Source organism: Chelonia mydas, chromosome 18, assembly GCF_015237465.2.
Source record: "Chelonia mydas isolate rCheMyd1 chromosome 18, rCheMyd1.pri.v2, whole genome shotgun sequence".
NCBI lineage: Eukaryota > Metazoa > Chordata > Testudines > Cheloniidae > Chelonia > Chelonia mydas.
Genome location: NC_051258.2, coordinates 10,438,073 through 11,014,788, shown reverse-complemented (window position 1 = coordinate 11,014,788; position 576,716 = coordinate 10,438,073). Strand labels below are relative to the sequence as shown.

General features: G+C 43.8%; 12 protein-coding genes across 35 annotated transcripts; 8 read left to right on the top strand and 4 right to left on the bottom strand.

Annotated features, from left to right (window-relative positions):
• Positions 1–1,695: 1,695 nt before the first annotated feature.
• LOC102945022 (C-type natriuretic peptide 1) lies at positions 1,696–4,619 on the bottom strand. The gene is made up of 3 exons (XM_007053692.4): positions 4,168–4,619; positions 2,756–3,073; positions 1,696–2,293 (listed from the first exon to the last, which is right to left on the bottom strand). The coding sequence occupies exons 1-2, from the start codon at positions 4,258–4,260 to the stop codon at positions 2,768–2,770; spliced, it is 399 nt and encodes a 132-aa protein (XP_007053754.1). The 5' UTR covers positions 4,261–4,619; the 3' UTR covers positions 1,696–2,293; positions 2,756–2,767.
• A 25,368-nt stretch (positions 4,620–29,987) lies between these two features.
• LOC119563966 (atrial natriuretic peptide receptor 1-like) lies at positions 29,988–37,702 on the bottom strand. Its single transcript, XM_037881486.2, has 5 exons — positions 37,308–37,702; positions 36,730–36,828; positions 35,462–35,553; positions 34,320–34,457; positions 29,988–34,174 (listed from the first exon to the last, which is right to left on the bottom strand). Exons 1-5 carry the CDS (start codon positions 37,504–37,506, stop codon positions 33,845–33,847), a joined length of 858 nt encoding a protein of 285 aa, XP_037737414.2. The 5' UTR covers positions 37,507–37,702; the 3' UTR covers positions 29,988–33,844.
• Positions 37,703–55,560: 17,858 nt separating this feature from the next.
• KIAA2013 (KIAA2013 ortholog) lies at positions 55,561–61,902 on the bottom strand. Its single transcript, XM_027826971.3, has 3 exons — positions 60,751–61,902; positions 58,222–59,075; positions 55,561–56,295 (listed from the first exon to the last, which is right to left on the bottom strand). The coding sequence occupies exons 1-3, from the start codon at positions 61,748–61,750 to the stop codon at positions 56,278–56,280; spliced, it is 1,872 nt and encodes a 623-aa protein (XP_027682772.2). The 5' UTR covers positions 61,751–61,902; the 3' UTR covers positions 55,561–56,277.
• A 7,874-nt stretch (positions 61,903–69,776) lies between these two features.
• On the top strand, positions 69,777–101,460 carry PLOD1 (procollagen-lysine,2-oxoglutarate 5-dioxygenase 1). The gene is made up of 19 exons (XM_037881269.2): positions 69,777–70,236; positions 84,960–85,051; positions 85,587–85,720; positions 86,666–86,829; positions 87,334–87,446; positions 89,409–89,472; positions 91,465–91,562; positions 92,165–92,266; positions 92,424–92,555; positions 92,979–93,100; positions 94,006–94,110; positions 95,144–95,269; positions 96,022–96,163; positions 96,720–96,833; positions 97,183–97,248; positions 97,815–97,919; positions 98,472–98,618; positions 98,917–99,042; positions 99,347–101,460. The coding sequence occupies exons 1-19, from the start codon at positions 70,155–70,157 to the stop codon at positions 99,500–99,502; spliced, it is 2,190 nt and encodes a 729-aa protein (XP_037737197.1). The 5' UTR covers positions 69,777–70,154; the 3' UTR covers positions 99,503–101,460.
• Positions 101,461–104,233: 2,773 nt separating this feature from the next.
• MFN2 (mitofusin 2) lies at positions 104,234–121,662 on the top strand. 5 transcript variants are annotated; one of them, XM_037881129.2, is made up of 19 exons: positions 104,234–104,495; positions 106,229–106,367; positions 107,784–107,962; positions 108,642–108,777; positions 109,407–109,569; positions 109,911–110,035; positions 110,329–110,437; positions 110,525–110,632; positions 111,127–111,280; positions 111,527–111,594; positions 111,774–111,895; positions 112,255–112,381; positions 112,704–112,808; positions 113,395–113,497; positions 114,678–114,898; positions 115,049–115,204; positions 116,036–116,232; positions 117,299–117,433; positions 118,354–121,662. In XM_037881129.2, the coding sequence occupies exons 3-19, from the start codon at positions 107,788–107,790 to the stop codon at positions 118,421–118,423; spliced, it is 2,274 nt and encodes a 757-aa protein (XP_037737057.1). In that variant the 5' UTR covers positions 104,234–104,495; positions 106,229–106,367; positions 107,784–107,787; the 3' UTR covers positions 118,424–121,662. The 5 variants fall into 5 exon arrangements, with proteins under 5 accessions (XP_037737057.1, XP_037737058.1, XP_043387496.1 ...); XM_037881130.2 differs by lacking the exon at positions 115,049–115,204 and having other exon boundaries at positions 104,292–104,495; XM_043531561.1 differs by having other exon boundaries at positions 104,292–104,495; positions 110,329–110,632.
• Positions 121,663–122,708: 1,046 nt separating this feature from the next.
• Positions 122,709–139,507, top strand: LOC102933998 (migration and invasion inhibitory protein). Of its 6 annotated transcripts, XM_043531558.1 has the most exons (11): positions 122,709–122,835; positions 129,069–129,259; positions 129,978–130,451; positions 131,095–131,197; positions 131,842–131,953; positions 133,239–133,303; positions 133,732–133,861; positions 134,278–134,374; positions 136,518–136,564; positions 137,220–137,327; positions 137,678–139,507. In XM_043531558.1, coding segments are annotated over exons 1-11 (1,407 nt in total). In that variant the 5' UTR covers positions 122,709–122,756; the 3' UTR covers positions 137,679–139,507. The 6 variants fall into 6 exon arrangements, 5 of the variants coding, with proteins under 5 accessions (XP_043387493.1, XP_043387494.1, XP_043387495.1 ...); XR_006286407.1 differs by lacking the exon at positions 136,518–136,564 and having other exon boundaries at positions 136,973–137,327; positions 137,678–137,719; XM_043531559.1 differs by lacking the exons at positions 137,220–137,327; positions 137,678–139,507 and adding an exon at positions 136,973–136,994.
• Positions 139,508–161,580: 22,073 nt separating this feature from the next.
• On the top strand, positions 161,581–198,611 carry TNFRSF8 (TNF receptor superfamily member 8). 2 transcript variants are annotated; one of them, XM_037881323.2, is made up of 11 exons: positions 161,581–162,600; positions 178,477–178,567; positions 182,306–182,431; positions 183,642–183,797; positions 183,909–184,002; positions 184,383–184,741; positions 184,936–185,058; positions 185,544–185,594; positions 188,411–188,436; positions 191,625–191,844; positions 195,197–198,611. In XM_037881323.2, the coding sequence occupies exons 1-11, from the start codon at positions 162,532–162,534 to the stop codon at positions 195,442–195,444; spliced, it is 1,563 nt and encodes a 520-aa protein (XP_037737251.1). In that variant the 5' UTR covers positions 161,581–162,531; the 3' UTR covers positions 195,445–198,611. The 2 variants fall into 2 exon arrangements, with proteins under 2 accessions (XP_037737251.1, XP_043387644.1); XM_043531709.1 differs by having other exon boundaries at positions 161,959–162,600; positions 198,079–198,611.
• A 2,872-nt stretch (positions 198,612–201,483) lies between these two features.
• LOC102933534 (tumor necrosis factor receptor superfamily member 1B) lies at positions 201,484–240,431 on the top strand. 2 transcript variants are annotated; one of them, XM_037881216.2, is made up of 10 exons: positions 201,484–201,690; positions 220,848–220,950; positions 227,309–227,437; positions 229,919–230,071; positions 233,618–233,711; positions 233,812–234,020; positions 234,894–234,971; positions 235,650–235,660; positions 236,151–236,394; positions 238,121–240,431. In XM_037881216.2, exons 1-10 carry the CDS (start codon positions 201,628–201,630, stop codon positions 238,420–238,422), a joined length of 1,386 nt encoding a protein of 461 aa, XP_037737144.1. In that variant the 5' UTR covers positions 201,484–201,627; the 3' UTR covers positions 238,423–240,431. The 2 variants fall into 2 exon arrangements, with proteins under 2 accessions (XP_037737144.1, XP_037737143.1); XM_037881215.2 differs by having other exon boundaries at positions 201,520–201,690; positions 236,148–236,394.
• A 2,759-nt stretch (positions 240,432–243,190) lies between these two features.
• Positions 243,191–442,397, top strand: VPS13D (vacuolar protein sorting 13 homolog D). Of its 13 annotated transcripts, none has more exons than XM_043531476.1 (70): positions 243,192–243,488; positions 247,649–247,811; positions 250,934–251,011; positions 251,338–251,528; positions 253,907–253,987; positions 255,793–255,909; positions 256,212–256,316; positions 257,403–257,573; positions 257,733–257,833; positions 258,465–258,633; positions 260,629–260,721; positions 261,512–261,722; positions 262,507–262,686; positions 263,448–263,578; positions 264,443–264,515; positions 265,379–265,549; positions 266,495–266,625; positions 267,083–267,215; positions 268,733–270,958; positions 271,462–271,613; positions 273,291–274,325; positions 276,239–276,329; positions 277,618–277,744; positions 279,236–279,416; positions 281,202–281,384; positions 284,525–284,756; positions 285,917–286,127; positions 287,523–287,694; positions 288,907–289,019; positions 289,496–289,705; positions 292,714–292,979; positions 293,197–293,330; positions 294,895–295,050; positions 295,798–296,026; positions 296,897–296,971; positions 297,863–298,069; positions 302,684–302,773; positions 303,872–304,012; positions 305,635–305,754; positions 307,674–307,748; positions 311,780–311,885; positions 312,416–312,568; positions 313,234–313,369; positions 314,460–314,507; positions 319,930–320,080; positions 321,597–321,807; positions 324,614–324,861; positions 329,790–329,981; positions 330,690–330,816; positions 332,568–332,710; positions 336,395–336,525; positions 337,105–337,280; positions 337,884–338,007; positions 338,988–339,223; positions 340,854–340,962; positions 342,458–342,621; positions 343,343–343,451; positions 346,425–346,604; positions 346,935–347,051; positions 347,383–347,532; positions 348,834–348,983; positions 350,111–350,207; positions 354,191–354,342; positions 364,276–364,410; positions 364,976–365,143; positions 395,306–395,438; positions 397,402–397,597; positions 432,107–432,238; positions 439,530–439,770; positions 440,970–442,397. In XM_043531476.1, the coding sequence occupies exons 2-70, from the start codon at positions 247,715–247,717 to the stop codon at positions 441,099–441,101; spliced, it is 13,206 nt and encodes a 4,401-aa protein (XP_043387411.1). In that variant the 5' UTR covers positions 243,192–243,488; positions 247,649–247,714; the 3' UTR covers positions 441,102–442,397. The 13 variants fall into 13 exon arrangements, 10 of the variants coding, with proteins under 10 accessions (XP_043387415.1, XP_043387411.1, XP_037737331.1 ...); XM_037881403.2 differs by having other exon boundaries at positions 243,192–243,492; positions 284,528–284,756; positions 354,194–354,342; XM_043531478.1 differs by having other exon boundaries at positions 243,192–243,492; positions 284,528–284,756.
• A 28,818-nt stretch (positions 442,398–471,215) lies between these two features.
• Positions 471,216–512,361, bottom strand: DHRS3 (dehydrogenase/reductase 3). Its single transcript, XM_007053687.4, has 6 exons — positions 511,210–512,361; positions 477,997–478,140; positions 476,674–476,793; positions 475,585–475,823; positions 474,482–474,607; positions 471,216–472,964 (listed from the first exon to the last, which is right to left on the bottom strand). The coding sequence occupies exons 1-6, from the start codon at positions 511,402–511,404 to the stop codon at positions 472,880–472,882; spliced, it is 909 nt and encodes a 302-aa protein (XP_007053749.2). The 5' UTR covers positions 511,405–512,361; the 3' UTR covers positions 471,216–472,879.
• Positions 512,362–539,151: 26,790 nt separating this feature from the next.
• Positions 539,152–552,649, top strand: LOC102933304 (arylacetamide deacetylase-like 4). Its single transcript, XM_027826553.3, has 4 exons — positions 539,152–539,336; positions 545,195–545,411; positions 548,074–548,137; positions 551,804–552,649. Exons 1-4 carry the CDS (start codon positions 539,181–539,183, stop codon positions 552,576–552,578), a joined length of 1,212 nt encoding a protein of 403 aa, XP_027682354.2. The 5' UTR covers positions 539,152–539,180; the 3' UTR covers positions 552,579–552,649.
• A 12,515-nt stretch (positions 552,650–565,164) lies between these two features.
• LOC102933083 (arylacetamide deacetylase-like 4) lies at positions 565,165–570,571 on the top strand. Its single transcript, XM_037881421.2, has 4 exons — positions 565,165–565,347; positions 567,400–567,616; positions 569,349–569,412; positions 569,791–570,571. The coding sequence occupies exons 1-4, from the start codon at positions 565,165–565,167 to the stop codon at positions 570,569–570,571; spliced, it is 1,245 nt and encodes a 414-aa protein (XP_037737349.1).
• Positions 570,572–576,716: the final 6,145 nt, after the last annotated feature.

The window sequence follows — 576,716 nt, the reverse complement described above, 5'->3', positions numbered from 1 at the left end:
ACTTCTAAATGTTAAAAGGATTTATAAAGGATAAAGTGGCACCACAAACAAGAAAGGAAAGGACACCTCCATTCGCAAGTAATTCTGTGCTTCAGGGTCCCCTCTTGATGGGATTCTGACAGTTTCCATAGAACTGTGATCATGAATTTGCAGCGTACCCCTTGGGAGTGTGTTTGTAAATTCCATGCAGAAGTGTACTTGAAAATGTACTGGGTGGGAATCTTAACTTGCTTTACACCAGTTTCCAACTGTACTGGGTGGGAATCTTAACTTGCTTTACACCAGTTTCCAACTGGGGTGATGCTGCTGGGTGGCACACGTCTCTGATGTGCACTGGTGTAAATCCACCGGAACTCTGATTCGGATTTCACAGTATCTCCAAGGAAGTCAACAAAGCCACAGTGAGGCTTGGAAGAAGGGTCCCCCTAGCCTCACAGTGGCTAAGGGGGGGTCCAGAAACTACAGGAATGTCTACACTGCAATCATGTGGTGTGCAGCTCATGTAGACAGATCTGAACATAGCTGAGCAAGCTTTAATCAAATTTGCTTTGAGTGTGGCTGTGCACCCCTATTGTGTGTTCTTCCCGGGAATTCTGTGGGGAGCAAGTTTACAGGCAGGGTGTTTGCTCAGGGCAGGGTCTCTTACATGAATTACTGTGGCATATTCATGGAAAGTGAATTTCAAATTAATGATCACAAGAATTTTCACTGGATACTGGATTTGAAGAACACTTGCCATCAGGGAAGAGAAACAATACAATGCAGCTTCCATGCCCCAGGCCAGCCAGTGTGGGTTCTGCACTGAAAATCTGCAGAACAGGCTGGCAGGCAGTGAACAGACTGTGCCCGATTCTGTGACCCCAGTTCATACACGAGCAGTCCCAGTGATGTCCGTGGGACCGCGCACCAGCATCGGGGCTGCCCAGTCAGCTCCTTGGCAAGCAGCCTAGGGGCTGACCTACATCCCACGTGTCAAGCAGCAATGAACAAGTCTGAGGGCATGTCTGCACGTACAGTGCTGCAGCGTCTGGTGAAGACGCTCTGTGCCGATGGGAGAGCATGTCCTCACTGGCATAATAAAACCACCTCTGCAAACAGCAGAGGCTATGTTGGTGGGAGAAGCTCTCCTGCCACCATAGCGCTGTGCTCATGAATGCATGTAACTTATGTGGCTCGGGGGGGTGGGGTGGGGGGCGTGGTTTATTCACATCCCTGAGTGATGTAAGTTCTGCCAACACAGACTGTAGTGTAGACCTAGCCTGAGCACAGGAAAACAGGGCCAGGTTCCGTGATTGCACTGTTTGCAGCAAAGAGCCTGCCCAGGTGTATTTTGGATACAGCTTTTGTCAGAAAACTAGTTTGTGTCCCAAGCGAGCCATGCATAAGACTAGGGATCACGATGAGCTTCCCGTCAAGGAGGACAATGTTTTTCTAGACCAGACAACCTTAAACATGCAAACCTCCCCCAGGCATTTCAGCTGGGACTCCCTGTGGCACTTAGCAAAGAAGGTGAAAGCTTCCTTAGAATAGGTATGCAAAAGGGCCTCATGTCAGTGTCACTTGCTTGTAAAGTGCATCATCCCCTTCTAGTGGCTGGCCCACATAGAGAATAACAACCTACTACTGCTGCCAGCTAATGGAGTTACCCCTTTATCTCAAGTGATAGAGGCAAATGCTTTAGTGCTATAAGGCCAGGGTTCAACCCCCAGTGAGGGATGTTGCATCAGCCATGCTGTGTTCTCTTGGACTCCCCCAGCTGCTTTTCTTAGGTAAATGCTTTTTGTTTTTCTTTTTTGTTTGTTTGTTTGTTTTTCTTTTTATAAAATCCCTTTTTATCTTTCTTCAGACAACCTCTCAGAACACGCATGGTAACCATTAACCAGCCATCAGATGAATCTGAATAGTTCATATTTATTTGACCAAATGTAAATCATGGCAACACTTTGCCTTCAGGAATGATGAATTAGGAAGAAAATCAGAGTGGAGGTTTGAAACACATTCACTAAATGATGAAAACCAATGTATTTTCAGCATCCATGACACAATGAGGACTGTTCTGTGAAAGTATTTTCATACACTTGGCACATCAACAAGACAAATGGAACAGATAACTGCTTTGATAAGTTAATACCATGGTACAAACAAGGTAGCAATGGTCACGTATGGTGGGGGGATGGCCCGGGAGGAACTCATTCAGTCCAGCGTCCGCAGGGGAGTTAGTGGAGCTGGAGCAGTTTGAGCTGAACATCTCAATGAAAGGCAATGGGTCCTCTAGGTCCTGAAAATCTTAGTCCTGCCAAGGAAACAAAAGGAATAAGTGACAGAAAGGAGGTCAGCCAGGTTTCACTAACAGGAACTAACTGACTTTACTATTCTAGGGCCCGGTTCTGCTCACTTACCCTGCTCCAGGGGGTCTCTCTGGATTTACACCAGCGTCATTGGGGAGCTGGCGAAAGCCTCTCTTGGCTGGCTTCTCTGAGGCAGGACAAAGTGCACACAGCTGATTTGGAGAAGGCAGGGGAGGGGCGGGTAAAGCCCTGGGGGTGTAAGATTAATAAACCAAATGTGCAGGTGGTGCCAGGGACGTCTGTGGAGTTGCACCAAGGTGAAGTTGGTCCCTTGGGTCTGAGAGGAGGAGGGATGGCAAGTGTCATATGTACCTTTTCCTTCAATTCGAGCTCTTAACTCTTCCTCCTCTATGTACTCATACCTCCACCCCCCACACACACACAGTCTCATGCCGCTTCTCTCTTACCATAGCGAATAGTTAGCATCCCAGTCCGCTCAGGGATCCAATTCTGTCCAGCTTGACACCAAAACAACCCCTGGACAGGCCCTTTTTGCTTCTGCCTCGGTATCTCCTGGATGAGCCCAGAAGATCACTGAAGAGCCTCTGGAAAGTACTGTCACTGATGGGGACCCCCTCGGGCTGGTCCCTGGAGTTTCGGGCCCATTGGAGCACAGAGTCCTGTTGGTCAAAGGCATCTGTTGGGATCATGTCTTCTTGCTCCTGGTCCATCTCCTCAGAAGCCAGGGGATGCTCCAGATCCTCATCTAACAATCTGGACAGGCTCTGAAAGACAGGGGGGAGAGTGGGGGAGGTATTGAGGTTCAGACACTCCTTCAATTATTGTCATGTAAACCTATGTCAATGCTCATCTCAAACGAACCCATTTTAAGCTTGACTTGGATAGAAAAATGTGCTAAAATCTCAACAAAGTAATGACAATGATCTCTGGTCTTCATTGTCCTCCACTAACAACTCTTGTTTTATGTTGGACACCGGCTCTCAGATGCCTTCGGGCTATAGGCTTCTGCTATGATCTCAGTTAGACATGGACCAGAAAAGTGAGGGATGTAAAAGGAGTCTCTCCTAAAGCTGGGAGCCTGGTGTCTGGGATGATAAACGAAGAGGCTTGGAGGGGCTAAAGGAATAGTAAGCAAAGGATGGTGCTAATGGAACAGGTGGAGAGAGGCTAGGCTGATGCTGGAAGGATTAGCTCTGAGGAGGTTGGAGGGTTACATGGTATATAGGGATGTTGGACTGACGGTGAGATAATTAGAAGATACTCTTTCTACCGGGGATACTTAAAATGCTTTTTATTAACAGCGTAGGATCCCTTCTCTCCTTCTCTTTCCTGGGTTTATCAAGCGGGTGACTGAATCCTCTGCAGTTCTGTTGAGAGACGATTCCCCTCCTTGTTAATAGCATGCAGCCAAAACCGGATACTTTGGCTAGAGACAGAGGCAGGTTAGGAACTCGAGGGATGAGCTTGCCAGTGCCCAGGGCAGGGCTACAGGGGGGAGGACATCCATACTCTGGGTAAGAAAATGCAGCTTCTTTTTCTCTGAAATTTAATGACTTCACCCAATCCCAGACTGACCTGAAATTTTGCAGTCTCCCTCCTACCCCGGGGAACAAACAACACTTGACCTCCCATTATCTAAAGTCAATCGAGAGAGAAGTCAGGCAAGGAATAGCTTTGGTTTTGCTCAGTTAAGTAACCCATGTCTGCCAGCTTCATGACCCCGATGCTCTTGAGTACCTTCCAGCAGCCAGGGAGGGCTAAGAAGAGCCGTATCTAATCTGAATCTTTGGAGCCGGTAACTCCAAGTTTCAACGAATCATCGGCCACATGATGTTGAAATGAGCAGCTGCTCTCTTACCTGTAAACTGGAGAGAGGTTTGGCCCTTGCCTGGTCCTGGCTGAGGAGAAGCAGCAGCAGAAATCCACAGCAGAAAATAAGCTTTGGGTTCATCTTTGTGTTGTGTTGTCTCCCGCAGTGATGGGGCGTCTCTGGCTCCTCTTCCCCTTGAGTCTCTCCTGTTGCAATGTCACTCTGTGTCTCTCGCTACCAGCCTTTATACCTTCCCCCAACCCCTCCCAGGGCCACCTCTGAGCTCCTGCCACAGCCAGGATTGGTTTAAGAGGTTCTAATCAGCTTTCATTAGCCCAAGGGGAGGAGGGAGTTTAACTCTTTTTGGCTGGGAATAAGAGGAGCACGTTTTGCGCTCCTTGAGCTGTGTGGCAGCATCCTGTAGTTGTTGATCTGCAGCCTGCTCTTCTGATGCCACCTGTACGTCCGTTTTCTTCGCTCAGTGTGATCATTAAACCTTATGCTTGCTTTTCTTTGCCTCTGTAGAAAAATAATCAAGAGAGAAATATGGAAAGAAGTAGGATCTGCAATGCACCCCCCGCCCATACACATGGCTATTCTGTCATTGCAGAAGAGCACATGCTGGGGGATCTGGGGGTCTCAAAAACATGTACGCTATAGAAGAGTGTATTATTTTAATTACATTGGTACCTGATGACAGGAGGGAAAAGCGGGGTGGGTTTGGAGAGTGCAAGGGCATTCCAAGTCCTGCAAATATGACAAATTGCCTCAGAAAGTTGCTTTTCTTGACATTTAGATTCTTACTGGTTTGGGTGACAAGCAGTGAATTTAGAACCTGATTTAAATGCCGAGAGAATTCCCTAGTGTGCAGCATACGCTCTTCTCCCCTGGTCCGTGGGGAGCACTTCCCTATCGTGAAGCTGGCACTGCCAGAAGCATTAACAGGAAATAGTGGTTCTGGCCCTAGCCATATCATAGCTGCCCCTACGCGGGGAGGGTGAAAGTTGGGGGATACCTGGCTCTCAGCTTTGGGTAGCTGTGAGGGCCAGACACAGTCTGGTCTGGGTGTTGGCTTAAGTCCAGTGAATTAAAGTGGTTGTGTATTTGCCACCCGTTTACCAGCACGCTCAGTGCGGGTGAGCTCCCTTTGCTCCATGGCTCTGGGCATTTCTCTTCCAGAGGCCAGGCCAAGGCCCAAGGTGAGTGAGAGCGCTGCCTGCATGAGGACTGCCTAAATCCTTTGGCTTTGGCCCATGGTGGTGACCCTTTCTTACACATACTGGGGCAAGATCAAGTCCTTCCAGGCTGCAGCAGAGAAGCCCAGAGAAGCCCTCACCAATGAGGGGCATGAGCTCAGTGGGTCCTGGAGGCATCATGTGGCCAGCGGGAGCAGGGTTTGCCCCCTCCCCCATGCAAGGGGAGTGGCCCTTCAAACATGTCAGGAGAGCAGCAGGGTTATGGGGTGGACTGTCAACATCCCAGCCACTCCATTACACCCTGGCACCCAGTGACAGCAGGGCTCGTGTTACGGCTTCTCCACCCAGCCCTGTCCACACACCCCACTGGTGAGCAAGGGAATGGGAGCCCCACAGGCATAAAGTCTTATAGATTAACCATTGTCTCCGTATTAATGCCAGGTGAGTTCATCCTGAGAATATGCAACATCATAATCAGTAATAAGAGAACTCTGGTGGTGGTTCCCCTTATTGGGAGTGTTTCTATGAACTTAGTTACATGAACTTCTTGCAGCACTCAGACATCAGTCTAGGGGAACAGCTATGTGGAGATGGTGTGACGCTAGGGTGACCAAATGTCCCGATTTTATAGGGACAGGTCCGATATTTGGGGCTTTTTCTTATATCGGCCCTTATTACCCCCCACCCCCTGTCCCGATTTTTCACACTTGCTGTCTGGTCACCCTATGTGATGCCATGGAGTCTCCATCTAAACTTTGAAGATGGATTGGATTCTTTGTTACAGTTTGAGATGTGGGGGTAGTAGGTGCTCAGATACCATGGTGCTGTGAAGGCATTTTGATAAACCACCACAATCCCATGCCAATCGCATTTCCTGGAGTGCTTTCCACCTACTTTCAACCCCCACATTAACCATTTTATCTGATCAGAGAAAGAAGAGCAATTTAATCAGCCACTTCCCCACTCTTGGGGCCTGAAATTTGGGCCCACTGAAGGCAATACGAATTTCCCTGGAAGAGGAAGAATACATCTTGATCTCACACAAAGCTCTCTTCCCCACATGTTGTGCAGAGCGTTTGGCCATTAAACTGAAGTCTTGTGGAGAAAATGGAAATGATGAGCCATCTGGCTTTTTATTAGGCATAATTTCATCAAGATTGAGATTCGCATTGGCGCTGGATGTTTGAAAGGAATTTCTCTGTGTGTGCGTGTGAATGTATTCAGCGCTTTCCCCATTTTATTCCTCTGTGAAATCAATTTAAAACACAATGCTTAAAGGCCTATCTGGAAATGGGTATTCTAAGGAGAAGGGTTATAAGCATCCCCTTATGACAGAGGGGGAAGATGAATGTTATTAGATCTCTGGCTGTATCAACAACACAACAGACCACATTTAATCTGGGCCCTATTGAGAAGAGAAATCATTAAAGCCACAGCATTTGCACTAGCAAATGGCACAAGAACGTTTTCCCTTCTGGAGGATTTGAGGTGGGATCTGAGCACCTTCATTAAACAAATATATAAAGATGTCATTTCTCCTGCTTATAACCTGGTTCTCATTTGCCAGGGGGAGGAGGAGGAGGGGTTGAAAATTGGTCCTATGTCTGTGTATATCTGTAGGAGATCACAATGTCTAATTGTCGTCAAAATAACGGTGACTGTCCTGTGGTTTCGAGTCATGCTTCAGATCTGAATCCTTAGCAGCATCTCTGTATTCTGAGTTCTACAGGGGATCGGGGTAGTTTTTTGTTTGCCCCTCTCACTTAGGTGGGGAAGGGGATTGCTCCGTTAGCTTTCCATCCCCTTTCACTAGCACGAGTGTAACATACGCACCAAGCTGGGAGATGGGTGGGGATGTAGAAAGAAAAGGGTGTAAAGAAGCAGCACCTCCCATTTATCTTTCATCTCCTCCTTACACCATCCTGGTGGCTGCTTTTCCTGCCCCAGCCCCATATTCCCATTCATCATGTCAGTTACACTGACTTACTGTTGTGTAACTGACACTGCAATTTACCATTAGCTCTGAATTCGCTCTCTGGCATCCAGTCCTGGGGAGGGATGAAGCAGCAGCCCTGTGGAACAGCAGAACAGCCGGGGGTTCAGATGCATGATGTACTTGGCTAAAAACAAGGGGTAACGCAACCCAAGAGCTGTCCTATCCAACTGGAGTTTTGCAATCTGCTGCCAGAGGAGGGTGCCGTTCACAGGGGGGAGAGGATGTTTAGCAGTTTAGGGCCATGGCAGCATGAGACAAAATCTGTTGTGAGTTTGGACTCCAGAGTGAGCAGCTGTCTGTCTGTCTCTCTATTACAGCAAAGGGGGTTGTGGAAGTACTACCTTCACCACTGCCCACTCTTCCTCTCCCGGAGACACTCCAAGAGGTCAGACACTCCCAGAGCCGTCTGCTCTGCTCTTCTTGTCACTAGTGTCCTAAGAAAGGACCAGACCCTATGGGAATTTGAGGCAACCTTTCAGTCAGAAAGGAATCCATGTGGCTTCGAAGTCACAGCCCCCTCGATCTTTGGAAGGAGATGAAAACGCTAGACATGTAGCACTGAATTAATGCTGCTAGCGTGGCAGGAGGCTTTCAGCATAACTTTCTGTGGTGGCTCTAGGACTCAAGAGCAGGTAAATACAGGTCAGAAATATCCTTGGAGTAGATGAATGGATGGACCAGGGTTAGGGTATGAGCCTTCGAACTTGGGAGTCCTGGGTTCATGTCTCTGCTGTGCCATAGACCTCTTGTGACCTTGGGCAAGTCCCTTAACCTCTCTGTGCCTCCATTCCCCATCTGTGAAATGGGGATATTCGCACTGCCCTGCCTTACAGCAGTGTTGTGAGGATAAATACACTAAAGACTATGAGGCACTCCAATACTGTGGTGACTGGGGCCAGCTATTTACCTTAGATACATTGGCGCTGGACTCCTAATCTTCGTGTGACAGAGAATGCAATACCAGTACCTGACCTCCTTTGGCATAGACCACACCCACCACAATTCGATAGACAGGCATTGCTGGCCAAGTCAGAGGCTCCCATCTGTCTTTCCCAGGGCAAGATGGTGGTAATGGAAAGTTTGGCAGGTCTGGAGTAGTTCCAGATTCCTCTTCACCCCCTGTCCCCACCTGTTGGTGAGTGTTGCTTTGTGCTTTTGAACTTGCATGCGGCTGCACAGCACTTCACAGGCATTCAGGCCAGAAGGTACCATCGTCATGGGCTAGTCTGATCTTCTGCACAACAACACAGGCCAGAGAATGGCACCCAGACTTGTGTGTTGAAGCAGAGCATGTCCCTGAGAAAGACGTCCGATTCGGATCTAAAAATTCTGCATGGAGAGTTCACCACCTCCCTTGGGAATTTGTTCCTATGGTTAATTACCCTCCCTGTCACAAATTAGCATCTTAGATCCTGTTTGAACGTTGCTGACTTCAGCTTCCTGCCGTTGTACCTTGTTATGCTAGATTAAATAAAACGAATGATTGTTGGTAGATTAAGTAGGTCCTGACTCCATCTTGCAGAAGCCATGGGAGCTATTTTCCAGCTTTGAATTTAGGAGGACAGTATCAATAGAACCCCTTTGACTTCATTGGTTCTACTTTCTTAGACTTCCAGGTGAACCTCACTAAGAAATATTCAGCACAGAACATTTTGTGGGTGAGGCAGGAATTGAACCTGGATTTCTGGGTATGGTAGGTAAATGCTTAAACCACAAGGCCATCCTTCATTCCATAGTAGCAGGCTGTGAAGTAAATTCTATATGTAGTCTGTCCACTCTGCAAAGTCTGTAGAAGACAATGGGAAGGTGTTATATAAATGCAAGTTTTGGGATTTGTTACCTGGGGTGGGAAGGAGTCATACAAACCATTTTCTATTTTTAGTGTCAAGTCGTGGAGCTCTGCTGAGGTCCAGCAACAGAAGCAGAGCAGGCCTGGGGGTATAAAGAGATCCAGACAGAATAGGCAGCCGATCAGCTAAGGGGGAAAATGTCCTGTATGTTTCCTAACATGAGAAAGTTACTTTCCCGCAGCATTTGCTTTCATTGTAACTATTCAAATATATAGCAGGGTGGGTGGGTATATATTATTGCACATACACATGTAGATCAGTAATGTGACAAAATTCACTAGTGTCCACGTCCTTAAAACCATTACAACGCTATTTAAAGATGTGCTTCCTCTAGAGCATTGGCCACTCTTGAGGTATTTGCAATACAGTTTTAAATAGTCACCTTTCACATGGTTGTTTAAGTATTTGTATTGTGGGGCCCAGTCATGGCCCAGGGCCCCCTTGCGCCAGGTGCTGTACAAATACAGAACAAAACCAGCCTCTGTGTCCCTTAAAGCTTGCAATGTGAAGTGCACATGCCTTTCATTTCATAGAACAGACAGAGAGACTGTTACGGACCAGGACATAGTCTCGGTCAGGCCTAGTGTGTCAGGTCAGGAGCTAGGATACAGAGCTGAGGGTCAGAACTAGAGTCAGAGGCCAAATGCCAGGGCTGAGGGTCAGAGCCAGAACTGGGGTCAGAGTTGGGCGAAGGCTCAGAGCTGGAGTCAGAGAACAGGGGCAGGGATCAGGAACCAGAGAAGCAAGAATAGGGGACAAATCAGATCAGCAGAGCTCAAGAGTCAGGCGAGAAGGCAGGGTCTGATGTAGCAGCCAGGAACTCACCTGGTTGCATAGATGTCTTGTTTTTGTGCTGCTTTCTGGCTTAAAAAGCTCAGCTGGACCAATCAGTAGAGCCAGGCGCTTCTCCAGCCACCACTCCTGTGGGCAGAGTCTCTCTGGCAGGGCTAGGTTCCACTAGCCATTCAGCCCACCAGCTGCTAACAAGCTGTGGGAGAGTGGCTGGGCAATAAGTTACCTGGAGACCTGTGGACCTGGGTTCAGGATCTCTGGCTTCTCACAGAAAGGGCAATCTGGCTCCATCCAGGCAGCGTCTGTGTCCAGAGCTAAGTCATTAGGAGAAGCCATTTGGTAAATATCTCCTATTTCTCATACATTGTCCACTTCAGATTTTCTCTGCTGGGTCTTGATTAGCATTGGAAATCTGGGCTGGATCCCACTGGAAAACAGAGGCATCATCACCAAGCTTTAATCCCGAGGGAGGAAAAAACTCTTGGGGTTGCTGGGAAATAGCAGGAGGCCATTAAATGACTTTGTGCCCATTTCCGAAAGTGTCTTCACTCTGCATTGGCATGGAAATGTCTCTGCGGAGAAAAGCGGATCGGCCTACGCCCTCATGTCTCCTCCAGAAATACTTCCCAGCTCTCCTCAATGCCTTTTCCCCATTGGCAGCTGAGCTCTGGGCTCCTGAAAGAAGTGAGTCAGCCACCTGGGGGCAAAGTGGCATGTGTCTGCTGCTTTTCTGTGTGAACCACATCTGTCCTGAGCACAACAGAATCCTGTTGGGACTGGAGTTGGGCGAGGCTGCCTTGCTTGTTCTTTCTGCTTGTGACAGCTGCACCCCAGTGCTCTTCCCAAACCAGTGGGGGGGACAGAGAAAAAATATCTACATCTTGCAAAGACAGAGCCAGTTCTCTGGGTGACGTAAATGCTCAGGCTACCGCTGGCCCTATGCATAGACTCTGGAGACTACATTGCCTAGATGATAAAGCAAGACACTGGGAGTTGGGACCTCTCAAGTTTAGTCCCAGTTCTGCTACAGATTAGTCATGTAACCTTGGGCAAGTCACTTAGCTCCTTTGTGCCTCTGCTTTCCCATCTGTAAAATGGGGATGATGGCCCTGACTTAACTTGCAGCAGTGTGGTAAGGCTTAATTAATGTGTATAAAGTGCTTTGAGATACCCACATGGCAGGTGCTATTGACCAGGCAAAGTGTGATTATTAGTAATATGCCTCCTCTTGCATTTCTGTCCCAGCCACGGAGGGTGGGCTGGGAGGGAGCTGGGATCCAAGGCTGGAAGCCAGCGGTGTGCTCAGACATGCACTAGGCTAATGCATTTTGGTCCCATTTGAGCAATGAGGCGGTTTGTTCATTATCCTCCTCTCTGCTAGCTCAGTGACCCCTGTAGCCTCCCCCAGATTGGTCTTGCCTGTGTTTCCTGGCTCACCGCAGCTGGCTTAAAGGGCAGTGACGTGTGTGCAGTGCTTCCATCAATGCAGGATCGCCAGTTGCCTGATGGAAGCTGGCAGGAGGGGCCCCTCGTTATTAGACGTTAACATTTTGCTTGAGTATCTGAGCATTCACCTGGCTGCCCTCTCCAGCTGTCTGGTGGCAGGGCTGGGCCAGGGTTCAGTGCACAGCATCATGCGCCCGCACTTGGCTGCTCATTACCCAGCGGCCGGGGCTCATCTGGCCCTTCTGTCACTTTGTTGCCTTCACCTTTCATTTTGCGCTGACAGCCCAGGCTTGTCAGAGTGGGGTGCCTGCAGGGTGTCGCTGCTCTCTCTGAAACAAAGGAAGCTCCAGGACCATATTCAGCTCCCGGGCACCAAAGTAAACCTAGAGTAACCCCATCAGATTTACACCAGCGTAACTCAGAGCAGTACTTGGCCTGTGCCTCAAGGATTTCAGGGACTGCCTAGCATGGGAGCCAGCCTCTGATCGCCTATGGACTGTCACAATCCTCAGCTGCAGAGTGTAAACCAACCTGCTAGGAAGAAACTTTCCACGTGGGCAGGTTTTATCCCATAGCTGCCTTCTGCAGAGTTTCTTGCACCTGCCACTGAAGCGGCTAGTCCTGGTCAGTTTCAGAGACAGGGCCCTGAACTAGATGGATCATTGCTCTGAGACAATATGGCTCTTTCTGTGGTGCTGTTACGTCCGCTTTGCCCTGCGAATTTACTGAGACTCTGCTGTTGCCCCGTCTGAGCTCAGTCCCACCAGTGTACATAGGGAGTTATTCCTATTACTTTAGTGGAGCTGCTCCAGACCCCACCCCTCTTGATTGACAATCCCTCGCTCTCTACTGCCTGATGGGTATAAAGCCCCTGGGACTGGCGTGTGCTGATCTAGCTAGCGCAATGGTAGAGATTGACTGGGGCGAGCCAGGGCTGGGCTGTCGGGCGGGTCTGTCCCTTCCATGCAGTCTGCTGGGGAGTTTGAACTGGCTGGAGTATCTCGGATCAAACACCGTCAGGGTGAGGAGTGGAGAACGCTGTGACTCAGTGACCTGATCGGGAGCTGTCTTCCCATTCGGGAAAACTCCTCCTGGCCATGGGGAATGTAGATAATAATGTCTGCGCTCCGAAACATTGTTAATCTTTCTGTGTTAAAAGGCCTTTCCCCCTGCAGTGATTGCTCTGGGATTGCAAGGTGCAAACAACGGGGGCCAAGAGATATGAATGCCCCTGACCAGTGTCCATAGACTGCACTTCACCTTCTGCCCTGCCATCATTGGCATTCACTGATATCCCAGGTGGCGTTCCCTTCCGGGACCTTCCCTTGGCATTCGAAAGCGAGGAGGGGCCAGTGCGGCCCGGGGAGGAGGAGGCCACCAGCCTGGCATTTAACAGCAGGTCAGAGGTGGTTCTGGAGTGTTGGGTTTTGATGGTGAAGGGTTTGTATTAGGTTTGTCAGATGCATTTATCACATTCTGCTGACGCTAATGAAGCCCAGCGGGGAGACTGGATTGAGGAATGAAGTCCTGAGTGCGTTCGGTTCTAATCCAACAGCCCTCACAGTGCCCTCTGCCGCTTGCTCTTCTTGCCGTGGGCCAGATCCCGAGCTCAGCCAGGCTGGTGCGAACACAGAGTGAGTGCACTGATCCTAATGGAGTTACTCCTCATCCGTAACTGGGATCAGAGTCCGGCTCCTCCGCTTGCCACATGCTGGGACTTGGCTGACACGAGGGAACTGAGGACCCATTTGGTGCAATATGCTGGTTAGGGGGTCTGTGTAACCACAACCCTTCTGGGTGTGGTATTCTGTCCCATCTAATGGCACCCAGACCACTTTGCTAAGGCTGGAGCAGACTCATTAATCGCTAACAGATGTATGGGTTTTAGTTCACGCCGTAGAGGCTCATGCACTAAGCTCCAGAGGCCCCAAGTTTGATCCCGCCCGCCGACGACCAGGGTCTGTCGGTGCTACACATGTACACCTGCCTCAAGGGTAAAGAGTCTCCTCCTTCCATAGACTGGTCCTTTAGTACGTGGTAGAGGCTCACGGTGAAGGGCCCTGGTTTAGTCCCTTACTAGCCAAACCTGTGCCTAAAACTTCAGTCTAAATCCTTTTGACATCTACATTCAAATGAATGTTTCAGTTGTTCCCCACGTACGCACAGTCCGACTGCCTTGTGTTTACCATTGCTCAGCAAACTGTGTCCCGGAGTGCTGAGAGAAGAAGGCATCAAATAGTCCCGTTACAGAGATAAATACTAGCAGGGGACAGGGTAAAGCAGAGGAGAGAGGAGGTAGCTCTTGGTGAGAGGGAGAAGGCTGTTCCAGACAGCAAGAGCAGCGCTGGAGAAGGCTCTTGGACCAGCAAGTGGCAAGCCTGTGTGCAAGGAGAAGCAGAAAGACCCATTCTACATGAGCATGAGACGGGAGGAGGAAGGAGAGTGGGGACGAGCTGGAACAAACCCTGGGAGAGTGTTTAGAAGGGATTGTGCACTGGATCCCGAAATGAGTGGGGAGCCAGCGGTGCTTGAGAAAGGGGGGTGGGGGGGCTGGAATTCTTAGTGCACATGGAGATTTGCAGGCTGGCGTAGACCAGCACCTCAGATTCTGAACCTTGGGGAAGTCCAGGTGTGGATCCAAACCTTGTGGCTAAGGTCTGTCGCTAGTGAGAAGGTGCCCAGCAGCTCCCGGCACATCCTGGAGGTGGGAAGCTGGGATCTGGGGAACTTCCAGGCTGGCAGGTTATAAGTAGTCGCTTTGCAATTTGATCAGGACACCTGGCTTATTTGTTTCCCCCCTACCCCATATGTCTTGTATAACCACAAGCCAGCTCTTAAAGCTACAGTAGCCAGCCAGCCACCCATCTCCCACTGACTTTTACACTAATCTTTAGAAGCTCTGAGCATGATCTTGTGTTGCCAGTTCACCCTCATTTTTACCTGGTTCTCTGTGGCGTTGTTTGATGCAGGAGGGGCCTCCTGGTGTGTTTGCCCGGCCCCCGTGCTACAGACTGATCACAGTCCGCTTCAGGGGAAGCAGGGATCGAACCCAAGGCTCTTGGAACTCTTGGACATCTAAGTGTGTCTTCAGTATAGCTGTGCATCCGTGGAGACGAGCCAGCCTGGCGTGGGCCTAGCTCATAGCCCTGAATGGGAGCAAGAGGAAAGCTCCAGGTTTGGTGGACCAGGGGAAGACTGCTGTCCAGAAGAATCCCAGCTGGTCTGAGCTAGGAGAGGGGCTTCTTTAGCAAACTGATCAGGGCGCTCCCATGAGAGCAGGGCTTTCCCACAGCCTCCTCTCAAGCCATCCAGCAATTGGCCCGGCTACCACTGTCTTTAATGAGGTGTGTGCTGACCTCTGCTGGCGAATAGAGAACATGGCCTAATGTTCATTCTTAGCAAGCCGTGAAATCAAGGCAAACAAATGCCAGACGCTGGAGAGGTTTTCATAAAATGGCTTCTGTAATCTTTGCTCTAACAACATGGTCCGTACAGTATCATTAGGGTCAAAATATCCTTTCCACAATGAGGCAGGCACAAGGCTCCGCTGCCCTGTGCAGGAACGTGTGAGTCCGTCTGCATAGCTGTTGCTGTGTTCAATATGAATGACAGTCTATGGTGGCAGGTTTCAGAGTAACAGCCGTGTTAGTCTGTATTTGCAAAAAGAACAGGAGGACTTGTGGCACCTTAGAGACTAACCAATTTATTTGAGCATAAGCTTTCGTGAGCTACAGCTCACTTCATCGGGTGGGTGTCTAGCCAGGTGGCAAAGATCCAGGCTGAGAGCTGAATCTAGCCCCTCATAACGCTGCAGTTCTGCAAAATTCAAGTTTCCATTTTTAAAAAAGAAATATTTCTAACTTCTACGGCTACGAAGAAAAACCTCCCAGTGCTATCGAGGTGGACAATAGCTCTGAGTGGTGTCAGCTCTCCCCACTGAGTCCAGTGAGGTGTCGACTCTGAAGCCGAATGATGATGTTTTAAGTGGTGCACTGCTTTCACGTACTTTGAGCCTGTTGTTATGTGCCACACTGGTGCATGCAGTCACCATAATTGAGTGTGCAAACTGGGTAACCATTTATACAAATGGCTAAATAAGCAAAGGGCAGAAATAGCACCAGTCCAAAACATTGCTGCGTTGATTTCCTCTCCCAAGAGTAACTTGATTAAATCTTTAACTAAACTTTTAGCTACAGCATGTCTACCCTCAATCCTTCCATTATCCAGGAGAGACCAGCTGTGGCGTGAGAGGGGTACAGGATGTGACCTGCTTTTGCAGCCTTGCACCATCCCTTAAAATGTAATATGGTGGTCCTGGCAGAATCGGTTTGACACACCCCAGGTTGATGAGTTGTGTGTGTGAACGTGTGTGTAATTGTGGGTACGGATGGGTGAGTGAGTGCATGCAGATATGTCTGTCACTTGAGAACAGAAGTACCTTCTGGAGAGCTCAGAAATATTTTTATGATACACAGAGGTACATGATCTTTCTATATGCACCCATGCGTGTACCCAACCCTACACCCATCTACACGCATTCCCTGCAGACTCGCACACGACCATCCCCGCACAGCAGAACTGGAAGGCAAGACCTGCATGTTGCAACGAGAAGAACATGATTGCAGTGGGGCTGAGTCAGGGAGACCTCAGCAGGGCAGAGGGATACGCACAACCGTGGCTGGGTTGAGTCGGTGAACCCTCCTTGCTGCAGTGGACGGGGATGTGTGGCTGGGTTGAGTGGTGTGGTGGGAGGAATATTGCTGTCAATGGATTTCATTAATCTTCCCTCTATTTGCAAGCGGCTGCAGCCCGGGTGCTTGCTATCGCTCTGCTATTCTTCATTTGACAGCACTCCTCTGCTTTCCCAGAAAATACTCTCTATGTGAGCCAAGCCCCTGGAAATAGCCACGGCCTTTTGTGGCGGAGAGTGTTGCGTGCTCATGCCAGCGGGGCAGGATATTTTAACCGTCGCTTGTCAGCACCAGCAGATTAGTGAGTAGTGTCTCAAAAACTAACACTTCTAAAGCTCAGATAAGGTGCTCAGGCTACAGGGAAGGAGCCTGTGCTCATGCTTTCGATAAGCCCAGCTGTCAGCTGCACATTCACACCTCCCCTGTCGCATTAAGCACCCCAGGGCTCTGTATTTCACAATAGTTGCTAGCGACCAAAGCCCCATCCCAGGGGTGTCCGACCTTTCTTACAGAGCACTACGCAAGGCCCCTCCAGTTGCACGGCTTGTGTCCTTGTGGTGACATTGAGGTGGCTGCTGGTGGTCGCTCATTTGTGGACCTTTCCCATCCAACCTGGCGCGTGCTCTGTGCCTAGCAACATCCCTTGGGACACGCTCCCTGGCTGGCTAGAAAGAGAGTGTTTGGAAGAGCAGGGTGTTTAGCAATCACATCCTTTAAGTTTGATTTTCTTAGGCTGTGTCTGCACTATGGACTGCCAGAGGCAGCGGGATCGATGCTCGCATTCTCCACCAAATTTGTTACCTGCGCAAAATTCTCTGTCACTTGCATTCTCTAGGGCACCCACCTCTACCTAGTTCCTAGGGCTCAAGGTGTAACCCGGTTAATTTAGGCACTCCCCACCCTTTCCCAGTTCTTAGGGCTCCAGGTGAAAGGCACCTAACTTTACCCCTCCATGGGCTCTGGTCTCTACTCCTCCAGGCTCTACTCCTCTGGGTAAACACCCATTCCCTGTGGACTCAGGGCTTAATCTTTTGCGGGTTTACAGGGTCTTTTACCAGTGAAAGAGCCTTACACAGTAATATCCTACTTAACCACTACTTAACAATCACCAGAACAGTATGCACACACTACACATACGATGCTGTTGCCAGACACCAACGGAAGGGGATTTTTCTGTCATTGTAGGAACACCACCTCCCCAAACAAAGAAGTTAGGTATGTCAGCGGAGGCATTCTTCCATTGCATCTACACTGGGGGTTCAGTCCGCATAGGTAAGCTAGGCAAGGGTGTGGTTTTTTCACACCCCTGACTGATGTAGCTACGTAGACCTAACTTGTCAGTGTAGACCAAGCCTTAAAGTCTGTGTCTACTTCAGCTATACTAGTATAGTTAAAGCAGTTCAGCTCCCTAGTGTTGACGCAGTTACCCTGTCACAGGAATAAACTATCCTGGTGTAAGGGCTTGTCTACCCAGAGAAATTAATTTGGATTATGGTAGGGTGTGAATTAAAAGTGCAATAGCTATTCCTGATTAACTCCCACTGTGGATACTCTTGTTGTGGAATAACTCCCAGTGTAGACAAGCCCTTTGGTACCTTTTGTACTGGTATAACTGCATCCAGACTGGGGGCTGTACCAGTACAATTATTTTGGTAAAAAATCATGCCCCTATTGGACATCGTTCTACTGATGCAAAAACTGTGTGAAGACCAGGCTTAGGCTGAGGGCAACAAGGAGCTAAAGGGCTACTCCCAAAAGAGCACATGTGTTTCCTCCATCACATATTGCATTCGCTCCAGCTTGCGAAATGGCAGCTCCTTGAAAGGAAAAGAAACGGGAAACAAAATTGCAGATTGCATAAATTTATCCTGATTCGCACTGCGGTAATAGCTTGGGTCTCCGTTCCCGCTGTGCTAACAACTGTACCAACACAGAACAGTCCTTGCCCCTCATAGACGTCACTAGCGACACCAATTCTGGGTGGCACATTGGTTATATTCTTAACCATGTTGAAGACCATGAGATGGCTACATTTCAGAGGTGCTGCATTTACAAAGAACAGAGTCCCTGTCCTGAGAACACAAGCTAGTGCAGAGGTGACTGATGAAAGACCAGCATGAAAACATTACTAAAAGGCTTGAAGGAACAGGTGGGGCTCCTGAAGGCCTTACAGGAGAAGGAAATACAGTCATTGGGAAGTTCTTCTGTGCACAGGGGCTACCAGGATCTAGGCTGGCAGTGGAGGAATGGATCAAGAGGACAGTAAGTGTAGACGCCAAGCCGCACATTCTGTAAATCGGGCCCCTTTAGAGGGTTTTAAGTTGGACTCTAAAAACCACCTTTGAAAATCTTGGGGAGAATTTATAGAGATCACAGACCATAAGATTCTCAGATCTCTGGACCTCCCATTAAACACTCACTAGAGCACCTACCCTTTGGAAGGGCTCAATGACCGGCCAAGCAGGCTGGGCTGTCAACATGAAATCGCGTTCCCTCCCACAGAGCCCTAGTGGAAATCTGAAAACAGAGTTCTAAGCTTTAAACCCTTACTTGTGTTTCAGCAGAAGGTGTGGCATTGTGCTGGCCTTGCTTTGTGCAGCTAAAGGAAGCCATGAGCACAGCGAACCCCTGAGACATGGAGTGTTCGCAGCCTCTCTCACCCATCTGGAATTCCTTACATAGCTGCTGCCTCGCTTGACCAATGGGTTTTCTGTTTTTTTTCACCATGTTGCCTTCTGAGGGATAACGCATTTTTTTGCCGAGTGTTGAAGTGTGAAGACCAGTGTGAGCCATGACATCATTATCTCAGGCAGAGCAGGAAATGACCAAGAGGTACCGGTCTGAACCCTGAGGACAGTGAGAGAAGGGACCTGAGATAGCAACATTCCTTACGCCTATCTAGGTCAGATACATATTGCAAGTGTAATGGTCCAAGGAAATCTTTGACACTTTGGCACACAGAGTGCTATTTCAGTGCAGAGGGACAGTTTGATATGGGTGGCTGTGTTCAATTTAGGGTGAAAATCTGCTATCTGATACTCCGAGTCTGTTTGTTTGTGAGAAAGTCAGAGCTGTCAATGGAAAATAATGAATAAACTGGAAGTAAAACATTCCAACTAAGGGGCTCCAGATCTGACCGTTTCTCCCGTCGACCCAGCGCGGTGTCGACACCACAATAAGTCAGCCTAAGCTATGTCGACTCCAGCTACGTTGTTCATGTTGTCGACTTAACCCCATAGTGTAGATCTGCTCTCAAGTTTGGGAGGTGGGGTGTGGAAATGTGAAAAGACTGACATTCAGGGAAAAAAAACCCAATGTGGGAATGTTATTTCTGAGCAAAAATATTCTTGATTTTGCCATACAAATTATTTACGAGCATCTCATCATAAATGGCTATTTAAAGCCATTAAAAAACCCAGGTCACTTGGCCAGTCTCCCGTTGGCCCTGAGTCTCCTCTCCCTGGCGTAAATCAGGAGTAAGTCCATTTTAGTCAGTTGAATTACTCCTGGGTAAAGCTGATGTAAGTCAGAAGGGAATCAGGCCCATAGAGAAGCCAAGTTTGTAAAAGAAAATATTCCTGAGGTTTTGCTCAACAGGTTCCAAAGCCCTTGGCTTATTTTGCAAACAGCATCAGAGCAATGGGGTTTGTCCTGGCCTTGACAAACCTACAGCCTTGATTATATCAGCCCTTCACAGCCTTCTTTTCACACCTCTCGGCATCCTTCATTATAGGCCCAGCTTGAACTCCAACAATGCAAACTTGGTGTTGTCTCGCTGCTAGGGTAATCACCAATTCTTTACCCTCCTAAATGCGGGAGCATGACTCTGCATTGCTATTTTCCCCTAGTCTGTTGTATTGGGTCCTTCGTTGTGATTGAGAGGCTTGTTCCATTAGAAACTTCAGATGCTTATGGGTCTGTTACTCCACGATGTGATGAGAAGTGGGGAGGGTGAGTGATTTAGGCATTGGCTCTGACAGCTGGAAACTCCTGGCTCTTACGTGGAGCTTGTCTACATGAGGATACCTAAGAAAATGAATCCAAATTAACTAAAGGTGTGAATTTGAAATGGATTAGTTAAACCACATTAAATCCCTGTGTGGATGCTTGTCAGAATTAAAGTGGCCTTAGCTTAATTCACAACTAATTTAAATTCACTTCAAATACATACCTCTAGTTGATTCAGATTACTTTTGCTGGATGTCCCTATGTAGACAAGCCCTTATTTTCCCTCTTTGTGGCCTGGGTAGGTCATTTTCCTTCTCTGCTTCCATTACCCCATCAGTAACATGGAGCTGATCCTTATCTATTTACCTACCTCACATGGGTGTTATGGGGAGCAATTAATGTCTGTGCATTTTAATCATGAAACAGGGCAGAGTATTATTGCACCATTTGACCGGGTGATGAACTGACCCATCACTGGTTGACTCCCAAGGGAAAACCAGGCAACTGCTGGTGATCAATGGATCTTCTGTTAGAATAGACTGAGAGAGACTGCTGCTGTGGAGGCCTTCTTCAGCAGCTGATGGGATCTCATGCACCACCTGGCTGCCATGGTGCCTGGACTGTCAAAATGATCCCCGCTCCCCCCCCGAATCAGGGGGCTGTGCGGAGCTGCAGAGCTTCCGGCTTCTGTATTTTTCAACCCAAAATAGATCCCTGCTAGGCACAGGCCTGAGAGGGGTCAAATCAGACTGCTTCATCTGGTAGCTCTTAACTTAGCTTCAAAACAAGACCCTTCATTCAACCCGCTACTGTCCCTGTCATTGAAATTCCAGTCCCAGTGCCCGATGATTTGTTTCTAGCAACCCTGCTCTCAGGGCTGCTGGGTAGAAATGTTTGCAAGCCATCTGTGGAAGGTAGAAAGTATGGAAGGCAAGAATTCCTGGAGCAGTGAAACGGGGAGCAGGGGCAGGAAGAGAGGAGCAGAGATTATGCTGAAGAGCCTCTCACTAATAGTGCAAGAATGACAGTTCTCTATCTGCTGCAGTTTCCCTTATCTGGTAACGTTAAAGGAGGGGGCCTGTCGACACTTCCGCCTCACACCCTGCTCTGCACTCAGCCGCCTGCAGATACAGAGTGGCTTGAACATGTTCCAGTGCTTTCTCTGGGAGTTTCCCATGACTCCTCACCAGGGAGCATCCCCATTGGGCAGTCCAGGTGACATCACCACTGGCTGCCATGTAGGCGTTTCCTGTCTCACATTCCCAACTGAAGACCCTCTTGCCAAATCTTTGTTGTTCTCCAAGGTCTTTTTAGGAACAAAGTGTCTAATTTTAGCCTCGCTGCAAGTAACACCTTCTTGAAATAGCATACGATTCCCCCTTGACTTGCATGTGCTCCTGGGCGTTGAAAAACAAAGACCTTAATTCTTAAAGTTCACGTCCAAAGCTTCCATCAGTGAAAATTTGGACTACAGGTAATCTGCCCTCTGGTATTTCAGCAGTGCCTTGGGAAAGTGACTCCTCCTTTGTGGGCTTGTGCTGAACTAGACAGGTGTAAAAAGGCGCTGGGAAGATAGAAGCTCAAGTAATGGGATGTGGCAAAATGACACAAGTATGAAACAAAATGAATGACCCGTTCTGTAAATCAAAGGTCTTGTCTACATTAGAGTGGGTTTGCCGGCATAGCTATACCAGCAAACCATGGCTTATACCGACAAGAGTTCTTTTGCTGGTCTAGCTTACACCAGTTCTCCAAAAGAAAGAAGTACTTTGCTGGTATAAATGCATCTGCAGTAGCGCATTTGCCAGCATAGCTAAATCAGTTAGAAAACTTCCACTCACCATAGCTATGCTGGCAAAACTTTTAAGTCTAGACCAGTCCAAAGAGTGAACTGTACCAGGGAGGGTTAGGGGTGGTAGTGTGTGGGTATTTCTGAGTAGAGATGAGCTCAAACCAAAACCGCTAGATCCAAATATCCCCAACTCTGAAGAAGTTGGAAGCCAGAGTTAGGTCCAAACTTTGTAGCTTTGGCCCACTTCTGCTTTTGAGGCCCCCTGGAAGTTTATAACACACAGGACCAGATTTTCCCCTAGCAGCTCTCCTTGTCCTAAACCAAGGCAGAGAGGAGTTTCAGAAGCCCTGCCTGGAAGAACTCCCCACACGAAGCCCCCTCCCACACAGGAGGAGGGCAGGAATTCAAGGGTCACCTCATGCCTTTTTGAAACCGGCCTGTCTTAGGTACTTCTCTGGCCCCCATTACCATAGTAACTCTCCCAACACTCCTGTGAAGTAGGGCCACTAGCCCCATTGTACAGATGGGGAACTGAGGCACTGAGCGGCTAAGTAACTTACTTGCCCAACATCACACAGGAAGTCTGTGGCCAAGCAGGGACTTGAACCACGGCCTCATGGGTCCTAAGCAAGTACCCTAACCACCAGATTATCCTTCCCTTCCATAGCCTTTGTACAGGGTTAGCTAGGGAAGCAGTGATGCCTCAGGGCTAGAGCACTGGACCGGGTTTCAAGAGACCAGCTTTCTAGTCATGGTTCCACCAGTGACCTCGGGCAAGTCATTTCACCTCTGCGTCTTAGTTGCCGTCTGTAAAATCAAGATCATGATGCTCACCTCCTTTGCAAACCATTTCAAGGTCTCTGGATAAAAAGTGCTACATAACAGCCAGACAGTATTATGTTTGAGGGGGTCACCAACTCCACTAAAAAAATTTTTTCCAAGTTCCTGCACTTTGCTGTTTCCATTAGCTTGTGAATCCAAGCTCTGGTCTAGCCTAGATGAACAATCCAAGGCACTGGAGGACAAAGCCTCTGCTTTTAATTAGCAGAGAGTCTTGGTGGAGCCAGTTGAAAGCGCTGTGTTCCACCGAGCTCTTCAAATGGGAACAGAAGAAGGGTTTTCAGGGGTCGTTGTCTTTATGCCATTTCCCTCAGCTCCCCGGCTCCGGCTCCTGTGCGTCTTTCAGAGCTGCTAATTAGCCAACCCCTTGATCAGCTAATAGACTCCCTGCTGCCCCCAGTGCAGCAGGCCCTGGAGCATAAACAGCAAATGGGAAAAGGACCCCAGACCCTCAGCTGGGTCCCAGGCTGCCTGCTGTTGGGGATGCTCTGTGAGCAGCACTGAAAATAGGCTGGTGGAACAATAGCTCTAGAGCGGCCAGGATCTCTGGGACTGTATATTGCATTGGCTCTGCAGGCTGCTGAGGTGGTAATAGCTGTCGGAGCTTCGCAGTTTGCCAACATTCAGCCAAGACCTAAAAATATTGACTGCTCACATAAGGTATGCATGAGGGGGCTGGAGTTACTGAATGCTCTAAAGGGCAAAGTCATGGCACAGGGCCCCTGCTGGGCTTTAATGGACAGGAACAAGAGGGGCCTGTGCGGCCATGTGCTCTGAACTTTTCACAGAGAAAGCTGGAAATGAGACCAAAGCCTTAAAGCAAGGCAGTACCACCACTAGGGACCGTGGACATAATTCTGGGCCGGGCAATCCAGTCTCTTTGGCACATGCCTGGAGTTGCTCTGGATTATTGTGAGCATTCTATCTTGTGTGTTTAGTGAATGCACGGGCCAGGACCTGGAACTGAACTGTTAGATCCAGATCTGGAGTTCTGGTTCTGGCCCACCGTGCTTAATTTGTGCCAGGCCTTGCCAGGGCTGAGCCCCGGCATCTCTAGGCTTGGTAGTTCAGAGCCCCAGCACCTCTGGTCTTGCTGTGTTAGTTATGAAAGTAAAAAAATTGCTCAAGCCTTGGTTCCTCTTTCATCACAAATTAAGCGCTGCCCATTGCTATGAAAGCCAGAGGGATATGGGGCAGTGAGAAGTGGATGGCATCAAATAACTGATCCTGTTTAAGACGTAATCTGTTGCCCGCATACATCATAGGATTACACTGGAGGGTTTCAACTAGGGCTGGCTGGAAAACAATGATTCTATTGTGTGAAAAGTGTTGCAGTTTCAAAATGTGTTTTTATTTCGGTGCGTAGGGCACTCACCTGGGACATGGAAGACACAGGTTCAAGACCCTGTTCTGCCTGATTCAGATCAGGAACTTAAACCCGGGTCTTCCACAGCCCAGCTGAGTAGCCCAACCACCGGGCTATTGGCTATTTTTGGGATGTGTCTGTCTCTAGTTTGGTCTACATTTAAAAGTTCAACGTTGGCTGGGGGTGCGAAAAAACCACACCCCTGACAGATGTGGCTACGCTGACTGAACCCCAGTGCTGATGCAGCTCATGGAAGAATGCATCTGTCAACGTAGCTAACGTTGTTTGGGCACATGGTGGTCCTCCTCCAACAGAAAAACTCCTCCTGTCAGTGTATGATGTGTCCAAACTAAGGGGCCATGTTGCTTTTATCTCAGTAGTGTAGATGCAGCCAATCTCTCTTGTTTTGACCAGAAATGGCATCCGGGACCTGAGAAACCTTCCCAATGAATTTTTCTTCTGAATAAATGTTTCCATGAAACACTGTAATTTTGACAGAATGGCATTTTCTGTTGGGGAGGGGGGAAGTGTGACATTTTTATTTTTTTGGACTAGCTCTAGTTTTAAAACACACTTCACACACATTTAGCTAAGCCTCTCAACACCCCTGAGAGGAAGGGCAGAGATGTTACCTTAATTTGGCAGACGAGGAGACAGGCTTGGGGAAGTTAAGCGACTTGCCTAAAGTTACAGAGCCCATCAGTGGAAGAGCTGGGTATAGAATCCAGAGTTGCTGGCTTTTCCATTCCTGGGCATTAGACTCAAAGATCATCTTGCCTCTCCTGTGATAGGGGGAAGTAGGGGATCCAGTCACAGCAGGGGTGGGGTTTGACTGGGGACCTACCCATGTCGTGTAAAGCTGGCGGAATGGTCTTACCCGCTGGAATCTGCGATTCTCCAAACCATTCAGAATGTCAAACAACAAAACTGGTTCTAGAAGTGGGCAAAGGTTCATAGGACAGGGGGAGAATTTCTTATTTCTTCCAGGCAGAGTCAGCTGCCTCTCCTTTCACCTGCTCGCCACTGGTTTCCATTGCATCAGCCTGTGAGCTCATGGTTTTGTCCCTCTAACTTCCCGACCTCCCTCAACCTCCCCCCACACAGGAGAAGTGCTGAGTTGCGTGGGCAGGGGGGAGTGGAAGGTCTCAGCAGCCATGGAGGCTGGTTCACTGGCTCCTGGGGTATAGCCTACATGGGCGTGTGGACGAATGTCTGGATGGCGTGTCTGTCAATGTGCCAGTGAACACGTGCATGGGGCAAGGGATTCATAAGAAGGGGAGATGGAGGGGGGACAGTAAATCCCCCCCCCCGGTTGCTGTCTCACCTGTCGTGCAGCTGCTCAGCTGCATTCCTAATGAGCCTCACCAACAGGAACACGTGTTTTCAGCATTACTGAGCTCCGTGAAGCTCATTTGGTCTGACACCCAAGAGCGAGTGAGTTTATGAAGCCGGTCAGATCCCACTGGCCCAGTCCATGCTACTGGGTAGGAGCTGGAGCTACGGAGAGAGAGAGTGACCAAGGAAAATGGCCATCAGGCTGAACTGGGGCTCTGGCTGCTCCAAATCCAGCCTTGTGTGGCCCCAGTCAAGCGTGTGCCTGCAGGCTGCTGGAGGAGAGAACAAGCTGCAGATTGCCTCCCTTTCCGATCTCCAGGCTCGGGGGGCCAGGCTATGCATTGCTGAGTCTGGCTATGGCCGAGGCTTGTGGCTTTTCAGGCACTCAGAAAATATGGTGATGGGCAGTGTGTTAGCTGGTTGCTTTCCAGCTGTTCCCAGAAGCAGGACAAGAGGTAGATGAGCTGGGGAAGGGGCATTTGGATCAGTTTGGAGCCCAAGGTGAAACCAGGGCTAAGGTTCAGGGCTGGGTTGAATGGTGCTGAAGTTACGTGAGATGTTCTGACAAGAGTGTGGCCCCAAATAGATACGTGGCGGAGGCTGCTCTACGGGCGTAGTTCCACTGCATGGTCTGGGAACCGAAGTTCCTGTAAACTGTGCGCACGTGTCGGGGATGGAGCAGGACCCAGAATGGCTGCTGCAGTACTGAGGGTCAGGCCTTGGAGCAGATAGGAACCGGGTTGATTGAGCTGGAGCCAGGAGAAGCTACCCTTGCAAAGAGAGACGAGAACCTCCAGGACCCTTCTTCCCAGCCTGGAGCCAGCTGCCCCCCGGAGAACTCTCGGCTCCCCCTGCAGAGCACCCACCTGGCTCCCCCTCCTACCCTTTGCCCCCCCCATTCACAGTGAGCCTGTGCCACCGTTGAACCCCAATAAAGGAACCAGGCTGGGATTTTTCAATGCATCCTAGGGGAATTAAGTGCCGAACTCCCATCACATTTCCATGGGACTTGGGCTCACTGTCCCAGTCACTTGGGCTCCTTGGAAAGCTCCAGCCCTAGGGCCTAAGCAGGAGCAGGCCAAGCGCTGAGTGAGTTTAGAGGAGGGCTCATAACCGGAGCCAGACTCGCTGTCCCTGAAGCGTAGTAGGACATGGGCTCTTTCCCTCTCCGCCTGGGGAGACGTCCCTCTGTCAGACAGCATGTATCTAGAACAGCCTCGCTGGTGAAATCTCATCCAGCCGCCCCGGCTCCCTCCCCTCCCGCCCCGGAGCCAGACAGGGTTTCTGGGATGTTTTCGCACAAACACCTCCTGTTATCAGGCTCAATAAGGACTGAAATGAGCAAGCCTAGCACAGGAGGGGGAATGATGTCAGCGCCCATTCATGCTGGATGATGCCTGAGTGACCTGCCCCACCCGCTTATCCGGAAAACCTCGAGGGATCACGCTGGGATCAGCTGCTTGCTTGGTGGGCCAGTAATGGCCGCCAGTGGCGTAAGAAGCCAGGACTACTTCTCCCAAAACAAGAGGGGTTGGCCGGGAAGAGAGGGAGCAGACCTGGGAAATTGGAGAAGCAGTGTGTTCACTTGGTGTCAGTCACAGCTCCAGGTGCCAGAGGGATTCCTGATTTGGGGGGGGGAAGGGGGGGAAGGGTTGGCGTTTGAGCTGAGTCCCAGGTGTGCTGTAGCTACTGCCCTGATCCAGCACCTTGCATTGCAAAGTGCTTCAAAAGCTCCGTACATACCGTGCCTCTGAAATGCAGCCACCTCTTGGATGGAGGGCAGCAGCCGGGTGAACAATTTGTGTACAATACGCTGCACACCAGTGTGGGAGGGGAAATCTGGATGGATACCAAGGAAACACTGCTCCATTCGCTCGGGCTGTGAGCTCTGTCTCTGGAGCTGGCCCAGTGAGCAGATTTACGTTGCATGCACAATGCATTAGATTTCTGGTGACTCCCTGGCACAATTCAAAGCTATCCACCCCTTTGAGCCCCCTCAGGTCTCCAAGAGCACCCCTCCAGGCGACAGTCTCTGGTTTTCACCTATCCCCTATTCTGCCCACTCTCTAGACTGGGGCTGTGGGATGCAGCACCCTGGTGTCAACTGTGAGTGCTCAGCAGGCCTGGCTCGGATCCCTTTGGGGCGCTATATGGGTGTGAACACAGGGACACAAACCAGCCTTTTCAAAACCAAGGGGTGTTTAATCTCAGCAGTGGCAACACTGTATAATAATATCTAGCTCTTACTTGGTGCTTTTCATCAGCAGATCTCAAAGTGGGGGTCACTATCATGATCCCCATTTTACAGATAGGGAAACTGAGGCACAGAGGTGACGTGACCTGCTCAAGGTCACCTAGCAAGCCAGAGCCAGGAACAGAACCCAGCTCTATGGAATCCCAGTCCAGAGCTTTATCTACTAGGCAATACTGCCTCTCTAGCATACCACGAGCAAAGAAGTATTAACACAACAGTGAGTCTACAGGTATAGCTGTTTTACCTAAAACTCAGCTAAGCCCGGCTTATCCACACACACCCTCTTCCGGGGCTGAGGCTGACAGTCTGAGTCCCTGCACCCTCTACCCGCCTCCCTCCCTCTTTCCTGCTCTTCTAGGGTTACGCTTTTTAATCCCCCTCCGAGGTCCTTTGTCTGCCTTGGACTCCTGAATGTGGGCAGATGGGTTTGTGTCCCCTCCCGCTGTGCCCTGCAGGGGGGAGAGGGAGCAGTGTCAGGGACAAACTTCACAGTAGTCGTTCTCTGAAGTTCTTTTAAGTATCGAGAGCTGGGGGGCTATCAGAAAAGTTTGTCCCCTTTCCTGCTGGAATTAAACCACTTGTAACCTTATAGCAAACCTCACAGTCTGAATAAACCAAATTAATGTAATAGCAAAACAATACAGGCATCTCCCATGTCCTTCCCCCTCTGTTGCACAGTGCCAAGGAGCAGGACCAAACCAGCTTGGCATTCCTCAATGCTGTCTTTTACCTGGGATGTGATTGTTTCTGACACTACCACAATCGCTCGGCCCTGTGCACCACGCTGTGGCATTTCCCGGGACCTAGCAAGTGACCTTGTAGCATGTTCTCAATCCACTTTCAGGCTCAGTGCCTTTTATCTTGGATTCAGAAAGAACAAAAAGAAAAACAAGAAAGCACTAACATAAAGTCTCCACTAGAATGCGTCTGTCTTACTGTGCAAGATTTCCCATCTACCTCACAAAACTGCCCTGCCCTCCAGAGTCTCTCCTCACATTTACAGGCAGAATGCAATGTGCAGAAAAGAGTCACAATCGATGGTCACATTGTGGCATCAGTAAGGACTACAGGATCGGGCCCTTAGTCATGCAGGGGGCATTTAGACACACCCATGCAACTCCCCTGTTGAAGCCATGAGGGAAAAATCTGGCCTCTAGTTGTGACTGTCTCGCACCTCACCGTGTGCCTCAGATCTTGGCTAGCTTGTGGCATCTCTGGTTGTGGATCATGTTACGCTTGTACGTTGTTGCTGGCATTCAATACGTGTGCGTGTATGTATATTAGTACACTTTAATCAAATCCACCTCGACACATTAGTATGTATATCCTTATTAAATGTATCTGGATTAGATTCATTTTTAGGCCAGAAACTCATTTCCTACTATTTTGACATTCTTTATAAATACAATTCAATAGCCAGCTTAACTGTGGTCCGATCAGCCTTCCTGGACGGGCAAAGAGCTTGGTGCAGTTCTGTTTGTTTTCCTCTCCCCTGTCCAGCATGTGCTTTTTCTCCCCAGCCACCTCCACTCCTAGCTTTGATCTCCAGCTTTGATCTCCTTTAGGGGCTGGTTGAAACCAAGTATAACTTACTGGAATTCTCTGCTCTCTACTGCTGGCTCCCGCTTGGCTTTCCCACCTGTATTCATCACACACACACACCACACCACACCACCCCAGTGCAGGTGAGAACATTTCTCTGGCCCAATTTAACCACCAGGTAGAACTGGGAACTTTGCCTATTGTAAGCGGGAGGTGGAAATGTTTTTGATCTGTGCTGGTATTCCCATTGTCATTTTTATGAAGCTGGAGGCTTGTCTCAGGCCCTCATTTCAAGGGTGCCACCTGCCACTACACGCTGGTTTTAACTATCCAAAATGCTAACCAGCTGCACAGAGACGGTTAGGAGTACATGTGATGTAGCCTCCCACCCCTTTTGGGTTGTGGGAAGAGATGGAAGGGAGAGGGCCAAGGACAGGTAAAGGAGATGGAGAGGAGAGACTGGGACAGAGGGAAGATGGGGGGAGAGAAAATGCTGAAGGTAAAACAGCAGGACAAATGCTGCTCTGTTCTGCGCCCCCCGCCCATGCCAGTTTCCATTGGCTCAGTGACTCCCTAAAGGTCTGATTAATGCATCCCAGTGATATTTAAATGGAAAATGGTTTACAGCAGCATTGGGCGGGGTGGGGGCGGTGGTGCTGGTTAGGTTTATTCCATGGAACTTCACGGCAGTGTTGCCAGCTCTCGTGATTGCACCGCGAGTCTCAAGGTAGTTGATGTTTCTCTTAAGCCTCAGCTCCTCGAGTCATGTGATTCCGTGGGAATCTCTGGTTTCTTTTTAAAAGTACAATTCTAGCCTGTGTGCTTGTAGAGAAAACTCGACCCCTGAATGCTGGAACACCAGAGGGCAAATAAAAGGAACCCTAAAATGTATTAATTTAAAAAATATTATTTTTTTTAAACCAGTCATGATTTTCTGGGGCTTGACTCCTGGGATTTGAACGCATGGAGTTGAATGTGGGAGCAGAGAATTTTGGTCTCTCCTCCTTGCTAAAGGGATTCATGCTCTAAGGCAGCCCCCCTCTTCCCCTTTTACTTTCAGCAGCTGGCAACAGGAGAAGGTTCCCATGTGGCTGACAACAAAGTGCACTGAAATCACCCTCACTGGGCCACCTCCCCTGCTTTGCTGGATGATTAGCGCTGCTCACACAAACAGGGCTGGGGCACCTCAGCCAAGCCTTTAGTGACATCTCCTGGGCACTCTGTGACACAGCTGCATGAGCCCCCCCACACCTGTTAGGAACCTGCTGGCACATGAGAATTAGCATCGGAACAAGCTGGCTAAAAGGCTGGAGCCCCGGAGCGCATGCAGAGGTTCCACGTGCTGCTGTGTTGAGAGGGTCGCAGTGTTCCCCTCCAGCCAGGACGGTGTCCGCTCTGGGTCCTGCCTTCCAGAGTTTTCAGCGACAGCAGCAGTGTGGGGACGGGCAGCGCTGGCTAGCCTGGCCTCAAGGAGCTGAGATGTGAATCTCTGGGCTGACAGGCCATGTAGAAGTAGGTTGAAGGGATGGAGGAGGCTGTGCTTAGACAAGCACACCCATGTTCCTTAAACACACAACGCCAGAGTTAAACATCACATGGTAACTCTCCTATGTTGTCAAGATTGACTTAGTTGGTCAGGTGGTAAATGCTCTTCCAGATGTCTGTCTGGCTTGAAATCCAATAACCAATTAGACTCATCCTAGCCACATATCCCCATCCTATGGAGGTTGCAGAAGAGAGATCCCAGATCCATTGGTTTTTTTTTTTTTTTACATGTTCTACCATGGCTGGCTAAGCAAAACCCAGTTAAGGAGACACGATTCTCATGGAGTTTAAAGCTCTGCTGTTTTCCTACTCACTATCCTGTTAAAGAGAGGGGTGAGGGCAAGTGGTCTGATCTTAGGGCTAGGGGGGAGGAGCTCCCAATTTCTAATCCCAGCTCTGACATTGGTTTACTGTGTAGACCTGGGCAAATCACTTAACCTTTCTCTGCCTCTGTTTTCCCCATCAGTAGTAGTAGTATTAATTATTTGTATTGCCTAGGGACCTCGATCAGGGCCCTCAGTGTGCTTTGCATGGTACAAGCGAACAACAAAAAGCTTCTCCCTGCAAAATGGGAACAGAGTCCTCCCTAACTCAGAGGTAGGTTGTGGGGATTAATTAGTTATGTAGGCAGAGAAGTCTGAGAAGTGCTAAGCTTTATTAGCAAGTCTACTTTGTGTGACCATAAAGACTGATATGAATCCGAGTGCCATTTGACATTAGTGTGCCTCTCAGAAGACAGGAGAATGCAAATGCACGTGAATGGACATTTGTGTTTGTGCAAATGCATAGCGGGTTCCCCACCATGAATAACCGAGGTCCATCTTTTGAAATCAAATGCGTCCCCCCTCTGATTTAATGGCACAGCCACACCAGCTGATGCAAGATCTCCCACTGCTGGAAAACCAGAGTCCTGAGACCCCAGCATGCCGTGTTATGAAAGATAGAAAATCGTCAAGATTTTATTTAATGCCCCTCTTGTAGGAGACAGCAGGAGCCTTGCGTTCACCTTTGGATTTACAGTGCTGATTGCAGCCACAGAAATTTAGAGCCCAGTTCCAAACAATGTTTGTCACTGTCCGGGGCCTTACCTAAAACTCGGCATCCATCCAGGAGGCAGACATGCTCAGAGACAAGGGGAGCGGTCTGTCTGTGCCTCTCACCCCTCCGTGTCTCTAATTCCAAGCACAGATTTTGTTCCAGCCCAGGCAGCCATGGCACAGTCATGGGTCCAGCTACTGCCGAGGCATAATGCAGGCAAAAGATGTCATTCCAATCAAGCTCATGCCCCGGCTTGCCCAGACAAGGGCCTGCCCTACTAAGAGTCAGTCTCAGCAGAGGACCCAACCCGCTGGAACACAGCCCCAAGCCTCACCTAGCGCCGGCCTTGCTGCGTTTCAAGCACAGGCCCCCCCGAAAACCACCTGGAGCCCAGCTACCCTTCCACCATGCCGCTAATTGTGGAGCCGCACAGACCCAGTGCATAGAAAGAGGATCCACACTGGTCCTTCCTGTCTGTGGCAGAAGCAGACCCTGGCTGGGCTGGTTCAGAGCTGGACCAAAGCCGGTTGCACTAATGACACTAATTGCTGCCTTTCATCATGGAGACGGGGCCATTTTCTGCAATTTTCCTCACCGAAGCCGGGGAGGATCTGAACAGGCTCCTTTCCCATGCAAATAACTTGTTTCTGATCTCGACCCAGGATTTTCATAACAATCACAGACAGCAAAGTGCTCCTCCAGCTCCTGCCGCCCTGCATAACCAGCTGCCTCTCTCCCTCTCCTTTTATGGCTGCTTCTTTTGCACCTGTGGCATTTGCTTGCTCCGGCTCGAAAGTGGTGCCTTTTCAGCAGCGTCTGCTGCGTTCCCCCTCTCCTGCTTAACCCGCACCACATCTGCTGAGCGCTGGCTGAAGCCTGGTGGAAGGATTCCGTCCTTGCAGTCTCCATGCAGTGCACCCATGTACCACAGCACCTCACTCAGCGATTTAGGAGACTTTCCGTAGCTTGACACACACGTGCTCCCTGCAGTGACCTTGTCGGGTTGATTGATGGGACTGATGCAGGCTTTCAGCCTGTGAAGAGAGAACCTCAGCAGCATCCCTTTGATGTTTCACAGTCCCCATTAGTAGCCAGGGAACTGGGATGGCCTGGCAGAAGACAACACAGACCAAATGGATCGGAGGTGCATGAAATAACGTATATTCTGACAATAGAGAAATGAAGACAGGATGCAGCTTCCCAATCGTGCCTGCCACCCAAATAATCTGCGCCTGAGACCACCCTGGGGCCTTGACTTCCTGTCCTTCCTCCCTGCAGTGAGCCCTGGACTGCTGATTCCCTTTTCTGCCGTAGTTGCCTCAGCTCCTGTTCATTGTGATAGGTAATGTGGTGCGTAAATCCAAGGGAGGAAAAAAACAAGCTAAACTCTCAACAGAGGGCCCTGGCCTCCCCGCGCATTGTTAACTGAGCTGCAGCCACCTCTCGCTGCTCCGTTATAAACAGACTCCCCCAAGGTCTAGACAGAGATTTGGGAGAGGCCAGGTGGGGTGGGTATTTCCTCTGCTCTGGGTGTGAGCTGGGAAGAGGGACTGCTGCAGGGAGTTAGAGAAAAGGAGAGTTAAGCACCCTTCACGCACCGTTCGTCTCACATAGACCTGGCCCAGAAAGACACTGGAATTAAAGAGGTGTATTTCCATATTCCCTGACACATGCTGACGTTACATGCACCCTCTTCTCCATAGGCCGTTGGCTCCCTATTCTGTTAGCCAAGTTTCTCGACTCCTAGGAATATATTCTGCTTTGTTACACTGCAGTAACACCAGAATAATATGACTGAAGTGAAAGGAGTTACACTGGTGTAAATCTGGAGTAACAGAGCAGAATCTGACCTGATTTCTCTCTCACCCCGGTTGGTGGGGGGGTCCCAGCTGTAGCATCACAATGTCTCCTGGGTTCGAGAAAAAAACACATTCCCCCTATTTCTACTCCAGTTTTAGATCCTAACGCTGGCTGGCTTCCCCTGTTAATCGGAAGCCAGAATGATTGCTAAATACAAAAGATGCGGCACTTTAATAGCAACTGATGGTACCCGGGGAAAGTCCATTCCCTCATCATGGGTCGCATCCCATCCTGTCACATCCCATCCACAAACCCTGGGAGAAACCCATTTTCTTCCAGCAATCCACTCCCATCGTCTCCGAGATACTCCCCTTGGTCCAGACTGGCACCGTTGTCCCCTTGCCCAGACACTGGAGAGCCCAGTGGAACCGTGTTATTCTTGAGGCTCTGCGGGTAGCTGTGATGGGACCCGTTCTTCGGCTCCCGGCCTGCGTCGCTGATAGAACTCCCAGCTGTCCAAGCCAGGTCAGAGTTTACTCTGGTGTGGCCGGCTGATCCCGTCCCATCCTGAGATCCTAAGGTGCTTCTCTCGCTCAGCATTGCGCCCACGGAACCTGTACTCGACTATCAAACACAAAGGAACACTGGCGTTATCATCTATACACTGCAGGGGCCTCCCAATAACCTCGAGGAGAAAAGAGATCCAAGTGCCCCACTTATCTCAGCCGATGACCATGCATTACACAGACCAGAACACTCAGCCCCTCACTTGTTGGGCAGACATCGGACTGTTCTCCATCTTCTTTTTCCTGGAGATGGCTGGATTCCAGTGGCAGACCAGGCTGTCATTTTGGACGCTGTAGTTCTTGTTCCCAAGGAGCCAGTAGGTTTTCATTTTGCCTTTGCCCTGGGCAAAAAGGGGGAGAGAGCAGAACAAAACCCATGGCCACTGGCTGCGATCCACACGGGGAACTACTGCTGGGGCCATGCCTACAGTTTGTGTTGTCAGTGCATGGGTCTGACACCCATAGGCCCTTTCTGCTCTCCTCTCCAGGGGAAATGATTGTGCTCATGGAAAGATTTCATACTCTGCACAGACTTGAGGTGCTCATACCGCAAGCAGAGGGGGTATATTTCTCACGTGCCCAGGCTCCAGAGAGCTGCAGCTTCGGATCTATTCTGGACTAAAGGAAACAGCAGTGTCAAGCTGCTGAAATGGTTTTGGAGTGCAGGGAAAGGATCAGTTCCGATAAGGGACTTGCGGGGGCGGGACTGGCAGCATCATTCAGTGTCATGATGATGCTCTTGTATTTACTGTATTTGCGCAGGGATCCTACCAGCCCACCCCGGCCAATGAAGCCGTGTGGGTCAAATCCAGCAACCGTGTTTCACAGCACACACCTTTAACATGACAGGGCAACACGCTACCACAGATGAGGAGACATGGATTGCCCCATCTGGTTACACTGGAAGAGGGAACTTAGGGCAGCCGTTGGGCCTGGGCCTGAAAACCACAGTTAAGAGCCCTACTCCCTTGTGAAAAGCGTCAGGACATGATCATCCGGGGAGGAGGACCGGGACCTTTCAGTGTCATGTCTTATCCAAAAGGCAGCACTCCGAACAGCAGAGGAACCCCTAAAACCACGACCGGGCATCAAGAATTCCTCAAAGAGCCGAGTGTCTCCTGCTAACTCACCAGCACCTCTTCCTATACAGCTGGCTTTTCCCTCGTGACCTCCTATCCAATCACCCACCAGGCCCAACCCTGATTAATCTGTGAGGAGGTCACGGACCATCACAGTGTGAGGTGATGGGACTTCGCAGGCAGGGGGTGGGGGCTGGATCCATTTTCTGTTTCTTCCCTGTCCAATTAAATTGCTTTATTACTGCGGCCCCACAGGAGACGGTTACCTTGATTTCAATTTCCCCTCTCAGCTCGATTTCATAGGCATCGTCCATAAGCAGAGCTTGATAGGTAGCGGAGCTGATGTGTATCTTCTGAGCTGCGGTTCAGGAGAGAGCGTTAGACGTGACGGGCACCGGCCCGCCCCAGAGCAGGAACAGCTCCCCCTCCTGCTCCCGTGGCCACCTGGCCCTGCCTTGTCAGCACTGCCTGGGACTCAGCCGGTCTGGAAATCAAGGGGACTCGCTGCGTGCAGCTAAGGCGTGTGTGCGTCTTGGATAATGGAGGGTTGTGAGAACCACAGCGAGTGCAAGGCCGGCGGAGAGTTCGGACTCGGTTCGTGGAGCAGGGGAGATGGTGCGTACAAGGCGGTGGCTTCAGCCACGACTGCGCAGTGCAATAAGAGGAGCGTTGCCATAGCCCGGGTATCCGTGGTATTTCTAAGGCACCTGTTACTTTCATATCGAAGTCCCTGTCTCTCCTTAAAAGCAGATGCTTAGCTTGCCTCCGACTGCTGCTGTCCTTCTCTGCTCTGGGCATAGGCACGGACTTCTATTTTTCCCGATGGATGCTCTGCCCGAAGCCCCACCCCCTCGTGAGGCCCCGCCCTCCTTCTGCCTTTTCCTGCCCCTGCCCCGCCCCCACACCTGCCCTTCACTCGCTCCTCTCAGCCCCCTCCCCCAAAGCCCCCCCCCCGCCCACCCCTCCACTGCTGGCTCCTCTCTGCCCTCCCCTGAGCCCCCCACCCAACAGCTGGTGGTTGCTGAGCACCCCTTTATTTTTTTCCCATGGGTGCTTGAGCCATGGAGCACCTACAGAGTCGGCACCTATGGCTATGGGTCATATACTAGTCAGGTTCTTGTGTCACCCGCCTCGCCGTAGTATCTGAGCAGCTTCCCGGAGCGCCTTAAGTGACATACTAGCATTTGTCAGGTGTCACGGTCTCTCTTTTTCCCTTTTCTCTCCAGTGGGAAAATTGTGAGTGTGTGTGTGTGTGTGTGAATGCAAAGTGGTGACGGTTCCTGGAGCCTGTGGGAGTTCATTCACCAGCCCCAGAGAAACCTCAATCACTTGCACACTTAACCCCTGCCATTGTGCTGAGGTGGACAGTGGGCAGGATGGATACGTTGGGTATTTCTGATGAGTCAGTCATCATTGTACCGACGTGCCCTGAAACGCGGACCTGAGCCTGTTTGGGCATCGGCCTGTTTGCTGAATGAGCTGTGGGAGGGACAGGACTGAGGGGGGAGGGAAGGGAAGCGCCCGAAACACTTACGCAGGCTGGTGGACTCCATGCGAGAAGCTGTGTTCACCGTGTCCCCAAAGAGGCAATAACGGGGCATTTTGTATCCAACAACGCCAGCCACGCAGGGGCCTGCAGAAATGCAAGGCAGAGAGAGTCCAGGGTTGAGAGAGGCCCGGCAGAAATGCCAGAGCAAAGTGAGATGCAGGTGCCAGTTTTAATCTCTTCTTGAGCATATCATTTCTGGCCCTCTGAAGTCAATAGGAGTTGCAGGACTTCAGGACTGCAGGCCCTCAGTAAGGGCTTCAGGACTTGGCCAGCTATTAATACTTTGTACTGGTGTAGCACTTGACATCGGAGGGTCTCAAAGCACTTCGCCAATATTAATTAAGCTTTAGAGCACCCCTGTGATGTAGGCAAGAATCCTTACCCTCCCTTGGCAGATGGAGAAACTAAGGCAGAGAGACTTGGCTGTCTCAGGATCATACAGGGAGTTAGCGGCTGATCTGGAAATGCAACCGAGAAGCCCCAGTTCCTATCCCCACCCCGCCCTCAAATCACTCGACTGCTGCCTCTCTCCTGGTTTTGTTCTCTGGTATCCATCTGCACACCTGTGTGGATCCCAGCCCGCAGCTGCAGCCTGCCCCTTGGCATGTGGGGGATCAGGACCTGTCGGACCGCAGCCACCAGGTCCAGAGACATTTTGGCAATCTCATCAGCATGCTTCTCGCCATTCCTCTCCGGCAGGCCGCTCACCACCATGTAGGCATCGCCGATGGTCTCTATCTGATGGGAAGGGACAAGCATCATTGAACTGCTGGTGCCGGTTGTGCCAAACCTCCCTCTCAAAGAGACATGTGGGCTCTTGATTCAGGGATCAGGTTGCCTTTGGCCTCCACCCACTGGCCAACTGGCTGGATATTCCCTCCAGGGGGGTGTTTTAGAATCACATCCTGTCCTGCCAGGCAGCTGGTATTCAGTGTTCTCCTGTGCTGTGAAGGGGTGTGGAAGGTTTTGGGGACATTCCTTGCACTATATATCCCTCTGTGGGGGAGCCCCATTATCCTAGGCAGTGGCACTGGGACAGACTCTGGTCTTCAGAGGGTGGATTAAAGCAGTGGTTCCCAACCAGGGGTACGTGTACCCCAGGGCTACGCAGAGGTCTTCCAGGGGGGGTACAGCAACTCATCTAGAGATTTGCCTAGTTTTACAAGAGGCTACATAAAAAGCACTAGCAAAGTCAGTTAATTAAACTGATTAAAATTTCATACGACTTGTTTATATTGCTCTATATACTATACACCGAAATGTAAGTACAATATTTATATCCCAATGGATTTATTTTATAACGATGTGGTAAAAATGAGAAAATAAGAAACTTTTCAGTTATAGGGTTCTGTGACATTTTTGTATTTTTATGTCTGATTTTGTCAACAAGTGGTTTTAAAGTGAGGTGAAACTTGGGGGTACGCAAGACAAATCAGCTTCCTGAAAGGGGTACAGTAGCCTGGAAAGGTTGAGAGCCACTGGATTAAAGAATCAAAGCTACAACTCCCAGCCAAACTAGCAGATTAAGGGTTAAATTCCCAGATGCCAGCCCCTAATCAGCTCTGCTGGGGTCCCTGGGAGTTAGGGCTGGGCAAACAGCGTGTGGTTGTCTTGCTGAACCTGGCTTGATCAGTGCAGGTGACCCTTGTTGCCTAATCAGGAGTTTATAAGAGGCCTGGCTGCCTCTGAGGGAAAGGAAAAAAAACACCCCTGGGCAAGAGCTGGGATCCCTCCACAGCTTGAACATGCCCGGTATGTACCTAGTTTGTTCCTTGGGTCCAGCAACTGGGTGTTCACTTTGTCTGCAAGCTTATCTTAATACTAGATCTTTGCGGGCCCCTCAAAGGCTGGGGATGTCCTGTGGATTAGGGCTAGTGTGACTGAATCATGAAGTCTCTTCATGGAGAGGAGAGAGGGTTCCTCCTCCACTGGTGGGAGTTTTTGGGGTGTGGGGGAGGAATCCTCTCTCCCCTCCTACCCTAGCCGTGCCCCCCCCCATACATCCCCTACCCCTCTGCCTTGGTCTAGTGGTTGATTCACACATGTATAATTTCTACATATGTTTAACGTCTGCTGCCCCCCTGAATTTACACAGAGCTTCTCCCTTCTCCACACTCGTCTAGGAACACGGAGCAGAAGGCTCCGGTGGGAGAGAATTAGCTGAAGCTACAGCAGCATTTGTTGCAACTAATCAGCTGGAGGGGCGCCAGATCCCCTCTCCCAGACAGGGAATGAGAAGATCCATGGCACACAGTCTCCACCCCCACCAAAGAATTTCGCTCACCTTGTAAACATCATAGGACTCGATCCTGGTGTCGAAGCAGTTGTAGAGGTTGTTGAGCATCTCAACAACTTGCAGGGGGGTGCAGGAGGCAGCGATGCTAGTGAACCCCACAATGTCAGAGAAAAAGATCGTCACCTGGTGGAGGGAGATAGGTGGCATGAAGCTAAGGTTGCCAGGGAAGGTGGCAGAGCTTTTGAAGTCTTTGTGTGTCTTACATTGATTAAAAACTACGAACAAGGACCTGACCCTGCAATCCCCACTCAGCGAGGTAGTCCCATTGGAAGTCATAAGGCTGATTTATTAGAATAGTGGTTCTGGGATCAGGACCCAAATTTTCCCAAACCTAATGATGAACAAAGGTGCTGAAACTCCCATATGCTGAGTGAAATGCACCTCTGTGTGAAGGACCAGCATACGGGGTATGCACCACTGATGCCTTATTTCAAGGACTTTAATAGAACTGCCTGCCTGGAAAAGGGATGCAGGATCGGGCCATTGATTTCCAAGATTCTTCATTTGTATCAACTTAAATTACTTTTACTAGCAGGAAGTTTTAAAACAAGATGTACTAAGGTTTCAGCTTCCACAACGGGGGCCTATTTTTGTTTCATTATTCAAGTTGTGGTGATGCCTGAGTTCAAGTATCTGCGCAGATTCAGAAATAAATACTGTGTTTTTTTCACAGTAGGAAATATTAATAACTGGGCATTTTTTCCCTTCACTAAAGCCTGTTTTTCCTACTCTTGTTAATCAAAGAACTTACTGAGAAGGCAAGATGCTTTTTAAAAACAACCCTTCACAACTGGCATGAAAAAGAAAATGTGTTAGTGGCCTTGACAAATCATTCACTATCCTGTGACCGCACCTGATCAGTATCAGTTCCTTCAATTGCAATTGATGGTTAGGGGTTTTTTTTGTTTTATGTTAGTAGCAATTATAATGCCAGATGGTTTATTTTAAACCCCCTCTGCCTTGGTTTAGCTGCTTTTGATGGCACAGCTATGGTTAATTATATGTAATTGTCTAATTATAGGTTATTATTTGGGTAATGACACCTAGAAATTAAATGCAAATATTCGGTTTTTGTGTGTCTCAGCTGAAAGCAAAGGAGTGTCCAGTAAACAGGATTTCTGCAGGGTGATGATCTTTGTTATGGGCTCCTCAGTGCAGACAGTATAAATGTCCCACTAGCTGGCTTTGTGTAGAAGCCACATGCATGAGGTGGGGGAAATCCTCTGGCAGATCTCCTTGAACTCATTTTGACAAACTGGATAGAGCTCAGAGAAGAGCAACAAAAAGTGGTTGGGGGAAATGACTGAGAAGGATGGAATGAACTAGCTAAGTGTGTGTCGTTTGGCTAAGAGATGATTATAGACATGGCCGAAGCAAATTACGTTTGTGGTGGTCTCCCAGCTCCAGTCCTCGGCCAACCGCATAAATGCGGAATTAGCGACAGAACACATGGTGCAATATGATGTTACAGAGAAAGCAGATCCTGGCCAAACTCGGTCCTTGGTTAAATCCCTGTAACCCCACTGACTTCAGTGCAATAGCAACCCAGAGTTAGTCTGGCCCTGTTGTCCTTCTGTCAAAGTTACAGGTCCAAATTCTGATTTCAGTTACATCCAGGCAACCCCACTGATGTGCAGCTACAGAGATGTAATTGAAGGCAGAATTTGGCCCACTCTGCCATGGTGGTTCTCTTCATCTTGGAACCAGGCAGTTCAGACTTAGGACTTCATCCTGCCAGCCGACCCAAGTGAGTGGTCCCTTAAGCCCCAACAGAACAGTTTATAGAAGCAGGGCCTTTAATAGAGCTGGATTTTTAAAAACCAGCCTTTCTTTTTGCACCATCTGATTCTGCAAATCCGTTTTTAAAGCATATATTGAATGGTAGGATTTCCACCCACAGTTAATGGTGGATGCAGAATCACACGCACAACAATGGAAACCAGGTAGAGACTCTTTTAAATAAAGTCAGATCCTTTCCATAGCTTTCCATCCAGGCTGCCGTGACTCTGCTATTCACACTACACATTGTGGACTTACCTGGTCATAGTTTTCTGCCTGAACGTGTTTGTGTTTCCTCAGCTGCTTTGCCACAGATTTTGGTAACATCTGGTGCAGGAGGTCCTCAGCTAGCCGCCTCTCCCTCTTCAAGTCTTCTGTTCTTTCTTTAAGGCTCCTGGCATAATTCTGGATCCAGTCTGTCATTTGTTTAAAGGACACCAGGACTATGGGGTATATGAGGCAGGCTATCACCAGTAGTGTGATCTTAAGGCTAATTGTGGAGATGATTTCCTTAGACTTCCTCTGGAGTTTTTCGTGCCCTTTCTGTAATAAGCAGCTCTGTACATAATTGAGTTCCTTGGCCAGGCTTCTGCTGGGAATTGGTGGGGATGAGCCCAGGAATGGGATGAAAAGAGAAATGCCTTCATAGAGAGTGAAATAGCGTGACAGGTTCATGTTCTCCATCCAGCACGTCTGTACGTTCTCTGATGTGAAGATGGCATAGTTCAGAATGGTGGTGACTGGCTGCCATGCTGACTGCAAGCTTCTAGGTGGTGGTGATGCCTTGGGTATCTCATGAGCTCGGAGGATGACTTCCTTTATTCTAAGTATGAGTCTAAGGGACATCACATCTGCCCAGTCGGGGTTGGATCTCACACTTATCAGGTCCTCATTGGGGCTATCAAAAGCCTCCAGCAATTCTGAGATAACTCTAGACAACACCACACCAGGCTCAATATCCCAGGTGGTGTTTAATCTTTCTCTCATTTTAGTGATGTAAATCCCACAGGCAGATCCTTTCTCTTCCATGCATTGGTGGTTCTTGCTGTATAATGTCTCCTCGGTCTCTTGGCAAAGAGAGTTTAACTTTTCCAGTAGCTGAGCATGCCAAGATCCATTCCTCCTAGCTGGTTGGTCCCAACAGCAGATATGTCTTTCCTCCTGGAGGAGAACTATAAGGCGAATAGCCAAAAGATTCTCACAAGAGGAAAATTCCTGAAGAGCTTTCTCTGTGTTTCTCCACTTTTCAAAACTACTGCTTAAATCAAGAGAGATGGCTCCTAGGAGGGTAAACAGGGAGATCATGCATGCTGCCAAAATCCTCTGGACTGTTCTGCTACCTCCGGAGTTTGAGTTAGGAGAGCATCTAGGGGAGGGAGGGAGAGAGAGAGGAGGAAAAGAAGAAATTGGATCATTGGAACAATTCTTCCACTCACTGGAAATATACTAGCAGAATGGGAGACACCTCAGAACTTGCATGTTTTAAATGTAGAGCACATGGGGATGTGCATCATCTGAGAATTTTTCAAAGGTTATTAAAATATTTTTTATTTCTTTTATCCTGCCTTACTGCATAAGGCTGCTTAAAATGGAAACTTGGTGGGGGGAATTGTTTAGCTCTCTCAGCCTGCTCAGGGCCACACAGAACACATAGAGACTGTCCTGACCTCATGTATTCTGGGAGTGGTCACCTAAGTCGCATGGTATTTGGTTTTGCTCCTTCATTGGTGGCCTGATCCAAGTCCCATTGAAGTCCAGGAGAAGATGCTTTGGATCTGGCTCGGGATGATTGAAACATTTTAAATGGGAGAATTAATTTTCTGGTATGAATTTTCAGATGTAGAACCATGTGTGCTAAAATGTGTGAAACCTTTAGGACATGCAGACCTTGGGATGAATGTTCCCCAGTTGTCCGCATGCTGGTGAATAACTGAACTCGATATTTGGGGCTTTTATTTAAATAATAGTACTTGTAAATATTGTGCCATTCTCATCCATGCTGCTGGGATCATCCATGCTCAGGCAGCTCGATGGCAGAGTGATCAGTAACATGGAACAGAACCATTCATAACCTGTCCCTGGGATGGCTCTGATCAAACTGAGAAGCAGGCTGGGAACTGATCACCACCGAGCTTTGCCAGTGACTCCTATGGGGGCGGGATCCGGCCCTTGATACAGATACTGGGGAGCTGGAGAGTTCCAGCGAGGAGACCGTTTGTCCAGTTCTCCTCCTTTGCTTGGTTTGTTGTATGCAGTAAATGTGAATTTAAGCAAATTCACATGCCAAACCTCCCTCAGATTTCCTATTGCGTTGGATGGATGGTATTGGATTTATAGCAGAAGGATCATGAAAAAGACACTAAAACGGTATTTCTCAGCACAGGCACATCAGACGCTTCTCCTGATCTCTCTGGCTTTCGTTATTAGAAAGAAGAAGAAAAACAGTCATGTAAATATGCTCCTTATTACTGACATTTACCAATCTAATATAAAAGGGGGGGAAACAGAGAAAATCCTACTCCCAGCAAACACCCAGAGGGCTGTATTCTAAAGCTTTATACTCCTAATTATTATTCACTTCTTGATTTTCTCTCTAACGGTGGCTTGCATATAAACTGCTTTTCCCCCCCCACCCTTTTGTCAGTCGTTTTACTACTTTTGAAACTATCCATAAATATCAGGAGGATAAAAATAAAATCTTGCCTTGACTTTGTACTGTCTGCTTTTCCGCACACAAAGGTCATTGCAGAGCGATGGTTTGGTTTAAGTGAGCCCAAAGCTGGAGGTGATGGGCTTGTTTGTGTGTTGTTAAGATGCGTTTGCAAAGATGCCATGGTGTGAATTGTCGCTAGACGTTTTACTCGGTTACCACGCTCGTTAACTCCTCTCCGCGGTCACAGCGCTGCTGGAAAGCAACAACCTCAAACCAGATCTTAAATCAGCCCTGCTATGCGAGCAGAAATTCGGTGCTGAATATCAAACCCGCGCCGGAGCGTTTTAAAATATTTCCATGCACTGTTCTCAAATCTTATCTCCACATTTATTTTCCAGTATCTTCTGATTTTGATATGAGCCTTCTTTTACCAAATGATTCAGTATTCCAATAATATAAATTAAATGCGTAATAAATATCCCAGTTTATCATTCCGATTATTAATCGCATGGGGGTTATTGCGTATTTAAAGATCTCGGTATTTTAAGCATGCGTATAAAATCGGACACGAGAAAGACAATATTTAAACTGTTGGTTTGAGGGTTATATATTTACCCCAAGACTTGGGTGCTCTCGGTGAGAATAATTCCCTCCGCCCAAGAAGGGAGCGTACCCCGCAAACTGTCAAAGGGGGTAGAATGTGTTTGGTAGCCCGGTCTCGCTTGGCCCGGCCGGGGGAGCAGCAAACTTTCCCCCGGTTTCAAGGGCCATTCGCGGCCCGTAGGAAACGGGGTCGATCTGTCCTAGTCAAGTCCCGTGAGAACCTGACCATGTATCTCACCTGCATCAGGATCGGGCCGCCGGCTTGCGGCCATTTCTCAACATCAGGGGCCCACAGCCGAACTTCTGTTCTTTAAAATCGTTCCCCCCCCTCCAGCCAGCTGGGGGCTTCCCCCCCTGTCTTCTCCCGCGGGGTAGCTCGCGGTGGGGGGGGGGTCTAGCGCTGCGCTTGGTGGCTGGCGTTATTTCGAAAGTCTAGCTGAAGATAACCCCGCTAACCAACGCACCCATGGGGTCGCGCCCCTGCAGCCCGACCGTGACTCCCCAGGTTCTAAACTCGCGGGGCGAACGGGCCCAGAGTCAAGGTCTTTGCAAGAAAGGGGGGGGCCCATTGTATCCCCTCTGAGCTCCTCCGACCCTTCGTGGGGAGTCCCTGGCTCTCGCCTCGGGGTAATCGGTCACTAATGAGCTATACCGATGAGGAAACCCAATTTCTGGGGAAGGGAGGAGATTCGAAAGCGCCCCGGGATCCTGTGGTTTAAATAAAAACCATCCACCCATTTCTCTCCCCACGCCCAGCGGAGCGCTTCGGGTCTCTGAGGAAACCACGCACCTGGGTATCTTGGGGAAGCCCCAGCCTGTGCGGCCATGAAACGAAGCCCACCCCTTTCCCCCTAGTGTAACTGCCGTCAGTGGGGATACGCTCCTGCCCCCCACGGGCAAATGCCCCTGGGCTTCAGTCCCACCCTCCGCTCACACTTCCCCCAGAACCCCCTAGATTTCCAGCCCTGGCTTCTCCTCCCTCCTCCTGCCCCGTGCCTGCCCCACCAGCCCCGGCTTCTCTCTCCCCCTTCCCGAACCCACCTGCCGGTTTGGCAGAGGCCGGACGCCACTTGCTCCGCGATCCTTCCCTCCCGTGCTCCGGCTGCCTCCTGGGCCTGGCTGTCGGTCGGTTTCCCCCCCAGGGAAGCGGAGGCGAGGAAGCGGCCCCTGCGGCCTGGCCCCGACATGGGAGCCGGCTGCCAGAGGCATCCACAGCCCAGGGGTGATGGGGGCGCAGGCGAGCTGCGACCTAGTCCGGCCCGAACTTCCCCTGCCTCTTTTATCCTGGGCAGAGAGGCCTGGAGGGTCCCCAGCCCCCTGGGTGGGTGTGAGGCGCAGAGCAGCGGCCCAGCCCTTGGGGAGAGGCGCTCCTGGAGGAGCTACACCTGGGAGGGCCCATTTCCTCCCCGGGAGCTCATCGCAGGGGTCTGGCGCGCTCTCCTTGCGGGCTGGAAGGACCGTGCTGGCTCCCCGAAGCCTGGTTCCCCTGGAGAAAGGGGCTGCGCTGAGCCAGGGTCAATATTTTTTCACGTGTCCCTGTGGGCCTGGGTCAGAGGCCCCGGCCGCCCCCAGGCTTCCAGCTCTTCGCTGCATCAGGACAAGCCTCCAGGCTGAATCAGAAGCAGGCTGGCTCGTCTCGGGGGCTGCCTGGGCGCCTTTACGCAGCGCCAAACCCGGGCGGTGTTTGAGCGACTCCTAAAGTGCAGCTCTCCTGCGGCGCAGGTGTGAATCGACACATCCTGGGTCCTGTTCTGAGCAGCAGCCTTGCTCCAGCCCGGGGTGCTGGGACGGCTGGAGGGGCCCGGGGAGGAAGGCCAGCACCTCTGTCCTTGGTGCTGAAGCGCCAAAGAGGGACCAGGCCTGAGCTCGACGGGGAATGGATAAGTCTACAGCAGGGGCAGTCAATTCTTTCTGGGCAAGGTCCAGATTTCTTGGCCGAGGTATAGACAAGCTCCAGACTCCAGAGAAAATAATAAAATAAAAAAAAAGTACATAGAAAGATGTTGGGGTCTGTTCAAAAGCATCTGGCATTGTGAATGGAGCTTTCTGGTATTCTGTAGCTTGGAGGGCCCTAAAGTATAGTCCCTAGTAGGATTGTAAGGGTGAAAGCTTGGATGGTTTGACCTCAGTTGGCTTCTATTAGGGTGTGGTGGGCCGAGGTGACTACCCTTGGTCTGCAGGTTTTAATTTCTCCCTCCTTGAATGGTGGGATTCAGGCCCCATCTGCTTTCCTTATCTCAGCTGCAGTTCAGCAGTGCCTTCTTCATCCACACTGCTTGTCACCACCTCAGACTCATTTTCTGTAAGCAAACAGCACTTTTAGGTTTTAATGGAGGCCTTTGGCACCTCCACCAACTCCCAGCCCTTTAGCCCCACCGCACAGATGTTCCAGGAGATCACATTCATCACAGAGCCCAGCCAGGTGCACTCACAGAGCTTGGGAGAGGTTGTAAGGGCCACTGGGAGCCTCAGTAAAGCTGCAAACAACCCCTTCTGGGCAACAGATAGGAACAGTTGGTCAATGTCTTCAAAATTTGGCCAACTGCTCCCCCGCCACCACCTACGCACATAACAGAAAATAACATTTTTTTCTTATTTGCCGTGTCTTTCTGGGGATGGTTTATGGTGACTTAGTTGTGTGGTTTCCATCCATCGTAGGCAATCCCATTGCCAAACCTGAGGACTTTACAACCTTTCATTTAATATTTAGCACCCCTGCAGAGGAGTGAAGTGCAAATATCCCCATTGAACAGATGGAGAAGTGAGGCAGAAAGACACTAAATGGCTTGTCCAAGGTCATACAAGAAGTCTGTGGCAGAGCAAGGAATTGTACCCGGGTCTCCCAGCTCACAGAGCTGACACTTTAACCACTAGACCATGCTTCATACTTGGTTTTATGCTCTGCTTTCCAGAAGTGCTGAGCACCTACAGTGAAAGTCAATGGGCAAACTGACTGTGCTCAGCACTCCTGAAAATTAAGCCCGTAATTTTGGTTTTCTGTGTGCACCGGTGGTTTCAGTAATACATAATTTGCAGAGGAAAGGGGATAACTCCGGTTTATAGCCTGTTAATATTTAAATGCATTTTAGTGTGGAAAGCCTGGACCGTTCTGCCCAAGGGAATATGGATCAGAAAGCATGTCTCATACTGAAGCATAAATTCCCCCCGGCAAAATCAAAAAACAAAGTTGAAATTTGATCTGAGGAAAAAATGGTCTCCAATCTCTTCTTGCTTCATTTTAACCATCCCTGGCAAATTAACCTTCAATTTGCATTGTGTCAGGATTGGGGAATACGGCCTGATACCTTTTTCTCCATTCGCCCTGTGATGGGGATGGTCTATGGAGTGAGGCTGTTGCTTTCTCCTCACAGTAGTGACTTCAGTAGGAGCTGCAGGCACTCGGAATCTCTGGAAGTCCGGCCACTTATTTAAATGCCTAAGTCCTTATGCATGTAAAGGGTTCTATTGAACACCAAGGGACTGCTCACCTGCACCAAGTTAGTGATATGCTTAAATTTTTGCTTGATTGGGGCCTAAATATGGATTGTGGTGCCTAACTACAAGCACCCAAATTTGGAAACTTTGACCTAAGTTTTCTTTCTGATGTCCTTATTCCCTTCAGTTTTGTTGACTTTGGTCTAGCATAATTATGTGGGTAGATGTACTGATCAGGAGATTAAGGTGAAGCCCAATGTGAAGTGTTTATTTCATCTTCTAGACAGTTCTGGGTGAGGAATAGGAACCAGCCGTGTACACTTTTCACTTTCCCTCCATTAAGCACACAGAAAATTATTATTTTGTTGCATTACTTGTGTGTAAATTTCACAAAACACACAACTAACCTGTGGAACTCAATGCCAGGGGATGTTATGATGGCCAGAAGTGTAACTGGGGTAAAAAAAAATTATGGATAAGTTTATGCAGGCTAGGTCCATCAATATCCATTAGCTAAGATGGTCAGGGAGGCTGCCCCATTTCAGGGTGCTAAACTTCTGACTGCCAGGAGTGTATCCCTTCAGAATTCTTGGGACCCTGATTGTGCTAGATACTGTTCAAACACTGAGGTAGACACAGTTCCTGCCTCAAATTTTGCAATCTAAAAAAATCTCAAAAAAGAATCTCCAGCATTTCACCCCAAAACCTACCAGCCATGTAGCATGGGGACACACTACTACCAGAGAGGAGTCTGAAACGTGACAAGATTTTGATTTTCTGTACACTTATTTCACAGGCACTATTGTGGCTCCCACTGGTGACTTATCCACACTGCCTCTCTTGAAAGAACCATTCTCATATGCTTCCCAGAAACCATCCTGTGGAACAGAGAGGCTGTCAGACCAGCAGGATAATATCAGACCCACTCTTTATTAACAGAGAACAGCACCGAAGAAGAGTTAAAACAGCCTCAGTGAGTGGAGACTATAAAGTTACTGTTTAATCTGAAGCAGTACTTTCTAGGGCGATGTATTTACCTGGGTAGAACACAGAATTCAATTTTTGGAGGTTTTGGTGTACAGGAAAAGTGTTGTTTTTTACTATGCCTATTTACTTCCCTAGCATTAACTGCTGTGAACATTTACTAACATGGATGATCACTTTGATTGTAAGCTATCGGGGAAGTGAATGGCCTCATTTGTGTGTCTCTTTTATAGCACAGACGCACTTACAGCTGAGCTTCCCCAACCCCCTGTGAGCCATCTAATTTTCTGTAGTGCATTTGTGAACCACAGAGAGATGAAAAGAAACTGCCCAACTCTCCCGTGGGGCAGAGATAGAGCTGGGAATGGAACCCAAGACTCTAAGCACTAGATTTCTCACACACACACACAGAACTATTTCCAGTCATCCCATAACATGTCTTTGACTCACCAGCTTCTTGTTCTGACTGATTTAACGGTTGGTGGTGGGAAGGCCAGGCAAAGGTTATGATGTCATTTTCTTTCCACGGCTTTCTAACTGCGACACTTTGATTCATCCCTTCTTCTTCACCAGTTTCACTAAAGAAGTGCTTTCACTAACTCCTTTCTCATGCACATTGCTCATTTTCTGAACACCTGGATTACTGCAAAGGGGCTGACCTCTGTAAGGGAAGTGGAGTGTCAACTGACTCGGGTCGTGTTCTGCACCCCTGCTAAATTAATAACCCCACCGGTACAAATATAGAACCAGAAAGGTCCTTTCTCTTTCATCAGCCTTTTTGAGTAGATATTTGCAGATGCAATGATCTGAGAGCCTATCACATTCAATTCCAAAAATGAGCGCCAGCCATTGTAATAGGAACAGCGTTAGCCCCTTCTGATCTGGGATGAAAAGAAAAATGAGGCAGGGGCTCGGCAAGACATTTTGAGGAGGAAGAAGAAAGAATTAGTTATTAGGTCTATTTAAAGCTGGATCCTACATTCCTTACTCAGGCAAAATTTCCACTGAAGTAAATCAGACTAAAACAAATATAAAGTTCAAAGCTTATACAGCTGAACAAATCAATGCCAAATTCATCTGTTGTTACTCCAGATTTATAGCCCTGGGATTCCACTGGAGTTACTCCAGAGTTTCACCAGTGTAACCAAGAAAGGAATTTAACCAAATGTGTGTCTGCTTCCAAATCACTCTCCAACTCAGATAAATGTCTGTTAGTGGTACCCCTGCTGCCTAGTGAACTGGCACTGCCAAGGTATTGTGCAATACTTTCCTCGGTGTGCTTTATAAGATTCCAAGGAGTTCTTAAAACTGGCATCTGATGCCTTAACACACATTTTCTTTTAAGAAATTGTGTGCACGTTCCCTATTGTAGAGATTACCAGGGCCCTGTACTTTATATACTGATTGGTGGTGGTCAGAGTTGCGGGTGCTGTTGTTTCCTAAGGGAGCACTGGAGCCATTGTTTTACAATAAAATAGAATTGCACGGACATTTTCAGACAAAGGGGACAGATAGATTACAATGTCTCTTGAATGCAGAACCCCCTGAAAGCCTTCTGTTTTCTCCCGCTTGTGATCGGTACTGACAGCTCACCCACCCCTTTCCAGGTCTAGTCATCAATATGCATGTGAGCAAGTCTAACAGAGCTGAAGTAGCTGCCCTGGAATAATTGTGCCCCAGAAACTCTTTTGATGTTCATTGGTGGAGAGGCCAAAAGCTCCAAACTGCAACTGAGGCCAATGATGATCAAGGACCCAATTCACAGAGAGCTGCTATAGGCTCATGTCATCTTCATTAGAGTCTTTTCATCCCATCCTCTCATTCCAGATGCTGCACAGCCCCAAAACAGATCACGGAACTTCCGAAAAAGACCGAGCAGGGACAGCCCTGTGTGTGTGCAGATTCTACTGAAGCATAAGAACAAATTTTTCTTACAATATACTTAGTTCTTACTATAGGAAGAGTTTTAATGCCTGCCACTTGCTATCTCCCCGTTAGCCCATTCGCTCTTGGGGTAGCAAAACCATTAAAATACTAGGTGTTGAAATCTGCTTTTCAGAAGATTTTCCACAAACTGTACTTGGAAAGTAAGCTATTGGAAAATCAAAGGCAAAAGGGTGCAACTCATTGAGATGGAGAGAACAAATAAGATTCAAGGCCAAATCCTGTCCATGCCCTTCAGGAGGGCCAGAGGGTGGAATTTCAGCTTTCCTACAAATCATCTTGTTTGTTTACCTGTGCCTCCACAGGGGGTGTGTGACTCACCTAACCCACAACTGTCCTCAGCTCCTTGTGACTTCTGCAATAGGCTCTGGCTCTTGCAGAACGGCCTGTGGCCCTGTTCTACTTTCCATCATCCATGGCAATGTGGATCTTGTAGGAGCAATGTTACCGTTGGATCTCTCCACCAAGACGCCCCTCAGGAGGATGCAGGGGGCTGCTGATGGGAGCAGAAGACTGAGTAAGCTAATGATGTCTAACACATGGGTAAATGTGAATAGGATCAGACTAGATGCTCCGTCACTTGGCCACTGGCAGTTCCCTGCTCCCTTCTCAACAGACTGGCATGTTCAAAAGCTTGGCTGGTGGAAGTGGCTTGCATGTGTTTGCTTTGTTTTTTGCTGCCCAGTTTCTATAATTGTGATTCATCCTCCCCTCTGCTTTGCATTCCCTAATCCGCCCCACTGCTGCTGTCTGGTGCTCTGTACTGGATGTAAGGCAACTAACTTGTAATACAAAGTGCAATAGGCCTTGGGGAATCATTTTGTATATAATAAACTTAGATGACAGAAATCCAAGAGCCTTCAGGCTCTTACTGCATCTGTGGTGATGGGGACCATGGTGAAGGCAGTTGTGATGCACATGGAGAAAGCTAGCTAAAATTGCCAAAGCCAAGCACCCAAAAGATAGGAAATGACAGAATTAAGGTTGCCAATGCAACCTTAATTCACCCCCTTGTGCGTATGCATTGTGATATAGTGTTCAATTACATGATCATATACTATTTTTTTTCCACAGGACTCCGGCCTCCTTCAGTGCACAGAACGGAGGGTGCTTATTTAATGACAAATTATTCACTATTTTGTTTCTCCTCATTGTTTAGTGTCTGGCCCCAGGCCTTACTTAGTGCACACTATTCAAACCCTGCTTTGAAGACAGAATTATTAATTCTTCACAGGCTTTTCTATGGTGCTCATCACTATAGGCTCTGAATGCTTCACCAATGTTAATACATTTATTTTCCCAATGCCCAAGGAGCGGTGGTATCCCCATTTTACAGACAGGGAACTGATGCACAGATGAAGGTAAAGAGTATCCACTAATTTTGGGGTGCTAAATTTGAGATACCTAGGACCTGATTTTTCAGAGTATTTAGCATTTTGTAGCACTTCACACGTTCAAAGCACAGTTCCTATGAATTTCAGGTGCAGCTTTAAGTGTCCAGCACTTTAACAAATCAGGCCACAGGACTCAACTCAACCCAGAAAATGGGGAACACGCAGTTAGTGACCACCTATAAAAAATTTGGGTTTAAGTGACTTGCCCAACATCACATAGGAATTCTGTGGCTGAAGCAGGGATAGAATCCAGTTCTGCAGGGCAACATTCAACTTCTTTAACCATGAGACCATCCTTTCTGTTCTTCCAATCCCCTGCCTCAGCCAGACACGTCTTCCAATTTCTGCTAAAAATGAATAAATCTTACTTCACAACTCTGATTCATTCTCAGAACAAGCCCATCATGTGCACTGCAAGAGGCAGGACTCGTGAAAAAAATAGTACCTGATTATATGATTAAAGACTGTCATAACGCATACGCACAGGAGGGCTACATTAAGGTTACACAGGTAACCTTAATTCTGGCATTCCTTAGACTTTGCAACTTTAATAATCTTTTAACAGATCTCTGTGATTTCTGAGGCTTTAGAAAAAGCAAACTGAATAAACAAAGTTGATGGAGCATATTGACATCCTCATGGCTCATTAGCACATGTGCAACCTTCAGGTCCACCACAGAGCTAACTGAGTAACCCACTGTAGTAGTAGTAGGTTGTCCGCCTCCATGTGGACCAGCACGGGCTGGGGTGGAACATTTTGCCAGTGCATTTCAGTTATTTGCTGACAGCAGAGGGAAGAGGGAGTTCCTTCCTTGGCTCTGTAGCGGTGTGTTCTAGTGGGAACAGAGTCTTCTTCCCCCAAGTTTGACACTTTTTTGTCTCCTCCAACCTCCCCATTCCTCATCTTTGGCTCCTCCTTTCAGTCCCATTCTCGTTACCTAGCCAGTCCCAGTCTCCACTCCTCAGATGTCTCAGCCCAGTGTCCTTGCCCAGCAAGTCCTTGTCCCATCCCTCCAAATTACCAGTCTCCCCACCCCCGCATCCGATCTGTCTCTCCCCAGCCCTGGCCTCCAGTCACCCCAGCAGTCCCTATCTCCCTCCCCAGGTTCCTCATCCAATGTGTCCTCTTCATGTCCTAGTCTGGTTGCCCAGACAGTCCCAGTTCTCCTCTGGTTCCTAATCAGATCTGTCTCCTCTCCTCAGTAGTTTAGTTTGTCTCTCCCCACCTCATCTGATCGCAGACCCTTCCCAGTATCCATTCCCTCACTCAGCCAGTCTCAACTCCCAGCCTCCTCCCAGGTCCGATCTCTCTTCCTCACCCACATTCCCCCTCCCCAGTAGCTCCCAGTTCTCATCTCCCTCCAATCTCAGCGTCTCCCCCATCCCCTGGGCTTCTTGTGCTAGTCTGCTTGCCCAGCCAGTCCCAGTTCTCCCTAGCGCCTTGCCAGATTGGTCGTCCTTAAAGCTTCCCCCACACCTCAGCTCCCATTCTCTCCTTGCTCAGCTAGTCCCCATTGCCTTCTATCCAATCTCAGTCCCACCCCCAGCTACGGCTCCTTGCCCAGCTAGTCCCCATTGCCTTCTATCCAATCTCAGTCCCACCCCCAGCTACGGCTCCTTGTCCAGCCAGTCACAGCCCTCCCCTTGGCTCCCACTCTCCTGTACCCAGCCCAATTCCCTGTCCCTTCCCACTAGCCTCGAGTCCCACTCTCCGGCTCTCTGTCCCAATCTACTCCCCCTGCCCCAGTCCAGCTTTTGTCCCCTCTGCATTCTAATCAGGCAGGTTCTTCCATCATGCTGCTGGACCAGGGAGGGGTCAATGGGAGTACTGGAGAAAGTCTCCGTGTGCTTAGTTCAGGTACCGAGAGCCAGCATGGTGTGGCCTGCCACAAACCAGAGCTGCGAGTGCAGGGAAAGTCCTGTTCAGCTCAAAGCTAGAGCATGCCCATGGCAGATCGAGCCTTCAGGGAATTTAACCACTCACCTGTTAAGAAGTTTCTGAGCGTGTGAGAAGCAATTTTTCAACACCTTATAACTTGGCCAAATTTTGATGGATTTTCACAGGGACAGGAAGTCACATCCCTGACACAATGGCTATCCCCTCCCCAAATTTCAACTCCCTGCTCAAGCACATAGCGGGGGCACCAAAGCTGTTTAAAAAAAAAAAAAAAAATTGACCAGAATTTCTTTTAAAGTGTGCAAAGCAGTATTTTCCCCTACTTTCATTCTCAGAAACATTTCCCGCCCCCTCCCCCCGAGGCAACAGGCAGCATGGAAAATTTCAACTTGAATGCTAAAAGTTTGGCAAAGCTGTTATTAGTAATTGAAAACAGGGTCTTAGAATGGAATGTGTTGGGCAACCTTAGCAGCCCTGCCTGTAACTACTGAGCATGCTCGGTCTGCTGCCGCCATCTACCTTAGAAGAACTGGTAATGTGTTTCTTCCCAGTGTTGCAAGCACCTCATTTTATTACTTGGAGACAGCTCTGAAGACAGGTCACTTATTATCAGAAATTCCTTGGCAGTTACTAGCCTTGGGCTTAGTTTCCAGAACAAAGTACTGAACTTAACACTGAGAAACCCCTGACCATGAACTGCTCTGATCTTTAAGTAGTAAAGAAGTAGGAGTCTACTTTCCTCATAATTCAGACGCATCATGTTCTCTTCAATACTGTGTGGGGAAATAAGATACAAGGTGCTACTGCTGAACAGATAAACCATTGATCAGTCCTTCAAATAAAATCCTGTTACAGAAAAAGCTTTTCCAGAAGCAGTAGTCTCTGGTGTGGTATTAGCATTCAGCGAGTAAATACACTGCTCTTATTCCCTTTTCTGGCACTATCTGACTATTGCCCTGAGAGGTTTTGCAAACTGTGCCTTGAGTAATTTTTTTTTTGCAGGGGGGGTATACTAAGCAGGTCTTCTCAATCATCTAAATGGCAGCAGGAGCACTGAGTAAGTTTGGATAACTGAGGAAACTTTTACTGACACCATGGACATGACCCTGTTTCACATAACTAAACTCGTACTGTTTTAGTGGATGGTAGAAATACCACAGGATCAGATCTCATTAGTTTGGCATTTCCCTACAACATATCTTCCGAGAGTTCAGTTTAAAATATTGACTTTGAAACACAGGTTAAGATTTCCTGGATAGTCTAGGGTATCTAGACATTTAAAATTAATGGAAGATGTTTAAATCCCCTAGGCTGCTTGAAAATCTCAACCTTAAAATATAAAATGAGTAAATATTACTGCTTTAAGGGACAAGTCTTCAGGGGTGGGTTCAAGGGATCCTTTTTTGGCCTATAGCATAGCAGGGAAAGCACAGAAAAAACAAGTTTGTCTTAAGACCTGGTTCCTTCTCCCCCCATTCTATGTGGAATATACTGGGCAAGGCTGAAGTTGTACGGTCTGTTTTCTGCTTCTCAAAGTACAGAGGAATAGCATCTTTTGTTCTTTCTAAAAAGGTCATTGCCTGGAAATAAGTTTCTCACCGTCTAGCTATTGGGTGTGCAAAATTTTACTTTGACCCGTGATTTAGAGAATGTTTGGAGTTCTTGGCCCTTTACCCACCATTTTTCCCTATTTAATTATTTTTCCCCTTAAATCCAAACCCACTTCAATAGTGTCCTTGGTTCTGACTGTAACTAGAGCTGCTGGCACTCCATTTCCAAAAGGTGCTGCTTTTTCTTTTTAACCTATGGAAAAAGTGAACCATAACATGTGTAGACTGAAAGGTATTTATTTAAAAACAACAGCTTTGGAATTTTAAAACCAAACAATCTTCAAATCACTATAAAGTAGGATGCCTCCCCAGAAGCCAGAACATACCAATGCACAAAGTCTCAATATTATGCTCAGAACAGAAAATTGGCAGGTCAGCATTTCCAAATATAACCCAGAAATCGCTTCATTAAACTGATTATTTTGCACTCTACAATCAGAGGCTGAGCTAAACTTGTTACACCAGCACTTATATGTACAGTTTAAGTGGGTGTTGTTTGCTATACATTTGAATGCAAAATTAACATCCTGTCCCACCCCTGCCCCGCAGTGCAATAAATTAAAATGCATTCTAGAAAGGAGAAGTGACATTGAATTAAAGAATTTTCTAGTTAGGTTAACTCTAAAGGGAACGCTCATTCTTTATTTTCCTGTAAAGTTAAAAAGAATCAAAGGACTCATATTTTCAAGTATTCCTCACCACATGGATTAATCTTACGGAACTGAACACGTTACACAGAAAGAGACACCCCAGTGATACATGAGCTTCTAGTGTAAACCTTTGAATCACCATAAACTTTCGAAGTCACGGATTCCCCTCTTAACAAGGCACAAAAGGGTTGTTGCTTTCAGAAGGTCCTTGTTCTCAGCCGCAGAACTGTCGGGCACTAGGTGTCTTGTGCAAATGGAGGCTGAAAGCAGGACTGTTAGTTCACTTGCTCAGACACTGGGATCTTCCTGTGCAATTAATAAAACAAGGTGTTATCTTGCTTACAGCTACAGAAACCTTATATTTCAGCAACAGATTTCACTTCATCCCTGTCTGTGGCACGGAGCTGTCATTAGACCACACAGGCTCTGTACCATCTTCATTGTAGCTGACTCCAGCCCAAGACATTGAATGAGCTAATCTGCTGGACGTTGCACGACTCCTTGCAAAGCAAAGAGCACCAATGCAAGAAACAGATGCTTACTCAGCTCCAAGTCTATGGCTGTGCAATTTCTCTAATTCAATGGATAGTGTCAGTGCTAATAAGCTGTAATGGTGAACACAATCCATTATGTAAAAGGCAGAAGGTGAGTCTCCCCGATCCTTCAATAGCAAAGGCAGAGAGAGATATAGACAGCACTGAATAAGGGTCATGAGACAGTTTGAGTTCCAGGATGCAGTAGCACACACCACAATACAAATGACTTCCTGAGCACTTTTCCCTTTGCATTAATATTTTGATCATGATCTCAAGGAGATCATGCAACTGGAGAAAGAATGCAACTGTTTGCAGATTTCTGTGATCTGTACATTTAATCTACATCTTCCTATGTCTAGCTGGAGTCTAGCCACAAGTGCTGGAGAACCTTCAACGCCCAATGACCTCACAGGAATGCACGTGTTCAGCACCACTCAGGATCAGTCTCCCAACAGCAGTCAGGGAGCCAATAAGTTACTTGCATATGAGAGAGGAGAGAATCTCCTTGAAAGTCCATCTCTAACCCCCTCTTATTTTGTGAACATTAACCTAAGTCCAGTGTCTAGTCCAGCCTCAGCTAACCTTCATTTAATTTGCTTTTCTGATTTAGAAAAGCAGGACAATCTGAAGCCAGAATGTTTCCCCTGAGCACGTCTCTATTTGGTGACTGTTTATTAATAAACACACACAACAATTCTGCAGTTAAGTCTTAACATTGATCTTAAAGAGAGGAGGTTTTGACCAACGCACTTGGCTCACACAGCAAGTCAGTCTAATTTTTCATTTTCCCTTCCGTGCCAGTAAGGTGCAACTAGAAAATATTGGCACTAAGAGCAGGAGAATGTTTCCTAGTCCCTGTTCTGTACTAAGTACATCTCTTCCACTCTTGCCCTTGACTATGCCAAGTCACCCTGGCCACTAAGCTTAAGGTACCGTAGTAAACCAAGTACTCAAAGCCCTTATACAGCTGGGAGGTGCAAAATATCTTGGGGCCCAAATCCCCAGCTTTCAGAAAAGAACACACTGTCCTGCCTTCAGGATGGCTCTATATTTAGTCTAAATAGCAGGAGAACTAATATTGGTTTTGTACGTCTCCAAACTGAGGCTGGTAAAGGTGACATTCAGTGAGAACCACGCAGTGACTACAAGTCTAGAATATTTATCCACAGACCCAACAAATAAGCATCTGGACTAGGGCAGGAGCTTGCATGTGTGTGAATTTCCATATTACACAATTCACTCACAGCAGACAAGTGTGCAAGCAATGCCCACACAACAGTAGGGATAAGAGTACTCCATGGAAAAAGCACGCAGCTTTGTCACTAGCATTCCACTACTGTATAATTGCATGACAAACACCATATGGTGTCAATACAAACAAACCTCTAAGTTTCTGCAGTGAAAGAGGGTGTCTGCTTTAAATGGTAGCCATCCAAAGGTTTTTAAAAGGAATAACAATGGATTTATTTTGCTAATGGTTGAGTCTTGCAGTCTCCCTGACCTAATCCTACTGTCTTGCAAGAAGAGTCACCTTTCCGGGACAAGTGTGTATGTGTGCACGCGTGTGTGCACACACACTTCAAGACAGATTCAAAACCCTTTCACAACCAGAGAGAACCTCCCTAACAACAGCTGACAGAAAACCAGGCTGATAACTTGGCTCCCAAGAAAGCAGCGGACAGTGGCAGCTTTATACCTTACTCCTGAAGAGTGGCTTGGCTCCTGGCCCACAGTATTCATTGTAGATGAGTTTGAACAGAAACAGGTGGAAGAGTGTGATTAACGAGGCCACACTGAACCAGAACAGGAAGGGTAAACCTGGGTACTGCTTGGCCATGTGCTCCTCATGGGCCAGGATAGCTTTCAGATGTAGCGTGTGTCTCAGGTCCTGCAGATGGGTCAGGTCTGTAGATATATAAAGTAATGGTGTGATAGGCTGAGTCACCATGACAGGGAAGGTGTGACCCCGCAGCTCAGATGTCAACTCCACAGGCTCATTCAAGCAGCCTGCCTCGCAGGCATACAGCCTAACTGGCTTGTCCTGGAACTTCACAGACACATGCAGGAAGGGCTTTCCTTCAGCATCCAGCAGAACAGCCAGATTAATCAGGTCTTTGTTATAGTGGATCCCACGCAGGGAATAGCTGTTGTGAAGCACATCAGGGTCAGCCTGAAACTGGAGATGGTTTTCTGTGAACTGCAGACCTCCAAAGCTGAGCACCATCCCCTGCATGAGTCCATGGACCCCAGCTGCCACCAGGCTCTTGCATCCCCGCTTCTGGAGAGTCAGCTTCCACAAGTCTGAGAGCTGCAGAATCTGAGGAACACTGGACAGCTTCTCGGGCCACAGGTTCTCTGCATGCATGGTTGCATGGCCACTGAAGCAGTGGTCAGCATAGTTCAAGTTGGCTTCCATTTTTTCTCTGTCCTCACCACCAATGAGTGGATCCAGCAGAGGAGCTGGCATGCAAGATAGGACATAGTAGAGAGTCATATTGACAGTCTTGCTGGATGGTGTGTGGGAATCTGTAATCTTTCTCATTTCGACCCCTGCAATATAAGAAAAAAAAAATCGCTCAGAATGTCACACCTGTCTGTCAGCAAGTGTTTAAATAGAGAAAACAGGAAGTTCAGATTTGCAGATACTGGTGCCAACGGCTACACAGATGTTGGTGTGAGGGTGACAAGGAACTGAGTGCAAAAGCTCACGCTTGGCTGGCAGTGCTCAGCCATTTCTTACTCTGATATCTTCCATTTTAACTTGTTTTGAAAACACTGAAGTGAATGGAACAAATTAGGGACCTGATCATGTCCCATTTATTATAAATCAAAACAGGAAAAGTTGCATTTTTCTCTTTTTTTTAAAAAATTGCTATGTGGACACCTTGTACTAAGTTTCAGCCCAGAGGAAATTTTAATGGGCAAGATATATATCCTGTGAAGGGAGACTTACAGACTCCCTTTCCGTAGAATTGTACACACGTATAACACACAGGGACTCATCAAGGCTACTTCAGTTCCAGTACTCTCACATAACTGACATTAACTTAGTGTTAACCATCCCTACCCAGTCTAAAGCAAGTACAGGACTATCACATTATTCCTGGAGAAACCAAGGAGCTCTTGGTTAAGCATGTCTGTAGTTGAATTCTCTCTAGTTACGTTAATAGAACTTCTGCTGCTCTGAGACCCTGTGGATGTATGTGTAACGGTGACTAACTTCCTTATTAATGTAGTTGGATTTTCCATGCTTTTTGAAAAGCTTTACAAACTGTAATTTACCAGATTTATGAGGTACTTTGTAGTCTCATCCTACTGATCCCTAGAATTGATTTCCAGCCTGTAACAATAGATTACCTCTGAGGAAAGGTTAAAAATGGGTATGTTTAGTCTTGGGTGGGGGCGGGGGGGGAGGGGGGGAGAAGAGAAGACTTGATAAATCTTCAGATATGTTAAGGCCTGTTATAAAAAGGACAGTGATCAATTCTTCTCCATGTCCATTTAAGGTAGCACAAGAAGTAATGGGCTTAATCTGCAGCCAGAAAGACTTAGGTTTAATATTAGGAAAAACTTTCTAACTTTAAGGGTATTTAAGTACTGGAATAGGCTTTCGGGGAGATTGTGGAATCCCATCGTTGGAAGTTTTTAAGAATGGGTTAGACAAACACTTGTCAGGGATGGTCTAGGTATATTTGGTTCTGTCTCAGCACACAGGGCTAGATGAGATGACCTCTCAAGGTCTCTTCCAGGTCTATTAAGTGAGACTGTCTTAGTATTCAGCCGCTGCCGGTCCCATTAGCACCCACAACTTTAACTGAAGTTAAGAACTTCTGAAAAACTAGACTAAGGTTTCTCAGATTGGGCAGCCAGGATCAGAGGCTACTTAGTTTTGGCCTCTGATTTGCCTCAGATTACACAGCAAGCCAGTGGCAGATCTAGAGCAGGGACTAGAAATCAGAAGCCACTTCTTAAAGTTCTCTCCTTAACCTTTGTTTCTTTATCTAATAATGTTTAGCTACCTTTGAAGTGCTTTGAGCAAAAAGCATTAGGTTATTAACAACCTGAGACATCCCTACTGTTCCTCTAACCATCTCAGAGGAAGGATGAAATTTCATGTGAACTGAAATGCTTCATAAGTGACCAGAACGTTGTGAGTGGAGCTCACCTGTTAATGCAATGGGGTGCTCTCGCTACTTGGTTTTCAAGTGAACCTAGATCTCCTTACCTGAAATAAACAAATCGGACCAAGTCTGCTGGTGCTCCTGGAACAGCTCCTCAACCCCCATCTGCATCACCTCCAGCATCTCCTTCTTAGCCAACTCCCTCAGCTTGCTGAAGGTTTCCTCCAGGCTGGAGAGCTCTATGGGCTCTGAGGTGTATACAACGGACAGCACTGTCTCATGGAAATGAGACTTGGGTGCCACCTGCACCCGGGTCACCAGTTTTTTGGCAGCCACCACCACCAGCACCACCTTGGAGCTGCTAGCAAGGAGCACCCGGCCGGAGGAGAACAGGAACTGCCGGTCCCCCACCTTCTCCAGGCTGGTGACAAACTTGGCTCCCAGGACAGAGGAGGGGGGGGAAGGGGTGGAGGCCTCGAAGGCGATGACCCTCTCGGTGGGGTTGGCGATGTGGATCCGCTGCAGGTAGAGGTGGGGCCGGCTGCGGTGGGCCAGCAGCTCCTCCCGGACCGTCACGCAGTCGCGGGCGGGGGCTTGGGCTGCGGCCGGCCCCTGCCCGCTCGGGACGCACCGCACCCGCCGCACCGCCCCGTCCCGCAGCACCACCGCCGCGGCCCGGGCCTCAGCCTGCCCGCTCACCGCCTTGAGCTGCACCAGCGCCGGGTAGTCGGTGGCGTGGGCCGGGCCGGCCGCGGAGGCCCCGGCGGACACCCAGAGCCGGTTGGCGGCGACGTCCAGCAGCAGGAAGCCGTTGCCCACTAGGGCCGGGTGCCCCCCCGCAGCCTCCGGGGCGCCGTCGCCGGGGAGGCGCAGCCTCAGGGCATCGCCGCGCTCCTCCAGCCCCGGCCAGGCCCGCGTCTCGGCCTGGAGGCAGAGCCCGGCCTCCCCGCCCCGCGGCTCCCCGGCGCCCCAGGGCAGGCGCGGCCGGGCGCCCCCCAGGTACCAGTAGGCCACGAGCAGGAAGCCGAGCAGGGCCAGGAGGCGCCGGGCCCAGCTGCTGGAGAGCAGCCCCGGGAAGCCCTTCAGCCGCTGCTGCAGCCACATGGGGGGCGGAGGGGCCTGGAGTCGCCCGCGGCCTGGAGCTACCAGCCGCCCCGCGGGGGGCCCCTCATCCCCGGCCTGCGCGCCTCCCTCCGCCCGGCCCGGACCCGACCCGCGCTTCCGCCCGCGCCTGCCCGACCTGCCGCAAACCGAGCGCCCCCGCGGCCGGAAAGCGGAGCCTGACCCGGAGCACGACACTTTACGACAGACAAGGCGGGCTTAACCCGTAGGGGCCCGGGGAAGGTGGAGGGTTCGGTGCCAGGCTGGGTGCGCGCTTGGGGGCGGGAGCGGTGCCAGGTTGGGGGCGGGGGCGGTGCCAGGCTGGATGCGCGCTGGGGGGCGGGGGCGGTGCCAGGCTGGGTGCGCGCTGGGGGGCGGGGGCGGTGCCAGGCTGGGTGCGCGCTGGGGGCCAAGGGCGGTGCCAGGCTGGGTGCGTGCCGGGGGGCTGGGGAAGTGCCAGGCTTGGTGCGCGCTTGGGGGTGGGACCAGGGGCAGTGCCAGGCTGGGTGCGCGCAGGGGGGCAGGGCAGTGCCAGGCTGAGTGCGCGCTGGGGGGCCAGGGGCGGTGCCAGGCTGGGTGCGCGCTGGGGGGCGGGAGCGGTGCCAGGCTGGGTGCGTGCCGGGGGGCGGGGGCGGTGCCAGGCTGGGTGCGCGCCGGGGGGCAGGGGCGGTGCCAGGCTGGGTGCGCGCTTGGGGGCGGGAGCGGTGCCAGGTTGGGGGCGGGGGCGGGGGCGGTGCCAGGCTGGTTGCGCGCTGGGGGGCGGGGGCGGTGCCAGGCTGGGTGCACGTTGGGGGGCGGGGGCCGGGGCGGTGCCAGGCTGGGGGTGCACCGGGGGGCGGGGGCGGTGCCAGGCTGGGTGCGTGCTGGGGGCCAAGGGCGTTGCCAGGCTGGGTGCGTGCCGGGGGGCTGGGGAAGTGCCAGGCTTGGTGCGCGCTTGGGGGTGGGACCGGGGCAGTGCCAGGCTGGGTGCGCGCAGGGGGGCAGGGCAGTGCCAGGCTGGGTGTGTGCTGGGGGGCCAGGGGCAGTGCCAGGCTGGGTGTGTGCTGGGGGGCCCGGGGCGGTGCCAGGCTGGGTGTGCGCTGGGGGGCAGGGCAGTGCCAGGCTGGGTGTGTGCTGGGGGGCCAGGGGCAGTGCCAGGCTGGGTGTGTGCTGGGGGGGCGGGGGCGGTGCCAGGCTGGGGGTGCGCTGGGGGGCGGGGGCGGGGGCGGTGCCAGGCTGGGTGTGTGCCGGGGGCCGGGGCGGTGCCAGGCTGGGGGTGCGCCGGGGGGCGGGGGCGGTGCCAGGCTGGGTGCGTGCCGGGGGGCGGTGCCAGGCTGGGTGCGTGCTGGGGGCCAAGGGCGTTGCCAGGCTGGGTGCGTGCCGGGGGGTAGGGGAAGTGCCAGGCTTGGTGCGCGCTTGGGGGTGGGACTGGGGCAGTGCCAGGCTGGGTGCGCGCAGGGGGGCAGGGCAGTGCCAGGCTGGGGGTGTGCTGGGGGGCCAGGGGCAGTGCCAGGCTGGGTGTGTGCTGGGGGGCGGGGGCGGTGCCAGGCTGGGGGTGCGCTGGGGGGCGGGGGCGGTGCCAGGCTGGGTGTGTGCCGGGGGCCGGGGCGGTGCCAGGCTGGGTGCGTGCTGGGGGCCAAGGGCGTTGCCAGGCTGGGTGCGTGCCGGGGGGCTGGGGAAGTGCCAGGCTTGGTGCGCGCTTGGGGGTGGGACCGGAGCAGTGCCAGGCTGGGTGCGCGCAGGGGGGCAGGGCAGTGCCAGGCTGGGTGTGTGCTGGGGGGCCAGGGGCAGTGCCAGGCTGGGTGTGTGCTGGGGGGCAGGGGCGGTGCCAGGCTGGGTGTGCGCTGGGGGGCAGGGCAGTGCCAGGCTGGGTGTGTGCTGGGGGGCCAGGGGCAGTGCCAGGCTGGGTGTGTGCTGGGGGGCGGGGGCGGTGCCAGGCTGGGGGTGCGCTGGGGGGGCGGGGGCGGTGCCCGGCTGGGGGTGTGCCGGGGGCCGGGGCGGTGCCAGGCTGGGGGTGCGCCGGGGGGCGGGGGCGGTGCCAGGCTGGGTGCGTGCCGGGGGGCCGGGGCAGTGCCAGGCTGGGTGTGTGCTGGGGGGCAGGGGCGGTGCCAGTCTGGGTGTGTGCTGGGGGGCCAGGGGCAGTGCCAGGTTGGGTGTGTGCTGGGGGGCAGGGGCAGTGCCAGGCTGGGTGCGTGCCAGGGGGCGGGGGCAGTGCCAGGCTGGGTGCATGCCGGGGGCTGGGGGAAGTGCCAGGCTTGGTGCGCACTTGGGGGTGGGACCAGGGGCAGTGCCAGGCTGGGTGCGCGCTGGGGGGCAGGGGCAGTGCAAGGCTGGGTGTGTGCTGGGGGGCCAGCGCAGTGCCAGGCTGGGTGTGTGCTGGGGGGCGGGGGCATTGCCAGGCTGGGTGCACGCCGGGGGTGGGACCAGGGGCAGTGCCAGGCTGGGTGCGCGCTGGGGGCCAGGGGCAGTGCCAGGCTGGGTGTGTGCTGGGGGGCCAGGGCAGTGCCAGGCTGGGTGTGTGCTGGGGGGCGGGGGCATTGCCAGGCTCGGTGTGCGGTGGGGGCGGGGGAAGTGCCAGGCTGGGTGCACGCCCGGGGTGGGACCAGGGGCAGTGCCAGGCTGGGTGTGCACTGGGGGGCGGGGGCAGTGCCAGGCTGAGTGTGTGTAGATAGAGAGAGCAGTGTTAGGCTTTGTCTGTGCTGACTGTGGCGAGCTCCTGAGATGCTGATGGGAGGGTGGGGGCAGTGCCAGGCTTTGTGCTGCTGGGGCCAATGTTAGATCGAAGTGTGTGTCTCTGTGGACTAGTCTCCAGCTATCTGCAGGCAGTACCAGAGCTCTGTGGCCCTGCTAGGTTATATGTGTCCAAGGAAGTCCATGATTAGTTACAGGTTAAAAGTTGTTTTGAAATCAGTTCTTTCTGAGAATCTAACTCCTGTGCTTTTTGCCCCCAGCTGTGACTTCCTTGTTAGATTTCTCTTCCCAGCCATCAGGCAAAGCTCTCTATCTGTTACTGTTCTGGTGTTGGCAGAGGTCAAACAGAAAGTGACAGAGATAAAATGAAGAGTAGATATTCTCCTCTTTGGAGATGTGCTTTGAACCCCAGTGTGGCACAACTGGGCAGTCAGAAACTCTTTAAAGTTCTAATTTGTCTTGTTCTATTTCTGGTTACAGTAGGGTGATATGTTCAAAATACACTCACATGATAAAATGTCAGACATAGATGCAACCACTGGAGAGGCAAGGGGAGATGTACCCCTCAACTTTACTCTCTCAGTGTAGCTGAAGGACGCTTGAATTTCATTCTTGCTCTCCTTCCCCCACTTCCTGAATCTCAAATTTGTTTAAAATGTGGTATCACCTCTCGTCAAGGTATGCGAAGAGCAACTTCCAGCACAGTGTAGACCCTACTATATCAGGGGCTTGTTTCAAGTCTCTGCTAAGGGAATATTTAAGATCCACACAGAGCAATTCCATCCATTGGATTGGATCATTAGTAATTCATAAAATCTGTTCTGCTCTTTGGCTACCACTTGACAGACACATACCAAAATCAGGCAGCCTTCCAGAGTCTGATTTAAAAACCAGCCTGACTTGGCAATGGGTTTCTTATAATATAAAGTGGGTACTGTTACTGCACTGTAGAGAGAGCATCACCTCGAGCAGCCCTGCTGGAATACCACCAGCTTCTTATTACAAATCTCTCTTTTCAGACTGTCTAGATCTCAACCACGTAGTATCACGTTGGTCTGAAATACGATATTTAAGCAGCTGGCTCAAATGAGCCACTTCAGTCTCATTCATTTGATTTTAAGTTGCTCTATAACTACATTTCTGTAGTTTCTGCAGATTTTACACCAGTCTCAAGGCAAAAAGAATGATTTTGCTTATAAAATTAAAGTTGGCCAGACAGTTCTTTTCTGAGGATTAGTTGTTACTTGGATGAGACTACTCCAGAGAACGTCTAGTGGCTGCCGGAAGTGGTGTCAGTGATTCAGAGTCAGTATTGAATCAGTGCCCCAACACGTAAAAAGAAAAGGAGTACTTGTGGAACCTTAGAGACTAACCAGTTTATTTGAGCATGAGCTTTCGTGAGCTACAGCTCACTTCATCGGATGCATAGCTGTAGCTCACGAAAGCTCATGCTCAAATAAACTGGTTAGTCTCTAAGGTGCCACAAGTCCTCCTTTTCTTTTTACGAATACAGACTAACACGGCTGTTACTCTGAAACCTGCCCCAACACGGAGGGTGCTGTACGGCTGAAGATACTGTCTTTTGTTCAAACCAAATTCTTGGCCATGTGACAATTTCATGGTACCTGTGGTATCAGCCAAGGAGTCATGGCCACATTTCAATGTAAGGAATTATATTTTGCCTCCTTAAATCTGCTGACTTTACTGACTAAACCAATTTTTTTCTCATAATACAAGTTGTTAATTACATTTTATTCCTGTTATCCCAGCACAGCCTGTAAAATTAAGGAGAAAAAGCTGGGGTCTCTTCTGTGAGGTTTAAATATTTGCCCACGCTGTATAGTGAATGGAAAAAATAAGCTTTATGCTGGGACTGAAATCTACAGACCAAGCCAATGCAAATTGTGCTTTGCCCTATAGTTTTCAAATGACAGTACAAATCACAGAGAAATATAATGAGCAGAAGTGGGGTAGGAAAGGTGTTCACTGGGTGGGAAATTAACTATTTAGAGCCACAGAACTGAGAGTTTAGTGAGGGGAAAGAGGGGAGAAAAGTTTCTTGCCTTCCTCCCTGCAAATACATTACTGACTTTATGGCATCTGCGATCTTTTAAAAAAATGGAGGGCGAAATCCCAGTACCTCAAGTGAATGATAAAACTCCCTCTGATTAATTTAAATAGGGCCACGATTTTTCCTCCAGGGTATCCACTTATTTGGTTGAGGACCTATTAAAACTGAGTTCTGTTTCTTTAAATCGTTGGCAAGCTGATGCTTCACATGAAGCACGTGTTGCACGTACTCACTGGAACATCTGCACTGGCAGCTTCTGCTGTTTAAAAAGACAGGCGACGAATTCCAGCAGAAGGGCAAAGAGGACAAACAGAGAACCAGGAAAAAAACATACAATCACTGGGATGGTTGATATAGCTGCAGAATGCAAGCAAGGCTGCCAGGCTGGGACAGTTTCAATAAGGGGAGATTATACACAATGACAAATTCAGGTTTAAAATGCACCAAGAAATCTCTCATTTTAGAATGGAAATACTTAAAATGAGAGACAGACAGGCCTGTTCCAAAAATCTGAGATGAAAATGTGGAGCTGAATCCAGTTTGAATCCACATAAAGGGCTGAATCAAAACCTGGATCTGAACTTGAGACCTGGCTCCAAACGTGAACTCACAGATTTGAAATTTGAATCTATATAAAGGGCTCAACCAAAACATTGGATCTGAACTTTCCCTGACAGTAGGAGTTTGAAATCCAGATCCAAACTTCCCTAATGTTTGGTGTGTCCAGATTTGGGGTTTGGATCTGCCTTATTACATAGATATTTATTCAGTATTTATATTGCAGTAGCACCTAAAGGGCACACACAGGTTGGGGGGCATTGATGGATTTGAGTTGCTTGGGATTTGAGTCCAGCGTTTTGGTTCGGGCTTGTCTCTAATTAAACAAATCCCAAGTGAAAGGATCTTCCTTTAAAATAAAAAGAATGAGACCTGTCAGGTTTGAAGGGGCAGGTTTTCAAAGGAGAGTCCATAGCCTATCAGATTGCTGTCTGCTGTGGTGCACTGTTTTATACTGAAGAGTTTTCTGTTTGCCCAACTATATTGAGAAAATCCCTACTCTGAGGTCAGGGACTGGAATCAAAGGTGACTTAAACACATCAGCCATTTACTTTGATTGCACAAATAGATCAGATCTATGGCTCTTTGTTGAGGTGTCAAGGTTGCCAGTATTCTTACATGAAGCAAAATGGAATGCCCCAACTAGTTATAAAACTATAGACCTACATCTCACTGGGATATCTTTGATGTACTTCATATTTTCTCTTCCCTTTCAAGATCTTGCTTCCTTAGGTTTCCCCCGCAGAGGCCCATAGGGAACTAAAATTCCACTTGATTGCAAGTTTGTTTTGCCTGCCTAAAGACAGCAGGTTTGGGACGCAGGATTCTACCTCACTGAGTGAGTTTCTTCTCTCATTTACAACTGTGAGCTTTGTGATCAGGAAGCATCCAGCATCTGATCCATTACTCTGATGCTAATATCCTGACACACGCGGTACATTTCCTGATACTTGCTCCCTGTCCTCAGTCAAGCACTCCCCATCTCTCTGATACTATTGCACTTTTTTCAATCCCAGAGCACATGCTCTACCATCTCCAGTTCTCTGCCCCTGACTTTCATATACCCCAGTTCCCCTGTTGATCTACCCAGTGCTATTCCCTCTTCCCTGACAGATTTCCTATCCTCACATAGAGTCAGTGGGTTCAATTCAGCCCTGCGAGGAGGAGGGGCTTGGGGCTTCAGCCCTGCGGGGCGCACCTGCCAGGGCTCGGGGCTTCAGCAGCCTCAACCCCCGGCTCCTGGCAGATGTGCCCCAGCTCTTGAACTTCTGAAGATTGTCGTATGTGGCTCGGAGGGCCAGTAAGTTTGGCCACCCCTGCTCTAGGTTCTACTGCAATATAAATAGTAGAAATAATAAATAATAATAAATAATATTTAATAACTTGCTCCAGGCCACACAGCAAGTCAGTATCAGAGATGGGTTTACTCAGCACAACATTCAGTACCTTACAAAAATGACCAGAACCCCCCGCCTCACCCTTTTAAATTAATATATTTTTATTACACCAATAAGGCAAACCAAACATATAAAATAGCCTTGTTATAGAACTAAGCAGGACTTCAAGGGGCGAAATGCTTGCACAACAAAACAATTAAAGATGAACTAACCAGGTTCTTAATGATAAACAGAAAAATAAATGTAAGCAAAAGGATAAATGAGCAATAAATGGTAGCGGATGAAACACACCACGTATCTATGTGAGTATTGTAACAGATTTTTTACTATGCTAGTAAGAGACGACTAATGTGAACTGACAGGTGGAAGGAAAGTATTTAATAATGATCCCCAAATTCCAAAGCTGTGTGTAATCTTTTTCTGCTTCAACTTTCTCATGCTTACTGTCTGTGCAAATGTGCAAACCACGTGCAGGGGTGCTGGAACAATTTGTATTCAGTAGAACCTCCGAGTTACGAACTCGGCGGGGAATGGAGGTGGTTTGTAATTCTGAAATGTACCTAACCCTGAACAAAACATTATGGTTCTCTCCAAAGTTTACAACTGAACATTGACTTACTACAGCTTGGAAACTTTACTATGCTGAAGAAAAATGTGGCTTTCCTTTTTTTTAGTAGTTTACATTTAACACAGTATGGTACTGTATTTGCCTTTTTTTTTTTTTTTTTTTGGTTGTCTCTGCTGCTGCTTGATTGTGTACCTCTGGTTCCAAATCAGGTTTTGTGGTTGACTCTGGTGTTTGTAATTCTGAGGTTCTATTGCCGTGGGGGTGCTGAGAGCCACTGAACCGAACCGTAAACCCTGTATATGATGGAAACCCCACTTCAAGCCACAGGGTACGGCAGCACCCCGAGTTCCAGCACCTACAATCACATGATAACCATGCATTAGATGGGGCGGGGGGGGGGGGGAGGAGTGTTCCTCCCACTTCGAGTGGCTCATCTCTGACCACGATTAAATGCTCCACTTCCCTCAGCTCCTTCATTACAAATCCATCCCTTGGGTCCTGATACACACGGGGAGTCTGGAACAGGCGGGGTGCTGATGATGGAAACCATGTTATCTGGTGTTTGTTATTACTACTTCAATCCACCTGCACCCCCCCCCCCCCACAACACACACCCTTTGGGAAAGCTGGGAGCTGAACTTGGCCACATTAGTTCATTTCTAAGGAGTACTAGAGATGGTCTCTCTGTGTAGCATTTGTCACGCCCAAATCGCCCGCAATACGTAACGAGGTGTGTCCATAAAGCCCCCCTGAAATGGGGCGGTGGGGATGGGGTGACGGCAGCCCGGAGCAGGAACCCTGTCTGCCCCAGGTGCCCCAGGCTGGGGACTGGGTTAGTGGTGGGGGGGAAGCAGTGGGGCGGGCAGACTCCCCAGCTTTCGGTGTGCTGGGCCCTTGCCCCAGGCGGCTCCAGCGACCCGGGCGGGAGGGAAGGGGCTGAGCCCGGGCGGCAGGGAGGAGCCCCGCGGAGGGGCGTGTTTAGTGCGTGGCAGCGAGAGCCTCGCAGCGCCGGGACTCGGCCGCGGTGGGTGCCCGCTTTGTCCCGCTCCCCGGTGCACAGGGCTGGGTCCGGTCTGCAGGCAGCGCCGCGGCTGGAGCCGGAACCGGACTCGGGGAGCCCAGGATCCGCTACAAGTCGCCCCGATGCTGCCCCAGCTGCTCCTGCTGCCCGGGCTGGTCCTCACGCTGCTGATCGCGGAGGGGAGCCGCGGTTCCAAGCAGGAGGGTAAGAGGGGGGCCCTGAGCTCCTGTCCCGGGCGCCGCCAGCGGGGGGCCAGCGTCCCCTGCCCGGGGGGCCCCGGGCGCCGCCAGCGGGGGGCCAGCGTCCCCTGCCCGGGGGGCCCCGGGCGCCGCCAGCGGGGGGCCAGCGTCCCCTGCCCGGGGGGACCCGGGCGCCGCCAGCCTGGAGTCAGTGCTCACAGCACAGAGTGAGTAACATGAGCTTCAGGTACCACCCAGCCTGAGGTAAGTGCCCCAGGCTCAGCCCTTGGGCCCTGTTGCATCACACAACCTGTGGTCAGTGCCTGTTACACTTCTATGGTGCACCTAGACAGCCAGACAGGGATTGGTAAATGGAGGGTTGGAGCCCTGGGATGCCTGTGTGATTATCTGAGGTCTGGAACAATCAGAAGATACCATCATTTTATCCCTATACAAACAGGTGGTGTCATAAATATAAAGGGAAGGGTAAACCCCTGTAAAATCCCTCCTGGCCAGAGGAAATCTCCTCTCACCTGTAAAGGGTTAAGAAGCTAAAGGTAACCTCGCTGGCACCTGACCAAAATGACCAATGAGGAGACAAGATAATTTCAAAAGCTGGGAGGAGGGAGAGAAACAAAGGGTATGTGTGTCTGTCTATATTTTGTCTTTGCCGGGGATAGACCAGGAATGAAGCCTTAGAACTTTTAGTAAGTAATCTAGCTAGGTACGTGTTAGATTATGATTTCTTTAAATGGCTGAGAAAAGAATTGTGCTGAATAGAATAACTATTTCTGTCTGTGTATCTTTTTTGTAACTTAAGGTTTTGCCTAGAGGGGTTCTCTATGTTTTGAATCTAATTACCCTGTAAAGTATTTACCATCCTGATTTTACAGGGGGGATTTTTTTTTTTCTATTTACTTCTATTTCTATTAAAAGTCTTCTTGTAAGAAAACTGAATGCTTTTTCATTGTTCTCAGATCCAAGGGTTTGGGTCTGTGGTCACCTATGCAAATTGGTGAGGCTTTTTATCCAACATTTCCCTGGAAAGGGGGGGTGCAAGTGTTGGGAGGATTGTTCATTGTTCTTAAGATCCAAGGGTCTGGGTCTGTAGTCACCTAGGCAAATTGGTGAGGCTTTTTACCAAACCTTGTCCAGGAAGTGGGGTGCAAGGTTTTGGGAAGTATTTTGGGGGGAAAGACGTGTCCAAACAGCTCTTCCCCAGTAACCAGTATTTGTTTGGTGGTGGTAGCGGCCAATCCAAGGACAAAGGGTGGAATATTTTGTACCTTGGGGAAGTTTTGACCTAAGCTGGTAAAGATAAGCTTAGGAGGTTTTTTTCATGCAGGTCCCCACATCTGTACCCTAGAGTTCAGAGTGGGGGAGGAACCTTGACATGGTGGCAGAGTGGTGGGATTAACCTGAAATCATTTTGAGATCCAGTTGAGATTTTTTGAACTAGAAATACAGATTTTAAAAAGGAAATTGTCTTTCCTTTGGAAAGGAAGTCCAGAAGCAGCTGAAACTGAAAGCAGCTTGTTTTTTCTCTGCTTTGTGGCCAAGCAGAGACAAAAGGAGATTATCTTTGTGAATTGCAGGTTTTCTTTGCCTGGAGGCAGGGTACTTAACTCCTGCAGGGAAATTCACAGTCTTCCAACCCAGAGTTTTTTTTTTTTCCTAAAAGTAAATAGAAGGGGGGGTGTTCTACCCATTTGCCTGGAGACAAAAGTGGCAGGGTTTTTTTTTTTTTTTGGATTTTGATTTTTTACAAGGAGCACAAGTTTAAAAAGGAAACTTGTTTTTTCTTTGGGCTGGGTAAACAGGTTTCCAAATAGTTGGAAGTTTTTGCTTTGATTTGGGCCCAGAGCAGAGACAAGGGAATTGTCTTTTTCTGTAGGCTGACAATCACTATCAGAGAATAGGTATTCTATTCCAGCACAGCAAAATTTTACAGCCAAGTTTTGTTTGTTTATTTCTAAACCTCGGGTGTAAAGTTAGTTAAAAACAGAGAGGTTAGAATGACAAAATCTGCAGCTCGACTACAGCTGGAATTAGCCAGATTTCAGGCTGAGGAAAGACAAAGGGAACATGAAAGACAGATAGAACTCATGCGGCTGAAGAAGGAGGAGAAGGAACAAGAGAGGAAGCATGTGGAGGAGGAGAAGGAAAAAGAGAGGAAGCATGTGGAGGAGGAGAAGGAAAAAGAGAGGAAGCATGTGGAGGAGGTGGAGAAGATAAAGGCTCAGCAGAATATACCAACAAACCCTAGCAATCCTTCTCCAGGTACCACTTCCCATCCCAGAAAGTTCCCCACCTACAAGGCAGGTGATGATACTGAGGCCTTCTTAGAAAACTTCGAAAGGGCCTGCCTTGGGTACAACATCTCTACTGACCAATACATGGTAGAGCTGAGGCCGCAGCTCAGTGGACCCTTAGCTGAGGTGGCGGCTGAAATGCCTAAAGAACACATGAACAAGTATGAACTGTTTAAATCCAAGGCGAGAGTCAGAATGGGGATAACACCCGAGCAGTCTCGTCGGAGGTTCAGAGCCCTAAGGTGGAAACCAGACGTGTCATTTACCCGACATGCCTACCACATTGTGAAACATTGGGATGCCTGGATATCCGGAGCAAGTGTTGAATCTCCAGTAAATTTGCCCTTCCTAATGCAAATGGAACAATTCTTAGAGGGTGTTCCTGAAGAAATAGAAAGGTACATCCTAGATGGGAAGCCCAAAACTGTAATCGAGGCAGGAGAGATTGGAGCCAGATGGGTGGAGGTGGCAGAGAAGAAGAAAACTGGTCGCAGTTGGAGCGGAGACCAGAAGGGACAACCCCAGACCACACCCTATTACCGGGGGCCGCCCAAAGCCCCACCTACCTCCCAAAGAACCCTCCAGACCCCTTATCGTCCCTCCACCCCGTTCTCCAGCAACCCTCCTCGCCCCAGTGACCAGTCAGCTGGACGATGTTTTAAATGTAACGAGCTGGGGCATGTAAAGGCCAACTGCCCCAAGAACCCCAACAGATTACAGTTCATTGCACCGGAATCGCACCAGAGGTCCACAGGCCCAGATACCTCCCAGATACCCTTGGAGCGGAGGGAAACTGTGAGTGTGGGCGGGAAGAAGGTCACCGCGTGGAGGGACACCGGAGCACAAGTGTCAGCTATCCATGCTTCCTTAGTGGACCCCAATTTAATCAACCCAGAGATCCAAGTGACGATTCAACCCTTCAAGTCCAACTCTTTCGATTTGCCTACAGCCAAGTTGCCTGTCCAGTACAAGGGCTGGTCCGGAACGTGGACTTTTGCAGTCTATGATGATTATCCCATCCCCATGCTGTTGGGGGAAGACTTGGCCAATCATGTGAAGCAGGCCAAGAGGGTGGGAACGGTCACCCGCAGCCAGGCTAACCAAGCCGTGAGGCCTAGCTCTGTTCCGGAAACTTCTATCAGGACCCGGTCAGAGGTGATGGATCCGGACCCCAGACCAATGTCTGCAACAGCAGTAGTGGATCCAGTCCCAGAGACCCAGACGGAACCAGTCCCAGAACCGGAACCAGCCGAACAACCAACACCAGACCCATTGCCAGCACTGAATCCAGTACTTGCAACCTCAACACCAGAGGGCCCCACCGACCCTGAACCGACAGCAGCCGATAACCCGACACAAGAGGCTCAGCCGGAGCCTGAATCCCAACATAGTTCACCAGCGGAGAGCGGTTCACAGTCAACAGAAACAGCCCCATCCCCTATATCGCTTCCAGAGGGACCAAGCCTAGGTCCACAATCCAATAAGGAACTGATGTCTCCAGCATCAAGGGAACAGTTCCAGACCGAACAGGAAGCAGATGAAAGCCTCCAGAGAGCTTGGACGGCGGCACGGAGCAACCCACCGCCTCTCAGCTCTTCTAATCGATCCAGGTTTGTTGTAGAAAGAGGACTTTTATACAAGGAAACTCTTTCTGGTGGACACCAGGAAGACTGGCATCCTCAGAGACAGTTGGTAGTTCCAACTAAATACCGGGCCAAGCTCTTGAGCTTAGCCCACGATCATCCTAGTGGCCATGCTGGGGTGAACAGGACCAAAGACCGTTTGGGGGGGTCATTCCACTGGGAGGGAATGGGCAAGGATGTTTCTACCTATGTCCAGTCTTGTGAGGTGTGCCAAAGAGTGGGAAAGCCCCAAGACCAGGTCAAAGCCCCTCTCCAGCCACTCCCCATCATTGAAGTTCCATTTCAGCGAGTAGCTGTGGATATTCTGGGTCCTTTTCCGAAAAAGACACCCAGAGGAAAGCAGTACATACTGACTTTCATGGATTTTGCCACCCGATGGCCGGAAGCAGTAGCTCTAAGCAACACCAGGGCTAAAAGTGTGTGCCAGGCACTAGCAGACATTTTTGCCAGGGTAGGTTGGCCCTCCGACATCCTCACAGATGCAGGGACTAATTTCCTGGCAGGAACTATGAAAAACCTTTGGGAAGCTCATGGGGTAAATCACTTGGTTGCCACTCCTTACCACCATCAAACAAATGGCATGGTGGAGAAGTTTAATGGAACTTTGGGGGCCATGATACGTAAATTCGTAAATGAGCACTCCAATGATTGGGACCTAGTGTTGCAGCAGTTGCTCTTTGCCTACAGAGCTGTACCACACCCCAGTTTAGGGTTTTCCCCATTTGAACTTGTATATGGCCGTGAGGTTAAGGGGCCATTGCAGTTGGTGAAGCAGCAATGGGAGGGATTTACACCTTCTCCAGGAACTAACATTCTGGACTTTGTAACCAACCTACAAAACACCCTCCGAACCTCTTTAGCCCTTGCTAAAGAAAACTTACAGGATGCTCAAAAAGAGCAAAAAGCCTGGTATGATAAACATGCCAGAGAGCGTTCCTTCAAAGTAGGGGACCAGGTCATGGTCTTAAAGGCGCTCCAGGCCCATAAAATGGAAGCATCGTGGGAAGGGCCATTCACGGTCCAGGAGCGCCTGGGAGCTGTTAATTATCTCATAGCATTCCCCACCTCCAACCGAAAGCCTAAGGTGTACCATATTAATTCTCTAAAGCCCTTTTATTCCAGAGAATTAAAGGTTTGTCAGTTTACAGCCCAGGGAGGAGACGACGCTGAGTGGCCTGAAGGTGTCTACTACGAAGGGAAATGTGCTGGTGGTGTGGAAGAGGTGAACCTCTCCATGACCCTTGGGCGTATGCAGCGACAGCAGATCCAGGAGCTGTGCACTAGCTACGCGCCAACGTTCTCAGCCACCCCAGGACTGACTGAACGGGCATACCACTCCATTGACACAGGTAATGCTCGCCCAATTAGAGTCCAACCTTACCGGGTGTCTCCTCAAGCTAAAACTGCTATAGAACGGGAGATCCGGGATATGTTACAGATGGGTGTAATCCGCCCCTCTGAAAGTGCATGGGCATCTCCAGTGGTTCTAGTTCCCAAACCAGATGGGGAAATACGTTTTTGCGTGGACTACCGTAAGCTAAATGCTGTAACTCGCCCAGACAACTATCCAATGCCACGCACAGATGAACTATTAGAGAAACTGGGACGGGCCCAGTTCATCTCTACCTTGGACTTAACCAAGGGGTACTGGCAGGTACCGCTAGATGAATCTGCCAAGGAAAGGTCAGCCTTCACCACACATCTCGGGCTGTATGAATTTAATGTACTCCCTTTCGGGCTGCGAAATGCACCCGCCACCTTCCAAAGACTTGTAGATGGTCTCCTAGCAGGATTAGGAGAATATGCAGTCGCCTACCTTGACGATGTGGCCATATTTTCGGATTCCTGGGCAGACCACCTGGAACATCTACAAAAAGTCCTTGAGCGCATAAGGGAGGCAGGACTAACTGTTAAGGCTAAGAAGTGTCAAATAGGCCTAAACAGAGTGACTTACCTTGGACACCAGGTGGGTCAAGGAACTATCAGCCCCCTACAGGCCAAAGTGGATGCTATCCAAAAGTGGCCTGTCCCAAAGTCAAAGAAACAGGTTCAATCCTTCTTAGGCTTGGCCGGTTATTACAGACGATTTGTACCGCACTACAGCCAAATCGCCGCCCCACTGACAGACCTAACCAAAAAGAAACAGCCAAATGCGGTTCAGTGGACCGAAAAGTGTCAGAAGGCCTTTAACAAGCTTAAAGCAACACTCATGTCTGACCCTGTACTAAGGGCCCCAGACTTTGACAAACCGTTCCTAGTAACCACAGATGCGTCCGAGCGTGGTGTGGGAGCAGTTTTAATGCAGAAAGGACCTGATCAAGAATTCCACCCTGTAGTGTTTCTCAGCAAAAAACTGTCTGAGAGGGAAAGCCACTGGTCAGTCACTGAAAAAGAATGTTACGCCATTGTCTACGCTCTGGAAAAGCTACGCCCATATGTTTGGGGACGGCGTTTCCACCTGCAAACCGACCATGCTGCACTGAAGTGGCTTCACACGGTCAAAGAAAATAGCAAAAAACTTCTTCGGTGGAGTTTAGCTCTCCAAGATTTTGATTTTGACATCCAACACATCTCAGGAGCTTCTAACAAAGTGGCTGATGCACTCTCCCGTGAAAGTTTCCCAGAATCAACTGGTTAAAATCGTCCTTGAGATGTAGAAAATATTGTTAGTCTTTATGTACTTGGTAGTATATTTAGAGATGCATGTGTCTTATTAACTCTGTTTTTCCTAGAGCTCCAGGAAGAAATCCCAGCCAGTGTTTCATCCTAGCTGAGATTTGGGGGGCGTGTCATAAATATAAAGGGAAGGGTAAACCCCTGTAAAATCCCTCCTGGCCAGAGGAAATCTCCTCTCACCTGTAAAGGGTTAAGAAGCTAAAGGTAACCTCGCTGGCACCTGACCAAATGACCAATGAGGAGACAAGATAATTTCAAAAGCTGGGAGGAGGGAGAGAAACAAAGGGTATGTGTGTCTGTCTATATTTTGTCTTTGCCGGGGATAGACCAGGAATGAAGCCTTAGAACTTTTAGTAAGTAATCTAGCTAGGTACGTGTTAGATTATGATTTCTTTAAATGGCTGAGAAAAGAATTGTGCTGAATAGAATAACTATTTCTGTCTGTGTATCTTTTTTGTAACTTAAGGTTTTGCCTAGAGGGGTTCTCTATGTTTTGAATCTAATTACCCTGTAAAGTATTTACCATCCTGATTTTACAGGGGGGATTTTTTTTTTTCTATTTACTTCTATTTCTATTAAAAGTCTTCTTGTAAGAAAACTGAATGCTTTTTCATTGTTCTCAGATCCAAGGGTTTGGGTCTGTGGTCACCTATGCAAATTGGTGAGGCTTTTATCCAACATTTCCCTGGAAAGGGGGGGTGCAAGTGTTGGGAGGATTGTTCATTGTTCTTAAGATCCAAGGGTCTGGGTCTGTAGTCACCTAGGCAAATTGGTGAGGCTTTTTACCAAACCTTGTCCAGGAAGTGGGGTGCAAGGTTTTGGGAAGTATTTTGGGGGGAAAGACGTGTCCAAACAGCTCTTCCCCAGTAACCAGTATTTGTTTGGTGGTGGTAGCGGCCAATCCAAGGACAAAGGGTGGAATATTTTGTACCTTGGGGAAGTTTTGACCTAAGCTGGTAAAGATAAGCTTAGGAGGTTTTTTTCATGCAGGTCCCCACATCTGTACCCTAGAGTTCAGAGTGGGGGAGGAACCTTGACAGGTGGTGAGGGAACCTCTAAAGTATTTTGCTAAATGCAGAAGAATTGGAATAGCTACTGCAGATGACTACAAGCATGATATAGAGTTTCACGCATTACAACTCTGAAGAGCAATTTGGCTCATTACATTTATTTTCATTAAAGAAGTGGCAATTAAGAGGCAACGTGATTTAAGTTGTAAATAATGGTACAAGTTGAAAATCAGGAGTAGGGAATTTTCAAGATTCCACACATTTCCCCATCCTGAATCAGGATGAAAAGTCAAAATCTTGAAAATTTTCACAAATCAAGAACCTGGAAAAAAAAATCCATTCAGGTTGATAGAAACATTCTATTTAGATAAATTCAAAATGTGTTTTTTTTTTCATTTAAACCTTTTTTTGTTGTAACCCTTTTTTGTGGAAATTTTCTAAAATTCAAAGCAAATAGTCATTTTGACCCTCCAGATTGAAAGCTTCTATTTTGAAAATGTCAAAATGTGATGTTTTGACAACTTCCAAATGTTTACTTTCCCCAAATGTTTGGAATTGGGAGGTTTGTCAAGACCAACCCTTTGTGTGAACAGTTTGCTTTTGACAAATGGCCATTCGGCCCGGGGGGGATAAGTTTTGGCAAAAAATACCAGACCAGCTCTAAACAAGAGGGCACAAGCTAAAATTAACAAAGGATCAAGCACTGAGGGGGTTTAGCAGGAAGTTCCCTATTTACCTTTCTAGATCTTTGTGTGAATTTAGTTCCGGTGAAGGGCAAGAATGCCATCTCTAGAGACCAGTGGCCTGAGACGCAGAAGAGTGTTAGCACAGAGAGCTGCACAGTAAGCTTCCCCTTCACCATCCTGTCCATGTCCCCAGACCCTGATCTGGAGGATCAGATCATTTGTAGGGGCTGAAGGGGTAGTTCAGTCTCCAGCCTCACTCAGTCCTTGGCTTCTCTACTGAGATTGCCACAGAGCTGCCGATACTGCTGGTGGACTTTGTTATGATGTGGACATCTGTCTGACTGCCTTTAGCTGAGGGCAGCTACCAAATGGTGATGTCTTTGGATCACTGCTAACAGGCTGGATTTGAACTGGGAGCCTCGCAGGGAAAGGTTGTATCTCACGTTCCCTACCCTCTCTCACAAAGAACAACGAGGAGTCCTTGTGGAGACTAACAAATTTATTTGGGCATAAGCTTTCGTGGGCTAAAACCCCCTTCATCAGATTTCCACTCCATGCATCTGATGAAGTGGGTTTTAGCCCACGAAAGCTTATGCCCAAACAAATTTGTTAGTCTCTAAGGTGCCACAAGGGCTCCTTGTTGTTTTTGCTGATACAGACTAACACGGCAACCACTCTGAAATCTCTAACTAAGGAAGCTAAACTGTGGGCTGTCACAGGCAGCGATAGGAGCTGAAAGTGTGAACCTATTACAAGAGGTTAGGCCTGCTCTGTTTACAGATTTTGTACTGATTTAACAATTTCAGGTAGGACAGTGATTTTTTTTAAACAAAAACAGTCCCCTAGTGTGGATCTAATTGTACTAGTAATAAGGTGCCTGGTACCGGTATAGTTTATTCCCCAAATTGGCGGGAATAACTTATATTGCTATAAGCATCTTTTTACTTGTATAACTGTGTCCCCCAGGGCGGTGTACTGCTTTACCAGTCCCAGCATAAGGCACCAGTACTTAAAGCACCACAGGGTTGGTGTGTAGGCGAATCCTTAGAGGAGTGTAAGAATAGCAACTCTGTGCAAAGCTTGGGTCATGCTTCCTGCACTCCTTGTGCACCCCAGATTCTCACTGATTTTATTAACAGGAGTCCAGGGCTCACCACGAACAGAAATTTGGCCCTATGCAGGAATCGGTGTGGTGTATTGCATAGGGCAAGGGGCTTGGAATGAGTGCTTTTCCCTTTCGGCCATTGACTTGCTGCAGGGCCTTAAGAAAAATCTGCACTTCAGCTTCAACAATTGTAATATGGGGATACTACTACCGAGCCTCTTCTGTAAAGCGCCTGGAGACCCATCTTTTTGCAAGTCTAGGTACTACTTGTGCTGTGTTTGACTTACTATTAAAAGAGAAAGTGTGCTTCAAGTAAACTTAATTTGGCAATTCAATTCTCAGATGTCGAATCGGGCATTGATTTTACTAATTGTCTCCTGGGTGAGTCGTATTTTCTTAAGCTTTATTTTACTAGCAGTCTTTACAGTCATGCTTTCCAAAGCGCAGCTTAGGGCTAAAGGCAGCCCTGGGCGTCTTAATATGCAACTGCATCTGTGCTCTCCCTATGAGTTCAGGAAAAAGATGATCGTCTCTAAGGGTATGTCTACACTGGCACGTCGTCGGCAAAACTTTTGTTGTTCAGGGGTGTTAAACCCCCCCCCCCCCCCCCCCCCCCCGTCCCCACTCCCCCGAATGACAAAAGTTTTGCAGGCAAAAAGCACCGGTGTGAACTTTGTTGGCAGGAACGCTCTCGTGATGACAAAGCCACTGCTGATTGTGGGAGGTGGAAATTTTTTGTGGAACTCTCTCCTGCCGACAAACAGCGGCTACGCTACGCAGCTTTTCGCGGCACGGCTGTAGCGGCTCGGCTGTGTCGCTAAAAGCTGTGTAGTGTAGCCACAGTCTACGTTTACTGCTGCTGAACTCCTCCAGCAAGCAGATTCTAACTATTTATGTGGAGAAACATTGAAGTCCACCCTGATAGTATTGCTGTTTGCATTTATTATTGATCTAAAAGTTATGTCTCTGTAACGATACTTTGCCTTCCATAACTCTTTTCACCACAGTGCTCCAGGTGCTTTAGAAAGGTTGGTAAGCATCATGTACCCATTGTACAGATGGGAAAATGGAGGCCCAGAGCGTGAAGTGATTTGCTAATGTCACAGAGCAGGTCAGTGGGAGGCAGAATCCAGGTCTCCTGAATCTAAGTCCAATGCTTGATCCACTGATCCATGCTGCTCCTGTACTCTGTGTTTATACAATTAACTGTAACTTCCAGGTTTCTGGTTGTCCGAGTGGCCTTCAGTGTCACTGAGTCTGGATGACCCTGCTTGGCAGAAAGGAGTCAGTGTTTCTGTTTACAAGAAGTAAGGTGGGACAGAAGATGTGAAAGAGTACATCTGCTTTGAAATGCTTCCACAAAATGCCAAACATATGTTACCCTGCTCACAAGGCTTTTGAATGCTGGTGTAAACTGGCACCGTTCCAATGATTTCCAGCTGGGGATCTGGCCCGGGGTGATTTATGTCTGGAGAAGGGAGCCAGGATTTGAAATGGTGATGTGGAGAAAGAGAAGAGCATTTGGGGAACCCAGCAAAGGGCTTTGCCGGTTATAGAGCAAAAGGGTAATTACTGCGGCTTAGGAAGTGAATATTCACTTGCAGCAGTAACTTTGAGGAAGAAAAGGGTAAAAGGGGAAGGTAGGTGGAGGCTGCATAGTTCAGCCTTAGACTTCCGAGACTGGACTGAAAGAATGCCTCGTGGGTGGAAAGATCTCTCTGTAGCTAGAGGCCTCTTGGCACAGAAGTGAAGCCTAGCTAGTGTCTCTCAAAGTTGTTCCTCCCCACCAGATCATTAATTAAGGGGAATCTTTATTGAGGAATTCGGCCCAGAGTCTGTGTGGGGAGGACTGAGGCTCTGCACTGGCTTTTTCTCGCTCTAATTAATTTATATGCTGCACAGTGAGGTCTTTTTCTATCTCCGAAATATGACACCTCTTCCTCAGCCATCTGCTGGAGCCTCTCGCACTCTCCCATCTGGTGCAGGAAAACTCTGGAAGTCACATAAGATGAGTGTAAACAGTTTGCTGACTGTCTTTGGAAGGTGGCGTGAAAATGAATTCCTGCTTTGTTTGGTTTGAGATCCTCGGTCCTTGGAGAGTGTTCAGGCTGGAATAGCTGCCCAGCAGTGGGCTCCTATAAATTATTCCATCTTATTCAGTTAATTTACATCTTCAGCTCTCGCAGCAGGGGCTGGAATTTAATGTCTCTTTTCCAGCCCCCTGCCTGGTATTCCACATTTGCATCCCTTCTCATCTGCCTTCTGATTCCCATTTTCTAGGAAAGCCTGAGCTCCTGGCTCCCTAGCAAAGCGGGCTGTTCTGGTGCTCTGCACGCTGTCACATGACTGGCGACTTGCCGGCTTTAGCATATTCCCTGGGGGACTGCATACTTTCCTAAACTGTTTACATCTGACTCCACAGAACATGAAAAGCAGGAGTGTAATTAGGGCCCCAACTATGCTGGCTAAATAACTGAGTTTAAAAACTATGCTTCTGCATCATTCAAATTCCTTTATAGCTCTGTCCATCTGTCTGTCCATCCATCTGGGTCATGCTCAACACTGTGGTACCTAAATGACTAACAAATAGCCCAGAAGGGCTCTGTGGAGCTTGGAAGCTTGTCTCCTTCACCAACAGAAGATGGTTCAATAAAAGATATGACCTCACTCACCTTATCGCGAACAAAATATACTTAAATCCAACTTGATGGTCTCTTATTGACCTGTAATCTCTCTTCATATTGTTGTGATGGGAATAAAGGATCTCATGGACTTCTGGTTAAAACCCCTTCTCTCCCTCAGCTGGGAATCCCAAACTTATCTCTACCCTTGCTACCCCCACCCCAGATCTCTCTCTGCAACTGTACTATAGTTTCATCCATATCCGGAGGACTCGGACAGATAATTGCTGTGGGTTAGTATCAACCCTTCACCATTTTCATAAGAACGTCATATTGGATCAGACCAAAGGTCCATCTAGCCCAGTGTCCTGTCTTCCGACAGTGGCCAGTGCCAGGTGCCCAGAGGAAATGAACAGAACAGGTCATCATCAAGTGATCCATTCCCCTGTCGCTCATTCCCAGCTTCTGGCAAACAGAGGCTAGGGACACCGTCCCTGCCCATCCTGGCTAATAGCCATTTTATGCTCAGGTCTACCACATCCATCCAGAGATCCTGCTTTTCTCATGCATCCAGAGGCGTCAGGCTCTGTGTGCCCAGGAAATCTATCCAGGTGCATTGGGGATGCACATCAGGTGCACCCACTAGGAAATTCACTCCTCCAGTGTCACTGGATAAGCCTGCTAGATCCAAGAAAATGCTCCTCCAGGCCAATCCGTTATTCTTGGAATTTTCCAGTGTTCCAGTCAACTGGCCCAGGATCCTGTTTGAACAGTGCTGCCAGGACCCCTGCACATTCCTATCCAGGGTGAAAGTGTTAACATGAAGACCTGCCACAAAGCAGAGCATTCAGTTACATCAAAGAAATCATGGGTCCAATCCTAAAAGTTTTACTCCATTTTTACTTAGACAAAGCTCTTATCAAAGACAATGGGAGTTTTGCCAACATGAGGATGTGTAAAAACTGAAAAAGTACTTCAGAATTTGGCCTCATACTTTAAGAAACTGGAAACCAAAAAATCAAGAGCAGTAGGGAGAGAATGTTGGATGGAGGCTGTGACAGAATAAATCCACATTATATATAGTAGACATCTGGACTATAGATCCTGACTACAATAGAAAATCAGAGGCGTGTCCAAGAGAAAAAAAACAGCTATCTGGCCAAATGCTGTAGTTCCTTATGTCGGTGTAAATGCTCACTGGAGAGAGCGAGCAATGCTGCAGGTAAGCACTTAAACGAAGTGGATGATTTTCAAGTCTGCACGTTCATTGATGGCAGTGTTATTTTTTTACCTTCATGTTTAATTTTCTTTAAACTCTGTCTGAGGAAAGTGAGACTTACATTTTACGTTACTAGAGAAACCCTCCGTAAGTTGTATTCTCTGTGTCTGTCTCACAAGCTGAGCAATGAAATGATAGTTTTGTAAAGTCTCACACTTCACGGGCAGGGCCAGCTTCTGACCTCGGTTGTACCAGTGTAAAGGCAACGTAATGACACAGGTTTCATTGGTTTTAGCGTAGGGCTCCTTAGCCATGCTCTGCCTCTGGCTGGCCCCACTCAGGGGCTACACTGGCTGGCTGCTCCAGGAGAGCAGAGCTGTGGGTGGGTATCTTGCGGTGCACCTCCAGAATGGCTTTCCACCCTTGCTGGCCTGCAGCCCGGCTTCCACCAGTGGACTCCAGGCTGTGAATCCAATCCTGACTGTAATTTAGGAGACATCTTTTCTCAGGGACGGAAGCACCCCCCACCGCATTGAAATCAGAAGAGCGCTGTTCCCTCTAAGCTGTGCGCCTGTGTGCACGCACACAGATTCTAAACCCCATGCACACGGCGAAACACCGGGCGCACAAAAATTTGCACTGAAGCACAACAATTTGCAGAGAAGAAAGTTTTTGCGCACTCGGCCTGTCAAAAATGTGCACAGAAGAAATTGTGCGCACAGCCTGTCAAAAATGAGAGGGAACATTGCAGTAGAGTAGCACGTGCAGAATTTGGTCCAAACTTCGGCGCTGAGAGTCTGCAGGGGAGCATGACTTTGCTTATGCAAACATTTGACCCTAGATCCAAGTTAGACGGTGCTTTAGTCTGTGTTTCATAGGACTATGTTGTCGCAATGAAAAGCAGAGGTTGAGCAGAGGCAGTCATGCTGGGTGGTGAGTGATGAAGACATCAAGACTCTGTCAAGTTCTATTCCTGCATCTGTGGCTAGCTTGCCATGTGGCCTTGGGAAAGTCACTTAACTTCTTGGGGGGTACGTCTACACTGCCGCTTGGACCAAGCCTCCCAACCCAGGTAGACAGGCTCACGTGAGCGGGGCTCGAGCTAGCATGCTAGAACAAGCAGTGCGGACGTAGCCGCTCAGGCTGCAGCTTGGGCCCTCGAGCCGAGGGGGTCAGAGCCCGAGCCTCAGCATCCACACTGCTATTTTTGTAACATGCTTGCTCGAGTCCTGCCAGAGCGAGTCTGTCTACCTGGGCGAGAGGCTCGCTCCCAGCTGCAGTGTAGACGTACCTGCTATGCCTCAACTTTCCCCACACTACCTACCTTCATGAAGTCAGCCAGGGCCCTCAGGCTGCCAGTCCCCACCTCGCCCCTGTTTCTAATCGCAAAGCTGCTTTTTGAAGGTGGGTTGTTAAACGGTGAAACAGAGAAGGGCGGAACGTCTTTCTTTACCTGGTGCTTTCTCCTGCCTACAGAAAACCTGCTGGTTCTTACTGTGGCCACCCAGGAGACTGAGGGATTCAAACGCTTCAAAAGATCAGCCCAGTTCTTCAACTACAAAGTCCAGGTGAAGCCGTGCAGCCTTGGGAGTTGCTCCAAAGGGACCCCCACAACACCACACTTCCATCAGAAAGCTTTCATGGGTGCGGCAAGCCACGCTGCTATGACACAGCATCGTGCCGCTGTGACTCAAAAGCCGCGACACCGAGCCAGCCCCTGTGCCTGATCATTTCCTACAGAGACACCCGTGAAAGCTCTTTGCTGCCCGCTCTCCCGCACCATTCCTCGTGGTGACGCTCGGTGGCAGAGGATGGCTCAGCAGGAGCTGTGTGTCCACCAGAGCAAGTGTCCTTACGCCCTTGCCCACTGGGAGTTGCACTGGGAGAGGTCGGGATGGGTGTAACTGAGCTCCTTCTCAGCCAGCGCTCCTGCACCATTGCTCCTTGCCAAAAGTCTGACCGGAGGCCAGCAGTGACGTAGCTGTGAGTTTCTCTGGCAGCTGGTCCTCCTACCCCATTTCTTAGAGTGACTCACGCTGGGGAAACAAGTTGTTGCCTGTGTAGCGTGAACTCTTTGTTAAAAGGTTCCCTGTCACCCTTTAGGTTCTGGGGCTGGATGAGGAGTGGCGTGGTGATGACAAGAAGGTAGCAGGAGGTGGGCAGAAGGTCCGTCTCTTAAAGTCAGCTTTGAAGCAGCATGCGGATAAGGAGGACTTGATCATCCTCTTCACAGAAAGGTAAACGGGGCTGAAGGGATTTGCCATGAGTTGAGCCGTGAGGCAGGTTCTTAACAGGGGGTAATTAACCTGAAGGAGGTTGGTTGGGGAAGTTGAATTCCTGCCTACTGGGATTCCCTGCGCCATGCTGACTGCGAAATGTTAAATGCATCAGTGCCAGCTGGGAAGCTCTGACTGCAGTGGACCAAATCCAACTCTTGTGTAAGGATGATGGAGTTACCCCTGCTTACACCAGGCTGAATTTGGCCTCCAAGGGATCAGTGGGCTAGTTTGCCATTCTGGCCTGGCCTTTCCCAGCAGAATTGTCTGCTTGGCCAGGAGAGGTGGAGAGCCAGGCGGGTGGCATCTTGGGAGCCAAGAACTAGTCTGCGGTGAGGAGAAATAAGAGTGGGCTGACAGATGCCAGGGTTCGAGTCCTAGCACCCATAATGGACAGGCCAGGGATACCAGCGTCTGCCGCAGGCTCCGAGGACGTGAAGGGAAAGCTCTCTAGAAGCAAAGCTCCTGAGCGTTAAGGGATGTAAGGAACAATCCATCTGTGAGCTCAGTATTTTATTCACCACAGTAGGTTAGTTTGGAAGAAGTACCATATTCCGCTCAACGAGAATTCACAGAACCACAGAAAAATAGGACAGGAAGGGACCTTGAGAAGTCATCGAGACCAGCCCCCTGCACTGAGGCATGATGAAGTAAACCTAGATCATCCCTGTCTGGGGTTTGTCCAACCTGGTCCTAAAACCTCCAGTGTTGGGGATTCCATAGGGCTATTACCGCACCACACCGATGCCTGGAATGACTGCAGGGATTGTAACGCTGTAGTGCAGGGTTAAAAGAAAGTGATTCCGAGAGAATCTTCTGTTTCTCACACTCTTTTCTTCCTGACCTGTTCTCTTTGACTTCGTTCCTTTCTGTTCTCCTTTCTGCCTTGCTCTGCTGCTCCTGTAGCTATGATGTGCTCTTTGCATCGGGCCCTGCAGAGCTGCTGAAGAAGTTCAAACAGGCCAAGAGCAAGGTGGTTTTCTCAGCAGAGACCTTCATCTACCCTGACCGGAGGCTGGAAGCCAAGTACCCTCCGGTGCAAGATGGCAAGCGTTTCCTGGGTTCTGGAGGTAAGAGACAGGTCAGCGTCTCCCAGCTTTGTGTTTCCGGGAGACCGGGCTCTTAGAGAAGATGGGGCGGGGCAGAAAAGTACTGTGCAATTAGAGGGGAATTGAGACGGTGTGTGTACACATTCATAGCACATAAGCTAGGCACTTGCAAATATGTCTCCCTCCATTGACTGCAACCCATGTAGAGGATAAGAACCTGCAACTTACTCTTAGCTAGTGGGGCTGCTCCTTTAGCTCAGGTTACAGAAGCCTGCGCTTTGGGTGCTGAAGATTAAGGGTTCAATCCCCACTGATGACCCATGGCAGGAGAGTACACATCCCTTTGCCGAGAGATTGAAACTGTGTATCTGTGCTACCTTGCAGGGGGGGACTGAGACAGTGTATATGTCCCCTTGGAGAAGGGACTGAGACATTGTCCACATGTATGAGTCCCTGAGAATTTTCCCTTCCAGGCTGGCTGGATTGAGACGCTGGCTGTCTTCACCCTTTGCCTTGTTCCCGCAGGTTTCATAGGTTACGCTCCTAACCTAAACAAGCTTGTGGAGGATTGGAAAGGACTTGACAATGATAGTGACCAGCTCTTTTACACCAATATCTTCTTGGATCCGGAAAAAAGGGTACGTGTGAGTAGGTGATGCAGGTGCCGCATCTGGCCAGTGCCAGTGATCCCTGGTATCCTGCACCCTTTTCTGGGGCATACAGTGTGTTTTTCATTTCCAGACTTACTTGTGTGGAGTCCCCCAACCCCCATGCAGCATTCCAGCTGGCTGTAAAGGAGGTTGACCACTTAGGAACCTATTGCCCCAGCAGTATTTTCCTGTTTTTTCCCCTTCTTCTTCTTCGGATGTCTCCCTAGGTGTCTCTTTCTTGCCCCAGTAAGGACTACACTGGCACATATAAATGTTCACTTATGTGTACAGTGACCCATTTTGTTCAGGCCGATGTGCACCCTTGCACACCCCCCACTGTACCGTCCTTGCAATTTTTGTCTTGAAAGGGTCACTGCCCTATCAGATTTGACCCAGATGGCAGGTGCTTTTAAAACAAGGTTTCATGTCACTTAACACCAACGGCAATGACGTCATAACATTTAAAAAGCCTTATTATCTTTGAACAAATCAAACATTCTCCTAGCGTGTTTGTGACCCAAACGTGGCAGGGTTGTGCAAGAGCATAGGAACCAGGAAGTGAAACTTGTGACGATCAAGAAAAGTGAAAGTGAAGTCAGCTATTTGCAAAAAGCCGTGAGAGAAGCAAGTAAAGTGGCGCTTACTTATCCCCAGGTCTGAATCTGGCCCATAACTTTTACCATGACTGTTTCTCTTTAATGATCTCCGCTGAAGTCCTGGTGCAAAGCCAGACCAGAGTTGAATAGTTCTATTGACACGACTTTCAAAATCCAGATACTGTTACATCCATTCTCCCCCTCTGAGAGTTATTCTAATGTATCTTAGGTGATGCTTGGAGGGGCAGTGAACTGTTAAGTCAGACCTAGGTTTGAGTGGGATTCTGATGAAACCCAGTGTAGCGTGGTTTGAAGCCGCCTGGTGTAAATGCATCTGCCACCCAGTCTTAAACCATTGCTAAGTTGTGGTTTAACACTGCTAACATGAGCAGCACTCACGGAAGACAGATGGAAGCTGGAGACTGTCCACAAAAGAAATGTATGTCAAACCTGCGCTCCTGGCTATGTTTTGACACGTGATTCATATACTGCTGTACAAGCAGGCAGGCATATTTCCATCAGTGTGCTTTTGTTTGTTGTCTTTTCATGCCCTGGGAAGCTTTAAGCTGTTCGTGTTATCTGGTTTTGCCTAATGCAATATAAAAATCATATTCTGTAAAATGGGGATAGTGAAACTGACCTCCTCTGGAGAGCACTTTGAGATCTAACGCTGAAAAGCGCCATGTAAGAGCTAGGTGGTGGTGGTATTTTAGGAAAGGGAGAACTGCTGAAGTTCAGGTGGGACTGGGGATCACTGGGAATATTAAGGTTTTGGAGCCTGTGGGACATGCTAGTGATCGGGATGATACAATACATCTTTATTTAGCACATGGTCTTTCACACAAACTGTATTTAAAAATGACTGACATAGATCAACAGTAGCCCAGGGAGGGAAACATGAAAAGATGTAGGCAAGGAGAGTTGTTGTTTTCATAGGAGATCTGAAAAGAGACGCAGCATCCGCTACGGGTGGAGGAGGCTATTCTAGAGATCAGAAGTTAGAGTGGAGAATGCTCTTGCATTAGCAGTGGTGAGACTGGGTGAAGGGGCAGAGATAAAACCTGTGGTAGATGAGTGGTGGGACCAGGGAGCAGGTTCAGGGCTCCTAGGGGGTTGAAGTTAATGGTGTTAAACTGATTTACAGCAGCTAAGGACCTGGGCCTAGATCCGTGAGGGAGGTTGAAGCAAATCCATGGAGGGTTTGGGAAACAAGGGCGGCTGGTTTTATAGTGTTTTCTGCAATGAATGGAGGGCAGTAAGAGGGGTGGGAGGGCTGGAATGACCCATCTGTTTGCAGAGTGTATGCCGTCCTAAATGAGTGTCCCCTAAATAAGGTTATTTCATTCTTTTAAAGGAAAATATCAACATCACTGTGGATCAGAGATGCCGGATCTTCCAGAACCTGAATGGAGCATTAGGTGAGATGGGGAGGCTCATTCCTCCTTGGAGAGTGCAGAGCAGCTAGAAACAGTCACACTGTGGCTGAAGTGGTTAAACTCCAGAATCCATCCCCAGAGAAGGTCTCTGTTAAAAACCCCTGCCCAGACTCCTGGATTTGATTTGCAATCCCCATAGGGCTCCCAGCCTCGTTCTGACGGCATTGCCAGCTCCACAGTTAGGCCTGCAGGTCGGGTTTTCCATACCACACCTCCTCTCCGCTTTGATCTCCACGCATTTCAAAGTACACTAGCTTTGGGGAGGGAAACTGGTAGGGAAGTAGCAACACACAACCCAGGGCCAAGGGCCACCTGCCTGCCTTCTTGGTTCCGTACATTGGATTGAATGGCCTGAAAGGTGGGGAGCTGATGAGATGCATTCAGCACTCACTCACACGTACTGTGCTTTTGGCCAGTCAGTTATTCCACCCTTGGAAAGTTTTATCCACTTGTTCTCCTGGAGCGGAGAAATATAGGTCTTTATTTTAGTTTATCTCTTCCCCCCTTCCCCTTATTTTAATTAGCTAGGCAGTTATCATGGGGCAGGGGGGATTTTGGGGTCCCATTCTTATCTTGGTAAGGGTGGGAGTCAGAGGGTAGCTGTCCCTCTGGAGAGGTCAGGAGCCCAGCCTATCTCTGATGGGGGAGTGAGGCAGCTCAGGTTCACCTGGGACTAGGTCACTCATTGAGTTACTGAGAGGCAGTCAATTAGGCGGGGAAGCACCTCAGTGAGATAAAAGGATGCTGCTCCCAGTGGGACAGGGCTGGATGAACAGGGGTCCCGAGGGAGGAGAAGAGTTCTTAGAGTGCAGGAAGAGAAAATGCCTACATAGAAGGCTTCTTGGGGGGGGAACCTGGTGAGAGGGGCTCACCAGCAAAGGAAACCCAGGGAGAATGCTCCTGAGTGGGAGAGTGGCCAGAAGGAAGGGCCTGTGAATGCTAAGTCTCAGAGAAGCCTGGCTCCCATGAAAGATTCCACCAGGCAACGGCAGGAACTCTAGATGAGAGGAATTATATGATGTCGTGAGGAAGGGTCTTTGTGGTTTGGCCTCTGTGTGGAGACTTTGACCCAGGAAAAGGGACCCTTCTGCTGCTCGAGCCAGGAGGCCCCTGACTCCAGAAGAGGGTTCCAGGTCAGGAAGGCCTCACCGGTAAGGGGCCTTGGGCATCATGAGAGTTGGCAGACTAAGGTTGACTCAGGCCCTCCTTCCTTCAGCTAGAGAGGCTGAGGGGGAGCCATTTTTGTGTGATGTTCTGCCTTTTGGGGTGAATAAGCTAGACCCCTGAAGGGGCACTCTTCAAGATACAAGATACAAGACTGATTAAAACCCTTATTTGGGGAAAATGAGGCAGAGATGCGATGGCGACACTGCACTGGGCCGCCAGGGGGCATTGCAGGAGTGAGGGCCCTTGTTACTGTGGGTGATTGGACTTTGTGCCTGAACTCGCCCTTTTTGCATAGCTCGGATACACAGACCCCTTGGCTGGTCACTCTGCAGTCACTGTATAATGCCATCTGGGGATGCGCCAGACAGACAGACATAGGGGAGCATAGAATTCAGAGGAGGAAAAGCTGCTTTTGCCTGGATTCTCCCCACCCCCTTGCTGGTGCAGAATTGTTCCTCACCACATATTCTTTGCCTACTCTTGATTTAAAGGATGCAGTCAATGAGGCTTTTCCAGTTCCCTATGGGAGACTGCCTTACAGCTTAATAGATTTCACTCTCCAGAGCCTTCCCTGATCCTATCCTTTCTTAAGTTCCATCTCATCACTCCTAATTCTACCCTGCTGGGCCGCCCTAAACAATTCCTCTCCCTCCGTGGATTGTCTGTGCCCCACAAATATGATAGATAGTTTCCAGCCCCACTCTCCCGTCTTCCCAAGGGTTGCTTGTATGGGATGGCTAGGGCACTGTGTGGCCAAATTGCTACCAAAGCCTCCTGCAGATAACATTGCTGTGACGTGGTTTCTAGATGAGGTGGTTCTGAAATTTGAAAATGCACGCGTGAGAGCAAGAAACGCAGAGTATGACACCCTCCCAGTCCTGATCCACGGCAATGGACCCACCAAGGTAAGAAGGAGCCTTGAAAGAGAAGGTTGGGTATGAAACAAGGGAAATAACCTCTTTAGGCTTGAGGTGGTGAAGCACTTGCCTAGGGAATTCTGGGAAATCAGGCATCCATCCCTCACACACTGACTTCTTCCTGCATAAATTCACAGATGGGGGGATTGGGTGGCTCCCTGCCATGACAGCAAGACATGGAGCTCTTTACTTCTTGGTCACTGGGTCAAATCAAGACCAAGGTCAGCAGTGATTGAAAGCATCCCCACCTGAGGAATGACTGGCCAGCAGCCACTGAGTTGGTGGTTATCAGTCCAGTTCCTAGTGCACAGGTGTCCACATCACAATAATTGCCACCCTTGCTCCCCTTCTTGCCAGTCTCAACACCTAGCCGCCAAGGACTGACCAGGCCATGGAGACTGAAAAGTGCTCTCACCCCTTCGCATTATCCCAGCACATCAGTATCCTCCACCGTAGGAAATTAGACCCTCAGATTTGCATCCTTTTCCACTTCCCTTCTCCCAGGGAGAGAAGGGAGATTGAATATCAGAGGCTGGGGTGAGATTTTCTCCTGCCTTGTAACTAAGCACTTGGGGGATTTCCCTTTGCAGCTGCAGCTGAATTACCTGGGAAACTATATTCCTCGGGCCTGGACATTCGAGACAGGCTGCACTGTGTGTGATGAAGGCCTGAGAAGTCTCACAGGGTTCAAGGTAAGGGTTGATGCATATTTAGAGTGGCAGAAGCCTGGTGCTAACACGAGAATTCCTACACCACGTGCTCGGGTTGCCTCGGAAATGGTGAGGGTGTCACCAGGTTTCTGGAGCTGGAGAGCAGCCCTCATGCTTCTCACCCTCTTGTTGAATGCAGGATGATGTGTTGCCGTTGGTTCTGATTGGAGTTTTCATCGAGCAGCCCACTCCATTTCTCTCCCAGTTCTTCCTGAGGCTTCAGAACCTCCAGTACCCAAAGAAACGCACTCAGCTCTTCATCCACAACCATGTAAGGAACATCTGCCTTGGATTGTCTTATGCAGTGTTGTTGTAGCCGTGTTCGTTCCACGATACTAGAGAGACAAGGTGGATGAGGTCATATCTTTTATTGGACCAGCAATAACAGCTACTACCTCACCAACCCTGTCTTTGTTTTGCCATGTGAGGGATGGCTTGCCTCCTCCCGTATCCCAGAAGTATTTGCAACTTCCCCAGACTGCCGGGACCTGGAAGTCAGGTACAGCTCATTGTTTTCCTAGAAGCCCGTGCATCAGTTACCTCCAGCCATGAAGACATAGAGCTCACGTGCTCTGGTGTTGCCAGAGCCTCCAGAGCAGGAGACTGCCAAGCCTAGCCTTAGCTGAGGCCAGACAGCCTGTGTGAAGCTCATGTAACCTACTCTTCGCTCTGTGTCATTTCCCTCTGTGTGCAGGAGCAACTTCACCTGTCTCGGGTGGACACGTTTGTGAAGGAGCATGGCAAAGAATATCATGCGGTCAAAGTGATTGGGCCAGAAGATCACGTGGAGAATGCGGATGCTCGGAACATGGGCGTGTAAGTGAGAAGACCGGTGTGAACGGGCAGACGATAGGGATCCTGGAGTCAACCCCATCCTCCGTCTAGGCTCCGTAGCACAAGGGAGAGGCTTCTTGCATCCAAGATAACAGGCCTCTGTGGGCAGAGCAGCAGAAGCTTCCTTCATAGATGTCTGCTTTGGAGCTTTGCAGGAACAATGGCTGGTGTTGCAGTGGTATATTGTGTAACAGCCCAACCCATTTTCTCTTTCCCTTCCTTCCTTATGCATGCCCGTTAGATGCCACTTTTCTGGGGTGACAGCATTACAAACACACTTCGATGCCCTCATTGCCAAAGGGGTTCTCAGACCCTCTGCTAAGAACCTCTGTACCACAAAACACTCGCTGTCCAGGTTGCGTCCACGTTCCCCATCTTCCTGCCACTGGCCTGCAACTTGTCCATGGCAGGTATGAACTTAGCCCCTGCTTATTGTCCAGACAACATGGGCTAAAGCCAGGCTAGATTCCCAGGCTAAGTATACAGCTTTCCACGGCCTGGGTCCAAACAAACGGAAGCAGTAAGGCTCCTGCATCCAGAGGACTTCGAGTTTCTCTAGCCTCAAGTGCAGCCTGTTCCTCTTTCAGTTCAACTTCCAAATCAATGGTTCTCCATACCCATTCCCTCCTTGTCCACCTTCCTGATGGAGAAAACAGCCTCCCCTGAGCTCAGCCCCACTCCTCCCTGCCATGAGGGGCCAGCCACCTGCTACTCCTTTGCTCAGGCATGGGGTTTTAACCCTCTCTTCCCCCCAACCCTAGTCAGGGGCTCTGCACCCAGTCTGTAAAGGATAAACTCCCCCATCCCAGAAGAGAAGGCCCCCTTGACTGCAAAGTGAAGGTCATCCCTGCTGTTCTCTTTCTGACCTGTGGGCTCTCTGGCTGTAGGGATTTGTGCAGACAGGATCCTGACTGTGAATATTACTTCAGCCTGGATGCCGAAGTGGTTCTGAAGAACTTGAAGGTTCTACGGATCCTGATTGAACAGAACAAGTGAGTCTGAGCGATCCTTACTGGGCAGGCTTCAGGTCAGGAATGTAGATAGGGAGCTCCTTCTTTCCTGGGAAATGTGTAAGGGGCTGAGAAGAGAGAACATTGCTGGGAATGAAACTTAAGGGTTTTCTCCAATAGAGATGGACCAAAACTGGAGCCATTTATCCAACACTCCTCCCTGAATTATTGGATTCAGATGCAGTGGGCTCTGGATGTAAACCATCCCTTGTTTTACCCTTATCTCTTTGGAGCAGAGCCTACACTATTGGGAACAGAGAGGCCAGAATCAGAACCATTTTTTTCCAGACCAGATGTGGGTCCAAGCCACAGGGTTGAGGTCTGGATTTGGATTTACATTTCAAACATCCTGGGCGGTACATTCAGATGCAGGTTTTGCTTCAGCCCATTATAAAGGGAGGGATTCACTGGAAAATCTGGATCTATATCCAGGTTCAGAGTCCGAGTTCTTTCTTCCCCATCCCTAAAAATCACAAGTGTTGGATCCAATAAGCCAGATCCTTGACTGGTGTAAATTGGCATAGTTCCATTGATTTCAGTGATGCTACACCAACTTTCAACAGCTGAGCATCTGGGGGAGGGAGTTTTGCAGGCCCATTGCTGATCAGAAGCCTCCACACATTGGGGCTTCATAGAGAACAGAACCTATTCCTGGTTATGTCTGGCTCTGGCTCAGAGATTTAGCTGTGGTTTCAGTCTTAGGGAGCTGGATACACAGTAGAGAAACATAAGTCATGTTACTGAAATGATTCCCCTGCTCCTCAAGAAGAAAGATTTCCAGCTCTGTCTCCAGCTGCTAGAACTCCTTAGATTACATTCAGAGGGGATTGTCTGCTGAATGTGTTTAGCTATAAGCTTAGGGCCCAAGTTTGCCCTTACTTACACAGGTGTCAAGAGGGGGTAGCATCTGTAAGCGAAGGCAAAACTGGACCCTGAGACTCTCGTTGGGATCTTTCTCCTTTCTTCCCCTGGCAGCATCTTGCCCTCCAATCATCTCTCCCTCTTGTGCCTGCAGGCCGGTAATTGCCCCACTGGTGAGCCGTCTTGGAAAGCTGTGGTCAAATTTCTGGGGTGCGCTGAGTCCTGATGGGTACTATGCCCGTTCGGAGGATTACGTGGATATTGTTCAAGGGCGGAGGGTGTAAGTATTGTGAGGGACTTTTGCCATTCAGAATCCCCTAAATACAAGGCTTGCTGAATAGACAGTGGATAGAGAGCATGTACCCCCAAAATCAGTCTAAAGCCAATTGGGATCCTGGGGCAAGAGTACCAGACCATCACTGTGTTTAAAGAAGGCAAGGAAGTCTCTCCTTCCAGGCAGGAGCAGTTTTATGTACCTGTCTTCTACATACCATATGTAATTGAGGGAGTAAGGTCTGGTGACCAGAGTAGGGAACTTGGAGTCAGGAGCCCTGGGTTTTGTTTCCAGCCCTGTCGCTAATTCACTGTATGGCCAAATCGCTTAGTCTCTCCTTGTGCCTTGTTTTCTCCATCTGCTAAGGATAGAGAATGTGATGCGTAACTATCCCGCAATGCGGGGTGGTAGGGGGATTGTCATTCTTCTTTAAATAGTGTTTGTAAAGAGCTGTGTGCTGCGTGGATGGAAGGTGCTGTAGATGTCCAAAGGCTGATTACTGGAACAGCTTGCATTCCTGATTTGCTTCTCTTTGGGTTTGTGTAGGTCATTGCGTTTGGTTGCTGTAGGGTTTTGAGTCTGACCCTTTAAACTTTGACACAAACCAAATTCTAAAGAACAGCAATGCTTTATTTTTGTTTTTTCCCCCCCTAAATATGTTCACAATGAAATCTAGCCCTTAGTCCTTTGGGGCCTGATCCTGTAAGCTCTGTCCTGTTACTACTTAGTGTCTAAATCTCCCTCTCCCCATTTTGCAGTGGGATTTGGAACGTTCCCTACATTTCCAGCATCTATGTCATAAAAGGCAGCACCCTGAGATCCCAGCTCAACCAGGGAGACCTCTTCCACAGCGGCAAACTAGATGCAGACATGGCTTTCTGCCATAATGTCCGGGATCAGGTCAGTACAGGGAGCTGGCTGCAGGGAGCAAGGGTGGAGATGAAACAACTCTGCAGGCAGGTTTCAGGACACCCATTTCAACTGTACATGCCTAGGTGGAAAGAAGTGAACTGGCATCAACTAAGCCTACATGCCTTTCCTGACTCACATGCAGTCGGGGGGGCAGGAGAATCTCTTCCTGTGGTCTGAGAAACACGGACTAAATTCAGTTATACGCTAGGATCCACTCATGCAGCTCCGGTGAACGTCAGTGGGAGCTACGTGTGCATAGCCACAGGCCGAGTGACCCTGTGCGAGCTATTTTATCCTGCTTTTGTCTATAGCTGATGAAACGTGCAGAAGTTCTGCCTCCATCACTGGCCCTTGCTAGGACTATTTAGTCTTCTCTGCATCCCGGGTGGGTCTGGATTTAACAATAAAGGCTCACTGGGGAGGGGATGCCCAGTGTGAAGATTAGAGAGGGAGGTGGGTGGACAGAGGGAATGAAGCCAGGGCTAATGGGAAGCAGCTCCCACAGTAGATAGTTGCAGCCTGATGGTTTCCCTCCATTCTACAGAGGGTCTTCATGTTCGTGACAAACCGGCACCAATTTGGACACATACTCTCTCTGGAGAATTATCAGACGACTCATCTCCACAACGACCTCTGGCAGATCTTCAGCAATCCTGAGGTGAGGGGCTGAGCAGGCCTGTCGCTGTGGGATACGCTCCTAGCCTCCTTGTTAGATAACGCTGCTACGAGTCGTGTCTCTAAGGGGAGGATCCAAGCTTTGCTGTGTGACATCCCTCTGATGGGGTTCCCTAGGTGCATAACTGCATGGCTTTGGGAAAGCATTTCACTCGAAAACTCCTCTGGGCCCCGGAGCTTCCAAGCCGAGAAAATGCTGTCAATTGCTGTTTACTGCTCCGCTTCCCCTTTCCGTGATGAGAGAGAGGGGGATGCCAGGGCACGGCCTAATACCACATCCTGAGCCACGCGCCACAGAAGTGACTGCTTTGCTTGTCTTTTTCTAACCATAGGACTGGAAAGAAAAGTACATCCATGAAAACTACACATTAGCTCTGAAAGGGAAATTGGTGGAGACGGTAAGAAATGCTGCTCTTGTTTCTCAGCGGAGGAGAGAACAGCATGTCAGTATCATATTATTTCAGCCTTTCACCCTCAGAAATAGGTAGCTTACAGGAGACAGTGCTGCCTAAAAGAACATCAGATTCAGAGAGAATGTGGTCTGTCATTATTGGAAGGTATTCTTCGGGACAAATCCCTCCTTCTTCAGAGGCACCTGTCCAGGTTCCTTAATTTTACTGGGAGCAAGGCATGGGAATCTGAAGGCAGGATTCAACCTTTAACATTTTAGCTGTTTTTCCAGTGAGCCCTCTCTCCCTGCTCTTGACTTTGTCCTCCTCTTGTCTGACTAGGGACTGTTCATAAATTACATAACACATTGTTTGATGATTTTTATTAAAAAAAAAAAAAAAAGACCCAACCACCCCCTTGTAAAACTGGAACAAACACCCCCATGATGCTGTCCTGTAAAATTAAGGAACTCCCCCTCCCCCACGTGTTATGTAGCTTATGGAGAGCCCCCTATGTCTGTCTGTATTTGTCTCATTCTTCTGTTTGTCTGAATTCTCGTGTGTTCTCTCTCCAGCCCTGCCCCGATGTTTACTGGTTCCCTATATTCACTGACGTCGCCTGTGACGAGTTGGTGGAGGAAATGGAGCACTTTGGCCAGTGGTCCAAGGGAGATAACACGGTAAGAAAAAGCTGGAGCTTCCAGAGCTACAGCTCCCACCACTTAGACCAAGTCCTTGGGCATAGCTGCAGCCTGCTACAGGCCGGAGTTTTAATCCTGTGGTTAAAGCAGGGCACTGGAGTCAGGACTCCTGAGCTCTGCTCTTGACTCACTGTGTGACCCTTGGACTTAGGCCCAAACATTCAATAGTGGTCGCTGGGCACTCAGAAAATCAGTCTGAGACCCCTTAGGCCTCATTTTCGCAGGCCCTGAGAACGTGCAACCTCCACTGCTGTCCACTGGAGCGCTCAGCACCTCTGAAGATTAGGGCCGAGAGTTTGTAAAGTCGGAGAACCATAATCATCCAGAGTCAGTAGCCACTTTTGAAAACTTGGGCTCCAACCTCCTCTGTGCCTTGACTTCCCTTCTATAAAATGTAGATGATCCTTCCCTGCGTTCCAATCCTGAAAAGCCCTATAGATGAGCATTATGTTTGTTGGTTACTGTCAAACTGTGTTTCATACTTATCATCTAAGATATGTGTCCCCAATCAATCTTATGGTTCTGTTCCAGGACAGCAGACTACTCGGGGGTTATGAAAATGTCCCAACTATTGACATCCACATGAACCAAATTGGCTATGAGAGAGAATGGTACAGGTTCCTTCTGGACTATATTGCTCCAATCACAGAGAAATTTTACCCAGGATACTATACAAAGGTAGGCATCAAACACTCTTGGTCAATGGGATTTGAGTGCTCAGCGTCTCTCATGATCATGGCCACTGAGAGGCAATACCACTGGGGCACTGTACCAAAGTACGTGCCATAATGGAGGAAATGACCCCGGAGTATGTTATCAAGATGTGCACCATACTTCTTAATAAGAACATGCCCCTTTCTCCCTTATTTAAGGGGTATTGTACCCCAATTACACCAACGTACACACCGTCCCCTAGAAGTGAATGCCATCTGGGTGCTGTGGCACCGTCTGTGTATGTCTCTCTTCTCTCCTGCAGACACAGTTTGAGCTGGCCTTTGTCGTTCGTTACAAACCAGATGAGCAACCCTCCTTAATGCCTCACCATGATGCTTCCACCTTCACCATCAACATTGCCCTGAACCGGGTAGGGATAGATTACGAGGTAAGTGCTTGCAAGAAGGTCAGTCTGGAAGTCTCCCAGACCAGTCTAGGGTCTTCTCCTCTTTCCTGTACCCAGAACACCTCCCAGCTCATCCCCACCTCCATCTCGGGCACCTTGATCCCAAAGGACTGCAATCAGTGACTGGGTTTGAATTTCAGGATTTTCTAATGAGGCAGATCGGTGGTAGAAGGTTCTACCAAACCATCATAAGGGAGTCCAGAAAATCAGGAGACTGTTGGGATAATACAGGGATCCTTTCTCTGCTGGTACTTGGCTGATGCCTGTTTCTTTTTGTTTCACGTAGGGAGGAGGCTGCCGGTTTCTCCGTTACAACTGCTCCATTCGAGCTCCTCGGAAGGGTTGGACCCTCCTACACCCGGGACGTCTGACCCATTATCACGAGGGCCTTCCAACCACAAAAGGGACCCGTTACATCGCAGTGTCCTTTCTCGACCCTTAGAGCCATGCTTCACGAGAAAAACCTTTTCCCAGCATCACTCACCGCTGACTCTGAGTGGGAGATGGGAACGCTGCTGAGTCTCCAAGGCATCCATCAAAGTTATTTGGAAATTGATTTTTTTTTAAATGATGGTTTGACTTCACTGTTGGAAGATCGCCTCCACTAACACTGCAGAGAATAGGTAGGAGTGTAGTTCTAGAATTTGGAGAGATTCTTTGTGCCTTCAATTCCGATACTCATCCTCATCTGTGCTTGGACTTTACTTCTTCACTATCTGCCATGGCTTACCGGACTAATTGCTTGGACTGAAAATCCAGGTCTTTTGGGGCAGGTCACTTCTTTCCCCTCCCCACAAGCCCCTTCTCCAAGCAGCAGCAAGACTGTCTCTTTGTGCATCTGACAGAGAAATGAACTTTAGGGAATCCTTTCTGGACATTGCTCCAAACATGAGTGGGAGCTGGTTCCAGGATCGGGGAGCGAAGTCTTAACAGCTGTAGCATTGGATGAAACTCAGTAGCCCCAGGCTGAGGTTCATCTTAGCCATACCTCTTTGAAGTTACTTGGAAGCATATCACCTTGTTAAAACCAGCAATGATAATACCCCCCATGGCTCCTGTTCGCCAACCCATGGTTGGCTGACAATACTTGACTTCTGTGATTAGATTGAAGAGGTGAAAGATGTCATCCCAACCTTATCTTGCTGCAGCTGGAAGGGAGTGTGTCCACCCAACCAAACTGTCTCTCTCTCTCTCTGTGTGTGTGTCTGTCTGTCTGTCCGTGTGGGTGTGTAAGGGGCTTCTTAGAAACGGGAGGCTGTGGAGAACTGGATGGTTTATGGGTATTGGAGCCTTTCACCTCTATGTTACTAGTTCAAATCTATCCCATATCAGTACTGGTCAAAAGTTGTTTCCATCTGATAAGTGTTCAGTGGCCTCTGTGAGGCGTCCTTGGTGCTCTCAGTCTATTTTGCAGTGATCAGTTGTCCATATTACACTTGGCACTGACTGGTCCCTTGTGTCTAGACTGAATAGGCCATGGAGACTGAATTCTACTCTTACCCCTAGAGGAGATCATTACTGATCATTATTAAAAGAAATTCCCCAACAAAACACTGCACTGCACTCACTTCTCCCTGGGAGATGAGAGAACAAACCTGGGACAGATGTTAGTCATGTTGCTTATTGCATTGCTGGAAGGGACGAAGATTCTACTGGCATGAGCCCATTATAAGAATCTATGTAGAAAAGAATCTTGGTTGAGGCAAGTTTCTTGGGCAGTGTAGGGGAAACATGTACTGCCATCACCCATGCTGTATCTGTTCTGATTATTAAATAGAAGTCTTCAGTCCTCAGGTCTGCCAAACTCGGATGTTGCTTGAGCACGACATTTTCAGCAAAAGTTATTTTGAACAGCCACCTTCTAAAACCAGATTCTTTGTGGGTTTCTAGAGTGACTCTGCCATCTGTTTATAACTGCCAGGTAGTGAAGCCTACTGCCTCTGATACCAGGCAGTTACAGTCAGATGGAAGGAATTGCTCCACGACTGGGGTAAATAGATGTGTGTTTTGACAGAGAACTTTAATTAGCAAATATAGGACAGAAGAAGGGGACACTGACCTTTTCCTTTCTGGGCCCATGCACAGGGATGTCCACAAACACATCTACAGAGAAGGGAGAGAAATCCATGCACCAACAATCAGCTAAAAAAAGCAAAACTTGCCTCTATTTTTAATGCAAATCTGAATCAAGTTAATTAGTTAGTGTCACCAAAGGAATGACCAGTGCAGGCCAGTCATTAGTAAGAAGATGTTGAAGAACTGTATGTATTTATTCAACAGATTTATCCACTTTGTTTTTTCCTCTGCCCAAGGAATTGACTGGTATAGAGGTCTCATAATATTTTACACAAGATGTACAGTTTTAAACAGCAAGTTTTACATTAAAACTTAACAAAATGATGTGTGCAATAATTTGATTCTTTAATATGTATATTTAAATTGTATGGGAGAGGCAGACTTCATATAATTAATGACAGAACACATAACTTGGTGGAGCCCTAGTATATCAGGGTTATCTACAGTAACTGGTAAAGCAGATGCTTGTAGTTAAAGATCAGGACAGATAGTCTGCATTCAAGTCCTGGCTCTGCTATGGGCCTGCTATGTGACCTTCGATAAATCCCAAGACTAATCTCTTTGCTGTTTTACAGATGGGGGAAGTAAGGCACAATAATTATTCTTCTCCCCTCATGTGGGTGTTTGTAATAAATGCATTCATTCTCACGAGGCGTTCATGTGCTACAATGCTAGGGAGCTGTAATACTTACCAAAACAGATACTTTTAAAAAATATTAGAATATTGTTCTGGAAAATGGTGACCCTTATAAATCATTTTTCATGTTGTAAAGAAGAAAAAATACCTAATTAGTAATAGTCTCCTGTCCAGGGCTTGGGTGAAGATTCAAATTTTGTAGTACATGTTTGTCACAATGAAGTATTTCCAGACGTTCTATTTGATTACTGTATTTTGACTGTATGCCCTATGCTTCTCTTGCGGCAGAGGATCTCAGTTAAATATTTCAAGAATGGCCCCCTAATGTTAGTCTTTTGAAAAGCAACAGTCTTTAAAAAATTCCAGAAGGAAACAAAAGAAATTGATCTCTCAGTATAACTACCTAAGAGAGTGCTGGTGTAAGAGGGTTATTGTGAACGCTTCCCAGAGATTGGGGGGATTGGCATTGGACTATGGAGGCTTTCAATCATTGGGTTACTGGTTTGAGTCCAGCCTAGGTTAGTGGAGGCTCAGACATTTTGTTTAATAAAATAATTGGAATAAAATGCTGGTGCTGGAGGTGGCAGGGCTGGTCCTGGTGAGGAACAGAGGAAGAACCGCACTTCCAACACAACTTCCCAGAAGCAGCGTGTCCAGGTGTCCAGTTTTCGACTGGAACACCCATTTGAAAAGGGACCCTGGCGGCTCCGGTCAGCACTGCCGACACTGCAGTGCTAAGGCAGGCTAGTCTCTATCTGTTCTGGCTCCGCGCTGCGCTCTGGAAGCGTTCAGCAGGTCCGGCTCCTAGGTGGGGGGGCACAAGCTGGTGGGGCGGTGCCTGTGGAGCCTCCTGCCCGCCCCCAGCGTCAGACCTGCTGGCTGCTTCCGGGGTGCGTGCAACGCGGTGTCAGGAAAGGCAGGCAGCCTGCCTTAGCCCTGCTGCGCCGCTGACCAGGAGCCACCTGAGGGAAGCCCACGCCCCAGCCCTAAGACCCCTCCTGCACCCCAAAGACCTCATCCCTGACCCCAGCCCAGAGCCTGCACCCCCAGCTCAGAACCCATACCCCCTCCTGCACCCCAACCTCCTGCCCCAGCCCTGAGCCCCCCCAAACCTGGAGCCCCCTCCTGCACCCCAAAGCCCTCATCCCTGGCCCCAGCCCAGAGCCCTCACACCCCAGCCCTGAGTCCCCCCCAAACCCAGAGCCCCCTCCTGAACCCCAACCCCCTGCCTCAACCCACAGCCCCCTCCCACACTTTGAATCTCTCAGCCCCACCCCCCAGCCAGAGCCCTTACCTCCTCCCACACCTCAAGCCCCTGCCTCAGCCCAGTGAAAGTGAGTGAGGGTGGGGGAGAGCGAGCCACAGAGGGCAGGGGACTGTAGTGAGCAGGACGGGGGGGGGGGGGGGAGTCTTGTGGAAGGGGTGGGACTTTGGGGCAGGGGCAGAGCTAGGGTGTTCCGTTTTGTGCCATTTGAAAGCTGGCAACCCTACCCAGAAGGCCCTTTTCTCTACATATTTCAGCCAGCATTTCTTCTTCAGCTGGGCTTCCTCTTTCACCTCCCAGGACTATGCTGAGGATACAACCCTGGGGTTTCAGCCCAGCTTGCTGCTCAGCTACGCCTCCAGGTGGGGACATTCCTACCTGAGCCTGCCCACTGCTTTCCTACCTGAGCCTGCCCACTGCCACCTGGACTTGGTGGCCTGGGTCTGCTGCTGCTTCTCCAGCAGCTGCACCTAGAATCATAGAATATCAGGGTTGGAAGGGACCTCAGGAGGTCATCTAGTCCCACCCTCTGCTCAAAGCAGGACCAAGTCCCAATTTTTGCCCCAGATCCCTAAATGGTCCCCTCAAGGACTGAACTCACAACCCTGGGTTTAGCAGGCCAATGCTCAAACCACTGAGCTATCTTCCCCCCATCCGTGCACCTCTGGCCAGTACAGCTGCAGTTTGATGGGGCGGAGCTCAGCGGGCAGCGCCCTTGGCACCGGCGGGTGACGCGGGGCTGGATTATGTCCAGGACAGCGGGCATAGCTCCCGCGGGCTGGCACCATGCCCCTGTCTGCCCAGCATCACAGTGCCCCTGGGGCTGCAGAAATGAATTTCCTCCCAGCACCCTAATGCTGCTGCTGCTCCCACCAGCTCCCATGCCCAGGTAAAGAGCAGGAGGGGGAAGGTCAACCTCTGAGGACTACAACTCCCATGAGGCATAGGGCTAAAGCGAGGGCCTCAAACTACAACTCCCATGAGGTATTGGGCTAAAGCGAGGGCCTCAAACTACAACTCCCATGAGGCATTGGGCTAAAGCGAGGGCCTCAAACTACAACTCCCATGAGGTATTGGGCTAAAGCGAGGGCCTCAAACTACAACTCCCATGAGACATTGGGCTAAAGCGAGGGCCTCAAACTACAACTCCCATGAGGTATTGGGCTAAAGCGAGGGCCTCAAACTACAACTCCCACGAGGCATTGGGCTAAAGCGAGGGCCTCAAACTACCGCTCCTACGAGGCCTAGGGAAAGGGGAGAGCTTGGACTACCCCTCCCATAATGCACTGGGGGAGGGGCGGGCCAAGCGACCCGTCGGACCCGCCTCGTGGCGCTCCTCGTGAGGCAGCGGCCGTCGCGTTCCCGCCAGTCGCGCCGGTGTGATGACGCCCATAGCCTGGCGCTCCCTGATGATGGTGCTGGGGGCGTCATGGCGGCTGTGCCGGAGGGAAGGTGAAGGTGAGAGGCCGGGAGAACCGGGCAGGGGCAGCTGGGGGGCGAGGCGGCGGCGCGGAAGCGAGGCCCGGGTAACGGCCGCAGGCCGAGCTCGGGGGGCAGCTGTGGGGGCTGGGTCCCCTCCGCCGATCGCCGACAAGGCCCTGCGTGCCCCCTCGTGTGCAGGGCGCGCGGCGAGGGGAGAGGGCCGGGTCAGGGTGTGTGCGCACTCACGTGTACATGGCTCGCAGGCTCGGGATAGAATCTCAGGGTTGGAAGGGACCTCAGGAGGTCATCTAGTCCACCCCCCTGCTCGAAGCAGGACCAATTCCCAGTTAAATCATCCCAGCCAGGGCTTTGTCAAGCCTGACCTTAAAAACCTCTAAGGAAGGAGATTCCACCACCTCCCTAGGTAACGCATTCCAGTGTTTCACCACCCTCTTAGTGAAAAAGTTTTTCCTAATATCCAATCTAAACCTCCCCCATTGCAACTTGAAACCATTACTCCTCGTTCTGTCATCTGCTACCACTGAGAACAGTCTGGAGCCATCCTCTTTGGAACCCCCTTTCAGGTAGTTGAAAGCAGCTATCAAATCCCCCCTCATTCTTCTCTTCCACAGACTAAACAATCCCAGCTCCCTCAGCCTCTCCTCATAAGTCATGTGCTCTAGACCCCTAATCATTTTTGTTGCCCTTCGCTGGACTCTCTCCAATTTATCCACATCCTTCTTGTAGTGTGGGGCGCAAAACTGGACACAGTACTCCAGATGAGGCCTCACCAGTGTCGAATAGAGGGGAACAATCACGTCCCTCGATCTGCTCGCTATGCCCCTACTTATACATCCCAAAATGCCATTGGCCTTCTTGGCAACAAGGGCACACTGCTGACTCATATCCAGCTTCTCGTCCACTGTCACCCCTAGGTCCTTTTCTGCAGAAAATAGATAGACCTACTATGTGCAGGGCACGGGGAGGGTGGGGTCGGGGTGTGCACACTCACGTGCGCATGGCACGCGGGCTCTGGGTGTGCATACTGGGCAGGGCACAAGTAGGGCCGGGTCAGGCTGAGCACACTCACATGCGTGTGGCACGCGAGCTCTGGGTGTGCATACGGTGCAGGGCACGAGTAGGGCCGGGTCAGGTTGTGCGCACTCACATGCGTGTGGCACACGGGCTCTGGGTGTGCATACTGTGCAGGGCACTAGTAGGGCCGGGTCAGCTGTGCACACTCACATGCGCGGCACGCGAGCTCTGGGTGTGCATACGGTGCAGGGCACAAGTAGGGCCGAGTCAGGCTGTGCACACTCACATGCGCGTGGCACGCAGGCTCTGGGTGTGCATACTGTGCAGGGCATTAATAGGCCGGGTCAGGGTGTGCGCACTCACATGCGTGTGGCACGCAGGCTCTGGGTGTGCATACTGTGCAGGGCACAAGTAGGGCGGGACTATTGTGTGTATACTCACGTGTACATGGCTCACGGGCTCGGGATAGACACTATGTGCAGGGCACTGGGGAGGGTGGGGTCGGGGTGTGCGCACTCTGGTGTACAAGGCACATTGCTTCAAGGTGTGTGCGCTGGGTGTGCCTGCCCAGAGCGCGTGGTGGGGTCTGGGTATGTAATGCCCACATCTACCCCTGTGCACACTCATGCGTGCGAGACCCTGGGTTGCCTTCCCCCAGAGCCACTCACCCCTAACCCTCCTGGGTCTGTGTGCACCATCTGATCTTGCTCCTTCTCCTCCCCTGACTGGGACAGGCTGGATCCACATCGCCCCAGGAGCTGCCAGACTGAGCCCCACCCAGAGGAGGGAGCACTGTGGAAAACACTCATTGGCACACAGGACAGAGGGAGCTGACCATGCCTGGCTTGTGAAAATTTAACACTAATCCTGAAAGTAAGCTAGGCTTGCCCGACCCCCCCGCACCCCGTCCAGGGAGGGGCAGAGTCACTGGGTGGAGAAGGGTTGGTTCATGAAAAGCAGAAGGGATGGAGGGTGAGGTGTTCCTACAGCACTTCACTGTGGATGTCTCTGTATGAGCTCTTGATGTAGTGGGCTACATGCTTCTGCACAGTGTTAAGCAAAAAGGATACTTCCCTCTTTCCATAAGCGTTCCTCTGAAGGGCTTAGACTCGTTCATGTTGCAACACAGTTGGATGTAGGGGCACTAGGGTGGGCTGTTAAAGTAACTTTTCTGAGATGTTTATTTAGTAGCACTTTTAGGAATCTTGGGGGTGATGCCTTTTGTCCTTCATTTCTGTCCATTCCCCGTGAAGCACCTGGCATCAGTCTGACCCAGTATGGCCATTCTTATGGTGGAATGCAGTAATGATTGTTCTGGTGCTATAGGGAGCTTCACCAACGCACTGTCATTGCTTTCTGAGACTGAAGTTCAGTGTTTTTGCAGCATGCTTGATGCTGTGCTCCAGAGGCAGCATGTGTAGTGGAGTGACTTGGAGCACATGGCAGGGAGCCAAGAACTATGTTCTATTTTTGGAGTCCCTTCATCTTTTTGCCTCAGTTTCCTCATCAGTACAATTGGGATACAACACTTCTTCAACATCCCTGTGAAATATTCTCTAACATTTGGAAGTACTCTAAAAAAGTAAAATGCTATAAATATCAAGAGACACACGGTGGGTGAGGTAATATCTTTTAGTGGACCAACTTATGTTGGTGAAAGAGACAAGCTTTCAAGCTTACACAGAGCTTGTCTCTCTCACCAACAGAAGTTGGTCTACTAAAAGCTATTACCTCACCTACGGTCTCTCTCTAATATCTCGGGAACAACACAGCTACAACAATATTGCAAACATAAATGTGAAGTAACTTTTTTTTTTTGACTCCCAATGCTTTTTTCTGACTTTATCTATATTAGAAGGAACTAGAGATTAGAAAAAGGGAAGGAAGGAAGTGGCTAGGTTATTAGCGTGGTAAGTGGCAGGCCTGGATTCAATTCCTTGCTCTGGAGTAGATGGCTGTAGCTGATCGTTCCATCATGTATTTCTGTGAGTTTCTCCGTGACCGTTGATTGGGGGCTTAAATACCATGTGAAGCAAAAATTGCAATCAAATTTAGATTTTAAAATCTAAATTGTCCATACAAGAAATCTGGGTGGCAATCACCAGCATGATTCATATTGATCTGCTACTCAGACACTTTTGTTTGTGAAATATATAGCCTCTTTGTAACAGGGTGTTCTTTAAAATGTGTTAGCTATTTTTTTTAGCTGTTTGGGCCATAGACACATTAGTTGGGGAGGAATTAGTGTTTAAGGAATTGTATCTTATTAGATTGCCCCCACCCCCACAGCGCAATGTCCCTGTTGTTCACTCGCTCCAAGTCCATAGTTGCTGTAAAGAAGGATAAAAGACACATGGCCGAGGTAAATGCTTCTCCACTCAAACATTTCGTCACTGCAAAGAAGAAAATCAATGGCATCTTTGAACAGTTGGCTGCATATATCCAGGAGAGTTCCACATTCCTGGAAGGTAAGCTGTATCCCTGAGTAACCCACCATCATGTGTAGAGTAGTGCTTTGTTTGTTTCGGTTTGTCACACAAAAAATGCTAGATTAAATGCGATCACTAGACCTGTATACGTATGTATAGAAGAGATGAAATTGCATCAAATTTGGATAAAGGTACAGGCCTCTGAATGTTAAAGTTGATCTCAAATTATAGTTATCGTTGAACTGATATTAAAAAAATAATAATAATAATAAGGAAATTAGTCTTGTACTAGGCTGCATTGGGTTTTTTCTGTCTTTAATCCTTTGATTCTTATGGTCCTGACATCTAATTTCTGGCAACATGTGTATATCACATGTGCCAACTTCTGGCATTAACAGATTAAGAAATGCACAGCAGTGTATTTAAGGATCTTTGGGGTGTGAAATGTCAGCTATGTGCTGTTCAAGGCACTTTTTTACATGACAACCCTTAGAGATAGAGAGAGGGGCACTGTTCAACAGCCAGTGAAACAGGCTCCAGGGCATAGGCAAGGTGTACTTTTTTGTGTGGCCCTCAGACAACAGGATCTGATTGCCACGCAGATAAATATATAACTACACTCCAGAGAATTAGATTAAATTCATTCAGATTCATTTTGACCAGGTGCTGTTGATAAATTACTTCTGAAATTCAGGGGGACAATTTATTTGCATTTTAGAAACACACAGGAATGTGGAACTTGACCCTGTCACCACAGAAGAGCAGGTATTGGAGGTCAAAGGTTACCTGTCAAAAGTCAGTGGCATTAGTGAGGTGCTGGCACGGCGACACATGAAAGTGGCTTTTTTTGGCAGGTGAGTCGGATACTTGTGTTGCCTGGACTCTTCTCAATGAAGCAGCTGGGATCTTTAGGATCATGGCCAGTGAAAAGTATTTATAGGAACACAAACTGTCCAGACCCTGAAATGTAAAAGTCTGATCATCATTGGTACTCTCTCACTTTCATTTTGAATCCCTCACTCTGTTTAGAAGAAATTTTAAAATAAGGAAATAACAGAGTAAACCTTTAGTACTGATTCACCAGCAAGTTGCATATGGCAGCTAATACGCTATGGTCACGTTTACACTGAGGGGCTGCTTCTGGCACAGTTCTGACAGTGTGAAGAGGTGTGATCTCCCATCAACATATCTGTGCCAGCAGAAGCCCCAAGAATACACTCAGACACACCAGAAAAACTGCATCATTAGTGGTATGGCTTGTTTAGCTATGGGGAGATAGAATAATCTATGCCGAACAAAACATCCACATTAGGAGTGCTCTTCTGGTGTAGTATTTCAGTATTCCTATACTGATAGAACGCTTCTAATATATGGCCGAACGCTTTCTGGAGCTGGTTGGGACATGAGATTTGAGTGGCTGTAATATGCAAAGAGCACAGCTGTGCCTTGGGAACACAATGAACCATTCTGCATTTAACCCCAGGACAAGCAATGGAAAAAGTACAGTGATAAATGCCATGCTGTGGGATAAAGTCCTTCCCTCAGGGATTGGACACACCACTAATTGTTTCCTGCGTGTGGAGGGGACGGACGGTCACGATGCGTTCCTACTTACTGAAGGCTCAGAGGAGAAGAGGAGTGTCAAGGTAAGCTCCTAATTAGTATATGATGATGAAGATGGACTTTGTCCTAATCTAAGAGATTTCAGAAAGGAATTTTCTCTTGGTAAATGTAATCTCAGTAATGTGTGCAAGGAATCCTGCCCTTGAGTAGTTCCTAATAGATGGAGACCTTTCTCAGTAGGGACACCTGTGCAGTTCTGTGGGGAAGCCCCTTTTTTAGTAAAGGGAGAAAATGATTCTCGTTTGGGTCTTGACTTATTCTTGTCTGTGAATATTTCACGGCGGGGAGATAAATGCTAGAATAATTATCAGACATTTAATAACGTACTCCTGTTGGTCTTTCCTCCCTCCCTTCCCTTCGACAGACAGTCAACCAACTGGCTCATGCTCTCCATCAAAATGAATTTCTGAATGCTGGCAGCCTGGTCAGTGTGATGTGGCCCAATTCCAAATGTCCTCTCTTAAAGGATGATCTGGTGCTTATGGACAGGTGAGAGACTTCACTCTTCCCATGCAGAGACTCTGCCATGAAGTGACCTGGAAGCAGAGCTGAGAAATGCAGATGGAGTGCCATTTCATCATTCCTTTAATTTCCTGAACTAAGCAGCCCCAGAACACAAGGTAGCCCAAGCATGGACATTAGCTATGCTGAGCAGCTACACCTTTTGAAAGCCTCTTTTGTAAGGAAATGTAATGTGCTGCTTCTCCTTCGGAGATTGTCTGTCTGCTTGTGGTTTTGAAGTTTCATAGCTCTAGCGAGGTCTGTGTTTCTGTTTTCTGTAGCCCTGGCATTGATGTAACCACAGAGCTGGACAGCTGGATTGACAAGTTTTGTCTGGATGCTGATGTATTTGTGTTAGTGGCAAACTCGGAGTCCACGCTGATGCAAACGGTAACTCGAATCCCACTTGTAAAGGCTTACTGGTTTGGGGTAAATGGTCCGACGCTTTGCATATTGATATGGGATTTCTTTGACCAGGAGAAGCAGTTCTTCCACAAAGTGAATGAGCGTCTGTCTTGCCCCAACATATTTATCCTGAATAACCGCTGGGATGCATCAGCTTCAGAACCTGAATACATGGAAGAGGTTTGTGCTATATTTAAATTGGTGTTCACTCAAACTGGGAGTCTCCGTTCTAGGAGCAGAGGCGTGGCTAGTGGTAATAGAGGGTGATTCTCTTACAGTTTGGACTTTGCTGAGGAGTCATCTGGAAAAAGGCCTGGAGAAAGTATGGTCTGATGGTTTCAGCAAGGACCTGGAATGCAGAACTTCTGAGGTCCTGTTGTCACTGACATTTTTGGGGACCTGGGACTGGTCACTTCATGTCTTCGTCCCTCAGTTTATGTATTTGTAAAATAGTTAGAGTATTCAGCTATCCCATAGGGATTTGTGAGGCTTAATATATGAAAAGTGCTTTGAGACCCACAAAGGAGCTATAAAAGAGCAAAATAATTTTATTGTAGACTGGTATTGCTACATAGGGCCTGCAGGGGGCATCTGGTTACCTGATCCAGTTGCATGCAATGGCATGGACTATCAAGCAGACTTCAAAACAATGTGTGTGTGGGTTTATCCTTCAGGTCCGTCGACAGCACATGGAGCGCTGCACCAGTTTTCTAGTGGATGAGCTGGGTGTGGTGGATCGAGCACAGGCTGGGGACCGCATCTTCTTTGTGTCAGCGAAGGAAGTGCTAAATGCCAGGATTCAGAAAGCTCAAGGGATGCCGGAAGGAGGTAGGAAAACTACTAGCTCTGTCTTTCATTTTATTTGTGTGGGAAGGTAGAGATTGTCTTATCCCAAATCATCAATTGGTGATTTAACTAAAAAGTGAGGGAGGGAAGAGAAGCCAAAGTTAAACAAGAAGGTATCTGGCAGGTCAGTAGAACCAGCCCCAGAGATGTTTCTGCCTTTCCTGCTGGTGCTTCAAATTCTCTGTTCGCTTTCTGTAAACTTGCCCTGGTAACCTTGTGTCATCCTAGGTGGAGCATTGGCAGAAGGATTTCAAGTAAGAATGTTTGAGTTTCAAAACTTCGAGAGAAGATTTGAGGTAAGCACCATCATTCGTACCAAGCTACTATTTGAGTCACAGTCGTCTGGGGGGGGGAGGAATGGAGTCTGTAACTTTGAGCTGATGCTGCGTCTTGACAGTAAATGATGCAGGAGAGAGGTCTATGTTAATGCCTCGGGTCGCTGTTGATTTTGTGATGGCTGCCTCTGTGTGCACAGGAATGTATCTCACAGTCTGCAGTGAAAACAAAGTTTGAGCAACACACAGTGAGAGCCAAGCAGATTGCTGAAGATGTTCGCCTCATCATGGATTCTCTGCATATTGCTGCCCAGGAGCAGAGGTGAGCAGCTGCAGAGACTCAGTGCACACAAGGCTGAAGCTTGCACTGAATATTTCTGGGAGGGAGTCTGGGTAACATGAGTATCAGGCCTTTGCTTTTAAAATCACAATATAGCATACAAAATTTCTGGGGACAGGAGGACATGTACCATTACACCTGCATCTAATGAATAATTATGGAGAAACCTCCTATCTCTCCTGTATGCTACTTGTGTATAACATGTCTTAGATATTGTTACTGCCTGTCCCTGGGAAAGAGAATCTCTGCTCCCTTCAAATGTCTTAACTCTGGGATTCCATTTAGCTTGCAGATCAGAGATGTGCTGATGCTACTTTCTGATAGGCACCTTCTTTTCTCAGGGTTTACTGCCTAGAGATGCGAGAGGAACGACAGGAGCGCTTGGGTTTTATTGACAAACAGCTGGAGCTGCTCACTCAAGACTACAAGGTGAAAATAAAACAGATCACAGAAGAAGTAGAAAGACAGGTAAGGAACAGGTGCTTCTTTGGCCTAGAGAACAATCCGAGGGATGAAAGGAAAGGTGTGAAGGGTTGACTAGAAGATGGGAGGCGGATTAGGAGCTGAGAAAACACAACAGACTAAATAAGCACTGAAGTCACAGGGGTTCTGCTGAAACATACATGGTGGAGACCTATTGCTGTAGGGGCAACTGGTTTATCTGTGTTAGTGCTTATTAGCAAATCAATTTTTCTAACAGATTGTTTCAGCTGTCGTGGGAATAGTCTTGAGTTTTCTCTGCTAGTGTTCCAGATAACCCTGTACATGCACTATATGGTTGTGCTTTCAGGTGTCGAATGCAATGGCTGAAGAGATTAGGCGGCTCTCAGTGTTGGTAGATGACTACCAGATGGATTTCCACCCATCTCCAGTTGTCCTCAAAGTTTACAAGAATGTGAGTAACAACACTGGCTTTTAAAATGTTGGACCAACCATCTAAACAATTTTCTTTCTTGCTCAGTAATTGCACCAGCTGTTTAAAATACTTAACTTTCAAGTGCACAGGGTGTAGGCACAGGTCTTTGTAGTGTGGAAATTGCGTGTTCATATTTATCTCTTGTGCTTTGAGGGTTTCATTACATCCTAGAAAAGGAACTGGGGCTTTCCAGACTAACCTAGTAGTAAAAGACTGGTATAAAAGTATATAGTATTTAATTGTAGGGCATGACAGTAAGGCACTAGTTGCCTTAGTATCTTGTTTCACTTTGAATTGTGTGGATCAAATGTAAGCAGCATTTTCACCAAAGCAGAGGGCATATGGTCAGTTCTATTCTTCCTTGCCCCCTCACTTCCCTCTTGCAATACTGAACTACTTTTAACAGATGGCGGGATTGGGGGTGGACAGAATTTATGGTTCCTATTTTGAAGAATTGCCTGTTTTGAGAGATTCTAGCACCTGCAGTTAATGAGCAGTCTGGACAGGGATGTATCTTGTGTCTGGATTTGCTTCAATGTCAGCTTCTGTTTTTTGTCTGTTTCAGGAACTACATCGACACATTGAGGAGGGTTTGGGCCGTAACATGTCAGATCGATGCTCTAATGCCATTGCTGCTTCCTTGCAAACCATGCAACAAGAAATGATTGGTCAGTACAGCATGTAAAGAACCAGCTCTTACTGCAGACACACGGGAATAAGTCTAGCATGGCCATTGTGTCCGTGCAGGTTTAGATGAACTGGTTTCAACTTCTCACTTAATAGTGCCTTGTTTAGTGAGACACTAGTTCAGAGTGTCTACATGGTCCTTCTTAAATACCTGTTTTCAGGGGTTTTCCATGTCATGAAACTCATTCTAGATTGAAACTTCACACCCACCTCCTCTGCCTGGGAGCAGTTTGTTCTATAAAATTTCAAAAACAATAGAACTTTTAATGAGGCTTATGCAGCAAAAACGCAGTGGTACTACTAACTAAAAACCTTGCAGATCTTGCTGTGACAAGATGCTCTGGACGAGACCTCATATCAGGAATAGGAATCTTCTCCATGTTACCGCAAAAAGGTTTGATACTGTGACGTGCATAATTTACAGTACTTTCAGTTAGTCCCACTTCAGGGGCTTTTTGCCAGTTGCTTTAGCAAAGCTCCCGCCCACAGCTGGCAGGAACCATACTTTTCTTGGAGCAGTTTCAAAATTATTTTATGAAAGATGGTTTATGGTTTAGTGTGGTCAGGGCAAATAAAGTGGCCATTTGTGTTAAATAAAACCAAATGGTGGAGATTTGATGCATTTGCCTCTTTTAATGTCGGAGCATGTGCTAATTTATATAATTGATGGAGAGGGGTAAACAATGCCTCTGGCAACGTCTGTATGACAGATATTCTCTGACTATGGATCATAGACTGCAGTGGTCCATAGATTAGAGGGAACTATCCGCGGTCCACCTGAATGGAGCACGCAGACCACTGTTTGAGAACCTCTGCTCTAGGTAACTGTGGGGAAGTGGGCGGGGGAAAGAGGAGAGAAGCGGCAAGGGAAGGGTCCACAGAAAGATCTCACAAAGTGGTCTATAACATGGAAAATTGGAGAATGACTGCTCTGGGGACCTTAGTGCCATATTTGGCCATAATAAATTTCAGATCCTACCAGTTGTTCTGGGTCAGGTTTGGGTTTGGTTTTTTTGTTTTTGTTTTTTTTAAAAGAAAAACCAATTAACTGATAAACAAGGTAAGCACAGAACAGAGAGCCTGATTGATTCTATTCAAGCCCATTCGTACTTCTCAATTATGCTGACACTTTTCCTATCCTCTCCCATTTCTCATCTGCAGATGGTTTAAAGCCCCTTCTCCCAGTGTCTCTACGGGGTCAGATAGACATGCTGATCCCCCGACAATGCTTCGCACTCAGCTATGACCTGAACTGTGACAAGCTTTGTGCCGACTTCCAGGAGGACGTTGAATTCCATTTTTCTCTTGGATGGACAATGCTTGTGAATAGGTTTTTGGGACCAAAGAACAGTCGCCGGGCCTTGATGGGCTATAATGACCAGGTACGACCTCTCATTAAATGTTCAGTGGGTCGGTAGTAGATACTGGGTTTCACTGAAGACTTCAGTGACTGTCAAAGCTCTGAAAGAAACGGCTGTGGCTTGCGTTCTCCCTTTTATCTGCGGCTTTTTTTCTTTTTCCCTTCTAATTAGATTCAACGTCCTTTACCTTTAACCCCAGCGAATCCCAGTCTGCCTCCCCTACCCCAGGGTTCTATGACCCAGGAAGAGCTCATGGTGTCTATGGTGACTGGATTGGCATCACTGACTTCCAGAACTTCCATGGGGATCCTCGTGATTGGTGGAGTGGTGGGTTGAAAATCTCTGAGAAACAATTGTCTGTACAGAGCTAGTTGTGCTGTTGATTTGGAAAGTTATTTAGACTGCAGGCTTCAGTCAGTGGCTGATGTGATATTCGTCCGTCATGGAGCCCAGAGTGAAGTGTTGTATACCAAGGAATATCAAAAGGGAGAGATCCACTGAACTTATTGCACTTGAAGTTTGGGGGTGGATTCAGGGTTGTTAAGAAGATAAAATAACACTTTCAAAGCACATTACAAACATTAACCACTACTCTTCTGAGCATGGGTGGTAACTAAGTATTATTCCCATTTCAGTGATGGGGAAACTAAAACAGCGGTTGAGACTGAAACTTTCACAATCCGTCTCTGATTTTGTGTACTTCCATTTTTGGGATTCCCAACTTCAGACATTTTGGGCTGGTTGTTTTTTTTTTTTGTTTTTTTTTTTTTCTCTCCCCAGAGGTGCTGAGTGCCCACAGCTCCCATTGATTTGGAGTTGTGGGTGCTTAGCTCTTTCGAAAATAAGCTCTACATGCCTCAAGCCTGGCATCCAAAATTAGAAGTCAGGAGACTTGGCTGAAGTTGCTCGAGAGAGGATTTGCTGTACACCAACTAGAGTCCAAGGCCCTAGTCCATATAGCACACTGTCTAGATATGGAAGATCTCTTTAAGAAGGCTCTTGCTTACTTGCCTACACTTCAGAGCCAGAGATATGGTGAACAGGAAAGGGATCCCTTACGCTTATGGACCTTTCTCAAATGTTTTCTGTTCCATTGTAAGAAGTTAGCATTATTCTTGGCTGATGACTTATGCCACCTTTGTACTGTGCTTATTGCAGGTCTGGAAGGCTGTGGGCTGGAGACTGATTGCTCTCTCCTTTGGCCTTTACGGGCTCCTTTATGTATATGAGCGCCTCACTTGGACTATGAAAGCGAAGGAGCGAGCCTTCAAACGCCAGTTTGTGGAGTATGCGAGTGAGAAACTGCAGCTCATTGTCAGCTACACAGGCTCCAACTGCAGCCACCAAGTCCAACAGTGAGTTCCCTCAGTTCATCTAGTCCAGGGGCGGGCAAACTTTCTGGCCTGAGAGCCGCATTGGGTTTCAGAAATTGTATGGAGGGAGGGCCGGTTAGGGGAGGTGCTGCCTCCGGGACTCCTGCCCATCCAACACCCCCTGTTCGCTGACGGGCCCACCCCCTGGACCCCCCCCCCCCGCCTCCTTCCTGACTGCCTCCCGGAACCCCCGCCCCTAACTGCCTCCCGCCACGCCATCCAACCCCTCCTCTCCTCTCCTTCCTGACTGCCCCAGAACCCCTGCCCCCATTCAACCCCCCTGTTCCCTGCCCTCTGACCGTCCCGACCCTTATCCACACCCCCAGCCCCTGACCACCGCCCGAACTCCCCTGCCCTCTATCCAATCCCACTCCCTGCCCCCTTACCGCGTTGCCTGGAGCACCAGTGGCTGGCTGCGCTACAGCAGCGCTGCCCGGCTGGAGCCAGCGGCACTTCCCCAGGAGCTTGCAGCCCCACTGCCCAGAGCATTGCACCAGTGGCAAGGTGAGGCTGGGGGGAAAGGGGGAACAACAGGGGAGGTGCTGGGGGCTAGCCTCCCGGGCCAGGAGCTCAGGGGCCGGGCAGGATGGTCCCGCGGGCCATAGTTTGCCCACCTCTGATCTAATCTCTTTTAAATAACGCTATTTTCAAGGTACTCTCCATTAAGCCACGTAAGGCCAGCTGTCACCCTGGTTACCGCATGACAGGTCTGTTGTACGTAGTCTGTACTCCAGCTCTAAAAATGCACAGTGATGGATGAGCATGGATTGAAACTTTTATCACATGTATTTCTGTCATCATAGTAACCAGATGCTTTTAAACATGAGCACTAACTCTTCAGGAATATCAGATTCTGAAGTTCCTGTGCCACTGTCCAGAATTTGCAGTAAATTCCCTGTTGCTCGCTGACTGAAATGTTCTGAAGCTGGAATGGGAAGAAAGAGTGTCAAGCTAGGCTTTCTAGAGGTGGTATAATCAAATCTTTGCACAGTGTAAATACCTTTTGACTTTGATCTCTTCTCTCTTCCCTCCTTTCTCCATTTTCTAGGGAGCTTGCTGGGACATTTGCTCACTTGTGTCAGCAGGTGGATGTCACACGGGAGAATCTTGAGCAGGAAATTGCTGCCATGAATAAAAAAATTGAAATCTTGGACTCTTTGCAGAGCAAAGCAAAACTGCTCAGGTGAGATCTTTGCTTCCTGACAGCAAATTCATGGAGAACAGTCTGTATACTGTGTCATCTTTAGTGGAGTCACAATTACATGTAATGTAAAGATTTCCCTGGACTGTTCAGGTCAGAATGTGCCTTACTGTAGCATCAACTCACTCCTGCTTGGAAGTGAAGTAAACATGGTCATTGATCTCTGTATCTTCCAAGTAGTCAATGTGTGTTCCTAAGGGACCAGATCTTACGTTGCTTCTATACATAGATCTGTTATTTGCTTTCATATAGATGGCATTTCCTTCATTCAGCCTGTAAGAAGAGAGGGTTCCAGGATGTTCCTGGAGCTTGGGTAGCAGTGGGGTTGTTACCTTCAGCCCCTTCCTTCCTTCCTTCTGTAGGAAAAACGGATTTTATTTATATATTTTTTCTACGCTGCCAGACATTTTTAGTCATCTGGCACTAGCCTGATATCTGGGACTTCACCATTTCTTTCTGACTCTAGATCTGGTCAGGATCATCACAAACCCAAGAAAATTATGGGTCTTACAAGGTCCTTCAGGACCACTCATATCTCCTCAAATCAGACACATGGCCTTTCCCCTCCTTATTGCAGGGCATATGAGTTTCTGATGTTCACCTTCATTCCAGAGGGCAGGGAGCTCCCCTCTCAAATGTTCCATTCCCACAAACAGAGAATAAGATCACTTTTTAAACTTGCAACTAGGATTTTGGTTTGAACCCCAAAACTTATAGCTCACTGTCCATGCCAGCTCCCTGACCTAGAGTAGAGGCACCTAGTCATGGGACTCTGTGGCAGCTCTCTCAATTCTTTGCCACTCATGCATCTGTTTCATCCCTTTTCAGACTAGAGTAAGCAGTGAATGTTAACTAACTTCAATGCGTAGGCCTAACTGAGACTTTTTTCTTCCTTCTTGCAGGAATAAAGCAGGCTGGCTGGACAGTGAACTCAACATGTTCACACATCAGTACCTGCAGCAGAGCAGATAATGTGGGAAGACAAAAAAACATTTCCCTTCAGTACTCTCTTAACCGCTGCAGAGAACATGGTGTGTGATGGAATCGCTAAGGAGGATGAGCGAAAGCAAGTTGTTGCGTGGTCTATCACCATGTGAACAATGGGATTCTGCTTTCCCGTGTCATGTCCAACCTCTCAACATACATTTATAACTCTTCTCACCTGCCACAGAGATTAGGAGGAACTTCTGCTTCATACGCTTACAGGGGGCTTTTGTAATGCAGAATGAAGTATGGTAGTTGTCCAGGTTTTTTTTTTTGTTTTTTTTTTTTTAAACGTCTCACTAATCACCAAAGTTTATCAAGTTTAGATTTATTCTAACAAAACTTCTCCCTTGATGAATTACCACCTTAATAGATAAAGATGGATCTCGATAATCCTTTGAGGTACAAAGTCACAAGATCAGATGTGTGTGAAAAGCAGCTAGTCATCTAAACACAGACCATTTCTCTCCCCCTTCCCCCGCCCCCCCATGCATCTAGAGGCCCATCACTAACAGCCCGTGCAGAGACCTACCCACACTTCTCAATTACTCTTCAACTGCAATACAACAGGAGAGAGACTTGCTGCTCTATTTCTTTCCATGGAGAAGTGTCCGTGCAAATGATAAGACCCAGGAGCGGAAAACAAATCTTTTTTTGGTTGGGGGTTGGGATCCTGCTGTAGTAAGTTTCTTCTCCTGGTCTTTTTGGGTTTGGGGCATCTTCCTCCTGCAAGCTCTTCAGTTGAAGAAAGCTCTTTGCCTAGCCCTGTGTTACTTGAGAGACAAATCATGACAGAGACAAAACTGGCTGTCATCGTTTAGTTATTGTGGAGTTAGTGGAATGAGCAGTTGCATTTGGTGACTAGGTAAATTGGTATCTTATTGAGGAAGATAAACAGGATCTGAGATGGGCCAGTCATCAGTGTGTGAATAGCTACTTTATGAAGTATATAGACAAATGTGTTTTTTCAGAGTGTGTGTTTTGGGATGCAGGCTTCTGGAATTCCATTATCACTGCATGGCCTTTAGGACTGGGTAGATTACAAGCTGTAGGAGATCTTGCTTCATGTAGAGCTTCTGTAGGATGTTACTGTCTGCATTAATGTGGTTCAGTTTGGGTTTTTGTTTTTGTTTTTTTTTTTAAGGTAGACAACAGAATGAAGATGGGCTGATCCAGTGCAGCTCATATGGAGCCAAGGAGATGTGTATTGGTGTGGAAATTCCATGCCAGGGAAGCAATGGGTCACCATAACTTTCTAAGCTTTTCTTTATTTATAAACAGATCAGATTGCATTTAGGGCAAACTCCAAAACCAGTTTTGTTCTGAACATATTCAGAACAATGTGGGCCTGACACTGTTACCATTGAAAACTGGGGGTAAAACTCCCACTGACTTCAATAAGATCAGGTTCTCTTCTTTCTCTCTCTCTCTCACCCCCACCCCCATGTTTATTAGGAAGCTTTCTTCTGGTGGGGAAGATGCTTATGCACCTGATAGGGTGTCTTTTTCCCCTGGTATGTCTTCAGAAGTCAGAGATGTCTCCAAAGAATCCAGAATGAGTCCCTGTGGGCTAACTCTAAGGAGGTCCCAGCTGAGTTTAGAAAGAGTGAAGGGAGTTTGTCATATTGACGATGCTTGAAAATGGTATCAACAGGCTTAGAATGATTTCTTGCTCAAGTACAGATGTCGATACCCATGTGCCAGTAACCAGCGTACTTCTCGTCTAGTCCCAGAAAGGAGGAGGGAGATGTTATCCGGTGTCTGAGGGAGGATAAATAGTGAAGTAGCATTAAGCCAGTTAGGTTATTTTAACCTCCAAGTACTAGGATTTGGGATTTTCCAGTGGATTAGCACAGAGTGTTGGTAGACTGAGAGTTCTGTTAAATTCTTGTCACAAGAAGCAAGTCAGTTGCATTTTGGGATGGAAGGGAGGAGAATAGATCCTGCCAGGAGATTAGCTATGGTGTAATGGAATGTTTCACTTCTAGCTTGCTGGTTTGAATCCAACTCAAACTGGAAAGTCTTGGCCTTCTGATGGCTCTTCCATAGCCTTTGGGGAATGGGAATAATTTAGTCTGTTTCCTAAAGAATGTGTGTTCACATCACAGTTGCCATCCCAGCTTGCAGAAACTTGCTCCTGAGGTCAAAGACTGAATAGGCAAAGAGACTGAATTCTTGCCTTTGCAGGTGGTTTCTCCAGGTCATTGTTGTTAGTGTATATGTAAGAAGAGGCAGCCTCAGCATGTCCTGCTGATCAACTCCACCCTTCAGACTGCAGGGCTGCTAATCCAGCGTTACAGTAGGCTGTATGGTTTGCTGATGAGTCAAAACAATAAGCAGATCTCTGCTGCAGTAGGAAATTTTCTTCCTGAGTGCAGGAAGGATAATGCTGTGCCACATGGGGACTCTGGAAAGTGCTGATGTGACTTTCTGGGACATTCACTGCTCCAGTGGCCAGGTCTTTGTGCAGATTTCAGGAGGTAATTTGATAAGTGGCATAGGCTTCAAATCAGATACACCACACTATATTGTGGTCTTTGAACCCCCTTTCGAGGTTGGTAGAAGTGAAACAGGGTATCTTGCTACTGAGTTGATACTGCTAATGCTTTCTTCAGAGATTTTTGGTGACTTGGGCGTTCTCACCATGGCAGTGAAATCTGGCCTGTAGAGTGAGGGGTAAGAATTTCTTGAACCTTTTTTAAAGCAAAATTGCTAACACAGGCAGAAAAATGTCCTTAAGAATATCTAACCCTAGCCACTAGAGTCTGGAGAAGATTCCCTTATGCATGTTATATTAACAGAATCAAAGTTAAACATAATTGCCAATTAATTTGATTCTTCTTAAACTAAAGCAAAATACAACTGAACTCCTTTAATACAGACTGGTGGAAGAGTTCACACTGTTGCTAGATACTACACAGATAGTTCGCCTCTGCCTCCTATGGGGAGTGATCAACTCTTGTGTATGAGAATATGGATTGCAAGAACAGACTCCTCCAGGCTCATATTAAAGAAGTTTGGCTAAATGCACTTTATTTTATTGCTGCTAATTTAGTATTTTTTTTTCCTGGTATTTTTTTGTGTTGAGTTGATGGAACTCTTCAAAATCCTCTGAACAGTGAGTTTTCTCTCTGCTGTATTTAAGATGATACATTTTGCATGAATTATTCCTGTATCAATGCGGTTAAAATTGGAAACCAAAATAAAAATGAATTGGGGGAAAAAAATTCTGCGTGTCTGTCCTGCCTAGCTCGATACAGAATCTTCATGAGCTAGTTCAGTAAATTCTGAAGAAACCTGCTTTGGAGTAACAGTGAATAGCTCTTATTCATCCTTTGTTAATAGCCTATTATCAATGTGAAATTATCAACCACTTGAGAGTTCTCACTGTATTTTCTTCACAGCAAAACTTGGCAGGCCCAGCAGTATGAGATCATTTTATCTCAGGGGGGTTTGAGTCTGGGAAGGAGAAAGTGAATCAGTGATTTCTTGAAGATTGCCTAAACTATTAGTGGCTGACAAATGCTATGTAAAGGCTAATCCTCACATTGTCAGAGGTTAAAGCCAGATTTCCAGGAATATTTGACTAACTGCAGTGCCTGTTGATTTCAGTTAGGAGTTGTGGGTGCTTCGCACTCCTGAAAAATCAGAGCCAGAATAACTTGTCCAAGGCTACAGCAGACCAGTGTCTCAGTGGTAGGGGTCTGAGCCCTTTCACTTGAACTGTGTCTAGATTTTGTGAAACATAAGGTCAGGAATGAAGACCATTCTGACAACTAATAAAATGCCTCCTACACTTGAAGGTATTCTTCTCTGGGGAGGGTGTAGTGTGTTAGTTGTCCCTGACCACCTTGTGCATATACCTTGACCTGATTTGGGTGATTATCTGCAAGCTCTCCAGGCTTGCCCTAAATTAATTACTAACTAAAGAACTTCCTTTGTACACCTCCTTGCTTCCCAGGCTGCCCTAGCGAAGGTAATGGAAGGCATGCTCCCAGACAAGGGAATGTGGTGTGTGAATCATGGATTTATGAGTCAACTGATTCCTCAACCCCCTTCCTAAGCCTGGCTTCTGTGTCCATCAGCCCTGCCGTGCTCTGGGTAAGGGCGTGGGCAAACCGTGCGGCGTGGGGGCTCTTCGCAGCCTGGGTGACTTGGAGCTTCACCCTGGGCCCCAGGGCTAGCGTGATCCCAGCTGCCGAGGCGCCCTCTTGGAGCTCCGCTCACGGTCGTGGGGTAGCACCGGACACGTGAGCCAGCCGCCCACGTGTCCCCGGCCAGCTGGCCCTTTAAACCGAGTTCCGGGCCGTTGGGGCGGTGCATGCTGGGGACGGGCGCACTGGCCAATCAGGAGGCGGCTGCGGGTGGCTTTTTGCTACAACCCAGAAGCCGCCGGGAGGGTGAGTGTGTGCGGGCCCGGGGAAGCCCCGGGGCTGGGGAGGCGGGCCCGGCTGGAGCAGAGCCCGGGGCTGTCAGGCGGCTGGGGCTGGAGCAGGGCCCGGGGCTGGGGAAGCGAGCCCGGCTGGAGCAGAGCCTGGGGCTGTCAGGCGGCTGGGGCTGGAGCAGGGCCCGGGGCTGAGGAAGCGAGCCCGGCTGGAGCAGGGCCCGGGGCTGTCGCAGGCCCCTGGGGCTGGAGCAGGGCCCGGGGCTGGGGGGGTCCCGTCATGCTGGGCATGGAGGAGCCATCGGCCCCGTGTCCCACTCAGCCCCGCAGCTGCTCCATGCGGCCCCGGAGCCTCCCACTGACCCGTGGGGGACCTGCCCAGCCCGCCGTGAGCTGGGACAGGATCCTGCTGCTCGCTTGCACGGGGTGCCTAAAGGCGTCCATCCCCGCCGGCTGCGTCTTTCGGGTGACATGACAGCCCGGTCTCTGCCCAGCTCAGTATGGACGCGAAAGAGCTCTGTGGCTTTTAATGAGGGGAGGCTGCTTCGCCCCCCGCCCCCCCCCTCCCCCCCGGGTTGATCAGAGCCCGAGAAACGCCGTAGAAAGAGCAGATCAGACCTGCGGTTTTACCAGCGTGGAAGCCGCGGGCTGCCCCGGGGCCAGATGCTGAGCTTGCGGTGTCTGGATGGCAGGGCCTCTCCCCTCGCTGCTGTGAGTTCTGTCGTGTTCTATTGTTTCCATTGCGTCCTCTTCACCCAGGCGTGCTGTGTGCCCAGGGGTTTGATCCGTGCCCTGTGTCCAGCTGCCAGGGTAACAGGCCCATGTAAACAAGTCAGATGTGGTCTGTACCGGCTGCTTCGGGACAAAGGGTGCTATAGAGTTGGAAATGCGTGAGGAAACATGTATTCCCTGGCCCAAATGGAGTATCCACAGTCTGGTCGGGAGGGACAGGCAGGGAAAAAGAGGAGTTGCCTTGTATAGCCAAGACGCCTACTGAGGTGGAGGGAGGCGGGAGGCAGACCTGTCTTTGGGTAAGGGTAAAAACCACGGGCGCTGTCATGACCAGGGTCCACGACCGGCCACCTAACCAGAGAGAAGAGGCGGCCGAGGCTTTCATCAAGTAACTAACCAAATCATCCAAAGCACATGGTTCTGTGGTGATGGGGGGGGCTTCAACTACCGGGAGGTCTGCTGGGAAAATGATACAGCAGGGCACAGGTTATCCAGCAAGTTCATGGAATGCATGGGAGACAACTTTTTATTACAGAAGATGGAGGAAGCGATTAGCGGGGAAGCTATTCTGGATTTGATGCTCACGCATAGGAAGGAACTGGTTGAGAATCTGAAGGTGAAGGGTAGCTTGGTTGAAAATGATCGTGAAATGATTGAGTTCATGATTCATAGAAGTGGCAGGGGGGGAACAGCAAAATAAAGATAATGGACTTCAAAAAGGCAGACTTTTGCAGACTCAGAGAAGTGGTAGATAAGATCCTGTGGCAAGCAAGTCTAAGGGGAAAAAAGCGTTCAGGAGAGTTGTTAGTTTTTCAGAAACATTATTAAAGGCCCACAAGAGCAAACCATCCCAATGAACTAGGTCAGATTATGAAAGATTTTATATATATATATATATATATATATATAAAAAACGGAAGCATGAAAAGGTCGCAGGAAACATTTTATGAATACACAAGAAGCAGTAGGAAAACCAAGGACAGGGCATGTCCATTACTTAATGAGGAGGGAAGGACAATAGCAGAAAACGCAACAATGACCAAAGAGTTTTAAATGCCTTTTTTGTTTCAGTTTTCACCAAAAAGGTTAGCAGTGATCAGACTAACATAGTGAACCTCAGTGTAAATGGGGTAGAATCTGAGGCTAAAATAGGGAAAGAACAAGTTAAGAATGACTTAGACTAAGTTAGATGCCTTCAGGTAGGCTGGGCTTGATGAAATACATTTTAGAATACTTAAGGAATTGACTGAAGAGAGTTCTGAGCGATTAGAGATTATCTTTGAGAACTCGTGGAGGACAAGAGAGATTCCAGAGGACTGGAAAAAGACAAATATAGTACCTATCTTTAAAAAGGGGAATAAGGACAACCCAGGGAATTATAGAGCACTCATCTTAACTTTGGTACCCAGAAAGATAATGAAGCAAATAAACAATCAATTTGTAAGCACTTAGAAGAATAAGGTGATAAGTAACACTCACCATGGATTTGTCAAGAACAAATTATGTCAAACCAACCTAATATCCTTCTTTGACAGCACAACAAGCCTTGTGGATGGGGGGAAGCAGTAGATGTAGTATATCTCAACTTTGGTAAGGCTTCTGATATTGTCTCACCTGATCTTCTCATCAGCAAACAGGGAAAGATAGCCTACTCTAGGGTGAATGCACAACTGGTTGGAAAGCCGCACTCAGTTTCTTTTATCGATGGTTCACCATCAAACTGGAAGGGCATATCAAGTGGGGTCCTGCAGGGATCTGTCCTTGGTCCGGTACTATTCCATGTTTTCATTAATTACTTGAGTAATGGAGTGGAGAGTGGGCTTATAAAATTTGCAGGTGACCCCAAGCTGAGAGGGGTTGCAAGCACTTTGAAGGACAAGATTAGAATTCAAAATGATCTTGACAAACTGGAGAAGTGGCCTGAAATAAATAGGATAGAATTCAATAAGGACAAATGCAAAGTACTATGCTTAGGAAGAAGTAATCAATTGCACAAATACAAAATGGGAAATGACTGCCTAGGAAGGTTCTGGGGGAGTGGATCACAAACTAAACATCGTATATACTATACTGTATGTTATACAGTTGCAAAGAAAAAAAAAAAGCAAACATCAGTCTGGGATGTATTAGCAGGAGTCTTGTAAGCAATAGCCGAGAAGTAATTCTTCCTCTTTGCTCGGCACTGGTTTGGCCTCAGTTGGAGTACTGTGTCCAGTTCTGGCCACCACACTTCAGGAAAGATATGGACAAATTGGAGAGCTACAAAAATGATGAAAGGTATAAAAAACAAGACCTATGAGGAAAAATTTAAAAACTTGGGTTTGTTTAGTCTGGAGAAAAGACTGACAGGCACATAACCGTCAAAGTCTGTTATAAAGAGGAGGGTTATAAATTGTTCTCCTTATCCGCTGAGGACAAGCTAAGACTTAAATTGCAGCAAGGGATATTTAGGTTGGACGTTAGGAAATATTTCCTAACTGTACGGGTAGCTAAGCACTGGAACAAATTACCTAGGGAGGTAGTGGAATCTGTGTCATTGGAGGTTTTAAAGAACATGTTAGACACACACCTGTCAGGGATGCTCTAGAACAGTGGTCTCCAAAGTGGGGTGCGTGCAAGATGATCAATTGGGGGGCGCAGCCAGAGGGGGGGAAAAAAGGGAGGGGGCAGGCCTGAGTCCTCCGGCCTGTGGAGGAGCAGGGGCAGCCGCGCAGCCAGCGGCTGGAAAGAAGCGGCACTTTCCCCTTCAAAGCCGGCTGGAGAGAAGCGGTGCTTTGAAGGGGAAAGCGCCGCTTCCCTCCAGCCGCTGGCTGCCCCTGCTCCTCCTGAGTCCTCCGGCCCGTGCTTGCAGGGCCGCATTCCGAAAGGGGCTTTCGAGCTGTAGGCCAGGGCCCCGGGGCCCTGAAACCCCCTAAAGCCCCTGCGTTCCGGGTGGCTCTGCCTGCCAGGGCGGGGGGGGCAGCTCCCAGAATCGCACCAAACAGGAGCTGCCCCAGGTAAGTGCCCGGCCCTGAGCGCCCTCCCACACCCTAACTCCCACCCAGACCCCGCACCCCACCCTGAGCGCCCGCTGTATCGCAAAGTGTTAAACCAAGATTTTCAAAAATAATAAAGCATATTCAATCACATTGCTCTCACTAAAAATACTAATAATCACTTTTTTAGGGAGAGCAAAAAGGTTTTTTGTACCATTAATAAATAAAATGAAATAAATTATTTTAAAACTATTGTTTATTTCATCTTTAACTCATGGTTTTTTAATTTCTAATTTTTGTATGTTTTATAATTTACATAATATATTAGTACAGTAGTACATGTATAGAATTTATTCATATACATATATTGGGGGTGGGTGCTCAAAAAATTTTTACTGATAGGGGTGCGCGATCAAAAAAGTTTGGAGACTGCTGGTCTAGAATGATAATACTTAATCCTGCCTTAGTGTTGATGACTGGACTAATGACCTGTTGAGGTCCAACATTTCTATGATTCTTTCCTTTATAAAATCCCTTTTCCCTGGCTTGTGGCCCAGCACGCTGGGCAACGAGGCAGTCGTCCTGTCAAGACAAGCTTTTGTTGTTTTAACTCCCTTACCTGTATTACTAATGAGAGAGGCAGCCTGGTCTAGAGGTTGAAGCATAGGATTGGCTGTCGGTACACTTGCCCTGTCTGAGTCACTGATTCGCACTCTGGCTTTCGGAAAGTCATTTCCCCTCTTTCTGCTCTAGTTAGCTCATCTGTAAAACGTGGGTGACAATACTGACCTACATACTTCTCCAGGGTCTTCTATGGATTAATTACTGTGTGCACAATGCTTTGAATGTGTAAATTTCTAGGAATTATTAAAATAGCTACGATTAAACCAAAAAGTATTTTAAAACCCTAGGCCAAAGTTGTCAAACAGAGGTACAGGTGCTCCACGCCTCTACAAATAAGGGTATGGGGTTTGGTGCCTACATTTAGGCTAATTAATTTAACAGGTTTTCACATTCTCATGTTCAATGCAGGGTTATTTAAACCCAATTTCATTTAAATATTTTTCTTTTGATACTGTTTCGCATGACCTCATAAACAAACTAGGGAAATGCAACCTAGATGGACTATACTATACTATAAGGTGGACGCATAACTGGCTGGAAAACCCTTCCCAGAGAGTAATCATCAGTGGTTCACAGTCATGCTGAAAGTCATGCTTAACGAATGGGGTCCCTCAGGGTTCAGTTCTGGGTCCGGTTCTGTTCAATATTTTCATCAATGATTTAGATAATAGCATAGAGAGTACACTTAAAAGTTTGCGGATGATACCAAGCTGGGAGGGGTTGCAAGTGCTTTGGAGGATAGGATTAAAATTCAAAATGATCTGGACATACTGGAGAAATGGTCTGAAGTAAATAGGATGAAATTCAATAAGGACAAATGCAGAGTACACCACTTAGAAAGGAACAGTCAGTTGCATGCATACAAAATAGGAAATGACTGCGTAGGAAGGAGTACTGCAGAAAGGGATCTGGGGGTCATAGTGGACCACAAGCTAAATATGAGTCAGCAGTGTCACACTGTTGCAAAAAAAAAAAAAGCAAACATCATTCTGGGATGTATTAGCAGGAGTATTGTAAGCAAGACATGAGAAGTAATTCTTCTGCTCTACTCTGCGCTGATTAGGCCTCAACTGGAGTATTGTGTCCAATTCTAGGTGCCACGTTTCAGGAAAGATGTGGACAAATTGGCAAAAGTCCAGAGAAGAGCAACAAAAATGATTAAAGATCTAGAAAACGTGACCTGTGAGGAAAGATTGAAAAAATTGGGTTTGTTTAGTCTGGAAAAGAGAAGACTGAGAGGGGACATGATAACAGTTTTCTAGTACATAAAAGGTTGTTACAAGGAGGAGGGAGAAAAATGTTGTTAACCTCCTGAGGATAGGACAAGAAGCAGTGGGCTTAAATTGCAGCAAGGGAGGTTTAGGTTGGACATTAGTGAAAACTTCCTAACTGTCAGGGTGGTTAAACACTGGAGTAAATTGCCTAGGGAGGTTGTGGAATCTCCATCACTGGAGATTTTTCAGAGCAGGTTAGACAAATACCTGTCAGGGGTGGGCTAGATAATACTCACTCCTGCCAGGAGTGCAGGGGACTGGACTAGATGACCTCTCGAGGTCCCTTCCAGTCCTATGGTTCTGTTTTTGTTTTTTAAATCATTATGGTTTATTTCCTCTTTTAGGTTTTATAATCTCTCTTTAAGAGCACCCAGATTAGGGGCCTAAATTACTTGTTAATTTCCCGAGGGGAAGAGGAATGAAAAATGATGCTTGTTCTTAGAGTGCGTAAAGGGAGGAGACTTTTGAGACTGATTCCTTTCTCAGGGGATCTGATCAAAACTCCAACTGCAAGAAAACCCTCCAGCACTTGTAAGTGTCTCTAGAGAGGATTCCCCGCAATTTGTAACTCAGCTGACTCCTCCCAATCGGCTCCTTTGTGGAGTGCTCACAGTTATGCAACTCACCTTTCTCTGGCCCTACAGGGACCATCATGCAGAAGATGGAGTCAGAGCAACTGGAGAGGCTGCGTCGTGCAAACCAAGAGCTTCTGGAAAGGCTCAAAGCGAAGCAGGAAGAAATCAAGAAAAGACTTCCTCGCAAGCCACTATCAGCGTGCTCTCTTTCCAGAAGAACAACTCATGCAGAGAGAGCTGTCCCCGTTCCTAAGAGAGGAGTATGTGCTGGGCTGGGTAGGCTAGATAAGAGTGGCGCAAAGGAGCAATGATGCTGTCGCAGAAATGCATTTTCCTCTCTAACTGTTCCATGCCTGGAGCTGAGGTTTCCTAATATAAAAGGCATTTTTCAAACCTGTGGTACCCAGAGGCACGGGACTGGAAATGCTGAGATCCACCAGGCACAGGACTGGGAAGCAAATGGGCACCATGGTGACAGGCAGCAATGCTGCAGAGAGAGTTGCTGGGTAGATGAGGTGCAGGTGCATGAGACTTGTGATGCAATCCAGTGGCCGTGGAGTCTGCTGGAGAAATACGCGATCCCATGGTCTGAGCTACGTCCGTCTAACAAAGGCTCTGCCTCTCGTCCCCATGAGACGCAAGGTGGGAGAGAATACAGGGCCTAGCTAGGGCAACGTCTGTTACGCAGGTATCTCCAGCTGAGTCGAGAGGAGGGGTATCCTGGACCATTGTCCTTTAATTCCCCACCACCTCAGAGGCCACCCATTGCTGTGATTCTCACCTGTGGGCAAAGAGGCCTGGAAGTAGCCTATTCGCACCCACGAGGCCTTCCCCCTTCTCTCTCCGGCAGCCTCTGTGTGACTCTGGCATGGCAGGGTGGAGATGCGTAGAACGGTATGAGGCTGAGTTATCGTAGCGCTAATTCCCGAGCTGTCTCCGGTCTCTGTGTGGTGACATGTGGGTCTCTGCTCGTTACAGAAAGAGAACCAAGGCCATGCGAGGAAGGCCGCGACGGACCCTGTGACGCTCGTGTCTGTGGAACCCGGAGCCAGTGCCGCCAGGGCAGCCCTTCGTTTGCCATTGAAACACGTAGCATGCAGCAGGGAGGGGAGGGGGGTGCCACACCACAGAGCGGGGGCGTATCCGGGTTCCCCCAGGGCAGAACGAAGCTTCACACCGGCAGCGTCCATCACCAGAGAAACCTCCAGAGTGGCCAGAGACGGCAACGCCCTGAGAACCCCAGAGGAAGAATCCACCCCTGGGAAACGCAGAGAGGGCAGAAAGCAATCCACTGTGCTCCACAGCACCCAGGAGAGGGGCAGGCCAAGGGCTGAGGCAGAGACGATGCTGGGCAGGATCCCAGCGGATGGGAATGGCTGGCGGCGAGCGGCCGTTAGAGACTCCAGGACTCCCAAACCAATTCTGCTGACACTTGGGGGTAAAGAAGCCAAGGTAAAGAGCCCGATGGGCATTGGCCTGAGCAGCTCAAGCCAGGTGGAGGGGAAATAAATGTCCGGGGCCAAATTGTTCCATTCCTAATAGTTGAGGGCCCCTGGCATCTTGCCCACCCTCTTCCCACTTCTCTGTGGAATGATCCATCATCCCACTTCTGCCCTCACCACACACATACGGGACAGGCAGCACGGCTACCGGCTTCCTGTAGAGGGCCTGGGGGTTACCCCCGTTGCACGGCTTGTCTCCATCAGCACACCGTATACATCCAGCACGCATTGTTGCCGTCATCCTGCAGGGCAGCTCAGGGCAGCCCCATGGTACTGTTGTCAGCGCGGAGCTGGAAGTCGGCAAGCCCTGCGTGCTGATTGCGGGTCTGACACTGACTTGCTGTGTGGCCTTGGCCACGTGTCTCCGTTTTTCAGATGGGGAAACTGAGGCAGAGAGGGGTGAGAGACATGCCCAAAGCCAGGCAGTGACTTGCTGGTACAGCTGAGACTAGAGCCCAGATTTCTCAGCCCCGTTCATTAGACCACAGCCACCTCCCTTTCTACAGCTACCAGATAGGTCCCCTTTGAGCAGCACAGTGTCCTTGTAGCTGCATAAGGAGTCTCTAGTGAGCTGTGAACTCTTTTCACCCCAGAAGGAAGCTGGCCGTGTGACTTTTCTGTCGGACCCTGAGGAATACACCATCCCTGCCGCTAGCTGGTCAGCACGTCCTTTCTTGGGCTACGACTGGATTGCAGGCGAGTCCTAACCCCATTGCGCATCTGTGTTATTACTGGGGTGATCTGGTTAACTGAGGGGGTAAAATCACAACTCGCCTCCTGTAGGCCGAAGGGTACAGACGGAAGTGCGGGCCCGGGCCTGGAGACTATGTGTGCTTTGAGGCCAGGGCATAGTGAGCTGTTGCCCCCGGTACCACTGAAAAGTCTGCAAGTTGGCAAATGTTCTCAGCACAAGAGCTGAAGTTTTACCAAGCCAGGCACGGTTCCCCGGTCAGTGCAGAGATGTCCTGTGCTTTCCTGGATCGGCAGGGAGGAGACTGGCCGGGAATCCTGGCAGCTGCTGTAGGGCTGAGAGAATTCGAGCGGGGCACAGAGTAGCAGGAGATGAACGAAGGACACGAGGAGGAGAGATCATTTCAAGGCTTTTTGCACTCGTTGTGCAGAGTCACAAAAGTCACTGGCCCCATTGGGCCCCTCCTTTGACAGAGGCAGTAGCTGCTTGGCAGTTGGCCACGCTGTTCCATTTGTGTCTGCTGGTCTGATCGGTTGCCCTCTTTGGCACTGAGCAGCATCCTGGTTAGCTGACCACTTCATGTGAGCTTTCCTGGGTCACCTGCCTCTGATGCAATTCCAGCTTTGAGTTTTCTTCTCCGCGTTCCCAGGGCTGCTGGAGACGGACTCGTCGCTGTCAGAGAAATCTGAGCAGTACTTCTCTGAGCTCAGGGAGTTCCGACAGGTGAACAAGGAAGCATGTGTCCATGAGGAAGACCTGGGGTAAGGAGGGGACTAAGGTGGCAGTGAGCTGCGCTAGGAACACGGGAAGAACTGGTGGGGGGGTCTGCCACCTTCTCTGTGGAGTAGGAGACTATGAGGATGGTTCATCCAGCCCATCAGCAGGTCACTGAGCGTTTGCTCTCTTTCTGGGAAGCAACTGTTTGCTATTGAACTAGAGCCAGGTGCGGAGGGTGAACTGTACCATTCCCGCATGGCCAAGAAACGAGGAATGTCTGGGAGCGATTGAAATGGATTTCTGAACTTGTTCCTGTCATCAAGTACAGTAAAAGCTTTGTTATCCGGCATGTTGTGGGAATGGAGGGGGGTGCCCTTAAGTTAAAAATTCCGATTAACTAAGAGTTATACTTACCAATGGGAGGGAGGGAGTTTGGGTGCGGGGGAGGCTCAGGGCTGGGGGTTGGGGCACGGGAGGGGGTGCAGGGTGTGGGCGCTGGGAGGAGTTTGGGTGCGGGAGGGGGCTGGGGGCACGGGAGGGTACGGGCGCTGGGGGGATTTTGGGTATGAGGGGGGCTCAGGGCTGGGGGCGCAGGAGGGAGTATGGGGTGCGGGCTCTGGGAGGAGTTGGGTGTGGGAGGGGGTGGGGGTGCGGGGCACAGGCTCTGGGAGGAGTTTGGGTACAGGAGGGACCTGTGGGTTGGGGTGCGGGAGAGGGTACGGGGTGCCGGATCCGGGTGGCACTCACCTCGGGTGGCTCCTTGCAAGCGGTGACATGTCTCTGCTGCTCCTAGGTGGAGGCACGGCCAGACTGCTCTGCACGCTGCCTCTGCCCACAGGCACCGCCCCTACAGCTCCCACTGGCTGTGGTTCTTGGCCAGTGGGAGCTGTGGAGCCAGCACTCAGGGCGAGGGCAGTGCACGGAGCCTTCGTGGTCGTTCCTCCGCCTAAGAGCAGCAGGGAAATGTCGCCGCTTCTGGGGAGCCACGCGGAGCCAGGTAGGGAGCCTGCTGTCTCCGCATCAAGCGGACTTCTAATGGATATCAGAAATGCCGGTTTCTGGAGCTTTCTGGTTGGTAAAGTGCTGGATAACACAGCTTTTACTGTGTATTCTAATGCAGCAGGTCTGTCCTCTGCCCAGAGATGGGCATTTTCTCTGTGAATAGCCTTTTGGTTTCTTGGTGTAAGTGTAAAGTGTGGTGAGTGCTTTCCCCACCAAGCCAGTCCAAAGGGGTTGTGGACAGCAAGAGACCCCTTCGGGGGGGATATTGCAATGTTCCCATCGCTGTCTCCAGAGTGCACAGCTGTGACCAAATCTTTGTTTTCTTAGGCCAGAGGCACCGGATTACTTGGCTCCTGAGCAAGAAGCAGATTTGGTTTCCGGTTCCCATCAGTGTAAGATGAGATATCTTCCAAATCTAGTTTTTAGGCATGGGCAGCTATGCTCTGTGGCTTTCTTTTTGGAAAATCCCTGCCTTAAGCCTCTTAGAAGAGTCACAGAAAGAATTTACAGTTCAGCCCCTCTCCAGCCCCCACTTCCCACTCCAAAGAGGCAGGAGTCCCTGGGCTGATTCTCTTTCGTGTCATCTCTGTTTCTCCAGTGTTCTCTGTAATTGACCTGACTGACTGGGCGTTAAGTTGAGGAAGTTCAGTTGAATCTGCATCTGTTTTCAGGCAACGGTTGAATGGGAGGGAAATTTAACGTGTAAAAAGTACTTCGGGAGAACAAGCGGGGTTTGGTTCTGTGTGGGGTGTATGGTGCATTGGGGAAGATGAGTGCCACGGGCGGTGAATGAAGTGACGCTCTCTCCTCTGCGCGGCAGGTGTTTATTGCTATCGATTAAACGGGCGTCTGTTTACCGTCCCTGTGGGTTCACAGTCCGCCTGCCCCGTGTGTAAGACTCCAAGAGCCCGACGGCCTCCGGAGACGCTGGAGGAACCAGCCTACGTCAGGTCTGTACGGTGCTGGTAGCCCGAGTGGCCCAGGAAGCCATCAGGGTAGATAGAGAATGAGCTACGTATGGGGGACGAGGCCCCTTTAAGATGCCTCCTTACAAAGTTGCTGTCTTAGGGGAGAGGGAGTTCTGGGCTTTGAAATGCAAAAGGGCCAAATTCAGCTCTGATGTAAGCAGGAGCAGCTCCCATTTGAAGTCAACGGGAGATGTACCCTCTTACCTCGGGGCTGAATTTAGTCCAGAGTCTGGGTGTACACACCAGTCCCTAAGGAACTTATCCAAAGCCCATTGACTTCAGTAGGCGTTGGATGAGGTCCTAAAACTCCAGATGTGGCAGGAGGAGTGCAGATGCCTTCAGCTCTGCGATGTCTCTTCTGGAGGACCTGCGCAGTGACTTCCTCTGTTTGGTTGCAGGGTCAGCATTCCCAGGTCCACCCTCCTGCCTGCCTATAAGTACAAAATCCATCGCAGGAAGAGCTTTGAACCGGCAGACGATCTGGCTTTACCCTCGGTAAGTTTCCACCTTCCCATTTGACTGTTATGCAGGTGGCTGCATCATCACCAGGGTGAGTGGTAATAGCCACATGTTAGGAAAACCAGAGAACCAAGAGCTTTGATGTGTTAATGCCAGGGATGGGTCTCAGCTAAGATTCCAGAGCTGAACACCCCCAAACTATGGGGAAGTTCAGAGCGAGGCTTTGAGACTGGTACAATCATGGTGACAGCCAGGAAGAGCCAAACCTAGGTGCAAACTCTGCAGCTCATGCCCATCTGTAACGCAATATAATTTATATAACCCCCTGCATACACTGCGTGTGTCCAAATGCCATACACTGAGAGCAAATTCCTGCAGAGTTGGGTACAGTGGCTCTCCCGCAGGCAGATAAGGCCAAAGAATGCAGCAGAGAGAGAAGAGCAGGCTGTTGTCTTTACTGCTTGCAACTGCAAATAAACAGCTTTGCTGGTAAAATGCAGTAAACAGAAGCGTGTGGTAAAAGGAGACAGGCAGGATGAATGGATAGAGCGTGGGCCAAAGCCCTAAAGCAAAGAAGGAAGGTATTTATAAAGACATGGTGTATGTCTACAAAGCAAAAATCAAACCCACGGCTGGCCCGTGCCAGCTGACTTGAGCTGTGGGGCACTTTCACTGCTGTGTAGACTTTGGAGCTCAGGCTGGAGCCCAAGCTCTGGGACCCTCCCACCCTGCAAGATCCTAGCGCCCAGGCCCACGCCCTGAAGTCTACACAGCAGTGACACAGCTCCGCCAGCGCAAGCCCCACGAGCCCAAGTTGGCTGGCGCAGGCCGGCCCCGGGTGTCGAGTTGCTATGCAGACGTACCCTCAGCGGCTCGGCGAGCAAAGAGCTCCAGAGAGACGGACCTGGGCTTGAAACTTTTGTCCTTGCAAACTGCAGATTTAAGTTGACTGAAACATTTTGTGAATTTGTGTCAATTTTGCCAAATTGTTTAGGCCAAAAAACCTAACAACCTATAAAATATTGTTTTCCAGAAAAATAGAAACATTTAGTTTTTGACAATTTCCAAAGGAAACATTTTTGATTTTTTTTTTTTCAGTTCAAAACAACTTTTTGATTTGAAATTTCCTTCCATTTGATTTAAAAAAACAAAACAAAAAGCCCTTTTGAAATTGGAACAAAATGTTCTGTTTTGGGTCAAGCAAAACATTTACTTCGACCCAAAACAAATATTCTTTTGGCTTGTCGGTTCAGTGAAAAACTTGAAAAGTAGTACTTAGGGGGCAATCTGAAACTTTTTCTTTCCTTTTTCTTAATGCCAGTTATTTGCACAGCTCCAGCCAAAAATTCTGTGTGGAGGAGCTGAGTGGGTAAATGGAGGCCCGGTGCATTGAGTTCAGAATGCTCAGGAAGCTGATGTGACAAATCTTGCAACTATGTGTTAGTACGTGTTATATGCCCTGTAGCTGTGAGAGTTCTAGATTAGTAGAGAGATAAGGTGGGTGAGGTGTTATCTTACCCATCTTGTCTGTCATTGCAACCACATTTGATCTGACAATCATTGGTTTTATGTTTGATTTCAAACAGCAAATAGGAAACGTTGATTTAAATTAATAATTTTAATCTTGTTTGTGTTTGTATTTTGTACTTATTTTCGTACGGAAAGGTTGGTTGTGATTGCTTGGTACTTCTTTTTGCTAACCAGGAGGATACACTATATTTATACGCATTTATTTCAGAAATTCTATAGCTTAACATTCATTTATTCAGATTCTTAACTTTTACAACTGTTTTATTGTTAGAAAATGATGCATTTTATTACGGTTTATTATGTTAGAGAATGATGCTTTTCTTCTTTAGTAGATTCATTTTTTAATTGTGTTTTGTGTCACAAGCTGCATTTGCATGGAAGTTGGAATACAATAAAAAATGCCCCAAACCAGCATTTTAAAGGATTTTTTTTGTTTTATTAGTTAAATAAAACTGCCGTAAGCGTGCTGGATACACAAGAAAACACAAAGTGAGGTCAAAATGTTTTGTGTTTTAAAACTAACTGGTTTATTAAACAAAGGAAGCACGATCTGTACTAGTGAATTCAACAGATTGTTTCTGGTCACCATGTCCTTCAAGATTTTAGAACTAGTAGATTTCATCCTCTCACACCTAATTTTTATCCACAGATTGGAAAAGAGCGTGGGGAAAATCTTGCCTGCTTTTCCAACTCCTAGTGAGTTTTTCAACTTTGAACCAAACTAATTGAATAAACTCATATGAAGAAAATTCTCTCTCCACCTGCAGAAGAGGCTACTGCAGTTAAAAGCTAGTTTACCATTTCAACAAATTCTGGCTTCAAGCACTTAGCAAGAAACTTCCACCAGTACAGGGCTTTGACTTTCTTTAAAATTTCAGTAGCCAACATGTACTGCTTGAATTGTATTACTTGTATTTAATGTAAAAGGTTTTAATAGAATATAGTAAGGTTAGGCCTAAACATAAATTTGTCATAATTTCAAATTTAATTTTAATTAGTTTTAATTTTTGAAAAGAAAATGTGTATTTAGGTAAAATTTAAAAACATCCAATTGTTTTGATTTAATCTTTTTTTTTTTTAACTGCTTTTGGAAATGGCTGGAAGCCAGTGAAGGGGACACGTGGGGGAAGTGAGGTAGCTTTGCCTCATGGAAAGAGAGAGCAAGTCTGGCCACAGCACCTTAGAGCCTCTGTGAAGTTCTCATCAGTCCCCCTTTGTGATCATGTAAAGCTCTTAAAGAAATGAACTCAACAGTCTCTCAGAGCCCCCTTTTGGAGAGACTGGGCTGTGCCTTTTCTGGGGGCATGTACGCTACCAGAGAAGGCATTCACAGATAGACCTCTCCCCGCAGCACTGCCTGGCCGGCTGGGAAAACGTCATCCCCTCCAGCAGCCCCACGCTTAGCAGTTTGGATCTGCGAACTTCACTGCAACAAAAACCCACTGACCATTCTCACCTGGTAAGAACAGGCTATTTTGAGTTGCCTGGCCCCTGTTTTCAGGGGCCCATGATGGTAATTTACTGACAGCTGAGCAAGAGACCTAGAATGCATCGGGCTCAGTTTCCCCACTTGCCCCGTATAACTGGGTATGAAGCTGGGAAGCATCAGCCTTCCAACGGGATGTCTGCCCTTCTGGGGAGCGATGCTGCTGCTGGGCTGCAGTTTAATGTAGCCATGAAAGGGTTAATTAAGCTGGAAGACGAGGCACTGAGCCAGCAGTGTGTTGTAAGGCTCTCCGTGTTGTGACGAGATAGGGGGAGTGGGATTTTTGGTTTTGTAGGTTGATCGAGTCTTTGTTTGGGTTCTAGACCTTGGCGCCCCGAATGTCAGGAGGAACCAGAACGGACCAGCTCCTAAACCTGTCTCGCTCAGCTGATTTCAGACTTCGTAATGCTTCTCAGCGGAGAGCTCAAGACAAGCCACTATGCTACACAACAACGCCGAATTAAAATCCTACTGTCTCAACCGTATGAGCTGCTGACCTGATTACCCGGGGCCGTGTGGGATACTGGGAGTGAGTAGAAAAGGCAGCGTTTGCCTAAAAATGAACCTTTAGAGGAGAGCTTTTTCTGAGCCCTGCAAGTGCAAACGCCGTCGCAAAAATCCACAGGCACGTGTGTATTGGAATTGCGCAAGCTGCGAGGCGACAATTGCAGAAATTGCTTGCAGTTGGCCAGTTTTGGCCTCTAACTGGCCACTGGTACATACAGTCACCGCAGTTGTGTGCGTGCATTGCACTTTCCCACCCAGGGATGTAAATTGAGTGTATGTGGTCAGTTGCTGTAAGAGATATCTGGTAGGTTAAGAAAACAGGATGACTAGTTAGTACTGTTCCCTGTAATAAAAGAGCCATAGGATATATTGCAATAGACACGTCCATTCAGAGTTCATCCACCCAGCTCATAAAAGCAATACGGTTGACTCATCAAACCAAGAATTTTGGCTCTCTGGACAAAGAGTTGGGACTGTGAGCTGCATGGCACAGCATGGGGTATGCAAAGATGCTCAGTATCATGCTTCCAGGAAGTTTGGAACATGAGTAATTCTTAAATTAAAGAAGAGTGACTGTGCTTTAGTTCTAATAAGAAAAACATGTTTGTTTTTGTGCATTATCTTTGGACGGAGGGTTTGGTGGATCATGTTCAGCATAGATCGGGGAGGAAGAAACCATTGCCAAAAGAAAGAGGTGTTTTATGAATCACAAAGCCACAGTATGTCTTAGAACATTCTGAAGTCATGTTTACCTCTGATTGTAAAAGGCTGGTGGGAGGGCATTTTGAGGACATGCTCATGGAGGTTTTTAATTGCATTGAAATAATGTGAGAGTTTGTTTGAGGCCTGTTACGTGGTGTGGTTTTATTTTCCCTTTTGAAAACAATAAAGAAGGAGTTTATATTTTCTGGTATAACATCTGGAATGTAGAGTTCTGTTATAGGAATTCTATGGGTTGTAGTCAAGCCTTCTTAACTCATAAGTAAGGCTACGATTTACTCATGGGTATTTTTAGCATAAGTTATGGACTGGTCTTGGGCAATAAACAAAAAAATTCATGCCTGTGACCCAGCTATGACTTATCCTATAAATACTCCTGGCTAAATCTTGGGGGCTGTTGCTGCGGAGGTTACCCCAGGGGGCTGCTGGTGCAGGAAGCCGGTGGAGCCCCGGGGCCGCTCCAGCCATGCTGGTGCGGCTGGCTGCAGGGCCACCTGAACAGCTGGCCCCAGAGCCAGCCACACTGGCCACTGCAGAAGTCATGGAGGTCACTGAAAGTCACGGAATCCGTGACTTTCGTGACCGACACAGAGCCCTCCTCGTAAGAGTATTTAGAAATCTTGGTCCAAACTTATCCCTAGGGTGTAACACCATTCACTTCTATGGGCTTAGCCCAGGGATGAGTTTGGCTCATTGTCTGTTAGTGTTACAGAGCTTACTACAGGCACAAAATGCAGCTTGTGAATTTTTAAAAAAAAAAAAAGCGGGAATTTATTTTACAAGACTATGAATGGAATAATTTAAATATTTAATTGAAAGCAATTTTGTTTTAAATGAAGCATTCCTCTTTAGTGTCGGAAGTTTAGACATGGTTGCGTTGGGTGACTGGATGAGAAATAAAACATGAAACTGACTATAAATGGAAAGTGCAACTGATTGTTTTACTTTCTTTGCCTTAATCTGAAGGCAGTGCGAAAAAGGTACAACAAACAGTACATCAAATATGATGCAAAGTACATGGAATTTGTAAAGTTCTTTCCATTTTGGGGGCACAGAAACCTGACACACCCCGCAAACTAATTCAAAATACAGCAGTAAAACTTGGTTGTGCGAACTTGTGTCTTAAGGCAGGACTCCTTAAAACCTTTTCACCACTAAACGCTCAAATCAGAAACCCTTTCCCAGTTCCTCCCTGGAATAATGCACAGCGTTTATATAGAGTGTTACACGCCCACTGGTGCTTTTTACGCACCACCGTGGTTACACCGTAGCCAGGTGAACCCACCCACATAGGTTATCCCTGTATTACTAATGGGGAAATATGAAACCCAGGCAGGTTAAGTAACTTGCTCAAGGCCACACAGCATATCGGTGGCAGAACCAGGATTACAACTCAGGTCTCCTGGCTCCCAGGACTGTGCTCATTCCTGAGTCTGCACGACCGTACTGCCTTTCTAAAAAGGTGGGCTGTGAACCTTTTGGTTCCATATGGGAACCAGTAATGCTGGGAGAACAGGTGATTTTGTTAGTGTCGTGCTACATGTCAACCAGAAAATGAGTAGCATCCTGTACTGGAAGCCGTGAGAGGGAAACCGGCTTTCCGGTCTACGCTTGACCATCTTCCCAGGTACATGAAGAGCCCGGCTCTGCTGAATTGAAATGAAGCCAAGCACGGGAAGTTCCAAAGACGCTGACTGACGCACGTGTTCTATAGAATGGCCGCGATTTGACAGCCTTTTGTGATGTTGCTACGGGAGCCAGTAAATATCCCCTGCTAGATTCCAGCAATTCCAGGTGGACTCTGTGCGTCGTGGATTTTGTGACCCAGCCAGAGTACTTGTCCTACTCTAACCTACATGGAAGAAGGATTGAGTATGTTGCTATTCCTGAGCTCTGAGCTGTGGTTGCTGGGGTGTGTTCGTGGTGCCAGTATACAGCAGACTGTAGGTAATTGTTACTATTATTATTTGAAGGGTGGTGGTGCCTACAAACCCTAGTCATGGCCCAGAACCTCTCTGGGCTGAGCACTGTACAAAAACAGAATATTCCCTGTCTCAAAGAGCTTACAACCTCTAGCAAAGCCAGGCAGAAGGTGACTTTGTTCGACCTTTAGCGTCCAACTGATGCTCTAGTCGTGCCCTGTATGGCACGGGGATTAGTAACTGGCTACAAAGTCTCTGATATCGAGATCGCTAACTGGAATATAGCCCAGGTTGGTCATGGTGAAAGATGTTCTCTCATGGCTCTTTAGTGACTTCAGGAAAGAAGTCGGTGGCCCTCAGCCCAGTCCCTGAAGGAGGTGTGACGACCTTACCAAGGTGACCGTCCCGGTTAAACTCTTTGCTAGTAGTCTCAGCAGAGAGGCCAAAGACCCTCTCCTGCCTCGAGGTGATGACTCCATATCAGAGAGGGGGCACAGGAGCATGGAGGAGTGGGCGAATGTTTTATTGCCCCATCTGTGGGTGGAAGTTTTCCATCTACAGGGCTTTTGCCTTTGACCATTTTTGCCATCGCAAAGTTCACTGGCCTTTTTCATACAACCTTATTCAATCCTGTTTCAGTCTTAGAAGCAGTGATCAACATGCCAGAACGAATCCATTAGCTGCCTGAGTGGCTCACAATGTGGGTGCGTTTGCAACATTAAGACGTTCTCTCAGTTACATGTTTCAAAATCCTCTGGTCTCTTTCTTACCCTACCCAGTTCTAAGTTCTTAGGGATCTCTACCGCCCTTCTGAGCACAGTGCATGGTCCTGCCCCCGCTGCTGTCAATGGGAGCTTTGCCACTGATTCCAAGAAGTGTAGGATCATATCCTATGGGTAGCATACTGCTGCTTTCCCAGTAATGTCTGCCATTTAGAACTCTCCTGCTTCCATAGCCTATTCTCACTTCTGCCTATCCCCAAACTTCTCTGTTTCCCACTGTCATAAACATACAGCTAAGGCTAGCATAAAATCCCTCCTTTACCTGTAAAGGGTTAAGAAGCTCAAATAACCTGGTTGGCACCTGACCAAAAGGACCAATAATGGGAGAAGATACTTTCAAATCTGTGGGGGAAGGTTTTTGCTTTGTCTCTGTGTGGGCTCTCTCAGAGCCAGAGAGGGACCAGGGGCAGGAAAAACCATCTCTTAAAACCCTGCCTGAAATAAAATTTTGGATTACAAAAATTGTAAGTAGAGCAAGGAAAGGCGTTAGATTATCTTTTGTTTTAGCTTGTGAATTTTCCCTGTGCTAAGAGGGAGGTTTATCCCTGTTTTTTGTAACTTTAAAATTTTGCCTAGAGGGGAATCCTGTGTTTTGAATCTGATTACCCTGTAAAGTTACCTTCCATCCTGATTTTACAGAGGTGCTTCTTTTACCTTTTTTTCCCCCTTTATAATAAAGTTCTGTTTTTTTAAGAATCTGGTTTAGCTATTTGGTTGGTATATTATTCTCAAGCCTCCCCAGCAAAGGGGGTGAAGGGGCTTGGGGGGATATTTTAGGAAACAGGAACTCCAAGTGGTCCTTTCCCTGAATCTTTGTCTAACTCACTTGGTGGTGGCAGCAGTACCCATCCAAGGACAAGGAAGGATTTGTGCCTTGGGGAAGTTTTTAACCTAAGCTGGTAGAAATAAGCTTAGGGAGTCTTTCATGCGGGTCCCCACATCTGTATCCTAGAGTTCAGAGTGGGGAGGGAAGCCTGACACCCACCTTCCCTGCCCATGTATCTGATTTGACTCTCCACAGGGGATCAGCTTTTCCACTGGAACAGTTGGCAGCCCTGGGTCTGCATGTGCGAGTTACACAAACAGGCGCGAATCCGGCACTTTGTGGTTTCGGCTGAAAACGTCACCGTGAACCTGAAGGCTGGTGAATTCTGGGAGGAGAAGGCCTGCTCCTTGCTGGATTGCATCATGTGCAAGCCGGAGGAGTGTCCAGGCAGCCCGAGACTGTCTGGCTTCCTGCCCCAATTCGAACATCTCTCCGTTTCAAAGCCCAGCAACGCTAACCCACCTCCTGTGAGCATCACTGACTTTGAATCTTATGAGAGTCTCCCGGTGGTGGATGACACGGGCGAGAAGTAATGGCCTAGAGGGGAGTGAGGTATAACTTTTTCTGATGATTGTGCTCTACTCTGCTGCGACAGGACAGGACAGGATTGAGGACAAGGATTGCAGAGCACATGGCAAGATGGAGCAGAATCTTTGCTGGAGCAACTGCTTGAGCTGGACTAGAGAATCTGGGCTGGATGACTAAAGGCCGCATGGTATGACTCAGGACTCCATGACAGCTGACCCAACCATCAGCTGAGTTTGAATAAAGTTAAATGGAGACGTAATCATCTTTGGAAAGTTAATTTTTCCTTTCCCCATCTCATGAGGCTCCCATATACGAAAGAAACCTCTGGGCCAAAGGCAGAGCGGGCATAAATCAGTTGAGATGCACCCCTGTACAGCCGGTCTGAAATTGGCCCTGCATTTTGTTTCTGTTTGTCCTGCCCTTGCCTCCTAACTGCAGCAGTCTGGAAACGCTGCCCACTCGTGGAACTTTTTACCCTGGGTATTGTGGTAATAAGTCCAGTGATACCTTGTTGGCCCGGTTGGACATTAGAATCCTCTCTGATTGCCCAAGTGAGCTTTAGAACCCCTTCCTCCGCGAACTGGGCCAGGCCCCAAAAGGGTCTTAATTTCTTGAGCAGGAGGGCCCTTTTCCCTCATTAACAGGATGAGGCTCCAAAGCCAGACTAGACCCTAGGACCATTTTCTCTCCTTACTTAGCTGAACTGGGCCCCAGATCCCTCTCTGGCCCCTCTTTTGCTAGATTGGTCATGAAACTGTTTCATCTCTCAGTAACTGCACTAGACTCTGGATTATTCCTCTTGCGCATGCTGATTGGGTTAGGAACCCTCTGCTGAGTGGGCTGGACATGGATTTCTCTCATGCCTCTCTGACTGTGTCCTGGGATCTCCTTCCCAAGTACAAGACCTGATTATATGTTCGGGAGCCAGGCTCTGATCCCATTTTCATGGGGTAAAACTGGAGTAACTCCACTGATACTGATGCCATTACTCTGGATTTATGTTGGCGTGATTGCAATCACAATTCTGTTAATCAGAATGGAATTAACGAGTTCTGGGTAAGAATAAGACTCTCTTAGCCTTTTGGTAACTGACTAATTGCAGTTAGTTGGCCAAATCCTCCCCTGGTGTAAATGGGCATAACTCCACTGATGTCGACGAGGCTATGCTGATTGACACCAGCTAAGGATATGGCCCGTCGTTGCATACTGAGTAGCTTTCAAAATGTCTGCCAAGCCCTTTTGACTATTTGAACCACCCTCTGATCACCAAATGTCTTGTCCTTCCCTCCCTCCCCCGCGTATTTCATTACGCAGAACTTTCTCATGCGGACCTGCTGGCTCCAAGCATCCGGGTCTATACTCTGGTGTGGCCCTCAGCAGCAGGGGTGAATCTTTGTAGGAGACTTAATTTTTTCCCCCTCGTTAGTCACAGAACCCTCCAATCCTGCCCCCGTGCTACCCTGGCCTCCAGTTATCCCCCATTCTTGTGCTCTCAGGGGCTGTGTGTGCATGTGGGAACTAAGCTTTCCACAGATGGCACCATATCAGATGAAGTCTTGTTTTCTTTCTTTTGAGCCTAGTTCCTCACAAGGCTCCCGATCTGCTGACCCCAGTCCGCTCTGGCACGCTTTACCTTTGAACATAGGTGCCAGCTTTTATTTTTCCTTGGGGGTGCTCCAGCCCTGCTCCACCCCAAGGCCCCAGCCCCCCACTCGGCCCCTTCCCCCAATACCCCACCCTTGCTCCGCCCCCTCCCTAAGGCTCTGCCCTCGCTCCGCCTCTTCCTTTCCCCACTCCCCAAGGCCCCTGCCTGCCCACCGCTGGCTGCTCTCCGCCTTCCCCTAAGCCTCTCCCCGAGCCACCAAACAGCTGCGGCTGATGGATGCTGAGCGCCCACGTTTTTTTTTTTTCCCATGGGTGCTCCAGCTCTGGCGCACCCACAGAGTTGGAGCCTATGCCTTTGTAGTAGGAGGAGATTCTTACTATCATTAATTTTCACGTTAACCCCCTTTGGTTTGCTTTCTCTCTGGATTGATTTAGGGAGCAATCTGAGGTTTCTGCTTTAAGGATGTGTGTGCTACTTTTCTGAATCTCTTTTTCATGCTGTCAGCTTTCCCAGAACTTTATATTAACCCTGTGCATGACCAGATGATTTTTTTTTTTTTACATGTGTAGCAATGGCATGCATTATAATAAATGTATGTAATTTGTTTTTTCTACAGGAGCCTAACTGATGCCTAGATTATTTTAGAGTGTGGTTGCACTCTGAAAAGTTTAGAGTAACAGCCGTGTTAGTCTGTATTCGCAAAAAGAAAAGGAGGACTTGTGGCACCTTAGAGACTAACCAATTCATTTGAGCATGAGCTTTCGTGAGCTACAGCTCACTTCATCGGATGCATACTGTGGAAACTGCAGAAGACATTATATACACAGACACCATGAAACAATACCTCCTCCCACCCCACTCTCCTGCTGGTAATAGCTTATCTAAAGTGATCATCAAGTTGGGCCATTTCCAGCACAAATCCAGGTTTTCTCACCCTCCGCCCCCCCCGCCCCCCCAAACTCACTCTCCTGCTTTTTTTTTTCCTAAGGCCACCTCTGCAAATTCAGCATGCTCTTTCTGTCCCATGCCTCATCACTGTTTGCAAAGACTCTGCTGCTGGAAATGAACTGATGTCAATGATACATGAGCCAGAGGAGAGTCCAGTCAGCTCTCCAGGGTCAAAAGGGCTAAAAAAAACCTGATTGAAACATATTTTTGTAAGAAGATCTGACTCTGAACTTGCCGAGAGGAGGACTAATCTTCTGGTAAGAAGGTTTTGTTTTTACTCTTCTGATCATGACCACACTCCTGTGTTCAATCACCAGTGAACAGCTCAGGTCATCTTCTCTTGTGGCTTGTAGCTAAGGGAAATGAGTGTTCCCTTCTTATGTGGTCTCTCACAATCACTCCACTGAGGTCAGAAAGAGTGAGTACCGATGAGGCTTGGATGCTGATCACATACGAGATTCCAATGCTTAAACAAATCCTGGTTGTCTTTAACCAAACATCAGTGACACGCATGGTGGGGGAGAGATGATTACTAAAATGTCTGGTCATGCTTGCTGAGAACTAGGATTTGAAAGGTTACAATAGTTTTGTAGTATTTGGATTTCAGGCCAAATTTTCCTGAAATTTCCCATGCTTTCCTATGTGGTGTAACAAGTTGGCTAAGCAAACACATGACACAGGCCACATTAAGCTGATCCATTGTTTGAGGAACTCTTGGTTCTTCTTTTAAGCCAGAACAGTCTTTGCCATAAGCAGGCTTTGGAGGATGAATATTGTCTAGTGATAGCTACTGTTGATGCTACTTTTAGATTCGTGCAGAGAGGTAAGTTTCAAAGAGCAGAGATATCTAGGAATTCTTCTGTTGTGGGGTGGGGTTTGACCCCCCACTTCTCCCGAGGAAGAAGGTGAGATTTCAGCCCATAGAATCATGTAGGATCTGCAAGTGCACACGCTGCCCATTGAGAGGCCCTGTGCTTCCACCTAGATCTTGGCTCCCATGCCTTTTGTCCTTCCTAGGCAGATACATGCTGCCAAGGAGATCCCTGCCCATGACTACTCCTGGAACCAAATTTAAAGGCGGCTGGGGTCTACGCAACACGGAGGGGCAAAGCAGTAGAAGTCAATACGGCCGCAAGCTGAGGAACACATGGGGCACAGAGTAGCTTTCAGGATTTTACCCACTGTGAAGTAGAAAAATATTACATGTATTTTGGGGAATTGGAAGATGTTACTACACCCGCTCATCTGTTCCATCACTTGCCTGAGTGGCCAGGGCGAAATCCAGCATGGACTTCCTTTGCCTTTAACTTCCCTTTTATACTGCGTGAAATACATTGGCTTAGTACGTGTGAGTATGGCTACGTGTGCTGCTGGCTGGCCGCAGCAAATGTAATAGCCAGCTGAGGGAGTTCTCCTTTAGTACAATTCATAGGACTCCTTTAGGCCCATTGCTTCGGCGATGAAGGTCTAGGGTACCACCCTGGGTTGTCTATATGTATGTGGCCACAGTTTATTCCCCATAGCATGGGAAACCCAGATGTGCTTAAATGGATGAGCAGGGTGTGGTAAATGATGATGTTTTTTTCGTTGGAGTCAGTACAGAGCCGATGTTCAGCAGTTAAGGGCTAAACTCCATTCTGTTCCTCCGAGGTAGCAATCGACACTGCCAGCGGGTTTACTCTGTCTGCTTTTGCCTGCTGTCTGCCTCCGGGATTATTGTAAGATATTTTGAGAGTTGTGTCATCATTAAGCTTTCCCGTCAGCAATAGATTCCTCCTAGTAGCACCACGAATGAGTGTGCAGCACTGGGCTACTTATGTTATGTAGTATTCAGCATGTCAGGAAATGACTGTCACAGCCACGCAGAGCCCCTTTGATACATTTCACTCAGCCCTACCAACCCCTACCTCTAGCCAGGGCTTGCTTTTGGAATGATTTACCAACTTTGATTTGGGGGGCAGCTTTCATCTCTTGAGACTCTGTCGCAGTCTCGTGGCCAGAACACCAATCTTCGCTTTTGAATTGTAGAACATCTGAAAGCGTGGGAGAAACCCGCCACTGAAACCCTCCATTCAGCCCATTTCCTAGCTAATGGCGGATGCTGCTTTACTTCATCAGAAGGCTTAGCGGCCTGATTCTCCACTCATCCTGGTGTAATTTAAGTAGCTACTCCTGAGGGAGGAGAATCAGCTCCTAGAGTTTTCTGTGTCCAGATTCTCAGCATTGGGCACCGAAGAAGCTTAGCCTGTCTGACAAAAGGTAACTTTCTCAGGTCTGATTTGGATCAGCCATAGACCCAGAAGCAGAAGAAGCATATGGCCCTGAAATACAATCTCATTTATCTATTTCATATAACAATACTTTGCATGTCTATACCTCCTTGCATCTGAGGAGCTGGAAGTGTCACCACACCCCTGTCAGTATTACTATCCCAGCATATAAATCCCTCTCTAGAAACTATGTTCCTCCCTATTCCCCCACAGCAATCTCTCCATGACCTTGATTGCCTTCATTTTCCCTCACTGAACTGCAAGAGCCCACACTACCTCCAGCCTTCCACCGTGTGACCATACTGTATCTGTCATGTCTCCTTTGAATGGGTGAGCCAGAAGGCTCACATCTTTGTGTGGAGTTCTGGAAGAGGATATGTTTAAGCTACTGTGTGGGAGGGGAGTTCACACTGGTTCCAGGGGCTGGGCTGTGTAATCTAAGCTCTTTGGAGGAGGTAGCAAACAGATCTGCAGTCCAACAGCATGTCTAGAGGCCCTGAGACAGCGGCAGTGCTGGACTGCGTTTAGACTCTGGGGTGCTTAAAAGGGCGATTTAAGGGTTGGATCCCCTCACAGCAGTCTGGTGAAACAGACCGGTGGCAACATATGGGATCAGCTTGGTTGCGTATGAAGCTTTTTGAAGAGGCTTTGGCAAGGATCTAGGGCTGCTGCTCTTAAACTGAGAGCCAAGAACACATCAGTTGCTTGGTTTCAGGTAAAGCAGATAACCATGAATTAGGAACCATTCAAGAAAGAGCAGCTGTTCAGATCACAGAGAGGTCTGCCTGCTGCTGAGGAACTCCCGTCCAGAGAGGAGAAGTGACTTGCCCAAGGTTACATAGCAAGTGTGTGTCAGAGTTAGGAAGAGCCCTCAGAACTCTTGACTCCTAGTCCTGTGCTTTAGCCACGAGACTGTCCTTCCCCAAAATATATTCGATTCTGAATGGAAACAGAATGGGAACTCTTGGTGCTTTCTCAATTTCCCTGTTTTACTTCCCAGGCATGTAAGCAGCTGGAGCCTGCTTCATTTGCAACAAATAATAACACTTTGTTAGCACTTAACGTCGTCAAGGTGCTGCCCAAACAGTAGCTAATTGATATTGCCAGGGTAATTCTGTGTCTGTGCACAGGGTGCTTCATCCTGAAACGCCAGCTTGGTATATTCTGAAACTGCCGATTAACTGACAGGTGAGTTTTAGCAGTTAAATACTTGCTGGTGTCAATTAGAATGATTTCAATGAAGCTGTATGAATTTACTCCAGCAGATTTCAGAGTAGCAGCCGTGTTAGTCTGTGTCCACAAAAAGAAAAGGAGGACTTGTGGCACCTTAGAGTGTAACACATTTATTTGAGCATAAGCTTTCGTGAGCTACAGCTCACTTTATCGGATGCATTCAGTGGAAAATACAGTGGGGAGATTTATATACACAGACAACATGAAACAATGGGTGTTACCATACACACTGTAAGGAGAGTGATCAGGGAAGGTGAGCTATTACCAGCAGGAGAGCGGGGGGGGGGAACCTTTTGTAGTGATAATCAAGGTGGGCCATTTCCAGCAGTTGACGAACGTCTGAGGAACAGCACAGGGGGGAATAAACATGGAGCAATAGTTTTACTTTGTGTAATGACCCATCCACTCCCAGTCTTTATTCCCCCCCCCCCCCCGCTGGTAATAACTCATCTTAGCTGATCGCTCTCGTTACAGTGTATATGGTAACACCCATTGTTTTATGTTCTCTGTGTATATAAATCTCCCCATTGTATTTTCCACTGCATGCATCCGATGAAGTGAGCTGTAGCTCACGAAAGCTTATGCTCAAATAAATTCGTTCGTCTCTAAGGTGCCATAAGTCCTCCTTTTCTTTTTACTCCAGCAGAGTATCTGGCCCTAGGTCTTAGTTAAATTACAGGGACAATAAACTGAGGGCTCTGCCCCAGACCCATTCACCTCTCACCGTGGCCCTGGGCAGAATCTCTCTTTCATGCTGTCAGCTTTCCCAGAACTTGCTTACTTAAGCTCTCCTGTGTAATGTCTTTGAGGTCCTGTGTTTGCCTACCACCTTGATTCTGGTTCCTAATGGAAGAGCAGCATCCTCCAACGATTGAGAATGAAATCTAGAACAGACTTGGAAGGTTTATATTAAAGCAGCTGGAGCTGGATTTCAGTTTTATTTAACAAGCTAGAGCAGGGGTGGGCAAACTTTTTGGCCTGAGGGCCACATCAGGGTTCTGAAACTGTATGGAGAGCCAGGTAGGGAAGGCTGTGTCTCTCCAAACAGCCTGGCCCCCGCCCCCTATCTGCTCCCCCTCAGAACTCCCCACACATCCAACCCCCCTGTTCCTTGTCCCCTGACCGCCCCCTCCCGGGACCCCCCGCCCCTAACTGCCCCCCCCCGGGCACCCCACCCCCTATCCAACGCTCTCTGCTTCCTGTCTCCTGACTGCCCCGACCCCTATCCACTCCCCCGCCCCCTGACAGGCCCCCCTGGACTCCCATGCCTATCCAGCTCCCCCTGTTCCCCGTCCCCTGACTGGCCCCCCAGAACCTCTGCTCCATCCAATCGTCCCCTGCTCCCTGTCCCCTGGGACTCCCTGCCCCTTATCAAACTCCTCCCACCCCTCCCACACACACCTTGCCCCCTTACCATGCCACTCAGAGCACCAGGACTGGCAGCTACGCCGGCAGAAGCTCGCGGCCCCGCCATTCAGAGCACTGGTGGCATGGCGAGCTGAGGCTGTGGGGGCGGAGGGACAACAGGGGAGGGGCTGGGAGCTCAAGGGCCGGGCAGGACGGTCCTGCGGGCCAGATGTGGCCCACGGGCCGTAGTTTGCCCACCTCTGAGCTAGAGCTGTACATATATTACATGCAAAAAAACAATGTTAAAAGAACATTATTAAACTTGCAAAGTCAAGCGCTCAAATGTTCGGAGACATGTAGGGACGGCGCAGGTGCAGTCCACTCGCACACTGAGCAGCAAGAGGATGGAGCATGCTGAGTCAGGATGGAGTCTTCAGCGATTTCTCAACTGCACGCGTGCAACCTGCAATTTTTCAAAAGTTTGTGACTTGGACAGATTTTCACAGGGACGGTAAAAGACACGTCCCTGACACAAGGACCACCCTGCTGTCAAATTTCAAGGCCTTGCTTCAAAGCATGTGGGTGCTGGAGCTGTTGAAAAATTGAACGCTGGCCAAACAGTTATGGTTTATCTTATCCTCATCCACATTCTCAGAAACAGCTGAACGGTTCGGGCTGAAATTTCCCAGAAAGAATCACTCTAAGGCAGACAGCATAGAAAATTTCAGGCCAAACAGTTAAAGTTTGGCAAAGTTATAAGCACCTGAAAACAAGATTGGGGAAGCATTGGGAAGCCTTAATAATAGGTACGCTACCAACTCTGTGTATGATAACCATATAGGGACTGACATCAGGTCCTGTAGACTAAAGTACATTTGATGGACCATATTAGTCCTGAACTGGTCTTCATGAATCAGCAGTAGAATTTCTCTGACTCACAGATGCAAACCAGCTTTTATTCCTGTACTGGGCACATACCTAGAACAGGCTTTCACTTTCCCTAATCAGAAGGGACCTGCTGATCTGTTATACCAAGAATATCTATCTAGGTACTTACATGGTGTCCGTCTCCATGGTATCTGAGCACCTTAGAGTCAGTGATGTGTTTGTCTTCATAACAGCCCTGTAGGGTTGGGAAGTAGTATCCCTGTTTTTATAGATGGGGGAACCAAGTCAGCTTAAATTATTTGCTCCAGGTCACCCAGGAAGATTGCTGAAGCAGGGAACTGACCCCATATATCCCAAGTTCTAGGCTAGATCCATAATCAGATTATTCCTTGAGCAGGATAGACTCTAGGACCAGGTTCTCTCTGACTTAACTGAAAGAGATTGAACAGGCTCTGAATGGATGGCCCTGACTCTAGCTCCAGATGGATCCAGGCACAGGCGCCGACTCCGTGAGTGCTCAGGGGCTGGAGCACCCATGGGAAAAAAATTGGGGGTGCTCAGCACCCACCGATCTGTCGTTCAGCAACGGGCAGGAAGCATTCAGGGGAGGGAGCAGAGCAGGGGCAGGAAGAAGTGGGGTGAAGGCAGGGCCTCTGGGGAGGAAGAGGTGGAACGAGGGTGGGGAAGGGGTGGAGTGGGGGTGGAGCACCCACCCAGAAAAATGAAAATCAGCACCTGTGGATGCAGGAGTAGCTTCCTGGAAATGCTAGTGAACCTCCTAGGCCACCTCATATTAAAATATCGTGCACTTAGAAACTTGCCAGCCAAAGGAAAGTGTATCCTTTATTTCCTGCCTTTTGCAAGGCCTTTCTTGTCAGCGGTGGCTTTCCAGTGGTCTCCCTGAGCTTTGCGGTCAGGACAGCGTCGCAGCCCCACTGATGCATGTGCGTGCTATAGGACTTCAAAGCAGCGTGAGCTTGAGGAGGACCTAAGTCAGCCCTGGTGCCGTAGGGCTCATTTCCACCGGCATCATAAAAAATAAAACACAACAATTGTTTCAGTTTTAAACAAGATGGAGACAGGCGGGTTTTACCAGAAATAAGGAGCTGCCCTGGAGAAGGCTCCTGTATAGGCATGAGGTTGCGTGTGGGGTCGTAGGCGAGGGCAGGGCTGGAGGAGTGTAAAGGGAAGCGACACCTACAGCGTGGGCTGAAGTCTTCATGTGATAGCTTCGCTCTCCCCTCACCCTCCACCACCTCAACATTTTTCCCAGTTGTTTGATTATCATGGTTGATCGGCTCACAGCATTGACTGTGATGGTGACTCAGCATTTCCTCCAGTTGCAGCAAGGGTATAAATCAGAAGCGATGGCGAGGTAGGATCGTGGCATGCAACAAATAAAGCGGCATCAGAAACTGTCCTAGTAGAGAGCACAAAATGTAAATTGATTGCTCTTTTCCAGAGGCTCTGTCTGGTCAGGGGGAGTCTGAGGGTTACCGAAAGCATCAGATATGCTATGATCTTTCTTCTGAGGTTGTCTATCTCTCAGTCAACCTCTCGGGATAGTAATTCTGCAACATGGTGGTGGTGTCTTTCATGGAAGGCCCAGCAGCCTCTTTCCTGACAGCACCCTGAGTTCTCAGTCAGCTTTCTCATTTTTCAGTTTGACTCAGGAAGTGTTTTTGGTTTTGATGTTACTGTGCTCAGAAAGAAAGAAAAAAATGTATCACACAGCTTCTCCTTTCTTAATATTAGGGTAATTTCATCTCTACTTATAAGCTAAGATTATTAGTTGACAGGCCAAAAATAGGATCAGAGGACTTCCCTACTTAAATCAACTCTATGTAAATGACCACATTTTGTAACAGCCATTTATTTTTAAATTCAGCCCCAGCTCTCATGATTCAGATGGAAAGGTCTGGCACTTTTTACGCCTGCTTTTATTTTCATTGAAATCAAAATAATGAATGAATGGATACAATAAAAGGCAAATAAAATATACATAACGTCATGCTTAAGGTCAGCCACGAAAACAATGGGCCAGAATCTCTGTTGATGTCCGTGTGCTTCCAGCTACAGAAACATTGGCCCTCTAATGGATATCAACCGTTCAGACATGCAAAGCTACTTTGCTGCTTTCCGACGGCCAAATAGTAACAGCCTCATTGAGGGTCAGCCTATAAAGTCAGTAGCAAGATTGTGGGGAAGAGACTGTGATGACCATTTGGGTACATTCAGTGGGTCTATGTGACATATATAAAGGGTGTATGGGCTAAATCAACCCCCCTTGTTACATTAAAGTTAAAAAAACATGAAGATTCCTTTTCCTTGGTGTTAACTAGGTTCTCCACTGCCCACTCCCATTCCAAAAAATAGTCTCAGGCCTAAATTAAGATGGGAAGGGGTAACTCTCATTGAATGTGTGCCATAATTTTGTGCAACCTGTGACTGCAGCCAGGCCTCTCCGGTCAGTGCTGGCTCTGACCAGAGTCAGATCTAGGTATTTTTTGCAGACTAATTATAGAACCTGATCCCAGCCCACTGAAGTGAATGGGAGACTTTCCATTGACTGCAATGGGCCTTGGATCAGATCTCCAGTGAGTGGAGAACAGAAGGATGGTGGTCATCAGAAGAAGGGAAGGTGAGTTGGAGAATTTATGTGGTGGCAGAGGGAAAAGTTCAGTAGTTCCATAAAGAAAACTTCATACTGAAGAAAATCTCTACTAACAAAATGGAAATACGCTCTTTTGAATTATATTCTAGCTCAAGGCTCACTTGCATAGAACTGCTTTATGCCTGATGCATCCATCCTCACTTTAGAGCTGAGGCTAAACCAAAAACCACTGGATCAGGGTTCAGATCAACGCTGCTAAATCTTTCCCCATAATGGACCAAATCTGAACTGCTTCAGAAAGCTTGGTCCCTAATTCAGAGGCAGCGCCTCATACTAGGGGGAATTCAAATGCAAGTTTCTCATTTGGATCCGTGTCTATCTTCTTCGATGTTGCCAATTCTCAATATATTATCACAGGTCTCACAATATTGGGTGTTTTTCTTAAAGCCCCAGCTCCTGGAGTCATGTGATGATGTGAGACACTCAGCTTTCATTTAGGAGAAAAGTAAGTAGGTAGCTCTCATGGCTGCAGAGGAAAAGTTGAAAATGTGCACCCGGGAGGCTCAGAAGCCAGAAAGCAAATAATATTTTAAAATCCCATGATCTTAAAGCCAATCTTATGATTTTCTGGGGCTGAATCAGGGGTTTTGGGCACCTGGATATGGCTTGCTTGTAACTTACAGGAGAACTTAGTATCAGACAAAATGGAATCTTGGAGAAAAACGTAACCTCATGATAGGAGTGACCAACAGGTAAATCCTACGAAGGGCCAAATTCTTCCCTAATTAACACCAATGGATACGTGGAGTAACTCCACTAATTCCACAGGAATTATACCAGGGTGGCTAAGAGTAGAATTTGATCTAATACAGGGAGAAAACAAATGGAGAAATGCCCAAAAGGTTCTTTTCAAAATTATACTTTGTAATAGTAATAATGATCTTGCTATTGTTTGGGATAAATGACCAGTTGGAGTTAATGGCCCAAGGTGAATCAGCTTCCTATAGCTGGTCACTAACGACCCCCCAAAACACTGCACTTAAATTATTACTTTTCAATAGCACAGCTGATTGAGGCAAAAGCCCCTTTCCTGCTCAAATCAGAAAATCTGGTCTGTTTTTCTACTTTCTTTTTCTTTAGATTGCAGATATTGAGTGTGGAACTTTATAAAAGATGTTGATATTCCCCTCCCCTTCCCCCTCCCCCCCCCCCCGTTGTTATAATAGAATGACTCCTCACTATGAGGATGTCTGCTATAGTTGAAACTGCAAGTGTTGAAATCTTTTGGGATTTTCCCTCTGTGTAAGGGATTATTGAATCCAAGTCCACAACAAGAAAATCTTTGTATTCTACCTAGGACTTCTTGTTTTAATTCTTAGAGGTTAAATGTACGGGAGAGAAACAAATGGAAACATTTATTACATAAGCAGAGCCATACTGAGTCAGAGCGATGGTCCATCTAGCCCAGTATTCTGTCTCCAGCAGGGGCTAGTACCAATGCTTCATGGGGAGTGTACAGAACAGGGCAATTTTGCGGAGTTACACCTGTGTGTTCCCCTCCTGCCTTCTGGCAATCAGAGGTTTGGGTCACTCCAAGCATAGGGTTACATCCCTGATTATCTTGGCTAATAGCCATTGATGGACCTATCCTCCATAAACTTGTCTAGTTTTTTTTTTTAAAACCCATTTATACTTTTTGTCATCACAGCATTCCATGGCAATGAGTTTCACGACTTAATTGTGCATTTTGACAAAGTATTTCCTCTTGTCTGTATTAAACTTGCTGCCTATTAATTTTATGGGGTGATGACCCCTGATTTTTGTATTGTGCAATTCTTAATTCTCAAGAACATTGCTATATATCCAAGACTGCAGCATTCAACTGTCTTTGCACGTCCATAAAGATCCAACCCAGCACTCCTTGCACAACCCAACCCCTTCCCTTTCTGTGACCAAAGTTGGAGTTCTGGGTGTGAAAGGAGATGCAGTATCAAGTCTTAAAAGTTCAATGAAAAATTGCGAAATTTGCGTGCTAAAGACTTATGCTAGACAATTCAGAATCAAAATATGTAGAAATAGCAACGTCCCTATATAAACAAGAGGAGGTAAATTTTTATGAGATCCCGAACAACAGCTAGCATGACATAGTAAGAATAAACAAATGTTGGAACTGTGGTGAAATAAAATAAGAGAAATAAACACATCTGCTATGGTGAAGTCTGACCATAATGGACACCCATTCTGGGGTGAAATTGGAGAATTGACAGCACTCTACCGATCAGGTTATCAAAGTTGACCTGAAAATATTTAACGTACAGCAGGTGATTTGAACAACTGGCTGAATTTAAACAAACTGGAGAAAGTTGAAAATTAAGAATAAATGCAACATCTCCATACACCTGCTACAGTAAATACTGTGGAATGATGTTCCTGGAATGATTGACCGAGCAAACTGACCTAGCCCAATTGATGTCAATGAGACTATTCTACAGGGAGTGGCAACTTCAGATCGTTTGGAAACCGCAGTTAGTACAAAATGCAGCCACTTGGGGGGGGGAGGGGGTCAGATTTTTTTAAGGTATCTAGGTACCTAAAGAAGCAGCTAAGCATACCCTGCTTTTGAACATCACATGATGTGCCTATCTACATCATTAGGCAACTAAACACCTTAAAAATCTGGCCTTTACTTGCTAAGGGCTTGTCTACACTTGAAATGCTGCAGCCTAGCTGCTACCTACACCAGCAGGTGGGGTTTTCCTATGGCTATAATTATTCCACCACCCTGAGAGGCAGTAGCTAGGTTGACAGAAGTGTAGACACGCTGTCTAGATGAGGGGGGGTGGCTAGGTCAGCTTAACTATGCTGCTCAGGGGTGTGGATTTTTCATACCCTTGAGCAATATAGTTAAGCCAACTTAATTTTCTAGTGTAGACCAGGCCTAAGTGGTGTTTCCTGATATGATCTCAATACACCACTGCCCATGATCTGCCCTGGCTCCCAACGGATTTCCAGCAGAGGTTTAAGATGCTGGGTTTCACCTATACGGCGCTAAATGGTTTGGGTACTGACTGTCCAAGCTGCCACTTCCCTCCCTGTGTCATATTACAGCAAGTGTGATCCTCCAAGGGCCTCGTTGGAAGCTCTCCCCTGGTAAAACTGGGAAGGGGGAAGGCAACAGAGAAATTTGGTGAATGATCTTCAGCTGCAAATACCTTCCTTGAGTATCATTGTAGCCACAAGAATCCTTGACCTGCAAATGTAATAAGGCCGTGTTCACTGAATATTGTGTTAGGACCTGATTCTGCAGCCTGCACATAGCATAGCCCTTACCTCCAGCAAGAGGCTCCTTGCAAGCCATTGAAACTAATGTGAGTAAGAGTCAGACATTGTACATCCTTTGGGTCTGATCCGATGAAGTGAGCTGTAGCTCACGAAAGCTTATGCTCAAATAAATTTGTTAGTCTCTAAGGTGCCACAAGTTCTCCTTTTCTTTTTGGACTCACAGAAGTCATTGGCAACACTCCCACGAGATGGTATTTTAAACTGTCTCCTTTGGTAGAATGCTCCCTTGTTTCCATTTATCAGTGTTTAAGAATGATGCCTCTTTTCTCAATTATTTTCTCACTCATACTTCTGCCAAAATATTTACCTTGGCACTGCGCTAATAGCATTGGTAATTAACAAAGCTGTCCACCTGAAAATCCTTACACATTTAAGTAAGGCCTTGCCTACATTTGCAAGTCAGAGCGCATTAAATCAGCCCCGGGCACCCTGTCTCCTGAGGTGTCCACACTGGCAAGGCACGTAGAGCACCCAGACTCCGTGGCTGGAGCGCCCCTGGTAATCCTCCTCTACAAGAAGCATAAGGCTTGCTGCAACCCCGCTGGAGTGCCGCGGTGCCGGTGTGGGCGCCCTGGGCTATTAATGCATTCTGATCGGCCTCCAGAAGTGTCCCACGATGCCTGTGCTAGCCTCTCTGGTCATCACTTTGAACTCTGCTGCCCTGCCCCGCCCTTTAAATTCTCTGGAAATTTTGAAATTCCCCTTCCTGTTTGCTCAGCTAGGCGTGGCGTGCTCTCAGCGAATCTTTCCAGGTGACCGTGCCTCCACGCGCCAGGCGATCCCTAGTATGGAGCAATGGCGAGGTGCTGGACCTCATCAGTGTTTGGGAGGAGGAAGCTGTCCAGTCCCAGCTGCGCTCCAGCCGTAGGAATTACAATACCTTCGGGCAGATATCAAGGGCCATGATGGAAAGGGGCCATGACCGGGACGCTCTGCAATGCAGGGTTAAAGTGAAGGAGCTGCAGAATGCCTACCACAAAGCGCAGGAGGCAAACAGCCACTCCGGTGTTTCCCCCACGACCTGCCGTTTCTACAAAGAGCTGGACATGATACTTGGGGTGACCCCACCTCCACTCTGAAGACCTCCATGGACACTTCAGAAGCTGTAGCAGCGCAGAGTTCAACAAAACAGGAGGAGGAAAGCAGGAGAGAGGGTGCTGAGGAGGAGGTGGGGCCAGAGCCAGAGGACGCCCGGCATCCCTAGATGCACGCAGCCAGGAGCTGTTTTCAAGCCAGGAGGAAGGTAGCCAGTCGCAGTGGACGGTGCTTCGGGAAGAACAAACAGCAGAGGAGGTGCCCAGTAAGTGGCTTTTGCTTTGGGAAGGTAGCTGTTTGGTGCAGGCTCTTGGGGCGAGGAGGGCTGCAGAGAGAAGGGTTGGGGCTGGGCGCATGCCTAGATGCAGAATAGGGCGTTGATGTGCTCTCTCACATCGCGGTAATCCGCCCCAGTGATCTCTTCAAAAGTCTCATACAGAAGCTGGGCAATCCACTTGCACAGGTTCCTTGGCAGAGCTACTGTGCTCCTTGTCCCAGTCAGGCTAACATGTCTGCACCACTGTGCTGTGAGGGGCGAGGGGACCATTGCTGCACACAGGCAAGCTGCATATGGGCCAGGGCAGAATCCACATTGCAGTAGAAGACCCTCCCTTGCTTCCCTGGTCACCCTCCGAAGCGAGATATCTTTCAGGACGAACTCATCCTGTGGAAAATGGGACAGTGTTCAGTATAAGGGCCCCCTGCAGCTGTTGGCTCTCCCCAAGGCACAGAACCAACCCCAGAGGACAGTACAGCCCTGAAACAATCAGTCCCCCTTGCCCCTCTGCTTACTTATCATTTTGGGGCTCCTGTGGGTTATGTGCGCTCGTTTTGGGACGGGCACTTTCTGCTATTGTGTGCACTGTGCTTGTCTTTAAGTACGGCAGAATCATTGCTCTGTCTGGTGTGAACAATGCTGCCTCTGTTAAGTGTTGCATTTTGGCTTTACAGATGCAACCTTGAGATCGCAGCCGTCCTTGTTATCAATGGCCGAAAGACTGCAAAGAATCAGGAAGCGGCAGCGAAGAACCAAAGAGGACCTGCTGCATGAAGTTCATATTCCAGTATGCGTCCCATCTATTGCCCCTCCCCAGTTAGGGAAACCCATTTGTGCAAAGCCAGCCGCAATGTCACGCACGTTGCCCAGAGTCATGGTTCTTCTGAGCAGGATGCGATTAACGGCCCTGCAAACTTGCATCAACACGATTCCAACGGTCTACTTTCCCACTTCAAACTGGTTAGCGACCGATCGGTAGCTGTCTGGAGTTGCCAGCTTCCAGATTGCAATAGCCACCCGCTTCTCCACCCTCAGGGCAGCTCTCAATCTCATGTCCTTGCGCTGCAGAGTGGGGGTGAGCTCAGCACACAGTCCCATGAAAGTAGCTTTCCTCATGCGAAAGTTTTGCAGCCACTGCTCGTCATCCCAGACTTGCATGACGATGTGATCCCACCACTCACTGCTTGTTTCCCGAGCCCCAAAGTGGCATTCCACTGTGGTGAGCATGTCCATGAATGCCACAAGCAATCTTGTGTCGTAGGGGCTACTCGAGTCAATATCGTCGTCGGAGTCCTCACTGTCAGTTTGTAGCTTAAGGAGTAACTCGACTGCAATTTGTCGACCCATCAGCGTTTTCCTCACAAGTTCAGGATCCATTCCTGCAGACCGAAAGAGAAGACAGAGCGCGCAGTACAAAGAACGTTGAAAGATGGCACCAAATGTGGACAGAATCACAGGGATTGCTGGGATGCGAAGCAATGCATCATGGGGCATTGGGACAGGACCCAGAATGCCCCGCCCCCTTCCCACAAGCCACAGCACCAGAATGGGAAGAGGGGCTCTGTGGGATAGCTGCCCATAATGCACCACTCCCGATGCCGCTGCAAGTGCTCCAAATGCGGCCACGCCAGTGGGCTTGCAGCTGCCAGTGGGAACACACTGCAGCGCTTTCCCTACTGCGCTCACCGAAGGCTGGTTTAACTCAAAGCGCTCTCCATCTGCAAGTGTAGCCAAGCCTTAACTTTGCACCTGCGTGTAGTACCATTGAGTTCAAAGGACTATTTATCGGCAAATGCACATTTTAATAAGTGTTTAAATAGAGGGACATATACAAGTAGATGGGTATTATAAACCATAATACATTGTGCTACCAACGATTTTCTCTTTCTGCCCGTTAGATTAAAATGCCTTTTGGAGAACTGGGAACTGGAGAAACAATTTGTCCTTAACATCTGTTTTTATCTTCAGTGCAGGGGATTATTTTCTAGGAAATGAATGGAACGTTTTGAGAAAAATAATTTTATTTTGCTGAAGCAGAGGTGGGTGTTGTAGTTCCTGGTATGGCTCCTTTCAGAAAGTCCCTGGTAATTCACTTGAATATGATCAAAACACACACAGTCTGAATCAAATGTGTTTATTTAAAACACGAGGACCAGAATACCCACTCTGAGAATGGTATTATTTAATGCAGAACCTACCTCACACAATAGACAAGAACAGTGGTCGGTGACCATTTCAGGTTTTTTTTTTCCACACTGACACATCACGTTCAAAGAAGATTTGATTTGATTTAACCCCACATCTCTGATCTTGGAAAGACTTAAGCACTTGCCTAACATTAGACACCTGTTCTATGAGCATCCAAGTACTGTGGCCTTGGGGGCCCTTCCGTTACCTACCTACGCTTACTTCAGTAAGACCGCTCATGTAGGTAAAGTTAAGCAGAGGCAATCCCATGTTGGTGCCTGTCCTAATAAAACACACATCCTATCCCCAAATTCTGCTGTTGTATTTATGTTGATTCAAGTTCAAAACAAAACCAAAAATAACCCAGCCCAGCAACCTTGATTCTAGGGGCTGTTATTTCAAATTACAATCTATGAACCAAGAAAACCATGCAACCTACCATAATGTTTAAATAAATTTCCGGCCAGTGATTTTAACAGCCCAATACACACACACACACCATCCCACCCAACCACTCAGCTGTCTCCAAACCTCCAACACCTGCTACCCACAGCCAGTTTGTGTTCTGTACGTTTATAATTGAGACTGAAGCCAGGACATATTTGCACAACTGGATAAGATGCTGGTATGGAACAGTGACCTCTACCATGCAGTGCTCAAGGTCACCTCTGAAAATTAGGGCCCTATGTTTATTTTAGGTTTCAGTTTGTGTGGGAGAGCTGGGAATAAATGGGTGTTCCGTTGAAAGCATTAGACGGCATCTTTAAATGTAAACCATTGCTTTTAAAAATAGCGGCAGACTCATCCGACAAGGAAGGGCCCGATCTTGCGAACACACCTGAGTCCACTCCTCCAAGGGCACGACTCAGGTGTGTACAGTTAAGTAGGCCTTATGTGATTGTGGAGGGGGGGTGACTCTTGAATAGCGCCCCCCCCCGGGGGGCTTGGGAGTTAAATAAGGACTCCAAAAGCCATTTCAGTGAAAGTGCTATCATTTTGCGTAATGAACTTTGCTGCTGCAGGAGAGTGAAATGTCGGGTAATTACAGGGCTGGTTAAGTGGGCTTGTTGCACACCTGGGTTCAAGCAGCGAATTACCCTCCACTCATTCTGTGATGACCTTTTGCTCAGCAGAAATTTACACCCATGAGAAGGAAAAAAGCATCGTCATGAAAATGCAGCTTCTCAGGACTTTACTGCCTGGCTCAGGGTTTTTGCCCGTCCTGCTCTTTGGGAGGAGGCTGTTTTTACCAGACTTCTTCTTGTTGTTGTTGTCATCGGGGGCTGCAGAAGAGATTTCACGCAGAGCCTAACCGCGAGGGGCCTGCCTGACATTCCCTTTGGGCTAAGAGCTAACCCCGCGGTGCTCGGGGCCGCTGCAGGCAATGGGGCCAGCCGTGCTGCGAGCTGGACCGGCTCCCAAGCCGGCTGAGAGCGAGGGCCAGACGCCCGTTGACCCGGGCTGGCTGTAAATGAAGCCCGAGCCCTGTTAAGCCCCGGGGGGCGGGGGGGAAGGAGGGGCCCCTCCCAGATCAGCTGAAGCGCCCAGACTCTCCCAGGCGGGTGTGAGCTCGCTCCCCTTGGAGCCGGAGGAAAAGGCGTGTGGGCTCTTGCGGGAGCCTGGCTGCAGAGAGCGGCTGGAGCAGGAGTTTGCGGGGACTCAGGCTCGCCCCGCCCGGCGCAGAGGGGAAGGGCTGCGGGCGGGCTCCGCGGTTCTTTGTTCCCGCTCCCTGCCGCCAGGGACGGGGAAAGGGAGAGAAACGGACCCATCCGAGCCCGTTGTTTTCGGGCAAAGGGGTGAAACCCGTAGGCTTCCTAGCGGCTGCAATTTGCATGCTGGGTGAGCCCAGGCTCTGACTCCGCCGCGCGGGGGGTAGCCCCGGGGAGCAGGGCTGGAGGGGGCCGGGCTAGTGACACGCTGTGTCAAACCCCTTTTCTCGGAGTGATTTCGGGGTTTCGGATTCAGCCGCCCCCGCGGCTCGAGCTAGAAAGTCGCTGCCGGCGCCTGCAGGGGCGCGGGGCTCGCTCCAGGGACCAGGAGCTCGGCGCGCTCCAGGCCAGCGGGGAGCCCTGCCCGGGATGCGGGAGTCCCGCGCGCGGACGCGCTAGGACCTTCCTGCGGCTGCCGCTGCGCGGAGCGGGGCCGATGGCTGCCCGGGGGCTGCTGCTGCTGCTCCTGCTGCTTCTCCGGGGGACCCAGGCGGCGCCCCCGCAGGTAGGGCAGCTGCCCCGGGGCTCCTGCCGGGCGTGGGGCTGTGCCGGGGGGGCGCGTGGCTCCGGGGCGGGGGTGGGGGGCAGCCGGGCTCAGCCCGGAGGGAAGCAGCTGGAGCTGGGGGATTCCGGTCTCCCCCGCACCAATAGCGCTGGGCCGGGGGGCACGGGTGACCCAGCGCGCCTGTAGGCTCAGAAAAGCTGGGGGCAAATCACAGGGCTGCTTCCCCAGGGGGCTCACGCCCCGGGGTGGGGTGGGGTCTCCCCGTTGGAGAGGAAGGTGCTACGGGCGGGCGGGAAGCGTGGGGGGGCCCCGGGCCCCGGAGCGGCCTGATGCCTGCCCCGGAGAGCTGGCAGACGAAGAGCAAAGGATCCGGATTTATTTATTGGTTGGCTTCTTGCGTTATTAACTTCAAACAACAGACGCCCTTGGCTCGTCAGCTGGCACCCGATGTTCTGGGGAAAGCAAGCTCGCCCCGGGTCCTCCTTACGCCGTCCCAAGAAGCCTTGGCACGTACCCGGAGATTGCGGGGAATCTGTGTGGCCCAGGCTCGGTTGCAAGCTGAGAAACTCGGGCTTGACTTAGATCTCCCCAAAGTGTAAAAAGAAAACTGCTCCTTCATTGGACCATCCAGCCCCTTTCTGCAGTAACTTATTCATGAATGGGATGTGGCTTCTGCCTTGAATGAAATTCAAAAAGATATCATCTGTGTCTCTGCCCCCCCAACTGATCCGTGGTTTCAGACTGTTAAAGCTCTTGAGATTTCAGCCCAGGAGACCTAGACTCTCTGCTCAGTTAATATTGGTCCTGGGTACCATGTTATAATGGGATAACAGGTATCTGGGTACAGGGTTTGCTTGGTGCAATGCCCAACAATTGCCCTCATCCTGTACACGCTTATAAATGTGTGTCATGCATGGGAGTAAGATCATGGAGGCTATGCACCGCTTTGCCTGGGTGAAGTCAAGCCTATGGGTGATTGCATTGCAGGAACCAGGGCCCCAGGTTGACCTCCTAATGATTTTCCCCTGCCAATGGAAATATTAGCGACACCCAAACAGTCCCTTGTGAATGAGTCATTTGTATGTACGCTGTGCCTGTCATTGCAAATGATGAAGAAATGTTTCAGCGAACTTTGTGGGCCTGGAGATCTTTAAAGAGAGATCAAAGCCAGATCTGAAGCCTGTGGGCCTTCTGGATCAGACCTTTAAGAACACTTATTCCTGCCTATTGTGCACTGATGTTAGCAGATCCTCAGGGCCCTTTTGATAAAAGTAGGGGTTTGCCGTGTGGCCCTGAGCTGTAATTTCCCCTCCCACACTCTCACAACTTACTGTACCATGGGGATCTGGCTCCCATCCTCTCATCCTTAAGGTGGAGTGATTCCTATACATATAGGTCCTGATCCTACAATCCCTACTCACCCGGTCAATCTTTGGGGCTACTCGCCTAAGGATTGCAGGATTGGCCTGATGGTCTGCAGTCTGATTTGGGGGGGGGGGGGGGGGGAGGTGCTATATCAGTGCACAATGATTATTTTATTGCAAGAGAGAGAGAGTGCATTTGCTTTTCTAATATTCAGTATCAATATTCAGACTTAGGTCCCAGCCATTACTTATTCCATGCCTGTTAAAACCTGGAGTCACAGAGCTTATGGTTGCTTTGGTCCAAGGATAGTCTTTTTGCTGTGTTTCTGTGGGATGACTCTTGCTGGCAGCCTGAGGCACCACTGGAATTCATATGCTCCTGTTTAGTGTCTGGCAGTTCATAGCCTATCTATATTTTAAACTGTTTTTCTGGTCTTTAGTTTACATCCAGTTAACAGTTATTATTGATCTTTTTTCCACATGCCCCATGAGACAGATGAAGTTTATCTGGTCGCCCTCGTAGGCTTGGGCAGGATTCTCTCCGGTATTCTCAGCCTTTGGGGAGGAGCCCAAGAAGGAGACAGTTTTGTTGCTGGTGTGATTCTGTAGTCAGTTCCAGAGCAGCTAGTGCTGGTAGATGATCATTTTCTGTATTTTTTTTACTGTAATATACTTTTCGTTCTGATGTACTACTCATCTGTAGCAAACTGATTTCTCATCTCCCTGATTCACCACCACGCTTTTTTTTTTTTTTTTTTTTCTGTGAGCTCAAATGAATATTAACTAATGAGTTCAGTCAGCGCAAGACGCAAATGCAGCATAACCCCCTGAGATCTGCTCTACCTCGGCAAGGAGCCTCGCTTCCACTGGGATAGCTCACGTGCCTGCTGGCATTGGAAGAGTGAAGGCGAGGAACAAACCTTGATGCTCTCGAACAAACGTATTATCCACCCGATATCCAAAGGGCTCAGTGTTCCCAGGCCGAAGACGTGCTCGTTTTCAGAGAGTCATAGAAATGTGGGTCTGGAAGGGTTCTCGAGTCCATCCCCTGCCCCCCCCCCACCCCCCCCCCCAGCAGAGGCAGGATTAAATAAATCTAGACCGCCCCGACAGATGTTCATCTAATCCAGTGGTTCCCAAACCTTAACAATCCACGAACCCTTTTCACGAAAATGTCAAGTCTGGTGAACCCCCTCCTAAAAATGAATATTTCCAGGGATTTTCTCCCTGACCTCAGCATAAATTATAAAAGCAGTAATCCTGGAAATATAAAATGTGTTTTTATGACATGCTTATTACACACTATTTATTCATTATGATTTATCATCACCATATTTTTATTACATTATGAAAACAGCAACACTCTTCCAAGATCTCACTTGTGGAGCTTGTATCACTTTTGATTAAGCCTGTTAGAAGACAAGGCTCCTATCAGAGGCGCCAGTAGAAAAAACAGGGTGTAGGGGCAAAGCCTGTGGGGGGGCGTGCTGATGGGGGGGGCAGCATGTGATCCTCATCGCCCCCCTTACTGGTGCTTCTGGCTCCTATGTTTCATCAAGGAGTATCAGATGTGGAACAGCAGGAAGGGATGTAAGAAGCCAACTCAGAGTTCTCCTACACAAGCATTCAGGTCTTGAGCAGTCTAGGCAAACAACCCACATTACAACAAAGCTTCAACTTGTTCTTCATAATAATTTAAAAACAACACCAGCCGCCTATTTAATTTTAAAAACAGCAGAAAATATCCACCTCCCTTTCCATTTCGTATAAGGAAGCTTGAAGTTTCAATCTCCTCAGTGTAATAGATATGCTTGCTTTGGTCTGCTTAGCTCTTGGAAGTCCCCAAAGCTCCGGGCTACTGGCTTCCCAGGGTCCCTAGGGACAGCTCTTTCCGCCATTAGGGAATTTTTTTCAGTGAACCCCCAGGGATTCACAAACCCCAGTTTGGGAACCACTGGTCTAATCTGTTCTGAACCTCCAGTACAAGGGGTTCCTGCTGAGGGTTAGGGTTAGCCTAACCCTGCTGCGGTAATCTGTGCCAGGGCTTAATTATCCTCATTGCTACAGAGTTTGTCCTAATATCCAACTGTGAGGCTTTGGGGCTCAACCCAGACCAGAAAGGGGCTCTGTCACCCCTTGCCCTGCAACTCTGGGTGCCTTAAATGCTATGCTGCTGTGACTCACAGCCCAGACATCAACAGCCTGCATACAAGCCTGTAGGTCCCGCCCTGGCTTCCACCACCCACTTATTTTTTGCGGAGTCACCCCACAGCGCCTCCTCCCGAATTTCCTTCAAACCAGCTGACGGTGTGACAGGCTGCTGGGGTTCCTAGAACTGAGTCACCACCTTACCCCTCTCTGCTTCAGTGATGGAGGGTTTTGCTGCTGTTAAACTGTGTGGCAGCTCCTGACACATCAGCTTGTCTGTCTTGCCAGCAAAGCCTTCAGGACTGCGCCAGTCCAGTCCTTGTCTTGCAGGTAATAGACACTGAAGCCTGACTCCCGAGTTCCCCAGAGCCATCTTCCTGCAGTGCCCAGTCCTGTCACTGAACACTCTGAGGTTATGATGTTCATTGCTACTTTAAAGAGACAATACACTGCAGCTCATTAATTTAACTGGGGCTTGACAAACGCGCTCTTATTTGAATCACAGCCCTGAACTGGTTTACAGTAAAAGTAGAACAAATGTATTAAACAGAAAGTTTAAGTGATACCGAACCTTAGGAGTAAAGACAGAAGGGATTACAAAGAAACAAAAGCAAAAATACGCTTATAAGATTAAAACTTAATTTTAGCGAGTTACAATCTTTGCCTAAATTCAGCCTCCCTGGTTGAAGGACCCAGCGTTCTGTGATTTCAAGAGCGCTGGCCCCTTGAATCCTCCAAGTGAGGGACAACTATGGGGACCTCTCCCCTTTCTTTTTAAAGTCCAGTAAACCTCTGAAATTTCTTCTTTGAAAAGTCAGCCCTGCCTCTCCTGCCTGGTGGGGAGAGGGGATGCAGGTACCAGGCTGTCTTCTCAAAATTCATTGATCCTGTTTCAAGAAGCAGGAAGGTCTCCTGCTGTACCTCCCATCTTCCTGCTGATTTGTATGTAAATGGGGCTTCCATTGTTTTGATTCCACAATGCTTAATTTACATTGGAGAGAGGTAGACAGCTGCCTTCCCTTCTCACTGGGAGAAAATCTGTTTCTCCCTGTGTTGGTTACAGACTTTAAAGCATAACGTCAGTGAGTTTCCATAATTCCTCATGTAGCGTTAATGCATGCGTTGCAACATGATCTTAACCACAAGCAGGCTACAGACTATCATAAAAGATCTTACTGGATACACTTCTATAGTAGCGTCCGTTGATTCCGTTGTTTATTGTGTGGGGTACAAATCTCTGTCTTTATAATTAAGAGGCTATCTCCCTCACTCCCTAGACTGAGGGCTTTGTTTACCTTTTTATATAGATGTATCATCTTTGTCTTCGCCTGATGACCAAGACAAGCAAATACATCTCCCTTTGTCTAAGGCTCACTGTGCTTAAGCGTTTCTTGCCAAGCACATTTTAAGACCATAATTCTACAACATATCCATAACTCTTTGTATCTACATACACCACACAAGAATATTAATGATCAGTGAGTTATTAGTTTTCCAGTGATGTATTGCATGCCACCTTGTGGGTGTATATTGTGATGACAGTGTGTTAGTGAGTATGTCAGGCCTGACGAGTTGCTGACACAGAGAAGTGCACCTCTGTGTCATACCAACCAAAATCTCCCTTGCTGCAGATTGAACCCATGACTGCTTGTCCTGCTCTTCGTGGACATGGAGAACAGTTGATTGCTGTCCTCTTTATGACAACCTCTAACGTATTTGAAGACAGTTATGTCCTCCCTCAGCTTTCTCTTCTCTAGATTAAACGTGCCCAGTTCCTTCAACCTTTCCTTCTAGGGCAGGTTTGCTAAACCATTTAGCATTTTTGTTGCTCTCCTCTGGACTCTTCAACTTGTTCACATCTTGCTTACAGTGTGGTGCCCAAAAATGGATGCAGTACCCCAGCTGAGGGCCCGCCACTGCTGATCAGAGTGAGACAGTTACCTCCCATGTCTTACATGTGACAACACATCCCAGAATGACCTTTGCCTTTTTCACAATACCGGCACACTGTTGGCTTAGATTCAATCTGTGACCCCCAGGTTCTTTTCTGCAATACTGCTGCCTCCCCCGTTATTCCCCATTTTGTATTGGTGCATTTTGATTTTCCCCTCCATTTTATTTCATTGGTCTTTATTATCTTGCAGCTGAAAATAGGATCTAGCTCCCTTGTAAACAGAACCGATCTTCAAGATCCATCAAACTTACTGCCCAGGGGAACCGCTGAGTTCTGTGTACCCTCTAATATTCAGGATGGTCTCAAATTTATTAGGGAATTGTGGGTTCTATTGCTCTACTGGGGCCTCATCCTGCTCCCACTGAAGTGATAAAACTTTCTTTGGCTACACTGGGGGCAAGATTGGGCCCTACGCACAGTGGTCCACTAGCTGAGTCCAGTCTCTGTGTGCTCTCTGCTAGTCCACTGGGCGGGGAAAAACCACCTCCATCCTGCTCACAACCCCATCCAGAGATAAGGAAGAGCCACTATTCACACTCCTCCCAGCTTCTGACCCTAAACATGGTGGTGGCATGTGTATACTTGAACTTTTAGTCATGCTGTAACATGACTAACACAATGGCATATTCTGCCCACACGAGAATTTACGAAGTGTTGTGTTTAACCCTAGGCTGCGGTTGAAGAATACTGGAAATTGTATAACTTAATATATTTTTCTCTTTCAGAGTTGGTCAGTCTTGTTTGTCACTGAGATAAAATTGAAACTTTTTCATTTGGATTGGCTGGTCCTTTGGCTAGGGAAATGCGCAATTTAATCCTCCTCCTCCCTCTTCCTGTCTTCAGGAACAGTTGTGATACCCAAGCTTGGGTGATGATTGCTACTGATGTTGACTTGCCTGCAGGAATTGGAACAGCTCTTTGGATTCACCTGACCAAAGATGCTGAGTTCAATTTGCTCCCAGTTGAGGTTCAGAGATGACAATGGGGGAAGGAAACACAGTCAAAAGACGAAAGGGGAGAGATGCGCTGAAGATTAAAAAGAGTGTGAGGTTACCATGTTTTCATTCTGTACCTTTTACAGATGAGGGAAGCAGCTGCATTTGGCTTTTGAGGCTCACAAGAGGTTTCCCTGATAAAGCCAGCCCACATGCTGTGTTGAAAATGAATACCAATTATATTACACTGCACTCTTAAATGTGTCTAGATATTCACAGGCGAGAAGGGGGGAGTGGGGCAGAAGTGAAAGTTCTCATACAGAGGTTGTTCTTTATGACCTAAGCAACAAAGGGTAAAAATTATGAAGTGAATCTTCTCCAGCTGACTAATCAACAACCAAAGTCTGCAAGATCATTCGGTCCATGAAGAATGAATGATCCAAGTTTGGGGAGAGGTGGAGTGGTTCCCTGGAATGTTTTTGCAGTCCTAGCTTTCTTTTTAGGGGTCCCCTAAACAGAGGTTCTAGAGTAACAGGAGTGTCTGATGGGTAGATCCCCCTGCATCGATGGCAGCAGCTGCTTTGCAAGAAGGTGATAGTTTTGAGGTTTGTAGAGTTTGGCTGACACCTTAGATTTCCCCTCCCTCCCCACCCCATTCACTTCATTTCAAGAGCTAAATATGAGCAATGGGGCCAGCTAAGTCAAATCTTTACCTTCAGTTTTTGGCTGTTTTACAAGATGCATGTTTTCCCCCATGTTTGGACCCTTTAATATCTATAAGGACATTAGGGATTATTTGCCTTGAGATCCTACCTGTGATGGATGCATTAGAAACTTGTGTAACTAGGGTATTCATTTGCACTGTCGATCGCTCTTCCCCCTACAGGAATTATTTTTCTTTAGCCCTTGTACAAACAGGGCCTTAGCTTGCATGTGAGTGATCGCCTGTGATTCCCTCCCCTCTGGCAGATGATCATTAAGCTGTCTAGGACTTAGCTCACATTAGTGCGGGGGCAGGGGAATCCTACTGTTGGTTCCCAGTGTTGCCACTGAACAGGTCTTAGGGAAAGCAGACAGGGCTCCCGCGGCTGCGACCGCTGTCAACACACCTGACGTAACCTAGCTCACGCCAGTTCTAAGTGACGCAGTGTATCCAGGGCGATCAATGTTGCTGCTATTGGTGGGAAATTTTCTCAGAATTTTCCTCATGTAGACAGGGCAGAGTGATACAATCCACCGCCAGACAGTCGCAAAGCCGTAAATTATTACCTTGGCCCCTGGTATCTTTGGCCAAGGATACCATATTAGCACCCCTTTAGCAGGTTGGGCTTAGATCTGGTGGGGTTTTTTTTTTCTGGCAAGGTGCTAAAACAGCTTCCCTGGACAAAGTTCCTGTCTGCTTTAGGAAATTGACCCTTTGCTGACAGTGGATGCTCCCACTGCACTGGTGCTGAAAAATTTTACTGCTAGGGCAGACAAGACCCAAACATCTCTAGTGCCCGCTGTCAAAACCTTATCAAGACTTGGTGGAACCAAGCAATCTGTTCTTCATGGAGCAGAGAGAAGAGGTCCTTTTTAGCTGTTGCATATATCGGCACAGTGCAGCTGTATTTGCAGGTGATTGCCCTCTGTGCCAGAGGAGTAGCTTGGCTTCACACGATCAGTAAGAAGGCCAGAAACGTGTACAGGGATAAAATAATTTTGTAATGGGTATTTTGGCTATATGGGCAACATGTGCCATGCCCTGATATCATAAGCTTTAACACATATGCAATGCTTGTTAACTTCAAAACGCTGTAGAAACACTAAGTAATGTGTTACTTACCACAGCCCCAGGGGGAAGCAATTACCACCATACAAATAAAAATAAGAAGACACTTCTTTTCTAATGGGTAAACTGAATCACAGAGCTCTTAAGTTACTCACCTATTGTCACAAAGTGATAGACCCAAGAGGGTGGATTGATTTAAATCACCCTTTTTTATCATGATTTATATAAGGAAACAGGAAACCTTGGTTTAAGACTTTGATTTTAATCTTGTTTTGCATTTGTACTTTTTGGTTATTTTTCCTAAAGAAAGGTTGTTTCTTATGGGTTGGTATAGTTTGGTAATTCTTTTTGCTAAGCAGGAGGATCTACTATATTTATTTAAGTAAATATAATGCCTTAATATACGTATGTCATATTTTTTCTTTTTTTTTGAATTACATTAGGAAATGGTGAATGATGCATTTCTTATTTAGAAGGCAATGATTAATTTTTAAACTGTAACTTGTCACAAACTGCATTTGGATGGAAGTTAGAATTTGATTAAAAATGCTCAAAAATGGCATTTAAAAATTATTTAAATAAAACTACGTTTGTGCTGAATACATAAGCAAAGAAAGTAAGTATATCAAAACATGTTTGCATTTAAAATTAACTTCATTAAACAGAAGAAGAATTATCTGTAGTTAGTGAACTGAACTGATCATGACTGATCGCCATGGCCTTCAAGATTTAGAACCCGTAGATCTCATCCTCTCACACTTTGTTTTTATTCATAGATTGGAAAAGGAAAACAAGCTTTCCTGCTTTTTCAACTCCCAATCAGTTTCTCAACTTTGCACAAACTAGCTGAATAAACTGAAATGAAGAAAATTCTCTCTGTACCAGCAGTCAAAAGGCTACTGCAGGCTACAGCTGGTTGTTTAGCACGTCAGCAAACTCTGGTTCCACTCTTTCCCAGTGATTTCCCCTAGTTCATGGGCTTACTTTTTTTAAAACTTTGGCAGTGCATGTGGGCTGCTTGAGTGCTTGTTTTTTTTAATCTAAATTTAATTTAAATGATTTTTAAATGTTTAGGCCTTAAAGTAGGTTGTCATAAATTCACATTTAATTTTAAATAGGTTTAATTTTTTATCAAGAAAAATGTATATAAATAAAGAAATCTAACTTATTTAGAAACCTCCCTTTTTAATTTATTAAAAAATAAATGAAATAGCCAAGAATAGAACTTACAAGACATAGGGGATAGAAACCACGGGCCTTTTATGCCCCCACACCTGTGCAGTTTGCACTATGAAAGTAACAGTTGTGTGTAGATGGTACAAGAAGGAGTCGAAGGAGTTCAGTTCTCTGCTGGAACTGCTAGATTGCATAGCCCTCTCCTCCCCAGTGATTCAAAATTGACTTGTGGAATTAACCTTTTGCATTGTTATAATGTCCCGCTCATTATCTGGGCAGGGATTCCTCTTCACCCCCACATTTTGACTGCAGTATTTAGGCAGCCACTTTGCAAAACACTCATGCTTGCTAGTGAGAACAGAGATGGCCTCAGACAAAGTTATTTTCCGAAGAAGTCACTCAAAACAGCTTTATAATCTCTTCTGTGATTCCATGAAGCCTGGAGGCTGCAGCCAGCATTTTGAAATATCTCTGCTGTTTTAAATAAGTCTTTCTTAATCTGCATTGCAAACATTTCATGATTCAGGGTCTGGCATGAGACACTCCATCCCAGGGCAGCAGAGGAGCTGGGGACATTATGCAAGAAAATGCCTTGCAGTCCCAAGGCTGCACTGGAGGGATCCTGCAGGAGCAGTGTCCAGCCTTCCTTAATCAGAAAGTGAGGGGCTGCTACCTGGCCCTCAGGATAAAAGGGAAAAAGAAGTACCAGGGGGTAGTCTCCAGAAAACCCACCTTGGAATGGGGGAAATAACATACATGTTGACTATTTGCATATAATGGACAATGGTCCAATATAATAGTCAAATCAAGAAAGCACATGAAATGTCACTTGATTATATTGGTATTAGAATTTTGATTTTATTTTTTTTAACTGGGGGTTAGGCTAAAAGGTAGAATTCTCAGCACTACCAGCCATGATGCTCTCTAATAGGCATTGTGATGCAGTGGGCAGACCATGGGGCTGGGAGTCAGGAAATCTGAGTTCTACACCTTCCTCTGTCATTGCCTTGCTCACCGCTCTGTGTCTCAGTTTCCCCACTTATAAAATGAGGGTAATGATGCTAAATCACCAAAGTAAAATGCTTTGAGATCCACAGGTGAAAAGTACGGTGTGAGAGCAAAGTATTATTGCTAACCTGAAACTTATCCTTCCGCACAAACACACCCATGATCTATAAAACCGATTGGATTAGAAAAGACAGAAAGGTGGCTCCTTAACTAGCATTTTCTGAGCTGCAGTGAGGATATGAATTTTCCCACCTGTATCATGTTGCCTCTCTCTTTCTGCCATGCATAAGTTCTCATGAAAGAATGGTAAAAATTAGAGCTGTTTGGAATTTGTTTTTCTCTGAAGAAAATTTTGACGACAAATGGAAAAAAAAACCCATTTTTGTGTGTGGAGAACTTTGACTTTTCCTCAAAAACTCGAATATATTTTTTTGCCAGATACTGTTTGATTTTTAATTTTTACAACAAAACAATCAAACGTTTTTTGACGAAAGCCGTCACTTTCGATGAACATTAGTTCAGTTGAAAACCCAATTTTCTGCCAAAAATAAGTCTTGATGGAAAATTTTTGGCCAGCCCTTGTGAACATGTAACTTATAGGCAATACTTGTGCTAGAATTGCTTCAGAACAGAGTCTGAGAGTGGCACTGGGAGGGGTGAGGGTGGCTAAGAAATAAGGTATGATGAATTCTGCCCTCTGATGAGGGACTGCACCTTCCATTGATATTGATGGAAATCTGGCTTCTAGTTTTGCTTGGAAAACAGAAGTTTAAACACTGGCCTTGATTTCATTTGCGGAGCCAGTGCTTTCAGTCTACAGCTTTGGAAATGTCTGAGTCGATGAGAGACATTGGTTTACTATCTATGGCTATTAACACCAACAAATCTTTGCTCTGTCCCTTTGGCAGGTGTAGCAGGGTCTCAGTAGGTTTCTGGGCCATGTTTCAAATTATACAGACTAAGGGGGTTGGGCTTTAAAACCTAGAACAGCGATACTCAGACTGAGGCTCACGAGCTGCAGGTGGCTCTTTACTGTGTCTCCTGCGACTTTTTGCCGCACATGATATTAAAACACTGTGTGATTTTAATTATTAACCAGTCAGGATGCGTTTACTATGTTAACCAATTGTAGTTGATAAAATAATACTTGGCCAGTCATTTTGCTTTGAAAATAGTAGTTAGTTATATAATTTCCCATCGTAGTGTTTAAGTATGAATAGTACTATAGTAAATGAAACAATGGATTCACGCAACTGTGACTCTTTTGCGTAATGCTGATCGCTAATTTGGCCCCTGAACCACTGAGGTCTGAGTATCACTGATCTCGAGAGATCATTTCTAGCAGCACCTTGGATCCTGCCTCCTCTGCTCTTTGGATTCCCCAGAGAATCACTTCCCTTTAAACTGGTTGGGCAAAGTAATTCAGCTTCATTGTCTGTTCTCTGTGATCCATCTCTCTTCTGCTCTCTCAAAGCACTGAGGTTTATTTCTAGGCCACTCACCCTGGCTGAAAACACTGAACTCGTTTAAAAAAAAAAAAAATCAAACCAACCAAGCCTTTAATGTACAGTAGAATCCGGTCCGTAATCAGAGCAAATGCATAGAGGGGTTGAAAGTGACACATGGGTATGCCTGGTTAAAGGCGGCTAAAATGAGGTAATTCACACTTTCTGTCCCTGAGTGTGTTACATCAGTTAGATCCTCTTATACACCATCCTTCCTGCCTGTAGCTCCCATGTGTAACTTTGAGCCCCACCTTCCCCAAGCATTCAGTTCACACATGTATCCAGTTGGCCTTATCATTTTGAACATGCCGCTCTCAACCCCAAACGCCTTCACACTACGCGGCCCGCCAGTCGGTTTTGGATACACTTTTGCCTTCGTCCCACACAACCTTGTGGTTGTCACTGTACATTTTTGACATCAGAAGTGTGAAATTCTGAAACCGAGGTTATAGAAAACCTGGTATATGTTAAAGAAGCGGAGCCCACATCATTTCCCTGCAGTCAGTTTTGCTTATATAATTCATTTTCGGCCTTGATCAGGCATTAATGGTTTGCTGCTACTGCGGGGACTGCGTATGTGGGGCAAAATGCACAGCTCGTGTTAGTGCCCCATTTGTCACTTCTCAAGAGCCCTCGTTCGTTCATCACACATAACAGAACTCGACCATCCTGCGCTGCTGTTGACGGATTGATCTAGGAATGAATAGTTGAGGGAATGAAAAGGGGAGGCTGACAAAGGCCCCAGTCAGAAATGCAGTGTCCGCTGCCACCGAGCGGACAGTGGAAAGAGCTTGATGAGTAAAGTTCATGCTCATGACCCAGCATAAGTGATAAACTCTCAGTGATGCTTGGTGGATGGCCAAGAAACAGGGAGGCTGGGTCAGCAGAAGGAGACATTCCACGGTTGAGAAACCGTGCCTTGATTTTAAGGAAGCATTTTACAAAGTTTTCTACAGACTCGGAGCACTTTGGGATTTTGCTTAGAGGATAATAAAGGCAGTAACGCTACTATGCCAGCCGCAGTGTGGTAATGGTGGGTGGAGTGCGTGTTACTGCTGTGTCATTCTCAGACCTGGCCTTGGCAGCAGATCAATCTGCCAGGCTGTGGATTTCAAGCAGTGAATAAGTGATAAGCTGGCAGGCAGCTGCCCTCTTGTGGGAAAACGATGTATTAAGTAATTGAGTCACATTTTGTTTGCAGATGTGCAATAATTTAGCACGGGTTTCAGAGTAGCAGCTGGGTTAGTCTGTATTCGCAAAAAGAACAGGAGGACTTGTGGCACGTTAGAGACTAACAAATTTATTTGAGCATAAGCTTTCGTGAGCTACAGCTCACTTCATCGGATGCATTCAGTGGAAAATACAGTGGGGAGTTTTATATACACAGAGAACATGAAACAATGGGTGTTACCATACACAACAAGTGATCAAGTGATCACTGGTTACAGTGTGTATGGTAACACCCATTGTTTCATGTTCTCTATGTATATAAATCTCCCCACTCTATTTTCCACTGAATGCCTCCGATGAAGTGAGCTGTAGCTCACGAAAGCTTATGCTCAAATAAATTGGTTAGTCTCTACGGTGCCACTAGTCCTCCTTTTAATTTATCACAGTCGTTATTTGGCTGTGGGCCAGATTCTGCTCTCAGTCAAATCTGGAATAAGTCCATACTGCAGATTTATGTAATGGTAACTATGAGCCAAATCTGGTCCTGTATGTTCAATATGTTAAACTTTGTAAAAACCCTCACATTTGATTAAATGATGAAAATCTCCTACGTTTTTTCCAGAAAATTCAGTGGAAGAAGCTGAATGTTGCATCAATCATTTAAAGTGACATTGCTCAACTTGATCTCATGCTGACCATCCCTTACAGCCCAAAGTCGGATCTCATCGGAGAGCCAGGAAAGAAGCGCTGCCCTTGTCAGTGACTTTCCAGAGAAGTTACAGAAAAGCTGGCCCAGCAGGACTTAGATATGGCCACTGACTGTGGTTTCTAAATTTGTCTTTTTAAAACTGGGTAGAAAAACTGGGCTTAGTTCTAATCCCCTTCACAGTACAATGTCTTAGTTGAAACAGTCTAGGGTGACCCCTGAGGGACCTTTCTCTCTAAACGACTGATTTAATAACGTCCCTTCCTGCTGCTTAAATGAGTCTTAGAACGGTTGGCTAGCTAAGGTGCTTCTGCAGGAGAGACAAGGAGATCCCCCTTCCTCAGGCAGCCTCTTGAGTCTGTTTGAAGTGTCAGGATCCTTGGTTCGATTACTGTCTCTAGAAGGTAGTGTGTGCTAGTGGTTAGAGAGGTTCTATTTCCAATTCTGCTAGTAATTTGCCATTTGACTCCATTCTAGTGGGTGTGTCTATCCTGCAACTAGTCACCCGCAGCTGCATGATTCGGGCTCATGCAGTCCACCCATTTGGGCTTGGGCTGCAGCCCGATCTCTGTGACCCTCCCAGAGCCTAGGTTCCAGCCAGATCCGCAGTTAAATGGCCCCTTAGCCCGAGCCCCTTGAGCCCAAGTCAGCTGGCATAGGCCAGCCACGGGTTTTAAATTGCAGGGCAGACATACCTTTCCAGGCTTTCCTATCGTTCTGCTGTAGGGCACCAGATTCCTCATCCGTAGAAAAGAGAGAGAGCTTCAGAGGCTGGGTGTGAAGTTAGTGGATGAATGCTGGTAAAGCTCGATGAGACTCTGCACTGTCTACGGAAGGCATTGTAGAAAGGTGAAGTGTTATGCCGAAGGACTGGGGGAAATTCTCCCGCAGAAGCCGAGGGGATGCTGATCTGCTGTGGATTTCCTGAGGTCCTTGTTACCTGTCAAAGCGCTATTAAGAGGCATGGTCTATGGTGGATCTCCTGGTTCCATCTCTTTCTGAGACAAGTTGCTGTTTCAGACGATTTTACACTTTCCACCAGTTGCTGAAAATGGAATTCCGAGAACGGGGTGGGGAGGGGTTTGAATGGGGGACTGCCAAGTTCAAATGATCTCATCAGAAAACTTGTACGAGTGAAATTTCCCAGTATGTGCTTCAGATTGCTCTAAGCAAGGCGCTGAAGCCACTGAGCAGAGGTGCCTGCCGGTTTATTTCCTTCTTGAGACAATTCCCAACTGAGTCTTTTTATCTAAGGAAGGTCAGAGCAGAGGCCGCTCCTGAAAACCTTTTACGCACAAGAGAAGCTTCACTGAAGACAGTGGGACTGGGCATGGGAGTAAGGGTTTGCAGGCTCTCCCCTTGGGCCAAACTGCCACTGATGTCGCTGCAGGTTCTGTCCCCATGTTACCAGCGAAACAATTGAATCGCAAGCAGGTCTTTGGGTTGGATTATATCCAGTTACACAATTGAACACGGCTATATATTTACTACACTGATACATGGGAGAGGAGACTGCTGGACCCAGCAGGAGCTTAACAAAATGGCATAACTGCAACAAGGTAGTTTCAAGCATCTTTGAGAAGGATGGCATGCACCTGTTGCGAGTGGCCCAGGTCACCGGATGCCTGGAAATAACACACAAAACTGACAATTAATGTAAAGAGTTAGTTTTATTTATCATGTCCATTCTGGCTGGATAGCTACATAGCCCTGACTATGACCCAAAGTCTAGCATTCTTCGCATAGTTTTAGCATATACTTGTATATGCTAAAATTTATACTCTTCGCATAGTCCGGTCTAAAACCTGATATGGATTCCTTAGGGAGTCGACGCTGGTTATTCCCAAGTCCTGGTCTGGAGTGCAGAGGGGGTCATTCTAGGACAGTACTGCAGTCCATGGAGTTGTGTTTGTCACCGTAGGCTTTTGAGCACTGAAATGGCAGATAGGCGGGTTGCAATGCAGCTTCCCATTCCCACGCGCCGCTCGTCTACTCGCGCACAGGGAACGGCTGCACAAAGCTGGGCTTTTCTGCGGTTTGGACTGGGGGCATAGTGGGTAATTGCGACGTGCTGTACATTGAATGCTGCCGCTTCGCTCCTGAGCGTTACTGCGATCTTTGGTCTCTTTGATTTTCTAGACATCGATTCCCTCACCTCAGTCCTGTGACGTGCGAGAGAACTGGCTCTATGATGAAACTTCACAACGCTGCTGCTACCAATGTCCCTCAGGTCCGTATGTTTGTAACGCGGTAACAATTAACAGGCAAATGCGCATCTTACTGGTGTAAATGAACTAGGCAACGTGCAGTGGTGGGGGGAGTTCTTTCTGTTCCCTGCATAGGTGTGCAGTGCACGATTTTATGAATGAGCAACAGGTCTGGATCCAGATCCCCTCCCCTCAAACGTCCCAGTGATCCGCAGGATGAAGGGCATAACCCCCTGCTCGTTTATAGGCATTGACCGTTTAGGCCTGGTCTACACTTAAAATTTAGGTCAAAGTAGCTATGTTGGTTGGGGGCGGGGGTGACAAATCCAACCCCCCCCGCCCCCTCCTCCACACACCCCCCCCAATCAGTGTAGCTTTGCAGACCTAACCCTCAGCACAGAGGCAGCTATGCCGACAGAAGGATGCTTCCGTCGACCTAGCTCCTGTCGTTGCGGGAGGTGTTGGTTCCTACACTGATGCACCAACCCCTTCCATCAGTGTAGGCAGTGTCTCTATTACGGGGTTATGCCAGCATAGCTACAATGGAATAGCGATGCCAATATGGTCTCCAGGGTGTAAACATACCCTGTGGACTTGGTCTGGCAAGGGGTTGTGCCACTTGCAATAAGGCCCTCAGCACCTCATTGGAGGTGCTCAGAGCCTCGCAGAATTGGGTCCTTAATTCGCATCCCGCTGAATTTGAGTCTGCACGGCCCTGCGCTTTGCGTCGTCACGTCCACCTGCGTGCAGCGCGTGGACAGAAGGTGTAAAACGCTGCCATCGTGATTTGCGGGTGTTTTGCACCCACTCTGCACTGCTGCGAGCGACTGCCCAAGAATCGGACCCACAGATTTGCTGCTGCAGGGTTTCAAACTGTCCAGTAAAACTGTGAAGCTCAATTTGCATCCGATCGCAGGCCATAAAAATAGCAAACGGCACAGGGGAAACTCTGTTGCTTTCTTCAGAGTCAAAACAGTTCAGAAAGTGTTCCAGAGGAGATGGAGGTGGGCAGCTTGTTTTCAGCGCCGGCAGCAGGCCGCTCAGAAGCTAGCCATGACTCATAAAGACTAACGAGCCTTGTGGTCAGAAACAGGAAATGGCTTAGTGAGACCGAGTCCTGGAAATGCCTGAAGCTAGCCCCATTGGCCAGAGCAGTTCAGTGGGCGGGGCATTTTGTGGCATTTCCCTCTTTGTAAAAACGTTTTTCTTTCTTTTTTTTTTTTTTCCTCAAAAGGAAATTTTTGACATTTATTCGTTAGGCTGATTAGCGCGCGGGGGTACTGTGCTTGGCTGAGAGTATTTGCATGAAGTTGGATTGGGTCAGTAGCAGGGCATCCTTCCTGAGCTGTGGCCATGTGATTATCACGACTCTGCCGGGGCTCGTGAGAGACCCACCCTGGTGTGTGTGGCCAGCTGAGACCTTACAAATTAGGAAGAAGGGAACTGCTTCCAGTAAAACAAGAAATTAGGGCTGAGGAAGCTGCTTTTACCCAGTTTGGAACCTACTCAAAGGGATGGATAGCCGTCTGTCTTGTTGTGTCTGTACCATCCAAATCCTGCATCTTGGCAGGGGATTAGACTAGTGACCCTTGCGGTCCCTTCTAACCCCATGGTCCTATGATCCTCAACTGGTGTATGTCAGTGTGGCTTCATTGCCTTCAAAGGGGCTTCCCCATTTTTATAGAGGCTGGGAGTTGGATGTTGGCTTTTTGTTCTGCTTAAGGAAGACCGGGGGTTAAAGAGGAGCAGAGAGAGAGGAGAAAAGGGGAGGGGGGAAATCTAGGGGGAGAAGAGCATTAAAAAAGGATCAGGGAGAGGAACACTCCCTGGACAAATAGATACTATACTACATAGCAAAAATGACACTAAAAGGAGACTCAGGTTGCAAAATCAAGCCCTCAAAAGTTAGGAAATGGCAGAATTAAGGTTGTCTGTGCCGTCCTCCCTTAGCTGCTCACCCTAGTCCCAGTCCACCAACCACAGCTGCACGCCTGCGTCCCTGAACCTGTCCACCAGACTAGACCATCATTCCTCCGAGCACAATCCCAGAGTAGGCTAGCAGTGTTTACTCCATGGGCTGCCGGTCAGCTGATCCACAGCCACGCTCAGCCGGCTCTCTGCAGGGCATTATTTCAGCCTCAGTTCCTGACACAGCTGGTTGCTAAAGGAAATAGCTTTTTTTTTTAAAGGACCGTGTTGCAGGTCTGAGCACGGGAATTGCAGCAGTCCCCGCCCTAGTGAGCCTGGCTCCAGACAGTGGGAGGTGGGAGCCACGTTGCTGGGAGATGTCTGGTGGCATTTAGTCACCTAAATATAGCACTGATGCTGTCACCTGCACCGCCCACGCTGGGCTTGCCAGAATGGTTAGCGAGTGTGTTGTTTTCCTCCGAGGTGTTAGCATTGTGCAGAAAGAGGTGGGCTGTTTCCCTGGATTCTTTCTCCCCCACCCTGTGCCCCATTCCCGGGCTGCTGCTGGGATTTCTCCTTGTGTGCGTGCTACTGTGCCTTCCTCGCTGGTCGTGGTTACCCGCCTCCCAGCAACTCCTGGGGCCAAGCTTTCTGCCGCCCTTCTGATCTCCATGGTATAGTCAGGGCCTTTGTTAGACCGCGTACCCAGCTGCTTAGACTACTGACCTTTTAGAGGTGCCTCTCGCCCAGCCACCCCTGCTCCCCACAAGAGCTGCACCAGAGAGGCTCCAGCTTGGCCTCCTTCCACTGCCCCGCACAGCTTTTGAGGGTGCAGCTCTGCCCCTTCGAGCTCCCATTTGCACCAGCCTCCCAGAGATGCTGGCAGCAGTTAAGAGGAAAGCGGATATCTAGGGCAGTAAAATGTTTAGCACCAGCCCTGCGTGTTGCTACCAGAGACCTGAAGGAGCCAGCGAGGAGCAATTGTCTGAGGAATCTGCGGGGCCGTGGGGCACTGCCCTGCAGACCTGCCAGCCCCCTCTATCTTCCCATTTGTAACCTCCCGGCGGCAATGGTCCCAAGCTCTGCACCCTGGTAATGGCAGCCTGGGCGACAGTTGTAGAGAGAAGATCCATCCTAGTGTTGTGTGGGAGGTGGACTGAGGAGCCTTCAGACATATAACGGGGCGACTGTCCCCTAAAGGCTAGTAATCACCAGTGGTCAGTCAACACCTGCTCTGTGGTGTGTCCTTTGAAGTGCTGGGGCTTTTTAAGCATGGATGAAGACCCAGGGAAGGCAGTTTCTTTAAGGCCCTGGGATCAGGAGTTTTGAGCAGGGCAGGATTCCTCTCTCAGCCAATCAGGACAAGCTCTAGGAGGGAAACATTATATATATCTATATATGTTATATAGATATACACTCTATCCTCCCTCAAAAGCAGTGGAGACAGTGGCTGGAGGAATCCTCCTGGCGGGAGGGTGAAAGGACTAACTGGAGGAAGGAGCTAGCTGAGGCCCTACAGCTGGCCTCAATTACACCCCCAGCCCCAAGGAGGAGAGCCAGGGGCTGGAGCAGAAAGCAGGCTGCAGTGCAGTAGAAGACGACTCCGGCCAGGGAGGGCTGGGCAGGATGAAATTTGGACTCTGAGAACTTTGTTTTGATGGGAACCGTTTATGGTGAGGATAAAGCAGGGTGTTGCTGGAAGAGAAAAGCCTATTTGAAAGAGAAACTGAGACTTGGCCAGTAGAGGATGCTACCGGGCAGGCACAGCATTTGACAGGATGGTTCTCGCCCTCGACTTCTCTCCGAGCCCTTGGTAAGAGGCTTCTTATTGATTTTTTGCTTCTCTCTTTCAGGCTACCATAAACAGAAAGAGTGTCCCACAGATCCAGGCCGGGACTGCGGGCAGTGTGAGCCTGAGCACTTCCTGAACAGGGAACAAGGGAAGCCATACTGCAAGGCCTGCGTTTCATGCAAGCCAGGTATTTGTTTTGCTTATCTCCGGCACTTACATCATGCCGAGACCTTCTCTGGGTTTGAGCTGGGCCAGTTTCATTGTATCTTGATTTCCTGCCTTTCCACTCCCTGTCTGGACTGGCGAGGGAAGCCGTCTTGTCTTAGTCCTTGATCCATCAGCTGCAGCACCGGGCTGATGTGAGTCCCCTTTCAGGTTAAGGTGCACTGCAGTAAGGTATCCCCATTATGTGAAATGGGTCCCGTTTGTATATTTGGGTATCTCAGTAGGACATCCAAAGGCTGCATTTGGGGCCTGATCCAAATCCCACGGAAGTCAATGGAAAGACTCCACTGACTTTGGTGGAATTTGAATCAGGCCCTTGGAGAGTGCGTGTCTGGCTATTTTACTTTCCCACTTTGTGCGCCTACTTGAGCATCCAAATACTTGACTGGGATGTTCGGTTCAGTTTCGAAAAGTCATCCCACCCTGTGACATAATGTTAGAGAGAGGAACGAACCGGGGAGCTTGGATCTGAATTCAGATTTGCATCTTGGTTCTTCCAAAGTCTGGATCTGGGGTTCTGGTGCAGACCCATCTCTTGTGTCTTTCACCCCAGTGGATCCCAAAGAGTTTTGCAGATGCAGAACTGAAGTGCAAGCCTTACTGGGATTGCAGCTACCTCTGGGGTGACGCCCAGAGATATTTATCAATGCACAACAACGCTACCCACCAGGTTAGAACAGGGAGGCTAGTGCCATGTTTAAGAGATGCTACCAGGAAAATTTAGGGGATGGAACACAATTGCCTGAGCTAAAATTTAGCTCAGGCGGGAGAGTTAACACCCCGATCTTGCAGCCCGCAAGTGGTCGGACCCCAGTAATGACATTTCATTCAGAATGGCATTTCCAGCTGCAAAATGGCCCCCTGTGCTGGCTCAGTACTTAGAAAGGGGAATGCCACCTATCACCTCACAGTGCCACTTCCTACGGGACCTGGGATTTCCCCAGAGGTCTCCCATTCAGCTGTTGACCAAGCCTGATCCCTGCTTGGTTGATAAGACTCCAGCCCATTGGTCTGCAGGCTTCTCCTGCTATTGTGACTTAAGTTGTCGCTGAACAGAACTCTCATTATCTCGTGTCCCACCCTGCTTTCCAGGACCCCTGGATTGAAATAGCTCAACTCTTCTCCTCTCCTGCATCTCTTCCATGCTAATTTTTTCTCACTCCCCCTTTCAGAATTCGACCTTGTGGAGAAAGCCCCTTGCTCCTTCAGTTCCGGAAGGGTGTGTGAGTGCCGAGCAGGGCTGTTTTGTAAGGTTGCAGTTCTGAACAGCTGTGCGCGATGCATTTCCCACACTGTCTGCAAGCCAGGATTTGGAGTCCTAGCCAGAGGTAAGCATCCCACCCATGCCAGCCAGTCTCCTCTGTCTTTGGCCATGGGACGGTGCTGGTGACACGGCTCATTCTGTCACGTATGGCTTGACGATCTTTTTTTTTCTGCAGGCACCTCAGAAGTTGATGTCTCCTGCGAAGAATGCCCTTCGGGTACCTTCTCTGATCGGCACTCCAGCACCGAACGCTGCAAGCCTCACACAGAGTAAGCCCAGCTTTTTGCTAGTGAGCAGAGATTTGAGAGCATCTCTGTTTCTCTTATTGTTTGCACCAGACGCCATGGCCAGGGGGCGTTTTGAGTGGGGATGGACGAACCCCTCTAACCTCGAGCTCACTTGACTAGAGTGGGTTAGACTTGAACATGAATGTTAGATTTGTATCTGGCTTAAAGAGATCCTGTGGGCAGGGGGAAGAGTAATGGGAAGGGATGAGCTTCTGGCTAAGGGCAGATGACACAAAAATGAGCAAGGGGGTGGTTATCATTCAGGTAACCTCTCTCCTGTCTTCCATTCCCCCAAGGATTCCTCATGCATTTTACTCTGTGACCCATAACCTCCGTGTTCCCCTTCCCCTTCCCCTTCCCAGCTGTGCCAAGCTAAACAAGATAGCAGTGGGCAGCGGAAATTCCACACACGACCAAGTCTGCATAGATCCGCCTCCCACGCACCTCACACCTGCCACTTTGTCTGGGAAATTCAGCAACGAGCCAAAGGATTCCAGCAGGGCAAGACCACCGCACCTGAGCAAGCAGCCAACCACCGTGGGAGGCCAGCATTCCCACGCTGCCACAAAGCCAGTGACCAGGGCCAGCATCCTGACGAGTGACGCAGCCTCTGGCGATGCCAACTGGACCGCTACGGGAACCGGCGGTGGATCGGATACAAAACACGCAGCTGGCACTTCCCCTACCTCAGATATAGCTACAGAGAAGACTGCCAAGACAGGTAACAGCACTGATAATGCACGTGATGAGTGCAGCACAGGAAGGTGGGCTTGGGTCTGCGTGCGTGTTCTGGTGTGGGAACATCTTTCTCTCTCATAGTGCCTGTGGATCCCCCCCGATACCTTTTAAAAAAACCCTAGCTGGAGAACATGCAGCTTCATTAACGATACCCCTTATGCCCGCTCTGTGTTGCAGGTGATGGGAGCTTTGTTCCCTGGGGTGCGGTGGTTCTCTGCAGCATGGTGCTACTCGCTGGTATGCTGGTGGTTTGGCAAAGGAAGGTTTGCAAGCGGCGGATCTTCACCCTGAGTAGGAAAAGTGAGTTTCCTGAGCCCTCTAGCTGTTCGTTAACCCGTAGCATGCTGGTAGTGTCACCTGTTCTCCCAGAGGTTTGGGTGTCCGCTGCATGTGTCGGGAAGAAGGGCAAAGCCACCAGCCCTTGGGAGGCAGGCAGGGCTGGGTGAGGGCTCCAGGCAGATCCTGACCTCCCGGTTTTAAACGTTCGAATTCTATAAGCAGTTTGTGGAGGAAGAAAGAGATGGTGCTGCCATGAAACAAACGGGAGCTCACAGGCTGCGTGGGGAGTTTCTCAGAGGCTGTGGGAGAAATGGTAACAAAACGTCTCTCTACCCAGCACAGACCGGTGTCGTCCGGGGTCTGTTTTGTGCAGGAAGTGTGTTAGCTGGTATAGCCCCAAGCGGAGAGAGGGGAAGGGTAATCTTCATTGGTAATGATCAAATCTAGTTCTCCAGATGTTCCAGAGCTACTCTGGTGCTGAACATGGTGTCTCTTTATTTTCTCAGCTCCTGATCTGTATCCAGTCACTGCAGCTAGACCCAGATCTGTACGTCAGGGTAGGTGACTGATAGAGGCTGGAGCCATCGTTCTGGTCTGTCTTGGAAGGTTTTCTAGCTGAATTTCAATCTATTTTTATATTGATTCGGACAACTGTTACCGAGAAACGTTTTTACATTAGGAGACTTCTACGACGGGTGCCAGTGAAAAGACATGGCATTGCTCTCTCCAGCATTATTAGAACGGTGCAACAGATGGCGCTCTTCCATCTGAATTGATGCCCTTGTGTAGTAAGTGGGGCCCAATGCTGCTGGAGGTGTGCTGTTTTTTAGATGCAACTTAAAACCACAGTCCCTGACCACTGAAGGCCTTGTGGCATGTGTTACAAGAGTGGAGAGGGCATTAACCACAGTACCCTAACCAAACTCGAGCCTGAGTCATTATTGTCATGCTGTCTGGAGTGGCTCAGGACCATGAGTGCCGACAACAGGGCAGACACCCCAAACTGGTGGTGTATTCTAGACAGGGGCTCTGGATCGGGGGAGGGGGGGGGCAGGTGGCCAGGGCCTTCCCACTTATTACCTGCAGTACGGACAAGTGACTGGGAGGGGTGAAGAGAAGTGAGCAGGGGGCGATGCCTTGGCGGAAGGGGCGCCGATGGGGGTGTGTGTGTGTCGTGGTTCAGGTGCCTGGGGGGCGCCCCCTCCCCGTGCTTTTAGGGTACTTCCGACGCTCCTGGTTCTAGAAGTGGATTTCACCAAGCCAGTAACAAGGAATTCGCATTTGATCACCATACTAGCCTTACCACGGAGTTGCAGACGGTCCCCTTAGACTCTGCAGTCTGTCTTGCCATCCAGACAAACTGGACATTTGTTATAAATGATCACTTACACCAAAAAAATCACACCACATTCAGGTTGCTTCCAGTCCCAAGAGACCAGTCACTTACCCCCAGATCAATTAGCACCCTAGATCTGGCACCAACGACAACGCCTGTAGCTAATCCTGTAATAAACTAGCTAAAGGCTTATTAACTAGGAAAAAGAAATCGGAGTTATTTACGGATTAAAGTAAGCGAACCTATACACATGAATGAGTTACCTTCTAAATCGTCAGAGTGACAGAGTTGTAGTGATCGGTCAATTCCAAGTGTCTTTCAGGGCAGACCCAGGAGGAAGCCCTTGGGGATCTCTGGCTTCAATATAGGCTATGTCTACACTTGCAGAGTTTTTGCGCTGTCAGTTTCACTGGTGACAGTGAACTGGTGAAAGAAAAGCACTGGTTTGTGTACTCCCTTCCATAGGGCTCAGAGAGTGTTTACGTTTGCAGCACTTCCATCGCGGATCAAGGTAGCTATCCCCCAGTGCAGCTCTCTCCGTTTTGACGATAGGCCTTGTGGGAAGGGGAGGGAGGGATGATCGCGGGGCACCCTGGGTCCCTGCACAGCCCCCTCTCCCCAAACACTGATCAGCTCCAGTAGCTCAGCCTTGCTCCAAGCAGGGGATCGTTTGCTCCCTGGAGCAGTCAGCATCACCTGGCCAGTTGATAAGTGAGCACTTGCCAAGAAAACAGGAAGGGGAGTTTCAAAATTCCCGGGCTTTACATGGGGAGGGTCAGACGTCTGTTTACCTGGTGTCAGAGCAGCAGAGCTGCTGGCCAGAGTGGCCACCTAGGCACTGTGGGTTATCCTGCGGAGGCTAAAAGCTCTGTAAACAGGAAAAATGTGTCTTCACTTGCACATCACCACAAAAGCATCACCGGTAAGAGCTGTACGTCTCTCGTGGAGGTGGTTTTCTTTTTGCGGTGAAACTTCTGAGTTTCACCGCAAAAAGTCATTGGCAAGTGTAGACGCTCCCACAGTCTTTGAGCAAAAAAGGGAATTTTCCCGCTTTAAATGGCAAGTGTAGACATGCCCTTCGAGTCTCTGGCACTTCAGAGTGCAAACAGCCAAAAAGTTGGACATTTTTCCTGTGGCTTTGTTTTATTTCCTTCATTCAGCGTCCAAGCCCACAGGAGGAGCTTCCTTGCACATAGCGTTTCGCTCATGGATAGAGCCATTAACCAGTCCTTTGTATTGCAATGATTCTTGATGGCCCATCTGGCTTCTGGATGGGCGGAGGGAATGGGGGATGGTTCCCATGCTTGAGTTCACAAGTTCAGGGCAAACCTTTTTAAAGTTATAAAGCACAACTTACATATTGTCTTATAGCCTGGAATACAGACATTACAAGTGAGATTCATGCAGGCAGCAACTTACAAGCATTTCATAAAATCTAAACACTAAATACATTCTTATAAGACTAAGCAAAACTACCTATTCTGAGCAAAACTAATGTACGGTTGACCTGGTCTGGTCTCCAGCTATGAGGTTGTCTGCTCCTAGGCAGTTCCTGCAGCCTGGGCAAGAGCGGCCATCTGGCCTGCCAGCCTCACAATTACATTTTGCCCAGCTAACCTCCCCTGGCGATTTCAATTGGATAGTCTGTTCTATCCGGCTTTTCTTCTGTTCTCGTTGCCCTCATATCTAAATACATTCAGCAGGGCGTTAATCAACGTGACTAACATCTGCCATGTGTGGTTCATTCTTTATTGAATATGGGGTTCTCCTTTACTGCTCTGCTTAAACTATTGGTTATATGGCGGTGCAGCGTTAAACAGCAGCTTCATTCACTCCAAATGTGCCCGCATTTTAGTAGTAGGGAAGGAATGCAAAAGGTACGTCAGCTTGTAAAATAACTTAAAATCCCTCAGGGTAAAGGCTGCTGTACTAATACAAGACGAGGCATTGATAAATGATAATAACCATCTTGTGATTGTTAAATTAATATAAACTCACCCATGATATGTGATTTCCCCCCCCCCCTTCTCATTGTAGGTTCTGATCTGATGAAGAACTGTGCAGTAAGTATGAAATAGACTCCCCAAATCACTCCTGTTTTCCCTGAAAGGGGTACAAATAATTAGTGGTATTTTATAATGTCCTTTTAAACCATCAGTGACAACCTTCTCAGGTCAGGTCTACAGAACAGCCTTATATCAGTATAACGACGTCACTCAGGGGTGTGAAAAATCCACACCCTTGAGCGAGGTAGTTTACCAACCTAACCCCCGTGTAGACAGCACTATGTCGGCAGGAGAGCTTCTCCCATCAACATGGCTACTCCCTCTTGCAGAGGTGGATTAACTACACCGACAGGAGACGGTCTCCCATCAGCATCTTTACCAAAGCGTTTTAAGTGTAAACCTGCCCTTCAGTTTGCCCCTTTCCATTGTAACCTCTGATGTAAATGCACGTGGGGATGTATCCGTACTTATCTGTGGCCTGATCTTGGAAGCCTTCCGCTGGCAAAATTCCCATCTATGTTCTGCGGCTAATGGGGGTTTTGCTTTAGTGGGGAGTGCAGGCTCTGACCTGTTGTCATTAGATTGGGGGGGAACCGAAATCACAGATGCGAACGTGCCTGATCTTTTGGGAGCAGTTTGGATCTGAACTTTTGCAGTTTCGTCCCATCTCCACTTGTCACCCCCAATGAAGTCATTGGGATTGAGCCCCCTCTGGTCTCCCCTTCCCTTCTCTGCAGGTGTGGGCAAGAGCACTTGTCCTAAAATGGGTGTTAAGAGGATGTTGTTTGCCGGGTGTGCCAGGCCTGGTGTAACAACACCGACTGAAGCTGGTTAGCCAACATGACCCTCTGGAAATCATGCCCCCCCATCTACAGTGTGGGGATATTCCCAGTTAATACAAAACAATGGTAATGATAAAGTAAGAATATCCCGGGCTGGAGATGAATAAATCAAACATAAACAAACACAGTAACATTAGAGCACAGATCCTGAGCTGCAGTAAATTGTCATGGCTCCACTGAAGTAAATGTCTTTTGTTGTAAATTTATTCGTCTGTCATCTTTGAAGCCAACATGTATGCCGGGCTAGTGAGCTAGGTCTTGCGATTGAGCTCTGTATTTTTAAAAGCATTTCATTCCACCTGTTAAAATGTTTTGAAACCTCCAACTGTAAAGAAACCTGGTTTTACAAACTTCTACCATCAGTTCAATATTTCACGGCCAGCTGCTGCCGTCCATGAAGCTTCCTTTCGTACTTTTTCGTAGAAAATGAGTCAGAAGGTGCCAAGTGCTGGGAACTTCACACTTCAAACCCCTTGCTTGGTTTTTGCAGATCTAATCGTGTGCAAATAGCAGCAGAGCTAGGAACCATCAGCAAAATTTGGCTTTGTGACCCGAGGGCTATATAGCTTTGGTTAATTGGATCTGAGTTTCCTCTTTAAATAAATGAATAATAATTAACCCTGCCGGGGGGAGCTCTTCTGACACAGGATTGCAGTGACTCCATGCGGAAGTTCTGTAATACCAATTCAAATCCTGTGCTTGCTTGACCTTCCACAAGAGGGCTAGAAATCAGGGGAAATGTGCATGCATCTGTTTTCCTTTAAATTCATTGCCCCTTGATCACCCAGCACTCCATAAGTTCATGCTGTGCTATTTGCTTAGCTTACTACTAAATACAGAGCAAGACCGTCTTAACACCAGTCTAGCTTGAAGTTCTGCCTGAATACATCCATTAAAACAAAGTTCTTCTCCCTGGGATTTCTGTTTATTACACGTACAACGCTCCCCTTGAGCAGGGGTTCTCAAACTGTGGGTTGCGACCCCATTTTAATGGGGTCGCCATGGCTCGCGTTAGACTTGCTAGGGCCCAGGGCTAAAGCCCAAGCCCCACCGCCTGGGGCCGAAGCTGAAGCCCAAGGGTTTCAGCCCTGAGTGGCAGGGCTCAGGCTTCAGCTTCAGCCCTGGGTGGCGGGGCCCAGCTCACAGGCCTCCCCTGCCCAGGGTGGCGGGGCTTGGGCGGGCGCAGGCTTCGATGCCCCATCCTAAGGTCGTGTCGTAATTTTTGTTGTCAGAAGGGGGTCACGGTGCAATGAAGTTTGAGAACTGCGGCCCTAGAGCTTTGCAAATTCTATACTCCACCGCCGGAGTGCAGCTACCTCTAGGACAGCAACTGCGGGTGCACAGCATGCCGTGCTACAGGGGGGGAGAGGACAGTAGTGGCCATGGATGCGACTTCCATGAAAATGCCATCAGACCATGCAGAGCAGAAACATCCATATGCTTAGACAGTGGAGGTCCGTAGCGCTGAATGTCCATGACCGCACTGTGCAGTATCTGGTAATGCCCCAGGATCATTACTGATCAGCTGCAGCCAGGTTAATCGCGGGCGACCACATGACCGCTGCCAGTCTGTGACCGGGCAGTGACCCTCCTGACCTCATAGTTGATCTTCAGAGTTCGATGTGCAGGGACTTTGCCTCTGAGTCCGGCAACGTGACCAAAAAGGGCAAGCTGGTGGAGGCCAATGATAACTTCAGTCCTCTTGAGGCCAGTTCTCAGTGATATATCCCCATTGCTGATTGTGTCATGCAGAGCAGGCAGGAGATATATATATAATTTTTTTTAGGTCTCGTGTCACAAAGTTCATTGTATCAAATTTCTGTAGGACAGATGGTCTGTGTGTATGGGACAGGCCTGGGAATTTAGATTCTATCACTGGCTCTGCCAAAGACACTCGCTTTCTCAGTTTGTGCCCTTGGACGAGTCATTTAACTTCCCCCTGCTTCAGTTTACTCCTCGATCAGATGAGGAGTGCTATGAGACTTAATTCACCTCTGTATTTCAAGTGCTTTAAGACGGAGTAAAATTTTCAAAAGCAGCTAGGGTCCCAACGTGCAAAGATATTTAGGGCCTAAAATTGCAGGTAGGAGTTTAACCTGCTTAGGCACTTTATAAATCCTGGTAAACACCTATCAGCATCATTAGTCACCTTCGTATCTTTGTAAATCTGGCCCTAAGGAACTTAGGTTCGTTTGAATTAGGCTCCTAAGCTCAGAAGTCATTTAGGCCCTCTTGAAAATTGTACCTCAACTGATGGAAGGTGTTCTGTGAATACAACTATTATTCTCCCTGATTCAGAGGGATGCAGTTGCTTCCAAAGCTACTGCGGTCCCTCCCTGTTTTGTTTCTCGTCATGTGAGCTACAGGTTCACTGCCCTATTCATCTCCTCTTTATGTCGACAGAAGAGGTTCAGTATGCTGAAAGCTGACAAAGAGTCAGAAGAGAGGGAGTTACTAAACAGACTCCCCAACCCCATTGTGGAAACCAACAACAACTTGGTCTCCAGCTCAGAAAAAAATCCCAGTCCCGACTCAAGCCTGGCTGAGATGATCCAGAGCACTGGGAATGCCACCGACTATCCTGCTGATTCCCGAGTGAGGGACCACACTAATAACCGAATCGGTGAGTCTCGTGCACCTTTGTAGAATAGTGTGTGTGTGTGTGTGTGTGTGTGTGTGTGTGTGTGTTGGGGAGGAGGGAAGGAATTCAGCCCATTTGTCTCATTACTGGCAGCTTTTTAAAGTTTTCATTTACTGTCAGTTGCATGACTTTGGCTCCAGACAGTTCCTCTAACAATCAACCAAGCAGCACAGACTCCTAACCCGGAGTAACTACTGCCAAAGAAAACTGCTTAAAGGGAAATCAAGAGCTGCTGATATGGAGCAAAGGAGAAAATGAGCAAAGGCCATTTCCTGTGCAGCTGGGAGCATGCCCAGGGTGGGATTAAGCAGTACAGTGGGTGAAGCTTTAATGACTGAATATATTTTTTAAAAATATATTCAATCGCAACTCTTCTCTAGCCTGGCAAACTGTTTTTAAACGATGGTAATATTTTTCCCAGTGACATGTTTCACAGGCAGTTTCTGCAATGAGGCTGGAGGGGAAGATGCATTTGAGGGCCTCCTCTCCTCTACAGAAAATCTTGAGTGATGGTCCAGATCCTCTGCTGGAGTAAATCGGCAGAAACTCCACTGGACCTAGGCAAATTTACACCAGCTGAGATCTGGCCCTATGTGTATATCTGAAGGAAGGACAAATCTCCATTGGAACTTGTTCTCAGTTACAGGGAGACAGATGAGTGAGCAGATTTGAGTTTGATGTTACGAAATGATTTGGTTTGAGAGCTTCCCTTTATTTAAGCACATGTGTAACGAGGAAGGGTCTTCCTTAGTGATCGGTTGTCGAAGCCTGGTTGTCAGATGAACTGCAGAGTGACGAGATGTGGCGTGCTGCAGATTCTGTATTGCAGTGGCTCTCAACACTTCCCGACTACTGTACCCCTTTCAGGAGGCTGATTTGTCTTGCGTACCCCCAAGTTTCACCGCACTTAAAAACTACTTGCTTACAAAATCGGACCTAAAAATACAAAAATAAAAATACACTTCACAGCACATTACTGAAAATTTGCTGACTTTCTCATTTTTACCATTTAATTATAGAATAAATCCATTGGAATACAAATATTATATATTTCAGTGTATAATATATAGAGCAGTATAAACAAGCCATTGTCTGCATGGAATTTTAGTTTGTACTGACTTCGCTAGCGCTTTTTATGTAGCCTGTTGTAAAACTAGGCGAATATCTAGATGAGTTGATGTAACCCCTGGAAGACCTCTGCGTACCCCTGGTTGAGAACCACTGCTGTATTGTATGCAGTCCATGCTCTCTTCATGCCTGGTGCAAATGCTGAGAAACGCTTTTCAGTGAAGTTGACTAGAGGGCACGGTGTGGTCACGGCAGTAGAGTTTTTGGAACAGAGCTCCTGTACTGTGCTCCACCAGGAAAGGTTATCGTTAAAGTGCAGGCTTGTTGTGTACCAGTTTTCAAACTGATTGTATGTTTGGACGTCACGGCATCCTGGCTTAGTTCTTCAAACAGTCTGAATTAACATTCCCCAGAGATCTTGGCTGCCTGGCCTATTTTACTTTTTCCAGTAGCATCTGCCAGGTCATGGTGTATGGTATTCCATGGAAGTCAGCTCCCAATCTGGGATACCCTGTCCTCGTTAGTGCTGATCTTTCGGAACTAAGTGCCTTTCATAGGTCCTGCAAATTCATCAGAACCCTCCCACCCTGTGAGTGATGGACTTGTAATTTCTGCAGAAAAGGACCTGGAGATTACAGTGGATGAGAAGCTGGACGTGAGTCAGCAGTGTGCCCTTGTTGCCAAGAAGGCGAACAGCATATTGGGCTGCATTAGTAGGAGAATTGCCAGCAGATCGAGTGAAGTGATTATTCCCCTCTATTTGGCATTGGTGAGGCCACATCTGGAGTATTGCTGTATTGGGCCCCCACTACAGCAAGGATGTGGACAAATTGGAGAGAGTCCAGCGAAGGGCAATGAAAATGACCAGGGGGCTGGGGCACATGACTTGCAAGGCGAGGCTGAGGGAAATGGGCTTGTTTAGTCTGCGGAAGAGAAGAGTGAGGGGGGATTTGATAGCAGCCTTCAACTACCTGAAGGGGGGGTTCCAAAGAGGATGGAGTTCGGCTGTTCTCAGTGGTGGCAGATGACAGAACAAGGAGCAATGGTCTCAAGTTGCAGTGGGGGAGGTCTAGGTTGGATATTAGGAAACACTTTTTCACTAGGAGGGTGGTGAAGCACTGGAATGCGTTATCTAGGGAGGTGGTGGAATCTCCATCATTAGAGGTTCTTAAGGTCAGGCTTGACAAAGCCCTGGCTGGGATGATTTAGTTGGTGTTGGTAGTGCTTTGAGCAGTGGGTTGGGCTAGATGACCTCCTGAGGTCTCTTCCAACCCTAATCTTCTATGATTCTATGATAACAATGTAAAGTCTATCATCCCCAGGTACCGGCCCCTACCCACAGTACCATTGAACTTCAGTGACCTCGGGGTGGAGTGTGCCGTTCAAGTCCTAATGAAGGCCTTGAATGACCTTTCCCATCAGGGCCAGGTTTAACGTGTTGGACGCTACGTTCATGTCCTACAAATCTGTCCTAAAATACCCTTTCCAGTGTAGCTGATCCTGCATTGCCTGACCCCTGATACCAAGTCTCCTGTGCAAGACCTAAAAACAGAGTTCAGTTATCCCTCTTGTCACAGCTATCTGAGTTTCTTCTCAAATGAAAACTTTGCTTAAAGGCAGCCTTTTCATGCCGCTATTGTAGATTGAAGCAAAAAACACCTAGAGCATATTCTCTGGGGTCGTAGAAGACTCTGGCATCCTGGTAGCTGGCGTTATTAATTTCTCTGGTCCTTGCAGAAGGGCCAGAGCCTTGATCATTGTTAAGCAGCAAACACATCTTTCTGTTAGAGAAGAACTTAGTTTATGCATAGTTTATGCTGCTGGGTGAAGGGAAGGTGGTTCAGTAATCACAGATGAGATTTGCAGGAGAAGTGAACAAATATTGACCCCAAACTTTTTATATGATCCAAAAAATTTGGAAATTTTATAGTATGAAATATCCAGATCTCTCTTGCACATGACCTTTCCGTGCCCTCTCTTTCATTCACTGTGTTCAGTATTTAGATTCCAAATGAAAGGTGCCTTATGAATATCCAAGACTGACTATTCAGAACCAGTGGGACGCATATCAAAGGCCGGCATGGCTGTAACCATTTATTATAGAGGGGAATTATGCTCGAGATGGGCCAGATCTGCACACCTCTGAACTTTGGGAAAACCTCAGCTTGACATCCAAGCGTTGCAACAGAGGAAACAGTCTCTGGCTAGCACCAGAAATGATCATTAGTAATGCTCAGGATTGATTCCTATCTGCTTCCTTTCGCAGACAAAATATACATAATGAAAGCCGACACTGTGATTGTGGGGTCCATTTCAGAAGTGCCTGTCAGCAAGAACTGCGCCGTTAGAGGATATGAAAATGATGCCGAGCCCCAAGAAAACACGGAGGAAAAAGAACTTGTAATGCATTATCCGCAGCAGGAGACAGAATCATTTCCAGGAGGTGATGTAATGATTCCAGTAGAGGAGGAGGGCAAGGAATTTCATCACCCTACCACTGCCACTGAGAAGTGATGTCTTGCAGAGCAGATCTTGAAGACTAAAGCTACAGAGATGCCCAGGTGCGAGTGATATCCAGTGCACTGGGGAGCCATGAATGCCTTATTGTCTCAGATGCTGGAAGAATGGTTGGGGGTCATGGGAGAACTTTGATACAAGGTGTCATAGAATTGATTTCATCCAGGAAACAAGAGAATCGTCAATAGTAACAAGAAGAATTTGCAATTATGGATCACATCAAATATTTTTCTCCACTCCTCCTCCCCACATCCAGTTACAGATGGGACTGAATCAAAACCCCGGGTTTGAACACTCCAAAACTCTGAGGACTTTTGGATCCTGATCCAAACCCCACAGTTGCCCCATCTTCATAACTGAATGGAATAAAATCTATTTCCAAGCACCTCCATTGTGAAAATTCAAGTCAGGATCCAAAGACTGAATATTGGGGCCTATATCTATATTACAGTAGTTGTGCCGTTCCTATCATTGTTACCAACTCTTGGGATTTTATTGCTATACTCACATTTTTTTTCTGAAAGTACCAGCTCCTGGAGTGTTGTGATCACATGGGAATCTCAGCATTGTTTTTTTTATTTTTAAATAAAAGTTTCTAGCCCTGATGATTGAGGAGAAAAGCTTGGAAACATGACCTAAGTGTGCCCTCAAGGCACAGAAACTAGACTGTAAATAAAAACAAATCCAACATTTATTCATGATTTTTTTTTTAAAGCCAATCTCATGAATAGTTTGAAGCTGGACTCAAGGAGGATTTCCATGATCTACTTTTTTAAAATGATTTTGATAACGAAAACAGACAATGAAAAGTTCAAAAAGGTAAATGACTTATAGCTTGTATATATTTCCCAATACTGCATGCTTCACGGGACCTCCAATGCAGTTATGCTGTTTTATAACCCATCAAAGCTGCAAGATCATACAATACAAAACCAGGCACTACTAGATAGACATAACATGCTAGAAATAAAATAGGAGAAGACATACATAAATAGGGAGAAGAGGGACGAGGAGTCCAAGAGGAAGGGAAAAAGAGAATGGAGGTCTGGCATTCTTTGAGCCCTCTCTACCTCTGTTTTATCCAAATGTATCAAAAAAAGGAGTCCACGTTTCTTTCAATTCAGACTCCAAGGTTTTGATGTTTGGGATTGGCAGTGCTGCTACATCATGGCCTTTTCCAGAAAAAGCCAAAGGCTTTTGAATATTTAGATGTTGTACAGAAAGTGAACTTTGCCTCCGAGTCTGAATTAAGCAGGCCTGGTGAATATGGATATGGTCTTATAAGGAAAACAAAGGAAAAACACTGATTTCACAAAACAAAGAGATTTTTTTTTTATTAATTTTTTTTTTTAAATATAAAGACCACATTGCTCATTTTCTAAAACCATGTCAGTTTCTGCTGCTTTTGGAAGAAGTGCAGGAGGTGATCTCGGAAGCACTTATTTACATATTGTTTAAAAAAAAAAAAAAAAAACCTCTCGATTTGTCATCAAATTACGCAAGATGCTAACCTCTCACGCTGCTAAATCTATAACTGTAAATGTAATGCATCCGTGCTGACTGCGCTTTTGCACGATTATGGAAAATGAGCTACATGACAGTGCTTCTTGATAGGTTTTTTTTTTTTTTTTTTTTTTTTTTTTTTTTAAGAGGAACCACAGAATTACTACCGGCTCAGTAGTTTTTATATTGGACAGAATACAGTGACGGATAATTATGCTTCTCTAGTGTATTCATAAGAACAGTCATACTGCATGAGACAAATGGTCCAGCTAGCCCAGTATCCTGTCTCTGACAGTGGCCAGTGCTGGATGCTTCAGAGGGAATGAGCAGAACAGGGTAACTTCAAATGATCCATCCCCTGTCAGCCAGTCCCAGCTTCTGGAAGTTAGAGGTTTAGGGATACCCGGAGGTTGGGGTTGCATCCCTGATCATCTTGACTAACAGCCATTTATGGACCTATCTCCCATGAACTTACCCAAGTCTTTTTTGAACCCAGTTATACTTTTGGCCTTCACAACATCCCCCTGCAATGCATTCCCTCGACTGACTGTGCATTGTGTGGAGAAGTACTTCCTTATCCAGGGCTTAATTTGTGCCAGGGCTGAGCCCCAACCCCTCTCGGCTCGGCAGTTCAGAGCCGTATCACCTCTGGGCTTGCCGTGTCAGTTATGAAAGTAAAAAATTTGCTTGAGGCCCTGGCACCTCGTTCGTTACGCAAGCCCTGCCCTGATGTTAGTTTTCAACTAGCCTTTTATCTGAGACTCTCAGTGCACTTTACAAACCTTGGTGAAGCCTCGCGCTACCTGTATGATGGAGGGAAGAACTATGTTATGGGTGGGACCAGAGGCACAGAGAGTGTGACATTCCGAGGATGCAGTAAGGCAGAGCAAGCCGGAGAATCCCAGCATCCGGACTCGCTGTCTCTAATTCGTTTGCAAAACGACGCTGGGTCCAACGTGGGCACTCCCTTCACTCATTCCTTCTTGAATTCTCCTTTCCTCTCCATAAAGCTTCTGAGCTGCTCAACACGCAGTTTCTACTGCTGCTGCATGTGTCTTTGGCTCCTCTGCAGAGTTAAAGAAACCTCTTGTGTGTGCCTTCTCTGTTGTACTTGTTTGTTACATGCAGAAGACCTGCTGCTCCTAAAATCAAAAGGCAACAGTCTGGGTCTCTATTATTGTCTGTGCTCTTCAGTGGAAGTTGCACGTGGTGAAGACGGAAGCAAATTGAAATAACGTTTCTTGCTAAAACTTCTTGATATTGTGCAGCAGAAGGTCAGCTCACCAAATACTGTCGTTAACTAAGAAGGAAGTGAAACCACAAAGGACAAACTTGCCCAGACTTTCTTCATGTTAACCACGGGTGCCTCGTTGTTTCCCAGGGCTCAGCATGGGTTATGGAGAAATGACTCTTCTTTCAGCTATGAACACCAACGCGGTTTTGTGAATAACAATGCTCATGTGATCGTGATTGTAAGGGTTTTCCACAATAATGGAATTAGTTATAGAGGTGTGTGCCCTGTGCATATATGAACCTTGTTAAAACAACAGTTTTTTTGAGGGGGATCAAATGCATTTTCTTGCGAGATCTAATGTAGTTGGTTAAAATTATAATTTTGCTAACTTTTATGATGAAAAAAATTAAATGTGGTTTAGCCTGTGGGGGCACTTTTTTTCTTTTTGATATTCTTGAAACTTTGTATAAAGTGCCCTGTAATTATGCAAGTGTTAAAGAATCAGATCGGTCCCAGGAAAATGAAAAGGTGGGTTTTATTTTTTTCTTATTTCAAAGACCAAACAATTTTAACATTTAAGAAAGCAGTTTAGCACCTGCAGGTTCCCTCTTCACCAGGGAATGCAATTCACAGTCCAAAGGGTCCAATTCTCATTCCCATTAAGGCTTATTTACAGCATTCGGCAATGTGGAAAGAAGCCTTCATCTGGGTGTCAATAAACTTCAGTGTAAATTAAATTCAGGCTCAGAACTGAAAGTTTCTATTTCTAATTAGAACAGAAGAGCAGAAATATCCACAGAGATCATACATGTGCTAAAATGTATTGCTTGCCGCAGAGCTGATGTATAAAATACAGCTAGTGTTGGGAGTGGAGGGAGTAAAGGTGCTCGTGACTCTTTGGGCACACCCATTCCTTCTTCCCCCTTCCCTTTGGCAGGCGTTTATATAAACTTCCATTTTCTCCTTCCCCTTTAGCAGGTCCTCCATTCTAGCTCCGTGGCAGGTGCTCCGTGTGAACCTTCGTTTCCCTCTTGTCCACCATGCCAGTAATCCCCTTTCCCCTCATACAGGGAGACCCCGATATGCCTCCTTGTCAGTGGCTGTGCACAGTTCCCTGAGCTAGGAGTGCTGGATTGAAGAGCTGTGTCCTGGAGCCCAGATACTCAAATGAGTTCTGAATTTGGAACCAAATTTAGCCTTCATGGAGTATGAGATTACATTACATCATAGGTTAAGATGATCAGTCCTCACCTTGACTCCACTGGAATGTGTGGAGGAGAGGGCTGGATAATAGCTGATTTATTAGCCTGCAAGCAACCCCTGAAGCAATTTCACAGATGTTTGTACAGTGACTGTGTGGGTTGCTTGGAGTGTGATTTCCATCCCCCCTAACATCACACGTTTAGAAAGCATATTTGGTGGAGGATGAAGCTGTAGAAGGGACTGGAAAAAAGCTGAAGTGTTAACAAAGGCAAAATAGCAGCTCAGAGAAATAAATAATGAAGGGGAAACAGAAAAGGGACCACCTAGATAGAAACGTTCCTGCTGAGACTATACTACCCATCCCCACTCCACCCTGCTGTGTAGTTCCTGTCTTCCCCCCTCCCTCTAATTGGTGTTGCCCCAATCTATCCAGATACTTTTATGGCTCACATCATTGCGGCATCTGAACCTCCACCTTCTCTCCCTTCCCAAGAGATGACTTGAAGCCAGTGGGACTATTTCCACAAGTAAGGGGAGTAGTGTTTGGCCCATTAAACATGACAGTTTTTGCTACAGAGTAAATACAGACAAGGAAACTTTTATTATAGTCATAGTCTGTGTCTACAATGGGAAAATGTATCTTGATGTCAAACATGACAGCTGCCAATGTAGAGCAGGACAAGCCTGTGTAAAAACTTCTTTGCTGGTCATGGTTTTCCCCACTCCCACACAGGGATCATGTTACTCAGTCATGGTTAACTCTGGAGAGGACCAGGGCATTAACCAGAATCTGCTAACATGTTTTTAAACAAGTCTTGTCCCTGTCTACACTAGGTGCTAAGTCATGTTTACTATCATATTTTAAAGCCAGTTAGCTGGTCATAGTTAACCTTGAAAAGGTACCCTAGGGTTAATCACAAGTAGCAGACCTGTTCTTAAACACAATTTTCTTTGTCTGCACTAAAGACATGAGTCATGTCCCAGTGTACACAAGGCCTCAGGGAATAGATTCCAATTGGACAGGTGCAGCTGATTGTACTGCAGGCCATGGGTGCAGTGCAGGAAGGGGAAAGACGTGTCATTTGCCCTGGAGGAATATGTCTAATCCATCACACTTGGATCAGCCCCGCCGGGCAGTAGTGATGCTAGGTATGAGCAAACGAAGGGCTTGTCTACACGTACAGCACAGCAGATGCACCACTGTAGTGCTTAGTGAAGATCCTACCTACTCCCAACGGGGGAGCTTCTCCCATTAGCATAAATCAGGGGTTCTCAAACTGGGGGTTGGGACCCCTCAGGGGGTCGCAAGGTTATTACATGGGGGGGTCACAAACTGTCAGCCTCCACCTCAAACCCCGCTTTGCCTCCTGCATTTATAATTGAGTTAAATATATGTAAAAGTGTTTTTAATTTATAAGAGGGGGTCGCGCTCAGAGGCTTGTTATGTGAAAGGGGTCACCAGTACAAAAGTTTGAGAATCACTGGCGTAGTTAATCCACCTCCCTGAGAGGTGGTAGCTATATCAACGGGAGAAGGCTTCTTGTCGACCAGGAGTTTGGTCCACTCGGGCTAACTGTGTCGCTGAGCAAACCGGCGTTATAGCCACATAGGTCTGTAGTGTCGAGCAGGGCGTGTAAGGCATTTCTCAGGGCCCCAAGCGGGGGACAGGGCCTCAGTTTAGTATTGCCCTCCAAATCCCCTTCATCTCATTTAATGAGGACTTTTTACCCCCTGCATTAGTGGAGCTTGGGGTGGGATATTTTTGGTTTGTGGGAACAAGGCAAGGCAAGCAGTCGCCCTTAGCGGCCGCAAAAATATTCTTGCCTCGGGCCCCCAGCGGGCTAGCGCTGGCCCAAGCCTTGGGGGAGCCCCATTTGCCCTGTCCCAAGCCCAAGGCACGTGTGACCCATCCTGCGCAGTTGGGACTGACCTTTGGGGGTGGGGACTGGATCCGCCTCCTGCAAGCCGCCTTATTCCCTGGGATCCCTCCCCTCGGATCTTTGTTTCCCACCGTGCAGGGCCACACTCCAGGCGAGGCAAGGAGAGCTGCGGGGGGGGCCCAGAAGCCGCCCCCACGCCTGAGCCGGCGGCCCGGGACAGAGGGCGGGCAGCGTCCGGCTTCCGCTCAGCCCTGCGAGGGGGGGACGTCCCAGAGCCGGCGCCGCCCCGCTCCACCCCTCGGCCGGCTCCGGGTTTCAGTCTCGGCGCCGCGGGGTCTGCTGGGCGAGCGGCGCGGCGGGATGGGGCCCGGCTGGCTGGTGGGCGCGCTGCTGCTGCACGTGGGGGGCTCGCTGCCCGGCAAGGTGGGTGAGCGCGGCCCGGGCCCCCGGCGCTGGGCGCTGGACCCGGGCCCGGCCGGGCTCCAGCCCTTTCCCGGAACGGCTCCCATTGACTCAGGACGGGGCGGCTGCTGGGAACCCACGGGCGCGGGGAGCGGGCTGGGCGCCCATTCTCTGATCTAACCCAGCCCTGTGTGTGGGGGCCCCGCTCCCCCGAGGGCTTCTGCCTTAGCCCCCTGCCGCCTCCCCTCCTTAGGGCTTGATTCAGTTCCCTGTCTCCCCTCCCCTGCCTTCACCCCGCGAGCCCGGTTTCCAGAGGTGGGGAGACCGTACTGGGAAGCCCAGATTCCACAGCTGGGTGCCGTAATCCGTGGCACAAAAGTGCCCCCCGCCCCTCTTCAGTGCACCGAGATTTGGGTGCACCCTGCTAATTCTGATTCTGTTGATAATGTGCGTTGCGGTGTGGCCCAAAGGTTGCGTGCTGAGCGGCGCCTGTGTCTGCTCCCGAGAGACGATTACATCTGGGGCTGGTGCGTCTGCTCTGAAGGAGAGAGAAAACGAATTGCTCATTGTTTTCCTGTTATGACTACTTGTCATTCTCCAGCGGCCTCTGCTTGTGCCCTCTGAGTTCTGCAGACCCTCAGATCCCAGCCAAGTTTTAACCCTTTACAGCGTTACAAATTTCACTACTTTTTAAAAAAAACATTCGCAAAAAGAACAGGAGGACTTGTGGCACCTTAGAGACTAACCAATTTATTTGAGCATAAGCTTTCGTGAGCTACAGCTCACGTCATCGGATGCATTCAGACATTGTTACACTCCATGGGTTCCCTCTTTGTGGAATCCGCTTTAGCACTACAGTATATCCACTTCCTTAGCCTGTTCGCTTGTCTTGTACAGGCTAATTGCACCCTGGCGAGTGCAGAATAAAAATCTGTGTGCATTAAAGAGGAACCTTTGGTTGTACTTGATAAGACTTTAAAATCTGCTCTTATATACACAGAAAAGTCCTTTGATTTAGATCTACAGCATGATTTGGAGCTACAGCTGGGACCCTTCCACTATGTTTCTGTCTAACAGAGCACGTACCTTGTCAAGTGAGAAACCTTGGAAAGGCCATTTTTGACTTTGAATGTTGTGTTTACACACTGTATTGATTTATTCCTGGAGTGGATTTTTGCAAGGATAAATACAATAAAGATGGTGACAACTCAACTACTGTGCAAGGGAGACCATATAAATACTTTAGATAAGTGATACTCAGACCTCAGTGGTTCAGGAGTGAAATTAACAATCAACGTTACCCAAAAGAGCTGGAGTAGTGTGAATTTGTTGTTTCATTTACTGTAGTACTAGTCATATTTAAACCGTATGACAGGGGACATACTTAAGAGTGTTTATATATATATACACACACATACACAATTCCCATAGCAAATAAGTTGTTAATTTAACTTAATTAGTTAATAACATATTAAAAGCATTCTGACTGGTTAATGATGTAATTAAATTACCCAGTGTTTTAGTATCAGGTGCTGCAAAGAGCCACTTGTGGCTCGTGAATCTCATTCTGAGCATCGCTGCTTTAGAAAGAGAGTTTCAGTGAAGCTTTGTATGGACCTCGTCTTGTGTTCCTTGCACACCCCGATCTCCCATAGCCTGGGATGTGCAGAGAATCCAAGATTTGGCTCTTTGATGCTTGTTTATAGCAAATGTAGAAGTCTGGAGACCAGAATGACGTTAGTGAACAGGACTAGGAATCTGGAGAAAAGAACACCAGAAAAATTGAGATATTCAAAGAGCTGAAAATAGCTTCCAAGTAAATGTATGTAGTAGGGGAGGGACCTGGATAACAGATGAGATAGTGAAGGTGAGATAGTCAGGGGTGAGCCACATGAAAGGTGAGATTGTCAGGGGTGAGCCACAGGACCTTGACGCTGATCTGCATGCACAGTACAGTAATGAGGGATCTGAGGTGTCATTTGCCTTTCTGATATTTAGGGCGAAGTGATTTTGTAATAGTTTGTGACCACATGTTTAAAATATCTATACAGTGTAACAAACACTTTATATAGGCTAAGGCATCTTAGGTGATGTTATCTGAGTAGGTACAGAATTGGAAATTCATAATTTACCTCCATCATACTGATATGTACATTTGTCTTATTTATTTCAAGATCTAAAATATTTCCCATGTAGGGGAAGCTTTGATAGCATGCGCAATTTATTTACGTATTTATTTATATATATTTAGAGTTTACAGGATGAAAAGCTAAAGTGACCAGACAATCTCTGTGTGTGTGTGTGTGTGTATATGTATGTGTGTGTATAGATAAAAACATACATGGAGTTACACAATGGTATTTAGAGGGACTGGATACCTTGGTGGATTGGTAACAGTTTAGCAAGCTTTTCAGCTATAGTCTTCCAGTTTGAATCTAGCCCAGGTAAGTAAGTAGTGGCTGAAAGCTGTTAGCATTTGTTTGCCTGCTTTGTGTCTTAGTCTTGTGGTGCGTCTCATCACCCAAACCCTCACAATTAGCCCTGCTTGTGCCTCTTGCTGGCAGCTTCAGCGAGGCCAAAGATTGACTGGGTTGTGGACAGTGAACTCCTTTCTCACTCCTACATGTAGTCCCATACTGGTGGCAGAGAACTGGGGAAGCTTTCACCATCACTGCCCATGCTGTACCCATTCTGTTGACAAATAGCGGTATTTGGTCTTTTGGGGCTGTGAATCTTGCACCTTTCACCAGCAAAAAAATAAAATAAAATAAATAAATCACGTGCAGATTGAAGAACAAAATGGTCGCTTCAAAAATGTTGCAGCCACCATAGTGATGTGGAAAAAAGAGATCTCCTGCCTATTATTGCAAAATGTGATCAGTTCAAAGAACCGGCGCATAGTGGGTCTAATGAAAACTCAGCATTTTATTTGCTGGCAGGAGTGTTCAGTCAGGGGAAACTAGCAAAGCAAATCGCTCTTGAATGACACACTTTTTCTTGGTTTGTTTTTCTCATTCATTCTGAGTGACTTGAAAGATTCTTGTCAAAGTCGGCACTTACCCACAGGAACTGAGCCTAAATCTTGCCATTTAGAACATTTCAGTCACCCAGAATATTTCGGTGTTTTTAATAGAAGTGGTTTCAGCAGCCCACAAGGGTTCATGCCTTTCATTTGCAAACTGAGTGCCTCTGGTCTCTCCCCGGTGACCCATCCTGCAAGTAATAACTGGTTTCCAAGGAGTTTCAATCTAGATCTTGGCAGGATGAGTGATGACCATGATACAAGGCCTGGGCAGCTGAGGGATGGGAATGTGGGAGAGGTTGTTAAAAACCCAAAGCAAGAGGCTCAGGATAACAGTGCTGATTTCCCCAGCTTGTCTCACCATTAGGTCTAGGGGCTATGTGCCAGTTCTAGCTGGTTGTTGCACACATTTTCATCTGCCTTGGGTGCTTTAGACCCAACAAATCCTACATCTTGGCAGGGGATTAGACTGACCCTTGTGGTCTCTCGTCTAACCCTGTGATTCTGTGTTCAACATACTGGCAAAAAATGTCACTCTATAATGCTTGCAGTTTGTTTGGTCCATAAGTCATTTTTTTTCCAGTGGCAGGTATGGAAATGTTGAGAATACCAGGCCTGCTGTTAGTTGGGTTCTTTGTACAGCATCATTTTCGGAATTCCTTGCATCTAGAGAGGGGCCCAAGTTGCCAGGTTTGGAACCGTCTCTGAATTTTCCCCAGGGCCATGGACACAGGGCTTGGGTATGTCTAGATTACAATTAAAACCCTGTGGCTGGCCCACGCCAGCTGACTCAGGCTTCTGAGGCTTGGGCTAATCATCATCATGTTCCTATTACGCCTCTGACGTTTAGGGCAGTGACGAAGCTTCCTCTGCTCCTGTCTGTTTCTGGTAGATCTTTCAGTGGTTCCCCAGCTGTGCCCCAGGTTTTTCAGCTCGGCTTCCACAGCTCTTCGCATGTTGTTTTCTGGCGGCCTCATTTTCATTTGCCTTCAGGTGTCCATCATCTTGCTACTCTGGTGATGGAATTAGTTTCCATCCGAAGCACATGACTGATCCATCTCCAACGCCTCCTGGCAGTGGTGGTTCTCATATCCTCTTGGCTGCACTGTGTCAATAGATCTTGGTTTGAAATTGTTCTGGGCCAAAAGATACGGAGGGTTTTTCTGAGGCAGGTTGTGTGGAATGAAGACAGTTTGGACATGTCAGACTTTCTCATTCCCCAGCATTCTGCACTCCAAAGTAGTGTTGAAAGTATGCAGCTCTGATAAATCTTGAGTTTGGTTTTGGCGTGTTGTTTTGATGATTTCCAGACTGTATTTAAGCTCCTGAAGGCATACCTGGCTTTACTGATTTTGTTCAGGATGTCCTGGCTTGTTCCCCGTCCTGGCTGAAGGTGCTGCTCAAGTATGTGAATGTTTCTACATTGGTGAGAACATAATCCTCTCTCCATACCGGTGATGGTGAGGCAATATTAAAGGTTATGATATCTGTCTTATTGCGGTTCATTTTCAGTCCAATTTGCTGGCTGAATGCGTTGATTCGAGTTGTTTTTTCTTGTATATGGTGTTGGGTATGTGATAGGAAAGCGACATCGTCTGCGAAGTCCAGGTCTTCAAGGGATGAGAAGAGCGTCCATTTAATGCCTCTTGGCATGTCTTCTGTTGTACGCTGCATTGCAGTGTTGAAGAGGATTGCAGACATGACACACCCCAACGTACTCCTGTTTTGACTTCAAAACTGAGCTCTCTTTGATCAACACTGCATGTAAAGTTGAAATAGAAGCTTTTGATGACATTGATTATACGGAAAGGAGTTCCATATGCTCGCAGAATGCGCCATAGGCTGGTCCCGTGAATGCTATCAAAAGCCTTCTCAAAGTCCATGAAGTTTATGTAGAGTTGCTGTTGCCATTCTAAGCACTATTCTATTATGTTTCATAGAGTGACGATCTGGTCTGTGCATGCACGCCCTTTCCAAAAACCAGCTTGCTCTTTTCTGAGAATGCTATCAATTGCCTCTGATATAAGATGGACTATGATCTTACACAATACTTTGGTTGGCGCAGTTAAAAGTGTGATACCATGCCAGTTATTACAGTCACTGAGAGTTCCTTGTGAGCTGTAGCTCATGAAAGCTTATGCTCAAATAAGTTGGTTAGTCTCTAAGGTGCCACAAGTACTCCTTTTCTTTTTTTGGTAATTTCACTATAACCACATTGGTCCACTCATCTGGCACTTTTCCCCTTTCCCAGACTGATGTAAATAGAGGGGCCAGGATAGATGCTGGCTGCTTGTTTAGGATTTACCTTGAACAATTCTGCATTGAAGTTATCCTTGCCAGGAGCTTTCCCATATTTTAGATGTGAGGCTCGGTGTGGCACTCAGGCTCTAGGACCCTGCGTAGTGCAGCCTGAGCCCAAATATCTGTGCCACAATTCAACAGCCCCTTAGCTTGAGCCCCTTAGCTCGAACAACTGGCACAGGTCAGCTGAGGTTGTCTAATTGCAGTGTAGACATACCCTTGGAGAGAACCAGCTGCAAAATTCAGATCCAGATCCCATTTTCCCCAAAGGACGGGACTGTTAGGATCTGGGTTTTACTTTTGGCCCATCTCTTCTTATATTATTTCCTCTTAGTTTCCCTGGTTGACATCGGGATGTGGGTATTATGCAGAGAAACTGTAGTCTCAGAAGGAGCACACTGCAGAAAATGCAAGAGGAAGGAGACCAGGCAATGACGGAGAATATTGCACGAACGCCCTTTGTATGATTCACAGTCCAGATTATATTAAGCAGGAGTTAAGGTTGTAAGGGAGAAAATCTAAATAGGACATTGTAGTTTAAAATACACAAACGCTGCAGAGCCAGGAAATTCTATATTAAAAATCCCCCAAATGCCACATTACAAGAAGCCTTTACAAATGTTTCCCCTTAATTTTATATAACCAGAACTTCTCCTTTTACGCCCTCTCTCAGGGTGATCTCGTCTCCTCACATGATTCCATCTGCTGTCTTTATGCTGGTGACTTTCCCGTTGTCTTCTCCACTCCCACTCTGCCCCTCTTCATCCAGTTTTACATCTCCACCTGTCTCAGATACCTCTTCCTGGATGTCTCACAATCAATTTATACTTAATATGCGCAAATCTGCTTCCTTGTTTTTTTTCCCTCTGCAACTTTCTCCGACCTTCTCTGCCAGTGTTGACACCACCATTCTCCATGTGCTTCATGCTTTTTAATCTGATGGTCATCTCTGATTTCTCCCTCTCCCTTACTGTGCACAAAATGGCAACTTTGTGTAATATCTACCCTCTTTTCTCATGACCCTTGTCGTCTTACATTGTAAGATTCTAGGATGAGGGACCATGTCTTCATATTTGTTTGTACAGTTCCTGTCATCTTGGGTTCCAGATCTTGATCCAGGCCTCTGGACACCTAGTATAAAATATTAAATAATAAAAGACAAGAAAACTTTAGAGTGCTGCTGTACCGCTTAGGGAAGACGCTACCTACGCCGATGAGAGAGCTTCTCCCATCGGCACAGTAACTGCCTACGTGAGAAGGTGGTAGCTATGTCGCAGGAGAAGCCCTCCCGTTGACACAGCGCTATCTACACCGGGAGTTCGGTTGGCATAACTGCTTCATTCAGGGGTGTGGATTTTCCACACTCGAGCGACATAGTTATACTAGCCTGAGTTTGTAGTGTAGACCGGGGCCTAGTCAGTGAAATAGTGTTATATCAGCACATGCACAGATATAGCCCCATTGGGGAGTCGTGAAACTTTAAGGTGCCCACCAGTATCAGAATTAGAGGAAAAGTAATACAATTTCATAACTGTTCTTATAAAATTCCACATAGGTGGTGTTAACATTTGCTGTGAGCCTGCATATACAAACTTTCTGTGTATGTATGCCCCAAAGCAGTATAAGTCTGAGTTAATATACACCAGTGATGGTTAGCAGAGCAAAGTCATAGCAAATGAACAGGATATGTGACTAAAATCTCAAAAGTATGATTCTCACCTTCAACATATTGTTGAATGTTGGTATTAGAAGATGTATCATCAAAAGTAAACCAAAGTTAGCTATCAGCAACAAATCAGAAAGCCACTGACACATGTGGTCTCTTAAGCATCTGTCTCTGGATCTGATATTACATGCTAGATTAAGGTACAGTATTCTAGACAAGGACCAGTAAAGAAAATGAGATGGCTTATAGGATTTATTAAGTATTGTTGACTGAATTCGGATTTTGTCTATGTCAGAATAGCTCTACCCATTTGGGGTTACATCAGATTTACATCAGCATGGCAGCGATCAGATTCTGGCCCTGCATCTTCAAGCCAGAGTATGGGCCAGATATTGTTGGACACTTACGTTGTTTTTGTGCATTATAAATGAGTTCCAGGCATAATAAAGTTTCCTGCTTTCCCAGTTTATGCTGGGAAAAATGTGCTCGGATACTATGGTGATGGGTGGCAGTATCAAACTCTAAGATAAGCTAGGAAAAAAAAATCCATAGTCATAAGGAAGGAAATACAGAAGATTTTGAGGTTTGGGGGGCTGATGGTCGGGGAAGGAGACTTGTACTGTCCATTGCTATCAGAATATGCCAATCTCCTAGCTTATAGGGTGAAATTCACCCTTGTGCAGAAGACCCGCATTAAGTAGTTGACAGGCCTTGTTCTGGCCCTCTTTACTCCTAGAGAGTACAAGATAGGTGAACTATTCATACAGTGGACCCATAAACTTATCTTCGGGCAATGATGGCAGTAAGTGATTTTGAAGAGCTCAATGCTTTGAGTGAAGGCCTTAGGGCCTGGTTCCGATCTCAGGTACACGGGCATAGCACCCCTTGACTTCAGTGACTGTTGCCAGCATCTGAGGGCAGCATTTGGCCCTGACAGTATTTGTCCTCCAAATGACCAGATCGGGTATTTTAAATGAAGCTCTGTATTTTCCCCTCTTGCAGGAGATCTTGCTGCTGAACAAACTGCATCTCTGAACCACATAAGTCTTTTCCATAGCAACAGGTTCTGATGTCAGAGGGTTCGATGACTTCGTTGTGGTTAACATACAGGAGGCAGTTCCTGTTTAAAATCCTCCGCTTGACCCCTTGAATTTGGAGATGGCATTTTAGTGAAATGTTACCAGCTTGTGCTGTGTAATCACCCCAAGGGCTGCAGTGTAGAAGTTCCTGGCTAGCCGCAGAGCGAAAAGGGACACTTGCCTGTCGGGCAGGATTTAGAGAAAGTCAGCATCATGCTAGTAATACCTGGTACCTGCGAAGTGCTTCACCTTGTCACAGCACGGTGCAAATCTGGCAGTGGCCTGGGGGCAAACCCCCCCGAATGTTGGGGAGGACACTTCTCTGAACTTCTGAGCTGGTCAGTCCTTTCTGTTACATGGAGCCCACGCGGTGCCTCTGTCCCAAGCCCCTCATGCTTTGGGGAAGTGTGACTCCCAATCTGGATTTGAACTTTATGAGCTAGGTCCACCTCTAATACGAACATTAGGGGCTGGATTGTGGTTGGGCGTGTGGGGAGAGTGAGTCTCTTCCCATCGGGCCCAGCAGAGAGGACAGGCACAGTTGCAGTCCCTGCATGCCATGGAAGGCAGAGAAGCTCTGTACGAATGTATCCTCCCTGGGGTGCTAATCCCCCAAAGCGGGCAGGGAGGAAGTGGCTCAGCTCCATTCTGGGAATCGTTGAGCACAGGTGTGTTGTAGATGTGCGTTTTAATGAGCTACCGGCTGCAGCCCTGGTTTGTTACAGAGGCTCCCTCATAAGCATGCGATAGGTTAGACCAGGGGCCGCCAACCTGAGCCTGAGAAGGAGCCAGAATTTACCCAGGCACATTGCCAAAGAGTCCCCGTTATACGTCAGCAGCCCCCCATCCGCTCCCTCCACTCCAACCTGCAGCGCCTCCTGCCCACCAGCAGCCCCACCAATCAGTGCCTGCCACTCCCCCCCCACGCCTCTCGCCCGCCGCGATCAGCTGTTACGCGGTGTGCAGGAGGCTCTGGTGGGGGGGAGCAAGGGCATGGCAGGCTTGGGGGCAGGGCCTGGGGCACAGCCAGAGGTTGAGCAGTGAGCACCCCCCCTCCGCCCCCCGGCACATTAGAAAGTTGGCACCTGTAGCTCCAGCCCCGGAGTCGGTGCCTGTACAAGGAGCCGCATATTAACCTCTGAAGAGCCGCATGGGGCTCCAGAGCCACAGGTTGGCCACCCCGGGTTAGACCATCTGGTTGCTGGGAGTCTGTAATACACCCTGCAGAGTGGAATGCGCTGTAAACGTTTGTGTTTTTAACTCCATAGGGGTAGAGTCCTGGGTCTCTGCCTTGCGTGTAACCTCTCGTGCACTGCCTAATGTCCTGGGCATTGCCGACTGTGCTTCCCCTCCCTGAGCTGCCCTGTGTGCTAGGCTTGTTCCCGTTTGTCCTGCTGATATCCCAGCACAAAGTAGCAATGTGCCAAGGTATGCTCAGGTAATGTACAGAGGTTGCAGTAGAAAACCGTTATAAAAGGGTGAATCCAAATCTCTGGTGTAAGTGTCTCTGCCTGCTCTTGGGAAATGAGTTTGCTTCCATTGACATCATTCAGATGTTTCCGTTCTGTTTGTACAAATCTCTGAAAAGTCTTTCCTCCTTACATGCTACTGTCTAGTCTGAGCAGTTCTGAAGTTGACCCTAAGTTTTCGGTGCAAGGTTCTTCTCAGATTTGTCTTGTGACTCTGGGTTATGTTTACCTTTAATCTGGGATCAGATTTTATTCCTGAGTGATGGTATGAGTCACATCAGCCCATAAAAGGGTTTCAGATTTACAGCATTCTTTTTCAAGTGAAGAGTTTATTTTCGTAATACGAGTTAGGTGCCGTAATTAGAGGTACAAATTAAAGCAGAGGGAGAGATGAGTTCCACAGAAAATTGGTTGGAATTGAAAAATTTTAGGCCAGATGCTGGCCCCTGCTGCACCTGTGTTCTGTCACTATCCCAGACGTCCAGTGGATCTGGATGTCTGAGGATTCGCCTGGCATAACAGCTTCTATGCTCATCCTCTTCTGGCCCCTGGCATAGGGGGCAAGGGTGGGAAAAGGGGAATCATCCTGTGGCCAAGTAAGTTAGCTTTAGGACAGCTGTCGTTCTGCCCTTGCATAGCAGATCTGACTGACTGACTGACCTTGACGGCGCTCTTGCTTACTCCAGGGTAAATAAGAATTAATTCCATGGAAGTTTTAACAGTGAGTTTAGAATCCGGCCCATTGTATCCAGCCGAGAATTCAAGTCCAAAGTGGTAAGATTCTTTTTTAGTGTCTTATAATGCACTTTAGTTTCGGATTAATTGACAGTTTCTTAACAGTTAGTCAGCAACAGCCACCAGTAATCAGATCAACTTGGTGTGATCGTATCAGTCAATAGACGCGCCCTGTCAAGCAAAATTTCTGAAAGGCGGATGTGAACCCATTGAGCAAGAGGTTTTCCTGTCTCTTCAACGCTTCCAGGACAGTATTTGCAACATCTAAAAGACAGTGCAGAAAATGAGACAAGAATGTATCTTGCCGGGAAGCCTCACCAGCAGGATAATTTATGATGTGGTTTGTTTTATCTCTGTGTGTGTGTGTGTGTGTGTGTATGCGCGTGTGTGTTTTTGAAGTGAAGGTTTAAGATTTAAGTTCCTTAGGTCTGTTTGACTTAATGCTGTTCAACATGACCTGGCTGGAGAACTGCAGCTACAGCATTTGATCAGCCTCCTCTTAATAAACAGGTGAAGAGTTTTGACTAAAAATAATTTGGCCAGCAGCAGAGCCTTCAGAAACGGTTTTATTTTGTTAGCTTTTGCAGCAGAAGTGCTGTCAGTGCACATTTGCAAATGCTGTGGTTTCTCTATTACTTGTTACTCTTCCTGTGAGACTACTATAGCAAGCCCAGCATGTACAATGATCACTGAACCTAGAAGTTTTTGAAAATATTTTTTTCCTTTTATATAAACTAGAATAATGATAAATAAGAATTAAGCAAACCTCCTGCTGGTGAATAGGACTGTATCGTCTGCCTCAGAGTCCCCGGCCCTTGACTGTAGTACAGTAAAGGGAACGTGCTCAGGAGCTGCAGACCATGCTGGCTTTTGGAGCCTATTATAGCTGGAATGTGTCTCCTTTAAAACCGGCTTTGTTCTCTTAGAATATCAGGGTTGGAAGGGACCTCAGGAGGTCATCTAGTCCAACCCCCTGCTCAAAGCAGGACCAATCCCCAATTTTTGCCCCAGATCCCCAAATGGCCCCCTCAGGGATTGAACTCACAACCCTGGGTTTAGCAGGCCAATGCTCAAACCGCTGAGTTATCCCTCCCCCAATGCACGTTATCCCAGGGTAAGCTACAAAACTTGAAAAATATTCTGTGCACCCAGCAGCCAGGCCTGACCAAACCTATTGTCCAGGAACTGAGAGGTATGAAGTGCAGGGGCAATATCCTAGTGAAAAACCCAGCGCTCTCAGCTGCTGAGAAGGTGAGATTCCTACCAGAGTACTGCTCAGGAACTCCACTTCTGTATCAGCCTCTGGGGTGTAAGTATCTAATACATTTGAAGACCTTCTGTGGCTACTGAAAGGGAGAAAGGGGCTTCCTGTCTGCCTTCTCCACCCAATCCTGGAGCCTCGAGGATGTTGAAGGGTCTGTGCTATTTTATGCTTCCCCCAAGAAGCCTGTTTGCTGTAAGCTGTATTTGTGCATGGTTGGGTGCTGTTATGGGGGTGGGGACAGTGCTTCTCTATTCGTCCTTCAGCCTCTAGTTTTGGATCCCCACTGCTCCCAGTGAATGTGCACGTTGGTTCAAAGGTGTCTCAAGTAACTGGAGATTGAAAGTGTCTTGATTCTGGTCAGTTTCACAGTGACTCACAAGGTCCACAGTATTTTGAAGAACAGCTGTGAAACTGACCAGAGTCTTGTCAATGTCGCTTTGTGGTGGACTGGGGAAGGCCACATACTGTTGGTTTACATTCAGTAGATTTTCTTCACAGCCACCATAAGTAAGGCTACGATTTAGTCATGGGTATTTTTTGTAAAAGCCATGGACAGATCATGGGCAGTAACCAAAAATTCATGGCCTGTGACCTGTCCATTACTTGTACTATATACCTCTGGCTAAATCTTAGCTGGGGGGCAGGGCAGGGGCTGACGCTCTGGGGGGGCAGGAGGGGGTGATGCTTGTGGGGGGGGGCTGCGGCCAGGGGGCCATCAAGACCAGCTGCCGGGGTCCCCCAGGGCCGCCCACCCGCTCTTGCTCCCGCCGCCCTTAGGACCGCTGCTCAGGTGGTCCCAGAGCCAGCCACACCAGTGGCTGCTCTGGTGGTCCCTAGGGCCCGCTACCCGGGGCCACCCAAGCAGCTGCCACAGGGCTGATGGAGCGGTTCCACAACCAGCTGCACCCGCTGGTGCAGAAGTCATGGAAAGTCACAGAATCTGTGACTTCCGAGACAGACATGGAGCCCTAATCATTAGTATTAGAAACCTTTTTTTCTTTTTTTTTTTTTTTTTTTTAAGTGAATGCTTACATTTGACAGAAAGGGAGGGCTCGGCCCCACCTTCACTTGACAGGGAAAGTTCTCCCAGTGGCTCGCGTATTCCTACTTCGGGGTATTGCACTGTCTAATGGTGCTGAACTGTCTCCAAGCAGCGTCTTGAGGATGGGGCTATATAAGGGGGGGGCGCAGTGCCCTCTACCACCTCAGTTCCTTCCAACTGCTGTGCCAGATGGCAGAGAACCACTCCAGTCTGTTCAGATCCGGGGTTTTCTCCATTCCTGGGGCTTATCTACGTGCGTGTGTGTGTGTGAATGCGAAGCTCGTTGCGCTGCATCTGGTAAAGCGGTGGAGGTGAGTGGCACCAATAGTGTGCATGTGGAACTCCTGTTTCTCAGTTTGTCATGTGTACGCACAGTGGTGGCTTGCTGTGAACCAAAGGGGTTGCCTTCTCGGTGTGATCCTTAGCTTCACTGCACCACACTGGAGCTCCTGGGATGCTATGAATTGTGGGAAGCCAGGGGGCTTCGGATTTTTGAGAAATCCCAGGCCTCTGCCCTCCTGTGCCGGCTAGCGCCATTTTTGAATTGCTGTCGGCCAGCGTGGGCCCAGCAATGCTCTGCTCCGCTGTGGTGGCAGCTGTGATCACACAGAGTCTCTTTGGGGTGTATTTCAGCACTCAGAGCTGGACAGATTTGGCTTTGGAGACCACCTGTCGCATTGCCAAACAAATGATGTGGCCGTAGCAGCAGGAGACTGAGCAGTGGTGGAAGCAGGATGGGAGCGTGGAGAAAGAGAGCAATGGGGGAAGCAGTTGGTACTAGAGGACCGGTTCCTGGATCAGTTACAGATCATACAGCGCTATTTCTGGGCCCAGGAGACCAGCGTGGATTGGTGCGAAGGGACTGTTCTCCGGGCCTGGGATGACCGGCACTGACGAGAGAATTTCAGGATGGGATTTTTTAACTTTTTTTCTGACTGCAGAGTTGCAGAGCCAGTATGCCAATCTGTGCTCCCCCATACCTGGGTCACCATTGTCATCTGGAAGCTAGCCACTCCGGAGTGCCACCAGTATGTGGCCAACCAATTTGGTGTGGGGAGATCGACTGTTGGGGCCACTGTCATATGGGTGTGTCATGCCTTGCAAAAGATACTGTTGCACCAGGTTATAAAGCTGGATAATGCTTGGAAAATTATTGAGGTTTTGACCACTGGGGTTCCCAAACTATATTAGGCGCATGGGTTCCCTCAGTTGCCCCCTGTACTAGGGCACAGAAAGGGGCATTTCCGCAGTGGTGTTCCTAGGACTGGCTGACCGCCGTGGCAGGTTTACAAACATAAATGTAGGGTGGCCAGGAAGGGACTGTGGTGATACAGCTGAGCTCTGAGAGATCCTATTTCAGGGGCGGCCAACCTGAGCCTGAGAAATAGCCAGAATTTACCAATGTACATTGCCAAAGAGCCCCAGTAATATGTCAGCAACCCCCCATCAGCTCCCCCCCAGCACCTCCCGCCCACCGGCAGCCCCGCCGATCAGCGCCTCCCTCCCTGCACCTCCCAATCAGCTGTTTCGGGGCATGCAAGAGGCTCGGAGGGGGAGAGGGAAGAGCGAGGGCATAGCAGGTTCAGGGGAAGGGGTGGAGTGGGGACAAAGCCAGGGATTGAGCAGTGAGCACCCCCTGGCACATTGGAAAGTTGGCACCCATAGATCCAGCCTTGGAGTCGGTGCCTGTACAAGGAGCCGCATATTTACTTCTGAAGAGCCGCGTGTGGCTCCGGAGACACAGGTTGGCCACCCCCTATTTGCATTAGTGGAGAAAGGATGTTTACCCACAGGAACCCTAAGGACACTAATAGTGGTGAGGTTTCTTTGGTTATTCCCTGACTTATCCCCTGGTTAACGACACCATTCATTGGCCTCTTGGACAAAAGGAAGGAATTTGCAGAATGGAAGTGGAGAGCACAGTTGGCCAGTGGAAAGGGCGATGGTGCTATTTGTGGAATAGGTTAAAAAGCTGCTGAAAAAAACCGGCACTGCTCATTTATAGCAGTAGGTTGCATTCTGCGCGATATTTGTTGGACGAAGGGAGAAACCCTGCAAGATGAGTGGGAGTCCGAGGTGCAGACATTTGCTTGGCACTTTAAGCAGCCACTGAAAATAGAAAATGGAAACACCCAGGGGATGTTGTTAGGGATGCCTGTCGTTCTCAAGTCTCATGCCTGAAAATGTTTCAGCGTGGCAGCCGTGTTAGTCTGTATCAGCAAAAAGAACGAGGAGGACTGGTGGTATCTCAGAGACTAACACATTTATTTGAGCATAAGCTTTCGTGGGCTAAAACCCACTTCATCGGATGCATGCAGTGGAAAATACAGTAGAAAGAGAGAGAGAGAGAGATATATATATATATAGACACACAGAGAACATGAAACAATGGGTGTTGCCATATCCACTATAACAAGAGTGATCAGTTAAGGTGAGCTATTATCAGCAGTAGAAAAAAAAACCTTTTGTAGTGATAATCAGGGTGGCCCAATTCCAGCAGTTGACAAGAACAGTGCGGGGGGAGGGAATAAACATGGGGAAATAGTTTTACTTTGTGTAATGACCCATCCACTCCCAGTCTTTATTCAAGCCTAATTTAATGGTGTCCAGGCACAAGCAGGGTCCAATACAGCCATGACAGGATACCATCTTTTTGCCCGGACACATTTCCTGTTTCTTCTCCTGGCTTAAATAGCATGGTTGGACAAACTGGTGGAGCTGGGCGATCCTGCAATCCGCTCCTGTGGGTGGTGCCTTGGCTGGGGTTACAGTCCTAGTAGTTTCTCAGCCCACCAGATTTTTGTAGGCTTTGGGTGTTGGCCAGGGTGCAGCGGCTATCTTGAGACTCCTAAGCCTGGGTTCAAGACCAGGGACGTTGCGTAGTGGACATCTGCTTGGCAGTGTCTACAAACAGGTTTTTATGCTGGTGGCAGGCCACAAGAGCTTACTACACCGATTACTTCTTCCCAGATGGCAATGAGCTCCAGGATCTTAATATGGCTCCAAGCAGCAGGCCCAAGTGTGTTGTGGGAGTTGTGGAGTAGAATTGCTGTAGTATCACAAGAATGCTGATACACTTGAATCCAGGAGCAAATGGGCAAAATCTGGCTCCGTGCCAGCTTTCAAATGGGGGAGGGTTTGTCCTGGGAACTTGACACCAGAGCAGGGGAGGGCACAGGATGTAAGCAGGTGAATAATGGTCGACTGAAAAGCCATGTGGGATAGCTGTTGGAGACACACAGTGATGCCAGCTGTTGCTTGCACACGAACAACAGTGCAAACGAATTCAATTCTCCGCAAACGTAGTCCACTTTGCAAGAGGACTCCAGATTTCAGGTTAAGTGCAGAGTTAATGCACTGCGATGCGTTGCATCATGGGTAGGGCTCGTGTTTTAGAAGCGGATTAACTCTATTTGTATGGTTCAAAACCCCCATGTAGACAAGCCCTTAGTGTCTTGATATTGTTTAGTGTAGTTACAGTTGAGCGATCAGTACAGGTAGTTAAGTTAGGTAGTTAGCTCGGTTCCATGTTATGGTGGCACTGAAGAAAAGGAAGTAGTCGGGATTCAAGAGATGTGCTTTATGTATGTTAAGTGCCTTGCGGATGTTCTATCTGCTGGACTTTTGCGCACAGAGCTCCCGAGGAGAGGCAGAATGGATTGCCGGTGCTTTTCCTTAAGAGGCCCTTGAGGCTAAATCTACCCGGTTCTGGGCACAGGCTGGATCCAAGGTCCAAGAAGTCAGTCTTGCTGGTGATTGCCATCGGCTGAGTGGATTTTCCGAGCCCTGTTCTCAAACACTGCTAAAAATAAGGGCAAAACATTTCTACCAGCTAGAAGAAAAACAGTGGGGTTCCCTTTAAATGAAAGTGGGAAGTGGATATCTCTGTCAGACCCTGAAGAGGAGACACAATGGAATGTGAACGCTGTTTTTTGGCAAGGAGGAAGGATATTCTCGTTGCCGGTCTTCAAACAGCTTGTTCCTGCTTTGATTTCTCTTTTTATCCATGTTTTAAGGCATGTCTCCAAGTTTTATATACATCTTACAATAACAATTGTGTTAATGAGGTTTCTGAGTCTGATGGAGAGGTCTTTTTTACTCTTCATTGAATTAATGATTGTTAAGTGCTTTCTGAGCTGTGCCCTGTTAATGAATCAGGAAACTCCTACGCTTTTGCTGCCCAATGAAAAGCTTTCCTTTATTATTACTTTTAAAGGTACAGTGAACTTTTTGTGGTTGCTTTGAGAATAAAGGGCCAGATTTTCAGACATTTGTCCTTTGAAGTAACTGACCTATGCCAATTTATGCCAGCTGAAGATCTGGTCCAGAGTGTTTTGTGATTGTTCTGTATTCATCTGACCTGCCATATATATATGCCATATATATATATATAAACATTATATATAATGTTTTAAAAAAGAAAGATTCACAGCCAGCCGCTTTCCGTTAGAAGAGACATCAGTGTTGTAAGAGGCATCATTTCTGAATTTTATTTTGATCAGGTTTTAAACCAAGAGGTTTCTGAAGTCCGCAATGGTATCAGAAAGTACTGACAATGATAAAACCAGTTCCTGCTTTCATCTGGCAGCATGGGTTTGATGGCACCGGTTCTTTGCCAGGAGGGACAGAGTCTCTTGCCTGCACTGGTGTTGCTTGGATGTAATTAAGGGCTGCAGAGGAGTGAATGAGACCCTAAATTCCTATGTCTGTTGAAATCGATGGAAAGATTCCTATCCATTTCAGTGGTGCTGGAGCAGGCCCACAGTTAATTCTGTTGATGATGTATGGGCGAGAACATAATCCGTCTCCCTCTCCCCCCGCAGTGATGGCTCACAAAGCCTGATAGGAGTAAAAAGTCGTAAAATCGTACCTTTATTTTAAAAAAAAAAAAATGAAGTTGGGGGATATGACTCTGAATGCACACAGGGAGCAGAACTGCGGAGTAAGAAGGTGCCGTCGTCACATAATTCGCTTTTAAACACTAGAACCACGTGTCAGGTGGTGCTTAGGGCCTGCTGCTTGGGGCTGGATTTTATTCCCTGAACTGCAATTAAGGTCATTTGGATCACAGCTGATTTTGATGGACTGCAGATTTTTGACCAGGAGTGTTGATGATCAGATGGTTTCTTGTGCTATGAAATTACAAGGGAAAAATGGCAGTGGCTTACAAGCTACACAATTTATTTTTGTGTGTAGTGATTTGTCACTAGAAAGTAAACGATCCATAAACTGCAGGTCTAGTTAAATGCAAAGTTGTCATGAAAACGAAGGAAGAAGGCCCAGTTCCTTCCATCTATAAATGTACTGTGGTTTTGTTGAGTGTCCCTCACCAGTCTGATGATGAAAATGTTAGAACTGTAACATGCAAAACATGTTCTCCTTTTGATTACGCAGCGTTGCCAATGCTTACGATTTTTATTGCCAGTCTTGTGATTTTTGTTGAAACCCCAGGTACTGGACTCAAGAGACTGCGTGTGAATCTCAGATCTCATTTTTTAAAGAATTACATTTCTAGCCTTCTTGGATATGAAGGTAGTTAGATAATATGAAGCAAGTGCAGCTTAAAGGCTTAGAAATCAGAAGGCAATTGAAAAGAACTCCCAAAATATATTTTGTAAAAAATCTCTTGATTTGTATTTTATGATTTTTTGGGTGTCTGATTCCTGATATTTGAATGCTTGCAATTGGTAATACTGATTGTTAAACAGAAGAGATGGGGTCAAACTGTAAAGTTTGGAACTGGATTCAGATCAAATCTCAAACTTTGGCAGTGTTTGTGGTTGTTTTATATTTTTGTTTCCGGTTTGAGGCATTACAGAGATAGTCCTGACTTGTGATGTTTGGATTACCCAAATCTGAACTTCCCCAACATCTAGGATGGGAAGTGTGGATGTTTGCAGCCTTTTGCCATAACATGGAGGGCGAAAACATTGATGTTAATTGGGTCAGGATTTGACCAGGAAATTTCAGTGGCATTTGGAGCCTCTTTTGCAAAGGTTTTGAGGTTTAGTGGGGGAAAAAAATCTCTCTCTCTTTTACAAATAGCCTCTACTGTAATATTACTTTTTAGCAACCCATAAGAGAAAGCAAGTTGTTATTAATATACACAAGGGCAAGGGATAATGAGGATACTGAGATAAGATACATAAACATGCCTGAAATGACTGGATTTAACTTCTGTTCAAGAACTACAACATGCATCTGCTAAAACATAGGACAAGTTTCTGCCCTGGCTGCAACTCAGTGGGGTGTAAGTCAGGGCAAACTTTGGCCCATGCTACTCCACAGACAGAGATGGCCTCAGCTTCCTCTCTTTACTGGGTCATGCATACAACAGCAGATTGAAAAGAAAGCTGGCTGCAAAGACGTTGATTCTCTAGCACTATCTCTTCAATTTCTACTTTATTATTTATTTGTTTTGAGCTTGCAGCTAGAAGCCCCAGTTAGGGGTCTGTACACACATACAATGAAATGACATTCCCTGTCTCAAACAGCTGTTAAATAAAGGAAAAATAAAAGGTTAAAAAACCCAAAACACACCAGCAACATTAAGGGTCATAATATGCTTGCCTCTGACAACTTTCCCTTTCTTTTTCCTAGGGCTCTTCGTTGACTTATGCGCAGAAGATCGCGGCGTGCAAAGACCCACACTCTGAATACTTTGAAGAAAACATTAATAAATGTTGTAGCAAATGCCCTCCAGGTAATGGATTTAGGTTATTTATGACTGTTACGGTGCAAGGCTAAATTCATCTGGTTTCTGAATAAATGTGGTGCGTCTGCATTATTGAGAGAGCCAGAGGAGCTGCTGATTTTTGAGGCTTTAATGTACTCCCAGCCATGAGACCGTGTATTGTTGATACTGGGACCGTAAGAAAGGTTTACCGCAGGGCCTGGAGCTGTTGCCTGAACTACTTCTGGCCAGGGCTTACCAAAAAGTTCACCTGATTGGCTGAACCTTTGAATGAGTCTGGCACCAAAGTGTTATCTGGCATGATTTGGATCCTGTGCCAGCTGCAGTTCGGCAGATTCATCTGTTTCATGGTGAGGCTTGGGGTTTCTTGGGAATTTGTTAGGTTCTTAAAAGTGAACAGATGCAGCTTTACCTGCCAATTTTTTGAGCATAATCTTTTTATTTTAAAATATTTGTAAAAATGTATTTCCATACAAGGAAAATAACATATAAAACTAATTAAACCGCCAGCACCGAATCCTTGCCTCCAGTGTAACATTATTATCCAGCGTCAGCCTGAGTACAGTAATAGCAAAAACACTGTTAATCCCGGTGTGGGGTACAATTTAGTATTTACACAATATTATTAGGTACAATCTAGCTCTGGGTAGATGCAATTATTCTGTAATTGTTCATTATGGAGTTAAGTGCCTTTTTCCTATGAAGCATCTAGTGCTGACCGCTTTCAAAGACGGAATGCTAGTCCAGTGGTTCTCAAAGCAGGGCTGCTGCTTGTGCAGGGAAAGCCCCAGGCGCGCCGGGCCGGTTTGTTTACCTGCCGCGTCTGCAGGTTCGGCCGATCGCAGCTCCCACTGGCCGTGGTTCACCGCTCCAGGCCCATGTGGGCTGCAGGAAGGGCGGCCAACACATCCCTCGGCCCGCGCTGCTTCCCGCAGCCCCCATTGGCCTGGAGCGGTGAACCGCAGCCAGCGGGAGCCGCGATTGGCCGAACCTGCAGACGCGGCAGGTAAACAAACCGGCCTGGCTCGCCAGGGGCTTTCCCCGAACAAGCGGCTGCCCTAGTTTGAGAACCACTGTGCTAGAGTACATGGACCACTGGTCTGATTTGCAATGGCATTTCCTATTGTTTCCAGTAATGCCTACTAACAAATGAGGCAAGTTACTAACGTCAGGCCAGGCCTACACCTGTTCTCCAATGATATCTAGTAGTGACATCTTCTTGGTAAGTATTTATTGAGCACAGAAAACTTTCTTTTGGTTGCAGGTGAAGACATTTTAGTTGCTGGTTGTTGTAATTACCCACCAAGTATTTGGATCATATAGATATAAAGCCCAGAGAGAGCTCAGAACTTTGGCGGGTACGTTGTCATCAAGGAGACAAGCCATCAGAGTTATTCTTACTCCCCTGGCATTTACCTCACAATTTGCTGAGCAAATGCTCTTTGTCTCTGTAAGTGCAAAGTTCCTGTCACAGAGATTTGGATGATTAAGCAGGAAACAAGCCTCTGCAGAAGCAGCCTGAGTGGCTCGAGTTGACCAAAAATGTCAAGACCGAACGTTTGGGTTTCCGGTGTTAGAAATGCAATGGAGGCAAATGTCATGATTCATAATTAAACCTTCACGCTCGGGCAGTAATAGCGATCAAGCTTCAGAGCCACCCTCTCTCCTTTTATTATAATATTTCACAATAACAAGCCCAGGATTTGGACCTATGCAGAGGAAACTGAAAGTCTCTGTAGTTGTCAATATTTGTGAAGTTGAACAGAAGGGTTTTTCATGTTGATTTATAAAAAAGCCCAGCTTTTTAAAGGTCTTATAGTACTTTTGCCACCCGCATTGCAAAGCCTAAGTGATTTAGGAGCCCAGGCCACTTTTTTCCAAAAGGGATTGAGGCACTTAGGAGCCAAAATCCCATGAATTGTCAATGAGATGTAGGTTCCTAAATCAGTAAGGTGTTACAACACTGAGTGCAGTGGTGTCTCTAAATACCTTTTAAAAATTGGGGCTTAAATCATCAACAGGATGCATGGAGCTGAATTAGAAATTGTAGAGAAAATATATTTGAAAACCAAATATTTGGAACTTATTTCCTGTGTTGCTTAACTGCCAGGGCTTGACTTCATGGTTCCCTGTGTCTCCAGAACATGACTAATCCCTAAAATGGAGATTCTCAAAGGCGGGGCCACAACTAGCTATGAAGGCTTTCTTGGCAGGGCCTCATTGTTCCTCTCGTTGAGCAACCATGTCCTTCAGCGTGTTCCTGTATGTCGTGCTCCTATGCCAGATATGGACCGGCAACAGAGCTTCCTTGTGAGCGATACACACCAGATGTGTTCAGTGTCAAATCCTTCAGTCCTCTGCCTGTATGGCTGAGTTTAGCTGAAGTAAGGTACCCTAGAGCCTCGAACTGCCCAGTCAACCACACGCCTCATATGGAACCAGAAGTACGCATTCAGGCAGCAGCAGAGAGAACAAAGCAAATACAGCAGGGTACAGCGTTAAACGTAAATTACTAAAAAAAATAAAGGGAAAGCTTAAAACAGAGCTTTGACACGGAAAGGAAACGTTCTGTGCTTGTTTCATTTTAATTAAGATGGTTAAAAGCAGCATTTTTCTTCTGCCTGAACAACGAGGAGGCCTTGTGGCACCTTAGAGACTGACGCATTTATTTGGGCATAAGCTTTTGTGGGCTAAAGCCCACTTCATCGGATGCATGGAGTGAAAAATAAAGTTTCAAAGCTGTATTAAATCAATGCTCAGTCTTACCACCTCCATTCCTGAGGTGCTGGTAATACTGAGGGTCTACTGTGTGCCATACACAGCGCCACCTAGTGGCTGACTGGTATAATGCAACTTAGTATTTCATTTCATCTCCGGTTTCAGAGTAACAGCCGTGTTAGTCTGTATTCTCAAAAAGAAAAGGAGTACTTGTGGCACCTTAGAGACTAACCCATCTCCCTTTAAGTTCTACATTCCTACCATTTTACAAAATTTACACTATCCCGCTGGTTTTGAAGTTCAATATGGAACAACTTGTTAAGTGTCTCTGAGTTGTTCTGGGTTTCTAATTACCTGTCCTGAACGCACGGCAACTTTGTCATCTGGCGATTCATTAGCTGCAATGACTGGCTGCGGTCTGTTCGGAGTCCTTGAGTCGTCTTGTTCTGCATCTGCCATCTATAGAGTTGGCTCTGTTGATGTTTCTTTCTGAGGAACAGACTGTAGATGTCAACGAAGTTTCTGTTGAACTCTCCACTGTTGGACGGTCTTGATTACATATGATCTGACCTGATATTTTTTTCTTTTCGACAGCTGGAGTTGTCCATTCCCCCCCCCCCCCCCCCCCCAACCTCCCAGTTTGACAGGAACGCGGTTGCCAGGTTCTAGACTTGGCAGCTCTCTAATGAGAGACATCTGTTATAAAAGTGTTTGCAAGCTCTCTTAGCCTTTTGTTTCCAATTTCACTACCTCTTCATGTCTGGCCACTTTGGAGATAGATTCTTTCCCAAAGTTGGAACAGTAGTTTTGAGCTGTCTTCCCATCAGGAGTTGTACTGGACTATATGCAGTAGCAGCTCTTGGTGTTGATCTGTAGCTCAGAAAAGCAAGGAATGAATCTTCCCGCTGTAGGATTTTTTTGGCCATCTGTACAGCTCTCTCAGCCTCTCCATTTGCTTGTGGGTAATGTGGGCTGCTAGTAATATGATCAAAATCCTATTTTGTTTGGAATGACTTACATTCTGCTGCAGCGAATTGTGATCCGTTTCCCATGACGAGTTGTTCTGGACTACCGAAGTGAGCAAAAGTGCCCTTTAGTTTTCTCAACAGCACTGCAACATGTTATGTCTTTCAAGTATGTTATTTCTATTGGAAAAATAGTCCATGATGTCCTCTGAATTCACATAAATCTGCAGCTAGTCTCTTCCAAGATCTCTCTGGTAGAGGTGGTGTTGTTAAAGGTTTTTTGTGCTGTGTTGGTGTGTTAGTTCTACAATGTTCGCATGCACATACTTCTTTCTTTATCCTTGCCGATGCCCAACCACCGTACCACGTGGTTGGCTGTTCACAGTATTGAATCTAATTACCTGTCCTGAATCCGTAATGTCCTTCATGGATGAGGTTTAGGATTTCTCCTTTAATATCGTTTAGAATTATGATGCAATTGCCTTTATTCATGTGTCCATTTGACTTGCTTAATTGTCTATGCACTGCAAAGTAGTCTCTCTTGTCATTTCCTTAGCGTCCTTTAGATACTTGGGCGAGCCAGCTCTACTGTAACTTAGAACTTCCTAAACTTGCAGGTCTCCCAAGGTTGGTTTTTGTAGCTGGTGTAGTCTCTTTTCTGATGCTGGTCTGTATGTGTCCATAGCTTCCATGTACGCCGTTACAACATCTTTAAACTCATGGGTAGTTGAGTGCAATGATGCATTCCATGACGAAGTGTTCTGCAACTACCAGATTTTTCCCCAGAACTTATTAGCAATTGGGTTAAATCTCATTAACCTTATCGATAGACGTTAGCATCTTAATGGTGCTTGATCCAGGACTTTTTCACTGGTGAGGGTTACAGCAGTTTGGATTTGTTTACACTGATGACAAACCATAATCCACACCGGTATCTGCAAAAATTCTCACGTGTCCATACGTTTCCCAGGCACTCCTTTTCAATCGGGGCATATTTTTTCTGCTTCTGTAAGCGTGCAAGAGTAAAATGCAACTGGCTTCCACTCAGAGCCATGTTGTTGCAACAATACTGCACCTAGGCCATTGCTGCCTGCATTGGCACTGACCCCCATTGTGGGTTTGTACTCTTCGTAATACTTGAGAACTGGAGCAGTAGAGATCATTTCTCTTACCTTGTTGAAGGCAATGTCTTGATTTTTTTTTCCCCCCCTCCTCCTTCCGGTACCAAGATGCGTTGGACTTTAACAGTTCATTCAGTGGTTTTGTCACTGTAGAAAGGTCTTGCAGGTTTCGACTAAGGTAATTTACCGCCCCTGGTACATGTTTCTTTCTGGTATGTTCACAGGTGCATTCAATTCTTGAATTGCTTTTACTTTTTCAGGGCTAGGACTGATTCCATCTTTGTTGTCTGTCCCAAAAACTCCATTTAGGGTAGGTGGAAAACATGTGTCCAGACTGACTTATTAGCCCGTAGGACTTTGTTGATGGTTTCATTGTATTCTTCCATCGAAGAGCCGTACATCGAAATATCATCCATGAAAACTACAACTCCATTTGTGTTCATTAACAGTTCTGCCATCTTCCTTTGGAAAATGTCAGGTGCACTGGTAATCCCAAAAGGTCATCTTTTGAAAGCAAAATCTCCCAAAGGGTATGCTAAATGTAGTTGGTTTAGCACTTTCTCTGGCTAAAGGGATTTGCCAGAATCCTCTCAAGGCATCCAGCTTGGAGAATATTGTAGCTCCTTTCACTTTGGAGAGAGAGACATCCAGTGTTGAGAGAATATGTTCTCCCACATTAAGTCTTTTAAGTTCCACACAGATTTGTATTCTCCCATTTTTCTTTATAACTGGTACCACTGGGGCACATCTTGCTGTTGGCTCAGAGATTGTCTCCATTATGCCAATCTGCTGCGTTCTCGTTAACTCAGTTTCCACTTTATGAAGTAATGGGCTAGGAATCCTGCGAGGTGTATGTACACGCTGTATGGTTCAGCATTGTCTCTTAGGGTTATTTGTACTGGATCTCCTTTCAGAAGTCAGGGGTCACCAAATATTCCATCAAGTTCTTCCACCTCTCTCACATGGATGCCATGCTACAGCTGAGAAGGCTGTTGGTCTGTGATCTTTTTGATCACACGCACTCTGAATGCAAAGCTTTTGTCTTGGCTTAAATTCTTTGCTAAATCAGTGCCTTCATATTTTCAAGGTGCTTTGAGATCCTTAAAAGGTACCAAATATTTGTGTTACACAGCATAGATCATCAAACTCTGCCCTGGAGTAAATGTTTGCAACTCCTACTTAAATCAATGGGACTTGAGTACATATATACCTGTGAATCTGTGGTAATTCTAAGATACTTATCAGCTTGGTATCCAAGTGCCATACAAAAATAAGACGTATCGTAGGTCAGAATTTGGTACAATATATATTGCAATATTTAGGAACAAGAGGATGAGGAGCTGAGGTTGCTGTGGCATTTCTTCGCCCGTATCCTTTAATGTCTCAGTCTCACCATTATTTTAACATCTATGTTGTGGTTATCAAAACTTCATGTTTCCTTTAATCAACGAGCAAACAGGATGACGATGAAGGGAAATCGGTGCCACAGCTATGAACGAAACTTACCAGATGCAATTCCTACTGAGTCATTCCAAGCAGACATTTTCATTGTTTGTTTTGTAGGTTACCATGTGCTTCAAAGCTGCAATCGCACTACTGACACAGAATGCGCACCATGCGAGAGAAACACGTATACAGCGCTCTGGAACAGAGCTCGGCGCTGCTTTGGCTGCTCACCCCGCTGCGAAGCCGGTATGCCAAAGTCCTTGCCTGGGAGGCTTGTCCCTTTGCCAGCTCTGTTTTGTTTTAGTGATGCTGAGAATGAAAAGATAAACCTAAATGATGCTCCAGAGGTGAAACTTGCCTCTGTGTTGAGAGCCTGCACAAAGATGCCTCTGCACCTCTTTAAGTCTCACTTCAGCTCTGTTGTGAAGACAGCAGTGGTGCGTGGGCATCTGCTCAGAGGTGAAGTTCATTCTAGATGAATACCACAATCCAGAAGGAATTTATTGCCTGGAAATGGTACTAGTGGTCTGCTCCTAGGTTTGGTTTGGTTTGATGTGCTTTTCTATCTTCTAAATAATATGGTGGGTTTTGTCTTTCTGTCACCTGGCTATTCCCAGTGCAGATTTTCATTATACGACAGTTTAAATATAAATAGCATCCTAGAAATCAGCGAGGGAAAAGATTTCTAGGTCACTTATCTATCCCCGTCACAGATTTTTTATTCTTAATAATTTGGCATCAGACTGAGATTCCTGGAGAATGAACTTCTCTGCTAGCCACAAAATTGGTACCACATGGTAGCAGTGTCAGTTTCTCCTTACACTGCTCAGTCAATATTGCTAGAGCCCTGACTTGAAGGGGCCGCCTGAGCAGGTGAGGGGATACTTCAGGTCCCATGGTCCATTCATTTCTTGGCCTCCAATAATTAGCACCAGCTGTGGAGGTGACTTGTGATGTTCTTGTATTGTTTTTGTTAGTTTCATTTGCTCTGTAGTTCAGGCACCAGAAGGATATTGGCTTAATCCATCACAGGGTGCAGTGTGTAACTCAACGTAATCGCTGGTGACTGTAGATTGGAACAACAGAGTCTGTTCTCCTATTGCACGTGACCCCTAGTAGGAGTAGTGGGAAAAAGTAATGTTCTCATTCACTTCCCTCGCAATTAGGAGGGAGGGGAAGCATCCTAAAGAATAAAGGGCCTGGTGCAAAGCTTATGTCAATGGGAGTCATTGATGTCCGTGAGCTTTGGATTAAAGGGGGCAGACAAAACTGGCTAATTGCAGATGTCTGCAGTGTGATCTGTGATCAGGCTCACGTTCAGTCTAGATGGATTGTCCTGCGAGGCTCCAGGTCCCAGCATAGCTCTCAGATACCGTAGTGATGGGCAGGTAGATAGACTGATGGGGTGCAGCGCTGCTTCGCGATCCACTTGGATGCAGATGAAGCATTGTGTTTTGGGAGCTATAGTCTACATAGGCCTCATCTCCATAATAAAAAATGAGGGCATTTGCAATTTGCTTCCTATCATGTGAATGAAGTGCAGCCCTTGGATCCCTGGCAAGTGGCCAATATGACCCTTGGGCAAAGTGTGGGCAGCCCCTGGCCTGAGGGGGGCCATAGGACCCAAGCACGAGTGGTGCCCGCAGCTGTTTGCACATTACACACAGCACATACCACTGGCAGGGGTGCCCAGGGTCGGACTGCTGGAAGTATGGCGAGCCCTGGTGCTGCACTAGGATCATCGAAGCAGAGCTTCGAGGCCCCTCCTGAACAGCACTCTGACCCCCAGTGCCACAGGTTGCCATGCCCCTCACTCAGTCCCGCCTCCCTCCCAACTCCTGCCCCGGCTGCCCAATGGCAGTGCTGAGGAGAAGCAGCACTGCCCACTCAGGTTTGGCTCCACGGCCCCTCCATCGTGATCGGCGGGGCCAAAATCGAGTGAGTGGCATTGCCACCTGGAGCACAGCGGTCGCAGTGCTGGTCAGGAAGGGCAGTGGGGCCGCGTGCCCGCTCCCAACCTGAGTGGGCCTGGGGCAGCCGGCGCTTCTCCTCCTTGCCGCTGCTGGGAGGCCAGCTCCTACACCAGGGCTCCTCCCTGGGAGCCTGCCCAGCCTCATCCCACTCCCAGCAACTGCCGAGCCCTCAGGACTTGCTCAGTGCAACCTCAAGACCTGCCACAACTATGGGGAGCTGTGGTGAGGTCCCGCGCAGGGGAGCCAGCCAGGAGAGGGGTGGTGGGGAGCCCTGATGAAGGAGGGGGGGAAGGACATGAGGGGGTTCAGCTGTGTGTACCATGTGAAAAATGTCTGGGGGCTCCCATTCAAAGCACCATGTTAAATGGTATATTTTCCTCTCACTGTGAGGTATATTTTCAGCTATTCTGGACCTATATCTGGGTCCTGTCCTCTCTTTGTATTGAAAACTGGGTAATCAGAGGCACAAGAGCTTAGGTTTATGGCTGCAGTTCAACTGTGGGAATCCAAATCTAAGTGCAAATTTTGCAAATGCACATTGCGCCTGTACAAGAGAGGTCACTCTTCAGCAAATGTGTGCGCAAAGGCAAAACCCATTGCAAAATCTTTCCCTTTGAAGAGGAATCTAAGCCTACTAGCCACCTGCTGCAAAATAATTGACCTTCGCTTCCATTCTGTACTAACAGTAGTGAGGACTGTCACTTGAATTCTTCCTTATATCATGACCACTTTCTTTATTGTTTTTTGGAATTAGGATTAGTGCAGACTCAAGAATGCACAGGAGCCCATGACAGAATCTGCAGCTGCTCAGCCAACACTTACTGTATTACAAAACAAAGTCCCGGTCGCTGCCTGTTTTGTAAATTACACAAGACGTGTGGAAAAGGCTATGGCGTTTCCAAACTAGGTAAATTAAGTTTGAGTGAGCAGGCTCCATGTACAAAGAATTATGGGATGAAGTGTGAGTATTTTTGTGACTTGTCTGCCCATAAAAATAATTGCTGATCCACCCTGCACACTATACATTCCAGAAATGTTTTCCTCTGATCTCCTAAATTACTTTCTTAGGTATTTCTAGGGCACCCAACATAACAGTATCTATGCACCAAATACAGCATAAAGAGTCACAATAGAGTTGTCTGGGGGGTGGGGAAAGGATATATGGTCCCCTCTTCGCACAGTTGCGTGTTTCAGTAAAGCTCTCCCTATCTCTCTCCACTCTTTGCTTTATTATTTTGCTCTGTTTTGCGACTTGTTCCATATGTGTCACTCATAGAACCATAGAACTGGAAGGGACCTCGAGAGGTCATCTAGCCCAGTCCCCTGCACTCAATGCAGGACTAAGTACTATCTAGACCATCTCTGACAGGTGTTTGTTTAACCTTCTCTTAAAAATCCCCAATGATGGAGATTCCACAACCTCCCTAGGCAGTTTATTCCAGTGCTTAACCACCCTGACAGCTAGGAAGTTTTTCCTAATGTCCATCCTAAACCTCCTTTGCTGCAATTTAAGCCCATTGCTTCTTGTCCTATCCTCAGAGGTTAAGAAAAACAATTTTTCTTCCTCTTCCTAGTAACAAACTTTTATCGTGTCCCCTCTCAGTCTTCTTTTCCAGACTAAACAAACCCAATATTTTCAATCTTCCCTCACAGGTCATGTTTTCTAGACCTTTAATATTTTCATTGCTCTCCTCTGGACTTTTGCCAATTTGTCCACATCCTTCCTGAAATGTGGCGCCCAGAACTGGACACAATACTCCAGTTGAGGCCTAATCAGCACGGAGTAGAGTGGAAGAATTACTTCTCCTGTCTTGCTTACAATACTCCTGCTAATACATCCCAGAATGATGTTTGCTTTTTTTGCAACAGCGTCACACTGTTGACTCATATTTAGCTTGTGGTCCACTATGACCCCCAGTTCCCTTTCCTCAGTACTCCTTCCTAGGCAGTCATTTCTCATTTTGTATGTGTGCAACTGATTGTTCCTTCCTAAGTGGAGTACTTTGCATTTGTCCCTATTTAATTTCATCCTCTTTACTTCAGACCATTTCTCCAGTTTGTCCAGATCATTTTGAATTTTAATCGTCTCCTTCAAAGCATTTGCAACCCCTCCCAGATTAATATTATCCACAGACTTTGTAAGTGTACTCTATATGCCATTCTCTAAGTCATTGATGAAGACACTGAACAGAACCGGACCCAGAACTGATCCCTGCGGGACCCCACTCGTTATGCCCTTTCAGCATGACTGTGAACCACTGATAACTACTCTCTGGGAACGGTTTTCCAAACCAGTTTTGCACCCACCTTACAGTAGCTCCATCTAGATTGCATTTCCCTAATTTGTTTATGAGAAGGTCAAAAAGCTTTACTAAAGTCAAGATATACCACATCTACCGCTTCCCCCTTCCCCAAGGCTTGTTACCCAGTCAAAGAAAGCTATTAGGTTGGTTTGACACGATTTGTTTTTGACAAATCCATGCTGACTGTTACTTATCACCTTCTTATCTTCCAGATGTTTGCAAATTGATTGCTTAATTATTTCTTCAATTATCTTTCTAGTTACAGAAGTTAAGCTGACGGGTCTGTAATTCCTAGGGTTGTTCTTATTTCCGTTTTTATAGATGGGCACTATATTTGCCCTTTTCCAGTCTTCTGGAATCTCTTCTGTCTTCCATGACTTTTCAAAGATAATTGCTAATGGCTCAGATATATCTCCTCAGTCAGCTCCTTGAGTAATCTAGGATTTCATCAGGCCCTGGTGACTTGAAGACATCTAACTTGTCTAAGTAATTTTCAACTTGTTCTTTCCCTATTTTAGCCTTTTCTAATCCTACCTCATTTTCACTGGTATTTGCTATGTTACACATCCAATCGCCACAAACCTTCTTGGTGGAAACCGAAACCTGTCCACATTTTCTGTTATCATACTGTGCAGTGGGCCACCACAAGTGAATTTCACCCTGCTATAGATGGTACTGCATTTTCCAAGGACCCTATGACAGTGTAGCTGTCTCAGGATGGCTTAAAAAATCTCAGAACAGGTGGATTTATTTCTGCAGTCCTGTTTTCAGTGGGAGTTCTTCCTGAATAAGGGTGGAGTAAAAATGACAATATTGTCACCCATCAGTAAAATGCAGCCACATCTGGGGTGGAAGATGGCAGTCGCAACTGTTGTTACATTTATTTATAAAGTGCACATTACCATGGTATCTGCAAAGCAACCCTACCCTGTGGTTCAGGACAAAAGGTGACGAATACCTAACATGATAAAAAATTCAGGGGAAATTTTAGATGAGCAGACTGTAATTACTGAGGCGAAGTAATATGGCCAGGACTCTGGGGCTAACACACTTTATCTTGTCAAAGCTTCTGTGGGATCTTTAATGAACCCAACCTGAGAGATGGCACATCCAACAGCATAGTGCCCCTAAAACCATATTGGATATTTTATTTTTCTTTTAGGGTGAAGTTCATCGCTATGCAGAGGGCCAGCTTAAGGCCTATTAATTACTTAAGTCCTGTTTTGAATGATTAAGTGATATGTGAGCCTTGTGCTGTCTCTGCACAGGGAAGAAATTTCATTCTTAATGATCGAAACATTAATGTTTCTAGAATGGAGACATTCATTATTTTTAATAGTGGCTTGCTCTATAGTGCCTTCGGTGTCTGCTGTGTATTGCTGCGGGCTGTATTGTTTTAAGTGGCCTTGAAGTGTGACTGTGGGATGCAGTATGACTCTTAAAGTGTACGTTCCCCAGCAGCTTCGTGTTGCAGAGCTTTCGTTTCATTCTGTAATCTTCCTTCCTCATGCCACGCAGTGGAAAGGGCTTGTTGTTATGATCCTGTCTCTACTTGCGAAATACGCGTTCTCCGTTTCGGTCATTCATGCTTGCTGAACGTTGTTCGGATTGCATCCAGGTTTAGACGGTATTTTAAATTTTGTGCCTACCTCGATTGGCCCCAGAATGGTGGCGAATGTACTGATGTGAAGAAAAAGCATCATACCCAGAGGCTGCTGGGGAAGGGGGACTAATTTTTTATGGCTGCCAAATGCTGCAGTCCTTACTCAAGTAAAACTCTGTTGACTGGGTTAGGAGTTTTGCCTGATTAAGGATTGGCAAAGACTGCAGGGTTTGGCTTTTAATGCCGTGTTTTAACTGTTCCAGTTGATTCCAAGTAACCCTTTGAAAAATACCATAGCCCTCAAGGGCATAGAGATGACAGCCCAGTTAATCTTTCCTTCTGTATCTGGGATTCTGTCCTTTTTCTTTTTGTCCTTATCAAGAGCAGCATGTGGGATGCTTGGCTGGGAGGCTGTCAAAGCTTGCGCTTTTGTTTACTGTCTTCGTAACATTTCCAGGATCTGTATGACCCAACTAGAACTTTATGATTCACTTGGCGTTTCTCAACAAGTGACTAACTGGCAACATTTGGAAATATATATTTAAAGGAACGGACGTTACGAATACAGACTGTTCCCCCTGCCCCCCCGGCACTTTTTCCGATGAAGACTCCTCAACTGCCTCCTGCAAACCACACAGAGTGTAAGTCACTGATTTGCCCTTTTTAATTTAACAAGACATCAGGCTGTAATTGTGTCCGGGGGGTGGTTTTGTTTTTAAACCCTCCTCTTGTTTCTTGCAGCTGTCAGTCAGTGTCTGTTGAAGGAAGTAGCACAAGTAACACAGTCTGCAGCGATTCTGAGGTAGACGTTCCTGTCATAGCAACATCTCCTCACACCACCATACCCAGCACTGGCCAGCTTACAGCAGAAAGCTCCGTTTTTGGAACCAAAGAAATAAAAACCAAAGCTGTCCATCAAGTCCCTTCTCCTGATGTCTCTCAGACCATTGGTGAGCTATTGATTAAGTTCACTTTTTTTTCTGTTCAGGAAGTGAGGGGATGCATAGGTGTTTCTTTGGTGATCGCTTATGAAATCATTTGCAAATGCAAACTCACAATGCTTGCATTCCATTGGATGAGTTCAAAAAACCTTGCTTGGACCGGTTTGTACATTCCCTTCTCCCCGCCCTCCCCCCCCCCCCCCCCCCCCCCAAAAAAAAAAAAATGTACCCAGCTCTAGTACATGGCAAATTTCCTCCGGGGCCCAGGGCCAGATTATGAGAGATGCAGCCCAGGAGGAGCAAGTGCAAAGGTATAATGTCTAGAATCTGGGCTGCTATAGGGCCAAAATGGCCTCTGGCTCAACAAGCCTCCTGGGAGTCATTCTGATGTATGGCAGTCTTAGCCAGGCTGCCTCTGAGCAGCACAGCATCTCCATAGTATTGAACACTGTGGGGATGCTATCTCCTTCTCCTGGCATACCTTTTATGCTGAGGCCTGTGTGTGTATAAGGGGCAACATAGGGTTCCTTATGTCAGCCCTATGCTTCTCCTGCACCTGGGGAATTCTCCTCCTGGCCTAGTGTGGCTCTCTGATGGGTGGTGTGTGGGCCAGAATCCATCCCTCCACAGTGTGTGGGCCAGAATCCATTCCATAGTTTTCAAAACTATGGGAAAGTCCAATTTAATGTGGCAAGTGAGATGAAAATAAGATCTTTTGTATCTATCAACCAAAACCAACGCTCACTGTTAAACTTAGCTGCATAACTGATGTGTGTGATATTTAAATTTATAGCAAAGGAGAACAAAAAAAATAAAAATCACCAGTTTTTACCAGTACACCTTAGTTCTGTCGGCCAAATTATTTCTCTTTGTTTTCTGTAGGTATAATAGTAGGATTGACGTTTCTAGCACTCATCGTATTTGCAGGGGTTGCCTGTTTCATTGTTTATAGAAAAAAAGGTAAGATTCATGGAGTGAAAATAACACATGAAATTAAATGAATAATAAACTTAAATATAGAAATGCTAGTCTCCTATCCACAATATTCAATATGTATTTGGGGTGAAATTCTTCCCTGCATGGAAGGCTGGCATGAGACCTGTGCACTGCTGAAGCCTCATATAATCCCTCGTATCTGAGACACAGGCCTATAAGCCTCCAGTGTTCCCATGAAATCAAGCACCTGTGCAACAAAAACTCCCACTGCAGTTTGTAAAGTATTTTGTGCTTCATAATAGAATTACGCAACATTATTAATTGTTATTTTTCTTAATTATTATGGCCACGATTTTGATTGTGATCAGCACTCTTTGTCCTTTCCGCTAGAGTGCGCTGATTATTTAATTCAATTGATTTTTGAGAATCCCCTTTGTCCGCTGCATCTGTCCCAGACTCTAGGCACATTGCAGAGTGAATATAAAGCAAATGTTTGATAACATTTTAAAACAGGGTACACTACCAGGTCTGCTCCACCCACAGATGATACAAGAACAAAATAAAATGCAGACTCTTGCAGACCACATCTCCCCGTTCAGTTAAAGTGCAGCTCTTTGTAATTGCTAGTACTTGGTGTTTTTGTTTTTAATTGTAACTTTCTTTTCTCACTTGCAACATGATTTGGTTCTTGTCCAATTGAAGCTCCAGATTTGGTGAGTATCAGTTCTTTCCTTCTTCCCTGCTGCCCTTTTTCATTCATTAATGTTTTATAAATTCATGCAAGATCAATATCTGTTAAAAATATAATAAAAATGAATAGCTGAAAAATATAGCTGGAGAGATAAGGGGGATGGGTTGCCCCCTGAACAAGTTCGAGCCTCAGATGCAATAGTTTGCAGTGGCCTCGTAGTGGTCAATATGGCAGTGGGATCACCAGGAGATCGCTAAAGGTTTCTTCAGGCCCCTAAGTACAGACTTAGGACATAAAGGGTCAGACCATCACCTGGTGTAAATTGTTGTGGCTCCATTGACATCAGTGAAACTATGCCAGTCGACAACAGCTGAGGATCTGACCCAACTAGTGAAATAAAGCCCCAGGCTTTATTTCAACCTAATATCTTCTTTTCTTGTTAAAAGTCTCACAAAGTTTGACCTTTTTGCCATTTACTGTAATCATCCCAACCCTTCTTGTGTCCTCAGAAGCAGCCTGACAAAAGGCAACGAGATGCAGGAGCACAGAGCGCCAGTGGTCCTCAGCAGGAGGAGCAGCACCTCTTAGAAACTCCTGGGTCAAGCAGCAGCTCTTTGGACAACACAGCTTCAAGAATCAGTGGAATAAGTATTAAGAACACAGAAAAGAAAGAAACAGAGAGAACTCAGCAGAGACATATGACCTCAGAAGGTTGTAATCATCACGGTGGAGCCAGGCCCAGCTCTGCAAGCTCAGGTAAGAGTCTATCGAAAGGTGAACACCAGAGCCCTCCAGGATTTTATTATCATTATTTTTTTGACATCGAGAGTGCCACAAATGTCAATAGAATGTTAAGTTACAAGACAAGTGGTGGAAGTGTGTGGAGACAGCTGATGAGAAGGAGGGAGGAGTGACTGCTTGAAGAAATAGGATTGGGAGACTAGCGATGCTGGATGGGTGTGGACAGAATGTTGTAGGCTGTTGCCCCTTTGGCCTGAGCAGTTAGCCAATATCTGGGGCCCTTGCAGGTTTGTTTCTGTTAGGAAGAGAAATTGATGATCTGAGCCAGTGTTTTCTTTGATGCAATCCTGTTTGTTGACGAAGAATGTACATAAAGTCCTGTCTCCCTGAACACACTAGGACCAAACAATAGGCAGTTTCCTTGTTCACTATTTTCAAGTCTGCCCCTTCAGCCATTTCCGTGCCCAACAAGTTCTGTCCCTGTTCCCTCTCAGGGCCTTGCTCACAGCCGCTTCCCTCACTGTCTGAAGCTGTGTGTGTGTGTATGTATGTTTAGGAGAAAGCCAGCAATCAATATTCTAGCAGGGAACCCCTCAGATCACATGGCTTAGCTAATCAGGCTTTGCCATGTGGCCTAGTGCCTTGGGTGGTAGCCTCCTATTGTTTCCAGCTATCACTACATAAAGGGACATTTAATTGCTCCTTCCATTTAGCTTGAAAGAAGGGGGCCCATTAGCTTTTAACCATGTCCTTGGTTGTTTATATGTCATAGTGTGGCTTTTTGGCAGCCGTTAACATCTTCCAGAAAAAACACAGGCAAAGGGGGCAGCATAATTGTAAGTATTAAACTAAGAATGGGAAAAGGAGACAAGGGGGCAATAAAGCAAGAAAACTGGGAAGAGTATAGGGAATGAGATGGGACGTAAGGAGAAAAAAAAAAGTCAACAAATATCCAGGGAGTCAAAAATGATCCAATGACTCTGAATGGTTTTTGTTGCCCCAATATCCTTACGGATTACATCCAAAGAATCCATGTTAAAAGAATGTTAAGGTTGCAAGGGCAAGCACTCAACAATTAGAAAATTCCAGAATTAAGGTTGATTGTGCAGAATTAAGGTTTCTGTAACCTAATTATTGAAAACAGCTGGACTTTCTTAGCTGAAATTTTCCCCAAAAATTCAGCCTGGGGCAGACACTTGGCATAAAAATTTTAGTCCAGACAGGTCAAGTTTGGCAAAGCTATAAGCCACTGAAAACAGGCACTTATAGTGGAAAGTGTTTTGGTAATCTTAACTCTAGGGGTATGTCTACACAGCAATTTAACACCCTCGGCTGATCTGTGCCAGCTGACTTGGGCTTAGGAACTGTTTAACTGCTGTGTAGCTGTACAGGCTGGGACTGCAGCCTGAGCTCTAGGACCCTGCAAGATGGGAAGGTCCCAGAGCTCGGGTGGAGCCTGAACATCTCCACTGCAATTAAGCAGACTCTTAGCCTGAGCCCTGCAAGTCTAATTCAACTGGCTTGGGCCAGCCTCGGGTATTTAATTGCAGTGTAGACGTACCCTAACTCGTGCTACCAACTCTGCCTATAGTAAGAGAAGGAAGGAGATTTCATCTACTTAGTTTGTTTTAAAACTTATAATTGTTTCTTAAGTCATTAAACTGGATAAAGAATCTTATCATCCTGTTGTAGGTTTCACTCTTCCACTTTTAATTTGTTTTGTTTTCTGTTTGTTTCACAGAGCATTCTGGTAGTGGAGGAACGCAGGTGAATGTAACTTGTATTGTTAACGTGTGTAATTCAAACCACAACCCACAATTTCCAGAACCGACCACTTCAACCACTACGGATTATGAAAATGTTCCCTACTGCACTCCGACAGAGGAAGAAATTCCCCTTTCTAAAGAAGAAAACCCCTTGAAAAGAGAATCTGAAATTCAAATCTCAGTGGAAGCTGCAGATAGTTTGCCTCCAAGCTTACCGTTTCCAGAAGAAAAGCCATTTCCTCTGAGTGTTCAAGATGCAGGGATGAAAAATAGCTAAAGAAGATGACAGCTCAGATATTGACCAATAAAACTCTAAGCAGCTTCTGATCTGCTAAAATACACAATGCTTTAAGAATAGCATTCTTATGGAGACTTAAAATCTAAAATGTATCTAGATATGGAGGGATGCAGAGCCTTTTAAAAATGTTTTAACCCTCTGAAATGTAATGACTTTAAAAGTTGAAGGAAGATCTTTTTGCAGAAGTCAGTGTTATTTTTAAAAGCATTCTTTTTCTTTTCAATTTAGTAGTTTGTTTATCCATCAAATTGTCACGTGCAAGCTTCCTTCTGTCATGTATTTACCACGTGTCTTGATCCTGGCCAAGAGGGATCTCCTCTGCAGCTGAAAAGGAAGTGTATTCAGTCTTCGTGCTTGTTCAGTCATTGACCTATCTGCTGAGTCTGCCTCCAGGATGCCATTTAGGGATAATGATGGGATTTTTGATTCACGCGTCCCATTGGCTAAGAACTGGACTAAGACCAGCGTTCCATGAGAAATGAGTTGGTGACCAGCCATCCAATGCTATTGATTTAGCCACATGTTTTTATGGCATCAAATTATACCATTTCCCATCTGATCCACCCACCTCTCAAAATATTCACTTTTTTTTAAGGGAGGTATGCTTCAGATCTTTCCTTCTGTCCTTGATATTTTTTGCTGCTGTTTTCTCTCTTTTTCTCTCTCATACCGTGGAGGCATATCTGTTTTCTAAGATTTGTGTGTATTGGAGGGTAAAATCTTCTACATGAGCTTTTATACTAGATAACAGCTATTCTATTCAACAATAGCAAAAAAATGCACTTATTTTTGTCAGCTGTACATATTTAATATATTTTTTAAAAAAGAAAATATATATAAGTAGAACTTGTTACATTGAAATAGGTAATTGTCATCTTTGTGCCATGGTTGATTCTTACGTCGTTTCTTGAGGTCTGTCAGAGAGAACTATGTGTGCCAAACGTTTTCCTCTACGTTTCAGTTAATAATGGTGAAGACCCAGGCAAATACGTGTCTCATACAGCTCATCCTGGTTGACCCCAGGAAACGGTGAAAGGCTGAATGGAATGAAACCTCAGAACCACAAAATCAGCTGTTCGGGATTATGTTATCCTCTAGTAGATTGTACTCCCTACTGACAATTAATGGAGACTTTTCTTTAGCTCTGGTGACAGAAGTCTGTGCTTTTGAAGCTCAGGTTCTGGGATTGTACTTTCCATAATCATGTTGCACATGTGTGGTTTCACCAGCAACTGTGGTGTCTGCATTCAAACATAAATTTGTTACAAAATGCCTGAGTAAGATTCAGGCTAAGTCAAACTGGAGTCTGAATTCTGTCCTTATTAAAACACCTGCAAATCCTATTGGAGCTGCTCAGGAGTAACAGAAAGCCAAATTTATTCCGGAGGCTTTAGGCTGAAGAAGAATGCCTTTACGTAGCATTCATTCAACAGCTGCTGAAGAGCAAGTATGCTTTACGCTTTCACCTAAACTTTCAGGATTATCCTTTGTGGCTGTGGAGGTTAGAGGTGAAACGTGCTGAAGTATATTTTAACTTGCATTTGAGAGTATGCTCTGAAATGACTTAGCATATAGAAACTCTGAAATTTATCCAAAACCACAGAATTTACGCTTACATAGGACTTGATTGTACAGCAGGCTGTTTCCAGCAGTGTGCTGAACATCTGTATCTGTTGCTCATCACTTCCAAGAACTGGGTCCGTATTGAAACAGCAGCCCAAAGGAAAAATGAGGGGTTCAACCGTGGCAGTTAATTTTATGGGCTCTTCATATTATTCAGCTGCATGGTGGAAGAAAAATCCTATGTATTCATGTAGATAATAGTGAAGCATTTTTAAAATCTGTTCATAGATGTGTATAAAAAAGTAAAAATCTGTTTTTATTTTTATAATTTATGTATGACTTGAACTTTCCTGTCCTTTCTATTAAACAAAATGCCTTTGCATTTTCTTTGTTTTAAAAAAATTAAAAAACCTACCATTTGTTGATTTCATTTGCATCTCCTTAATTTCTGTATCCAAAACATTACTTTTGGCTCTTTTTTTATCATTATTGCCTAATTCAAGCAGGTTTGATCAGGTTCAGTCTCATCTACCACTTTCTAAATGTTGGCACTAGTTTAAAATAAAGTTAGGATGTAATAAAAAGCCATTCATCTTGAATTTCAGAGAAGATGAGTGAAGCCGCGATCCTACAATCTGCTCTGTGCCCTATTCCTATATAAATTCCCATTGACTTCAGTGGTGGATGTGTGTAGGTGGGTGGAACTCATTGCAGGATGAGGGGCCTTAGTGATTATATAAAAAGATACAGTGTATGGAGTGGTACACAAAAATCCCAGTGTCCTGTACTGCAAGTAAAAAGGCCTATATAAATATTTATTACAGCCAACCCTTGATGACTGACCTACAAAGAGGCTGCAAACCCTTATGCTACTGCCACCTAGTGGAGAATCTCCTTTTATCGCAGTGGTTCTCAAACTTTTGTACTGGTGACCCCTTTTACATAGCAAGCCTCTGTGGGTGGACCCCCCCCCCCCCCTTATAAGTTGAAAATGCATTTTGATATATTTAACACCATTATAAATGCTGGAGGCGAAGCGGGGTTTGGAGTGGATGCTGACAGTTTGCAACCCATGTAATAACCTCGTGACCCCCTGAAGGCTCCCGACCCCCAGTTTGAGAACCTGTTTTATCTCCTGTTGGAGAGGTCTGTGGTTTTACAGGTTGAAGAACCAGAATTCTATTTCCTGCTTCTCACAACGCTGATATACAGAAAGTTGTCCCTATGTATATGGCCACAACCGAGTGCTACAAAGGGTCACCGCCCCTGTAAGACTGATTTACCTGTAAATTACTTAGGAGTGTCATAAAGAGTGACTTACTGTATTTTATCTGAAATTGAAATTTATTTTCAGGAGTTACCAGTCAGGCTATGGGTTACTCTTTTAAGATTCAGTCCTGCAAAGTGCGGAGCAATATCGCCTGATTCAGTAAAGTACATGTTTAACTATAGGCTCACGAGCAGTCTCACTGAAAATAGTGGGAGTCTCTGTTGTCTTCAGCAGGCATTGAATCATTCCCTTAGTGTCTGTCTGGGAGATGATGGAGGAAATATCCTTTCAACATGAATCCATGCTAAAGTAGGGTTTCAACCATTATTAGATATTAACTTTTTGTTTCCTTGAGGAAACGTTTATTATGTCTAAAACATGTGCTTTATGTGGCATCTATTAGCTCATGACCATTATCAAATCAAGTGCTATTAAGGAACATTTTATCATACTGAAAATGTTTTGAAACAAAAAGCATAGTTTCACACACTTTTTAAATTGTATCACAGTGTGTGGTGGCCTCCCTTACAAATAAAATTTACCCTGCATTTTCCATAGGTATCCTTTGTCCTTGAAATGTAGGTGGTTCCCCTGGTTCACTCATTGATGAACATTTCTATTACACACGCAATGGTATACAACTCACGTGATATGGGTATATGCCTCTGGTACATACTTAGTGGTTGTACTGGGTGTGTTCCTATTGTGTGGGTGTACAGCTACTGCCAAAGTTGCTGCCTCTTGTGATTTAATCACAAGCCTTGCAATATTTATTAATTTTCTCTAATGTGCCAGCTGCTGGAGTCATAGAACTGGAAGGGACTTCGAGAAGTCATCTAGTCCAGTCCTGGCACTCAAGGCAGGACTAGGTATTATCTAGACCATCCCTACAGGTGTTTGTCCCACCTGCTCTTAAAAATCCCCAATGATGGAGATTCCACAACCTCCTTATGCAATTTATTCCAGTGTTTAGCCACCCTGACAGGAAGTTTTCACTAATGTCCAACCTAAACCACCCTTGCTGCAATTTAAGCCCATTGCTGCTTGTCCTATCCTCAGAGGTTAAGAACAATTTTTTTCCCTTCTTGTAACAACCTTTTATGTACTTGAAAACTGTTATCATGTTTCCTCTCAGTCTTCTCTTCTCCAGACTAAGCAAACCCAATTTTGTCAATCTTCCCTCAGACGTCATGTTTTCTAGACCTTTTATCATTTTTGTTGCTGTTCTCTGGACTTTCTCCAATTTGTCCACACCTTTCCTGAAATGTGGTGCCCAGAACTGGACACAATACTCCAGTTGAGGCTTAATCAGCAGGGAGTAGAGCGGAAGAATTACTTCTCGTGTCATGTTTACAATACCCCTGCTAACACATCCCAGAATGATGTTTGCTTTTTTTGCAACAGTGTCACACTGTTGACTCTCATTTAGCCTATGATCCACTATGACCCCGAGATCCCTTTCCACCGTACTCCTTCCTAGGCAGTCATTTCCCATTTTCATGTGATAACATCAGACTCTTGAGCTTTCGCTTAAAAATAAGAGCATTGTTACCCTTCTGGCTGGGAGACAAGCTTGAAAATGGGAAATGGTAGGGCTCAAAACCCAAAAAGAAAATAAATCAACAACCCACGCTATTATGGTCTAAAATCTCATTATTTTGAAGCCAGTCTGATGATGATGATGGGGGTGGTGGTAGTGGGGGGGTTGTTGACTCTGTGATGTCTGAATGCTTGGTGGTGGCACTGTAGTGGGTGCCCACCTGTGGGCTGCACCCCCCCCGCAGTGCAGGCTGGTGTGTGGCCAGGGCGAGGCAGGAGGCTCATTGGAAAGCTGCGTGGCTCCAAGGTGTTTCTTTACCGGGCCCTCGCTGGGCTCAAAAGTGGGTAGGGACAGCTCAGTGGTTTGAGCATTGCCCTGCTAAACGCAGCCTTGCGAGTTCAATCCTTGAGGGGGCCATTTAGGGATCTGGGGCAAAAATTGGGGATTGGTCCTGCTTTGAGCGGGGGTGGGACGAGATGACCCCCTGAGGTCCCTCCCACCCCTGATCTTCTATGAAAAGTTCTACCCTTGGGGGCGGGGACGACGATCGATTGCTCGGCACTCTACAGGCAGGCGGCCCCATCCGTTAGCTCCGGCTCGATTGGCGCAGGCTCCGGCTCGCTCACTGGCAGGCCCTGCCCCAAGAGCGCCATTGAGGGGACGGGGAGCGAGGCAGGTACTTGGGGGGGGAGGCGCCGCTAACGGCTTCGGGGAGCGGGCCGCGCTGCCTGCCTGGGCTCCTGTCCCTGTGAGTGACCCCCCCCCAGGCGCCTGGTTCTCAGAGCGTGACCCCGCCTAACCCGGGTGCCCGCCCTCAGAGCGTGACCCCCCCACACCCCGGGTCCCCCCCTTAGCTCCCCGGGGGCCTGGCCCTCACAGAGTGACCCCCCGACCCCAGCTCCCCGGGGGCCTGGCTCTCAGAGTGACCCCCTCCCCCCCCCCCCGGGGGTCTGGCCCTGGCTGTGATTCTCTGGCTCCCTTGCTAGGGCCCTGGCGCCCCCGCCCCCCTCTTACACCCTCCCTCCAGCTGCCCCCCCTCACCCCCAAGCGCCCTTACAGGGACCCCCGCCTCCTGGGGCAGCCCCAGCTGTGCTCTTAGCAAGGTGACCTTTCCCTGCCTCGTGCCAGTAGCGCCCCTCTTTTCCTAGGGGTTTACTTCTGCCTGCTCCCCAGGCAATGACCCCACCCACCATCCGCCTCGGACTGTATGGCCAGAGTCCAGCAAGGTGTCAGCCCCCCCCCAGTAATCCCTGGACCCTGCACTAAGACCGCCCTTCCCGTGGGCCTGCCTTTACCAGGGGGCCGGCTCTGCCAGCCCACACCACAGTCATCCTCCCCTGCAGGGCCTGTGGCACTGGTTTAAAAGCCCCCTTCTCTCCAAAGAGTCATCGTGAGGTTTATGAGATTTCTTGACACTTCCTCCCATCCTTTCTTAGTGCAGTCCCCCCTCCTCCAGCCCTTCCTGATAAATGTTTACTCACTCTTGTTTATACAAGTAAGATTGTGTATCTCCCACAGGTAATTTAAACTAAGGTCAGAATTTACTTGAGTTAAACTCAAGTATGATGCCTTGCAGAAATGTGTCTTTTCCTTTTCATGGTGATCCTGTTTTTTTGATAACATATCCAGTTCATCTTACTGCTGTCTCAAGGTTTTCATCTTGATTTTGCATCCACAATCCCCTCTGAAGAGTGGAGTGGAAAGGACAGGGATATTGTTTACATGTTGGTTAAAACTTTTACTTTGTTAGTCATAGCTGCAATTTCAATCTCAACTAAAAGTGAAAGGTGGATGCTAGTATCTGCTGTGTGAAAGACAAGACGTTAGTTTGTGGAGTGTAGCTAGCATTGCCTATGGAAACTATTAAAGGCACTTTAAGTCAAAAGATCAGATAATTTTAAATAATGAACTCCTTGACTTTTAATATTTTTCATTTTAATAGTTTGTTACTTTGCATTATTTTAAGATGTTTTGTGTTTAACTTTTAGTTCTAGTCAGTTTCACTTTTCAGCCTTAGCACAACTCTGTGTTTGGGTTTTTAATGCTCAAGAGAAATTGAATGTTTGTGGGCGGGGTTTAATAGAAGAAAGGTTTCATTGATATTTTTAAAAATGGAAACATTCCTGTTGCAACCATCAGTCAAGTAAAACTCATATTAGCTATGGAAAAACCCTGAATTTTAATATAAAAATTACAATATGGTCCTGAAATTAATCATTTCCTTTTATTGTCCTGCTTTTTTATGAAAAGTATCTTTTTCACTTTCTACCATCTGCAACTCCATGTTTTAAAAAATTGATTCATGTTGCCTTGGGGAAAATGATGTGCCCCCAGACACCCAATTAATAAAGCAGGGGTATGTATAGTATTTTTCCACATCACACTGTGTATTCACCCTTTGTTTGCCAATGTTTAGGTAAGTGTTTGGTCCTGCTCCCATTGAAGTTAATGAGAGTTCTACAGTTGACTTCAATGACAGCACAGTGAGGCATAAATTACAATTTGCCTTTTTATTTTCTGGCAACAGCACGGATTGAAATAGAAATGTTTGGTAAAGATTGTGAGGGTAAAAAATGTAAGTGGCAAAGAGTCCTCTGGCACCTTATAGACTAACAGACGTATTGGAGCATAAGTTTTTGTGGGTGAATACGACATGCATCCGACGAAGTGGGTATTCACCCACGAAAGCTTATGCTCCAATACGTCTGTTAGTCTATAAGGTGCCACAGGACTCTTTGCTGCTTTTACCGATCCAGACTAACATGGCTACCCCTCTGATAATTGTCAAAGTATGTGTATTTTATCTTTAGAATCTTGACAGTATCCCTTTAAAAACTGTAAAATCATGCTAGCTGTCAGTATTATCTGAGCTGATGGAACCTGAGCAGACAAGAAATTAAAACTAAGTAACTTGTTTTGCAAGTGTTTATAAGAGTGCCACAAAGAAATAGAATTAAAGGCCCTGTCCTGGAAGCTGATCCACAGAGGTAGATCTCTACTGGTTCATTGTACCCATTGACTTCACGGGGTGTGAGGATCCTCCGACATGAATCAACTTGTAGAATTGGGGCCTTTGTTAGCAAAAGTTGAGTTAAGCTTTCCATGCATACACACTACTCTTTCAATTCACGTCCAATGGCACTAGATTCTTTTCAGCAATGGCTGCTGGCATCCCAGCATGGTCAAGTGGCTTCTTATTTTATGAACATGATTACATGTTGGTCAGAGAGCTTAAAAGACTGACAAAATAAATACAACATAAATTTTTCAGACTGAAACTACTAAAGGTGTATAATGTACCGATTTTTTTAGGGTATAAATATGTAGTGTATAGGAGTGTGCTGAAAGAAAGCACATGCTTATATTTGCATCCTGTGCACAGAGTAAAAAGTAAAAGTTAGGATGAAATTACCCATTTTTTCCTGTTCTGGGGCCAGATTGCCTTCTACAAAAGTAACTGCTTTTTAGGGGACAGGAAATCCATCAGTTTTCACTTACGGAGTTTCCAGTGCACTCTTCTTTCAGGGAGCTTGGGTTTCACTCTTCCTATAATGGAAAGGGCTGGAAGTTTGGCTCACTTCTTTTCCCAGAAAACCTGATCTGTAGAGTCCCTGAGATTCACAGAACGTGGGCATGGACTCCTCCCAGTTATTTCCAGCCTCTTCACAGAGCAGTGCTGCAAGGACTTCCCTTGCTAGCTGCTGTTCCTGGGAATCTTGTTCAGGGGGTCTTACACTGAATGGAGTGGGGATAGCAAGTAATATTGACCAGATCAGCATTAATATGAACTAAAATAAGTTTTGGGGTAGGTATGTGTGTGTGCATGCACGTACACTCAGATAGCAGTGATAGACATGGTATGAAGCCGTACATAAAAACTGGAGAGAGAACACTGTCACAGAGTGTGGCCACCCTCCACTCCAGACCATAATTTCCAAAGTTGGAGAGTCCAGACCTTATGGAGTACCAGTGGAGGGGTTTTCTGTGGGAACTGAGGAAGAGGTACAAGGCTACAGAGACAGCACATTAACCTGCATCCAGAACTGCTTATTTTCAGTCTCCTTCCTCTCTGAAGACAGAGAGAACAATGTGGTACCTTGTCTTTTATTGCTTCAAAATAGGACAGTGCTGCAATATGAAAGATGCAAAGATTAATTCTTGTATGATGATTCTATGAGTAGAGGGTATACTTCCATAATATGATCTTATATAATGCTTTGATCATTAGATCTCAAAGCGCTTTAAGAGACAGGTCAGTATCATTATTCCCATTTCACAGATGGGGAAGCTAAGGCACAGAGAAGTGAAGTGATTTGCTCAAGATCACTCGGCAGGCTAGCGGCAGAGATCGGAATAAAACCCAAGTCTCCTGAGTTGTGGTCCAGTGCTCTGTTCACTAGGTCACTCTGCTTAGTGTTTTTAATCACTAAAGCACTACAAATCTCAGTGAGGAAAAGGTTTAAAAAACGCAGTGCAGTCTACCGCAGTAAAGATTGCAGCAGGTGAGGTGGTATTATGGGAGTTCATACAGTCTAATATTGTATAAATAAAATCAGTTCAAATAGTAACTTCATTGCGCTATGCTCTGACCTAGGATTAACAGGATAATTAAAAGTAGCTGTACATAGCAAAATTCTTACTTTTTTTTTAAGCAGCTGCTCTAGGAAAGCATCTTGTACTTAATATTAATTTTCCAGTGCCTTTGGGATGGGATGATTAAAGTGAAAATTGTTTGCAATTGCGTCTCAATTTCTGTATGTTGGCGGGTGGGAAATGGTTTGAGAGCACATAGTATATCTCTTAGACATGTTTCCCTTTTGCATGTAAAACAGAATACAACTGAACTATGGAACAGAGGATGACAACAGAGTCTTAGCCACCCCTCCCAGGATACAATCATGTTGGAGGGACTGGTAGCCTGGGTCCTCAACACCTATTTGGGCAAATATGTCAATAACCTGAACACAGACCAACTCTCAGTAGCTCTTCTGAAAGGTAAGGGTTATTAGCACTGTTTGATGTATCTCTGTTTTATATTTTAAGAATTGTATTGATAGAATGATTTTGTATTCACTGAAAGCCGGAATACATATACTGAATATATTTTACATTTGTCTTACTGATTAGCACTTATGTCCTTGTTCTTATATTGTAGTAGTAAATTGATCTAAATAAAAATATACAATTAAAAATAGTGAGTAAATCTTCCTGCTTTCCAAGGAGAGATGTTCCTTAAAGGGTTAGTGCCAGCTTAATTTTTTTTAAATAGACTAATGAAAAAAATGATTTCCTGATAATGCACCCTATTAGTGTGTACTGAGGGTTTGTTTTTGAAATCTGTAATAAAATCTATATGGGTTTTCTGTTCTTCTCTACTCTTGATGTTTTGAAGGGTCCTCTGGGAACACCCCAGAACAACAGCTCCAAATATGCTCAAGCACACCCTTCAATATGTGCACACGCACTTGTCTGCTGCCTCTTTTGTTTCATTTTCAGTTTTGCTGCTGCTGTTATTAATAAGGAACCTCTTTCAGAGCCTTATGCACCATCCATGAACAGTGAAAGTGACAATGCACTTGACCACTGTGCATGTGTTTCAAGTAAAGAAGTTGACAAAATAGAAGGAAATAATATTTTGTTTAATCTATTTGTTACAGTAAGCATAGGGGTTGCTTGCAACAGTAGTAAATCTGATTTTTTTTTTAAACGGGCGTTCCTTTAAATATCAAATGGCAATAGTGAGTATTTCAGGAAATCATTGTATTCTCAAGATATTTAGTAAAATATTTAAAGTATTTTTACAGAACATATATAAAAGAGCACACATGAGCCCAGCTGATGCTATGGGTTATTGGTTTAATTTTTGAAAATCAGTAAAGCAAACAGTGGCATGTCATCTCTCTATCTGGGGTGCTTTATGGAACAGGGATTTCAGGAGAATTTTGAAGGTGAGAAATAGTACTTAGCAAATGTTAACTGGTAAGTTGTATCAAGCAGATAGAGATGCTTTTGATAGCGTATTCAGGGTGAATGAGGGGAGAGATTTGGAGAGAAGCTTGGATGGAATATAGGCAGCTTAATAGTTGCTTTAGTTTTCAATATGTAGTTGCAATGATAGTTTGTGTGTGCATGTTTTGTGAAATTTCTTCTCGCACTTTAGAAGATACATAACAGGTAATGGTGAGAACTTATTTGGATACTCACTGATTCACTCATGAAAGGTGGGGTAATAACTCATGATTTAAAAAAAAAAAAAAAGTCTTGACTGAGTTACATAATGTAGTCCCTCACCTTCACTTGTTTTGAGAAGAAATTTTTTTACTCTGCAAGGAGCCAGTTTTGACTGTTGGTTACTTAAAGAAATAGTTCTAGGATGGAATTTTGGCTGACTGTCAGTGTATAGTGTTAAGTTCTTTTTGACTCTTGGTTGGCCCAGCCTTGAGCTTTATTCTTATTATGAGGTACAGGGATAGGACTCGTGGGTGAGAAACAAATAGAAGTATGCATTAGATTGCCCGTTCCCTGAAGAGTTTACAGAGTCCTCTTGCGTATTTGTACAGTGCTTAGCACAGGGTAGCCTTTATCCTGATTGGAGTTTTTGGGTGCTATGACAATAAAAATAATAAATATTAATAATATACCAAAGCAATAAAAATGTAGTCGCATAAAGTTCCTTCGCTATATGAAGTATATTTCTTGACCATCAGAGACTAGAAACTTTAGGATTTCATGGAATAGATTCTTAGGGTCTTCCATTGAAACCCATGGGGAATTTCCATTTTCAAATGTGTCGGTGTTGGTGAGACATCTCCTGTAATTCTTCTTCTCCTAACAAAAAACAAGATTTATATTCTGCAGTACCTACTGAAGTCAATGAAAGTTGTGTGCATTTAACAGATTATGGGATTTGGCCTCAGGTTTTCACTATGTGGCCACGTTTTCTTGTAAGGGCCCAGTCTTGTACTCCTCACTCAGATGAAACGCTACTGAAGCTAGAAGGAGTTTAATCTGAATAATGAATGTAAGGACCCAGGTTCTAAACAAGTTTCTCACAATGAATTTTCCATATGCCATTTTATCCTCCCGCTTCTTCATGCCTTTCACTCCATCATTTGTTCCTTCTCCTCTCCTTTGCTTCCTCTCCTTCATCCTGTTTATTTTTAATGCATTTCATTGTTGTTATTGCTAAAATCCTCCCCTTTCCTGAGTCTGAAACAACATTTCAAGAGTCTGTTTTTCTTCCCTGTGTGACAGATAAATTTACATATTTGAAAGGGGCAGCCTTTCTTTAAATGGTAATTCAATGCTAAGAAGGAGGAAAGAGGCCACAGTTCTCATCTGAGCCTACTGAAGCGATAAGGAATTGTAGATATGAAAGTGTAAAAATGAAATATGAGTTAAATATATCTACTGTATAAGACTTTTCATAAAAATATGATTGCCTGCTATGGAACTGTAGAGGCCAAGGGTGCTACAGTTTAAACTGTTGTTGTGTGTTGGGCATTTATATGTTTTCCTTTGCTATTGGAACTATTTTATTTATACCATGCTATTGTGGTATGCTGTGGGTATGTTAACAAAAACTAAAGAATCAATTTCCATTCATCTTCTTATTGTTCCACTTGTAATTTTAGCAGGGGACATTTTAGGACAACAATCCTATTTTTTCTTTTCTACATACTAATGTCAAAGTTTCTGTCTTGTTTTGAAAACATGTGTCCTTGTTTAAAATCATCTTGTGTGTGTGTTTTTGTAATTTCCAGAAAACCTCTAATTGGTGGGTTTTTTTGTTTTTTGTTTTAAAATTGCCTTCCAGATGCTTTGCTGTTGATGGAGAAGTTCAGATTAAGTACCTTGAAATATACCCTGTGATCATATCAAATAACTCCTGCAGATTGCATTTAAAAATCATTACAAAATATTAAATATCACATCTAATTTCCCCATTCTTTAAAATGATAGATTTGCTTTGCTCATGAAATAGAATTTTTATCCCACCTCATTTATTTTTATTAATTTTAAAGAAAAAACTTATTGGTATTAAGTTCATAATCCTCAGCCAAGCAGCCTTTAACGTAGTTTTATTCAACAGATTGCTATTTCTCTTCCTCCTGCAGGTGCTGTTGAACTGGAAAACCTACCATTAAAGAAAGATGCCTTGAAGGAACTGGAGTTGCCATTTGAAGTAAAAGCAGGTATGTATTTGTGCCTGTGTGTGTGACAGGTGTTCTCTACAGGAATTATTCATTTTGTTAGTTCCTGCTACAAGTATGAAGCATTTCATACGCTGGTTAGTCTTTTAAGATCTCTTTTAGTAATAAGTCATAGCTGGAACTGACCTTAAAATAAGAGTTTGCAGCTAAGTGTCAAATTCTTGGACAAATTACGTAATCTGAATTTATGGCGAACAAATTCTGTTTTTATGTTGCAATAATTACGTCTTTTTCCTTTTTCACTTTACATAGAGTATAACAGTGTACCTGTGTAGGATTCTAACAGTGTTTTATCTTGGTGAGTCTAGGTTTCATTGGCAAAATAACGCTCCAGATACCCTTTTATCGCCCACATGTGGATCCCTGGGTGATATCTATCTCAAAACTCCACTTAATTGGCGCACCAGAAAAGCAAGAAGATTTTGATGAAGAAAGGGAGAAGTTGCTGGAAAGAGAACACAAGAAAGCTCTTCTTTTAGCACTGGAAGAAAAATGGAAAGTGAGTAACATAGGACTTATCTTTTAAAATAAAGGAGTTGATTTTGTTTTTCTGTTACGGAAGATTGATCACCTTTAAACCTTCTACCAAATGTAAGTCTCTTTTTGAGTCAATATGCAGGAAACCGAGTTATGATTTGATCTGCAAGTGATAAGGCTGCATGGTCTTTGGCTTCCTCAGGAGGCTGAGGAAACCCACATCTATTTTATCATCACTTCAGATCACAATAGTTTCACTGTAGCACTGTACCGCTACCTGGCCAGTGTTTCCCAGTTGATTAAAGATACTGGTTAAAGCTCAGTCCAGACTATATGAAGTATTGGTGGTGGGCCGGGGATGTCTGGAGAATCTGCCTTGGTCAATTAATGTGGTTTACCCTAGGAAGTTTGGTAAGCATAGCAACTTAGGTGTACATTTAAAAAAAATTTTTTTTTACTTTGAGCTGTACGTGGTAGCGTATATTTTTTTCTTTTTCCCTTTCTTTTGGACCCAGACTGTTCCAAAATGATCCATAGTTTGGCTAAGTTACAAATACGCTTTTTGTTTGGAATTTCCCTGGACAGCCACTTTTGGTAGTTGCAACCTGCATTATATAGCTACACAACTTCAAGAGCACTTATCTACAAGTATTGATTACTTTCATGCTTTAGGAACTGTACTGATTGCCTGTTGTTCCACAAATTAGCTTTGAGATATGAGTACTAATTTGCAAAATCTTAAATATAGGACCAGTCTACTGGAGGAACTGACTGCTGTCCAGTTTCCTGTTCCTGGCAGTTGCGATTGGCACATTCTCAGTTCTCAAAGGGATGGGAGGCAGGCTCTGCTCCACTGAGAGCCTGAAACTCTGGAATGCTCTCTTTCTAGATGTAGGAAAGAGTAAATGTGTAGCTCAAATATTTGTTTCTAGTTTTATTTGGTAGGAAGATGATGTGGGTGTTATGAAATCACACTCTGATTATTGCTGGCCCATGTTGTAATTTTGAGTGTGGGGAGTATTTTCTATAGCACTTTTGAAAATTTCACCTTTAATATGTGTGTGTTTTCATACATAATGTTAGGAACTCAGGGGCCTTTGACCATAACACGTTAATTATTGTGAATTACTGGTAGAGTTCTATTAACCCATGCTTATGTTGATCAGAACCATAACCACAGATGCTATCGTTTCTAAGAACACGTACTATATCGGTGATTGATGCTGTCATTGCAAGTGCTTTGGAACGTACTATGGGCTGCTGAATATAAATATTTAAAAAAAAAAAAATCTAAACTACAATCCAGTCTGGAGTAAGATACACATGTACAATAGTAGAAAACTCAAGAGACTAAAGGAAGACAATACGTTACTAAAAGAGAGTTTTTAATAAAACAAAATAAAGGAAAGAACTTGCTGGGGATTATTTGCTTTACATTTCTGCTAAAATCCTATCTTCCTAATAGTTGGCAAGTGGTCTGTGTAGGGGGATATTTCAGAATATCAAAATAGGGGTTAAACACTAAAGGTTGGTGGCCCCTCCCCGCCACTTTAACCCCAAAATAATAGTAAATTATATAAACCGTAGCTAACTATAAATATTTTCTAATATATTTCTTGCTAACCGTGTTTTAGCTCAGTATTACTACTGATAGTATGATATTAAGTACAGTAAGACAGTTTCTAACCTTATACTCATAACTAGAAGACAACTTGTAATTGTACTGGTAAAGAAACGCATCTGTTAACTATCTTCATCCTTGTGTGATGTGTAAATTATATTATAATTTTGTCTTAATACACACGTTCTATAACATTAACAAATTACCTCATATTGAATAGATTTTTGACTTAAAATACTTCTAATGCTCTTCCATCTTCCAAAAGATTGTTGTGTAGTTCATGCCCCAATTTGTGGTTTTAAAAAATATTACCAAAGCTAATAGTAATAGTTTGAAAATGTCCTGAAAATGGACTATTTCAATTAAAATAGTCTTTTGTTTAGAAGTAAACATTCCCTCCAGTGTTTGCAATGCAAACATACTGCCAATGGAACAGAACCAGAACGTGAAGCTAATTAGCTTACTTTGTGTGCTTCATTTAACATAGCCATTGCAAATAAATAGCATCAATGATACAAAAGTAAAGTGGCATTTAAAAATTCTTTCTTTGTTATAATCTAAACTTTTGATAACACAAGTAAGTCATTGTTCGTTAAATAGGAGTTTTAACATGACAATCCCTTTCTAATATAGCATCAGACTAGCAATCTCCTACATTATTTAGATTTTTTTCCTCTGGCTTTGTAAACATTAAAATTTATTTTCCAGACCTTATATGTAAAGAAAATACATTTTCTTTTTAATAAAATAGCTGTTCTGTCTCTCTCTCTCTCTTTCAGAAAGAACGACAGCAGAAAGGAGAATCTTACTGGTATTCAGTTACTGCATCTGCAGTCACAAGAATTGTAGAGAACATTGAAGTAAGTCTAATGGGACCCACAATCTTTCATTCTATTTACTAAAGAATACTTGGTTTGTATATGATGTGCTTCTTGTTTATTTTCAGGAGACTCAACATGTGTACAATGGAGGTGAATACTTAGTAGAGAGAGACCCCTTTCAGAGCTAGAATCTTTTTTCCTCTGAACTCTGAACCAAGCCAGAATTGGCAAAGTGAGGGGTTTATGGGGAGGAAGGAACCTTTCACTCTCCCAGTCCTTGGAGAAGTGTCATTCTTCCTTGCTTTGTAGGGGTCGATGGATAATAGATCAATATAAAAGCTGTCTAGCTTTATGGTGGTTCTTACCATAATATTGGAGTGTCTCCCAATTTATTAATACTTCCAATTTTAAAAGTTACAATGTATTACACACAGGTTTATGTATAATGTTTTGAGTGTGACAAGTTTGGTGAGGTAATATCTTGTACTGGACCAACTTCTGTGTTTTGTTCTTCACATCTGCTTGGGAAGTAGATGTCGCTGTTAAGTTTGATTTCCTTCTTAATGTTGTGAAGTTTCCTTTTTAAATGGCAAAATTCATTATCTTCCAGTGTTGCTTGCAGTGTTGTTGTTGCTGTGTGGGTCCTAAGATGTGAGAGTAGCATTAAAGTATATAAAGAAGAAAATGTAAATACCATTCTGAGATTCTGGAACTTTGACCTTTGCTTACTTCTGCTTATTTCTGATGCATGAAGCTTGATGCTGCCTGAAAGACTGTTTAACATATACAAATAAAATGTATATGCAGTCTTCATCTAGCAATATTGGATAGACACTCAGCAGAAACCTTTTCTCCTTAGTTGCAAGCTCACTCAAAATTCTAGAGCCTGGGCTCTTTTACTTTTCTCTTTTAAAGCCATAATAAAACTAATGATATTTTCACATTTATTTATTCTTAGCTATGTGTGCTAATTAAAATTTATAAGGATATCTGCATTATTAAAAAACTTGTGTCTAAAGAAACCAAAAAAATAAGCAACCCTCCCTGTGATATCTTCTAAAATCTGTTTATGCTAGCTGCCATGTAATGAATTTGTTCTCTTACTTCACCTATATGTAGAGGATATAGTCCGTGCTAACTCTGTATTGAGGGATCGCTTCCATGTACTGATGCTTATCTCATAACAGAAAACTGAGGTAACAGTCAGTTGTAAAAGGCTGTCATTAACAGTAACTAGAAATAAATGGGGCCTTCCAGAGATGATACAGCATGTAGTGATGACGCAAATCAGATATTCTCGATGTGAGATCTTGGGCCGAGTATGACATTGTACAGTAAAGCATGAAACAGCAAAATTCAGTTGGTTCCATGACCATTATGAGATTTTTGCCACATGTAAAATTAATTCAGGTCAGCACTTCGTGTTCTGCTAATGCAGCACTAGTTTTTATTCTAGTCTGCATGGATTATTCTCTTGTGTTTTGAGCAACACGAGTTTCTGTATGACTACAGCAACTGTGGCCTGCAAGCAAGGGTAGTAGTAAAACAGCAGAGAAAAACAGCCTGTTTTATGAAAATGGCAAATGACGTAGCTGGTGTTTTTAACATCTGGGGAGATGGGTAGACCAGAGGAAGAAATATGGAATGGAGCCTGTGGGAGTGCAGTCAGGAAATGGCAGGAGGGTCCCATCACAGAATAACCATTTAAATAAATTTTGTTTGTTTCTTGGAGATGTAAGTATTGAAACAGCTTGAATATAATTTATCAACATTGCAGTACACTAAATCTGTTTCAAGCATAACACAATCTTTTTGCTCCCTGTCACGTTTTTCTCTCTCCTCAGTTGAAAATTCAAGATGTCCATTTGCGGTTTGAGGATGGCATCACAAATCCTTCACAGCCATTTGCCTTTGGAGTGTGCATCAAAAATGTATCAATGCAAAATGCTGTAAATGAGCCTGTGAGTATAGGTCAAAGTTAACACTGAAGAAATGATACGCGCTAAGATGTGATGAGAATGATATAATTGTTTCCTGTTTTTAAAATGCAATACAATGGTTGCTATTAAATAATTACTGCAAATATTGTTTTATAATATAACAATCTCATCCTTAAGAATTATTGTAGATACCATGATAAAGTCAAAAACAGCTGCATGTTACACACTGAATATTTAATGGTGATCACAATACAGTCAGATTTAAAATAATTTGTCACATTTTGTTTGATGCGTTGTGACTGAGTTAAAAATTTTCACTTTAGGTAGAGAAGTTGATGCGGAAAAAGCAGTTGGATGTTGCTGACTTCAGTATTTATTGGGATACTTGTTGCACTTTATTGGGAGACCTGCCTCTTGGTGAGCTACAGGTATGAGATGAACATTTGGAAGGAATAACGTTTACTTGCATGTGAAGAGGGAAATCAAGACTTTCACGTTCTTCCACTGGTTTGTAATATAATGTAAAATTTTATAGTGCATTTAGGTCTAGGAATATTTGGAGCAACTTGAGCTATGTGGATTCATGATGTCATGGAAAGATTAGTACGGGACCAAGTAAAAACTGAAGTATGAACATTGCCTATTTAAATTATCCTCTTTAAAAGCCCTCCTTAAAACATGCTGCTTCCATGAGACCTGCCAACGGTACTACTAATATAGACTGTAAAATAGTAATTCAACCTATAAATATTAAACAAAAATAACCTAAGTAATAAACAAGAAACAAGCAAAATTAATCCACTCAGATGATATGCTCTCAACATGATAATCTTCTCCTAAAAGCAGTGTTCCACTCTCTGTATTTACTGGTCTCTTTGTTCCACCTCTTCATTTGTTAGGATGTCGTCTTGGTCTAATTTAGGACTCAGTATGGCTATTGGATCTTATATCTGTGTCAAGTTGCACTGAATTCAGAGGGCGTCCGTTCAGGATTCAAGAGTGTACCTGAGCGGATCTTACAGCTTTAGATTGTGGGTGCCAAAGGACAGAGGCTGGGTTTTTCTTTTCAGTTACTATGCAAAATATGGTTTTGTGGCTAAAAATTGGACCAGCATTTCCCCCAACTTCTGTATGATCTTTGGTAAATAATTTCATCTTTTTATGCCCCAGTGTATTTATCTATGCAATGGGGATATTTTCTTACCTCCATAGGAGTGGTGTTAGACCAAATTCATTCATTTTTATAAAGTGCTTTGAGAACCTCTGAAGACACTATAGAAATGTGAAATACCTTGCACAGCTGTGGCACTGTATAAATAATTTCCCCAAATATTATTTAAACAAGATTACCTTCTTGACAACAATTATTTCATGAGGAGAAAATCTGGTTAAAGGAGACGGAATTCCAGCAGTGTAATACACCTAGTAGATTCCTCATCAGCAGATTGTCATTTAGATAAATTGTGTATGTGTGTTATATGCAGTGACAGATTGAATTTGCTTGTAACTCACAGGAAGCAATGGACAAAAGTATGGAGAGCCGTGATCATAATTACATCATGGAGCCTGTATGTACTTCAGCTCTCCTCAAGAGAAACTGTTCTAAGGAGCCTTTAAGATCACGACATACACCACGGCTTGAGTGTGATATCCAGCTTGAGACAATACCATTAAAACTTTCACAGGTAAAATGGTTTCTCAGTGAATCGCTTCTCCAGATCATGCTTTAGATGTTTATTTTCAGTTGACCCACAGAACATAAAATTGAGATTTAATCATTGTGCAGTAATTTAACAGAATACATTAACACTGCCTAATTTATTTATATGCTGTTTTATTAAAAGATGCAGTATCAACAAATCATGGGGTTCTTAAAGGAACTGGATCGAAAAGAGCGACAGCTAAAGTTCAGGAAATGGAAACCAAAGGTTACGATAGCTGACAAGTAAGTTTTTTATACTACTGATATTTTTATGTAATGATGTAAAATACCCTTTTATGCAGTCTTATGTTTGTTTTACACTTATCTGAACAACACTGTTTAGTCTAAAGTTAGGGCAAAAATCACAAAGGTGGTAGCTAGTGATTATGTGGTGCACAGAATTTAGCAATAAAATTGAAATTATAGTTCTAATATTCTGTGCTCTATCAGTTGAATTATTGCTGTATATTTATTTAATTTAATTTGGATTTATACCTAAAATAAAAGTTGCTCTGATCCAAAGCTCTTAAGTGCTTCTGTCACAAGTTATAAGAATGAAATGATGAAACAATGAAAATAGCATTGGAGTTTTGTCCCCCTCCCCTTTGGAATGAGTGGGCTTTTTTTTGGTTGAAGAGGTGGGGAATCCCACATGCTCAGTTCACAGATCTGTATTAAGAATAAAGGTCATAGGAGCTGATGAAATGAAGGTAGCGCTTCTTACTGCAGTAGTAGGACATGCTGGGTTGACGTGCCATTGAGGCTGTGGTGCCCATTTATTTCCTGGCTAGCGACCCTCTATTTTTCTCACTTGGCCTTTCCTCTGGATTACGAATCAAACTAACTGGAAATGTATTCATTTGATGTGTTTTAGCTGCCGAGAATGGTGGATCTTTGCTTTGAACGCTAATCTTTCAGAAATCAGAGAGCAGAGGCAACATTCTACCTGGGACTTCGCATTACACCGGGCCCAAGATGCAGTGTCTTACACAGATATGTATTACAATCAGTTAAAAGGCATCCCGCTGTCTGTGGCGGAACAGGTATTGAAATTTGCAAGTACTGTACAGTATAGATATGTGACCCGAGCATCTTTTTAAAATGAAACTAAATGCGTCTTGCTTATGTTCTTGTTTTAAAATTTACCTCAAATTTAACTGTAGAGTTATTTTAAATTTGCTAAACAATATGTTGTGTGGCAGCAAATTGTTTTTAGGACTTACAGAATCTCTTTGTAGTGTAACAGATGATCTTTCCTGGAGCCGTTACTTGTTTCGCGCAATTATCAATGGTGCTTTTTCACTAATTATTCATGCTGATCTTTTCATAGATGAAGAAGGAAACTTCTATCTGAAGTCTTTCAAAATGCAAAACTAGATAGTGTCCCAAGCCTTCCATACTGGGAGGTGGGAAGCATAGGAAAAGTAAATGTTTATGTTTAAGGTAATTCTTTCGGTTTTCCAATGGAAGACAGAATTGCTATTCAGTTTTCCTGCAGTTTGCAGTGGTGTTTAGCTATTTAGAATTTTTAAGAGAAAGTTATGGTGCTCATGACAAGGGGTTCAATCCTTTAGACCTTTGTTCTCATGTATTCCCTACTTGCATTACTTGCCAAAACAGCAGCAGCACATATTGTATTGGGAACACTCTGGAGCTTCCAGAGCTGTTGCGGTGACAGGAGCAGAAGGAGAGAGCTGACCTGGGCTCCCCTTTGACCACCACCTGACACAGGGCCCCAGTGGCCCATCTTCCCCCATGAGGCACGCATTCCCCTAGCTTCTGGGAGATGGGGACAGACGTGGGTTGTGCTCTCCCCATTCACCTGATCAGACCCAGCTCGTAGCCCCAGTAGTTCATCTCCACTCCATTCCCTCCTTCTCCCTTCCCGTCATCCCCAGGATTATATCCTCCGATAGCCAGCTAATGTAGTTAGTCCTTAGCTCAAGCTTTGCTGCAGGTTCATGGCTGAAATCTTGCTGATGATGCATGATAGGTGGGTGGTTAGCTGTACAAAGCAGAATGTTTGTTTTTTTTAATTTCTTAAGAAAACTACACACCTAGAAAATTTCATACAGAAAACTGTTAAAGGAATGTTATTTAGTTTGCAAAATAAAGCACTTAAAAGTTAAGGAATGTCAGCTATATGGTTGCCACCTGATGCAGCCTTCATTTTGGTTCTTTATGCCTATCAGTTTGATACTATCTTTAATTCCATTATAACATTTTTTCCATAGACCACTACCTCATGCAGTGCACAGAGAGGGCTTGACTTTGTAACCTAGATAACTTTTTAATGTAGTTTTTTAAAATGTCTATTTCACTAATTTTGTAAATTTTTACTTAGTATGATATCAAATTGTTTTCTTTGAAATTGGATTTGAGTATCTCTATACCCTGTCACAAAGTTTGGAAACAATACTTAATAGGCAAGCCTTTTTCTGGCACTGAAAACCATCTTTGGTTTTATATATATACATATTTTTTGCTATTAGTAAGATCCCTCAAGCATCCAAGAAACAGCTCTTCTAGGGTTGCAAGTCGCTTTGTGCAACACCCCCCACCATCACTCTCTCTCACACACACACACGTGTTTGGTGTTGTAGGCAATCCAAGTCCTCGCTTATCATGCAAGAGTTGGAACAGGACTACCAAGTACACTGTCTCTAATGCCTCGAGGAATGAATTCCCTTGACAGAAAGTAGTTTCATAGATTTCCTTGTCCATTTTCATTAATTGAATTCCAGTTTTGGCTCTTATGTGCCTGCAGCGTAGATGCATATTTGAACTCAGTTTAATTGTGTATCAAATGAACAAATTGCCGTTGATTCCCATTAAATGTCTGCGTTCCGGTATCTTCTGTAGAGACTTTCAAATTCATCTATGGGATTTAGGAGCACATGTCCCAGTGAAAATCTGTGCATTTGTGCTGCTAAATCCCTTAGATGCTTGAAAGAATCTCCGTCTGAGTGTATTTTTTGAAGAGTATAAAGCTTTAATTGCCTGTGAACCAGCACAGAGATACTTTTTTGCTACTGCAGGAAGAAATGCATCGTATTGAAGAAGAGCAGACATTTGAGGAGATGAAGATTTTACGTGAGATTGTTTATGACAAATTCCATGACGTAGCTGAGGTGAGTGACTTTCTGCACACTGGGTAATATTGAGAATCTAAAGGTGCAGTATTACAAGAAATTGTATCGTCCTCATTGTAAAAGGTATTGTAGCATGAACAGTATATTCATGCTGAGCAGTGTGATGCCAGTGCTAAAACCACAATCATGTTCAGATTCTTCAGTTGTGATATGCTGAGTGCTATTATTAGGGTGCCTGAGCTCCACACTAGCAACTCCTCTTCCTCTTTAATATTAAAAGAGAGAACTAAGACTGAAACCTGTAATGGAATTTTCCTGGAATAAATAGTGCAGAGTTGGTCCTTTTTATAAATGTACAAACACTGACCCTTTAAGGCTCATTTCATAAGAAGTAATGTTGACTACTGATTGTAATCCTGAGTGAGAGTTCGATGAAAAGTAAATGCTTATTGATTGAGCTATGGTTAGGGTGCATGACAAATGATTCTGGCAACAGTTAGGTTGATAGAGTAACGAAGAAAAATTAAGAAACTGATCTGGATAAGTCCAGAACTGTTAACTCATACATACGTTTAAAAATATGCCGTAGCTAACTGTGGTAATATTTTTACAATGTATAAAACAAGATTCTGATGATAGTCGGTTTAGACAACACAGCAATATATTTGACAAGTGAAAACAGCATTGTATGGTATTTATGCTTAGGAAAGTTCAGTAAATAAATAGTAGATGGAATCATAGTAAGAAATAATACATTCTGGATTAAGACAAAGGTTCTTTTCTTTTGTTTATCCTAATGTGTGTGTTTGATTTTGTTTATTTGGAACAGAGTCTTAAAGAGCCTTTGTCTGAGTCCCCTGGAGTGTCTCCTACTGTAGACCCTGAACGCAGCAGTAGCAGAGGGATGCTGCAGTATCTTCAGTCTTGGTTTCCTGGGTGGGGGGGCTGGTATGGATACGCTCAGCAAACATACGAAGGTGAACCTTTTGAGGGACTGCTACCAGAAACACAAGAACAGTGGAATCCAGAAGACATACTGGGTATGGTAATATTTTTTTCTCAAAATTATCACCTTAGGGCATGTGCATATTGGAAAGAAAAAATGAGTTTCAGAGCCTGAGTCAACTAACTTGGGCTTGTGCTAAGGGGCTAAAAATATTAGTGTAAATTGCTTCGGTTGGATCCTGGACTCTAAAACCCAGTGAGGGGCATGGGTCTCAGAGGCTGGGATCCAAACCGAATGGGAATATCTGTATTTCTATTTTTAGCCCTGTAGTGCAAGCCTCACAAGCCAAAGTCAGTTGGCACAGGCTCGGAGGCTTGCTACAATCGGACTTTTTTTTTTTTTCTCCCCCCTTCACTGTAGGTGTTCCCTCAGTTAAATACTTGTTAAAGATGAACTGAAATGATTTTTAAAATTCGTATCATTAAAAGGAGAGAGATGTAGACTTAAATTTCTAAATAAATACGTATAAAGGAGAAATATTTAAAAAATATCTTTTTCTTAATCACTGACTAAAACTGAATTAAAACTTCTGTGGGTTTTTTCTATTAGTTGATTGCTAATTTCTAAAGCAGCATAAAGGTTGCAGCTGCCTGTACTGTTTAAGTTGTTTGTAGTGATAACTATTGCAGGAGAAGTACAGACTTCTCAGCTCTGGTTGAACAGATAATAAGCTGTTGTCTACTTGTTCATTCCTCCCATCCCCACCCCCATAGTTGGGCTATCTTTGTCCTTCATAGAAAATTAAGTCTCAAGTTTTTGCTCACTAGTTGTCTTGTAGCTTGTTTGTTAAACTCACCTTGTTCTCCTTTTTAAATTAGTTGCCGATGAATTTTTTGATCCAGCTGCCGATGCCTCCAGTATGAACACATTTACAAAGAGAGATCATGTGTTTGCTAAATTAAATCTCCAGTTGCACGGTGGCACTGTTACCTTGTTGCATAAGGAGAAGAGGACTCCATGTACAAATGAAAGTGCTTTCATGCAGCTGGAATTTTCAGGTAACATTTTTCAAATTTTGATAGTTGTCATACCTAAAATGGGACAAGAGCTTTCCCTGCTTTATAAACAATACTGTATAGCCACTCATGACTGAGCTAATGTCATGGAACGGTACTGAAACCATTCAAGTTCAGGTCTCACTTCCCTTGGTAAGCCCATGTTTTGTTAGTATATACCTTGACAGTTTTAATTATTTTAGGATTGAAGTAGGTAATTGAGGATTATGAATACGAAAGTAATTTATTGAACTTTCATTTGTTTTATTATGTATAGAGTGGTAGTAAATCTTTTTACTTTTTACTTTCAGATATTTGAACAGTTTCACAGTAATATAATTCTATAAATTTGAGTTTTTTTTCTGGTATTTAGTCCTTAGTTCAGATAATACATTTGTAGAAATAAATGTGCAACAATTCTGTTCATCTATCCCAAAATGCATTTTTTCAACATTTTGATGCAAATATTTGCAGACACTTCTAACCATATTACTTGCTAAATAAATAAATAAATATAAAATAAAAAAAATCCCCTTATAGTGCAAGAGCTTTAATTCTTCAATTTGAGGAAACCTTAGCAATGAGAAACTGATGGTTTAAAAGGCTGTCAGTGAAGCATAACTAACCAGTCTTAGCTCTTGTCTTGTTTCTTAGCTTGCTTATGAATATGTAAGATGACACTTGTATCTGTCATCCATAAATACATTTATTGTCATGTTTTCTCTCTAGAATTCAATACAGCCACTTATGTCTTTATTTTTCAGGTGTAAAGATCTTAGCAGAATCCCTTCCCCGCAAAAATTCTTCCCTTCTCACAGTTCAACTGGGTGGCCTTTTTCTGCGAGATTTAGCAACAGAAGGGACCATATTTCCTGTTCTTGTCTTCCCTAATCCTGTATGTAAAAGAATGCAATTACATCTTGATATAGTACTGTTGCCATTTCAGGATTGATATTTAAATAAAAAAAAATGGCAAAATATGAGTGTAAAAATACTGATGTTAATCTTCTTATGTATCTTAGTATGAAGCATTTGCATCATAAGCACAGAAGAAAACCTATAAACTGGAAAATGTCTGAATGAACTTTGGCTTTTTTTCTCTGCAAGGATCCTCCATAAGCTCTTCCTGTTTTTAATCTTTGGGACTGTTGTTTTGTATATTACTATACAGAGCCAGTTGTTGGACTGAATTTAGTTTTGGAATGATAAGTGCTGCTGCTTAATTAGCTAGAGAGTTTTTTTTTTTGCTTTATTTACCAACTCTCCCCTTCTCCCCTCCCCAAAAAACCTTGGTTCCCATGGAGGACTTCCTTCAATTGCATTTAGTTCAAGACTACAAACGTACAATCCAGGAACTTTTTTTCTAGTATTGTTACTGAAGAATTTAAGTGTTTCTGCCAGAGAGGGATGAAAGATTTGATTTTGCTTTAGCCTTGAAGACTTGAAGTCTATTAACTATAATGTTCTGACATTTGTAGAAATGTGATTTCCACTTACAATCAGCTTGTTGACTAAGAAAGATAGCTTTTCCTCCTTATATGTTCATATGCAAATTGTTTTCCTTTCTTTCATTATTGGTTATATGAAGAAAAAATACATGACATAATGGCATAGTAATTATTACAAATCACATTGCATTCTAAAATTAGCAACAAATAAAATAAGGAAAAACACAACTTAAATTTGGGTATGTACACTAAATGGCTTATTTTTATATTCAGTTTGATGGTCTTCAATTTTTTTTTTTTTTTCTAATTAGCAAAAAGAGGTTGGCTGCGTCTCCTCCTTTGGTCTCCAAACTTCATCTTCAGAAATGACTAATAGGAGCACTGGTAATATTTTCATTATTATGCCTGATCTGAGCAGGCAACCAGATTATGCATTTGAAAAATGTATTAGTGAAATACTTAGGCTAAAAAATTTCAAATGTTGGTGTCTGATGTTAGGCTCCGAAATCCATATTTAGGCTCTGGACTTGCGTAGAGAAACTTGCAGGATATCTCCCACGCTGAAGTCAATGGGGCTTTGCATGGGCTCAGAGATCAATCTTGCAAATTTGATTTGCAAAGGTGGGGTTGTTGTGCACCTAAACAAATGGCCTGATTTTGATAAATTGAACTCAATAGGAACTGCAGATACTCATCTTTGAAAATGAGATTGCTGCTTGAGTTAGGAACCTAACTTTAGGTACCCAGTTCTGAAAATTTTAGTCGTTTAATTGTAGACAAATACTAATTGCCATATTTGGGGTTGGGAAGGAATTTCCCCCCAGGTCAGATTGGTAGAGACCTTGGGGGGTTTTCGCCTTTCTCTGCAGCATAGGGTGAGGGTCACTTGCTGGTTTCAACTAGAGTGGATTGTCTGTAACTTGAAATCATGATTTGAGGACTTCACTAACTCAGCCAGATGTTAGGGGTATATTACAGGAGTGGGTGGGTGAGGTTCTGGGGCCAGCAGTATGCAGGAGGTCAGAAAATATGATCATGATGGTCTCTTTTGGCCTTAGTCTATGAATGTTAATTTTTAAATTGAGCTGCTTTTGATGCATATCCATTGTATTTTAAAAAAATTTAAATACTATAGTATGAATGATCATCAGATATTAACCACCCCCATGCAAACGAAAAATTGATTTTTATACCCTCCATACTCCTACTTTAGAGAGAATTGCTTTTATATTCTTTTGTTGATTCAGATGCAGACCCCGATGCACCAGTATTTGAGATGCTGTATGAGAGAAACCCAGCCCACAGCAATTTTGAGAGACGCCTGGAAGTCAGTACCAGACCTCTAAATATTATTTACAATCCACAAGCCATTAAGAAAGTAGCCGATTTCTTCTACAAGGGAAGGGTTCATACCTCAGGTTAACCTTTTTGTTTGATATTTTTTCTCATATTTACTCCGGTAAAGCGGCAATAAAAGTTTCCATTGTAAATTCAAATCAGGAAATAGTGCAGGGCTTCTCTTGATTTCTGAAGCAGAAAGGGCATGCCTTCAGGATATCTCCCTACACTTCCACCTTTAATTGACTACTCTTGTAGATGCCACATTATCACAATCTGTCCCTCTCTCAAGTCTGTCGTTGCCACTCTTGGATTTGTCAGAGGGAGTGTCTTCCTTTTTACAGTTGCTGTGTCTCTTCCATAAGGATAGAGCTTCACTGAACTAATCCTTGCTTGACCTGGGGGCTTAAGACCTGAGCTTGAACTTTCATGTCAGCTGCCATTAGAACTTCAGCTCTGTATGTTTGCTTCTGAGGGCAGAAAGGGTGAGAATAAGGAACAATAAATGATTCTTTTTGAATCCTTAGTATTTGAATACTAAGAGTTTGATAGCAGCAAGATATGGCACAGACCTAGTATAGAAATAGTTTTCCTTCCTTTTTACAAGATCAGAATGTTCCTCAAGGGACATGGATACAATTAGGAAGGATTTTGGCTGCCTCATAGCCCTTCCTTAAATTCCCTTGAGTACATTTAGTCAGATTTTGTTCAGGAAATTAAAATGGAAGGTGTGACCCACCATAATGTTCACACAAGGATTTAAGAAATCCTTTGTTTGCTTAAAAGCTCTGTTTTTGCCGAATAATCATTTGTAATACAGTTAGTGTTTAGGGCTGTTATTGGGAATGGTCACTCCAGCTTATAGATGCAATTTTTGGCTGTCTGTTGTTATGCACTTTCCTGGAAAAAATAACAACATAGTTTACATTTTTATAAGTCACAGTAAATAAATTCTCACTACTACTTTCTGATTCAGCGATATGTGAACAAAATTATGCATAGTCAGATTTGTATATTTCCTGCAGGCTTTGGATATCAGTCTGAGCTAGAGGTGAGAGTGGCTGAAGCGGCTAGAAGACAGTACAACAAACTAAAAATGCAGACAAAAGCTGAAATCAGGCAAACGATTGATCGTTTACTAGTGGGAGATTTCATTGTAAGTTTTTTCTCAGAAATGTGTTTTGTTTCCTTGCCTTTTATATTAGTTCTGAAACATGGAAGGGATCTACAAAGTTTCCCAAATTTCAAGTTCCCATTGAAATCAATAGGAGCTGTTGGGTGTTGAGCTTTTTTGAAAAATTCTCTCCAAGTACGTAGTAATCATCTTTCAACTGATCTTGGAAACTACTTTGCCCTTCCTAAAAATTGAAGGATAATTGTATTAGTAATGTACATGTCATAAGTAGCTTTTATAACAAGAGAAAAAATTAAAGGATCTTTTCTCTGAGAAGGAAATATTTGGGCTCTGATACTTTTTCATAAAACATTGTCAAATGCATGTTATGCTTATACAGGTACCTTAGTATCAGTGGAGAATTTATAATTTGGATAGGATTGACTCTTGCATTTGTTTTGTGAATGGGAAGAAAATATTTTTATTTTTTTTTTTTCAGGAAAACAGCAAACGTTGGACAGTGTGCCTTGATATTTCTGCCCCTCAGGTGATCTTTCCTGATGACTTCAAATTTGTGGACCCAGTGTTAGTAGTATTGGATCTGGGGAGAATATTACTAACTAATTCTCAAGGTATGGCCTTGAAATAAACTGTATCTGTTTACATGTATATGGTAGGAACCCCCCGTTCCCCCCTCTAGCATTCTTCTATTTGCCTGGGCACACATACAGTTTTACTAGTATTAACACCATATTTATTGTGGGAGGATGGGTGGGGGTAAACTTTAGTCCAGGGCTGGCCTTACCTCTACAGGACCTAGTATGAAATCTGAAGTCTGCCTATGGCCATTCACATCTGTAACCTGTGTGTCTGGCACATTTGAGCAGACTGGGGATTCTTGTCTCAGAGAATCAGAAAGGTTTAGAGTCTGAGACAGCTGTTCCAGAGAAAGCATGTTTTGAAAATGGCCTCCAAAATGTGAAGCCCTGTGAGGCTGTACTCTTGGCATTTGCCAAGGGCTAGCTGGCGAGAGTGAAAGGAATTTTTTTTTTTAACTATCCAATAAATAAAACAATTACTTTTATAACTAAGCCAAGCCACAGTGCCGATAGTAGTGTACAAAAACTGAAAAGGAAACTCAAACACCATAAAAAAAATTAAGCTTTTAGATAAAACCAAATCTGCTTAAAATGTAGTATATCTAAGTAACAGTTATTATTACATTGGATTTCTCTATTTAATACTCGTTTTTGAAAAGGAAGATATCTAACCTTAAAAGAAATCTTTAACGTCTCCTCAGTGGAAAATAGTATGATGCTGATAAACTCTACAGTCCTGGGTAAAATCCTGATCCCACTGATGCCAATGGGAGTTTTGCCAGGATTTCACCCTCAAGGTCCTTCGACATACCATTCTACCTCTTGCTAGCATATCGACAAACCATTTTCTGCAAGGTCTTCACAGCCTTTTTTAGTAACTGCTACGTTATGGTTTGAACCGGGCAAACTCTGAGTAAACTATTTTCACAACATCCATTTGGGTTCTCTAGTAAGGTTTAAAGAGGAATTAGATTCTTTTGAGTGGCATGATTTTTCTCTCCTCTCATGCTGCGTTTAAACCACACAGAAACAAAGGTGGAAATTGCAAGATTAGTCTTTTATGGATTCTCTTCTATGGACAGTAAAGTTGATTAGACAGAAGGGTTGACCCCATTGAAGTCAATTTAGTCTTGAATTAGCTGACTTCAGTGACCTTTGAATCAGGCCCAATGTGTTGTCAAGTGCATCACATCGACATAGGAAAAAATATTTTCCTCTAATCTCCTTCAGTAATAGTAGTAATGTAATTATAATAATATATTTTAATAGTTAACAAAAATTCACAAGTGTAATTTTTAAAATGGATTTTTTAAATATGTTACATCTGTCACTTTTGCACCACGTGCCAGAAATATAGTGGTTACTTTTCTTTTTGCTTTCTTACTGTTATCAAATCTAGCGATAAGAGATCAGGTACTACATGAATATTGCACTTGACAATTTCTTGACCTTTTGTTTAAAATTAAAACATACAACAAGATCAATATTTTAGAAGTGTCCAAAGGAAAAGAATGTGTGATTTTGATGAGTCCATCCTTTTTAATCTACAGATGAGTCTAAAAAGAAGGGTGCAGGTGGTTTGTCATCAGAGGTCAAAGAACTGAGTGATGATGAATATAAAACACCTCTTGCAACTCCTCCCAATACCCCACCGTCTGAGGCTACCACAAGTAGTGGAATCAAAACATCTGAATTGGCTGGCTTAGAAATCAGTGAAGAGCAACTACAGGCACACTTAATGAGTAAAAAAATGTATGAGAGATACACGTTGTCATTTATGGATCTTCAGATCATGGTTGGACGAGTGAAAGATAACTGGAAACATGTTCAGGATAGTGATGTGGGTCCAACTCATGTGGTAGAAAAATTCAATGTTCATTTGCAGTTGGAGCGCAGATTGATATACACCTCTGATCCAAAATACCCAGGAGCTGTCCTATCTGGGAATTTACCAGACCTGAAAATACATATCAATGAGGATAAAATATCAGCTTTGAAGAATTGTTTTGCAAGGCTGAGTACATCTGAAACTAAGTCCCCAGATGCTTTACACATAGGGAAAGAGAAGATTTTCACAGAAGTAGACCAGCGTGGAAGTTTGCATGATTCTGTAATGAATTTAACACAGAGTGTTATGATGGTTGAACAACGTACTAGGGAGGTACTTGTAGAGTCTCAACTTCTTTTAGCTGAATTTAAAGTTAACTGTATGCAGCTAGGTGTTGAAAGCAATGGGCGATATATCTCTGTACTCAAGGTTTTTGGCACCAATGCCCATTTTGTGAAGAGGCCTTATGATGCAGAAGTGTCCCTAACTGTTCATGGCTTATTACTGGTTGACACTATGCAAACATATGGCTCTGATTTTGATCTTTTAATGGCTTCTCACAAGAATCTTAGTTTTGATGTTCCAACAGGAAGTCTTCGAGATAGTAGGGCACAGTCTCCTATTTATGGACCAAATGAAGCCTGTCCAATTTATGTGGCCAGTTTGACAGAGAAATGTGCAGCAGCCTCAAATGTTTCATCTGGTAATTATGCAAAAGATCAAGAATCTTTGATTAAACTGGAATATCAATTTGTGAGTGCAGAATGCCCGTCAATGAATTTGGACAGCACACTCCAAGTGATATCAGTGCAGGTGAACAACTTGGATATCATTCTTAACCCAGAGACAATTGTTGAGCTGATCGGGTTTCTCCAGAAATCCTTCCCAAAGAAAAAAGAAGATTCTAGCCCTCAGCCTTTAATGACTGACTTGGAAAGAAATTTCAGGGAGCAGGAAACCTTTCAGTCTACCCATGCACGAAATATAGAAGTAGCAGTGGACATTCACTGGCTAAATATACTCCTCCTTAGGACAGTTGGAATGACAAATGGAGAAAAATATGGCAGAAAAATTGCAACAGCGAGCATTGGTGGCACCAAAGTTAACGTCTCCATGTGTAGCAAGTTGGATGTAAATGGCTCTCTTGGCTGCTTGCACCTTATGGATCTGACACAAGATAACGTTAAGAACCAGTATGTTGTCAGCATAGGGAATACAGTAAGGTATGAAAATCTCATCAATGATATTGGCTACTTTGAATCTGTATTTGTCAGGCTCGATGAGGAAAGTAGCCTCCCAGATGCTTTGAGCTTCAATTTTGTAGAGCAGTCAAAAGAAGAATGCTGCCTGAACCTCAAAATGGCTTCTTTACATTACAACCACTCGGCTAAATTTCTGAAAGAACTAACTTTATCCATGGATGAATTGGAAGAGAATTTCCGCAGCATGCTGAAGACAGCAGCGACAAAAGTTACCTCTGTCCTGGCAACTAAAACTGCTGAGTACAGTGAAATGGTTTCTCTGTTTGATACAACACCACGATCAAGAGACCCTTTCAATTTAGAAGATAATGAAGAAGATGGGTTTGGACCATCGTCTCTCAAAACTGATACCATTAAGCTTATCTTAAATGTAAATGTTGAGTCACCAATTGTATCAATACCTCGCAAGCCAGGTAGCCCTGAACTGCTTGTAGGGCATCTAGGACAAATATCTATTCAGAATTTTGTGCCAGGAGAAGATGAGTCTAGAAGTGACAGACTGCAAGTTGAAATTAAAGATATTAAAATGTATTCTTTAAATAGCAACCAGTTTATGGTCAGGAAGGAGTCTGCCAGTGAGATGACTCAGGGGTTACACCCTCCTTCAGGTACTTCCAGTGTTACTATCCAGGAGGAATCCAACTTTACTCGTCATGATTTTTTTGAATCATTACATAAAGGTCATGGTAAGTAACATGGAAAAACTCTGGTTTATTTCTTTTAGCTAACAAGTAGTATTACAACCTGAGCATATTTAAATAAATATCTGTTTAAAAAGAGGCTTTTCATAAAACGTGCTGCTTGGGGAATCTAATTACAATGTGGACAAATTCACATTTATTTGTATCCAGATTTTGCATTCCTAATCTGAAAACTGAATAGTTGCCTCCATGCACAGCTTTGCTAAAATGTAATCAAAACTACAATTTAAAAAAAAAAAATTTTTTTTAGAGCAACCGAAAGAGTCAGAATTAGATCAGCAAAAGCAGAATTATGTTGTCTTTTCTGGGCTGTGCTTATTCAGTCCCATAAGAAAAGAGAGCCAGTTGCAGTCTCCAGGTAATTATATATTCCATGGTGATGTAATTTTTGCCTTTATTTTAATTTGACACATTTCAGTATGATGTGATTAGTATTTCATACTGTAGATGTTGGGGATAAAAAATGTATGTATGTCTTTTAATAACAGCTTTCCACATTCTGAACAACACCACTATCCAGTTTAAATTGGAGAAGATCCCAACAGACAGAGATTTAGATTTGACGTTCCCTTTGAATAATGAAGACTTTGGAATATCAAGCATTATGAGAATCGAGGGGAAATTTGTCAACCCTCTTCAGGTATAATAATTTAATATTTACCAGCATTAATATAGATGTTTTACTCCACAGTTGAATAGAGCAATTTTTTTATTAAAAATCCTTTTTTGATGATATAGAAGAACAATGTCATGGACTGGGTTGCTTAGGGAACTGGAAAATGGAATGCAGAATTCTACCTCTATATTGCCAGTTCAAATCTAACCCAGGGCAATGTTGTCCAGAAGTTAGTATCATAAGGCATTTTGGTAGTCTGCTTGAAATGAGTTGACGGTCTTTCATTCCTAGTCATCCTCCGTCCACACCACCAAGAACCCCCCACTACCATTGTCCTAATTGGCATGCTTGTTAGGAATCTCAACAAAGTCGATTCAATCATGTAACAGGGTTCACGTCCTGCCCCTCTTCCTGGGGCCCACTTGCTGCCCCCAATAAGGCTCAGAGAGGCTTCAGGGTTGTGCAACGCCTGTGTCTTTATTTACTTAGTTATCCCACCACCAGTGTCTATCTATAGACAAGCTTTACAAGATTAGTTACCTCCTTTACAGGCAGAGTCAGCATTCAGCTAGGAGACCTCCAATTCCCTCCCTGAGTGACTGCTCCCTTGCCTGCTGGCTCCCTCCCGGCCTTTATAGCCCTTGGCTTGTGAGGCCAGCAGGTGTTTCCAATCCTCAGGCCGGCATCAGGCCTTTTCCATTATCCCCAATCTGTTTCCCCTGATGGGAGCTGACTGGGCAGGGGCTAATTAGGTGCTTTTGCACCAACACACTGCTACAAATAACAGTAGGAAGTTGGCTTTCCTCTCATCCCAGAAGTGTTTCCTCAAGGTCAAGTTGTTTCGGATGGTGTTGGGAAGCTTATACTGTCTCTGCTCATGCTGTACTTGTTCTGTGGATAAACAGAAGAATTAACGCTTCAGAGCTGTCATTCTGGTAACTTTCACCAGCATTAATTTAAAAAAAAATCCAATTCCGGCAAAAACTATGGCATGAAGTGGCATTTAGAAGATGAAATTGTTTCTGTAACTGAACACAAAGTTATCATTGATCCAAAATATTGTATTTTTCTCCTTGGGATTGAATCCCCTGATTTTTAGTTTGGTGTTTCCAACACAAGCTTTGTGCTACTGGAGATGTTGAAATCTTGAATTTGTGGAACAGTTCAGTTTGTGTACCAGCTTCTGTGCTGTAGGCAGGATCTCTCTAGTCAGGCCTATACTGGCTTCAGTCTGAAACAGAATGTAGTGTATTTCAAACATTCACCATGAATTGAGCCCGTGTTGTTTTTTAAAAGACTAATCCTCTCCCTGTGACATTGATTAGTTGTTGTGGAAATTATGATGGCCTGACACGGCAGATTATGACTTCATGTGAAGAAGCAGCTGTAGAACAGATCAAATGTTAAGAATTTAAATGCCTTTTTCACGTGAATGTTCTTAAAAATCGAGTAACAATGGTGGAGGTGGTGAATGGAGGGAAGCAGATACACCTAAGCAGTATTGATTCTGAGTAGAATGTTTTTCAAGATTTGCTACATGATGTTTTCAGAACTTTAATGCAAGTTAATTGTTGGGGCTGAGTGTACTTGAAACAATGATATTTTAATAGTAAGAAAATATTGAGATTTTTTTTACACACTTGCTGAGCTTGGAAAATATTAATAGATACTAGACTTATGACTGTTTATTTTTAAATGCAGGTGGTCTTAGCAAAACACGTATATGAGCAAGTTTTGCAAACCCTTGACAATTTAATTTACAATGAAGATTTGAATAAATTTGCATCCAGTTCTACATCTTCAACTTGTCCTAGTTCTCCTTCAGTAACGCTTCGCAGTGTAGGCTCAGAGTTCTCGAATGAACGGAAGGAGAATGGATTGTTCAGCCATTCAAGCTTTTCTGCTGTTCCAAACAAGTCAATGCCTATTAGGGAAACAAAATCTTTTACCCAGATTCAAGCAAACTTTCATATTTCAGAACTCCAGGTTCAGTTATGTGGAGATCTTACACTTGGAGCACAAGGTCTGGTCAGCGTAAAGTTTCAGGATTTTGATGTTGAATTCTCTAAGGATCATCCACATACTTTATCCATTCAGATTACCTTGCGTTCTCTGCTGATGGAAGACCTGTTGGAAAAAAGTCCAGACTCTATGCACAAGAACCTCATGGTGTCCCGTGGAGCACCCAAACCATCCGGTTTAGTGCACAAGGAATATCTTTCCCAATCTTGCCCTTCAGTATCCAATGTAGAATATCCAGACATGCCACGTTCCCTCCCTTCCCACATGGAAGAAGCACCAAATGTCTTTCAGTTGTACCAAAGACCAACTTGTGCCTCCCGTAAAACACAAAAAGAAGATGCTGACTCTGAATATCCTTTGACCCCCCCACCTTCTCCGACATTAAACAAGTCCAAGGTGCCTTCTGGAAAAAATAACTTTGATGATTCATTGGTTCATATCAATATATTCCTAGTGGACAAGAAACATTCTGAATTTTCTTCTCGCTATAACAAAATTAACCGTAGTGTGGATGTTGATTTCAACTGTCTAGATGTTTTAATAACTTTGCAAACCTGGGTGGTGATATTGGATTTTTTTGGGATTGGATCCACTGCTGATAACCATGCTATGAAGCTGCAGCCTGAGGATATTCAGCAGATGGTGAAGTCGGAAGCAAGTATCTTATCAACTTCTGAAGTTCAGGATCCTGTAAACACCAAGCTGAACCTTAAGGTACTAGAAATAGAGATGCTGGACGTTGACCACGTGTGTTTCCATAACACATTGCTTTATGCAAATTTTAGTTGTGTTTTAATTCAAGTTAACATTTTATATTTACAGTGGTGGTCATTCATATGTATCCTACACACAATATATATAAAACCTGTATGGTAACTCCCAATTATACAAAAGTCTTTGGAAGAAAATACAAAATCTTTGCAAAATAGGGGTTAATAATAATGAATTTGCATTTTTTGTGAATTGGGGTAAGGGAGCAGATTTGACTTTTAGAGAAAAGAGTTTTGGATAGCCAGTGTTTTGGAATACTGGAGTTTGCCTGTTCTTAATCAGAGTAAGAGAGACTGTCAGCTCACGAAAGCTTATGCTCAAATAAATTTGTTAGTCTCTAAGGTGCCACAAGTACTCCTTTTCTTTTTACTCTGTAGTAGGAGAGTAGTCAGAGCCTCAAACCCCTTCTCACCTTTGCAAGCCTTATGGGACACACCAGGAAGGCTTCCTACTCCCTGCCAACCTTATCTGGCTGACTGGACCCCCAATAACTTATCACCCCCAGCCATCTCAGATAGCTGCTTATGCTCGGCAGAATCTGATGGACTCCTAAATAGGGTCATCCTCCCGTGTCATGGATAAACAAGCCTCATAAGGCCTCTGGGGAGAGGTTGGCTTTGTTGGGTCCCCAAAGAGCATCCTGAGAATCACTGATGGAACCATGACCCTCCTGAGGCTTGTATATTCCATGCAAGTGAGCAGGTTTGAGGGCCCCTGCCAAGCCTCAGGAGGCTTGCCTGGGTTAGGGATTAAGAAGGCCCCAATGAATCTCTTGACACTTTGTGAAGGATGATTGTTTGGGAGACCTCTGAAGAACCCTCCTAAGGAAGATTGGGGGGGTTAAGCAATGGTCCTCAAGGCTCAGTGGAGCCCACAATCCTAGAGCTAATGTGGGAGGTTGATTGAAAATCTTAAGATCCCTAAGGTGCAGCGGGTGCTCAACCAGCTCCCTAAGACTCGCACTCAGTTGGGGTTGAGAGGCCCCCCAGTGAGTCTTATAAGACTAATCAGGTAGTTGTTGCACCCATCTAGGTCCCAAAGGCCCCAGTCAAAATTGGGGCTTCATTATGCTAGGCACTGTATAGACACATAGGAATACAGTTTTTTCTCCAAGGGTCTTGCAGTCTAATTGTGACAAGGCAAAAACGTTAAGAGGGAAAGGGAAGGAGGACGAAGGTAATTGTAATATGTCCTTGTGTTTAAAAAGGATAACCGAGTGTACAACTTGAGGGGTTTCAAATAATTTGAATGTTTGTTTTTTTAATGTAAATAAATGTCTATTAAAAAGGATGACACCCACCTCCTGACCTACCCATTGTTAGTGAATTGATTTAATTTAGGAGTCACAGTAGAAGTGTGTCTTGAAAAGGCATATGGAGGAGGATAGGGTAGTGGACTTAGAGATTAGTTCAGTTGGACGTTAAATGTATAATGGGTATAATGGAGGAAAGTGTAAAGGCAGCTGTGGGAGAAATGGAAAAATGGGTGGTTAAGACTGTTGTTTGAAGAGTGAACAATGCAGTAAGAGACTAGCAGTTGTGGAAGGATGGGCAGAGTTGTGAAGGACCTTGAGAGTAAGGACAAAAACCTTGAACTTTATGCAATGGAGAAATGAGTGACAATGCGGGATTCCAAGACGGGGCTTAGATCATCAGAAAGACAGGCGAGGAAGATAGTCTTGTTGTGTGGAGGTTGTGAAGGGGATGATATGGGTGTTAAAGGCAAAAGTTCTCACTTTTAAAATTGAGGTTTTGTTTTCAGTAACAGAGAGAACACTTCTTTAGATCAGTTCAGAGTTGATTCCAGTTATGTGATCATATTACATACCACTAATCTGTTTCTTTTTGCTTGACCAGGTTCATTCCCTATCCTTAGTGTTGAATCAGACGACCAGTGAGCTAGCTAAAGCTAATGTGTCAAAACTTGTCACGTATCTGGAAATGATTGGTGAGTATAGGTGGTAGTTAACATTTTAAAAATGCATACAATTTAGAATGAGAGGAATCACTGCATTGGAATAGGTTTCAGAGTAGCAGCTGTGTTAGTCTGTATTCGCAAAAAGAAAAGGAGTACTTGTGGCACCTTAGAGACTATCAAATTTATTTGAGCATAAGCTTTCGAAGTGAGCTGTAGCTCACGAAAGCTTATGCTCAAATAAATTTGTTAGTCTCAAAGGTGCCACAAGTACTCCTTTTCTTTTTGTGTTGGAATAGTGTCTTGAACTGGTTTTCCTTTACTGGGAGCTTGTTTTTGCTTGTTAGGTCAGGCAAATTTTAATGCAGACTTTCAGTGGTTAATTGGTATTGATTAAATCATTGCATCAGGTAGCTTTCAGTGTTTTTCCACACATGACTTGTCCTGTGTCAAACGGTGTTCCCTGCAAACACTGAAATAGGAATACCCTCCTAAGACTGAAAACTGTAGGGCTTAGTGTTTCAAATCAAGGGGTTTAGAGATTAAGTAACTCCCAGTAGTTGGAGGTTCCACAAGTGTATAGAATCGGTTCGTTTTCTGTAAATGACAATTTATATCCTGCCAGTCTAGTTTTTTTTATAAACCTTTATAGAAATGAAAGATGGTTGTTGTGCACAACTATTCTGCTTTAAACAGTCTTGCAGCCGTTCTTTTCTAGTCTTATAAATTAACCCCATCCAGACATGTGTATTGTCATATTTTAAAGTTAACTTCCAGCACTTTATGCAGCATTGGGTGCTAGGTTTGGAGGATTAATCTCACAACCTCTTTTTGGAACTTTTGCATCACTTGTAGCATGCTGAACGCTTAATTCTTGGTGCTGAGATCAGCTAAGATCTAAATCTGTTTAGTTTTTGAAACCTTTTTTGTTCTGTTTTATAAAAAGTGACTGATTTTCTCAATGAGAGAGATCTTTTTCAAATCTATAAAATGTTTAGTTTTCAGAATGTATATACATCTCAATTTTTAGGCATGGGGTTGAAATGTAATTATTAGACTACATATGCAAACCTTATTTTTGGCAACATAAATTGTTTAGATTAGTACAATCTTTTTGTTACTTGTAGGAGTGATTTGCTTTGATTTTGGAATGTGAGATTTTGTGTTTTCCCATCTCTTTTGTTCAATAATCTGTTAAAGGTCTAGGTTATCCCAGTAAAGGTAAGCCTGTTATACAGTAACAAGGGATTTACTACAGAGAGTTAATTAATATTAATATCCTCTAAGATAAATAATAAATGGTCTTTCTTTTGTTTTTTAGATGGAGATTTAGCCCTACAGGGAAGCATTGGAAGCCTGTCCCTAAGTGATCTTACCTCTCATGGAGAGTTTTACAGAGAACGTTTCACTACAAGTGGTGAAGAGGCACTCATTTTCCAAATTTACAAGTATGAAATGGAACATTTTTCTTGTTGCACAATGTTTAGCGGGTTATTAAAACAAAACATCAAAAAACATTTGAATGTTCAGTTTATAAAGTGCTCTATCTTGAAAGCCTGTGATGTTAAAAATGTACTCATGTATCTGTTGCAAACTTTTTTTAGGGGGTTTGACTGGAAATTTTAATTGATGCTGGGTGTCTGTCAACACACAGCAGCGAAGGAATTTTTTTTAAATGTTGCTTATGGTTCTGTCAAGCGTGATTTGAAAAACAAAGAATTTTGACCTTTCCCTAAATAAAATAGAACTTGTTTTTTTAAACTGAATAGTTTTGTCATTTGATACAACTAATGTTAAACAAAGATTTTATTATTATTATTATTATTATTAGAGCAAAAGTTAACTTTAAAACTTCAGAAAGCAGCACGTTGTGTAGATAAACACACTAGACCGCATCATGAGTTCTTTACAAAAACAAAGTTCCCATTGACATACTGGGCAAAATTCTCATTTTAAGGAACTCCGCATCAGACCCATGAAAAGTATATACAGGCAACCCCATGGTCCTCTTTAGGTTTAGCCTAGGGCTGTATGTGTGGTGCCCTCTAAAGGATGGAATATTTTTGTAGTGGCAGGCTACAGAGCATATACAAGTGAGGAGGGAAGATATATGGGAGAGAGGGGACCTCCTTCAGTGTCACAATTCCAGCAGGCCTTGACTCTTCAGGGGGATCAGCTAGTGTTATGATAAAAATCTGAACTATTCTAATGACATTTGGGTTTTTTTGTGTCCTCAAAACTTCCCATTCAGTATAAATTATACCTCTGGTACTGTTTGTGAACTGCAGTAAGTTCGTTTCCACTGGTCTCACTTACATTTTAGACTTCGACTTTTTCAATATTATGTACTTCCTAAAGCTGTTGTGCTCAGTGTAAATGCCATTTTGTGCTATGTTTTCGGATGTTTCAGTTTTAAATATCTTTTCTTCATATTCTGTCATTAGAAAATAAGTAGATTTAAAAATTGTTCAGACAGCATTAAGATTAACTTAAACCAACAGAACACATTGAAATTCAGAGTTGAATGTTCTTCTCTTTTTTTACTGTCACTTATGGCTTAAGTATTGAAACACATAATACTGTATTTGAGAGATAAAATATCATGGTTCTGGATATCTGTTGAATGTAGGCATGACCTACTAAGTTAAAGATAGAGTAGCAATCAAAACTCAGAATTTCATTTTTTTTTTACTAGCTTAATTTAATTACAGTGATATTTATACCTGCAAAATAAGTTACGATTTAGTTAAGAATTTATTCTTTCAAATTGTGCTCTAAGTTCATTTTTTAATTGTGCAAATGTAAGGTACTGTTAAAGTTAAAATTGTCACTTCATTGAAACAAAAATTTGCAAATGTTGCTGCTCAATTGTGGGTGAATTTAAAAATGTAGGAGTTTTTAATTTTTGTATGATCTTAATATTTTATTTTTTATCACAGATATGGGCAACCTGATCCTTTGCTACAAAGAGAGTGTGATATTCGTGTCAGCTTGCGGATGGCATCAGTTCAGTACGTGCATACTCAGCGCTTTCAGGCGGAGGTGGTGTCTTTCATTCAACATTTCACTCAGCTTCAGGATGTCCTAGGGCGCCAGAGAGCAGCAATTGAAGGACAAACAGTATGTTTTTTTAACATTCATTCTTAGTACAGTGTAGACATTCCTTGCCGTTGAAATACAGCATGCACTTTGTTTTACCGGATCACCTCATAGTAACTTGAGAAGTATTAGGCTGTAATGAGATCTGATTTCCAAGGATTGCAGGAGATGCATAACACTGTTAACATATTAGATGTTATGAGGGATCTAATTTACTGGAAACCATTTCTGATTTCCCCCTCCAAAATTCCATTTTAAATGGGCATGTGGCAGTGTACATTAGTCAGGCATGTTAGTGGTTGCTAATCCCTGTGATATGATGGCATATAACCTGTTGCAGTCTTGACCCATATTGTGTGACTGGGACCAAGAAATAAAGATCAATCAGTCTGTTACCAGCTATCTTGTGTGTCGCACCTGTATTATGATAAATAAAATCATCCATATCTTGTGGAAATTCTACTTGGTGAATTTATCAGGAAACTGTATCCCAGCTTTACAGGGGAATGGGTTTGATGATCTAATTGATCTTTTCAATTTGTAACATATGAAATCCTAAATTGTTCTCACTCTAACCAATGAAAGTTAATCCTTACTGTATCTGGATCTCATCTTATACTAGATGATTGAATATTATTTTAGTAATAAATATTTTTTCAGAAATGTAATGGACTAATACTCTGAAAATATACAAACATCTTGGAGTTCTGTTGGAAGAAACAACAGCCATTTTCATAGCACATCTTCTTTTGATTATGAAAAATATATGAGAATTTTGGACTTTTATAAAGAATTTCTAATGGCTTCTTATTTGGCACTTTTATACATTTATTTGTGTCAGGAAATGAAGAGATATTACATATGGTTAATTTGTTTTTCACTGGCCTCTGAGGAAGGGGATTGATTATAGTGTGCTTTTGTCTGACTGTAAGGGTAAACTCTGAAGGTGAAACAGTAAATGCTGGCTCAGATTCCCTGTTTTCTGAATTTAGATTGGTACTTCTGTGTGTTGCAAAGAATGCCTGATTCTTTCTGGAATCCTTAATTCTAGTTGGTTTAAATAGGCTGATTTGAAGTAGACCGGTAAAAACTCTTTCATTTGCTGATCAAATTTCAGCCTAATCTGCTTTCACTAATAAAGAGCTGATGAAAAGTGTTGTCAACTATAATGATTTACCGACGTGATTATTTACTTCCTTTCAATCTGGGATGACTGTGAACAACAATTTGTAGCTAAACTGAAATTTAGATGTTTTTTATATAGTTCAATTTTACTTTAGTGTACCATATGAATACATACGTGAGTTTGGCTGGGACAGTAAAATGTTTTATGCTTTACTCTTGTCTTCCACATGACTTCTGGCTTGTTTTCAGTGTTTGTCACAGCCCTTTCTTTCCAAACCAGTCATCTGTTTCTCTATAGTTTAAACAAGAATTCACTATTGTAGGTGGGGAGAAAATTTATAGTTTCTCAGATTTCTGTCCATCTGTATATAGTTATTTGGTCTTAAATTAATATAAATGTTAGCTGTTATCAGCATTTGTCAGTAAACTAGCCATTTTTTAATTGGACTACCTCTGAATGTATTTTAATAATATAACGGTCAAGAAACATCATAAGAGGAAGCTATTTCATATTAGATGCTAGAAGCAGTAGAAAATAAATCTTACCTTTAAAAAGGTTATATAAAGAGAGATTACATAAATGCCTAGTCGTATTCCAGGATTACCAAAAATGATTGCATCCTGGTAAATTATTCTGTGGCACTTGAAAGTATATTTTAAATTGGATGTTTATTCCACCAGGTGAGAGATCAGGCGCAGCGAACCTCCCGAGTTTTTCTTGACATTGAAGCTGGTGCTCCTGTCCTGCTCATCCCCGAAAGCTCCAAGTCTAACTATCTTATTGTGGCTAATCTTGGGAAACTAAAAGTCAAGAACAAGTTTCTTTTTGCAGGCAGCCCAGGTACCTTCTCGTTAAAAGACAAGGTAAGAACAATTTTGTGTATTATCTTTCTGAATTGAAAGAATATCTGCTATTGATGTGGTTTTTTTAATGCATCAATCTTAGCTCTCTATCTAAATGTGGAAAGGCCCTTTGAAGTTTCAAGAGAATTTTCTTTAGTTCTCCATACCCACAGACTATTACATCACAACACGCTCTAGAGGATAAAATGGAAAACAGTACTTTAATTGACCGCATGTTTTTCTTTTGAAGGTCAGTGTAATGACTTTGAGCTCTGGTTCCCACCTCCAACAAGTTTTTCCCATCTCCATCAAGTTTTCTTTTTCTATATTATTTTGCGTTACAATCTTAGCTATTTTGCGGCTAATAAAATTAATTGTGTCAGAATATTGAATGAGATGAGCAAAAAGTCCTTCAGCTCCTTTGCGCGGCTGCCAGTCCTCTTCCAATAGTTAGTCATTAATGTCAGGATCTGAGCCAGCCATCATAAGTCAGAAAAAATTCCCATGAGGTCAGTAGAGACAAGTAGGGCTAGATCTCCAAGAATAACTTATAATATGCTTGATAAGCCAGGATTTTGAGAGCAGAAGTGGTGTGATGTATTTTCTCCTTCCTCCCCGTCTCCCTTAACAAAGCCAAGCATATGTTCTTTGGTGGGGAGCAAAATTAAGCGAGACTGATATTGAGAAGGGCATCAATGTAATTTTTGTGTGAGGGAATGTATGTGGAACCCTCCTATTCCATCTCTACCTCCGAAGTAGGTTGTTTGGGATCAGTTACTTACAGAAAGCAGCATTTGGCAGGAGAAAATGGAAAAGGGCTGACAGACTGTGATTGCAGCATAAAAATGAACTGTTGGTAGCCGGTGTCAAACACACTTCCCCCTTCTACTGATGTTCAAAAATGTTGTTCCACTGGTTTGGACAGTGGACTTGTAGCAAACTGAGACAGATCCCTTGCTGTCGGGATGCTTGGTGCCTCTGATCCTTTATCCTCATTTCTTCCCCCAACTGTGGCTGAGATGGCCAGCAGGGAATGTGAGGTGTGTCTACTACAAGGTGATAATGGAATTCTAATGGTGAAATGACACACTGCAATGTTGCTACATTAACAGATTAAAATGGGATTTACATTAATATTTGGGGATTCAGGAGAAGCTGTGTGACTATCAATCACTTTAACCCTTTGCATAAGCAGTTGTATTAATAAAGGTTGAATAATAGAAGATGTGTGTATCATTTGGGGTCTTTAATTGAAATTTTTTTCCCCTGCCCCTCATTTGTTTTTGAGGATTTGATTTTGCAAAGCAGTGCATATGAGGATCCCATTTTACGTGAGGTACTAATACATCTTTGCAGAGGTGTTAGGTGTTCATTTAAAGAAAAAAGATCATTGTGGAATTCAGCACTTATTAGTTAGTTTATATATTAAAAAAGGCGCATTTCTTTTGTTTCAGTGATTTTGTAGAATTCCATAAGGATTGGATTTGAGTTTATTTTGCAGTGGTGTTACACTTATTTCTCCTTTAAGTTTTTCTCACATGCCTGAAGATGACCATATTTGGATTTTTTTTACATAACTTTGTGGATTCATGGGTGATGTGATGTGATTTTTCGATTGCATGTTCTTTCTTTAACTTTTTTTATTAATTAGGGATATGATGAAAGTTGCATATGAAGAATCCTGTCCAAAAATGCCTTAACCTTTATAGCTAGAAAAATTCCTAATTTAGAGCTAAAAGGAAGGTTTTGAGGGAAAATTTAAAGATACGAAAATTACTTAATGGCTTATGAGAGGGGTAGCATTCTGTAACGTCTCAAATACGGTGCAAAAGTGAAAGAGCAAATTCTAGTAGTAGCACTGTAGGGGCAGGAAAGTGAGAAATCCAAGACTGCTGAAGCAAATGGGGAAAATAGGTGGTAATTAGCTCAGGCAGATGAAATGTAGTTAAATCTAAGAGGTGTGTTTTTTTAAAAAAAAAAAACAAAACAAAACCCCAGACCTACAAAATAACTTTGAATTGGATTTGGGGTATACAGAAGGTATGTAACCCCCAGTAGTGTTAAGTGAGAGCTATTGAAGCATTAAATGGGGGAAATAGACCCCATAACATTAACATATTTTTAGTTCATTTCCCACTGTTCAGAAAACCCAGATAAATTAAAAAACAACCAACCAACCTTTCATGTAGGTTTGAACTAGTAAGGTCCCTTGCAGCCCTCTGATGTTAGATTTTGACTTTTGAAGATGGAAAACTCTAGTGCATGAAACTTTTACAATCTGAGTGAAGCAGAAAAGGTATAATACTAAACACAAACATAAACAAAGCTCCTCTTCTTTCTGGGGAATTGTAATTGTAAAGATGGGAAATTATTCCGAGGCAAAGAGATTTGGGTTTTGAAGGTGTTTATTAGTGGGGAGTTATCTTAAATTGTTTTGCTGCACTTAAGATGCATTTTTGTCATGTCAAGGTGCCTAGAGCATATAGAAAGGCACCATTTTAAACGTTTCTATAAATGAATGAGTAAATTATGATTTTTGTAGTAATTTGCTGTTCACAGTATTCCTCATCTGAGGAATATGATTATGAAGAGTAGTTACTATGCTGTAAAAAAAAGAAAAAAACAAAAAAGAAAACAAAACAAAATCTTTGACTCTACAGCAGTCATCATTTTACCCAAGTGCTCAAAGGCCTGAAAATAATTAGCACAAAACTGATCATAAGATGTATGCAATCTGATCCTTCCAGCTATATCAGAAATATCCAAAATGCACCCCCCTTAATAATTTTAATGAAATATTTTTCTGAAACTTTAAAAAACATTAATATCTGTGTAGATTTTTTACTCCTATTTTTCTAAATGTATTATACTGTAAATCTTGTTCTAGTGAAAAATTGTTGAGGTTTTTTAAAAGCAGGGGCAAAGAGCTCATGTGATCATATGACTTCATTTTGGAACTGTTTATAATATTTAAGGTGGGCCACAATTCTGAGTGACACTTTGTTTTTCAAATAGATGACTTTGTTTATGGTTAGTGGTTATATCACAGCTTCCACCCTTTATACTTTTTAGAAAATTACTTCATGAATACTTCATGTATTAATCTCTTTTAAAATTAGAAGTCCAATCTCTGTTGTAACTCACTGTATTCCTTTCCTTAGCAGGGTTCTGTTCCATTTTCTTCACCACTGGGAACCCCAAAACACAGCGTAAAGAAAACAACAAGTGCAGATGAATCGAAGGGGGTCATGAGCCTGAAAGAAGGGTTATTCATGAAATCATCTTCTGGAACCAATATTATGAATCTGAAAAGTGAGTCTGGACTGAGTACATTGACTAAGCAGCAAGGACACACACCAAAATCACCTGTTGCACAAATCCCTCACAGTCCAGGTACGTGAGAGATAATAGAACGGCCTACTTAACTCTTCCTCCTTTTAATATCAATTATTCATTTTAGTTTAGGAGATACCTTATATGGCATGGTTACTTCATGATTTTAGGGTTGACCTTTCTGTCTGCTACTGCTCATGTGAAGGGTGTAGGAATGTCTGTCCTTCCTCTTTGTACAGTTTGTAATTAAGTTTCATTTCACTGTAGCATAATATCATTGATAACAGAAGCCTGGGAACAGAAGAGGAAAGGCATTTGAGTGCCATGGTGAAAAAAACCTAGATAGATTTCCCTATCCACTGCTTGCCCACAGAGTTGTACTTCAGAATTGAAGGTTTCATTTAAGATTTAAAAAAATGAGATTTTAATGAAATATGAAAACTAAAAATGTGTCCAGTACTTTAGGTCCTATGTTGTTTGTTTTGATATTCAAGTTATTGTATGCCCTCCCATATTTTCAGGCCACAGATTTTCGTATTGGCAGGACATAACTGCATTATAGAGGAAGCTGAAGGTTTGGGCGGCAGAATAGTGGACATTTGGGATTTTGGTTTCTAGGAATGAGTAATAAACAGTTTAGATTGGTGGGCATGAGTTAGTTAACGGTGTCCAATCCAACTCCCACTGAAGTCAATGGAAGCATTTCTGTTGTCTTCAGCGGGAATTAGGTTGGGCTTTAAATGATCAGCAGTGATAAAATTAACAATGTTGAGATTTGTACGTTTGTTTTTAGGTTTCAGAATTAACAACTCATTGAGAAGAGTGGGGAAGTTCACAATTCCCTTCCCCCTCCCCCATTCTGTCTGGAAACTCAAAGATGTTACTACATGATTCATGTTTTTAAGGTTATGTTTGCACTCACAAGGATTAGAAACATAACTTTTGCCTAAACATGAAAGTTAAATTCTGGTGCACAATTTTGCTGCATGAAGTGGATTCCATGACACATTCTGCACCCATGTAATTGAGGAATTCATGGTATAATATCTATGAGTTAATGCTTATGTGCATCAAATGCTACGGTGTTGGATGCAGCAGCATAAACAGAACAGAATTATTTCCATAATAAAGTCAACTTTCTTCTGCAGTAAAGTAAGTGGTTTCATTAGTTCAAAATGTTTTAATCTTGCTTGATATATGAATCTTGTGTACTCTTACAGAGGATCATATCTGCCTGTTAGACTGCATTGTGGTTGATCTGCAGAACATGGACATCTTTGCTGCAGAGAGATACTCTAGAGAGTATTCTAAGGCTATGGAGGACACCGGTGCAGATCTGACCTTCCCTTCCTACTTTGTCAGGCAGACAGGAGGAAGTCTCCTAACAGAACCTTTTGGATTGAAGCTGCAAGTAGAGAGAAACTTAGACAAGTGAGTTATAGTTATCTGGATAATTTCTTACTCTATATACTGTGGTTTAATATATATTGTTAACCCCACAACAGATTATATAGTTTAGATTTCCCCCTTATTTTTACTGATATTTTGAAATATTGTTACCCATGTTACACAGCCCAGCAGTTTGTAAGTAAATATGATAAGAAACACTTCACACTATAGTTTTGACATATATTTGAAAATAAGGACAAAAAAAAATCAAATTTAGGTGCCTAGGATTAAATACTTACATTCATATTGAACAACCTAAGTATGTTCCTTGATTTTCAGAGGTGCAGAGTACCTTTATCTGGCACTGACTTCAGTTGGAATAGTTGAATGCTTAGTATCTCTGAAAAACAGGCCACTGCTCAGAAAAGGCTCCATGCTCCACTTAAGAGCTCTTAGGCTGAGTTATATTGTCTTTCGCTGAAGTTTCTAACTTGCCCAGTAAACCCTTCTCCCACTCCTCTCCTGTTTTTCCCCCTCTCCTTTCCCCATCAGTGGAAACTCCACTTCCCTCTTAACTAATTTTCCTTCCTACTGCAGAAGTGGTTTTAATTACCCCCCCCCATCCGCCCCCCCGGTTCCACTTTGACCTCCTATTTGTTTCTCCAGGCCTATTCTTCCAGTGCACTCTGCTTTCCATCAGCTGGTTCTAAGCGTGAGTGGAAGGAGTTAGAGGATATTTCAAAGAAACCTCCCAGCAGTGGAGAGGCAGGGCCAATTAGGAATTATTCCAAACAAGAATCCTCACTCAGCTCCAATCATCTGATGGTCAGAAACCCATTCTTACAGGCACAAGGCTCTTAGCAAATCCCCCCACCCCCCAAACCATGGAAGCGGGCCAATGTGCAAAGTACTAAACACTTGAAGGTGAGGAGGGGGGGTAGTATTAAGCCTTAACATGTTGGGTTTTTTAATAAGTGTTTTAAAAAAAAATGCTTTAAGCATTTTCTTGAATGTCTATAATTCTTTTAATTATTTTATATTTATCTAGAAAGTAATCAAGAACTTTGAAAATTTTACTTTAAGCCTAAAAATTACCAAAGTCACTTAAGTGACTTAGGTGCTTCAGTCAGACCCATTGACTTTCAATGAGACTTCAGCACTTAAGTCCTTTGGGTGCTTTTGAAAATTTTACCTTAAAACACTTAAACACAATAATGAGTCTATGATTTATCACTTAAATTGGTGATATGTCTTAGATGGAAGAATATCTGCCATCTTCTCATATACCATTGAAACCCATAGCTGGATGAGAGATGCTGCAGTTCAGTCAGGGAGGTGGAACTCTTTCTGTGGAACTGTTTTCTTTTTGTTTATTTTTCCCCAGCAGTAGGCATTTCAACTGAAGGTTTTATGACGTTGATTCTTTCTCTTTTGTAGGGAGATGAGTCATATAGTTCCAGACATATCAATTCATGGCAATCTGTCATCAGTCCATTGCTCTCTGGATCTGAGTAAATATAAACTGATTCGAGGACTATTGGAGAATAACCTTGGGGAACCTGTAGAAGAGTTTATGCGACCTTATGATCTGCAGGATCCAAGAATTCATGTGAGAGAAACTTTGAGTTCTATTAGGTTTAAAAACAGGCGCAAAAAAGTTCTGTCTAGAGTTTGTTAAAAGACACTGTTTCACTGGTAGGTAAAAATTTTAGTTGAAGAACAATGGAGGTTGTGAAGCTCTCTATTTGTTTGAATGTGTTTGGGAGTTGTCTGTCTCAGGAGCAATTCAAGGAATAAAGGGGAGCATGTGTGTCATTTCTATCATAACCTGCTATTGTCACTGCTTGTTTCGGAATTGTTTTGAAAAGAGATTATGAACAGTAGTAATTGTCCATGGATGACAGTGGCATTTAAACAGGCGTGCTGATTTTTTTTTTTTTAAAAGTGTTCACTATTATAACAAACATGAAAACTGTGAGTTTTAGTGAAAACTCTAGTATGGTTTTTCTTGGATGCCTTGTAGCAGAGTCCTGAATGTCCCCTACTCATTAGGCACAGGATCAAATACCATCCTCCAGAAAGACCCGACAGCACACCATCTGGAATGAATCAGTGTTTGTCGTTAGTTAGATGGAAGGAGGAGCTGAATAACAAATTTAATCTTTGCACCTTGTGGGGATCCCGAGTACTGTCTCCACAGCACACCGAACCCCTATCTACCATGGAAGCAAATTTACATTTTTGAAAATTTACCAAAAACACACAGGGTTCCCCAAAGATTTTAGACAGGGTTACGTGAATCCTTCCTAGTACTAATATGTGCACAATATAAGTGTTTGTTTTTAAAAAGCACATCCTTAACTAGTTAATTATTTGATTAGTACTTGAGATTAAATTTAAAGCTTCCATGGAAGGGAATTAATTGGAATTGAAAATGTAATTGGGTTGCTGTTTCTTGTAGAGCTTTGGTGAAAAGCCTGGCATGGAGAGTACATTTAAAATAAATAAATAAATGAAATTGTTTCACAGGCAAGAAAATTATGTTCATTATAGAAGGAATTTGAAATTATTCTTTTTTATAAAAACCAATATAACAGGTTAGTTGACGTTACTGTGGAACTGAATTACATTTATTCTAGTTTGTGGTTACAATTGTTCTAAAATTTAATTTTTCTGAAGTATGTTAATCAAGTTTAGCTGAGAAAACACTGTATATGACCTCATAAATGTTTGCTTATTTTGCTCATTAGAAAATTCTTAAATCAAGGATCTGAAATAACCAAGGTGTTTTATAAGGAATCTTGGTGTTTTCCATTTGCAGACTGTGTTGAGTGGAGAAGTGTATACCTGTATGTCTTTCCTTATTGACATGGTTAATGTGAGTCTGGAACTGGTTGAACCTAAAGGAAAGGATGGACTCAGCTCATTAGCTAGGTATGGCTTTGACTGCTGCTTTTAGTCTGAATTAATGTTATGATATGAAGGAAATAAAGTATGGTGATTTATTATACAAATTGATTCTTAAATATCTGTACAGAATGCATAAGCTAGATGGAGTCTGAATTAGATGGTTTGATGGGAAAGTATTGTATTACTCTAAACCTCTTCATTTCCTCGCCTCTCCCAAGTTGTATTTTGGGATAAGAACAGTCACTTAATAGTTGAGCTTTGCATGAAAAACCCCAGGGTTCAAATTCCAGATGGGTTGACTCAGCCCTTTATCCTTCCAAGACAGATGGGATTCCATGCAGTTTGTGAGTTGAAGGGCTTTCAGGTTAATCTTTTAAAAAACAGAAGTCCTGTCCTCATTTCATGGACACTTAAGAGTCCATGGCTCTTCTTTTTTGTAGGCGTATATGTTGAAAGAGTCTTAACAATTAATTATTTTTCTTTTCATTTGAACCTACCAGGTTTGACTTTAAGAAATCCAAGTTGCTTTTTGAGAGTTTCTCAAATCAAACAAAATCAGTTAACTTGGTTTCACATTCTATGATGGCATTTGACACTCGTTATGCTGGGCGGAAGACAACCCTAGGCATGCCCAATGTGTTCAACTGCATCTTTCAGTCATCAAAGAACAGCAGTAATAAAGGAGCAATACAGATTGAGTTACATTTCAGGTAGGTGAATCCAGGAGCTCTTTTCTTTATATCATATTGACGTATGAATTAATAATTTTTTTTATATATGTGCAGTGTTGTTGTAGTGATGTCAATCAACATGAGAGATAAGGTGGGTGAGGTCATATCTTTTATTGGACCAACTTCTGTTGGTGAGAGAGACAAGCTCAGCTTACACAGAGCTCTACTTCAAGTCTGGGAAACTTACTCAGAGTGTCACAGCTAAAGACAAGATGGGACAGATTGTTTAGTGTAAGTAGTTAACACATTTCAAGGGACAATTCAAGGTGAAGTGGCTTTTATAATCAGATAACATCAGTATTTCTTCATCATAAACTCTTCTTTATCCTTACATTTTATAACTTTTTTAAAAAATTACCTGCCTACAAATGAAGTCTTTATTACATAGATACATACATACATATCATATGTATTTAAATTATGGAATTTTTATTCAAAGGGATTATGCACCTGCAGTTAAAATAACTTTCCAGTAGATGTCATCCTTTCCTTTCCTTTTTTGGGGAGTTAAAGAAATCCAGAAATGGCTCCTCATCTACATAACCTGTTTTAACAATAAATCCCCATGCTCCCTCATGTAAGTGGGCATTGATCTTTCACTTGCTGTCTTTGTTCATATAGTTCTCTTGGAATACTTGAAAGCATCAGAAGTTTGAGTTTTGTCCAGTTCTAATTATATGTTTGAAATGTAAGGTACTTCATGATAATGTAATCATGTAAGGAAAAAGCATGTATTTTGCACATAGCAACATTTAGAGTTCTAAATGAGACCTCTTTTTGTTATTTTTTATGAGTGGGTGTGTGTTGTCTTGTTGGTTAAAGGAAGGGAGAGGGAAGTAAGACTCTTGTGATGTATTCCGAGTCCTGGCACAGTTTCGCTGACTGAGCTGAGACAAGTCATTTGACCTCTAACTCTTTCACACTTCGAAAAATTAGTGTGATACCTCATAGTGTTCTTGTGCAGCTCTATTAATGTTTGCAAAATGCTTTGAGCTCTTCTTATGAATGTCACTAGAGAACGCAGCCTGATACCAGTTTTTGTAGTATTTACAGTATTTTTGTAGCATTAACAGTTCATCATACATAAGCTTTTTGAAGGCCTGTATCTTATGACTGTAACAGGTACCTGTGTAAATATAAATATTTGTTACATAGGGTCAAGGAATATATTGTACTGTAACTGTGTAGACTAAAGTGGATCAGGAACATTTGATGGCTTTGTCGATTTCAGTGGCTTTCAATCTTTCCAGACTACTGTACCCCTTTCAGGAGTCTAATTTGTCTTGCATACCCCCAAGTTTCACCTCTCTTAAAAACTACGTGCTTACAAAATCAGACATAAAAATACAAAACTGTCCCAGCACACTTCTTTTACTGAAAAATTGCTTACTTTCTCATTTTTACCATGTAATTATAAAATAAATAAATTGGAATATAAATATTGTACTTACATTTCAGTGTATAGCATACAGAGCATTATAAACAAGTCGTATTAAATTTTAGTTTGTACTGACTTTTGCTAGTGCTTTTTATATAGCTTGTTGTAAAATTAGTCAAATATCTAGATGACTTGATGTACCCCCTGGTACACCTCTGCTTCTTTGAGGGTACATTGGTCTATTTGAACTAACTTAGAATAGCTACAGATGTTTAGCAAGAACAATTATTATGGTTATACTGGAGATTTTCAAATGTAGTGCTTCATATAATCATATGAAATGATTGTGACTGACCCTGGTATTTTTGTAAAAGGGGAGTTAGTTTGAATATTAAAGATTGTAGCTTTGTTGAGATCACATCATATGAAGTATAGTTACTAATCATTTGCACTATTTATTTTTACTTTTTCATCGCTGAGTATCTCCTTGGCACTAGATAAAAGGTTTTGCAGGGTTACGTGATAGTCTTACCCTGGCTCTTGCTTTAGGAAATATCCCAGAGAACCGGTGAGGGTGAAAGGATTTTACTGTTAAAGGCTGGGCATGTATGTCGCTTCTCACACAGGAATTATGATTCTTTAGGGACTGTACAGTTTAGAATGTGTCAGAAAATAGATTCATGGGTATTTAAATACTTGAAATATTTTCCAGTTAACATGACCAGACATAATTGACATTCCAGATAATTAAGTCAAATTTTCTGTCCCTCCAGAAGGGATATTCAAAATGTGGTGCTAAAAAGTTCAGTTAGGGTAGCATTTTTTCGGAATGACAAAGAAGCTGCCTATGCTACAAAATGTGGTCAGAGTGTGAGAGGAGACAAATTGATCTCTAATCTTTTTAAGAGGCACTGAGCCAGGTTTAAATTTCTCACACACTACATCAGAAGTGATACCGAACAGATGTCAAAAATAACATTTAAAATTTAAAAGTTGACATTGTACAAAAAACTTTCATTGTGGTAAAGATGGTTGTATAAGTTAATTTATAATTACATGAAGCCATCTATTTGTACCATTGTTCCTTGTTTATTTCGTTTTCATAAAAGTTTTGATGATTTTTGAGTTGTTAGGTTTACATGCACACAGCAAGCTCACAAACTTAGACTGATGTAAAAAACAGACTTTTTAAAAATCTCTAATAGAGTTCCAGAAAACTACATGTTTCAGAGTAGCAGCCGTGTTAGTCTGTATCCGCAAAAAGAAAAGGAGGACTTGTGGCACCTTAGAGACTAACAAATTTATTTGAGCATAAGCTTTCGTGAGCTACGTTGAGCTGTAGCTCTCAAAAACTTATGCTCAAATGAATTTGTTAGTCTCTAAGGTGCCACAAATCCTCCTTTTCTTTTTGAGAAAACTGCATGTAAGCTGATTACATTCACATAAAATCCACTATATTACTTGTTCACCTGATACATAGATCCTTAATATCAAAATTAATTCCAAGGTGGAAAGTCAGATGCTAGAACTAAAGAACAGATTTTACGGCATGTGAAATTGATTTGATACAAGCTCTTCTTTTTTTTTTTTTTTTTTTTGTTGTTGTTAGATCTACTAAGGATTCCTCCTGTTTCACAGTTGTTCTGAATAACCTTCGTGTATTTTTAATATTTGACTGGCTGCTGCTTGTTCATGACTTTCTACATACTCCCAGTGATGTTAAAAAGCAAGATGATCCGACTTTTTCCCGACAACGCAGTTACAGCAGTGAAACAACTGTAGTTCCTAAAACAGTGAAGAGTGGAATAGTTACAAAACGTTCTTCTCTCCAGGTGACTACAGAAAAACAACTGGAAGTCAAGATTAATGTAACGGGTAAATATATATTGTTTTATGCTTACACAAATGAGCATAGACTGTTTGTTTGTCTTTAGGAGCTGTCACGTTTACATGCCTCAGAATAATGCTGAAGCAGAGTAAATCAGGTGTCTGGGGGATGGATAATGAAGAATCCTCAACTAAAAATTTTAAAAACAGTATAAATGAAGTTGTCAAGTTTCACAATTAAGTGTTTTTTATTTATTTTGGTCAGGTACTGAATTTGTGGTAGTTGAAGACATGTCTTGTTTTGATACCAATGCAATTATTCTGAAAGGAACCACTGTCCTCACGTACAAGCCCAAATTGGTGGATCGTCCTTTCTCTGGTAGTTTGTTTGGCATTGAGGTAAGATGAAACTTTTTGGATTTTATAAGCGTTTATTCTAATGTTGGGTTAACTGAGTAAGATGCTATACTATTAAACCTTCAGTTGAAATGCTGTGACAAACAGAATATATTAAAAATTGTCTCTGGAGTGCTTTGTTACCGTAGCCTGTTAATATCCTTATCAAATGTTCTCAACCCATTGCAGTATAAAGGCCATTTCTGCACTGCTTCTGCCACAGTGTTAAAGTATTTGGCTGGAAACTCACCAAACTGTCAGTCAGATACATCTTCTCAATGACCTAACCTTTAAACTTGAATTTGCAAAGGACTGTTGTCTGCAATGGTATTGCTCGGATATTTTTTTCAGGTATTCAGTGATTTTATATATATATGTCTTTGATTTTTATGTTAAGCTTTGTTCATATAAACCTGTGGAAATTTCACTTCTGAACACCTATGTATAGTATGAAGTAGGGAACTCTTGTATCTTTAATTTGTATATATTTAGTTTGCATACTAGCTTTGGAGTGGTTGGGGGATGTTGCTAACCTTGCAATAGCACTGATTCCAACTGTTTACCACAGAATAAAATATAACTTTTGGATTTGAAGCTAGTTGATCTGAGTTTTGATTCCTCAGATACATGAGGGTTATAAATTTGTGATTCCTCTTTAAAAATATTATATATAAAATTCTTGCATTTAAGACCTAGAAATGTTATCTGATAACATATTTGAGATTCCTTTCAGGCTTGGGATTTGGAAAGTTTTGCCAATCTAATAGTATCATTATGACAAAAGAAACTGCAATTGAAACACTTTTACTTAACTGTTGGGTGGATATAAGAGCCTTTCTCATCTAGGTCACTAGTTCAAATCCAGGTCACGTGAGGCATGACGGTTAGTTATCTGATGGCTGTTGGTGGCATACTTGAAACTATCTGTTAGTCTATAAGGTGCCACAGGACTCTTTGCCGCTTTTACAGATCCAGATTAACATGGCTACCCCTCTGATGCTTGAAATTGTTTGATTTCAATCTGCTTTGCAGTAGGTAAATGTCCATGTGAAAAAATCACCACTGCAATCAACACTAATTGGCCACTTTGATATTTTCAGCAAAGACCAAGGATTGAATGGGCCATGAAGACTGAGCCAGTTTCTTGCCTACCCCCCACCTACCGAAAGTGACTCCTATAGATCTGGCATTTTGATGGGGCATTGGGGGGGGAAGCTTGCCTTGCCTTTGTCTTTGTCATGTTTTGTGGATGACATAGATTACTTCCGTGTCAGGAGGCCTTAATTCAGCCCCCTTTCATAAGCCCTAAATTCAGACAATCTTTAAAATAATAATCACCTTGAGCCCTTAGCTTACATAGTTTCTGTATGAAATGGGGTCCGTGAATTTAAGAATGAAAGGAAAAGGGAAAGACTTCCTTAAAAATAGACTCGATAAAACCATCTGCTCCCTCTGCAGATAAAAAGGGGAGTTGAGAGCTTCATTCTGGCAGCTGAGAGCAGAAGCAAAGTTTGCATGAGCTATACGTAGCCATGCATTTTGATTTGCACTCATTTCAATCATTTAGGTTTTTTCATGCCGACTGGGAAATGAGCAGGACACAGCACTGTCCATCATTGATCCTGTACATATTCAAATGGAACTTGTAGGGAATTCATCCTACCCTCGTGGCTCAGGACTGTTGGATGCATTCAATAGTGAAGATTTCCCACCCATTCTAGAGGTGAGATCAAAGAAAGTAACTGAAGCAAATTTTATGGGCATTGTCGTAATAATCTGGAATACTTTATACGGGTACATCACATTTGGGAATTCAGAATAATGCTTTGTCATATACATAAAAAAAGAATAAGACCAAATTGTTTTTCAAGATAAAATGAAGAGGCAGAGAAGCCAGAAACATATTTTTAGTGGTAAGGATAGTGATTTCTGGTGGTATTTTTAGGGGTATTCAATACATTTATTTCAGACATCAATAGGGAAAAAAAACTTGTGACAAAAAGCAAGAGATGTCACACTGTAGCTTTTGGCTCTTGGCCATAAGTTTTTAGTAAAAGAATAACTTTATTTTTCTGTAGATCATCTTCTTAACATTTGCTTGTAGGAAATACATTTAGAGTTTCCTCCCCAGCCCCTTGAAATCAAAACAGAAATTCCTCTCCTGATCGGGGATTTTGATTGATCCCTTTCTGGACAGGAACATACTAATATCTGGGGTTCTTCAGCATGTTCAGATGGCTTATCCTGTAGTTGGATATTTAAAATTACTATATTATTGGTTAATGACAGAAACTTGGCATTTTTAGTATGAAGGCTTTGAAACCAGTATAAACATCTGATTTTGATATGGTTATTCTTATCTTCGTCCTGGCAGTGTGTTGCTACAATATATAACATGCAAAAGGGAAATTAATGGAAAAACTGTCAATTTAAAAGCTTTAATCATTCTGGATTTTTAAATTTCATTTAGATTCAGTTACAAGCACTGGACATCAGACTCTCCTATAATGATGTTCAGCTGTTTTTGGCCATTGCAAAGTCCATCCCTGGGCAGACCAGTGCTGCTGTGCCTGAATCCTGTGTCTTGGATCCCGACACTGCTGCTAATAATCTTTCCAGTTCATCTTGGGAAAATGAGACCTCATCATCAACATCTGAAAACAGAGATACATCTAAACACATATTGGATCCTGTTCTTGGTATGCATTCCACTATTAGACTAAAGCCATTTTCCATGCCTTAAGGAGGCTTCTGCAGAGTAAAGCCAGATGTAATTTTTAGCAAAACAGATGGTTGTAGCTTGATTATATAAAATGTGATATGGCGATGGATGCCATCAAGTAGTGATGAAACTTTCATTCTGCTTGTAACGTGAAAATAGAACAGTCAATGTTAGTCTTCAGTCAATTTTAATCAGTATTTGCCTTCCTAATTCAGCAGAATGCAGTAATGCTTAGGTTGCAATCACTGCAGGAGAATACTGTATTTTTAAATTGTTTCTATTGAGAATTATAATTAAAAATAAGCATCACCAGCCTCTCCCTCCCTGCTAGCAACATTTCACTGTTAGGCTTTGTTAAAGTTTTGTTTCTAAAATTTGAGTGTAGTTAGGAGTATAACTTTATGAAAACAAGGAAATACACAAGAGTGAAATAGATTCTGTCTTCTCTACTACGGTACTTAGGCATTATGGGGGAGATGTGAAAGTAGATGAGGAGTGCCCCACAGCACAGAAGGATTTGATGTATGGATCCAAGAATTGTTAGTACAGAATTAAATTATTGCATACAATAAAATTACCCTACTGGAATTGAAATCTAGCTTGGGCTCTAACTCACAAACATTAAACAAAATACAACGTTTGGCCTAAAACATCCCTGAATCCTAATGCTTTGTTGTTGTTTTTTAAGTAGAAATCATTTATTTTTTCAGAATTGATCCACTTGTAGAGGGAAACTAAATTTTTGAACAATAATAAGTTTCATTTTAACAAAAAACCAAAAACAAAAAAGAAAAGCAACTAATTCATCTGGGGACAAATGTTTGGCTAAATGTTTCTCTAATTACAGAGGTACAGCTGGCTCGACTTCAGGAACTGGGATTTGGTATGGATGATTGTCGTAAAGCTCTTTTGATTTGCCAAGGTAATTCCAAATAATTTTTCTATTACTTGCAATTATAGTTTTGGTAAATGAGAGCCTGGCTCTTAATACATCGAAACATACAAATTAACAGTCACTTGATATATAGACAAAATAGAAAGCAGCAATTTTCCATCCTGCAGTCATTAAAAAATAGTCGTCTTAACTAGATCCTTTAAATATTCTCATTCTCTTACTGCTAGTTCTTCCCTGTCTCCTAAATATTCTTTTCTTTTGAGTTTGTCTCTGAATGACATATCTTACTTTAAAAGACACTATGGTAATATATTTATTCAAATTACCACTTAGCATGATTTCAGTTTCTCTGTAGCTGTTACATGAATCAAGTATATTTTCTCCCACCACATCCTAAAATTCTTTTTTATCTAGAAATTCTCATCAGTTTCTACATTGCATGTGTTTCTCACTTGCACCTACTTCTTCCCTGTTACACACACTGATCTTCATGCTCTTCATTTCTTCTTGTTAAATGGTTTGCCTTCTTTCCTCATTTTTACACACAAAACCTGGAAAAGAAATTCAAAGTTTAAGGCACAAAATTCTCTTTTGGTTTGTTTCTTCAACGTTGTCATTCTCCTTCTCATGTATAGTCAGTCACATTTTAATCCAACAAAATACTTTGTTGCTTCTCAGTATGACACGTTAAAAGATCACTTTGTATTGATAAAAAAGAATGCCATTATATTTCCTAACCTTAATCTCCCTTGTTTTTCTTAAATGAAACAAACCTTATACCACTTCTACATTTTGCTATAACTTTTTGGTTTTGTTGGGAATTCATTTGATTCCTTTTCAGGGTAATTTTGTATGAATATGTTCTATTGAAATAATGTGCATAGCAAATGTCATGATTGTTTGCTGATCTCTTTTAAGGCCAGTTGAAAAAAGCAGCAAGTTGGTTGTTTAAGAATGCCGAACCTTTGAAATCCCTTTCGCTAGCCTCTGGTCGTCGAGATAGCCAGGGGACTGTGCCAGTTCAACTGATCTCTGGAGTGGAGATTAAAGCAGAAAGCATATGCATTTGTTTCATTGATGACTGCATGGACTGTGATGTTCCCCTAGCTGAGTTAACCTTTTCACGTGAGAATTTTTCTTAATTGTCCTCTAATGACTTCCCTAAATTGAAGAATTCCTCTACTTATGTTTATAGCTTGGGTTTCCCTTTGTTAGGGCCAGATAAGATTTTTGAAACTGTTTGTGTATGTGATTTCCACAAAGGAATATGTGTGAGCAGATGTGTGTCAGTGCACAGCACAAAAATAAAGTGGCGTTGATTAAGTTATTTTAAAATTGCATAGCGGTGGTGTTGCTATTCATTTGTATTGTGGTAGTGCCTAAAAGCAATAACTTAGATTAGTGCTCTGCTTTAAGTACTGAACAAAACCATAGGAAGATGCTGCGCCCATCCTCCTTCCTCCTTACTTGGGAGTAAACAGAGAGCCTATAGGGAATGGAAAAAAGGGTTCATCAGCAAAGAAAGCTACATCGTGAAGGTGAGGAAGAATGTAGGAATAAAGAGACTTTTAAAAAGTCAAGCTGAATTAGGTCTTGTCAAGGAAATTAAAATAAAATAATGAGGTTTTTTAGTTCTATAAATAAAAAGAGAATAAGGAAGGATGCGGTGGAGCCACTCTGCAGTGTGGATGGAAAAGAGATTAAAGATAATCTAGGTGTGACCTCAAAACTAAATGAATACTTTGTTTCAGTTTTCAGTAGGGATGATAATATGGAATAGGTGCATGAAGGCAGTAGAGCTGATAGAAATGAGTGTCTAGAAATGGAAATTACCACATCTGAGGTGGAAGAAAAACTTAAAGAGCTTAGTGCACTCAGATCAGGGGGACCAGATGATTTCCATCTAAGAATACGGAAATAACTGGCTCATGAGATTGCGAGCCTGGTAGCAAGATAGTATCCTATGATTGGCGAATAGCTAATGTTTTCTATCTATGTTTTAGAAGGGGAAAAAGTGATCTTGGCATTTGCAAACCTGTCAGTCTGACCTCAGTAGCATGCAAGGCTTTAGAACAAATGGTGAAGGAAAGGATAGTTAAATGGTAAGGGATATGTAATGCAAGATGGGTTTACCAAAGGTAGATTGTAGCCTAACCCGATTTCCTTCTTTGAGAAAATAATTGATCTTTTTTAGATAAGGGAAGTGCAGTGATCTAATATATTTGGACTTCCGTAAAGAATTTGACAAGGTACCGCGTGGGAAATTATTAGTTAAATTGTAAAAGGTGTGGGGATCAGTACAAAAACTGTAATATGGATAAGGACCTGGCTAAAGGGGAGAAGGCAATGGTTTGTGCTGAAGGATAAACTGTCAGACTGGAGCGTGGTTACTAGTAGAGTTCCTCAAGGATCGGTCTTGAGATCATTCTTATTCAATATTTTTATTAATGACCTTGGCACAAAAAGTAGGCATGTTTAATGAAATTTGCTGCTGATACAAAGTTTGGAGGTATCGTCAATACAGAGGAGGATTGGAATATTATACAGGAAGATCTGGATGGACTTTGAAGACCAAGTGACATAAATTGGATGAAATTCAGTTGTACAGAGTGCAAGGTCATGCACTTAGAGTCTAATAATAATTTCTGCTACAAGCTGTGGACTCATAGTTTGGCAGTGAGAGAAGAGAACTCGGTGTGTTGGTAATCGTCCTCTGATCAATGAGTCACCACTGTGATGTGGCTATGGAAAAAGCAAATGCGATCCTAGGATGTATGAGGCGAAGCATTTTCAGTTGTGATATAGAAGTGTTAATGCCTTTGTACAAAGCACCGGTAGAACCTCATTTGGAATAGTGTGTGCAGTTCTGGTCACTCATATTCATGTAAGATGAACTTAAATTGGAAAAGGTGCAGGGAAGAGCTACTAGAATGATCAGGGGAATGGAGGGCCTCTCTTATGAGAAGAGACGTGAAGAGCTTGGCTCGTTTAGCAGAAAGAAGGCTGACAGGGGATGTGATTATCCTCTAGAAATACGTGGGGGTAATTAAATACCAGGAATGGTGAGGAGCTATTTAAGTTAAAGGACAATGTTGGCACAAGAACAAATGGGGATAAACTGGCCATGAATAAATTAAGGCCAATAGGAGTTGTGTGGGGCTAATCAACTTAATTTTGTTTTAAGAAAGAGCTGTATAAATTTGAGTGGGATTGTATGACAGAGTTACTTGTGATGAATGGTAGGGGGCAGGGCGCTCAGGAGCCCTGGGGCTCGCTTCCAGTTTGTCACATGTTCCGAAAAGCTCATGCTTCAGGGTTTCAGCTGGCCACGTGCAGGTGTCAGGACAGAATTCCCATCCCCCCAATATATTCTGTTTTTTTGTAAGTTTCTGTCCCTCTGAAGCACCAGGGATGGCCATAGCTGGAGATGGGATAATGGATGGGGTAGGTCAGGACTCTGAGATGGCACTGAGTGTTTTCTCTGACAGGTTCTTGGCTGGCTGGTTCTTGCTCATGTTCTCAGGGTCTAACTGATCACCGTATGTGGGGTTGGGAAAGAATTTTTCCCCCAGGTCAGATTGGCAATGACCTGGTTATATATATGCCTGACTTTGCAGCATAGGGGTGCTGGTCACTTGCCAGGATTAACTGGATATATCTCACTTAATCATTTTCCCATGGCTGCTGTGGCCTCAGGCACTGGTGCCCGTCGGTCTGTCCTATTCTGTGCCAGTGCAAATAATAGTATAGTATGCTATGGGCTGCAATGCTTTGGTCTAATTTCAGTGGTTGGATTTAGTGTGCGGATTCTTGAGGGTAGTGGTAGCGGCCTGTGATATAGAGAGGATCAGACTAGATGACCCAGTGTCCTTTCTGGCTTTAGTCTATGACTTGTGATTTCAAAATGCTTTCTTTGTGATAGAATAGATTCTTTTTTTCACTAACGAGAGCCTACATTTCTTTTATCAAAAGAAATCAGAATGGTTTAAGTGTGGAGTTTTCTTTTGCATCCTTAATATTTTTTATTTTATTTTACTGTGTACCCTTGGCTATAAAATCTGACTGAAGGTTGTGGGAGGCTGTGTTCCATTAAGAAGTAGATAATTATGCTTTTTATTAAGGAAGGAAGCTAAATAAATGTCTGTCTTGACCTCTGGCAAAAGTGACTCAAAGTGTTTTTTTGCATAGATATCACACACAGGAAAAGAAAGGAACATTTCTTCCATTAAAGTAACCTATAATTATGTCTTCTGGCAGATTACCTCGCAGTGCTCATAACCTTTACTTTTTTTCTGATCGCTGGTCCAGGACAAAGCTTGGGAAGTTTATTGGTCCTGATAGTATTTGTACTAGTCTCTTGAAATGTTTCTTTCTAGCTCTTGACGTTTATGAGGTATTGGACCTCGAAATGCTATCGTGCTGACTACCGTTTTGCTGTTTCTCCCCACCTCAATTGCAACAGGATTCCAGCACCAACTATCTCACAGGTTGCTAAAGATAGAGATGAATGCTTTACACTAATTTAAATCTTGTATTCCTAGATACTTGCAGATAGTATTTAGTAATGGTGTTTAGTTTTAATAGCTATCGAGATACCAGCTGCTAACTTCATGTTTAGTTGAAATGTGAAGCAAAAAGATGGTAATCAGATGTTCGCTATTTTTTAAAAACTAGGATTGTTTTTTGGGCGATTTGGGAATGCTACCAATCAGCGCACTTTCAATGTTTACCAGTTGTATGCAGCATTTATTTCTAGTCTTGTTAGTTCTCAAGGACTGAGGATCATCTGTTAAGCCCTCAAAGATAGCTGTGGTGTTTGACACTGATTCAGAACCTGTGTGACTGTACTGTAGTGGGTTTTGTTTTGGTGCCTTCTGCCGTATTATATTTGGAGAAGTGATCCTTGTAGTTTTTGTTCAATCTGACGTAAAAAAAGTGCCAATCTGTGAAGATTTGAGGAGTCTCTTAATTGCTGCTTAATTGTTGCTTAAGGCAACTTTAAATTAAGGACTCAGTCATATTTTTCCTATATTAGTACAATGTTTACTTTTGTTACAGGTTTGAATGTTCTCCAACATGTGAGAGCCAGTCCTGAAGGCTATGCTCATTTTACGCTCTCTAGTTTCTCTCTAGTTTCTAGTCTTGTTAGTTCTCAAGGACTGAGGATCATCTGTTAAGCCCTCAAAGATAGCTGTGGTGTTTGACACTGATTCAGAACCTGTGTGACTGTACTGTAGTGGGTTTTGTTTTGGTGCCTTCTGCCGTTGCCACTTAATTGTTGCTTAAGGCAACTTTAAATTAAGGACTCAGTCATATTTTTCCTATATTAGTACAATGTTTATTTTCGTTACAGGTTTGAATGTTCTCCAACATGTGAGAGCCAGTTCTGAAGGCTATGCTCATTTTACGCTCTCTCTAGTTTCTCTCTAGTTTCTAGTCTTGTTAGTTCTCAAGGACTGAGGATCATCTGTTAAGCCCTCAAAGATAGCTGTGGTGTTTGACACTGATTCAGAACCTGTGTGACTGTACTGTAGTGGGTCTTGTTTTGGTGCCTTCTGCCGTATTATATTTGAAGAAGTGACCCTTGTAGTTTTTGTTCAATCTGACGTAAAAAAAGTGCCAATCTGTGAAAATTTGAGGAGTCTCTTAATTGCTGCTTAATTGTTGCTTAAGGCAACTTTAAATTAAGGACTCAGTCATATTTTTCCTATATTAGTACAATGTTTATTTTCGTTACAGGTTTGAATGTTCTCCAACATGTGAGAGCCAGTCCTGAAGGCTATGCTCATTTTACGCTCTCTGGAGATTATTATAACCGTGAGCTTTCGGGTAAATATAAAATGCATACGTTGTTGTAGGAGTTGGAAAGCAGTCTTGCATGCTTTAGCAGTCTGGAGTTCACTCAATATAAATTTTACATAAGGGGTCGGGAGGGCTGCTGTGTCAGCAAGTTGTCTGCAAATGGAAGAAAAGGGTTTCCTTATACACCATGATGAAAAACAAATTTATAGAGACACTGTCAACATTAAAATCAAATATATTTTAAAAATCCTTACATGTATTATTAATTACATCCTAAATAAATTTATTTCTTGTTATTTTATACTCCCTTTCCTTTTTGGTATTTTATTCTCTTGTTCCAGCCTACTTAACCTTTCTTATACAAGAACTGTAAAGAAGATATCCAATTAAATTTTAAATCCAACATATTTAGAGCTGATAAATGGCAAATAGGATTAGACATTTTATATGGACAATGAGAACATCACAATTACTTTAGATAAGATTTTTTTTTTTTTTTTAAGGGTACAAACTCTCATGGCTCAGGGTATAAATCAACCACTAAGTGAGGGAGGAACAACTCAATTTTTGCTAGTTTACAATGTTTCTACAATTGATATAAAAAAATTCCAGAATTATTAAGTGTTGACAATGAAGAAATCTTCAGGAATAATCTGTCAATGATGAAGTAATTAGCTACACTAGCTAGACAGAATAAGTAATTTGTTTACTGGTTTTGGGATGTATTTCATATCCTCTTGTTTCATGATATCATATAGTACACATCAATTCACAGCCAAATTTTCTGCAATTCTGTGAAATTCTGCTTATTTATACACGGGAGAATTTGGTATTCAGTCATACCACTAATTAGTATTCATTCGAGGCTATAGTTTCTTCTAGGACCTCTCATGGCTAGATAAGAATATCAGGGTATATTTGTCCTGGTTCCTATTTGAACAACTTCATACAGTCTGGAAATTTCCTCGACTGTTGAATATAAAAGTTCATCTGGAACAGTGTTTGAAAGTAGGAGGCCTTTTCACCAAGGTTTGTCTTTACTGGACACTTACATATGTAAACAGCTTTCCAACATGAACTTAAGATGTTTTGCTAATGGAGGTAACATTTCTTGTGTTCTCTCAGGCTGGGAGCCATTTATTGAGCCATGGCCATGCTCAGTATCTTGGCAACAACAGGCAGCCAGCCGCCTCCACCCTTCTCGTCTGAAGCTGGAAGCAAAGGCTAAACATCGTCTGGATATCAATATTACCTCTGTGTTAACTGGTGTGTATGAGAACACTCGTAGAATATTATCCAATATAGCACACGATACTGACATTAGATATTGCTAACTGAGTCCCATCAGTGTCATCTGACATAAGCCTTAGTATAAGTTTCTTTAGATTCTTCAGATTGTTGTTGTAGGCAAGTGCTGATTCAGACATTCTATATTTTATCAGAGTTGGTAAAAATTCATACCCTAGCAGTAATTTATCTTTAATGAAAAGCAAGCTTTCATTAAAAACGTCCCACATTTCAAGAATTTAAAAATATTTTAGTATGTTTATCAATTTTCAGCAAGCTGATATAAAATGACTACTCATTTAGTCCAGTAATGATATGTGTCGATATTCTTATGGGAAGACTGAGTCATGAAGCTCTCACTTTTGATTCCACTTTAAAATCTCACAGTGACTCCTGGCCTAAGTAATAAAAAATGCCCTGTTTCACCATCACCTGACCCTTGAGATATGAGTTCTCCTAGCTAAACAGAATGTTTGCCTTAGTCTTTTTCTGCATCGATAGTGGAGAGGTGGCTACTATATACATTTCCTGTTCTGATCGAGGTTCCAGGTATCCATAGTACAGCAGTACAAGAGTAAACTACAAAGAACAAAACATCAACAGTTTGCATTTAGCTGCCTTATTCATGAGTTTAATGAGCCAGCTAAGGAACTTTGGTTTACTCTAGGCTTGATCGCAATGAGAAAGAAGGCTTATTGTCTCCTTCAAATACCACCTCAGGAATTCAAGTATTTCTTAAATTGTCCTGCTCCAAGTGATGCAGGCAGATCAGAGGGAGCCAACGTGGGGGTCGGGGGGAGTGGAATCATCTTAGTCCACACTTTTTTATTTTTTGCTGGGCACTCTATTAAAATTTGTGAGTGCCAGCAAACTGGTGTGATTAATGTTACTTTGATTATTCTTCCCTATGCATGTTTATATAATATGAAAGAGTGCCATAATCTTGCATGTTTCAGAGTAACAGCCGTGTTAGTCTGTATTCGCAAAAAGAAAAGGAGTACTTGTGGCACCTTAGAGACTAACCAATTTATTTGAGCATAAGCTCTCGTGAGCTACAGCATCCGATGAAGTGAGCTGTAGCTCACGAAAGCTTATGCTCAAATAAATTGGTTAGTCTCTAAGGTGCCACAAGTACTCCTTTTCTTTTTGCATAATCTTGCATGGTCCTTTCAAAACCATTACAAACTGTGCCTGAAGCTGATCTAGTAAATAAGATGAATTTCCCCTTTTAAATTGTGATATTACCCCCCAAGAACATTTTAAGAAAATGAATGTTATCAAAGTATCACAACAACAATCATAGGAAGATAATATAGGTAAGCTCAGTACATGAGTGTAGCTGAAGTTGGTTGTTTTGAGCAGACTGCTGTGATTTTGTGAGCTGTGGCTTGAAATTAACCTATAAAAGTGGCCTATTGCAACTAGCAGCTAAAATAACGTTGAGATAAATTATTAGTCACTTCAATATGGAAGAGTAATTTTAGTCCTATGACTTTAACATACATTTCATTTAGTTAGCTGGTACTTTATTCAACTGTCATCTCAGCAGACATTTAACATTTGTCCTTATTCTTATGATCTTTTTATTTATATCCTTCTAGAACAGTACAGGAGTACCAAGCAGTCATGGATGGCAGATTACTGTAAACAGGAGAAAGTGGACACAGTCAAATCAGAAGATTGGATGGGATCTTCTGTGGACCCACCATCCTTCGGACAGAGTATGACATTCCTTCATCATGTATTTCTCTATATGGATATCCTGACATATGCAACCATTTCACTCATAACTCTACAAGCTCAAAATTTGGTATTTATCAGCACACAGTGCATTTTAACGAATTCAGGGCGAGAAGAAGTTAGTTTTTGTTGTACTGCAATAATCCCTATAGTAGCATTTTCTGTTTTAAGCTGCTTGGCTTTGACTTAAGAATATGCTCTACTAATTTTACACCCATATATCTGTCAGATGCTCTCAGTGAATGGAAAACTATCTTATAACACTACTATATAAAAGAACAAATAAGCTGAGTATAACAGTAGCAGTACATTCAACTCTGGGGAGGTTTTGTGCCTCATGTTGCTCCGTGCTCTTTTGCTTGCTATGGGGTAGTGTTAATGATCTCCAAAATAAGATCATTCCAGTCTTCTTTGTACCAAGGCTTATTTCTCTAAGGCCTTTGAGAACTGGAGAACTCTTTGCTGGACAACTGACTTGCTTCTAGTTGTCACATGACTTATTGTGATCTTTCTGAAGCTCTATGAGTCTTAGCAGTTTTTCTAGTTTCTTTGGAGAATTCCAGTATTGTCTTGACTCCACACTTCCAGCGAGAGCTTCAGAAATGTCTCCTCCATTCAGTAAACATTTCATTGCCAAATAAAAGCGCTCTACACCTAAAATTTCTCTCCTCCTGATGCGCAAAGTTACTCTGTTCGTTTGGTTTTTACAGCTAAAAAAGAGAGAATAGGGAAATAAGAAGAAACAACAAAAAGCATCTATTTTTGTATTTTTTTGGCTCCTCTTCCATAGGATTCTGAGATTCTTTCAGGAGTCAATTTTAAAAAGAAAAACGCTGGTCTGTCCCACTCTCACTGGGCTGCAGTAATTCACCTATGAGCAGGGCTTTGGAGCTGTGCTCCGGCTCTGGTCCAGCTCCAGGCAAAAACCTGCAGCTCCACCGCTCCGGAGCTGCTCTGCTCCAAAGCCCTGCCTATGAGGTATTTTTTGCCAAGAATACAGAAGATAAGTTTCCCCTCCACAGTGAACAGATGATAAAGTTTCAGGAAGTTCTGAAATCCTTGGACAATGTCAGTTCTCTGAGTTGCAAGGCAAATGGTTAGTTTGGCAATCCAAATGCCACTTGATTGCTGCACAGTCAGCTCCTGCAGAAACATGACTTTTCAAAACAATACCTCTCCTGGTATAATAAAGGAAATACATGCCTCTTTTGATTTACTGATGTTTTTCTTGGTATTGTAGCAAATTTAATCCTGAGACTTTTTCTGTACCAGTGTCAGCTTTCACAGTGAAACTGTAATAGCAATGGTCTTCCCAGCATGAAGAGCCAATTAATTTAATATTCCAGCAGGGTTTAAAGTGTTGTTACACTAACTGTAATTTGGCCTGACTGTGTTAGTTTTACTTAACAATATGCATTGAACATGAATAATAAAATATCCCCATCAAAGAGCAAATATGATCCTCATAATCTGTTTTTTGGTTTTTTAAAGCAGTTGAGAAATAAACATTGAAGCTTTCCCTGATTTAACTCCATGTCTCTCACATCAACCAGGAGATATTAAGGTTAACCAGTTTAACAACTGAATTTCTGAATGAAACTCTATTAAACCTGGCTAAACATTTTGCTTTGAATGTTCATCTTAATTCTAAGAGAGCATTGCATGTGGGAGTTCTTGCCTTGCCCTTCTCCCCCATGTGGTGTTTGGAACTTTTTTCCGGAAGAAGTAGAAATTCTCAAATTCTAGCTTAGCACTAGAAAATGGATAGTGCCCATTTACTGATTGCATGATGCCAACAGTCTGTGTAACTTTCCTTATTCTTGTATGCATACTAGAGAAGCATCTGCCTGTATATCTGCATTTTTCCTTACCTGCTAACTTTGTCTTTCCTGTCTGCCAGGCCTTCCCCTTGTCTACCTTAGAACTAGGAGTACAGCCAGTCTGACTAATCTAGAACATCAGATCTATACTAGAGGTACTGTACTTCAGAGAGAGAGATGCTTTGCTTTTTCAAAGAAATGTCTTGTACAACAAATACTGCACTGTATAAGTGACCTGCCTATAAATCAAGCCTCTAATTCCCCTATATATAAAAGCTAACATGCCATACATATGAGTTGTTCATTCCTGTCGTGCACCCTATCTACCCCAGTATTTCCCATTTCTTATATTTCTGGATCTGTCAGCAGGGAAGGAAGTGGAGCAGCTAGTCCTATCTAGGAAAGCTATCTCCTCGAGGGAATGAAAGCGGAATCATATCCTGCTCTGAGTCAATTTCCTAGGCAATAGGGTTGAAGTTGGGTAGAAATTCCTCAGTGTATAAAGTGCTGTAAATACTTAAATGCCAAGCTCTAATACACTGATTACAGCAGGAGTTTTCAACAGATTATTAAAAATCAGGATGATTTGAAAAGCATATTTATCTGTTTTCAATGAACATCAGAAAGTAAAACATTTTTAATAAATGAAATATTAATTTATGTGCTATATGTTTAACTTCTACTGTCTTTTTGACAAAGTTTTCCTATTTAAAATAACAGGTTATTTTCAATTTGAGTCATTATGGAAAAGTAAATAAGTTTGACGTACGTCATTTCCCATGTAAAAAGATTAACAAATGGTTGGGGAAAAAGCCTGAAATAAAACTACATTTGAAGTCTCTTTATATCGCACTTCATAAATGTTTTACTTTTGGTGCACAGATAATTCATAGAATCAAAAACAAGCTTAAAATATAAGAGCTATATGGGGATTTAATTTTTTGAGGAGTCGGGTAGTTTGCTTATACCCTTTAATGAGTTTTTGTACTAAAATGATATGCACCCAGATACAATCAGTATATTGTATACTGTATATTGTATGGCTGGTTTTGTTCAATATCTTCATTAATGATCTGGAGGATGGTGTGGATTGCACCCTCAGCAAGTTTGCAGATGACACTAAACTGGGAGGAGAGGTGGATACGCTGGAGGGTAGGGATAGGATACAGAGGACCGTAGACAAATTAGAGGATTGGGCCAAAAGAAATCTGATGAGGTTCAACAAGGACAAGTGCAGAGTCCTGCACTTAGGACGGAAGAATCCCATGCACCGCTACAGACTAGGGACCGAATGGCTAGGCAGCAGTTCTGCAGAGAAGGACCTAGGGGTTGCAGTGGACAAGAAGCTGGATATGAGTCAACAATGTGCCATTGTTGCCAAGAAGGCCAATGGCATTTTGGGGTGTATAAGTAGGGGCATTGCCAGCAGATCGAGGGACGTGATCGTTCCCCCCTATTTGACATTGGTGAGGCCTCATCTGGAGTACTGTGTCTAGTTTTGGGCCCCACACTATAAGAAGGATGTGGAAAAATTGGAAAGAGTCCAGCGGAGGGCAACAAAAATGATTAGGGGACTGGAGCACATGACTCGTGAGGAGAGGCTGAGGGAACTGGGATTGTTTAGTCTGCGGAAGAGAAGAATGAGGGGGGATTTGATAGCTGCTTTCACTACCTGAAAGGGGGTTCCAAAGAGGATGGCTCTAGACTGTTCTCAGTGGTAGCAGATGACAGAACGAGGAGTAATGGTCTCAAGTTGCAGTGCGGGAGGTTTTGGTTGGATATTAGGAAAAACTTTTTCACTAGGAGGGTGGTGAAACACTGGAATGCGTTGCCTAGGGAGGTGGTAGAATCTCCTTCCTTAGATATTTTTAAGGTCAGGCTTGACAAAGCCCTGGCTGGGATGATTTAGTTGGGGATTGATCCTGCTTTGAGCAGGGGGTTGGACTAGATGACCTCCTGAGGTCCCTTCCAACCCTGATATTCTATGATTGAATGTAAAAGTAAAAACCTTGCCTAAGTAAGAACTTCTGTGTTCATCGAAAATTTGATTACTGTAAGGCTAAATTACAGTATTTTACACTTTTACAATCGACTTTAATGAGAGTTGAAACAAAAGAAAATAACTTGTACAAAAAAATCCTTATTTCCCATTTCTTATATTTTAAATCAGCAGTTTGAGAAGTTTGCAATCTGTACAGCATGTTTTATTTTGAAAATCATCATACCATAAAATTGACACAATCCAAAAATTTTGTTTTGTAATTGCTCTTGAAAATATAAATCAACAACTGATTAAGTGCCGGATTAAAAGTTTTTCTTCTGCTCTGTAATCCTATATAACTGGAGGCAGCTATACAGTATTTTACTAAATCTAGCCCATTGTCGAAAGATGATTGCGAATCTGTGATTGGCAGAAGACAAAATTTTTTGATCTGGAAGAACTTGATCTTCCTGTCTTTGAAAGTACTAGAAATTTTGCCATCAGTTTCTGTGGAGTCACCATTAAGTCATAACAAAACTTGTTAAGAATATAGATATCCTTTTTCATTCACTGTTTGGAATAAAGTTGAATCTGATGTTCAGTAACATATTAAAGAATGGACTGTTTTGGAACTTGTGGGTATGTGTATGAAGAAAGACACATTAAGGTGCTGTATTATATTTTGTAGACCTAGACTGTTGTACAGTTTTTACTGTTGGTAGCTTCATTAGGAGCTATGACAACTTACACCCGCTGAGGATCTGCCCCAGTAGGTATAGAAAACTAGAGACCTGCTTCAGGATACAAAGAACTCCTGCTGAACTCAGTAACTACTGCCTGTATGTTGTGGTGGGAGAATAAGTCCTCAGAATATGAGAAATACTGAATTATGGAAGTACCTGTATTCATATGGATTTTCATCTTAAAGTAAAGGCAACGATTAACCATTAGAAACAATAATTTATATTTGAAAATAGATAAATGATTGTCAATTATAATATTTAATTTCTATGCCGCCTTTTCATGAATCCATTCACCGCTGGAGGGCACAGAAAGGCAATAGTTAAAATATTGGGCTCTTTTTCTGACTTTCACATTTTAGAAAAATGTATGCTGAGCAATATGTTAGGCTTCATTCCTTTATATTTTTTAAAACCATTTTGTTCTAGTGATGTTTTCCTAATGATTAAATCTAGTGAGCAGCCACTTTTATTTAAAAAAAAAAAAAAATCTTTGAAGTTGACTATTTGTTTTTGTCAGTCAGAACCAATATCCTGTTATGACAATAGCCTTAACTGACAGAATGCAATGTAATAGAAAATAGCAGGGTAGAATCTGCTCTTGTTAATAAAACATTTGTAACATACACACTTTTTATTACATGAAAAAGGTCAAATATGATAGATGTGATAGATGAAGTTCATTATTTAATGTTTTTGTAGCCTTCAGTTCTACATTTTAACAGTTCCGGTTTTTTTTCTTTGGACACATTCAGGTTGATTTTGTATTTGTTTACTTTATGATCTAAAATGACCTTAAGTTGTGCAGACAACATATTTCTGCCTTGCTGTCATTGTTAATGATTAAAAATAACTTTTGAGAGGGTACTGGATGGCTCAGTGGTCTGTAGTGAGTAATGCAGAGCTTTTCTTCTTTAGTTGATGGCTTAAATCCAACCCAGGTTAGTAGTAACTGTATGTGGTTACCATCTCATGAGTGTTTGGCCATATATGAAATGTGTTGGTGATCTCAGTCCAGTTCCCAGTTGGACAGCTGTCAACATAATAATCACCGCCACTGTGGAGATACTTGTTTGACAGTCGTGGTAGAGGCACCAAAAGAATGAATGAACGTGGTGAATGAACTGACTTTTGATTCCTAAAGGGAGAGCCTCTGATATGGGGTTGTTGCAGATTGGTGAGACCGTGTGGGGAAAGCTTCCTTTGCTCACTGTATACCTGTCCTGTGAATATAGGACTTCAGTTTCCAGTGCTGACAGTTTGACACAAGGGGGTGGGTGTGTAAAAATGCTTTTATATCTCTCTTATGCTATATATTTCTATTTTTTTTCTCTTTCACTTTGTGCCAGGGTTGGTTCTCTATACTTTGATTTATTATAACTGTGGCATCTCCACCAAGTTGTGTCAGTACCTAACATGTTTCTGTGAGATACATTTAATAAAGCCCTCTTTTATTCTTTTATAGCTGAAATGAAGACCCCAAAACGCAGACAGCCCTTTGTACCATTTGCGTTGCGGAATCACACCGGATGCACTCTATGGTTTGCTACCCTAACTACTACCCCTACCCGGTAAAGAACTGTTACGGTGTCATTCTAACAATATTTGTCATGCCTTTCTGTGATGCAGGTGCTGTGGGAAAGTAGATTTGTTTTCTGTTGATGTATCTTGCCCTTCCTGGCAACTATTTTTTTTAAATTCAAAAATTTTTAAAATAAAGCCAAGAGGAAACATAGTGACATTTGCCATAATTTTTTTTTTTAAAAAAACCACTTTTATTCATATTGGATCTAAATTTTTTAACAAAAACTAAAATCTCTAATCATGATGACCCTTTAATCACTTTGAAGCATTCTCAAGGTTGCCAGTACAATGTTTGATTTTCTTTTTAAACCTTTTAAAGACCATCTTCATGAGACAATTCTTTTTTTTTTATTTTTTTTATTTTTTTTTTTGGCAGAGCCCTTAGTTTTCTCTCATAAGACAGGTTTTACCATATTGTGATGCTAAGTTGCCTTTTTGTTGAGGAATATGTACAAATTAAGAACAACAACTTAACTTATATCATAGAAGGCTTAGTCTGGTGTGATTCTGATTACAGTGCAGCGCTATCTCATAGTGGGAGTCCGGGTGTCGTTCCTGAGGAAAATGGAACATTTCTTGATGATGCACACAATGTCAGTGAGTGGCGAGAAGTACTCACTAGTGAGGAGGTTCCATTCGAATTTGAAGCCAGAGGGAAACTAAGACACAGGTGAAGGAGAAAACCATCAGTTTTCCTTTGGAATTTATTCACACATTTATATACACATTCATGGGAACATACTTTTTGGAATGCTGTCCAGTAGACTTTTTTTTTAAATATTTGGACATTTTTTAATCTTTCCTTGGTTTTTACATACTTGAAAATATATATCATCTGTGTCTAAATTCTGCCATTAGACAAGCATGGATGTCAATGGGAGTTGTGTATGAATGGTTTTTCTCATTTTAATTTTGTAAAAGTGGAGTTTTCTGTATTTCTAGAGAAATTTGTGGGGGAAAAAAATTGTCAGTTTGCTTGACTGAGTGTCTGTGCACTCTGTGAAGAATACATGTTGGTTAGCAGTTGAATTTAAAATCAGAGGATACTAACAAATATTTAACAAGTTTATTTTTTGTTTTGCATGTACTGCATATGGGCTATAGTTTTATTTGTGTAGTTTGTATCAGCTGACATTGGATAATTGGCTCTTAAATTAAAAGCACATTTTTAAATCCTTGGAATAGAAAACTGTCTTTTTACATTTGAATAGTCAAGAATTAATCTTCTCTTAAAACAACAGATAAATCCAAACATATATTGGTTCTAATTATTGTCTTGGCTTTCCTTTGTGAGATGATGCCTTAATGATAATTTGACTTTAACTGAACTGACAGGCACACACATGATCTAAGAATTCATCAGCTGCAAGTGAGAGTAAGTGGATGGGAACAAGTCAGTCCAGTGTCGGTAGACAAAGTTGGAACCTTTTTTCGATATGCAGCACCTGACAAGAACACATCATCTTCTACTGTAAGTTCTGATTCTGAGTATATTTCAATCATATCTTTTCACAGAGTTTACTTGGGTAGTCTTTTCTTCAGAATTTTATTTCTAAAGCAGTGACTGTTCACTGATGGGACCTTCTTTCTCTTCAGTCAGCTCAAAATGAGTCTTTAGCGATGTTGGGTCAGTTACCAGCTGACAGTATTACACATTGCAAAAATAACATACATTCTGTAGTCTTCAAAGTTAGTCTGTGCTCAACAGAGAATCGGAGCTTAGAATGACAGAAATATTGCATTAGTAAAGGTGTCACGGATCCATTGATTAAAATTCTGCATCCCACCCACATTGTTTCTATGTCCTAGTCCTCTATTTCAGGCTTATTAGGTCTGCCTTCCGTGGTTAATTAATTGAAAATAAACTATGTTGACAATTTTGTATAATTCTGGGGTGGTGGTGCTTTGACAAAAATCTGTTTTGTGAATAAAAAAATTTAATTGGGCCAGCCCACAGGCTTGCATTCATGGTGGGGCCTAATGACAAAGCAAGCCTCTAGGCGTAAGGAGTAGATAATGAAACTGAAGATCTCCAGGCTGCAAGTTGCAGCACCCCTAGGGAAATTAAAAGTTGTTGGTCTCTTGGCATTAGGCAGGACTTGGCTCTAAATTTACAAAATTATTCAAAGGGCAAATCACTATTCAGCAGGAGTTTAAATATTTTCAGTAGTCCTAACAGCTGCATATTATAGCAAGCATAGTATCTCAATTTCCTTGCCATATATATTTAAGATCTGTTTTTGCTTATGTCAGGAAGATGATGTGGTTCGCTACTCTGTGGTAGAAATTACTCTGCATATATCTCTAATACTGACACATTTTCCAGTAACTCCCCTTTCTTCTTTGTTACAAAACAACAGAACTACAAACTACAGGAAACAATCACATTTTACTTTTTGGAACTAATCTTCCTGACCCCTCTCCAGAGCCATGGAGAGCATCAGGAAGACTATTGACTATAGTTTAGCTTTGCTTCTCACAAAGCAATGAGGTACTTTAGAAGGGACATTAGCAGTTTACAGTGTGCTCTGATTGGTAAGTTTTACTTTATTCTTGTCTAGGTTGGTAGCCCTATCAGCAGAACAAATATAATACATCCCCACGTCTATGTGAGTACATTTTTTCATTGTTCCTTTAGACATGTGTTAAAGTAGAATAATTCTATGAATGGAATGATTATTATTCTCTCTTTACAAACAGTTTGACAGACTTGGTACAAACTGTACCCATGCAATGATGATTATCTGATTATGGAAGTCACAGTGTTACTCCTGAGGGAATTACAAAAAAAAAAAAAAAATTCTGCGCACAATATTTTAAAATTCTGCACATTTTATTTGTCAGTAAATAAATGTGGAGGCCCAGCATGGCAATGGGGAGCAAAGGCCACTGGCTGCGTGGAGGTGGGAGATCACCCTGCAGCCCACCGTCCCACCCCCATTCTTCCCTGGGGACAGGGACTTGTGGTGAGGCTGCACCCAACCCTGACACAGCGCAAGGGCCGAGCTTGCCCCAGAAACACCCGGGGCCTTGCCCCTCTGCACCAGATGTGGGCAGGTAGGCTCAGACCAGCAGGATCCAAGTATGGAGGGACTTAGTGTGGGGGGATCCAAGTGTGGGATGAGAGGGTTCTGTGTAGGGCAGTCTGGGTGCAGGGTACTCAGTGAGGGGTCCAGGTGCAGGGGGATCTGGATGCATAGGTGGTCGTTCCGGGGGGAGGTTCTGGGTGCAGTGGCAATGGGACTCAGGGGTGGGGGGGCAGGTGAAGTTGGTTAGGACTCGTGGGGGGGTGTCATCTGGGTGTGGAAGGATGGGGCTCGGCAGGGGGGTCTGAGAGTGAAGGGCTCAGCGTAAAGTTCAGGTGCTGGGGGAGTGGGGCTTGGTAAGTTAGGGGTATGGGTGCAGCTGATTTGAATCTCAGTGGGATGAGAGTCTGGGTGCGGGGTGGGCTGATCAGGGTAGGGGTTCAATGTGTCTGCTTAACAGGGGAACCCCAGCTGCCACTATTGCTATGGGGATGCTGCATGTAAGGATCCTGCTTCCCCCCACCCCCACATTCCCCTACCCTTCTCTTCCCCTGTCCCATCACTTCCACATCCCCATGTCCAATCCCATCCCCTTTCCCTTCCGCACTGCCTCTTCCCGCACTCCACCCTCTTAGCTCTGGCACTCACCATTGTACAGAAAACAGGATGGCTCCCAGCACACTCAAAAGGGGAGGAAAACCAGCACTAGGACCCAGGAGGCAGTGTCCAGCTGCAGAGTCAGCTAGCCTGAGCAGCACCCTCCCTCACCCAGGCAGCTCTGGCACATGACCACTCTTGCGGCTTCCTTTGCTTCCCCATCATTTTCTTCAGAGAAGCAAAGATGTCTGGGGGGAACACGAATTCTGTGCGCATGCAGTGACACAGAATTCCCCCAGGAGTACAATGTATTTGATATCTGATTCAATCACTCCTATTTCCTTGAACCTATTGTATGGTTACTTCCATTATTTTCTTTGCAAGGAAAGTTGTTGGTTTTTTCCATTCTGCCTCAAAAATAAGAGATCACCAAGGAATAACAACTTATTTCCTCCTTGCAGGACACTTTTTATAACACCAATGACCCTTACTCTTCTCTGTGACTTACCTCATTTCAAACTAATTTTGCAAGAGCGCTAAACGTTGCTACTTCTCTGTCATCTCATCCAACACTGGGTGGAACTAATCTGTTTGCACACTAGATTATTTATAAATAATTTTATTTCTGAAGGACTAGGGGTTCTGCGCAGCAATAATAGTTACCTCGTAATAATTCAGGAGACCAAACAAAGCTGTTCATCATTCTTCAGCATTCAAATGGAGAGTCACCAACATCAGCTCTCCCACATTCCACAAGTGTGGATAGCTGTTTGTATAACTTTAACTTACATCCTTTTTCATGTTGGCAGAGTCCACTAAGTTAGTAAAATAGCATTTTTTTGGGTTAGGGAGCATCTTGAACATCACTTCAATATTTCAAACAGGTCTCAAGAAACCCAGGCAATATGCATCTTTGTGTATATGTGAAATGAGTCCAGACTTTGTTTGGCGCTCTTGTCTAGGTTTTCCGCTTCTTTGATTCCGGTTTCATATCCTGTTGATCCTGTTCCTTTCAGCCTTCTTCCTCTTTCACTTTCCTTTTTGACCCAGAAATATTCTCCTTTCTTTCAATGCAGATATCCCTGTGTCCTCTTGTTTGCTGCTTTGTTCTGACTATGATCAATGCTACCTCATCCTCCAGATGTTATTTCTTAAGGGTGTGCACTTTAATAGGGAGACACCATAGACCTCACTCTCTACTGCCTTGGGTCATCAGTTACACATTTGTGAGGTGAATATAAAATCCTACCAAATCAGAATGTTAACACTTAATACCACTAGTCATTCTATCCCAGATGTAAATAATTACATAAGGTGCAAGGGTTTTGGAGAATAAGACCACAGTAGTTTCCAGGATGACTGAGCACTTGTTAAATGTTACTGTCCAGAACTGTAACTAGTTAACTGTGGCACTGACTTCGTTAAATATGGAAGAGGATCTGCAGACTTTTAGAGCAGCTAAGAGGAAAAAAGAATAATGGGTAGAGTTTTCTTGGAATAGATTCATAGGCATTGATATGGTACCTGCAAAGGTAGAAGGGATGGGTGAGTGGGTAGTTTATTTAAATTTCTGAATGTTTTAATGTAAATCTTTTTGAGAACTGACCACTCATAGAGTTTAAGGTCAGAAGGGACCATCATGATCATCTAGTCTGGCCTTCTGCACATTGCAGGCCACAGAACCTCACTTACTCACTCGTTTAATAGACCCCTAACCTCTGGCTATGTTACTGAAGTCCTCAAATCATGATTTAAAGACTTCATGTTACAGAGAATCCACAATTTACACTAGTTTAAACTTGCAAGTGATCTGGGCCCCATGCGGCAGAGGAAGGCGAAAACTTCCCAGGGTCTCTGACAATCTGACCTGGGAGAAAATTCCTTCCCAACCCCAAATATGGCAATCGGTTAGACCCTGAGCAGGTGTGCAAGGCTCACCAGCTAGACACACGGGAAAGAATTCTCTGTAGTAACTCTGAGCCCGCCCCATCTAGTGTCCCATCATCAGCCATTGAAGATATTTGCAGCTACTAGTCGTAGATCAGCTACATGCCATTGTACGCAGTCTCATATCATCCCCTCCATAAACTTATCAAGCTCAGTCTTGAAGCCAGGCTTTTTGCCCCACCGCTCCCCTTGGAAGGCTGGTCCAGAACTGCCACTAATCACGAAAAGCCTTTAAGAACCATTGCAGTCTGTTGTCTCAGCTCTGTTCTCATCTACTTTGACACTCTAATCTGCACCAAACTAAAAAAGGAAAATCTTTTACAAGCTGGCACTGCTTGACATGTTTGCCCCTATGCAAAGGAAGCATAAGAAGAAAAGGCTGCTTGCTATATAGGACACGTTACTCTTTCTCTAACTCTGACCTGTTTATTTATTTATTTTGTATTGTGGTAGCACCTAAACTTTGGGTTGTTCTAGGTACTGCGCACACATAACAAAAAGGTCCCTGACCCACCGAGCTTACTGTCTCAGTAGGACACTGGTTCTGGGCACATCTTCACGCCATAAAACTGTTTTTAAAAACTGATATATTTAGTGCTCACAATTAAGTATGGGGGAAGACTGAGGCATAAGCAAACTGAATGGGAATTCCAGTTGATACATTTACCTTAATAGAAAATCCAAAGCCCATTGAAATTAGTGGAAATTCTCTCTTGCTTTACAGTGGGTTTTGGAGCATGTCTTTAATTCCTTTGAGGATTGTATCCTGTGGGGCTTAAAATACGGCATTTTAGGAAAGGAAGAGTAAGGCTTCTCCTATACTGCATAAACCTTTGATTTAAATATTGCAAGAAGTGTTCAGTATTGTAGTAATATGAGCTACCTGCAACAGAAGGGAACATTGGTAAAAGACCCACACTGGCCAGATTATCAAAACTCAATCTGCACAAGTAGCAGAATGACAAACTCTATTTTTGATAGAAGAGTACTGTCTCCTCAAACACTATCATTGAATGACTCTTGGACAGAGTCACTAATTCCAGGAAAAAGAAGTGTTAGTTTCTCCCTGCCAGAATTTTTGTTTATTATGGAATCAATTTTAAAACAACAATCCTAAATGGTGAAGCTAAGATATCTTGGCACTGCTGCTCATCTCCTGCTGCTGTTGTCGTCCGCAACGCTGGGAGCACAAGGTTAAATGCAGAACTATTTGTCTTCCACCTGAACTGAGTTTAGAGTTCACCAGAAATATTTAAGAGCAAAACTTTAAGAATTAAATAAAAATACTATAACATGATAGCAAGATTATATTTGTTAATACTTCTCTTCAAAATCTTTAGAATTCTTCTTTAAGGACATAATATTTTGAAATAGAAAATCTCAAGTAAATTGCTAACTCCATAACTAAGGTTAGTATTGTGAGTTGCTTTCATTGGATGGTGAGTTTAGTTGAGGTGTCTAGTTTTATTTAAAATCTTGTGAACTTTGTACCCGGAACTGGGGCTGTGTTTAAAAAAACAAAATACTTCTGTGTTTTTCCTTATGATCTTAGACTTGCTGAATGTGCTGCTGGCAAGTTTCAGCAAAACTATGTGCATTTCATTGTGTTATATTTGTTTTTTTTACGTTGTTTTAATAAAGTTTCTGGCAGTTCAAAATCCTGGACTGACTGTCCGTTCTTTCTCAAATACAAGAACATTGTCAGCATGTTCTGGGCACAGTCTCTTAAAATAATAGTTACTGTAGCAATTTTTCTTTGGGACCATATACAGTATGGATTTTTTATGTTTCTGTAGTGTGAAGGGAAAAATGAATTGTTTTAAAGTTTATAATGTCACTAAGGATTTTGTGATAATGCATTGTGTGTGTGTGTGGGTGTGTGTGTATGTATGTGTTAATATTTGTTAATCTAGCTATCTGAGGATATTTTTCTGACTGTGTACGCAGAAGGGCAGTGACTGTGAAAGGAGTGGGAAGCACTGAGGAAAATGAGAATGAACAGAACCTTGATTTATCGCAGGCTGTTTTGAAATTTTTTGAAAGCATGAAACATACTAATAAAAATTTTTAGCATAAACAATGCTATTAACATTCTAGCTCAGGAATGCCCAGGATGCAGCCATTTTCCTGTTTGCTTCCATATATAGGGAGCTGCAGTTCATAAAGAGCAATGATTATAGCAGGCCAAATCTGCTCTTCCTTTCTAGTGGGTTCCTTGTGTTTTTATTTTCATTCCTTTTTTCCTGTAGGTTGAGAAGCCCAAATAATGAGCTCATGTTTATCAAACATGATATAAGCACAAGGCAAAATTATGGGTATTTTAAAAAATATATGAAATGTGTAAATTAGGTGTGGCCCTTGGGTTACTGGCAAGCTGCAGTTACTGCAAAGTTTGGGCGTTCCTTTGCTATTTATCATCATTGCATTTTCTGATACCTAAACTTTTAAAATGGCTTTGCAGTTTTCTTCATTGCCTCCAGTTCGTGTGGTATTTGAAGTTACCATGGAAGGTAGCGCTCGGAAGGTGATTACTGTGCGCTCTGCGTTGATTGTGAAAAACAAGCTGGAAACACCAATGGAATTAAGGCTGGATAGCCCTTCCGCTCCTGACAGTAAGTCTCAGAATGCTATCGCTACACTGCCCCGCTACATATCAGTGAGAAAAACCTTATCCGGCAGAACCATTTATGATGGCCCCAGTTTTTGGTTGTTGCAAAATTTTTCTTGTCCTATTCTCCAGTAAAAATGAATGTCTAGAAGATGCCATCAAAAGGTTCAAAGTATAAAAGCAAGTAAGACCTCCCAAAAAATCTTATGTAGAGATTTTTCCTGTGGATAAAGTATGAAATCTCAAGCAACAACAAGAATTTTGTGTTAGGCTATTGTCAAGTTTAGTGTGACATTCCTGTCCCCAGCTTCTTTCAAAGCAGAAGAAAGGAATGCTTAAAGTATTGTGCTTTGTTTACTTATCTTCAGTTTAGAAGAGTCAGACTTCTTTTATTTCTTTGCCTTAAGTCAAAATTACATAAGTTTGTTTTCTACAATAGATTCTTTATCCAACGTCTAGGATTTTCATCGTCTTACAAACAGTTTGAGAGTTCTATTAACAAGTGCATTTGAAAGACTTTACAGTATATTTGTGTCATATGAGACAGGGCTTGCTTCTTTTTCTTTAACTGCAGCTATGTGACAGTCACCTTTCACCTGAGCAAGGAAAACGCTAGTACTGGCAAAGAAGTGAATTCTGTACTTGGGAGTATTTCATTGCAGATCTGACGCACTGGGATATAGTGGTCTCGCACCCACACTCTTGAACAGTTTTTAACCCAAATTATCTTTTTGCGTCCACCACAATGGCAGAAGAACTTATTACCCCAATGAAGTTTGATTCCTGGAACTGAAGTTCTGAAAAACACCTGAATTTGTTTTTTCTTGGAGCGGGTGAGGGGACTGAGGAGAAGAGCGGCGGTCGGAGGATGGGGGAACCTTACAGATTTCAACACTACTTGCGTTGACAAAAAATAGCCCTAACGAGGGGGGAAATGGTCAACAAGCTAAACTGAAGGAACCAAAGGGAGTTTCAATTTGCTGCTTAGGTGAATTGGAGGAGATGAGGATGAAAGAGGGCCACATCTCCTTATGAGTCTATGTCTAGAACATGCCACAGATGAGATGAAGTCCTTGTGTCCTCCAACAGTCAGAATTTGGCAGAGGGTTTCGGTCTTTGGCGTTGTGTGCAGACATAATTCAAGAGTGTGGATCTATTTTGACAATTTACTTGAACTCTAGTAATAGATGAGTAACTTTTCTTTCCACACCCACTTAAAATGGTACTTTTAACTAAGGCAACCAGAGAAACAAAGTTAGAACTCCAGATAATTTTTTTTAATCCATTCCAATTTGTCTGGAATCAGCCCTCTGGTTCTATAAGCAGCACTTTCTTGACTCACTATTAGGAGCACTTTAAACAACAGCTTGGCATTTGGACCGGATGAACTACATCTAATGGGAAATGTACTGCTTCTTTCATTAAGTGTGTTGTCCAGAGTTTATAACTGAAGAAATTATTTATAGTTTGACCAAAGGATGCAACCTGAAGCATGTGTTTTCTTTGTGATTTGGTTGCAGAACCGGTAGTGCTTCCAGCAGTAATGCCAGGGGATTTCTTTGCTATTCCATTACACCTTACATCTTGGCGATTGCAGGCCAGGCCAAAAGGAATGGGAGTCTTTTTCTGTAAGACTCCCATTCATTGGACTAATGTGCAGAAGGCAGCAGAGGTATGTAGCAGCAAACGAGAGTGCCATTCGATGGAGTCTGAAAACAGCCGATTTTTCAGGTAATTAAGACCTTATAAGGCTAAATATTTTGCTATAACTTACCAGTTCTTGATAGGTGAATTAATGTGAAAGTAAGTAGCACTAGAAAAAGCTAAAGTGTAATGGGAAAGAGATTGTTCCAAGATAAAACCTTTGTAGTGTTGTTTTTGTTTGACCCCTTATGTATAATACGAGATGTTTAAGTGTGACTATACTGTAATTTATACAAGGAAGATTAGATGGGATATAAGGTCATATCCATCAGGGTATTTAAAAATAGAAAATGGACCCTGCCATGATGGCTAGATGGAAGAGCATCGGGTCTCCATCCCAATCCCACAAGCTGTGGCTGGATGTAAAAGGGTAGGGAACCACAAATCACTCTCCCAATTTCCTTTGATAAACAGCCACTACAGGAGCAGGAAGCAAAAATTAACATTAGTTTGTCTGTGACACTTTCTTCTTTGCTGACGTCGGAAGGGTACCGAATCTTCTTAGGAACCAGAAAACAGTAAAAAGAAAAGGAGTACTTGTGGCACCTTAGAGACTAACCAATTTATTTGAGCATAAGCTTTCGTGAGCTACAGCTCACTTCATTGGATGCATACTGTGGAAAATACAGAAGATGTTTGTTTTTATGCACACAAATCATGAAAAAATGGATGTTTATCACTACAAAAGGTTTTCTCTCCCCCCACCCCACTCTCCTGCTGGTAATAGCTTATGTAAAGTGATCACTCTCCTTACAATGTGTATGATAATCAAGGTGGGCCATTTCCAGCACAAATCCAGGGTTTAACAAGAACGTCTTGGGGGGGGGGGGGGGGGGGGGGGAGAGGGTTAGGAAAACAAGGAGAAATAGGTTACCTTGCATAATGACTTAGCCACTCCCAGTCTCTATTCAAGCCTAAGTTAATTGTATCCAATTTACAAATGAATTCAGCAGTCTCTCGCTGGAGTCTGGATTTGAAGTTTTTTTGTTGTAATATCGCAACTTTCATGTCTGTAATCGCGTGACCAGAGAGATTGAAGTGTTCTCCGACTGGTTTTTGAAGGTTATAATTCTTGACATCTGATTTGTGTCCATTTATTCTTTTACGTAGAGACTATCCAGTTTGACCAATGTACATGGCAGAGGGGCATTGCTGGCACATGATGGCATATATCACATTGGTAGATGTGCAGGTGAACAAGCCTCTGATAGTGTGGCTGATGTTATTACCAACAGGAGAGTGGGTTTGTGTGTGTGGGGGGGGGGGGGGGGGGAAACCTGGATTTGTGCTGGAAATGGCCCACTTTGATTATCATACACATTGTAAGGAGAGTGATCACTTTAGATAAGCTATTACCAACAGGAGAGTGGGGTGGGGGGAGAGAAAACTTTTTGTAGTGGTAAACACCCATTTTTTCATGCTTTGTGTGTATAAAAACAAACATCTTCTGTATTTTCCACAGTATGCATCCGATGAAGTGAGCTGTAGCTCACGAAAGCTTATGCTCAAATAAATTGGTTAGTCTCTAAGGTGCCACAAGTACTCCTTTTCTTTTTGCGAATACAGACCAACACGGCTGTTACTCTGAAACCTGTCAGAAAACAGTAAAGCATTAGAGGCTTTTTAAAGTTTCTGTCATAAGACCAAAATGGTTCTTATACCAGTTCTTGACCATCCCTATAGCAAAAGCGTAAAATTACAAAACAACCACTCTATTAACCTTTAATGTAATAAAATCAAATAATAGAAATTAGAGATGGGAATTAGGTTACCTAGTCTGTCCTTCTGCCAGTGCAGGATTGTTACTTGTGGTCCAAGTGCATTGTCCAAAATATTAAGTACTCTGTTTTAATTCCCATAATGTCAACACGTAATGAACACTGCATGGTATCTCATAATTCCTTAGTTTGATACAGATAGGAATGCCATCAACTTGTTTGGCCTTTCCCAGACCTAAAGAAGAGCTTTGTGGGGCTCAAAAGCTTCTCTCATCATCAGAAGTTGGTCCACTAAAAGATATTACATCACCCATCTTGTCTCTTGAGGCTTTATATATGACATTCCTAAAAATAGTTGAGGGAAATGACCTTTGCTTAGTGAATAGTTATCATTTCATAAAGCCAGAGGTTTATAGTTCAGATTTTTTAAAAATATATACTGTTTTGAGGTCATTACTGTAGGATGCTAAACAATTTTTATAAGATGTGAGTACCTCTCCAAAGAACATGTTACCTGAAGAAGTGTTGTTGTTTTACTTCCTCATTTGATTGTCTAATTTAAATCCCAAAAGACAGTATTATCTAGTGGTTAGAGCAGGGAGGACAAGAAAAACAAAAATACAATTGCATTATACAGAGTAATTTTAATTTATTTTGGCAAGTATAATTTAGTTTTAAATAATCAATACTTCATAGCGTACCAGTAAATGTACTGTAATATATTGTGTAAAAGTTTAGTAGTTTAGAGACCACTTTGCTATTAAGTATGTGTTGAGAAGTGTAATGGGATTTTTTTGTGAGGATAATCAGTTTGTAGATTAAGGAAGATTCTACTATAATTATGTGTGGTGGTTCACAGATTTGTTATGAGGTGTAATTGTTTGTAAACTGTTTTGGGAGTATCAGATGAGAGTCAATATAAGTGCAAAATATTTGGAATATTTTACAGTCAAGTTTAAAATGTTTATTATGGAGAATTAATTTTAAATGCTGTACGGGTTTTGAATCGTGTAAATTGCACTGTGGCATGAGATTCAAGTGCTAGCGAAGCCAAAGTACAGCTATTCCATTCAGTCCATTGCTCTTTTTTCACACGCATCTGTCTTTCTTCATAGGTTTTGTGTGGCTATAAAGAAAGAGAATTATCCAGATTACATGCCCTCAAACATATTTTCTGACAGTGCTAAACAGATTTTCAGACAGCCTGGGCATACCATTTATCTCCTGCCAACTGTGGGAATCTGTAACTTGCTACCTTGTGAACTCGAATTTTATGTTAAAGGGATGCCGATTAACGGGACACTAAAACCTGGCAAGGAGGCAGCGCTGCACACAGCGGATACATCTCAGAACATTGAGCTTGGTAAGGCATTATAGAGGTATTATTATTTGTGGCTACTACAAGAGCAGCTCAGAATGACTGCATGTTTTGTTATACAAACAACTATGGCACCAGAAAGAAAAATAAGCTTTTTAACACAATGTGATGTTTTCATTGGGTTGCAGCATTTCTTATGAAATTGTTCATCTCTCTCTCTCACTCACACACACCCACCCACCCCAATTAGAAAAAAAAATTAATAATCGGAACATCTGATAGAAATCTGAGTTGCTCCCCTTTTCCCTCACCTCTTCCCCTTTGTTCCCCATACGCAGCAAAAATAATGCCAGAAAGGAGCCAAACAAGAGTCTCTAGTGGCTTGAGTTGGTGTAGTTTAATTTTGTTCAGAGATTCAAAATGGTATCTTGTCATGGACAAGCCTAGGTATTATCAAGCACAGTGTAAAACGTCTGTGGGCTTTCTTGTAGTCTCCATGCAACATCCTGGAGTGTTAGGATATGTCTACACAGCAGTTAGACACCCACGGCTGGCCTGTGCCAGCCAACTTGGGCTCAGGGTGCAGGGCTGTTTCGTTGCTGTGTAGACTTACAGGATCGGGCTGGAGCCTGGGCTCTAGCTCCCTGTGATGTGGGAGGGTCCCAGAGCCTGGGCTCCAGCCCAAGTCTGGAAGGCTGCACAGCAATGAAACAGCCCTGCAGCACAAGCCCGAATCATAGAATATCAGGGTTGGAAGGGACCTCAGGAGGTCATCTAGTCCAACCCCCTGCTCAAAGCAGGACCAAGTCAGCTGGCATGGGCCAGCCACTGGTGTCTAGTTGCTGTGTAGACACATCCTTAAAGGCTCTGTCAAATGAGTGGGTTATGCCAGTTTGTGGGCACTTTGTCACCAGGGGGATTTGATAGGGTTTAAGTAGCTGGGATGATTAGTGTACCTCTCACTGGTAGGGGTTTGAAGACTTTCAGAGCATACAAAACTCAAAGGGGAGGCATTAGTAGAGAGTCATCTGGTCCCCACATTAGTCTTGCAAGGTGGAAGTAATTGTTTCGGGCCAACAAACTATGGAGGTCTTGGAGAAATACTGGTGGTAGGAGGAAACTGATGCTGATATTTTCAGAGGTGCAGTGGAGACTTCATTTGATGTATCTATACGTTTATCTCTGATCTTGAGATACTACAGTTGAAAGAAATTGTCTCTTTAATGACAGGTTTCAGAGTAACAGCCGTGTTAGTCTGTATTCGCAAAAAGAAAAGGAGTACTTGTGGCACCTTAGAGACTAACCAATTTATTTGAGCATAAGCTTTCGTGAGCTACAGCTCACTTCATCGGATGCATACTGTGGAAAGTGTAGAAGATCTTTTTATATACACACAAAGCATGGAAAAATACCTCCTCCCACCCCACTCTCCTGCTGGTAATAGCTTATCTAAAGTGATCACTCTCCTTACAATGTGTATGATGATCAAGGTGGGCCATTTCCAGCACAAATTCAGGTTTTCTCCCCCCCCCCCCCCCCCCCCCCCCCCCCCCCGCCCCCACACACACAAACCCACTCTCCTGTTGGTAATAGCTTATCTAAAGTGACCACTCTCCTTACAATGTGTATGATAATCAAGGTGGGCCATTTCCAGCACAAATCCAGGGTTTAACAAGAACATCTGGGGGGGTAGGAAAAAACAAGGGGAAATAGGTTACCTTGCATAATGACTTAGCCACTCCCAGTCTCTATTCAAGCCTAAGTTAATTGTATCCAATTTACAAATGAATTCAGCAGTCTCTCGCTGGAGTCTGGATTTGAAGTTTTTTTGTTGTAATATCGCAACTTTCATGTCTGTAATCGCGTGACCAGAGAGATTGAAGTGTTCTCCGACTGGTTTTTGAAGGTTATAATTCTTGACATCTGATTTGTGTCCATTTATTCTTTTACGTAGAGACTGTCCAGTTTGACCAATGTACATGGCAGAGGGGCATTGCTGGCACATGACGGCATATATCACATTGGTGGATGTGCAGGTGAACGAGCCTCTGATAGTGTGGCTGATGTTGTTAGGCCCTGTGATGGTGTCCCCTGAATAGATATGTGGGCACAGTTGGCAAAGGGCTTTGTTGCAAGGATAGGTTCCTGGGTTAGTGGTTCTGTTGTGTGGTATGTGGTTGCTGGTGAGCATTTGCTTCAGGTTGGGGGGCTGTCAGTAGGCAAGGACTGGCCTGTCTCCCAAGATTTGTGAGTGTGTTGGGTCATCCTTCAGGATAGGTTGTAGATCCTTAATAATGCGTTGGAGGGGTTTTCGTTGGGGGCTGAAGGTGACGGCTAGTGGTGTTCTGTTATTTTCTTTGTTAGGCCTGTCCTGTAGTAGGTGACTTCTGGGAACTCTTCTGGCTCTATCAATCTGTTTCTTCACTTCCGCAGGTGGGTATTGTAGTTGTAAGAATGCTTGATAGAGATCTTGTAGGTGTTTGTCTCTGTCTGAGGGGTTGGAGCAAATGCGGTTGTATCGCAGAGCTTGGCTGTAGACGATGGATCGTGTGGTGTGGTCAGGGTGAAAGCTGGAGGCATGTAGGTAGGAATAGCGGTCAGTAGGTTTCTGGTATAGGGTGGTGTTTATGTGACCATCGTTTATTAGCACTGTAGTGTCCAGGAAGTGGATCTCTTGTGTGGACTGGACCAGGCTGAGGTTGCTGGTGGGATGGAAATTGTTGAAATCATGGAATTCCTCAAGGGCTTCTTTTTCATGGGTCCAGATGATGATGTCATCAATATAGCGCAAGTAGAGTAGGGGCGTTAGGGGACGAGAGCTGAGGAAGCGTTGTTCTAAGTCAGCCATAAAAATGTTGGCATATTATGGGGCCATGCGGGTACCCATAGCAGTGCCGCTGATCTGAAGGTATACATTGTCCCCAAATGTAAAATAGTTATGGGTAAGGACAAAGTCACAAAGTTCAGCCACCAGGTTAGCCGTGACATTTTTGGGGATAGTGTTCTTGACGGCTTGTAGTCCATCTTTGTGTGGAATGTTGATGTAGAGGGCTTCTACATCCATAGTGGCCAGGATGGTGTTATCAGGAAGATCACCGGTGAATTGTAGTTTCCTCAGGAAGTCAGTGGTGTCTCGAAGGTAGCTGGGCGTGCTGGTAGCGTAGGGCCTGAGGAGGGAGTCTACATAGCCAGACAATCCTGCTGTCAGGGTGCCAATGCCTGAGATGATGGGGCGCCCAGGGTTTCCAGGTTTATGGATCTTGGGTAGTAGATAGAATATCCCAGGTCGGGGTTCCAGGGGTGTGTCTGTGCGGATTTGATCTTGTGCTTTTTCAGGGAGTTTCTTGAGCAAATGTTGTAGTTTCTTTTGGTAACTCTCAGTGGGATCATAGGGTAGTGGCTTGTAGAAAGTGGTGTTGGAGAGCTGCCGAGCAGCCTCTTGTTCATATTCCTACCTATTCATGATAACAACAGCACCTCCTTTGTCGGCAGGAGAGTGGGTTTGTGTGTGTGTGTGGGGGGTGAGAGAACCTGGATTTGTGCTGGAAATGGCCCAACTTGATTATCATACACATTGTAAGGAGAGTGATCACTTTAGATAAGCTATTACCAGCAGGAGAGTGGGGTGGGAGGAGGTATTTTTTCATGCTTTGTGTGTATATAAAAAGATCTTCTACACTTTCCACAGTATGCATCCGATGAAGTGAGCTGTAGCTCACGAAAGCTTATGCTCAAATAAATTGGTTAGTCTTTAAGGTGCCACAAGTACTCCTTTTCTCTTTAATGAGAGTCAGTAGCTTCTCCTTGTCCAGTGTTTGCAGCAAAATATGATTGTCCTTCTCTACACTCAAGTTTTAACCTGTCTTATTGAACTCTAAACTGAAAAGAAAAATGCATCTCTCTTATTAGATATCCTATACAGAATTCAGTCAGGAAGGGGCCTGGTCATGGCTAACTGTACAGTTAGATGTAATGTGAAGTGCAATATGTACATACATATCCCAACCATTCTGTTTCTGATATTTGCAGTATTGGCAACCCTAAGCATTCAAAAATGATGAGCCAGGCCCACAAAATCAGGAAATTGGCTTTAAAATCATGATTTTTTTTTAAAAGTAATTATTTTGGGGTTCTTTTTCTTTACTTTCTGGTTTCTATGCCTTTATAGTACACTCGGGTCACATTTGTAAGACTTTTTTCAATAGAACCATCAGGTCTAGAAGCTTATTTCTTCCCCTTCCTCCCTTAATTAAAGCTGAGTGTCTCACAAAATCACTTCATTCCAGGAGCTGGGTCTTAAAGAAAAATACCTAATGTTGCAAAACTCGCAGTAAAATCGCAAGACGGTAACACTGTATTCGTAATATGTTAAATTTCCAAGTTAGGATAGTTTCAGATTTTAGTGTACTGAGACGGCTTGGCTGTACAAAAACTTAGTTCACAGCAAGCTGGGGTATATGTCTGCCTCATGCTAGCCTGCTCCGCCTTAACTGTCTGTGTGGACCTCATGGCTGTGCATTAAAAGGTTCAGTAGTGTGCTTTGATCAAAGTGCGCTAGGCAATTCAGTGCACAGCTGCAGTATCCACACAGATCGTTAATGCACATCAGGCTGGTATGAGGTAGTTCTTCTCTGAGTAGTGTCCGTGTGAGTGTTAGAAATACTGATATTGAAGGAAGGTAGTGAGATATGAGAGAATTATTTTTTTCAACACTGGCTGAGCTGTGAGAATATTCTCAACAGGTGAAATTTGCCCTTGTGCAGAGGGCCTGCCCAAGGCATATATATCATTTTGAGATTTAGTTTGAGGACTGTGATGACAGTAGCTTCTTAGCTCATGTTCAAAAGTTAAACAGATAGTTTTAAAAGGAAGTAAAATCATAGAAAGCTGTACGAAATATTCCAGGAAGACTTGACTCTTTCTCAGAACAGTCAGGAGAACATGTTTTTTTTTTGTGTGTGTTTGTTTTTTAGGCGTGTCATTGGAAAACTTTCCACTATGCAAGGAGCTGTTGATTCCTCCTGGGACACAAAACTATATGGTCCGAATGCGATTGTACGATGTCAACAAGCGACAACTAAACCTAACCATAAGGATTGTATGTCGAGCTGAAGGGTCTCTCAAAATATTCATTTCTGCGCCATATTGGCTGATTAACAAAACTGGTATGTTTAACTTAGCCTTTCATAACCATTAATGACCGTCACTCACCTGGAAGTGAGGATGCCATTTAGTATTGATTTGCTGTGCAGCCATGCACAACTTTTGAAAATGGATTAAAGAAAATGAATTTGCAGAAAATAGGCTGTATCAAATAGCAAATATCCATTCTCATTGTGAAGGTCTCTCATAAACCATGAAATGACTGAGTTGCTGCAGTGAAGATTTTAAATCTTGGTAGTTTATGCATTTTTAAATGTAGTAAGGTGCCGAAGTTAGAGTCTTGGTTAGGCTCTGTGTACATCAAAATAAAATGTTAGAATTTGTTTTTCAAACGCTGAAGAACCTTCATCAAGTCACAGAAGTCTAAAGCAATAATTGTATTGTGATAGTGCCATCTTGGCCAATATACAAAGGTATAAAGCAGAGAACTCTAGAGCTGAAAGCATCAGACTCTGCAGCTTGATCTACAAAGCCAGGTTGTGTAGCTTGGAGTTGTAACAATTTCATATCCTGTGGGGATCAGACACAGAGTTAAATATGCTGACCAGTGGGTTACATACTACATAAAAATTTAAAATTGTTCTTAAACTTGTTCCCATTTTCACAACTAATAATATAGTCCCTGGTCCTGAATGAAGTATATTTTTGTTTTAAATTTGAGTGTAAATTAAAGTTTCATTTATGATTCTTTTTTTTTTTTTTTTTCAAAGGGTTACCACTGATCTTCAGACAGGACAATGCAAAGACAGATGCTGCAGGTCAGTTTGAAGAACATGAGCTTGCTAGAAGCCTGAGCCCACTTCTCTTCTGTTATGCTGACAAAGAACAGGCAAACTTGTAAGTAATGTTGATGGGAAGGAAAAATGCTTACAAAGAATGAAAATAATTAGTGAGAGAATCTGGTGCTGATATTTAAGTATGAATATCCTGTAGAAAAAAGCCTTCGTTGGCAGGATGACCTGGTAAGGTGTTTAGTTTGAGATACTGAAATGAACTTACTCACTATTTAGACATTTGATACTGAAAACTAACTATTTGGTTGGCTAGTTTTATTGTAAAAGCAGTCTGCTGTGTTTTTTTTTTAATTTTACATGTATGGAAATCATGCTTCTTTTCATAACTTGGTAAAGCAAGAAAATCTAGACTGCTCACTCTGATAATGTCCTTACTACAACTAAAATAATTTGACTAGCATAAAAAGACATAAAGTAATAGGCACATTGGATAAACATCAAACAATTACTCAAAACGGGTGTTTAAAAAAAGTCTACCTTTTTGAGTTTGAATTTAATTGACTGAACTTGTCAAAAACATGGACGGTTTTAAATGATATATATATATATATGTACACACATGCATATATATTTATAAAAATACAAATTTAAATATATTGAAAGTATTTAACAGCAAAAAAGGAAAATTGAGGCATCTTTGTAGTTTGTGGTGGCTTATTACTGCTTCAATGACTCATAGCTCAGTTCTTTGCTGATTTTCCCACCTATTTTGACTTATTATTCTGAACATATCCATCAGCCTCAAAAACTGTCCCGAACTACCCATTTCATATATGAGTTAGCTACTGCTTGCAGCAGAACTGCTATGTTTCTGATGCATAAGGGAATGGCAGGATTTTGGAGTCGTTTAACCCTGATGCATCATGAAGTTTATCTCATCGATCCCCGTGTATGGTTGCAAGGAATGCTATAGATACAGCAGTCTGTCAGGAGATTTCTTAATGGTTTGCCCTCTGGAAACATGATTCACTCTTTAATGACCATTCTTAATCATTGGTGAAAATGTATATTGAAAAAAATCAAGACTTTAAAAAAAAAAAATAAATAAATCCAGTTTGGTAAATGAAAAAGTCTCTCCAAGCCTATTTTAATTCCTAGGCCCTTCTGTTGAGATTGTCTGAAAGATAATGGACACTGCCAATTGTGATGGTGATTTTTGTGATGTGGTCTGAGAAATAATATTAAGTTGAACCTAATCTGAGGAAGAAAAATTGGCAACATTTTACTGAGCGCATCACAGCTGCTTCAAGTGCTTTGAGTTCAGCTAATGAATAGTGCTATATAAAACCTTGGTAGTTGTGGTGATGATGATTATTATTGAAAGGAAACATAGATTTGTTGATTATTAAGAGGTTTAACTGGTCTGCCATGAAAAAAAAATTGAAAACAGAAGGTAAAAATACTAAGTTGGTTGCTAATTTTAGGAAAATGTGATTTGAAATTTGTTTATAGTCACACAGATATTTTACTTCTAAAAAAACACTGTTCAAATCACTGAGCCTCTCCTTGCCTCAGTTTACCCACCTGAAAAATAGTGTTGTTAATGCCTACCTCCTGTGGCCATTGAGTTTTCATTAATGTTTGCAAGATGCTTAAAGAATTTTAGATAAAACATGCTAAAATATGTAATGTATTATTACTAGGCAAGAGATTTTGCTTTTAGTTTGTAATAGTTTTGATACTATATACAGTCTGAATACATCTAGGTTCAGCAGAAAAACTGCCAAAGTATTGTTCTGATACTTATCCCATTATTTAGATGAGTAAATCAGCATGTTTTTTCGTTACCCATAGTTGTACAATGCGAATTGGGAAAGGAATCCATCCCAAAGGTATGCCTGGCTGGTGTCAGGGATTCTCACTGGATGGAGGCAGCGGTGTCCGAGCCCTTAAAGTGATCCAGCAGGGAAACCGACCTGGCCTGATTTATAACATTGGTATGTAATCATGGATCAATTTGTTAAATATTACAGAAATGGTGCAACCACCATTTGCCTCTGTATAGCAGTAAGAAATAAAATTTTTTCCTCTACCTCTCCAAACAAAACCATACATACATACTCTCGGTCTCTCAAATACTGCAGTGACTATAAAGACTTTTGGGGAGAAAGCTTCCCTGCATTTAACTTCATTTATAACTTCATTATTCAGTGAAAAGGGACTTCCTAACGTGAATTGCTATGTCAAGTGTTTTCCACTGAATTATGCAGTGCTCTTATGATGGAGACAGATTTAGGCTACTAAACTCATTATACCCATGGCATAATGGGATATAAAAACAAGTCTCTAACTGGGAAAGGTTAATATAATAAGAAAGTGGTAAAATCTCAACACAGGGACCAGGGGCCTGGAATACCTGTGTTCTAATCCTAACTGTGACATGGATATCTGTTGTGGCCTTGAGCAATAGCTTAAACTTTACCTGAGTTTCCCTATCGGTAAAATGATAATAACTACTGTACTTACCCCTCAAGAGTGTTGTAAGAATAAAGAGGGTAAAGTGCTTTAAAATATTATGTGGTGTTACTTATAATTACCAAGGTCAGATTTTCAAAAAAACTCAGCACTCGAACCCAGCAGCTTCCATTTTTCTTCATAGTCTCTTTTCTGATTAATTCTCATCTAACCTATCTGAAAAACATCCACGTATGTCTGAAAACATAGAAGTATGTGATTTGTTAGTTAATGTGTAAAAATGAATGGTCAGGTAATCCACTCCAAGTTTTGAAGAGAATTTAAACTGCTTACATTTGCCAGAGGAATAAATGAATTTTATAGATATATTAATTCAAATACCAATTTAAAAAAAGTCTTAAAAAAAAAAACCTGAAGGAAATGCATCCATCTCTCCTTTCCTTCAGCAGTCTAAGGGTGCTTCCATAGGACTGGAGAGAAATTTAATTGAGCTCTTTCTCTAGGCCTAAGGCTCCTGCTCCATTATTTTAACATTAGTGGAAATTTTTGTTTTACTTGATTTTTCTGTAAAGATCATTTCTGACTAGCCTCTTTCTAAACATCATAATCCCAGCAACTTCATTGTATTCATTTCTGTTAATAGATGTTGCACGGGAACATTCCAAATCCTACCAAAGAAGGCTCAGCTTCTGACCTTTTGTTAAGAATGTAGAACTAGAGTAACGTCTTCTGGGTCTGATCCTCGGCCCCTGTGGCATACGAGATGGAAATCTCCATTAACACTTGAAGGTTTCTAGTATGAACAGACTGCAATACTACTGAAATGCAATCTGAGCGGCCGCATAAACCTTGCTGACACTGTGTGTGTAATAGAAAGTAATCCATCTTGATCTGACCCTAAAATTTGGGGTGTGTCAGTTTTTCCTTTTCATTAAAAGATGTTTGCCCCACCCTCTGAATAGAGAGGTTTTTCTCTCTGAGGCCATGTTTCAGGTTCAGAACTTCATTTGTTGCAGCTTGTGAAGCAAGACAGCACAGGTCATATATTAACAAGGCGGGGCTGTTCAGGAATATTATTTCAGTTAATGGAAAACATAACAGGCTGGTACATTTCCCAAAGCAGTTGTCTTTAAAAGATCATTGAGTGAAACTGTGGTGGTAGTTTTGCATTGCAAATAACATATCCTTGAAGTATAAATCTTATGTTATTTGGGCCTTTTCTCCTGATGCATTGTAGGAATCTTGTTGCAATGTTAAGTACTAAGGCATGAGACAAATTACCCATGCCTTGGTGTCAAAACAAGCTGTCACAAATTATAATTGATTGGGTAAATTTACCATTGTCACTTCTACACGTTTAGTCTAATACACAGGGGGGAAAAGTAAATAGCTAAAATTTTGGCTTCATTTGACTTTTGGGTCCTTAATACAAAAACAAGCTTCGCCAGTATGTCGGTGTTTTTTGCGTTTTCTTAAAATAACTTGGAACTTTTATATGAATGTTGCAGTTAACCTGATATATATGTGTGCTGTCAAATTGGGTGCGAGAATATAGATTAAATTAGTCCATATTTCAAATTTTTAGTACATTATTTGCTTGCATCAGGTTTGTTGATTCTAGCTTAAGGAACTGCACCACTGGCTACAATGTTTTCTGATTCAGTGTACGTGAAGGATTTTCAGAGAAGCATGTTAGCACATGCTGCTATTGATAGTGATAGAAGCTGAAATCTGAAGGAAAATAAAGGAAGCAAAAGCTCTTACAGTTTTCTGTGTAGCAGAAAAGAACTGAATCATGTAGTATTGAAAAGAAGTTCAATAGGAATACTTGAATTATTTGGAATAGCAACTATAGTAATTAAAATATGCTCTCCAAGCAATGACAGTGTGAGTTATCTGAGCTATTTTTTATTTTGTATTTCCTCAGTGCTCTTTGAGTTTCTGTGAACTCTGTTTGCAAACTGTCCTTTAAGGTTTCCTATGTTTACATATTTACACTTATGTAGTAGTTTTCAAAGCACCATTTTGACTGTCGCTAAAGGCACTGTTGCATACTTCCTGAATTTCTTTTGCATGTCTCTACTGTAGCTTCTATGCCATATACTGCCTGGGTGTTTTTCATGTTAGGTATTTATAGGTGCTTTTGTTTCCAGACCTCTCTCCTGTCTTCTTTTTTTTCCCCCTTTTCATTTTATGCCATGTCTGTTTCCAGGGTGTTTCTCCTTTCTCGTGTTGTTCATATAATTTTTCACTTTTTCATAAAGGCATTTTTACCTCCTGGAATAAGCAGGGGAGGAATATTGGATGGAAGGGAAGAACCACTAAAGCAGCTGTTTGAAAGAAAGACAGATAATTCACGAAAGGGAGGGAGGCCCAAAGGGTGTTAGAACTCAGTAATCAGCAATTTGGATATAATGCTTCATGTTTTTGGTGCCTAAGGGCCAAGCAACCCACTGAATTTTATGGGATGAAAATTTTATTTTAGCAATTCGTTGTTAGGCACTGCTTTGACTCACTGTCCTTCACCCATATCCTTTAATGCCTTGTTCAAACATGATTCTGGCTCTCCTAGTTTGAACTGCAGTGTAGTCTCATTTTACCCATCTCTAAGAGATTGCTGCACAGCAACCTAGGTAAGCCAGTAAAAGGGATGGGAGAGCATGACTACTCACTTCTCTGTCAGTGCCCCAAGGACACAGTTATTCCTCCTTCAGAACACTACCATTCATTGAAACCTCAGGCTGAATTTTCACAATGAAGTGCTTTTTCCCGCAACGTGTTTTGAGGAACTTCTGGGGTGTCTGTCTGCCTATCAGTGTTCATGTACCTGGTTTTCATGATTTGAGGAGCTCATGGTAACTTACTTCACACCCCTAAGACTCCAACTGAAGATGGTTTGGACCATCCTTTTGAAGAGGAAAATAAACATAACTTCTGAAAAGGACCCCAAGGCACATGCTGTTGTGCCATCTATAATGCTGACAAGACTAAACTACTACGTTCCACTTTATAGACCATAAAAAAGTATAGCAAGTGGCATTGTATAAACCAGATTTTGTTTACTATTTCTGTTTGAAATATGTGCAAGCTGTAGAACGTATGCATTGCGTCTGAGAAACATTATTTTAAAAGTTTACATTTCTTATACTAAATATTTTTTTCAGACAGTAGATATTTTTATTTTTAACAGACTTTCTTCTTCTTAGGTATTGATGTTAAGAAGGGCAGAGGTCGTTATATTGACACTTGCATGGTAACATTTGCACCCCGTTACCTATTAGACAATAAATCATCACACAAGCTTGCCTTTGCTCAACGGGAGTTTGCCAGAGGTCAGGTAAGACTACCTTTCTACTAGCAAATATTTTGTATTTTTTAATAGCATAAACATATTTCATAGAAGATTATCTTTAAAGAAGGTGAAGTGTAATTATCATAAGGTAAAATCCCAATAGTGTTGACTCTGCCGTTCTGAATTAGATATATCTGAGTTTCTTGTAAGGCTGTTGGATCAGACCTTGAAAAATGAGCTCCTGTATAATTTGTACGCACATTAAAGATCCTGTGACCCTTTTCAAAGAAATAGAGGTTTGTACGTGTGCCCTTTCCTAAAATATCCCCTCCCCCTATCATTGTGCAACACGTTCTGTGACGACAGGTTCTGGTCCCCTCCATCCAGGAAGTGATGCCATTGCGATGTTTATATATAATGGTAAATTATTTGGAGATGCTTCAGGATGAAAGTTGGTGTGAAAAATATAAACTACTATTAATACTTGGTTATGAGAATATATTTTCCTGTGTATCCAGTTGCCACCATTCATTTCATGAAAAAATTGCTTCATTCAAATTTCACGGTCTGTATAGATTGTTTTTAAGGTGGTGGTGATGTTACCGCCTGTCTTTCTGTTATTAGGGTACATCAAATCCTGATGGCTATATCTCCACTCTTCCTGGTTCCAGCGTTGTGTTCCACTGGCCACGTAACGATTATGATCAATTATTATGCGTACGGCTAATGGAGGTTCCAAACTGCGTTTGGTCTGGGGGTTTTGAAGTCAACAAAAATAGCTCCTTCCATATCAATATGAGGTAGTTACTGTAGATGGATGATATATATTTAAAGTTGTCTTCTGTGTCTGCTAAAGAGGCAAATGTCTGAACTTGTGACTACAGTAACATGTCAGATGTCTGCTTCTCTTGTGTTTGACCTGTTTTTCTTTGGTTTAACGTGAAAAGCAGATACTTTCTGACTGGTGGACTGTTAAGTATCTTAATTAAAAGAGCTGTGAATGCTTGTGTACATTTGCTGTGAAACAGTCTACGTGTGTGTGTGAGAGAGAGAGAAATGTACTACAGTGTTAAAGTCCAAGGATTTTATCAGCATGGAGACGATTTAGCTTACACATACCATGGTGATGGGCACAATTTAACAATCGAAACAGAATTGCATAAAAGAAATAATGAATTATTGCACTTACCTTGGGGAAGTCCTGCCCAAGCCAATTGTATAGCTGGAGGATTAGATTACATTATTTTTCTACTGTACCTTTTTAATATATGCCTAAGCTGTTCCAGAAATTGTTTGACTAATTGATGCAGCATTGGTTACACAATGCTGACCTAGGTACTAGTTTATAGATCCAGTTTATGAATGCTTTAAATGTATTGTGCTGTTTTGTTGTTGTTCTGCAGAGACACTCTCGGAAAATGTTACTTTTTACGAGTTGAAATTACCCTTCGAGGAGCCACGTACCGCATTTCATTTGGTGACACTGATCAGTTACCTCCTCCTTTTCGCATAGACAATTTTTCCAAGGTAAAGAGCTATAGATCCATTGAAAAGTAAAAACCATTTTAATTGTGTGTACTTGATGTATTCTCAACTATTCTGTAAAAGAGCTGCACCGGTTTGCCTAATGAAGTGATTGGAAAGTTCACATCTCACATCAGAAGCATTTGTATATGTCAGCATTAAAATCTTTTTAGTTTTCAGAACAAGTTCGTGTTACTGAGCTTCTTACTAAAAAGCATCATCTTACTGAATTATTTATTTATTGTCATCTATACATGAAAAACATGCACGTGTTTTTTCATGTATAGATCTCAAAGCTCTTTTACAAAGGAGGATCGGTATCATTACTGTCACAAATGAGGAAACGGAGGTGTAGATGATTTATGACTTGTTCTGTGTCATACAGCACATTAATAGCATAGCTGGGAATAGAGTCCAGGCCTCCTGATTCTCAGTCCTATACCCTATCCACTGGAGATGCCTAAAGTGAGGCATTATTTAAGTTCCATGCCAGCAATTGCAATTTTTATCCTACAGAGAATTATGTCTTTTGTGTTTAGAATAGGAGACTGAGATTCAGGGCTACCCAGTTCTGTTTCAGGCTTTGATGCTGAATTGTTGTGACCCTGGCAAGTCATCTAACTTAGCTATACCTCAGCTTGCTTATATATAAAATAATATCTCCCAGAGGATTGAAGGCATTGGGAGCTTTGGCTGGAAGATACTCTATAAGTGCAAAGTATTTTAACATTCATCATCAGACAAACTTTAATGGTGAGACTTGTATGAAGGAATAAAATTTCTTAAACTATAAGAAGGAAGCAAAAATTGAAATGGCATGGAATAATTTTTAGTCAAATCAGGGAAATAACATATGACCTATAAAATGTAACTAACGTGCTGAAAAACTAGAAAACCACAACCCTGAACTACATTGGCAATAGCAGCTGACTCCTGACTCACTTACACCTACCATTTTCTAAAGTCTTCTTTCATTATTATAGGTCCCAGTTGTTTTTACTCAGCATGGTGTTGCAGAGCCCAGACTCTGCACTGAAGTGAAGCCAATGACTTCTTTGGACTATGCATGGGATGAACCTACCCTGCCACCTTTTATCATGCTGACAGTTAAAGGGGCAGGCTCCTCAGAAATTACCTGCAGCATGAATGACTTTCAAGACGGCAAACAGCTTTATTATGAAAATTTCATTTATATTGCTGCTACATATACTTTCTCAGGGTAACTCCTTTTCATATTATATTGAAAATAGCCTTTGAAAGCAAGTGGTGAATATTCAGCCATCAATTGAAGCTGTTCTTTTTTTAAAACTGTTGCTGTTATACAGTGCTTGTCTGTGTCAGGATTTCACATACCGATAAACTTATGCTGGCTACAGGGTCAACAAGAGGAGACTCTTAGTTAGAAAAGAAGACTGGGAGTCAGGATTCCAGGGTTTTATTTCTTGCTCTGCCACTGACTTTTTCTGAGAACCTGGGCAAATAACTTTGCCTCACAATGTCTCAGTTTGCTTATCTGTAAATTTGGTAATATGATGCTTATCTCACATGGTCTTGAGATACTTAATTTTTTTATGTATTGCCAAACTAATTAATACTTACGGCACATAAACTGAAAGAGTAGCTCGTGTACTGCATGAGGGATGCTTCTTACATAATTAAATTTTTCTGTCAGAATGAATCTCTACTTTTAATTAGTTCTGGTCTTTCAGTTCTTTTAACCTCAGGCTGTCGTTAATAGTAGAGCATTGAGTCTTTTCTGGTATTGCAAAGACAGAGTTATAGTACTGTCAGCCAGAGAAGCAGTGGAAGAAAGATAGATCTGGTTCCATACCAGATTAGATCATGGTGGAAAACATGGGTGGGAAGTAGGTTAGTAATGGGACCCACTGGAAGATGGGGGTGGAGGACTGATTTCTGAGAAAGGTGAGATGAGGACCTGGTGTCTTCAGCTAGGATATCTGCTCTTTGTGATGTCTCCAGTTGAACTGAGTATCACTGAATATCTCAAATAGAGGGGAGTTGATCTTTGAGCGAGGCCTTCTTATAACATCTTTGTTACTGTAGATTATGGTGGAAGATGTTGCTACACGTATATGTTGCTTATTGTCATGACTGAGCCAAGATTAGTTAAAATGTAAACTAAATATTAAATGGACTTTAAGATGTTCACATGTGCATGTACAGAGCACATTGTCTACCAGTTCTTCTGGATATGATTTCTTTTGATCAGTATCTCCTCTGTATAATTGTTGAAAGATGAGGAGCTAAGCATTATTCATTTCACGTAGTGGCCCCTTAGGGATTTAACTTACTGCATCCACAGTTACCACAATATCTGCTATCCAAGGGAATGAACGATCAGGACATTTATCGAAAACTTGATCTTACCCATGGTGGTTCAGAGCACTGCCACAGGGCAACTATTGCTTGTAACTTACTAGTTGCGTTTCAGTCCAGATACACTTGTGTAACTGAGCTATAGAACACTGAAGATAGCTTTTGATGAAAATGCTGATTCTGCCTTACCAATATTGATGTAAGCAATGAAAGCATTAATCTGCTTGTCAAATTGAACTCCGAGTTGGACTTTTAGCTCCTATTACTAATTCTAGACACACAACACTTTTAATAATATAAATACCATGCTGATGGTTTACCCTAGTGATTCCAAAAATGAGGGGAAATAGTGTAATGGGTAACCTGACTTAAATTTGCATAACGTCTAGCGAAGGACAAGCATAAGTTGTCCTGTTAATAGTTAGGTATGGTTCTGACTCAGTATTCAGAAGAGACAGAAACTTTGTATAGGAATGTATCTGAATGCATGTTGGATTTTCTCGCAATTCTAGTTTGCAAGAGGGAACTGGAAGGCCAGTTGCTTCAAATAAAGATGTTGCTTATGCAGAGCTTGTCCTGGATGTTTCTCCAAAGACACAGAGAGTCATACTAAAGAAGAAGGTATGAGACTGCAGTGAGGGTTCAGAAACAGTATTTTGCTAAGAATGTTGTTGCTGTATGATCCTAGTCACACAGACACTTTAGAACGCTGCTCTAAATATTACCTAATTATAGTTTGTTTTAGTTGTGTATTTAGTATTACAAGACATTTTCTTTTCTGTTAAAAAAGAATGCCATGTCCATAATATAATAGACTGACTATAAAAGAGTGAGCTGGGGTAAGTGCTGAAGGGAGTTGGGAGAAGGAAACAGAGGAAATGTTGTGTTTTAGGTTTGGATTTGTAACGGTTAATAGCCTCTGTAAGATGGAGAACAGAGAGAATCTGTTATAGGTGAAATAAGTCATTAAAGATCCTTTCATTATGATAGTAATGATACTTAGTACTTATATAGCACTTTTTAATTATTTAATAGTGAAGGAGGAGGAAATCAGAGTAGCTCAGACCCAGCAGAATAAAAGATAGCACGGGGAGGAGTAGTAGTGTGTGGTGGGTCCAGAGAGTGAGAGGAGCCAAAGCTGTTGAAAGATTTGAAAATAGTTGGTTGATACGAAGTTTGTATTCACTGGGAGAAGGGAATTGATAAAGGTCAATAAAGACTAAGTGAGGTGGTCACGCTTATAAACTGGAGGAATGATAGTCTGGAGAGGAGATTGTTGGATGCCAACAATACAGTAGTGGCAATGATCCAATGAGGGGTTTAAGGAAAATGATTGCAGACTGCTAGATCAAAGGAAGAATGAAGTGGATAGTAACAGATGTGGATATGGGTCTTGCAGATATTTTTGCTCTGAGAAAAGCACAGAAGAGCAGAGGTTTCTGGGAAGCCAGGTATGGAAATTAAGAGAGTGGATAGGAGAGAAAAAAAGGTGAGCGTATTTGAGGAAAAGAAACTAGAGATCTTCTGTTGAAGAAAGTTCAAGTAGCTTCATGTACTGATGCAGGAGAGAGATGAAGGTCAGAGATAGAGAAAGAGAAGGGAGTAATCAGGATAAAAGTAGTAAGAAACATTACATTTAGAGATGAGATGCCTCTAGGGTTATAGTGAAGAGTAAAGGACCAAGAGAGAAGTTAGAGGTGGTGATGAAGTTGCAGACAAGAAGTCCTTTTGTTGTAAAAGAAGATGGCAATGTAAATAAGCCAATCATTTCTTTACAAATTTTTTAAGAAATGTATGTAAATAAAAGCACATGTTTTGAAAATAGAAGCATTATTGAACCGTATTGTTTGTTTGTGTAGCCTAATAGCCTCAGAGTTACCAATATGTGTGGGATTTATGCACGTTTGATATCAAAGTATTCTCACTGGCCATTGATAATTGCAGTAGACTTTAATAGGTACTATTAGCACCGAATTTTATATCAGGTCCGTGAACATGAATATGTAAAAGTCATTCCAAATACCATCACTTACTGAATTCAGTAATTAAATATAAATATATATTGTTTGCTCTGTATTATTTATGATCAACTTAATCTTTTATGCATATGCTACAGGAGCCAGGGAAGCGATCCCAACTTTGGAGAATGACTGGCACCGGCATGCTTTGCCATGAAGGTTCCTCAGTTCCTCATAACCCCAATAAGCCTTCTTCGCCTCGATCTGTTGAGTCCTCCATGATTTTAGATATTGCCGGCCTGGCTGCAGTCACAGATAACAGGTCTCTGGATAGGAATTCTATTTAATTGTTACAGATTAAAAATAAAAAGAGTACAACTATAAAAAGTTACAAAAGTTAAATAGTCTAAGATGTTTAAAATACCCACATTAGATTATTGGATGGCTTGAGGGATCAGTAATTGTATTCATAGCCTGTCATTGCTATATCACCAGTTTGAATCCAGCCAGAGCTGGTAAAACCCAAAAGTTATTATCTTGTAAGTGTTTTGTCACAGAACAATTCCTTGAGAATGAGTGTCTACATCACCAAAACTACCACCACCACAGGAGGCACTGACTGGCTGCCCTGGAACAGCAGGAAGGCTAAACATTAAAAGGGCGCATGGATTGAGTTATCCCCCCACTCCCAAAATTGCTCTTTTCAGGTCATGGTGGAGATACATCTAACACTGCTTGGGCTATCTGTCCCTTTGGATAAATAGAGTACTTCAATCTTAAAGACTGTCAACCTTACAGAAGCACTAAATACTATTTGTCTTCATATGTGTATTGTATCTCTTTTGTTGGTTGCCTTTGCCCTTAAATAAATGGACAGTTAATGCAATGCAGCCAGGAACAAATTGAAATAATACTTTTAAGAGCTACGGGTGAGGAAGCCAGAATAGAACAAAATAGGGATGCATGACTAATTAAAAACTTCCCAACAATGGAATCTAAACGTGGAAATTTTGGGGGTCTCACTCTCCCCCCCCACCCCCCAGGTATGAGCCCCTGATGCTGAGAAAGCCAGATCGACGGCGCAGTACTACTCAGACGTGGAGTTTCCGAGATGGCAAGTTAACCTGTGGTATGCATGGCCTTGTTGTACAGGTCAGTATTAATTCTGCATCTAACTTGTTTTGGTTGCTGGCTGAGGTGATTGGTGTCCAAATCAGATGGGCTAGTGGTATTACAAACTTTGTTTAAAAGACCAAACCTTGAAAGAGGTGGGGGAAAAACCCAAAGATTCCACTAGGAATTCACATGATGTAAATTTAATTGTCTTCACATATTTTTATTGGTAAAAATTAATTAAACATGAGGCAACCTATCTTTGTGGATTTGCAAACAAAGGGATTGGAAAACTGAAACCAGAGTTTTTAGTCTTGGGTACCACAGTTAGGCACTTAAATCCACTGAAAGTTCATATAAGCCAGAATTGTACATCACTGCTAAAAATCAGACCAACATTTTAGATGCTAAATAGAGTTTTAGGTGTCTAACTTAAGGCACCCAAATCTGAAAATTTTGGCCTAAGGGCCTGATTTTCAGAGATGCAGAGCACCTACAGCTCTCTGTTGTCGGAGTTGTGTGTGCTCATACTTCTGACAATCAGGAAATATGAGTTTCATACCTCAACCTTGTTTCCAGTCATGCATGCTTTATTAAGTTCTGTATGACACTTGTACATGTACTTTTCAAACAGCTAACACATACATTTGTGTCTGATAAATTTTGATACCTGCATGCAGGGTATGTGCTCAGAAATGTGAGACATTGTTTTGAAACTCTGGCCCTGAAAGTTAAAGACTGTTGATATTTATGATCTCTTGTAACTGTTACTATGTGTTTGTGTTTTACTCATATTTATCTGTATCTTGTTTACAAAGTTTATTAGAAGATATATTCTGTGTACATATACTACCTCTTGCAGTAGAAAACAGGATTTGAATTTTGTGATAAATATGATTGTGATGAGTTGATATTTTATAATAGGATGTTCAAAGACACTGTGTTGTGCAAGCTATACCAATAAAAATCAACCCTGACTTAGTGTAAAGAGGGACTATGGTATTTGCTATGTGAGCCCTTTGATCAAAGACTGACTGTTACATTATGCATCTGGAATGGATTTGTAAGTTACAGGATAATAGCATCACTATTCAGAATTCCGTGGTTAAAGGGACACTGTCAAGATTTGTGAGCCCTATATTTGACCTGCCTTTTTTTCTTGTTTCTAAATTCCATGTAATTTTTATGTGCTGTTTTTTCCCAAAACAATTGCTTCAGTTATGTTTGTTCATTCAAAACAAAACACCAGCAGTTCTGCCATGCTGATGACTAATCCTATAATAACAAAACAGCATGTACATGCAATGGAGGAGGAAATATTCCATCAAGATCCAGTTTCAAGCCTGAGACAAATCTCTTTTGTTACAAGCAGAGAGGATAAAAATTAAGGAAAATATTTTTAATGTGTTTTAAGACGATCTGCAGTTCTGTTCTGGTGAAGCTTATGTGAATGCTATGCTTGTAAGGTGCAAGGTTGAGAATCTTGGAGATTGAAGTCCTCTATCTCTAGGAGAGAGAGAGAAAGGACAGCAGTGGTGAAACGCTCCCACGTTGCCCCTGCCAATGTGATTCAATCCTGATCTTAAGAGATTTTTCTTGAGATAAAAGTGTAACTCAGTCTCGGTGTTCATTCACTTCTTAGCCTCTCGGCTGAGACCACCAACAAGAATGCCAGTCTCTCAATCTGATATATTTATGATGTGGAGGTGTGTCCTTTGGGAGCTAGACTGAGAGCATCAAATTGATTTCCTTTTGGCCATCAAGCGGTTTGTGATGAGTTTCAGCCACTATTAATCTGCCTTTTGTTTTAGAAGGCTCTATAGACCATAGTCAGTCCCCTTTGCCATCCATTTTCCTGTCACTTTCCTTATAAACCAAACTCGGGGAACAAAATTTTCATTGTGCTGAAACTTGTGCAAGTTTGCAATCCAAGAGCACATATTCAAAACTATTTTTTAAACTGGAGAAATCTTTTTTTAAAACCATATGAATTAACCCTGTGTTTACAGGTTTTTGGACTTTCTTGTTTTTATGACTCCACTAACTTTGTTTAATAACTAAAAGAAAATTAGCAAGCCGTTAATCCTGAGTATGGTCTAATTGCTTTTTTGTCTTCTTGAGGGGAAAAAAACACATACAATCTGGTAAGATACTAAATTGCAAAATGTTATTTCCACAATGTTATATTGACTTTCCATGTGCACTGTGGCATGCCTGTAATATATACATGCAAGTTGTATACATCCTTCATGTGGTGTATTTATGCAGTACGTTGGAATTGCTTTGATGTAACATCTGTGTATACTGTGGAAACCGAGAAGCTAGGACATTCCTCTTATAGTGGACAATCCAGCCTTAGCTACATATTGGTGGTGGTAGCATGTTCCTCTCTTGTCAGTTTGACGTAACCAAAGAAATAGAGGTTCCACTATTAATGACTTAACTCATAGTGATGTCAGTCTCTTTTTAACAAGTAAAGGTCATAGTGTACTTGGCTTAACTCTGGATCTATTATAAAAGATGAGAAAATAGATCCGAGAACATTTCTGTTCCCCTGCAGAATACCTGTTAAGAAGAATTTTCACTCACTTTGAGCAGGGCTTTGATCCCATTCTCAGGTCTGAAGATGCAAGGTGAATGTTTAATCATGGACCCAGATGACTTTTTTTAACCATGCCAATTGTTGACGTTCACTTACCAGAAACTCTAGTAACATAAACTACAACTTCTGTGGCAGCCTTCCTCTCTTACACCTGTGCTGTCTGAATCTTACAGTTTGCCTAACTGCCCATCTGCTCAAATCAGTTGTGGATTCTTTTCTCCAGCTGCATAAATAGAGAGTTATTAAATTAAATTAAATACATTTTCAGTTGATTGAAATAGCTTGAGCTATAGAAGAGAAGTGATTTTGAAATACATTTTAAAATTAAAGTGTTCACACACCATTATCTGTGCCCTTCTGTACCATTTCAGTGTTTCGACTTTGTGCTTTTAATTTATTTTTTTTTCCAGGCAAAAGGAGGAATATCAGGTTTGTGTGATGGAGCTGAAGTGGTTCTTGGTCCTGATACGTCTCTAGAGCTTTTGGGGCCCATTCCGCCTGAACAGCAGTTTATAAACCAGAAGATGAGGCCTGGGTCAGGAGTACTGGCAGTCAGAGTTGTCCCAGACGGGCCAACTCGAGTTCTTCAGGTGAAAGTTATTCATAAATTCTGGATGAAGTGTCATCATTAATTTTCATTCTGATGTTTCTATAATGTATGGAATATTTTGGATGATTTAAAAATGCAGCTGTAAATTCTTATGCAAAAGAAAGGTAGAAGAGCATAGTATTAATTTGTAATAGCATGAAGGGGACAAAAATCTCATGTAATATAGAATTGGTTTCAGATTTGATCAGAAGTGTTGCCATTGTGTTTTTTAGTTTAAAGCTTATGTCTACCATATATAGGTAATGTACACTTGATTTCTTTTCTTGTACATAAATAAGAAAAAGCTTCTTAGTAGTTCTTTTTGTTTTAGATAACAGATTTTAACCAACGTAGAAATGATCGTTTATCGTGTGAAGGAGGTGAACTTCCAGTTACGGAACAAGATCTGCGCAAGTTAAAAAATCCAGACACAGATCAGGAATTGGAAGTAAGATAATAAAACTGATAGGCCTTTATTTTTTACCGTGAAGGAGGGGTGTGTACAATATTGTCCTTTATAAATCTTTATCACTGTTCAGACCTCTTACTCTGTTTTTTTCCATGTTACAACCCCAAATTCTAAACTGAATTTCAGCAGTTAAAATAGCAAGTCATTCAGCTTGTCACACAAGCTTGTATAGTTTAGGACCTCTGTATATATTTGGAGACTTGGCTAGCAATGAGAATATTTTTAAAACAGTTAAGTAAATGCATTGGCAGAGAGAGAGAGAGAGAGAGAGAGTGTCTAGAATTTTTTTAAATTGTTTTTGTGTTTTCAGGTGCTAGTGAAATTAGAAGGTGGAATAGGATTATCTTTAGTTAACAAAGTCCCTGAAGAGCTGGTATTTGCAAGCCTCACTGGAATTAATGTTCACTATACACAATTATCAACCGGTCAGGTGCTTGAGCTCAGTATACAGGATGTACAGGTAATTATTTTTGGAACAAATTTGTGCATTTATTTTCATAACTTATGTAAGGATGCAATGGATGTTTGTGTCTATACGTAATAAAGTAGTGAGTGATTTGTTGTGCAGTTTACAATGCTTAGGGACAGGTGATGTGTTTCAGATGAAACAATAAAAGCCCAGGTCTGGGCTGCAGCATATCAACATTAAAGGTGTCATGGTCACCTTCTTATAAGAGAAGAATTTTGCTCTAATATCCTGATCAAAATGTCTGTTCACTACCCGAAATCAATCAGGTAAAACATTAGCATTCAGTCTAATCTTTCCTCTTTTTTTGTTTGATTGCAGATCCAGAGGTAATGTTTTGCACGTGTGCTTTTTCGTTGTCCTCTGTCATATACCTGTAGTTGAGACACTAATCTAGTTATTGCTTTAGTCTTTCCATTCCTTTTTAATTTTCGCTGTTGTATAAGTCAGAATCTTTGTAATGTGCATAAACTTTGCAAAAAACTTCCTCCCCATTCTGTTCACTATTATACAAAAATCATCAGGTGCTGTAGCTGAATAATCAAGCACTGAAGATGGTAGCAGTGGTACGTATAGTACCATACATAGGTCAGTGTAGGACAGAAGCTTAGAGACATTCTTGCAGTTTCTATTCAGATGGTGTTTTGCCTGAGTGGGGAGGAATTTAGGGCTTGGCCTTTAGGAGGTGCCACTTTACTACTCGTCCATTGTGGTGTTTCATATTCATGGCTCAGGAACCAATCTGTCCAATTTGGCCTCATTTTTGAGAAAATGAAACCCTTCCAAGTATTTCTAAGCCCATTTGTAATATGTAAGTTCTCTTAATGACAGCTATGTGTTTTTGTAGAATATCATATGTAAATTGAAAAAGGGTGGGTATCATAAGCAGACTTAAAACTGGGAAGCTATTTAATTCTGCGTATCTTTTGTCAATAAATGCTTTATGTTTTATGCCTTTAAAAATTCAGATCAAACTTGTTGAGCTTATTAAGGATCCATTTTCTACTACCTAATGGTGTCTAGCATTTCAAGATACTCATGAACATTTGTATATGTTGCTAGTTGTAACAACACTGGTAAAGGAGAGGTATTTCTGAACACTTGTGGAAGGATTTTAATGATGAGTAAGAAAAATAAAATGTGCATAGTGTGTTCTGTGTGTCTGCTATTCACGAGACATAAACAACCCCACCCCTTTTGCAAACTTTTATCTTTCAATTTAAAAAGAGAGCTTAGATTTCATTATCTATGCTGAAGAGTTGTCACATTCTTCTGCTTTCTTGTTAATTCTGCAGGTGGATAATCAGCTCATTGGCACAACACAGCCTTTCATGCTCTTTCTGACCCCCCAAATCAGTGAAAATGAAGCAATTGAGACAGGCCCTGCAGTGCAATTAAATGCAATGAAATTTCCCAGTAAGAATGCACTAACTGATATATACAAGGTAATCAAGTTTGATTGTAGCATTCAAATGTCATTGTGTTTATTAAGAGTGTTTGTTTTTACCTATTCCTAGTTTTTAATCTGTAAGTAGTCTAAATTAAATCAAATGTGCAGATGTACTAGCTTTTTGTGGCTGAGAGTACCTCTCTCATTCAGACCTTTGATGCTCTAAGTATCCTAAAGTACGTTGCGGTTGATGACAGTGCAGTGACTTTATGGGCAAATGTGGGAGCCATTTAACTTTCTTTAATAGCTCTCCCTTAAATTTTAGAACCTGATTTATTAAGGGAGAAAATACTGGCCAGGACCCTAGGGTCATCTTCTGCTAGTCTCCAAAAAAAAGTTAATATCTTTAAATTCCACCCCGACACCATCAAGAATGACAATAAGGTTCTGAATTTAATTAGTCATCTGAAGAATATTGCATATTATAACAGTACATGGAATTGCAGAAGTTGCCAAATTAGACCAAACCTTTAGTGCTTCAAGTCTAGGAATCTAGCCTTCAGGCCACTAGCTGTTGCCTCAGAGAACTGAGAGACCCCACCTACCATGATGAATGGGCAGGATCAACTGTTCTATGCTTTACATAATGTATATAGCATGAAATTTTTTTCCTGTGGTCCTTGTGATGAACAGCTTCCACCTTGTAGCATCAACCCTAATTTAGAAGCATAATTACAAATGTTAATAGTTATATATAACATTATTTACTAATCCTAGCCTACACAGCAGTAACAAAACTAGGTTGGTTCTTAAGGCCTAGTATGAAACTTAAACCTTCAAAGTAAGCCTGTATTAATTTGGACATATTTGAAAAATAGCTGATTGCAATGTCAGAGTCCCTTGGATGGTAATAACTCTGCAATTTTAACATTTCGTAATTAAGCACAGATAGTTACAAGAACTAACCAAATACAATTCACTGCAGATTTCTTGTAACTGTGGGGGAGGGGGATGGGGAGGGGAGGAAGGGCCCAAGACATTTTGACAATGGGAATCGTATTATGAAACCCTATGAATAAAAGAACTGTGTAAAGTTACAATAGATTTTCATTGTTAATGAGGGTAGATGGAGAATTATTTCTGTTGTTCACAATGTAAATTGAGATATATTTATCTCTGTAGCATCTGATGATCACAGCTCGGAGGTTCACAATCCAAATTGAGGAGAAACTACTCCTGAAACTATTGAGTTTCTTTGGCTATGATCACTCAGAATCAGGTACAGTATAAAGTTACAAGGTCAGTTCCACAGTATGCAGGTTTTATTGTATCCCTGTTGTCTGCGTACAAAATTAGTTCAAAATGCCTGGCAGTTTCCACTGTTAACTTGAAAGCCTTTGACAGCCTGAAAACTTCCACTGTAAAAAGCTGGAAAGCTAAGATGTGTCAATAGCAGCTTACATACTGTGCAGTGTTTGTTCCAAGATTTGGGGAATGACTCATAGAACATTTTATTGTCCCGTGCACAGTTGAGCTGAGTCCCTATGGGAAGAAGTTTAATATTCCTCTTCAGTTCCTGTATCTGGATTCAGCTGAACTAGGGTAAAAGAAATGTTGTTGTTTAGCCAACCACTTTGTTTGGCAATTTTGTTTATTAAACAAACTCAAGGCTAGCGACTGGATCTCCATTCATTTGTTCCTGCAACACTTCCTCTTGGTTAATTCAGAAAACTTTCTGGCTGCCCCTGACCTCTTAACTTGTGACATCCATACCCATGGCTTTAAGTGGAATAAAAAGGTTTCTTGCTCTTAGTTGAAGCAAAACAGACCTTGGAATGTTTTAATCTCCTAGGGAGGGTTAGAGAGGCATCTATCTATTTTGAGGCTTATCAACATTTGGAAATTTGCTGAAATAGCAGTTCTGGAATAATTATTTTGGTATAATCTGGAATAATTAATTTGGGATAAATCCCTGTGTGGATACTCTTCTACAAACATATCAAAACAACTATTCTAGAATAGCTATTTCTGTAAATTTCCAAGTGCAGACAAGCCCACTCTAGTAGCTGAGTGCCTCACAATCTTGAATGTAATTCTACCTGTGAGATAGGGCAATGTTGTTATCCCCTGTTTACAGATGGGGAACCGAGGCACAAAAAAGACTGCATGACTTTGCCTGGAGTCATATGGGAAGCCTCTGGTAGAGCAAAGAATTAAAACTTGGTTTCCTAGCTCTCAAGCTAGTACCCTAACAACTGGACTGTCTTTCCTCTCAGTTTACTGCATTGCTTGTGCCTTCTCTTGTTTTCTTGTTTCTCATTGGTTCTTTGCTGTAAAGAGATCACAGTGTGCATACAAACTAGACCTCGCTAAGAGACGTTAAAGGTGCAGACAAAATATGGTTAAACTTGGTAAGTGCTTAAATGTATATGACAAAACAATTAGAAATGCTTTATGATTTATAAAGATGGTCTCATGAGCTCTAGAAAGAAAGAAGGAAGCAGGTTGTATCATTTGTATTTGAAATACTGGAAATTGTTCTCTTTTCTGGAGGTCTGAAGAAGATCTTTAGAGGTTCTAATAGTCACTTGCGGTGGTAACTGAGCTGTTTCTCGCCTCCTGTCTTCCCCAAACTGAAGGGAGGGAGGCAAAGACTGCAATTGTATCCTTTTCCCCTTCAGCTTGAGGGTGGAAGAAATTGAAGCTAAGGATACTGCCTTATTTTATACCACAGTTGAGGTCCTCCAAAAAGCTTGTCTGTGTCCTCCAGAAATAAGAGGGAAAAGAGAACCTTTTACTCCAGATGTGAAGTATTATTTCCATTTGGGGAAAAAAGAAAAATCTTTGAGGTCATCTTGATTCATTGTAAGGAATCCATAAAGGGGAACAAAAAGTCTCTGCAGTTTGCTTTTCAGCTTGCTTGGTATTTACATATTGCATTTGTCAACATGCTATAGAAATTTCTTCCAGAGCAAAAAGGAGATTCTCTTTCCAAAGTAACAAATTTCACAGCAATCTGTCCCAGAATTCCCCCCTGAGACAATCAATGTAACTGAGGTCAGGAGCGATTCTCAACTATGGAAAAGAAACCTATTTCTTGCTGGAGCTACTTAAATTATTTTTGTTGGTTGGCAAACTAATCATAGAATATCAGGGTTGGAAGGGACCTCAGGAGGTCATCTAGTCCAACCCCATGCTCAAAGCAGGACCAATCTCCAACTAAATCATCCCAGCCAGGGCTTTGTCAAGCCTGACCTTAAAAACCTCTAAGGAAGAAGATTCCACCACCTCCCTAGGTAACGTATTCCAGTGCTTCACCACCCTCCTAGTGAAAAAGTTTTTCCTAATTTCCAACCAAAACCTCCCGCACTGCAACTTGAGACTGTTACTCCTTGTTCTGTTATCTGCTACCACTGAGAACAGTCTAGATCCATCCTCTTTGGAACCCCCTTTCAGGTAGTTAAAAGCAGCTATCAAATCCCCCCTCGTCCTTCTCTTCTGCAGACTAAAGAATCCCAGTTTCCTCAGCCTCTCCTCATAAGTCATGTGTTCCAGTCCCCTAATCATTTTTGTTGCCGTCCACTGGACGCTTTCCAATTTTTCCACATCCTTCTTGTAGTGTGGGGCCCAAAACTGGACACAGCACTCCAGATGAGGCCTCACCAATGTCGAATAGAGGGGAATGATCACGTCCCTCGATCTGCTGGCAGTGCCCCTACTTATACAGCCCAAAATGCCATTAGTCTTCTTGACAACAAAGGCATACTTCATCTTCTTTAGTTCTAGTAATCTTCCTTTGTTATTTTGGGAATCTTTTTCTTGTTTGATGCTTTAAACAAGCTGTGTAATATTTGTGGAAGCTCAGTGAGTCACACTGACTTTGCTAATCATTTGAATCAGTTGGTGTATATTCTCGGGGGTTTTGATTTTATTTTCATTTTCCCACATGATCCATTTAACACATCTCTGCCTGAGGGCTTGTCTACACTGGCAAGTTTCTGTGCAGTAAAGCAACTCTTTGTGCTCACACTGCCAAGCCACTTTGTGCGCAGAAACTCCTCAGTTGCAGCGCTGCAAAAAAACCACCTCGACGAGAGTCGTAAGACTATTTGCACAGACGCTCCGGTGCTCTATTACCGGTGTAGACACTTGATTGCTTTCTGCACTGTGATTGGCCTCCAGAGCTGTCCCATAATGCCTCAAGTGACCGCTCTGCTCATTGTTTTGAACTCTGCTGCCCTGGAGACATGTGCCCCTCCCCTTTCAAAGGACTGTTTCTGACAGCCTTTGCGTGGTGTGCTGATCTGCTCCGGGACACACAGCAAACCATTCCTGTGGAATGCTCGTGCTGTTGAACACAGAGGCAGGTGTGTGTGTATATGTGTGAGTGTGAGGGAGTGCTGTGGAGAGAGCCCAGGGAGGGAGGCGGGGGCTGATGTCGGGGTTTCCCCTTTCCCCTGCCTCAGCACTGAATATATCAGCCTGTAGCTATCACTATCTGTTCCCCAGTATTTTCATATAAGGGGCTTTTTAAATAGAAAATTATTTCTTTGCCCCCTCACCATACTCTGGTAATAGCTAGTCTATTGACAGAACCGGACAAGGTGCTATTTGAGACAGGTTTTAATATTTTTTGTAGAGATTTTCTCAATTTCCATTCTAGTTGGGGCAAGAATTCTAAACTCATTATCAATGTCAAGTACTTAATACGTTATTTCAAAACGTCGATTTATAAGAAAGTATGAAGGAAGCAAAAAGAGAACAGATTTATTTGACTGCCAAACTTCATATTTACTTTTCTAAATGTAGCTCCCTTAATAGACTGTGTCTCAAAACACACAGGGAAGGTTGTGTAGTTATAAGATATTTGTGTACTACTTTGTCTTCCTCAGTACACACAAATTAGAAGTGGCAGCAAACCTACTGACTGAAGACTAAGGTATGAGGTCACGAGTTAGGTGTCTGAGTGCCATAATTTGTATTAACTAGCTACAAGTAAGGAATCAAGGTTTGAGATGAAAGCACTAAAATGTGAGGTTTCTCCTCCATCAGAGGCAGATTTATTGAGTAGAGATGAGTCCAAATGAACACTCTAGGTTGAAATGCCACCGATCATGGGAAAGTCTTGATTCAAACATTACAAGCTGAATCCCTTTGTAATCTTCAGCTAAGAAAGCTCAGAACTATTTATAAAATACACATTCATAGTTTTGTATACTTTCATAATTGCCTGATTTTTATTCCTATGTTATGCTTTGATAGCAGAGGTTGAAAAGTATGATGAAAACCTCCATGAAAAGACCGTTGATCAAGGTGGGGCCCAGAAGCGATACTACTTTGAAAATCTTAAAATCAGTGTGCCACAGATAAAGTTGAGTGTCTTCACTTCCAACAAACTGCCTCTAGACCTCAAGGTAAGCCAGTGCACACATCATCTCATTAGATCTATCTTTCTAACTAGATGGATTTACTTTGGGAGAAAAAGGTATGTACATTTTAACTTGTTGCTCTCTGTTTCTGCTTATGCAGCATCTTCCTAGATTGCAACATCTTGTACAAGCTTTCTTATAGAAGTAGACTCAGAGGCTCATTGTTCGAACACCACATATTAACTTCTTGATGCATCAGCCTAAAGTTTGGAGGTTTAAAGCTCTCTGGTTATAGTAAGAAGCGTAGGCGTGCCTTCTTCACTATATTATCAGTAGAAAAATACCTGTTGCAGACATTTAAATGCATTGTTGTCATCAGTAGTCAAAACAAGATATATGTACGTAGGGATCAAGTGGTAGCAACTAGGGCTGAGTGAATAACGTCGTCTGAGTGAAATGCTTTATAATATTAATATTAACGGGAGTGTGTGTTCTCCACGAAATTCTCTCTCTCACAGACACACACACACACACACACACACACACACACACACATGCTCAAAAACTAAAAAGCAATAACACAGGGTAACTAAAAATGGGTAAATCCTAGCCTTAGATTGAAGACCAACACAAGTAACACCAGCATACGCTGGAATTTAAAGCTAGTGCCTTTATTTCACAGAAGTTGATTTATAAAAGGACATTCAATTGCAATAAATAGCACAGCCACATCTCAGAGGATTTTGAAGGAGTTTCCTCTGTCTTTCCTGGATGCCTATGACATGATGGTCCATAAAACCATTGGATTCTTCTAGAGATAAAACGTACAACCAATGCAAGTAATATGCAGTGTGACGCAAAAAGATATTAGTACTAGCTAGTTTTTAACATCTGCATGAGTCATGATGCTTTAATAAGTTTTTGGAATGTCACTAGGAAATGCCAGTTCACCAATAGGAATAAGAATTCAGATAGTTCTCTTCTCCTTTTTCAGGCTCTTTGCCCCCACACTTTACGCAGGTTTAAAGGAGAACAAGTGATTAATATTGCTCAGGTTTCAGAGTAACAGCCGTGTTAGTCTGTATTCGCAAAAAGAAAAGGAGGACTTGTGGCACCTTAGAGACTAACCAATTTATTTGAGCGTGAGCTACAGCTCACTTCATCGGATGCATACTGTGGAAATTGCAGAAGACATTATTATATACACAGACACCATGAAACAATACCTCCTCCCACCCCACTCTCCTGCTGGTAATAGCTTATCTAAAGTGATCATCAAGTTGGGCCATTTCCAGCACAAATCCAGGTTTTCTCACCCTCCCCCCCCCCCCCCCCAAACTCACTCTCTTGCTGGTAATAGCCCATCCAAAGTGACTACTGTCTTCACAATGTGTATGATAATCAAGGTGGGCCATTTCCTGCAGAAATCCAGGTTCTCTCACCCCCCTCCAAAAACCACACACACAAACTCACTCTCCTGCTGGTAATAGCCTATCCAAAGTGACCACTCTCCTTACAACCTGCATGAAAATCAAAGTGGGCCATTTCCAGCGCAAATCCAGGTTTTCTCACTCCCCCACCCCCATACACACACAAACGCACTCTCCTGCTGGTAATAGCTCATCCGAAGTGACCACTCTCCCTACAATGTGCATGATAATCAAGGTGGGCCATTTCCAGCACAAATCCAGGTTTTCTCACCCCCCCCCCCCCCCCCACCACACACACACAAACTCACTCTCCTGCTGGCAATAGCTCATCCAAACTGACCACTCTCCCCACACTGTGCATGACAATCAAGGTGGGCCACTTCCAGCATAAATCCAAGTTTAACCAGAACGTCGGGGGGGGGGGGGGGGGAGGAAAAAAACAAGGGGAAATAGGCTGCCTTGCATAATGACTTAGCCACTCCCAGTCTCTATTTAAGCCTAAATTAATAGTATCCAATTTGCAAATGAATTCCAATTCAGCAGTTTCTCGCTGGACTCTGGATTTGAAGTTTTTTTGTTGTAAGATAGCGACCTTCATGTCTCTGATTGCGTGACCAGAGAGATTGAAGTGTTCTCCGACTGGCTTATGAATGTTATAATTCTTGACATCTGATTTGTGTCCATTTATTCTTTTACGTAGAGACTGTCCAGTTTGACCAATGTACATGGCAGAGGGCCATTGCTGGCACATGATGGCATATATCACATTGGTGGATGTGCAGGTGAACGAGCCTCTGATAGTGTGGCTGATGTTATTAGGCCCTGTGATGGTGTCCCCTGAATAGATATGTGGGCACAGTTGGCAACGGGCTTTGTTGCAAGGATAGGTTCACTTTGGATAGGCTATTACCAGCAGGAGAGTGAGTTTGTGTGTGTGGTTTTTGGAGGGGGGTGAGGGGGTGAGAGAACCTGGATTTCTGCAGGAAATGGCCCACCTTGATTATCATACACATTGTGAAGACAGTAGTCACTTTGGATGGGCTATTACCAGCAAGAGAGTGAGTTTGTGGGGGGGGGGCGGAGGGTGAGAAAACCTGGATTTGTGCTGGAAATGGCCCAACTTGATGATCACTTTAGATAAGCTATTACCAGCAGGAGAGTAGGGTGGGAGGAGGTATTGTTTCATGGTGTCTGTGTATATAATAATGTCTTCTGCAATTTCCACAGTATGCATCCGATGAAGTGAGCTGTAGCTCACGAAAGCTCATGCTCAAATAAATTGGTTAGTCTCTAAGGTGCCACAAGTCCTCCTTTTAATATTGCTCAGATTCGCTTTTCATGCAGTTCTTCATTAGCATAGAACTTACCAAATCCAGCTAATAGAATTCGAGAGAAGGTGTATTGTCAGAGTCTTAGGAATCCACATGCATAGTAATCTCACAGTCTGGGATCTCAAGCCACTCCGAAGTTCTTGCCATATAGTCTGCCCTTAAATTCTTTAAAGTCCTGAGGAAAATCATTAAATGAGCAGTGGATCTCTGTGTCAGCCATTATTGCATCCATTTGACCATCTATGTAAAATGTCTGTACCTAAAACGGAGAGTTATATGAAGCTCTGAAATAGTTTCTTGTAGCTCATCTTTTGCTTACTGCAATGATTAGATCTGTGAGCTTCTTTAATTCAGAGTAAGGTAGCAGCTCCAGTATGAGTCAGGCCCCAGGGTCAACTGGCTCATATCGCTCTGGAGGTATCTTGAGCTGGTGGGGTGGGGAGAGGGAATGCTGTTGCCAGTTGTGCCTTTTCCTGCTAAGCATTTTGCAGTGTCTGCTTCAAGAGACTTGTATAATTTTTGCTTGCGCAGAAGGCAGAAAATTTCCAGCAGAAGGGAAAGCAAACCCGCAGGAGCTCAACTATGTCTATGAGCTGCTTGATTCTCAGAGGTGAATTCTGCTCTGTTACACTGATGGGAAGGACCCCATTGTCTTTAATTATAGAATCAGTGTTAATGTGATAACACAGCATCTAACTAACTAACTTTAATTCAAAATGGGCTCTTAATGATAGAGAATGTCAAGCTAATGTCATACGCTAAAGAGATGGCAGGAAAGGAATAGTCTGTGTCTGGAGCGAATGGGGCATATAGAATGAACAAGGCAAGCTCCTCAACTGTAGAGAGCAGCACGTGGATAAGTACAGGAGAATCACAGGAGAGTGACTGTAATATGAGAATGCAGAGAGATGTTAGAGAACTGGTTGCTAGTGCTGGTCATACACTTTTTGACTACATTTTTTGGGGGGTCAAAAACTGCCACTTTGTCATCCAAAACATGTAGGGAAAACAAAAAGAAGTTGATGGAAAGATTTTACGGGTTCAGGATGGATCAGAGAGATTGAAAACCCAACTTTTTACTCTAAAAACAGACATTTCATCACAATTTCATTTTGCAAAACCCTGCGCACAATGAAAACAAATGTCTAAACCTTTAAAGTTGTCATGAAACAAATGTCATTCCCTGACCAGCTTTACTGGCCACCTGAAGTGATGGGGAAGGCTAACCTTTCCACCGTTAACCCTTTTTGTGTACATCACCATAAAATTAAAGTAAGGGGAGGGAGTTCATACAATCTGATTAAAACTAAAAAACCTGAAACCATTTCTATCAGAAATGCCAACAATGTGCAGAAAATAAATTAATGAATGCTTTGAAAATAATATCAATAACAAATGAATTCAAAATTGGCTTTGTTTTTAAACGGATACAAAGTGAAATTAAATAATAAAAATAAAAGAGATGAGAAAACCTGTTTAGATCATTTACTGTTTTCACCCCACTAATACAAACACTGCTAAAAAGCACCCATTTAAAAAATGTTTTCTTTTGTGAGGTGTTACCATGGAATTCCATGGAGAACTCAGCCATGGGAAATAAAATGAGATTCATCCCCACACACTCAGACTATTTTTAACAATGGTTCTGTGAACAAGGACAAGTCAGGAACACGTTACCGGCACTGTTTGTGTTTTAACACAGGATGCAAAATGTGTTTGGTTTTTTGTTTTTAAATTGTTTTCTATTGGCACAAGAGAATGCTCCTCATCCAGATCTGCTTGAGGGTAAGGAAGAGGAGGGAAGTGGTAGTGTGTAGGACTGCCTGGCCGGCCAGACAGGTTTATAAGACAAGTTGTTTTAGAGACATGCGCTTTTCAAACAAAGGCAGCATTTAGCTAGAGTGCTAAATGTATTTTCACAGATCTTAAATACTTTTGCTGGAATTTTTTTGACCCTACTACCATCTCTCTTGCCATTTTTTTTTTATTTGAAAGAAACTGGTATTGTTAACTGTGAAAAAAGATACGTCCCAGTAGCTGCCAGCATTGTCTCAAGAGAAAACTGGGCATATAAATTTTTTTCTTATAAAAACAGTCAGTGGCTATGTAACATGTATGAATTTTTCAGAGAAGGGAGTTCCAGTCCTGTGTGGTACAGAATAGTTTGGGAGAAAGAGTATTTACAGTACAGTTTTATATCAAAGTTATTTTTTTATACTATTGATAGATATTTTCCCAACCTCCTCAAATGTTTTTAAGCCTTTGACACAACTTAGTGCCCATGTCAGTGCAGATGGATCATTTATTTTTATTAGTTACCTGTATCAACAGGCCTGCTTTATGTAACATCTAACAATCATGGACAGGAAACTGCTTGCTACTTGTGCAAATAAGTGACAGGTTTGTACACTATTGCATTTGTTTAGTTACTCAGTTACTGCATGAATAGTTTCTAGTTTATCCTGCCCCCAACACACACACCTATACCAGCTGTGCAACATAATTTAGTGGCCTGCAGATGGCAGAATAACTCACTTTGCCTGATTTAACTTTACATTTTAACATGGGTGTAATAATGATTAATGTAGAAAGATATAACACAAATGCCAAAGATTTCTTGATACCTTAGAGTCTCAATGGCTTAGGTATTTGGTGTGAATTTCGAAGTTAGTGAATGCTTCAACAGCTAATGCCACTTAGGAAATGAAAAAAGTGAATTTTAATCTTCATTCTCTTTCTGCATTTTCTTCTTAGAATTTTAGTTTTCTTGTTAAAAGGAAATTAAAGGTAAACAGTTCCTCAGATGCTTTTCATCTCATTTTCTGTTGTATTTGACGACATACCTCAATTCTGTGATGTTAAAATATATTTTAATTTTAAAAATCCCCACCTCCAAAAGATCTAAAATACTAAATTTTCAAATACAGAACTAAGGTTTTTCAAACTAAATGTTATCGCCGTTTCTTTCCATTTTTTTCTTTTCATTTCTTTTCCTGAATTCACTTGTCCAAAATTGTTATGCCATGCTTGTCTCTTGGGCAACATTCAGTATTGGAGACCAAGTGACACTGGCTTCATGGAACCCCACTCTCTTCTAGATATAACATTTAGTGACACTGATAGCAATAACATCACGGATGCCATCACTCATTTCAGTCATAAATCATCTAGAGTTAAAGTTCATGAATAGAAAAGGTTCTGCCAAAGATGGTTTCTGTTCACAGGTAGGAAAGGTTCTGCCAAAGCTTGTCTTCATCTAAGAGTAAGTTTTTCAGAATGAGTGCTATGAATCAAACAGGAATTTAGTGTTAGTTCTAAGGTGAGAAAAATTTCAGGTATATCACGTATCCGATATTTTTTAATACTAAAAAGTAGCCACAGTTGAAGATTCCAAAGTCCATATCTTCTTTGTGCTAGTCCTAGTGAATGATCCAATAGAAACACTTCGTAAAGAGAATTGCCCTTTCTCAATCTTACTTTATCACTGACATTGTCTAAGGTGAAGATGAGCAGTGCTGCTCTAAAGTAAATTAGCGTATGTGCAAGCATCACCTGGGGTGTCCGTTTCTTCAGTCGTCTTCCTCCACTGCTCAGACTTCCCCCATAAGGCTCCCTCCACTTAGACCTCTATTTTCATCCTATTTAAAAAATAAAAACTTGCTTTATTCTACTGCTCTCACGCCCATCACTTTGGTTGCAAAGGGGGTAACACAAACATACTTACTCTTATTATATCCTTAAAACAAGCTCTGAAAATGAGTTTACAGGAGACGAGCTATATGCGGCAGGATCAAAAATGCATCAAAACTGCTGGAGGAAGGCTAAGACACATTCTAACTAAAATGTCTTATTGGAGTTGTAATTGGTTTTAGGCGTAATTTTGTAACGTTAGAACTACAAATTAAAAAACAAAAGAAAACTTGCAGCAAATAAAAACATCTTCAGTCAGTCTGAGGATTCCTCAGTCTCCCAACCACTTTGTGAATGGATAGACCATTAGACCATATTTTATTTTTTAAATAGGGGCTTAGGCCATGTCTACACTATCACTTAAGTACACAAAACGTATGTCGCTGAGGGGTGTGAAAAAACCACGAAATTTTGCCAGCATAAGCGGTAGTGTGCACAACACTATGTTGGCGGGAGTGCTTCTCCCGTCAGCATAGAGTGACTACACAAGAGATCTTACAGTGGCGCAGCTGCATCAGTACAGCTGTGCCGCTGTAAGGTCTCTGGTATGGACTTAGCCTCAGATACAGCATGTCTACCTTAAATATCCTTTTAACACACATACTGAACAAAATATAGATGGGGCCAATATTCTCATTGCTGGCACAATTCCCTTCTTTCACAGTGTTGTTTGCATTATCCCAACAATAGTTGTCTGGGTAAAACCAGACACTAACTATACTGTTGAATGAACTCTCACAGAAAAATAACAGACAAAAAACACCCTATCACCTGTGGGCAAACATTTACCACAAAAAGAAATGGAGTACTTGTGGCACCTTAGAGACTAACAAATTTATTTGAGCATAAGCTTTCGTGAGCTATAGCTTCCTTCATCGGATGCATCCTTTTCTTTTTGCGAATACAGACTAACACGGCTGCTACTCTGAAACTTACCACAAAGCAATTGTCCCATATCTGACCTATGAGTCCTCTTTCTCAAGGGAAACCTGCTAAACACCTTCAAAAGAGGAGCTTGGGAACTTAAATTAATAACTGTGCTAGACACTAGAAATCATGGTCTCAACAGAGACGCTGTTTTTATGGATCATTACAACAATTTGTAATCTTCTAACCCTCCTTTGTCATATGACTGTAAAGGTATTAATTGCCCACTTCATTTTAAGTGGTTTCTTGCAACATGTATTAACGCCTTACACTTAACAATCTGCCCCACCTTGTATTTAACTATGACACTCTGGTTACCTTTTCCGGACCTGAAGAGCAGCTTTGTGAAGCTCTAAAGCTTGTCTCTTCCTCCAACAGAAGTTGGGCCAATAAAAGATATTACCTTACCCACCTCATTTCCTTCACAATGTTAATTTAAAAGGCAATTGTAAGTGAATTGCACTCAACACAGATAATGATGAGACTGAGGTACGTTAATGCCTGTGGCCTCCAGGAAATTGTGTACGTAATATCACTTCATCTTAACACAGTGGTTCTCAAACTGTTGTACTGGTGACCCCCTTCACATAGCAAGCCTCTGAGTGTGGCCCCCCCCCCTTCTATATTAAAAACACTTTCTTATATATTTAACACCATGTTGTGGGGCGATGACTCACCGCTGCGGCGCCTCCTGCTGGTCGTCCAGGGAATGAGCTCTTTTCAGCCAGGAGTGCCCTCTGCTGATCGGTGTCTTGCCTGCTGCTGGCCCCATGCCCCTCCCGGATCCCAGTGGCCTTCTAGTTTAGGGTTCTGCCCCCTGGCAGTACCCCCTCAGTCTGGGTCTCCCCTCCCGGGGAACCCCCAACCCTCTATTCCTCCCTTGCCTCAGTGGCTACTGTCAGTCATCATCTAGCCCCCGCTCCCTGGGGCAGACTGCAGTCTGTACCACTCATGAACGGCAAGTGGGGTCAGACCAGCTGCCTTTGTCTAGATCTGGGTCGCTCCTCTGCAGCCTTAGTACCCTTTCGTGGGCCTTTACCTTGGTCTGCAGCCTGGGGCTCTGCTAAGCTGGAGCTCCCCAGCTCCCTCTGTCCTTCCCCAGCACTGCTCTGCCCTAGGTACCTTCCTCAGCTTCCCAGGCAGCCAGGTCCTCTTCTCACCATGTAGCTAGAGAGCATGTCTGTCTCGGCTTCTGGCTAACAGCCCTCTTATAAGGCCAGCTGTGGCCTGAATGGGGCGTGGCCCCACCTATGGCTACTTCCCCCAATCAGCCCAGCTTTCTTCCAGCTACAGCCCTCTCTTAGGGCTGTTTTAAGCCCTTTGAGGCATGATGGTGTGACCATCCCACCACACACCATTATAAATGCTGGATGCAAAGCGGGGTTTGGGGTGGATCCTGACAGCTTGCGACCCCTCATGTAAGAACCTCGTGACCCCCTGTGGGGTCCCGCCCCCCAGTGGAGAACCCCTGTCCTAACACATCCAGAAAAGTGGAAAACCTCTACTGTGCCATCCAATATGTATGGAGGGAAAATTCCCAAACTTTGGGTTCTGTTTAATTCTGTGTATTTGAACAAGTATCAGAATAATTAAGTAACTGACACAAAATTAAGCACAGGATCTTAGAAATAAGTTTAAAAAACATATTCTTTTGAAACTAAAATCCTGTCAAGTTGTTGGAAGATTTGTTACATCAGGAGATATACTTAATTACTCTCTAACCAGTGGACAAATAGGGTTCAAACAATTTATCAATTGTCAGTATATTGGCGATGTCGAAAATTATTGCCATAATTACAAAGTGATTACTGTATGTTCCCAATTATCCAAATAATGTGGGGGATTCAGATTTTTATCTCAATAATCAGGAATTTGGATAGCCAAGAGCGCAGGAGTCATTCAGCAGCAGGGTGCCTCCTCGAGTCCCCACCCCCACTCATCCTTCCCTCGCCTGGTCTGCAAAGAGGAGGAAATCTCTGCTCTGCCCCGTTCACTCATTCCCATGCCAGTGGGGCTGCAGAGGGCTCCTTGCACTGCCCCTAGGGTGACTGACACTGGATCCCTGCAAATACAAGGTGCTGGAGTGAGGCTGCAGTCCTGGTGGGGCAGAGCAGGGACTCCTGGCCAGTACTCTGCTCTGCCCTGCCAGGATCGCAGCCTTCCCTGCACCTTGTGCCTGCAGAGATCCAGTGTCACAGGCCCTCCGCGGTCATACCCCACTAGCTCGCTGACTCCTGTGACAGCAGGGCTGCGGAGGGCGCTGCTGCATGAGCCATTCAGAAGCAGGGTGGCCTCCCGGTAGGGGATTTATCTTCATCTTCTTCCTTTACAGCTTTGACTGGGGATCTCTGCTTTATTATCCAAACCTCCTCATTATCCATGTCCCTTCCTGGTCCCCCAGCAACGAAGGGATTCAGATAATGCAGAGTTTCAGATAATAGGGTTTTGGATAAATGTGAATATACTGTTTCAGGAACAAGTTGTTATAGCTGCTAGATAAATTTGATTTGTTGCCTGCTTGGAAATCAATTAATTCAGACATCATGGAGGAGAAATACAGATGAACATAAAAGTCGTAATTCCAGTTTTTATTTCATTAGGCACTGAAAAGCACACTGGGATTTCCTCTAATCCGATTTGAAGATGCAGTGATTAACCTGGATCCATTCACTAGGGTCCACCCATATGAGACAAAGGAGTTTATCATTAATGATATCCTTAAGCACTTTCAAGAGGTGAGTGTCAGATAAATCGTATTGTGACATCCACAAAAAGTCTAAAACTTTTCTGTTTTAGTAGCTCTTTATCAAATATTAAATTCCTTTCCCTGTTTTAATGAGTAAATACGTAACTCTTAATCATTTTGTGTGTTTATATAAATACTCTTTAAACATACTGAATGTTAGGGGCCAGATACTCTGCTGGAGTCTACCAATGTAGCTCCGCTGAAATCATTAACTTCTGGCTCCTCCATCTTTAATGTTCTGGTATACTTTTTACTTTGAGGGGAATTGGCCTCTCCAGAACGAAATAGTTAAACTGTGTTCCCATTTTTCAAATTGATCAACAGACACAGATTGGTAGGCAGACATCATATTAGATAGTTTTACCAATCAGAACATTGTACAAAGTACAAGTGTTGTTGACCATGTCTCTTACGATAACGTTTTGACTTTTGCATGTTTTTGTTCTTTCCAGGAGTCAAATGTTAACGTGTTGTAGTTTTTAAAATACTATTAGCCCTGCTGACCATGAAATCTGATGTGTAGATAATGTTTTTCATTTAACTGTGTTTTATAGGAGCTGCTTAGTCAGGCAGCAAGGATTTTGGGCTCGGTGGATTTCCTTGGCAACCCTATGGGTCTCCTGAATGATGTTTCAGAAGGTGTCACAGGACTAATAAAATATGGAAATGTTGGTGGCCTTATAAGAAATGTCACACATGGAGTATCAAACTCTGCTGCAAAGGTAATTGTTGTTACATGAAATAATCTGTAGCTAACGTGCAAGTTAACACACTAAAAAGACAAGATGCATATTTATAGATACATTAGAACTAATTAGTTAATCACTAAGATGTATTTAATTATAAACAGATCATCCTTGAATTTTAATTTTCATAGGTCTTGCCTGAGGAATAAAACCTGTGTTTGGGGTCCAGGCCTAGCAAACACTTCTGTACCATGGTTAACCTTAAGCATGTGAAAAGCCCCACCAAAGTCAATGGAATTACTTAGGTGTTTAGAGTTACTCATTTGCATAAGTGTTTGGAGGTTCAAGGCCCCAGTTAGTAACGTAATAATTCTCCCTCATGGTTAAAACATGAGTCTTCCTGTGTACATGAACAGAACTGTATATTAACTCTGTTATTGAATCCTCCTGAAATTCTAGGATATATACAGGGCTTTTGGATGTTCCGGTTTAATTCTTCACTTGGAATTTAATCAATTAATATGATGTGCATATAAAGATTATTGTGAACCTGGAGTTGAAGGATTTGCCAGCACTACCCTGGATGCTACCTTTTCTATGCCACATAGTAGCAAGTTTTATTTTACTAGGTTTTAAAGTTGGTTTGCTCGTTTTGAAAATGTCATTTATTCAAAAAAAAAGTATTACTAACTGTGTACAGCTTTCCAATTTTGTGCCTTTTTGATACTCTGATAAAACAAAAGTGTTTGATTTAAATTTAGCTAATAAGTAATTCTATGCTGTGGTGAAAATGCTTTTGTTCTTCTGAGGAGAGCGAAGGTAAGTTGATTAGGAGGCTCTAGTGCACTAGTACTGTAACTGTTTTAAAATCTCATGAATGATTTTGTGCCTGAGAAAGAGGCATGGTCTGAGCACAGGACTGAGAGGTAGGAACTCCGTGAATTATTTTATTATTGGTATTGCGGTAGCTCCTAAGAGCGGCAATCATAAACCAGGAGCCCATTTTACTAGGTACTGTACAAACACGTCTTGGTTTTGGCAGTGACTCCCTTTGTGGTCTTGGGCAAATTACTTAACCTCTCCTCCTCAGGTTCTTTATATGTAAAGTTGGAATAATACCTTCCTCACGTGCGGACTTTTTGGTGGAGAAGGGGAGCTCTATTTAAGAACTTACTATATTATTATTAATAAAACATATTTCCATCATAGATCGTGGATCCTAAAGATATGTTCTATCAATTTGGGAACAAGAGAGTCTGAAATAGAACTGAAAGTCCACGATAGTTACTTGGGAATTTAGGTTATAGAGAAAGTAATATACATAATGGTTTTAACAGTCTGAATATCAGTCGCTTTTGAGAGTTCCATAATGTTACTCTTCCTTCTTGTGGGTGGATGGATGGGGTTAAGGCATCTACAGATGAACAAAACCCAGTTGTAACAGGGTTATTACATGGTGAAGAGTAGTTATTTGTTCAAGGTTTAAGATTTGTGGAGCAGACTGTTTTTGGGGTGGGGAGGTGTAGGAGAGAGAGAGAGATTAAACAAGTAATATATTCCTATTTGTGGGAAAGAAAGTGTTCTCCTATTGGTAGTCTCTGGTAGATGTGGGCTTGCATCTCTTCCTCTGGTTCTGGAAGCTTGCTTTCTTGATTGGAGGTATGTGGAAGTTGGGCAATCAGTTTACACTGGAGAGCAAGGGTAGTCAATAGGCGGACCGCAGGCCAAATCTGGGCTGGCAGCCACTTTTGAACAGACCCTGAAATACTCGTATTTACTTACTATCATGATTGTTATTATTTCTATTATTATTTCCTCTGGAGTCTGGACCTTGACTATACCTTGAGCAAGAAATATGGACCTTGACAAAGAAAACAAATTGACTACCCCTGCTGGAGAGGCTGTGGTTACTGTCACAGCTCAGCTTCATGGAGCACAGTATGTACAGAGCATCTTCCTTGAGGGGCAAAGTACTGTAAACTATACTCCCAGAATTATCCTTGTGCTTTTTTTCTTAGGAAAATCCCAAACATGGGCTGTCTGTGATAGGATCATGGAGAGAATCCTTTTTTCTTCTTAACTTAAAGAGTGGCAGCAAAGATGCAAGGAGAGTGATCACCAGGGCAATGAGGCTATATCGAGATCTTCATTATAAAAATGACCTATGTTAATTACAAAAAACAACTGTTTGTCAACTTCTCAGTCACAATGTGTATGAGATAAAACAGATCAGGGTTAGTTATAAGGCATGTCAAATGTCCAGTGTCAGTTGATATGAGGGGACAGTCCATGTTTCAAGCACAAAGATTTCTAATAAACCGAATTCCGTTCTGGAAGATCATTCACCTAGGATTGAGGTAGACAAGAGAAGGGCCATAGTCTTTCTGACACAGGAAAACCGTCATCATGATCCAGTTTCTAATTTCCAAAGTATCGTGGAACTGGGTGATATCAATCCTCCTTTACCTGAAGCTTCTGTCTCTTCTAGTCTCCTGCATGGAGATTACTCCAATGATAAGACAACACATGTGAGAGTTTCAGAGATTGTTAAACTGGCATAGCGTAATCCCCAACAGGAAATGTAAAGGAAAGTGAAAATACCATTCAAGAGGGGTCCACTGTCTTATGTAAGGACTCTCCTTTCACAATCTGGTCCCCAAACCCCTGGCCTTTATATATGGGAAGCACATTCAGGACTCACAGGGAACACGGTCAAGGTATGAAAGTCTTCACAGTGTTAACTTTTGCTAGAGATAAGTGGTTAGGTTGGCCCTTCAAGACTTGGCAGAGCACCTGAGGAAAGAGCACCTCCTGACCCAATTGGGCAACCAGACAACTGCAGCATACATAAACCAGAAAATGGAATGCAAAAGTTTGATCTAAATACAGGAGCTTTACGGATGCTGTCTTGGACAGAAGATCACTTAGTTTCTATCGGGGTGCTCCACATAAAAGGAAGCACACTGAATGCAAAAGCAGATAGACAATGCTGTGCAGTCTCTGCACCACGGAACATTGTCGCTGCTATGCAGGGACCTATGTTCTCCCCAGGTGGAGATGTTCCCATCCAGTAAAAATTTTAGAAGAAGGCTGAGAAGGCTGTCTTCATTAGGGAAGAAGACAAGAGGTCAATAGGAGCAGAGGCTGTGACCCAAACATGGCCAAATCTACTTTTAGACACTTTTTCCCTTTCTCCCACTAATAGGAAGAGCAATTCAAAAGGTCAAAAATGTAGTAGTATTGGGCATTCTCATAACCCCAGATAAGCGAAGACCAGGGTTTTCATACCTAGCAAATCTGCCACAAAGCTCTTCAATAGGTCTTCCCAGTAAACAAAGAATCTTCCAAGTTTGTGGCTGTATCCTAACCCAAGTTATCTGAGTCTTAATACCTTGTCTATTGAGCAGCAGCAAGTCTTAACCAAGATCGCATACTGCTTCTCAAATGTGATAAATACCCGACTTGTTCCCAGCAAGCTTTCCACCCTTTGGGTCTTCGCAAACGTATGAACCAAATCTCATGCTGGTGTTAAGATGGGAGTATCAGCACCAGTATTCAGGGTGTTCCATCTCCTTTAGATTTCTTACAGGGCAATCTAAACCTGCAGCTGAGATCTCCCATCATATCATCTATGTCCAAGCACTACCAGTGTCACAAATACAGGCCTATCCAAGTCTCTGGTAGATCACTTAATGACATGGAGCTTCCTTAGAGCTGTCCATTTGTCCAAACGAACACTTATGCCCACGTTCTGTGCTTACAGTGCTGCATGCATTTATGATCCATCTGGTTCCAGCCATTGATATCTATTTCTTTTGTATTTCCTTTCCATACAGATTTGTTTCCTGGTTGCAATCTCATCTGCAGTAAGAGTCTCATAAATCTCTGCCTTTAAAGGCACGAGCCTTACTGCATTTTCCACAAGGGCAAGGTCATTCTCTGAACTTCAGAGTCATTTGTAACTAAGGTTTCTGTTGGAGAGATTTTCAAAGACACGGAGGGCAGTTAGACGCCAAACTCCCATTGAAACTGAATGCGAGTTGAGCAACCAACAGTCTCCTTCTCAAAAAGGGCTTCTCTCAGCAGAGTGATAATCCCCGTTTATGGGGCGTGGGTGAGCAAGACACTTGTGATGAAGGAGAAGGCTCCTTCCCAACTAGTTGTACTGCTTTTGGACAACTAGATATAGCCCTGGAATGCCAATATAACTCAAAACTGATATTTCAAGTATAACTTGTGAAATGCCATAACTGCTACAATGAGTAAAATTAATTAAAACCGGCTTTCTCTGTAAAAAAAAAAAATATATATATATATATATACACAGTGTGTATATATATATAACTGTACGTTGCATAGGTACCATTTTAATTTTTGTTAAGTATAAGAAGGAAAAACTCAAATCTGACCCTAACTGCAACACAAAACATGACCTGGCCGACAGATCATGTTCGTGTTGCTCCTCTGGTGCCGTCTGTAGAGACAGTATGATGAATTAGTGTCTGCTCTCACTACAAGGGGTTTCACCTGATTCAGCGGTGCCAAAAATTGTCCCTTTTCATCAATGCAACCAATTCTGTAGAGCTGGCAATGCAGCCAAAATTTGATGAACTGTCCTCCATGTCTAAAAATTACCAGCCACAAGCTGGAAAAACTTTCACAAATCTGATTTGTTTTTCAGTTACCTAGTGTCTTATAAGATCTGTTAATAAAATTTATATTAGATTTTAAGGTGAGTTGGAGGCTGTAAATAGGACTAGATCTGTTCTGTTCATACAACCATGTCAGGCTAAACTTTAATCATCACTTTAAAAGAAATCTATACAGAGAAAGTGCCTACATGAACTGAAAAGTAAGTTGTTTATGAGTTGTATCTGTTTTTGTCATTTTATGGCTTTTCTGTTTTACAGTGCTATTGATTATTCCTGTAATGGCTTCTCCATGCATCTCAGAACACGCAGTGGGTAAATGCCTTCTTTCAAGTAGGAGAAGTTCAGTGTATTTAAGTTGGCACAAAACCTTAGGTTAAATAAAGTTCATTTCAGACAGTTTTATAGTTTTTATCCCTTGGAGGCTACAAGTTTTGTATTTTAAAAAGTACTTTGATCCTAAATATAGGCACCTGAGGGAATTTGATTCCCTCTGCATGGAGGCTCCTACAGTGGCCATATGCACAGAAATGACTCAAATTCTTGGCCTGCAAACTTTTTTCTTTTTTGTTTTCCGCCTTAGGCATGATACTACTAAAACCTAAAATTATTACTCTTTTAGAGACTTCTCAGTCAGAAATGCATGTTAGATGCTGAGCTAAATACCAAAATAAATTAAAGCCCTATATTGACTCTGTACTCTCTTCTGACTTGAAGTCTTTGTTTCATTGTACCCATTACTAGTAAATAGATACTGTGCCGAGATAATGCAACTCCTGGTGCAAAATGATTACAAAGTTTAATATACTTTATAATTGCTGTGTGCTATTTTATGTGAGAATCAACTTTTCAGATACTGTACGTGATTTGTCTAAGATTTGCAATCCGTATAGGAATCCATCCTATGGGTATACATACATTACAGCCACTGGTGTGAATAGAATCTCATGTAGATGTACTCACACTAGCTGTGTTCAAGCTAGCTTGCTAAAAATAGAAGTGAGCAACATGAGCCCTGACCACCCTGTATACCTTCTCACTTGTGCAGCCAGTGCTGAAGCCCGTACCACAGTGTCCTTACTTTTCTTTATGGCGAGCTAGCTACAGTACAGCTAGCCCCAGTACATCTACCCGGGCTGCCGTTCATCCATTTACATGCCTGGCTTCAGTGTAATGTATCCTAAATCATTGGTATGTGATGGAAAAGCTACGCTCCATTTCTGCATACAAATATTTGATGGGAAAATGTTTTAAAATAAATAAAAGCAACACTGGAAACAAAACTATACTATAAAGCTTTCTGACCTTGAAAATTCCATCAGACAGCTTTGCCAACGTACCTCGGTCCGGACTTGCAGTTTCCCTGGTTTTCAAATTCTAAGTCTCTTGAACCCTGAATGCCAATTGTAACAAATTACTTGTGGACATAAACAGACAAGAACTAGTATGAATCCATTACAGTCATTTTTACTTGAGTTAAATAAGGAGGTGAAAGGCTTGAGCCCTGAGTCTACTGTGCCTTACATTTAGCCAAACCAAAAAAGGGCCTGTCCTGGACTGTCTGCATTACAAATACACCCATGTCAGGGGTCCCAATTATAACAGGATTGCTCCTTTGTCTGCACTACAGATTTGTAGTTGGCTAAGTTTTACAGTGTTCTGTAACCTGCCTAAAAACTCGGTCATGTCCCAGGCTTTAGCCTGCTTATGGCAAAAGGTTAAGATCCTAGCTTTACTTCAAATGAGAACTAGGTCTATTGACATGATTCCTTTTGTAGCAGAACAGTCTCTTTTGTAACTATCTGTCAGTATAATACTAAACATTTAAATCAAAGGAAGAAAATCATAAGTTTTTGCAAAGGGATAATAAAGATTCTGAAAGCTATAGATATAAGCAACATAAAAGGATAAATCTCATAAAAGAGATCTCATATTTTCTGGTAAAGTTTGGTGTTTTCTGAAGGAGGTTTTATTTTGCTTCCTTAAGCAGTTGTCAGCTGGTGGCTGGGTTTTTGTAGGTGTACTTTTTGCATTAGCTCTTAGTTTCCCAACTCTGGAGTAAAAGAAAACAAAAAAAAATCCAGGTAAAGGAGAATTTCTTTCATATAAAATCAGGGAGAATTCAGAGGTATGACAAAGCAGTTTATAAACTGACAGACTTTTAGTTGCTTCCTGTGCAAACTAAATATAAGCAAGATTTGACCACCTATCATTTATACAATGTCCATAAAGCAGATTAAAGCTGTAGAACATTTCATTGTGTGAACAGTTGACAGTGATTACTTATGAACTATTTGCTAATAGCCATCTTCCTTTAAATGTATATATAAAAAGCCAATTTACTTCCTGAACTTTGCTACTTAAAGAATCTATAACCAATCAGGATGTCACTTTTTAAATAATATTTGGTTTTCAGCACAGAGCACAGCTGGGAGATGCGTATTTTAAAAAACACATTAACATAAGATTAGGGAGGGATTCTGTCCTGTATCTTTGATCCCTTATGACACATTACCCATTCTTTGTTCTGTACAAGAGAGTTCTTATCTCTGAATTTTTACCAGATTTGCTTTTCTTACTGAATTGTCAATGCAACATTTTTAGATTTGTCCCATAGGTCTTGGTAGGGTTTAAATCAGTGATCCTTAGACTGAGGCTCCGGAGCTGCAGGTGGCTCTTTAATGTGTTTCTGCAGCTCTTTGCAGCACATGATATTAAAAACACTGTGATTAGTTATTAACCGGTCAGGATGCTCTTACTCTATAGGTATACATGTCTATATAGTAAATGGAACAATGAATTCACACTACTATGGCTTTTTTGGGTAATGTTGATCGCTAACTTGGTTCCTGAACCGCTGAGGTCTGAGTATTGCCAGTTTAAAGGAACACTTAAAAAAGAATCTTTAAAATGGCATTTCAGCCCATGAATCAGTATTTTATTAACTGTTTCCCTGTTTTCTTTAGTTTTCAAAGTCTTTGTGACATTCCTACTTCACTAAAATAGTGAGTCTGCATTGTTGAAGAGAACATCCTCTTTTTTTATATATACACCGGACCCTCTCTAGAATGCGGGATTTGGGATCCATGCATGGTACCGCATTAACGTGGGGACCACGTTAAAATGAATTCCAATTAAAGAAATTAAATTTGGGATTCGTGGTCACGACCGCACTATACAGATGCGTGTTCTGAGGGTCCAGTGTATATATCCATTGTTCTGTTTTGTGGTTTTCCACCATGGAAGGAACTAGCTTCTCTGATCCTTGATGTTTCTCATCCCCATTGTGACTGAGCAATACTGCCAGTTAGTTGACAGTTCTTTTAGTCTTGTGCCACTCCATGAATCTTGTTTGATGGTATTAGAGAAGAACACTGGCTGCACAGCCAACAAAGGGAAGACAAGTTTCCATGTATATCTTAGGACTTCCTTCGCTGTTTGTCTGATGCTTTAAATCATTCTTTTGGGGCAGATGTCTGGAAACATTTAGTGGGATATATTCATACTGCACAAGACACCTTCACTGAGCCAGAGGCCTAGCCCATTTTTTCAGAGCTCATCATAATAGTATGTAAAGTTTTAGAGCACCAGAGGTTTGCATGGAGCTTTTTTAGAGAGAATAAATACTGTCCTGAGAACATTACTCACTGTGTTAGATATGATACGATAGCATTAAAAGAAAATTGACATCATGGAAGGCAGATGGAAGAAGGTTTATCAAATAAGGATAGAGTGTTTCTTGTTTTCGTAAGGTATTCATAATGTTAGTTCCAACTTTTAAAACTTAAATGTTGCCGTAGGAGTGTGAGTCATTGTTAGAGATGTGGAAAGAGGTGGGATTTTGAAGCCAGGTAAGGAGGCTACATTCAAATACAGGTATGGGAAGGATATTCCAGGAATTTGGAGGACACGCAGGCATTTGTGGGAAGGGGAAGCGAAGACAACATGAAGGGCAGTAGAATTGGCAGAGCACGTGATTCTAATAGGAGACTGACAGGAAACAAGAGATGAGATGATAGGCAGTGGTAGAGCTGTGACGAGGGGATATGAATTTGAAGTGGAAAGTGATTGGGAGTAATGGAGGCTGCAAAAAGGGAGTAACGTGGACAAGTATTGGCAGAGGAAGATGAGTTTGTCAATGCCATTTTAGTCAGGCTGAAGGGATGTAAGAAGGGAATCATGTATCCCAGAAAGAAGAAGAATGCCATAATCTAAGCAGTTTACTACCAAGGTGTGGACAGCTGTCTGTAAAATAAACAGCGAGTTAAAATTTTTCATCCCTTGACTTATACAGTCAACCATTCTCATTTAAGATACTTATATTCAGAAGCTAAGACAGTTAATGCATGTCCATCATTGGAAATGTTTTGTTTGAGAAACTCCAGGATCATTTTGACAGAATGGAATTGTAAATAGCTGAAATAAAAGTCATCCTGCTGTAAATTTTATTCAGTAGTGATGGGAAATTTCTCATCATCAAGAACCTTCACACGTGAAGTTTAGGAGGTAACTTTTCTCACCATTCTTCTCTTGTGTATATGTAAAGCTGCCTAGACAAATGATGATGTGGTATGATCTTCATTGTCATCAATTCTTTGTATTGTTGTGTCCCTAGGTTGTGGCACTTTCATCTTGGCACCACTCTGCTGTCTGTCCAAGACTAATGAGTGGATGTGACAGCTGGTTTAGGTTCAAACTAGCCAAATAAGAAAAGTCTGTGGACACCTAATTGATTGAGTTTTAGTTTTGCCCAGGCAAATTGTTAGGTGTCCTTTTGGATAGCGAGCTGAATATGGAAGTGGAGGTTCAACATTCATTACCTTGCGTGGTTTTTTTTCATTTCCAGAATTTTAACATTATGTTGCGTACAGGCTTATGTGCAAGAAGCCTTCTGTATTCTTAATTGTGAGCTGACAATGGAGCTAATGCGGCCTCTGTGCTGTAATCATTTTCTGCCATTTTGAAGTGGTAATCTCCTCTTAGTTTCAGTGATTGAGCTTTTGACAGCATATCTGCTTTTGCTGCATCAGAAATCAACAGAAGTTGGAACTGAGGACAATGATAGGATATTCCAGTTACTATAAGGACAAATGGAAAATTATAGACCAACTGTCTGGCCAAAATAATAATCAGAATTGGTGATTTAGTACTGTTTAGTACTGTGCAGACAAACAAGGTGTATAGTCAGGTTGCTTAATACACTAGTGAAAGGCGGTCAGATACAATGGTGATGAATGCAGTATAAGAATCTATGTAGAGAGATACAGAATATGCGGGAAACCTGGGTTTAGTTTTCAATCTCTTGCTCCCTTAATTGGAGGGGAAAGGCTGTAGAAGCAGACCACTCAAATCCTTGGGGGCAGCGTAAAAGTGAAGTGCCTCCTTTTAGAAGACAATGATCCCACTGACTAATGGGGTGACAATCGCAAGCCATGAAAAATGTCACCCCTCCTTCATATGATAAGAAAGATCTGGCATCCATGACCACTGTATCTTGAGAGAGATTGGTATAAATCTGTACAAAGATAAGGCAAGTCTAAGAGTTTTAAAGGATCACTGAATCTTTCTTTGTTTCCATATTCCCTTCCCCCACCACCTTAATCCTCATGTTTTATTAAAGAAAATTAATAGATAAATAAATAAATAGGCCCTTGCGGTCCCTATGATTCTGTTGTGGCCACAGTCATAGCTGAGGGAAAATGCCATTACACAAGAGTGTGTGTTTTGTTAAACAGCTACATATATACTGGTGTCCTGCTTTACTTTGCCTGTGAGTCCAAATGAAATTGATGACGTGCTCTGTTGAAAGAACTGTTTGATCTGGACTTGGTGTGTCTTTTAATAAGTATGCATTCAGAAGCAAACTGACATGCGTTTGGCAGCTTTATACCAAGCTTTTTCCAAGCAAAATTATGTGGTAGGCAAAAGGTATCAGTTCATTAACTGTGAAATAAATAGCTTAGCCATTTATTGAATTTTAAAGTGTGTTAAGTTATAATCTAGACAGTTTCAAAAACCAAGTTAAAGAGCTTCAGTTTCTACACCTGCTTTAAATCCCCACCGGCTTGAGTTTTTACAAGCCATTATTATTATTTTTCTTAGTTTTTCTGTCTGTTTTTCTGTGTGACTGACTCCAAGTGGGGGAAACTAACTGTGCAGAGGAAATAGTAAAATATCATATACACAAAGTGCTGCCAAATACACAAAATAAACAAATACACTGAATAGAGAAAACTGTTTTTCTTCTATCTTTTGTTTACAGTAATTTTAGGTATTGTGTAAATATGTAGTAGGTTAAAAAAAATTATCCTGAAGTGTGATGTGTAAGTTGCTGGAGTTCTTTTTAAGCAAACAGTGATCTGTGTTCAGAGTTCTCATCTTTAGTTTTTGATAGGTGAAAAGGGTAGAGTCTCAATTGTTTGTGAGTTGGGGTTAGTGAGATTTTAGTGATTTTTGTGTCAGCCTAAACAGGCCTCCCAACTCTAATTTGGATACAGACAATATAGAAAACTTTGTGGAAAATTTAAAATAGATATATACAAAGCCTTAATGAGAATGAAATCTGTTGGCTAATAAAATGTGTTTTATTTTTGAAGATAAGGTGAATACACAGGTTTTTTTGTTTTTAAAGAGATGCTACAAGATAGTTTTGGCCACACATTTAGGCTTCATTTTAAACTTTAAAGCACTACAGAAAGTACAAGTGTCTTCATTTAATTAAAAAAAAAGAAAAGAGAGAAAGAAAAACAAAATTCTTTGTTTTAAACATTCTCCAGCAGTTTATTACAAAATGAACTTGATAATAGTGTATCAGCCAGAGAAAGTGAAACTGACTGGAAACAGAAAGTGAAAGTGACTAGTCTGTTTTCCCAAGCAGAATGAAGTTCAGAATGTAAACAAATAGCACAGATGATAAAATGAAATTATATTGTTTTGCTCATCTAAGTTATTAACATAAGATAAAGACATTTTATTTTTAAGAAGACTTTTAAGCTGACAAAGTTCTTTAAGTACATTTAGGCTTGGAAGGATTAGCTTTTGATCGCTAAGTGTCAGTAAGCGTAAATTTCACCACACACACACACACACATCCACACCAAAAAAAAAAAATCCATGAATAGTAAAATATATTTACAAATAGTCAAAGTAGGAAAAATGCTGCTTGAGAACTTATTAGAGTTTGATTTAAGGATATTTACTTTGTGTGTTTTGACATGAGGTGTTGTCAATTTGGATTTTAACAGTTATAAAGCTTTCACTTTTTGAATCTCAAAGTCTACGGTCATAAAATAATTGTCTGACCCCCTCCCTATAATTTTCTTTAATTTTGAAAAAGTAAATCAATGAACATTGAAAAATGCCTAAAAATAGATCTGTCAGATTATTTAAAAAAATAAGAATTGAATTGTGCCAAGATATTTTTATTACATATTAACTCAAAGAACTAGAAAGGGATTTTAAAAGTACTATAGAGTTTATAATACATGCCATTACACTGTGTAAAAAAACTTAGAGAAGATTTGAAAGAGTTAATATTTTTTCCTTCTGAAAGTTATCTGTTAAGAGTATTAGTTGTTTAATAAAGCATAGCTGCCCTCCAGATGAACCCGCCAGTGATTCTGCAGTTGGGGTCATTCCAAGTTCATGCTGTGGACTTTTGACTGCCTTCTGTGTATGTGAAAACAGCTGGCAGTTCCTGCAGGGATCACTCATTCAGCCCTGTAACACAAAACTATTGCCAATGGGCACCTGCTGATGCAGCTTCACAGGAGGTCCTTGGGGGAAGCTACCCAACTCATCAGGCATCTGTGGAGATAAAAACAGCGGGGGGGCTCCCCTGGGATACCCAGCTAATCAGGCATCCATACAGACAACTCATCAGGGGGCTTCACAGATTACCCAGCCAACATGCCGTTGTCAGAATGTATTACGAAGCTTAGTTAACGATGGGATGTGAGCTAATTAAAGGTCCTTTACTTTGATTGTGTGACATAAGTGGGGGTGGGGAAAATGTCTCCGGAATTTCCAAAAAGGTATCATGTGTGTTCAGTGTTGAATGCAAAGCTGGCTTCTTTTTTGTTCTTCTGTTGATCAATAACTAAGGGCAGAAAGGAGTCAGAGTCTATATGCATTTTGTATATGATACCACCATAATTTCTGCATTTGTAGAAATTCAGTATAGTACTATCTAATTTAAGCTTAAATCAATTCTGTCACTATATTTAATGTTCTGTCAGTATTTCCATTATAAATCACTGTCTTCAGAGGTTTGTAACTTGGTCATAAACATTTTGTTCTTGGCTTAAGCTTTCTCATACATTTTTCTCTGCTAGGCCCACTTTTTTTTTTTTTTTAAGATCGGTTTGGTTTATGCTCTCTAAGAGAGAATATATATTAAATGATTTTTAGAAACGCTCTTGTGCTTGAACAAGAGAGCTATGGTGTGTTTTTTTTGGGGAGGGGGGGTAGGAGAGTGTTAATGACAAGTGATATGATCTTGCCGTTTCCAGTACTTTGCGAATCAATTTTAAATGACTGCGGCTTTTAATTTGGAGAAGTAGCTCCTGCCACGTGTACACAGTAAATTTTCAAAGACCACAAGTATTTTTATTATTCATATTTCAGGCCCAGGATAATACACAGTTGACAAATGTGTAGTTGTTTATAAGTGGGGGAAATGGCTTCTTGCCTTTCTACTAAATAATGTATGGGTTTTTTTTTGAAATTGTTTAAATATGTAGTATTTATACAATCCATCTAATAACAATGCACATTTTTTTTTAAAAAAAAAAAAGCCAGCTCAATGTGATTTGCATAGTAAAGAGGTTTGTCTGTTGTGTGAGTAATTTCTAGTACGTTTCCATTAAAGGTTTTTTAGGCTTTAACAAGAGACACAGAAACGCATTAAACATTAACCTGTGACACCGCAACAAAAGGAAGGAAATCTATAGTATTTTCCACTGAATGCATCTGATGAAGTGAGCTGTAGCTCACGAAAGCTTATGGTCAAATAAATTGGTTAGTCTCTAAGGTGCCACAAGTCCTCCTTTTCTTTTTATAGTAAAGGATTGGCCACACATGCTTAATTCACTCATTTTACCTAGGTGTTATAGCTATTGGTCTAACATAACTCTGCATGATCTTCCTTGTTGTATGTGCTTATAATAGCTTAGTACAACAGCATGAGTTGAGGATAGATTGCCAGTGTTAACTCCTTGTTTCCTTGCTTTTCACTAACATTAACCGTCTGTCCTTGGTGCATGTCATTGTGCTTAGCTACAGCAGCATGTTCCTTCAGCAAGATCATCCAGTGTGTTTAAGTTTGGGGAACAGCCACACACAGTGAAATAAATAAATGATGCTTTTCCTTTGAATTTCTTTGCATTTCGTTGTGAGAGGTTTAATTAGTGTAAAATCTTTTTTTAACTAACTAAATTTTAGATTTTCTTTTGTAAATCCTGTAACTGACTCGTGAAAACACTCAATGAACTAATTGTGGAAATAGCTTGATTAAAAACAAGGCAAATAACTTCAAGGGACTAAAACATTTTGACTTCTGTTAGCTGAAAACTATTGTATTGTCCATTAAATTAATCACTGGTAGAGACTTGTCTGAACAATATTATTACAACATATATATTCAATGGTGAACTTGGAAAAACAGGTTCAAAGTGTTATTAATATGACTCTTACTACAGTATGTATTATAAATACAAATCTGTGGGCATGGTTCTTACAAACAGGAACTTGTAGCACAGGTGTTGACTTTTCGAAGTGCCAGGGGGTGCTAGACCCCGGCTCCACCCCAGGCCCTGCCCCCACTTCATCTCTTCCCCCAAGGCCCCACCCCCACTCTTCCTGCCCTGTTCCATCCCCAAACGCGCCACGTCTTCACTCCTCCGCCCTTCCCCCCCTCCTGCATGCCACGAAACGCCGATCCGCCAGGGGGAGGGGGAGCAGATAAGGGCGCTGCCGGTGGGTGCTCAGCACTCACCATTTCCCCCCAGTGGGTGCTCCAGCCCCGGAGCACCCACGGAGTCGGCGCCGATGACTCATAGTGCTTTTTTTCTAATTCTTGAGCCTTCTATTCTGTCGCTGTCATGACAGTGGCAAAGAAACTTTTCTCCTTTGTATGAAGAAGTTTAAGATACGTTTGGGTGATGATAAAGGATAACTTGATCAGATTTTGTACTACATAAGCTAAAAGAATACACTTCTCAGTAATGTTTTTCTAAGTTTCTCAAATGATTTTTTAAATATATGTTTGAACCTTTGGTTCCCATGACAAACAGCTGAGGTGCTAGGTCATTTCAAGCCCAAGCTGTGTGTGGATGTGAGATTTAACTTTGTCAATAACACTTAAAGGAAGTAAATGTTAAGCTAGTAGCAGAAAAAATAAAGTTTTCAAACCCTGCATTCCTGCTTAGGATAGCCTTCTTTGCTTCTGTGATAAGGAACGGGTGCATTTGACGAAAACTCTGGAAATCTTAACACTAACCTCTCCAAAGGATGCTGGTGCCTGTTCATGGCTTTCCTATCGCTCTGTTTGCTGCTAGTGGAGGCCTTGCTTCCTGTAATGAACCGCTCTTCCTCTGCATCTAGACACAAAGGAGTCTGTTTAGGATTTGCTGTTGTGATGTCAGAATGACTCTCCAGACGTCATGATCAGGGATTTTCCTGTTGCATAATCCAAAAGTGTAAGAACTAGAGTTTTTCAATTTCTAACTCTGATCAGTTCGCACTTAAATTATTTCTGTCTGTGTCATTGATTTTGCATGCTTGTAAGTTCTCTCTCTTCTAGTCCTTAAGACCCTACTTTTTAAATTTTGAGACAAAATTCTGAACATCACAGAGGTGGTGATAAGAGTTTGCGAAGAGAAAGTTGCAAGAAGAGCACTTCAGAGCATTCTGCATGACCAACAACGTACAGTCTTGGGGAGCCTGTAAGTCCTCTTGGTTGCAAGACTGCTTTGGGTTTGCAGTATCTTCACTAGGCTTGAAACATCATGTTTATAATAATAGCACCTAGCTTAAACACAGTTGTTTCTAACATAGTGTCCCTAGATAGGGATTACTTTAAAAAAGATTATAAAATATTGATTGGCTGGGAAGCTAGTCAGTATCAGCAAAATCAATGAGGAGTCCTTGTGGCACCTTAGAGACTAGCAAATTTATTTGGGCATAAGCTTTCGTGGGCTAGAACCCACTTCATCAGCTGCATGGAGAGGTAAATACAGTAGTAGGTGTATATATACACACAGTACATGAAAAGATGGGAGTTGCCTTACCAAGTGGGGGGTCAGTCTCAGATACTCTGTATTGTATTTTTTGGGAAAGAAATCCCTGCCCAGGCTGGCTTCTACCAAAGCAGTGGACAGAGCCTAGATTAGCGAAAAACAAGAATTTTCCAGATCTCGAGTTTAAGTTTTTTATTTATATAACAGTGTTTATTGCCAAACATGATGGGAGAACCTAATGGCCTTTCGAAGGTGCATGTAGCAGAGCAGTGACTCACCGGCATGGCTCCTCCTGCTGGTTGTCTGGGAATTAGCTCTTTTCCAGCATATGGAGCGCCCTCTGCAGGCTGGTGTCTCACCTGCCGCTGGCCCTATGTCCCTCCCGGACCTCTTTACCTCGGGGTTCTGCCCCCAGCAGTACCCCCTTACTCTGGGTTTCCCCTCCCAGGGGAACCCCCAACCCTTTAAACCCACCTTGCCTCAGTGGCTACTGCCAGTCATCATCTAGCCTCCTTTCACTGGGGCAGATTGCAGTCTATAATGGCCGCTCATCATTGGCAAAGGGGTTGGACCAGCTGCCTCTGTTGGCCTTCAACAAGGCCTGCAGCCTGGGGTTTTACCGGGCTGGAGCAGCACTGCTCCAGTTCAGGTACCTTCCTCTCAGGCAGCTAGCCCTTCTCCCTCCGGGGCTAGAGTGAGACTCCTTCCAGCTTTTGGCCCACAGCCTTCTTATCAGGGCCAGCTGGGCCCTATTTGAGCTGGCCAGACCTGTGGTCAGCTACTCCCTCAGCTGCCCTCACTTCCTACATCCCACACGCAGCCCTCTGCAGGGCTGCTTTTAACCCTTGTTCTACCGGAGTGGGGCAGCCACCCCACTACAGTGCACTGCAAAACAAAACTAAAAACTGAGTTACACTGTGGCTTTGTCTACACTGGCACTTCGTCGGGAAAACTTTTGTCGTTCAGGGGTGTTTAAAAAAAAAAAAAAAAACACCTCAGAACGACAAAAGTTTTGCCGACGACAAGCGCCAGTGTGAACAGCACTTTGTCGGCAGGAGCGATATCTTTCTAACAAAGCCCCTTCTGTTCGTGGGGGGTGGACGTTTTTTGTCAGCAGGAGAACTCTCTTCTGCCGACAAACAGCAGCTACGCTGCGCGGCTTTTAACCGCACAGTTGTAGCAGCACACCTGTGTCACTAAAAGCCCCATAGTGTAGGCATAGCCTAAGATTTCCTAAGTTCTCACCAGCTGGGATCTGTGTGTCTGTGTTGAAGGTGGGATAAATTATAACAGAATAAATTATAACTGACCTTTATTTAATTCTTCTCTCTGCGCCCCCCCCCCCCCCCCCGAAATCCATCTTGTGATGTCTTGTTTTGCTAAAGGATACCCCTGAATGTATTATTCTGTAACATTTTATGCAGTGTATGGATTACAATGAGTCTTAGGTATGTAGTGTCTGTTTGTGACATCTTCAGTGAACCAGGAAGTACCAAAAGGATTTACAGAGGAGAAATTTTTTAAAATAATTTAATAATTATTAAATTATTATTATTATTATTTTTTAATAATTTAATGATTTTTAAAAGTTAGTTAAAACGGATTCCTGTGCTGAATGCCTCACACGGTCTGATTAGGGGGAACATTCAGTACAGAAATTTGGGCTTAACTCCATTTTTATTTGCTTTGCAGTTCCTTCTGTGTCAGATAAGCTTATTATTTTGCAAAAAGAAAAGGAGGACTTGTGGCACTTTAGAGACTAACACATTTATTTGAGCATAAGCTTTCGTGAGCTACAGCTCACTTCATCGGATGCATTCAGTGGAAAATACAGTGAGGAGATTTATATACACAGAGAACATGAAACAATGGGTGTTACTATAACACTGTAAGGAGAGTGATCAGGTAAGGTGATCTATTAACAGCAGGAGAACAGGGGGGTGGGGGGGGGGACACCTTTAGTAGTGTTAATCAAGGTTGGCCATTTCCAGCTGTTGACAAGAACATCTGAGGAACAGCGGGGGGAGGGGGGGACGGGACAGGGGGAAATAGTTTTACTTTGTGTAATGACCTATCCACTCCCAGTCTTTATTCAAGCCTCAGTTAATTGTATCCAGTTTGCAAATTAATTCCAATTCAGCAGTCTCTCGTTGGAGTCGGTTTTTGAAGTTTTTTTGTTGAAGAATTGCCACTTTTAGGAATGAGCTTTGATTTACAAAGAAACTGTATGGTTTTGATTTTTACAGGGTAGGACTGGAGTTGCTCTGGATGCATAGTTTCCGTGGGATAACTTAGTTAATGTCTTAAATAAGAATCCAGAGTAACAGCCGTGTTAGTCTGTATTTGCAAAAAGAAAAGGAGTACTTGTGGCACCTTAGAGACTAACCAATTTATTTGAGCATAAGCTTTGAAGTGAGCTGTAGCTCACGAAAGCTTATGCTCAAATAAATTGGTTAGTCTCTAAGGTGCCACAAGTACTCTTTTTCTTTTTTTAAATAAGAATAGTGCTTTTCTTCCCAAAAAATCCTGAAGAAGTTTACGAATTATACAGCTATTGTATCAGTCACTTCTGCAGTGTAAACTGTTTATATTTAACAGTGCACAGCAACACTGCATACATTTAAGATGGGAAAGTACTAATACTCTACGTGAAACTCTAAAAAATTTAGCTAGGTAGAGCGTAAATACGCAAATAGGAATTTGGCTAGGACACAGGAGCCAACACACACCTAGTCCTGCAGAAAATGCCATGAAATCTTTAATGATCACAAGGTCTCAGAGGAGTTTTACATCTCATCTAAAACATGGCATCTCTGGCAGCATAGTGCTCACTAACATTGAATACAATTCAAAAGGGAAGTGTACAAGCCACTGATTGAAAATCTCCAAAGTGGACAATCAGGTTACAGCAAGTTGGGTACTGAGTTCAGCTGGTAGAGGAAAATGCAGACCAGTTTAGTTTTTAGAGATTTTAATTAACTGATTGCTAAACTCAGAGGAGGTTTGAAGTCATGATTCTTGGGATACAGACCTAGGCTGTGTCTTTACTAGGGAAAAAAGTGTGGTAACTTGAGTTACCAAACTTGAGTTAAGAACGCACCTAATTTTTCTGCTGGCCTCAGGGAGGAGGCCTCATGTCATAGAGAGCTGGTGAGGAATCATGGGCCAGATTCTGTTTTCACACCAGTTTACCAATGTAACTCCATAGATTCCAGTGAATCACTTACACTGTCATAAATAAGTGAAGTGAGATCAGAATCTGGGCTCCAGTGCCTCTGGAGTGGAGGGTCAGAGAGAAGTTCATTGCCCATTCATGGAGAAGGGAACTGGAAGATATAGTCCATTTGGAAGGAAGATCAAAGAACACAAGTGACAGTTGGCAGGAAGAATGTGTGAGACTTGTGGGGGGTTTTTTGTTTTTGTTTTTTTTGCAGAGCTTCCAAAATATTTAATTCATGCTTCTTCTGTCCAGGAACAGGGAACAAGGCAAAGAATCAGATGTTATATTCTCAAATATGCTTGAACTTTTTTTCCCCAGTCATTTGAGTGATGTCCCTGGATCCGGTTCTGTTCAATATCTTCATCAGTGATTTAGGGTATGTCTTCACTAGCAATGTTAAAGCGCTGCCTCAGTGTAGCATGGGGAGAGAGCTCTCCCAGCGCTCTGAAAAAAACGCTTCCATGAGGGCGTCGCTGAAATTTGCAGAGCTCAGGGGGAGGTTTCAGACCCGTGAGCAAGAAAGTTGCAGCGCTGTAAAGTGCCAGTGTAGACAAGCCCTTAGATAATGGCATATATAGTCCGCTTAGAAAGTTTGCAGATGATACCAAGCAGGGAGAGGTTGCAAGTGCTTTGGAGGAGAGAGTTAAAATTCAAAATGATCTGGACAAACTGTAGAAGTGGTCTGAAGTAAATAGGATGAAATTCAATAAGGACAAATGCAAAGTACTTCACTTACGAAGGAAAAATCATTTGCACACATACAAAATGGGAAATGACTACCTAGGAAGGAGTATTGTGGAAAGGGATCTGGAGGTTCTAGTGGATTTTATAAGTTAAATATGAGTTAACAGTATAACACTGTTGCGCACGCGCACACGCGCGCGCGCACACACACACACACACACACAGCAAACATCATTTTGGGATGTATTAGCAGGAATGTTGCAAGCAAGACATAAAAAGTAATTCTGCTCCTGTACTCCACGCTATACTCTGCTGTTCTCAGCTGGAGTATTGTGTCCAGTTCCTGGGAACCACATTTCAGGAAAGATGTGGACAAATTGGAGCAAATCCAGAGGAGAGTAACAAAAATGATTAAAGATCTAGAAAACATGACCAATGAGGAAAGATTGAAAAATTGCATTTGTTTAGTCTGGAGAAGAGAAGACTGTGGAGGGGACATAACAGGTTTTTAATGCACAAAAAGTTGTGACAAGGAGGAGGGAGAAAAATGATTCTCGTTAACCTCTGAGGATCTGACCAAAAGAAATGAGCTTAAATTGCAGCAGCCATGATTTAGGTTGGAGATTAGGAAAAGCTTCCTGTCAGGGTAGGTATGCACTGGAATAAATTGCCTATAGAGGTGGTAGAATCTCCGTCACTGGAGATTTTTAAGAGGTTAGACAGTTACCTGTCAGGAATAGTCTAGATCAGTTGTTCTCAAACTTCTGTAGTGGTGACCCCTTTCACACAGCAAGCCTCTGAGTGCGACCCCCCCCTTATAAATTAAAAACACTTTTTAAAAATATTTAACATTATTATAAATGCTGGAGGTGAAGCGGGGTTTGGGGTGGAGGCTGACAGCTCACGATCCCCCAGGTCATAACCTCGCAACCCCCTGAGGGGTCCCGACCCCCAGTTTGAGAACCTCTGGTCTAGCTAATACTTAGTCCTGTCTTGAGTGCAGAGGACTGGACTAGATGACCTCTCAAGGTCCCTTCCAGTCTTACGATTCTGTGACATCTAATTAGCGATCTGGAAGATCCAAGCTTTAGCTGGATTTGGGCTTCCAGTTCTTAGATCTATGAGAAGCTAGGCATTTTGAGTCTGTCGTGGTAAGGTGTAGCCTGCTTCATTCAACATCATGCCTGCTGATTATTAGTTGCTAAAGAAGGCATGTGACCACTCTGAGCAGGAGTTGAGGTGCCATGTTACAAGTCACTGTAGCAAAAGGAAAGTTTGGGTAATACAAAGAACATAAAAGGCCAGAGTAATACTTTCATTTTGATATGGTGTAGGCAAAGAGTCTATTCTGGAAAATTTAAGGATGGAAGGGATCAGGTTTTGTTCTAAGAAGTGCCTTGATTCAAGCTGCATGTTTGTTTATTCCTTAGTAACATTAGCATTTAAATGGTCCTAACTAGGCTTTGAAGTTAACACCTCATTGAGGAAAATAAGGGGGGTAACAGTGGATCATGCTTTTGTTGCCATTGTTGTTTAGCTGTAGGCTGTTTTCTGCATGACTAGATAAACAGTGCAATAAGCCATCAATTATATTGTCAGGTTTCAGAGTAGCAACTGTGTTAGTCTGTATTTGCGAAAAGAAAAGGAGTACTTGTGGCACCTTAAGAGACTAACCAATTTATTTGAGCATAAGCTTTCGTGAGCTACAGCTCACTTCATCGGATGTATCCAATGAACTTATGCTCAAATAAATTTGTTAGTCTCTAAGGTGCCACAAGTACTCCTTTTCTTTTTGCAATTATATTGTGACTGCTATTTCACAAGGGAAGAGCCAGATACCGTCACTTTTAAAAGGAGGAGGCATCAAAAACTGAGACACCCAAGTTTTCTTTTTGTGTGGACCCCTTGGAGTTCCCTTTGCAATACTCTTCTTAAGCCTTGATTATCATACACATTGTAAGGAGAGTGATCACTTTAGATAAGCTATTACCAGCAGGAGAGTGGGGTCGGGGGAGAGAAAACCTTTTGTAGTGGTAAACACCCATTTTTTCATGCTTTGTGTGTATAAAAAGATCTTCTATACTTTCCACAGTATGCATCCGATGAAGTGAGCTGTAGCTCACGAAAGCTTATGCTCAAATAAATTGGTTAGTCTCTAAGGTGCCACAAGTACTCCTTTTCATTCTTCTTAAGCCAGGCACAAATGTGGTTGAATTTCTTGTGGGCTCCTGTCTACTCAGAAAAATTCACTGGTGATGGAAATGATTTTCAAGATCTGTTCTGAAAAAACATTTCAGGTAACATGGTTGTACTGGTTTGTTGGAAACCGTTTTCTGGGTTTTTTTGTTTTGTTTTTTTTGCTCATGGGGTAGGCACAACCGTATTATCTGAGACACAGTTGAAAACCATTTCAGAGTTGGGTATTTGGGGATTGTATGGGAGAAGGTTGGAGGGAAAAGGAGTCAAAAGTACCTGTGGTCATGACCTTATTTCATTTTGTTATTGGCCTTATCTACCCTACATCCATGAGAACCAGGGGCTCTCATTGGCTCATGGTGTCCATAAACCAAATTAATCACCTGGACTGTTTAAGATATTAATCAGGTTATGGAAATGGTTAGGTCTACACTACACCTTCTAACTATTTTGTAATTAAGGCCTCCTCTTCATTGCAAAAAAAGAGGTGTGTTGCTAACTTGAGGTAAAATCCTAGTGAAGACAAGGCAGTTTGTTGGTTTCACACAAGTTAGCTGGTCCTGTCAAAGCCTATGAGGGAGCTTAGGCTTTAACTCAAACTGCCAACTCATGTGAAAATAACAAACTGCCTTGTCTTCACTACGATCGTAGCTCAAGTTAGCTAATTTGAGTGAACAACACACTTTTTTTTTTTTTTCTCCTCAGTGAAGGCAACAGATACGTTTGGGTTTGACTATGTTGTCACTGAATCTCCTGGCTTGGTTACAGTTACACTGTAGCATTGTTATTGTGATTTGCAGGTTGAAAAGATGTGCACCGATTTCACTATGAAATGTTTCAGTTCATATTAAGAATACTATTGCTCTAAGAACAGTTTGAGATTGCTGTGCTTCAAAATAAAGGAATTACAGTTCTCTGGTCTACTCTTCACTCAGATTGTTACTATTTGCCACACCCAATCCATTACACCCCATCATTCACACCCACAAGCAGAACCTTATTTGAAGACTTTTCCCTACTCCCCATAAACTGAAATAGTTCGCAAAGCTTTAGGCTTTTTTTACACAAACACTTAGCTTGTAGCAAGTGGAGTTTGAAATCCACCCTGCACTAGCCTGCTGCACACTAACTGTCCGTGTGAGCCCTGCAGATGTACAATAGATCACAGCACACTAGGGAGCCATTAGTGCGTGGCAGCAGAGTCCACAAAGACAAGTTAACATGGGGTAGATTTACACCCCATCTTGCCATGAACTGTTAGGATAGACATGCCCTAAGATATTCTTAGTACAGAAATACATTTTGTGCCTTATCTAAATATTCACTTTGTTTTCCCATACATTTGTTCTTATAAAACATATCAAGGAAATTGACATGCCGCTGGAAAAGAACAGGTAACTGGAAATGCGTACCACAAATAATATATGCTGGTGTTTGTGTAAGTGGTGACTCTGCTGTTGCAGATCATTTTGGCACCCTACCTGCTAAAAGGCATTGGAGAATGTAGTCCTAAGAGAGGGTGTCGGATTGGCAGACATGAAAATCAAAGTCCTCTGTATAGCTGCAAAACTGAATACATCTTGAGCAATGGTACTGCACTACTCATGTGCCCTCAACTCTAACCTGTGCTAGTGATAAAGGGCATTCAGCTTCCATACTCAGCTAGTCCATGGCACCTCTGAATAGTTGTGGCCTAGAGACACTGGGAACTGGACTGACATTGTCAACTCATTTTACATAGATCAGCTGTCAGATTGCAACCATTTTTGGTCGCTACCCATCCACTTAACTGCTCTAATAACATAAAAAGAAAAGGAGTACTTGTGGCACCTTAGAGACTAACCAATTTATTTGAGCATGAGCTTTCGTGAGCTCAGCTGTAGCTCACGAAAGCTCATGCTCAAATAAATTGGTTAGTCTCTAAGGTGCCACAAGTACTCCTTTTCTTTTTGCGAATACAGACTAACACGGCTGTTACTCTGAAATCTAATAACATAGTGATGGGTGCTGTATAAAAGCCCAGAAAGATAGATATAGATTACCAAAAACAAGAAGGTGCCATCTATTTCTTCAGTAGGGAAGATGGGTGCCTGCCACATATTTTCTGTGATAACCTATTCTTTTCCAGTAACCTCTTGTGGATTGGTTTGTAACATGGTTAAATAGTACAATAAAGCAAATACTGATAAAGGCATTCAACATTAAAATTTAGTGTTTTGTGGTTAAAATCTGGTGAAGAATTTGGATTACGTCACTTGAGGCAGGACATGAGGGAAAAAACATTTCTAAGTGCATTAAAATCCTTATGGTCTAACTATGGAACAAATGTCTGTCTTTGGGCACTTGGTGCTATTTGCTACAACACGCAAATCAAAGTATCTCTGTTTAATCTTGTTTTTCTTTCTTCTTCGTGGAGAGAGTATGAAAATTGCCATGTGATGACAAGATGAACTTTTAACAGTCCATTTATGAATTTTTTTCTCTTACGGCTTTACTAAGAAAACAATTCTCATATCGAGGCATTAAAACAGGAATTGCTATTGACTAACACAGATGGTGGACCCCTTTCATCGGAGGGGGAAAATGTGAGGAGAGAACACACAAGCCTTATTTATTCAGAAAAATTTGATTGTTGTGCTGGCCAGTCTGGACTGGGCAAAAACTTTCCCCAGACAGCTGTTATGAAAGCCCAGTCATTTCATTAATAATAATTTATAATTTGTCCTATTCACATTGGCTGGTACCAACCATCACAACCAAGCTAACTAATTTGGCATTCAGGGTCAGTTCTTGACAACTGTTTCATGGCACATTTTTCGGTGTGGGCTGAAAATCTAGAGCCAGCAGAAAATCTGCCTGCTCCCACCTATATACACATTTCATGTGTGGAGCCTTTAATCCTTATAGTAACTCTTCTAATCCCTGTAAAAACGAACTGTTACCCTTTAGAGGGAACACCCAGTTATGGAATAGTTTCAATTCTATTTGTATTTCTAGACCAATCAAAAATAGCATCTACATTAAGTTCAGAAAGGGGTTAAAAATAATTCAGCCAGTGAACTGGGTGCTCTGTTTTGAGTCCATATGGTTAAGTCATAAGAACAGTCATGAGATTTAATTTTCATTCATATGATTAAAATCTGCTTGTTGAGATAATGGATCATGCTTTGAATAGTTTGCATTTCTTAGCAAGAAAGGAGGAGCTGCGGCTGAGTAATCTTATAGCGAGCAAAAAATTGCACAGCCTTTAAAAACATTGCAGATGTAAGTAGAAGAAAACATTGCGTCAGACACATCTTATAACTAAATTTTGTTTCTCATTTTGAGTTTTTAACCTTATTATAACAAAGATCTCAGGCATATTTCCAAACTACAATTTACAAAATAATGACAGGGACATGCTCTTTGGTCAATTTTTATATTGATACAAATTATGTGTACATACATGCTATGTAATTACTAGAATTGGGGGACTGGGGGGAGACATGGAATTGATGCTCTTGCCCCCATTGATGGCTGCTGATCAAAACACCTTGAGGAAAGGTCATTTTTTAAGAAGAATAAACATTTGACATCTTTGTCATCCATCAACATGTGATTTAATATAGTTATACTTTCACTTCTCTGCTAAACTTGGTACAGATTTCCTTTTTAATATAGTCAGCGTATAATATCGGAATATCCAGCTATTCTGAATGATCTTGTTATAACATGAAAATGTTAATCTAAATACGGATTGTTGTACTGTATTTGCATCTGTGCATAAGGGCCTGAAGACTTGGGCCCTTATGTAAGGATTATTCATGAAAATGAATAATCCTTACATTAGGTTTCAGAGTAGCAGCCGTGTTAGTCTGTACCCGCAAAAAGAAAAGGAGGACTTGTGGCACCTTAGAGACTAACAAATTTATTTGAGCATAAGCTTTGGTGAGCTACAGCTCACTTCATCGGATGCATTCAGTGGTGAAGTGAGCTGTAGCTCACGAAAGCTTATGCTCAAATAAATTTGTTAGTCTCTAAGGTGCCACAAATCCTCCTTTTCTCCTTACATTAGGTTTATTCTTGTGTAGATGGCTCTTCTGCCAAGGGCATGTAGACTCGGGCCTGACTTTATAAATTAAGGATATGTAAGATTATTCTTTCTAATATGTGCACACTTTGCTCCACATCAGAGTTCTGTGTCTAAGGGCTTGTCTACGCTACCCCTGGATTGGCGGGCAGCGATCGATCCAGCGGGGGTCGATTTATTACATCTAGTATAAATGGTCTAGTCTAGTATAGACGTGACAAATTGATCTCTGAGCGCTCTCCCATCTCCGGTACTCCACCAAAATGAGGAGCGCAAGCCCGGAGTCAACGGGAAAGTGTCATCTGTCGACTTACCGCAGTGAAGACACCATGGTAAGTAGATCTAAGTATGTCAACTTCAGCTATGCTATTCACATAGCTGAAGTTGCGTACCTTAGATTGACTCTGCGCAGTAGTGTAGACAAGCCCTAAGGCACGACAGGGTGTTGAAGTTACTACCTTTCTGAGTTATAGGATGGAGCAAAGGTTATCAAAGGAAATTTCCATGAAAGAACTACCAAGAAAGAACTTCCAATGAAGGAATTTCCATGAAAGAACTTCCATGAAAGAACTTCCAATGAAGGAACTACCAAGAGGGAATTCCATGCTAGAATCCTGTTACACTGGCAGAGCACCATTCATGTCACATACAGGACAGATGAGAATTCTAAACTATTCAAGAAGGAATTTTTAGGCTCTCTTGTTTCTCCTCATCAGTGTAAGGTTTCATGAAGCATCTCTAGGCATTTTACAAAGGCCTGGTCTACACTACAGAGTAAGGTTGACTAGCTGCCTTGTGTCAACCTGGTGGTACGTGTGTCTACCCTTACATTTGTCTCCCACCGATGTAAGTGCCCCGTTACAGCGATGCAGTAACACCGCCTCCCTGAATGGGGTTGAGCTGTGGTGAATGTACTGAGGTTGATGCAGCACAAATGCCGGCACCATGTCCTTATGTCCACCCTAACAATCCTCCAGCTCCTTATGTCCACCCTAACAATCCTCCAGCTGCTATCCCACAATGCCTGACGCTGACTGCTCTGGTCATAATTGTGAACTCCAGTGCCCAGGGATCACGGAGACTGCAAGGCCCTCCCTTCTCTTTAAAGCCCCACAAATTTTTGAAATACCTTTTCCTGATTGTCCAGTTCGGCAAGCACACCTAACAGCTCTCCATTGTTCTGTGCAATAGCCCAGCTGACCGTGCCGGCTCCATGCTCCAGTTGCACTCCAGCTTGGAGTGGACTGGAGACATTGGATCTCCGGGGCCTATGGGGAGAAGAGGCACAAGTACAGACCAAAAGCACAAGCAACTGTCATTCTGCATCTGCCAGTCTGGTAACTGAATCTTTCCTTGGAGCTGTAGAGGTGGCCAGTGTATGGCTTCATGAGCAAGGGGTAGGCTGGGTCCTCCACAATCATTATTGGCATTCCGATATCACCAATGGTAACGTGCCGGTCAGGAGGGAAACTCCCAGCTTGTAGCTTTTTGAACCCTCTTGTGTTCTTAAAGATGCGAGCATCATGCATCTTCGCTGACCAGTCAGCACTGATGTTGGTGATCCACCAATTCTTGCATCACCATAGAAAAGTCACCCTTTCTGTTGATGTACTCTGTGGCCAGGTGATCTGGTGCCAAAATAAGGTATATGTATGCTGCCTATCTCTCCACTGCAGTTTGGGACCCCGTTGCTGCAAATCCATCCACTGTGTCCTGTACAGTGCCCAGAGTCACAGTCCTGCGTTGTAGGACACCATTAATGGCCCTGCACACTTGCATGACAGCGGTCCCCACACTGAATTTCCAAAATGATTTCTCACTGACTGGTAGCAGTCCGGCGTTGCAAGTTTCCACACACTGATCACTACGCTCTTCTCCACTGTAAGTGCAGCTCTCATTTGGGGGTCCCTGCACTAGAAGGCGGGGGTTTGCTCTGCGCACAGATCCAGGAATATGGCCTTGCACATCCGAAAGCTCTGCAGGCACTGCTCGTTGTCCCAAGCCTGCATAATGACGCAATCCCACCAGTCAGTGCTCATTTCTCTGGCCCAGAAGTGGCGCTACACCGGGGTCCCCAAAGCGGCACCCACCGGGGCAGTTGCGTGCGCCCGCAGGACACCGCGCTGCCGAAATGCCGCCGAGGCGCGTTGCCATTTTGCGGGGGGGAGGGGGGGGTGTCAGGCACCCTCCACAGTCTTCTGGGAATAGGAATATGCTGTTCCCACAGAAAGGTTGGGGACCACTGCGCTACACCATTTGCAGCTGCTCTTTGAATGCCAGAGTCCCTGTTAGGTATCCATTGATAACCGTTCTCAATTAGAGGTAGGGGTGTGGGATTGTTTTGTTTTGTGTTTGGCTTAACTTTGGGATGTGATCTTATCTAAAGTGGCTAAAGAATGAATAGAGCACTGGGACTGTGAGCTACCCTTTGCTCTAGCTGGTGTTTTTTCAGTATCTTCATTCAGTAATGCTCAGTGTTCTCATAACTCCTGCTCGTATTAGAGGTGTGTCTTAGCCCTTCATTTATAACATAAAAGGTATATAATTAGGAAAGAGGTCAGTAATTTTATAATGGTTCTGCACATGTCTTCATTACAGTCATTGAGATTTCCCTTAGATTAGTTCAAACCTTCGTTCTGTGCTGTAGTACACATGTGTCTGTCAACATAGCTATCTACCTCTGGATCATACTGCACCTTTCCCTAAACATGGCATGCTACCCTACCAGCTGTAAAATAAATCCACTTTAAAACCCCATTACTCAAATGTATTTAAATAGCTTCTTAACTTGCTACAAAATGTAAAGTACACTAGTACAAGCATATTTCTGTGAGTGTTTGCCTTGAAGGCTTTCACATATCTCTGCAAAAGGATAGGTGTATGTCTAAATAACATTCCAGTGAGTTTTCTGAAAGGTTACACTAGGGTCACTGGCATTTAACTACTTGTTTTGGGAGAGGTTTCACCAGAAAGTTAATTATATTTAGCAGTTTTTTCGTTTTTCATTTGTTCACTTGACTACTATTGTTAGGCATAGATGTGATTTCTTATTTACTGTCACTCTAGAACTTTTCAAATTGCATAATGACAAAACACAGGTTAATGTTCTTTCTCAATCCTTTTCTGATAAAATATCTACAGTGAGAGTTCATGCTTATCCATAAGATCCTCTCCTGATTTGTGCCAGCAAACATACTTTAACTTCATTTGACCAGAATATAAGTTGGCTATGTATTGTTGAATATTTTTTTAATGAAATGACTAATTTACTTTATATGCTATACAGCTCAGTTTGGTATATATAAAGCAAAGTTGAGTTAGTACATTTGGCTGGGGGAAAATAGGTTGACCTATTTTGCTGCCTATTTAAAAAGATAGTGTAAACATAGCCACAGGATTCAACCTTGCTCTTGCTGAAGTCAATGGCAACACTCTGTTGACTTTGACAGGAGCAAGATTGGACCCTAAATCATTTAGCATTCCAAAGGAGAAAAACTGGATGACTTCTGCAAATATTTATTTTTAAAAAGTACCCTGAAATACTTAACAAAATCAAATATCATTTGTAGAAATGTGTATAGTTGATGCAAGTTATCATTGCACTACTTAAAAAATTTCCTCTAATTCCAGACCATTGGAGTAACACTTTTCTTAAAACTTCCCACCGCTGTGCTACCGTTGGTGCAGATCCACTGATGGTTGTAATGAGTGAAACTCTGGTGTGGAATAGCCAGCGATGTTTTAACCAACATGGGCTAAATAACATTAAGATACAAGTGGCTGGCCTTACACTGGTGCTACTTCTAGTGGAATGATAACTGGGGGGCAGTATTAAGGAAAATACTAATGCAGATAAGGCCTTTCTGACTATAAGACATAGTGATTATGGGATTAGGCTGTGGATGCATACCTTCAAACAACAAAAAATTCTCTTTTCATGCTGCCATGTAAGTGTGACATGCAGATATTGAGAACTGGACAAATTCTGGTCTTTAGCCTATAGTTATATTTAAAATAAAGCAATAAAAAGGAGAGTTTAAAAATTAAACACAGATCTTGTTTCAACAAATCTTGATAATTTAGAATTCTGGGGGTTTTTTTGTTTTTTTTTTTTTTAATTTCCCATTGTTTCTCTTACTGTAGTTTGCTGGAACTTTATCAGATGGTTTGGGAAAGACGATGGATAACCGACATCAAACTGAACGAGAGTACATTCGATACCATGGCGCAACCAGTGGAGAACATCTCATAGCTGGGATCCATGGACTTGCTCATGGTAATTTGTGCATCAATAGATTACACTACTGTAATATCAGTTGCTTTATGTCTTTCACTGTGGTTCCAAAGTGATAGGATTCAGAAAAACAATGCAGTTCAATTTAAACCACTCCACACTGGTTGGTTACATGTGGCTTAACGTAATGGAGCAATTGCTGGCTTTCCTTTTAATTTAATTGTGTTTTTCATTTTGGGAGAGGCACCTAGATTTGAGAATGTCCTATTTAATTGTACTATTGGATATCAAAACTAAATTTAGGAAAGAGATCAGCCAAATTTTCTAATTTCTTCATAGGTTCATAAATATGCTTACAAACAATCTCTTTGTAAGTGACAAATAATAAGATAATATTCAGCCAGTGGTACAAATGAATGAATGAGTGTATCGCTCTTGCACTCAGTTCCCACAGATTCCAGTTTTCTTGCACAATCCGGCCCTTAGCCTGTCTGTGTTCAAAGTCGCACCTGTTTAACTTTCAACTGTCTTGAAAAACAGTTTATTTAAACTGGTGCAAAAGACAGTGTGGACAGTCTTAATTTGATTGAAGACAGGCTAATGTCAATGTAGCTTGAGTCGATTCTCTGCTGAATTAAGCTAAATCGATATAAGCCAGGCTTAAATCATTTGAATATTCATACTGTATTTTATATCAGTTTCTTAAAATTTGTTTAAAATTGCACCATTATTTAAACTGGTGCAATTTCAAATGCAGTCTGTATGATTATCAAAAAGTCTTGTACTTAAGAAATGTACAATTAGGGGAAATGTGTTTATTCAGTCTCCAGGATTAGACTGAAATAGTATTCTAGGTAGTTGAAGCCCCATCACTTGAGATAGGTGATGTCCCAAAAGTGGAAAAGGTTCATTTCTGTAAGTTCTTTCCATATCTAACTCTTGTAGTTCACCTAAGTGCAGGGATAAAAAAATTTCTATTAAAAAGAAAGCAGTGAAGTTCTAAATGGATCACATTAGACTTCCCTTTGAATGCAAAGCATTTTGGTTATTCCAGTTACAGAACATTAGTATGTTCTAAAATCAGGTATAAATTATGTTGCTAGCAACATTTGAAATCTGAAATATAGACTGTTTAATGAAGAGTCAGTTAGAAACATTCATTAGCTGATTAGCTTCTTTGACTTGAATCTTTTTGTTTGTTTTTGTGTTTTTAATGTTTCCGATTTTCATTTCTTCAAAGAAGCAGTTGACTCTTAAGTTCTATCTGTTGAACTGTAGTTTTCGCAAATACTCCGCTGTATGGCAAAGTTACCCAAATGAAACAATTAAACATAGCATATGCTATATGCTTCTCGACTCCAGAACTTACGTACCAACAATACTGTTCGAACCTCCAACATCACAATGTTTACTGTCTTTTGGCTGTGATGTAAAATCTGTAGGGCAGTCAAAGAAGTCAGTGGAGCTATGTCAGTTGATACCAGCTGAGGATCTCCCTTTTAAGTTCCTAACCCCTTGTGGGCCAGGTTCTCATGGACATTAATGTTTTGCAAGAATGAGATGCCTGTCCCCCGTGTCCTGGTCAAAACTCCACTTTGGGTAATTACACTTTGCCTGCTTAAATTTCTCTTTGTATTTCCAACTGAACACAGTATTTTTCATTTCCTGTCCTAAGCTGTTGTGTGATATTTTGTGTTCTGTTAAATCCTTGTCACACTGTTGGAGGTGGCTTCACTTGAGCAGTAGACAAAATACTTTTGTGTATGTATAGCTTCAGGATAAAATGCCCTATACAAATATAAGACTATATTATTAGATTAATAAAAAACATCCATTCATAATCGGACTTTTCATGTGCTGCATTAAGTGGGTAGCATGCTTTCACTCGAGCAAGAACTTTCAAAAAAGTAAATCATTTAACATTGTCAGCTGTAATAACATCCTGTCGCTTTATTTTTAGTGGCAAAGCAGTTGGTCCACTTACAGGTTTTGTTGTCTTTGCTAGGTATCATTGGTGGATTAACAAGTGTCATAACCTCAACAGTAGAAGGTGTCAAAACTGAAGGAGGAGTCAGTGGTTTCATATCAGGCCTTGGGAAAGGGCTGGTTGGCACAGTAACCAAACCAATGGCCGGTGCCCTTGATTTTGCTTCTGAAACAGCGCAGGCAGTGAGAGACACTGCAAGTCTTAGTGGCCCCAGGTCAGTGAACACTTTACATTTCTTATCAATAAACTGTCTACAAAGCCATATTGCAAAACCTTCTGCAGTTTTGTCATGGTTTTGTCTCCTAGCCCAATGGCACTGTAATTTTGTAAAATTGACTGTGTATTATTAGTGTTGCCTCTAGTTTATTTAATTACCTCCTTTTTGAAATACTGCATTTGTAGACTCACTAATGTGGCCTTGTGTACTAGTAAAATTGGTACAGAAAAGCTACAGTGTAATATAGGAGATTCTCATTACTGAGAACATAAGAATGGCCATACTGGGTCAGACCAAAGGTCCATCTAGCCCAGTATCCTGTCTTCTGACAGTGGCCAATGCCAGGTGCCTCAGAGGGAATGAACAGAATAGGTCATCATCAAGTGATCCATCCCCTGTCGTCCATTCCCAGCATCTGGCATACAAAAGCTAGCAACACCATCCCTGCTCATCCTGGTTAATAGCCATTGATGGACCTATCCTCCATGAATTTATCTAGTTCTTTTTTGAACACTGTTATAGTCTTGGCCTTCACAACAACATCTGGCAAGGAGTTCCACGGGTTGACGTGTGTTGTGTGAAAAAATAATTCCTTTTTTGTTTGTTAACCTTCTGCCTATTAATTTCATTTGAATTCCCCTAGCTCTTGTGTTATGAGAAGGCGTAAATAACACTCTTATTTACTTTCTGCACACCAATCATGGTTTTATAGACCTCTATCATATCCCCCTTAGCTGTCTCTTTTCCAAGCTGAAAAGTCCTAGTCTTATTAATCTCTCCTCATATGGAAGCCATTCCATACCCCTAATAATTTTTGTTGCCCTTTTCTAAACCTTTTCCAATTCCAATATATCTTTTTTGAGATGGGGCGACCACATCTGCGTGCAGTATTGCTACATTATATTAGAATAAATCAGGAAAAAGAGAGTCTGAAGAGCTTAAATATAATAAAAAAGAAATTGCCATCTTGGTGTCCTGATGCAGAATGGAACTAAAAATGTTCTTCTTTAGGCTTCAATTAAGAATTCATAGGAAAACAGGTGTTTTAAAGAAGCTGAAGAGTTCTGAAGATAATGTAATAGTGACATCCCTTCTATTTTTCTTTTGCAAAATCAGTTTTTACTAAGAATATGTATGTGTGTGAGATTGTGCATGTGCACACATTACTCCTGGGGAATTCCGTGCCAAAAAAATTAAAAATTCTGTGCACAATATTTTACAGTTCTGCAAAATTATGCATATTTTATTTGTCAAAATAACACAATATAATCAAGCCAGTTTCAGTTATTTTGGTAATTTATTCCAAAATGTCTGTCAGAAGGTATGTCTGTCGCAATGCGGATAGCAATAAAGATTCCCCCGGGAGTAAAGAGTTAAAGAAACCCCCTACAACAACCCAGTTCCTGTTTCTCTGTTATGCTTTTACTGGGTGCCTCAGTCTAGGTGTGTCACATGTGCCAGCTGGGTACGTTTTGGGGGAAAACTCTGCCCCTCTGGTCTCAGACACCCGCCCTTCAACCCTGAGCCCAGTCATGGGGCATCCCTCCAGCCCAGACACCTGCAGCCCCTAACCCCAGAGCCCAGCTGCGGGGCAACCCCCAGCCCAGACACTCTAACCCCAGAGCCCAGCTGCATGTACCCCCCATTTACTTCTCTTTCCATATCAGGATCCTCTGTTCTCCCCATGTGCCAGCAGTTCTGTCTGCCCTTCCCCATGCCCTCCATTCCTCCCTTCCTCTCTAAGCCAGGGACTCAGTGTGCACCGATTCCCACTTCCCCCCAGACCAAGGGTTCTCTGTCTCCCCTCCTTTTTTCCTTCCTGCCATAGCAAGGGCTCTGTTTGTGTGCCCACCGTTCCCGCTTCCACCACTCCAGGATCACCTTTATTCCTTTGGCAGGGGCTCTGTATGCCTTCTGTTGGGCAAACACTATGCCTTTCTGTGTGTGTTCAGTGGCTTGGATGTTGTGGGCACTACCAGAAATCAATATTTAATTATATTAAACATGTTTAAGATAAATGTTTTACAAAACTGATAAAAATAATAATGGCAAAGTAAATGAGGAAAAGGGGAAAGAATAGGAGAGGTCCAGAGAGTTGGATCTAAGAGAATAAACATTTTATTTCCAGTGGTTAAGTGGCATTCAGTTCCTGTGTGTTGATGCTGTGCTGTGTTACTGTATGCCTTAGAACACTGTCTGTTGTACAAGATCCTGCACAACAGGGGGTTTAAAAAATCCAGGTATATTTACTTTGTGATTTTCAGAATGGTGTTTTTTTTAGTCTTTCCATTTGGTTTTTCCATTTCCTCCATTTTATTATGCCACACTCAGAATCCTGATGTGTCTGCCACCACTGTTTCAGTAAGGAACAATAAGCTTGATGAAGTGTGAGTGAGGTGCAGGAAACTCATAAGAATTCAAACCTAGACATACTTTGTTGTGGAAGTAGGAAGTGTTCCAAATGCACCAGGCTTTTTAACTGCTGGTGAATGTAATAAATATAAAAAGAATTAATGTTAAGACTCATAAGATTCAGTTAGCCCATCTTTTGTCGGTAATGATGAATTTTTGTATAATAGGGCCCCACACTTTACCTGCATCAAATGTAACAGTAAATTTGAGCCACGACTAAATGAGCATGTTGGGGGCTGGGAAGGGAATGGGAGCAGCTAGCATATAGTTATATGCACTTGGGGCTTAGTTTAATGTGTAGAATTGAAATGCCAGGGAACATAGTTTGGATAAGTAAAGAGGGATTTAAAGAAAAAACCCATCTAGAGTATGATTAGAAATGTTCTATCTCAGACAAGAAGGAGGCTGGGGACACATTCAAGCAAAATAACTGATGTGTTAACCTAAGCAGTCTCAGAGTGCATTTTAAGAAAACATGGTTATACTCTTTTTTTTTTTTTTTTAAATAAATTATTATGAAGGTTGCACTGTTTTATGAAAATAAGTATATCATGATGTGCGTGCATGCATGCATACAATGTGTGCATTAAATTGGAATACATATCTGCATTCATGAATTTCCAGTAGTGATGAGGTTGCATGACAGATGAGAAAATAGACTGCAGGCAAAAGCTAGCTTTGTCCGCCTGCCATGTGCCTGTGTAGCACAGTGCCCTCCTGCTGATGGCTGTTGACTGAGTACAGATTAGGAAATTTCTATGAGTCGAACCAGAGCTGAGCTTCCACTGAGTTTGGAATAACTTTTGTTTGTCATGGACCCACAGCAGCATGAGGTGAAGTTCATCTTCATGCAATTTGCAATCCTTGGCAAATGAAAAAAATCCTAGTTTGGTTGCATAGTAAATGAATATCAGAAACCATATAAGGCATCTAAATATAACGAGTGCAGGACAAAAATGTGTCCAGTACACAGAAATCTTGTATTGTTGCAACAGTCCTGTGACAATCCACTGACCCATAAACCTTTCTTAAAGAAAAAAATATTTCTAGTAATTAATTTAGGAAGCCTCTTTACACAGGTGTGACTGTATTTGTTTTTCACAAAAAGATTTTAATCACAGATGTATAGACCTTATACATTAAAATACACTCAACTACACTTATATGTTGCAAAGGTTCATAAAAGAATCCCCCACCCACTTTTCTTTCTGATTCTCATATATAATCAAGCAACTAAATTGTTCATTGGAGGACAGGGAGAAGAACAACAAAGGATTTGGACTTGTTTTGACTGTTGTGTACCAATAGCCCCCTGTTGCATTTGTTAACTGTTCAGCTATGTGTGGTTTGGAATCAAAATAAAACGCTGTTCCAAGCTGAATCTGCTGGCTCAGATTGCACTTTCTGCTCTACGTGTGCTGGGCCATGACTGTTCCGAGTTAAGAAGTATACAGAAATAAAAATGCTCAAGCTGATCTGATTAGTGTTGTTTAACCTTGCAAAGTATGAATTAAAGTAAGTTTACTGTCATGGATGGACTCAGTCTGTGGTTGACACTATTCCAGTGCTGAGATCCCATTCTGATCTCAGATGCAGGGGGGGCACGCATGGCCAGATACTTAGAAAAATCTGCTGTAGAATCTCAATAGCTGATTTTAAGTATATAAGGTGAATTGCTGCTATGAATAAAGGAGCATTTTTTAGAACTTCCATCTGTTGTCATTTTTGTGATGTAGGAGTGGGGAGCTATGTCTTCAGTATGCTATTAGTGTAATAGGAAATTTTCTGTCAAGTATGTGTGAGAGTAAATGAGGTTGTAGTTGGTACAAGCTGTGCGTGATCAGGAATCAAGCATTGTAGTTTTTGTGGTATCTAAAAGTTGGAACTGTTTGTTATTCTTCAAGTGATTGCTCATATCAATTCCAATTAGGTGATGGAATTAATGTGGCTTGGGTATCTTAACTGTGAGCTTACGCATGAATGGGTTAACCTTAATATTAAATTTCCTGCCTTTTAATGGTTGTGCACAGGAGTGGGGCTACACCTTGGGTAAGTGCGTGCATCTGACAAACCTTTGAGGTCTCTCCCTTAACTTTCCAAGCCTTATGGGCCTCCTGCATTCTCCACTCTCTATAAGCTGTAAGAGGAGTTAGTGGGCAGCTCTCCTGCAAGCCACTGGGTACTTTTCAGTGGCCTGCCCTCTTCCTGTTTAGCTTAATAGGCTTATCAGTCCGCAACAAACCAAAATAAGCTGTTCAGGAAGTACCACGCTCAGGAAGGCACGTGTGGCCTAGGGTTGCCAGCCCTCCTGGTTTTGCCAAGAGTCTCCCTGAATCAGTCCCTGTCTCCCAGAGGCTACTGAATCCAAACGGGGGGATTTTAGGTGCTAAAAGTCCGGCAGCACAGTGGGGCTAAGGCAGACTTCCTGCCTGCCCTGGCCCTGCGCCACTCCTGGAATCGGCTGGTATGTCCCTGGTGCCCCTGGGAGGGAGAGGGGTCTCTGCGCTATGCCCGTGCCCCAAGCGCTGACTCCGCAGCTCCCGTTGGCTGAGAACTGTGGCCAATGGCACCTGTCGGGGCGGTGCTGTGCACAGAACCCCCTGACACACCCTCCCCCGCCCCCCTCAGGGGCCGCAGGGATGTGCTGGCTGCTTCTGGGAGTGGCGTGTGGAGGGGGCAGCACACCGAGCCCCCTGGCCCTGCTTACCTCGGGTGGCTCCCAGTCGGTGGCACAGCAGGGTTAAAGCAGGCTCTGTTCCTGCAGCTCCCATTGGCTGCAGTTCCCGGCCAATGGGAGCTGCGGAGTCGGCGCTCAGGCAGCGCGCAGAGACCCCAGCACTCCCCAGGGACTGCAGGGATGTGCCGGCCACTTCCAGGAGCAGCACAGAGCCAGGGCAGGCAGGGAGCCTGACTTACCCCACTGTGCCACCGACCGGGAGCCGCCTGAGGTAAGTGCCGCCTGGCCGGAGCCCACACCTCTCACCCCTTCCCACACCCCAACCCCAGGCCTGAGCCCCCTCCTGCACCCAAACTCCCTCTGAGCCCTTGCCCCCTCCCGAACCCCAAACCCCCGCCCCAGGGTCAGCCTGGAGCCCCCTTCCACACTCCAAACTCCTCGTCTCCAGCCCAGAGCCCACACCCCCTCCTGCACCCTAAACACCTTCCACAGCTCAGTGAAAGTGAGTGAGGGTGGGGGAGGGCAAGCGACAGAGGGAGGGGAAGCGGCCTCTGAAGAGGGCAGGGCAAGGGTGTTTGCCTTTGTGTGATTAGACATTGGCAACCCTAGTATGGCCCCCAGCTAGATTCCTAAGTCATGTTGAGGATTGGAGAAGGAGGGAGCTGAAGAGCCTTCTACATTCCATATGGGGTCTGCTATGTCTCATAAGCTGCCAGTAGGAAATGGGCAAATGGCCCTCACCATCTCTTTCTTCCCCCAAGCAGACTTGCTAAGTGTCTGCTGTAGTAGTAGAGATCTTTTGCTGCTGGCCTTCCATGGTTCACAGAGGTGTGAGGACTTCTCCTCCTCCCCAGTGTCTATGTAGCAGACCTGGATGGAACGTGTCACCTCTCCCCCCTCAGTTCACAACACTAAATTAGCTTGTCCAAAAAATAAAAGCTGACTTATGCTTTAAAATGCTAAATGTGTGTAAAAGTATTACTCTTTTTTATTCTGTGCTCTAGAAAGTACAGTAAATGATGATTTATCTCTCTCCTTCTCATCAACATTATTATTATTGGCTATAAAAATTCATTAAAATTATTTTTGGACTCTTTGTATCTCCCTTCTTTGGGTGTCATTCATGAATGCTTTGTCCAACTGAACTCCAGTTTGGCAGAAAAATCTAACTAAGCTACAAACTTAACCCCCCAGTTTCAAGGTGGATATTCCTTTATTTGCAGATTTAAGAGAGGGAACCAAAATAAAACTTCTTATAATGGAAATTCAGTCACCTCCTACACAAAGTGGGTACTAGATGGCTGGTTTTATGATTGCTGCTTATGGTCACAAAATATTTTGAAAAGCAACTGAAACATCACTGCCGCCCTCTTAAGTATAGCTAAGCCTCCACCACAGCACAAAAAATTGTATTCAAAGTGATGTCTTTTTTTCCTTCTGTTTGGCTGAACTCTAAATAATCCCTAATTCTCAGAAGCCTAAAACAGTACATTGCTCATTATAGTGCAGCTTATGTAAGGCTCTTACCAGTTCCTGAGAAATTATAAAAAAAAATATTTTCTGTGAATAAAGTTGTGAAAGTGCAAGCTTCATTTTCTATTAGACTGTCTGATGGGAAAAAAATACCCATTTCTTGGTCATGGTAGTTTAATATCGTTGCTGGAAATGAGACATACTTTTTCCCTTTACCATTTGGCTCTAAATTACCATGACTGGTTTAATGGAAACTGCTAGATATCAGTTAGTATGGTATTGTTATTAGTATAGCAATGCTAGCTAATCTGGATGGAGACAAGTGTAATGAATGAATCAACTTTAAGAAGTGTAGTTTTGAACAACGTATTTATTGGCCTGCATGGTCACAGTACATCATTTGTGAGAAGTGTCCACTTTTAAGTGGAATTTCCTGTAGTGATCTTAACGTTATCCCAACATACCTCTAAGTCAATTGGGTGTTGGGAGTGAGTTGAGTGGGTCAGGCATTACATTTCCTCTTCTCTTAAAAGTGACACGTGCTACATCGCAATAAATTACTAAAAGTTCCCTTGCAAAAGATCTGTGCAAAATGAGAACTGTAAAATTAAGTGTTAAATCTACCAAATATTTAAGGATGGGAGGACATTCCATTTCAGAACCCCTAAAGCAGCAATACTCAGACTGAGGCTCACAAGCCGCAAGTGGCTCTTTAATGTGTGTCCTGCGGCTCTTTGCAGCACACACTATTAAAACACTGTGTGATTTAATTATTAACCAGTCAGGATGCTTTTACTATGTTATCACCAATTGTAGTTGATAAAATAATATACTTGGTCAGTCATTTTTGCTGTGAGAATTATATAGTAAATGAAACAATGAATTCACACTACTGTGGCTCTTTTGGGTAATGCTGATTGCTAATTTGACTCCTGAATCACTGAGCTCTGAGTATCACTGCCCTAAAATAATGCTGTCTTTTTCTGTTCCTCTTTGGCACCATAGCAAGCACCATAGAGGGATGATGTACTAGAAGGGCTCTTTAATCTAGCATTTAAAATCCAGTAGCTAGAAGTTGAAGCTAAAATATTCAAACTGGAAATAAGGTGCACATTTTCTGTAGAGTGGGTAATGAACCATTGGAACAGTTTACCACTGGATGTGGTAGACTCATCACTCAGTCTTTAATCAAGATTGCATGCCTCTCTAAAACACACACTCTAGTTCCAGCACAAGTTATTGAGTTCCAAGCAGAAATTACTGGATGAACTTCTATGGTCGTGTTATGCAGGTAGTCAGACTAACTGATCATAATGGGTCTCTTTTGCCTTTAAAATCCATTAATCTATGTTGCGACACACCCAGCTAGCACAAACTGTGGTGGGAGCATGGAGCCAAACCATGGAGGCTAGGATAAGTGGTGGTTTTTATAGCATATGGTGCCAGTTTAAAAATGTTTCATGTACTTTTAGCAGGTTGTATTTAAAAAGCCTGACCTCCTGATGAACTTCTTCAGAAGAAAGAAATGCTATAATTGCATAAGCTGTCTGAACTTCTGAAGCATAAACTCATTTAATTTGTGAAGAAAAACAAACTTAATTATTGTTTTGCTGGAGATAAACTTAACATTAATTCTGTTCTTTATGAAACAAGAAAGGACAGCTGGCTTAATTTTTTAAAATGTCAGGGCATTGGGAAGACATTAAAAGAAAATCTATCTTGACAGTACAGCATACATTTAATTTATTAGCAACTAATGTGTATGATTTGATATTTTATTTTGAGTGGGTTTTATATTTTCTTCTAAGTACTGCAGTGTCATATACAGCGGTTCTGATTATTTCCACATTTGCGTTGTATACTGCCAAAAAACTCAATCCAGAACAAGAAAACTCTCCTGTAATTGAATAGATATATTCAGAAAGCTATCTTCTAAAAATCTGCTTTCGTGCATGCTACAGTACTTTTGTTAGTTAAGAAAACACGCATTAAAACTTTTTCCTGTAATTCACAGGGTAGTAAAAGGAATTTTCTGATATTTAGTAATCTTGGATACATGCCTGTGGCCTTTTGGAGATCTTTATTTGAAATCCCTTTTTCTACCACAACCACATGCAATACAGGAAATTGCCATTGTGCCTTTAACTCAGACTTCTGCCAAAGCAGCTCAACTCTGACCAGAGACTTTTCCTTAGTTATTGAACTATGTTGTTTTTTTAATGTCAGCAACGTGAGACTGAAAATAAAGAATTCACTTTCTGAAATGTCAGTAGAAGCAAAGGACTACTTCATGGGGTTACCCAGTTCTAACAGGTTTGTTGGACTGTGTTAAGTTGGGAGCACTTTAGTTATGGCTAGCCTTAATGTGTAGTAGAAAATTCTCCTATGGATGTGTATTGGATTCTATCCCAGAAGAGAGGCAAGTAATTAAAATTCTCCATTTTGTCATTTTAATGCCAGTGCTCTGTAGCTGAGCAGTAAGATCTTGGTTCTTAGACAATGTCAGTGAGTGACCCAATGGCCTTTAAAATGGAAAAAAAAATTGTATGTCTTTGCCTTCTCCGCTACCCCTTTTCGTGTCAGCCAATAGGACTGTAACGTTCAAACTGACGATAAAGAGGCATAGGCGGAGAAGAGGGAGTAGTTATCTCTGATGTGTCCATCTCATTGTTCAGCCCTGCAGTTCTTCATCATGCAACAGCAGCAGAATTAAAAGAGCGCATGGGAGTAGAAATAGAAGGAAAGAGGAAGAGTGTGCACATAATACCTTTATACCTATATAGCGTATAAAGCCCGTGGGAAGGGGAGCAATGGCGTATTGTCACCTCAGCCGACAAATGTGCAGGAGTGGCAAATTTATAATAGCAGCATTTTTGTAACCGCGGCATTTTTTGCACAAGCCGCACCGTCTGTCGGAGGCCTGTGTCGTCGTTTGTTCATATTGTAACTGTGCACCAAACCGAACCATCAGTGACGCCGCGATTCTACCAATCGGCGCGTGTATTGAAACCACCAAGGATGGCGCGACGCCATTTAGTAAACATACTCGCGACGATTCTAAACGTTAATATGATGACTGGAAGGAAGAAATTAAGCGGTTCTCAGTTTAAAAAAAGATGCCATACAAAAGAAAGAAAGGGAAAATGAAATGACAGCAAAAATGTGCAAAATAGACTCCTTTGTTGTATCAGTTAGTGCCGTTCACAAGTTCATATGGGGGCAGCAATTATTTCAGGGCCTACAGGTGGCAAAATCATTAATCTGCTACAGAAGAGGAGAGCTCCTTTAAGATTCTGTCAGGAGTGTCCCTACATGCCCCTTGTTTTAATCTAAAGTTGTCATGCTTGTTTGTGAGTTAATAATTAATGTTCAGAGAGAGTACTCCCTTACTAGGGCACTTGTCCCTGAAACAAGTCATTTTGTTTGGCATTCTGCCTGTGTCCTGACTGAGCAGGAGATAAACTTGTTTACCTATATACCTATCTAACTTGCTCCCTTTTAATGATTTCTTTTATGTTGATCCTTATGCTTGGAAATCCTTCCCTAACCTGGGGCCTGATTCAAAGCTCATTGAAATCAACAACAGTTTTTCCATTGATTTCAGTGGCCTTTGGATCAGGTCCCTTTATGAGATCTTATCTATCATCTGCTCTTTTAAACCCCACCCAAAATTTCACCTAGAAACTAGAGGTGAAACCGATTTATGAGCTAATACCCAGTCTCTTGTGCCAATGAGGAACTGTTGCTTACAGTATATTCTTGACTACTTTAGCAGTGTGATTTGTAAATGACTCAGGCAACGGGATTTCTTTCCTTTGCGTTCCCTTGAGGTTAATAACCTTTGTTATGATATATTTTTCTCATAATCAATCTAACTAGAGAGGGACACGCGTCATAACTTCTGTAGGCCAAGCACATTGCACACACCGGGGCTCTGGACATTCCCACATTCCATTCTCCACAAGCCCTGATCTGTGCCACCCTCCCATCTCACTATATTTTAGGGACTCTGTACATCTTCCCCCAATCTCCCACCTGCCAGGGATTCTGTGTGCCCACCAGTCACACTCCCCTCATGGCAAGGGCTCTGTGTGCACTCCTACCCCCATACCAGATGCCTCCAGTCTCTCACCTCCCAGGGTTCTGCACCCACCCCCTCCTTCCCCCCCTGCTTCACAATCTTCCATTCTTCTCCCATGTGGCTGGGAGGCTCTGTGTGCACCATCATTCCCCTCTTCCCTTATGCCAAAGGCATCATGGATCCTCCTCCCCATATCAGGATCTGCCATTCTCCCTCCACACCCCTGATGTTAGGGGCTGTGTGCATGCCTCCAATGTCTCTTCTTCCCATGCCTCCATATTCCTCCTTCCCCTCCCCACCATAATGTATGTGGGGAGTAAGTCATTCAGGGTATTAACATGTTAAACTCTGTTGGGAGGATGGTCAGGGATATTGTTATGCTGGAGTGCATTAATGCAGTGGTCCCCAAACTGTGGGGCACGCCCCCAGGGGAGCACAGAGGAGTATTCGATGGGGCACAGTGGGGCCTGGGCTGGCCTCCTTCCCCTCCCCCGGGGGAAAGAAGGGAGCGCCATCCAGCCCCGCTCTACCCCCAGCCGCCGTTGTGGCCTCAGCTTCCAGCTCCACTCCTAGCCGTAGCACTGACCACAGCCTTGCTCCCAGCCCTGACCATGGCCCCGCTCCCAGCCCCGGCTGCTGATTGTGGCTCAGGGGTGCGTGATCAAAAAAAGTTCGGGGACCACTGCATTAATGGGTACCATAACTAAATTGTTTTATCTGCAGACATTTGCAGAAGTGCTTGAAGCTGTGTTGCCCATCTTTTCCCCATTAGGTTTTCAGATTTCCCCCCAAAATCGGTATGGTTTTCGTCTTCGATGCCTAGAACACTTGTTGAAATTTTGGAATTGATCAGAGACCTCATTTAAAAGTTAATGTGTTAGAGACAGACAGACAAACACAGAAATGTCATCAAGTTGAGTGTAGGGCCTTTGCACGCTCAGCCAACTTTTCCTTTGTGCAAGTTTGTTCCCGTTACTTCTTGTGAAACCCTGTTGGGCTGCTCAAAACAATTGCTGTTCCTCATTGATGTTCATGTCTCCCCTGCCTTCAGTCAGCATTAGGCCAGATTTTGCAGGTTTAAACTCCTCTCCTGCAGTCAGCTATCCAAACTCCCTCATCATTTTTATTGCTTATTTTTGAATTTCCTCTAGTATAACCTCTCCGTGAATTGTAAGTAGCATCTCATCAGTACTGTGTGAAAACGGACCATCATCTCCCTGTTCTGTGACATCATGCATTGCCTGTGCAAGCAATCCAAAATTGTATTGTCTGGTTTTGCTACCATATTTCATTGCAAACTCGTATCCAATTTTCTGTTCACTCTTATCCCGAGGGTTGGGGTGGGAGATTGGCTTGACTGCTTTACAAATGTCTCCTCATCAATAAATATCTGTGTTGTGGGTTATTTTTCCCTAGATATATTGGGTTGCAGTTTTCCAGGTTGAATCTCATTTCATTTCCTGCCATATTTCTAACCTCTTTAGGTTCCTTAGTGTTTCCTCCCCTCACTGGTGTTTTAAACACCTCATAGTTTAATGTCATCTACAAATGTACTTTCTATGCCTTTTTTACCAGAGCCTTAAAATGAAGTTAAGGAAGCCTGGGTTCAGTTGCACTCCCTGAAGCATCTCACTAGACATTTCTCCCTGGTTAACTAGCTACATTTCTGTATATCATTGCCATTTGTTCAAGCTAGATTTTAATCCATGTGACAAGGTTGATATCCAGGGCACCTATATTATCCAGCCCAAATTTGGAAGATCCTGCTAAATTCCAGGGAATCGTCTACTCTTGGTGTTACGCAAGTGGTGGTGGGGAAAAACTCCAACTACATCCCCTTCGTCTTCGGTTCAGAACACTTTGATATCAGATTCTGGGATATCCTCCCTAAAAGAGCATCACTTAGCCATTTCAGTTCATCATCTAGAAACAGACCGCAAGAGTGTTTAATCACTCTATAGTGAAACACCTTCTGAAAGGACTGATGAGTTTATTCCCTCTGCCAAGGAACCCAGCATCATCCCCTTGAGATGTAAATTTAGTCCTCAGAGGCTTCTGAAACCCTTTTAGAGCCCATGGAAGACTGGTTTCTGTTCGGTTTATGCATTAAAACAGTTTTCTTTATTGCTATGAGTTTGATTCTTATGGCTGGTCATCCTTTTACAGTTTACCATAAGGATAAAGTGGTCCTACACCCTCTCTCAAAATTACTTCCCAAATAATAACTAATTACCATATAATCAGATCAGATAATAAACTGCCAGTATTCTTTCCTAGACCACACTTCCATCATGGGGGATATAAGTTGCATAAATCAGATATTGAGAAGGCATTAATTTCTACCTGAGTAGGTTAAAATATACAGAAAATCACCCTAACATTTCATTGCCTATATGGATAACCACAAGGGAAAGAGTATCACTACCCAACATCTGTGCAAGTTGATCAGGCTCTGTACTGAAGTGTAGTAAGTTAGTAAATATTCTTATAACAGTTGGACTTGGGGCTTATTCCATAAGGGCTAATATGACTTCTGTGGTATGCCTTAGACATATATCTCTATAGCTGAAATTTGTTGAGTTGCATCTTGAAGCTCAATACGTACTTTGACTAAGCAATCTTTGGACTTAGCTTCACGATCTGATGCAAAGTCTGTAACACTCCCTGCCAGTAGTGGGAAAGTGCAGAAACCACTCAAGAAATGAAGATTACTTACCAATAACTGGAGTTCTTCGAGATGATTCTCTGCACATTCCTACTACCCACCCACCTTCCTTGCTAGCTCAGAGAACTGTTGTCCAGCAAATTTCTGAGGCTTTGGTGGGAAGGACTGAGGCGGTTGACGCATCTCACATTCCATGCCCGGCTCTATGCCAGCTCTAACACAGCATCTGGAAGAGAGGCATATTACATTAAGTTCTACTTTTTTCACGCCAGCAGTGACAGACTGGACATCCCACAGTTTTTTCTTTTTTCAGACAAACAGCTGTGGCGTGATTACTCAAAAGCTCAATCTGTGTCAGTCCTTACAATAAAACAGCATTTGCTATGCCTGGTTGCAGAGAAAAAGCTTGACAAATGCAGTTTCTCTGATGTCTTTCTTCCGTAGAATACAGTAGACAGTAAAAAGAGGATGAAGCTTGTAAAAATGCCAGTTGCTTCTATTTTATTTTATTGTGATGTCTGAAATTATGCAGCCCCATGTATAGATCCACTTCATGTCTAGAGAAGAAAAATGCAATTTTTAAAAAATGTATCATTCATACTGATATTGTCCCGTTCGCTGCTTGGATGCTAAACAAAGCCTAAACGATTCAGAGATGTACTAAAACCTATATAAGGTATCCATCCCCTTTGAAGGTGTGAATAAAGAGGGTCATAAATTCGGACCACCCAGGAATTAGCAAAATCTAGACCACCCCATCTTTTTACACATTTCTCTCGTGCTGCCATTAATGTACGCCTAAGAGGGTGTTTACTAGATATTTAAATGCACTCTAAAGGGATCTGATGAATGCATCCGATGAAGTGAGCTGTAGCTCACGAAAGCTTATGCTCAAATAAATTGGTTAGTCTCTAAGGTGCCACAAGTACTCCTCTTCTTTTTGCAAATACAGACTAACACGGCTATTACTCTGAAACCTCTAAAGGGAATAGCTGTGAAAAGTCACAGTAACCATTACAGTTGATGGTGGCTTTGTGATTTCATTGGGAGTTTACTCTCATTCGGTGACTGATGTCAGTTTTAATCATGTGGAGAAAAAAGGGGGATTGTGTTTGTGCTTTGTGATGGACCTGAGGCTGCTCTGTGATCAGCTCTGTATGGTAATCTGGTTATTAGGGAGTTTACGGTATTAATATGTTGGTTTAGCTGTTTAATAGCAGGCTATTGGAGGGGAAAAGGCAAAAAAAATGACTTGAGAGAGCCCCTCTATCTGACAAAACTTAAGGGGTGATGCAAGAGCGTTTTGCTTTGATGTACTGCCTCCAACCCCTTGTGGAACTCACCAGACTGGTTTTGGGCAATAAGGTCCAAGCTGGGGAGACTGAGGAGAACAAAAACCCCAACTCATTTTAAAGGTCAGTGCCTCAAGCAGTGGGGAGACAGTTCGGGGAAGCAGAATGACAGATGCCCAACTGGTGTGTCTAAAGTTTGGCTTTCCTATGCTTCATCAGATACATTTCTATATATAAAGGTAAGCCTTTAGGACATTCATGTAGTCCCTTTTGTTCTTCTAAAACCCTTTTTCTCTTCTGTTATGCTCTGTTCCGACTGGTTTAAGAAGGCTGTCTGGGCAGTGTATTCACCACATGTCATAGACTTTCAAAGGGAAGAACTGCAGGAACAAACCCAGGAAGAACTGCTAGATAAGCATGGTCAGTAGACGGTGTACTTCAGTCGGGACCTCTTCTCAGAGGGAAATTCACATGATTCCACTCCAGGAAAGGTAAAGGCACAAGTCCCGATCTGTGGGGTATGTGCTCAGAGAGACCAGAGTGGGGTTTAAAGGGCATCTAGAGCCCATAACTACAAATTGCTCCTATACATTTTTGAGGAGCATTAAGTACTCAGGGAAGCTTTGTTAGTCTCTAAGGTGCCACAAGTACTCCTTTTCTTTTTTAGGGAAGCTTTGGTAGCTCATGAAATAGCACTTGTATCTTTTCAATGAATATGACCTTGGATTCTTTGGTCTTCCAGCTTGGATTTCCCACTGATGTATTTGTGCAAACATTGGTGGAGACTTTCTTCTGAATAAGAATGTTGCAGGTTGTTTCCTCTAATCAAGTAGATAATTTTTCTTTAGTTAGTTTCCTTCCCTGGCAACATACTGCAAATAGAATTCCATTGTTCATTGTCTCTTTACCTTTCTGGAGTGTAGAATTGGAAACATATCGGTACCCACCTGAAAAACTAACCAGAATTTGAATCCTGTATGGCTTAGGAACTTGCTTTTTTAAGGCCACATCCATTGTTGTTGGAATTTCACTTCTGTACTTGCTTATTGGCATTTTGATGCTTCTCATCTGCTTTGCTTTGTATGGAAAATATATTATTTGTTTTGAAAACAGAAATAGTGTAGTTCTTCTAACTCCTTCCTTCAATGCAAGTTTGTTCCTTACAGTCTTGTTTTCTACTGCTTGTCCAGTCTAATTTTACATAACAAGTCAGGGCTTCCAGCACTTACCCTGGAAAGACTATTTCGTAGTCTTATAGAACTCACCATTAGAAAATTTAAAATGGCATTGAAGACGTAAACATTTATTTATGGAGAGGAGTTAAAAATTCTGAGGGGAAATTCACACTGAGGCCAGATTTTTTTGTTTTTGTTTTGTTTAAAAAATTAGTTTCAGTTCTACCAGTAAACCACCCATATGTCACCTCTGATCTCACCTCTTTGTATTTGTATATTTTAAAGAAGCTTTTTGTAGATGGTTCTTGTCAATCCAAGACTGCAACATGAAAGAAGGAGCGTACAAACCATTAGTGATGGGGTGCTATCACGACTACCACTTGTTTAAGTGTTGTAAAAGATATTTCAAGGGAGCCTTGAAATTCTTAGTACTGATGTTCATTTTATAGTTTAGAACTGAGGTTGTTGAAGGTTTTCTTATCTTGACATTCGAGGGCAGGGAGGTCAGTCTTCAATACCTCATAACAAAAGGAGCAAGAGCAGTGGAATTTAGCACTAAAATCTTAGATCCTTTACCAGTCCTGGAAAAAAATAAGAAAGGAGAATGGTTGAATATAAATAGAAAAAATTAAAACTAAAAACACTGGAAGGGGTTTGTGAAGTTTGCAGTCATTCTCTATAATTCGGTTCCCCCCATTTATAGTGTAGTTGCAATTAGTTTTGAAAAGATTAATCACTACAATATATAATTCTTACTGGGATTGTCCCTGCAAAAGTAAAATGTTGATATCTCAAGAGAAGCTTTAATTTAAGGTATCATTGACTGGATGAAATGACATCAAACAAAACTCCTAAAATTCCCACGTTACACAAGAAGGTACCCAGGCCGCTCCTGGGTTCTGAACAGGAACTAGATTAAACTTAATATCATTGTGTACAAGCACTGAATTGAAAAAGGTGTGTGGGGACATGAACTCACTTTGAACCCTCTTGTCTTAAGCAGGTGATCAGAGCATTATTGTTAGTGTCTATTGTAAGTGATATGCCTCTGGGTTCAAGCAGAGTTCAGCCAAGAGTCCCACATCATATTGAAACCTGCCCTTGAACGAAGGTTTGCTGGTAAAAGTTATGTGGCAAATGCCTTTAGGGGTCAGCATCTACAGTATGCAGGGGCAGTGCCATTTGTTACAAAAATGGGATTAAATAAATGACCATTCAGTGACTGGAGCTGCCCTAGTTCTGTAGCTAAACTATCTGTGTTTGAATAAACAGCTTTTAGAGGCGGCAGCTTTGCTGAAAACGTTTATTAAAAATGGTTATATTTTCAACAAGCGTGACACTTAATTGTTCTTCTGACATGCAAGAATTGGAAATAGTTGAACAAGATTCATTGAGATAGAGTAACCGACATTTTAATCCATTCATATTCGATACATTATTAGTAGTAATAGAATATAGGCCTGATACCGTCTATCAGAAAAAGTTAATCAATTACCTAAACAGTTTTGAAAAAGAGAGCCAACACATCCCTTATCAGTTTTTATGGAGTCCATTACCTCACCAACTAAACCCAGTTGTTATCGTGTGAATTCTTCATAATTACAATTGTGTTACTTAAGATTACAAAATGAACTTTTAATAAAAAAAATTAAATGAACTTCCAAATGTAGAAATGGTATGCATAGTTAATTATCTCAACTACAGTTCAGATGCCAAATGTATATAATAGAGTCCTATTTGTGTTTAATCTATATTGGGATCTGAGCTCATGGCTCTCAATATATTAACACAATAAACAGATTTTATATAGAATATATACATTTAATATTACTATGCCAAACCAGTTCTCTTAATAAGAAGATGGAACTAATAATCAGGCCTGAGCAAAGTTACTGCTTTTCCTTGCAATTAATTTTTATGGTGAAATTAACAGAAATATTTCACAAATATATTCAAAATTCACAATTGACCAAAAGTATTTAATGTGGACCTAAAAACAATGGCTTCACTTTACATGCTGACTCTTTTGCATCACTCTGTAACTAAGGACTTGTCTACATATAACTTACACCAGTTTAACCTGTTTCAGTTTAGTTAAACTGGTGCAACTTTTATGTGTGGAATCATATTGTTTTGAAATTGGTTATATTGGTTTAGTTGACACCTGTAAATTTACCAACAGCTATAAGCCAGTTTTAAACTGATAAGTATCCACACTCAAAGTTGTACTGGTTTAACTAATTTGATATAAAATCACACCTTTATTTAAACCACTGTAACTTTGTGTGTAGACCAGGCGTATCACAGGTGACTTTTGTGTTTAGTATAAAGGATGGCTAATCTCACTATTCGGGTACTGTAACCAGTACCCCTGAAATTCTGTAATATTTAAAGTGAAATTAATGTTAACATGGTGGAGATGATTCTAAGGCAAGCTTTAGCATGACACATAATTAGCTGCAGTTTCAAACTGGTAGAATCAAGGCATTGCCAACAGAGTGCTAGAAAACTTGTATTTCCACAATTAGGTGGACATGGCATATATTTTAAAACCCTTGGAAAATATGTGGATGTATAGATAATGACTAGGGAAGTGGATAGTACACTGTGCCTCATAACAGAAAAATATATTCCTTTTAGACATACCTCATATGATGATGTTAGAGTTCATCTAGCCAATGAAACACTGCAGGGTCACAGTTACAGAATAAAGTTCTGTGCATTGCTATCTCTGTCTGTATTCTCAGATTAAAAACTGTGGAGCTACTGCTGAGAATGTATATCAATAATTTATGGAAAGAAAAGATTACAGGTTGTCGTAATTATCCCCAAAACCCCCACGAGTCTTAAACTCGGAGTTAAGATTTAATTTAACAGAATTCCAAATTTGTTAAGCTATGGAAATGCAGAGTTAGGGCACCCAAACAACCTCAACTCTGCCCTGTAGTGATGCCATGTAATAATTATATGATTGTGACTAGACATTTCGGTATATGTGGTATTGGATTAGCTTAACATGTTTTTTGAAGACACAAACTTGATTGTTTCCCCTCCTCATGGTGTCCGTATAGGGCAGAGTTGAGGTTGTTCAGGTGGGCTTGTAGAGAGTGTCCAAAAATTCTCTTGTTCATTCCCCAATTTGATTGAGATTGTGAGCATTTGGGGGCAGAGAGCGTTCTAACCAAAGCTTGGTTTTGCAATTTATAATTTCTCATGGTCTTAGACCATAATTGGTCAAAAATTAGTCTTCACAGAACTGCAGATACACAGTTTAAAAATCTGCACAGAACTGTTCTTATCTATGCAACATTACATGGGACGTAAATGTTACAAGGCTTTGACACATGGGTTTATTTCATCTGACGCACATTACATTCCTAAGTGACGGTCCTAGCAGAAGAAGAACCAAGTTTGTTCCCCAAAATGAAATCCACATATGGGCTGCCCAGTTCAGTATACTTTTGTGAACTGAATCCCCTTTTTATTTTATTCATGTAGATATGTATTGGTTAACCTAAAGTTACTGAATGGAATACAGTTACAAGAGAATAAAGAGAGATTTGCACAGTTCCAAAATCTTGCATATTTTGTCCTAATTTTTTATCAAATGTTTTTAGACACTAGAAAGTCTTAGCAAAGTAATACCTTATGCACTGTGTGCATTTCTCTCCTGGTGTTTATCTAAACATTACAATTCCTTTTTTATCCTTTTTTCCCCGTGGAAGTCCTTTAGCTTCCTGATGTATCTGTTATGGTGTATCTAAATAATAATCTTGTTACAAAAATATTTACAAAAGGATGTAGATTTAAGTAGTCCAAGGGGATACAAATAGTGAGGGAGAATTTGTCTCAGAAAGGTACTGTAGATAGTTTGGAATGGAAGCTATGGAAGCTCATACATTAACATTAGCAGAATAAACTGAAAAGTCGACAACGATCATGGAATAAAGTATTCACAATTTCCATTCACAAATTTACTTATTACTTAGAATTAGGCTGAATAACTTAAAGCGTCTACACCCCAGGAATGAACAAAAGCTTTATTCAAAACAGACGTCTGTTGGAATGTACCAGGAAAAATCATCAGACTGCATTAAACCAGTCGGACTGGATCTCCAGTATTGAAAACATTGACTGCAGATCCAGTGGTTTTTATAACTTTTGGCCCCATGTCTAGTATTTTCAGTTTATAAAAATAATTGAAAAGATTAAACTAGTGTTTAATGCAACAGGAAAACAATTTTAAAAAGAAGAGCATAAAAGCGATCAACCACTTGCCAGTGCAGTGGCTTTATGATGTAATGTCCAGAAATATCTTCTTTCTGTGCCAAGGGGTTCAAGTCTGGTACAGTATGTCTAGGGTAACTTCTTGAAGTTAGCTTTATGAATCTTGTACCAATAAAAGTTAAAAAAAAAAAAAAAAAAAAAAAATAGTAGAAAATATGTGAGTAGCTTTCAGATTTATTGCGTATAACGTAACGATGTAGATTATAGACTCTGATCGAGATAGGTAACGTATGTGGGGGACACATAAGCCACTTTGAACTGTAACAGTCTCCGTAAGCCATAAAAAGGGATAATCAGATGTCTGATAGTTTTTAGTCCTTGTGTTTTTCTTTCTTTTACATTTTTGCTTCTGTGTGAGCATTTGGAGCTTACAGCTTCCACCTTTTTTTTTTTTTTTTCCATTTACTTCCACTTGAATTATTTTACTTGAGGTTAGTTGTGAGCATCTTAAAGGCTTCTCCGTACCCTATACCACACGTCCTTTATCAGGGAGCGTCTTTTAACTCCAGTAACAATAAAGCTTTTACTTGAAAAAGCATCTGAGAGTATCCAGGCGTGCTTTTCCTTTCTTTTTTGTTCTCCCCTGCTCAATGACCAGAAGACCACTATAAATCTGTTGGAGCTCTGGAAATATTTAGCATATGGTAAAGCCAAGCCCCATTATCCTCTTGTAATCAGTATAGTAAGCCACCATGTTTACTTTTTAGCCTTCATGTTCAGTGTATGTAGAAAGATTATAGCTATCGATTTAGATGCACTGTCCGTAGAACTTACTGGCATATGTTCTGTATAACCTGATTTTATTTTGTTGTGTTTTATTGTTGTTGTAGCTCTGCTATTTTCAACATGAAACTTGAAATTACACAAAAGGATATTTTTAAATTGACTTTAAGCACTGGGCAGCGATTCCGCTGGTAAGATTTGTAAAAATCAGAAAAGGTTTTAATGTTACGTTGCTTTGAAAGTTTTCCTGGTATTTCTGTAGCTGCACATATCTCCGAAATGTTTTGGCCTAGAATTGCCGTGTGTGCGTGTGTGTTTTTAATTGGACGTGGTGAAAGGAGGTGCGTCTTCACTTTGTTTTTCTTTGGGGGTGAAGAGAAGGATGGCAGAATTGTGTTTATGTGTATAAAGAGCAGTGTTTAAGTCGCTATTACTACAATGGGTGTATATGGACTTTCATAATACAAACTGACCATCATCCAACTCCAGGCTTTGCTGTAGCAGCTCCTGACCTTGGCCAGAGATTGGGGGCTAAGAACCCAAGGGCAATGTGATGGAGCAAGAGTCCAATATGATACATGGAGCGGGGAGCAGGACCAGGAAGGGACATGGAGTTTGGGAAGTGCAGGACTGGAGTATGTGAAAGGATGGCATGCAGCAGTGCTCCCTGGTCTCCGAATGAGACGGTAAGAGGAGGAAGCACATGTCAGGTGAGCAAGACAATGACAGGTCATGGAGTGGAATGAAAGCGTTGCTGGGGGTCCTGGGCACATGTATTGGAGTATGGACAGAGAGCGGGTCCAGGGAACTAATATGTGGTGTAATGAATGTATGCGCAGGGAATCAGAAGTGGAGTGTACCTGGGGGAGCGTGGAAGGAAGTACACAGTACTACGGAGCAGAAAGAGGTCATGGATGGGGTTGGGGAACATGCAAATGAGACTAGGAACCTTGTCTGCCAACGTATGTACAGCACCTAGCACAAAGGGACCCAGATCTCGCTTGGAAACTTTGCATTCTAACATAATATAAATAATAACAAAGGATTTTATGGCAGTGGATCGTTTAACTGAATCCTTTAACTGTTCATTTCCAGATATTGTACCAGCTAGGGGCAGTTTATATGTTTGTTTTTTTGTAAAGAAAATGTATCATTGTTTTTGAGGTGTTAGCTGGAATCCACTAAAACAATCTTTCAAGCTTAACTCTTGATAAACTCCTAGTTTTTTGTATTGATCATGCAAATAAGATGAATGGGGTAAATACAGCTGAACAGATCCTGAGTTCCCCACACAAGGAAAACATTCCCAAGTAACTCCCCTTTGCCATGTGGCAATTTCATATTTATTTTATTATTTCACATGAATAAAGAGAGTAGGCACCCTGTATTTGCCCGGCATGTGAAATAGTATTGCAGGTATTATTTCTGCAGAGATAGACATAAAGATTGTCACATCAGGGTCTCTGGAGCTCTTCCATAGCTTTAAAACTGGTCATCTAAAAACTATTAAATGTGGTGTTGGCCAGATGACAGTGTTTGTACTGCATAGGTTTCATGTTCACGTTTAAAAGAAAGAAATTAGAGCAGTGCGTTAAAGATCATTTTCATGCTAATTAGTATATTATGCTGAATTATTCAAATTCATCTGTGTGCAGTAATATAGCTTTGGTTAAAGTTAAGTGGCAGTTTGGCAAGATATTGTGCTAACTTACTGGTTAGTCTGTTTAGCAGTTACTAGAATGAGATTTTTCCTTTCGTCATTAACAGCAAGTTTCTATGTTCCGTACTAGTCCAGAGTCTGTATATGGGATCCCAGAGCCTGCTGGGATAGGGTTTTACACTTGTGCTGTCCTTTTGCCCTTCCATTGAACTCTTTTCATTTCAGTCATGAGCAAACAGTCAGTGCCTGAACTAACAACCCTGCAACCCTCCAAAGCACGCCTTGCTTACAGTACCAAACAAAGGGAGGCCCGCGTGGGCCGGCCCAAGCCAAGGAATGCAGCTTTGGGGTTCTGCTCCATAAATTTAACCAGCACGACAAAAAGGAGATAATATGAGCCTTCGTGATGATCTGAAAGGGGGAGGTTTGTGTCCCATTGATTGCGGTCTGGCCCATTGCCAGGCCCCGAGCCTGACCGACAGTTGAACCATATCGTTAAGGCGTGTAATACAGCTCAAGTCTTGTACGGCAGCCAATGAGTACATATCCAGAGGGCAAAAGTTTATAAAGAGTTGAGGCTGTCCTATTTAACCCTCTCACACTGCTTGTAATATATACTGCTGCCATTCAAAATAGTCATACTGCTATTAAAAATGTAAACCTTCAATTTTTTTCTTTACAGAAATAGGTGTCTGATCTCTAATATGCAGCAGATTTATAAAGTGATTTGAAAAAAAATAGTAAAACTGATCCTTCAAAAAAATTTCCAGCATACTCTCCTTTTTCAGTCGTTCTTTATCCAAAGTAACTTTGAGTGTTTTTGTTTAGGTTTTTCTAGGTTGCCATACAGGCTATTTCGTACAGACAGCGCTATTTCTTACCCTGATCTAACCTCATCTAGTATAAGTGTTGGTATATTTTATAGGTAATTTTTCCACCTGATAGGGCTGTTAACTTGTAGAAGGCCCCTTATTGTATTGCATGAGCTACCAGTTGGTTTAAAGTGTTCCTTGCAACTGTAAATTTTAAGTGTCACAGCCAACGTATTTAACATCTTTGCCCTTTTCTGTTTGTGTATCATAGAGTTTTGTATAGCACCCATTGCTGTATCATCTGTAGCAGATTCAAAAATACGTACACCAGGATCTGGAGAAAAATACCATTACAGCTTTCTCGAGGACATCCATTTTGTATGGCCTTTTAATTATATACAATTTAGTTTTTAGGCCTGTTAGTTAGCTTCCTTTCTCAACAGGTGCTGCTTGCCCAAAGTATGAAGCTGCACGACAAAATAGTTTTCTTATTTAATGTAATTGAGTGATCACACAGCAGTTGTCATTACAAAGTGGCAAGTCTTGGAACGTGCTAATTTTTTAATGGTGAGCACCGTAGCAATGGTCATACTGCAGAAGACACTTTCTCCATCTAGTGCCGCATCTCCCCTCTGAAGCAGTCAATTCTAGAAGCTTCAGGAGTCAGGCTCCCACATTGCACCTTACAGTGAAATAGTGTGCTATGGAGCGGGATTTCTCTGACTTCAGGGTGTCAGCTTGTGCCCTGAAGCACAGGCCGTGTGATTTTTATCCTCGCTAAGGCAACTGCCGCACGTATTATTCAAATACCTTCTAATCCTTTTTTTGACTGTTGGGAGTTAAAGGTAAAGCCTTGTGCTTGCATGCAGGAGAGCACCGAGCGATCTGACAGGAGTGACTCATCCTCTCAAGAATCGGGGCGCTGTGTGATTTGTTTTAAGCAACGTTTAAGAGGGAGACCACAGCTCTTTGCAATCAAAGGTGGGAGAGGAGTAGTTTTCTCAGGCAGCAGAAATGAGTGGTGGGTTTTGAATGAGGTCGTTGTCAAAGTCCATCTGACTTTTTTTAAATTGGAGTGAGTGAAAGGGTATTTTTCAGCATCTTAAAAAATATCCTAATGAAACAGCTACTGTGACATCAGCTATCCAGGCTGAAACTGGAAGCTAATAAAGGCAATAATATAATTTCCATTTATAACATTTTTTAACTGTCAAGTCCTGTTAAAAATCACATTGTTAGGCTAATACCATGGAACTAAATAGTCAAACAGGGCGTGTATACACGTACAGGAATAGAGTATGAATTAAGTAGTTGCAAATGCATCCAGACAGTTAGGCGCACAGTTACCCAGTTTGCTAATGCAAGTTTTAGTTAGATTGTACAAATATCAGTTCTGGTGTGGGTGCCGCAGGTACCTCCATTCCTGTGAGCAGACCTGTTGCTTTCCTATTTTGAAAATTTGGCCCTCAGGAGCTGTCTTAAATTTATAAAGGCAAAATTTAAGTGCATTCACCTGACCCTTATTCGGTCTATTTTAATGATCAAAGTCAGGAGGTTTTACCTGGTGCCTGCATTAAAACACACAGGGCTCGTTTCTGATCTGATCTCAGATCAAAAATAAGTGGTGGAATGGCCTCATCTTTGAGGAACTGGCAAGAGCAGCCTCCATAATAAACAGTTGCTTCCCCAGGACACTACAGTCCTCCAAAAAGCATATTGAGTCAGATAAAGGTCTTCCTCATCTGAGCTAGTAGATTCCCCAAAGAAGGAGTGATTTGACTGTAAGTGGGAGGTGTTAGTCCTAGGCACTGTTTACCTTGCATGTTTTTGCCTGAAACTAGCATATTGGGAGCACATTTCACAAGTGCGATGCATTCCATGCATTTGCTGGAATAAACAACACACATGAACCTCCTTCAGTGTGTAGTCAATAGAGAGCTGTCCGGCTGCATGTGATTTTACACGTTTTTTCAGTTCACTCAGATATTCTAATGCCAAATCCAACATTGGATTTTGTGTGCATTTGTAACACGCTTTAAAGGCATCTGTGACCCTGAACTGGTGAATGAGTTACATTGTAGAGCTGTGACAACTCATCAGTTTGTTTGTAGGAGTTCATACAATCTCTTCTGTGCTCCTTGTTGGGGTTTGCACCCCCTGATGCCAAAATTGGACAGGAGGCAGCTGTAACTGACCTTTAAACATTTAACACAAACTTCATCAGAACAGTCACATCCAGCCAGGAGCTTTAAATTAGAGTAGGGCTGCGTGAAATTGGCCACAGTTGACAAGATTTTGATTCTTTCTCTCTGTCTGAGTTTCTCTTCTCCAGACTCCCTCCAGTCCAGCTTCCACCCCTTGCACGTCACTGGAACCTCACTTGCCAAGATCTTTAATGATCTTTTACTAGCTAAAAGCTCAGAACCTGTGCACCATCTTCAACCTCATTAACCAGTGAACCTCCTGTGATACCATCAACCATGCTCTTCTTGAAATCTTACCCTTCCTTGGCTTCCATGACTCTGCCCTCTCCCAGTTCTTCCTCTACCTCTCCAATCCCTTCTTCAGTATTATCCTTCAGAGGATCCTCTTCTAACTTTCTGGGAGGGTTCCACAGGGCTTTGTCCTTGGTCCCTTTCTCTTCTCCCTCTGCACCTCATTTCTGGGTAATCTCATTCACAGACACAAATTCAGTGCTCCTAATAAAGCCCAAGCCCTCCCCAATACCTCCTTTCTTATTCACTGTGGGTAACACCACCATCCTGCTTGTCACTCAGACTTGTAACCTGGGTGTTATCTTTAACTGGCACTTCTCTCTAGGCCCTCACATCCAGGCTATGTCTAAATTTTGCCAATTCTTGTCTAGATGATGAGTTAGTGCACAGCAAGCTGTGTTTGTGTGTTGGGGGGTGGTAAATCTACAGTGCTCCAGTGTACCACACACTGCCAGCCCATGTAGACCCTATTGCTGCACAGCAAAAGATCCTTATTGCACTTTGCGTACTGCTGTTTCAAACCGCAGTCGGTCAGTGCGCACTAGGGAACTTTTGGTGCACAGCAGGAGAGTGTGTGTGGCATGTTGGAGCATAGTAGATTTACACCCCAGCTTGCCACATGCTAACTTGTCATTTAGGTGTGCCCTAAAATACAGCTTTTCTTATTCGTCCACACAGCTAAAACTCTTGTCCAAGCTCTCATCATCTCACATCTGAATTAAGCCTCAACGAACATTTTCACAAGTTGTTACTGCCTGTATAAAATAAATGTTTTTTAGCAACTAATAATTCTATAATAATAATTCTAGCCTCCTGTCAGTTTAGCACTTTTCAGGGTGCTTTATACATTTCATTTATCCAACACCCATCTGTGATGTAAGTAAGAAATTATCCCCATTTTATGTATCATGGAAATAAGAGACATGGAGCTAAAGTGACTTGCCCAAGGCTACAGATGGAGTTAGCGTCACAGCTTTCAGTCTTGTGCTCAGACCACTATGCAGTCTGTCTCTCTAGTCACAGCATATTTTAAGAGAAAAGTTGAAAGTCTTCTTCCTCTTATTCTCAGAGATTCTGCCTCATCTGTTTTTTAAACACAGTAAAACACCTTTAGAAAAAGTACTTAATATGTTATGTGCACCAAACTCTTTCCACAGTTAAGTAGATCAACAAATGTAGTATTCTCTTTCTTCAAAATACCAGCAGTGATTGAATTGTTTCATGGACAGATTACCTGCCAAATTTCCTTTGTTTAAACGGATGTTGTTTCATAATTATTTAAAGGAAAAAAAGAATTGTTCCCAGGCTGAAACTTTGCATGCCAAGTTACAGCCTGGAGCAGACTTCTTACAGATGAATTCTATACAAAGGTGGAAAACAGGATTTACAATGGAAACGTTGACAGAGCTTTAACTGTAGCAGCACCAGTAAGTTACTGTTTTAATAGGGTACGATGACTAGGCTGTTAAATTGGAAAACTGAAGCACCTTTCTTAACACTGATATTGGTGACGGTTGTTGCAGTTCTGTTTTGGCAGCAAGGAATATATCTGGCTGAGGACATTTATTACTGGTGGGAGCATTGAAGAACTTGATGGCCTCAAAGAGATTTGTTTTTAGGTGTTTGTCTCTGATTTATGTAGGAGTATTTGTCGAATGGAATGGAGCCAGGGTCTTGTTCTAAGTGTTCAGGGGAAGGGTTTGGTAATAGGGAGGGTGGGTAGGGCTGAATAGGTTTGGTGATATGTCCATTCCTAACTTTCTGTAACTTCCAGAGCAGTTTATCTAGATGACTTTGTGGCTAAGTGCCCCTGTGTGCTGGGTTTGGTGGTGTGCCATCCTCTTCTGACTGTGGATCCACTTCTGCATACAGCAGCATGTTCCAAGTCCAGAGTGTCTCAGATCATGTTCTGGGATTTGGATGGCTCCAAACTCCATTATGTACTATTGCATGCACAATTCCATTAAGGGCCTGGCAGGTAAGGCACAAGTAGAACCCAGCACAGAGGTATCTGGGCTTTAAGCCACTTTATGATGAAGAGAAAGAGAAAGTGTGTCTGGAAATCTGATTGGTAAGATTGAAAACAAGATAATCTGCCTCCTATCTTATCCCTTTCTGATATAAATTGGCAGAGGCAATCCCCCCAAAACAGAAACAATCCTAGTGAATTCAATCTTCACCTTGTATACAAATATATAGTCCTTTTATGCAACCATATCTGTTTATCCATTTAACTGTTGAGCTAACTTATTTTCACCTTAACGATATTAATGCATTCATTTGAGAATTGCAGTGAAGTCCTCTGGAAATGTGTAAAATTGATATGTCCTCCAAGAGGAACTGTCCTCTTGAAAATACTTGAAAAGATTTTTCTTCTTGCAAAGGACTTGATGCTTTAGCATCTTAAGTACTGTACACAGTGCTTAAATATGCAGAGTTGGTGTCATTGCAGACACTAAGTCACAAATGTTATTAAGATCAGTGAAACTGGTAATCTGAGAACATTTGTTGGATCTCTTTAAATCCTTCAGATAAACTTAGTTCCTGGGTTGTTCACTGAAATCCTTTTTTTAAAAAAAAATACTATTGAACGGATCAGGATATTTTGGTATACCGAGGAAAAGATTGATTTGTTGATTTAAAAATGTGTTTTACTGCTTTGAGTTTTTTAAATGGGACAATATGTGACAAGAGTGGCGGCTTTCTTACCAGGAAGGCAGTTTTAGAAAATCTCACAAGCTTTTGTTTCTTAGCAAGACCACAACTTATAATGCAGTGTTCTGTTTCCTTCTTATGATGGAAAGAGATGGAATTTGATTTTCTTACAACTACTATGATACTTTGAACAACAACTCTTGACTGGGTGATGAGGAAATGGAAAGGTGCAATAGAAAAAACATGCAAAGACTAAATTCCACAGAGATTTTCTTTGCAGAGACTTCTCTGTTCATTTCTTTTGTTTACCAAAATGATACTTTTCAGTCTGCCTTTTAAAGATTTATAATCCCAAACTAATTTGTGTAAACCTCTTTAAATAATGTATTACAAATTTTGCCATCAAATATGTGTGTGCAACTTCTATTGACTTCAGTGAGTGTTGCACCTGTGTACCTGAGGGCAGAATTTGGCCATATATAATTTTAATAGTGAGTGTGCAGACAAACCTAGGGTATTACATGGGACAGAGGGCAAAAAACTATAATTTGTAGAAGTACTGAACAATTGATTATGATGGGTCTCATTTATTTTTGTTTTGCAGCCCATTAGATATGCTGTAAAACAAGCTATGCTGTTTATCACCAAGTTCTTTAATAGCCCTCACCAGTGAGATATTTCAGTGCCTTGCTACAGCAACTGAGTCCTGATCTGTTTGCTCACTAAACCTTTTTTAAAAAAACGTGAAGCCATTTTGGCTGACTCACAAAAAAAGCTGCAGATTGTAAAGCAAAAGACAACCAATGAACACAGCTACAATAATACAAGCCTTACGGTTTTTAAACATGCGTATAACAAATTGAAATAAGAATCTCAAGTGTCATGCTTTGTCTGAACAGTGAAGCACTGTACTATGTGCCTCAACCTTCTGACACCATTCACAATCTCTTTGTGTCTCCATTGAGCAGCCCTCTGTCCTGCTGTGACTAGTAGACATAAGGGCATTTCTCTCTTGTATTGCCTTTGTGTGCTTATTAAAAAAGAATCAGCAAATCTGTTGAGTGCATGTTTAATGTATCACAGATGTGGGCACACCACTGTTCATTCTGCTTTATAGATTTTCAGTTTTTTATATTTCATCGTTGGTGCTTTTTATTTACAGAACGTAACTTGAGACAGCAGAACAAATTGTAGATTTAAAAAAAACCAACCCAAGTAGTGAGGAATGTTTTTAGCTGTCCAGACCAAGCAAACCAGTTTGCCCAGGGCTGATGGACTAAGACAGGCAACACAATTAGTGTTAATATTAGTGGCACTTAATTAAAAGGCAGCTGACCTTCTTATCACCAAGAGGAGAATTACCTTTTACCACCAGGTCGAACATCTTAGCACCAAAAAAGCAATGAGGAACAGTAAATAAATCAGCTTAGGAGACACACTGTACTCCTAATTTCTTCCAGACTAACTCATAAATTGCCAAGAGTCTTTCAGAAACACATTGCAATGCCAAGCACTTTTCTTCTGTTTCTCTGACCTGCTCCTAGGCCAGACATTGGAAACCAGCACTCTCTGATGTCCTGATTTCTGAAGAATAGTTAAGATTAGAAGGACTTATTCTCTCCACTTCCCACAGCATTCTCACATGCTACCTTTCAGGTGCCTCCAGATTCTGTGCTGCAGAAGAGAAGTTGACAAAATATTGTAAAAATGACATGATAGAGTGTTACTGGAAGAATATTTTATATTGAAAATTATTGGATACTTTGTTGCCCATTCCAGGGCAGGTGGATTAATGATCCATTATTCATTTCACTTTCCTGAATACATAATGGAACAGTCTTTCATTGAAAAGTTAATTATTGACCTGTAGCTTAAGTTTAAACCTTTTGTTAAGAGTAAGCCAGTCACTCCTTAAATCTGTCACTACGTAAGCATTTCTGAATCACTTGTCGCTACAGTATCTAGGTGCTGCAGAAAGATTTAAGAGCCAGTGAGGGCTGCCCAGAAACAATAATTTCTCTGTTGTTCTGCTCTCTTAAATGTGGGATATTCAGACACCCTGCTTTTTCTTTGAGGAGTGTGTGTGACAAGGGTGGAACTAACAGCAAGATGGAAAGATAGTGAGGGTGGGACTCTGCTTCCTATTGTGGGAGTATGTTCTATAGCCTTCAAACATTTTGCATTTTCATTAAGAAAAACAAATTTTATTTAGTATTGTATTATAATTGTAGAAATTGGTGGTGATTTGCACATCTCACACAGACTTCATCCACAGATCTAGAAGTACTTAACAATTAAGCCAACTATACCCCTATGAAGTTTTATTATTCCTGTTCTACCTATAGGAAAACTGAGGGGCAAAAGTTATGTAACATGGTCAAGATCACAGAGTGAGCCAGTAGCAGAGATGGGAATAGAACCCAGGATTCCTAGTGTCCTGTTCTAACCACTAGACCACAGTTCTTCCCCTTTCACTTCCTTTTACATTGTCTTAACTGTCCACATATATGACACTTTTGAAGTTCTCCACCAATTTACCCTCTCAGACTAGGCTCTTTAAGTAATTCTTCAGTAAATTAAAATCTTTGTTTAAGCACTTTAGGTTGTGAATTCAATATGATCATTTAATACTCAGGCTACTCCACCTCAGACAGATGCTATTGATGAAAAATTTGCTTCAAACATTTTATTTCACTCCTCTTTATTTATAGGTATAAATATAGATTATAGGTATGAAAATACATGTTCAGACCTGCAGCAGATATCTCATACCATGCAGCCCTAAATCCTCACAGACCATTTCTGATTTAAATATGCATATTAATGCCATTTTAGTGGAGATGTGTATGAACTGAAACTGGCAAAAAGGTTCTTTTTGGATAGGTTCAGGGTGAAGTAAAGGACATCACTCTGTCATATACTAGCTTTCAACATCTGAATAGGGATGGTTGGAATAATTAGCCCTTATATAGCATTTACATCTTAAAAATGCTGTACAATCAGTCCTCTGAAAGTTATGTAAGATAAGTATGTACGGGTAGAAGTATTGTGTGTTCTCAGATGGGGAAACTAAGACACAGAAGAGTGTACAGTGTGCTTGGTCCAAGATCACACAGTGAGTTTGTGGCAGAGCCAAGATTAGATCTTAGGTGTTGTCTCCTAGTTCCCTACTCAGTCCACTTGATGATACTGCTTCTTAGTTTTTTAACTAGAGAAGTGATTCTTCATTCGCCAAAATCAAAAGCTGTGTGACAACAGGGCAGGAGAGACTGAAAATCAAATGTTGCTGGTAGAGGGTTTGTCTACACTAGAAACGCTACAGCAGCACAATTGCAGCAGTTCAGTGCAGACGCTTCGGCCTGGTCTACACTAAAAAGTTAGGTCGACCTAGCTACATCACTCAGGGATGTGAAAAATCCACTCCCCTGAGCAGTGTAATTAAACTGACCTACTCCTCCAACATAGACAGTGCTAGGTGACGGAAGAATTCTCCTGTCAACCTAGCAACCAAACTCTCAGGAAGGTAGATTACCTTCACTAACAGAAGAACTCTTCCCATCAATGATGGTCGTGTCTCTACACTGAAGTGCTACAACTATAGCATTTCAAGTGTAGACAAGCCCTTACTACAGCGATGGAAGGAATTCTTCTGCCACTTCAGTAAATCCATCTCCCCGAGAGGCAGCAGCGAGGTCAAAGGAAGAATTTCTTCTGTCGACCTAGTGCTGTCTGCTTAGTGCTGTCTGGCTTAGGTTGGCTTAACTACTTCTTTTAGGATTGTGGATTCTTTTCTTGATCTGAATTTTTGCAATTGTAAGTCTCTGGAAGGATGAGAGAGGCTGTACAGACTTGGGAAGCAGATAAAATAAGAAGACAATAACCAATTTGTACCCATTTTGTAATCGCTAATCTTCTCTTTCATATTCAACAATTCATTTTGTTTTGTAAAGTTGTGAAAACCTGCCTGTAAGTGTGTGGGTGCAGGGTGGTAGAGCTGGGCCTTTAAAGATATCGAGAACATGGTGCATGGAGAGAAGGAAAATTCACACAAGTAAGGTCCACAAGTAAAATGTTCTGAGAAGCTGATGGATATGTCGTGATTTCTGCTTAAACCTTTTATTTATTTAAGTTCTTTGGTTACAAACTAGCCTCCTTCACAGTATATTCCAGCTGCCTGGAAATAGGAGCATGCAAGAATTTTGATAAATTAATAAGTGCTGTCTAGTTTTACTTCTGAGTACGTGTCCCTTATGAAATGCTGTTTTATTACTTTACACCTTTTGTAATTCATCCCTGCACCCACCTCCAACACCAGCACGAGGGGGAATATTTTATCTTTTTTTCTGCAGTGCAAGAAAGACCACTGATGGGCACTAGTTAGCTACAGGTTTCTAAACCGCATACAACACAGCAGTTCCTAGGTAAATTAGATACAGCAATGTTTTTAGACAGCTACTAATAACAAAACTGTGGGAATGTCAGCTAGCTGTAGAGGCAACATTGGAAATTTTTAAGGATGACAGTTGCGGCTACATTATACATTTGAGACATTTCAGGTTGCCATTTTGTATGCTCCTTCCGATGTTTGAATAGTACAATAGTAATCCTACAAATAGTACAATAGTAATCCTACAAATCTGACATCTATCCTCTCTTTACCAGCACTTATTATTCCAGCATTGCAGGTGCAGACTTAAAAGAATAGCTCAGAGGTAAAAATAAACAAACACAGCCTTCTACACGAGTCCATGGCATTTATGACAGTAGCCTGTTCTCTGCATTCCAAGGGACTGGGAAAGGGAGGTTTCCATTTCTTACTTCCACTGAGCCAGCTGAACGATACCGTGCCACGGAGGCTACAATAAAATAAAGCACTGGAAGCAGCAATAGTCAAGTGCTTAAAGTGAATTTAGTCACAATAAGTGACTCAATAAATAGACAGTTATGGCAAATAAAGCTGTGAATCGAGTCAAAGGCAGCACATGAGGGACATATAGAAGATGACTTTTACTAATAGCTGTAGCCAAGAAGAGTAGAGGCAGTAAAAATATAGTTTGCCATGATTAGAGTTAGTAGGCAGGGATGCCAAAAACCCAGAGGAAAGCAGAGTTTAAAAGTGTGTGTGTGTGTGTGTGTGTATGGGGATAGGGTTGATGAAAAGGAAAAGCACTAAAGAAGTAACAAGACTCCAGAGAAAACATCTGCAACAAGCAAAACTTAGCGGGCAAGTACTCTTGTGTGCTGTTGCCAAGCAGCTTAAAAAGTAAACTAATTGTTGTGGGATTTTCCCCCTCGTCAGATCAAAAGGACAACAGCCGTTCATTCCGCAGTGTCTGTAGAGAACATTAAGTGGGGAAGTAGGGTTCAATAATCAAAAATACTGGGTTCGGCTCTCAGAAGCCTCTTGAAAAATTAATAGCACTCGCTTGAAAGAGAGCTCTGAACAGCAGGCAGTAGTCTCCAAGTGGTGGGATTGGGAAGAGGCAAAGAAAGAAGCAGGGGTAGGTATCCTGCGGCACAACTCTCCGCGTGGTGGTGGTGTCCAAAGGTTTAAAAGCATCCAGGATTTTTTTAAGTAAAGATTCACTATAGTACTGATGCAGACACCAGTGGGTCGAGCGTGAACATGTGCATCGTGCTTGTGGGTGTCCGTTACTTTTCAGCCTATTGCCATCTTGTCCATCGACATGCAAGCTTCTACAACAAATGCAATAACTGTCTGGATACATCACATATGGATTCCTGTTTCTGGAAAAAAGGGTAAAAACCTTTATGTAGTAATACATATTTTTATTAAAAATTTGCAGGCCGTTGTGCTTCACAGTGCTTTTCCACATCAATTTCACCTGCTTTCTTTTCAATTTCAGACCAGATTTCAATGGAAAATTGCAAAAAAGAAGCATAGAGATCTGTATCTACTAGAGAGATGCCCAGATAAAATAATATTGTATTTATACAAAGCAAATACCAACAGAGATCTAAAAACTTAATGACTTTTTCATGCCAAACCTTGCTTATAATATGACTTCTTATATGGAGTAAAGTTTCCAAGGGAAACTTAAGTCACATTAAATCAGTTAATGTGTGTTTTGTATGTAGGACGCAGGCTGAGAGAGTGAGAAAGCCACGCTGTTGTAGAGGCCCTCAAGGACTATTGCCCCGGTATTCAGAAAGCCAGGCAGAAGGACAGGAGCAGCTATTCAAGCTGACAGACAACATCCAAGATGAGTTGTAAGTACTAACCCAGCAACTGCTGTGTTATAATATAATCATTATATGAAAATACATTGTGTCTTTGTGATAGCCACTAAAAGCTTTTTTTATCCACGTCACCTATTTCTCTTGTTTTTGATTTCCTGGAGGATATTTTTGGTGCTTGAGAACTTCCACCATCCCCTCCCTTCCAAGTGTGTTCACATGTTTTATAAATATCGTTTGATGTAGCCTCACAAAACCCTAATAAGTTAGCTCATTGTCATTATCTCGGTTTCACGGATAAGGAAAATTGAGGCAATAAGATATTAAGTAATTAGTCCAAGGTGAGTGTCTCAGTTTATGACAGACTCAAGATTAGAACCCATATCTCTTGATGTCAAGTCCTTTCCTCAATTACATGGCCAGGGTCCTCTTCCCCCCCCCCCCATTTATGAAGAAGGAATCTGAGCAGTTAGGTTTCTAAATGGTGTAGCAGTCTTGTTTAACTGCATGTTATCAGTCTCATTACTCTCATTTTGCTTTGAAAGAATAAAACAGTAACATTTTCCAAGAAGATGAGGTTCTAGAGAAATTATATCATTTGACATCTGGCCTTGTGCCTCAGTGTATCTAATTTGGTGGTACCATGACCTTTCCTGCCCTCTCAATTTTTGCATTCTCCCTACTACTATTCAAGTTGGGGGTCTAAGAGATTTGGCAGCTGCTCTCCAGGAGCTGTGCGCGCAGCAGGGTTTTATTGTTGGCTGTGCACTAGAGATCACTGTGTGTCTCGTGGCAGGTTCTGTTGTTGCAGTGGCTCTGAAACACACACACTCCGTGGACAGATTTTCCACTGCCAGGGGCCATAATCTGGCTTCTGCTGGGAGAAAACTGGGAAAAATTTGAGCCCTGAGAGTTAAATTTTTTTTATAGAGATTTTCCAAATAAGACTTTTACGAGTGAGGGAAGGGGGTGTGTGTGCACGCTACTAAATGAGTAAGTACATCAGTGAAATTATCAAAAATGTCTAAAACAGTTTCAGCTGTTGTATTGCTCATTCACTGTGACTTTCACCAACAGGAATATCACTCAACAAGAAAACGGTATCTCTTGTCATGGAAAACCAGTACAAAATTGTGCCTCTGACTTTTATCCTAGTATTGTAATTAAAAACAGATTTAAAGACCTGATTATTTGCATATTTTCCTTCAAAGTTTAATCCATAAAAGGGGGGCGTGGGTATAATACCTTGCTCTACTGTTCTAACTAAATGTTTCCACATTTTTTTCCAGTTAGGCTCACTGTTTTACTTCTGGAAAATATTGTGTAATTACTTCCTGATGTAGTTAAAGCCCCACAAATTCTCCAGAGATCTGGTTGCTTCTACTTTGTTCTACTGGATTGTGTTTCATTTAATTTTTCATTTTCTTTTATTTATTTGATTTTTTAAATCATAGAAATGTAGGAATATAGAAAAAAACAAAAGTAATATCTTAGTTTTCAGCTCTTCTGTTGAAACTTTAAGCACAAGAGGAGAGGATGTGTGTTGTTGACAAAAGAAAACGCATGATGATATGTGACTCAAACTTGGAACAAAATGTAAGGTTTAACTACAAATTTGCTAAAATGTCAGTGCTTCACCAGGAAATCACTGCCCTTCTGTTCCTCAAAATACATCCCTGACACCTCACTTCATCGGATGCATACAGTGAATAATCAATTCAGTAGAGATAATCAAGGTGGGCCATTTCCAGCAGTTGACAAGAATGTCTGAGGAACAGTGGGGGGGGGGCGGGGAATAAACATGGGGCATTAGTTTTACTTTGTGTAATGACCCATCCACTCCCAGTCTTTATTCAAGCCTAAGTTAATTATATCCAGTTTGCAAATCACTACAAAAGGTTCCCCCCTCCTCCTCCCCCCACCCCCCCCAGCTCTTCTGCTGGTAATAGCTCACCTTACCTGATCACTCTCATTACAGTGTGTATGGTAACACCCATTGTTTCATGTTCTCTGTGTATATATCTCCCCACTGTATTTTCCACTGAATGCATCCGATGAAGTGAGCTGTAGCTCACGAAAGCTTATGCTCAAATAAATTTGTTAGTCTCTAAGGTGCCACAAGTCCTCCTTTTCTTTTTGCGGATACAGACTAACACGGCTGCTACTCTGAAACCAGTGATATAATAGTTTCTCATAGGGTGGGCCACATTTTAATAGAGGCTGTCTCATGATTATCTCCCCATGCATTTGCAATTACACAGACCGCCTCCTTTCCCATCTGAAATTTCATAACTTCTCTGTGGCAATTTCTTACGTAGAATAATAATACTACAAATTTGTCTGTCTATTAACTTCTTTTAATGCAGTTTAGCAGCTGGGAACAAGGAAAACCAGAACCATTTGGCTAGTAAATTCTCTGTGGACCATCACTGGTCTATGAACCACAGTTTGGAAACTTCTGACCGAAGCCAGAGCACCTCACTGTGCCTCAGTTTACCTGTCTCTAAAATGGGTATAAAACATAGTACCTGTTTTGTCACAGTGGTGTGTTGTGAGGAGAAATCCGTGTTCTGCCAGTCTCTAATATCTGTTTAAGTCTCTAGTATCAACTTAAAATTAAAATTCCCATCACACTCCTCAGAAAATGATGAGACAACTCTACCGTCTTAGCTGTGTTGTCCTCTTAAAAAACAAGATATGTAAATGTTTAACCATCTAAGGCTGTGAGAGCTACTGCTGTTGAACAGTATAGTACCGTGGTGGGCACCCTGCGGCCCACAGGCCACACGCGGCCTGTCAGGGTAATCCACTGGTGGGCCGCGAGACAGTTTGTTTACATTGATCCTCCACAGGACCCACCACTCGTATCGTAGTATAGCAGATAAATTAAAGTTGGGATTGTTAGCTAGAAATAGTAAGTTAAATGAGCATCTGAGAAGAATGTTATCAGTTGGGCCCTGGGAACAGCAACATATAAACTGACACATAAACTGTTCATTTTATTTCATAACTGAATTGAGAGGCACTAGATCAGGGGAGACGGTTGTGTTTTTTAAAAAAAAAAGAAGTTTGTCAAGCAAAGAGTGTTAGGAATAGAATGGCCTATGCATATATTACATAGAACTAAAGCAAGATGGATTTAATTTGATAACCTTTATTTTAATCAGACTAGTTTCAAAGGCCTTTACCTATCTTCTAAATGGCACACCTGTAGTCCAAACAGTAGAATAGATACATATGATAACTAATGCAGTTAGCGTTTGAAACATTAAGAGCATAAAAAATCATTAACAAAAACAAACCAACCCTAAAGATAAGGTGTGGTGAGACTTCTCCTTAATTGTGCCATCTGGGTTTACAATGACAGGAGGCTCTATGAATTATCATGATTAGGCGAGACAAAGGCATGAGGGGAAAAGACAAAGAGTTAAGTGTACAATACAGAAGAACCCTCCTGGAGTAAGCTAGTAATAAAAAGAATTCGTTGAAGATTATTGGCATGATTCTTTTAATCAGAAACCGATGGTATTATTATTTGTGTTACCATAGCAGCTAGGAGCCCTAGTCATTTTATTGAGGGGTGAGGAGAAATCTGATTAACTGACCCTGCTGGATGTTTTGGTATTAAAATCCTATTTGATAACCAGTGGTTCAGTCAGATGTAGATTGGTATATTGCACAAAATGCTTCTCAAATGGTCGAGCTGATGAAAGTTTCGCAGCCAACAACTAAGGCTGATTAGTAACTGGATTTTCCGTTCCATGAAAGATTTTGAAATTTTGAAATGTTTTGCACTTTGTAGTAGGAAAAAAAATTTATCAGAATTTTTCCCAGAACAGCTGCCTGATTCCCTGGACACCAGGAGGGCATCACTGGGGAGCCAGACAGGCTGGGAATCCTCCACCTCGGTCCCTGGCTGTCTGTGGCAGCCTGCCAGATGAGCGGCCAGGGAGCCAGAGTGTGCCCAGCAGACTATCCCAGAGTCAGGGACCATGGAAGCCCTGGGAGCTCGGGCTGCCAGCGAGCTTGGATGCCAGGGACTCCCAGGCTCTTGGCTCCCTGTCAGTCCATGTTGACAAGGAGCTGGGAGTTCTGGCTCCCCAGTAGGCTGCTGAGGAACCAGCAATCAGGTTTCAAAACCTGAGTAGCAGGCAGGGTTCCATGAGAAATTTGCCTGGTTTCTACTGGAATGTCATCAAAATCGACATGTTCCTGCGGAACGTTTCAATTCCAATGAATTGGCATTTTCCATACAAAAATTTCCACCCGGTTCTACCAATAACATTTATCAGAAATTCAGGAACTCCTTCCACTGGCTGTGCCCTACAACCCCTTTGGTATTTCTCTCCTTACACTGAAGTCTGTGAAAGAAGAACTTCCAAGAACATGTAACAGTGACTTTCTCTGCATCTTCCTGCCACTGCCCATAATGGCAAGAGCTGCTTATTTGCTGGATCCTGTCCTGCAGTGCTCCTTATGATCTGTATCCCACTTTCCATTGCCATTAACAATGAACAAGACCTCTTAGCCTAGCCAAGCAACCTCCCAGCAGTGGGCTGCAATGAAAAGTGCCCAGTAAACAACTGCAGTTTTCACTTTTTAGTTTTAATATTGTGGATCTGTAATATGCCCTGCAAGTTGTCAGCTCAGAGGCAAGTGCTTTCAACGATTCTCTTTATTTCTGTATTGGTGCAAAGGAGAAAGATAGGGGAGAGGGATTATGAAACATTTAGGCAGACTTGCTGTATAAGCTATTACCAGCAGGAGAGTAGGGTGGGGGGAGAGAAAACCTTTTGTAGTGATAAACACCCATTTTTTCATAGTTTGTATGTATAAAAACATCTTTTGTATTTTCCACAGTATGCATCCGATGAAGTGAGCTGTAGCTCACGAAAGCTTATGCTCAAATAAATTGGTTAGTCTCTAAGGTGCCACAAGTCCTCCTGTTCTTTTTGCGGATACAGACTAACACGGCTGCTACTCTGAAACCAGCTTAGAAAACAGCAGCCTGTGGGGGATGTGGTTGAGGTACTACACACGGAAAGTAATAGAATAATGACACAAGGCAGTGGGCTGGTTAGTAATTAAGGTGAAAAGTATGAATATTTTGGAGGAAACTATTCTGTTCTGTGCAGACCAGGGACTGATTAGATAATCTAATAGGTCGTCTTCCATCTTTTCTATGAACAATTCAGGTAATGAATTAGACACACAAAGTAGGTTAGCATAGCGTTAAAGCTGAGGCATAAACTAAAGCATGGAATTTCTGAGTTTAGCCTGCCTCAGCACCTTTGATCCAGGCTCATTTTGTCCAGTCAATACAGCATGGAGCATCCTTTGACAGGTATAAATTATTATGTATGTCATACCTATGGGCTAAATACATGGACTGATGCAGCTATTTTGCAAATATCATCTGCTCATCTTTGAGATATTACATCAGCAGGCTCATGCTGTGGTTGTCGCATGTTGGCACACAGTTTGGATCTGCAGAAACACTGACTGCAGAGAATACTTAGTTGGTAAGGAAAATAGGACAGGTAACACAAAGTTGTCCGTTTCATTTGGATAGCAACTCTGAAAAATTTCAATAGACCTCTCAAGCTGTGACCATTTGGAAGAGGGAGATTTAAAAATAACATAGTGAGAATGTTAATTGTTGCTATGCAAAATAATTTTCAAACTGCCTAATAATTGATCTAAAGGAGTAGAATCTCCTTCCTGCAGGCGTGTTTCATACACTAGTGAATTACTGACAGTGCAGGAATAACACTAAAAAATCCATTTAGCACACTCATTTAATAGTGTGAATAGAGAAACTAAATACATATTTAAATTTGTAAAATATGCCATTAGTGTTCAGGCTTGTATGGTGACTCAAAATGTTGTGTATGTATAAAATATTTCACTTTTGAATTCTCATTGTTTTTACATTGATCTTTTTCAGACAGTATAATTCTCTAAATCTCCTTAATTCACCCTATACTCCCTCCCATATTCATCACTCAAACTAACTAATCTCCCTGGGAAACCCTCCTGCTTGCTGCTTAACCTTTCACCCCCAATGTTAAACAGCTAATTTCTCTTCTCTAGCTACTGGTCAGGCAGCAGGTTAACATTGTTTTTGTTTGTTTTTGTTTGTTTGTTTTAAAGAAAGAAAAGTGAAGCATTATAGTTTGTAATGTATCATGAGAGACATCAGAGTAGATTTACAAACAATTTCAATTTAAAGAATGAATGCATCCGATGAAGTGAGCTGTAGCTCATGAAAGCTCATGCTCAAATAAATTTGTTAGTCTCTAAGGTGCCACAAGTCCTCCTTTTCTTTTTACGGATACAGACTAACACGGCTGCTACTCTGAAATTTAAAGAATGTGTCAGCAATAAAATTGGCTTTAAACAAACAAACAAAAACACCCCAACTACGTCTCTGTGCTGGGGAAATTTCTTGTGTGGTTTGAAAGGTAGAGTAGTGACTCAGTCAAACTCCCCACTGAACAATATTTATTAATAGAATGCTCCCAGCCACCTATGTCATGGGGTGAATGCATCTCTACCTTTTCCTCTCTTCTCTTATTCCTCTCCTACTGACATAAATATTAAAAAAATCATAAATATAAAAAAAATCATACCCCTAACCAACAAAGTGATGGCAGTAAAACTTGGTATGCTATCATGCTATCTCACTGCCTTGCTTTCTTATCTTTCTATTCTCTATCACTTCTAACTCTCTGCCTTTCTTTGGTGTTTGAGTGAGACTGTGGTATACCCAATGTTTTGTTTGATCTAGAGTTAACCCTGTAATTCTGCCTATCTTGCATAATGACAGGTTTCAGAGTAGCAGCCGTGTTAGTCTATTTGCAAAAAGAAAAGGAGTACTTGTGGCACCTTAGAGACTAACCAATTTATTTGAGCATAAGCTTTCATGAAGTGATGAAGTGAGCTGTAGCTCACGAAAGCTTATGCTCATATAAATTGGTTAGTCTCTAAGGTGCCACAAGTCCTCCTTTTCTTTCTGCCTATCTTGTAGCCCTAATCTCCAAAGCAAGAAAGGCTACAAAACGGGCACTTTAATATTAATATTACACTTATTGTGCAAGGGTGATGGTTTGAGGCACACTTCAGTTTATTTTTGATGGACTAATAAAAACATTTGAATCCTAAGGTCACAGCGCTCTCTCTGCTGCAGTTCATTTTCCTGGTAGGTTTTCAGAGGTCACACAGAGAGTAGCAAGTACAAGAACAGAATAGTCTCCCTCCCAGCTCAGTGTTTTACAAATGAGACGATGTGAAAAACCACTGACTTATCTTTCGGTTTTTGCAGTTTCATAGCAGTGGAGAACACAGACAGCTATTGCGTTCTCATTTCATCCAAAGCTGTTTATTTCCTGAAGAGTGGGGATTATGTAGACAGAGATGCCATCTTCTTGGAAGTCAAATACGATCATCTCTACCACTGCCTCATTTCAAAGGACCACGGGAAGGTCTACGTGCAGCTGACCAAGAAAGCTGTCAGCACAAGTAGCGGTGTAGCAATGCCAGGCCCATCACAGCAGAGACCTATGGTGAGGACCCAGCACTTACTCTTCTGTTCGTGTTGTCGTTTTGTGCTCTCGATATTGCAATAGTCCAATGCTTTGGCACCCTTGGTATACTGTCTTCTGTGCCATTGAATTATAACAATGCCATTCAGCTGACAGCAAAAGTAGACATTGTAGTCTTTTCTTTTAATGGTGTTTTGCCTATCTGTGAGGGAGACCTGGGTGCAGAAGTGATCCTGGTACTTTTGTTCTGTAAACTTGGGAGAAAGATCAAAGGAAATCCCAGAGCTCCCTGAATAAGGGAAGGTATCACTGACATATATGGACTGTTCCACTTCCTGAGGACAAGAAATCCACTCAGAATGATAGGCGGGGCATTACCCAGGATGATATTACTAGGGGCGGAATCTAATTTAAAAAAAAAAACAAATTCAGAAGCCTGACCCAGTATTCCTTAGTTGAATGGAATAGCCCATCAGGCTGTTTTACAGTGTTATGTCTGTGCTTTCTCACCTTGTAGTAGCAAAATATTCTCTCCAAACTCATGATATCTATTCCCTGTGTATAGTAAATTTAATCTTTGTAATGTAGACAGATCAAATATAGTAGAGCTCTCAGTTCTAATGCAACTGGAGTTCGTACACTTACTAATGTAAGTATTAAAGTAGCACCTAGAGACGTGAACAGAGATCCGTGCCCCGTAAGAGATTGACCATGCCCCAAAGCACTTACATTCTAAATAGAAAAAACACAGAAAAGATAGGAGGGGTAAAATGACTGGCCCCAAAGTACTTGTATGGCCCATCCCTCTCCTTCCAATAAAAATAACATACCTAATATCTCTAGTTGTCTGCCTGTCTGTTTCTTTGAGCCAAGTTCCACGTAAATAATTAAAATACTGTTTATCAGAGTATTTCAGAACCCTTTTACAAACATTAATTCACTCAACTTCAGCACTAAGCTAGGTAAGGAAATCTCTACTTCAGAGATAGGGAAAATAACAAGTAAGTGGCACACCTGGGAACAGAAACGGAGTCCCAATTTCTAGTTTTCTACTTAACACTAGATAGGACTACCCCTTAAAGTAACCAGCCTGGTCATTGCAGTTAGATAACTGCAGGTAGTAACTTTAAGTGGATATTTTTATTTCTCTTCACAGTGGTATTACATTTTCCCACTACTCTTAATACTTCTGTATGTATAATAAACTTTTATTTGTGCAGGTCCATGTGAAGTCTGAAGTCTTAGCAATAAAGTTATCTCAAGAAATAAACTATGCAAAGAGCCTTTATTATGAGCAACAACTTATGCTAAGACTCAGTGAAAACCAAGAAGAATTGGAGGTGGACTCCTGAAACCATCCGACTTACTGCCAGACCGAATTTCCCTAACACCATTGCAAGTACTAATCCAGGGGATAAGGGTATTCTGTCTCCAAAATAAAATGAAAGAACAAAAATGGGTTGGTGGAAAGTGTATTCTGTAATTGAAGAACACAGTGCACTGGAAACAAATGAATGCAATTAGAGTCTTTGCTGTATGAGATTATTTTAGTTTGAGAGAACAATTTTTTTAAAAGTGTTTATTGAATAACAAGACATTTGAAATGTTATGGGGGAAGTTCTGTATTTTGATAATATGTATATATGTACAACTGTTTGATGTAAATAAGGAAGTACAAAATAGTTTGTGGGTCTGTATAAAGGACTGTTTACTGTAAAAAAAAAAAAAAAAAATTAAAGAAAAGTTCTATTGAGTCATATTGCACTAATTGAAACTGTACATTCTCTCTAGAAGGCTATTCTTAAGAGTGGAGGAATGTAGATGTAATATAAAGACATTCATTTGTCTTCTGTGGAGTTGGGGTCCAGAACACAGAAGACCTGTACTGGTTAAAGAATCTTACCATAAGAGTGCACTTTGTTGATATTCAGGACCCTGGGTGCAATTGAAAGCAGATGCATAAAGTGCTCTGCCAGAAGTTCACTTCATTTTTTTACACCAGATTCATAATGCTTTTGTGAATCTGTTCACTGGAGTAGAGTGGTAGGGCTTACTGGTTCACATAGTTTAACAGCATTCTTCAGTACTAAAAACAGAGAGATCATTTTTTGCAAAATGATTGTTTAGTTTTCAGAAAAATAACCACACCCTGTTCAGAGCTGTATTGTAGACAGATATAATCCAGTTGCTGGCACATTGGCAATATATTTTAAAAGGACAATACTTGAAATCTTAATTTACTGGTTTTACACACACTTCCTCCACCACCCTTTGATTTAATAAGTGTGATTTGATAAGTTAGTTTGTTATTGTAGGGTTGCTCATAAGTGTTAAGCTGCTGGCACAGATTTGGGTTGATTTGAAAAATCACTGTACCATTTGTTTTGGAATTGTAAAAAATGCACCTCCTAATTAAACTATTTTAATAGATACAGTATTGAGAGGCAGAGGTACTTTACGTCAAATGTTGGACTCATTAACCTTGACAGTGTTCCTTTACCAAAAGCAGAGTGTGATCTCATAGACATAGACTTGGAGGAAAGATGGTGGCTTGTCCCGTAACTCAAAGAAACTAGGAAAATTGACTTTATCTGTAATGGAGTTAAGTCTTATTTTGTAAGTTTTTTCAATTAAAAAAATATAAGGAATATCTTGCTGTTTACTTTTTTTTAATGGTGCTATTGGGCTCTTTGTCTCTCTGAAAGTGGTTTACAATTGCAATGACTTCCTGCCTGCAACATGGCATTTGCTGTGTAAGTTTCATCGTGGGGTATGCTATTGCCACAAAATTACTGAGTAACATGTTGCGGATTTCAGCAAACATGCATACTTTTTGTAAACTTTTGATTAGAAATAAGCAGAGGTCCATTAAAGTTTTACTCTTGAATTCACTTATTTGTCACGTTCTTAAATAAAGGCACACGGTAAGGGTATTTTTAAATTTAAGGCTAGAGTAAAACAATTTGTAATGCTTGTAATACGTGAAAGGTAGAGGTTCAATGTGTAAAGAGAAGCTGTGATGATCAGTTAATGTGTGTGAATTTAAAATCCATAAAGGTCCATTACACAAACTAAACTGAATGCTTCACTTTCGGTGTACATTTCTCTGCATGTTTTATTTTTAAAGTAGGTTTTAGCAGTTCAGCCTGTGCATTGGCTCAGTATTGCTTTAGGCTCACTGCTACTGTCCCATATAAAATTCATACTTGTTGCAGTGAGCATCTAGCCGTTCAAGCTGGAAGGGTTTTGAGGGAAGCAGCTAATCATATTGGATCACGCACAATCTAAAATAAGAAATAAATGTTGACAGTTCCCATCTTCATGCCAGTTCAGTGGCAAGAATCAAGTTACTACATGATGATTCGTATATTGTTGAGCAGATATGTATTGGTAACTTAAAAAGCAAGAGACACCAACAGCTGAAAAGGTTGGTTACTGTACCCTGCATATAAATAGTGGCTCCCTAGGCTCAAATAACTATTTCTGTTTTAGTTTCAGAAACTAAATAACTATTTACCTGTTTACGATGGTAATGACCATCCAGTAAGCAATGACTATCGTTCAGATGTTAGAAGATTGTAACCCACCAACTGGACATGAATACAGTGCATTGTATTTGGCTTTAAACCATTCTAAGACCTGTAGCCCCATGCCTTTGAAACAGTGAAGAAAGTTCTTTTACTAGGCCAAATTGTGCCTTTATGGGAGCATCCACCCTACTGTTTGCAAAGGGAGTGACACACACATGACCGAAGGCAGTAATTTACCTCACTTAACAATCTTGTGCTCAGTGGGTTTGAACGTTAAATATGTACCTTAAATGACAGAGTGCGAGTGACATGAAGTTTTGTCACCAGAACCCAACTATTTTTGTATTATTTCAGTAAAAGCTCTTACTGTGTGCTTTCTTGTGTATCATAGAATCTCAGGATTGGAAGGGACCTCAGGAGGTCATCTAGTCCAACCCCCTGCTCAAAGCAGGGCCAATCCCCAATTTTTCCCCAGATCCCTAAATGGCCGACGCAAGGATTGAACTCACAACCCTGGGTTTAGCAGGCCAATGCTCAAACCACTGAGCTATCCCCCCCTACTGTTACCGGCACTCCTAACCCATTGCTAACGTAGCTTTCAAGTGACGTTTTCTTCTTCGCCCCCCTTAGAAGATTCATAACAATTCAAACCAGCTGGAAGCAAACAAGGAGGACCAGTTGCTGCATTTCTTTAATTATACGGTTAGTAAATGCTATCACCGGAGCTTGAGCACCAAGAGGAAAATCTTGCGTTCCACCTTACGACAGTTGAATATGAATATTTATCAGCTATAGAACAAATAGCTTAGCAGCCCCATCCTGCTGCTAGTGATGGCAGTGGGAGTACTGCAGCTGACGACAACAGTGAGAGCAGATTCAGGCTTTAAATGATGGGCTTTGCCTATAAATGCAGTTGAACACCCGACTCCCTCGCCCCGGACCCTTTAATATTGTAAATCAATCGAACAGCTAGAGACTCTAACCTGTGAGAAACTCTGAAATTAGCTTGTGAAGAATACAGTAAGGGTGACACAGGGTTCTTCTTCCTTTCACTCTATTATCCTCAGAAAACATGACGCATACAAGTTTGCTGAGCAAACCAACAATTGCTTCATGCTTAACATGAAATTGTTCGTCACTGCCTTACGTATCCATCCACCTTTATTTGAAAAAAAATAAATAAATTGCACATTTAACAAAGATGCAAATGCCACATTGGCTTTAACAGTTGTATAAAAACAATAACCCAACAGGTATCGGGGTAGCCGTGTTAGTCTGTAGCCACAAAAACAACGAGGGGCCCGGTGGCACCTTAAAGACTAACAGATTTATTTGGGCATAAGCTTTCGTGGGTTAAAAAACCCACTTCTTCAGATGCTGGAGTGAAAATTTACAGATGCAGGCATTATTATCCATGAAGAGAAGGGAGTTACCTTACAAGTGGAGAACCAGTGTTGATAGGGCCAATTTAATCAGGGTGGATGTAGTCCACTCCCAATAATTGAGGAGGAGGTATCAATACCAAGAGAGGGAAAGTTGCTTTTATACTACTAAAGATGCTCTGGTTCTTGATGTTTTCTATTTTCTCTTCAGTTGAAAATCGTACAGCGTGTTCTCTGCCCATCTAGAACACTTCATTTTCATTCTTGTTTGAGCAGCTAATGCTTCAGCAGTCGGAGAACATTTATAATACTGACTGTGAAAGGGTAAAGTTATTTCAAAATGATTCTGAGGATCTAAAATAAATATTTGGTTCTACACTGTGTAAACAATGTGATCCTAAACCTTTTAAGGCACTGTCTTGCCCTTTATTATGTTACTCCTATTGAAATATTCCTCCCACATATGGAGTAGAAATGGTATCTGCCTTATAGAATCTGAGAGGGACGAGGTGTGAAGCACGCTTTCAGAAGTCTTAAAAGAGCAACACTCTGATGCGGAAACTACAGAACCTGAACCACCGAAAAAGAAAATCAACCTTCTGCTGGCATCTGACTCATGATGAAAATGAACTTGCTTCAGTCTGCACTGCTTTGGATGGTTATCAAGTAGAACCCGTTATCAGCCTGGGCACATGTCCTCTGGAATGGTGGTTGAAGCATGAAGGGACATATGAATCTTTAGTGCACATAAATATCTTGCAACACCGGCTACCACCATGCCGTGTGAATGCCTGTTCTCACTTTCAGGTGGTGATATAAAAAAGAAGCGGGCAGCAGTATCTCCCCTAAATCTGAACAAACTTGTTTGTCTGAGCAATTGGCCGAACAAGAAGTATGTAAAGTTTTACATTTGTTTTATTTTTGAATTTAGTTATTTTTTTATACTTAATTCTACATTTGTAAGTTCAACTTTCAAGATAAAGAGAGTGCACTACAGTACTTGTATTAGGTGAATTGAAAAATATGATTTGTTTGTTGTTTACAGTGCAAATATTTGTAATCAAAAATAATATAAAGTGAGCACTGTACACTTTGTATTCTGTGTTGTAACTGAAATCAGTATATTTGAAAATGTAGAAACCACAAAAATATTAAATAAGTGGTATTCTATTATTCTTTACCTGTGTGATTAAGCGTGGTGAATTTTTTTTAGGCTCTGTACGAAGATGCAGGAACGTGGCCTTTCCCAGCTGGGAGTTCTGCAGCCACTGCTCATTGTGCCACATTCACATCACGATGCGATCCCACCGGTCAGCGCTCAATCCTCAGGCCTGGCAGAGCCGAACCACCGCATTCGGTTGCTCAGTGAATGCCAGCAGCAACCTGGCCTTCTTTTATTCACTGTGTCCATCGTCATCCAGTCATTGTCCTCGAACATTTCCTCTTCCACAGCACCCCACTAGTTGCCGCAGGACTCGCTGAAGCCCTGCACTTGCAGGAGCCTCCTGTGCTCTGTTTCGCAATGCTCATTAGAATTGCACTAAACGCTGTAGGGTCCCTGCTTCTGCCAGCGAGAAGGCAGAGACCGACAAGCAGCGCACAGGAGGGTGGGAATGTTTTTAAACCGCATGAAAATGGTGGGATGGACTAAGTGTTACGGGATGGAGAAAACGGCATTGTGAGAATTTGACCCCTTCCCGCACTTCCCAGAAATCCTTGCTGGCATCCCACAAAGCATCGTGAAAATGTCCCACAAGGCCTTGTACTGAATGGCCATGCAGGGCAGTCTGGGATACCTGCCCTGGTGCATCACATCTTTCCATCACCGTAACCACTTGTGGTGAGCAGCCCAGGGTGTATGTGCCCTAGCGGTCGACAAAAGTCGGCAACTTAAGCCAATGTAATTTACACTAACCAAACCTGGTAGTGTAGACGCAGCTTATGATAAAATAAAAATAAAAAGCAGCAGCTCTGTAATGAACCATGGTTGTTCTCTGGACCACGACTGGGTTTGCGCTCTGGTGGATAGTGACAGCGTGTAGCATTAGTTATCGGTGAGGAGGCTTCATCGTATCCACTCATTATACTCCACTCCTGAACATAGCCATTGTATGAACAACATACCCCCCTATCTCAATGTCTGTACTTTGACCTGTTAAACTTTTACCCCCAATTGGGGAGCTTGCAGTTTATGTATTCCTTACGCCACCCGCTCCTAAATGGAACTTCGCACCCCTTGATAATCTGTGCCTTATTCCCTGATAACCAGAAACTTCTATGCTTAAACTCTGTACCGTTTTCTTTTTACTTCAACATCATCTTACTAAAATTAGTTATCGGCGAGGAGGCTTGCCAAAAACATTTGAGTAAGTAACTCATTAACAATTGACGAGCACTGAATAATAATGTAGCCATTTTCCTCGGTGGAGTTACAGCACTCTCATTAGTATAGAAGTAAAAATAATCTTGGAACTAGCCGTGCTTACATAAGAAATGCCTGTTCCATTATATAAATTCTATTAATGACCTGTTCTACGGTTATGTCCTTACCTAGTGCGCTTTGACTCTAGTACCAGACGGCCCCTTTTGGAAACTGACACGCTACGGCCCAAGCCGTGTGCCCAGCACAAATAGTTCTCAGGATAAGAATAACCTTGCACCTCGTGCTTTTTCTGGTCTGACTCAAAAGTACTAAAAGGCCATGAGAGAAGTAAACAGCTTTTATGTGCGTTTATACTTTGGGTAAATGGACGGGTCACCCAAAGGACAAGGATTGTGTGTAGAAGCTATAGAACAATTGTTTCCAGAGGCTGAGCACGCAGGGAAAAATGGCCCCCTGAACACTGTGGCCACAAAGAGCTTTTTAACCAGAAAAAAAAGAAAACCAAGACAGCTATTTGTGAACCCCCCTTCCCTGCTGTCTGTGGAAGGCGGAGGCTACTGGAGTCTGTCTGATCTTTAATTGATCCCTTTTACACACACTGCTGGCAGCTGCTGTACAAGCCTCTCCCAAAAAGCTCAAGCACAAATGTTTGCTTTGACCAGGGAGAGTCGCTCACCGGAGCTAGAGCCTGTTACGTCCAGGCCCTTCCTGAATACTGCTTTGCCAGTGGTTCCAAGCTACAGGTGGTAGGTTAATGACATTGCGGGGACTGCCCTGTAGTTCTGAGGGGGTGGGGGGCAGAAAACCCACAGTTCTGTTTGCTTAGCCTACCAACCCTCACACAGGTAAACAGGCTTCGACTTTGCTCCTGATCAGTGAGGCCCCACTGGAACTTTTAAAGAGGCCTTGGAGAGCAAGCTACGGGTGACTTTTTCATTCCAAGGGGCTCTGATACTTGCAAGAGGAATAGATGAGTATTCCAAGGCAATCTGCCCCTTTTATAAGCTCGGGGCAGGGGGTGGAGGGGGAGCAGCCAACCCTATCCTGGAGAGAATCCAGCAGCCAGGTGCTAGGAAGCAGCTGGGAAGCACCTCATGATTGGCCCGCACTCTCAGCTGGACAATATAAAGGAGAACTCACCCCCGTGATGGGGGGGGATTGAGGGTCATACTCTCTGCTCACCAGAAAGCAGACCTTGCGGAGCCCCCTGGGGCTGGAAAGGGCCCTTCCCAGTAGCTCCTGGAGGCCAGAGGTCCCCAGACTGATTCCCTAACCAGCCTGTTGTTTGTATTACTTTCTGCAGAGTTTTCTTTCTTTGCAAAGAGAATAGAGCCCTGCCGAAAGGGGCAGAAACCTAACCTGGCCGTGGCTGACTCTCTATCCCCAGCTGGCGACTATGGCCACCAACATGCACTGCGCGTCTAGTTTATTTAGCAATCAAAGCGCTTGTGCCTTCCAGGAGCATTTGTAACCAGCCATATCAAAATAGTCCACCTCCTTCAGCCCAGAAATCAAACTTTTTAATGCAGCTACATGGGCAAGACCCATCTGCATGGCTACGAACCTATGGAGGCAAAGCTGTAAATAGCCTGGCTCACTACCTGCCTGGCCCAGCCCTGAAAAACCCCTCAGTGTATCTCTAGACCACATACACTAGGAGCAATTTCTAAACATTAAGAAAGCACCGTAACATCCCTTCAGTGTAAACCGGTATCATTACACCCATTTTCAGATGGGTAAACTGAGAAACAGAAGACGGGTCAGTGTCTTGGTCAAGAGCTTATAAAATCAAGGGCAGCACCAGAAACCGGGCTCCTTCTTCCTGTTCTGTTTCTAGCCGCTAGACTTCCTCAGTTTTATCTACACAGAGCCTTAAACAGCAGCACTTAGCGAGGACAAAGTGAAAGCAGCCAGGATGACCCAGTGTGTGATCTATGTGTATTGGCAGCTAGAGTTAGAACAAGGGGGTTTCTGTCTCCTCTCGGGGATCACAAGTCAGTGTAGTCACTAGAAAGTTTAGTTTTTGCCAACTTCTGTCTGCCCACAACACTCGCCCCTTCCCTCGCTCCCTCTTCCATGAAAGAGGATCAAGGATCAGAATACACTGGCGACCGTGTTTTTTCCCCAAAAATAATGTTATCCGCTCCTCTTACTTGTCTAAGGAAATCGGGGAAAAGACAAATGCCTTAAATTTACCAAGTTCTTCTTGAAAAGGAAGGGAAAAAAGCTTTCTCTGAAAGCGAGTGCATTTGTCAATGGCTTTGCTGAATCAGCACAAGCTGCATTTGTTACTGAAGAAATAGTTTCATTCTGAGCGCTTTGCGACTGAAAACCAGCCTTGATGATTGCTAGGGAAGAGCGACAGAGCCTTTCAGAGCTAAAGCTGGTAGCATCAATAGACTGAGGGCGGAAAAGACGCGGCTGAGTCTTGTTATACATGGACCATATCATCTTTATTAACAAAGAAAACCAGATGTTTGAGGTACATTGATTTAAGAACAAACAAACCCTGAACTTTAGAGTAGGGTTGGATGGACTACAAAAATGTGAACGGTGATCCAAATTCCTCAACTGGCTACCTATGATGGGGATGACCCAGATTACTCCTCTTCGTTTAAGTTTCTTCACTGTGCAGTCTTCTGTTCAAACCAATTTGAACTAGTTTCCACAGTATGTTTGTGTGATTGACCATGAACTGTTTTATGAAAATTTAGATCTCTCGCTTTCCCTTCATCTGCTAATCTAGAAAACAATTGAGTCTCTTGCAAGATTTATTCCTTAGGAGTGTGAATGGTTACAAAATCCTCTGACTGTCTAGTAATTCTCTTGTTTGTTCAATTGGTTTTCTTGGGCTAGAAGAGAGCCTTACTGGACATAATTGTCAGGATCACTCCTGGGTTTTTTTTTGAAGATTAATACCTAGTGTGCTTGTCTCTAAACTTCCAGTACCTTCTGATTGCCTCATGACTCAAAACAATTCTTAATGAGCTACATTTCCTCGTGCTCTTAGCATCCTATGATACATACCATCCAGGCTGATTGAGCTGCCTAAGTATATTCAAATTTTCATTCCCTTGCTCAATTTTTTTCATCGGGGTTTGTCTCTCTATTACTTCCCAATTGTCCAGATTTCTTTTATTTTTCTTGTTAGTCATAGATTATAAAGCCAGATGTGATCATCTAGTCTGATCTCCCAGATAACACAGGCCAAAGGAGTTGAGTATCTAAGTCATTATATAGTTCTTAATTTAATTCCCCACCTCATTTATTCAGACACCCTCCTTCCCCAGCCTTCCCATGATCTGTAAAAACCTCTCATTCACTTAGTCCCTGAAAAGTGGTCTCTCTCTTTTTCCGAGAGATGACATGCTCCAGGCAAACCTGATCAAAGGTTTATTCTCTCCCCTGTTCAAATGTCCCTAGCAGAAGAGACGAATAAATAGCCTCACAGGTACAGAAGACTGACATCACTGGCAGCACAGGACCCTGTCCTACAAAGGGCTGAGAACTTCCTGACTTTGCCTCATGGGCTCAGACACTCCGGCAGGAAGTCAGCCAGGTTCCTGCTGCACAAGTGAAGATCAGAGCGTTGGAGACCAGGGGCCACTGGAGAAACAAGGCAGAAGGAAGTGGTGGCAGGACACCCACGGTGTAGACTCGGTCTTACTCTCTGGGTCAATCACACCTTGGCCAGATTCATACAAAGAAGGCATGTTCCCATTTTCACCCCAGGTTCCCTGAAATCACATCCTTCAGCCAGAGCTCTACAAGCTGCTGCTTTTCGCTGGTCAAAGAATGTCATCTGGCTGCAAAATTCTGTGGGCGCCTCTATTCCGAGTTTTATCACTCAGCACTTCCATTCACTATTCTTCCGGCCAAACTCAGGTTTTCGAGGCCTTGCCAGCTTAGGTTTGCCCAGGAAGCAGCTTCACGGGTTAGCGTTAAAAGACACTGGAATTGCTGATCGGTTTATGTCCTGAGGAATGAAGATTTGTTACCCCTTGTACAGTTTTCCCCACTGCAGACGCTAACCTTAGTCATCAAACTATCAAATCCCTTTTTGACACGTAGCCTATGTTGGTAGGGACACAGCAAAAAAAACCCCAACACCCCCCACACGTTTGCAGTCAGCAAGGGCTCATCCTCAAGGGTGAATGCTTATAACTAAGAGGTTAAACAGAAAACTCCCCTGCTTGGGGTTATATGGCCCATGGGTACTGAGCCTAAGCAACCCAAAGGTATTTTCCCGCTCTTGTCTCTCAAACAGCCACTTAGACCCCTTCCCCTGAGCACAAGGAGGTGGAAGCTGCGCTATGCCCCAGCTCATTGGAGCCCTGTGAGGCACCACAGAAAATGTTCCCACTGAGGCCTCTATCCACAGTGTCAGCGAGCAGCAGATTTAATTTTTCAGCAGTGCGCGATCGTCACCCTTGCTCGGCTCGCTCAGCTGTTCGCAGCCAGCCAGGCATGTCTTGGGTGGAGGCTATCCAGTTACTGGGGCTGTTACGGCTGCAGCTACCAGCAAGAAGTTTACTGCAGACATACCCTTGGTTACAGTAGTATTGCAAGGGCCTGGCATTTGTTTCCTGCAGGATCCAGTGGCCGTTGAAGGAGGCCAGGCCGAGCACGCTGGACCTGCTTTCACAGCGCAGTCATTCCAGAACTGTAATAAGGCCCGGGCAAAAAGCACTGAGAAAACGTTGCTTGGCCTGATTCTTGCTCTCAATAAATTGTACGTGTTCCAGGCTCTGTAACAGCCAGAAAGGCTGTGCAATGCGGTGTCTGTATCTTCCAAGGAGCCGAGAGCTAGAGGCCTGCCCATTCAAGAACTTGTTTGGACTCCATTCAGCAGTGTCTCTTCTCCAACTGAGTGCTTTCACATACCGCAGCAGCTGGTGGCCAGCAAAGAGGCTTCCAGCACAAGCAAGGCACCCAGACGCGACGTGACATTTGCTTTTGGGGAGACAAGGCCAGGGGAGGTAGTTTTGGAAAATCTGGGTTGTCCCCAGAAGAGAGCTGTTTCCCTTGGCTTGTGAACGTTGCTCAGGCTGCGAGCAATAACAGGCTGGAGAAGCCAGCTTTCCATTCCCCTGTTCCATTACTCTTTTTGATTGGCACTTTAATGAGGGCGCTAGGGGTCGACCCCCTGCCAGGGGGCTGGTTCATGCCCCGTTTATCTCACAGTCCATGTAAGACTAAAATAACACGCCAGGCTGCGTTTCACTGCCTTGTGATCCAACAGCCCACCATGATGGATTGAGTGACTGCGGCAAGTTGGCAGCTGAAGTGTGTTGTAACAGTATCTTTCTGTCAGCACAACACAATGGATTTGCTGAGTCCCGGGTTTTCTCGGTGTTCTCTGTTGCCATCGGCTCAGGAGTTGCTAACGTTCATTTTCCAGGGGGCTGCAACGGGATAAAAATAATAATAATAATGTTCCAAAGGTTACTTCAGGCTTTTCTTCGCCTCAGCTGCCCTGCAGCTGATGAAGTAGGTGTTGCGGTGCCAGCTTCACTCCCCACACAAAAGGCGCCATAAATTCCCAGTGTCTGCTTTTCCAGCTCTGCTTAAAGTTCAAAGCCTAAAGGAGGCAGCCACGCTGGCGCTTTTCCTGTGTGCGCATTCTGCTGGGCCAACATATGGTGCACAGGGCTCTTCCCCCCGCAATCAGTACAATCAGCCAGCGCAGGAATAAGCAGCTGGGTTGCTCGGGTCTAGTTAAAATGTGATCATACAGAGTCGCTGGGCTGTTAGCCTGGGCTAGAGTTTATAAAGTGAGGTCAGGCAGTGAGCAAACTCTATCCCGTGCGGCTACCCCACATGGTGGCAAGGCTTAAAGTCAAAATGCTCTGCACTGTGCTTCATCGGAGGGGCTCAGAGAATCACAACCACTCTAAGGTATTATTGAATTCCTCCCTCTGCCCCACCAGTAAGAGCATCCCTGGTGGGAAAAATAGGCCCTGTGAAGTTAAGCGACCTGCATCCAATCAGTGCGTCACTGGCAAGGGTAGGAATAGAACCCAAGTCTGATTGATTGGGATAAATAAGTGGCATTATGTCAGGGACTGATCTGGCCTCAGATTCCTTTCCTAAACATTGCACCACGTGCCCTCCCTCCATCAAATATCCTGAGAACCAAACAAGGGGATGTTCATTTCCTAAAAAAGGTTTGGGCTGAAGGTTCTGCGTGAAGGGGAAGAACTGGGTTTTTTTATTAGTCATCTGAACAGGTTCTCCATCCCCCCTGATATCCAAGGGCTTGCTGGCGTTCCTGGCAGTTCTTAGGTTTCAGAGTAGCAGCCGTGTTAGTCTGTATTCGCAAAAAGAAAAGGAGGACTTGTGGCACCTTAGAGACTAACAAATTTATTTGAGCATAAGCTTTCGTGAGCTACGAAAGCTTATGCTCAAATAAATTTGTTAGTCTCTAAGGTGCCACAAGTCCTCCTTTTCTTTTTGGCAGTTCTAAGTGGCTCCCAAAAGTGAAAGCATTCTCTTCATGTGAAACCGAGCCCTGCCCCTGAGTACTGGAGTCAATCTCTTATGTTCAGCTTTTGCCATCACCAGCATAATTCCAGGGTGGGACCTGCAAGCTGGTGGGGTGAATCAGCTGGCTCCACAATCAGACAGAGAGATTTCAGTGAGCAGGTTTCCTCCCCAAGGATGAGAATTTTTGAGAGCAAAGATTTCAACAAGAGAAACTGGAACAAAATGATTTTATATAACCAGAAAAACAGCCAAAACCCCGGGCTCTGTAACAACTAAAGGGTGTGGAGATCTCCCTTCTCTGCAATGAGACCCAACCTCATCACTCTTCTGACAACTAAGTAGCTGTTTCTATGGTTTCCTACCTCCTTAAGTCTGCCTTGTGCAAGATCTAAGCAAGGGTATTAATACTTAACCTGCTGTAAAATACCCTGTCACTGCCATGAACCAGAACCCCTGAACTGAGCCAAACCTACGGATGTGGGGTATCTAGCTCTGTCTAGTCATGGCTGACCTCGAGCCGTGCTCTGAGCACATGCAGACAAGTGCTATGAAGGAGAGAGGACGGACACAGGGCCTGCCTGGAAAGGGGAGATGGAGGAGAAGAAGACAAGAGTGTGGAGAAGGCGATGGGGATGATGGAGACAGGAGAGGATCTTGAGGGAGCATCGGAAGGTGATAGATGGAGAAAAGGCAAATCACAAAGGAAAAGGAAGGGGGAGAAGTGGCTTTAAAAAGAAGTGGTTGCCCTCAGCAGCACCTGTTTTCATGTTTCACTATGAACAAATGGCTCCCCATGGGCCATGTGGTGCTAGAAAAATAGACCATCAGTATTTGTGAAGGGGCAGGAACCGGTGTTCCTACAAGCTGGCATCATGGCTGCCCAGGGTTCTCTAGTGCCCCACGGCTTTGCTGGTGGGTACTGGATAAATTCAGCATCCCCCCCAGAGAGGCCAGTTCACAGGCCCCGTGCCAAAGGGAGTAAATCTCGCTCTTAAGAGCGCTACATACAGACAACTTGCCTGTAGCGAAGTGGAAGGAGATATCAAGTGTGCAGCCAGGAGGCATGGACCATCTCTGGGGCTGGAAGTGCATGGCAGAGTCCAGGGGTATCAGTGGAAGGACGCTGGAAATCAGTACAAATAGAGCTGAATCCTGGTAAGTATTAGGTCTTCTCCAGTGTGAATCATCTCCCAAAACCCCATTAGTCACTTAGCAGCCTCAAGGAGACAGAGGGGAACAGTCCTGTGCAGGCAGATGACCCAATAGGTCTTCTCCAGCCCTTACTCCTAGAGCTTGGCACTCTCACTAAAGTGTCCAAGACGGAGGAATTCTTATGTAAGACACAGGTCCTAATTGATCAATTTGCCAAACAAATTTGTCTTTGGCCAAGTCGAAGTAAGAAGTGCTATTCCAATCAGCAGTTGCTCTTATTAGCAGCTGTGCCAGCAGGCTGGGAAACTGAGCTGCAGCCAGATTCTTATTCACTCTCCCACCAAGTCTGCATTTTGCCAGCTCTGTCAGTGCTGAACCATGTTGCTTTTCCGGTTGCAAAGGTGTGCTCTGTGCAGCCACTAGAAACGCCAGGTTTCTGTGTCCGGCCTACGGTCCTGGCTTCCCAGGCAGGCAAGGGAGTAACCCTTTAGGAATGAAACCGTGCTCAGAGGGGGGGATGGCAACTGCATAATGGGGTGTCGGATACCAAGTGATATCACAGCTCTAAGCGGGTGCTCTCTCTCTCTAGGCATTTATCACAACAATTTACACTGATTTAAATGAGTTCAGAAGTAGACCCTATATATATATATAGTTTAAACTAAGAGAAAATTAAACTTAATGGCTAACATACATGTAATGTTCTCTCCACATCTGTCAGCAATTATTTGTATTTACTAGCCCTGCCAATGCAGAAAACGGTCAGTGAAGAAGAAACATCAGAATTCACTGGATTCCCATCAGAGCGTGGAATCTTCCCAGACGGGATCCCCAATAGCCCTGGTTTAATCACTGTCCCCCCTTTCCTTGCCCTCTCCAGCATGGAATGTCTTCCACGTTCTGGTGGGATACGGCCAGAAGTAACAAAACCTCACTCTCCTCTCTGGCCATGCACTGGTGAGACACAGCGGTTCCTCCTTTGAAACGAGTGGGGCTAACCTCGACGTGTGCCTGTAATGTTTCCTGTATTTCAAAGAGCAGATCAAGCCCCTTTCAGCGCTTGCTTGGCTGGCCTCGGCCCTGGCCCATGCCTGGTGCTCGGGTAGCGGAAGGCAGTGGGAGTGAACGCTGTGCTCTCCACCTGTGCGGGGTCGGGTGAGGAACAGGTTAGCTGGGTGAAAAGTTCATTGCGAGCTGAGCTGTCTGTTCCCCTTGCTTAATTTATCCGATATTTGGCTAACCTTGCTCTGAACCCAGCCCCCGAGACCCCCTTCCTCCCAGCCCTCCCCATCGGGCTCTTGTCAGCCAAAGACACCTCCTCCCCTTCTCTCCGGCCCTGCTGAAGAGAGCGGGGGTTGGGCCAGGCATTGGAGGAAGACCTTGTTGCACGGGAGAATTATTTACGGGCTGCACTTTGACAGCCTCGTCCTCAGGAACAAAAATAAAAGCTCCACCATCAGCAATGCTTTTGCCTTGTTCCCGTGGTCAAGAAACTCAGCCTGCCCTGGGCTGGACGGCACCCATCCCCCGTCCTGTCCGCCCTCTGCTCTGTCACTCTTCTAAGAAGGTGTCACTCTGCTCAAAGAGCTTGTAGCCTGTCATGGACTTTTGGTCCATGGCCTCCCCGTTTTTATAGGCCTCTGCAGCAGGATTTTCTGACAGAGGCATACGATACCCCCCTGCCCATGCACACTGGCAGCCCGACTGGCTTCCTTCCCACATGTCTGAGCAGCTACCCCCAGTAGCTCCAAGGGAACAGTCCTGTCCCCTTACTGCATAGGGAGGGAGTTCCCCAGAAGCAGCAGAATGGATGTAGCTCCACTGTGCTGGAAGGGGGGGTAGCGGGAGGGTTTGGAAAGCTCATGCAGTACATGCCGTAGCAGGATGGGTTACGGTTGGAGCTGGAAAATCCTTCATGGCCCATCCAGTTCTCCCTGACACCCCCCCCCCCCACACACACATATGGCACACAATGTTGTAAGATTGCCAACCCAACGTGAAGCAAAGATGAATCTTGATGTAAAGATCATGCCGTGATGAAACCTCCAGGAATATGGCCAGCCAAAATTGGCAGCCCAAGTGAGGCAGAGGCCGGGGTAGTGGCCACAAAATTCTGCTGCTGATGCTTTTGTGGGAGGGAAAGAAGCCTCCCCCCAGATGCTGGTGGCACTTGCAGCTTAAGCTATTTAGACTGTACACCAGAGAAACAATTTGCTCATCTCCGTAGGCTGAGCAGTTCCCCTTCTAAGGGGAGTGGCTGGTCCCCTGCAACATGTTGGTGACATCCCAATATCACCCCCCCTACATGGGCTGCAGCCACAGCGCACGACTCTCGCTTTCTGGGCAAGCACAAGCCATGCTCCCCCCCACCCCCCCCGGCCCAAGTCAGAACCTCTCAAGCCAAATGGCACAAGCCATCAGAAACACTGCCCAAGAACGCTCAGTAATTGACATCCTCAGTAATCGCTGTACTGCGCGCAGAACTGCCACCGGCTCCCTTTGTGCACGACAGAACATTCCTGGGGGGGGGCCTTCCGATGCCCCAGGCAGACTAGTGGAAAAAGTACAAGCACAGACCTGCCCTCTTCACACGGCTCTGCTGAGGACAGCTGGGCTTCTCTACACTGGCACATGGATTTCAAAGGAGGTAACATTTTTCTTGTTTTTACTGCCACCCGGTAGCAATCTGACATGTTCCCTCCCCATTCTCCCCCCCCCCCCCCCCCCGTCATAAAGGTGCATCCGTGGCCAGAGGAAAGCCCTGGAGTCATGCCAGCAGAAGGCAATCCTGCTGTGATGGTCTGTGTTCTGAAGTGTTGTGCTCACTACCTTGGTATTAGCCCTACCCCCAAATTAAAAGTGATTGTCATCCCAAATCTACATATTCAGACAGCCTGAAGCAGTGTTTCTCAAGCTTTTTTGATACCAGGGACTGGCTTGCTACCTCCCTAAACTGTGTCAGGGACTGGCGCCGGACCACGGACCGGTCACTGAGAAACACTGGGCTGGGGGGAATACAGATGATTCACGTAGGCCTAACTCAGCTGTCAGTGTGACAGCCCATTATGGTCAGAAGATTGTGTTCCAGGGAGTCAGAAAGCCCTTTGTCAGGATACCCACGTTCTTCACCGCTTCTTGAGTCATGCTAGCTGCTTTAGTGCCAAGGGAAACTAACAGAAAACGTTGGGGGGGAGAGATTGCAGGGTCTTAAGTTAAAACCTCTTTTCTTGACAGAAAAAAAAAATCAGCCGTGGAGGTGACAGTTTTATCGTACATGGAAATTCCTTGTGGTCTAAGAAGACTGTTTAACTGGCTTCTCAGGATCACCCCATGACCTGGCCATGTCACAGGGCTCAGTGTGTCTGCACCGCAGACTGAAGCAGCTCTGATGTGGTCACGCACTTTTGGTGACACCATCCATTTCAACCCTCAGCCCGCCCACCTACACACAGACACCACAACGGGCCTGTTTTGTAATAATGGATTCCCCCTCTATTAATGGAAGCCAGGGCAAGTATCAGGGAACAAGACTGAGCCCCTCCCACCTAACCCCTTGCATTAGCTTCAGGGCAGGAACACTGCAAAGATGAGTTGACTCTGTTTGGGCCAAAAGACAAAAGCTAAAAAGGCAAGATTACAATGAGGTCAGAGGACACCCACTAAAAACCTTAGCCTCTCTCACTATAGATATATCTATAGCAAGATACATTTTTCCCAGGTATCATGGCCATGTACAATGTGGGCAGCTGCTGATGGCGCCATCCTGTCAAGGTACTTTAATAACCATTATAATTTCCACTTACTATAGCTTGTATCCAGCATCTCAATGCATATTAGTTAATCTTGCTAACACCTCTTTGAAATGGGCATTATTAGAGCCATTTTTGCAGCTTGGGGTGGAGGTCCAACTGAGGCATGGGGAAGCTTAAGGGACTGTCAAGGATAGTGCTCAAACCAATGGCAGAACCCAAGCGTCTTGCCTCCCAGTTCTGTGGTTCAACTACCATACCACACAGCAAAGCACAATTTCTGTACTAGCAAGTAAAGACGCCTTCGAAGCCACCCCTTTAAAAAATGAAAAGCAGTTTGAATGGGAATGTGACAGAACACGTTACAGTGTGTGCTTTAAAAATGGCCCCACTGAAGAGCTCTAGCTGTGACTTAAACCCGTTCAGTCCTTTCCACCACACCATCGAGCCAGCATTAGGCAATAACAGGAAATAGTGCAGAGAGGGCTAATGCTCAGTGGAGAAGGCTCCCTGCCTTGCGCATGCCAGACGTCCCTGCCTGCATTGTCACCAAGCTAGCAAAGGCAGCATGGAGGAAGGTCACAGTTCGGTCAGGCTCTAAACGAGTGCCAGAGTGGGGATTCGGCCTTGACAAGGACAAATAGAGCTTTCTGGTTATCGAGCCCTGTAATACCTTTTGAAACCTAAGGCTATAACTCATTTGTGTTTATATGTTTGCTTGCTTTAACCTTGTAAATAACTGTCTCATTTCCTTTTTTTTATTAAATAAATCTTCATATACTTTCACCATAGGATTGGCTACAAGCCTGGTCTTTGGTGTGAGACCTAAAACATTCTTGACGTGGGATAAGTGGCTGGGATTAGGAGTAATCTGAATATTGTTGTGATTCTTGTAAGATTCTTGATGTAAGGGGCCATCTACCACAAAGATACGCTCACCTGCGTGGCAAGACAGACCAGAGTACACCCCAGGGGACTGTGACTCTGTGTTAAGGCTGTTAACCTGCCTGCAAAGTTTGCACTTGGTGCAATGAGTTGGTGAAATCTAAGTTTAGACCTCACCGCCAATTTGGGGGTTTGTGCTCTGGTTTTTAACAGTCTTCCCGGAGGTGGGTACCCACGCTCTTGAATCACCCTTAAGCCTTACCCTCAGCAGATTCAGATCAACTCAGAGCTATTTGATTGGCTTAACAAATTGTGCCAAACTGTATTTGACAGCAAGCTCAGGCATCTGTTGGAGATGGACAACCCCCACCCCGCAGCTGCCCAGGACAGCACTGGACAGTGCGTGGGTGGTGGTTTAGTAAGGGGAATGTCTAAGGGTGGGATCCACAAAGATACTCCGGGCTTTTCCACTGTGGAGAAGCACGGAGGGTGAGAGAGACCCAGGCTCCAACCACACTGTTACTGTTTATGCAACAGGAGAGATTGAGGGAGGTCCAAATCAGACTCCCATAGCTCAGTGGTTCAAGTCTGCACCTGGGAGGTAGGAGACCTAAGTTTAAATTCCTTCTCCTGCCTCTGGCCTAGAGGGGCAATTGAACCTGGGTTTCCCACATCCCTGGGCTAAAAGTTACAAGGTTACAGCACCTCCCCCCTCCATACATTTTGGGTGAAGTGAGGAAGGTGCTTAGCTCATTCCCTCAAGAAATGGCTCTCGGTATCTAAGCCGTTTGAATCCGGGTGGCGAGTGCTCATTCGTGGATCACTAAGCACAGCTAGGTGCCTCCCTGCAGTCTGGACTTAGGTGCCTACCTCAGAGAGGGGCAGGTCTTAGCGCTCACCCCGTCATCAGTTTCTCCCACTGGCTAGCTTCGATGGCACGCCACCTAGCTTGCTGGCTTATGTGGATCGCATTCTGAGGTGCCCATCTCTCCCCACTGGTTGTATAAGGAGCCAAGACACTTAGCTCAGCTCCGTGGGTGGCAGGGTGGTCCTGTGATAGTCTACATACCTAAAAGTTGGATGCTGTGATGCTGAGTGTTGCAATGGCTAAGTTCCTTGGGGGATCCCGCCCCAGGTTCTTGGCCAACACTAACCGTCCCACAGGCAAGTTTGCTACCTACTGAGCAACCAAAATATTAAAAATCGTTAACATGTGGACTCTATTAAGCCATTTAGAAGGAATTCACATTCATTGTTTCATTTGAAATATACAGGTTATAAAACTTAATGACCACATGACAAGGAAACTATATGAAACACTCGGAGATTTACAGAGTAACTGTTACGATCTTTAAGCAGGTAGGCTGAAAATTGCTTAACGATAGGCAACCCAACCTCTGGTTTGAGAGCTGGGATTTTCTGGCAGGTTCTTATTTTGACCCTGCCGACTGGTATTCAGTTACCACAGCAGCACCAAAGTAAAACAGAAACACAGCTTGTATCTTCTTTCAAGGATTTATTTCCTTTGTCCTGTTAACATGCAGTACTGAAAGGAATTGTAAGGATTTTAAAAAAAGAAAATACCAACGTGATGGCTTAATTTCTCACAGCAAGTGCAGCACAAATGAACAGCAAACACATACCAAGGGAAAATGCAAGACAAAAGTTCAAGACAAAAGCATCCTGAGCGCCAGAGCAAACATTTCCACAACCAAATCCTGAGTCTTTGCATTTCTGGGTCAGTTTAGCACAGCAGCTAGTCTCTCTCTCAATGCCTCCCTCCCTCCCCTGCCCCCGCACGTAGTGCTACATGTCAATGGGCTAGAAGGGACGTGTAACAGGGACACGGTTTCAAAAGTCTCTTCTCTGTGTTAACGAACAAAAATAAAAAGTGTGGATCTGCTGCATTATGTGCATTGAGTAGGCGACTGTAGTTTAGGGGACTGAACACAGGGCTGGGAGTCAAGAAAGCCAGGGTGCTGCTCCCACACTAGTCACTAAGTGACACTGGGCAAGTCTCTAAAGGGTTCTGTGCCTCAGTTTCCCCATCTATAAAACGGGGACTATAACACTCGATTACGTTTGTAGAGTGCTTTCTGATCTGAGGCGGGAAAGTGCAATCCGAAAGCATTGTTATGATTGCTGCTTGGCCACAGAAGGCCCTTCAGTTATGCACTCAGGTGCTGTGGTGGGGTGTGTGTGTGTGTGTGTGTGCGTGCGCGCACGTGTGCAGGAACAATATAAGAAACACAACAAAACTGAAATCTGTTCTGCAATGAGCAGCAGGGAACAGAAACACCCCCACGTGACTTAGAGGACCAGTCCCACATGATGAATATTAATTCGTGGATCACAAACACCTAAACCATTACCAATAGTCATGGTGAACAGTTCGAAAACAACTCATTTGCTGAAAAACTTTCAGTACGGAAAGTGTTTGTCAAATAAATTTTAAAAAACCTGACGTCTGTTTAAGGATAATTCATAAACAGAAAAAGGGGCTAATTTTGTAACTTGAATTGCTCACTTTCAACAGTTCCCCCAGCAGTAGTGAGGTTCTACAGGGCAGGTTTTGTCCACCAGTTTAGGGTTAGACGCACCATGATCATCACCTTTCGCTGTGAAAGGGCTCTTCTATGTGCCCGTTTGCTCTACCCATTTTCAGGCATCATCAGCTTCTCCTTCACGAATCTCAAAATGTTTCAGATTTGATGCCAAACTTCTGTGCTGACTGCAGCCTCGGGGAATTTATTTTCATGCCTAAATCTCTTATTACTAAGTTAGCAAAAGAGCTGTCACATCAGGGTGTAGTCAACAAATCACGTAATACCCATGGTTATTGTGCAAGGCGTGTCCTATCGCCACATTTCCAGTGGAGCAGAGAGGGTTCGTATGTTTGACGGCTTGTACCTTTCCACTTCTTCAGTGCTGATCTACAAAGAGCCGTGGATGCTAAGCCCACTCTCGCTCCGTCACGGCTACTGGCTCCATGACCTCTGGCGGCATGATTTCCCTTTGAACGTTTTCCTTTTGCCAGTTTAGCTCATGTTCTTCTGAGTAACAATCTTTCCAGGGGCAGGTCCAAGTCCTGCGGCTGGTGGAAGAGAGCAGTAGCTCCTGACCACTGGGTGGCAGAAGCAGCTCTAGCACGTCAGGCGTTTGTGCCTGGTTCGTTGCACTGTGTGCTTTAAAGGAGCCTAAACTCAAAGATGTTTAAAGTGGGCTGCAATGTTACCACATGATAAGGTGTGTACACAGGTGAGAGACCGCCTCTGGGGAAGGTGAGGTGAAGGATAATGTGCTTACACAGCACACTGACTCAGAGACACTCAAATTACAGCCCTTCTCAAGGAGAAAAATGGAAGGGGAAAAAATTATGTAAACAGGTGTGGCGAGGAAATACCCAGGGCTTCACAAAATCATCCGGTACTGCTGTCAAACCTGCAAAGAGGGAGGCCCAGCTAATATAAACTCAGCCTGGCTCCTATCGGCTTAGTCAAAGCGAGGTTCCTGTTTGGCTTCACTTATCTATAGATCAAGTCACTGTGGGAGAAATACACAGAGCGTGTGCGCTCTGGTATCAGAGAGGGATTCAGCTAAAAAGTTAGTGCCATGCTGGTGTCTAGGCATAGTTGCGCAGTGCCCATGTGGAGTAGGTAGGTATTGTGTCTGGAGAGGGAAACTGAGGTACAAAAAGGGGAAGTGATCCAACCCCACTCACACAGCCAGACTGTGAGTGAGACAGGAGTAGAACCTTGAGTTCAGTGCTTTAAATAGTCTCATGCCAAAGCAAAAAATAAAATTAATAGATCACATAGCTCTAAATGGCAATGTGTTTTAGAGGTTTTAATTATAGGGAAGTTTACCCTGCTTACCTGAAAGATTTCCTTTCTTCGAGTAACTTGGCCCACATATCCACCGCAGGAAGTACTTCAGTCTGCTTGCAGTTTGGGGACAGAACCAGACCTGCCAATCTCCAGCAGCAGGGGACTGCCTCGATCCCTTGACGTCCCCTCCAGTTGTGACAACTTCCACGGCCATGATAATTCCATTCTACTTCCCCAAATACAGATGATCTTAACTGCTCTTTGAAGAAAAAGCACTACAATTTCTCTGACTGCAGACCATAGGGCTAATTTCTTTTGATGAAATAAAACTGTATCTTTGGAAGTCAATTTCCATTTCTATTCTGGATGGCCTAATTGTCACCAGGGTGTCCAGATCTCCGGACCTTAATATGCAAAGAAGCAAATTTTCAGATAAGCACAGATAATTTTTCCTATTTTTCATTGTCTACACTCCACAGATCCATTGCAGTGGGATTTTTCATAGCAGTGTCCCTGCAGAGTGGGAAGCTGGATCATCCTTTAAATAGGGACATACAAAATGAGGTTGGATCTTCTTTATCTTCTCCTGGACAACGAAGTTGTGGAGAAGACTTCTGCCAAAAATGGCACAGGCTCAAAGTTGGATGGCCAATATGTAGAAGGTGGTGAATTTATGGACTGATGACCGCACAGGTACCTAGCAGATCTCATTACAGGAGACATGAACTCTCTGCCCAGAGATTGTCAGTGGTCTACACATTGGACTTTGATGCTTGACAGAAGGATGAATATTCTATGTTTTTACTTTGGGAATGAATGCCGTGACAGTTGAGGACTACTTGTCTGAATTAAAAGTAAAATATGGGACCTCTTCTGTCAAAGCTCCCAACATCATAAACTTGTCTGATTGGAGATCATTGTTATCAGGAAGTCTGCATAAGAGACAGCAAGTATGACGACACGTGCCATGTGGGTTCAACTGTGGCAGTGCTATCCAGACCAGAATGATGTTTCAGGGTTGTGTTCCACCACATTGTCCTAAAGAAGCTTTTAATGTTGGGGTCTGCACAAAACGTCATGTTCTTGAACATACCAAAAACATTGTAGTACAAAGACTTGAACTTTTGCTTGGACGCTCTCACAAACCCACATCAGAGGCATTCAAGGCTATGTGTCATTTGGTTGATGTGGCTGATAAACCATGGACTTTCCTTCAGCCAGTAGAATAAATTCTAGGTTGACTTCTTTTGAGGTTCCATGAGAGTAAAAACTATTTTGTCCAAGTAGCCATTTTGAATCTGTCTGCTGTTGGAGGGATGATTGTCCTTTGCAATAGCAGTCTCCTGTGAAGTAGAGTCCTCAGATGGGCCAGGGCTAGGTTAACTGCGCCTGATAACCATAGCCTCTTCAGCCAGAAAATCATTAAAAAATCACTACCGCTTTCTCCCTCCTAGATTTTTTTGTATGGTCTTGGGGAGCAGTGAAAAAGGTAGGAACGGATACAGCAGGGACCCTGCCCAGATTTCTGAAAATTATCTATCACCTCACATCCCAGGTCCCGCGACATGGGCTGCTGTTTCCAGATGCAAAGAGATAATCACCATATTGACTTACAATGAGTGAGGATACCTCTATGTGCAGGTTCCTCTCTGCTTAAGCCATCTTCTGCCATATGAATCTTGGCGTTCATCTTATCCTTGACTCCTCATTACCAGACCAAGGAAGGAAGAGTGCTCTGAGACCTCAGTAGAGCACTGGGCTCCTGCCAGGGGACGCTGTACGCTCTCTTTTTGCGACCTCTCCATTTTCCTCAGCTAGCATTTGACATAAAGATTGCTCTTAGAAAAATCTGATTCTCTGCATTCAACAGTTGTGGGAGCAGAGAATAGGCAATGGGATCTTGACTGCTCCCAACAGATGTGCGAGGCTGGGATGTGGAGGGGATAACAGGAATTACTATGTTGGGTTTACAGGAACTCTAGTTCAGTGATGCATGTCTGTGCATGAGACCAGCATTCCCAACAGGCTGCAATAAGAATTGGAGTTTTGTGTCTGTGACACTGCTTGTTTTCCATTATGCACATCTTCATGCGCTGTTAACATGCTTCTGAGCTGAGACCCTGGTACCTTGAGACCTTGATTTATCCTCAGACCAGGCCTATGACTGTCTTCCCTGGTGCCATATGTCTGTGTTTATCATGAATCCAAGATACTCCAGTGTGTTTGTTTCAGCTCTCTCTGTGTACAGAGCCCTGAGCAACGGAACATTTCAAGAGAGAGACTTGAATTTCCTTCTTCTGTAAAGCCAATATTAATAACACCATGTTCCTGGAAGAGCCCTTGGGAGCACCGGTCAGGTCAAATGGTAATGATTGAAGTTGAAGAAAAAAAACCTACCATCCATACAGAAAGTGTGAGAATTGTCCATAAAATGGGGCCATGAAGATGAGCTTCCTCTAGGAACTTGTTCATGTGTTTCAGACAGAGCGCTGCTATCTTTGTTCCTGATTATCTGAGGCTAGAAATAAGACTGAGAACAGTCCTTGATGAGGAATGGGCAATATCATGCTGATCTGAAGGAGATGAGGTATGGTCTCATTCATGTCTTGGCATTTCCATGGGCTTCTTGAATTTGGCAATGGGACAAAATTGCGTCTGTGATTCTTGCACAACTCTGTAGGGTACCCCCCCTCTGGATAATGTCCAGAGCTGTTGGTAGCCATTACTCCCAGGCTGAAAGAACCTGGAATTAACTGGGGGGGGGGGGGGGTTAACTCTGCATAGGGCTGGTTGGGAGTCATGCAGAAAGCTCTGAGGCATCTGCGGGCAACTACTGACCTTGCCTCAGAATTCTGGATTTCTTCCAGCTACCACTTGTGAAGTGGTAATCTCTCTTGTACTTCAGGGACTTGTTATGTGATCTTTATTCTTTTCTGCAGTGTCTGGCAGGAGCCAAGATTGTAAATCTACTTTTCCAATGAGTCTCTGAATAGCCTCAGCTTTCCATAAAGTTTCCCACTGTAGCACTAAAAGAACTGGGAACACATTTGCCTGAGCATCTGGTCTCAATAACAAAGGCCCTATGTACCTGCATGAAACAAATTTGTGTCCCAATAGCTTTTTCAGGGAAAAATCTTTAGTCTATGTGGTTTTTAGCCTGAGAGGGATCATATTTTCAATACCATCCATTCATATGAGCATTGCATGTGAAAGCATGTGGAGGGTGTCCAGTAACATGTAATGCTTTTATTTTTATTTATTTCTGTTGTTAGGCTATGCTGACTGAGAACTTTCAGGCCCTGGCTGCCTGAAAAGGGTCTGTACAGTGAGGAGGCCAAACTTTCAGGTAAAGTAGTTCTCCCAGTTAGAAACATGGAGTCCCTAACTATCATGGAAGACAGCAAGGTTCATCTTTGGGTGTGATGCCAGGTTGAATTTGGACTAGTGCATTGAGGCACCATACGGCCTTATAAAATGGGGACCAAGGAGGCTAGTAAAAGTAAACAGTAGGTCAAGAAGCCCCCTACTTCCTGCTTGTTCTTCCACATCACACCACAGCCATCTGCTGCAGGAAGGAGGTCGAGGTGGCTTCGAGACACAGCAACCTGCAGCTGACCATTAGGACGTGGTGGGCCTACAGTGGTTGCCGGAGATAACAGGCTGATATTTAGGGGAAAGTGACCACAACAGTGGACGAGGGTGACAGTCAAGACTTTCCTGGTCTTTAGGTGTGGCGGGAGATCTTTTATCATATCATCCCAGGGAACATGAAGGAGGATAAATAGTCATATCTTGTCTAGGGCTGCAACGGACCACGTACGCCTAGTTTCACAGTACTGCCTAATCTGCCTGAAAGAGTCCATCATCGGTTATGTCTGTTTTTTTAAATTATATATATTATGTGATCTCTTAACTCTGATTCGGACAGCTGGCCTTCCTCCTTGGAAGAGGGATTCCTCTTGTGTGTGCGAGAGCATGTGTGCACTCAGAGAAATCAGCACTGCACTCAGTGAAGGGGAGTAGGGGAAACCAGTGATGATTTTCTTTATTTACATCTCCTTTGGCAGTTTGTCCCTATGATCCTGCTTCCATGCTGGGGGCTCATTGGGAGCTCAGACATTGCTCCAAAGATACTGCCAAGTGGCTAGTGAGCTCCTCGCCCTCAAAAGAGACTGGGCTTAGTGTCTTGTCTTCCCAACAGTCCTTCTCTCAGGGAAGGACTGTGAGGTTCAAGAAAGGCTGTGCCCCAGGCTCTATCCCCTTCTATTGTATGGGGTCCACGTGGGGCAGATGGAGCTGTGTTTCCCCTGGAGGTCGCAGGCCGGGCTATGAATAGGGATTGCGTAGTGAGAGGGAGGGCTTGTTATAGAGAGGGAAGCAGCAGGAGGAGGGAGCAGGGCCCAAAGGCCCCTTACTGAACTGTCTGGTGTTGACAGCATCTGGGCCGTGTCCAGACAGGAGAGACAGATCTTTCCTTGTGCCTTTCTCGGCCTGCCTCACTCCCTGAAGCCTGCAGAGGTGCCAGTCAAAGGGGAAGCGAAGCTCGGGTTGCCATCTGTCCCGGTTTTCCTAGGATTGGAGTAGCTCTCCCAGACAAAACGGTTCAGATGTCCCGGGTTTTTGTATCTCAGAGGTGACAACCCTATGTGACGCTGAGGGGACAATCCCCCCAAAAGGCACAAACAGCTCTGGGACACAGCTGGGAGTTAGACGGACACATTATAGAGCTGAATTATTAGTCAGGAATTTGATAAAGCGGAGAGAGCTTCGCTGCGGCACGGAGGGCCTGGGGAACAACTCAACAGTGGGGAGGCAGCTAAAACTGGAGGGAACTTCAGGGGGGCAAGGCATTTCCTGCTGCCAGTGACTTATAGTGCTGGCTCTAATCCCAGCTGCAAGGAGGCTGAAATACCCAGACCTGTGGGTCTTCACACGATGGAGAACGTGGTTGTAAAGAGATCACTTTCGACACGGCTGTTTGCTTGGTGACACTGGCAGCCGAAAATACAAGAGTTTACCCTCGTCAGCATCTTGCGAGACGCCAAAAGTTTATGACAGGCTCAGCCAAAGAGCGACAATATTTATCACCTTGAATCAGTTTATTAAAACCAGTGCTGGCATGCAAGGAAACCAAAAAATACAAAGTGGCTGATCCAAGGCTGCTCTGTTATCCTTTTTTCAGGCAGAAAAGCAGCTTGATTTCAATGAAAGAAAAATAACATTGGGCCAAATTCCCACAGGTGTGTCCCCACTAAAGACAAAGCATCCACTTAGGCGGAGTCTGAATTTGGCCTGTTGCTTTTTGAGATTTGGCAAGTGTTGGACGATCTGTTAGTACCTGAACGCGGGGGTGGTGGGAGCAGTCTGAAAGGCTTGAAAACCTAGATCGAATCACTCCCACCTACATGGATTAACACATTACAGAAAAGTATACAAGCTTTTCTTTGCAAATGCTGCAGTCACTTGCCCAGGCAGGCGCTACAGTCCCAGGAGGCCTATGTGGATAGTTTCCACCCATGCTTAACTTGAAGAAAGAAATGGGGGTGCAGGACTTCATTGCATCGAGGGGAGCTCACTCTCTGCTCTGGATTCTTCGAAACCGATTCATCATAAAGGATACAGCTGAAGAGGGCAATTTTTTTTTGCTTCTAAGTGCACCAGGTTGCACTTAGTGGTGTGGCTTTTCATTTTGGGGAGGGATAGCTCAGTGGTTTGAGCACTGGCCTGCTAAACCCAGGGTTGTGAGTTCAATCCTTGAGGGGGCCATTTGGGGCACAAATTGGGGGATTGGTCCTGCTTTGAGCAGGCGGCTGGACTAGATGACCTCCTGAGGTCCCTTCCAACCCTGATATTCTATGATTAAAAAATGTGAAGTGGGGAGGATCACTGGCCTCACTTGCAAGGGAGTACTCCCATCCCCCACCCGCCCCCTCTGCAAATTACCACGTGCAAATACCAGCCTCTGACAACACACAGCACTGCCATATGCCCCCACTTAAACCCCAGGCACCCTGCAGGCTTTACGTCAGGACAGAACAAGTCCTAAAGTTTTCCTAGCAATCTAGTTCTAAGAGGGGCCGCAACAGCCTCCTTCACAGGAAGAAGAAAATGCACTGTGGGTACTTTTCTATTGGGTCACACGTTGGAATAAGTCGAGAAAACCTGAAAAGTTTTGCTAATTGCACAGGAGACCTCGATGGCCTGTTCCTGCAGCCTCATCTTGACTCCTTCTCCGACAGGCTAATAAATATATACCTCTGTCTTAGATTTATTCCAGACCCTCTGTTTGACATCTGGCTACAAGATGGTGGCACTGAAATGTGCAATAATGATATAGGGATTAAAAAAAGGGTGGAGAGAGCAGGGAAAACCAAAATTAAAATAAGTGGAAGGGCGGAAATTCTTTTGAGAAAGCCTTAAGGCTTCTACAAAGCATGCCTGCATGAGCCGTGCCTCCAGCTTACCCGATGTCAACCTTATGTCTGAGGGGACAGAAGACCTCAACCAGCATTCCAGAGGAGGCTCTCCGTGAAACAAAGTCTTCAGAATGTATCCAGCCAGGCAAGACACTAGTTCATAAAGGCGCAAAACATTCCTTCTCTTCGCACCAGAGGGAGGGATCTTGTCCAACTCGAATTCTAAAGAGAAGCGCCAATGTTTTCCTTGTTATTTTCTGTTTGCTGCATACCTCTCCCCCACTGTGACTGCTATTTGACCTGCTGTCCGCTCAGAGACCCTGAGGGGAGGGGAGAGCTAAGGGGGTGTGTGCGGGGAGGGGAAGGGTGAGTCTCGGGTGGCATTTGACTTGTTCATATTCATTAGAAAGAAACAGACAGCACCCAGTGTACAGAGAAGGAGCAGGGATGGGGGGTTCGGTATATTCTGTGGGAATACCTCTTTACCTCCTCTTTGAATTGGCATGTCACTAATTAATGGAACCTCAAACCAAAGTTTTAATTTAAGGGTCCCCAGCAGGGAAGCCCTCTTCCACCAATTCTGTTTGTTCTTACAGCTGCAAGGCTGGCATGCCTGATCATGGATAATGAGAAAATATACAGGATTAGATGGGGAGAGGAGGGCAGCGTTCCCCCTCACCCCAAATGGATCTCAATACAGATGGTACCTTTGTATTCCTGGCAGATCCCTGGAAGGGCTCTCTCGTGAACTAACTATTCAATTTGAATATTGCCAAATTCTCCTGCTTCTCAGAAAATAAATAAACCTCCAAGAGCCCACTGGGGGAGCATTGGGGGTTCAGAATCACAGAGACTAAATGCACCTTTGCAATCTCTCCACAGAGCTGCAGATATCTAGGGAATCAGTACAAAACCCCACTGTAGGATGCCTTTTCAAAGCAGATGCCATAATAAAGCTTTGTGATCCTGACCTCAGGAGGAAAGCACAGTTAATCTCCAATAGCTAGGGAAGCTGGATGCCATCATGGCAATAATGATCCCTCAGACCCTGATCCTGCAAAGGGACCTATTGACTTCTCTGGGACCCTATGTAGGCAAAAAAGTCTGCATGGATCTATTTCTTTGCAGGATCGGCCTCTCAAGCCCGATCAACACTAAATTTAAAGTTAAGTCCACCCCGCTGAGCAGTGTAGTTAAGCCAGCATAACCCCCGGTGTAGACAGCGCTAGCTGGATGGAAGAATTCTAGCTACTGCCCCTTGGGGAGGTGGATTAGCTATACCAACAGGAGAACCCTTCCTGTCAGCGTAGGCAGTGTCTACACAGAAGCGCTACAGTGTGCCACTGTAACATTTCAAAGGTAGACAAGCCCTCATGTCCGTGGGGCTTCCCGCAGCTCCGAATGGCCGGGAACATCAGCAAAATGTCTCATGGCCCGCATGAGGCCCATGGGCTGCCCGCCACTGCCTTAGGTTGTGCAGCTGGCAAAATCCATTCATTGATGAATCTATATGGATATACGCCAGCCAGGGATCAGACCGTCAGATTTTAAAAGTATCACCAAATCTAGCTCTTTGCTCTCCGTTCTACACAACAGAACAAAGAGAGCATCCAAATGCACAGATCCACTTCCAGCTTTTCCAAGGAAACACAGATCTCCTCTAGAAACAGATGTTTTATTATGTGGATTCTTCCTCTCCTCTTTACATTTTTGCAAGTAACCTCTCCAACTGTAAGCAAACAACATTTTGCTCCCACCACTTGAGGACTGCAAAGCACTTGACAAACATTAAGGAACCAAGCCTCACAACAACCTTTGCTGAAGCACAATGAGAGAAGTGACTTGCCCCGGGGGTCTCACACACAGTCTGAGGCAGAGCTGCAAACAGAAGGCAGGAATCCTACCTCACACTCCAGTGCTTTAGCCACAAGACTGTCCTTACAGCACTTTTCTTGAGGTGCTCGCCTATCACACCTGCGGCCAAGCTATGCTGCAGTTATGATTAATACCTCTCTCGGTTGTGTTCTCTTATGTTTAGTACATGGTAGCACGCCCAGTGTTGCACGATGGATCGGTCATGGGGATGTGTTGCTGTACTTTACTGGGTTGTTAAAGAAACTGTATTGTACAAAAAAATAACAAGAACAATAAAAATGAATGTCTCGTGGGGAATTCTACCTCACTGCTTCCTCCCTCTTTTGGCTCATTTAGGGCTTGATCCAACTCTCACGTAAGTCATTGGAAAGATCCCCATTGATTTCAATGGGGTTTACATCGGGCCTTTGCTCATTGCGCTTCCCACCTTCACATTTCATGTCCATGCGTCACATCCTTCTACTTTTTGGAACATATTCCATTTCCTTCTCTGTGCGGGTTGATCAATGGGATTTCTCGGTGTAAGGACTGCTTGCGTGAATAAGGGTGTGCCGAGGAAGCCCCTAAGGTGAGTTTGTTCCCAAGCCAACACTGACTAAATGAGTGGAAATCTAGGGATTATTGCTAAAAGAAAATTATATTTCACCACAAATGAACAAAAATATTCAGAAGGACAATTACTTTCTGTATATGATTTCAGCGGTAGGCGGGACCTTCCACTATTCAGATTGTCCGTCTCATGAAATATGTCTAGTCACTCCTCTTTCTGAGCTTGCCACTTCAGCCTTTGGACAGGCAGCAATAAAGACTTGCTGTGGCTAGCGCTGTCCTTCCACACTCAGGCTTCTTGAGTGGCCCCTGAGCGGACCAGCTATTTGCTCCTGTCCAGAGATGCAGAAGGAATGAGCGGAACAATCTGCTTCAATGGCTGTAAAGTACAGCCACCCAATGCAGTGGGAGGGGGGAAAAAAAGTGGGGTCCCAATAAACACCCTTAGCTAGTAACCCTGCAAAGCCATTTTTTAAATTCTCATTCAAAAAGCTGATCTGAAATCAACACTAGTTGCTCTTCCTGTTTCTGTGAGCAGAGTGGGGAGGGATGTGCTGCACCCTGGTTGGAGCAGCCTAAGGGTACAATTAAAACGACAATTAAATCTTAAAACTATGAGCGGATTTAACAATCAGACTCTAAAGAATTAAACATTGTACAAACATATCAACGTTTTTGTTGTTCCTCCCAAAAGTCCAGTCTAGCCATGCGGTCCTGTGCAAAGGTCGTGTTGCTATGGATATGACCTGCAAGAAATTTGTTGCCTGACAGCAGCACAAGTCACGCGAGCAAGGCAGGCTAAAAGCCAAGACCGTTGATTCACAATCTTGTCAGGATTTTGCTGCTTGTGTTGGCTTCATTTTAGAATGAAGTATGACCTCTAAGTATGACCAGGTCTATGTTCGCCCTTTAAACGTGTTCATACAGGTGTAGCTTCCAGAAAACTTGTGGATTTCTTCAAGTGCTGACCGAGGGAGAATGCTGCAGAGAAAGAAAATAAACACACTTTTTAATCTGTTCAAATGAGAAGACGCAAACACACACACACACACGATGGGATGACTACTGTGGCATGAGGCAGTCATCTTTCCGTCAGAAATACCAAGGGTCCAGTCTTGCAAGCTGCTGTGTTTCCAACAACTTCGGTGGGATCTGAAGTTGATCTGAACCTGGCATGACTGGCCCTAAGAGAGAAAGTGCTATAGAGTCTCTTCCTACTAAGAGAGAGCTTACTAAACAGGCCCTGGTAGAACAATGTAACCTGTAAGAAGGCATCATTCCCAGCCTCTGTTTCCCAGAAGCTGGGAATGGGCAACAGGGGGTGGATCACTTGATGATGACCTGTTCTGTTCATTCCCTCTGGGGCACCTGGCACTGGCCACTATCGGAAAACAGGACACTGGGCTAGATGGACCCTGGTCTGACCCAGTACGGCCGTTCTTATCTACATCTCTTAAATTGCAAGATTCTGTTCAATGTTATAAATCTTGAGAATTTATATTGAGAATCAATCTATATATTTATCTTGAATACCTATCTATCTGTTTAGGTATTTACTTTTTTCATCCCATGGTCCTGGTCTGAATGAAGTGCTTTTTTCCTGATGTCTTTTGTGCTGACAAGCTAAATGAATAATTCATAACAAATAATATATTTGACAGGTGCCCATTCTTCTTCTGGTTGTAAAGTGTCCATGAATGGAGCAAGGTTTTCTCAGATTTATTTGGTATTCAAAGGTATTTAACATATGTTGAGAATTTTGTTCACTTTTGGTTTCCTGAAAACTGGGATGTGTCATTTAGTTGCGATTGGTGACATAAGTCACATGGCACTGTTTCAGTTCTGTGATTGGATGAGCTCTATTTTTAGATGGTTTCTGGTCTCAATGCTCACAGAAAATAAATTTAAAATGTGCTGTCCTCAATTATTTCAGTGAGAGAGACTAGGGTTCGTTTTCTGCACACAGTTTCAAGTTCCCTTAAAAAATTGATCATGTAAAAATTAATTAATTTTGGTTTACATTTTTATGTTCTCATAGCTTTACAGAAAGAGTGGTCTCCAAATAGAAATGAGAAGGTGTATATTTTATACATTTTGTACAGTTGCTGGAGTCTGGAGAGGGGGTTACTAAATAAAAAAATCAAATAGATAAATGGGTGAATAAGTAAGAAATTTCCTGGAAACGGATTGTCAGTACAGATCTCAGGGATCTGTGAGTTTTGAAGGCTGGATCTGCTTCCTCATTGGGGGGTGGGGGCACATACTCAGATGTAACAAGCTTAAGACAACTCTACAAATGGAACCGTGCAACGTTTTCTCCCCATCCTTGATGCCCTCTGGCTTCTGTGGGAGGGGACAATCTGGTCCTAGGTAATTACTGTATCGTGCAACTGTCAAATGAGATTTGGCTTCGCAGACAGAAATCGGGATTGCCTCCCATCTCTGCCCAAAGGGTAAAATGAGTGGGTCAGGCAGCCACAGAGAAGTGAAATATTTACCTCTTCAAGATGACAAGTACATGCATTGTCCACGGAAGGAGGAGGAAGGCTTGGTTCAGTTGAACAGCTTTTACTGTTCTCCTGGCCACAGTCTCTGGCTTCAGTGGGGGGAAAAGATTGGGGAACCTGAGGGAAGAAATTAAGAAGTAAACTCATTACCTAATTAGGGTGCAGTACAATCCCAGTCCTTGGGCTCTCTGAGCTGCTGCCAGCATTCAACCACCCCACAAAACTGTCAGGGAGGAGCAGAGAGAGGATGAGACCCTGGTCCTATCACTCACTACCCGAACCAGTAAAGCTGGGCCGGCACCAAGGCCGAGGGGAGCTTATGCTGCATCTTATAAGAGGGCATAACAGGGGCCACTCCCTCCTCGTCCTCTCTCCTGCCTTTTTCTTGGATTAAATTACTGGCAGGCGAAAGACAAAAACCAGATGCTCCCCAGGCCTCTTAATACCAGGGACATGGATTTCCCGCTGCCAATGGCGACGTCGCATTGCACCATTCACCAAGGCGGAGGGTGCACAAACTGTGTTAGCAATTCGTAGCAAGAGATACGGGTCCACCACTGGTAAAGGGTTAATTTTGGCTAGTCATTAGCCCCTTGAAAACCGTTAACTTTCGTAGGAGCAGGCAAGGGTCCGGTGCTCTTCTCACTGCTGTCAGTGGACCTTTTCGTCATTCATTCCAGTGGGGGCGGATTGAGCCCCTCAACAGGAATAAAGAAGGAACTAGGAACTTCTCGTGTGGATTCCCAACTTGTAGGACTGTTCGCCCCTTTGAACAACCTCAGACATCAGTTTGATTCCTCTGCTCTGAGGTCCACAGCTGGCTCCCAGTGCAAAGTCACTTCTAATTTTCTCTCTAGAAACAATTGCCTGGAAGACACCCTCCCATAGGAAGGGCAAACTGAACTGTACACATTGGGAGTGTACCAGCAAATCGAAGAACCAGCCTGATGGCTTCAGGAGGCCTAGATTGACCCCTCTGCTCACAGGCAGCCAGATCAGATATCAAATTCTCTTTAAAAAACCCCAGGCGTTAACGAACATGTTCAGCTGATTAATTTCAGTGAGATCATTTACACCATCTCCCCTGGACTGACCTTATTCTCATGCCCTGAAACATCTCTGTGCTGGTGTGGAATGGCAGGACTGTTGTAGCATTCACTCCAGGACAGTCCAGCAATCCCAAGGTCAGGCTTTCCATAAAGGCAAAGGAAGAGGCTTTGGAGGTGCAGTAGTCAATGGCACCAGGGATGGCTGACAAGGCCAAGACAGAGTTCAAGCAAACAATGTGCCCATTCTGCAGCTCCAGCATGCGTGGCAGGAAGGCCTTGGTGGTCTGTAAAGGAAGAGAGAGAAAAAATAAAAAAAAACTTCACAAAGTAGAGACACAACAGGAATTATAGCCACTAAGAAAACAAGCCTAGTGATGCAGGGCCCAATTGTGCTTTCCGTTGTTCAGGGGTATGAGGAGTAATTACATTCAAACTCCATGATTCAGGCCACGCTTCATATTGAAGGGAGCCTCGCTGCTCTGTGAGTGGTTCCAAAAAGCCTCAGTTAACCTGATTCCTGTGAACAAAACCAAACCTCTGCTATCACAACACTAAGCCGTGCACAGAATAAAAGGCAATAAAGATCATGCCCTGTTCTGCTCAGATGCACATTATTTAGGATAAAGACTTCAACATGGAGAGGAACAACACAAATACATTATTTTTTAACTGATCTAATTAGAAACTGAATGAGTTTAATGCAAGCTCTCTTCCTTGAACAACGCAGCCATGCATCTGGTCATGTTTCGCTCATGTTCCAGATGTGCATCAAACAGAGAAACTCTCTTCTGTGCGCCTGGGATTTCTCAAAGGAAATCAGAGTTTTTCTTGTAAGTCACAGGGTGAGTTTAAAAGAGCATCAGAGGCATTATAATTACTGGAAGCCTTTAATATGGTATTTTAGCAGAAGTAACTGAAATCAATTTGAGGGAATCTGTCAAACTCAATTTTTTCCTCAGACTTCTCTCCTCTGGCCTTTGCCTTTCACATTGTTTTTCCTGGCTCGTTTTCATGTCAGGCTGATCTTACCAAGCATCGTTTGGAAAAGTCTAGCAGCAGCCAAGTGTTTACTGGCTGTAATTTGTCACTCTCATTTCCAAGTCTGAATACGCTGGATACAGGAGCTTATCTTACCCAGAACTGTCCCAGGGTATTTATGTGTTGTGATTTGAGTAGAGCGTCGTCATCGCTGTCCATCAAGCTCTTACCATGAACGACAGCAGCATTGTTCACTAGGATGGTGATATCACCCACCTGCAAAAAGAAAAAGGGGGCAGCTGATTGGTTACAGTGGACATCTCTTTTCACAAATACAGCAGCCACTTTGGTCCTTTTACTGAAGTGTGAATCCATGGCCTCTTCTGAGTTCCTGCCACACGGGGCTTTGTAATCTTTCTGGTGACTACAACGTACCCCAGGTAGCTTAAAGTAGCTGAAGCACAGATACTTAACATTTGCACAAATGAGTTCTCCATGGTTCTTCTTTCTAGGCAGTTTTGAAGCATGTTGTTTGGCTACTAATGAAATTCTACACCGTTTTGAAACAAAGACAAAGTGGTGTAAAACATTTGTCCCTACAAAGAGACACTCAAAAGGAGAAAGGCAGCTGGAAAGATGGCCAGGAGCATGAGAAGGACTAGTGATAGATGTATAGTTAAAAGAAGTTTCCCCCCAAATCAACAGCCAGTTGCCTTTGTTGGGCTATTATTAGGATTCTCTTATATATTATTATAACTTGCATTTTATAATTCAGTCTCAGTCCTATAATATCACCTAGATCAGGGGTTCTCAAACTGGGGGCCGTGACCCCCTCAGGGGGTTGCGAGGTTATTACATGGGGGGTCACGAGCTGTCAGCCTCCAATCCAAACCCCTCTTCGCTTCCAGCATTTATAATAGTGTTAAATGTAAAAAAGTTTTTTTTAATTTATAAGGGGGGGTCACACTCAGAGGCTTGCTGTGTGAAAGGGGTCACCAACACTAAAGTTTGAGAACCACTGACCTAGATATTTCAAGAGAAGAGAGGCTGGCTCCGTGGTGGCATATTTGCTCTTTCACAGCTCCTTCCACACTCAGCTTCTTGATACAGTGTCAGGATCCAGCATAAGACCTACCAGGACTTATTCCCTGCTGTCTTTACACTTTGTGCAAATATTTCCTCTGTACAAAATTGGTGTCAAATGGACACCTGGTGTGAGTGGATAGAGAATTCTGATTTGGTAGCACTTCATAACTTCTTTGCCCAGATATAAATGTCAAAGCAAGGTCGGAAGGCATTGGAGAATGAGGCCCTTTATTCCCTACCATCAAAGCAAGAAACGGACAGGGCCAGGCCTTTGCCAGATGCAGAATGTATAGATGCCCTTCTTCCTAAGCCGCCAGAGAACATTTCCTACTTGCCATTGGTTAGGGGATTTTCTAAGCTCTGCCCATCACTGGATCCACCACACAGACCAACCTTTTCCCGGACAGCTTTGGCTTGCCGATAGACTTCCTCTCGGTTTCCCACATCGCAAATGAAGTAATGGCACTCTGTTCCCATCCTTCTAATCTCCTCTGTGGTTTCCTTAAGGCACTTCTCGGTTCGACCCCACAGGATGATCTGCAGCGAGAAACATTTGCTCAAGTAAAAATTGTTCCTGTTTTGAATCTACTGTAATTAAAATCTGTTTCTAACTTGAACAATTCGACATGGCTCATTTAATTGCATTTGCAGTGCCAGTCCTGTCACATTGTTTCATTTAGGGCTCCACTGATTTTTAAACAAAAATATTTATGTAACACATGGGTCTAGGGAACTACGGTGGTGGTGGTCATGCTGGTGGCCAGCGTTAAGTGACTCCATCGTGATGGTGGCTGCCGCACAATGTCCAGGTGAAGGCTTTTTATTTGCAAGCTGTGTAACAGCCGGCGCTGAAAATCGGAGCTCTGGGCCGAATGATTGGCCAGTGGCATAAGGTGATCATTAAATAAGCCAGGCACATGGGCAATTAAAACAAACAAGCCATCAAAACACACACAGTTTCTCTGATCTAATCCTAATGTTGTCATGCAGACATGGGGTGGAACTCAGGGAAGTGGGTTAGGTTTAACCCTAAAAACATTGCCCCATATATACACACTGCCTATTATTGCTGGTCATACATTGACTACTACATTTTGTTAGAGCTTCTGCTCCCTAGTAAGGTAAAATACAGTTTAGCCGACGCATGGTAAGTAACCGTTTAGAATGCTGACAGTTTATAAGCTATTATTCCACGTCAATGGTTTTCAGACTGGGGTACGTACGTAAGCTCTCATCAGGAGCTACGCGAGAAAAATTCAGTAATGGCGGACAAAGCATTTTATTTTGTAAGACTTGGCAACCTAGTTATAGGTCTATTATGACGCTATCTCAGATGGGGGTATGCAGGAGACTACATCATTTGGAAAGACGTTCCCAGCCTAAAAAGTTTGGAAACCACTCTTCTAGGTGAATTCCCAATTCAAGAGAATGGAGGAGGAGGAGAAGCCAATACTATACTAAAGAGGAGGAAATTAAGCAAGAAGCTCATTATAAAACAATGTGGTGGTTTTCAGTTAAACCCACAAGAGCAAGGACACTCACCATTTAGTGAGTTCAACAGGCTTTTTGTCGAAGGAAGGTCACAGACTCAAGCCCTACGATTCCTAAATCAACTTTGTCTCAGACTTGCTGTCCTGGGGACATTGCAGCTCCTATGCCATATGCTCAATATAATGGGTCAGCATCTGCAATGGGGCTGTGAGAACTCTAAACACACACTGACAAGGGCATTTTAAGTCAGAAACCTCAATTGTTACCTTTATTTATTTTGCAATTAATACATGCAAGCTCTCATTCAGCATTTATTTACAAGCTGACAGCAACATTCTAGTTCCCATGCCTATGCCTTCCGGGACCAATTGCAGCAGCCCGCGGGGCCCCCTGAAGTGCGGGGCCCAGAGCGGTCGCCCTGATTCGCCCTACCCAAGGGACGGTTCTGTCCATATCACTGCGAGCCATCGGAAACGTGTCATTTTACAAAAGTGAAATTACAGGACAGCGTGTATCCCTACAGACTTTAATGGCACTGACCTCCCCATGAGCTGGTAGGCAAAGCAGGAAAAAGAAGAGAAAATCTGTAGGTTGCTTATGCTCACAAGGGCAGTTTTCACCACACAGAAATCCCCATAGAAGAGAACATTCTTAATGCAAATTACTATTCAGGATTAAGGGATCAACATGGCTAACGCAACATGGCATAACCAGTATTAAACCATAGAAGAGAGAAGAAATTCTCAGAGCCAAATGCTCCTCCTAAGTGAGTTATTCTGCATAAGAGATTGGAAAATTGGGCTCATAACAGGAAAGGCTTTTAGCCTTAATGATGGTGTCATTTCTGAGCAATTTGCTAATGCTGGTAGAAAATCTTCTGAAATACAGATCTTACGTGACTGTGTGACTCAAGCTTTCAGCCACTCCACTCCCTTTGATGATTAGTGTGAACTGATTGGTATATTGTTTTTTTTTTTAAAAGGGTTAAAGAAGTAATACATTGCATCTTTAGGATTTTAGCTCCCTTTGACTTTTGGGTGACCAAGTGCTGAAAGACAAAAAGGTCCAGAGATTGAATTACATAACTGCCCGTAACGCAACCCCTAGAGTCAACTGGATGACAGCACAAGACGACAGGGCATTCAGCATTCCCTGCCCACAATAAAGCTCTTGAAGAAAGTTTCCTTGCTGGACAAGATGAGCCACTTCATTATCAGCACAGGGCCTGATTCTCATTTACACTGCTCCGGCAGTACAAAGGACACTTGAAGTACAGTCGAACATGGATAAAAATTGACTGTACCTGGGTTCCAGCCAACTTCCTTAATGGGTTAAATTTAAAACGAATGCTGTTCTTTAAACCCCTGTGATCTTTATTTAGACACACACCCAGAAATACATACAGATATAGAGATGTAAAGGAGCTTCTGAAGGGACCACTGTGTCTTTGGAGGTTTGTTGACTGTGTTCCATTTGGCTTCACAATCAAACAAGGTGCCTGAACTGCCTTTGAACCAGCTCTGAATCTGCCTGTCCCTCTCTTTCACACCCATTTGTTCCAAAGGCGTAACCAGAAGATACAAAAATTCAAATCTCTCTAGTTAACCCTTTTTCAAAGCTGCTCTAAGAAACATACTACATACGGTCTTGCTGTGATATGCAATGATAAAGCTAAGTGGGCAGACACTCACATTTCACTGGGGTTGTATGAGGACAACACTCGGGAGGAAAGAAAAGAAGCAGAACTTCAGTACTATGCATGGGGGATAGGATGCAGAGAGCTTTTAGAGCAGGCGAGATTGAGCCAGAGCCATTTTGCTGGAAACCTTGGCTCACAGAGGCGGTTGTGGGCAAGGAGAAATGGGTCTTCAACTTTAAAATGCTTCAAGAAAAGATCCACTATGGCCAGAAGTCTGAATAAATAAATGGCAGAATGTAGAATGCTCTCCTAGCCAGCCCAACAGCCCCCCTGCTTAAAAGCCACCCTTTTAAAAGGTAGCCTTGAGCTTGCAGGTCTCTATGCTTCACCCTGTCCCAACGATCCCCACCAAGCTTGCGAAACTGAAGTTAGCCTGTGTTCAGTGTCATCTTGTTTTCATAGCTTGGTTGGGAGCCACTTCCAATTTCTGCTTTGTAGACTCGAAAAGAAAGACAGAATGTGTGAAATTTCACAAGATTTTAATTTACTGTTGAAGATGTATTGTTAAAAGTGTGGAGGAGGAGGAACAGTGTGACCACAGAGGGAGTTATGAAATACAAAAGGGATAATATAAAATTCTCTGGGCCTCTCTCACTTATGAATAAAGAGGGAAACAAAATACAACACTGATGGCTGCTTATGAAGGCATCAGGCAAAAATCTATGGAATTATGCATTTACATTCATGGGGAGTTTAGCCTGTTGTTTGCAAGGGGACTACCAGGTTCATGCCCATCAATGCAACTGGTGAAAACGTAAATCAACAAGCTGAAGAGGCGGAGAGAGAGAGAGAGTGAGCCAGACAGGGGGAACCAGACAAGGCAAGAAAATGACCTATCCTCCCCAGCTGTCTGGGCTATCACACGACCGATAGATAACAGGAAACAGATTTCTCTCTCCATTTCCACTCTGCTTGTCAGCATTGCCATCTGTATGAGTCAAATGGGGACAAACTTACACATAATGATGTCAGGAAATACATCGTGAAGAACTGTACGAGCAGGGGACGAGTGTGCCATCGCATTATGGTGCAAGTGTGGGACATGGTAACATTTTGTAAGCCAATAATGGCTATTTTGGGACCTTGACTAACCTGTGGGCTAGTCTTGCAAGATGACTCCATCAAAATGTGGGCTGTTTTGGGTGGGGTGCGGTACCCCTGCCACACCTCCAGCTCCTCTTCCTTTAGTTTTCCCAGTCCACGGCACTGCCCAGACTCAGAGTGTGTTAGCCTTTGTGGAGGAGAAAAGTAATGGCTACAAGACCAACCTTCCTACTGCCATTTTTGCTGGTTTTAGTGATGGGCAAAACTCAAAATGCTTCACTTCTATGTCTAGTCAAAACGTCTTTGGTCTAGAAACCAGGCTGAATACTCTCACAAGACCACGCTCACGTGTGAGGCTTTCGGTCTCTGTCTGACGTTTGGCCAGAAGGCTGCGTTGGCACATCCCTATTTGTCCTGCGTCTCTGCCTCTTTAGAGCTCAAATCCTGACAGGGTTTTGGACAGGGGCTGAGAAGGGACAGAAACCTTTTCCCGAGCCAAAGCACCAGCAGACTTTCAACCACTGTTGCAATCTGAGCCCTGTAGTACCATCCATTGCTCCTGAACTCCATCACCACAGTGGGTTTTGGCCAGTAGGCGCCTGTAGTCATTACTTCTTTTTCCTCCTCTCCTATGGTGTAATAGTTTCACAGTCCCATTTTTGTCTTTTTCCTGGCGGCTTCTCCATTGTCCTTTCCCAACTAGCGTTTGCACCACCCTGCTCATAGGTGCCGGACTCTTCTGAATTCAAGCCGCCTTAACGCATCTGCAGCTTGACATTTTCTGTTGGCCACCCTGGTGAGGTTGCATCATATCATACCACGACTAGCCACAGAGGGATTCAGAGTCACAGGTGGTCTTCGGTGCCCCAACTATCTTCCAAATAAGCCCTTTCCAGGGCTCTCACGGTCAGTGTCAGAACCCCTGCCTGTGTTTTGCAGATGTTGGCTCTTGCTGGTCTGTAGATGAGCAAACATGGTGCTCTGTGCACTACTCTGTCACTCCTTCAGACGTGGCACTCTAAGCAACTGTCATCGTACCTTATGCTTAAAGTCAGCCTTAAGAGAGTTCAGTCAGCTTTATCCTATTGCAAAGAGCACATATGTAACTTATTAACACCCTAATCTTGAAAGGTGTCTGGATCTGGAGTTCAGGGAATGGCCCATTCTAAAGATAGGAGGCATTTGCAAAAGGCAGAGGGGGGATTTGGACTATGAATGCTCCAAAGTTCTGAGGTTTTTTGGATCTGGGATTCCAGTTTGGACACCAGTATTAAAATTTAAGCCTTTTGTCCCAAACTGCTTACAAAGTTCGCAGCTGAATGCTAGAAAGAGGAATCCTCACGGTGCCAGGAACTTCTGCTTTACAAAGAGAGATGCAGTGGTGAAGGAGACAGAGAGACACTGTTCCTTATTACATGGCATGTCAGGATGTTGCATAGCTATCCATTCATGGGTTTGGAGGGAAGGGAAGGAAAATTTAATCTCTGTCATGAAGAAGTTATTGGACAGATTGTTTCCCACCCTGGAAAGAATCCAGTCACCGTGTCTTCTCTCCCCACCCACTCCTGCCCTCCCCTCCCTACGGCACAAGACACGCTCTCCTTTCAAAAAGTTACTGACCAGAAAATTGTTGAGGGCAGCGGCCCAGTGAGGCGGTTAATCCCCGCTGCGGCAGGGCTGCTCACAGAGGCTTCCTGCCCTGTGGTTACCTCTGGGTGACCCCAGTGGTTGGCAGTCAGGTGGAATGTGAAAGCAATCGCTTAGCCTACCAGCTGGTGGTGGCGGAGGGATTCTTCCTGCTAGTGGACACAAGAAATATCGGGAGATTTATGATGGCACAGGAACTTTAAAAGTAGCTAATGACTGCGACCTCTCAGATCGCTGCAGATTTCCCCAGGACGGATTCTCACGTTTGGTTTGCAAAACAAGCCCTATCACTTTATCTTCCCCTCTCTGGCAAATCACCGAGCTCCTTAGCTGGCCTTAGGAGAATCATTCGAGCCAGAGCCGCAGGCTCAGCAGACAGCGGTGGACTCTTAGGAATCTTTAACTCTGAACTTTAGGGTGCTAACGAGACATGCCCCCAGGATGCAAGCAGGCTCTAGCTGCTGTTATTCTAAGGCAAGAATGTCCCATCGAGGGCTCTGCTGGCTATTTGCCAGGCGCTTAATGCCCCCCTCCTGCCCCATAGGCTTAAATCCTAACTTTCCCCCATGAAACAAGCCAATGGGAGTTATACTGTTGGCTTCCATAGCATGAGGGATTTGTATAAACTGATGCAGATATCAGCTGCCCCTTTCTGAACACAGATAGGAGGCCCATGGAGGCCCCAGCATGACCTGCTCCAAGCAGGTTTTGATTGCATCTCTGTATCAAAGAGAAAGGCAGCTGGAGATTGCTGTTACACACTGCAGAACAATGTGAGCTATATTTGGTCCATCAGGAGTGGGGAGGACCCTTTGGCCAGTGATGTCATAAAGGTGTCCTATGGCTTATTCACAGCTTTCAGGTGTCCTCCAGGGAGATGTCACATAGCCAAAAGCAGAGCAAGAATAGCACGAGATTTTACAGGAGTGAAGAAGAGGGCCTGAAAAAGGTGTATTTTAAAAAAGTAGTAGAGAGACAGCACAAGAAAGATAAATTTCTGCAGGTGAGATCTATAACCCCAGACCTTTAGATCTCGATTACAGGGGTTTTTACAAAAAGAAAAGGAGGACTTGTGGCACCTTAGAGACTAACCAATTTATTTGAGCATAAGCTTTCGTGAGCTACAGCTCACTTCATCGGATGCAGGAGAGCACTGGAAAAGCTATTTAATCTGCGGCCCAGAAGCATTGCTGGCATAAATTGGGACAACACCAGCGAACGGCCCCCCTTTTATTATGTCATCGGTGATGAATTTGGCCCTAATATTCCACAAATCTGACATATTGTGCTAACCATCAGAGAAGCTACCAGTTCACTAAATAAGGGCTGGAAAAGAGTCGATAGCTGGAACAGTTTTGAGAGAGAACATCTCCCACTCCATGCTACTCACTCTATATTAGTCAGGGCATGTTTTAATGGATCATAGCAACTCAAATCTATGCAATGGTTAGCAGCCGCAGAGTTCCATCCCGAAAGTGGGTAGCATTTCAGAATGGATGAAGCAATCTTGTTTGTAGATCAGTTTGAAGACACTCTGGGATAAAGGTGTTTATATAAACATATCAGAGCCCTTCCCAGCTTGATCTCATTCCTGCTATCCTCACAAATCAAAAGAAACCACAGCATCTCCCAGCCACAGATTGCTAGAGATATTCCGGGTGGGTAGGATAACACATTTTGGCCCCTCTCAACCTCCTTCCGCTGTCAGAGAAACAAAAGTCGCTCTGTTTGAGCAGGCATTTGCAATCACCCAGGCTATTACCCATGTTTAAACAGAGAGCCTTTGTGCTGCCAGTACTGAAAGTTGCTGAATGGTTTCTGGAAGGACAAAGTACAGATAATCCAGAGAAGTATTTCAGCCTCATCCCAGTCTATCTGCAGAGCCCTGGCACTCACACCTCAAAGACACACATTTCAGTATATTCTATATCCTGGGAGAATTTTCGGCATTCTGGACTCAGGGTGCCGTAAGCCCCACAGCCTGAAAAACACGATTGTATTTTGGTTTTGATGTTGTATGGATTTTTCACCCCCACCCCTTCCACTCCCTTGCCCTCTGGGTAAATGCAGACAAGTTAGTTCAGGAGTACTTCACAGGAGAGGCATGCTAAAGACCCGATTACAGGCAGAGTGGGAGGTGTGGCTGTGCAGAGTAAAAAGTCAACCTTTGCTTTAAAAAGAAAAAAAGAACCTTTTGATGCCTGGAGTAGATCAAAATACTCAACCCAGCCCCTTGATGAAATCTGTATGAACTGTAAGCATAGCTGTTGGAACGAGGGGTGCTGGGGGTGCGGGAGTACCCCGGTTTGAAGTGATTTCCATCATTTACAGCGTTTACAGTTTTGTTTAATGGCTCTCAGCACCCCCCGCAAAGCAGGGCAATGACAAAATTCTGCCAGTTCCTATATTGGCAAACAATCAAAAGTACAGGGGGTGGGGTGGAAAGGGACAAATATGGGTATGGGGGACCGAGAGGGGTAAGAGGGTAGCCCTAAATTAGCCATTTCACACATAGGCTTTTCTAGACTAGGCTTTAAAGGTCTGATATTGGATCACATTAACTAGCTCGACCTAACATAATCACTTCAGTCAAGCCAGGGCAAAAATTGGGGATTGGTCCTGCTTTGAGCAGGGGGTTGGACTAGATGACCTCCTGAGGTCCCTTCCAACCCTGATATTCTATGATTCTATGAAGGGAAGTGGTATGTTAGAACATGCTACGTTGGTCATGTTAAAGCCTGGGGGAGCATAAGTATTGCTGAATTTAAATATCACAGAGGTCTGCTAGATTCTACTGGGAACACCTCTGTGAAGGGTAATGAGGACGTCCTGCCATTAAAGGGCCTGACTCCTCTCTCACATACACATATTTTGACACTGGGCTAACTCAACAGACATCAGTGGAGTTACTCTGGATTTACACTGGTCAGAGTGAGCAGAGTCAGGTCCAAAGTCTTGAGTTGAAGGCTAAATTGAGGAAGAAAAACAACCGTGAGAAACAGAAACAACGAGGAGTCCAGGGGCACCTTAAAGACTAACAAATGTTAGAGACAGAGTTATGGAAGAGAATATATATGAAATGAAACACGGGTTGGAGTTATAGAAGGGTGCAATGCTTACGGCTGGGTCTTTCAAAGGAGACTAAGGTGTTAAACTCCTATTGAATTTCAACAGAATGTGGGTGCCCTAGCGTTTAGGTTCCTTTGGAATCCCAGCCCCTAATGCTTTATGACATACAAGGAGTAAATTGAGCCATACCTGCAAAGCTAAAATACAGATTTATTGTTTGAGGGGCATGGGGACAAAGAGAATTAGCACAAATGTTTTACACAAAAGCGCTGAAGCTAGTCCACCATGCACCATTTCCCTGACAGCTACAGAGCAAGGCATTGTTGCCATGTCAGGTGGGAACATTTGCTGAGCTATGAAGAATAAAGGTCAATTAAGCCTATGAAAGGCATCCATCTGACTGCCATAAAATGAGAGGCCTTCTGTATTCGCAAGGCCAGGAGGTGCTTTCATTTACAACGGAGTAAATGCAGAATAACTACTGATGTGAGCACAGATATGCTGGATTTATAGTGGAGTAAAGGATCTGATCTCACTCCCATTGAGATTAATGGTCGTTTTGCCATTGACGTCAGTTCGAGCAAAGCCGGGCCCTAAGTCAGATCAGAATCTAGTGTTCAGTTTTAGCTATTGAGCTCATGGACAGTTGAGTAGGAGAGCAGTCCCTGGTATCTTCAGAAAATGTTGAATTAATGTTGCTCCAGGACTCTGACTGTTACTCTAAGGCTCCTCCTCTCTGAAGTCCTTGCTTTTGCTCTCTCCCAGTTTCCTCTCCTTCCAGACAGGAAAGAACAAAATGAAACAAAAACCTTCTGTTCCCTGCGCTCTCCATCTCCAAAAGCTGCAGCCAGGTGCACTCCTGCAGCACAGTCGCAATCCATCACTGAGCCCACCCAAAGTCATCTTCTTTCTTCCTCCATCACAAATGTTCCTCTCCTCCAGCTGGTGTATGAACATCAAACATATTTGAAATTTTCCTCCTCTCCGACGCAGTCTTTCACATCTGGAGGCCAGGGGTCAGATCCTCAGCTGGAATAAACTGGCATTTCTCCATTGACTTCAGGGGAGCGCTGGTGATTTACACCACCTACGGACCTGACCCCAAAAGTTTAAATATAAAGGTTCTTTTAGACAGCAAACTCTGCATAGCAGGGACTGTCCTTAGTGTCTGGCCTTGTAAACCAGCAAACACACTGTCAGCACTTAACAGATAGCAAATAATGGGGTCCACATCCTATTGTAACAGGACCCCTTGTGCTGCTTCATTGGCACAGAGGATGCAGAAAATCCCTGGTAACAGGCAGTGTGGCAAGGGAGAAAAGGCCAGAGCATATTTTGGGTTGCTAACCAGACCTTTGAGGCTGCTCTATCTTATCAGCGGGCAGTGCCTCAAAAATGGCCTACAGCATCCTCGGGTCCTGTGCTCAGTGCAGCCTGGCCAAACCGGAGAATCAGCCCCAGTAATTCTCAGTCATGTAAATTAAATAAACAAGGTTTGCTCAGTTTTGTTCCTCCAAGTGAATCTCTGGCTTTTCTATTGTAAATGTTGACTTCCCAAAACCCAAAGGATTGTGTTAAAAATCACTGGTGGGCATTGTTATGCTATTCATTTAAATGCAAACCAGATTCCCGGTCTCAAATGGACCCCTCTTTTCCCCACAGGGAAGGAAACTGGATGGAGAGAAGGAACTGAAAACCAGGAGTAATATGCAGATACCTGCTCCCAGTAAAGCTGGATCAATGGAGGCCTTCCTCGGTATAGTGAAAAGAACACTTGATTTTCTGTCTGCATACAGGAATTTAAGATCATTTCCCTCCACTTTGTGAGTACAGAGGGCATTGTTCACCTATCAGGAGTATGTGAGGACAGGTGGCCCCATGCTGATTTCTCTTCAGTGGTTTTGCCAGTCGCTTTTGTCTGTAACATAAACTGCAGCTGCAGATTGCATGGGGAGCAACACTTCTCAGCTCTGTTGTATAGAACAGTTGAGGAAGAGGAAGGGTGGGTTGTTTGCGGGAAGAGGTCACGCAGGAGTCAGCCTTTACAATCCTATTAACGCGGGGACAGGGTCAACTGGAGTGCACCGTGCCAACAAAAGCACCAAGTGGCCACAAGCTGTCACGGCTGCAAAGGTTCATGGAGGCATTTGTGGGGGGAAAGAAGTGATAGCTTTTTAACAGTCAGTTTCTGCCACACGATGTGCTAGAACTTGCCTCGGTTCTGGGACATTAAACCACGCAAAGCAACATCCAGTCAGAAAATTCTCTGCCTGCAACTAGTCAAAAGCAAAGGGGAGGGGCACATTTGTGGGGATTCTTTTTAAAAATGTGTTAATTTTAAGTACTGCTTTGAAAACATCTAGTGACAGAAATACAATGTGCCATCTCGGGAAAATATTTGTCCAATTTTTTTTTTTTACTGTTAATATTTGCTTAACAAACCTGGCATGTCTAATAGGCGTAATCAGAGATTTCACTCAATTTAATAAAATCACTTGAAGTGGCATGTCAAGGGTCGTGTAAAGATGCTCACTCTGTACATTTGTAACACCCTGGTACATAGACATATCTGATGATTATATTACTGTCTAATGTTCCTTTCAACAAAAGCTCACTGTTGTAATGATTATTGTATTGACTCTGATGTTTTCATGGCAAAGATCTGTAAACCTGTTAAAACTTCCTACATAAACAGTTTTAAAAAAAATAATCAAACTACTACACTGCAGCCCTCTCCATCCACTCTGTAAGACAGGCCCCACTAGCCCACATAACCCACATTCATATAAAAATTTCCGCAGAGAGCTCAGGAAATCGTGTGGAGATAAAACACGCAGATGCAGAAAGCACTACTGTAGCAGACAGGGACCAGGGAAAAGCCAACGAACAAAAATCTAAAAAGAGTGTTAAAAGTTATTGGGTCTGGTTCGGGAAAATGATTTGATCCAACGTCAACATACTGAACAGTGCCCTTTTGCACACTTGTTTTCTGAATTCAGCATTAATTATTATTATGATTGTGCACTGCTCATATCTCCCAGGGTAATAGGATCCCACAGAACATAACATATCACAGGTTAAAACTTGGGTGCAACAGGCTTATGCATTAACTGCAACAACAACAAAAAGTTACACTGACATTAAGGATTAAACCATTTATTTTTATAAAGCAAGAAAAGGCAGCGTTTAGGTTGCCCATTTAGTCTGTAATGGCGCCAACTGTTAGGGTGAAGAAAAATGTGAAATTCAAAGGTTAGTCATGACTGGTCACATAAGTCACATGATATTATTTCCGTCACCTGACTGGATGAGCATAACTCTTAAAATCAGGTTCCCGGTGTGACTGCTAATGGAAAAGGAATGAGCATTTGAACATGCAAGGTATAAAACTGGTGCAGAGAAAACAAACAATGTTTACTTGCCTTCCACTAGGGTCCACAATGTGTAGGCACTGTCCACACGCACAGGAACAGAGTCCTTTCTCAAAGAGAATATTTACCCATGAGACTATTGAGGGAACACTGAGTTATTTTAAAGTAGACTTTTGCGGGTGGGGGGGTAATCAAAGAGTAGGGCCAAATTATGCCCTGATTTACACCCTATGCAACCACATGGGACCAAACTCTCACTTACTCTAGATTTGTGCTGGTGTTACTCCAGATATAATGGGAGACACTCTGATTTCACACTAGTGTAGCTGGGACCAGAATTTAGTCCATTGACTTTAGTGGGGTGTGTTGTAATAATTGTGATCTAGCAGGCCTATCGCAACTGTGAGATTGATTATTGAAAAGTGGGTGTAAATTCATAACAATATGCAATAAATGGTGATAGAAAGACTGGATTAGTTCAAACAAAATGGTCTACCAGTACTATCCAAGGACTCTGTTGAAATCATGACTGGCAAAGAACCATAGAATCACAGAATATCAGGGTTGGAAGGGACCTCAGGAGGTCATCTAGTCCCACCCCCTGCTCAAAGCAGGACCAATCCCCAATTAAATCATCCCAGCCAGGGCTTTGTCAAGCCTGACCTTAAAAACTTCTAAGGAAGGAGAACAAGAGATTGCAAGTGGAAATTAATGGACCAAAATGGATGTGTTGGAAAGTAGGCCTAATTTGTGGAAAAACTAATGAGCGATGCCCTATTTTGCCCATCACACCTTTTTGGGGTCCTTAATGCCCTCCCCCCCCCCAATGGAGGGGATCAGAACACTGGGGGATGGGCGGACTAGAAGGAGTGAGTTTCACTATCATGGCTGCCACCCCCACCATCTATTGGGACCCCAGGATCTACCAAGACACTGCTAGGCCCCCATAGCCCTGATCTTGAGAAATGCCCTCACCAGACTAGGCCAGAGAGAGGGAACGGATGACATCACCACTTCCATCACCTTTGGCTAAATCCTGAATAGCACCTGGAATGTGCCAATGGGGTTCCAGGTCCCACTCCCTCCCTAACCTAGCCTCTTCCTTACCCACCTTGTTCATTCTATTCCCTTTAGTTTAAGAAGAGTCTGGCTTAGCTGTCCAAGATTGCACCTTTTGCAACGCTGCTGTGAACCCACCAGCTGCGAGGCAGCTTACAGCAATGCCCTAACACTGGCACACATTTGCTAGTCACGGAGCAACTGAGAAGACCAGGTGCTTTGCCCTTGTTTCCCCAGCAGTGAGGCTGCAGTAAAAGTCAACACCCAAGACAAAATCTGCATTTCCTAGCACTGCTGTTCCTTTCTCTCCCCTTTTGGGAGTTTGTTTTGTTCGGTCTTCAAGGAAGCAGAATCAAACTTTAGCCACAGCTCCAGACCACACAAGTAACTTCTCTTTTTCCCAAAACGGGCAGTTATCATCATCGTAAAGATTGTCAAACAGGCAGGTTTCCTTGCAAAAAATCTCTCAACAGCTAAAGTGAAAGGGAATAAGGGATATTGTTAAAATAAAAACCTGCCTTAATACTTTACCTTTTAAATGCTTTAACTCTTTTTCTGTATCTTTAATAAAAGATTCTTAAAGGTAGTTGTGGCCTTGGGACTAAGCAGGCTGAACTCTCGGTATCTGAAACCCCAAACCATGTTCAGCTGTTTAGTTTTGTACAGTGACAAAATCTTGTTGATGCCTTTGATTCTCTGGGCTCACTTATTCCATTGCAATTAACACAATAGGTGAAAGAGGTAGAAGCCAGAGGGGATGGTCTGCTCTTTCCCATAGCAAAGCCCACAGGAGGGGATTAAGAGGGAAGGAATAGTCCATAAGGAGCCCCTGGTGGAGTGAAGTTGTGATCTGTTTATTGGAAGCGGGGGTGGGGGGCTGGGGGGGGGGTGTGATTTGCCCTCCCCCTGCAGAATAGGCAGTGGAAGCACATTCGCAAATGTTGCAGATCCTTTAGGATCAACGCAGAATCCAGATCCCAGAGGTCTGGTCGGTCACCTGTGCGGAGGCCCTGGGCTCAGCACTGGCTCTGTAGACTGTGCCTCGGTATGGTTACCCCCCCCTTCCCCCCCCCCCCCCCATAACACCCTGTCAGAGAGCAGCTCCACAGAAGCCCCGCTGCCAGGATCTCCCACTGGCCATGATGGCCATCAGGATCCACCTTGAAAGTATGTGGGGGTAGTTCCTTCCTGTAGAAGTGTGGAAAGCCACACAGCCTTAGGCTGATTAAAGAAAAAAAAAAAAGTTGGACCTAAAACTATCAGCATCCCTTGGAGGACGTCACGTCCACAGACATGGTCAGAGTTTGCTCTCCGTTACACCCATTTAAATTAAGAGCGAATGAAGTTAGCATGACTTCAGATTTACACTGGAGAGAAACAAGATCAGAACAATTCATTTCTCTTCACCAGTTGAAGCGGTTGAGGCATTTGCGGAAAGATTTTCAGAGGCGCTATCTGTCCGCGACTGAGGGTGTGCACACGCACGAGTGGGCATGTATTAAATTGCTGTTGAGTTGACGGGAGAGCGCTCAGCGGTTGATTTATCGCGTCTATACTAGACGTGATAAATCGACCCCCACTGGATCGATCACTGCCCGCCGATCTGGTGGGTAGTGTAGACAAGCCCTGAGCAGCAGCTGTTCCCATTGACTTCAGTGGGAAATTCTGGATGCTCATCACCTTTGACAGTCAGACCATCAGGAGCCTAAATACGGATTTAGCAGCCTAAATTGGCCTAAATCTGTGAATTAAGAACACAAAATCTTATTTTAAACTTTGTTAACTGCACCTACTCTGATTTTAACCACTCGAAGATCTCAGGTTTCAGAGTAGCAGCCGTGTTAGTCTGTATCCGCAAAACGAAAAGGAGGACTTGTGGCACCTTAGCGACTAACCCAGAGTAAATCGGTTGTCTTCAGTGAAGTTACTGTGGATTTACACTGCATAGCTGGCATGGGGATCTGACACCTGGGGTTTTAATGGCAATATGAAGTACTGCTCTTGAAATATTACAGTCCGAATGCTAGGAATGTTCTGACTCTTGTTTTTCCTCTGAACTCCTGATCAGGAACAGAGACTTAAATCCCTTTAGTGTTAAGACACTTCCTTCCTTACTACGCTTCTCGTTCTGCAAAAAATTGCTGGTGTTGAAAAAAAAAAAATGATGCTGACGGTGGTCAAAGCCCATCACCAGTACAGCACTTCCTCTGTTTGAGTGGTAAACAAGTGTAATGATGTCATTAAAAGCTGGCTGACCCGCTGATGAACCCTGGGCTGTAAATGAGATGCAAGGTGCCAACTCGCCCTCGGGGGCCCCCCCCCCCACACACAGAGCCAAAGGTGTCAAACACCAATCTGCAACTGTTACATATATAACCCAAGGAACTGAAACCCTGCAGAGCCCCTTTGATAGTCAGCCCCTTAGTTTCAAACTTCCTCTCCCCATAAACCACACATTCAAGCAAACACAGGATAATCTCTGATGTGTTTGGACTAAAATATGAGAGCAAGAGAAGAGGGTTGTGCAATTTTGCACAGTCATCACATCCTGCAACCTAAAATTGAGCAACCTGACTCAGAGATGCTGGCATCCCCAGTTTCACAAGGTTCTTGGAAATGCTCTTGCTTCAGCGTGGCAGGAGCTAGTTGTATACTCCTGCAGCCTAGGGAAAGAAATATTTATACCAAGTGAGCTGCAGTGAAATATTGAATGTTTCTTTGCCTTGTAATGGAGGGGACTCCTTTCAACATTTCATTTGGAAGCACGAATTCTTCATTTTGGGGAACAACCTGGAGTTTTGTTCCCTCCATTAAATGATTTTTTTGTGGGTAGCAGGGAAATTAGTGAGTTCGTATTCAACACAGTTTCAAGTTGTTAAAACTGGATCTGAGCATTTCCCGGTCCCTCCCCAAAGTTTAAGAGAGCCAAATCTCACTCAGTGAATATTCTAATCACAGGGGTTGGTGTCTCTGTTTACAAGTAGCAAGGAGGTTAAAAATCACAGATCCAAGAAAAACACTTATTTAATCTTCAAGCTGGAAAGGTTGAACCGTCTGGTTTTTATTATTGAGCTTTAGTGACAAAACTGCCCATTCCCGACAAGAGGAGGAAAAGGTGAATAGTGCACCCTCTTCATGCTCAATGTTGCCAAATCTCATGATTTTACCTTGTGTGGTAAGAAGAACAGGAGTACTTGTGACACCTTCAAAAAAGCAGACATTAGCAGACTCAGAGAACTGGTAAGTAAGGTCTCACTGGAAGAAAATCTAAGGAAAAACGGAGTTCAGGAGAGCTGACAGTTTCTCCTTGAGTCAATACTAAAGGCACAACTGCAAACTATCCTGATGAGAAAGAAAGATAACATGAATAGGTAAGAGGCCAAGATAGCTCCATCAGGAGCTGTTTAAGGACCTGAAAACGAAGAAGAAAATCTACAAAAAGTGGAAATATAGACAAATTGCTAAGGAAGAACACAAAAGACTAGTACAAGCATGTAGGGACAAAAATCAGGACGTCTAAGGGCTTGTCTTCACTAGGGGGGTAAACTGATCTACATTACGCTACTCCAGCTATGTTATTCATGTAGCTGGAGTCGACATAGTTTAGGTCGACTTACCGTGGTGTCTTCATTGCGCTGCGACGACAGGAGACGCTCTCAGGTCGACTTCCCTTACTCTTCTCGGAGATCTGGAGTACCGGGGTCGACCGGAGAGTGCTCTGCTCTCAGGCTTAGGTATTTAATGCCTATTTCATGTCAGTCTTCATTAAAAAGATGAATGTGACCAGACACTCAATACAATTAATATTAATGACAAGCAACACAAGCCAAAATAGGAAAGAACACTTTAAACGAATATTTAACTAAGTTAGGTGTATTTAAATCAGCAGGGCCTGATGAAATTGATTCTAGGGTACTTACAGAACTAGATGAAGTAATCTCAGAACCGTTAGCAATTCTCTTAGAGAACTCATTGGGGACAGGTGAGGTCCCAGATGTCTGGAGAAGGGTAAACATAGTACCTATCTTTAAAAAGAGGAACAGAGAGGACCCAGGAATTTATAGACTAGTCAGCCTAACATTGATACCCAGAAAGATACTGGAACAAATTATTAAACAATCAGTTTGTAAGCACTTAAAGGATACTAGGTTATAAGGAATAGCAAGCATGGATTTGTCAAAAACAAATCATGCCAAACCAACCTAATTTCCTTCTTTGACGGGAATTCTGGCCTCACGGATATAGGGGAAGCAGTAGACATGATTTATCTTGATTTTGCTAAGGTTTCTGACACCGCCTCTCATGACATTCTCATAAGCAAGCTACGGAAATGTGGCCTAGATGAAATTACTACAAGATGTGTGCACAGCTGGTTGAAAGACTCAGAAGAGTTGTTATCAATGGTTTGCTGTCAAACTGGGAAGGCCTTTATAGTGGCAGTCTGGAGGGGTCAGTCCTGGGTCTGGTAATATTTAATATTTTCATGAAAGACTTCGATAATGGAGTGGAGGGTATGCTTATAAAATGTGCAAATGACACCAAGCTGGAGGGGTTGCAAGCACTTAAGAGGACAGGATTAGAATTCAAAATGACCTCAACAAATTAGAGCAATGATTTGAAATCAACAGGCTGAAATTCAGTAGAGACAAGTTCACAGTACTTCAATTAAGGAAAAAACATCAAATGCACAACTGTAAAATGGGGAACAACTGGCTAAATGCTAATATTGCTGAAAAGGATCTGGGGATTCTAGTGGACCACCAATTGAATATGAATCAACAATGTGATGCAGTTGGGAAAGAGATTAATATCATTCTGGGTCGTATTAACAGGAGTGTCGTATGTAAGACATGGGAGGTCACTGCCCCCCTCTGTTAGCAACGGTGAGGCCCTAGCTAGGGTATTGGGTCCAATTCTGGGCTCCGCACTTTAGGAAAGATTGGATAAATTAGAAAAAGGCCAGAGGAGAGCAGCAAAAACGATAAAAGGTTTAGAAAACCTGGCCTGTGAGGAACAGTTAAGCAAAACTGGGCATGTTCAGTCTTGAGAAAAGAAGACCGAGAGGGAATATGTGAAGGGCTGCTGTAAAGAGGACGGTGATCAATTGTTCTCTATGTCCACTGAAGGTAGGACAAGAAGTCATGGGCTTAACTTCCAGCAAGGGAAATTTAAATGAGATATTAAGAAAAACCTGCTCACTGTAAGGATAGTTAAGCTCTGAAATAGGTTTTCAAGGGAGATTATGGAATCCTCATTATTGAAGCTCTTTAAGAACATGTTGGACAAACACCTCTCAGGGATAATCTAGGTTTGTTTGGTCCTGGCCAAGTGCAGGGGGCTGGACTTGATGACTTCTCCAGGTCTCTTCCTGCCCTGCACTTCTATGATTTGGTGTTTTTCTTAAAGCCCCAGCTCCTGGAGTCAAATGATTACCTGAGAATCTTGTCTTTTGTTTAAATTAAAAGTACATTTCTTTGCAGCTATGAGGGCTAGCAAACAATGAAATGTGACCCAACTGTACCCCAAAGGTTCAGAAACCACAAGATCAATAAAAAGAGCCCAATTGTATTAATTTACTTTAAATCTCATGATGTTTTGAGGACTGATGCATGTTTTCTGAACAGCAAGGGTTGGCAATACTGTTTTTCACTGCTGAGGAAGGATACCCCAATAAGTTCTGAAACGCAATTTTGCTAGAATTTGAAAGTTGTTACCATCTGATGCTGGTATTCAGTAGACTGTGTAAAATAAATTAATGGTTTCAGTCCAGTACCTTATGGGAAAATGTGCATATAACAAAATTAGATACTGATACAATGGTGCTAATTGGCCCCCCATGTTGGCCTGGGAGATATCATGGACTGAATGGGCCATGGAGCCTAAACTACCTCCTTCACATCCCTACACAGGTGGTCTCATCCAGGTCAAGGTTGAAACAGAAACAGTACGACATTAAGCTTGCCATAAGCCCTGCCTACGCTTCCGCTGACAGGGCTGTCACAGTCCAGATCCATTTCGGAGCAGTAGGTTTATACCACCACAAAGCACAATACAATATTAACACCCCCTCAACACACAGCCCCTCCTTAAATGTACAACGGCCACGGGTGACAGAGTGAGAACCGAATTCTGCTTTTAGCTCTAGAGGTGCCACTCAGCTGACTTAGCAGCGCTTCGTGCGTGTAACCGAGAGCATTTCGGTTTTCAAATGTCTTTTTCTTGCCATCAGTGAAGTTCTTAGGCATTTGCTCAGGAAAAGTTAAAAAGCGTGAATCGCTCAGGTTAGCACAGTGTTGCAATACCATAAATAAATTGTAATTAAGAAGGTAGCAACGTTAGGGTGGCTGCCTGCAGGACCCTTACTTAATTAGGTGCAATTCACGGCTAACCTATGAGAAGGTGCAATTTAAATTCATTACAAATTCTGCTAAGGAAGCCATCTCTTCTCAAGACTATTAATTAGAATCAATTTAATCCCTGCTGGGACAAAGGTCAAACTACATGGATTTGACCCTTCTCTGCTGGCGTCAGCGTTATCAGCTGGTGGATCTGGCTCTGCCTGGGTCTGACTTGTCCGAATCTTCAATGTGCTGACACGATGCTTTGAAGAGGAGAGGTCAAGCCAGACTAAGAACATCCCTCCAATAACTTCTGCTTTATATTCCAGCCAAGCACTAAGGTATAAAGCCCCGGGAGTACAAATCCACATTTGTTCTCCCAGGGGGTCAGCTCTGAAGCTGTCACTGTTCTTTGGCTTTCAGGACTTACCCCTATCAGTTTGGCATCCTCGGCCTAAACACTTCATCCAAACTGAAAGCCAAAATGACTAGACTTGTATGTTTAATTTGGTCTAGAAATACAAGTAAAAGATGTACAATAAAGACAACTTGATACTAGTCACTAGATTTTAGAAAACTAGAACACGACCAACCTTCTGAAAGGAAACAACAGCCAGAGTTTCAAAGGGTTGACTTAAGAAGATGCAGACTTTTCGTTCAAGTGTCAAAATTCAAAGAGAGAGAGCGCTAGTAATAAACACTTGTCTATTTCTTGTTCTTCCTTTAATCACTGCAATGGAAATGAGTCCCTCTGTGGCTTTCATCAGACCCCGTGCCTCAGTTTCTTCATCCTATAACAATACTTTCCTGCCTCACAGGGATATTGTAAAAGGCTAAATTCTCTGGTCATGAATATGTCAAATTGCCTTTGAATTCTGATGTGCTGTCTTTGAATAGGCTCTCTTTTCAGGTACCCTCTGAGGAACTGTGTTCGGAGTCTATCCACAGACTTCACTAAGGCCTGTGGTTACTACTGTTCATTATTATTAGCTGTATCGTGGGGTCCTCCAAATGCTCTGCTCAGGATTGGAGTCCCATTGTGGTAGGTGCTGAACAAACATATAGGAAGAAAGAGCAAGAGGAGCGGAGGGATGCGCAGCCATTTTGAAAATCCAGGCCGCTTATTTACATCCCGAAATATCAATTCAAGAGCCTAACTTTAGGCTCCTATTATTTAAAATGTTCACCCCATTGCCTGGCCCTGATGTACTGATAAGCTAGTTTTGGACAAGTCACAACAAGTGAGGGAAGAAGGGATGGAGAAGGCGGGGGACCAGGGGTGCTGGGACAATTTCTATTGTGGGGGTGCTGCTGAGAGCCATTGAATCAAACTATAAACCCTGTATATGATGGAAACAGCTTCAAGCCAGGGGGTGCTGCAGCCCCCACCCCCAGCACCCCTAGTTCCAGCACCTATGCAGGGAACAGTAATATATTTGTGATATATCACAGGCCAGCCATGTGCTCAACTTGTTGGTTCTCAATCATTTCACAGGTGGTTTGTTTTGTTTTGTTTGCTTATCTGACTTAGCCATTGTGAGCTGATTTTGTTGAAGGTATCACAGCAGACGCACATCCCAAGGAAGGATTTTAAGGAGAGCGCAGAGGCTTTATGGGCTAATTCAGGGAGGTAGTTCACGTGTGAGGGGTATGTGGAAGAAAATATAAAAGTGATTGTGGAAGAAGCAGATGAATGGGTACTCAGAGGCAGCATCACTGCAAGTCCAGCAGGGGGTGACATGATCAGAAACAAGACCAAAGACGTCGGGTGGAACAGAATTGCCAAGGGCCATGAAGGCGAGCACTTGGCTTTATTCATAATTTCAAAAGGCTCTTTCCTCAGTCCTGCCTTTCACAATTACATTAGTGTTTCCAAGTCACCCCATCCCCCCTTCCTTCCCTGCAGCACTACAAAGGCCATTTGGGTACAGCACAAAACAGTCCTTGTATCTTCTGCTCGCCAGCATCCACATAGAAAAGAACAAAAACAACAACCAAAAAGGATATTGAACTCTTTATCCCTTCTGGACTTTTCAGTTGCAATCCTTTGACCGGACACCCTGAATGCATTTCTCTCCTAAAGCAAATTGCTGTGCCAGACTAATTAGGCACTAGCTCAACAGCATATTCAACTCATTTTATAGTGCAGTAAAAGCCATGTATATATTTTAGTGCTTCAGGGGTAAAGAGTTCTGCCAGTCTGAGTCAACTTTTCCCTAGCCTGCGCCAGACTCGAGATGTGAGTGCAATGTACACAGACTGAGGCAAGTTTCCAAGTCTTTATAGAGGATGGCACCACACAGGTGAAACAGGGATGGATGAAACCAGTAAGAAAAAAAAAAAAGAAGAAGGGACCAACACTGAAATCAAACCCAGCTCCTCTCTTGTTTGAAAAAAAGCATGGCTGTGTAGCACCTCTTCCTCGCTGCGACCCCGATGAGATACCTCATCTGTGCTGAAACCTACCTAAGGTCTCCGATAACAGCGTGAAGCTCTCCAAATTGTACAGGAACATCCAGTTTTACAGCGCTGATCTGCAGCTCACTGAAATTTCTGAAACTCATGATTTCCCCTCACTACAGCGCTGCTGTAATGGACTAACCTTTGACATCTTTACGACACCACGATATGATATGGTTGCAAGACACCGCCATGTTGCGATGTGATTTTCTCCACCATGACATCGCTATTTATCGCCTTACATCATCATGTGGGGTTGCAAATGCCAGGTCTGCCCTGAAGGACAAACTGAAAAAGGCAGCAGCCATAACGCTGCTTCGCAGATACCCCAGGGTCGGCTATCTGACATTACTGGCTGCACTTGCCAGCTAGAGACGGTGTCTTTTCGCATTTTATTCAAGCTGCTGGCCATGGCCTCAGTCCAGGTCAGAAGAATAAATGCCATCCATTCCTGGGACCTGGATCAAGGGTTCTGGCCCATATTTAATCAACAGGAAAGTTAGCTGCCAGCAGGAAGCAGTTAAATAACATTGCTGTGATTACATAATCCTTACAGAGAGGACGCCTTTCAAGAGTCTGTATAAAGGGGTAGATTCACTCTGAGAAGCTGTAGGTCAACAAAGCCAGCAAGGAAGGTTAATTGTTTGATGAAATCATTGAGAGGGGATTGAGGAGGCAAATAATCACTCAAACCTCCATGTACAACACACAAGAGGAAATTCTTGATTGGCTATTACAGTGTGCTCAGTATCTCTTGTAAGGTGCTGAGCACCCCCGACAAGAGCTCATGGAAAAATCCTGAACATTTTTGATGATGTTTTTCATTTTTGTTGCTGTCAAAAATGTTTTTCATGAAAATGCTCGTAGAAAATTCAAAATGCAGAATGTTTTCCCCAGCCCTCTCTCCTCAGCTCCTGCAGCTTGCAAATAGGTTGCACGGTCATCATGGGAACAGGTACGCAAAATGCAGGCACAATGGACAGAAGGGGATGGAAAGAGAGAGACAAAAAATAAATGTAATTGTCTATTTATTAAATGCCTTGTTGGCTGACGATAATTAAGCTTATTCATCACTTTAGAATGGTACGAAAGAAATGTAAAACAACATGTCTGGACAACTCCTAGAAATCCGTCTCTAGAACCAATGCTGGCTACTCGTCTCCTTTAACCCATAGGAATACAGATTATTGCCAGTTCTTCAGTGTTCTCCAATCACCATTTCAAATCCAGTTTGGTTGCCACGCCTGCTATGAACGAGACTTCATTTATTGCCACTGAAACATGCCCGAATAACAGCTGGGGGAAGCAAAGTCCTGTCCTTAGCCATAGAACATGTACAGCCTAAGCAGTCTTCCCCACTACTACCCTGAGAACGTGCATTAACTGTGACAATCGACCCAGACAAGGGACATCAGACACCATGGCCCAATCACACCTCATTCTCACAGGTTAGGCTCTCAGCAAGAGTTCCAAATTGATGGGGTATTTTGTACAATGAGGACAAATGTCCACTAAGAATTGGACTGAGACCTACCAACTCATCTCACATAGGCCACTGAGTAACGGATTTCTGGTCACTATTAACCTAGACCTAACAGCTACTCACAAGGTCAAAGGCTTTAACCCCCTATGACATTTCAGGGCATAATCCACACTGGTGAGGGGTTGTACAACCTGGGGGGCCTCACAGTGTCTTTGCTGCTGTAGCACTCAACCTGGTCACCTCACAAACAGCCGAACAGCATGCAGGTCACATCCTGAGTGTCTGCGTATTGCCACAGCCCTGGTCCAGCAACTCTGACCCCAGCAGCCTGTTAGCAAACACCAGTTACACTCTGGCTTCCGGCAGCATTGGTTACGACTTACAGGGTGACCCCAACACATCCCCAGTCCTGGATTTCCCTCAAAAAAACATATGTTCTGCACTGTCCAGCCCTCTCCTGGACAGCCCACATACATTATGGCCCTAAGGGGATCTATATACAACAGTTTGCTACCATAAATGGAGTTTCCCACACAATTCAGTTTAAAGACAACATTGGATTATTTTTATTAAAGAATAAAACAAGTTTATTGAACTACAAAGAGAGATATTTTGAGTACAAGTATAAGGCATTAAAGTCAGAAATAGTTGCAAGAGAAATAAAGATAAAACGCTTTCTAAACTTAAACTAGACTTGGTTCAAGGTGAAATTCTTACCACATTTTCCAAGATACAGGGCTGACCAAATTTCAGGTCAGGCTCTGTTCCCAAATTCCATAGTCTGTTTCTTTTGTCTTAGGTGGAAAAGAGAGAGATGGATTGGGAGAGAGATCAATTGGGGCGTTTTTGCCCCTCTTTTTTATAGTTCAGTCACTCTTTGAAATTGCATTTTCCTGAGGGTTACCCCTAGATAAAGTTCATTCCCACTGCAAGGATGAAGACAAAGAGTCTGAGGGTGAAAGAGGTTCCTGCTGTTGTCTGCTAAGATGCAGATCTGTTTGTTTCTGTTCCCCTTCCTTGCCAAAGAATAGCCACTTGATAGGTGATTGCCCATCAGGCTTTGATGACACCTGGCAAGAGGCATCAGCTTGTTCTTTGTCTTTGAGAATCAGGTTTACCCACTCCCTAGACTTGCCTGGCAAACACACTTCAGTCGTGATTTCAGTTTATGTTCATAACTTTAAATATGATGTTGCTACATGCCTTTCATCATGATATTATTGACCGGTGAGTTATTAGTTTTTAAATGATACCTTGCAAGGCATATTTTGTACAAAAGATTATTATAATAGTTTGTAGGGTGTGAATACAGGGGTGCAATTCCGTCACACACAAAACCCTGAAACCATCCAGTTCCAGTGCTGTAGTATCTAAAGATAAGTCTACACTGCAACTGGAGGCGTGACTGCAGCATGTGCTGACATACTGGAGCTAGCTTAAGCTTTAACTTTAACAAGGGGGAAGGGATAGCTCAGTGGTTTGAGCATTGGCCTGTTAAACCCAGGGCTGCCAGTTCAATCCTTGAGGGAACCATTTAGGGATCTGGGGCAAAAATTGGGGCTTGGTCCCGCTTTGAGCAGGGGGTTGGACTAGATGACCTCCTGAGGTCCCTTCCAACCCTGATATTCTATGATTCTGTAAACAGCAGCGAAGCCCTGGGGCAGCACTGCCTTCAGCACAGGCTAGCCACCCAACTAAATCTCTGGTGGGCTTGTACAGCCCCCACTCAATCCCCGACTTCACTGCTACTGGTATTCGTACTAGCTAAATTAAAGCTAGGGTGGGTATATCATGCCTCCAATACAGTGTATGCAAGCTCTAAGCGTTCACAGAACAGGAGTTTCACGAGCTACAAAGTGATATTTATCCAACAGAGACAAATGTCCTCAATGTACCCAGATATCTGCACCGTGTTAAATAACTTCCTTCTCTGCAAAAAGTCCCCTCAGACAAGCACATCTGCTTCCCTTTTTGCGACAGGTCAAATCGTAGCTTCAGTATGTCTGGCTTCAGTATTGTTAGGTAACTAAACCACTCATTTTGGAAACCTCAGATGACGACCTATGGGTAGATAGTCTCTGACCTGCTGTCATTTTGATGTCTCTACACAGTACCAAGGAGCTTCAGTACATACATTCATATTCATACATTTTGATCCAAAATCCAAACCCTATAACGTGCTAGTTTTATACTGACAGGTTTCAGAGTAACAGCCGTGTTAGTCTGTATTCGCAAAAAGAAAAGGAGTACTTGTGGCACCTTAGAGACTAACCAATTTATTTGAGCATAAGCTTTCGTGAGCTACAGCTCACTGAAGTGAGCTGTAGCTCACGAAAGCTTATGCTCAAATAAATTGGTTAGTCTCTAAGGTGCCACAAGTACTCCTTTAGTTTTATACTGAGAGTTCAAAACATTGTACATAAAGCCAACTGAATGCTTATTTGCACAATACTTCTTGCCTACCACAGCTGGCCCTGGAAAAAGGAGATTGGGAGTGTGTCAGTTTCTTTTGTAAACCATGTTCTGAAAGGATTTATGATTTCATCGTGCCGGATCACATGACCTAAAACAAATACAGTGGTGAATTATGGTGCAAGTAAGATCAACTCCTCTGTTCTGAAGGTCCTTGGATAGGAAACCACCTCTTATCCTTACACTGGAATTCACCTGCTCTTGAGGAGGTTAAGTCTGGCACTTTCATTGTTTTGAAGTCAACGTAGACTAGAAGCCACGGTACATTTATAATCAAACTACATGTCAGAGTCTGGTTTGTTATTTGTATTGTGATTGTATTCGATGGCCCCAGTGATGACCAGGATCAAATTGCCCTGGCTTTACAAACACATAGGTAGACATGAACCCTATCCTGAAGATCTTAAAATCTAATTTGAAACAAAAGGCAATACAATGAATTTACTTTGGATATGCTAGGTCAGCCCTGCCAATACAGGATCATACCCATTCAGGATGAAAGTCAAAATCCACCATATCACAAATTTCACTCCTTTGTCATCTTGTGGGTATTAGAAATGTCTTCCTCTGAAGAATGTTTCTGCCCTAGAGGTGTGTCTTGTTTGGACTTATGTGGCAGATTTAAATTCCTATAAATTAAGTATCCGATGGCAGGTGCTTTACACAGAAGAGAGTTTTCAAACACAAAATAGCAGGGCATTCAGAGTCTTCAGCAGTGCATTCCGAAATGGATTATTGAGTCTCTTTCTAAAAAGGGCACATCAGAGCAGTGGATAAGTCTTTCTTTGAATTTCAGACTCGGTAGTATGTCAGCACTTCAAGGCCTCAGTTTCATTTGTAAGTCCATCAGTTGCCATAATGCAGTTGATCTTTTAATATATAGAACTGGGCAAAAACACCTCAAAAATGTATGCAACTATCTACACACATATATACAAAAGGGAAAACAACATCTAAACATGATTAACAAAGGCCAGAGTCAAACATTCAAGGGCCATAGATACAATCCACATGATTACTGTGGAGGGATCATGAGAAGTACTCAAGGTCTGCAATTTGGGGCGAAACCTGAGTCCTTCCTCCATCCTTATTCTCACTGACTTCCCTGGAACCTTGTTTGAATAAGGACTGAGTAAGTTCTTAGCTGAAACAGAGTAAGGAGTTCAGGATTTGCAGCATTGATGTAGATGGAAGTTGCATGTACTCATCACCAAACAGGATTTGACCCAATGGGAGTTTGTCTACATTAGGAAGGACTTTAGGATTTGACCCTGGACATTTTGCTTGAATAAAGCCACATGGGATTTTGTTCTTTGGTTTTAGGCTGGGGGGAGGGGGAAAAAACCCAACAAGCCTTTAGGTGGAGGAAATATGAGCCAAACCAAAAGCCGTGTTCAGTTTTCAAAGCAAAACTTCTCAAGTAATACTTGCAGGGAATTTTGTTCACCATCCCAAAATAATTACTGTGTTATTATCAGGGCGGCATTTTACAGCTGCCCACCATGTCGTCATCCTGGTTAATAGTATTTTGCAGACTTTGTGACATAACTGTCTAGATTCAAGTGCTGACAGAGTGAGGTCATGGCCATAAAACAACACATTCAGCCTGACAGGGGAATTCTCTCTTTGTCGTTTTTATTGGCAATAGGAGATTCTCGCCATCAAGCACTGGCTCCTTTCTGTCCAGTCTGCCTGCCTTATTTTCATACCACAAGCGGGTAATTCCCTTTAATCATCTTGTCTCTGCTAGTGCAGGGAAGTGGCCATCCAGAAGGTGTAACAGGCCAAGGGGGAGACATTCCAATGCACACTTGAGGCCTTAACTTACAAAAGTGGAGAGTTCCCATAACACCCATTAAAAGGTTCAAAAAAGAACTAGTTAAGTTTATGGAGGATAGGTCCATCAATGGCTATTAGCCAGGATGGGCAGGGATGGTGTCCCGAGCCTCTGTTTGCCAGAAGCTGGAAATGGGCAACAGGGGATGGATCACTGGACGATTACCTGTTCTGTTCATTCCCTCTGTGGCACTTGGCATTGGCCACTGTCGGAAGACAGGATACTGGGCTAGATGGACCTTTGGTCTGACCCAGTGTGGCCGTTCTTAAGTTAATGGGAGTTGAGGGTGTTCAACATCTTTGGGGAGGTGTGCAGCACCTTGTGGCATCAGGCTTGCATTAACACAAGCTCAAGGCCACCCTGAGTTACTATCTGATAGTCTGGGGAGCTCTCTAGCACCAAGAACAACATTGACAGCTTAGAAGCCACCACCGGTCCAATCTACATCAGCTACTGTTGCCAACTGGGCACACCTAGTACAGATAAGAACCGATGGGACGAACAAAAAAAGGCAACAGGAGAACAGTGCTATAATTAAGGTCACCTGTAGGAATGCTTTGGGGGAATGCCCCTGGATCATTTCTGAGCCCAAATTTCATGCACGTCAATGCAGTGCCCAATGAAAATCAATTTTGTCCAGCTTCCAGCAGAGGATAGCCCAAGATGCACTGCAAAATTCAGATTGATATGTTTGGAACCCAAAATTCAGTCCAGAGGTCGGAGCAAAGGGGTGATCTCTATGCAGTAATTATACAGGCTTTTTTGTTAGCTTTATTACATTCTGGCAACGACAAACATTACAGGATGTGTCCGGTCAGAACAACTCTTTGTTTAGTCATGGCTCAGTCTAAATAAACAAAACTATCAATAAAGTAAATAAAAATTAGTAACGGAGAAGTGAGACATCAAGAAAACTGCCTTAAAAGGGTGATTTGACAATGGAACAGATGGCTTGATGTGGTAACCAAGACTCCATCACTGGGGATTATATTAAAAAAAAAAGGGGGGGAGGGGGTTGACAGATTTTTGACCACACTAGTATAATAGAAAATCCTGCAGGATGCAGTGAGTTAGACTAGACGATCCAAGCAGTACCCTCCAAATGTAACCATCAATGAATGAATCATATTCAGTCATTCAGCCCCTTATACATTCACTGATTTCACTCAATCTACTTTCTTGGTCAGGACTCCTGATGCCCAGGGTCCAGAATTTCCAACGTTAAGTCAATAACACGTCTCTTACAAACAGAGTTATGAAAAGGAGTGCTGGTCAATCGCAACTGTATTTTCATAGTACGGCCCCATAAAGACACACCATCACAGATCCAACACTGAAATCACTTATAAAGGGTTTTTTTGTTTTTAAATAATGCAGATCTATGCTGTTCCTTTTGGCTAAAGGCCCATGATGACAAGCTGCGTGTCCCACTACACAACCTATGTGTGAGATTATGGCACAAGACCGCAAGCCACATTGTGAGCTAATGCTCAAATTAACATAAAACTGGAGTAAAAAGTTGTAACAGTTACAGACAACATCATGCCAAGCCTTTGGGATTTTCTAATCACTCAATCAACCAATAATCAGCCAAAAGTAAAGAAAAAAGGTCCCCCTCTCCTTTTTCAGTACTTGAACGGTAGTAATATAAACCGCAATATGACTGAGCTGACCTTCGCAATCAGCAGTTCTGAAACTGGACACATCACTGGCGGGGGGGGATAGTGGTTTATTTTGAACCAGAGCATTTGAATCCTTCCAGAGGAAATTCACAAGAGTATGTTCAAAAGCAGTGGGTTGCTGTTCACCCGAGATAAGACACGAACACATCCAGTTTCTTCTGCAAATCACTCTCTTTATATACACTAGATTTGTACACTTCTGCCAGAGGTGCTGCTAAACATCTTTCAATTCTACATCCCTTTACACCTGTCCAGCTACTTATTGAAATGTAGGTTTTGAAAACCTTTTCTCCAGAGAAGTTGAAAGGTCTCAGGAAACAAGTAATGGCATATAGAGCCTTTCATCTCTATGGTATATCCCTGGCGCGAATTCATCCTGGGTCTAGTAATAACCCAAATCTCTTACTTTCTGAAGGTTGCTGGTGGTCAAACCCTAGCTAACAAGTATTCCCGACACGTAACTAAAACCAGTGTTGCAACTGGCACTTAACTTGTCCCCCCGTTGGCAACTTCAACAAAAAGGCCAATGAATGAATGAAGATGGAAAACAAAGTACCCCTAGAAGAGGAAATGCTCTCTCCTTGAGGTGGTACATCCAGATCAGATTTGAAGTACATTGGCAGGACAGTGTGGGGAAAGGAACTTGCACACTACCACTGGCCATGATGCTTCTGTCCTGTCAATAGAGGACTTCAGTCTCCAGGGCTGTCAATCCAGCTCTTTTCGCAAGCACAGCATTCATCGACACACAGACACATACACACACCCCCTCCTTATTTGCTGACACCTTTGCAATCTTAACTGAAAATACACCATATTTTAGAGTTTAAAGAATCTTCAAAATCTCAGATATTTTAAAACTGATTCTCAGTGAGATACAGCACTTGGGATAGTCTCTTGCTGTCTCACAGAATCTGTTTAGCCATATCTTGCATATGCTTAAAAAAACCCACCAACAGGCCATGATAAGAGGGATAGGATCTCAGGTGAAAGCCAACCCCCATTTAATTATCAGGAGTGACTTCATACACTAGCAATAACAACTAACCCCTCTGTAGGAAGATTCTAATCTCAAATACACGGTTGTATATCGCCGCCTACCTCCAAAACTCCACCACTATGCCTGTGTGCGCAGGCGCAGCGATGGCTCTGTCAAGGCGTACTGTGCATCCACAATTAGAACCGGATTTTTAATCTCAGCTTCCTCTCCCCATCACCCAGCAATGTTTGTGACCTCAGAATTTCATACCAGGGATAAGAGCCGGAGTTTGTAAAACTTGCTATCAGACAAACAGGATCAACAGTGGAAAACCAACTATAACAGATAGTTCCAGAGTAGACACAATTATCTGAAGTAATTAACTCGAATGGGAGAGGAACAGCAGGACAACAGAATATTTAACTCCTGTGTGTCTCTTGGCAACATACTAGAATATGGAATTTAAATTTTTTTAAAAACTTTTTTTTGCAATTCTTTCCAGTTGTTTACAACTGAAACACAAAATTAAGGAGACTGCTACATTAGAGATGGGTTGATTCCTTTACGAAGACACTGCATCACACAGAGGAAGTCAGCTTTTGAAGTAAAAGGGAGACCAGTTAAATCTCAGGGCAAGACAGTGGAAGTTATGAAAACTTTCCCTAAACAAATACTGAGGAGGAATACCGTTGGGTTTTATGAGTCAAGTTCCACCCCAAGAATTCCTGCTTTATATACAGACCACCATCTGTTACACGAAGGAGCCAAATCGTGCTCAGTGCAACTCCATCAGACTTAATGGGATAGAAATGGTGACATTTGCCCAAGGTTCTCAGTGAAGACAGTTCCTGAGACAGATGATAGCCAGAAAAGACAACAGAAGACATGGAGAGCAAAGCCAGAACGTACTCTCTGTCCATGTAGCACCACATAAATGATAACATGGGCATATTTTCACAGAAAGTATTAAACCTCCAATACTTTATCACCTTCTAGTTAGGTTTACCCCTCTCTCTGAGACATTTTATGGATTCTCTATATGACATAATATACAAATGCAATGTATTGTGAAACAGATGACAATTATTTTGTTTTCAGCTCTACGCCCCTGGTGAAAACAGCTCCCTCTCCCTCCACACCATGTCAATTATTTTATTGGGGCTTATTACCATTGTTCTAACAGGGCTGCAGCTAAATAGCTAATAAAACTAGTTACAGAAATGGTGATACTTTCATAGCGCAGCCCCAGTCTGACAAAATAAATAAGTCAGGAATCATGGTATTTTAATAGATGATGAAAGTACACTGTCAGCAGACTGTCTAGGTCCAAAGTTCAATGACTTGTGTGTTCAGCCTCCAAGGAATTGTAAATCTCAATCCAGGGTTTAAACTCAAACACATACAAAACCCAAAACTGTACGCCAGGCATACCTCAAGCCACATACTCCTCAAAGCTAGATGCAGGTAAATCTCAATGCCACACACAAAGTCTAATCTGTAGACAGGTGAATCTTGGCAAACGGTTTCACATACACCCTGCAAGTTGCATACAGGATTTACTTTGAATAGGTATTTACTCCAGCTCCATGCACTATGCGATTGTCTCCTAGGAGCTGACAGTGGGGGATTCCCGCCAGCCCCTTCACAGCAGCTAAAGTGTAAACCTATCTAAGCCATGTTTCAGAGTAGCAGCCGTGTTAGTCTGTATCCACAAAAAGAAAAGGAGTACTTGTGGCACTTTAGTGACTAACAAATTTATTTGAGCATAAGTGTTTGTGACCTACACTATGCATCCCGGAGTAGGGATAGCTCAGTGGTTTGAGCAGTGGCCTGCTAAACCCAGGGTTGTGAGTTCAATCCTTGAGGGGGCCATTTGGGATCTGGGGCAAAAATGGGGGCTTGGTCCTGCTTTGAGCAGGGGGTTGGACTAGGTGACCTCCTGAAGTCCCTTCCAATCCTGGTATTCTATGATTCTAAGTGAGCTGTAGCTCATGAAAGCTTATGCTCAAATAAATTTGTTAGTCTTTAAGGTGCCACAAATACTCCTTTTCCTTTTCTCTAAGCCATGTTGTGGCGTTTGCTTTCCCAAGTCCCACCTTTGGACTCACCAGGGCCAAAACGGAGGTTCCTATGTGATTGCTCTGGGTAACTCAGTGACTTACCCCCAGCTCTTTTCAAGGGGAAAAAGGCGATCAGCCTCACATCCCAACATAGGTGCTGGAACTAGGGGTGCTACCGCACCGCCTGGCTTGAAGTGGTTTCCATCCTATGCAGGGTTTACAGTTTGGTTCAATGGCTCTCAGCACCCCTATATTGTAGGTTAGATTCTTACCCTCTTCCTCCCCCCCTTAACTTCCCCCAGCTCCAATGATTCTGGGGAACAAACAGCACAACGGGGGGGGGGGGTATTTAAGGACTGACTTTCAGTGGAAAGCCACCACGGTGAACTGAACCTGGCCGCTTAGGGCTGCCCCTCCCCCCAAAAGCCGGGCTCTGCCCTCTTTCCAGGCGCTTAGGAATCGGACCAGGATCCCGTCTAAACGGCTGTAAGGGGAGGGGGATCAGCCCCATTGATTCCCTGCCTCTCAGGCAGCGGGTGCCCCCGTGCCCAGCCCTGAACCGGGCCCCACGCCCACCCCTTCCGCGTGCGCTCGGAGCCCCAGCGGCGGCGACAACCGTGTAAACAGAAAACGCAGCTCCAGTTCCTGCCCCGCGCAAATCCCGCACCCGGGTCCAGACAGGGGCAGATCCAGGGCGGGGGGCAGGCGCTGAGCACACACAACCCAAGGCAGCAGGCTGGGATGACGGGGGTTTGCAAAGCAGCCGCCCTCCCCCCTGCTGCTGAGCCCCACACCCACCCACCCCATCGGGAGGGGGGCCTTTGAGGGTCTATGTCTCCCAGCCACCCCGCAGGGAGACCTGGTAGCAGCAGGTGGCGGCCGGGGGAGGGGGCTGCCCCCCAGCTCAGTCCTCACCTTTCTGGCTCCTCGTTTAGCAAACTCCCTGGCCAGGTGGCGACCGATGCCTCTGCCCCCTCCGGTGATCAGCACGCTCTCCCCGGACAAGTCCCGGAGCCTGGCCGGCAGCAGGATGCACACGGCCGCTTTTACCACCAAATAGACCATCTGCACCGGGAAAAGCAGCAACGCGCCCAGCCATTTCCAAACCATCCTCTTGATGCAGGCAGGGCAGGGCAGGAAGACCCCCGAACCCCCCCTCCCCCCCCAAAAAAACTGTTCCAGCCCTTCACAAAACCAAAGCAAGAGAGTCTGAAGGGCAACACGCCCTCTTCCTCCCCCCCCCCCCAATCGGGGGAACAGGCTTCAACCCCCTTCCAAAAACCCTGGGGAGAGAAAACCTTGGAAGGGAAAGATCCTTCTTTCCCCCCCACCAGAAAAAAAAAGGGGGGGGGGGTCGGAGTAAAATTGTGCAGAAGACAGTTGCTTCCCCTCTCTCGCTGCTCAGCTCCCTTTGGGATTGTCACATGCAGGTAAAATGTTTTTCTACTGGAGGACAGAGAGTTTGTTTAAGTTAAAAAGAGCGAGAGAGGGAGAAGGGGGGGTGGAAGAAAAAAATAAAACCCACCAACCCCTACACTTTAAAAGTGCAAAATTAAAATCCAGTTTCCAAATTGCAGGGTTTTATTTAAAAAAAGTAATAATAATAATGAAGCAACCCAAGTCTCCAAATTTCAGCTTGCAGTGCCTTCCAGGCAGCCCATTACTATTCTTAGACTCAGGAAATTGCTTAAGGCTTGCCAGGACTTTCTTTTTAAGAAAGGGTCTAGTCAGTGTAAGGTGGCTGTCGGTTTCTTAAATATCTATATAAATATCTATAGGCAGTCTCTTCTGAGCCTTGTTGCAAAAGGCAGAGCTGATTAACTGCCTCGCTCCTGTTTCTTTCACGTGGAGGATCTGTGATCACAGACAGGGAATTAGGCTGTGCACTGTTTCAGCTCTGGGTCTTATTCATTTCTCCCCATTGCTCTCTCTGCCTATCACAGCTGCAGCGCCGGGGAGGGTTTATACCCCATTGAGCCTGATTGACAGTTAAAGTGTTGGGGAGATTTTACTACTGTTTCTGAGTGGCTGGCTTTGCTCTCCCCTCCCCCCAGAGCTATCTCTGAGCCACTGCACATAAACTCTCACACACACTGAAACAGACACTCTCTGGGTTGCAAGCCTAGACTTGCTGCATGCCACGTCGGGCTTGCCGCTGTAATTGAAGAGCATTGTAACAGAGAGAGCCAGCTAACCGCCTCCTCCACGTTAATAAATTTCGGATAACACGCAGGGATCTTACTGGAGTCCAACAAAAGCAAGAGAAATTGGGGTTAAGGGTCAATCCAGGGGGCTCATCTGTTCCTAAGAGTTTCAGCTTAATGTGGGCTCGAAGAGTAGAGGATCCCCTGGCAAAGCTAGGAAGTTGGTAAGGGGATAGACTCTTTCACACTTTGGCTCCTGGTCTGAATCCAGGCAGCACACGCTGGTTAGGGACTGAAATCTGTTACCATTTGGTGGTTGCTGCATGGCCTGTGTGGAATTAATGTGGAAGATTTAATCCAGTTCCTAGTGGACCCTGTTCACATCACAGGAGTCAATGAGAACTGGGAGAAGCCAAGCATTGAAAGAGCCAGGGAGACTGCTTCTCTCAAAGGGAGTCGCTTTTGGCCACTTCATTTAGGTGCTTAAAGGGGAGTGGAGCTCCTTTGAAACTCTGCCCATTCATTTCCCCTTCGCTTGTCCTAGGCTTTAGCCCAGGTACAGGGCAAGGTTACAACACATTTAGGTCATGTCAATAAGATAAAGCCATGTTGTAACTGGGTGAAGGGGCAAATGTGTTGTAATCAGGTCTCTTGACTTGGTTGTTTTGCATTGGTCAAGCAAGTGTTTGGTTGTTTTATATTCAGTTCCATGGTGTAAATGCTCTTGAGGAGGGTCTGTCTGCACATTCGCTAAATATACACAGCAAATAATTGTGGTTACAGTTAGGAATGCTCATCTCATTCATAAACAACGAGCTGTCCAGTGGCACCTTAAAGACGAACAGATTTATTGGGGCATAAGCTTTTGTGGGTAAAAAAACTCTTAGTGGGGTTTTTTATGCCCCAATAAATCTGTTCGTCTTTAAGGTGCCACCGGACTCCTTGTTTTTGTGGATAATACAGACTAACACGGCTACCCCCTGATAGTTGCCATCTCATTCATGCGGAGCTAAAAACAAAGGATGCCATTTCCCGCCCTGCTATTTTTATCAATGGTGTCTTTGATTCAACGACTTTGGAAAAAGCTGCTTTTTAAAATGACATTTGTATGATTGCATATTTTGTGTAAACCAGTGATGAAAAAGGTAAAAGTAAAGGCTTTACCACAGTAAGTCCACAAACTAATTCATATGAAGTTCATCTTTCTTTATCTGTTATACTGGGAAGCCATCTAGCGGTCAAAAAGAAAATGGAAATGACTGATCTGGAGCAGTGAATTTTTGAACTGTTAGGGGACACTTTCAGATTTACATTTATTAAGGGAACAAACACTGTCAATTTGAATTACTTTTGAAGTGGGCTGGTTTGAAAAAAATATGTACTTAAGTACTTAGGTTAGATTTTTCAAAAGCACTGAAAGGATTTGAATCATAGAAGATCCGGGTTGGAAGGGACCTCAGGAGGTCCTCTAGTTCCACCCCCTGCTCCAAGCAGGACAATCCCCAATTTTTGCCCCAGATCCCTAAATGGCCCCCTCAAGGATTGAACTCACAACCCTCACTGAGCTATCCCTTCCCCTCTCAAACTCACTGAAAAATCATTGGGGTTTATTTAGCCTCCTGAGTCACCCTGGGCAAGTCTACACAGCATGGTGGAGTGAACCCCCCAGCCAGGGTCGATGCCCTCTAGGGAGGAGATGGGCTTCAAAGCCCAAGCTCCAGCTCCAGCTCCAACTTCAAAGCAGGCGCTACACAGCTATTTTTAGAGCACTAGCCCTAGCCTTGCTAGGCCCCGGTCTGTCAATCTGGATTGGGAAGCTTGCTCCAGTTGGCTGTGTAGACATACCCTTTTGCGCGTTTTGACAAAGTGGACTGATGCCAATGGGAACGTGGTGCTCACCACTTCTGAAAATAAGACCACCCGTATTTAAGTGCTTACATGTGGATTTAATACCTAATTTGAGGCTCCCACATCTGAAAACGTTGGCTGTGTGACTTGCTCAAGATCATAAAGCCTAGGCTATCAGGAACGGAACGCAGCAGTCCTGAATCTCAGCCCCCATCTTGGTCCATTAGACCACAAGTGCCTTCAGAAAGAATTCAGAGTAACAGCCGTGTTAGTCTGTATTCGCAAAAAGAAAAGGAGTACTTGTGGCACCTTAGAGACTAACCAATTTATTTGAGCATGAGCTTTCGTGAAGTGAGCTGTAGCTCACGAAAGCTCATGCTCAAATAAATTGGTTAGTCTCTAAGGTGCCACAAGTACTCCTTTTCTTTTTTCAGAAAGAATGTAGAATTTAAAGAGAAACCTTCACAATCCTCATCCTTAAACGCCAGATTACCTCACATGAAGTAGGCCATCATACGACACAATACGCTCCGGGGAGGTTATTTGGGAGAGATGAAAATCTAAACTTTCTAACTGAGGGAAAGTACAGTCTAGATTTTAAAAATGAGATGGCAGCCCTAACCTAAAAGCATATGAAACAAGTCGCAGTTCAGAGAGCTTCTTTTGCCACTTGGCAGCATTTAGCACCTCTGTGTTATTACAGCGATATTTTTAGAAAGTGAGTGGTCGGAGGCCACCTGGTATTGCAATTTTCGTCTCCATCCGACAATTCTGGAGGGGAAAAAGAAATTACACAGAGGGCCTAGTGTCTGGTTTGAACAAGGAGGACTCAGTCTCTGGGTTGGTAACAAATGTAGCCACCTCCTGGTGCGGAAATCAGGGGCGGTGCTAAAAACGAAGGGAAAATAAATGACAGTTTATTCAAGGGAGGAGGAGTTTTTATGTACTTTATTATATTTATATATAAATCTCTCTGTATATTGATATAGATACAAAAGTGTGTGTTTAAAAAAGTAAAAAAAAAAAAATGAAAACATCGGCCGACATTATTCATGCATTTGAGTCAAAGGGCTAAATTCAGCTGTGATTTACAGTACGTGCCCTGCCTTTGATGTCAATGGAAGTACTCTAGTCAGTGGATATTTATCTCACATATGTGTCTACAGTTTGAGCATGCTAGGGAATACTGGAAGAAGAGTCAAGTATTATTTTATGATTTGCTTTTTTACCCTGTTAAAATTAAGCCCAAAATTTAGATTTGGAGTAAAATAAACCAACCAACCAACCAAAAAAACCCCAAAGCCAGCAAACAGGTTTAGATATTTAAACAGAAGTGTTTTCATAATTTCTTTTTCAATGTCAGTGAAAATTTGGATTATGTTTGGTATGGGTTTAAGCTTCCCCTGCAGCATTTGCAACACAAACACAACTGCTTTGTGCAAGTGCAGAACGTGAGGCAGGCAGATTGACAATAAAAATTAAGTAACTAGTCTGTTTTCCCCAGAATGAATGCAGTGCAAAAAGTAAAACAATAAAGAAACGAGGCGAGGCATATTAGATTGTAAAATTCTTTCCACTTTAAAAATCTCGGGTGTTATAGAAAATTTTAAATATATTCTTATCCTGACAGCATCTTTTAAAATACCATTCTACACCAAAAGATGACGAAAAGTGGTATTCTGGAATTTCATGTTATTGTCTTTCAGTGACTGCACGTCACATTTGCTTATTTTACGAGAGATTTTTGAGCCCCTTGCAAAAATCAAACTGGGTTCAAACAGTCAAGCTGAGCTGTTTCTTTCTGGAACATCATCAGCAGCAATAAACATTCTGCAGGCTAAATTATCCCCCCCTCAGTTATACCAGTTCATCCAAATTGCTTTCAGCAAGTTTACACAGGTGTGAATGATTGAAACATAGTACACAATTCTGTGGTTGATACTTAGGGCTTGTCTTTACAGCTGAGTTAACATGAGTTAGGGGCAAAACACTAGTTATAACTGGAGTCCTGTCCACACACAAAAACCCTTAAGTGTGGTGATGCTTCAACTCACTGTCGGGGGGCATAGGCTACTACTCAAGTTAGTGCAGCTCATCAGCTGCTAATATAACTCTGCAGCATTATTTTGCAGCGTGACTGCTCTCACTCAAGTTCGTCTGACTCGAGAGGACTTCATGGGAGTGTAACTGCAGTGAAAACAGTCACAGAATCCAGCTCCTTCTCAGGTGTGCAGGCTTTTAGAAATAAAAAGCAGTTAAAACTTGTTCCTCACTAGAGTCGATGTGCCTCTGAATACAAGCCACTTGAGTAAAAGGGTGCCATTTTGCATTGTACAGCTGCACTATAAATAGGCTCAGGAAGTATGTTCAAAATGCGCAGCAAAGTCCTGATCCTGTAGCGACATATATGTGGGTGGAACCGTGCACATGTGTACAGCCCTTTTGTTTTCAATGGGTCCCAGAACAGGGATAGTGGTCTGCCCTTGCACGCACAGTAGCAAAATGTCACAAACTTTCTCAAAGAAAAGGAGGGGAAAACGGAGAAGCATGATCAGAAGAAGGTGAGCTTTTCTGCCTTTTCAGTTTGCTTCTTTTGAGAACTTTGCTTTAGAAGCATTATTTTGAAACAACTATACATTATCAAATAATATGTGGTCAGAAGATCTGAAAAAGCCCTTTGGACACAGACCAGAGCTGTTACAAATTGGAAAATTCTTATGACAAGTAGCACTCGCTTTTTACATCATGCAGGGTGCCCTGCTATGGGCAATCCAGGTCACTGATTAAAATTAAACCTCTTTAGGGAAAAAAAAAAAAGCTCTTGCCAAGTTGAGGTGTTCTCCATGAAGTACTGCTGTCACAACTGGATAAATCAAGAACTGATTAAAATGACCTTTTTTGTGTTTCTTGATTTCGTTTCCCCTTGAGTTCACATTTTCCCTTTGAAACATGTCTCAGTGGCACTATGATCTCACAAGTGTCCTTCTGTATAACTATCAAGGGCCTGATTCCATTTTCACGTAACTCAGTGGCAAAACTCCTGTTGACTTCAATTAGGAGCAAGACTGGGCCTTTAATTCTCTAGCTCTAGCAGAAGCTAGGAGAGGCCTGGGCAGTTCAAAAAACGTGTATTTCTCGGAGAAAGTCTGGGACTGGCAGTTTGCTCGTTTAACACATGAGTGGCTGGCCATAGCACTCAAACTGTGTCTCTGGGAGTAATTTACATGCTGGAGGCTGTGTGTGAGAAGACCAGGAGTGGTTGCTCTCACAGCAAATCAGTGCAAAAAGCACCCCAGGTTGGAGAACTGAGGAACACAGCTGTTCATCAGTCCGGATTATACCTTGGGTAATTTCACAGATGCATTTTGGGTACTATTAACTGCATGGGGATGAAGGTTTTGCACAGTAAGGGCTGGATCCAAAGCGTATTGAAGTCAGTGGAAAGACTCCCATTGCCTTTACTGAGCTTTGGATCAGACTTCTAAAGTTCTTTCACCTATATGTGTGATTCGAATGATTGACAATCACCCTGTCATGTAGTGGAAAAAGCATGTTGAATGCATGTAAATGGAAGCCACGTTTTGAAAAATGGATTCTATAAGCAAACTACCATGTCGTGTACAGGTTGCAGCCATTTGGAGAATATCATCATCTTTTATTTCATCCTAAATGATGAGAATAGAATTCTCATGTACAGGTCTTCTTGGAGAGTTCCATTTGCTGTGATAAACCTGACAAATCTGTGTCTGTTTACAGACAACAAAAGCAAGAACAAGGTTCAATGTGCAAAGACCTTAATACATGCAATTAGCAAACCTCTCATGCCTGGGACTGATTAGTAAGACCCTATAAGAGATCAACAACACTAAGCAAACCTATGTCAGTATGTGTCACAGTGCTATCCCTCTTTTCTGTTGGCTTGCTGCATGATAGTGAGCGGGCAGGCAAAGGAGAAGGACAGTGAGATACACATTCAAGTACACAGGAACCAAACAAAGATGGCAGCCACATTCTGGTCTCTTTTACACTGGTGTAACCCTGAATTATATTGATTTTAATGGACTTACTCCAGATTTGCACCAGTAAAACCCAGATTGGAATCTAATCCTGTATTTGATTGAATGCCTAATTCCTGACACCATCCCTTTAAGAAACACCAGGCAGTATTAGGGCAGGAAGAGGAAGCCAATACTTTCTTCTTTTGGAAAGGCCCTCAAAATTTCAGAAAGCAATAGTTTGCTTTGTTCTGTGACCCTGAAAATAAATCCTATTAAACACCGTAATATGGATTTGACAAATGGAACATACATAGGCTAATTCCTTTAATGATCATTTGGCACCAGAAGTTTGCAGATTAATCTAAGAAAAAAAAAAGCAAGAAAAAAATCCCTTTCCTAAACCCTTTCTAACAATGTGCTTCTTTCAGAGCGTTCATAACATGCAAGTGTTCTTGGTTTGCTTGTGGTTCGGGGCTAGCAGTGAACTAATTTTCCTGCCTCTCTACACACCTCCCAATCCAAGATCCTATAAAGCGGTGGTTTTAAAACTTTTTTTCTGGGGACCCAGTTGAAGAAAATTGTTGATGCCAGCGATCTAATGGAGCTGGGGATGAGGGGTTTCAGGGGTGGGAGGGGCTCAGGGCTGGGGCAGAGGGTGGGGGTGAGGGCTGCGGGGTGGGGCCGGGAATGAGGGGTTCAGGGCATGGGAGGGGGCTCTGGGCTGGGGCAGGGGGTTGGAGTGCAGGAGGTGGTCATGGCTCTGGGCTGGGGGTGCAGGCTCTGGGGTGGGGCTGGGGATGAGGGATTTGGGGTACAGGAGGGGCTCCAGGTTTGGTGGGGGCTCAGGGCTGGGGCAGGGCATTGGGGTTCGGGGTTGGGGCGCGGACTTATCCGGTGGCTCCTGGTCAGCGGCACAGCCGGGGTGCAGAGGCAGGCTTCCCGCCTATCCTGGCACTGCGGACCATGCTGCGCCTGAAGTAGCCAGCAGCAGGTCTGTCTCCCAGGCGGAGGCACGCAAGCAGCTTTCGCCCGCAGGCACCGCGCCCCCTCCCAGCTCCCATTGGCCGTGAACCGGCCAATGGGAATGCGGAGCCAATGCTCAGGGTGGGGGCAGCGCGCGGAGCCCTGTGGCCCTCCTGCCTAGAAGCCGGACCCGCTGCTGGGCGCTTCCAGGGCGCAGCGTGGTGTTGAAACAGGTAGACACTAGCCTGCCTTAGCTGGGCAACCCCGCCCATGGGACTTTTAACATCCCGTCGGCAGTCCTGACCAGAGCGACGCAGTGCCTGACATGCCACGACCCACTACTGGGTCACGACCCGAACTTTGAAAAACGTTGTACTAGAGCGCTGATCAAAGCACCCAGCAGACTGAATAGTCTCATGCTCCATTTAGAACTGTCTTCCAAATAGCTCCTCCTCTACTCCTCAGAACTGGGGCTCTGGGTGGTCAGTTAGTTTTGTGGGTCCCATAAACTGGCTCTGGGTATAGGTAAACGGGTTCAGCTATAAACCCTAATCTCAAACTTGAAGACAAGACGTCTTTTCAAGCTTAAAAGAAATCCGAGTAAGTCTCTGATCCCCAGGAGGCTTCCCTGACTAGTTGATATCCATCTTTTGCGTCCCAGCAGGTCTCTGGTACGCTGGTTGAAGCCTTCAGATCTTGAAAACTCCAGGCCTTTCTCAGAGGAGGGTCTCATGGAGGCCTGGTAGCTTTCAAAAAATTAAAACAGAGCAGTGGATCTGATCCCAGAAGAGAGAACCACCAAATTTGAACCCCCTGATCATGGGAATATTATCAGTGGAAGGCCTGCCCATTATGGTCAATCAACAAGAACAGCTTGGAGCTAAGGATCCAATTAGTAGACAGAGGAAAAAATCCTTGGGAAATAGGAGTTACGGGGGAGAGTTGGTAGTAACCCAGAATTTGTTCTTCAGAAAATTCCAACAATTTGAACACAGTTATGTTGCAAACTGGAATGAAAACTAGAAATTTTGAAATTTCCCAAGGAAAGGAAGTTCTGAAAAAAAAGGAAAAGGAAAAAAAGAAAAGGAATTTTTGGAAAAAAACAAAACAAAACAACAACCCCTGATTTTGGAAAAACTGAATTTGTTTGGTTTTATTTGTTTTGTTTTGAAACAGATCTTCCAATTGCCCCAACTCCTGGGGACTCTTCATGCTGTCCGGCTTCCCTGGAGTGGGGAGCCTAAAAGCCCTGAAAGCCCCAGCTTCTAGGGCTTCCAGGCTCTTGGTTCCATGGCAGGAAGTCTGGAAGCCCTGGGGACCTCAGCCCGAGGAAGTCCACACGGTTTGGCTGCCCCGGAGCTATGGACTCTGGAGTCCCCACCTCAGGGCATGTCTGGGTAACATTTTGGTTTTGATGAATCAGCATTTCCAGCAAAAAAAAAAACGGTTTTGCCAGAAAATTCTGGACCAGCTCTAGTTAGCAGTCAGGGGGCTGTTAGGAAAGGGGAACTTCTGAAACTCTTCAGAACAAGACACATTGCGATTTTTAAGCTTGGTAGAATAGAGCGGATTTGCTCTTGCAACTTGCTGGCGTGCAGCCATTCTGTCTCTCTCACTGAACAGCTACAGCATTGATTATTTGCATGCTAGAAGACATGAAGGTGGACTTTGCAGCTGAATGCGACGTGGGGCAAACTCACTGGTCAGCTAGAAGCTAGATTAGCTGTAGCTAGTAGCTGATTTACAGCGGGCGCTGCCCTCCTGAAATTAACCTCTGTGGTGTTTATTTACCCTAATATGCATAACTATGGACTTTCGCAATTCTCCCTATATAAACAGGCATAAATGCCAATCAATGAGCTGGTTTGTCAGGGGAGAGAAAGATCAGTAATTGCAACAAAACACCCCACAGGTCCAAACTTTCCCACGTGATTGACCAGCTAGCAGCAACTTGCTCAAATTGAAAGAGGCTCTTTCATAAATCCTTGCTGGGTGATATGTTTTAGCAGCATGCAGCCTAAAGCAATGAACTGATCCCAGGAGTTTCGAAGAAAAATCTTTGGCTTACATTTTTAAGCGTTGTTGGCATGTTTCTTTCTTTCTTTCTGTCTGACCTTTTACCTAGTGTCTCTGAAACCACATGGGGATTCTTGTCTTACTAGTGTCCAATTAAATGGCACTTATCAAGGAAGCAAGCAGAATGACAGAATGGATGATGGGCTACAATCTGCTTGAAATTACACTAGTGTAAATCTAGAGTAACAACTGAACTGATCTGAAATTGATTACTAGAGTTTAGATACTACTTAATATGCCAGAGAGCAATTTAAATGGGTCAAGTGTGCCAAAAAATAGAGGCACAAATATTACATGTTCCAGATGGGTGCAGGGGGCTGCCTGCTTGGAACAAATCCCCTATCGTAATTAGTATAAAAATAATAAGAGAGTCAAATTCTGCTCTTGGATTTACTTGCTAGAACTCCCATACAGAGTGGTACAACATGCCAACGTGACCTAGTGTTCTAATAAGTCTAAAAGCCCGTACATGTCTACGAAAGAAGGAAAAAGTGTGATTTTTACCTTATTATTCCACGTATTATTTTTCTTTGTTTGAGAAACTTGCTGTTTCAGGGGCCTGTGAAGGAACGCAGTGTAGGTGCTGAGCACAGAAAAGTGAATGCCCCGTTCTGCAACTATTTGGCAAAAGAATGATACTATTCATATGGTGCATTTATCCGAGGATCTCAAAACAGTTCACAGAAAAGTGAAAGTATCCTTAATACCACTTCACAAGTGGGAAAACTGCAGTAGAGGTTAAGGTCTACAATTTCAGACGTCTCCACCAATTTTTGGGTGCCAAACCTTATACCTCGGGCTTGATTTCTAGGGGTGCTGAATACCCAAAATTCAATTGAAGTCACTAGGAGCTACAGGCACTCAGTACCTTGGAATATCAGACTCTTGGTATCTTAAGACAGGCACTGAAAAAAATGATGAAACCCAAATTCAATAGTCTTGTTGTACAGCTGCAGAGCTGATGCTGTAGTCTAGATGCTTTCAACATCGATAGAAGAGAAAGGGGTGCTTCCATCAACGTAGGTAGTCCACTTCTCAGAAGCTGTAGCTGGGATGACAGAAAAATCCTTCTAGTTGTGTCTATACCTGGGGTGAGGTCAACCTAACTATGGGGCTCAGGACATGACATTTTACACAGCTCTGAGCGATGTAGGAAAGTCTACCTACGTGTTAGGTGCGGACCAGGCTTCAGTTGTAGATGTGGACCTTAAGTGACTTGTCAACACCTACACAGTGAGTCAGTGGCAAAGTCTGGAATATAACCCACTACTCCCATTCCTCCATGAGCCATTGGATCATCACACTACTCAGTGGCACTATTCTCATCAATGTTACTACTCACATGAGGAAGGTGCAATAGTTTGGGGAACGTGTCTGTCTATCAGTTTATCAATTCCATTTTTTGTGTTGTGAATGCCTGTTGTATTTTCAACATCTGTTTCGAATGTGATCTTTAGGAGGCCTTTGAGCATTCATTCTGTAACTGGAACTTCACATGTAGGATAGAGGCTTTGTCTGGGAACCTGGCACAGAACAATCAAGGCCCATCAACATGAAATGTTTTTTCCCCTGTGGAACAATGGTCTTAACAGTATTTTAAAAAGAAAACAAAAAACAAACAACTTTTCAAGCTATTAAAGCTGAGAGCCCAGAAATATGTTTTGTCAAGAAACACACCTAAAGGAGGAAAATAATAAATACAAAGGTCCTACATTCCTTACCTTTCTCCAGGAATGTCATAGAATCATAGACTATCAGGGTTGGAAGGGACCTCAGGAGGTCATCTAGTCCAACCCCCTGCTCAGAGCAGGACCAATCCCCAATAAGAGAGGAGTAGCAATCATTACTGCCAAATATACTTTTCCAATTAAAAGATAAAGGCAGAGATCTACTTGTTAGAGATACAGTTGGTGGTAAAATGTTAAAGTTAGTAAGTATTTATGCCTCTAAACAAGGTCAGATGCATTTTTTTTCAGAACATTCTTTCAAATCTTGGTGGTTTTGGTGGAGTTATTATTGGAGCTTATTATAATTGTATTTAAAACCCCATGTTAGATAGGTCAGAAAGCAGTATAATAACTAATCTCACTAACGAATAAACATGATTTGATTGACTCCAGGAGGGGTCTTAATCCAAAGGAAAGAGACTACTCTTTTTCAATGCCCCCCAGAATGTACTTAAGAATTGATATAATGCTAATCTCTAGATTTTTGCTTAACACAGCAACGTCAGCATAGCAAGGCCACACCTCCTGATTAGATCATATACCAGTTTGGGTTCTTATTAGTAACTGGGAAGATACACTTAAAATAAGGTGGAGATTAAACACCCCACTTCTATGTGAAAAGAGTTCAAGATATTAGAGAAGAAATGAAGCAACAGTTTAAGGAAAACAATGGTGACTAGATTAAAACAAGAGAGAGAGAGAGAAAGAGAGAGGACTCATGTTAGTAGAAATGCAAACATTACTTAGTAAGATGGCAAAACTTAAAACCATTACATCAGAAAAAAAAGTCACAGAAAATATATCAGAAATAGAGGCCAGAAGCAAGTTAGATTTGTTACAAACAGAAAAAGCTGATCAGGCAATCAGAGATACAAGACAAGGCCATTATGAAAAGGGTAACAAAAGTGAGAGATTACTAACTAATAGACTAAAAAATAATAAGAAAGTACAATTATTCCTCCAGCCTGGAAAGCCCCAAAGGACATGGCAAGGGGCTCAAAAGGTAGACAGGAGGCTTTTGCATACTGCTGTAAGAGACTTTACTCCCTCGAGTCAGTGGACCATAAATTGATGAAGGAATATTTAGCTAAAAGCTAACATACTCAAACTAGAACACCCAGAGCTAGAAGCCCGGGAGGAAGATATGAAGGAAAAGCCCTAGAAGTTATTAAGTCCCTTAAAAATGGTAAATCCACTGGCCCCGACAGACTTCCTCCAGAATTCTATGACTTTTTTAGGGCACAGCTAACATAACAATTAACAAATCTCATCAGTGAAATAACAGAAAGATCTCAGATACTTGGCGAGAATCACAAGCTGTAGTCATCCCAAAATCTGGTAAAGGACTCATCCAACAGTGTGTTTTACAGGCTCATCTCCTTATTACATCAAGACGCAAAAATTTATGCTTCAGTCCTAGCAAATAGATTGTTAATATATCTAGGTACTTTTTTCAAAGACCAGATAGGGTTTGTATTAAATAGGCAGTTCATTTCGTTCACGGAGTTTTAGACCTGATCTTCTTCTCTACAAGTGAGCCCAATCTAGTTTTATCAACAGATGCAGAAAAAGCTTTTGACAGAGGAAAATGGCAGTTCTTAAAATTACATTTGGTTTAGGCCCTAAATTTCACCATTGGATTTCCATTTTATATTCCAATCCATATGCTATTATTAAAGTAAATGGATCTCCATCAGAAAAATTCACCCTTTTCAGAGATCCACGCCAAGGATGCCCTTTATCACCTCTTCTTTTTGCCATGGTAATGGAGTCATTCACCCAATCAACCAGATATAAAAGTACTATAAAGGGAATCACAACAGGAAACACAAAAAAGCCTTATATGCAGAATTTGTGCAGTCTGAGGACAATATGAAAGGAATCAGTGGTCTCAGTCCAGCTTTTAGGAAAAAAAGGCCTGCAGGCTCCCTCGTGGCAAGATTTGGAATTTTTTTTTGGTCAGCTATAGAAGTAGAAAAATGGGCAGAGAATAAGGAAACTTCTCTAAACTTATCCTCAGAAAAACTATTGTTATAGAAACACAACAAAGTAGCCATTCCAGCAAACAGCCTGCCAAAGTGATGAACTCTGTCTCAGCAGAAATGATGAATCTTGGTGCAAGCCATCGGGAAACCAAGACTCTAAGAAGTTCTTTTATGAAAGGTAAAACAAAATCTTACCAAACCAAATTCCCCCCTAAAATCAATAAGAACAACCCCCGAGACAATCAAATCAAATTTCCCCAGATTAGTCAGCTGAATTCCCTTTCTCAAGATTTCTTTCCATGTCTCTCTTCACAACAGCTGCTCCGTTCTCCTTACCCCAGTGTTGGGCCAGGCCGCTCTTCACAGCTGCTACTGGATGCTTGCCTTCCTGACAGCTGTGTGCTCCCCACTGCTGCTGTCACGGCCCTCCTCCTCAATCTCTGTTCTAAGGGCACAGCTACCTTGCTGCCAGGCCCTCACATGAGGACAGTTTCCGGGGTACCCAGAGCATTCTGGGTGTGTTTCAGTGGGGCTGTTGCCACTTGCTTCCAAGATATAGGGAGACAGCTGGGAAAAAATAAGTTCTGAATGGTGTGTGTCAGTGTAAAGAGGCAGACCTCTCTTTTAATAAGAATTCTGTGGCTAGAACTTGTGAATAACTGGGACCAGAGCTTCTCTGGGATATTTTCCAGTGTCTTTGTGGCTGTGTGAGCCTGTCCCAGAGCCTAAGAAACTGGATTTGTGTGGACAAACTTCCCTTGGCAAGAAGGAGCAGCAGCTAATGGGAAGTGGCACAGAAGAGAAACAGGAAAAGCTGCAAGGGTTTAGGATTGCATGGAAAGATCCCAAAGCCAACATTGTGCAAACGTCTCCAGGCCAGTTTCTCTCTCTGTAATGAGACAATTACATCTTACTTCCTAAGCCTCATGCTTTTGCTGCCATGCTTCACTTCCCCGAACGAGGCATACTTGTCTTCTGTAGCCATGTTGCTTATTTGTAATTGCATGTACTAATTGTAATCAGCTCCCAGACATTTAGTAATGCTGGTCTGATGTTAATTGTGTTCTGTTGATTGGCCAGAGGTATTCACAGAGTAAATACCAGGTCTGGCATCCTCCTCTCCCCTTGGGGCAAAACTGCTTCACCTCAACTTGAATGCCTGCTCCGCAATACATGCAGCCAGATAGGTTTCAGGCACATGGGGTTTTAGACATTCTCAGTCAGGAAAATTGGGCCCATCATTCGGAGTGTATAAACAGCATTATATCCGAAGTTAGATGGAAGTTCTTAAGTTATCAAGAAGCCTAAAACTCCTTCAGAGGGACAGCTTATTTTCAAGGGAAACTTAAAAACAAGTATGTTTCCAGGGCAGGCAAGTGCAGTGAGGGGAAGTGGTCCATAGACTGGTCCTACATATAATTTTGAAGCAGTGAGTATATCCTCAGCCTGGGTCAGCCATGTCACCACTGCTCCTGCCCATGCTATCCCGGCTACACTGCTATTTATACTTGCATTGTCTCCCAGCGAGCTCCCACAAGTATGTGAGCAGGGGGATCATACACCTAGCTCATAGTACGAACACAGTCTTGCAGTAAAATGTCAGATTCTCTCTCCCACTGCCCTGGATTGCCCATCAGTCACTAGCAGCCACTGTAATTCAATTCATTTCCTCTCTTTCTCTCAGGTATTCCACAAATACTTTCACCATGGTACTGAAGTGCTGGGCAGTCATTTAAGGGAGTACTTCAGTGCTGCTAACTCCAACCATTCAAAATCATGAGTCCGGCCCCCACAATCCCGAGATTTGGCTTAAAAACCATACATTTAAAAAATTCCATGTTTTATTTGCAGTCTGAGTCATCAGGGTGCTCTTGGTTTGTGCTCTCAAGGTTTTCTCCATAGCCATGAGACCTAGAAACCTACTTTTTTTAATGCAAGCTGAGATACTTACCCAGGGGTTGGGGCTTTAAGGAAAATGCCAGATATTATGAGACTCGCGATCAAATCTTAAGAGCTGGCCACACGGATATTGAGTATTCCCAAAGAGGCTAGGTTATCTCATTCTCCCGAGCCCTATTGTTAACACTGCCTCGCCCCTTCTCTTCTTTCCTGGATGATGGTGCTTTTGTCCTTTCTTCTGTTTTTTCCCAACCCAACTTCATTACTGTGGACTGGTTATGGGGACTAAGGAGTTAAGGGGAAAGAAATCACTAGTAAGAAAAGACCTTAGAGAAGAATTGACCTGAATAACGTTAGGCTCCACATCGATACGATCCCCTCTGGTATCCCATCGCTAGGGTTCAGCTGCTCAGAGAGTTCTGGCTCCTGGGCCTGTCTTGGTGTGATACTGCTCTGCAGCTGAGTTATCTTGTAGGGTCATATTTGGATAGACAGTTTCTGAGATAGTCAGGATCTGTTGGGGTTAAGGGTCTGGTGCATTCTGATGAAAGATTTAAATGCAATTTGGAAATAAACAGGTAGCCAGTAGAGCCTGTGGGGGTGCTGGTGTAACATTCCTGCAGGCCTTGGTTGCTCAATGAGCAGACTACTGTGTTTTAAGCAATTTGCAGCTTGCTGGTGATGTTTATCTTTGTATCCAGACCGAAGGAGGGGTAATTCGGCTCAGCAGAATTCAATTTTTTTAAAATAAAGTTGATGCAAAAGGTCAATGTGTATTTGTAAGCAATTTTTTAAAGCTTTATCCATTTAAATTTTCACAGTTGCAGGAAATCAGGGGAGGGTCAGACAATTATTTAATGACAGTAGATTCCAAAAGTTAAAGCTTTATAACTGTTAAAATATTTAACTGTTAAAATATTTAACTTTATAACTGTTAAAATTTGCAGTTAAAATCTGTTTTCAAGTTGCAGTGGGGGAGGTTCAAGTTGCAGTGGGGGAGGTTTAGGTTGTATATTAGGAAAAACTTTTTCACTAGGAGGGTGGTGAAACACTGGAATGCGTTACCTAGGGAGGTGGTAGAATCTCCCTCCTTGGAAGTTTTTAAGGTCAGGGTCAGGCTTTTAAGGTCAGGCTTGACAAAGCCCTGGCTGGGATGATTTGATTGGGGATTGGTCCTGCTTTGAGCAGGGGGTTGGACTAGATGACCTCCTGAGGTCCCTTCCAACCCTGATATTCTATGATTCTATGAAAATATGTCAACATTGCATATAAAAGTCTACTAAGCAAACATCCTTACATCGAATGGTGTGTACGGTGAAATCAACGGTCACCAACATTTCCTGATAAACATCCTTCCAAGGCTAGTTGTAGTCTAACATGAAGACAATGAATGCATAGATCAAAGGAGCAAAGTCCCTATCCCAGAGGCAGAGTAGTAGTATCCTGGGCAGTAGAAGCTGGTAAAAAGTGCTCTCCCCTGATGCAAGGTGCATGTTCAGGAGTAGTGAGGAAACCATCATAACCTAGAGGCTACCATGATGATTGGTGTTTGCCCGGCCTCAGCTAAGGATGAAGTCAGTGTTTTGGCAAATTTCTCAGATTCTCCCTCTCTTTCTAAGAGCATCAATTCTGTCTTCCCTGGATTAAGTCTGAGCCAATGGCTGTTCATCCATTTAGTTATTTCCTCTAGGCTCTGAGACATCTTGGCAATGACAAAGCCTGGTTTGGTGGAGAAGGAAGCAGGACAGAGTGTGATCAGAATACCGTGGTATTTTCCCATGTTTATCATGACTGCATGGTCTGTTTGGTGGGAGCCAGCAGAGTTCTGTCTACCCGGTGCTGCTGGGCTCTTTATGTAGGTCAGCAGCCTTTCATCGTTGGCCATATCAAAGGATATTGACTGCATAAGGAGTGCTGTCATTAAACATTAAAAGGCATGGAGATTTGGCCTCTCCCAGAGACCACAAACAGTTCATCCTTCTAATCCTGAAGGCTGTTTTTGAGCAATATCCTGGCCTGAAACCTGAGTGTAAAAGGGCCATATTTCCAAATACAGCTTTATCCCAGCTAAGTTGTGAGACTGACATGAACCGTCACATTTTAAAGCTATAAATTATAAAGCAGCTACAGTCATCTGTGGCAATCCTACACAGCTGTGAATAATCAACTCCATTTCCCTAGCTATGGCGCTCTCTGCGCAGCATAGAACAAAGTAGTAAATTCTATTCAGCCTTTGTAAAATGGGGCAATTTGGTCTCACTCATTGTGAACAGTCAAAGGTGTTGGAGAAACCGGGTATCTGCACTGAGATTAGCATCTTGAGGCTCATGATGAATGGAAAATCACCCCTGCCTGCTGCGTAGAACAATCCTTTTGTACCATAGCACACCAGTGCTGGGTGTCTCTGGAAAACCATGATCCTGAATTCCACTAATACAGCACCATCAAAACCATTTATTTTCCAGGAGGCTATGAAAGAGTGTGTCACTACATTGTCAGAAAAAGTGACCCAGTGGCTGTGTCTGCTGGGTAACTGGGCCTTGTCCAGTTCCATTCCTAGATGCTTTGCCTGTTAAATACAGAGTAAAGGAACTGGTTGGTGACTGGGGTCTCTCCACTTCTTATGCTCTTGGGAGGGGGAGCTTGAGAAAGGCATGCATGGCCTCCCGAGGATACAGCTAGAGAAAAAAAAATTCTGAAGTCCTGTGCAGGGACACCAGCATACTATGAGAGGCGTCCACATGCAGAGGACCCTGAAGAAGAATGTGATAAATTATAATAATTTTTAACCAGTGGATAGATCAAATAAAGTTCAGTTATCGGAGCTTATTATAATATAATAGATGACAGTTTCCTAACTCAAAAAGTGTTGCATCCAACCTGGGGGAATGCTACATTAGACCTAATCTTTATAGATAAAGAGGAACTGATCACAGAACTAAAAATTAAGGGTAGCTTATGTACAAGTGATCATGACTTCATCCCATTTATAATGTGCAAACCATGGTCCAAATAGGGTCCAAACCATGGGTATCTAGGAGGGCTGGTATGGTGGTATATATAATGGAGGTAAATGCTAAGCTGCTTCCTTTAAGAACAAAGTCCCTTGAACTTGAGCAGCTAGAGGATCAGCAAGAACATTTAGCTTCTCTTAGTACTGACACCTCCTCATCAATTATTGGGAGTGGACCACACCCACCCTGACTGAATTGGCCCCTTGTCATCACTGGTTCTCCACTTGCAAGGTAACTCCCTTCTCTTCATGTGCCAGAATATTTATGCCTGTATCTGTACTTTTCACTCCATGCATCTGAAGAAGTGGGTTTTTTATCATGAAAGCTTATGCTCAAATAAATCTGTTATTCTTTAAGGTGCCACCGGACTCCTCATTGTTTCTGTGGCTACAGACTAACACGGCTCCCCCTCTGATACTTAGCTTCTGATGAGGGTGAAGAAATCTTGTGACCCTGAAACCACTTCACCCTTGTTTAATTCAGACATGGGGTTACTATTTGTCTCCAATGACTGGGGATGTCCCTGTTTTCAGCACCTGTCCCAGTTTTACACAGCTTGTGTTTGCCAGGTTTTTTTTTAACTCCTGCAGACTAGCCTCTTGCAGGAAAAATGGGTCAGCCAAGCCACTGAAATTGAGAACAGATTGGCTGAGCATATACGCTATATTTTCCAGCAACTAAATTGCTAGTATCAGTGAGACAGAAGATGCATTTTCTTATTTTTCTGTTCTTTCCTCCTCCCAATTGGTCTGTGTTTTGTTTTGTTTTTGTTTAAACAAGAAATAGGATTGGACTTTAGCAGCCCAAGATCCAGCAACTAAAAGTGCCTTTTTCCTACTCAGGGCATTTAATACCCCCTAAGATACAGTCAAAGCAAGGGATTTTCCTTTTTCAAGCCTCTGCACAAAGAAAGAGGGCAGACAGGAAGTACGTTTTACTTAACTGTTTAAATTTTCAGTGTGAAATTGAAATCAAAAGAAAAACGGTATACACATTTAAAAAAATTTCTACGGCGTTATTGCCATGTGGAACAGGGCGAGTTCCACTCCTGCCTTCTACCACCACAGGAACGGCTCTGACTCCACATTGTACCCTTTATTTATGCTCCCTCTAGCCATATCTTTACAGTCCTGTGCAGCAATGCTGTTTACAGTGTCGCCTCTGCTTTCAGCCCCTCTCCAGGTCCCGAGGTCTCCCTTCTGGAAGACTGGGCTCAGCTAGCCCTGTTTCTCTCCTCCCTCACTTCCTTCCAGTTCCCTTCTTATCCCTTTTGAGCTGGTGCGCTAATTGGCTCTGTAGCCAGGTAGGTGGCTCCCTCACCGGATTAGATAATTAACTTCCTTTGCTGTTTGCAGCATCAGTGTAGCCCTGTTGGACCCAAGATATTAGAAAGCTTTCATCTTTCACCAACAGAAGTTGGTTCAATAAAAGATATGATCTCATCTGCCTTGTCTCGCTAGATAATCTACTTCAATTACCCCAATCAGCATTTTCTGGGAGAACTAAGTGGTGTCTGACACTCCCTGCGCTCTGTCCTGGTATGATCAAACCAAGCCAGAATTACTACACAAATCCTGAACAATTAACTGTTTACATTTTAGAGCGCTGTAACTTGCTGGCTCAGGGGTGTGAAAAATCAACCCCCTGAGTGCAGCAAGTCTGAGCACTTTAAAGCGCTAGTGTAGACAGGCTCCCAGCGCCGGGAGCTAATCCCCTAGTGGATGCGGATTACCAGGAGCGCTGGGAGAGCGCTCTCCCAGCCCTCGCATGTGACCACGACAGCGCTTTGAAGTTTCCAGTGTAGCCATGCCCTTAATGTTATAACAGTAAAAGCAAAGGTGTGAGTACATTTTCACATAGTCCAGCCTGATACACCCCTTCAACACCACATAATCAAATGATCTGGTTCCTGTCACCCTGTCCTTTCTCTTTCTTTGTTTATGACCCCGCCTGTTTCATGCTGAATTTATACCATGCACCATCTATGGCAAGGCCCCGATCTTTAATTTTTATAAAAGCACCGAGCCAATTTTTGAGTGCATGGAAAATTACTAACAATAAACATGCTGCTATTTATCCCATTTTCCCTCCATATAGCAGAGCATGGAACAAGACATGAACTCTGTGCAGCTTCTGAAAATTTGGGAGATGTGGGTCTCCAGACATTAATTTCTGGTCTCGCTCACTGTAAACAGGCAAAGGATTTGAAGGCATTGGGTATCTGCAGTGAGATTAGCATCATGATGGATGGAGTACCACCACTGTAGGATCCAAAGCTCTTCATAATACACCTGCAGTTTGATGAGGTACCAGTGATGGATGATTTGCCAGCCAGGACTGCGATTGGCTGGCCAAAGAAGAGGAGTCCTCTTCTTCCAGGGAAGAGGTGGAATGTTAAGAAGCAGCAGTGAGAAACGTAAAGGAAAAATGGGACATTTCTGATGGATATAATTATAGTTTAAAAAATAAACTGTCTTGAACCTCAACAGCGGTTCAGGTTTGGTTTGAGATTTGGAACAATACCGCCATGGCCTGTTTGGACGCATTAATAAGAAATTGAAAGAAAGCATTCAAATTATGATAGATAATTTAAAAATATTAAGTACAGAAGCATAATTTTAGCTACTTGTATTACAATATGTCTGCTCTTCTGTGGGGCTTTTGACACGGTCACATGAAATTTGTGAAAGCAAAGACGAGTGGCTTACGTTCGACTCAGTAGAGAAGGGGGAATTAGTGGAGGGAGGCAAAGAAAGGAGTGATGTGATCAGAGTAATGGGGATAATGCTTGTGGTGCTCCCTCGCTTTGTGAGGGTTTTGTTCCCCTGTGGCAGACAGTCTTTAGCCATTCATTCCTGCGATTATTCACCCACTACAGCGAGCCTCCTCTGGGTTAACACCTCAGGGCTTGGGTTGGTGCTGGGGAGGGTGCTGGCTTAGTTGTGTTATGATCATTGGGCAATGCTTGTGTGTTCATATGAACACCGGTTGCAAGGCTATCTTATCAGGAACACTCAGTTTAAACACAACATTTCCTTAAGCAGGGGGAGGGATTCACATCTTCTTTCTATTCACCATTTGTTGTGGGCAGTGCTAAGAGCACTCAGAGGCTGGTGTGCATCGCCACGCCCGAGGCTGAAACTGGTAAAGGTTTTGAGGGGCTGGGGGAGAAGGGGCCATTTAAATCACTGTTCAGTGGCAGACGACTTTGTTACTTTAATTGTGTTTTCCTGTTCTGTATGTGAAGCAGCCATAAAAGAGGTTTATCTGCCCATTTTCTGTGTTGTGACTTCTTCTGCTTTTCAAACTACCCAGGTATTCTAAGCACACAACAATACATTTTCGCCATTCCCCCCCACCCCAGATAGTTATGGACTTGGGTGTTGGGTGGAAGTGGGTGTGGGAGGGACAGAAATGTGTTTGCAGTGTGATGGCACCAGAATCATAGAATCATAGAATATCAGGGTTGGAAGGGACCTCAGGAGGTCATCTAGTCCAACCCCCTGCTCAAAGCAGGACCATTCCCCAATTAAATCGTCAGAGTTTTACACTATTCAAATTCATGTGCTCTGAATCATGGGGACCAATCTCAAGCCTGAAAACACGATGTTCATCACATGCAGGAAGGAGGCTCCACACTCAGTAAATGTTATTGCTTCCTTGACTTGAAAGTGGCAATTAAGAAAGAACTATGTGACTAGAGTCCCAAGGGGGCCACAATGAGATTGCTTAACCAGGGCAAACTACAAAGAATATGGCAGACGATCCCCTAAACTGGTTATTATTCTAATACTTAGATTCATCAAGCCCGCACCAAAACAGCTTCTACAATACCTTACTGGCTTCCCAGAAGCCCAAAACACAGTTCCTTTAAAACAATCCAGCCTTGGACTCCCACCCAAACAACCAAGTCAAATATGATAAAGATTACTGAAAATCTTATTCATCATATAAAAAGTTCTACCAACTTTTTGCAGGGAAGGGGAGAGTTTGCAGGGAAGGGGAGAAGCGAACCACTGAGAACACTCTCTCGCCCCCAGTGCCAGAACATCCAGCCCCTGTTCAGCTGATAGCAGTGAAAGGGACAGGGAAAGAAAGACACACCACAGCTATTGTGTTCCCAGAAGTTTCAAATCAACGTCACAAGCTGCTCGCCTCTCCACAGCAAATGCCGGGCAGTAACATCTTCCAAGGGAGAAAGGACTTCTGTGACATTCCTCAGACAACCAAAGGGTTCCCTTTCCCATTCTAGGCCTAACCACCCCTCCACTACATCCCCCAGTCTCTCATGTTATGCAGCTCCCATTTGTAAGGGAACTACAGATACTGTCTTTCAAGGAAGAATAAAAAGTTAATTGTTACAACCAACTATATGTTTACTATGCCCCACTAGGACCTTTCTACACCCAGCCTCATCCTCTTCCCAGCCCACATGGCCCCTGAACCTTCTCTGCCTGCACCCTGGCCGAGAAATGTACAGTCGCAGGAGTGCCATGATTGTTGCTTAATTAATCTGGTTTATGGCTTCTGCCAAAAGCATAATATCAGTTCATGGAAAAAAACAATAAAATCCTTGATTTATAGCTGAGTCTTGCTCGGGGACCATTTTGGAAAGTGGTGGAGCAGGACTGGTCTTCAAATCAGGGTTGCAGCGCTGGAGCAAGAGGGGATCTTGGTGTGGACAGTGGGGGCCCATTGTAACTTATCAGCTTGGGGTTCAGATTCCTGTTGCAGCTTGGGGTCCTCCTTGTGGGGCTTGCTCAACTGTGTCCTCTGGGTGGAGGTGCAAAATGACATGCTCTTTTTACTCTGGGTCTTCCTCCATGGTCCATGGTGCCTCTCCCCATGGCCCTCATCTGCATCCCATTGCGCGAAGAGGCCAGTGGGGTTGAGGAGAGGATCATAAGCTGCTTCTGGCTATATAGTGGGAGCCCTTGACAGCACCCAGTCCTGGCATGTATAAAGCATGTCCTGGCATGTACCTGGACAGCACCCAGTCCTGGCATCTACCTAGAATGGGCATGTTTGAGGATCCCTCCCCAGAGTGACCGTTCAAGTCTGTTGTCTTCTGATACAGGAGCCTCAGATGCTTCATGAATTCCTGGACTGGGACAGAGTCTGGGGAATGCCCACCTCCTCCAGCCTGCATGAAGTTTCTGGTACAGGTGTAGGTTCTTGCTGCCCCGAGCAAAGTTGTGTAAGATGGTGTGTTCCAACCACATACTGATCAGAAGGCGGGTGTGGCTGGTGGAGCAGGTTGCTGCTCTCGGAACATGATTCACGTTCACCTGTCCTGGTCAAAAAAGTGCAGCAGAAAAAACTATTCTGAAGTAGTGAGTGTAGCTCGCTACTACTGGTGAGAACGGGGGGACAGAGCCCTTTACAGGCTGGGTAAGGGTCAGGCAGGAAAGGTGTACTGCATTGTGGGAAGGGGGCGTGGAGGACTGTTGAAACTTGGGACTTGTTATACGCCTTTCTTCCCTGGCCACACTGGTACAGGTACGGGGCTGTGCCGCAGCCTGAGGCATGTACTGGCTTACACGTCCTGTACTTGCCTTCAGACATGGGCTTCTGATGTGGACAACAGGAAGGTTACGATGTAATGCAGAGGAATCTGCTATTTTTTGTTGTAATCTGGATGTGAGGACGTAGAACGAGGTCCAAACTGAAGATGACACCAATGTTACAGGCCTGAGTGACTGGCAGGATGGTGGTGTCGTCCAGAATGATGGAGGAAGGAGATCACAGGGAGGGGAGAAGAATAAGAGCTTTGTTTAGCCATGGTGAACTTGAGCAGAGAGCTAGACATCCTCACAGAGGATCTGAAGACAGCCAAAGGATATGTCCACACTACAAGTGAGTAGACAGGCCCAAAAAGAATATGGAAAACAACGAGCAAAAGGGACAAAAGCCCAACAGCAAAACTTTTTTTAAAGTACATCAGAAGCAGGCAGCCCAATCCGTGGGGCCACTGGACGATCGAGGTGCTAAAGGAGCACCCAAGGATAAGGCCATTGCGGGGAAGCTAAATGAATTCTCTGCATCAGTCTTCACTGCAGAGGGTATGAGGGACATTCCCACATCAGAGCCATTTTTTTAGCTGACAAATCTGAGGAACTGTCCTGGGTTAAGGTGTCAATAGAGGAGGTTCTGAAACAAATTGACAAATTAAGCAGTAAGAAGTCACCAGGACCAGATGGTATTCACCCAAAAGTTCCCAAGGCACTCAAATATGCAGAATTACTAACTGTGATATGTGGCTTAAATCAGACTCTGTACCTGATGACTGGAGGATAGCTAATGTAATATTGTTTTTAAAAAAGGTTCCAGAGGCAATCCTAGCAATTACAGGCTGGTAATTGTAACTGCATTACCAGGCAAATTAGTTGAAACTAAAGAACAGAATTGTCAGGCACATAGATGAACAGGATATGTCGGGGAAGAGACAATACAGCTTTTGTAAAGGTAAATCCCACCTCACCTGTCTATTATAATTCCTTGAGGGTGTCCACAAACGTGAACAAGGGTGATTCAGTGGATATAGTGTATCTGGATTTTCAGAAAGCCTTTGGCAAGGTCCCACACCAAAGGCTCTTAAGCAAAGTAAGCTGTCATGGGATAAAAGGAAAGGTCTTCTCATGGATAAATAATTGTTTAAAAGATAGGAAACAAAGGATAGGAAGAAATGGTCGGTTTTCACAGTGCAGAGAGATAAATAGCGGGGTCCTCCAAAGATCTATGCTGGACCAGTGCTGTTCAACATATAAGTGATCTGGAAAAAGCAGTAAACAGTGAGTTGACAAAGTGTGCAGATGACACAAAATTGCTCAAGATAGTTAAGACTAAAGCTGACCACAAAGAATTACAAAGGGATCTCACAAAACTGGGTGACTGGGCAACAAAATGGCAGATGAAATTCAATGCTGACAAGTGCAAAGTAAGGTACATTGGAAAACATAATCCCAACTAGACACACAAAATGAGGGGGTCTAAATTAGCTGTTATCTCTCTCTCTCTCTCACACACACACACACACAGATCTAGGAGTCATTGTGGATTGCTCTCTGAAAACATCAGCTCAATGTGTAGCAGCAGTCAAAAAAGCTAACAATGTTAGGAACCATTAGGAATGGGATAGATAATAAGACAGTAAATATCACAATGCTACTATATAAATCCATGGTATTTCCACACCTTGAATACTGTTTCAAGTTCCAGTCGCTACATCTCAAAAAACATATATTAGAACTGGAAAAAGTACAGAGAAGGGCAACTAAAATTATTAGGGTCTGGAACAACTTCCGTATGTGAAAAGATTAAAAAGACGGGGACTGTTCAACTTAGAAAAGAGGTGTCTAAGGAGGGATATGCTAGATGTCTATCCAATCATGACTGGGGTAGAGAAAGTGAATACCGAAGTGTTATTTCCCCCTTCACATAACACAAGAAGTAGGGGGTTTCAATGAAATTAATAGGCAGTAGGTTTAAAACAAACATAAGGAAGTACTTCACACAACCTGTGGAACTCATTGCCAGGGGATATTGTGAAGGCCAAAAGTATAAATGGGTTCAAAAAGAACTGGAGAAGTTCATAGAAGATAGCCATTGATGGACCTATTAGCTAAGATGGTCAGGAATATGCAACCTCATGGTCTGGGTGTCCCATAACCTCTGACTGCGAGAAGATGGGACTGGTTGACAGGGGATGGATCACTCAATTATTGCCCTGTTCTGTTCATTCCTTCTGAAGCATCTGCCACCGGCCACTATCAGAAGACAGGACACTGGCCTAGATGAACCATTGGTCTGACCCAGCATGGTCATTTTTATATTCTTATAATGTTTATATTGTAATAGTGCCCAGATGCCTATCAGCCCCAGGACTCCATTACAACGGGTGTTGTACAAACACCTTTGACTATGTGGTCGCTGCCTGGAAGAGATTACATTCTCTGCACACGAGAGGCATACGTAGGGTTGAGGGAGAGGGAAAGCGTTTACAGTTTTCAATAGCTATATGTATATTTGCCTTTTGGCGAGTTATTATAAACAGATGAGCGAAGTACCCCCAACTTTCACTAGATCTAGCCAACAGTAGCTGGATGATTACTTATAGGCAGTGGTGAACTGGAGCCGGTTCGCACTGGTTTGCGCGAACTGGTTGTTAAATTTTGAAGCCGGTTTAGAACCGGTTGTTAAAGGGGTGGGGAAGCTCAGGCGGGACGGACAGGATGTGGCCCGCGGGACTGTCCTGTCGGTCCCGCCTGAGCTCTCGACTGGAGAGGCTCCCATGTGAATTTTTACTGACCCGGCACCACTCCGAGTCTTCGGCGGCAGGTCCTTCAGTTGCTCGGGGTCTTCAGCGGCATTTCGGCGGCGGGTCCTTCAGTGCCACCAAAGACCCGGAGCGAACCGAGTCTTGAGCTTCTGGCACCACATCACTGCTTATAGGCGCCTTGGCAGAGGTGGGTCTTGAGGAGAGATTTGCAGGAGAAGGTCCTGGCCTTAAAAATCACTGTTTCATGTGAATTGGGCAGCATGGAAGACAGGGCAGAGAAATTTGTGGACGAAGCTGACAAATGGGCCACTGAGATTGGTATCATTGGTGGAGTAGGGAGTGGTTGCACAATCAGAGACAAGACAAAACAGGTAAGGAAGTACCTAATTGTGAGTGCTCTTGAAGGCAGCTGTAAAGCAATTTCCCACAGGAGTTGAAGAATAACAGAAGCCTGATTGTAGCTGAGGAAAACATAACACGTCTTGACCTTCCCATAAAATTGTTGCACAATGCATAAGAAATCAGACTGCCAGCTCCCAGGACTGGAAGAGAGAAGAGAAGAACAGAAATGCAAGATCAGTGAAATGAGTTTCTGAAAAATCCTCCTGCTATTGCAATATGAGAGAGAAGAGAAATCTCAGGTCTCTTGTTAGAGCTAATATGTCTTTGCCAAGAGAAGCACTAATCCAATAACGATAGGCACAGTAGGAAAACACATATAGAATGTGTGTTGCCATTATATCTACTAATATGAAACAATAATTTATGCAAGCCTCACCTTTTTCTAGTTAATACTTCCTGTGTGGTGAGATCTTCACCTACCTATGAGTATTTCCAAGAGGAGGAGGATGGGGTGTGGAGGGATTTTTTGATCCTGCCACTGAAGATTTTAGCTGTGGAGACAACTGCAGGAGAGCAGTCAGTTCCTAGTTCCATCCTTCTGAGCACCGTGAAATGGAATTCACATTAGCAATTTTTCTTGTTGCTTTTATCCTGTTGGTGGCATTGGCATTTTACTATGAACATCCAAAGGCTGAAATCCCTCGAGAAGTGGATCAGCGCGTAAAGCTTTACTTTATTCATTACGTCGTGAACTTTGTATTTGGTCTGGTGAGTGTACCTTGTTTGAAACTCGGGTTTGATTTCCATTTAAATGTATTGTAAAGAGTTGGCACAAGATCCCTGTCAACTGGATTAGTTCTTGGAGCTAAAGAGAAGAAAGCACCAGGCAGCGTCACTCACGGGTAGCTGCGAGGGAGAATTATTTCTTCGTGTTTAGGCAAAAGCCTTTTTAGAAAAAGTACAAAGAGTGATAAAATCTGTGCTAGGTAGGAGCTCTGCACAGGGCTGGGAAACCTGTTGTTTATGCAAATGCAGTAGAAAGATTTCAAGTGTGGGCAGTACAACTTGCTGTTCTTCAGTCCAAGGCGTAAGGAAGACTACAGAGTGTGTGTGAAAATATGTATACATATGAAGTGTTAAAATGAGGCAAGAACTATGATTGAAGTCAATGGCGTTGCATCAATTTACGTCGGCTCAGGAGCTAGGCATGGTCTGAATCCTGCTATTAAGAGAGTTCTGTTTAAAAGCAGTAGTAGGGAGCTGCTCGTTGTGACTCCACGGGGAGGCTTATGTTGTGTTGTTAAAGCAGGGATTCAACCACCTCTTTCTGTGGGTGTGACGAATACGATGTATCTTTGCCAAAGTCACAGCACATCATCTGAGTCAGCATTGACTTTTCTGAGGATTTTCAAGGAAATCCTTAATTGACATACCTGCGTTAGCTCTCAAGATAGCACGCTACAGATAGAACGGAGCCGCAGTGACACAAACTACAAGACCTCTTGGAGACCCTCGGCCCGTACTTGGGGTGGCTAGCCCAACCTCTCTATCTTTAGCACACTGGCTCAAGGAGAGCTAGCCAAAGACTCATAGAACCATAGAATATCAGGGTTGGAAGGGACCTCAGGAGGTCATCTAGTCCAACCCCCTGCTCAAAGCAGGACCAATCCCCAACTAAATCATCCCAGCCAGGGCTTTGTCAAGCCTGACCTTAAAAACCTCTAAGGAAGGAGATTCCACCACCTCCCTAGGGAACCCATTCCAGTGCTTCACCACCCTCCTAGTGAAAACGTTTTTCCTAATATCCAACCTAAACCTCTCCCACTGCAACTTGAGACCATTGCTCCTTGTTCTGTCAACTGCCACCACTGAGAACAGTCTAGATCCATCCTCTGTGGAACCCCCTTTCAGGTAGTTGAAAGCAGCTATCAAATCCCCCCTTGCTCTTCTCTTCTGCAGGCTAAACAATCCCAGAATGTCTCCTTGTGCTGGGAACCACGCCCTCCAGCCTGAAGTGTAGACTTGCCCTAAAATTAATTTTAAATGGTCCCTTTAAGAAATGTGGCCTGAGGAACCTCACCCTTCTTTTTTGAACCTTTCTAAGCTAAAAATACGGCCCCCCAAAAGCACCAAGCTTCACTCACACCCATCTCTCAGACAAGCCACTCTCCAAATTTTGAAATATACACTTAAAAACAATCGGCCTCCTTATTGTCCCCCGGGCCTGGGAGTGGACATGGGGCAACAGGGCCACGTGAGATGGGAAGCTCAGGGAAGGGTGTTGTGGGTCCAGAGATGAACGGGAACATCAGATTAACGTTTGGTGAATCATTTGTCTGGAAAGAGAACATGAGCTGAGCAGGGCTATGAGTTTGAATGGGCTTCCCCCTCCATGAGCGTCTTCCACTCCTCCCTCTCCCGTGCCCTGCCACCAACAGCCCCTCTTCCAGTTCTCCGTACAGCTGCGTAACTCCCACCACGGTCCCTCTACAGCCATGTGCTGCCCACACAGTAACTGGGTGCCTCTGTTAAAATAACAGGCAGCAGGCACCTCTCTGAGCTAGTGTTTCAGGCTGCCCGCAGACTCCCGCCGTTCACTACTCTTGGTTCACATTTTTCAAGTTATCTTAGCAGCCCTGAGAAACGTATCTTTTTAAATAACAGCTCAGACGCTGGAGCATCCGTCTGTACAGCCATACAAATACAGCAAATAATTCAAACAGCCGACGAGGAAAATATTCAGCATTCATAGGGACATGGATGGAAACAGTTATGACTCGTGGGAATAAAAATACATGAATAAATAGGAAAACTGGTCTGTGCTTTAGCTTTTTCTTACAAGCGAAGATTTAACTGATAAGAAAAAAAGGACTGGACAGTGGTGGCTTTGCAGTCAACAAAGGACAGGGGGAAAGAGACAGAGAGTGCCAGACTGTACCTTAAAGCAGAAGATGGGGACTGGCTGATGGTCACAGGAGTGAAGCTGGATAGGGAGCAGGGCTATGGAAACTGGGGAGCTGTCTGTTGATACAATAATATTCAGAGTGTTTAAAACTTCACACACGTTCTCTGCTCAGTGTTCCATAGGGAGAGATTAGGGACGGGGGCTGGCGAGAAGAGGGAGGCAAATCAGTGGAAGGGAGTGTATGAGGGGCCTCTGGAACTGTGCTTCAGTGGAAAGGGCCCCTGAGCCATGCCAGGAGAAGCTCTGCCCCCTTTCCCCAGCACAACTAGATGGTCCGCGCGCATACACCTTCCTCCTTTGCTTAATCCTTTTCTAGGCCCTACCCGCAGCGTAATCCACGTTCTACTCCCATAACCACCACTACTCCCAAAACTCTGAATCCTACTCACTTCCCCCAATATGTAAGTGTGACATCAACTGCTCCACATTTCAGAAACCTAGGAAATTCATACACAAAATGTGTGTGTGTGTGTGTGTGAGAGAGAGAGAGAGAGAGAGAGCGCTAAGGTTGCCACCACACATGCCATAACAAAGACCAAACCCACAAAAGCAAGGATATGAAAAGTTAAATGAGCTAAGAGTACATATTCCCTTCTACCCACAGATACACATCTTATCACTAGAGCTACTGTACACCACAGACTACGAAGCACAACCGTAAGCCTTCCTCCATAGGGATGCAAACCTCCACCACCGCCTGTTGTTGCCAATGGGATCTAGTTTTCACTGTTTCAGCTTGAGCGTCTACTGTTGCTTGCATGCTACACCATTTGTGTTGTTTGTGGGAGGAATCTGTGAGCAGGACAAACTTGTGAAATGAGTCAAAATTGACTTGTCAGCTTTTTTTAATGCAAGCTTGCAATTCTTATGAAATTTGAGACTACACCTCCCATCGCCATACCTATTGGCAAAACAGAGATTGCTGCTGTCAGCATCACCAGAAAATTGCATGTGTTTTTTTATTAGGTGTTGCAGCAAGTGACGCCTTCAAAACCATGCCAAGCTCAGAAGTTACTAATTTAGGAATTAAAATGGATGAAGATAGGCCATTTACATGCAGATATCAAGATACTAGATCATGCTTTTAAGACTTGATGACAGCTTATACTCTCCTCTGGAAGCTCTCTGTGTTACACTTATTTCAACATTTCCGAGTCGGAGGCCGGCATCCTTATGGGTTACAGCTAAGTATGGTAATTGTGGTAGTGACGAATTGTATATCAGCAAATGGAGAAGTAGATGGCACAAACTGGAAGGTAGCTCTGTTTTTTACTTCCTTGCTGCTGTTATTTTGTTAGGTAATGTGAATTGTGTATTGTGAGAGACCCAGACCAGTGGGGTACAGGAGTCTGGTCGAAGGCAAATATACTGGCCACTGGATCAATAGTTTTCTGTTCCCTGAGTGACCAGAGCAGGGGCTGCCCTAGAGCAATCAGGAACCTGCTAGAACCAATTAAGACAGGCAAGCTAATTAAGACACCTGGAGCCAATTAAGAACATACTAGAATCAATTATAGCAGGCAGACTAATCAAGACACCTAGTTTAAAAAGGACCTCCCATCAGTTAGTGGGGTGTGTGTGCAAGGAGCAGGGAATGAGAAGGCAGGCTACTGGAGGACTGAGGCATACAAGTGTGATCAGGCTTCAGGAGGAAGATCCAGCTGTGAGGATAAAGAAGGTGCTGGGAGGAGGCCATGGGGAAGTAGCCCAGGGAGTTGTAGCTGTAGCTGTTTTTGTCACGCAGCTGATACAGGGGACATTGTAGACAGCTGCTATCTACACGGCCCTGGCCTGAAGCCTGGTGTAGAGGGTGGGCCCGGGTTCCCCCTGTCCCCTGAACTCCTGATCGGACACAGGAGGAGTTGACCTGGTCTGTAAGCAACACCAGAAGGGAAGGTCTAATTTGGAAAGGGATCTGGCCTGTTCCTGACCCACTAGGTGGGACAATAGAGGCTGCAGGGATTGTTCTCCATTTCCCCCATGCTGGCCAGTGATGAGGTTAGCTGAGTGGACGGCAGGTTTGAGCCTCTAGCAGAAGCGGCCAAACTGAGGGCTGCCGTGAACCTCTGAGGCTAGCAAATCCCCCCAAAAGCCCAGGACCCACCAAGGCAGAGGAGGAACTTTGTCACAGTATGTAGATAGTTAATTTAAAGCACACCATCTATTTGCATATAAGAAAATGTTCATAAGCGTGTTGGTTTAATAAAGTTGTTGCTGAATTGTAAAAGGCTTCTTGACTACAGCCCTTAACACGCTGTAAAAAGTAAATCAGGTTTGTTGCCCCTTCTTCCAATACTGACATCCCTCTTCTGACAAGCAGTGTCACCTCATTATCACGTGGTAGCAGATTTTGTGACCTTACAGATCAGCTCCCCAGTGAAGGGAAAAAAGTCAATGATACGGAGTACAGATATATTCTAACTGTAACTTGCTTTTACACATTTATCAGTCCTGGAACAGAGATGCAGGCAATCCCTTCTTTCAGGAATCTCAGCCCAACACAAATGCCTGATTCTCAGAGAGTAAAATCTACCTTAAGAATGGACTATAATCAGAGACTAAGGCAGAAAGCAAAACTCTCCTGCCGTTCCGACAGCTTCTACTCACTGAACCTGGTATAACCAAGAACTGGCAACAACACATTAATTTCTTCCAAGACTAAAAACTTGTTCACTCTCTAAGAGAGAACTCGGAAGACAATGTGGAACAGCACCACCTGATGACGTCTGCTATAACAATACTTTGTTGTTGCTAACCAGAAGCAATTAGTCACTTGAGTGCTGACTGTGAAGAACATGTCACATAACTTGTGAGGTTGGCACCTGGGGCTCTGCAGGGCAATGTGAGGGAGATTTTCTTTATGTTCACAGTAGTTTGAGCTGAGATTAGCCAGCCTAATAAACTCTTGATGAGTCTGAAGTCATCTAGCACAGTACTGAAGCCACTCTATCCTTGTCTAGATCACATCAGGGGTTGCTGTGGTTATATCTATCCTGCAGTAACAGGGTGTGACTGCAGCTCCAGCAGACATACCTGGGCTAGTTTTAATCTGGCTATCTTGGGTTACAGATCAGCAAAGCTTCAACAGCTCAAGCTTCCATGCAGCCTATACAACCCCCCCATGGAACCCTGGGAAATTCCTCGCTGAGCTAGCCCACGCTGAGCCTTGCATGGCCACAGCTTCACTGTTCGAGGATTCAAAATAGTTAGATTAAAGATTGCTCGGGTATGCCCGCTTGAGTGGCAGTCACACCCGCTGACTGTCGAAGAGACATACCCTGTGTGCCTCGGACAACAGGAAATATCCCTGTCTGCTCCTGCCCAGTTTTAAAAAAGATTGGGAGTGGGAGAAGAAGCATTTCAACTTTGCTGTAGGTTACCAGTTCAAAGCCAGCCAGAGTTATTAGTAATCAAACAGTTGTAATGAGATGCAGGATAATTGGTAGCACATGTGAAACAAGTTGGTTGTCTGAATCTACTTCAGAATGAAGAAGTGACCACGTTACCATCACAACGGGGCCCTTTGATGGCAGCACCGGCCCAGACCCCAAAATTTGAATTGGTTCTGGAGACAATTTCCTGTTCACTCTCCAGGATATGGCTGAAGCACATTGACAGGGAACTGTAAACTAATTTTTGGTCTCTGTCTCCCTATAAACAGGCAAGGATTTTTGAGAAACTGCGAATCTGCAAGGAGGTTTACTTCATCAGGACCTTGTTGTATGGAATACCCCCATGGAAGAATGCTAATCTCTTCATCGAGGACTTGAAGTTTGCAAAGGTGTCAGTGAGGGTTTACCATCCGAAAGCGTCATCTGCTGGCCAAAGGAGAGGAGTCCTTTACCTTCACGGAGGAATTGGCCAGATTGGAAGCATAAGTAAGAATTTTAAAGAAATTAAGAACTATGATAAATATGATGTTTTATCTAGTTCCTTCTATTATGATAGTTCTTACATGATAATTAAGAACTACTGCAATTAAGAATTTAAAAAATAAATTAAGAATGAGAACCAAACTTAAAAGTTACATATTTTTAGTCAGACTGTCCAGCATTATGCCGCTGAGCATTCCCTTCGACGAAAATTTGTACTTTTCCTTGGATTTCTGTTCTCTGACCATTCATGAGAATTACTTTACTTTTCCCTTTCATTGTTGCTATTGGAGACAGAAAAATTGGAGCTTTGGCCACTGCCAGGCAAACTCCTCCCAGGCTGGAAGTCTTTGAGATCAGTAACATGCTCAACTTTGTTAATTATTATAGCACTGAAATGTCCTTTGTGCCTCTGAAAAATCTCCCACAATAATAATAATCCCTTAGACATATTTTTGGTTGCCCAATCTGAGACATCATAAGGTACTCAGATTTCAGTAGATGCCGAGTACCCACCCTTTGAATAAATCAGGGCCCTTTAAAGGCATCTCACATTGGGCAAAAATTGAGGCATCCAAGATCACTGTTCTCTTTGGGAAATCTTGGCCTATATGCAGGCTGAGTGTTGGATGCTGTAATTAGAGTGGGGTGAATTTTTTCAGAAGCATAGGGTTTATTCAAAGAAAAATGCAGTTTGGGGTTTTCCAAAACTATTCTTGAATTGGGAGTGAATTCAGTGAATAAAAAAAAAAAAAAACTTTTTCGCAGAAATTAAAGTCAAAGTTTTGTTTCAACAGTTTCTAAATGATATGTTTTGACCTTTTGGTTTGAAACAAAGTTTTGATTGGAAATGTAACTAGATTTAAATAAAGCAAAGGCACCCAAAAACTAAACGAAAACCCCAAATCATTAAAAAGAAAAATGTAGGTTTTGGGATGAACCTAAACAAAATATTATTTGTCTTTTTCAGTTCAGCCACTGACTTGAAAAACAAACAAACAATTATTTCCTCAGCTCTAGTCCTGTCTGCAGAGGGAGGTATTAAAACAGCTAGCAACTTTACAAATGTCCTCATCAGATGTCTATTATTCCTATGAGCTACAATAATCCCTTTGGAAGGGGTAACCCATTTTGTCATTATATGCTTCCTTGGTGCAAGTTTTAAGCCCTGTGACAGGTGATGCCTCAGAGGATTTGGCTAACAAAGCTGCTCAATTCCTGAATGTGCAATTGAGATGCACCTATCTTCCCTTCCAATATCCAATTTGCGCTATTCCATCATCTTTCTTTTGTTTCGGATAAATAGACAGCAGAGACATTTCCTAAGATCTGTGTTAAGATGTTGTGGCTTTTGGAATAAAGGCCTGGTCTATTCTGAGCACCTGTGGAAGGGACAATTACTACATCTCTGTGGAACTAGCCCCCAGACAATGTTCCCTTTCATTTTTTTTCCGTGCATGGAACAAATGACGGCCTTACCTCAGATTTAAAAATCTATGGATGCAGTCTCTTGCACACACTTTCTCTCCTTCTTTTTATTATCTCCACCCTACCATTCCAGTTACCATTTCATTCACTCATCCCTCCCTTCCTGCCTCATCATTCATTCTATAGCCCACACTCGTTATTGACTCTTTTACAGCACTCCTTTTCACTCTCTTTCCCTTGCAAGTTTCCCTTCCCCTCCCTTTCTTCGTTCTACACACTACTGCTTTTTTACTATATTCTATTCTGGTTCTTATCTGTTGCTCATCACTGTGGCAATGTAAGCCCCCTCCAGATGTGTATTATACAATGTTCCTGGTGTCTGTCATGCGTGGTTCTTCCTTACCACAGGGAAAAAGCTGCATGAACAATTTAAAAAATTAAGATAATATTTATTTTATATATGTATGTATAGGCATGTGTTGTGTGTTTATACTAGTAGAGACAAGGTTTAAAAAAAATGCATCTTGCCCTTGCAGTGGAAAGTGGTGAGGTCTGAGGTAGTTCTGTGTGTGTGTGTGAAAGAAAATAACACACTTGCCCCTTAAGAAAATCCCTCCATTGCATTACCCTTGATGTGGCCCTGCTAATGCTACCAGTGGTGTCTTTGTCCAACCTCCCACAGGGCTGGTTTACATAACGTGAAGGTAGAAATGTGAATCAGCTTTGGTGTCCTGTCTCCACTAGGGCTCTCACAGATGTTAACAAAATGGTGGGAGAGTTCATCCCTGTGCCATGCCCCTCACAAAATCTAATAATGTCAAGGCCAAGGGCAGGAGAAATCCAATGCAGGCTTATTAGTATGAAGGAGATACAGATTCCAGAAATTCTGACTCTTTCTTTTAAGTGACGTTACTTTCACACCTTGACTCACTCAAAGAGGCATTGAGGAATATTTTGAGTATGGTGTTTGGATACTTCCGCCCCAATGCACACAACTCCCAATGAAAAACGTGCGAGGCCCTCTTGCCACATACTGAACACACTAAGACTTTCTCTGGATTAATAAACCAGGGATGAGTAGAATTCCAAGTCACATAAAACCCCCTAATCCTCCTGTAAGATCATGAGTCCCTCATCAAAAATGAACACCCATCTGAATTTTCTTCTCATTGTGTAAGGATATAGAATTGAATATCCTGAAGATATTAATACAACTCCATTGAGAATGTTTGTGTTGCAGGCATGTATGAAAGAGTATGCCGTTTTATTGCCCGCGGAAGTGACTCAGTGGTTGTGTGTGTTGGGTAAGTGATTTTATTTCAGTTGCATTATGTGGGAACCATTTACAATGTGTCAGCTTCCAGGTGTGTATGTCCATGAGATGTCCCTATCAGCCTGCTCTTTCAGAAAGTGGTTCAACAAAAGGAACATATGGATGGATATAGTTTTGCACTCTACGCTCTGCCCTCTTGTTGAGTTCTTTGGAGTAGACTTGCAATAATGGAGCCTAAAAGATCAGACCAAACAAAGAAAAAAAACCCTTTAAATATTTTAATACATAGCATCATTTTTATAGATAGTGGGTCAAATCCTGACCCCTCTAATGTCAAAGGAAGGGGACTGCACATACCTTACTCTCACCTGTCATTATACAGCCAGATCAATCCTTAGGATGGCTGTTATGGCAGTGCATTAGCTATAGAATGATAGAATCATAGAAATGTAGGGCTAGAAGGGACCTTGAGAAGCCACGAAGTGTAGCTCCGTGCACCAAGGCAGGACCACGACCATCCCTGACAGGTGTTTGCCCAGTGTGTTCTTAAAAACCTCCAGTGATGGGGATTCCACAACCTCCTGTGGAAGCTATTCCAGTATTTAACTATCTTTGTATTTAGAAAGTTTTTTTCTAATATCTAAACTAAGTCTTCCTTGTGGCACATTCCACCCATTACGTCTTGTCCTGCTTTCAGTGGACGCAGAACAATTGATCACCATCCTTGTTATAACAGTCCTTAACATATTTGAAGACTTATCAGGTTCCCACCTCAGTCTTATTCTCTCAGGTCTAAACTTGATTAGTTTTCTTAAGCTTTCATAGGTTTCTATTTTCTCAACCATTTATCATTTTTGTTGCCTCTCTGGATTCTCTCCAGTTTGTCCACATCTTTCCTAAAGCGTGATGCCCAGAACCGGACACAGTACTCCAGCTAAGATGTCTCCAGTGATGCGTAGAGATGGACAATGACTTTCCTTGTCTTACATATAACACTGCTGTTAATAGAGCCCAGAATGACGTTAGCCTTTTTCACAACTGCATCATATTGTTGACTCACACTCAATCTGTGATGCACTATAACACCTAGATCCTTTGCAGTGTTACTACCACCTAGCCAGATATTCCCCATTTTGTAGCTGTGCGTTTGATTTTTCCTTCCTACTTTGCACATATCTTGATTGAATTTCATCTTGTTGAATTCAGACCAATCCTTCAATTTGTCAAGGTCATTTTGAACTCTATATTTTTTCTTCCAAAGTGCTTGCAACCCTGACAAGCTTGATATAATCTGCAAATTTTATAAGCCTACTCTCCACTTCATTACCTAACTCATTCATGAAAATATTGACTAGTACTGGACCCACAACTGACCCCTGCTGGACCCCTCTAGATACGCCCTCCCAGTTGGACAGCAAAGTATTGATAACTACTCTTTGAGTAGTCTTTCAACCAGTTGTGCACCCACCTTACAGTAATTTAATCTAGACCACGTTTCCCTGCTTGCTTATGAGAATGTGAGACTACGTCAAAAGCTTTACTAAAATCAAGATACGTCATGCTACTGCTTCCCATGCTCCCCCGCTGAGCAGGCCAGTAGCCTGGTCAAAGAAGGAAATTAGGTTGGTTTGGCATAATTGGTCTTTGACAAATTCATGCTGGCTATTCCTTAGAACTGTTTGTTTTTCTCTAGGTGCTTACAAATTGTTTGTTTAATAATTTGTTCCAGTGTCTTTCCAGGTACCAAAGTTAGGCTGACTGGTCTATAATTCCTCAGGTCCTCCTTGTTCCCCCTTTAAAAAGATAGGTAGTATATTTGCCTTCTCCATTCCTCTGGGACCTCACCTGTCTTCCATGAGTTCTCAAAGAGTTCCAGGATTGCTTCAGCTAGTTCCTGAAGTACCCTAGGATGAATTTCATCAGGCCCTGCCAATTTGGATTCATCCAGCTAATGGAAATATTCTTCTAGGCAGCAGCTTCATAGCTGTGTACCACAGAGGCCTAGGAGAAGGGGAGCAGCTTTGGCAAATGAGTCCTCAAGCCCCTCCTATAACCCACTGCAAAGCATGCCGTTGTGTCTCTCCACAGAGACTACAGCAGAACTGGGAGCAAGGGAGAAGATATACAAGGGTCTGCTGATTGGGGGGCTCATTGCAAGTACTATAGAATGCTTCTGTGTAGGGCTGATAAGAAGGGTCGTGCGTGGGGGAGGGAAGGGAAGTTGTGCCTTCCCTTCCATCCCCCAGCACTGACCGTTATTTTGTGGAGGGCTTTGTTCCAGTGTTAGTTATCAACTAACAAACAGCCACTGCCCTGATACGCACCTAAATGACATCTGTATATGTTGGCATCCACTATTAAAAACTCAAGCTTGGAGGCTGTTTTCAAAAACATACATTTTAAAATGAATTGTGTAACAGTCTGAATGATTTGAGTTGCAGTTATCCAACCCCCTTTTATTTAAAACGTGGTCCTCTCCGCTGAGAGCCGATGCAAAGAGCTGTAAGAGGAAGCCATTTGCAGCGCACAGGAAGAAATATTATTGATCTACCAAACCCAGGAATTATCCTACATATTCCAGAGGGCCATCTGCTGTCCCTTACCTATTGAAAAACTGATTACAGATAGAACAGACCTTTAAAAACCTCCCTGCTAGTTATCTCCCACATGCTAAAGTCAAAGCACATGACCCTGTTATGGATCACCAGGATTTTCAGGGAAATTATGTCTTTGTAATGAATGAGGAAAGTGGCCTCCCTAAATGCTTCAATTCATCAGCATTCATCATGTTGTAACTAAAGATCTCTAGCTAAATTGTTTTAATCCTGATAACCTGACAAACCTGATAGAAGATGACTGCTGCAGGATAATCAGAGAAAAAAGCAAGCAAAAGACTTTGCGGTCTGTACTCAATAGACTGTCTGACTAGCTTCCCTGATTAACAAATGTGTTCGGTGTTCTGAGACCTTTGGCTAATTGAGAGTGCATCATAAATTGCTAATAAAAAGACATAACCACAATGAATATTAATCTGTATATTCCAACCCTTCTGTGTATATGTCAACCATCCATATTCGTGGCGCTGTTAAAATGAATACTGATTGTTGCTGACTACACCCTGTGTGGTGCATTTGTGGATTAATGGTTTTATGTTTCCTGATATTGTGTGTTTCTTTAAGGGAAATTGTATCTCCTTTTATTAAGAGAAATGGAATTGGGATAAAAAGTTGTTTCCCTTGAATTATATTCAAAATTGCACTACTTGTTCCCTAAATCCTGGGCTAGCGGAATTGAGCTAACACCCAATCCTTAGCGCCGCTTGGCTCCCTTTATAAATAATTCCTGACACAAAAAATAGTAAATCTTTATCACTTTCAGTGTTTATTTTAGAAATCTCTGTTCTCACATATGTGCTCAGGGAGGTATTAGACTTCATTGCAAACCTAAAAGCAGGAAGGCCGATTACTGGTACACACTCCAGAATATTTCAGTACCTCACAGAGTCAGGTGATGTGTCCACAGTTGTCTAAAACATAAGTAAAAAGGGGGGGGGGGTAACTCCTGAAGCTATTCTACAAAGCAGAATTTTAAACATATACATAGGTAATAATAAACATATATATTTTCTAACTTTAAAAGAGAAGATGACACTTCCCATAGATCTGATGACATTAAAACGCTGTCATTGATATTTTAGGTATCGTTTGGCTCCTGAGCACCCGTATCCAACCCAGTTCTGGGACTGCCTCGCTGCCGCGGTGCACTTTATGAGGACCGCAGAAGACTATGGGGTGGACCCCGCCCGTATTATCATCTGTGGGGACAGCAGCGGCGGCACGCTCGCGGCTGCCGTTTGCCAAGCCCTGGTGGATAGAACAGACCTCCCAAAGGCACGAGCCCAGATCTTGCTCTATCCATTTCTCCAGGCTGTGGACTTTAATTTGCCTTCGTATCAGCAAAACGGTTCAGTCCCCCTCTTGTTAAAGAAACGGACCCTCACGCTTGGTATGCAGTATCTCAATAAGGACTTGTCACTGATGAAAGGTATCCTAGAAGGTTCCCATGTGCATGAGGATTTGAAACTGAAGTTTAGCAAATGGCTGAGTCCAGACAATATCCCCATGGAATTTAAGATCAGAGGCTACAAACCACCTGCATCTGCTTCATATTCAGAAGAACTTCATACTTTGGCCAAACTAGTTTTTGAGACAACCTTTTCCCCACTATTAGCTGAAGATGCCATTGTTCGCCACCTCCCAGAGACTTTCATCTTGACCTGCGAGTACGATGTGGTCAGGGATGATGGCCTGTTGTACAAGAAAAGATTGGAGGACAATGGCATTCCAGTGACTTGGTACCATGTAGAGGATGGATTCCATGGAGTACTACTCCTAATTGACAGTGGGTATATTTCATTTCCATGTGGAAAGAGAGCAATGGACAATGTAGTAAACTTTATAAAAGGTTTATAACCACCACCCAGCAAAAAAAAAACAAAAACAAAAAAACCCCTCACCCCCCTGTTCTTCAGAAAATCCCCTCACCCCCCATTCTTAGAAAATCTAAGGTGCCATAACTTTGACACCTGACTCAGCCACTTGCACCTCATTAGAGTTGATGATGCTGAAAAGCTGACACCAAAGTAGGTTGATCCGGGTACTTTGGTGTCATGTCTACAGTTCCAGAACCTCAGCACCAAAGAAGGTCAATCTAGAAGGATGCAGGGAGCTCAGTGCTTTATCAACAGTGAGGAAGCCCTGGCATCAGATTAGGCTAGCCAATTCAGATCCTGGAAATTTGGTGCCATGACCGGCGTGCCAAAACTTTGAAATTGGGTTCAGCCAGCGGGATAAGACTGGGGATCTGGCCATTGCATAAGCCAGGAAATGAGCCACTGAATCTAGTGGATCTCTAACGTTGATGCTGGATTTACAGATTGCCAAATTTATTTAAAAGGGTGAGACTGCCCTTCCCATCCATGCAGGTCCAAATGTTACCTACGCTGCACAGGTACCACTTTGTTCTTTTAAATAACGAAACCTCTAGTAACTGATGATCTAGCTAATTAAAAGAAAAATAGCTCTGAAAGGGCTGAAGAATAAAACAATGAGGGAAGCACTGACGACACTGCATGGGATCTGAGCTTGCCGTACTTTCAGTGGTTAAGAAGGAATTCAAGGGTGGTTGGACCGTATTTCCTCTTTTATATCCTTGGAATCCTCTGTAAAAGGAGGGACAATTGGCCCCAAAAGACCCTGGTCTCTAGAAGATTCTGTAGCTTTAACTTGTAGACAATCACAGAGGTGGTTGAAGCTGCAAGCTCTGCTTAACCAGTTGCCTGGGGCTCCCTCTGTCCCATATTTCTCCCTTACGGTGTTTCCGATTTTCGCCAACACCAGTTGGACATTGATACCTAGAACGTTCCCCAAAATTTTGGAACTGATCAGATACAGCCACCAGATGTCACTGCAGGGCCAGATTAAATGACAAACTTTTATTAGCTGCAGAATAATTTGAAGCAATGTTTCTAGCCAAGGTCCAAGTGCAGAATATGGGTGAACTGAAGGCATAGTGGAAGGGTAATAACCATTTTAGTTTTCAGTCTTTTCCCAGTTTTAGAAGCGCTCTATTTTAAAAGTTTTCCATTGTTATTGGTAATTGTACAGCATGGACAGCTGTGCTAAGTGTTTAATAGAAAACATACAAAAGACAATGCCCTGTGTGGAACCACTCTTCCTTTTTCAAAGTGGGGCGACAAACAACCTTAACCCAGTAGGACAATGGATCCAAATGCAGAATTTCCTGCTATTTCAATCTCATTGTGGAGAGAGCTCACACGTACTCCAATATTACAATGACGGGTGTCAGTATAAGAACAAAGATAGATGAAGACAGATAGATGCAAAGCTATTGAGAAAACAGCAGAGAAAAAAGTTTATTATTTTTAATATCCGTTTATCATTCAAATTTCATGTTGGCAAAAAATTCTGAGCAGCTGTAGCACTGGACAGAAGATGGAAAACATTTTCCACAGATTATTTTCCTCAAAATTTTGTTTTAACGGGACTTTTCCAACCAGCTTTACTCCTACAGTCTTTGGAGCTGACGCTCATATATGCTCTGTCTTTTCACTTTTATCAGTGCAGTAGGAAGCAGCCAGGGTATGCAAATTTTACACGATCCCCATCATGACTTGGACCACTTCTGCGCCTCATCTAAATTACATCCCTGGTGCTGACAGAACATCTCACAAGTTCTCTGCCATTCAGCTTAGCTGCAATAATGAATGTTCAGATACTAAGAATTGTGTTTGTCTGGCAGATCTATTGTCTCTCAGGAACACACAGGAAAATGACTCAATCAGAGTTCCAGAGCTACAAAGTATCCTTTGCTTTAAACATAAGACCAGCCAGGGAATTTGCACGGCTGTGGTGCGAAGCTGGATACCTTAAATAGTTCTTGTGGCACCTTAGAGACTAACCAATTTATTTGAGCATAAGCTTTTGTGAGCTACAGCTCACTTCATCGGATGCTGTAGCTCACGAAAGCTTATGCTCAAATAAATTGGTTAGTCTCTAAGGTGCCACAAGTGCTCCTTTTCTTTTTGCGAATACAGACTAACACGGCTGCTACTCTGAAACCTTAAATAGTTGTCAGCTGCTTCATAAGCTTGAAGGCTGAACAGATAATTATCTGCTTGAGACAGCTGAGAAAGAATCCTTTAAGACACCCTCTTGAAATTCAGGCTCTCCGGAAGGTATCCATAAAAATCCTGTATTCATAGGCCCATAAAAGTTAGAGACAGGAAATACTTTATTCATCCATATTGGCAGAGGAAAGGACTATGCCCTGGATTCTCAAAGGCATTGAGAAGCTGAGCATTGCAAAGCGTATCTCTGAGGTACCTAGAAAAATCACAGGAACATGAGGATTCCCAAAGGCTGAGACAGGTGACTATTTCAAAGGCCCAACAGATCTCCTTGTCGGGAAGTGTTTCCTGACTTAGGCACCCTAATTTACTTCTTTGTATTGACACCCCCTTGTTCTACCCTACATATTTTCTCTGTCTTCTTGGTTTTTTTACACCTTTCAATGCTTGTAGACTGTTAACATGTGGTTCCTTTTTTGGGGCTTAACTAAGCTCTCCTCAGTTTGCTGTTCTAATCATTCCTCATTCAGCCGGTTTTGTTGCTCTTCACTGAACTCCCTCCAGTTCGTCAGCACTTTGCTGGTATTGAAGATTCTCGAGCAGGCTGTAAGATTCCAGAGGGCTTTAGTGAGGACGCACTAGAGCGGCATGGAGAAAAAGCAACCGTCACAGCCTTACTCCATGATGGGATGCTTTGCTTGTATCACTCAAAATTGCACTGAACTTTTTGTGCTGCCCCATCACATTGTTCACTCTTGTCTAATTTGCTGCCCGCTGTCTTGGTGAAGTCTTTTTCAGTCTTACTCCTTTCCAGCTTTCTTCAGCTTGTCATTGAACATCTGTTTCTGATTATTTTTCTCCGAGCTACTAACTCTGCATTTTTTCCAAGTTGAATCTCACGTTATTTTCTGCCCATGTTTCCAGTCTCACAAGGTTCTTTTGTATCATGGTCCTAGCTGCATAGTATTTCCAGCCTTTCCCTGCTCAGTTCTATGAATTCCAGTAACATGCCGTTTATGGCATGTTGGCAATCTATACTCATGTCTGCATGAGTGTGAATTTTACACATGGGACAACAGGCACCCACCCACATATAGTAACGGTTAATGCAGTTTCATTGAATCTACCCTCCTCCTATGTGACATTTATTGGAAGCACACCTATGGTGCCCTAAAATGGAAAAAGCAGTAGGTGATTATGTAATTAAAGACTCTATTAAAATGCATCCACTGAAGGGGGCATTGCTTAACTTCTGAGTGCTTGGCTTTGCAATGTTAACATTCTTTTAATATTTTTTTTTTTGGATGTAATTAAAGTAGAAGTTGGAAGTGGCAGGGAGAGACCATGTGAATGCCTAACCCCCGACTCCTTCCTCCTCGGAGCAGCATTAAAGCCCCTCGGTGCGGGATGGAAACAGGCGGGACAATTTTGGCATTTTAAAAAACTCATACACCACCGTGAGACAGAGGTTTCCGAGGGGGGGTCGTTAGAATGGAAGGAGGTCCCATGTTGTGGTGTTTAAGGGCTGTGAAGGAGACTAACTGACAGCGGGAGCTGGACAGAGGAGAGTGTAGTGTGTGTGAGGGGGCATTATAAATGGAAAAGGGGGAGAAATTGGACTGTAACTTTTGACAAATTGTTTATTTGTTTTCTCTCAATGCGCAGGGGTGGCCAACCTGTGGCTCCGGAGCCCCATGCAGCTCTTCAGAGGTTAATATGCGGCTCCTTGTACAGGCACCGACTCTGGGGCTGGAACTACAGGCGCCAACTTTCCAGTGTGCTGGGGGGTGCTCACTGCTCACCCCCTGGCTCTGCCCCGGGCCCTGCCCCCCACTTCCCCCTTCCCACTACCTCCATGACCCTGCCGTGCCCTCACTCCTTCCCCTTCCCCCCCCCAGAGCCTCCTGCATGCCACAAAACAACTGATCGGGAGGTGCGGGGAGGGAGGGGGAGGGCTGATCGGGGGAGCGGGAGGTGCTGGGAGGTGGGGGGAGCTGATGGGGGGCTGCTGACATATTACTGTGGCTCTTTGGCAATGTACATTGGTTAATTCTGGCTCCTTCTCAGGCTCAGGTTGGCCACCTCTAATCTATGGGTACGTCTTTACTGCAAAAAAGGTGTGTTCTTAACTTGGGTTAAAATAGCAGTAAAGACACAGCCACTTGGCTTTTCACTCAGGTTAGTAGCTCGAGTTAAAACGTATAGGGGAGCCTGGGGTTGAACTTGAGCTGCTAACCCAAGTTAAAAGCCATGTTGCTGCATCTTTGATGTTACTTTAACCCAAGTTAGCTAATTGGAGTTAAGAACACACCTTTTTGGCAGTGAAGACGTACTCTATATCGATTTGTTTTCGACTATAAACTCTTTGGGATAGGGACCATCTTCTCTTCTGTTTGTACAGCGACTAGCACAATGAGACCCCAATACAGATGGAGGCCTTCAGGCACAACCTGTACACAAACAATCAACAAGAATAAGTAGTACATAATAAAAAGGTCTCTCCAGTGAACATGTACAGTAGTGGTTTGTCTTCTAGGGCATACGATTGTAGTAAGATAGCTGGCAATGCTGGGGCCTCTCATGACGGCTGATGTTTTTTCTTAAAGCCTCAGCTCCAGGAGTCATGTGATTGTGTGAGAATATTAGCTTTCATTAAAAAGAAGAAAAAAACCCCCCAAAAACAAAACAGAAAAAAGTCAGGGTCCAGCCCTTGTGGTTGTGGAGACAAAGGTTAAAAAACATGAACCCCAAAAGCTCAACCCTCAAAAGGCAAATCAGAAATGCAAACTTATTTTTTTAAAACCTCCTGATTTTTAAGGTAGTTGCATGACCTTATAGGGCCTGACTTATGAAACATTTGGGGTTGGTGATGCTGGGGCCAAAGCATGCTGCGTGTTGCCTCTACAGATTTGTAAAGCTCCACCAGAAACTTTGGGGAAGAAAACCCACAGCTTGGTAGCTTGCCACCACAGAGCTACAACCAAGATTAATTCCTGGAGATGCCTTCACTCCACAGGTGAGAAATAACACTTGCTTTATTATTAAGCAACAGACCATGGGGATGAATCTATTGATACTTGTAGCCCTTCGGTCATCTTGATGCAGGTCAGCTGGACCATGAAACTGATCTTTCCAGATTCACATTAGGTGCAGCAGGTGATAGAGTGGCAGTGACACAGTGGAAGACACAGTGTCTTTGCATCAGAAATACTTGCTCTGACACCTGGCAGTGGAATAAGTGAAGCTTCTTTCCAGCGAAACCTTAGCCACCATATTGGCATGTTGAAGATCCGGCCCATGGAGTGAGACCTGAGTGCTGTGCCGGCAGCTATCCCCATAACTGTGTGAGCTGTACTCCATCGTGAAAGCAAGTGAACACGTGAAACTCTGGCACACTGCAACCAACAACGCAGGAAAAACACTGGCTAGGCCAGTTAAAAAACCAGCCAGGTGGCAACCCTAGGCCCAAACCTGGTCAGGGGCCACCCTGAGATCGGGGGCCTTGGACAAGTGCCTGGAGTGCACATTGGTTAATCAGGGCCTGATCGACACTCAGTTTTTTCACCTCTGAACATTTTAGCAGAAACATCAAGCTATTGTACTTCTCCAACAGTGAGGGACAGTGTGTTAGACACAAGGCACAGGGTAGTGGTCCGGCTAGTGGCTGTAAATGTTTGCTGGGAAAGGGAATGAAGAGTCCAACCCTCCTCTCCAAATGTAAAGTTGGCCCTACCTGTGCCCAAAACAAGAAGGAAAAAAGATGTTTCCCTCCCAAGAAGAAAAAGCCACAACTGCCTAGTGCTTATGTAAAAACCTGCTTGACTTTCACGCCTTTGTGCCACATAATTCTGATGTGTCTATCCATGATTTAGTTCTAATGGGCTGACTAGGACTTCGGGATTTAAGCCTGACCCTTAGAAGTCAGTAGGCCCATCCCACAGAGGTAAACTCAGAGCTTCCAGCTCCACAGATACAATCCTTCTTTAACAGCAACGACCACCAGCCCTTATAACAATAATATAGCGTTTCACAGTTTCAAAGCATAAATAGGAATATTTTCTGCTTGAAGGGCAGATTTCTACATAAAGGGATCTTCCACATATAAAGTTGCTCTATGTCAAGGGGGAAGCAGTGGCGGGGGGGTTTTAAGAAGAGATTTTCTTTATTACAAATTAGCTGATGAAGTCCTTGCAAATAATAGCCACTGCCCCCTCGTGAGAGAACACATTGGAAAGTCACAGGAAAAAAAGCTTCATTCATTATGTTAAAGTTATAAAACCAACTTTGTTTTACTTATGAGTTTTACAGATTTCTGAATATTGAACATTGAGAGTTAAAATTCACAAACTCCAGCCTTGACTCTCCCCCTTGTATTCACACCCATTTTATTCCTAATATTGATATAATAAATTGCTCAATAGCTGTTATGTCTCTAGTGGACCCTATACCAGTGGATGATAGATATAGGACCCCTTCTTTGCCGTCTTCCCCTTGGATATCACTCCTCCATCCCTCCCACGCCTGAGAGGATGAGGGGACAACTGGCTCAGAAGCCTCCTCTGCCATTAGTGGCCGAGGAATTCTTTGTCAGGATCTGTGACCAGACTCTTGACTGATGCAAAGGGGCAGTTCTTAGTAAGGAATCTGGCCCTTTTGGTTTAATAATTTGCAGTGCTATAGGGCTCTCTAGCTGAATGTCTCAAAGTATTTTACATACATGTATTAAAACACACAGCATCCCTATAAGGCTGGGCAGACACTGCACGTCTCAATTATTCTGACACATTTTAGGAAGGCTAAGAGAATGAAACCAGAATTCTCAGAGAGTCGCTTTCTGAGGTTACAAAAACTGGAAACTTATTTACAAAAAGAGAAAGAAAAAAGCTAGCTCTGTGGTATAGTGGATATTACTGACACTAGGAGCATCGAATCAGTGGCAATCAGAAAGTATTGTATCGTATTTTCTTAAGTGAGTGCAGAATCATTATGAATTTAGCGTGTGGACAGACAATTGCTACTGCTGTCTGCATGAAGTAGGTGCGTGTTCAGTGAGGCTTATTCCAGAGAAAGCTTTAATTTTCTGCCCTGGACACAAAGACTAGGATTGATTCCTTATACCAGAAGAATAACTAGATTATTCAGTTATTAGTGCTTCAGCTATGGTAGATTTAAAACAAAACTTGTTTAAAGAATAGACTAGATGGCTCAAAAAGACAAGTAAAAGGAAAGCAGAGGTTTTCGTCTCTAGATTAGGGGCTGAAATCCAGCCAGACATTAAGAATAATCAAATCGTTCTAACTGAAAGCTCATTGGACATCTACATGAAATGTATTAGTGATCTGTTTACTTCCTTTTGAATAGATGACCGTATAATAACTGGCCACTAATCACTTCCACAGCAGACCTAGTCAGAAATGAAGGACTGTATGGAGACATCTAGCCTCTGGCATAAACTGAGGCCGCTGATGTGAAAATATGGAGAATCTACATGGACACTGTCTCACAGACTTTAAGGTCAGAAGAAACCATCATGATCATCTAGTCTGACCTCCTGCACATTGCAGGCCACCGAACCTCACCCACACACTCCTGTAATAGATTCCTCACCTCTGGCTGAGTTACTGAAGTCCTCAAACTGTAGTTTAAAGACTTCAAGTTACAGAGAATCCACCACTGACACTAGTTTAAACTTGCAAGTGATCCATGCCCCAAGGTGCAGAGGAAGGCGAAAAACCCCCAGGGCTTCTGCCAATCTGACCAGGGGAAAATTCCTTCCTGATCCCAAATATGGTGATCAGTTAGACCCTGAGCATGTCAGCAAGACACAGCAGCTAGTCACCTGGGAAAGAATTCTCTGTAAGAACTCAGAGCTCTCCCCATCTAGTGTCCCATCACCGGGCACTGGAGATATTTGCGGCTAGCAGTCGCAGATCAGCTACATGCCATCATAGGCACTCTCATCATCCCATCCTCTCCATAAACGTATCAAGCTCAGTCTTGAAGACAGTTAGGTTTTTTGCCCCCACTGCTCTGCTTGGAAGGCTGTTCCACAACTTCACTCTGATGGTTAGAAACCTTCACCTAATTTCAAACCTAAATTTGTTGGATATAAACTGTCTATCATTTGTTCTCAAGTCCACGTTGGCTCAACTTAAGAAACTCCTCTCTCTCCCTGGTATTTATCCCTCTGATGTATTTAGAGAGAGAAATCATATCTCTCCACAGCCTTCATTTGGTTAAGCTAAATAAGCCAAGCTCTAGGAAGGGGAATACAGGTGCAGTTGTCCTGAATTGTGACACACGGAATCTTACCTGGCCATTTATTGGGTCATTCATTTGAGATACATGATACCAAAATTCATCAGTTCTCATAGTGCTGTCATATTCAGAAAATGCATCACAGATTTGATAATCCCTAAATTTGTAAATCAGAGGATCCATTTGTTGTGTCCTGATCACATCAGGAGATGCTTGTACACAACTGGTTGGATTAACAAAAGCCCTGCTCTCAAGTACAAGATCTTGTAAAGGCATTGCCTTTTCTCACATAATCCAGTGCTTTGCAAAAAAATTAAACTACGAATGTCTTATATGGATGTCTTGTATTGATGATGCTTTTCATTCTTGCATAGTCACATGTCTCAAAATGCACCAACACTTCAGATGCCGGTGACTGCACAGGAGAATCCTTGTAATTGATTTTCATAACATTCTCACTTGCAGCAATCCTAACAAAGGGTTTCATAAATCTCAGACAAATATCTTTGTATAGAGTCATAATTACTCGGTATAAAAGGTGACTCACTGGTGCTTCCATTTGGAGGAGTCAGTTGAACATGTAAAACATGGGCAGCACTGCATGAAAAAAAAAAAAAACCCAACACCTTCATTAAAGGATTCTTGGATCTCATTGGTATTCTTATTTCCCATGTTCCAGGAGCGCTTCTTTGCTCTTTTTCATCAAAAGTCCTGATAAAGAAGGAGTGTAGCCCATCCCAAGTAGCCAAGGTACAGTCAATAGATCTCTCGGCAAGTGCATTTTCACATACGACACACTTTTCTTCACACTAGTATCACAAAATTCAATGGATTCATTCAGCGATGCCACTCTTTTGACACTTCTCTGAAAGTGGTGGTAAATGTTGATCAAATCCTCAACATTCATCTGTAATGAGTTCAATACAGTGCATGAGGTAGGAGAGACAGCCCACTACCTACAGTTTCTGGTTTGTTGTTTGCTTGGCTTTAATTTGAGACAATACACGCTTGTGAATGTTTGCTGCATTGTCGTAACACATTTACTCCAGTCAACATTGTGTTTTGAGAGCCCAGTGTTGGTTACATCAAACAATTCCTGAGATGTACCTGATGTGCAAGAAACCATATCTAAAACCTCAGTAACTGCAAGGCCAGTTTCCGGGTGTTCATACACAACCAAGATTGGAACATACTTCTCAGACTTGTTCACACTAGCATCCTGTGTCAAAATATTGTTTATGGCCTTCAATCACACTTGGTACATTTTCACGTGCTTTTGGTGAGATAGACCCTGGTATAATATGGGTCATTTTTCTGGAAGCACACGCATAGTACTGAGCAATTTTGGAGTCTGGGAACATTTTCTTGAAGAAAGGTCTCACATGATCATTGAGAGCAGGAGGAATGGTATGCTCCAAAAGTAATCCTGTAAATAACACTTCACTTTTGGTTACACGGTCACTCATTTTTGACGCAGCAGATGGAGAACAAGCTACCAAACATTTTGACTGAATTGCAGCCTTGGCCCAGCTCGCTTGTTTCTCCTTAGCAATATGTCTTGAAATATCATTGTATCCGCCATGACTAACAGAAAAATCAGCTCTGCAATACTCACAAAAAGCAAATGTTAGCCCTTTGCCTTGTTTTTTTTGGAGAAAATCATGCTTGTGCTGAGCCCCCCCCCCCCCAAGAGTCTTAAACTGACAGTCTTTTCACTTTTTTCTTTGGCGAATCCTCAATGTCTTGACCAAAGCCAGAGTAAGACAGATTTCAGAGTAACAGCCGTGTTAGTCTGTATTCGCAAAAAGAAAAGGAGTACTTGTGGCACCTTAGAGACTAACCAATTTATTTGAGCATAAGCTTTTTTGAGCATAAGCTCAGTTCATCGGATGCATACTGTGGAAAGTACAGAAGATCTTTTTATACACACAAACCATGAAAAAATGAGTGTTTACACTACAAAAGGTTTTCTCTCCCCCCACCCCACTCTCCTGCTGGTAATAGCTTATCTAAAGTGATCACTCTCCTTACAATGTGTATGATAATCAAGTTGGGCCATTTCCAGCACAAATCCAGAGTCATCGTAGGCACGTGCATAGGGCCCAGTTTGTGGGGGGCCACCCAGCATTAGCTCATGGTCCCTGACTGGTCTAGTTCAGGTACTGATGCAGCAGCCAGTCCCCGGCAGCAGCAAGGAGCAGCAGCACCAGCTGCCCCGTTACCCACTGAGGAGTAGCCCTGGTGCCCCCCATCGTGACGGTGCCAGGGCCAACACTGAGTGAGTGGCATTGCGACCTGGGGCTTGGAGGTCACAGCAGTAAAACATATGACAGTCACAAATACATTTAATGGGTTGCTTTTCACTTTGGTTAGAGGCTCTCTTAAAAACATAGATGCCTCCACTGAGGAATTAGTTTGGACTCATGCCTCTTGGGCTGGATGTTTCCTGAAGAAGGTTTCAGAACCCTGTTGTGAGAAGCATCAGATGTTTGGGAGAATCTCTCCAGGGTGCTAGCCCACTGGTAGAAGAGGGTGCACTCATTTCCTCAGCGGAAGTAGATCTTGAAATCATGAAAGACTTGAAGAACTAAAGTAGGGGCAATGTCTTTGGGAATCTTTCTTTGCTCTGAAAAGCACTGTATGCAGATAGATCCGGCCATGGCAATTTTACAGTCATGCGATTTCTGGGGCACTTTTTTCCTTTTAATAACGGATCTTGGACTACATCATGGCAGACATTTTGCTTCTCCTTTAGCACCAGCGGGGAAGGGGGTGGGTTGTATGATCATTATTGTTTGTATTACTGTAGCAGCTTGAAACCCTAATCATGAACTAGAACCCCAGGGCCCTAGGCCCTGGACAAACACAGAACAAAAAGATGGTCCCTGCCCCAAAGATCTAATAATCTAAGTATAAAACAAGAGATGACTATTGACACATGGGGGAGTACAAGGAAACAATGAGACAATACTGGTCAGCATGATAGGTAGGGGATTCAGCACACCAGCAGCCTAACCATTATTATGTTGGTTTTTTTTTGTAGGCAGCACAGAAAATAAGAATTTTAAGGAAGGTTTTGAAGGAGGATAGTGAGGCAGCTCTGTGGATAGTTTCAGGGAGCTTCTCCTAAGCATGAGGGGCAGCATGGGAGAAAGCATGAAGGTGCTTATTTGAAAATTTAACAAGTGGACAACAGAGGCTGGCATCGCTGGCTGATCGGTTGAGTGGACGAGAGATGATGTAGGTAGGGTGGGAATAGGCTATGAAGGGCCATGAAAGTGAAGATAAGTAGCTTATAGTTGATGGGATTGTTCCTGGAGGCATACCTTGAAAACTGGTGTTAAAGGCTAGATCACTCTCCTGTATTGTTGAGGAAAGCCAGTGAAAGGTGTAATGCACTGATGGGTGGTTGGGCTGTGCATACACATACTAGAAAGAAGAACACAGATTCAGCACATCCGGCCCTAAAAGGCAGATGGGCAAATTCTGATTACTAAAAATCCAATTCATGTGAAGTTCCCAGTAGAAATTTGCGAGAAGAAATTCTCACACTCCAAACTTTCTGTTTTGGAAAACCTGGACCCTAAATCGAACATTTGCTAATTTTTCAGTGGAATTGGCAGCAAAGGAACATCATTGTGTCCTGCAATATGTATGGCACAACTGTCTGACTAAACATTTTTCTGAAGTGCAGTAGCCCTGCTGGGCAGTCTCCTGAAGAATACGAAAATCGGAGAGACTTCGGGCTTTTGGAATGTCCAAGGGTTAGTTCTGCAGTCCCACCAAGAAGTCCATCCAGAACTGAGTCATAATGAAACCACATACAGAATAAACAGAGTTTTCGGTGCATTTGGAATGTTCATTTCTCTTGTATTTCATAAGAAATCATGAATAAAATTACACCTGAGTTTGAGATTCTAGTTTCTTCTGTTGATATGTATTTGTGTGTGGGTGGAGCCATCATCATGATTCATGGGAGGAGGGTGGAGAGAATTACTGATATTGCAATCTTAATCTGATTATGTATTTTGTGTTGTGTATCAAAAGGATGCCCTGTATTGCTTAGTCTTCTGTAAGGACTCTTCAGAAATAGTACTGGAAGAATCAAATCAGAATCACTTCTCTGAGTACATCATCCTCATTCAAGTGCAATGGGGTTTGTTTGTGCTCCTTTGACATTAATAGGAGTGATTTGGATTTCTTCCTTTTTGCTACTGGTATTGTTCATTTGGGCAATTTGTTATGATCTCTTCAAATCAGAACTGCCTCCTGGAATTGACCAGCCGCTAAAGCTTCGGTTTTATCACTCGCTATTAGTTATGACTGCTGTTCTGGTAAGTTGACTTGGCTTCAAAGTGGGGATTCAACTTTTATTTTTGACAATGGGACGGGAGTTGAAAGATCTGTAAAAAAAAAAAAATTCTTAAACAGTCTTCAAACATCTGGAATATGAACTATTGCAGATTAAATTAATTCTTAAAGGTAAAGACTAGAAGCTGATTTTAGAGTTTATTTATTTAGATTTTTTTCTGTGCCTCTCAGACTCCAGACACTTCATAATTTTTAAAACATTGCTTCAAACAAAATAAAAACCTATATTATACGTATTGAATTGTCCACAGATAGATACCCACATAATAGCAAGCCTGACAGAATTCTAATACATCCGCTTCCATAACCCATTTCCTAGTCACATATGTCAGAGAAAAAAGGAAAAGTTATTTCAAACTGGGAAACCAAAGTTTTTTGTTTTGATAATTTTGAGACGTTTTCTTCAACTATTTTTGAGTTGAGAAATTCCTCAAAACTGACCCTTTCCCATAAACACTTCCAGGTTTTGACCAATCAACTTTTTGACAGGAAAATCTCACTGAAAAAATCCCATCCAGCTCTAGTTCAATGCACATACCTGCATTTGTGCATTCACTGGGACAGATTGTGCCTTGACAATTCACAGGCATTTTACTACAGCGCAACCTATCTGAAGCAACAACCCCAGAAATGAATAGACGGACTCTTTAGCTACAGATCAGACAAATGCAGCTTGCTCTGCATATACACTATACCCACATTTTTTACATTGCATGTATTATGCATGCACACACATGAATAGAATACAGAAAGATGTGCAACAGGTTATATTACTCTGAGTTTTGGATGGTTGCTTAATCAGAAGTGGCAAGGAGAAGAGTGAAGTTATGTAGATAATCACAAATGAGTACCAATAAAATGTTTATACCACACCAAACCTGCTACATCTACATGTGTTCTTGATATAGTACACATGGCCCACACACACACACACAATAATCATCTAGGATAATTTTAGGGAATTTAAAACATTGCATTGGGATTATTGATTGTATCCTTCCACTTGCAAAGCTATGGGCCTTAGTTACTATGATTGTGCATGGATCTGAGGAAGAGAAACATTAAAATTAAAACTAAAAACATGAAACATCTTCAAAATGACCAAAAATAATTTTTCTGTCAGTCTTGAAATGTGAATCTTCCAGGGCTAGGAGTGACCAATGCGTCCCCTTTCTTCTAACAAATGCCATAAAGCTCTTTTGACATTGAACTTTATAGCTCATAGACATTACATCTAAAAGTTATTCCTTTTTTGTGAAAGAAAAAGCTGGACCAAGGGTTAAGTATTTGCCACCCTGGACATCGAGCAAGGTAAAGTTTTTTTGTTTGGTTGGTTTGGGGGGGTTTGTTTTTAAAGGAAAATTTCACTCTTGGGAGGAAATATCTATTTGACAGGTTGCTTTAAAAGCATGGCAGGTATTTGAACATACTGAAGGTTTTGGAATGTGATATTAAGTCCTACCTAAGTTGAAGCCTACATTGTGCTGTCTTCATCACTATAGTTACTCATGCTAGCTGGATTCAAGCTAGCTTGAATAAACTAGACTGTGCACAACTTTTGCGGTGGAGACATGCCCTTAGACGCCTCCTTGTCTAGCCCCCGTTTCCAAATCAGAAATTATTTTTCCTTTTCTCCCAATATTTTTAAGATCAACCGTTTTTGTGATTATTTGGCTCCGTAAAAATGAATGATCACAACTACGAACAACAGCAAAAGATGACCCTTTTCTGTATAGGGAACTCTGCACTGCACCATGTCCCCGTTGCTTCTGTTCCGGGGATAGAGATGACTTAGGTCTCCATCAGTGCCAACCTGGCAACTTTCAGCACCACTCAATTTACTTAAAAACAGTTTGATCATTTCTTGGTTTGTGACCGTACTCGGCACTAAAGTGCCACCTCTGTTTCCTGAAATTCAACCCCTCCCAGCAAGCTACAGTCCACGCATTTTGTGTAGTTTGGAAGATTTGGGCCTCTTTGCAGTAATCAATTTCGGATCGCTTTCATTTTAACAGGGAAGGATTTTGGAGAAGCTGGGGATCTGCAGTGACATAAGCTTACTCCGGTTTATGCTGGATGGAATACCACCATGGAGAGATTCAAAACTCCTCATCAGAGATCTGAAGTTTGCTGAGGTGCCAGTGAGGGTTTACCAGGCAAAAACACCATCTGCTGGCCAAAGGAGGGGAGTCCTGTACTTTCATGGAGGTGCTGGCACCCTGGGAAGCATTAGTAAGAAATATCAAGATTAAAATTATGATTGATAATTTAAAAAAAACGAAAGGCAAAAAAACACACATTTTTGGAATCTCAGAAAAGGTTTGTGTCTGGTTTGAAGCTTAGAGAAAAACTGGATTTTTTTTTTTTGTTTTTCATTGATCTGAAATAATTTTTTTAAATTTTTTTGGTCCATCCAAACAAAAAACAAACAAACAAATAAACAACCCACACAAAAAAAAGGGAGTTATTTGGATAGCTCCAAAAATGTCAGAAGTGCCTCTGGGCAATCTTCCACGTCCTTTCTCGAAAATTGCAGGTTTCCAATATCCATTCAGTGGTATAGGAGGTTACAGAGGCTATGATGTAGGCCACCGGTGTGGTCTTTTTGTACCCCACTTTATCACTCCTCAGTGTCAGCAGCCCTGCCCGTTTCAAGTGGTGACAGCATCAGAATCCTTCTCTGCACAGAGCTGGTGAGGGTGACAGCAGCAACTGGTCAGCTGACTTGCACCCAAGCTACTAGCTCTGACACCTGCCTTCCTGAACAGTGTCCCCAGGTAATGCAAACTAAAAGCAGAGTGCCCGACTTTAGCCTCCACATGACTCTCTCCAACTCTAAAAACTCTCAAAGCTGGACTCTAAAATACATGGCAAAGAGCAGTTTAAGTGCACACAAGTATCTAGGGTATGGTAAGAAGGTTCTAAACAACCCCGCTGGTTTCTGGATGTAGGTCAAACACAAGTCAAGGCTGATTCTGAGTGTGTTTTAAAGCATGAATTAACATTTTGTTCCATTACAATACTACTTCTGTTACAGACCAAGAGAAATACCTCTGTGCTTATTGTTTCCTTTTATAGTAACACATCTTTTAGGCATATATTGACTGTAGAATACACCTCTAGAATCTGTAAAAGTCCCCAGACCTCTAAAGATACTTCGGTGATGAATTTGGAATACATGCAAGAGTAAGGTGATATGGATTTGGCCCTTCTTGAGGTTTTGGGGATTTGAAAGCCTTTTGCATATTGAAGTCAGCCCTGATTCACTAACTGATGGAAAGGTTTTATTTTGTGGAGAAATGGACTCAGGGTTGCAGTGGTTTCGACAGCATGTGTGCTCCACACCTTATTAAGGGGCATACATAATAACAGATGTCTAACGTATTCCAAGGGCGATGCACTGTTATGACATCAAAACTTCCCAGCTGTAAGAACAGTAAGACAATGGAACAGACTGCCTCCAGAGGATGTGACAGCTTCTTCACTGGAGGTTTTCAAAAGGAGGCTGGATAGCCACCTGTCTTGGATGGTTTAGACACAACAAATCCTGCATCTTGGCAGGGGGTTAGACTAGATGATCTTCTAACCCCATGATTCTATGACCAACAGAGTTACACTGGGCAAGAATTTGTCACAAAAGACAACTCATGACTACACAGAGCAGGATTTGGATCTAAGTAGATTTTACGTCATTCTTCACAAGTTTCAGTCTTATTTCTAAAGCATATGGAATATATGAGAACTCAAATATCTTCTTCTTCCTTGCCACTTCCTTATTCAGGGTTGGCAACTTTTATAGCCTTCTTTCAAAACTCATGATCGTACATAAGGCTGTTGCACAGATTGGTCTCTGAGGTCTGCTGATATTTGGTTCATGTACCGAGTTTAAGTTTTCCCCTTGATAGTCTTCCATTCACATGTATTAGAACTCAAATATGTCACTCTTGAAAATTTTTGTTTTCAGATGCCTTTGAAAGAGTGTGTCGTTATATTGCCAGAGAAACCGATTCAGTGGTTGTGTCTGTTGGGTAAGTGAGCTCAACCCAGTGTTTTTATATAGGTTTTTCCCCCAATGTGGCAGTTTACAATTGGAATGCTTCTGTGGTACATGCTGAGATCTGAAAATGGAACAGTCCTTACTATTTTAGCTTGTGCCCTATATTTCTGGTTTGAGGGTTTTGTTCATTTTAGGCATGTATTTTTAGGCAAATCATGCTACAGTAACAAATAAAATTATTTTAAATTTTGGACATTTTTATTGAACTAATTAAAATACATAGGTTTTATAAATGTGCAAATTTAGAAGGGCATTTTAAAGAGAAGATGCCATACCAATTAGACATAAAAAATGGAAACGAAATTTTTGTAATTACTTTTTTAAAAATCATAATTTCTTTGATATTTAGTTATCGGTTGGCTCCTGAATATCTGTATCCAAGCCAGTACTGGGACTGCCTCAATGCCACCATACACTTTATGAGGCATGTGGAAGGTTATCAGGTGGATCCTGCACGCATCATCATTTGTGGGGACAGTTGTGGAGGTAATTTCGCTACTGCTATTTGCCAAATACTGGTGAGCAGGACAGACCTCCCAAAAATACGTGCTCAGGTCTTGATCTATCCAGGCCTCCAGGGGCTGGACTTTTATTTGCCTTCATATCAGCAGAACCGCTCAGTCCCCTTCTTGTTCCAGGATCGCGTTGCCTACTTTTGCTTACGTTATCTCAATAAGGACACATCAGTAGTGGAAGATGTCCTGAAGAGTTCCCATGTTCCTGAGGATATGAAACTGAAGTATAAGAAATGGATAAGTGCAGACAATATTTCTGAGGAATTTAAGATCAGAGGCTATAAACCACAGAAACTGCCTTCATATAAATATAAGCATGACGTTCATGAAGTGGCTAAACAAATGTTAGAGGTAATGTTTTCCCCACTTTTAGCAGAAGATGCTATTGTTTGCCAACTTCCTGAGTCTTATATTTTGACCTGTGAATTTGATGTGCTTAGGGATGATGGACTGTTGTACAAGAAACGATTAGAGGATAATGGTGTTCGAGTCAGCTGGTACCATAATGAGGATGGTTTCCATGGAGTATTAGGTTTTTTTGGTTTTGGAATTTTTTCATTTCCCTCTGCAAAAAAGATACTGGATAATACTGTGAACTTTATTAAAAAATTGTGAAAAATATTCTTTTTTAAATGCTGCAGGTCCTGTATTCCAATAGCAAGCGCAAAATACTTTATGCAAATAAAGTAGGCACTTTTTGTTTAGGTTTTAGATTTGAGTTCTTTAAAATATGCAGTATTTTACACTTTCCAGTTTCCACCTGCATAATTATGACCCTCAGATAGAAATTATAACAGCACACAGTAAAGCCAGTATCACCACTGAAAACACACTATAAAAACATGCCTAAGACAAGGGGGGGAAAACAGAAATATTCATTCCGCCCGAGCTGACCTCCAGCAACTCATAGGTCTTTGTACAACAAGTCAGGGTCCTGAGAGAAGCAACAGGGACAACTCTCCAGCCCCTCCAGGCAGCAGAGCGACAAGGAGAGGGGAAAAGAGGGGCATTGTTGTCTCTTGCCCCTTGTCAACATGAAGGATGTTTGGGGAAACACAAGGATGAGAGAGTCTCTTGATGTATAATGCAACACCACCTCCCTTTTTACCTCCCCCACAGATTTCCCTCTTATTGCTCCTATGATCCTAATGTAATTTCCTTATCTCTGCCCCCCAACGTAAGCTTCTGTCAAGGTTGCCTGTTTTTATACTTACCTGCCGGCTTTTGTCACCTGCTTCCTTTGAACCTAGTTTAAAACCCTCTTCGCTAGGTTGGCAAGTTAGTGTGTGAAGATGCTCTTCCCCCTTCTTGGTCAATTGGACCCCATCTCTTCCTAGCACACCTTCTTCCTGGAACTGCATCCCATGGTCGAGGAAGCCAAAGTCCTCCCATCAACACCGTCAGTGCAGCTGTGAGTTCATCTTCAGGATGCATGTGTCCCTGCCTGGGCCCTTTCTCCCAACCAGGAGGATGGACAAAAAACACAACCCGCATCCCTTACTCTTTTCCCCCTAGCTCCCAGAGCCCTGTAGTCACTGCTGATTTGACCCATGACCCATGTATGCGGCGTGACAGATGTCACTCATGTTGCTTAACACACAGCTGGAAGGTGCTCAGGTCCTATGTAATGAGGGCAGTATAAGAATCTGTACAAAACAGAATAGATCTCAGTTTTTGGGAAGAGCTTCAGTGAGTATCACTGCCTTTTATTCCCCCCTCCCCCAATTTTGTCCCAGAACTAAAAACCGTCAGAGAATCACTTTGTCCATGAAGGAAAAAGAAAAGTGGTTTTGTTTCTAAAGCAACACACCAGATGGGCCGTATGGTGATGCAAAGCCTCCTCAGAGCATCATTGTAATAAGGGAGGTTAACTAGGAGTTCACTTGCCCCTCCCTGATGGATTTCACAGGCTCCTTTTCTACATTCTCTTCCTGACTAGTTTCTTCTTTTGCTCTCTCTTTCTCACACTTTGCCATCCTTACCTTCCCCCATTGTTCTGTCTCGTTCATCCTCAAGATGGAGGGTGACTACGCTGGGCCAGTCAGAGTCTACTCTTGGTTACGCTTGAATTCAGTGGAGATGCTCTAAGCTGACGGAGATTAGATAATAGCCACTTGGCTTCAACTTCTTCCTGGCTTCCACCTTCACACGATTCAACATCACTCTCAACTGCCCTGTTCCAGCTACCAAAACTGACCCGTTTACCAACCTCAGGTCAAATGGTCCCATTTCAAACTGACCCTCCCACCGATCCCAATTGAAAACGTTCCTCCAAACAGCCTTGCGTCAAGCCTCGTGACACCCAGCTGCCTTATTCAACCTGCCAGGCCACCTTCCAGAACCTTTGGATGGCAGCATTCCACACCTGCTGTTAAAAGGACGTCATCACACAAATCAGTCTCTCTTTCTTTGTACTATCTAAGCAGATACAAAGAAGTAAAGAACATCCCTTTATAGGTAGCCTGCTGAATATTTTTGCAATCCTCTTGACAACTAATGAACTAAGCAATTGTTACCATGAACCTAACCTCAGAATATTGGGATATACGGGAAACTAGGGTTTTGGTTTTTTTAAAGTCACAGGTGTCTTTCTACCCCCATTGATCATAATGCTTCTGTATGCCAATGATGCCTGAATGGTATAACAGCCCCTGTGCAAGTCAGAACAGTCCTGAGGCTATTCTAACTTGTATTAATGGTTGAACTGGCTCCTGGCCAGTAATAGGGGGCATAAATATGGCAAAAAGCTATTTTTGCTCTTCCCAGGTCCTGAACTGAATAGAGTTTAGTTGAGAGCTCCAGAATCAGGGTCATTGTTCTCAGACCTATCTCCATTGTCATTCCCCCTATCCCTGTTCCCATTGTTCTTTTGCAAACCTGACCTCTTCCTGCTTCTCCCATAACAGACTTTTCCCCTTCCATCATGCTGTCCCAATCCTCTTGCTGCTGGAATAATGCCCTTTTTTCTCACCTACAAATCACCCTCTTTTCTCCTTCTTTCAAACCCATGTCTTTCAGCAATCCCTCTTCTAAACATTAAAATTCCCCACTGCCTCCCTCACAGGAGATGTTGGCCATTGTTTTTTGTTGTCTGTTTTGATTTGATCAGATTATAAAATATTCACGTCAAAGGATTGTCTATAATTATATCCATAGTTTTAACCTGTAAATCTCAAAGCACTTCAGCCAAAGTGGGCAACCATAATTATTATTTTTGCAGATGCAGGCACAAAGATGGCAACTAATGGAGGGGACAAATAATACAGCCTACTTGTCCTGGCTCCCAGCCCCATGATCAGCCCATTAGATCATAGCTGCCCCATAATAGATCTTTGTATAAAACCATGAACATTCACAGCACTATATAAATATTTATCAACAATGTTCAACTTCTATGCATCAGGTACACTTTACTGTTGTGGACAGGAAATTCTTTATCATGCGTTGCATTGCGAGGTAGCATTATCCAGCCTGGTGAGAGAATTTAAACGAGGACTGGAATCGGTAGTTGTTCCGAAAATATTACAATCACTTTCTCCCAGTGGCTTTGTGGAGAGAGAGTAGGTGGCACCAGCTGTGAACCAGGGTAGCTGCTACTTCAGTGCTGGCAGAGGACTCCTCCAGAGAATGGCAAGGACTCACGTTGTATCCACATACAGAACTAGGCCCTGTGAATAGATTTATTACTGTGGATTGCCTGCATAGCTCATGAGGATGGAGCTCACTGCAGGTGTGCACGGACATGTCATTATTTAGCTGGATTCTGCTACGGTAACAAAGGCCTCTCTTGAAGAAGGGATGGCTTGCTTTGCAAATATCACCGTATCCAAGAGTCCGTGTACAGCATGTTTATTCTCTGCTCCTGTCACAAGGTAATTCCAATCAGTTGTGTAGGTTGGACCTTTAATGGGTTCTATAGTTACATGGCCCCAGCAGCAACCGTTCCGCCACAGATTTGCGGTACAAGTCGCAGAGACTACTTGAGACTTTGAGGAACCAAAGCAGCAACATTGTGTACCCTAAGGTGGGCAGCCCTACCCATTGGAACCCTAAGCCTAGGCCCAACTACTCTAACCATAGGAACCCTAACCTTGGGGTGGGGAACCACATGGTTGGGGACGTTATAATTCCTTCCTCTCCAGTTCGTGTGAGCCCCCCAACCCCGCCCCACTCTGTGGAATCTAAATCTGCTAAAAAATTTGTCTCCCAGTATTTAATTCACTTCAAAGTCTACTTACCCGAACAGGCGGTAAAACAAAACGATTCAGGGTTAAAACTCGATATCAGCGCTGAAATACGGAAGGAAGTCTGAATGAGAGAGAAAACCCAATCTGCAAGTATTTATATGTTTGTGAGAAAGAGATCACTTGTCATATTAGGCAAGTTAAATTAGCTCTTTCTACACAAAGGATCCTTAGATCTCTCTGGGATACTTGGTGACATGCTTCAAAAGCAATCACGTTATACTCCTTTCTTCCTTTTTATATTATTATTAGTTCAAATAAAGTGGATCTCAACAGCTAGGTAAATAGGATAAGAAGGTAAAAAATTATTCAAAGTTTTACACTAAGATACACCAATAGGAACAAAAAATGAAGAAATAGCTCTGAAAAAGTAACAAGATAATGGACTAAACAAGGGACTCTTGGTGTCAGCTAGAAAATGACCTTTCCTTTGGAAAGATTGTACAGTAGTTACTGTTACAAGCAACACCTAAGGTGGCTGTGACTGGAAGAATTAAAGATATTTTATAGACCTGACCAAGGAAATCTCAACTTCCACTGTTGTTACTTATACAAGGCACTATAGAGGAATCCTGTGTGTTCAGTTTTAAACCCTTGAGATGTATCACCTAGGCCTCAGGAAACTGGAAAAGAAAAAAGCTTGTTAGGTATATAATTGGCCACCAGGTGTCATCGAGGAACCAAGTAAAACAAACAGGAGCTGCAGAATAAATTCGATCTGGTAAAATATTTCCGTCTAAATTTATTTTTGATGAAAATTGGATTTTTGCTCACGTTTCCCGCAGAGTGATGGCTTTCCTCAAAAATGGTCAGTCTCCATCCGAAAACGGAAGTTTCTGGTTTTCAACCAAAAAAATTAAATTTCCAATGAAAAATTAAACAAAAAGGATCCCCCCCCCCCACGTTTTCATCAAAACTTTCACTGAAGGGGAAATTCCCCCTCCCCCAATAGCTCTACTTGGAATCTTTCTAGTTGAACTCTGCCTACAGAATGGGGGCACAATACATTCATGTCATAGTTTGTTTTTAAAATGACTTTTTTAAACGGAATAATTCATGCCAGTTTTATACTGGGCCTCATTTTGGAGATGCTAAGTTCCTACTGCCTTCAGTTAGAGCCTGAGTGCTCAGCACCTCTGGAAATGAACTGCCTGGTATTTTACAGAACGTGGGTCCCAAAATACTTTAGCGTTTCCATAAACGGTGCAGTTACAGAGCTAAATCATATCAGGGCACGGGGGAAATAAAGAAATGTTGCTAAGAAGGAAACTATATTTTTTCAGCTGCATTTCCAAATGAGAGAGAGAGAGAGTTATTGAGGCAAAGAAATGCAGGAAGGCTGGTCAAGATGTCAGGAGCCACAGAAATGAAGGCTCTTGTACCTACAGTGGTACAGATAGAGATACAGGAAGGAGACCACTAGAAAAAAATAGGGGGTGCAAAGGAGGAAGAGAGAGTGACCAAACCCACGAGACAGGCCACAGCAAGACCATAGAGGGCTTTGGGAATTAAAAGAAAAAAATTAAATTGGGTCCTGATGGGAAGGAGCCATGGAAATTGCTTGAAAGTGGGACTGATGTGGGTGAAGTTTTCTGGGCATGTTAGGAGGCTGTAGGCAGCATTCTGTATATGCTGCAATTCAAAGAGCTGGGAATTGAGGGGAGCCAAATGGGAGGTGTTGCAAAGGCTGATGAGGGTTTTGGGAAAGGTGGAACCAATGTACTGCGAGAAGGAGAAGAATAGCACGTAGTCACTTACAAATGCTGGCAGAACATCAAATCAGAATGAAGTTGGGAAGGGTGGCAAGACATGAAGTAAGAATTCTTCCCTGCCATCAGAATTGCTTCCAAACACCAAGGGCTAAACCAATGTGGTACAAATGGATATAGCTCCATTTGAATTCAATGAAGAGATACCAATTTACACCAGCTGACAATCTGGCCCATTTAACATAGTTTGGAGTTCATCCCCCAGTCTAAATGCAGAACCACTATTGATGAACTAAACAGATTGCTCCCTTCATTGCTAAAATAGGTATTTTAAATTCCTGCTGTATTTTAGGCTGACCCTTCTGGTGCCTGTTGAGGGGTAAAGGAATGAGGCTGTGGATTAGCCCAGGCCGAATACCACCAAATATACAGAGAAAAGCATCCGAACTTTTGGATACTTGTCTGAATCAAATTTCTAAAAGATTCAAGACATTGTCACTTCCTCCCCCTCCCTTGGCCCTCTGGAAATAGTGGGATGCCTAATTTTAGAAGGTTTAAAATTACCACCAGCATCAAAAATTAAACGCCAAAGTCCCATGTTCCTTGGAATGAACACACTGTAGATACAGAACTGTCCTGCTGACTACCTGTAACATTGTTAACTTTGTACATGTACAGTTTAGGGTTGGCTGGCTCTGTCTCTCCATGAATAAATCTTCACATCACTTGTGTGGGATGTCAGGATGGGCGCACTTGCCAGAATAGCTGCTAGCAGAATTTTATACTGCTGTGCTAGAGAAAGCCTAC

Excerpts from the sequence above, each read along its gene's own strand:
- MFN2 (XM_043531561.1), top strand. The coding sequence starts at position 107,788 with ATGTCCCTGTTGTTCACTCGCTCCAAGTCCATAGTTGCTGTAAAGAAG. Across the intron at positions 111,595-111,773 it reads ACTTCGAGAGAAGATTTGAG|GAATGTATCTCACAGTCTGC; the intron begins GTAAGCACCATC and ends CTGTGTGCACAG. Across the intron at positions 113,498-114,677 it reads CATGCAACAAGAAATGATTG|ATGGTTTAAAGCCCCTTCTC; the intron begins GTCAGTACAGCA and ends TCTCATCTGCAG.
- VPS13D (XM_043531476.1), top strand. The coding sequence starts at position 247,715 with ATGTTGGAGGGACTGGTAGCCTGGGTCCTCAACACCTATTTGGGCAAA. Across the intron at positions 257,574-257,732 it reads TACCATTAAAACTTTCACAG|ATGCAGTATCAACAAATCAT; the intron begins GTAAAATGGTTT and ends TTTTATTAAAAG. Across the intron at positions 339,224-340,853 it reads GCTACATATACTTTCTCAGG|TTTGCAAGAGGGAACTGGAA; the intron begins GTAACTCCTTTT and ends TCGCAATTCTAG.
- TNFRSF8 (XM_037881323.2), top strand. The coding sequence starts at position 162,532 with ATGGCTGCCCGGGGGCTGCTGCTGCTGCTCCTGCTGCTTCTCCGGGGG. Across the intron at positions 162,601-178,476 it reads CCCAGGCGGCGCCCCCGCAG|ACATCGATTCCCTCACCTCA; the intron begins GTAGGGCAGCTG and ends TTGATTTTCTAG. Across the intron at positions 185,595-188,410 it reads ACCCAGATCTGTACGTCAGG|GTTCTGATCTGATGAAGAAC; the intron begins GTAGGTGACTGA and ends TTCTCATTGTAG.
- DHRS3 (XM_007053687.4), bottom strand. The coding sequence starts at position 511,404 with ATGGTTTGGAAATGGCTGGGCGCGTTGCTGCTTTTCCCGGTGCAGATG. Across the intron at positions 478,141-511,209 it reads CTAAACGAGGAGCCAGAAAG|ATCATCCTGTGGGGTCGAAC; the intron begins GTGAGGACTGAG and ends TTCTCGCTGCAG. Across the intron at positions 475,824-476,673 it reads ATACCCTGGGACAGTTCTGG|ACCACCAAGGCCTTCCTGCC; the intron begins GTAAGATAAGCT and ends CTTCCTTTACAG.
- LOC119563966 (XM_037881486.2), bottom strand. The coding sequence starts at position 37,506 with ATGATGCTTGTCCCTTCCCATCAGATAGAGACCATCGGCGATGCCTAC. Across the intron at positions 36,829-37,307 it reads GCGGGCTGGGATCCACACAG|GCCCCTGCGTGGCTGGCGTT; the intron begins GTGTGCAGATGG and ends GCATTTCTGCAG. Across the intron at positions 34,458-35,461 it reads GAGGGGAAATTGAAATCAAG|GGCAAAGGCAAAATGAAAAC; the intron begins GTAACCGTCTCC and ends CTTTTTGCCCAG.
- LOC102933083 (XM_037881421.2), top strand. The coding sequence starts at position 565,165 with ATGGGGTTTGTTTGTGCTCCTTTGACATTAATAGGAGTGATTTGGATT. Across the intron at positions 567,617-569,348 it reads TGGCACCCTGGGAAGCATTA|ATGCCTTTGAAAGAGTGTGT; the intron begins GTAAGAAATATC and ends TTTTGTTTTCAG. Across the intron at positions 569,413-569,790 it reads TCAGTGGTTGTGTCTGTTGG|TTATCGGTTGGCTCCTGAAT; the intron begins GTAAGTGAGCTC and ends TTTGATATTTAG.
- KIAA2013 (XM_027826971.3), bottom strand. The coding sequence starts at position 61,750 with ATGTGGCTGCAGCAGCGGCTGAAGGGCTTCCCGGGGCTGCTCTCCAGC. Across the intron at positions 59,076-60,750 it reads GTCCGATTTGTTTATTTCAG|GGGTCGAAATGAGAAAGATT; the intron begins GTAAGGAGATCT and ends CTTATATTGCAG.
- LOC102933998 (XM_027826631.3), top strand. The coding sequence starts at position 122,757 with ATGCTGGGGACGGGCGCACTGGCCAATCAGGAGGCGGCTGCGGGTGGC. Across the intron at positions 122,836-129,068 it reads ACCCAGAAGCCGCCGGGAGG|GGACCATCATGCAGAAGATG; the intron begins GTGAGTGTGTGC and ends CTGGCCCTACAG. Across the intron at positions 131,198-131,841 it reads GGGCTACGACTGGATTGCAG|GGCTGCTGGAGACGGACTCG; the intron begins GCGAGTCCTAAC and ends CCGCGTTCCCAG.
- LOC102933534 (XM_037881215.2), top strand. The coding sequence starts at position 201,628 with ATGGGGCCCGGCTGGCTGGTGGGCGCGCTGCTGCTGCACGTGGGGGGC. Across the intron at positions 201,691-220,847 it reads GGGGCTCGCTGCCCGGCAAG|GGCTCTTCGTTGACTTATGC; the intron begins GTGGGTGAGCGC and ends TCTTTTTCCTAG. Across the intron at positions 233,712-233,811 it reads TCCTGCAAACCACACAGAGT|CTGTCAGTCAGTGTCTGTTG; the intron begins GTAAGTCACTGA and ends TGTTTCTTGCAG.
- LOC102945022 (XM_007053692.4), bottom strand. The coding sequence starts at position 4,260 with ATGAACCCAAAGCTTATTTTCTGCTGTGGATTTCTGCTGCTGCTTCTC. Across the intron at positions 3,074-4,167 it reads AACCTCTCTCCAGTTTACAG|AGCCTGTCCAGATTGTTAGA; the intron begins GTAAGAGAGCAG and ends CCTGTCTTTCAG.
- PLOD1 (XM_037881269.2), top strand. The coding sequence starts at position 70,155 with ATGCTGCCCCAGCTGCTCCTGCTGCCCGGGCTGGTCCTCACGCTGCTG. Across the intron at positions 96,164-96,719 it reads GCCATAATGTCCGGGATCAG|AGGGTCTTCATGTTCGTGAC; the intron begins GTCAGTACAGGG and ends TCCATTCTACAG. Across the intron at positions 96,834-97,182 it reads AGATCTTCAGCAATCCTGAG|GACTGGAAAGAAAAGTACAT; the intron begins GTGAGGGGCTGA and ends TTCTAACCATAG.
- LOC102933304 (XM_027826553.3), top strand. The coding sequence starts at position 539,181 with ATGGAATTCACATTAGCAATTTTTCTTGTTGCTTTTATCCTGTTGGTG. Across the intron at positions 539,337-545,194 it reads TGAACTTTGTATTTGGTCTG|GCAAGGATTTTTGAGAAACT; the intron begins GTGAGTGTACCT and ends CCCTATAAACAG. Across the intron at positions 548,138-551,803 it reads TCAGTGGTTGTGTGTGTTGG|GTATCGTTTGGCTCCTGAGC; the intron begins GTAAGTGATTTT and ends TTGATATTTTAG.